At 36.0% G+C, this 508545-nt stretch overlaps 3 protein-coding genes across 10 annotated transcripts; 2 read left to right on the top strand and 1 right to left on the bottom strand.

Annotated features, from left to right (window-relative positions):
• Positions 1 to 92789: 92789 nt before the first annotated feature.
• pum (pumilio) lies at positions 92790 to 437788 on the top strand. 8 transcript variants are annotated; one of them, XM_081769606.1, is made up of 22 exons: positions 92791 to 93135; positions 99135 to 99244; positions 107292 to 107441; positions 117603 to 117689; positions 133974 to 134066; positions 205557 to 205668; positions 238956 to 239146; positions 244873 to 245012; positions 256890 to 257127; positions 350967 to 351060; positions 362009 to 362089; positions 377577 to 377728; positions 388162 to 388303; positions 393268 to 393393; positions 397789 to 397914; positions 400403 to 400522; positions 412037 to 412319; positions 415911 to 416160; positions 420305 to 420532; positions 422537 to 422699; positions 428570 to 428738; positions 432261 to 437788. In XM_081769606.1, the coding sequence occupies exons 2-22, from the start codon at positions 99155 to 99157 to the stop codon at positions 432502 to 432504; spliced, it is 3279 nt and encodes a 1092-aa protein (XP_081625732.1). In that variant the 5' UTR covers positions 92791 to 93135; positions 99135 to 99154; the 3' UTR covers positions 432505 to 437788. The 8 variants fall into 8 exon arrangements, with proteins under 8 accessions (XP_081625735.1, XP_081625736.1, XP_081625732.1 ...); XM_081769605.1 differs by having other exon boundaries at positions 99146 to 99244; XM_081769607.1 differs by having other exon boundaries at positions 92797 to 92852; positions 99146 to 99244.
• Positions 437789 to 462971: 25183 nt separating this feature from the next.
• Positions 462972 to 465095, bottom strand: LOC145692544 (zinc finger MYM-type protein 1-like). Its single transcript, XM_081767854.1, has one exon. The coding sequence runs from the start codon at positions 465093 to 465095 to the stop codon at positions 462972 to 462974; it is 2124 nt and encodes a 707-aa protein (XP_081623980.1).
• A 3039-nt stretch (positions 465096 to 468134) lies between these two features.
• Positions 468135 to 501369, top strand: LOC145693535 (mitochondrial import inner membrane translocase subunit TIM14). Its single transcript, XM_081769613.1, has 4 exons — positions 468135 to 468345; positions 482549 to 482683; positions 494808 to 494918; positions 501142 to 501369. Exons 1-4 carry the CDS (start codon positions 468343 to 468345, stop codon positions 501250 to 501252), a joined length of 360 nt encoding a protein of 119 aa, XP_081625739.1. The 5' UTR covers positions 468135 to 468342; the 3' UTR covers positions 501253 to 501369.
• Positions 501370 to 508545: the final 7176 nt, after the last annotated feature.

Here is a 508545-nt window from a genome sequence, read left to right on the forward strand (position 1 = left end):
GTATCCCCTGTTTTGATTCAAACACTAGTTCACACGTTTCACCATGTTAGCAGCAACTTGACTAAGATTAGAAGTGTTGATGTTTTCAATGGCACTGCGAATGTTCGTTTTCAGGTCTTGAGTAGTTCGGAAATTGTTCTTATACATGGGGTTAACAAAAAAATCTAAAAACACTTTATACAGAACACGTAAGTTTGGCCCTCCACTGTATAACACGTGTTGCGGTTGCCGATCGCTTTTTGTTTTCAATGTATCATGTGGATCTTCATCTTTCATCAGCAGTAACCTGTTCACCTATTAGTGTCGTGGTGTGGTAAAATGGGCGACCTGACAGACTTCCAAAGAGGTATGACTGTTCGTGCCCGTCTGGTTGGAGCTTCAGTGGCAACAGTGGCGAACATTGTGGGGGTATCGAAAGGCACTGTGTCCAATGTCACGACGGCATACACAATTCATGGGCAAACATCTGCAAAGCACAACGGTTGTTGAAAGACAATCCTGTCAGATAGGGACCGGAGGACATTAAAACGGATTGTAGCAGCTAAAAAGAAGACCACTGCAATGAAAATTACGTCAGAACTCAATTCCGGCCTACAGAACCGGGTTTCATCGAAAACAGTGCGACGGGAACTTCATAAAATGAAAATTCATGGTAGGGCCGCTATTGCCAAACCCCTGGTCACAGCAGTAAATGAGAAGAGGCGTATCCAGTGGTGCAAGAACCACAAGGTGTTTACTCATGAGCAGTGGAAACACGTAATGTGGTCCGATAAATCGACCTTCACCTTGTTTCCAACAACCGGTAGTGTTTACATATGTAGAACACCGTCGCAGGCCTATGGTACAGACTGTCTTCTCCTAACTGTAAAGCATGGGGGTGGTTCTGTTACAGTATGGGCAGTGATATCGTGGTTTTCTGCAGGTCCCATCATAGCCCTGCATGAAATGATGAATGCCAAGGTGCATGAGGCCATTTCGGGGGACCAGGTTCTACCCATGGCCCAAATATTGTTCCCTGATGGTGATGGCATCTACCAAGATGATTTGGCACCCTGACACGCTGTAAAAACGGTGAAATCATGGTTTGAGGAGCATGACCAGGAGCTATCACACCTCCCCTGGACACCACAATCACCAGAGCAGAACATCATTGAGCCATTGTGGTCTGAGTTAGAAAGGCGTTTTCGGTCTCATTACCCTCCACCAGCATCCCTTAAGGAACTGGAACATGTTTTGGAGGAACAATGGTACAAAATTCCACACACCTCGAATCAGGAGCTGTATACGTCCATTCCACTTCGGATCCAAGCTGTTTTGGACGCAAAAGTAGGCCCCACACCATACTATGTATTATTTTCACACTTTTGTAAACGTTGGGGGGCGCGGTGGCTCAGTGGTAGAGCGTTCACCTCTGGTGCTTGGAGTCCCGGGTTCGATCCCAGCCCCCGCCAAGTGAACTTTGTGGTGGACAAACATCGTGCTCGTGGGTTTTCTCGGGGTACTCCCGTTTCCTCCCACTTTCTTCATTCCACCATTTCACTCATCTCTCATTATCACCGTCTCCTTTAGCCTAACCGGCATAACCGTGGGACGTAAAACTCAAAGATTTCATTTTTGTAAACGTTTTAGATTTTTTGTCAAATCCATGTATATCTCTTGCTTTAAGTAGCCCCATAGAAATTAATAGCAGTGTTGCCGGGTGCATGTAAGTAAAAGTTTTATCATGATAATTTCAAAGTTTGTTTTTCATTGTTTTCAGGAATTGCATAATGTAGACAGAGTGTTAACTTATAAAAACTATGATTTCCCTACTTCCCTCTTACAGAGGTGTCATCCGATTAGTTATCAGTGGGAAATGAAAATTTTTTTTTCTGCTGCATAGTTTTCAAACTACTCCAACTAAACAAACTGAAGATTAACGACAGAACATCCATACGTATGAGTTATGAATCAATTTACATGTTTTGAAAAAAAAAAATTACATCTTTGGTTACATTTGACAACACTGTGTGGTTCCTAGTATACTTCAATCGTTGCTTCCTAGTTTTAAAACATGCATGAACAAGGCTTCATTTTGGTATAACCATAATTTGTGTATCACTTCAGGTTAAAATGTTCTATCCCAAACTCCGGGTTGCATTGTATATTGGACACCCTGTAGTAGTGTATAATTGAATTCTGGACATATGAAGACCCATAAATATGCAAATATCCGGTATGGGCCGCTAAAATTAGTACAATAGACATTGAGCCGCAGAGAACTTCGCATTTGAATCAATTTTACACGAATTCCGATAGGACACGTAGTTACTCTGCTCCAAAGTTTTTTTTTCTTCTTTTTTTCATTCCTTTCTCTCTATCTTCAACAGTTGTTCTCGATTCAATAAATGTTCCTGTTTTGCATTGTTGATTTTGCATCTGTGATGTCGACTCATATAACTAATATCATGTAACAGCGTTCTTTGTGTTACAGATAGTTTTACTACGAGGGTTGGGGCAAAAGTCATAGCAGCTATTTTTTTTTTCTTGCAGATATGCGAGCGGATCACAAACTTCTATGTGTCGTGTGGAAGTTTTGCAGGCATGGTGTGTATGCACAACAGCACATGGCTCTGTGATAGCTGGTAGTAGCACAGCAAGGGCTGTGAAATCTGTCAGTTGGTGAGTGTCGTGATAGATAAAAGTAATCCGTGTTGGGCAGCGAGGTTACATCAAAATTGCCGTTCTCCGAGGGAGAAATGGATGGAATATCACAGTGAATTAGTGGAAGCCCTTGGGAATAATGCCCTACCATACCGGACAGTATCACGGTGGGTAGGACGTTTCAGCAAGGACGTGTGTCAACCAATGATGAGCAACGTTCGGGACGACCAGTCAGTGTGTGGACTGACGTGGCACGTGCCGTCATCGATCAGCTCCTGGATGGAGACAGATGATGGACGCTACTGGAGTAGGCGGAGGCAAGTGGCATCGAGAAACACACCGTTCACAGGATATTGCGTAATGAGCTGCAACTACGCAAAATCGCATCGCTGTGGGTACCGCATGCACTGACGGAAGTTCAAAGGTGGATGCGCTATGCAATATACTCCGACCACCTTGCACGCTGGCAACAGGACGGCGATCAATTCTTGTCACGAATAATCGCCATCGGTGAATTTTGGGCCAGAGCATACGAACCAGAACTGAAACGTCAGTCCGTGGAGTGACGATATGCTGGATCACCAAGGAGGCAGAAGTTCCGTCAGAATCCTTCCCCAGTCAAATTGATGGCGATCGTCGCGTATGACGTCAGGGGTGTCATTGTTTGCCACTTTGTTCCACATGGCAGAACAGTGACCGCACAGTACTACAGGGACTCCCTGGTGCGACAGGTACGACGTGGCTTTCGGGAGAAAGGTCCGGATCTTGTGGACAGTACAATAATCCTGAACGACAATGCAAAACCACATAAAGTAGAGTGTATAGAACAGCTACTGCGACGTTGGGGATGGGAAGAATTGGAGCACCCATCGTACTCTCCTGACATTTCGCCCTGTGACTTTGATCTCATTCGAAAGATTAAGGAACCACTACGTGGTAGGCGGTTTGCAACACGCGAGGACATTGCTAATGCTGTGCGCAAACAGGTGACCCGATTCACACATGGTGCGCAAATGCTGAGGCGGATGGTATTCATCGCCTGCCACATTGTTGGCAGCGTGTGGTGCAAGTAGCAGGGGACTACTTTGAGGGTCTTTAGGCCCATGTTTGTCATGTCAACTATATGCGCACTGTGTTGTCATTCTTTTGCACTGTGAAGGCCATTACTCTGTATACTACCGTAATAAATTAGTGTGTTACGATATTTCAGTGCTATTCATTGTCCACACATGTAGTTAATACCTTGTCCTTTTGTCTGTATATGTCACATTTTGCAACCGGACTGGTATCTTCAAAAAAAAAAAATATATATATATAGTTGCCACGACGTTTGCCCCAACCCTCGTACACCCAACACATTGAAGCAAAATGTGAGAAAATTGGTATATCCATTGTCTCTATGAACGCAGTAAGTGGATACAGGTACAAAATGGAATTGTGGAATAAAAACACCACTTTGTTAGGGAAAATACATTTGGGCTTGGGCACACCTACCACTGTTACTGGATACCTACGGAGATGATTCTCGCATATCTATACGTTCCGGCATTGAGCATATTGTAAATAAGATATCAGCAAGTACATTAAAGACAATATGCGATGTAACTATCGTAACAACACTATTTACTACACATTCAGCAGAAAGAAGTCTTGTTCTTTCTTCTGCTTCTACATCATTTTGAATATTATTTGTAACTGCATTTTCAGTTCATTTTGTTTCCTCCTCTCTCGCTTTGAGTTGACAAAGCTTTCATCAACTGCAGGCAGATCAACCTCATTTATATCGTTATCTTTTCCTATTTCGGAAATGCTTGCTGTATTAATAGATAATTCTGTCACAGCTTCTATTTCGCCTCCATGTTTTGAGTCTAAAGGACTACTTTCAGTTTTGATCACGACTTCCGTTTCATTACCAACAGTGGGCATAGACCTTATCTTGGACTTAAGCTCTTCTGCTGTTTTCTTCTTGTCGTTATTTCGGCGATGTCGAGGTGCTCTCCCCGACACGAATGATAAAGTTAGAGTTGTGAAAGTAGGACCCTTCCCATAGTTCGGCTCTCGAAGCCGGGCGTTGGAAGGTGTCGTTAGGGTTGCTACCCGAAGCATCACCTCTCATGCGTGGCAATGTACCACTACCTTTACGGTACTTTCGCATAATTTCTAAGATTTCTAATGCAAGATTCTTGTGACCCAGTCGAACTAATTCGGAAAAAGTTCGTGTCTAAGGATATTTCTATATTGTTGGAAAATATACACCAAATGTATTGTTGAATATCTTCTACTGTGTTATATGGAACATAATCAATATACAGATAATATAAGTAAGCGTGGTTTGTCCGTGCGTGCCACAAAGGCTCCGAAACCAAGACTCGGAGCCCCATGGGAGTTATATAGTATTGTAGCCCTGTATCTCCCATCCATGAAGAAAGTTTCGATTTGGACCAGCAGGGGTCCTAGAGGGAGAAAAAGCCCTAGCAACGGTGTTACTGTGCTAAAAGAAAAAAAGATTAAATTTTAACGGCAATGCGTGCATTTCTTTATTTTCAATTTCAATGTTACTTTTCTTTCTACACAAATCATTATTGATCGAATATTCCAGAATGTTCTAGAATTACCAACAATCTTAAAAAATGTTACAGACTATTATAGAAGTTTCCCAAAGGTTCGAGAATGTTCTAGAATTTTCAGGATGTTCTAGAACATTTTAGAATGATCCAGGATGTTCTAGAATGTTCGAAATTATTGTAGAATGTGCCAGCCAGCATGTTACAGTATATTATTTTCCTATAGGTTCGAAAATGTTCTAGAATGTGCACCACTAGGAAGGTACACATTAAGAATACGAGGTTATTCTTAGTCGAATTTTTCCATTCTTGCAACACATTCCTGGTGATTCTCTACTGAATTTCTTGGCACAACAGAACGTACAGACTTAATCCATTTTAACAATGACAACGTGTTTGTGTTGGTTATACTTTTTAGTGGGATCATAACGGAATGCCTTACCTGACAAACTATGATTTCTACTTTTTCTGTTTCGCACTCTGGTGTAGAAATAAATGAAAATGTAAATCAATTTATATGGCTCAAACTATCCTAGAGGGGAAGAAGAGTTGAAATATATTCCAGGAACCCATTCTTCCCGTGCAGAGAACGGACATTTCAGCTGGTTTTCAAATAAATAATAATAGTTCGCAGTTTAGAAGGATTTCGCGTATTACGACAATCTGAGAACTATCCCTTTTTCGAAAATCTTTAGCTTGAAACAATGTCAAATATATTTACCTTAATTATATGAAAACGCAACACAGTGATCGAATACCAATAAAGTCTTTAAAAGGGTCAAAAATCTTTAAAAGTTTTCTTTTTTAATTTTGTTGCATTTAGAATTCATAATTTCTCACTATAGATGATTACCTAGAGGATTTTTGTTAACATGGTACATTTATAAGCAAGAAACACCGATTTGATCATAGATTGTGCAATCTAAATTAATTCGTTATTTTAAGCAATTAGGAAATGTGACAACAGTATGTTATCACAATATTAAAAGCATAATATTTTAATTTTTAATTAATTTGAACTATATATTCCTCGACTTGTTAAGTGTAACCACAATTAACTACGTAAGTAACAGTAAATAACTATTCCTATGATCAAGATATCATTGCTGAAGAAACATCTATAGTTTATGCTGTGGAAAAGGTTAAAGGAGATTTATTATTAATGACAATAAGTCATTATATTAGTTGTTGGAATAAGAATGTGGGAGAAAACAGAAGAACCCAGAGAAAATCCACGGACACGTCGTAGTCGTCCGCCATGAACTCGTATTACATGGTATCGAACTACGGACCTCTCGCATTAGAGGTAAATGAGTACTCTACTACTTACGTATCTCTCCTGTAGAAACAAAAGAATATCACTTAAACCTATCCTTGCAAGTGCAATATAATCAATTATTGCTAACCATCTTCCGTCTTCCTAAGATCCATTATATATTATTCTTCCATCTGCTTGTTAGTCTAGAAGAACATTCTAAGCATCCTGTGTGCACTTCCCATTCTCACCTTCAGCCAATCGATATACTGGAAATAGTGAAAATTGCAACATCAAGAAGGAATATCGGAAATGGATCCAAATTCACAGGATTTATACGGCAAAATTTGGCTTAAGGAACGATTGTAGTTTCAGTTGGATGGCGAATGATTGGGACCAGCAGCGTCGTAGGTTTGTTGTTAGTAGTCCAGCTGTAGAGCGCCTTAAGGCTAGTAGGAAATTCCATCACGACAGTGGAAACAACGAACGGGAAAACTCATACGCAGCTAAATTCGGGAAGTGCACCAATCAATGTAGCCATATCATAGGGTTAATGATGTCTTATCCGATTGGCCGTAAGGAACTATAGCGTTATCCATAGTGTTTGGTTCAAGTTGGAATCATGGCATGAACTTCTCTGTTATCACGGATAATTTGGTACTGTATTACCACTACCGTGATATCCCCGCCTGTCACGCGGGAGACTGGGGTTCGATTCCCCGCCGGGGAGCCATATCACAGGTAATTTGATACTGTATTATCACTACCGTGATAGATAAAAGTGTCACAACAATGTTATAATAGTATCTGTAATATTATCAATAGTTACCCCAATAGCATAGGCTTATATGTGCATTATGTAACCAACTTATCACAGATTCCATATTAAGCCATCACTTTTATCCATTTAAGTTGTCACTTAACCTATTTGAATTTTACCTAACCTGTTAGCAGGTAGAACCAGGGTAAAGAGTTGTTTATGAATAGGCACAATGATTAAGCAGTAATTCACCTGGGCTATCTCATTTTATTCTGAGAAATATTAGTTACACAAGAGTGGGTGTGACCCTCACAAAGCTATTTTAAACCCGATAAAATTATTGAAATGTATATGGGTCACCCACGGCGATACCATATTACGTAAATGGTTGATACAGTAAAATACGATGTCTGAGTAAATTACTAAGCATATTCATAGACCTATTTAATGTCATTTAGCCAGTTAGATAACCTCTCTCATGGCCTTCACAAAAGCCAATATAATAATCATTATACTCAAGAGAAATTAAAGAACAGTCAAAATCAAATCAAATTAAATTAAATCCGGATTTATCATAACCTGCGGCCATGAGGATATACTAGATTTGCATTGCCTGACCATAATTGTGAATAAAATATGGAAAACCATGAAATATGCAACTTACATGATCTGGTCCATCGATGTTAGTAACGACGACAATATTTCCGCGTTACAACAGTGGTCAATTAGCAAATTGTTCTACCTGCCCGATAATATCCGATTTGAGAGTTCAAGACGGATTAAGACTTCAACCGTACGTGTGCGATTGAGAGACTCCGAAAACTGAACACATGGTTTAAAAAACCAGGAGTTTTTATGTATGCCTCATTTGTTATTTTTCTTTCTCATGTCCTTCGGAACCAGTGCATTCTAGTCTGTGAAATAATAGTTTTGTGACGTATGCGGGAAATCACTGCTTCACCATTCCACAAAACAAAATGTTTTCGTTATGTAATGGTTTTGGGTTTTCTGGTGTCCTTCCTCAAGTATCTGACTGTACCAATAATAACTTATTTGTATACCTTTGTTTTTTCCAAGGTGACACTATTATCCACTAGAATAATACTGAGGCTTGATTTTTGAAATTATAAAAATTTCGATCAAGTTGAAGTTATTTTCCGTAATACTGTAATAATTGTTCAACGGCGTCTGTTGAACGATGAACTGGTGGCACGCACGCGTTTCGGCTTCCAGTTCACCTCAAATCCTAACAGCGACAGGTTACTACGGGTGCGTGAACACTATTACTGGCCGATGAAATGGAGACGGTTCTATTTGCGAAGCCAATGATGACCGGATAAATTTTAGAAACTATCGTGGTGAACACAATCTAGCAGCGAACATTTTTCAGCGTCACAGCAACCAAAAAGTAGTTCTGATAGTGAAGACAAATATCAGTGCCACCTTATACTCAGTTCACTCGTATAGGGATGGGTAATTAGCTTACATTTTCACTAGCCTTACTGCTTATGGCTAATTCTCATTGAACCATCACAGTGCTTAGAAATACTTTTACTCTTGCCTCACTGATATGATCAGGTCATACTTTACATACTAGACCCTCAGAAGGGGTTATGGGTTAAGGCAATCAGACTAGATCTCTAGTATCCGAATATCCAAACTCTAGATTTTCCTTAGAGTCTTCCAGTTATGCGTGAGAGAACCTCCCAAGGGAGTAGAGGCATCCCAACATAATATGACACCTGAGCGTTGTAAGGCAACCTCCTCCCCATTAGAAAACAGTGATTTTAAAGTACCGAATCTCAGGGTTTGACCATAGCTTGGCACAGTGAAAACCCAATCCAAGTACACTGGGTTGAACCAGGGGGTTTGGTTCCTGGCCCGCCCTACCTATTAGTTATTTAACATGCGCTCAAAGGTATTCCAACCTCCACCTCCTGGACCCAAAGACATGCATTACTCGCCCATTTGGAAGATGTTCTGAAGGTTCTCCAACCCTGGTAGGAGTGGCATGGTGTTAAAGGCATACGTTTGTTTTTTATGAAGTTTTTTAAATAAAAACGTGGTAATTTTTTTACAGTTTTTCAGATTTTGTTATTTTAAGTATTTGCTTTTCTTCTTTCCGCATTGACGCTTAGCCTAAATATTATTTGAAGGTTGTTTAGGCGAGTAGGAAAGTACTGCGTCCTAACTATATAATTCACAGTGCAGTGAAACCTGCCTATGTTTGTCACCATCGGTTCTATTGAAAAGAGGCCAACTTAGACAGGTGGCAAACTTACAGAAAATAAATGTTGTTGAATTAAAATCTATTGCATTATCACAAGCAAAGGTGCATTCACACTTCAAATTTTTCACATTCTGCAACGTTAGATAACCAACAATGCAGTTTAGGTTGGCTGGTTGAGAATTAAGTAAGAAATTCTACAAGTGCTCTGGTTTGTTCGAAAGATGTCAGTGTAGCAAAAAAAAAAAAAAGGAAAGAAAAAATATCCGTGCCTCTGCAACGAATTAAAATTGAGAAGAAGACACGTTTTAGTGTCTATACAGCGATTGATATAATGAGAAAGTCACAAAGAGACTTATTTACCTTAGACATGCCAAAGAAAAATCAATATTGATCAAACATTCATTTTATATCACAGGTTACAGTATTTTGTAAAATCTCTGAATGTTTTACATTATTCGTTAAAACGTTACCTTCACTTCTGCAGTTTTAATATATCTACTGAATCCTTATGAAAATATATCATGTCGTGCGGGATGATTTGACTCCCATAAAAACCATCATAGCTTCCATTGTTTAACAAGAATGTGTTATTATGTGACATTTACACATTAAATCTAACAAGAATATTTTCCGGTGTTATATTATTGGTTTCCAGTTTGTTTGAAAAACGTAATCGAAAAAACAAAGAGCAAAGTAAAAACAAGATGTGCAGTGTGTGAAATTTAATTGGTAAAAAACTATTGCCTCAACGGAAAAAATGTCATATTTCAAATGTGATAAATAGTAAAAATAAATATCTTTGACATTCCATGCTATACTCTAAGTGAGCGAGAATAGTATTTTCGTAAAGAAGAATAAATAAAAATGCACTAAAACATAAACAAATATGAAAATAGATGAACATTTATATTCAATATTTCAATAAAATCTATCTCCACACTCTCTCTCTCCCTCTTTTTTGGTTAATATGTCAATGATTATTGCATCTAATTTCTAGTAGAACTTTGAGCAACAAAAATTTATTACTTACTATGTAAGAACAAATTACAAGTTGCGTTGATCTAGAGTGGATTTGAGCTGAGTAGAGTGGATTTCTACACCAGCCCCTATAACACTTCGACTATTCTACCACTACCGGCGAAGTCTCTGAACTTGATAGTTGTCTTCATGAAATGTAGGTTGGAGAAAGAACGAAAAAAATGTTTGAATGAATAAATAAAACAGACACTTTTCGCTTTCCGAATCAAGGTTAAAGTAACCAAGTCTGGGTTAGGACAACCTTTTCAAGAAATCTTATGGGATGCTACTGACCAAGCAGTAGGCGATTAAATTATACTACTTTCTTTGGTAACCGTGAAAATTGGCAAAATATTTTCACCAATTTGCTCAGTTACTTTGGTCAAGAAAAATGAGACATTAAGCTTTTAGTTTGTTTTACTTCTCGCTTAAAAGGTATTTTGTATTCACTGACTAAATTAGCAAAGTAACTTCTGGCAAGTAGTGCTATGATAAAATATCCTGCATAGATCGTGTTATATTAAATCACTATAATTTTTTTTTATTATTGGGAGCGTATTTGTAGTCATAGAATATCTATACAGGAGCGGCGTTAGCGTCATACACTTCTGTTCAGAAAAAAAAAAACTAGAAAATTTTTCAGAAATGAATCCAAAAACGTGTTCATCACTATTCCCACGGATCTGTGAAGAGGAAATTACTACATTTACCCTTCATTTTTATTTAGACACTAGCTGCAGGAAGGACTTGTATCGATGGTAGCCGAGCATGGTGAGAGACTCGATCTTCGTAAAGGACTCCTGAAACTTGAAGATCAAGTTGTCGCAACTCGCTTTGAAACTATTTTAATTTACTTTTAAAACATAAAGATGTGACGAAATAATTGAAAGTGTAATATTTGTTACATACGTAAATTTCAAATTTAGTGATTTGGTGTTAAAATTGGTGTTTATTGCCTATTCTTTTTCTTTTTGTACTTTTAGTTCCGAAATAAATACATATAAGAGTTATATGTTTAAAATCTCTAGAATTATCAGCGACACTTGGATGGATGTGAAATTAGACTGAAATAAATGCAAATAAGCATGTACTTAGAAAGTTACACGCCAAACGAATTTTATACCTGACAAAATACATGTCTACTGCAAAAATATTTGACTGCCAATTATTTATACAATACTAACAGATTAAAACAATTATATTTTAGTTAAAATGCCCTCACTGCAATAAAGGTAACTGTTTTCTTTACTATAACGTATGTATATATACACATTACTTACTGTAAAATAAAGAGTTGTGCTCCCAGCTTTATGAAGAAATTCCATAACGTTTTCGCATTTTCGTAGATAATCCTCCGATAGGAGTTTTTATAATATTTGGTAAATTTTAATTAAAAGGGATAAGAACTTTCCACAGCTAAGAAACAAGATATCTCTGCTGTGGCGTAACATGTGGATAAAACGTTAGACAACTATTAAGAATATAAAATGATCACCCGACATTCAGTCCGTAATTATCAGTTTACAGCCTTTTCGAAAAGAACTGCAGAAAGAAAAATTAATCCTAGGTCTTTTACGCTGAAATTCTTAACTTTCATTCATTCTTTCTTGAAAAGAGGTTGAAGAAATTGAAGAAGGCAACAAAATTAAGTGGGGCATATATATTATCAAACATTTTAGTAAGCATCTTTATAGAATTTAAATTTTACTTGTCTGGAATTGTTATGTGTTAACAAACGGAACAATACAATTAACTTTTTCGTAGATTGCAAATATTGTATGATATACGAGCCAGGCAGTTCCATTTTGAAGTAGCTTGTTTCGGAGCAGGCTGAGAACTAATAGGGGAAACGCGCCCTACATGAAACGTATTCCTTGGCTATTGTAAATGCAATTATCATCGTTAATGGAATAAAAGGTAAACATTCACAGTAACAGTCACCACGACATATTTAATACGTGCCACATATGGAAAAAGTGACTATAAAAACTGGCTCTAAGTCTTTCATCCAGAGTTAAAATCCAGTGCTGCACAGTCATACTCCATTTCTGTACCTTCACACATGTTTTTTAAAAATAATTATATCGATTATAATAAGGTTCGAGATGTAGATATGGCGAAGGATGAAAATTCAGCTGGAGGGAGAAAATAAGAAATAAAGAAGTTCTGAGGACAGCGAATGAAGACAAGAATACGGACGTTGATAGCAACATTGGAAATAAATTGGTTAGGACACTGTAAGAAGAAATTGCCTTATACTTTGGAAGGAGAAGTAGGTGTCAACTCCTGGACAATATGAAGATCGAAAATTCGAATGCTTTAGCAAAATCTAAGGCTGAGAATACAAATAAATGGAGAAAGAACAGGTGTATTCAATAGCAGATAGCAAATTAAAAGTTTATATTTCTCAAAATGAAAGTTATTCTTTAAGAATACACAGGTGTGCCAATTAAAAGTTTAACTTTCAAGTGAAAGATGGATCATTAAAAGTTACATATGTAAATAATTAAAAATTGTTAAATGAAAGGACGAATCTGATTAGTTCATGGATATGACCTCTCATTTTAAGAAGTATAGCCCTATAAGCTGTAGTCTTAGAAATTGTTTCATAATGTGTCTGATGAGGGCAAAGTTAATTTGCCAAAACTGTAACCATAATTTATTAGTTAATATATGCTACGGTCAGAATTTGTCTTTAATTGTATATAAGAAGTTCCAAAGCTAAAATGAGTGGTATTAAGAAAGATTTATTTCTTGTAAGGACCTGCCAATGTGGCAGAACACTGATGGTGATAGTAAGATACAGTCATGCTCATGATAAAATGAGTAAGATTTGTAGTCTTTATCACGATACATAATAACGCCCTCTCTGATCAACATAATGCACTGCAGAAAAAGTGTGAAATAAGTAATTTTTTCGTAGCAGTGCCACACAAAAAGTTAATATTTCGCTTAGCTTACTGAATGGTGAATAAATTACATTTGCAGCAAAAGTATACCCTGTATATAATGTTTCAACTTGGAACATAAAAATCCGCGATCAATTATTCGCGTTCGATAGTGATGTAATCCAAGAATTTTCGGTTCAGATTAAGAATACGGGTATACTTTATTAAAATTTTCAGAAAAAATCTTTTAATTCAGAATGGAAGAATAATGTTAACGTAGAACGTATAATTCGGAACGTATAAGAATGAAGGCGGAGAACGTATAATTCGTCTGTGAATATGTGGTTCTTTTATTTAGTATTGTAATTCAAAACTAGCTTGTATAGACCACGTAACTCAAGTTAGTGCGTGTTTGTCACAATTATTTTACTTTGTGCCTACACCCACTGCCGTTTTCCTCCTGTTCAGCGTACCCAAAAATGCCCAAATGGCTATATGATCTACCAGATGGCATATGAGCTATACTGAATACAAAGGAGTTTCGTGAGCGAACACCACACCAGTCAATCAGAGAGCTGCACCATACGGAGAGCAAAAATCTAGTAATGGAAATCGAGTGTGCAATCCAAAACTTTGGCTTCCACTGTCTACTATTTCTTCTGACATCTCGATCACTTCTTGGGAAGGAAGATTTCCGATGATCGGGTAGTTCAACGCGCGTTTGAGGATTACTTCCCATCGCATAGTTCAGACTTTTTTCACCAAGGGATCCAATCGTTGGCTGAGCGATAGACAAAGAACAATCGCTCGTATTTGCGATTATTCGTATCGCTTCTTTTCCCTTTCGCGCCCCTCAAGTTTACTGGTGTGTTATCAGATCAAAAGTTTAATTCTTCTGAATCATGTTTTATTTATGTAGAAGAAAATCTTTCTGCAGCTATAATTTTTAATTACAGACTAGACTTTCTAGAGTGTAGGACAAAATCCAAGCGGACAAAATCCAAGACGACAAAATCCAAGCGGATGAAATCAAAGCACCAGTATAATGTGCGTAGCTGTGGTATGTGCCTGTGAACACCCTAATTAAATTGTATTAGAGTAGAGGGGGGCAAGAGTACGTGGGGGCAAGGATACGATTCCCTAAAATCAGGTGAATATATTCGCGTATGGCAATAATGCGTCACGTGGAGTTTGATGTTAATGGCGTCTAGAACCTAAACAAGTTTGAGTGTGCTGCGGCAAACTACAAGCTATCTAGGTAATTATTTATGTTTTTCTAATAGTTTGATATATTATTGGGACATAAGTAGTTAATGAATAACTTACACAATTTTATAACGATTTCAAGGTACTATAAAGAGTTAGTTTCTAACATATCCATTGATTGACAGGGTGGGGTAAATTGCCTTTCTTCCAACAGTTAGCTGTACAACATCACGGGAAAGTCAATTGTGTAGTGAGAGGGCAAGGGTACGCAGATACCTACGGGGCAAGGGTATGCGTGCGTACTCTTCCCCCTTCTGTTCTATGAAAAATAATCCAATTTGATTTAGATCTAACAATCAAAAAAGAATGTAGATTCCGTTGTAATAGAGAGTAACGGCAAACTTTACGAATACTGGTTCCCATATGTAGCCTCTAACGTTAAAAATTCTGAAGAATCCTGATATTTTCTTATGTACGAGGAATAAATTTTTATTCTAAAAATACCACTCCTTACATAACAGTATCTAAGGTGGTGTTTGAGTTTTCGAAACAGATAAACGTGTGAGATAGTTAATTCTGCAGTTATTGAATAACTTTACGCTTGCTTATTTTATTCAGGTTTCAGAAATACTACGCTTTGTCCTCTTTTATCTTAAATGTCAGTAGTCTTCAGTAATAAATTTCAATGGGCCTTATGCAGAGTCGTTCTGACGCGTGATTAGTGCCATACTAAAAAGTTCGATTACCGTATGTTTCCTGTAGTAGTCAGTCTTTTAGTAATCATACGTTGAAACGACTCTGCATAAGGCGGTATCAGTCCAATGATTGGTATGGGATCCTATAAAGCTAACCCAACCTAACATTTGACAATATGTAGTTTCATCAAGGATAGGTCGAGAAGTTTTCAAGTTACCCTCGTAGGTGACAAGCATTCTGTAACTGATGGAATAAGCTGAATTTGGAAATATATTTTTATAAAGGGTCTAAATATTATCTGATTTTTTTTTGTATCCTATGCATTCCCATTACTGATATAAGAAGAATTAAGGATTTTTCTTTTTTTAATGAGAATCTGCAACGTCTTTAGGCACAATAAAGCCAGTAGGCCTATTTACCGAAGAAATGGAGAACGAAGTAGTGGAATATATCACATTACTGGATCAATTCTTCTATGACTTAACTTTAAAAGATCTAAGAAGAATAGCATACAATTTTGCTGACCGTAACTAGTTGCCCCATATCCTTTAGCGATGTGAATCGAATGGCAGGAAGAAATTGGACAGAGTCTTTCCGTCGTAGACATTTAACAATTGCTTTGCGACAGCCTTCAAAGACTGGTCTGGGGAGAGCTCGTGGTTTTAGCAAGCCACAAGTTGAATGCTTTAATTGTCTAAAAGATCTTGTAAGACAAAACGGCTCTCCTCCACGGGATATCTACATGTACGAAACTGGCATAAATACGGTTCTTCATAAAGTTCCAAAAGTCGACTAAAAATCAGTTATGAATAAAATTGTATCTAGTGATTTTTGAGTTAACATAACAGCTGTTTCCTGGTAAGTGCATCTGGTGCCTTTATTCCCCAGATATTTCCCACAAAACAAATGAAATAAGAATTACTCGATGGCTCGCCGCCGGGGTCTGTGGGAATATCTAATTCTGGTTCATCAACTAACAACTTTTCGTAGAATGGTTATATTATTTACACCAACATGTGCGATCAAATTCGGTTACGAAAAAGGTATTGTTACTTGTTGAAAATCAGACCTCTCACATTTCAATCGAAGTGATTGATTTCTGCAGGCAAAATGGGATAGTGATGTTGAGTTTACCACCAAATCCCAGCCATAATTTGAAACCATTAGATCGCTCCTTTTTTGACCCGCTGAAATTCTGGTATTCAACAGTGTGTGATAAATGGATGAGGAATCACCCATCCCGCCTAATTCCAAGTTGCGAATTTGTTTACTGAGGCTTACTACAAAGCTGCAACCATTGGTATCCAGCCTTCAAGAATCTGGAGTTGTCCTACTGAATCCAGATGTGTTCACTGTAGAAGATTTTCTTCCTTCTATTGCGGATGTGGTAGACTTAAATATAGAAGCCAGGCCTGAAGACGAAAGCATTCCTAAAGCAACAAATCAAGCATCATACCTGAAAAGAACCCAAAATCGTTCATTGGATGATTCACTGGAAGTGAAAAGGGACCCATGCGGCGCATCCAGATCAAACACTCCTTTGCCAGTTGCTCGTTCTTATTCATCTGTTACCAAATCTTCAACCAGTAACGCTAGATTCTCACTAGAAGCAAGCAAGAGCTCGTGCGGACTTTCCACTTCAAACACTCTTCTGCCAGTTGCTAGTTTTCATTCATCTGTTACCAAATCTTCAACCAGTAACACTAGATCCTCACTAGAAACAAGCAAGAGTTCATGCGGACTGTCCACTTCAAATACTCTTCTGCCGGTTCCTCGTTTTCATTCATCTGTTACCTAAAATTCAACCAGTAACGCTGGATTCTCACTAGAAGCAAGCAGGAGCTCATGCAGATTGTCCACATCAAACACTTCTCTGCCGGCTGCTCGTTCATCGGTTACCAAACCTCCAACCAGTAACACTGGATCTTCACTAGAGGTAAGCAGGGGCCCATATGGACCGCCCACATCATGCACTCCTTTGGTGATTGTCAGTCCTCCGACTCAACCAAAAAATCTTATCTTCTCGATGTCAATCAGAGATTCTGACATCCTCTCCTTTCAAGCAGAACTTACTTCCGAAACGGCGCCCTCCAAAGAGCAAAGGCAAACATCATCTTGCACCAAGAAAGCTACAACCGAAGTTGTAGCTACAACTCCTCAGGTCAGTGAGGAAGTAGTGTAAGAGTGTCCATTATGCAATATCATCTACAGTAATCCACCAATAGAAGATTGGATCAAGTGCGCAAGATGCCATGAATGGTGGCATGAACAATGCACATCATATAAAGGAGTAGGCACCTTCATCTGTGATGATTGTTAATGCTATTTTGGGTGCGTACTCTTGCCCCTTTGATTTCGTACTCTTGCCCCACATATAGGGGCAAGAGTACGAATTTGAATGCTTTCATTTTACGAATTATAATTCCTCCAAGGACAGAGGTATATAAAAGTTGAGTTCACATTTCGTAAAGGAGAGTTCAAGTTTTGTGTTCCATGTAAAAGTTTTCCGTTGTAACTATTTTTTACCAAAATATATAAGTTTAATTAAAATTTGCGTACTCTTGCCCCCCTTTCCTATCCTATCTTCTGGACTCACTGAACCTTCGGTCTTTCTTTTGTACTGACCCCATTTTCACTGGCTAGTCGGTGTATATTGAAACTAACACCAAATTACACTCACACGTAATAATGTAATATTAACTTTCCACATAGTAGGCATTAAAGTTATTAAAATTATGAATAAAAGTGGTTTATTATTAGGAAGAAGGTTCATAAATACGTCCATAATCTCGGAAACTTAAAGTAAAAGGGCTATAGAACAGAGAAAAAATGACAAAACAAATATAATGAGTTTTCTTTATACTCAAGTAAATAGATTAGTTTTCGTTTGATAGACGAGTATTATGATCTAAAATGACGTTAATTCAACAACCAAATTTATAAAACACCTGTAAAAAGTTAAGTCTATATTTATATGGCAATAAAATACATTTGTCTAACAATATTCATGCATAGCATTACAAACAAAGAATCATTTCGTGTTGGGGTCTGAAAGACTCCAGGTATGGAAACTTGGAGTAGTGATACAAAATAACAAAAATCTCGGAAATTGTTGCTTGTACAAGGCTAAAATTACGTAATATACAAAAACATATTTACATATAAGATGTCACGAAAGATGAAAATTTGATGCACATTTATTATACCACAAGGTACTTTAATTACTCCTATGGGGTGTGTCATACCCCACATATGCGTTCTAGGGTTAACATAATGATTGCAGCTCCTACGATATGGACATCTTATAATAATTGCAAACCTATTTATCCCTCTTTCATGTCGAATTTCCAAAACTTCTTCCTTAGTAATACCTTACATAACAAAACTTACGTATTGTCCAAATGTCAAGTTTCTAGGTAAAACAGTTTGGTCTAGGCGTTGATCAGACTATCAGGAATTGTACATGCAGATGTAGCTTACATTTGTTTGATCTTTTAACTCTCAGTCACATTTCAAATGCACATTTTGATTGATTTATATTCTGCCACACAGATGTAAAGTCTATATAAACTCTACACAGGTTATAGAAGAAGAAGTCCTGGGTGAGTGACTAACTGATAAATGCCCAGGCCCATCCGTTTATACTACGAAACTTGAAATTTTGACAGTTCATAGGACTTGTAACGTAAGTCATCATTAAGGAAGATTTTTAAAAAAATCGACAGGGAACGGGTAGAGAATTGTTGTGGAAATTACTATAGTAAAATGTTCAAATCTCTGAATCTCTGAAATGAAATGAAATGAAATCTTTGAGTTTTACGTCCCACGGTTATGCCGGTTAGGCTAAAGGAGACGGTGATGATGAGAGATGAGTGAAAATGGTGGAATGAAGAAAGTGGGAGGAAGCGGGAGAACCCCGAGAAAACCCACGAGCACGGTGTTTGTCCACCACAAAGTTCACTTGGCGGGGGCTGGGATCGAACCCGGGACCCCAAGCACCAGAGGTGAACGCTCTACCACTGAGCCACCGCCCCCCCTCTGAATCTCTGAAGTGTTGTGACATAAAATTAGTGTATTGATTTCCCATTTAAAATAATTAGACACGTTTCAGTGTTTTTTGACATTTCCCCTAGGAGGGAAGAAAAAGAAGTAAGAAGAAAAGAGGTGGGTTTTGATTTGATTTAATTTTGAGTTTAGCGTCACTTTTCAGCAGCAAGGCTATGTGAGACATGGGGTTACAATTGTTATAATAAGATGACATTATTTCAAAGTCTTTTAAATTTAGAGATATGACATTTGGTATTTTGACTTTTCATTTGAAATAATTAAATACATATTTCAAGATTGTTTGGTACTTCCACTTAGGGCTGTTCCGATAATCGAGTAATCGATAACAATTCGATAAAATTTCAAAACCGTTTCATCGATAAAGAATTTTAATTTTATCGAATTATCGAACTTTCGAGATTCTCGAAATGATCGAGACTCCCGAAATGTTCGAGACTTCCGAAATGTTCGAGACTCCCGAAATGATCGAGACTCTCGAAATGATCGAGACTCCCGAAATGTTCGGGACTCTCGAAGTGTTCGAGGCACTCGAAATGTAAGAAACATTAGACAACTTCGAGACACTCGAACTGTTCGAGAATCTCGAATTGTTTGAAAGCAGCAAATACAGAAATATATCAATATGATCGCATTTGTCGAATCGCTTGAATATTTAGAAAAGTTCGGGATTATCGAAGTGTTCGAAAGAAACGATGTACTCGAGGTTATCATCGTTGTAGATAATATGTATTACATATATGCAGAGTGTTCATTTTAAAACTTCTCTCCTTAGCAATGTAGTGAAGGAAAAGTTTTTTCCCCATAGATCTGTACAAGGTTTAAGCAGTCTGTCAGAAGAGGGAAAGAGGAAGAGAAAACATGCATCACCCGAATGGAATTGGAATCCAAGACAACGTTAGTCTACTAATAGTCACTTTGCCGATTGCGCCAATAACGGGGCAGGCAGAAAAATAATTTTACGGGTGTGTCTAATTTACTGACCAACACATTTCTCTGGCCACCGGCAAAACTACAACAGCTATCGACACCAAACTCCACACAAATATCAACCTCCAGGACCCCGACATATTTACAAAAAATCATTAAAATATCGTGATATTTAATATATCTTTATCACGAGAAACTATTAAAAATATGATAAAAACTTGGCCACCACGGAAACTATAATGGCCACCAACACCAAACTCCACACAAATATCAACCTCTAGGACCCCGACATATTTACAAAAAACCATTAAAATATCGTGATATTTAATATATCTTTATCACGAAAAACTATTAAAAATATGATAAAAACTTGGCCACCACGGAAACTATAATGGCCACCGACACCAAACTCCACACAAATATCAACCTCCAGGACCCCGACATATTTGCAAAAAATCATTAAAATATCGTGATATTTAATATATCTTTATCACGAAAAACTATTAAAAATATGATAAAAACTTGGCCACTACGGAAACTATAGTGGCCACTGACACCAAACTCCACACAAATATCAACCTCCAGGATGCCGAAACATTTTCAAAAAATCATTAAAATATCGTGATATTTAATATATCTTTATCACGAAGAACTATTAAAAATATGATAAAAACTTGGCCACCACGGAAACTATAATGGCCACCGACACCAAACTCCACACAAATATCAAACTCCTGAACCCCGACATATTTATAAAAAATCATTAAAATATCGTGATATTTAATAGATCTTTATCACGAAAAACTATTAATAATATGATAACAACTTGGCCACCACGGAAACTATAACTGCCACGGAAACCAAACTCCACACAAATATCAACCTCCAGGACCACGACATATTTACAAAAAATCATCATTATATCGTCATATTCAATGTATCTTTATCACGAAAAACTATTAAAAATATGATAAAAACTTGGCCACCACGGAAACTAAAATGGCCACCGACACCAAACTCAACACAAATATTAACCTCCAGGATCCCGACATATTTACAAAAAATCATTAAAATATCTTGATATTTAATATATCTTTATCACGAAAAACTAAAAATATGATAAAAACTTGGCCACCACGGAAACTATAATGGCCACCGACACCAAACTCCACACAAATATCAACCTCCAGGACCCCGAAAAATTTACAAATCATTAAAATATGGTGATATTCAATATATCTTTATCACGAAAAACTATTAATTATATGATAAAAACTTGGCCACCATGGAAACTATAATGGCCACCGACACCAAACTCCACTCAAATATATTTGTGTGTATTTTGTTGTCGGTGGCCATTATAGTTTCCGTGGTGGCCAAGTTTTTATCATATTTTTAATAGTTTTTCGTGATAAAGATATATTAAATAACACGATATTTTAATGATTTTTTGCCAATATGTCGGGGTCCTGGAGGTTGATATTTGTGTGGAGTTTGGTGTCGGTGGCCATTATAGTTTCCGTGGTGGCCAAGTTTTTATCATATTTTTAATAGCTTTTCGTGATAAAGATATATAAATATCACGATATTTTAATGATTTTTTGTAAATATTTCGGGGTCCTGGAAGTTGATATTTTTGTGGAGTTTGGTTTCGGTGGCCATTATAGTTTCCGTGGTGGCCAAGTTTTTATCATATTTTTAATAGCTTTTCGTGATAAAGATATATTAAATATCACGATATATTAATGATTTTTTGCAAATATTTCGCGGTCTCGGAAGTTGATATTTGTGTGGAGTTTGGTGTCGGTGGCCATTATAGTTTCCGTGGTGGCCAAGTTTTTATCATATTTTTAATAGTTTTTCGTGATAAAGATATCTTAAAAATCACGATATTTTAATGTTTTTTTGTAAATATGTCGGGGTCCTTGAGGTTGATATTTGTGTGGAGTTTGGTGTCGGTGGCCATTATAGTTTCCGTGGTGGCCAAGTTTTTATCATATTTTTAATAGTTTTTCCTGATAAATATATATTAAATATCACGATATTCTGATGATTTTTTGTAAATATGTCGTGGTCTTGGAGGTTGATATTTGTGTGGAGTTTGGTGTCGGTGGCCGTTACAGTTTCCGTGGTGGCCAAGTTTTTATCATATTATTAATAGTTTTTCGTGATAAAGATATATTAAATATCACGATATTTTAATGATTTTTTACAAATATGTCGGGGTCCTGGAGGTTGATATTTGTGTGTAGTTTGGTGTCGGTGTCCATTATAGCTTCCGTGGTGGCCAAGTTTCTATCATATTTTTAATAGTTTTTCGTGATAAAGATATATTAAATATCACGAAATTCTGATGATTTTTTGCAAATATGTCAGAGTCCTGGAGTTTGATATTTGTGTGGAGTTTCGTGTCGGTGGCCATTATAGTTTCCGTGGTGGCCAAGTTTTTATCATATTTTTAATAGTTTTTCCTGATAAAGATATATTGAATATCACGATATTCTGATGATTTTTTGTAAATATGTCGGGGTCCTGGAGGTTGATATTTGTGTGGAGTTTGGTGTCGGTGGCCATTATAGTTTCCGTGGTGGCAAATTTTTTATCATATTTTTAATAGTTTTTCGTGATAAAGATATATTGAATATTACGATATTCTGATGATTTTTTGTAAATATGTCGTGGTCTTGGGGGTTGATATTTGTGTGGAGTTTGGTGTCGGTGGCCTTTATAGTTTCCGTGGTGGCCAAGTTTTTATCATATTATTAATAGTTTTTCGTGATAAAGATATATTAAATATCACGATATTTTAATGATTTTTTATAAATATGTCGGGGTCCTTGAGGTTGATATTTGTGTGGAGTTTGGTGTCGGTGGCCATTATAGTTTCCGTGGTGGCCAAGTTTTTATCATATTTTTAATAGTTTTTCCTGATAAATATATATTAAATATCACGATATTCTGATGATTTTTTGTAAATATGTCGTGGTCTTGGAGGTTGATATTTGTGTGGAGTTTGGTGTCGGTGGCCGTTATAGTTTCCGTGGTGGCCAAGTTTTTATCATATTATTAATAGTTTTTCGTGATAAAGATATATGAAATATCACGATATTTTAATGATTTCTTATAAATATGTCGGGGTCCTGGAGGTTGATATTTGTGTGGAGTTTGGTGTCGGTGGCCATTATAGTTTCCGTGGTGGCAAATTTTTTATCATATTTTTAATAGTTTTTCGTGATAAAGATATATTGAATATTACGATATTCTGATGATTTTTTGTAAATATGTCGTGGTCTTGGGGGTTGATATTTGTGTGGAGTTTGGTGTCGGTGGCCTTTATAGTTTCCGTGGTGGCCAAGTTTTTATCATATTATTAATAGTTTTTCGTGATAAAGATATATTAAATATCACGATATTTTAATGATTTTTTATAAATATGTCGGGGTTTGGAGGTTGATATTTGTGTGGAGTTTGGTGTCGGTGTCCTTTATAGCTTCCGTGGTGGCCAAGTTTTTATCATATTTTTAATAGTTTTTCGTGATAAAGATATATTAAATATCACGATATTCTGATGATTTTTTGTAAATATGTCCGAGTCTTTGTGGTTGATATTTGTGTGGAGTTTGGTGTCGGTGGCCGTTATAGTTTCCGTGGTGGCCAAGTTTTTATCATATTTTTAATAGCTTTTAGTGATAAAGATATATTAAATATCACGATATATTAATGATTTTTTGTAAATATTTCGGTGTTCTGGAAGTTGATATTTGTGTGGAGTTTGGTGTCAGTGGCCATTATAGTTTCCGTGGTGGCCAAGTTTTTATCATATTTTTAATAGTTTTTCGTGATAAAGATATATTAAATATCACGACATTTTAATGATTTTTTACAAATATGTCGGGGTCCTGGAGGTTGATATTTTTGTGTATTTTGGTGTCGGTGGCCATTATAGTTTCCGTGGTGGCCAAGTTTTTATCATATTTTTAATAGTTTTTCGTGATAAAGATATATTAAATAACACGATATTTTAATGATTTTTTGCAAATATGTCGGGGTCTGGAGGTTGATATTTGTGTGGAGTTTGGTGTTGGTGGCCATTATAGTTTCCGTGGTGGCGAAGTTTTTATCATATTTTTAATAGTTTTTCGTGATAAAGATATCTTAAATATCACGATATTTTAATGGTTTTTTGTAAATGTGTCGGGGTCTTTGAGGTTGATATTTGTGTGGAGTTTGGTGTTGGTGGCCATTACAGTTTCCGTGGTGGCCAAGTTTATATCATATTTTTAATAGTTTTTCCTGATAAAGATATATTAAATATCACGATATTCTGATATTTTTTTGTAAATATGTCGTGGTCTTGGAGGTTGATATTTGTGTGGAGTTTGGTGTCGGTGGCCGTTATAGTTTCCGTGGTGGCCAAGTTTTTATTATGTTATTAATAGTTTTTCGTGATAAAGATATATGAAATATCACGATATTTTAATGATTTTTTATAAATATGTCGAAGTCCTGGAGGTTGATATTTGTGTGGAGTTTGGTGTCAGTGGCCATTATAGTTTCCGTCGTGGCCAAGTTTTTATCATATTTTTAATAGTTTTTCGTGATAAAGATATATTAAATATCACGATATTCTGGTGATTTTTTGTAAATATGTCCGAGTCTTGGAGGTTGATATTTGTGTGGAGTTTGGTGTCGGTGGCCATTATAGTTTCCGTGGTGGCCAAGTTTTTATCATATGTTTAATAGTTTTTCGTGATAAAGATATATTAAATATCACGATATTCTGATGATTTTTTGCAAATATGTCAGAGTCCTGGAGTTTGATATTTGTGTGGAGTTTCGTGTCGGTGGCCATTATAGTTTCCGTGGTGGCCAAGTTTTTATCATATTTTTAATAGTTTTTCGTGATAAACATATATTAAATATCACGATATTCTGATGATTTTTTGTAAATATGTCCGAGTCTTGGAGGTTGATATTTGTGTGGAGTTTGGTGTCGGTGGCCATTATAGTTTCCGTGGTGGCCAAGTTTTTATCATATTTTTAATAGTTTTTCGTGATAAAGATATATTAAATATCACGATATTTTAATGATTTTTTATAAATATGTCGGGGTTTGGAGGTTGATATTTGTGTGGAGTTTGGTGTCGGTGGCCATTATAGTTTCCGTGGTGGCCAAGTTTTTATCATATTTTTAATAGTTTTTCGTGATAAAGATATATTAAATATCACGATATTTTAATGATTTTTTGTAAATATGTCGGGGTCCTGGAGGTTGATATTTGTGTGGAGTTTGGTGTCGGTGGCCATTATAGTTTCCGTGGTGGCCAAGTTTGTATCATATTTTTAATAGCTTTTCGTGATAAAGATATATTAAATATCACGATATTTTAATGATTTTTTGTAAATATTTTGAGGTCCGGGAGGTTGATATTTGTGTGGAGTTTGGTTTCGGTGGCCATTATAGTTTCCGTGGTGGCCAAGTTTGTATCATATTTTTAATAGCTTTTCGTGATAAAGATATATTAAATATCACGATATTTTAATGATTTTTTGCAAATATGTCGGGATCCTGGAGGTTGATATTTGTGTGGAGTTTGGTGTCGGTGGCCATTATAGTTTCCGTGGTGGCCAAGTTTTTATCATATTTTTAATAGTTTTTCGTGATAAAGATATCTTAAATATCACGATATTTTAATGGTTTTTTGTAAATATGTCGGGGTCCTTGAGGTTGATATTTGTGTGGAGTTTGGTGTCGGTGGCCATTATAGTTTCCGTGGTGGCCAAGTTTTTATCATATTTTTAATAGTTTTTCGTGATAAAGATATATTAAATATCACGATATTTTAATGATTTTTTGTAAATATGTCGGGGTTCTGGAGGTTGATATTTGTGTGGAGTTTGGTGTCGATAGCTGTTGTAGTTTTGCTGGTGGCCAGAGAAATGTGTTGGTCAGTAAATTAGACACACCCTAATTTTACATATGATTTCGACAAATACAACTTTGCAATAACTTATCAGATAAAAAAAGTTGTTTGACTAGTTTGGCTGCAAGAAGAAATCATTGGAGAGGTGAAGGAACCGAACTGTTCATCACTACTTTTGATAATACCCGAAACTTCGATAATACTCGAAATGTCGATAATACCCGAAACTTCGATAATACTCGAAATGTTGATAATACCCGAAACTTCGATAATACTCGAAATGTCGATAATACCCGAAACTTCGATAATACTCGAAATTTCGATAATACCCGAAACTTCGATAATACTCGAAATTTCGATAATACTCGAAACTTCGATAATACTCGAAATTTCGATAATACTCAAAACTTCGATAATTTCAAATACTCGAACGGTTTCGAGTAACCGATGACAACTCGATAAATTTTCACTGCCGAAGTTCGATAGGTCTTCAGCCTTATCGAACACCCCTACTTCCACTACAAGGTGAAAGAAGGGTGAGAAGAAAGAATGGGAGGTATAACAAGATGGCTATATTTCGAAATCCTTAAGATTAGAGATATGGCAATTGATATCAAGGCTTTTAATTTAAAATAATTGAAGACATATCCAAGTGCTTTCTGATATTTTTCTTAGAAGGTAAGAACAAGAATTTTAGGAATTATCCCCCCCCCCCAAAAAAAAAGATCAAAAGATTGCGATCTTGGCCAAGAATTTTAGGAATGATTCAAAAAATGCATCAAAAGATTGCGATCTTGGCCAGGAATATTAGTAATGATCCAAAAATGTATCAAAAGATTACGATCTTGGCCAATAGTTAGTTTTTGGATTGGGGGCCACAAAATTTCTGAACGGCCCCTAAATGAGTTTTCGTATTTTTTACATAATAAGCATATCATACTAAGTGATAGTTTGGGTTTCACTACATTATATGGGGTGTTTCAAAACAACACCGACAACGTTTGGGAGGTGATTCCTGACACCAAGATAAGACAAAAAGTATATACCAACTTAGGTGCACAAATGCTTCCTTTCGGAGTTATAGGCTCCCGAAAACATGGAAAAAATGAAATTTAAAGGTCCATAGCTCCAAAGCTATGGAACCTACCGTAGTCGGGTAAAGACTTCACTTAGGAACTAATATGTACACTATCCAAAAATACATGTTTCAGAATCCTGCGGTACTCACGCAACAATTTTTGCAGAGTGAGTTTTGCTACGGCCATATAATTTGATGTACTCACCAACTACCTCTATAAAAATTATTGCGGAAGTACCAAAGGATTCTGAAGCTTGGGTATTTGAATAGGGCACATACTCATACCTAAGTGAAGTCTTGACCGGACTACGGTAGGTCCCATAGTTTTGGAGCTATGGACCTTTAAAGTTTATTTTTTCATGTTTTCGGCAGCGTATAACTCCAAAAGGAAGCATTTGTGCACCCAGGTTGGTCTATACTTTTTTATCTTATCTTGGTGTTAGGAATCACCTCCCAAACGTTGTCGGTGTTGTTTTGAAACACCCCGTATGTGGTTCTCTAGATATAATTCATAGAAGAAAATTTTTGATTGAAATATATTGGATCTTTTGATGCGTTTTTGGATCAGGGGCGACAAAAGTTTTGAACGGTCTCTAAATCGAGTTTTCGAATTTTTTACGGACTAAACACATCATACTGAGTTAAGTGATAGTTTGGGTTTGGCTACACTGTATGTAGTTCTCCATATATAAGGCGTAGAATAATTTTTTTCATTGAAATATATTGGATCTTTTGATGCATTTATTGATCAGGGGCCACACAATTTTTGAACGGTCCCTAAATCCAATTTTCGTAGTTTTTACGGAATAAGCACATCATACTGAGTTAAGTGATAGTTTGGATTTGGCAACACTATATGTAGTTCTTCAGATAAAATGCGTAGAAGAAAATTTTTGATTGAAATATATTGGATATTTTGGCCCAAAAAGGTGGGAAGCAAAAAAGGCAGGATTTCCAATTGTACGCAGATCCTCGGACCATCCTTTCGTTGCATTACATATGGTGGTTTACTTTCCCAACGTAAAATCTGGATAGTTCTATTGCACCAATTCAATACAATGTAAAGAGGAAATCAAACGACTTTATCCAATGTGAATTTTATGAGATAGACGGATGAATTGGCAAACACCAATAACCGAAAATAATACATATCGTCGCTGTATCTTCAGAAACCACTATACAGTTTTCCCTCAAAATGAGATTTTACAGACCTACAAAAAAATCGGTCAAATTGTTCCTGCCTTTTTCCTTTAAATGTTACCAAAGACACAAGGCTGATTTTGTTTTCTAAAATTGTAACGATAATGTGCACTCAGTGTTCGTAGGTTTCCTTTAGAAAATTTCCCTCGACTAAGCAGAATTTTCCTTTTTCTTGTCAAATGTTACCTATTTTGTTGAGTGTCCAATTTCTGTGACAGGAGTTGTAGGCCTATGATGAGATTAATTTAGCTATGAAAGAAAGTGCCAAGCACATTTGTTTTATTCATTTGTTATTTACTTCTATTTTGTTTTTAACTTTTTGCTTCACTTCTTTCCTTTTTACAAAAAAATAGGCCTACACACAAATACCGTACGAGTGCAAATTATGGTACTTTGAACACACACACACACACAAACTATTCCTATTATGTTGGTTTATTTCTGAAGAACAAAAAAAAGCATTTATATTGGTCACTCAGTCAGCGCAAGAATTTCTATGGATTTTCGCGTTTTAACGAAAAATTCTCTTTTTCCCTTTTTGCTAAATTTACCTACAAAATTTCCCAAATGAGGAAAATTTCCTACAAACTATGAACACTGTAGCGCACTCATCAGCTACACCTAAGTAGAAGTAGGACCAACTAAGCGTTTATTGTTATGCAAATTAGGGTTCCGTGGCATTTCCGAGTCGAGACAATGGAAAACTTGAAGATAAAAGCTTTTACAGGTATGTCTGCCATTTATGAGTGTTTTTATGTTATTTATTGCGTTGAAAATATGTGTTCAATGACAATTTATGGCTGTGAAAGTTAAAATTCGTAGAAAATACAATTTGACTGAAGGTTATCTTGAAAAAATAAAACTTTATTGTTGGCTTTTGGTACGTTGTTTCATCATTTATTATTGACTTTTTTGTAATAGAACACCTGAATTCTCAGAAATGAAGCCTGGAGCAGTCTACGACTTGATGCAAGGCCAAGTTGAAAATAACGCTTTATTATTGGCTATATACGAATTCTTTGAAGAATTCTTTGAAGATTTACCCATCTTTGTTGTAGGATACACTTGTGATTCTGTGTTGGTATTTATGAGGAGATACTGTCCTTCACCCGAAAGGAGCCGTGAAAAAATTAGGATTCACCGTTAGATACAACCATCAGATTTAATTAGACAGTGACCTTCACATAGATACCACAGTGGTCCTCAAAAAGATTTTTGGAACACAATTGTGCAATTTGGTTACTGTTAAAAAAGAAAATGTTAGGGATTATTGTCTACTTTTTAGAGAGCTTTGTGAAGATTGCATTCTAGATGTCCTTTAAAAAATTTTTACTCCCTTACAGAAAAAAAGAAAATAAAACCCAAAGTTGACATTGAACTTTGAAAAGCTTTATGTATTGTCTCCCTTTTACGTAACAGTTAGGTTGTTACATGAATTTGTTTCCTCGATTTTTTGTTAAGATTGTATTGAAACGAAACTTAAAAACATTCTTTCTTTTATTGCTTATGACTGCTGGAAAGAGTGACGCGCCGGATCCCATATTAAACGGAAGGCTGGAAGGGCGGGGGGACTGAGTTGCCCAAACTTGTTTTGGCGGGAAGACCTGTTTATAAAATTGTTAGGATGAGAAACGAACATTTTATTATTGAACAAGTATTCCGTTCAGAGCTGATCTCTGTTTCTTTGAGTGGGTGATTCTTGGCTGATTGATATTATTTGTGTGATATTATTTGTTGTGATTGTTTTTGTATGAAACCTTGCTGGTGATATATTCATTACTCCTGTGATTAGTTCATCATTAAGGTAACAATATTTATTATTTTTATGCATTTGAAATGTGGACATAGGGAGGGAAACAGTTTTCTTAGCAGACATATCTTTGAATCAACGAGTATTTGTTTATATGTTTTAGAGGGAATAACACTTGATTGTATGAGAGGAGACACGGGTTTGATGCCAGCGGGAGCTTATATGATATCCTTGATGTTTAATGGAATGAAATTGCTACGACTTGGAAATTGTTTGAAGTAAATGAAAGTGAATATAATGAATGCAAAAAACAAAATGAAGTTGATCAGTGTAACGTCACACAATTATGTCAATTAGACTAACATATTAGATTAGATTAGATTATAAATTGCAGTTAATGAAAGTGAGAGGAATCCCGAGAAAAATTTACACATAACGTTGTCCAACGTAACTTTGTATGGGCAGAGATTGAACCCAGGACCAGAGTAAACGTTTTATCACTGACCCACCGTACCACCCTTATCAAAAAAGCAGATAGTTATTATACGTACAATTGAGAAATAGAATAATACTGTAGTAAACACAATTATCGATTGTACGTACCGGTGTTTGAACTCTTGTATTGAAAATATAAATGATAGAACCATATCTTAACAGATTTTTCAATGTAAATACGGACTTCTATAAGAGTAAAGTACTATTATGAGACGAATATATGTTTGAATTTTTGGGTTATTACAATCCGTTGAGATGTGAAAACTATTTGGAAATGATAAAAGAATAAAAAGGGAATAAATTATGTTAATTTTATTCATTTTATGCTAAAATATACGTGAATTATAAGCATTTTTCTGTTCCTATAGATCAGGCAATTCTAACCAGATAGGAGGTATACTTTTTCTTTTTGGGAGACTCAGGTAATCCTCTAAGTTTGTGAATGAAATAGGAATAATGGCTTGTTTACGTCCATAGAAAAAGAAGAAAAAATAGTAGCAAAAATCGTGAATGAACCAGACACCCGTTTCCCCCCTAGAACACCCTTTTCCGGGCTACGAAACTATCAATGAATGAGACACGTTTACCTGCTTTGGGTAACATACTTGTTGACATTTTTTCTTCTTCATTCCTGGCCGGAATCCCCTTGAATGACAAGTGATGTTTTTATGATGGTCGGCCGTAAAAGGGAAGACTTTTCCTGTTTTGACTGAATAAAATGGAACCAGTATTCATTCATTCATTGGAATCTTTTTATTTTTTAAAAAATTAGGCTAGAAAGATTAAATATTCATGAAAAAGATAGGATAAAACGTTTTATACGCATTTTAGGGGCGTAGTAAGACACTTTTACGGTGGGGTGACTGGTATATTTGTATTTTACATACATGTAAATGACATTTAATAGATTTACGTCCCAAGAATACACATGGTGAACTATTTTGTCTTAGTTTTCTTTATGATGAGTGAAATGGTGGAATGAGAAAGGGGAGGAGAACGATATCAAGACAAGTTTGTAGCATATTTTGTATGAACTTTTGATATGAATCTGTTATTTGAGGGTATTTGACTGTTTTTTGGTTTATGACCATATATATTGTTTGTATATGTGTATATATGTATATATGTACGTGACCGCAACTGTTTATATGTATATATGTTTGTATGTAGGCTAGGGATGGCCAAAAAATTTCGGATCCGGATATCCCGGATCCAGTGAGATCCGGATCCGGCAAGATCCGGATCCGGACCTAGATCCGGATCTCGGATCCGAATCTCAGATCCGGATCCGAAATTCGGATCTCGGATCTGGGTCCGATCTCGGATCTGGATCCGAAATTCGGATCTCGGATCTGGGTCCGGATCTCGGATCTGGATCCGAAATTCGGATCTCGGATCTGGATCCGAAATTCGGATCTCGGATCTGGGTCCGGATCTCGGATCTGGATCCGAAATTCGGATCTCGGATCTGGGTCCGGATCTCGGATCTGGATCCGAAACTCGGATCTCGGATCTGGATCCGAAACTCGGATCTCGGATCTGGATCCGAAATTCGGATCTCGGATCTGGGTCCGGATCTCGGATCTGGATCCGAATCTCAGATATTGATTCGTATCCAAACCTACATCTGAAATTGTGATGATAAAATTGAATATCTAAAATTCGTCAAAACTATTTCGGATTCACTAATATAGTAGGATGCTGTGCTTTTAAATGTTTCCATAACACGTTTGTGCTACCTTTGTTCTTTATGTTATTTTAACCTTGCAATATTTACTTTCTTACATAAACTTTCTTATTTTCTCATATACAAATGAAATATCTTTTAGACAAGACCCTTCTAATCGCAGGAATACTGGACAAAACAAACTCTTTATTAATAGTAGTTTCTGACTCACTAGAGTCCAACCATCAACAAATCTTTCACTTCGAAGGTACAACAAAAAATATAGACTGGTTGGCGTGGAACAACAGTAGATCTTTAAACATACACACGAGAATTTCAGGAGAGCGATATGGTTGTGCAGTATTATTAGTATTAATAAAAGTGTTCGTTGTACGACTTTATTACCTAACTTATGGCTTGCCCTTCTGAGGTCAGGAGTTTGTTGAAGGAGTAAATATAAAAGAGATTTCTGTTATTTCTTCCTCACCCTCCAGGTTTCTTTAATCATACATTGCAGGACGTAACCAAAACATATCCATGCATCGTATAATTGAAGCGTTTTGTGTTTTGTATATTAAAGTGTTCAAAAATATTCATCATATTCGCATTTGTTCATGTGATCTCAGGTTCAATTCTCGGTGGAACATACATGAGAAAATTGAAAGCTGAAATAATATGAAAATAGTATTTAAAAGTCAGGAAATTAATATTAAAACTTTAGCTATCTATTGGGACTGTAAGGCTATAGTTAAATTAACCCACACGTTTCGTGAAGATATATTAAGTCGTTATTGTTTATTTACTATAAGCTACCAGATACATCCTCAGAGGCCACTTTACACTGTAATAATCAACAGATGAAAACATTGGGAAAGGAATGGAAGGAAGGTCTCCAGAGCCTTAGATCAAGGTACTAACCTAGCATTTGCCCAGTATAACTGAGGAACAACCCTGGAAAATCATCAGTCAGGATACTGGTCTCCGAATTCGAACCCGGTATAATCCAATTGCGAAGCAAGAATCCTAACAAGTAGCCTAAGTTCACTCCGTATTATTATTATTATTTAATTAACGTAATATTCTAAAATTAGTGCAAATTAAACCCTACTTTCTTTATTGCTGATGATATAGTTAATAAGACTACATGAGACATCAGTCTCCCATTAAATAGGCCTTGCTCAAGAAAGAATACCAGAACTGGAATTCAGGAAGCGGGGGTGAAGAGATTAATGAGGATGAGGAAACTATGTGCGATGCAAAAACTGAGAAATTAAGACTTCATCACAGATATATTCACTTATATACGTCAATTAATATTTCTCTGATACAAGACACTCTACTTTCTATAGTGGCAGGAAAATGGCCCGCTTTTATAAACGAACAAATTAAGCACGTGCATATAGGCGCAATATCCGTGCAAAGAAACATAGGTAAAACTAGAAAAAAATAGGGAAACCGAGGGGAAAGTGATAAAACGCCATTCAGCTTTTAAAAAAAAAAGCTGAAAATAACTTAGAGCTACGAAAGACGCGAGGCGAATTTTATTGAAATGATTATTTTTCCTTAGTGATTAGTTGTGCTAACTATGAACATGAATTAAAAAGAAAACAAGTAGCTAGCTCTGAGTTTCGCAAACTGGTTGAAAAGAAAATATTGGATAAAATTTAATAATAAAGAATGCATTTATGATAATTAAAACAAATTAAATTCTTGGCACGACAGTCCTTTGGTTCCTACCATCGGGTTTACGTTCATTTGAAGCGGGATTTGAATCCAAGACATTTACAGTAAAAGGATCCACAGCCTAATGCCGCAGACCACTCGACTATGGCTGTCGGGTTTTCTCGGCTAATCTGTAGCACATTTACAGTAACTGATTATTTTAAAAGTTGCTCCTAAATACTGACAATCTAAGTTTTATGTATCAAATATTTCCTACGATAATACCATACACTCTCCGACTTCCATAGACGAAAAGCTATAGTTACCCACATTATCTAATACAGAAATAAGTTCTGATTCTCTAATAGCTGCTGATGGTGATAGTCAAGGTTCACCGAAGCATGATCCCAAACCCAAACTGAGATATTGATGTCACTGGAACGCCTAAAAAGTCATTGTGGGTAAGTGAATTGCCCACTTGTCAGGATGAAGGGCGATGGTGATGTGAAATGCAGGGCTGTCAGAGGTACTACTTATAATAATTGGATTTGTAATATTCTATGTTGCCGTAAACCCTCTTCAAGAAGATAACTGTTAATTTTAGCTTTGAAAATGTTACATAAAGAGTTTTATTGCTATCATTAGGTTGCATATAAATCTCTTTATTCCGGAATTATCGGATTTATTTTACCGCTTAACTTTCACATCTCTTCTGATTTACGAATATTTAACTCACGATTATCCCCTTAAGGTCAATTAGTGATATTTTAACTTATTTCGAACCAACTATGTATATGGCTAGTCTTGTTATATGGGAATAATTGAGACTAGAAGCAGTCTACAGGCTACGTTCAAAAGAATCTTGTCCGACCTCCTGACAAACCACGTCTTTCAGCAAGGTGAATTGTGGCAATCCGATACTAACATGAGGAAATCTTCCGGTTCAAGTGAAAGCTTCCATAAGAATCAGCACCCTAATCAGTAGTGTGCCTTGCTAATTTTTTTCCAATGTGAAAGTACCTAACTTTATTGTTAAAAATGAAAAGGTTTTTATTTCAAACAAGTTGTCATTACAGTTTTCATATTTGAACACAACACTCATGAAAAGTCATGTTAAAGCGCGACTTACTCCTGAAAAAGAATATTTATCTGTTTTTAATTTCTCGTGTTCCTCAAACTACATGCGGAATTAGTGCAAGTGCCTTCCGCTCGCATTACCTAGGTACAAACGCAATGGCGTATTTAGGGGAGAGGCTTCCGGGCTTAAGCCCCCCCCCGAAATCTTACTTACTATAGTAAACTATATGAAATATCTTGCAGAATTTTCACATTTTCAGGCAAAGCCTCCCCCCGAAAGTTAGCAAAGCCTCCCCCCGAAACAAAATCGTAAATACGCCACTGTACAAACGGCCACGATCTTGGTACTAGCACATGTTTCGGTTTCCAGATCTCAAATATTTATATTTCAGCCTGATTCTATGTATGAATCCGAAATTTCAAATCTAGATAAGAGGCACCAAAATTCATAGTTTATTCTCGGTGCTCATATTGTGATTTACTAAATAATTATTAAATCTAATTGTAGGGTATACATTTGATATTTTGAGTAGACTGAGCAAGATAATATACGTAAAAAGTAGTGAATACTTGTCTTAATTGTTTGTTTTCTTAACTGTCAATGAAATAGGTGCATTGAGGAATTTTAAATATTCATCTCGGTCCTGTAACCGAGTGGAATAGATTCGACATTCGAACTCTCATCCGGATCATTTTTTTTCTTAAGTAAGCCAAACATTTGATCTTTAGAGTAGAATGAAGGAAACAAATAGACTTGTCAATATTCGTCTTAATTTTCTGTTCTCGTCTTCACTGTCAGGACTTCGTGAAATTACTTTCGGCGAATTTTAGATATTCAGGTTTATCATAATTTGGATGGGATGTGGGTTTGGATAAGAATCAAGATCCGAGATCCGGATTTCGGATCCAGATCCGAATTTCGAACCCAGATCCGAGATCCGAATCCTGATCCGAGATCCGAATCCAGATCCGAGATTCGAGATCCGAGATCCGGATCCAGATCCGAAATCCGAGATCCGGATCCAGATCCAAAATCCGAGATCCGGACCCAGATCCGAGATCCGGATCCAGATCCGAAATCCGAGATCCGGATCCAGATCCGAGATCCGGATCCAAAAGATCCGGACCCAATCAGATCCGGATCTTCGGATCCGGCCAGATCCGGATCCGGCCATCCCTAATGTAGGCATCTATTTACAAGTATATCTGTCTGTTGCTTGTTTGTGCGTTGATAGACATCCGTTTCATTCTCTCTCTCTCTCTCTCTCTTTGTGTACATGCTTGTATGTATGTATGTATGTGTGTGTGAGTGTGTGTCTGTGTGTGTGTGTGTGGTGCGGTATTACCGTGTTTGTACAAATGCATGCCTTTGTAGGTCTTGGTAGGCTTCCCTTTGTGTTTCCTGCTGTATTATTGATGTTTTGCCTATGTATGTGATGTGTGTGGTGTGGCATTGCCGTGCATGTACATAGGTTTGCTTTATAGACCTTGGTAGGCTTCCGTTTTGTGTTTGCTGCTGTATTATTGTGGTCCTGCCTATGTATGTGATGTGTGTGGTGGAGCATTGCCGTGTATGTACATATGTTTGCCTCTGTAGACCTTGGTAGGCTTCCGTTTTGTGTTTGCTGCTGTATTATTGCGACATTCCGTATGTAGGTGATGTGTGTGGTGGAGCATTGCCGTGCATGTACATAGGTCTGCCTCTGTAGGCCTTGGTAGGCTTCCGTTTTGTGTTTCCTGATGTATTACTGCAACTTTGCGTGTGTATGAGGTATGTGTGGTGTGGCATTGCCGTGCATGTACATAGGTCTGCTTCTGTAGGCCTTGGTAGCCTTCATATTTGTGTTTACTGTTGTATTATTGTGGTCCTGCCTATGTATGTGATGTGTGTGGTGGAGCATTGCCGTGTATGTACATAGGTTTGCCTCTGTAGACCTTGGTAGGCTTCCGTTTTGTGTTTGCTGCTGTATTATTGCGACATTCCGTATGTAGGTGATGTGTGTGGTGGAGCATTGCCGTGCATGTACATAGGTCTGCCTCTGTAGGCCTTGGTAGGCTTCCGTTTTGTGTTTCCTGTTGTATTATTGCGACATTCCGTATGTAGGTGATGTGTGTGGTGGAGCATTGCCGTGTATGTACATAGGTTTGCCTTTGTAGGCCTTGGTAGGCTTCCGTTTTGTGTTTCCTGATGTATTACTATGATTTTGCCTATGTATGTGATGTGTGTACATATGTGTTTGTATGTGTGTTTGTGCCTTATCCTTTTCGATAGTAGACAACCTTCTACCTGTATGTACATATGTTTCTATCTGTGGGAGCTCATTATTCTAAACCTATATATATGTGTGTTTGTATGTGGTGAAGCATTTGGGTGTGTGTACATATGTATGTTTGTATGTGTGGATGTGTATTGTAGCTTTTCGTATGTATGACTTTGTATGTTGTGCTGCGTTGTATGCATCTGTATGTATGTGCACTTACATTGTTTTGTGTCCTGCAATGGTACACATGATTTATATGTGGTATTGTCTTGTATGTATTTTATCTATACACAATTTCAATTTTAATATCATTTGAATATACAAAACAGTTTGTCACTTACCTAATGGCTTCTGCATAAAGCTATTTGCTTGCACAAGTAGGAAACTGTCTTAAATGTGAATACGTAATTATTAATATCCGCTTGCGGCAACGCGGGTGCCCGGTAGCGGAAATGCGGCTCGGCGCGGGCTACACGAATGGAAAACGCGTTCGGACGCCGACCCAAATGCGAAGACGAACATTCTAATGTAACGCGCGCGGACAGGTACGTGTTACGCGAAGATTAGAAATGCTTAGACAATATATGGTATCTATACACACCGCTCCTGTACGCAAGAGATCCATAGTGATTTTTATATAGGTACGATATGTATTATTTGTTGTTCTTGTACACAACACATTCAGTAAATGATAATACAGGCTAGATTTGTGTACTGCTTGACAGTCACTATTCAGGTGCACGTGTATATTTTCCCGCCAAGCACAAATTTGTTCATTTTTTTTGCGCGAAGGCTAACAGTACGTGACATGCTTGCGCAGTAGGTACATTACATGTTAGCTAGTAGCCAATAATAAGATGACCCTGTACATTTTCCCGCCATGCACAAAATTGTTTATTTTTCTGCGCGAAAGCTACCAGTGCGTGATATGGTTGCGCAGTAGGTATATTATTTTAGTGAACAACCAATGTTAAGATGGACTTGTACATTTTTTCCCGCCACGCACAAATTATAACATTCTTTATGCGCAAAAGCTAAATATTAAAAAATTGGATGTGCAGAAGATATAGTTACTTATTATGCAGTACTTAGAAAAGACAACTAACAGAGTTGAGTGCAAACTACAAACTTTATGGGAACTTATAATAAAGTATTGACGGAAGTATCTTTCATGATAGCCGAAATGTTAAATTTCCTTTATTAAGATTAGAACATTGTTTTTCCATTGTCATGGCGTCTCCATGGTGATTTTCACTATAATGTTTAAATATTCTTATTTCTAATGTCCAAACGGACATGTTCGCTTTTCACTTTTCTTCATTTTATGTTTTTTCCAATCTCCTGGCATCCCTATGATTATTTTCACTATACTGTTTAAATATTCTTATTCTTGATGTCCTGGCGGACATGTTTACTTTTCTCTTGTCTTCATTTTATGTTTTTCTAACTTTTGGAGTTCCTATTATGATTTTATCATATTAATTTAATATTTTCACTAACATTCAAGAAAGATGTTTATGTAACGCAACCCTTATAATTACACTGTAGACGGCATTCCTTTGATCTCCCCTCCCACTCAGCTTATTTATTTTCTCGTTTCCTTTGGAAACTTGTTCTTATTTAAATTCTCCTAAAAAATTAGTCGGAACACTTTGTGTAAACTGAAATAATTTGATTTCTTTTCCCACTCAGTCGGCATTCCTTTGATCTCCCCTCCCACTCAGGCAGCATTCCTTTGAATTCCCCTTCCACTCAGTCGGCTTATCTTTGCTTTTATTTACACTCAGTCGGCATTCCTTTGATTTCCTCTCCCACTGTAGGCGGCATGGATTTGATTTCCTCTCCCACTGTAGGCGGCATGGCTTTGATTTCCTCTCCCACTGTAGGCGGCATGGCCTTGATTTCCTCTCCCACTGTAGGCGGCATGGCTTTGATTTCCGCCCCTTTCAAATCTTTTACGTATCGTTTGCAGTGCAAACTATGAGGTAAATTGCAAAACATGTTGAAACTTGTTTTCTAACACTTTATATTTGTGTGACGTCATACATGGTATTGTATATATCTTGTATTGTTGTACAATTATAATCATTTGAATGCTGACGACGATACCTGCATGACGTAATTTTATTACATCTTCAAATTTAAATTTATTGTATATTATTAGTCAAGATAAAAATTGAACATAAGAAAAAAATATTGTGTGAAGGAAAAAAAACAAGACAAAACAAGGAATATTGAAGTTGAAGTGACTGTATTAACAAATATACAGAAACACCAAATTATTATTATTCTATTTATATTAAGAAGAAATTTAATTCCTGATTACAGATGGAGTTCTTCAACCTAGAATTTAATATCGTGGATGAAACCCTCTTCCAGGAAGAGTTGAAGGGGTTGCATAATGCTGAAAGAGTCCTGGCGGCCTGGCAGAAAATTGTACAATTACAGAAGGATGGTCATAGAGGGAGTGAAAGGTGTGAGTATTTGCTTTTATTATTACACCAGTATTTTTCTTCTAATGAACACACAGTTTTGAATACAGGTCTTTCCTCTGCAGATGTTAGATCTTTTTTCTGCAGGATTTTTCAGAGGGGAGAACATGTATCATTTAGCGCACGAGAGGTTTATTCATTATTTTAATAGGGGAGAAGGACAACTTGATAGAGTAAATGATAGAGAGGTATCCCAATTTTATGAGTATGGCTCGTGTTTTGTTTTGGCCCAACGTAATGTTCTAGCATCGTCATGTAACAATTCCATAGTCAATACCCCCCAAGGAAATTCAAACTTGGGTAATATAATGGATGATAGAATGATTGTTGATGATGCTGAACAACAAGAATATAATCAAAATTCCGTTGATAATAATGATGATTATATGGAGATACTTGGTAAGTTTTTAGAAGAAGAGTTGGGTATCGATGCAGTTTCATCTGCTCAAATAACTCAAGGGACAAATCCTGTAAACAATGTTCATCCAGATGTGCAATGTTCACGGGATACTATTGGATATGGATCAGTATCTTCTCAGGCAGGACCATCTCATGGAAATGTGTCGCATTGCGCGACCAAGTTGGTCACAAACAATTTAAAAAATCAGATGATGGTAACTTCGAAATCGTAAGAGACAGCACAAAAGATTTCACAAATTTTAATCTTCGTGAAAGAGAAGTCGCTGTTCGCCCTTCTGGTGATCATAATATTGAAAATCCAGAAGGATATATTAAGAAATTAGTTAACTTTGCGTTAGACGAGGTTTTCGCTGACGCCCGAGCAGAGGATTACGTTGGTCTCTGTATCGATAGCTCGAACAGTAGAAACAAAAAAACCAGCGTATATTTCTTGGAGAAAAAAGAGCGATTTAAGTGCTGAGGTCATTTTAACTTCATTGGAAGATATACTAAATTCCAATGAAGGATTCTTGCTCGGAAATGAACTTCAATTTCGGTTTCATATAGTTAAAAACGTAAGCGGGCAGGGTGTATCAAAAAGATGTAATGCCGCCCATTATGAAGACATGGAAAAAGTTCGCAACCGCCATATTGTTTATATTAACGGTTCTGACATGCTCTGTTTGCCAAAGAGTATTGTTTGGTATTTGGAGAAATATGAAGGAAGTAGAAACACTTTATATAATATAAAAAGAGATGAAAAATTGGAAAAGTAAAGCAGAGCGACTTTGTAGAGACGCAAATGTTAATGTTAAAACAAAGAATGGTTGCGATCTAAGCGATGTTGATACTTTTAAGAAATATTTTTCAGGGAAGTATCAAATTGTTGTTTATGTAAGAGATGAATCCGTTAATGAACGTAAATATAAGGTACTTGTCCCTGGAACTCCTGCACCAAAACAAATGTATATTTATTATGAAAGAGGTATTACAGTTGGCCATTTCGCATCAATTAAGTGTATTACATCTTTCCTAGAAAATAGAAAGTACTGTACCAAATGTTTGGAAGCATACGATGATCGTCGGCGTAAACACAAGTGTGAATTGCGGCGTTTGGATTGCAAAAAGCAGCATTACCAAAATCCAACATTAAGAAAAATGAAGTGTGATGCATGTAATAGAAAGTTTTCTGGGGGTGAATGTTTTAATAATCATTTGGCACGTAATAAAGCTGGCTTTAGTGAGTGTCATTATGTAAAGGTTTGTCCCGATTGTGATCGTATGACTGACAGTAGACTTCGAAAAGTTGCACATATGTGTGGTGAACATTTTTGTGCTACGTGTAAGGTTCACGTCGAACCTAACCATCAATGCTTTGTTCAAAAATTGAAGCCTACACATATCAAAAGTTTTATGTACATTGCATATGATATAGAAACAATGTTAATGCCGGAAAATGAGAATGGTGAAAGGAAACATGAAGTCGCCCTAATTTGTAGCAGACATACATGTTCACACTGTATGAGTAAATCTCTGGATGATCCCTGCAACTTTTGCGGTGATAAAAATGGAAATCGTTCGTTTTCTTTTAAAACAATGGATGACTTCATTAAACATGTGTTAATGGCTCGTCCACTGTTTCAGCGCATAGTAATTTCAGCACATAATTCTGGGCGTTTTGATGGTATCTTCTGCTTAAGAAATCTAATTGAGAAGCAACATATGATTCCTGATGTTCTGATACAGGGTAAAAATATTTTGTATGAATATTGCAAATAGATTCTTCTTCCGTGACACTTATTTGTTCATTGGTTGCAAACTAAGCAAACTCCCGAAAACGTTAGGTCTATCAGGAAATTTGAAAAAGGGAGATTTCCCATATTTATTTAACACTTTAGAAAATCAAATTTATGTAGGTCCGGTTCCCACTCTTGAATATTTTGATCCTGACTCGCGAAGCACGGAAGAAAGACAGCAACTAATCGCCTGGCACCAAGAACGTGCTGCAAGTGGCGAGGAGTATGACCTCAAAAAGGAAATGTTGGCTTACTGTGAAAATGATGTTAGAATTCTTACAGAAGCTATCATCAAATTTAGTAACATCATAGAAGAGAAGACGAATGGTCTCCAGTGTTTTATTGCTTGTTCCACGGTTGCAGGGTTAAGTATGAAAACGCACCGTACTCTGTACTTACCGAAGAATACCATTGCTGTAATTCCACCAAAGGGATTTCAACATAATGAGCGACAAAGTGCAAAAGCACTTGTGGTTAAAATATGTTGAGTATCAACTTGGTAGGAATATCCAGTACTGTGGTACTGGTCCAGAGGTACGCTTCGGTAAATACAGGGTTGACGGATATGATCCAAGTACAAATACAGCGTATGAATTTTATTGTTGCAATTTCCGCGGGTGTGTTTCATGTGTTCCTAATAACCGTGATGAAATCATTCACGGTTCTCATGATCCTTGCGATACGTATGCAAGACGGTACGAACAAACCATGAGACGTCGAGAATACATTCAAAATCTTGGTGTAAAGTTACACGAGATCTGGGAATGTACTTGGGACAATAAGATGAAGACAGATAAAGATTTACAAAAGTTCATTAAAGAACATTGTACTCATCTAGCGGATCCTATTGTTCCAAGAATGGCATATAAATGTGGACGTACTGAAGTCATCTGATCATAAGTTAATTGCAATGATAATGAGACAATTCGTTATTTCGATATTACATCTCTATATCCTTTTGTAATGGCACGTAGACCAATGCCGATTGGAATGTCTAAGATTCACAGGGGGACAGATTTTCCAGAAGTGGAAAATACTCATGGGTTAGTGAAATGTACTGTTTTACCTCCAAAGGACTTATATTTTCCTATTCTCCCATATGTGGCAGGTGGACGCTTACTTTTTGGACTGTGCCGGACATGTATAGAAGAAGAGGGAAATGAAGTTGTAGGGGAATGTACACATGAAGGAATGGAGCGCGCAATAACAAGTACATTTTGTACTCCAGAGCTACACCTTGCTCTTAAAAAAGGTAATAAGATCATCGATATTCATGAAATTTGGGATTTCGAACTCATGGACCCAGAAGAAGGGAATTCAGGTGGTCTGTTCGGGAATTACGTGAACTCCTTTCTTCAAATGAAACAGGAATCCTCAGGTTTTCCTGCTTCTTGCAAAAGCGAAGAAGACAAAAAGAAGTATATCGATGAATATTATGCCCATGAAAGCATTAAATTAAATTATGATAATATAAGGAAGAACCCGGGATTGCGCGCTACAGCGAAATTATACCTTAATTCGTTGTATGGGAAATGGGGTCAACACCCGGACACGATGAAGTGTACAATCCTCAACAACTCAGAAGAGTTTCTTAGGTACCTTTCATCGGCAAGATATGAAGTTCATACAGTGATTCCAGTCGGTGATAGGCATTTACTAATGAACTACAAGGACTTGGAAAATGATAACACCCCGTTAGGATTTTCCAATGTTGTCTTGGCAGCATTTATTACTTCGTGGGCCAGACTTAAACTTTATGACCTTTTGACTGCTGTAGGACCTGAACGAGCATTTTACTGTGATACGGACAGTATTATGTTTTTGCAACGGAAAGATGAGGAACCCGTGTTACAGTTTGGTAATTATCTTGAGGATTTAACAGATGAAGTAGATGAAGGGTGGGAATTTATCACTCTGATTGCTCTTGGCCCAAAAAAACTATTGTATGCGGCTTAGAAATGCTGCAGGGGAATTTCGGCACATTTAGAAAATTCGGGGGATAACACTGAACCATAGAACCTCTGAAAAAATTAATTTTGAGAGTTTCTATGCGTTAGTGCGAGAAGAAATTGATTCTGTAGTAATAGAAAATCCTACAAGTATTATCCGCAAACGTGGGTTCCAAATCTTTTCAAGACGTGAGACCAAAACACACCGTATGGTTAACAAAAACGTAAACGTATTGATGACGAAGACGATATTCTTTTACATGATGTACAAAAGACTAGGACTATACCATACGGTTACCAAGAGACTTAACGTTTGACCCACGAACGCCAAATGCGTTTGAGTGTGTGCGTGCTATTTTGTTTGCTATGCAAACTCTGTTAAAATTCATATTGAAGCTCTATTTATTTATTTATTTATTTATTTATTTATTGACTCCTATTGATTGTGATTATATTAAGAACATGCTTTAATATTCTAGTCATTTTAAATACTCTAGTCATTTTAAATATTTGTCATTTTAATATTCTAGTCATTTAAATAGTCTAGTCATTTTTAATTTTGTTGAGTAAGAGTGTGTGTGCGAATGTATAAAAAGGTGAGATTTCTATTCCATGCATTCATTTGATAACGAGATGTTAAAGTTTAATCATCCCTCTACCATTTTAATTGCTGGTCCTTCAAGGGCTGGTAAAACTTGTTTTGTAAATCGTTTACTTAATGAACGTGAGCATATGTTTACTACAACATTTCGTGAAATTGTATGGTGTTATGGGGCAGTAATACCACACTTAGATTCTCATGCAAATATTCGTTTCGTAGAGGGAATTCCAGATATGAATACTTTTCACATTGAAGAAAATTCATTATTAATATTAGATGATTTAATGTCTGAAACCAATGGTGATGTCGCAAATTTATTTACAAAATATGCACATCATAAAAAATTAACTGTAATATTTATAATACAAAATTTGTTTCCAAAAGGAAAATATGCACGTGATATTAGTTTAAATGCACATTATATTATAGTATTTAAAAATCCACGTGATAAATTACAAATTCAATATTTAGCTAGACAAATCATGCCACGACAAAGTAAACATATTGTTGATGTATTTGATGAAGTAACATGTTTGCCTCATACTTATTTATAATTTGATTTAACACAGAAAAAATGACGCATTACGAATTCGTACAAACATATTTCCCGATGAAACAATGTACGTGTACACAAGCGTAAAAGACGATGAAATCATAGTTTATGTTTAGTTCAGGGGACTCTTGATTCAGCTTTTCTACTCTCATTTTTTCTAGGATACTTTGAGGCCGGTGACGTCACGTGGAGGTATCGCTTTATTTTTGAACAGAACAAGTGAAATACTGGATAAACAATTACGCTACTGTTTCAAGATGGGTAAAAACAATCTTAATTGCACAGCAGCTCATTTTAATAACAGAGGAAGCAATACAAATGAAATAGTGTTCCATCGATTCCCTAAAAGTGATGAATTTCGAAGAAGATAGATTTCCCACTGTAAGCAAAAGAACACTTTTAATATGGATAACGCACGAATATGTTCTGCTCACCTTTCGTCACAGGATTATCAAATGGTTTGAAAAATGAGCTAGATTTCTCGCAAAAGTAGTGTTTAAGATCTGACGCTATTCATTCATTATTGATACCAAACTGGCATGGGGAAAATAGACTAGATGTTAGTCAAGTTGAAAACAGATGTGTGACGACAATAATTTATTTTACTTTATTGACACTTGTTTCTGAGAGCCTGAAACTTAAGGAGTTTATGTACGTAAAGCGAGGTGGAAGGGGGTAACAAGAATATAAATGCATACTCTCATATATTCTTTAGTTTAAATTATATTCTTAAGTTTTGTTGAGTATCTAAATCATTATTCTGGCAAAGTGCTCAAATACACTTGGAGCAGAACATTCATAGGAACCTATTACCTATTACCTTGATTTTATTCCATCTTCAATGCCACTTCTTATGATAAAATCCCTTCTTTTGCTTAAAGTGCACTCTAACCATTATTCATGTAATTGAAGGGTCCACCGACAGAGGCTACGAAAACTAAATGCCAAGAAATCAAAGGGTAAAGTGCAGAACGAATAACTGCAAATTTTCCCCTGTGAGGATGGTTCTTTTATGTACGTATACCACTCTATGGGTATCTGTGCAACTTGTAACTTGTAATACATAATGTAAAGTGTGTTGTATTGAATAATAAACGAATATTAATAATGTAAGGGAAATATTTTGCAATGATGATATCTGACAGTTTGATTAATACACACTAAATACAAAAGGTTAGGTTAGATTTCTAACTTAACCTAACCAAATTAAGTTAGGTTCGGTTATGTTAGGTTAGGGTAGATTAAATTTCTAATGTAACCTAACCTATCCTAACACAACTTGACCTAATTTGTTATTACATACACGGAATCTCTGAATACTTTGAATTATTTTTGCTTAAGGTAGATTTGATTTCTAACGTAACCTAACCTATCCTAACACAACCTAACCTAACTTGTTATTACATACCTGGAACCGAATCTCTGAATAATTTGAACTATATTTGCTTTAAGTAATTTTCTACCTGAAATGCTCTCAAGGAGAGGATTGGTTTATGGAAAGTATTTGACTCCTTCCCCCCATACAATTCACGTTTCAAATGAAAATGTAATGACAAAATTATATAATGTCACCCCTTTCCCACGCCCAAAGAGGATGAATTTGGATTTAAACCGTATCTGGTGGGGTCACTATTCATTTCAGTGACCATGAAAATTATGGACTGGACACTAATTTAGGATGTTTTCGATTATTTGTAGTTTACTTCGTATCTCCTCTCACCCCCGAGCCGAAAAATGATAAGATCCTAAGTTAGGCCTGAGCAGGGGCAGATTTATGATTTTAATTTTGGGTAGGCCCGCTGCCTCGCTGATGGATACTATACACATTGATTGATTAATGACAGTAGGAAATTACTTTTACAGTAGTGGTTGATGCTGTTTGTTAAACAATTATCTACCATTAATATAAATAGTGGAAAATATATTTACTCTTTAGTGTATCTTTTAGCGTTTATATACTTTTCAAAATTTTTGGGTAGGTCTGTGCCATACCCGCTGAAACCGCCACTGGGCCTGGGTGCATTAAAGTACCAAAAATACTCGGGACTTCAAGTCGGTTGACGATGAGTTAGCAAACATTTTTACACTGATTTTTATTTGTATGAATAGCAAATGCCCCTTCTACCCCTTAAAACAATGGGATAATTTTCCCCTTAAAAATCTTTGAGTTTTACGTCCCACAGTTATGCCGGTTAGGCTAAAGGAGACGGTGATTATGAGAAATGAATGAAATGGTGGAATTAAGAAAGTGGGAGGAAACGGGAGAACCCCGAGAAAACCCACGCACACGGTGTTTGTCCACCACAAAGAATTATCCCCTTAAGTTTAATGTGCAGTTTATATACCGAGTTTCATCTTTCTAACTTAATAGGTTTGTGAGATATTGTATTTTGGGCACATGTTTTGAACCTTTTCTACCCTCTTAAGATTCGCCCTTTAATCAAAATAATGTGATAAAAATCTTAGTTAGGCTATGTACTAAAAATTATAAAAATCGGCCCAAAGGTCTAGGAAAAGTTAGCGACCAAACATTATATTAATTTTTTGTAAAGATAATTAATCATTATTGACGGTATTTATTTAATTATTATATAATATTGTGTCATCTGTGAGTAGAAACAGACTCATTCTTTGCATTTGGTAAGACAAGGAAGTTCATAATTATAATGTTTTGCATCCAGCTTTACGAGTAAAGCGCGAAGTGTAACAAGCAGGGAAGCGAAAAAATCTTCATCGATACCTCCACATGACGTCACGGACAGGAGCCAATCAGAACGCTAATCGCGAACTGGGGCTACCTGTTATTTTATATACCTTGGTTTAGTTGTTATCAAGATGTTGAAGGTGAAACAACACTTTAGCACACTCCCTGCTCTGTGTAAATGTAAAGCGGCAAAACGTAAACATTTTGAAAAATGCTTCAGGTGATTTAATACGAACCATTTCACAAGTTGCTAAAAATACAATAAAAGAGAACATTCCTTTAAATTCTCGTCAGAAGCAACGATTACGTAGACATAAAAAGATCTTGCGAGTTCTTTCTCAACAACGTACAGCATTAAACAAGAAAAGGAAGATATTACTTCAGAAAGGTGGTGCGTTCTTACCAATGTTACTAGGTCCAATTCTAGGAGCTGTAGCAAGTAGTATTTTTGGAAGATAAAAAATCATGTCAGGCTTACGTAAAATGATTTTAGTTCCTGAGAATGCAATGCATCAATTTCAATCAAATGCTAAGTCTATAGATACACATCAATCGCGATTAGATGAAGAAATGAGTAATATTTTACAACGTCGTGATCTTAGTGTTGAAGAAAAATTGAAAATGTACCAGCAAGCATTACATCAATATTTACAATATTCATCTACACAAAAACCTGTTACATTACCTATTGTTGAAAAAGAAATTCAAGGATCAACATCATCTGAAGAAAAGAATCATTCTATTTTACCTGTTGTATCGGACATTTTACAATCAGTACCGAAAACACATCGAAGGAAAACAGATCTATTAATAAAACAATTAATAAATTCGAATAAAATAGATTGGGATCAATGAGAAACAGTAAAGATACATGGAAAACAAATTCCAGGTTCAAATATTATAGATTTAGTGAATGATGTTGTTCGTATGCGAAAATATTCAAGACAACCAGTAGGAATTCAAGAGTTTAAAATTTTGTTAGAAGAACTTAATGTTCCTAAAGAATTTATTTCTACTTCTGTGAGTACACCGAAAGTTATTAGTAGTAAAATTCGTAAAACAGATTTTTTAAAAGGTTGGAAAGAATATAAAATGTAATAAAAAATGACAAAGTTATCAAAAATATATTATGATTATTCAAATCCCGCTTCTTTATCTAGTATTAAAACATTGCAACGTAAAACTAAATTATCACAAAAGAAAATAAAAGAATGGTTAGCATCACAATATGCGTATACATTGCATGCACCAGCACGAAAAGTTTTCGAGCGAAAGAAATATTATCTTAGTGCACCGAATGAAACATTACAAATGGATTTAGCTGATATGCAAAATATTGCAAAGTATAATAATAATTATAAATATATTTTATGTTGTATTGATATTTTCTCACGGTATGCGTATTGCGTTCCATTAGAAACAAAAAAGGGTCCTGAAATGGTTAAAGCAATCACAAAAATGTTTAAACAGTTAAAATTACCCGTGTTTCATGTACAAACAGATTTAGGCGGTGAATTTTATAATCAACATGTAAAACGTTTATTTCAAGAAAATGAAATTAATCATTATAGTGTGCATTCGGAAATTAAATGTGCATTAGCAGAACGTTTTATACGAACATTAAAAGAAAGATTGTATCGATACTTTACAGCAAAAAATACTTATCGTTATATTGATGTTCTCGATAAACTTGTACATAACTATAATCATTCGTATCACAGAAGTATTAAAATGGCACCTGCAGAAGTAAATGATTCAAACATTAATCAAGTATGGAATACGTTATATGGAACATCAACCGCGAAAAAGAAATTAACATGTAAATTTCATCCGGGTGATTATGTACGTGTCAGTAAATATAAACACAAGTTAGAGAAAGGATATTTACCAAAATGGTCGCAAGAAATATTTGTTGTAGATCGATGTATTAAATCAAATCCGGTAACTTATAAATTAAAAGATTGGAATGGTGATGAAATTAAAGGAATATTTTATGCACAAGAATTACAAAAAGTAATAATTAATTCAAACAAAAATTATTTAATTGAAAAAGTACTTAAACGAAAAAGCGTTGGATTTATGTAAAGTGGTTAGGATATCCATCAAGTATGAATTCATGGATTAAAGCGAAATCTGTTCCGTCTTCAACATGAATTCAACATTTAAACACGACTTTTACGTTACTCTTCCTTCAAATGCAAGTAGTAAACTTTTTGATAATACAACAGCATCGTATAGAGTAAAACTTGCACAACCTATTGATTTAAGGGATGGTGAATGGGGTGTTGCATTAACACAAATTAATATTCCTTGGAGTTTTTATAATGTAGGTGAAAACGAAAAAATTACCATAAATACTGTAATTGATGGTAAACATGAACGTCACGAAATTAATATCATACCGGGATATTATTCTTCTATAAAAAGTATTTTAGATATGATACCTGAAAATGTACGTATGATATAAAAATAAAAATCAAGTATTTATATCACATATTTTAAAATCATCCGATCAATGTATGATTGGTATTACAAAAGGATTACAACACATTTTAGGTTTTATTAATGAACATTCAACAGATTTTTCTCCTGTTGTATACTTAAAACCACCAAACACACAAGAAAGAATACTACCACGTGGAAAATTCCCGTGCAATTTAGATTATAATATTCCAACTGAAGTAAATGTTTGTGTTGATGTTGTAAAGCAACAACAAGATGTTGGACCTTTACTTCGAAAACTTAATGTTTATGATGAAGAGCATGTACGCATCAAATGTTTTCTATTTCACACACCACACTATGTTAAAGTAGAGAAAAAGTATTTTGACACGATAGAAGTAAACTTAAAAGATGAACACGGACAAAAACTATCATTTCAATTTGGAACTTCAAACTTAACACTATACTTTAAGCAAAAATGATTTCTGATAGTATTGATGATAGTTTTTACATTACAGTTGTTTCAAATGCTAGTACTGATGTATATCCTAAAAATAGTCCGTCACATTTTATTAATCAATTAAATAATACTATTCGATTATCTGAATCCGATTGGTGGGTTGGTTTAAGTGAAATACACATTCCGCTAACATGTCATAATGTTATCGATGGTGAAAATGTTGTTTGGTTTACATTAAAAGATGGGGAACCTCAGAAAAGTAAAATTACACCGGGATATTATTCAACCGTGTATCATTTAATCGAAGAATTAAATAAAGTTTCCAAATTCATAAGATTTAATGTGTCAAATACAGTATTCGTAGATTGTGATCAACGTGTTAAATCACTTACATTGTCACCAACATTGTCTTTACAATTAGGATTTCCTGAAAATAAAGATCTTGTTTTACATAAACGTGGATTTAAACAACCTTACGTTGATATTGGTTATCCACATCAAATTTTTGTGTATAGTGATATTGTACAATATCAATATTTAGGTGATACCAAGGCACCATTATTACGTATTGCAACAATATGCAATGTGAAATGTGGAAAAGTGCAAACAATTACATTTCAAGATATTCATTATTTACCAGTTTCAAAATTTTGTTTTAACAATATCGAAGTACTACTAAAGGGCTATGCAGGGCGAAATTTGCCATTTCGTTCCGGGACATTGACGGTAACACTTCATTTTAAACGCGCTGCTCCTAAATAAAAGAAATGAAATATAGACGTATATGTTATCAACGTGGTCGTGGAATACCTTATTTTTCAGGACCAGTTTATCAACGTGGACATGGTATCGGTAGTTTCTTTAAAGGTTTAGCACGTATTGCATTACCATTCCTTAAACAAGGTGTCAAAGTATTAGGTCGCCAAGCATTACAAACAGGTATACAAGTTGCAGGGGATATATTAGAAAATCGTCCAATAAAAGAATCCGTTCGCGCACGTGTAAAAGAAGCTGGTGAAACATTAAAGACAAAAGCTGTTAATAAAGTTGGTCAGTTACTATCTGGTAGCGGTAAGAGACGGCCACGAAAACGTAAAGCTCCTGTAATACGAATTGGCCCACCAATCAAACGAAAACGTTCTCGTACTGTTAAACGTAAAACAAAAAGAAGGAAAACTAAAGATATATTTTCATAATGGCTTTACTTAATTCAAATAGCCATGAGTGTTGTACTTCAGAATTTGACTTATTTTCCGTTCCAATGACACAAACTGCTATAGAAGCAACTTCTCATGTAGAATATCGTCGTATTTCAACACTAACTTCAGAAGGACCTATTGAATTTGTTATTCCTGGTGAAACAGGTGAATTTATTCATCCTGCATATCTTTATCTTTATGTACGTTGTAAAATTACAAAATCAAATGGTAATAATTTAGATGCAAACGATGTAGTTGCGCCAGTAAATAACTTTTTACATTCATTATTTAGTCAAGTTGATATTTCATTAAATGATAAATTAATTAGTTCATCATCTGGATCTTATCCTTATCGCGCATATATTGAAACCTTGTTAAATTATTCAAATGATGCTTCGCAAACACATCTTACATCTTCTTTATGGTACAAAGATACCGCAAAACAATTTAATTCATCAGATGAAACAAATACAGGGTTTAATAAACGTGCTGCTTTTGTTAAGAATAGTACACCATTTGAAATGTACGGACGTATTCATGTTGATATTGCAAGTTTAGGTCGTGTGCTTCCAAACAAAGTTGGTCTTCGTATTAAATTACACCGAACAAAAGATATGTTTTGTTTAATGCACGCTTCAAATACATCTTATAAAGTAGTGCATCAGGAAGTTACGATGTATGCACGACGTGTTGACACATCTGCACATGTTCGTATGGAAATAAATTCAGGTATGGTGCATGAAACGGCCAAATTACCCCTTACAAGAGTTGAAACTCGATCATATACAATACCTCAACAAGTAAATTCATACAATCTTGATAATCTGTTCCTTGGAAATGTACCTAAAGCAATCGTTATCGGATTTGTCTCTAACGCAGCCTTTAATGGGAAATCAGAAATTAATCCTTTTGAATTCCGAAACTTTAACGTTAACAAGTTGCAACTACTAGTTGGTTACAAATCATTTCCTCCTAACCCTCTCACCCCTGATTTTCCAAATAATTTTTACGTTCTAAGTTACCAGACTCTGTTCTCCGGTACAGGAATATTTTATAAAGATGATGGCCATACTGTTACCTATGATGAATATCCACATGGATACACTCTTTATGCATTTATTCTATCCCCTACTGCTACATTGGATGATAATACATGGGATGTTGTGCGCGATGCTCCCGTTAATTTAAAAGTATCATTCAAAGAGTCATTAACACAACCAATCACTTGTATTGTGTACGCTCAATTTGACTCACTCATACAAATAGATAAAGATAGAAATGTATATAGTGATAATTCATTTTAAATTTAAATCAGTTGAGTAGCATGAGGGTTGTTCACTTCTCCGCTTATCGTGGGGAGAATGACGATGAACTTATTGTTAAAGAGTTGGCAATAGCTAATCCAGATATACCATTCATACAAAGCTGGATATTTAAACCTCCGTGCGCTACTACTGAACTGTGTGAAACAATAATAGAAGCAAATACTTGTGTGATAATTTTTATGGAATCCAATGGCATGAAGGAGATGTCGAATACTCACACCTTAAAGAAATTCTTCGCAAATATTGTACAAATATTTCATCTGTTTACACTTTCGGCAAAGCTCGTCAGGACTTTCTGCAGGAAATTCTTCAACGTGATATTATCAATCTCGAGGATTTGGACTGTCCACGGTACACATCTCTAGGATTTCATGTGTCAAAGTGTGCACATTATAATCATCGCTTTGGACATTACAAGTGCAGTGTGCATGAAGTTTTATTATACAGTGAATATGTAAAAGTGTATGACTATGTTTTGTTTGTGAACAATACCAGTGATAAATATATTCCTACTCCGTTAAAGAAATAAACAAAAGTCATGTATACAGATAACATTTTAAAAGTGCTTCTCAGTGATAAACAAACTGGATCATATGTGAATGGAATTTATTCCATTGATACAATTCCACAAACAGTGCAAACTCCTGTTGGACTAATTATTAATCTTGATACATCAGATTCCACAGGAAGTCATTGGGTTGGACTGTACATAAACAAAAATCATTAAGGATTTTATTTCGATAGTTTACGAATGCCTGTGCCAAAAGAAATTCATTCATTCTTATGTAAAAATAGTAAAGTTTATTATGTAAATAGTCAACCATACCAACACGAAGAATCTGTGCTGTGTGGATATTTCGTATTATTTTTCATGTATCATATAGTACGCAATAATTCATTTGAAAAAACTTTAAGTTTATTTCATAAGACAAAATTAGAAAAGAATGATAAAATTGTATACAACCATGTAAATAAATTTTTAAAAAGAAAACAAAATATTTATCTGAAATAATAAGTTTATTGTTTGTATATATTATGTACATAAATATATATAAATCAAAAAAGATTTTTTTTAAAAAATAAAAGTTTCAAATTTTACTTCATGTGTTTCATTTCACAAACATGAAAATAAAAAAGTAAAGTTACATCATTGAAAACGTGTTAGTTAATGCTGTTGATCGTTGAAACTTCCACCAAAAATTAAGTTGTTGGGCATTTCGATATGCACAACCGGATTTTTTCTCAAGTTTTATATTTTGTTCATGAAAAGAACAATATTCATTCATAACATTTGCACATAATTCATTTAATGGTGGGCATTGTTTTGATTCAAGATCAATAACATTATCTAACAAAAATAGTTTCTTAATCCAAATGGATTTCTCTGCACCTTTACAATAAAAGGTTGCATCTTGCAAACATAATTGATATACAAGGTTACGTATATGTGATACAGTATATCCGTTTTTATTATTCCAAGTTAGTCCATGTAAGTTTGATGTTAACCAATCAACTTGTTTCTGACATCCTAAAGATAATTGATTGTATTCAATCGGAGATTTTACTAAACAATGGAAATTTACTGTATCATCACATGCAATTAAACAAAATTCACGAATAATAAATTCATTATTTGAAATCTTAAAACCTTGTATGTCGATAATGTATTCATTAACACATGGTGAAATTTCATGTTTACGATTCAACAAAAACGGAATTATTTGTCCTACAAATTCCATGTTGTTTAAACATTCTCGCGTTTTTCGTATAAAGTTTATACTTGAGATTTCATTATGATGTTCTTCAAACACTTCAAACAAATCAATAAGAGTTATTTCATTGGATAAATGCTGTACAGCAAAAGTTCCAGTATCATGAAGAAGCAAACACCGGTGTTGAAGATTCAACGTGCATTGTTCACAGGAAATAATATTTAAACGTAACTATACATTTATAGTTTTTAAAATACACAGTTCACTAATATTATTGTCACTACAAGATACACAAATATAATCACCACCACCACTGATATGAGAATACATGTTTTTAAACACTGTCACTTCAGTTTGCATACACACACGCACAATCACTTTGCAAAGCCTTTCTTTTTGTCTTTACTTTCAAAAATTTTAACTAACTCACTTAAAAAATTAGGGTCCTTTTCTTCAATTAAGTCAAAAAAGGTTTCATAAAAGAGTTCTTGTGTAAATATACCAATAATATGCGTTCTCGCATATACATAAAATAAGTCCTCTACTTCAACGTCCAGCAAAGATTTCAAAGCCCGATCTTCTAGTTCCTCTGGACTCAAAAACAAACAGTCATGCCCCATTTGATTAGCCAATGCTTCTGCGCATCCACCACAAATTAATATTCTATCAGTGTCCCAATTAAGAATTGCATCAATTACACAATCACGATCCACTTTTTGACTGGAACATGAACAGTTTAAACTCCAAAATCTGGAACTGGATCGGCTTAACAGCGATGGTGATGCAGGTGGCGTTGGCGACACCGTTGGAGATGGTGTCTCTGGTTCCTCCAATTCGCCTTCTTCATCCGAAGATGATGAATAAATTTCATCATCCGAAGATGATATGTAGACTACTTCAATAGAGTCCGGGGAATCCGCCCTGTTGTCGGTCTTTAACTTCTTAGTTCCCGCAGGAGGCAATGATAATGTCTCCTCGTCGGCGAGTTCGCTAAAAACTAACTTGCGTACGGGAGCCATAGCGTAATACATAAAACACTCTCCTGAAACTCTGTATTTAAGCGTTTACGTCACAATAAAATGGCGTCCTAACAACAAGTTCATACAGGTCTCCCTATCACGTGATCATTAACAGAAACAAATCTTTGAATTTTTCCCATGCGTACGTGACTATTCAAGGTCAAACGCAATTCCTGTCCACAATAAAAACTTTAACGTACACCTGTGTTCTACTTCTCCCCCAAAACAATATAAGCATTTCTTAGAAATTCCAAAAACATCTATTGTTCAAGTATATGGTCAAGGTTAACGCAATTCCTGTCCACAATAAAAACTTTTAACGCACACCTGTGTTCTACCTCTTCCCCAAAACAATATAAGCATTTCTTAGAAATTCCAAAACAAACTTGTGCCTACGTGACTAATGAAGGTCAAACGCAATTCCTGTCCACAATAAAAACTTTTAACGCACACCTGTGTTCTACCTCTCCCCCAAAACAAACATAAGCTTTTCTTAGAAATTCCAAAAACATCTATTGTTCAAGTATATGGTCAAGGTTAACGCAATTCCTGTCCACAATAAAAAACTTTTAACGCACACCTGTGTTCTACCTCTTCCCCAAACAAACATAAGCTTTTTTTAAAAATTCCAAAAACATCTATTGTTCAAGTATATGCTCAAGGTTAACGCAATTCCTGTCCACAATAAAAACTTTTAACGCACACCTGTGTTCTACCCCTCCCCCAAAACAATATAAGCATTTCTTAGAAATTCCAAAACAAACTTGTGCCTACGTGACTAATCAAGGTCAAACGCAATTCCTGTCCACAATAAAAACTTTTAACGCACACCTGTGTTCTACCTCTCCCCCAAAACAAACATAAGCTTTTCTTAGAAATTCCAAAAACATCTATTGTTCAAGTATATGGTCAAGGTTAACGCAATTCCTGTCCACAATAAAAACTTTTAACGCACACCTGTGTTCTACCCCTCCCCCAAAACAATATAAGCATTTCTTAGAAATTCTAAAACAAACTTGTGCCTACGTGACTAATCAAGGTCAAACGCAATTCCTGTCCACAATAAAATAATATAAACAATCAATAAATATAATAAAAGAATAAACATCTATTGTATACAAATATCGTCAAGGTTAATAACATTCCTCTGAACAAAAGACCTATTGCCAAGACTCACCCTAATTTGAATAACAATAAACGCTTAGTTGGTCCTACTTCTACTCACCTACCAATATCTGATTTTTCTTTTCGGTGCCTAACAAAGTGATACATTACGTTTCACTTTGCCTCTTTCATAGAAGTTTTGAATTTCACACATAGCGGTTTTTGAAGGTGCAGCGACGTAGGGGACATGAACTTATGTCTGAGTAAACACGCAATGTGGAGGAAAAGACCAGAAGAATACATTGTGACATTTGCAGTAAGGTATGAACAACGGTATTGTAAAGAATGATTAGAAAGGTCTGTAAAGGGCTAAGATTAGTAAAGTAATGAGCATAAAATAACTATAAGGTATGTTATGTACTGTAAATGAAAATGTGTATGATCATGTGTTCAAACCCGTTAAGCAAAAGTAATGTATTTAAATTTAATGTACTATTTATCCATTGTTTGTTTCAAATGATAGTCGTGGCCCCGCGTAGCGCAGTCGCTAACGCTCTCATCTTTGATGTGAGAAGTCGCAGGTTCGAGTCTCAGTGGGAACACTCGTTCGAAAAGTATAAGTGTGTTTACACACAATACCGGCAATGCCGGTGCCAGGCCCGGCGTGCTGTGCAATGAGTCTGGCAACGCCGTCCCGGCGTTCTTTTACACACGTGGTCAGCAATGCCGTCGCTGAGATGTAGCTTAGGACGTGGAAGAGAGAACCGGGAGGTAATTAAGGACGTAAAAGAGAGAACGTGAGTCCAACTATCAACAAGAATATATCCTTGCATTGTTGTACTTACGACGTAGGAACAGGAAACGTAGTGCACGAATGCTTTTGGATCATCCATTATAGGCTGTCATGTAGAAGGTGCTTTTTACGCACTATATGAGAAACTGCGCGAAGACGTGAAAATGTTTGATTACTATCGGATGTCCACAGAAACTTGCTTTTTTAAAAGAAAGAGTTGAAAATCTAATTCGGCGCTAGAATATACTTAGGTAGGAATACGTTCTTGTATTCTACCAATGGAAATGTTGAAAGTTGTAATACGGGAACTATTATTATTATTATTATTATTATTATTATTATTATTATTATTATTATTATTATTATTATTATTATTATTATTATTATTATTATTATTATTATACATATCTAAGTTTAATAAAGTTGCTGACTGACTGATCACTTCTAAATTCTAACCCACTCCGATTACAGGTAGAGACCCTGCGTTTTTTCTTTCTTTATTCGCTTCCTCGTGGTGTGTTTTAATAATAGAAGTTCAAATATCGAATCTTAAAACCTGCGAAAAAGCCGGAAAAAACGAAATTAGATTTTTAAAGAAAGAAAAGTCATAGGGAGCATTTTTGGTTATAATCGACTCTCCCGAGTTTCAAGTTAGAAGCGCATTTGTTTCGCAATCGTCATGTGTGGCCATTTTCAATCTCTCCTAAGGGTAAAACTAACCCTTCAATCGAAGAAGACTTGAATGAAGAGTGATACAGGGATTGAAGTGAATGGATTTTGATGCAGTCTTTTCATTCGATCACATTCTACTCCCTTATTAAGCCATGAATGCTTCCTGAACCTCTAGCTCTCTCTCTCTATTTTTTTTTTTTTTTTTTTTTTTTTTGGACAGAGGTCTGGGAAAGAAGCCCCCTGCTGGTTGCAGGCTAGTTATTAACAACATTAATAATAATAGCAATGATAACATTAGTAGTAGTACTACTAATGATAGCGTTTTGCGAAGGGCTTACTTTCTGATTAAGCTCACCACCGTTTAAATTCATATTGAGCATATTTTCCTCATCTTCCCAGGAACATCTCTTGTAATCATCTCTCTACAATAGCTCTCTCTCTGGATTAACTGTGTCATAATCAATAAAAAAGGGACAAAAGAAAGTTGGTGTCTCGCAAGGGCCTGGAATAGTAGGTTAGGTTTTAAGCAGGAGCGTACTCACGGGGAGCCACCGGTTTCGGATCCCATTCAACTTTCTAACTCAACATACATGTACACTTTCTCCATAAAACTATGATTGTTTAACAGAGAAATAATTGATGTAGCATGGAAATTTGACATTAAACTTCATCTGTACTTTTTCTCTTATAAAGAAATCAAGTTTTTTTTTTGGGGGGGGGTAAAAATATAGGTAAAAGGGTTATACAATTACGTATCATCTTTTCGGGTGTAGAGTAGTGCTGTCGAAATCGGTTTTTGAAAAAATTGAAAACCGTTTTTTTTTTTAAAAAAAAGAAATTTTATAAAACGATATGTCGGTTTTGAAAACCGCTTTTACTGTTTCGGTTTTGAAAACCGCTTTTACGGTTTCGGTTTTGAAAATCACTTTCGTGGTTTAGGTTTCGAAAACCGAGTTTGCGGTTTCGGTTTTCTCAAAAACCGAAAACCGAACTTGTGAGAAAATAAACGAAATGTCACAAAAATTCGACACCACTAATATCAAGTAACGACGAGAAAACAGCAAAGAATCCTTCCCTACTTCAGCTCTCAGTTGCCAGACCGAGGGAAATTTCCCTTGGCGTAGGGAAAAAATGCTCAAAATTTACAGAGGGAAAACAAGGTATTTTTTTCTTAAAATGTCTTAAAGTGTAGGGAAATTCTTGTTGAGTATACTTTTACAATTGGCAGAATAAAAAAATAAGTTGCAATTTCTCACAAAGAGGCACGGCTATCGTTATTGGGAAGTAAAAAATACAGAATAAAACATGATCGGTGTTTCCTTTCAATAAGAAACCAGTCAACACATGCAAAATCACAACATTCACAAGATTTTCTTTCTTTCTTTTTTCTTTTTTTAAGAAAGGGGGTGGTGCTTTTTTGTTAACAAAAGAAAGAGTGGCAGCACTATTTTTAAAAACAAGGGGAAAGAGTAATAATAATATAAAAGATCTCGGTCTAAGTGGATGAGATTTCAAATTGAATTTCATGAGTTGCATGTGTAGTTATCTTAAATAAGGATATACCTCATTTTCTATTTAGCTTAGTGTTGCCATATTACCCGATTTTAGCGGGTACCGCCCGATTTTCAGGTTCTATATTCGTTTCCCGCTTACACATATCTTAATCACGAAAAGCAGCTTTTTGGGATTGGAGAAAAATCTAAGACGACTTAGTAGATAAAGTGTTGGTATATTCAACGTAAACCGCTACACCTCTGACAATCTCAATCACGATTGAGTTAATTTGGACTCGCGCTCAGGCTCAGGCTGTGGGCTATCTGAGCATTGCGCGTGTGCAGGGCCATTTGCTAATAAGAGATCTGCTCTAATGCACAATGGTTTTCTTTGTGTAGTTCATGTGTTTTTAATGTAATGTATTGGAGGTTCTATACGAATGAATATTCGTTTGTAGATGTTTTGACAAACATACTTGAATTATTCATGCCTTTATAAGATACAAGAATGACGAACGACAATTTCAAGTGTAACTTTAAAGAGTCTTATAAAAGCGAATTTACGTATGATAGCCACGGCAGAACTCAGTTTGAAGCAAAATGTACACTCTGGAAAGCTCAGTTTCGTTTGAAAAGTAGGCTGCAGGGAAGCAAACTGGACCCCACCTGATTTTTTATGCATTTTGTAAATTAGAACACGAGAAACACGAATCTGAAGGAATTTTGACATTCCGAATTTCGGAACTCGAGATATTCGATCTTAAAGTGACCAAGGAAGCAAACTGGACACCACCTTATTTTAATATATTTTGTAAATTAGACCACGAGGAACACGGATCCGAAGGAAATTTGACATTCCGAATTTCGGAACTCGAGATATTCGAGTATAAAGTGACCACGGAAGCAAACTAGACCCCACTTGATTTTTATATATTTTGTAAATTAGACCACGAGGAACACGAATCAAGAGGAATTTTGACATTTCGAATTTCGAGACTTGAGATATTCGAATATAAAGTGACAACGGAAGCAAACTGGACCCCAACTGATTTTTATATATTTTGTAAACTAGACCACGGAAAACCCTAATCTGAAGGAATTTTGACATTCCGAATTTCGGAACTCGAGATATTCGAACATAAAGTGACCACGGAAGTAAACCGGACCCACTTGATTTTTATATATTTTGTAAAGTAGATCATGAGGAACACGAATCTGAAGGAGTTTTGACATTCCGACTTCCGGAACTCGAGATATTAAAACTTAAAGATTAATATAGACGCTATGTATCTATATGAAAAAACACAATATTCTCTATACGAAATTATTATGTCCTGTGAGATATATAAAGGTAACCAAGAAAGTTCTGTCGCTTTTTGTGGAGGTCTGTGTTCAATTGGCCCTCACACCATGAGTTGAATGCGAATGGAGATCAGGTGAAGGTCAGTTGTTGGTGTGAGTATATCCAAGATTCTACCTAGTTGTGACAGTTCAGTTATAACGTGAACTTGTGTAAGGATAGAGTGAATATGGAACCTTCACAGAGCGTCAGGGACGCACAGAGATCAGGGCGTGTATGCTGTACGTGTTCAAACTTGGGTCAAACGCCACTGTAGCGTGGCGGAAGATATCTCAGACTTTTTGTGAGGGTGTCGTGATTGCGCGGACAGTGCAACAGTGGTTTAGCAAGTGACGGTGGCGAAACACTCACGAAAGACGCACCACGTGCCGGAAGACCCACCACGCACCACGTGACGTGGGTCTGTGAGTCCCATATGGTTTGACTCCGGGCCAGAAGGCTACGCGAGCAACTTTGTTTCTTTGCTGTTTCGTCTGAGGAAGGAGCCATTTCTGGACAGGATGTTGACATATGATGAGAAGTAGATCCTGTACGAAGCTCCACGGCGTCGTCATCATTGGTTAAAATCCCATGAACCGGTTCCAAAAAGCTGAAACCAACAATGCAGCAGGAAGTCCTCCTGTGTGTTTGGTGGACTGCTGGCGACATCGTGCATCGGGAACTACTACCGGCTGGCCAGAGCAGAACATCAATGCAACTGTCTACTGTCAGCAGTTGAGCCCTGTTCAAGAAAAACTCAAAACCCTGAAGCCATCATTTCTCAATTGCTAAGGGGTTCAACCGTTACGTGACAAGACTAGAATGACCCAGAACATCATGCTACGCCTTGGATGGGAAACACTATTGCATCCGCCATACTTCCCGGACATTGCACCGTCCGTTTATCATCTGTTCCATTCCTTGGACACTCACCTTAGAGCACTGCAGTTCAACTCCGTAGTAGAGGTGCAAAATGCACTTGATACCTTTTTCGCTTCACAGCAAACCAAGTTCTACCGCGAAGGAATCCATGCCCATCCCGAACGTTGGCAGAAGGTCGTTGATACTGATGGGTACTATTTTTGATCTTTCAGGTCCGTCTTAGGTGACATATCGATGCTCTAAGGTGATAGGTCAAAAAGCGATAGAACTTTCTTCCCTAATTTTATGAATACTATATGAAACTACTGTATAAGTTCTAGTATCTCGAGTTCGGGAAGTCGGAATGTAAAAATTAATTCAGATTATTGGTCATTTTGGTCTAGTTTACAAAATATATAAAAATCAGTTGGGGTCCTTTTTGCTTCCATGGGCACTTTATGTTCGAATATCTCGAGTTCCGAAATTCGTAATGTCAAAATTCCTTCAGATTCTTGTTCCTCGTGGTCTACTTTACGAAATATATAAAAATCAGATGGGGTCAGTTTGCTTCCATGGTCACTTTAAGTTCGAATATCTCGAGTTCCGACATTCGAAATGTCAAAATTCCTTCAGATTCGTGTTTCTCGTGGTCTAATTTACAAAATGTATGAAAATCAGGTGATGTCCAGTTTGCCTCCCTGCAGCTGGAAAGTACATTGGAAGTGCCATCAAAGAAATCTTAAAAAAAAAAAAAAAAAAAAAAAAAAGCGAAGGATCTCAGGTCAGTATTTGTAACACACAAGTTCACATCAGTACTTACGGTTTAGAACCCCCCACTTTTCTGATTTTAAAATATGGCAACTGTAATTTAGCTGTGACTTGTACAACCATCGAACTATCCCTTTCGCACAGTGCTGCAGATATTACCGTAATAGTCTTGGAGCAAATAAAAAAAAAGTTAAAACACACATATAAATCAATATAATTGTCTCGATTGATAGATGCTTTCAAATTGTTAAAATGTGTAATTAATAACAGCAAACATTGTTTCTGCTTTGAAAAGGACAAACATGGTTTTGCTTATAAAACCGCAAACATGGTTTCGGGCGGCTTTCGCTTTCGAAAAGAGCTTTTGCGGTTCCCGTTTGGAAATCCGCTTTTGCGGTTTCGGTTTTGAAAACCGCTTTTGAGGTTTCGGCTTTGAAAACCGCATTTGCGGTTTCAGTTTTGAAAATCGCGTTTGCGGTTTTCAGTTTTCAGAAAACCGGTTTTCTGAAAAACCGAAAACCGCAAATGTCACAAAAATTCGACAGCACTAGTTAATATGTCTGAACCCTTTTCTCCCCTCCGAAATAAATATTCGTTCTTTAGACGGCGAATCAAATGCATTCGCTCTAATATTTCAAGTATTATTTCTTTCTATCATATTCTTTATCATTTCCACTCACCTTTGTTTGTTATGAAGTTGGCTTTGCAACTTTCTTTCAAACATGAAACTATTTAATGTTGTCCCCCAGAAATTTATTATTTACGTTTTCAACAAATAAAGCTTTTTGAATAACTCTTTCTCACATAGTTTATTTCGCCTTCCTTGTACACACAATTCATTTCAGAAAAGTTCTTGGTCATGGGGAGGGGAAAAATTAATTTATTTTCCCTATCACTTCATGGCTTCATCAGAAAATAAAAATGTTTAAAAACTATACTTTACAACTACTATACAGTCAAAAGACAACTAACATATAGTAGCAATTATACTAAAGCAAGACCTTCAATAATTTTTAAGCATACCGTTTATATTAATTTTTAGAATTTAATTAAATTTTTCGTTCATTCTTGACATTCAACACTGAAAATACTAATATTCCCACTATTTTCGATGCTAATTTTTAGATACTGTACCGTATCTCTTAATTATGAGGGAACGGTCGGGAATTTGAGATGGAGAAGGAGGACCCTTCGAAGTTGGATTACCTCTTTTGCAAATACGAACTTTTGTTTATAATCAAGGTCATTAGAGCAGAGAGAGCATAAGGGGCAAAAAAAAAAAAAAATCACGTTTCACAGTTATGCCACGTAAACTAAAGGAGACAATGATGACGAAAATGAATGAAATGGTGGAACGAAGTAAGTAGAATGAAAATGGGGAATCCCAAGGAAACCGACACACACTACAAAGCCCACTTGGCGCGAGCTGGGATCGAGTTAGGGACGCCATGCACCAGAGGTGAACTTCTCTACCACTGAACCACCGCAGCCCCAGCATGAAGGGCAGTCTGTCCCCCTCGGAATTGTTAAGAGAGGCTATGCATCCCTTTTTCCAGGTTCAAAATGTGTTGCTTTATAATACTTTAACGAAAATTAAAAGTAAGCGTTTAGATTCCATTTCGTGTTGGAAGCAAGGGCAATGCCAGCTTTAATTTCTTGGGCGAAAGTGTAGCCTATCAAACAGAAGAATAAAAAAATTTTCGGGTAGCAGCAAGTTTTTTTTTTTTTTTTTAATTATATATTGAAAAGAAGGTTTATATTACTTTACTTGAGGTACAATACAACATATCTCTGGTAGAGTCGGGGCAGGTGTTGCTACCAGGGGCGGCCGCTTTCCACCCGTCTGGCGTCGTCATTGAATGGAAGCGGAGCAACTCGACCAACAAGCTCCATAGCTAGGGAGTGGTCAAGGGGAAAGCTGCGCCCTCTTGCGACCACATAACTACAGAAAACTTTCAGTTGTTAAATATAGTTTGTGAGTGAAATAAGGTGGACTTCAGTTAGCTCTCCTTTAAAAAAAAATCTTGTAAAACATTCTTTTATTTTGTGATATTGAAAACTAAAGTGTTTTCTCAATTTTTCGGAGAAACCAAACAATAAACAAGTAAAAGTAAAATATTTTAATAAAATATCAAAAACATCCTGGTAAATATAGTAAAAGTAAAAAAAAAACATTATAAACACAAAAAACTTTCACAAAAAAAATTAAGCCATTTCATAATCAATCCTATTTTTTGAAATCCATAATAAAAAATAAAAGTACAAAAAATAAGTATATAAACTCTAAAAATCTTACAAAAATCATCACAATCACAACTCAACCTCAATGCATTCGCACAATATCGTTTACAATGGTATTTTACAATTTTAATAATAGTGGTGTGCAAACTCAGCTATCAATTAACTGTGCTTAATCATAAACTTCTGCCAAATATAAATACCCAACCATAAACTCTGTTTGTTATTATAATAAAATATGCATATAGCAATCTTAACCGAATAACAAAAATATGTAACCCCAAGTAATTCAAAATATTATTGCTTATCTTCTCCATACTCTCATTTATTTTAAAATGTTACTCATTTCCTTCTCAACTCTGGTAACGGTTATTCATTATATACGCTTATCCAATAAAACCACATTTTATATTATTTTTATAAAAATCAATTAGTTTCTTTCCATACACTGTACTACCTGCCCTATGGAAAACAAACATGTTTTTTATACATCTTATGGCTCCCCGGCGAGGAATCGAACCCCAGTCTCTCGCATGACAGACGGGGATACTATGGCTCCTCTATTTTAATGTTGTGGATACGGACTTCCCGACGGGAGCAGGAAAATTCGGTGTAGGAAAATTCGGTGTAAGAAAACTCGGTGTAGGAAAATTCGGTGTACGGAAAACTCGGTGTGGGGAATGTTAGGTGTAAAGAAAGATTCGTTGTAGTAGACCGTAGGATTTATTAAAAACTCAACTTTGAGGATAAATGAGCATAATAGTTTGAAGTTCAAACTTTGTGTAGAACGTACTTCTACTGTCTACTATAACATATTTTTAAAAAATATGATCGTGAAATAATTTGAATACTAGATTTCGACGGATTTTAATATTTCATGATTCGTACGTGACGAGAAATTAGTTTTTCGATGTCCGCCCTATGATTTAGCGAAGCATAGAGGCCACTGCATTCAATGTGCCAGCATTTAATTTGAAACTCAAGCTTTTATGTTGTTCTAGAATTTTCGACTTCCAAAAATAGAGGTAGATTACTGGAGGAATAAAGTTGAAAATTGAAGATTTTTCAAAAATGTTCTGACGATTTTATGTTTATTTTATAAATAAATATTTAAATCTAAATTCTTAAAAAATAACATAGTTTATTTTTTACTCAAAAGTGTAAAAATAAATGCCTCAACTAAAGTATCTATGCCTGATTGGAGGAGAAGTCAATAAGGAGTCAATAGGGTTGCAGTACTTGTTTACCTTAACTTAATGCAAACAAACTAAAGTGTCTGATTGGATGAGAAGTCAACTATTTGTACAATTATTATCTGATAAAACCATCCTGCTTTATATTGCCCTTTCCACTAAGACTTTTTTGATCAATATATTTTTGCATCTTACATATGTATATACAAAGCGATTCTTTCAAAACTCACGGATTTCATTTGGCTCTAGAATTTCTAACTGAAGTCCGATTTCCATGCGGTTTGTAGCAAATCATCTAGGAAGGATGGGAGATTTATGGGACTATGTTTACTGGTTCAAATTCATCCGGGGTAATATCGAGCAGGCCGCAAGAAAAACAGCAAATATTCGCCATTGTAGGTTACAGTTCGAATGAGATATTGGATATTTGTAGCGAAATTGAAGAATACAAATTAAGTGTTAGTGGTAACACACATAAATCACATATTGAATAGAGATTTCTTGGGTGACAGAGTCGGTAACTGACATCTTCCACAACATCCGCCAGTGGGGTCCGATGCTTCCCTGTCTTACTCGGAAGCGATCCTGTTTCCTGCAATTTATTTACTAACGACCATATTATGTTCCTGTTAGGGGCAGAACGTGAGGTAAAGTTGCGTGTAAATGCCCTTTGGGTAGCAACAACAGATCCCGTTCTCCAAAAACCTTTTAACGATAAAATCACGTTGCTCCTAAGAGTACATTGTTGTAACTGTGTCCTGATCATATTGATACAGTAGCATAGCATAATTCTCAATACAACGGCCCAGTTTTCTGTTTCTTATTGACCGTCGCGAGGTTGCCGTCTAACGAAGAAACTCAAATCTCCACACCGCACCTCACCTAATTCCAATTCGGTACAGTGGCGAATATTTGCTGTTTTTCTAGAGGCGTGGCCGATATTATCTCAAATGAATTTAAACCAGTAAACATAGTTTCATAAATCTCCCAACGTTCCTTGATCATTTGTCACAAACACATGAAAATCGGACTTCAGTTAGAAATTCTAGACCCAAATGAAATCCGTGAGTTTTAAAAGAACCACCTTGTATATGTTCTATGATGTACTATAGGAAAGATGTTTTTAGTTGTTCCTATAAATATTCTCTGAACTTAACAAATAAAACACAGTTCTGACCAGAGCAGAATGAAATATATTAAAAACTATACTTACAATGTGTTACAGTTTCAAGGACCTAACGTCCTCTTCATCAGACACAAACACTGAGAAAAGACAGGTGACAGCAGATCTTATATACATGAGAAAGTGAAAGGCCACGCCCCTTCTTCTCTCTCATTGGTCGGAGGGAACCAATGAGGATAAAGTCAATTCCGAGCAAACAGAAAAATATAATGAGCCCTTTCACTTTTTCTAACAGTTCTTTAATGAGATGACATACAAAGAAAGTAAATAACAAATAGAAAACATTAAATAAGAAAAAATAACTAAATATATATATAAATATATAAATATAAATAAATAAATAAATATTAATAGCCTATATGCACTTTTCTTGTTCCTTTTCTATCACATCCAACAATTTCTCCCATTGCTCGTGTATATTCATACCGCTTGTCCAATTCATTAGGTTCTCCTCTTGTTCTCTCTTTATTCTTCTAGCCTCTTTCCACTTTCTAATAATCTTCCTCTTCTCTCTCTCTAAACCCCTAGCTCCCTCCCAGTCTATTTTATGTCCCGTTTCCTTCACATGTTTGTATATAGCGTTATTATCTCTTTTCAGTCTAACATCATCCTTATGTTGTTTTAATCTGTCCATAAGCCTTTTCCCCGTCTCCCCTATGTATTTCATGTCACACTCACTACACTTCACTTCATATATCACTCCTTCTTCCTGCTCCTCTATATGATTTTCCTTCCTTTTCCTTTTCTTCCTTATGCACTTCAACAAAGTTTCTCCTCCTTTTCTATAAGTCTTCACACCACCTTTAGTCACCTGTCTTTTCTCAGTGTTTGTGTCTGATGAAGAGGACGTTAGGTCCTTGAAACTGTAACACATTGTAAGTATAGTTTTTAATATATTTCATTCTGCTCTGGTCAGAACTGTGTTTTATTTGTTACTCTACTTATCCAGAGCCATGGAGTTTGTTCATTATGATCTACCTCCAAGTCTGAAAAGGAGGATTAACACGTGGAAAGACAAAAGGAGGAAGGAAATCTCGTATGTGCAGCAGATCAAGTTCTTGAGGAGGTGTCTAGAAGAGGGAATTACTCCAAAAGGTCTACGGGTGAGAAAGAAAGGATTAGTGTGTGAATCAGTGAGGTTCAAGAAACTAGTTAAGAAAATTGAAAAAGAAGTAATCTGGGACGTCATAAGGAAAAGAAGTAAGGAAGTGAAAACAAGTGAGAAAGTGTCTAACCAACTTATGGAACATATAAAGGACGGTGTCAGTATTTTTATGAGAGAAGCAGTGTTAAGAGATCTAAGAGAATGGGAAAGGAGTTTTGAAGAAAAAGTTAATACCAGATTAGCCAACAAAGGAAGATTGTTAGGTTGGAGAGAAGAAAAGGATAATAGGAACAGAGTGGTAGTGATAGGTGACATAGTTTTATCGGAAGAAGAGGAGAAGTGCTTAAGTCTAGGACATAAATTTAAGGTTAAAGAGGAAGAAGTGGACAAGAAGGAATTGGTGTACACAGTAGAACAAGCCATTGTAGACATAAAGGATAAGGACGAGAGAGAGAGAATAAGGAAAAAAGCATTGTCGATTGTTAGGCAGAATATGAACAAGAAGGAGAGTAACTTAAGGAAAGAAGAGAAGGAAGGACTAAAAAGATTAAGGAAAAGAAAGGATATCGTAGTGGAACAGGCGGACAAAGGAGGCGCGTTGGTAGTAATGGAGAAAGGATGGTACCAGGAGAAGCTAGGGGAGTTATGTGATCAGATATATGAGGAAGTCGGTAACAAGGACATGAAAGATGAAGTGTTGAAAAAGATAGTACAAGAAGGGAAAAAGGCGGGGATTAAAAAGATGATCAACGAAAAAGGAAGGATTCCTGTCATGAAAGGTTTTCCTAAAATACATAAGAAGGACGTGAAGCTAAGACCAGTACTGGACTGCAGAGGTAACTATTTTGAACCACTAGAGGAGAAATTAAGAGAGATAATGGACGAAATCAGAGAAGGACAAAAGACATGCAGAGTGAAGAACACGGAAGAATTGAGGAAGAGGATAGATGAGATTAAGTGGAATCAGGAGAAGGTGTTAATGTTTAGTGTAGATGTTAAAGCCATGTTCACCAGTATAAGAAGGGATTATGTCATAAAGGTAATAGAAGAGGAGATGGAAGGGAAAGTTATAAATCAGTGGAAAAAAGAGAAAGTCATAAGAGCGCTTAAGACTTTGTGGGAAAATAGCTATTGCATAATTGGAGAAAGACTAGTGAAGATAAAAGAAGGTTTAAGCATTGGATCCAAGCTGAGTCCAGTTCTAGCGGAAATAGTAATGAACAAGTGGGAGAAAAAAGTGACAGAACAAGCAGGAGGAAAGTTACTGTTCTTTTGCAGGTATGTTGATGATTGTTTAGGCATATGGACAGGGAATAGAAATCAACTGGAGAAATATGTTGAAAGTATAGAAGACCAAGAGAAAGGCATAAGGTTAGAATTAGAAGTTGAAGAAAATAACTCTATCAATTTCATGGATATGAAGATAGAGAAGCAAGGTGAGAAAGTGACTACTAGTTGGTATCAGAAACCGTGTTGGGCAGGTATTTATTGCCACTGGAGAAGTGATGTAGACAAAGCAACTAAGAAGAATTTCATTAGGAACATGGAAAGGAAGATAGAAAACATCAACAGCGAGGAAAAGGGAAAGAAAAAAGATTTGGAAAAATTCTACAAACAATTGAACAATAATGGATATAGGATAGAGCAGTTTAGGAGAAAGAGAAAAGAAGATAATATGGATAGGAAAGAAGAGGAAGACAAGAAATGGTATGGCATTCAGAGCATAGGCGAAAAGACCGAAGTGCTGAAGAAGAAGTTATTATAGTTGTAATTGTTTTATTTCTGACAAAAAGTGTCAGCTTCATTGTGTGATGAAAAGTAGTTTATAGTAATACCCCGCAAAAGACATGAAAGAGGTATTGGACTCAAGGGGGGAAAATGCTTTTCTTACAATAGGTAATAACATTTTATTCGTTACATTTTATGGTTTTCGTTTTCACAATATGAAGTGTCGTAAATTATCGTAAGTGGTAATATTCAAAATGTATTACACCGAATGTACCTTACACCTAAATTTCCCCACACCGAGTTTTCCGTACATCGAATTTTCTGTACACTGAGTTTTCTTACACTGAATTTTCCTACACCGAATTTTCCTAGACCCCCTGCCGACAACTGCTATTTGAGTACATTTTCTTCATGATATTGTGTATAATTCGGATCTAGTAACATTGTTAACACACACATACACAAAAGTCCATTGAAAACAAGGATGTAATAAAATAGAGGATCTGCCCATACGTATCTTTATCATATGAACTCAATTAACCAAAAGACAACCGAGCATCGTCTAAACCGGCACGTCTGATTGGCTGCTCTCGCTTCCGCCATGATTGTTGGCTCGAAACATTGCGATCTTAGTGGCTCGGAGTGGGCAGAGTAGGTGTGGCGAAGCTGTGGCGTATGGCTTCACGATTTTGTTGTATGGGCAGATCCTCTATTTTATAACATCCTTGATTGAAAATCACTTTTGTTAGGGAATAAGTACAGTTGCGCTGCTACTGAATCGCAGTCCTGGACTTGTTCTGTGGTTTGGTATAGTAGCTCAAGTGGTCGCGATTGGAACTTGGAATATGCTTCGTGGTACATTTTTGTACTTCAAATATTTTTCAGATCAAATTACTATTATTCTTATTATTACCTCAATTCTACCCTGAGCCAAAGTTCTCATGTCTCCTTTTCACGCGAAATTCCTACTAGAAGCATCTCCAGCAAAATGATTCCAGATCCTCCTCTCGAAATGATTTTTAAATACGTACATGTTGGTGGCCAGGAATATGACCTGAAAGCCCAATCCACTGATTTTCAAAATGTGTGATTGGTGTGTTCGCGAACAGGGTGAGTAAAATGTGCAGGTGCTTCATTAAGTTGAAAGAAACATTTGACGGTGGATTACCAGAGATTCATTTAACAATTTCAGTGATATGTTAGCCAAAAGGTATCTGTATTAGAGGTCTGCACAGGCCGGAATTTTTAGCTCAGGCTCGACCCAGCCCGTGAATTTATAATGTGAGGCCTGACTCGAGTCCGAAATATGTTTTAGCCTTTAAGCCCGAACCCAGCCCGAGCTCATGTGATAATCAAATGATCCCGCAATAAGCCCGAATTACAGAAACTTAATAATTAACGTGAAATTATATTTTTTATTTAATTAGAGGTTTTATTTATGCATTTTAAAAACTTACATGATTCAGAGAGGAAAACGAAATAAAAGTTATCGTTTACACTTGCTAATTACACTAGTTAACAAAGGTTTTGTTACATAAAAGGAGATACCTGTTCTTAAAGGAACTTTTTGCGCTGAATTCGAATATGCACTCGGTTTTTCTCCATCACGTACGATTTTCCCGTAACAGAGGGATTTTCGGGAAAATCCCTCAAAAATTTCCCTTTTTCAGATATTTTATTCCCCTAGCTTCTGTCCCCTTGCATATACTAACATAGAAATTATACCTAAGTATACTTTGATTCATATTTAACAAACCCTCCAAGTTTCGTAATAATCGCTTTATTCTTTCTAGAGAAATAAATATGTTTGTATGTATACTGTGTGTACTGTTTATTGCACCTTATAGTAATGCTTTCAGATCTCTTAAGTTGAGGTAAAACGTTTTGCTTTATTACCACAAACACATATATAAAATATAATACAATATAATTTACAAGTGTGACAATTTACAATAAACAATAATACAAATGTACCAAAAGGTCATGAAAAGACAATCAAAACTATCACAATATATGAAACTTCCATTGGGTTACAAAAACGTACACTACTTCCTTCTTTTGTAATAAATTTGTTGCATTCTCTAACAAGACCCCAACAATAGTCCCCCATCATTGAAGGATCCCATCGTCCCTGGTACCTTTTCTCCATTGCCATTATATCTTGGTGGAATCTTTCCCCCTGTTCGTCGCTGAGAGCACCTAGGTTAGCAGGAAAGAAGCTGAGGTGGGAGTGCAAAAAGTGGATTTTTAAAGACATCCTACAACCCAACTCTTTGTATTTCTGTATCATGTCCTGTACGATTTCTGTGTAACTCTCAGCTTTGTTATTGCCCAGAAAGTTGCGCACAACACACTTAAATGCTGTCCAGGCAGCTAGCTCAGCACTGTTTAACTTGCTGTCAAAGCTATCATCAAGCATTAATTTCCTAATTTGGGGACCAATAAACACTCCCGCTGAAATCTTAGCATCACTCAGGTTAGGGAACTTATCTCGCAAATACTTGAAACCTTCACCAGATGTGTCCATGGCTTTGACAAAGTTTTTCATAAGTCCTAACTTGATATGAAGTGGCGGTAGTAATATCTTATTAGGATCTACCAAAGGAGCGTATTTGACGTTGCATTCTCCAGGTACGTAATTCACTCTAGGTTCCCATTCCTTTACTTCATAATGTTTGTCATCAGCTCGGCTATCCCATAAACATAAAAAACATTGGTACTTCGTGTAACCGCACTGCAGTCCTAATAAAATACCAACTACCTTGAGATCACAACATATTTGCCAACAATGGTCCTTGTAATTTATAAGATTTAGCAAAGTTGACATGGTGTCATAGGATTCCTTAATCTTCACTGAGTGCGCAAGTGGTATAGAAGGTTTTTTTTTATTTCCATTATGTAAAAGGACAGCTTTAAGGCTGACCTTTGACGCGTCGATAAATAACCTCCATTTTTCTGGAACGTAAGGAATTCCTAGCTCCGCCATCAACCCATTTATATCCGTACATACGCACACATTATCTTGCATTGAGAAATAGCTTGAAAATTGAACATGCCTTTTCCTGTACACTGATATGTTCGTTTCTGCATCCAATAAGTTCCACTGCTGGAGCCTTGATCCAAGAAGTTCCGCCTCTTGTTTTGTCACGTGCAAATCACGGACTAGGTCATTAAGTTCACATTGCCGGATGAAATGTGGCTCGCGAACACAGTCAGGAATGAACGTTGGATCCTTGGATGTACATGTTGATGTCGATGGATCATCAAGGTCATGATCATCATCAGAGTCTTTTGGCCATATCTCTTCCCAGTTGGTAGGGGGCTCGGGAAGTGGAAGTTCATCCCCGTGCGGAATAGGTCTAATTGCGGATTTAACGTTGGGATAAATTATTGTGTATTTGCTTTTTTTAGAATGTCCCTTAACTACTGTGAGACAAAAATAACAATCATCCAGATGGTTGGTGGGTTCTCTCCACACCATTGGTACAGCAAATTTCATGAACCTCCGTTTCCCTTTGGCCCATGCAAGTAAAGTGACGTGGCACGACGCACAAATTATGTTGGGTGCCCAAGTTTTGTCCTGATCTCCCACACGACATCCGAAATATATATAATATGCTAGTTTCACCGATGGCGTAATGGATCTACACTGTCCTTTAACTACAAACTGGCCACACACATAACAAAAACTATTTGGTGAGTTAACACACGAACGCCGTCCTCTTGACGCCATTGTACTGATCACAAACTAAACTTCTGGTCTTAGTTGGGTATAATGCCGTTAAGATCAAACATGAAAGCACTCTTAGCAGCAAAGACAACTTTGAAAGTGAAGTAGTGTTAAACCACACGTCAATATAAAAATGTACAAAACTCCCTCACCAGGTGTCAAGAACACAAGAAAGAAAGAAATGCGCGGGGGGAGAGGGGAAACGATACCGTAGTGGAAAATTCAGACTGCATTAGTTCATTGTTGTCAACAATGAGTCTGTATTCCATTCTTTCTTTCTTTTGCATTCTGTAACATTTGATAACAAATATTGATAACCATTTCATGAACAAAACGAAAAAACTTGGAGAATTGTATATATATGTATTAAGATATACATATACTGTACGTTTAAAAAAAAATATACGTTGGAAGTATTTACAGAGAGCAATAAAAGTGTGTTGTTGACTATTGTAAATATTCATTTTTATGTCTGTGTTTGTAGTAATAAAGCAAATCGTTTTTACCCCAACTCAGGAAATCTGAAAGCATTACTATCAGGCGCAATAAACAGTGCACACAGTATACATACAAATATATTTATTTCCCTATAAAGAACAAAGCGATTTTTACGAAACTTTTAGGGTTTATTAAATATAAATCAAGGTATACTTAGGTATAATTTCTATGTTACTATATGTAAGGGGACAGAAGCTAGGGGAATAAAATATCTGAAAAAGGGAAATTTTTGAGGGAATTTCCCGAAAATCCCTCTGTTACGGGAAAACTGTACGTGATGGAGAGAAACCGAGTGCATATTCGAATTCAGCGCAAAAAGTTCCTTTAAGATCAGGTGATTTTTCTCATGTAACAAACAAAAAGTTTAAATTTGTTAACTAGTGTTATATAAACTCGCTAAAGAAAATGGTCATTTATATAAATTCGTCTCCCTTAGCCTCGGTGCATAATTGTGGGACGATAAGGTAAATATTTCATTTCATTTATATAAATTCTCATGAAATGGAAACATGAATACTTCAGATCTTTAAAATATGTCAATGTGCGTAAATTCTTATGCAGATGGATGTGTACTGGACTTATTCATATCAGATAGTCCTCAAAGCAGTCATTGTCGATTGCTGTTAAAAAAAAAAAAGGGGGGGAATCCATACACATTGGTTGCTCAAACTTTCACTCGCAGATAAGTTATGTTTATTTGTGTTACTTTTAGTTTTTCTCTCCACTACACAGTTTTACTCTCAATTCTACAATTATAATCAGATTTATTGGATGGGCGTCTCAAGTTACAAATTTAGATGTGAAAGTACAGTCCGATAAATATCGTTGTACAGCATATTTACAAAGTTAGGCCCGACAAAGCCCGAGAAATATGGTTGCATATTTAAAAATTTAAGGTCCGTACTCGGCCCGAGCCCGAAGAGGGCTCGACCCGAGCCAGTGCAGACCTCTAATCTGTATACGGCTGCATTCCACGATATTGTTCACCACGAACTCCCATGACACGGGTTCGAAGCAGGAACCATCGTGTCCCTTACAATAATATATTAGTACATGTATACCTACATCTTATCGATTTATCACTAATGTACATCTCCATAGTTGTCTTCCTACTTATTCACAGTACTGAAATGTGCATTAATGAATCTAGGAAGTTCTCTTTTTTGTTTACACGACTTCGATCCGACACTCCGTTCTCGAGTTATAGCTGTTTTCGCAATTTTACGTCCAATTTTCAACTGACCATAGAGCCAAAAGTAGGCACATCTGCACCTAGGTTGCTCTATACTCTTTGTCTTATCTTGGAGTCAGGAATCACCTTCTAAACGTCTATGGTTGTTTTCGAACACTCTGTGTATATATATATAGTATATGAGCGGTATGCTTCTTCGTCATGACTAGGGGGAGAAACAGATTTGCTTGCAGAAAATATCCAGGGTGTATTAAAATGTGAGGGGCTTCCTTATGAGATTCTAATTATTAAAGGGAGTGCCATACACAAGAGTGACATGTAGTCACAATTTAATCCATCCTAGGTCTGAAGGAGTGGGGTTGCCCAACTCCGGGATATTTGCCTCGCTCGAGTTTGAAGACTAATTAATAAAACGAGTCAACAAAGTCTCAAGGTTACCAGAATAGAGGTAGAATAAATAAGTTATTAGTACCATGACTTAACGAACCAAATTCTTTCATTTGACTCCTTGCTGTTAGAAAGCAAAAAATTGATTATCTTAACATGGATGAATTCTATGATGAATATTGTTTACTGTAGGAAATAATTTCGTCTGGAAATCTTCAGGAACTTGTATCTGATGAAGAAAAGTATGCACGAATTTTTAAGGAGTGTTCGTTGTAGCATCTTACATTTTCTCCATATCGAATTGTAATTCAGAATGTGAAAGAATATTCTCAAGAATGAAATTACATTGGAGGGATATTAGAAATAGAGTTAGTGTTGATACTGTGAAGGCTGAACTTCAAATCTGTATGAATTATAGCAGTGATGGTGATTCTGAAACGTTTGTGTGCCACAATGTGTAATAGGTTCTTAAGTAACAAATCATCGATAGAAGCAGCTCAAACGGACAAAAAATATCATTAGTATTGCTGCCTGTTGTGAGTTATCATTTTGTAGTTGTACGTTTTGTATTAGTTTATTTTAATAATGTATTAATTTCTATAATATGTTTTTCTTTTTCTTTAAAATGTGTTGTTTGATATAATCTGGAAGCAAACTTAAGTTTCGGTAAAAGCAATTTTTTTAAGTGATTTTTTTAAAAAGTCAAACTATACTCCTTTCTGATTTTACAAATCTGGAAACCCTATCCCCAACTGCAAGGGCGCCGATCATGGGGGAGCCGGGGGGCCCGGGCCCCCAAAGCTCATGTGCCCCCCCCCCATTGTATTTATGAATATACATATTTGGCATAATTTGCATGCAATTTGTCTTAAAATCCTCATATATATACCTTCTGTATCTGAATGCCCCCCCCCCCCAAATTTACAGAGAAATCGGCGCCCTTGCCCAAACTGCCTCATAATACTGGTGCAATACTCAGTGGCGGATCGAGCTCGGGGCCGGGGGACTAGACCCGCCAGTTTTTTGAGTGACAAAACTAATTTAAGCTATTATATTTTTTAAGCTATTATATTTTTTAAGCTATAATATATTTAGGCCTATGTTTAGCAGAAGGGGTCCAGCTCTTTTCTCTAAAAAATGTTACAATTTTGACAATTTCTGTTCACATTCGGTTAGTTTAGGACAGGGTTGGTTAGTTTAAGTTAGGTTAGGCTAGTTTAGGTCACGTTAGGTTAGTTTATTTATGTTATATTAGTGTAGAAGTTCCGCATAATTTTCCAAAAAATGATAGAATTTCGCTTATTTCTACTAATATTACGTTAGTTTAGGTTAGTTCAGGTGAGCTTACGTTAGTTTATGTTAGGTTAGGTTAGATTGGCTTACGTTATGTTACGTCTAAGTACTTGCATCACTCATTTCTCCTGTAAATTTTGTGTTTCTTACGTGCTTTTGGACCCCTTGTACTAAACATACCCCTATATTTAATATAAGCTATATATTTTTGAAAGTTTATACTAAATTCATGATATACTTATCATAGTCTGGGTTCTGGCTGCCCTCTGTTTTTACCTTCTAGATCCGCCACTGGCAATACTGGAAAATTTTAGTGCTCCACCGGCACGCCGAAGTTGTGCGAGCTAACAATTAGACTAAGCAGAAGTTCAGACTTTGCGAGGCCGGAAGTGTTATCACGTGCCCATCAGGACTGAAAAAAAGTCTTGCATTAGGTTCCGTGCAATTTTGCACGGTGCAGTTTCACACAATGCTCATTATCGAGCAATTTTGTACTGTCTTCCTTATCGGATTAATCATTCTGCAGGTGTGGTGCATTTTCACACGGTCCACCTATCAATCATGTGATTCATCCTGAAACCGCTTTCACTATATGGGGGGGAGGGCAGAACAAATGTCAACTAAGTAAGAACACATAAAGGGCAAACACAAGTTAAAATAAATACGAATAATTGAATTAATACTATATGAAGTATTTTTCCCAATTGTACACCGTACATACAGATATAAGAGCCACACATGATAAGACTTTGGTTATACCAGTCACGTATGCATTGATGCCGGATAAAACAGAACGAACATTCTAGGAACTGCTTACATTTCCTGCAATGTGGTTTGGCCAGAATGAATCTCGAGTGCTGAATGTGGATTTTGAGCGTGCTGCAATCTATGCATTGCGTGCGATGTTTCCTAATTCACAGGTTTCTGGCTGCTATTACCATTTTAACCACAGCATCTGGTAAAAGCATCTTATTTCTCGTCGAAGGATACCTCCACAGTGAAGATGTACATCGTCATGTTCGTATGTGTAGTGCCTTAGCATTAATATCATCAAGCAGTATCGATGAAGGTTGGCTCATCGTCATGGGGGGCTGTCCATCTGGCTAGAATATCGAGGAGTTAAACGATTATTTCGAAGCTTGGGGGTGTACTAAAAGCAAATGCGACGTCAGGTTTTCATGCTTTTGCGAGACATGGTTTAAAAATTGCATTCCGAAGAAGCGTAGAAAATCAACTTCATCCATCATGACCACAGATTGCAATTAGTCCTAGAGAAACTAGGGAATGGCGTGGACTTTAAACAAATGCTTGAGAAGCTTGGGCTTAAGGATGGGCACGAGTCGAGCTAAAACTCGATTCGAATTCAAGTCGAGTTTCGAGTCGAGTTAGTTAAATAGCTCACTCACTCAGCTCATCTTAACTCGTTTTGAAATCATGACCTGATTAGACTGGAAATTAAAACCATGAAATTTGAAGCAGTAATGTCGAATACTTTCAGTGTTGCTCACAAGAGTAGTGATGAGCGAATGCAAGACCAAGACCAAGACCGGGGTAGTCTTGGTCTTGGTCTTGCACATCCAGTCTTGGTCTTGGTCTTGCACGCCCAGTCTTGGTCTTGCTTACAAGAGTCTTGCAAGTCTTGCTTTTAAAAGATCTTATACTTTTCATAGGCAAATTTTACTCTGGATATAGGCCTAAGGGATAATAAATTCTACAATGTGCCAATAATAACAGAAATACAATGTATGTTTCTAAATGTAACATAGTTTACCTTCGTGTAAGTATGATGATAGTATACAACATAGACAGTGACTTTTATTTTTTTAATTGATGTCCACGCTTCACTACTTATAAGATAAATCACAACGTTTCGTAAATGTTTTAAATCTGTACATTTTTTAACAGATCCAACACTCCACTAGTTCCTAAACTGGGGAGGGCTGAGACACATGAAAGAAAATCAAGACGGCACAAATTATTGAGATACCAAGAATTGCAAAATTCTTTTTACACTCTAAAGGCGTCAGATTTTTCTTTTCTAGCACGATTAGTTAATTTTTATATTAAACAAACTTCCAATTAAATATTGAGATTTTGTTTTACTGATTTCAATATGTACTCTATGGGGCAGAAACATGGACATTACGCAAAAGCGATGAAAAAAATTGCAGACTTTCGAAACGTGAGCATGGAGAAAAAAAGGAGAGAATTAGTTGTGTTGAACGGAAAACGAATGAGAAGGTGTTAGAAATATTAGCAATAGGGAAAAAAGAAGAATTTTAGATATTGATAAGAGGAGAAAGAGGAACTGGTTGGGATATTGGCTGAGGAGGACGTGCTAGAGGGTATGGTGGAAGGAAAGAGAGGGAAGGAGCGAAGGAGACTGTAGTTAAATGAAGGTACAGTATTAAAACAAAAAAAATGGTACGTTAAGACGAAGAGACAGCTGAGGACCACCCAAGTTTCTCAGTTCCAGCAAGTAACCTGCCAATAATAGCAGAATAGCTATGATGATATGTTTAGCAATATTCACCAAAAAAGAGAGAAAAAATTAAAATAATAATTATTATAATCAAAACTCTTAATATTTTAGAATAATTTGAGTGAAAACTGAAAACGACTCAACTGTCTATATATATTTTTGTAAACTCAATTTAAATAAATACTTTTGACCTATATTAGAAATACAAGATAACGGCATCAAACTCCAAGTTGAAATAACTGTACAAAATCAGTCTCATTTGTAATTATGGATTAATAGCATCAATTACCACTTCGTTGGGTTAATTTTTTTTTTAAAATAATAATATGTTTCGTTAGTCAGTCACTTTTTACTACTACTAATGCGCTCTCTGATATCCGTCATTTTAGATGATTTTTATATTTCTCTCGCCTCCTCCTCCCCAAGTTGCAGGGCTAAATTTGGATTTAAACGGCATCAGAAGTATCACTGTTTATGTCAGAGATCCCGAAAACTATGGATTCAGCACTAATATCGGTCATTTTCAATAAATTTGTATATCTCCTCCTTCCCCATGTTGCAAGGCAGAGCATCGGAAGTGTCACTGTTCATCTCAATGACCTCGAAAACCATGGATTCAACATTGATAATAATGGACATTTTCGATCATTTTTATATATCTCCTTGCTCCCCTCCCCAAGTTGCGGTGCTGAATTTGCATTTAAACGGGATCGGAACTATCACTGTTCACCTTAGCGACCGCAAAAAGTATGGATTCGACACTAATATTTGGTCATTTTTTTGATAATTTTTATGTATCTACCCCTCTCCCAAGTTACGGGCTGAATTTGGTCGTAAATGGTATCTGAAGTGTCAGTATTCACGCAGCGACCTCGAAAACTATGAAATCGACACTAATATTCGTCATTTTCGATCATTTTTATATATCTCCCCTCCCCTCTGTCAAGCTACGAGGCTGAATTTGGATTTAAACAGCATCGGAAGTGTCACTGTTTATCTCAGCGACCCCCAAAACTATAGATTCCACTCTAATATCAGTCATTTTCGATCATTTTTAAATATCTCTTCCTTCCCCTCCCCTAAGCTGCACCGTCAAAATGATATAACAGAAACCAATCTGAGGTCCGATCCTCATCTATGTTGAAAATGTGATCGAGATCGGTTGGGTGGTTCAAGAGTTATTAAGTTTTATTTATTTTGTTCACTTCCCCTCCCCTCCTCATCCTCTAAGTTCTCCCGTCAAAGTAATATGACAAGAACACCCAAAGTCCGATTCTCACCAATGTTGAAAATTTGATTAAGATCGGTTGGGTGGTTCAAGAGTTATTAAGTGACAAATTTAGTCACTTTTATTTTTATTTATATTGATTTTTATATATCTCCCTCTCCTCCTCCTCCTCATACGTTGCTCCGTCAAATTGGACTAACAAATAACATTCCAAGCTTGAATCTCATCTATGCTAAAAATTTAATCGAGATTGGTCGCTTAGTTCAAGAGTTATTAAGTTTTATTTATTATTTTATAACTCAAATCCCCCTCCCCTAAGTTTTATCGTCAAACTGAAATGATGAAAACACTATCTGGCCCAAACATCATCTATGTTGAAAATTTGATCAAGATCAATTGGCTGGTTCAAAAGATTAGAAGTCACAAACATAGTGACTTTCAGTTTTATAATATACTCGTAGATTTACTGTTGTAGCATATTGTTATATCGCCCAATCCTCAATGTGCCGTATACCTAAGGAGGCTAAAAGTTATATTGATAAACAATTATTCAACGTATAAGCATGAAATCAAACTTGCGGTCACATGCACTAAATTTTTTGTCAATCATGAAAATGTTATTTCGATATTAATTTTACAAGCACACATTAAAAATTTCCAACGAATGCTTGAGCCTCAGAGTCAAGGCCATACCCATGTAGTCGGCACCTATGGTATACGGAATTACCGATGTACAATACTACATTTCTCTTTAGTTTTGGAAATAGAACAACACTAATATGCTTTGAAATGGAATTAAGTGTTCAGTTTAACGTCCTACGTTTATGCACCAAGGCTAAAGGAGACAGTGATGATGAGAAATGACTAAAATAGTGGAATGAAAAATTCTGAGAAAACGAAAAAACCCTGAGAAAACCCACGCACACGGTGTTTGTTCACCAAAATACCTCACATGGCCCAAGATGACACCTGTGTCTCTTGAAAACGAGCAATATCTACAGAAAACACGAACAACTAACTCAGAAAACAACTAACGCAGATTGACTCACACGGATTGCATAAACTATTGGGAACACATTCACTCCAGCGGCATTTTTACTGAAGCCAAGAAATTCAAGTGAAAGATGTAATGATTTTTCCCTTCTTTTTTACATTCTATAAAATAATTCATGTATTGCACCGGTACTTATGCAAGACTCTTGCGCAAGAGTCTTGGTCTTGGTCTTGCAACCCTTGGTTTTGGTCTTGCAACGGGATTCCTGGTCTTGGTCTTGGTCTTGCATGCAAGACTCTTGCAAAAACTGCAAGACCAAGACTCTAGCGCTCATCACAACACGAGAGGGAACATTGCTCGCATCTCGTCTCGTCGCGATAACGAGATGACAAAAGATTTTTATAACGAGACAGTCTCAAATGTCGTGAGCACTAATATAAGTATATATTGTAGTTCTTACCATCAAAGCTGAGATTTGCACGGTCGAATTGTTGAGCCCAAGCAGAAGCCCAACCCGGGTAGTGATGTCAACCGGCTCTGTTCGGTTCAACTGAGCGAACAACTCGAGTCGACTCGGTTGGGATGAACCATCGGCTTGGCTCAACTGAGCCGATGATTTTGAGCAGGCTGGGCTGAAACGAGTCCATCGGCTTGGTTTGACTCGGCTCAACTGAGCCATAGCTCTTGCCGGCTCTGTTGGAGTGAGCCATCAGCTCGGTTCGGTTCGGCTTAGGTGAGTCATCGGCTGGGTTCGGCTCAACTGAGCCGAGAGCTCGAGCCAGCTCGGTTGGATGAGTTGTAAGCTCGGCTAACTTCTCGGTTCGGCTCGATAGTGAATGAGCTGTGACCCGAGCTGTTCGAGTCGTAGACAATCCTAAACCCGGGCCGAGCAGTTTTGAACATGTTTTCCCAGCACCCTATAACTTTTAACAATTTTTGGCTCGAGCCCGAATACTTGCTTCTCTGGAACTCAAATCGAGACCCTCATGAAAGATGTTCTTGCCGCCTAGACTTCTCGACTACCGAGATCGGAAGTCATTTAGTTTTTGACATTCAGATATAAACCGCCTGTCTTTCCTGTTTATACGCTATGTTGTTATAATAATAATAATAATAATAATAATAATAATAATAATAATAATAATAATAATAATAATAATAATAATAATAATAATAATAATAATAATAATAAGTTGTAGCAGTAGTAATATCATTGACGTTCTATATTATATTATTATTATATTCTATATGTAGGATACTTGAAGAGAGTACTTGAAACTATACACAGGATTTGGCTCAACTCGACTCCAAACTTGACCTGAATTAGGGTCAAGTTGGAGGAAATTTTTCGAACCGAGTTCTCGAGTCGAGTTCAAAGATGTCTGTTTCGAGTCGGGTTCCAAAAAAACTCGCTCGAATTTGCTTCTGCCATCTCCAAAAGCTGAAATAATGAACTATGAATTGTACAAAATGGATTGACGATATATACAAAATACAGAAGTATGAAAGTTCCACCTTAACGATGCGTTGTTCGCTCGGAAAATAACAAGACTAGATTCTTCTTTAAACCGCCTTGGAGTACGGAGCAAATGTTTTGTGTTTCACAAATCACGTTTTTCTATGCTCTGGGGCGGGCACATTTTTATTTATTTATTTATTTATTTAATTTGTAATTGTTCTATCTTCTATTCCTAATGATTTCAATTTTTCATTGTTCCTTTTGTTCTTATTTATTTTCATTTGTTTTTCTGTTTGTTTTCACCTATTTCAATTTGCGATAGTTTTTGTTATTATTTTTCTTATTTATTTCAATTTCATATTGTTTGTTATTATTTTCTCTCCTTCTTTACTATAACTTTTGTTTGTCTTGTTCTTAATTACCGTATTTACTCGCGTAATTTTCGCACTTTTTTAGACGAAAAAAGTTGTTTTGCAACAAGAATGCGTAAATTATGCGGGGAAAAAAAAAATCAGCCACATTAGTGAACATCATCTAATTTTTTTCCCAGTCAAAATAACACGAAAATTCCGGTACACATTTTCTTTGTAGCAAGAATTGACAGCAAACAACTAATTCTAAATTTGTAGAAAAATAACATTAAAAAATTGATTAAGAAGTCGTGTGGTTTCTTACCTTGCCAATTGTTCATTAGCTACCGTAATTGACTCCTGGAAAAATGCTGTTTCACAAAAAGTTTCCGCGTGCGCAAATTACGCGAGGAAAATAAATTATACAGAAAATGCTCTTCAAAAATTGGGATGCGAAAATTATGCGAGGGCGAAAATTACGCGCGTATTTACGGTATTTTGATTTCCGGTTATTTTGATTATTGTTTTTGTGAAAGTGAAACATTTCCTAAGCTCTCCTCCTCTAGTAGTAAACGCAATTGTTCGTATTTAACTTGTATTTGTTATTTTTCTGTTCTTACTTAGTTCATATTAGTGCTGTCGAATTTTTGTGGCATTTGCGGTTTTCGGTTTTTGAGAAAACCAGAAAGCGGTTTTCAAAACCGAAACCACAAAAGCGCTTTTCAAAACCGAAACCGCAAAAGCGGTTTTCGAAATTGAAACCACAAAGGCGGTTTTCAAAACCGAAATCGCAAAAGCGGTTTTCAAAACCGACATTTCGGTTTTATGAAATTTCACTTGTTTCGAAAACCGGTTTTCGGTTTTTCAAAAACCGATTTCGACAGCACTAGTTCATATTTGCTCTGTGTCCTCCCTCCCTTTCCCTATAGTAAAAGCGTTTTCAGGGTGAATCAAATGATTGACAGGTGGACCGTGTGAAAGTGTACAACACCTGCAGAACGATTAATCCGAGAAACAGGACCATGTGAAATTGCTCGATAATGAGCATCTTGTGAAATTGCACTATGAGAAACTGCACATTACCGTGCATTATGTGTAGCACATAATGAGCAACATATTGAACAGGGGTAAAAGTAGATCTGAAAAGGTAGGGAAACGGTTGGTAGCGGCATGACGTGACGCCGTCCTCCTGCCTATCTTTGCCCATTGTAATTTTTTAGGAACTGGAGAGACGCAGTACATATTTTTTTGAGGTGGGGGAACGGCATCCTCCGCATTCCCCCGCATTTTACCCCTGATATAGAATGTATCTTGTAGATTCCACTCAATATTGTAGATTCCCTGCAATATTTACTTAACAAAATTTCATTACTAAATAAAGTTACGTGAAAAATAATTTCAGATTCATATTTCTGGTGAAATTTGTGGCTAAAATCATGTGTCGTATGCCCTTCTTCCTATCTGTAATATTAGACTTGAATTCAATATGGCGGATTTCAAGATGGACACCATGATGCCAAATGGCACCATCTTGTTCGCCAGTACCCCAATTACCCACATCCAAAGTTTCGTCATCTTTCTTCAAGCCGTTTCAAAAATAAATAGATGGTTCTGAACTTTTGCCTCACGCTGAGAAATAACTCGTGAACATGACTATATAATACTTGTTATTTTTAATGATAAAAAACTACGCCGTTACATTGGGAATCAGAAATAGAGTATGATACATATAAACAATATATTTGCGATTTCACGATACTAAGGGGAAAGTAGATTCGGCCCAACCCTCATGTCTATGCTTTTTGCAGGGCATGTCCTTTTTCAAATACTTTCTCATTGCAGCTTTCTCACTCCCCCCTTCCCTCTGCACAAAATCTTCTGGAAAAAGCCTGTCGTCAAATTATATGAAAGAGCAATATAATTTCTCAAAGTGGCAGTTGAAAAACATGAATCTAGAATATTAGTATATTCTACTGAAGGTTGGTTTAAAGGGACAAGTTTTGCCGATAGATGTCACTACAGTCTTCCTATCTCTATCATGTATTTTTTTTTTTAACCTTTCACGAAAATTGGCAATTTCTCTTACAAATTTAAACCTAGAGACTTCAAATTTTTAGAGAAGGAACTTCATAACCTGTCAAAGGCAACAGTTCGTGCCAATTTTTTATTAAGAATTTTCTTCATTTTTAAAACAATTCCTGGGAGGGCGCGGTGGCTCAGTGGTAGAGCGTTCACCTCTGGTGCTTGGGGTTCCGGGTTCGATCCCAGCCCCCGCCAAGTGAACTTTGTGGTGGACAAACACCGTGCTCGTGAGTTTTCTCGGGGTTCTCCCGTTTCCTTCCACTTTCTTCATTCCACCATTTCACTCATCTCTCATAATCACCGTCTCCTTTAGTCTAACTGGCATAACCGTGAGACGTAAAACTCAAAGATTTCATTTTCATTTTTTTAAAACAATTCCATTGTTAAAGGTCTGAATATCCATTTCAACGATCAAGCCATTTCAGCAATGAAGAAAATTGTAGATAAGAAATCGGCACGGATTGTTGCCTTCGATAGATTACGAAGTTCCTTCTCTAAAAATTCGAAGTCTGTAGGTTGAAATTTGTAACAGAAATCGTGAATTTTCGTGATAGGTAAAAAATGCATGAGAGAGATACGAAGACTATAGTGACATCTATCGGCAAAACTTGTCCCTTTAGACTAACCTTAAGTTCCATGCGAATGTCGTCCATTTTTTGACTGTCATTGGGAATGAAACATTTAATTCAATGTTCTATTTAACCATATAATTAGACCTGTGATTCACAACTTTTTTTTTTTTTGGCTGAGAACACACTTCACTAAACTGACACGCTATCCTGACACAATTATTTGTTTTTTTTTTTAAATAATAATATATGTAAATTTACTATATTAAAAAAAGCTTCATCTTAACTTCCTAGTTAAACTTATGGGTATGATCGCACTCTTTGCTTAGTATGTTCTTACAAAGAAAATATACTTAAAAAAAAAAAAATAATATGCACAGTATTTAAGAACTTCAACCAGTGGAGTAGCTAACGAGCCTGCAATACGGGAGGAATGAAGAGCAAAAGAGGGCTCTTTAAGTTTCTAACTGTAAAATTAACTTTATGATGTTAGAATGTTAACATTATGGGATGTTCAAAAACGTGATGTTGCAACTATATCTCATATTTTGCAGTAACGACGGCTACACCTGCACCTACCTGGGCGATTATTCAGTAAACTAGAAGCCAACAAAAGATACGCTGACCAGTCAAAACATTATGACCTCCCGCTTCTTTTTGAAAGAAATTTTAGGCTGAGATAAGAGCCACGGGACACAGCAGAGCCGCTCGCCAAACATGAAGGAGATCTCACTTGATTAGTCCGTGTGATGCTTGTGAATAGGAAAAAAAAATGAAATGAAATCTTTGAGTTTTACGTCCCACGGTTATGCCGGTTAGGCTAAAGGAGACGATGATTATGAGAAATGAGTGAAATGGTGGAATGAAGAAAGTGGGAGGAAACGGGAGAACCCCGAGAAAACCCACGAGCACGGTGTAGAATAGGAAAAGACGACGATATATAGGGTGACCAAACGTCTTGGAATGACATTTCGGAAACAGCGCGACTTGTTGGGTGTTCACGATCTGCGGTGCTTAGTGTCTTCCAAGGTTGGGGAAAGGACGGTAAAACCAGAATCATTCGAAACCACAAGAAGTGGGGTGGATTCAGTTCATCAAGGATGTTGGATGTCGTAGACTCTCTAGGGGCAAAATCTCTGGCATACAGCAAACTTTAACAGTGGACAAAGCACAAGTGTGTCTGAGCACGCTGTTAACTATGTGCACTGTTAGATATGGTCCTCTGCATCTGACGTCCCATGGGTGTACCAATGTTAAACACACAGCATAATCGATAACGACTGGAAGGGTATATACCAATCGTCATTAGACTGCAGAGCAATGACACAACAATGGGTAGTCTGATGAGTCACGATACTGCCCTCATCACATAAATAGCTGGATCACAATCCGTTGCCTTCCAGGAAACAGCTGCTCGCTACGTGTAGAGGAAAATGACGTCAGACCAGTAGAGGAGAATGACGTCAGGTCAAGTCAGGGATGGACACCAGTCGAGGAATTTAAGTCGAGTATCGAGTTGAGTCAAAGGTAATTTTCTCGAGTCGAGTTCCGAGCCGAGTCACTGTTTTTGAGGTCGAGTTTCGAGTTGAGTCGAGTTTGATAAATGGCTCACTCGTTCAGCTCTTTTTAACTCGTTTTGAAATAATGACCTGATTAGACTGGAAAGCGAAAACCATGAGAAATGTAAGCAGTAATGTGGAATACTTTTAGTGTTGTGTACGAGAGGCGATACTTTTCGCATCTCGTCTCGTTTCGATAACGAGACCACAACAGACTTTTATAACGAACATAGTTCGGTGCGGCTCGGCTCGGCTCAACTGAGCCGATGGCCCCAGCCGGCTCGCTTGGGGTAAGCCATCGGCTCTAGCCGGTTCGGTTGAGATGAATCATCTGCTCGGTTCGGCCCAACTGAGTGGAGGGCTCTAGCCGGCTCGGTTGGGTGAACTGTTGGCTCGACTCACTTCTCGGTTCTACTCGATAGTGAATGAGCTCTGAGCCGAGCTGCTCGAGCCGTTGACAACTCTAAACCCAGGTCGAGCAGTTTTGAACATGTTTGGCCGGCGCCATATAACTTTTAACAATTTTTGGCTCGAGTCCGAATACTCAACTCAGACCCTTAAACCAAACCCAGAACCTGAATGATGTCCTTGCCTCCTAAACTAAACGAGGTCGGCAGTCATAGTATTTAGATACAAACTGCCTATCTTTTATGCACGGTGTTGTTATAATAAATAATAAATAAATAATAATAATAATAATAATAATAATAATAATAAAGTTGTAATAGTAGTAGTATCATTGGTAATAATTATATTGCCTATGTAGAATACTTGAAGAGAGTACTTGAAACTACACACATGATTTGGCTCGATACTCGACTCGAATTCGAGTAGGATTGGAGGAATTTTTCGAGCCGAGATCAAAGATGTCTGCCTCGAGTCGAGTCGAGTGCCAATCCCTACTCCTAACTATCGGTAGGTCATTGCTGATCATAAACACTTACATGTTGGCTATATATCCACTGGGAATGGGGTATTCCAGCAGAACAACTTCCCTTGTTACAAGGCCATCGTTGTGCTGCAATGGTTCGACGAGCACAATGGTGATTGTCAATTCCTACAATGACTCCAAACTCACCCCATCTTAACCCAGTTGAACACATTTAGGATGTCATTGAACGTTAGATCCAAGCTCATCGCACCCTCTGCGGAATTTACTGAAACATCGTTACTTCACACGTGGATATATTGTTGTGTGTTCAGACCTGGTGCGCCATGCCTCCAACCATCCACCAAGGTTTCTTGTTACCATGCCTAACTGCATTGATGCTATCCTCCGAACCAAAGGTGCACATACCAGATATTAAGTAACCTAAGTGGTTATAATGTTCTGGCTATTCAGTTTATGATAATAGCATAATGTCGCAGATGATTGAGATTTTTAACAATTTTGAGCATTGAAAGCTAAGAATATCACCGTGTTGATATTGAAAAATTAATCAATGAATGCCTCTTCCAGAAGGTTCAAGGGTTTGGAATGCTGTGAACAGGATACAGAAGTTTTGGAAAGTTTCAAATATTAATTGTTAATTTATTTAGGAAAAAGCTACGACCTCATATTTCTGTTAAGAAGCTTACGTTTTAGTTCCATGCAATTGCTTAAACTATTATTATTATTATTACTGTATATATATATATATATATATATATATATATATATATATATATATATATATATATATATATATATATATATATATATATATATATATATATATATACGTATATACAGGGTGGGCCATTTTAATTAATCCACAGAAATATCTGAAAAATGATAAAACATAGAAGAAATTTTTGAAGTACACGTTATATATTGCTAAGGGGGAAACCCAATTCCGCCAAAAGTACCCCTCCTCGCCCCCCATAAATGGGGGTAACAGGGGGTAACTTTGAAATGTCAAATGGGAACATGGGTCGAGTAATACCTCGTTCGAAAGGTCTTGGAAAACTAAGTAACGCTGTACCAAAAGATGTTCCATATTGTGCACCAGTTTCAAAATGGCCGCCATGGTATGGTTCGGAAACTCCAGTACCCGTAGTGTGAAAACCATGGAAGGTAAATGAATGGAACAAAATTGAAATACGTAAATATCATAGGACATATCGAACGGTGTGGTCCCTGTGATCCCAGTGGCCTCCCTAAAGGGGTCTTGAGGGCTAACTTCAAAATTTCAAATAGCAACATGAGTCGAGTGGTACCTCGTTCGATAAATCTTGCAAAATCTAACATATTACAGGAGAAAACGATTGATGTGAAATGGCAGTGTTCTCAAAAGGCCGCCAAAACATAGTATCCGTGTCAGAGAAAAGGTTTAGTACCCGTAGTATGAAAGCGATTGGAGATAAATCAACAAAAGAAAAACTGGAGTAGCTAACTGACGTAAGGCACATCGAGAGGTGTTGTCGGGGTGACTCCAAGGGCCAACTGAAAGGTATCCGGGGCCAACTTGAAAATTTCAAATAGCAGCTTGAAGCGAGTAACATCACGTTACATAGACAAATTAATATCAAACAGCTTCTGTAAGAAAATTTTCGACATGAGACACCGTTTTCAAAATGATCGCAAAGACATGTTGACTGTGTCTAAGAAAACGTCTAGTGCCCATAGTATGAATACGATTAGACATAAATGAAAATAACGAAAATTAAATAGGAAAACCACGGAGGCGTTCCAAGGCTCGAGAATAATACAACAGATATAAAAATATTAGAGTAAAATTGCCATAATGTATAGAGAGAAATCCAAGTCCTGCAAAATAATCTCTCCCTGCGCTCTGTATGTGAGTGGGGTGGAAAGTAAAGTGAAAGTTCAAACGAGAACTCTACTTTAATTCGTAAATTAAGGCTAACCTTACAAATAGGTATGGTGTGGTTGAAACATTTGTTTGTAAGGATGACGCTGTAGTGACTAAAAAAAGAGAAACTTTTATGCAATCCGTGCTGGTTATTCAGAAAGCATTTCGGGGATATACGTACACACCGTTTCGTCCCTCAAGCTCACAATATGACATGAATGCTAATAGTTAATCAAAATGTAACTGTGGCCATCCGCGTTAACTTAGTTCACCAATTCTCTATGCATGAAGTCTGCCTTCCAAACAGCATTGGGTAGGTCAAGCGTACGCCAGAACCGTTGCCCGGTCGGACGTTGGAATTTTGAAGTTAGCCCACAAGACCCCTTCAGGGAGGCCACTGGGATCACAGGGATTACATCATTCGATATGCCCTATGATATTTACGTATTTCAATTTTGTTCCACTCATTTACCTTCCATGGTTTTCATATTACGGGTACTGGAGTTTCCGAACCATATCATGGCGGCCATTTTGAAACTGGTGCACAATATGAAACATCTTTTGGTACAGCGTTACTTAGTTTTCCAAGACCTTTCGAACGAGGTATTACTCGACCCATGTTCCCATTTGACATTTCAAAGTTACCCCCTGTTACCCCCATTTATGGGGGGCGAGGAGGGGTACTTTTGGCGGAATTGGGTTTCCCCCTTAGCAATAACGTGTACTTCAAAAATTTCTTCTATGTTTTATCATTTTTCAGATATTTCCGTGGATTAATTAAAATGGCCCACCCTGTATATATATATATATATATATATATATATATATATATATATATATATATATATAAAGAATTTAATACAAATTGCACTCAAATTATGCCAAATATTGTATATTCACAAATACAGTAGGGGGCCCAGGTGTCCTCGGCCCCCCAAGATCGGCGCCCTTGGTAATCATTGTTGTATGGAGTACTGAACATCGTTGCTGCCGCTGGAGACGTTGACCGTACTGTGCCCCAAAATTGATTTTAACTATAAGATGCTTCATGTTTTTCAAATTCTGAAACTTCGCGACACATCATATGGGACTACATGACACAGCAGTTGGGAATCACTGAGTTGGACTATGTAAGACAGTGTCGAAGCCATATCTTGGTGTCGAACAGCTCAACATCACCTAGATTAACTGTAATCCAGCTCTAGGTGATGTTGACAGGCGTCGATCTCAGAAAAAAGTTCATGAAAATCTATCATGTTTATCATTCGACCATTGAAAGCCCATTTGTCATCAAATACTTAGTTTTCCTGTATTTACAAATATATTCTGGTATTGTGTATTTATTTTATGCAAATTAGATTAACAATGTGAATGCTTCTCAGTGAATAAAAATTGATCGCACATTTCAGATGTTGAGAAGAAAGGCTGAGTGAAGACGCGTCAGATGACTGTCAGTTTGTTTGGAGTTTGATTTTTTTCCCCATTAATTAACATGTTAAATGGAATAATCACTGATGTATAGGAATATGCACTCAGCTTATTTTTGTATTTCGAATACTGATAAAATCGTAAAATTTTCATAATAGTATATTATTAAAATATTTGTGACAATCGTTCACACCTTTTGTCTTGTCAGAGGGATGAAACGCATGTTGAGCATCATTTGTTCATAGCATTGATTTCCCAGAATGCTTTGAGGGGCAAAAATGTCGCATGTCTGAGTAGGGATCTCTACTTAGGTAAAATCTAGCATCATCTTCTTGATTTATTAGAACTAAACACTTGTATATGGTGCGTAAACTTATTCTGAAGTCAATAGTGTAGTATATATATCGTAATTTCAATATCTAATGCGTGTAAATAGCAAAAATAAATAGTGAAGGATCTGAGTACGAAGAACTCCTATATAATGTAATCAATTGTGTACGAATAGAAAGAAACGCAAATTTTATATATTATATCCAGAGAAGGATACACATAAAAACGAATGTGTGATCTTTTGGAGTAAGATATTATAGCAGGGTAAGTAAAGTTTAGCATGTTCATGTAATTATCCGGAATAGTCAAAATATTAGAGAAGAGCGTGCTGCTTGTCAAGTCTTTGTTAGTGTCAATGGCGTGTGAAGTCTTTGTGTGTGGGCTCTGTATGGATTGTTATTGGATGCACAATTTGAGTTGTAGGTAGTGTAAAATTTATTTTGAGTACAGCACGAAATCATTCATGTATAGTTATAGAGCTTTTGACTTGCATGGAGTGTGTAGATATATAAATTCTAAGTGAAGTAGCTTTGGTTTTCAGTGCTCTCAGCAAAATAACCGTCTTTCGTGCTCAGTTTCAAATTTGTACATAGTTTTTTTTTCTTTCTTTTATGTCTGACATTATGAATGAATATGATATATCCCAATATTAATGACAGTTTGTTAGGTGAAGTTCTTCTACTGAGCGTTTTAATATTTTACCTCCTTTCCTAGCATAATTGTATATATAAATCAGTCTGGGAACTGTGCATACAGAATTGTATTATTTATGTGCAAATTTTAAGGCACATCCAGAAGTGGATACTGGGTATTGATCTGGAATTACGGACACATTGTACACGTACCACTTAAATTTTGATAAGAGTTGAAATTATGACTGTATTTTGCTGTAGTGGTGTTGCACAACAAACGAAGGGAATTTCGGTAATATCGAACTGATCTAGTTTCTTAAAATTTTAAATATATGTAAAGTGAAATCAGCTGATATTTAGGTTCACACGATCATTTGTATTTATTAACGGTATGTAAATAATCTCATTCTTTGTAAAGAACAACTTTTACTAGTAGTTACGAGTTTTCATAGCGCGTAGACGTATCCTCCTTTTGCACCTTGAGAAGTTGCGTGCTAGAATTCAATATACAGTGTAAAACTTGCATTTGTGGTTCACAAGTATTTAAATGTTTACTGCGAAACTATCTATGAACGTTTTTTTCCCCAAGTAATAACTGTTGCGTGCTTTCATGTCTCAAGTTTTTATTCGTTATTTTTAGAAATGCAGTTCTATGCAACAAGACTATGGGAATCGTGGACATACAGCTTCAGTGTTTTCCGTATCCATTTTTTTTCTGCTTAATATGGTTCTTTCGCATTGCTGTTTAATCTAATCATAAAGTCTGTAGTTGTATTGATGTTCAAAAGTTGTCCAAGTGACGTCATATGCATTTCTTGACAATGAGAAACGTCCCGATACACTTATTAAATATTACCGTATTTGTAGCTATTAAAATGACATGGAAAGTTCTGAACTCGTTCGTATTTATGACAGTCTTTTAAAATAAGAAGAAATGTTAAGACAGTAGCTACAGCATTTTAAACCTACGCTTAACATGGTTTTGGTTATAAAGTTTTCCTATTCAGGTTCAGCCACTTCAGTGGTCTTGTTCATTAGATTCACATGAAGATTGACTCAACTACAAATTCATTTTACATTTTGTAAAATTGAAATAGCCTAAGACTTCTAGATTCGTTGTTTGTGTAGAAATATTTTGCAGACGCACTCAGCGAAGCAAGTGTTTCACTTAATATTTTATTCTCGTCCTATCATTTACATGGGAACGATCATGCTGAGAGTGTACTGACGTAAGAATATCATATTGAAAGTGTGTTTGAACGGGAAGGTTCTAGTATGTTGTCCCGTATGTACCGTAGGTGAAGAGGTGGGTTAGTGTCTAGATTGGTTCCTTTCTGTATTCAATTCATATAGTAATACTGAGCGAGTGAAGACTGGTTAGTAGCCAGGTTTTTACTTTCTTATAACGACTCAGTGGGGATGCGAGCCAGTGTTCTACAACCCTGTTGATCGTCGTGTCTATAAGGTTTCTCGAGGTTATTTTGTTCCCTTCTGCATTCTCACCTGAATCCTTTCATAATTATCCTTCTCTTTTTGAACTTTAGATCGTGAAGCGTGAAAGATTTCATTTATACAGCATGGCAATCACCATGGTAACAAGAATATGACGTACCGGTACAGTATACAGTCCATAGCGTTGTCTATAGTGAAATACACGAAGTAATTTACAAAGTGTCTATAAAAGAGATTGAAGAAGGGGTATAATTTTATCAATGTCTTTAGTTACATTAGAATTAAAGTGTTTTGCAACACTAGAAACAAATTGACAGCTCAAAGACACGTGCAGACTTGTTTTGAAGAAGGGAATCAACGTCACATTGCGGTCACTCAGCGAAGGTTGAATCGTAAACGTCATTTTAGCAACAGTGGGTGGAGGGTTTCCTTAGCAACAGACCGTTAACATTCCAATGTTGCCGCTAGTAAACACATGTTTTCAGAAGGAATTAATCTATTTTAGCCTTTCGTTTCTTTGTGCGTGGAAGTGATTTTTATATTCGTGTGCATTTGAGTATTATCTTCGTACGCAATCCTGTATATTTGTATATGTGAGCTCTTTTGTTATATATATCGTGTGCTAGAATGTGTTGTTTGTGTATATAACGAATACATATTTTAAATAATGTCCAGTGAACTGAAGAACATCTTTCCCCTTCCCAGCACGCACAAACTGGAACGACAAACATCCTTTCATCCATCCAAACACCAATGTTGTTTAGAGATTTTCTTTCCTTTTTCGTTGAGACTCACAAGACAGTACAGTGCTGACGAGTCACTGGAATGCGCATGAAGAGGCAACAGCGTACTACATGCTTCTCCAAATGTCAATTTCTTTCTAGTTTTGAAATCACTATAATAACATATTTTATTGTTCTGAATATACAGCATAATGGAAAACATTAATTGCTTTTTGTCTTGAAGTTCATTGCACAAAGATCCGAAGTGGTGATACTATGAAGCTTTGACATCGCAATAATAGGGCTGTTGTGTAAGATCTCTCAGTTGATTGTTGCGGATTGCTAACCTAATCATGTTTACAGTGTCATGGGTACATGTCACAGTGTTGGAGAGTGACATAAGGCTCTCACTTTAGCTTACTTATTAAAAGAAGAAAGGTTGTCCGTTGAATTTCTTCCTCTATGTCAGAGTTGCGTTTGTTATCTGGTTCCTCGTCAGGATTTTACAATGAATAAAACATTCTGAGATCTAAAGGTAATTGCTTTACTATTAACGATGTGTTTTGTTTTTGTTTATTGAAATGTAGTGTCCTTTTTCAGCACCGGGAAAAGGATGTGTGAGACATGGACCTGCAGTTAAAAGTGAAAGCCGAATCACTGTAGTAGTACCATAAATCAGTGCTCTCTCACTGAGAACACAGAACCCCGTAGACCAAATGCGCGAGCACTAGCAATTTATCAGAGAATAGGCAAACGTTGTATTCTTTGTTTAGTTTCTAATCTATTTCTCCTTGCGCCTGAAATTGATATAAAGGCTCTACACTTCATATGCTGTAACGATACAGTGTAAAGGTTTGTGTTTCTGAGGAATATTTGCGATAACAGGCGACCTAAAGCCACATAAGGCAGATCTTGTTCTCAGTGACAATATAAGGCACACAGTGATCCAGTTTCTGAACCTTTTACTAGCATCTTCTGTATAACTATGGCTTTGTATCTTAACTCTGCTGAACGATTCGCGGTAGTATGACGAGAATTCATGTGCGTCAGATTGTTCAAACGATTCTTCTTAAAGTGTGGTTGGAAACCAGTGCATCGATGTCAATATTTTCTCAGAATTGATAATTTTCGGAGCAATAGCATCCTCCCCACAGCATTAATTTGTGACTTCCCTCTGTGGCGATGAACCCTTTGTTAAGATCTTCAATGTGCCAGAAATGTTGCTCTGTCAATTTCATATTTTGTACTCAAGATCTAAAATTAAGAAACTCACACGGTGTAAAATCATTCTTACAACTCGGTATGATTTTAATACACAATTGTCCATCAGTATTATCCAAGATAAAAAAATATTTAATAAAACGACATGACTTAATGCATCAATCCAATATTATGCTCAAGGATAGCTTTCCGGTCATAGATTTAAAAATAAGTGATTTCTGATATTTTTCTGTTTTTCGTCACACTGCGATTGTCATGTGACAGACATGCATATATATATATTCTTAGTGATTGATGATTTACCAATTTATTGAAGTACCTTTTCAGCACTGAGGCTATATTAGACTGTACATACTGCTTGGAGTGGGGTTCGAACCACTACACTTATTCGAGTTTCCCAGAATCAGGCACACGCAGTGCGCGCTTTAGTCATTTGGCTATGAATGGGTACATTTTGTAAGAATTAAACTCCTTGTCTTCAAAATTTGAACTTTATTCATTGTGTCATTGTTATTTGAGAATGTAAAGAATATAATTTTCATTATTTATTTATTTACAAACATAATTCCAGATATAGCTGAACATCATTTACACTGGAGGATCTAACAAATCTAATACGATGCAGTAATATACAAGTTACCTAAGTAATAAGAAGAAAGGTTGACAATAGCCGACTAAAATTTATCCATTAAAATGACGTCGTAGTGTAGTCATATGCAGCTTAAGAATTAAATAAATTACGGGTGTATGTGACATTTTATTGCATAACTTAGGAAGCCTGTAAAACAGAGAGCATTGAACTATTGACAGTCTAGATCGTACTATATGAAAAAGATGTGTGTGAATTGTTTGAATGGAATTCGGTAATAAAATTCTAGGAGTATTATCGGATGTGAGGTTGTACGGATATTTGAGATCACTGATTTTAAGACGAGTGTCAGATAGTTGAATATTTAGTGTCAGCACAGTTCGTTTTTTTTTGTCATCGCACGTGTGCGAGGTACTCCGAAACGCAATATCGCTAGGAAGGCGTTTAGAATTGAGTTTAGCCGGAATAGCTTTGTAGGAGCTGACGTTGTCCATGTAGGTGAACAATATTTCATTTTTAGGAAAAAATATTGCCTTGTAGAACGTTGCTGAGGAAGAGAAGTTCCATATCTGTACGGAAGTCCCAGAAGGTGCATCGATTGCTTAGTGATAGTGTTTATATGTTCTTTAAAAGTTAGTGTTGTGTCAAAAGTAACTCCCGAGATCTCTATGGCTATTGACCCTGGTGATGGGCGAACCATTTATGTTGTATTAGGTGTGTACAATATTATTCGTAAGGGAAAATGTTATGTATCTTCTCGTATCGGGATGCACTTTTAAGAGCCATGTATTATACCAAAAGGAAAAATTATCTATGTCGTTTTGAAGTAGGTCGGAGTCTTCTGTACTGTTCACTTCCCTAAAGATTTTAACAGTCGTGTGCAAATAACAGGATTCTGCTGGAAGTTGAGTTGAAGTGACTAGCCAGGTCAGCCATGTACAGTATGAATAAGAGTGGTCCAAGTGCACTTCTTTGTGCTACTTCGGATGTCATAGACAGAGGGTTATAAATTGACCCCACCAAGATGACTCTGGGTGTGACCTTGTAGGTAGCTAGTCACTAAGAAAAGGATATGCTTACTGGTGCTATTAAAAATATTCAAATATTCTTTCTTCTGGTATCTAGATATTAGTTTGCCATATACGAACAATAATTATTGTTATCCAAATGAATGTTCAAATGAATATTCTTTATCTGAATAATTAATCGAATAATGAATTTGGTTCTTTCTACTCGTACTTTCGTTTCAGGAAGGTCTAGTTTTTATTGCTTGTATTTTTCCATTTATTTGAACTTGTAAATAACTCTTACATATTGACGCTTTTTGTAATAACTTCTGGTATAAATACACATAATTTGGGTAATTGTTTTGTCAAGAGAAGTTGGATTGTAAAATATTGTGTATATTGTATTGTGGGGAATGGGGGAGATAAAAAGATGTGTAAGCACTTGAGCAACTATCATTACACTACCACATAATTTGAAGAACGTTGCAATTTGTACATATCAAGGTCTGTTCCGTTTTCAAATGAATTTTGCATGTCTGTAGAATTTGTATGGATGGTATGTAAATGTGTTACTGGTACTACTACTAGTAAATAGTTTTATATCTGTATAAAGACTGTATTGAAGTGAACTGATTCGTAGTTTCCTTGCAGCAAAAATAAATGAAGTGGTTAGGAGAAGAACCTGGAGAGTCCGGAATGTTGAGCCATAGCAATGGTCATGTGACGTCCCCCCAGCTGATTAGACAGCAGGTCAGTACATATACCATCTCTCTTGTATTGATAAATACGAAACACAAACGCATTTATTTCTTACATGTTCTCAGCGTAAGTTGTACAGTATTGCTATAAAATATTTGTCAGTGCTGGAAGTTTCGAAATAATAGGGTGCAAAAAAGCAAAATGATCAGTTTATTATTTTTAAATTCCTGTTTCAAAGAGTTTGATCGTTATTTATCCGAACAAATTGAAGTTCCAGATATTCCACCTGCCATCACGATCTTCCTCCAACATCTGTAGAGCATTTTCCACTGTCCCAGAGTTCATTGCAGTTGTACAATGGATATACTTACTGTCCCACTTGCATGCGGGCTTTCCAGGGATATTTATCGTGCAAACCCTGCATTATGAAGGGTGCTTTAAGTGCAGAAGCACAGTTAATTCATGGTGTTAACCGGAATACCTTCGTGATAGAGTAACATGGATACCAGGTGCACTTGTCATGCGTCTGTAGAAGGCCAACGATGTTTTGGTCGTGTAACCTGAAGCTTTGTCGTGGTGCAGTTACATATGGTTTGTGTCGCTGCCATAAAGTGGTAATTTGTTTGTGTAAATTGAGAATAGGATGTTTTTGGTAATAAGCAGCATTGATTTTGGCATTATTTTGAGCCGTATGCATTTTGAGCTTCCAGTGATAACTATGAAACGTTTCAAGAAACTTTATTTGCATTGATACACGAGGTTACATTGATGTTTTCATGAAAGCCCTGTACGTGATGCCCTAACGTTTCCAGTGATCCATGCTTCGTCCATTGTCACTTTCCAGTGCTTACCAGGTAAGTGGTACCCGTACAGCCTTACTGTTTTCGATCCGCAATATGGCGTGGTGTTAACGCATACACGCTGATCTTGCGGACCATTACAGCCTCACTTTGCGATGGAGTGCACGGTTCACAATTGATTGGATCATATGTAATAGTTTGGCCATAACGAGTGTAGTAATGAGAGTCCTCACAGTACCCCCATACCGTGGATTTTCCTTAGCACTCTGACTGATACTGTACTGCAGTCTGTGACTTTTCACTGCACTCTCTGTGGATACGATTTTGGTGATGATGTGAATTGTAGAGGAGGCTTCTGTGCTTAACGTTTAATTACAATCAGGTGTTAAAAAAAAAGTTTAAATCGAAATAAATAATACATTTAAGAGCAAAAGTGCGACAAATCGTGTAAAATTCGTGGTGAAATTTTCTAGTATCTCAAACCATCTAGATCTTCTTTACAAACTCAAGAAACGTAAATGTAATTGCTTTATTGAAATCAAAAATATTTTCTGTGTATAATGATTGGTATCTTCATTCACTTCTTTTATTGATATGCAAATTAAATTATTAAGACGTCGTATTTCTGACTACTGAATTAGATTTTCTGTACTCTTTAATCATTTAAAATTGTCAGTTTATTTTAATAACGTGTGTAACTCTGTGCAGTTGTATATGTTTTTGTCCTGAAGTGACTTAAAATATTCAAAGGTATACAAGAGTAGTATAACGTATTTGTCAGATGTTCTCTGTAGATTAGTAGTTAGATTCACCACTCTTTCTAATCAAGAAGTCCTGGGTTCGAGTCCAGATGGAGAACAGTTTCTCAGATATTGCAAAACGAGTAGTGGTTCGGATCCCACTGTAAGCTTAGGGTTGCCAGATTTTTCAGAGAAAGAAAGATCTTAACGATGTTTAGGGAGGGAAACAAAAGGTATGTAATAATGACAATCCATGTGTAAAAAACATATAGTTCCACATGGTGAACAGAATAATTTTGATTGGAAACTGACAGCTTCATTGAAAAACAATTGTGCAGCATAAAACACAAAAAAAAGTATATTACAATTCCCAGTGGAAGATCATGTGGCTCGAATTCCACGTTAAGCTGCAAGTCCTCGTCTCATGTAAACTCCGTGCTGAGACACTACACACTCAAACCCAGCTGAGTATATTACACAAACCTGTGTTGCCTTTTAACTGCTTTTTAATGAAGACTGTCTCCCTTAGCAGCAGGGTTGGCTGGTTTAAACCAAAAAGCGAATTATGTTTGTAAAAGTGTAAGTGTACGTAAAATCCTGATGAACACACATTTGTGGGTTATCACGTTTCACTCCCGATGCACCTTTTGTGATTTTTTAAATACTTTGTTATTGTTATGCAACTGCAATCAAAGAAAAAATCTGAATATTCTTTCGTTTTAATGTTAGTTTACTATTGATAAAATACATTGTAATGTCGTACTTTTTGGGGGATACGGGGTCATACAAACCCGACGAGAGGCATTTATTGAAATCAGAAGTATCTTTGGTATCTATTTATGTATAAATGTTTCAGAGCCAAAGTGTACTCAAATAATTCGCATCTTTATTCACTTTTCTTACTGATATGCAAAGTAAGTCGTTTTATTTCTTTAACTTGGACTAATAAAAGTCGTAGTGAACTAACTTGGACTGAATTAGTTCTGTACTGTGCAATATTTTGAAGTTGTCCGTATGTAATTCTATATAATGGTTTCACTTGTGCAACTGTTTATCTTTTTGCTTTTCTGAAATGACTCTTGATAATTAGACGATTATATTAACAAATATGTAAAGATCGGTGTAATGTATTTTTATCAGGAGTCATGCGTGAGTGAATCGGCAAACGTATCGCACTTGTGACAAATTAGTCCCGGTTTCGAGTTCAAGTGGAGGAGAATTTCTCTTGGATGTAAGCAGAGAAGCGGTTTGGATTCCGCTTTAAACTTGTGACCCGTTACAGCATAACCCGGTTGTTGCATAATAACACCAAGGCGAACAAACTTATTTCTGTCCATATGTGATATAAATAAATAGAGCAAATTATTTAAAACAAAAATACATGGTTTAAACCCAAAAACCAGGTTTAAAACAAAAAACTGGGTTTTTTGTTTTTTTCAATAAAAACCATGGTTTTTGCCAACCATGCTTAGCAGTCTCACATACTTTTTTACGCGTTCAAAAATACTTGTAGTGCATATTTCCAAAATTCACAAACACAAAGAGTTCTGCTTCTATTAGCGTATAATGTTCCTGAAAAACGTAAAATTTTACGGAAGAACATAAGATCTGGCAGCCCTATTTAAGTTGTGGATCCGTTCTTCACAACACGTTGTTGCATAAGGACGTTATGACCGAACACACATTTTCTATCCATATGTAACCTAAATAAATAATGCAAATTATTTAAAAAAAAAAAAAAGTTTAAAAAATAAACGGTTTGCCAACCCTGATGGCGCACAAGAAATGGCCTTCCTACTACCATAAAGCCGTTCTAGCGACACTTCTACTATTGGAAAATGCTAAGATTTGCAAGAGAAAGAGTCATGACTTACCGTTCCCAAAAGCTACTTTTTTTTGCGGCATTTTGTGCATTACAGCGCCTTCACTGTGCTAACAGTAGCTGAGTCTACAGATGTGTGTACAGTTTTGTTGCTGTGTGAAATCTGGTTTGAAGGTGTCGCTGTGTGCGAGTTACTTGGTTTGAAAACTGATCAACCTCTAGTTGTTCTTTTCTAGTGTGTTTCAGATAATGTGTACATTTGGAGAGGCCTGTTATCCTATTAAAATTTCCTGTTGCAATTTTCGTAACTAACCAAAAGCTTGAAAAGTGAAAAATTCAATTCTGTAAGGTTGTGCCAATGATTAAAATACATTAGTAGACTATTAACATGCTTAAGTTGATTTTTGCATTTGATGTTCAGTTAATATATTTTGATACAAAGCCATTTTGGATTGTTTTCGAAATTTTAATTAAGAGGCTACATTAAATTTTATTGTGACAGCTGAAAAAAAAACCAATATATGAGAGAGAATAACATGCTCAGTAATTAAAACTGGCAGCTGACTTCAATTTCTAGTTCTTGCACTTTATAAAGTTTTTGGCCCTGCTGGAGCCTTGTTCACATAAAAACAGGAGTAACAGCTCATCGATAATCTGAATGGAAATTCTAGATCCACTTTTTAATCGGTAGAATCATTTAAAAGAAATCAAGGAAACCGAGACTGCTGGTAAGAAGTGAGTTGGGCCACCTACAGTCCAGATTGATAGTTAGGTTTCCTATTTTTTCCCATTCCTTTTATCTTCCCATTGATTATTTCATAATCACCTCCTTCCATGAATCGCCTTAGCCTAAGAGCATAAACGTAGGACATAAAACTGGAAATTTCATTTCTGTATTGAATAAGCTGTTGTTACAGCACGGTTATGCACAGCGTTATAACTATCAATGAAAAATCATGAGGAAATATGCAACTGCTTGGAGGATTGTGCTTGGTGTATCAGAAGTCTGGGGTCATAAGTCAACACTGTTATGAGTAAAGGTAAGTAAAAATGGAAAGAGAGTAAAATTCTTGGAAATAGATGGTTTTCAATCTTTTAAAATGGAATTTTCCCAATCGCACCAGCTGGTTAAACTCCCCATGTTACTTGAAAAGCAACGTTGAAAGTTCAGTAGGTTATTCCCTTAAACCCTCACTGTATCAACAATACAACATTGTTGGGAAACTAATTTTAGGTGTTCTAGGTTCCCTCACAACAATGTGCACGTTCTGCGTGTCGTGTTTTTCGTGCTTCTACAATTCGTTCAAACAGCCTGCTGAACTGGAAACGTTGCTTTTTCATTTAACGCTGTGCCGCACTAGTGTGGAGCCAAAACAGGCGGCAATTGAAGAAATTCAATTTTAAATTGAAAACCACCTATTTTTAACATCGCTCTTTTCATTATTTTCGTATCTTTAATCATAACGGACTTGGCCTATGGCCCCGAACTTTTGATACAGTCCATATAGATATAACTAAAAGTGCATGCCGAAAAAACATTTTAAGAAATGGAAAACCAGAATACTCGGTTTCAAACATTTAAGAGTAATATAACCCAATATTGTAGACTCGGTTTTATTTGGAGGCAAAATGAAATTTAATATTAAAACAATCGAAACTGAACATGATACAGATTAGTTAAATGAGTTGGGGACTGATTGAAGAACACGTTCAGAACTGACTTACAATAGGAACACCAACATCAGATTGTTCTATTTCAAAATGAAACGCATAACTTGACCACAGCGTTTCATAGTAAGCTGCACCTGCATTTGACGAGTGACAACAGCAATAGTTACTATCTTCTACTCTTCCATTGTGTGTCTGGCCCTTTTATTTTCTTTGTTCTTTATTTCTCTTTATCCTATTTTTATAGTCCATTAACAAGACTAGGAGAAAGGTTGCATATAGAGAGTAATTTAAATGACCTTCCGAGAAATTTTCGGTGTGTTCACAGAAACTTCCTTCATTGCATTTGTTTTTAATAATATTACGAAAAAGATTAGAAAGTTCATTGTTACAGGGTCTCTGTCGGTCACGAAACTCATGAAAAAAGTCACGAAACCAGAAAACGGTCATAAAAGTCAAGAAATTTAGCTTTTGGGCCACGATTTTTTTAAAATTGTACAAATATAAGTAGAGACTGAAAAATTTTGTTGTGTAAAACGTCGAAATTCACCACCAAAAATGTCTTTGGTCAGCTTTTGACGCTACCAAATTGCAGACAAAGCAAGCTTCTATCGCGTGCATGAAAATTCGGCCTAATTCGCACCCAAATTCGCTCTTGAGAATGTTACAAAATTGTATGGTTTGGTAAAGAAGTCACGAAATTTCATTTTGGAATTTTAGTAGACACCCTGTGTTATGAAATGCATGCTTTGATAATTTACATTCTCATCTTTTGTCAGTTGGTTTGCTTATCAGAAAAGTTGCTACAACATTTCAGACACACACAAATTCAAAGAGCGAAAAAGTGCAACTGGGTTGATATCCTGTCGATATGCTAGCCAGCCATATTTTTCAGCACCAACCTGAAGAGCGAGAAGTATGTGGCTTGTCCACACTGTTCAAATATTAATCATCGTCCTCCAGAATTAAAATTGGTCCATATCTATCGTTCTACACAATTTGCTATCAATCTGTCACTGCTGACGCACGGTCACTGCAGTCTTAACTGAGATGAGCATGCCACTTGGCTGTATGGGAACAGTTCGTCAACGCAGGTTGAGAAAGCAAAAACGTGACAGCTGCAAAAAGGAGTAATTATGTTTGAGCGTGCTTACAAGTACACTCATGTCCAAATTTATTGTCGCATATCTATTAATATGTTGTTGTAGGAATATAATTTGATAACGAATTCGCCCGGTATTTCTTATAATGTTAGTATGTGTATAATCGGCAAAGATATGTATGTGGCAAATTTCATGTCAAAGAACAGTAAATAAGAACAATAGAGCGAAGATCTTTTTTTTTTTTTTATCAATTTAGCAACATTTTGTTTTATTCATTCTAATTTTCGTATTTATAATCCTTTTCGTATGAAATTTATCACAAATACACATTTCCCGATTATACACATAGTATCAGTATTAAAAGTACCATGCAAAATAAATATCAAATTATATTCTTGCAAGAAGACAGTTATAAATATGCGACAATCAGTTTGGACATGACTGTATATAGTAAAATAAAGAACCCGATTTGTTTATCAAACTGGATTATTCAAAGTATCTGAAAAGAATGGTATCTGGCCGTCGACGAGTTACATTTGTCAGGGAAAAAAATGGTTTTCTAATACAGATACCTGCATTCTTCCATTCTTCCTGCATTCTTTGAGTACAGGTCCATTGCAGCTATTTTGCGAAAGGAATATAGATTGCTAAGAGAACTTGATGCAATGGGCATTCGGAATCGGGTGCCAAAGAAATCATTTCTCATTAGGGCGCATCAAGTTTCCACGTCTTCAGTGGGCTCAAGAACACAGGCACAAAACTGCAGCGGATTGGAAACGTATAGCGTGATCCGATGACTTTTCGCTCCCTTTCTTCATTAATACAAAGCTCATCGAAGGACCAATGAAATATTCCATCCATTATATATGGTTCTAACTAATGGTGGGTGTTGTTGGATATTCTCAATGACCAAGTGTTGCCATTTAACTTTTCATGAGTATGTAGTAGAATTCCAAGATGACAAATGCCGTGTTCACAGTGCTTAAGCTTTGTACATGATCCTAGAAACATACACGCACCTCGTCTGGCCAGCACAATTCACAGATTGTAAATGAAATTGAACTTGAAAATCCATTAGAATACTTGGAGCAGAGAGTGAAGGAAGTAGACATTGCTTCTATCCGTACTTTGCAGGAAGTACTGGATCTACGGATGAGCAAATGGATTCATATCAATATGGCATACCTCACAATACTTTATGGAGTCCTGGCGGTTATTGAGGCCAAAGGTGATGGTGCCTGATATTAGGTAAATGAAGGCGAAAGGACTTCGTTGCAATGTGCTTAGGTTATGAAATCTGTAAGGTCTTCCGCTCTTGGGATTTCATTTGGTGTCGAATTGTAGGTTGTTTCCTCTGTTCCCCATATGTATAAAAATGATAAATTCTGTTCAACAGAGTAAGTGAAAACAAAAGGCTGAAACTATGGGGTATAAAATACGTGTGATTTACGTGTCGTACAGGGTTCCTACTAGTAAGGGAAATCAGGGAAAATGGTGCAGGTCAGGGATACTCAGGGAAAAAGACTGGAAATCAGGGAAATTTTATAACATTTTTTTCTAACATTAATTGTACATCATTTTCAGCTTAGCCAATCATTAATGATCACAGTATGGAACGTTACTCAGATTTTTATGGGTGGTAAGTGGAACATACATATGAGCAATTGATTATTATTTGTCTGTATGGAATAAATGCTCTCATATATAAGTATTCACCGTTATTTATTCCATATTTATATATCAGCGTCATCCGACACCTGTTATGAAAGTCAGGAAATTTCCTGTCAAAGGTCAGGGAGAAGTCAGGGAAATAGATTTCTCCAAATCAGGAGGAATATGGCTGCAGAATGTGTCAAAAAGGGTTTTGGGTAGGATTTCTTAAACTAATGTTCCTCAAATGTCTTTTCCTAAAGATTCGAATTGTTAGATTAATCAGAAACTAATTTGTATTAATTTAATTTGTAGGTTCCTGATGTAAATCGCCCGCAATTGGCTCGGTCTCAAGATGATGCAATGGTGGGCTACGTGTTTCAACGCCCCCAGTCAGATCCAGATTTTCCTGTTTTTAACAAGCAGCACCCACGATGGGCGCTTGGGGATGAAAGTATTATAGACGTAAGTTTTCTTTAACTTTCTAGAGTGTATTTTAACGAAAGCTTACATGGCAGTTTCAAACTGAGATACGAGTGAATATATATATATATATAATACATGTTCGTAATAAAGTTATTGCATAATGCGGAGTAGCAACATACAAAATTTTCGGTTTGGCAAACTAGTGTAGATACATTCTGTTACTGTACGCGAAACTGTGTGTGATTGACAAGTATTCGTACTATTTCGTTCAGTCCTTACTGCACTGACTTGATTTTTCAAACTCTGGTGGAATGTTTTATCAAAAGGTGAAAGTGAGTGAGAGAAAAAAGGTAATTAGGAGGATATATGCAGAGTGGCGACAAACGTGGAAAACTGGTAGATAAATCCATGTTAGTGGTTCTGGAAAGGAATAAATCTTTGTTTAATAATTTTTTAAAATCTTGAGTTTTGATGTGCAGTTATCTTACCAAGGAAAAACTTGGAAATTTAAGAAGACTGATAATTCCTGTAAGGGTCGCGGAATTCGAAATGCTAAGAATGAGATTTTAAAAGCATTTGAAGTAAAAATTTACGACAATTTCAGATGCTGTTGGATGCCTGGTTTAGTTATCAGCTTCAAACGTAGAAACTTATCTGTGCTTTCCACTAACGATGTGTAATTAATTTCAATTTATGTTTTGTAGTTGTGCGCATTATCTATTACCTTCGCTTGTGCAGTGGATTATCATATTGATGAATCATCCACAAAATGCAGTTGGATCAACTATCCAATGGGAGATTCATTTCGATGCACGCATAATTCCAACCTTTTTTTCTCTTTCGTTCCCACTAGTTTAGATTTTATCAGTTTCCTGTCCTGTATTTAGTGATGGTACGTATCACACAAATGAAAGTATTTTGGAATATGGTTACATATATTTGAGCGTCTTGTTCTCATTCTAATATATTTTAATTCTCAAAGAGGTTTATTTCAGAAGTACTTAATGTGTTTACAAAAATAGCTGATGAAGTTGCACATCTGCGTATGCATTGGGTCAATACTCAGTGGATAGCCGTACTAATTTCATCGGACTCTTGATTTTTAAATGTGGGATACGTCTTTAGATATCAAAATATACTTTCTGCTTTGTGCTTATAATGCATTATTTGTTGTTTCACATTTATACAAATTTAGTTATTTTGTTCTTTGTTGTTCTTTTGTAATGATTTAATTATGATCCATCTCATAAGTTATAATTGTAATGATTCATCTCATAAATTTTAAAAAATATTGTTTATTCTTATTTTAAAATTATTCTGATATTAAAAATGATGCAGCAATTTGTGAAAAATATTTATGGTACATGAATTGAAATAAAGTTAAAATCTCTTTCTTTACTCATTCTTTGGGCCAAATTTTTATATACTCTTTCAGTGCCAGTACTATATGTTCAAAGATGTATAAAACAAGATTTTTAAGACAAGACATATTAAAAGATATTTTGCAATTGAAATGCAGCTTTTGAGAGGGTGGGAGAAAAATTATTTCGGTGTTCCTGCACATATTTTGGTGTTCATATAGGGGATCAAAATACTTTGTACCACATGTACTGTTAATATTGATCAGTGGTTACGTGCAAAAAGGAAATGATTGCCTTTCGGAATTCCAATGTAATGGATGGAATCGCAAGCCCATTCAACAAACTGCTTTTCTTTCTCTTTTTTTTTTTTTCTTCTTCTTTAATTTATATTACTAGCAGTAACACGAAGACAAAATCTGAGTAGAATACTCAAACGTGCGTTCAACTATCTGCTCGAGCCTCACAGTGACGATGTGGCAATTCCAACACCTCTTGTAAACATGGAATCCGAGGACCCTTTTGACCAGTGTATACAGACAGTGATGAAGATTTAAAAACCCAGACACGTTACATCAACGACAGCAGTTCAGCCAAAGTGAGTTGAATTATTTGGTGAGGGACCTGCGAAATATGATGCAGAGCTGCTTAATTCACGGTTAAAAGAAAGAAAATTGAATATATATATATATATACCGTCTCGAGACAGTTTCTAGTGGTATAGGAACAAAGAAGGATCTCATTCCATATTTCTCCATGTATGAGCTAATGGTTGACGATGTTGAAGGATTGCTACATGCTATTGGCATACAATACAACCGCTCAGAAAGACGAGTTTTTGTGGACAGTTCACTCCGAAGTCCGAAAGTTGTTTTACTACACAACGGTAACAACATCCCTTCCATTCTTATAAACTTCAGTGTTTTTAACAATACAAGACAACCTAAAACTAATCTTGGAGAAAATACAGTACACAGCCATATGTGGACTGTTGCGATGATCATGAAGTGTTAGAAATTATGCTTGGACTTCAGTCTGGGGTCATTAATTCCCTTTCTTTGTGTGTTACTGCGACAGCTGGGCGATGTTCGAACACTGGGACAAAGAGTTGCAAACTATGGCAGGAACATACTTTATGCCTGATGAGAAGAACGTACTACATAAGCCACTTGTTGCCCCAGAGAGTGTGCTTCTGTTCCTACTATACATCAAACTTAGTTTGATTAGGGAATTTATTGTGACCCTACATACCGACAGTGCTGCACTTCATTATCTGCGGATCAAATTTCCAAACAAGAATGAGACAAAACTGCAAGCCGCCATATTTGATGGTTCTCAATTTCGATCCTTAATGCAGGACCCATTTCACTGCAACAGTGAGTGATCAGCAAAATGAAGCTTGGCTCGCTTTCCAAAAGTAGCGGATAAGTTCCTGGGTAACTATAAAGCTGCAAACTACGTGGAAATTGTGAATAATATCCTGGACGTCTTTAAAAGGTTTGGATGTAGAGTGAGCGTTAAAGTCAATTTCCTCTACAGCCGTATCCCACATCCTCACAATATTAGCAAATTTAGTGTGAAACAAGGTGAATGTTTTCACCAAGACATCAAGACAATGAAATCCCGATAGCAAGGGCCCTAGAATGTATCCATGCTTCCTTACTATTTCTGGTACTTAAGAGAAATTCCACCGCTGAGCATCGCAGAGCCTTGAAGCGTCACAAAGTTTCGTGTGTTCAAGACCAGGGAACTGAACAAAAACAGTGAAGCCATCGTTACTGTGCTGTATCACACATGTAGTAGGAAGTTTGAACAATGTTGTTATACTATCCAATATAATTCACAGTTTGCAACACTGTAATCTTATCACTGATGTTTCCTGTATTCATTGCACTAATTGTATACACAGCACTTAATTGCAATATATTATCACTGTTGTGCCTCAGTTTTGAATTGTGTTTACCGTTTTCGAAAGTCTATGGTGCGTCGCAGTGGGCAACCATATATCTCGAAAAGAACGCCGCAAATGATATTGAGTAAACTTAATCAGTTTGGTTCAACGAATCTACTTACAAGTTGTGTAACATTATCTGGAACACCCTGTATAAATATAGGCGCGGATCCAAGGAGGACTATAGCCCCCTCCCCCCTTGACGCTCAGGTATACACTTGATAAAATGGGCTTCAATTCTGCTTTGCACTGAATAAATCTGCAAACTATGGTTTAGCCCCTCCCTTGATCATATTCTATATCCGCCACTATATAGTATGGTATTGAGTAGTTTCGTTAAAAAAAGAAAGTCACCTCTGTTTGGAAAGTCTTGTGCTACTAGTCACAGTCGTAATTAAATCAAACAGAAGTCTTTTTCCTTTGAGGAATTGAGATCTTGATTTAGAACCTAAGTATTAGAATTTCCTACGGATGGTTCTCAGAATATAGCCTTTTAAAGCAAGCTGAGTGGCTAAGATTTTTTTGAACAAGATTATATACTCTAGACCAGCTTTTTCGAAGTGATGTGCGGTTCGAAAGTAGTCCTCGAGGTTTGCCCCTACTTACATGATATATTAGTCAGAAAGTACTGAAAAAATAAAATTCAAGTTAATTATTTATCAGCCACTTAAGTTGAGAATATCTATATTTGGAATTTATGTGTGTAACTTTCTTCAGCTTCTCTCCTAGCTTTGAATTATTATTATTTTGAATATGTACGAGTACATTCTGTTATATCCCAATATATAATTAAAGTGGTTTTAATGAACAATGTTCTAAAATGTATACTGTTATTAAACTATGAGCAAAATGCATATGCTTGCGAAGGAGAAACAGAAGTGGGGTGGTTCGTAGAACATTCTAACATACAAAAATGGTCCTCAGAAACTCTGCTCTAGACTAGAAGTAATATCAGGAGAAAGTTCAAGAGGGGAAAAAAATATGAATGGGATTTCTTTTTGTCAGCATACCTAAACGCTATTGAAACCAATATTGCTTTAAATTGAGGATATCGGTGAAGTCCGAATGACCTGTTGCAGTCAAACCCACATGATTTTACTTTTATGGAATGCCTTAGGTCCTTATGTTACACATGTATTCAAGGATGCGAACGAAATAAACGACGCTGTAGCATCGGCAAGAGACTACTATACACTGCACTAAAAAGAATTAACATTAGAAAGGGCTTCTGGTCGTTGAACTTAACGCCAAATCCGAATATTAGCGGAATCCATAGACAAAGATAAAACATCCTAGTGTGTCTCCTGTTGGGAACTGAGCCTTATCAGTTAAAGGCTGCAGTCTAGATGTGGAAGACATCAATGAAAACTATGTGCATCAGAGCCACACGCTCTAGCCACTAAACCAGCGGAGAGGGCTGGGAGTGGTGGTAGTAGATGAACCTACCTGTAGGAAACACATTAAAAGCAGCAATTCTATGTGGAAAGTGGGATAAACTAATAAAAGATGACTTAACTTACTGGAGAGGGGAATACAAAGATGCATAGAAGTTTTTCAGCAGGATTATTAATACATATGAGGAGCTTGTTTCCAAACACCACCTAAGTCACTTTTTTTCAATTTTCGGTTTTTGCGCTTTATTTGTGTATGAGGAGTAGATACACATGCCTGACTATATAACCTCTGAAAACTCACGTAAGTCGTCTTGAAATTAAATGTAAAACATCACATTTTTTTTTCCAAAGTGCACCTAAGTCATTAAAAATATTAATTCCAAACTCCACTTAAATCACGTCAGTATTCTTTATCTGCTTTGAAAGTTTGATATTCATTGTTACCATTTCTCTGATTGGTTTCTCTGGTTCATTTTTAGATCCTCTGGTTTATTTTTTTTCTGGTTTATTTCTAGATTTGGAGCGAAAATTAATCTATTGTTTAGAATTTGCTTAAAAACACTTAGCTATTGTAAGAGTTAACTACCAGTAAGAAGGTATTTAAAGAAGAGTATATACCGTGTATACAAGAGACTACTACGTTGTTATCAGGAACTGGCTGAAAACAATACACCTGTACTGCAGAATGGAAATTGTATTACTAGAGCCTGTGAAGGAAGTGAGGGGAAGGAAGCGATCAAGAGATTCCGGATACTGGGTAAAGAAGAAACAGCAAGTAGCCAGAAATAGTAAAGAAGCACGTCGCCCCTCTAAACTAAGTTGCCAGCATGATCATTTAGTAACAAATGGATACAAATTGTACTTTTCAAATCAAGTATATGCTCATAAATCAAAGATTGAGCAGGACAACTTCTTATTGCGGTTTATAAGAAAATAAAAATAAAAAAATGAAAAGCAAGAACGACCAAGGAAGCAGAATCCTAGAAATCGAATAGTCGTAGAGTATACTATTCAGAAGGAAAAGGGTGATCAAGTTCCAGTTTGTGTAAAATCTTTTTTGTCAGTAGCCGGTATCTCCGTTGACAGACTGAAGGGTTTGAGTAAATTTAACCCTTTTAAATTCTTGCCTTTTTCGGTGTTTTTCTTGAGTCTCAGATAAGCAGCGACAGTGTCATCCCTATTTATCCTAGGATCATGGTTTATACCTCGTTTTTCTCAGAATGGAACAGCCTTTGAAACGGTACCACCTACATGTCCCTATAATATGCCAGAAGGGAATTATTTGAGGGAAAATTGGGATTTTTCTACCCCAAAAAATTCTTCAAAGTTTGGGGTCCCCTGAGGCTCTACTGGGTTTGCGCACAACCCTCCAAGAATTTGGAAAAATACTACGTAGTGTACTAATTACTTGTGACAAATTCGAATTTCCTGTCTTGAATAGTAAGGGAGGGAAAATTTTTTACCCATGTTGAGAGAGCATCAAAAAACGCCCAAAATTTCCCTAACATGCACCCTACACATTTTTAAAAAATTCTGACACGCCCCTAATGGTCGTGAAATTACGGTTCATACGTCGTTTTGTTCAGAATGGAGTAGCCTTTCAGATGGTATCACCCGCATGTCCCTCGGACATCCCTAAGGAGGGAACATTGAAGAAAATAGGGATTTTTCCTGAAAGAAAACCTTTTTTCCCGATTTGGAGCCCTCTGGCGCGGCCCTGGGTAAACATAGAGATCCAGAAATCACTTTCAAAAATACTACGTAGTGTACTAATTACTTGTGTAAACACCAGTTTCCTATCTTCAATACTAAGGACGGGACGAGAAAAATATTTCCCTCTTCTGCGAATATTTCCGAAATTTCCCAAGGATACTATACAGACTTCAAAAATTTCCTGACACGTCCCTAATTATCGTAGGATGATGATTCATACACCATTCTCTTCAGAATAGAGCAGGCTTCCAGATTGTATTACCCTCATGTCCCTAGGACATTCCTAAGGAGGTTATAAGTGAGGAAAATAGGGATTTTTGCAGAAAAAATCCCTTTTTTCCGATTTGGGGCCCTCTGGCGCGGCCCAGGGTTAACATAGAGATCTGGAAATCACTTTAAAAAATATTACTTATGGTACTAATTACTTGTGCCAAATACCAATCTCCTATCTTCAATACTAAGGGCGTGAAAAATATTTTCCTGTTCTGCGAATATTTCCGAAATTTCCCAAGGATACTATTCAAATTTCAAAAATTTTCTGACACGTCCCTAATTATCGTAGAATAACGATTCATACGTCGTTCTCTTCAGAATCGAGTAGGCTTTTAGAAAGTACCACTCAAATGTCCCTATCATGTAACCGAGTGGAGCAAGAATCGCGAAAGTGGGATTTTTGGTCAAAAAATGTCCTTTTTTTTTTTTTACCCTTTTGTCCCTCTGAACCCCCCTTCTATGTTGACGAAAAGATCCGAAAAATTTCTCATAAAAACTAATTGGTCCACTAATTGTTTAGGGAAAATGTTAGGATTCTAGGGTTAAAGAGAAGCTCACCAAAAAATGTTGAAATTAGACCTCAGTAAAAAAAGGGAATTTGTAAATTGATGACGTCATACCCCTTATGTTCTGACGCTCGGAAGCGTATAGACCCTTCCAAGGCTTTCCTGAATGCCTCCTCTCTTGGAAAATAGAAAAAAAACCGGAACTAAATAGCATTCCTAGTTCTCTCTTAATCGAATCTTTAAGACACTACAATATCGGTCGAAAACGACCGAAAAAACTTAAAAGGGTTAAGCAGTCACGTCAAGGAGTGGAACGATAACAAAACCGCGGTGGTTCAAGAATGACGAAAACTGATGTTTTCATCACAAAAAGTGTAGTGAAGCATATTAAGAAATTTAGAACTGTAGAATCACATTATTCGAGAGAGAGAAAAGTGCGTTCCTATTTGTCGTCTACATTGAACGTTAGAAAAATGTACCATATGTGGAAAGAGGAGCAACGTAACTCGAGGATGAAGTGTTCATACACAAAATATTATAGAATTTTCATGAGTTAAATTCAATATTGGATGTGGTTCCCCCCAAAACAGATGTTTGTTCTTTTTGTGTCACGAAGAGCGTAGAAATTAGCAAAACTACAGACGAAAACGTGAAGCAAAACCTAATAACAGAATTCAGGTTACATCATCTGCGAACTAAGAAGTTTTACCAAATAATGAAATCAGATGAGCCGTCAACTCTAAAAATAGTTTTTGACATGCAGCAGAGTAAACAATTACCTAATGTGGGTGAGACACTACGCTCGTCAGATCTGGTTATACAACTTAGAAATTATGGTTCACGATGGTACACTTGACAGAAACAATATTTTCTTTTATACCTGGACTGAAAAGGATCCAACGAGGTAATGTGCATTGTCAAAATTTTTAACGCTACTAAAGCAGAAATATCAGTCCAAGCACTACAATACTTTGAAATTATTTGCGGATTCGTGCCCTAAGCAAAATAAAAACAGATCAGTGATTATATTTTTATTATCTTATATCCAACAAAGTGCTTTATTTGATGTGATTGAAGTAATATTCCCAGTTAGAGGACATTCTTATCTGCCTGCAGATAGAGTATTCGGGCTAATTGAAAAGTAGTATAGAAAGCATGAAATTTTGAAATGTCCAGGAGATTACTATCGGATTTTGAATAAATTCGGACAAGTGATGAAGTATGGGGAGCATTGGGTGTGCAAAGACTTTAAGAGATTCTCCAAAGATGCGTTGAAATCAGTGATGCCAATAAAACTGTCACAAGTGCATGTACTTAGGTTCTGCAAAGAATATATATCTATTGGACACAGAAATACTTATGCAGGGTCAAACTCTTACTCAGCTGTTTTAAAGAGGAGTTTTACAAAAGTCCCAAGCTTCAGAAATTCAACTACTGTTCCCAGTGTAAATTGTGTAAGTGATGAAAAGAAAGAAGACGTTAAAAAAAAAAAAAAAAAAAAAAGAGCTCAGTGACGATGACCAAGCTTTCTATGAAGAGGCACTTAGTAGCGAGAGCGCAGAAATCGCCAATGAACTGCTATACGAAAATTTTGAAGAGCCTTTCGTATAAAGACTGGGAATGTCTGGAAAATGGTTTTATTTTTCATAGGTAACAAAATCATAATGTTCCTTCTTTGTTGTACTGAGTACGAGCATTGTTGTTGTTGTTCCAAAGTTTTGTAAATTTTGTGTAATTGGTTACATATTATGTAATTGGTTTTGTTCAAATATGCAAAGAAATAATAAAATATAATACAATATAAAAGTATTCTAAAAAAGTAAAAGTTTAAAATATAAATCTTAAAACTAAAATAAATACAAATTCATTAAAAATACACAAATCATGTTAATCTTAGTGTAAATAAGCACATAGTATAATCAAATATAAATTATTATTATTATTATATGTTTTACAAGGTATAATGATAGTAATCATTGAGCAGTAACTGATTTTTTTCGACTTAAGTAGTTTTTGGACGCAAATGAAACATTTTTCCGCCATTTAAGCCTAAACCTAAAATCAGACATTTCTTAAAATTTAGCATGCTGTTATGTACCACTATACATAAAAGATATCGTTCAAATATTTTTCATTAAATGTAGAACAAGAGCGATATACGTTTTTCGCTTTTGTAAAATTACAAAAAATGACTTAGGTGAGTTTGGAAACAAGCTCCTCATATATGCGTTCGAAGTTGAAAAATATAGAATTTGTCTGCTCAGACACGCAACGTACGCTCAGTCTTTCCTTTCTGTTCTGTTCTCATCGCGTGATATAAAGATAAATGTGACAACATGGGAAACCCAAGTATCGGAAGGTTATATTCCGTTCCTGCTGCCAAGTTTGTCTTCAGTGTTGCACTGTAGTCATCAGCGTATGTACATCGTTCGCCTAAATAAATTGTGCATGGGACAAGTAGCTCTTGGAAACATTTCGTTTGAGGCATCCAGGTATAATTTTGGACCTTATATTTCCATATTAATGGTTTAGTTGCTTTGATGTTCGTTCTCATTGATAGCAAATGAACAAAACCTTTGCAAATAGAGAAGTCGGGTATATATTCAACGATTTCAAGCTAACGCTTTGGCTTTAGGATATCGAAATAGCATATTATATTCTCTATTATGCACTAATTGTCGAAATTCTGAGGGAATTACTTTGATCAGGAGCACAGCATTAAGAATGAAAATATGTGGCTGTTCTGAGGGGAAATTTCTAGACTAGTAGTTAATGCTCCTGCACGGTATGCTAGAAGGCCAGGTTCTGTATCGAACCTCGTCGTACATGTTCACCGTGAAGTTCAATGTGCTCGGTGGAGTGCTAAATATAATCGGAAGTAAGTTACGAAGCAGGTGTGACAAAGGTATCTAATTGCTGAACCTTCGAAATTCTGTATTCTTTCGAATGTTATAACATAGCTTTAAAAAAATGTTAAATATATATTTTTCTTTCTTTGTTTATAGAACCATGAAAGGTGGAAGTATCCAGTAACTAAACTTCCTCATCCCATGAATACTAATCCGTATGAAATGCATCAAGTAGCGTGTAAGGTAAGTACTTTTTTGAACAGCTGTTAACAATTCCTATGTATTCTTTTTAATATATTGTTTGCCATTAATTGTACTAGGTAAAAGCTCCCTTACGATGTAAAGATTAGTGGTTGTCAAAGCACTGAGAGAATTTTAGTGTCTTGTTGATATTGCCTATTTTAAACTAATGAATTGAACTACTGATTAGTAGACATACCTTGTCACAGACAAAATAACAAGACTTAAGGTGGGTACATTGAATAATACATACGCTTGTTTTGTATTTTCTGATGTGGAAGGCACTGAAAGACTTGTGCAAATGCATTAAAAATAACTTCATACTTGAAGCTTCATTGAACTATCTTACATGACTTCATAAATATACAGGGTGTTTCAAAACAACACAGACAACGTTTGGGAGGTGATTCCTGACACCAAGATAAGACGAAAAGTATGGACCAACCTGGGTGCACAAATGCTTCCTTTCGGAGTTATAGGCTGCCGAAAACATGAAAAAATGAACTTTAAAAGTCCATAGCTATAATACTATCGGACCTACTGTAGTCGGGTCAGAACTTTATTTAGGAACTAGTGTATGCCCTATCCAAATATCAAGTTTCAGAATCCTGCGGTACTTCGGCAACAATTTTTTTATAGAGATAGTTGGTTAATACTTCAAATTATATGCCTGTAGCCAAACTATAAAAATTGATGTGTATTTTAGGATTCTAAAATATTCTTATTGTATTTATTTATTTATTTTTTTTGATAGCGCACATATTAATTCCAAAGTGAAGTCTTAACTCGACTACCGTAGATCCCATAGTTTTGAAACTATGGGCCTTTAAAGTTCATTTTTTCATGTTTGCAGCAGCCTATAACTTCGAAAGGAAGCAATATATATAATGTGTGTATGTTTGTTGGTTTGTTTTTGTTGTGTAATATGTAATGTAATCCGTACAAACCTTTTAACTTCTAAGCAGATCAACAATTGAATCAGTCACACAATATCTTTTCCTCGTGGTTTCGTGCAGTTTATCTAGTGCTTTTGAATGATTCCTATACACACTGTTCTTTAGCAGGAGGAGGTTTGGCAGTAATAGGTCAGTGATCTAGAAAGTCGTAGGTTGTTTGAAGTTATGCTGTCACTAAAGAAGCTGTTGCGAGTGACATAGAGGCGTTGGATGTATGCCATGTAGCGTTTCGTCAACTATATCATAGTCATTACAAATTATTGATTATGCGACCGTAAAGCGCAGTGTTCATGATCTCTTCAAAAAATTGAGACCAGCAGTTTTCAAAGGGGCCAGTGCACACCGAATAGCAATGTTTTCAGAACTCGTGACGTTTCGAAAATACATGGTGATTTCTAGCGGTCGTAGAATAAGAGAAGCCTGGAATCATTGGCGTTATGCACTAACATTTCTTTGTCCGGTTCTGTGAATTGATGCGTGTTCTGTTATATTGTCATATGTTTGCTTTCGTCGCATCTCTCTGACAAGTAACCAGTCTCCTGGCCTAATGGTGCAACATTTCGGTGGTGAATCAAATAAACGTATTCTGTTAACCTCCACAAAAGTTTGAGATATCGCAGACTGATGTTACCACTCGCTGACAAGAGAGCTAATAATCTCGAGATTCATTATCGAAAGATCACGAACACTACTGCAAACTTTTCTCTGGCATGCCGGTTGTGCTTGAAACATAGAATTTACAATACCTTTTTTACTAATAGTTAATAATAACAGTTACGTTAATTTGTTAGACTGATTTTTCCACATTTACTTCGACAGTAAAATACAGTATCAATTGATAGCATCACCCAATGGAAAAAAGATATATAGCAATCGCCCTTTATAACTAGGTTTTTATGTAGTACGTTTCGGTTTTTTCTCATCCTGACCCTTGTGGGTACGTGGACAGTCATTTCAAAATGGCTTTGGAATTCTTCTGTTACCTCTCTCAATCTTTATCCCACAACATTTGTATCAGTCGCTGAAACAGTAATTGTTATTGTTCCGAATTTTTCAGACAGAATCACTTAATAAACACAAGTTTCGTAGTTTCTTCACATATGTGCAAACGTATAACTGGCTAATGTCGGTATTCAGCATAATTTCGGTAAGGCGGTCTTCACCTGTCACTTAACAAAAACTATACTTGGAGCAAAATAAGAAACAAATTGACATTTGAAGAAGCACATATTGCTTTGTTGCCACATTGTTAGTATTCCGCTGAGGCGCCCACTGTGCTTCTTCCACCTAGGTTGACGAATTCTTCTGAATACATGTTACAAGGCAGCAGCATTGTAATGTTATACTTTCAAAGAGAAACCCTCCAAGTGTACTACTACTGCAACGGTAATGATTAACCTTCTCTCTGTGACCTTAATCTCATAGTAAATTTCGACGTGGTTTTGAACTGTCAAATCAGACGCGAATGAAGGAAGATGTGAATCGGCTAGAGAGAAACAGGAAAGCCCCGAGAAAAGCAATGCATACGGCATTTGTACGTCAGAAATCTCATGTGGTGTGGTGTGGTCCCGTTTCAAATCTAGAACCTTTTACACTAAATGCGCATCCGTCACCAGGGCCCAATCTTGAAATGAATTATACGCAATATACAAATTTAAATACTAAAAGCAACTTAAGACGAAATGTATTGTTATATATATATTTATTTCATGCAGGGAAAAGCAGTCCTATATCTTTTAAACAATACCAGCTGAACTAAGATTGAAGAATATTTCCACTAATGAACATTTTTAATTTGAAATAAAGTACTTACAAAAGATGTGCCTGCAGTTCAACTGTGTGTTACAAGGTACATTTCCAAATGATCAGAAGTAAGATTTTGTCGGCGATCGGATAAAATATTCTTGTATGCAGAGAATGATCTCTTCACATTACATGAGGTAATAGGGGCGTATTTCAACAGGGATATGTAGTTGGGGGAAACATCTTCAGGGGGAGGTTCTTGTTTCACCACTGAGAATCTCACACACTGCCAATAGGCTGTCGTAACCCGGGTTCTTTCCAGCACTGCATTTAGTTTCTTTCGAACTTTTTCTCCTACATCTCCACACACACACACCTTGCAGCAGTCTCTTTGCATCCTCTATGATTCCATGGATTCCGGAAGAGGCCGCCCAACTGTCTCTAGCTTTTTAATGCTTGTAGGTAGCCAACCAAAATTGCTGTCTATGTATGCGATATCACACGCTATTTTTGAGTCATTAAACAGTTTCTGAGCAATGCCAACTGACACAGCAAACTCCGATTGAAATGAATGAACAACAGGCTTATTTTTTTGAAAATGTTGATTGTAGAAATGTACTACCTGTATCCAAGTACCCCATCGCGTTAGCATAGGCTCCGGAGGAAGTGGCACGTCTGGCCTCTGTAAACTCTTGGCACTCGTTGATCTCTGTAAACTTGAACAAGTTGTGGTACCTTAACAAACTTTTTTTTTCGTGAAAGAAACTAGTTGATTTACTTCGCAAAAGTTCCCTCACCTCTTCAGCAACACGCTGAAGAACATGAGCCATACAGGTGAAATGAATTAAGTGAGGTTAAAAAACTAAGTGCTCTAGCCGCTTTTAACATGTACGCTGCGTTTTCTGTATAGAGAACAAGGACTTTTCTTCCTGAACTCCTCCCGGCCACAACACTTAAAGACCATCGTTTACAAAGCGAGCAATCGTGGAATGATTCGTGCGTTCCAGCAATTTAGTCGCAATAAGATAGAATTTAGATGGAGCATCTTCACTTAACTTTCCAATCACTAAATTTGCTACATAACGTCCCAAAACGTCTGTTGTTTCGTCCACAGAAATCCAAATATATGAACTACCTATTTCTGCCTAATGGTATCTATAGCTTCGAGATGACACTTTCGAAGAGTGGATTCGTCAGGAATTCGATGCCCGCAGTACTCCAGAAAAGCACGGTATTTTGGCACTTGAACTTTGTTCCAAGGAATGTTTGCTGCTATCATTGGTTGGCACAAGTCTTTGAAAAACCACTCACTGAAGTATCTTGATGCATTTGTGTCAAGAGTTCGCAAATTTGTGTCAAGAGTTTTTTGCAGTTCGCAAATTTTTATTTCTTGCATGGAGTGCACTTCGTACATGTTCTGAGATTTCATTGAACATCCAAATTTTTTTTTTTTTTTTAAATCACACATTTGGCACAACACCACTTTACTGTCCGTAGTAAACGCATCATCGATAGTTACCCACGACCGCAATTTCGCGGATAAAGCTGAGGCAACCGGAGCCATTTCTAACTTCGACGGTCAATACAGAACACGTGCGTTTTGCAACTGCAATACTAGAGTACTGTCCTCCTGTCATTCAGTTAAACAAGCGAAGTTCTTTGAAAGCTTAGGTTACCTGCTATGATACTGCCATTGTCGCCAGCTTCTTGGAACGAACTCTTGCAGTAAATTCCTGGAAGCACACTAGCATACAGTTTTAACTTGAATTGCAGGATTTGCTTTCATCTTTTTTCCCGTCCGACCTCCGATAACGATCAAATAGACCTCATTTTAGGAATTTCCTGACCAGGCGCCTGTTAGACACGTAATCTGTCTTCCTCCAGAGTTGAGAATAAAGGGCGCTGCTAATGTACCCCGGAGGGAGGATTTTTACTTGTTTCTTCTTATATTTCTTTTGTTATCGGCGAAAATTCTGCGAAACATGGTTTGACAAATAAAAAAGAGAGAAATATTTCTCTTTCGGTAAAGAAACGAAACGATAGACATGACAAAATTGAATCTAGATGCAAGCCTTGCACAGCTTTTTTAAAATTTTAAGTTAAAATTTTAGTAAACGCAAAATTTTAAGACAGTTTAATGTAAAAAAATATGTAGAAATCATAGAAATATGTAATATTGGTTAAAATATGTAAAAATGTGTAATATGAAACTTGAGTTGAAGCACCCTACAGGTGTGAATCACAAACATCTAAGGATTTGACGAACCTACATATAAAGGAAAAATATGTAATTACATACAAATCCGGACATTAGTTATAACTAATCGACATACTGGCTATAAATTAAATGTTAATTACTTTCTGTAGTTTTATCTTTTTTCGGTATTAATGTTGAGGCTCTTTGGATATTGCTAAAACTTAATTTTGTCCATTTGTTCAGCATTATCCCCTTATAACCATTTTAAAGACCAGATAGTTTTCGTTCCACTTGTGCTTCTACGTCCTTATTTTGTATTCCCTTAAGAAATTTACCCAGACATTTGATTTAACCTTATATGAATGTGCTGATCTTTAACAAGACTGCATGTTGTAATTTTCATTAATTGAAGTATGTGCAAATAGTGCAGATTTTAACTTACAATTATAAGCTAGATTTTTTTTTTTTTTTTGTTTTTTAATTGTTGATCGTGTCCTGAATTCAATGAAAACAAAATGTACTTTGTGCGAGATATTTTATTCCTTAATCACTGCTCCAGAAGTTGGTTCAACAACACCTTGTGTGTTTTATTTTGTCATCTTGCTGGCTGTATCACAGGTCTTGGGCAGATTTTATTCAGTTTGAAGGTTTTATACATCAAATGTAGTATAAGTATATTTTTTGATCGTCCAGTTTAGAGTTTATATTAAAATTAAGGATTAAAATTTTTATTTGGTTTACCGGTGGAGAAAATTCGGTTAAATCGACAGGAAAGTGAAATACTTATACCACAGAGGAACAAAATGTTCACTTCCAAGAACCTTTTTAATATTATGGGTTCGTATTACAGAAGTATTTGAAGTCTGCGTGTGTAGTTTAGAAGTAGGTACTGGTTCGTGTTGATGCGTATTATTGTATTAAATTCGCTATTTCTTTTGTGTGGCGTTCCCCGTAACCTCATGCGATGCCAACACTCGTTCTTCGGGAGCGTCTTCTTTACTGTAGCAAATGGAGATGGGCTTTCAAGACTTCAAACAGAAGTAGTAGTTTTAGACTTGAATAACGTCGATTCCGTTCTTCGTAATCATTATTGCAGGCTTTCCAATGCTCGTATATTTCCTATTTTTCCTATATATTTGCCTCTTCCTATAAACTCCTATATTTTGTATATTTTAACGAAACCACCTATATTTTGTGGCATTGCTACTTCTACTTGTGAAAATAACACGGAAATAAGGCGTGGGTTGAAGTCTCCACAGTAGATTGGCTGAATGGAAACTCTTCTGTATTTCGTTCTTTGGGGCTTGCTGTCTAAAGATGATTACACCAAACAATATACAGTTAGCGAGACTTGTTCAATCAGTATTGGATTTAGAAAGCCACTTTTTTCTGCGTCATGTTCGAAGCTGATGGTTAACTTTTGCCTTCTGTGTGCAAACGCATCGCGGAACAACTTCCAGGACTGCGCAGGTACTTTCTGGAGAGTCTGCCAGCACAATATAAAGCATGTCATGAAAATAATTGTTTCAGAAATTGTTTAATCGTTCTGTAAGAAATTGTTTGAAGCCAAAGACTGCATTTCATCATTTGTACTCCAGTTATTTTTTGATAAATTTTTGTGTTTTTTTTAACGCAAAGATTCGCTAATACATTTACGGCTCAGAGCTAGTCAGAATGCTGCTAGTAAGATTTGTGAAGCCAGATATGTTTGGGGGGAGAAGGAGGGTACTGATTTATCTGCAATTGATTCCAAAAACTATCTGCGGACACTAAGTTGGAGTGAAAGCGCAAACTGTAATAGCTAACTGCTCAGAGCTACAAAAGAGGAAATTCAGGGAGGATGTGAAGCGATTCTACATTTGTGTGGTTTCAAAACTGCGTAAGAAATTACTAATATCGAAACCATTGTTGAAGTATCTGCAGTGTCTATATCCACTATTCAGAAAGATTACTTGTAGAGAATTTGGCAAAAGAAATTAAGCATGTATTTGCAAATCATAAGAACATCAATGTCTTCATGGACGAATGGAAACTCTATTCTGTGGAGCCACTTATCGAAGATTCTTGGTTTATGGAAAATCCTGAGTGTGATGACGTCAGATACTTGTTTGTGGATCAATACTGAGCAAGAGTATGTGATATAAGAAAATTCATGAGCATAATTTCTAACAATAACAAATATCCAGCGATGTCTAAAGTGGTCAAAGCTTACCTGTCAGTATTTCATGATAGTGCTGATGTGGAACGTGGTTTCTCAGAGAACAGACACATTTTAGGAAGTGATCGATCCCATCTTGTATAAAGACTCTGAGGACTGTAAAGAAGAGCATTAGAATGTATGGAGGAAAAGTTGAAAACATACCTGTTGCAAAGCAGTTAATAAATACTATGCAGAAGACCTGGAGAAAGTATAAAGATTACTGAGAAGAGTACAGATCCGAAGAGGCCGTAGTGGCAAAGATTTCCAGAGAAGAAAGTGCGTTAAGAAATGCGAAGCAAGAAGCTATATCAAAGTAATGGGGCGTTTACACTTAGTCGATTTGCATTCGATTCAGTTGAATTGACGTCACTTTCAACTTAATCGACCGTGTAAACGGGACTTCAACTTAATCGCTTGTTGATCGAAGGCGACTAATCGACTGGCAACTGAATTGAAAGACGTTCTGTTTTCTGTGGTAGAAATAATTGAACACATCCATCGATCTGATTCGGCCTAGTTGCTTCGTTTTAGTGGCAAATGCAGCGAGTCGATTTAGTCGTGCGACTAAATCGACCAAGTGTAAACGCCCCATAAGTTTCAAAGAGTGAATCATCTCTAAAGAAATTAAATAAAATGGATGAAACAGTACAGAAGGAAATGGAAGTAGCTACTAGACTGATAAAAGATGCTCAGACAAGATTGTCTTCTGCGATATCGAAAAAGGACACGGTTGACGTTAATGTTGCCAGGCAATGATAAACTACAGAAAATTCAAGACTAGCAGAACAAAGAGAATCGGAAGATGGCAAATAAGCATATTCAGGCACTGAAGAAAATGAAAGTGTAACTGATACTTTTACTGTTGGATATATTTGCTTAGATGCACTAAGTTCTGTGTGTAATTGTGTATTTAGATACTTAACAAACCAACTCTTTGTATCATGTGTTTTACGATTTTTTTAATGAATTGTGTATTGATTTTTACAACTTACGTATATTATTTAAAAAAAAGGGGAGGGGGGATTAACATAGAAATGATAGGATATTGCCAGTGATGAAATTATTTACATCTTGGAGACTTATACTTACAAACACTTATTTTCTGATGCAAATCCTTTTTACACTTTCCTCATGGTCGTTGCTTAGTACTGGTGAACTACATAAGAAAACACTAAGAAACTCGTATAAAATTTTGCAATGAGATAATTACCCATTTAGTTATATTTAGAGTGGAATGTACACCCTCCATTCCAAAAGAAACCGAACTTTTGAAAACAAATAGTACCACTAGTGCCATCTGTTGTAATATTTTACCGGTAGATGGCGTAGTCCCTCATTGACAACTGGTATAAATGTCATGACATTTGGATGCACGGCAACAAAGTTATTGCGTTTCAACTGTCAGTGTGTTGTGTACATCGGTCGGAAAATGAGTTTCAAACAACGAGCTGCAATTGAGTTTTGTGTTAAACTGGGTAAAACTTTTAGTGAAACGCACCAAATGCTACAAAATGCATATGGTGATGAGTGTCTATCCCGTATGCAAGTTTACGAGTGGTTCAGGCGATTCAAATCGGGTAGAGAGACGCTGGATGATGACGAAAGATCAGGCCGTCCCAGAACCGGATTATCGGAAGAAAACATCGAAAAAGTGCGTGAATTCATCAAACATAACAAAAAATCGTCGGTGAAAGTTATTGAAATGGAATTAGGCATTCCTCAAACAACCGCATACTGCATTTTGACCGAAGTTTTGGGCCTTAAGAAGATTAATTCGCGGTTTGTACCACACAAACTCACCGAAAACCAAAATGTTGATCGAATTTCGCATTGCAAAGACATCGTTAAAAGTGCTCGGCAGGATCGAAACTTCTTGAAATCGATTGTAACTGGTGACGAGACGTGGTGTTTTGAATATGAGCCCGAAACAAAGCGGCAAAGTGCTGAATGGAGAGCGCCGGATGAAGGAACACCCAAAAAAAGTCGCTTGTTGAAGTCAAAAGTTAAGGTGATGCTGATTTGTTTTTACGATTCAAAAGGAATTATCCACAAAGAATTTGTTCAGCCCGGCCAGACAGTCACTGGAGAGTTTTACTTGGGCGTCATGAAGCGTTTGCTGGCAAGAATTCGTCGTATTCGGCCCGAATATCGCGAAATCGGCAGTTGGACTCTTTTGGACGATAATGCACCATCACATCGTTCGCGACTTGTAACTGAATTTTTGGTCAAAAATCACATTATTCGGTTGCATCATCCACCCTATTCACCAGATCTCGCTCCGTGCGATTTATATCTGTTCCCGAAACTGCATTTGGCGATGAAAGGAAAGTGGCACGCATCGATTGATGCCATTGAGAAGGCGACGACCGCCGTCCTAAAGACCATTCCAATAAAGAACATGGAGAAGTCGTTTGACAACTTGTTGGAGCGTGCAAATATGTGTATCGTTGCAGAAGGGGAATACATTGATTAATAAAAATGATTTGTTCCAAAATGTACATTGCTTTTTTGTTTTTTTAAAACGTTCGGTTTCTTTTGGAATGGAGGGTGTATGTTCATATAACTATTGGTGTAATTTCCATGTTTTATTTATTTATTTATTTATTTCTACCTATTGGATAATTGAAAAGTTCCTTTTTCACAGCTTCACGAAATCTATATTTTTTCGTCGTGATTTTCTGCTTTTTTCCATTAGCATTGAAAAGCCTGCTATTGGTTTGGACGAAAAGCTTAATCCAGTATTACATGGATTCTAATGACTTAGTTGCGTAGTCTGAGACCCTAGGCGAAACGATCACACATCGTATTTTTAGGTATGGTTCCATCGCTGCTTTTAATTGGTAGGTGGTTCGTCATTGTAATTATTTGTTTCACTCCTTGTTGAGAGTTTATAGAGCATAAATGTCCACTGAAAGAAAGAGCAGAGGAGGATAATAAATAATATATAATAATATATGTGCTTAATTGCATTATGTGATGATAAAAACAAGCTGTAAATGTATAGTAGCTTCACTTAATAGTTTTGCCTGATTCTGTTATGGGTTGGGAGGAGGGGGGGGGGGGCAATCCTGTTCATTTTGCTTTTGAAATTCCACTTGCGCTGTAATTTTTACGTTTAAAATTGATATATTTTTCTTGTGTTGGCAATAGCTAGGCGATAAATTGAACATTGAGTATTAAAAAAATAAAAAAAGTTTTTCGCACACAATGCGAACATTTTCAGCATTTCGTTACATTGCTATTCTAAGCTCTTAGCTTAAAATCTTATGAGCGCAATTACTAAAAAAGGAAACAAGCATTTTTTGGCATTTTCATAGAATTTATGGAATGCTTAGAAATATAACCGAATTGGTTGTAATCCCCGTAGATTTGAGGAATTTTCAGTTTGAGTTGTTTGATTCTTCATGTACTTGGATGTTCACCATTATATATACACTTGAGTATATAATCTTGTTTAATAGTTGGTGTTACCGTTGGACTTACCAGCGTCTGACGACGTAGATGATTTTGTTCTAACGACAGTTTAGAAAATCGAAAATAAAATTTGGATATCGTAGCATCATACAGCTCTAAACCGTTAACAATTTATAGAGATAATTTTGATTTAAAGTGTTGTGGAACACCTAGGTTATAAAGAACAGAATGCATTATTTATGTAGGCTCGAAAGTACGCAAGAGCTTTCAATTCACGAATTCACTAACTATTGTGTCAAATCACCTCCATCCTTTGCGTTTTCTATCACGTTATCTCGTCTCAAGAGAACTGCAGTTCAGAATCACGTCACGGACTCCATCCTAATATTTTAAGCTGAAAATTGAGAGAGACTTTGATGTTCGCACTATACTCGGCAGGGTGGTGCGAATTCTTCGAAGAAAACCGTGTTAAGCTTGTAGATTTGGCACGTGCCGTTGGTCCAGTAATAGCATCAAGCGAGTTGCATTCTACGGGCTTGAGGCAATTCGTAATAACCAGCAAATCCATCTTCGAAAACTGTGGAAGAGGTCTCGATAGATGCTAAAGACGACCGTAAGGAGTAGTGGGTGATGACATGACTAGACTACCTGCTACATGCTTTTGTAGAAGGTATGCTTTTGTAGGTTACAAGTGACGAGTCCGCACCAAAGTAGAAATTTAAGGACTCAGTCTGCGGGAAAAAAATGCTAGAAACTGTATTCAAGAATATGTAAGGTGTTCTCCCGGAGCTGAATTTCTTATCAGGCGGGGCCACTATAAATGCTGCATCGGATAAAAGAATGTTTGGTAAGTTGTCTTTGGTTTCGTGTCAAATGTCAAACGCCTTCATGATCTTATACATTTCTATGGTGCTGTTTCTGTTCGTGAGAAACCCGAAGTTCGGATTATGTACATCGTGTTTACGAACTCGAGAACGCGCCATACTGTTCGGATTTGACATTCTCAGACCGTCATCTGTTGAAGTTTATGGCCGTCCGGCGTTTCAGTTTCGATGACAAAGCCAAATCGGTTGTACGTAGATGGCTGTACTTTCAAAATACGGACTACTAGGAACAGGGTATTTCGAAACTTCTGCCACGATGCTAGAAATATGTATAGAGTTGGCGGCAATGTTGAAAAGTAGCTTTATTATGAGCCTTTATTTTGTGTATATCCTGGATATGTTCTGTTATACCAGGTGTACCGGTTAATAATGCGAATTTTTTAAGGAAGGAAAACACGAAAACTGCAGGGGACATATCACAAGTACTTTATTCTTGTCCTTCTTTAGCTACCCATTTCCATTAGCTTTCAGGTAATTTGTGGATACCATTTCGACAGAATTTTGATTGTTTGGAGGGAGACTATTCACACTCACTTTCCATCGCACGTTTTGAAGTGCTACTTAGAAACTGCATCGATCGGAACAAGTGAGAATCTGAAAGCACAAGGTCTGGTAAATACGGGAGTAGGGTTAATACTTCCTAGACAATATTCTTTTAGTGTTTTGAAGTATATGTGGTGATGCGTTAAAGCAAAATTACTTAACCGTTAGGCTCATTGTGGTGGTTTTACGATCAAAGCGTGGCTTAGATTATTTGTTGGAACGATCAGTATTAACGGTTTCACCTGGCTTCAGAATCTTACAATACACCACAACTTCCTGATCCCACCATACACAGAGCATTTCCTTCTTTTCGAGGCGATTGTTTTGCAGTGACATTGATGATTGACCTGGATCAACTCATGAACGTTTGGAATCCTCGAAATAAATTTATTTTTCATCGCCAGTCACTTCATTGCAGAAAGCACTTTCTTTCGTGCCGTTAAAGCAAGAGTTCACTAACTTTCCGGTTTTCATTTGTCTGTCATTTGATGTTGCACTCATTTTACTTGTTTTAAAATCTTTCTCATTGCTTGTAAACGGAAATTACAGCACAGCGTTTAATCTTCCTGCAAGTTGGTTGTGAGTTCAACACCCATCTTTATCCAGTAATGCTTAGAGGGCCGCGGTGGCTCAGTGATAGAACGTTCACCTCTGGTACAAGGGGTCCTTGGTTCCCAGCTCGCGCCAAGTAAACTTTGTGGTGGACAAACACCGTGTGCGTGGGTTTTCTCGGGGTTCTTCAGTTTCCTCCCACTTTCTTCATTTCATCAATTACTTCATTTCTCATCATCACAGTCTCCTTTAGCCTAGCCAGCGTAAACGTTGGACGTAAAACTTAGATTTCATTTCATTTTTATCCAGTAGTGCTTGTAAGTATTAAGTCTTCAAACTTTTTCGATTGACGTTTAACATCGAAATCATAACTTTTAAATTGTTTAAACCAGCGTTCACATGTACCTTGAGATGGGGCGTGTCCACCAAAAGCTTACCGAAGTATATCAAAATAAATTTCAGCAGCATTTTTCTTCAAAATGAAGTGATGAATTAAGACATCCTTCAAATTCTTCTTCGTTTGGCACGAACCTCGACATGGCTTGGCACACAAATACTTATCTCACCTTCGGACCATTTAATTTACGAAACTTTGAAGCTTGTTCACTACAACAAAATAGCATACATATCACATCGTATATAAATCACTCTTCCAACTCAGTCTCTTCTCAAAATTCCGTAACCGATAGACTTAGTATTTTCTTTTAAATAAGTTCTTCGGAGTTACTTTATATGATTCGTCTTCGTAAGTCTACGCATTCTCTTAATATTCTCACGACCAGCGGTATGACGTAAGCTGAACCAAGTTTTCAGTTAGATCTTCTTTTGACTAATACGTTCAAGTCACAAGTGTTATCTTGCTTCCTAAGGTCCTGCTTTATTTCCTTTTACTTTTTTGGTTTATCTAAAAGTCCATAAACGTATACAAGCTGCTTTCCAACTAAAACTATATATACTGTGCTAACATTTCCTTTGGTCAGTCGTACACGTCTCTATCTTATCAGTGTATTTAGTGACTTGTACAATAAGCAATAAAAGTAAATAATAATAATAATTCATTCGCCGATGATTACATGTTCTGAAATTTCAGATTGCGTGACTAGTACCCAACTTTAACAACCATACAGTTCAACTTGCAGAATTATTCTGTTTCTTAGTTGTAGAAATGTCTTTATAATATTTAGTTTCTTCGAATTGTATTTTTCAGATTTTTATTTCTCTATTTTCAAGGGACTTTCAGGGAACTTGAACTAATTTCTCACTTAAGATCTGAGTGCATCCTAAGAATATTGACTGCTATGAACTCAAAATTGCAATTCTGTTTCTCTGTTCTAACATGGGAAAATATACAGGATGAACCATTTATCTTTAAACGCCCTTGTAGCTTTTAAACTGATGGGTAGAAAACGCCGAAATTGTGTACGATGCAAATACCAACAAAGGGAAATTGCTTGACATATTTACTCACCATTTTTTTTATGTTTGTTTTAATTTGACGTTTCACGGTTATGCACTAAGGCTAAGGGAGACAATGATGATATGGTGGAAGGACGAAAATAGGAGGAAGCGAGAAAACCACAAGGAAACGCACACACAATGTTTGTCCATCACAAAGCCCACTTGGCGGAAGCTGGGGTTGAACTAGGGGCTAGAGGCGCCATAGGCGAGCGCTCTATCACTGAAGTACCTCAGATTCACAGTATTGCCATTCCAAGATCATTTTCTCACATGGCACTACGTGAGATTATTAGACATTAGAGATCTACATGTTAAATGAAAACTTAACAAAACCACATTTATTACTCTGTGATACTCTTTTGTAACAGTAACGTTAAAATTTGAGAGACCTCTATAACAGTAATAACGCAAGTGAGACATACAGTCAAATGTACATGCAAAGTGTCAAATTCTATGAACATGATCTGATGCATTTCGAATCAATAGAAAACCTGATACAAGGGATTGGAAGTTCAAAAAAGAAAGTAAGACTGTACTTCAAGAATATGCTCAGATGATAAATGGGTATTTAATAGATTTAATGATTGTAATGCCGTTGACAGTGATATAATACCTCAAATCATCCCGGAGATATGAAAAATATGGTTAAATATTATTACACTGATCTCCCTCGTGGTAATGTGGATAGCATACGCATCTTTAGCGTGAGACACTTCGTTTGATTTCCGGCGGTAGCTCATGTGGTTCGGATTGCACGTGGGACACTTGTCCAAACAGTTTTTTGAAATAGAAAGTAAATCCCTTCAAATTTTCTCTGTTCAAAATGACTCAGATCACGATCATAGTATTTGACACTAAAGTACTTCAGATATATATCGCACTGCTATTCTCTGCAAATGATTTCTGTTGTAGAAGCGTCTAAACCTTGGATGTTTGTGATACCGTAACATCCGTAGTTTGCAATACTGAAGATAAATGTAATGAGTTTTCGTTTAGCATGTAGATTATGTAATATGTAATAATCTGACATAATCCACTTTGAAAATATAAAACACGCAATACTGTTAATACGGTGTTAATGCAGAGTATATCAAACGATTTTCTCCTCTGGATATTTGCATCATACAAAATTTCAGTGTTGTTTCATCTACTTGTTTAAAACTTACAAGGGTGTTCCAAGGTAATTGATTCACCGTTGTATGTACATGTATATATACAATCCGGATGAAAATATGCAATTAAGAAATTTGAATAACTCGGGAACCAATAATGATTTATCGTCTTTTTTGTTGGAAATAATACAATTTTATATCCAGCAGACGATTGAATGCAACAGGACTTAACGCAGGTGCATTATTCGTGAGCAAAAGCGCGTCCTTTACTGTTAGTCAGAAAGTGGAATGCTGTTTTTGGTTCGCAGAATTCAAGCTCCCTATAAGAATACAGAGAAGATTTGGACAACAATACGGACAGGAATCACCAGACCGTCATTGTTAGATTGCAAAAATAATTGCTGAAACTGGCTTTATGTTAAAGAAAGGCAGGAGGAGGGGAAGAAGCTTGAATGAAGTGGAGACGGTTCGGGAAGCCTTCCAACGAAGTCCGGCTTTACTCTCCTAAACTTATTTTCTTTGGGGGTACGTGAAGACTTTTGTGTACCAGACTCAAGTTCAAAATCTAGACAAAGAATTATCGATACTTGTGGATTCGTGACACCTCAAATGTTAAATCAACACCTGAAGGGAGATTGAATACCGGCTTGGTGTTTACCGAGCAACAAAAGAACATTTGGAGGTGTACTGAGGCGAGTTGAGTGATTTTTCCTGCTGAATATGAAATCCTATTTTTTTTCCTCTTTCCGAAAGACAGAACTGGACGATTCTATCACTATTAATTCTCGAGTTACTCAAATTTTTATTGGTGTATTTTCATCCGGACACTGTATTTGATGCGAAGGTCTAATTCAGTATAGATTCGTTAATATGTGAAAAATATTTTGTATGGAAATAAATCAGATAGTTGAGGAAATAAGTTTTACTGTATTCGTGGTGTAGCATATTACGTAGTAGTGACATTCCACTTTTTGTCTTTATTTTTCTGAACTTCAATTTAGTTTTCGAGAGTGACGAGTACAGTTAATGAAGTTACTGTAATGAAGATGGCCTGTGTTCGTTTATATCTCTAGCATTGATGTTTTGCCTGTATTAGAACGATTTCGACGTTTAATAGTGTATAGCCAATACAGTTTGTGAATGTTCTATAATGTATATTGGGACGTAGGGAAACGATCCCCACGTAGTCCTGGTTCAGCTTCTGTACCTGTTTCCATTTTCCTTTCAGTCTAATCCTGGCCACTTCATTTACCTGCGAAACCTTAATTCCCTGAGGGTGCTTCCCCAAGGAGGTGACATGCTGAAGAATCAATATTTTCAGGTTAGGATGTGTTTTCCACGTAGTTATTTGCGTGTAGAATTGTTGGTTTTAGTTATTTCGTAGTGTAGTAACCAGTATTAGATGTTGTGCCTTGTATATGGTTGTCCACTTTTTATCTATGTACTGTAGTTGTGCCATATTGCTTTGATTTTAACAATTCTATGTTGTTAGTGATTTTTTTTTTTCTAATTTCTGTTTTTGACTGATGTTCTAAAAAGCGTGTAATTACGTGTATAAATATTGTACAGGTCTGGAAGTTCGAATCATGTGGAGCCTTTAAATGAACAACTACGTTTTTACTCTCGAGCAGTGTGAAGGGAGTAATGCTGCTTTCGTTAATACAGTTCTACTTCCAATCCGTGTAATCTATAGATAGAATGTTGTGAAATGGAATGTACAATAATGGATTCGTTCAGGAAAAAGAGCATGGAGATAGTGTTACCACCACAAATACTTCTCAGTTTTATCTTTGTGAATACCACTGAAACGAATTGTGGTAAAAGAAAGAAAAGAAATCACAGGTGTCTAGTACAGAAACAGCAGGCTAGAGTTTCAGCTGATACATGCTGCAGTTTCCTTCTGAGCTAATGCTAGTATGAATTTGGAATTGTTAATATTAGATTGAATTGAATATAGATTGACTCAACAGTCCCGTGAATTTCACACTGTAGGCAGTAATCCTACTTTATTGTTATATATATTGTAAAATTACAGTTCTTTTAACAATATCTTAGCTTGAAATCCATGTAATTAATTCGTCACTAACCCTATGTTCAGTTTAACCCACGCTGACCTAAATTCCAGGATAGTTCTAGCATTGGTTAAGGGAGAAACTGCTACAAGGAGGAGCGTGCTGAACATTGTGGAACTAAAATTTAGCTATGCATACTTATTGGGAAGAATCATTCTATTTTGTATTTTAAGTATGACCTTTGTGTTGAAATGCCGGTATTCTGTACCTATAGAGAATTGGCATTCTCTTTGCAACACTTCTGAAAACTGCAACTTCATTGTTTCCGCTTTTGGTAACGTCTGAGATATGTGCGGATCCCACGTGAAACTGTAGGTCCATGTCTCATGTTGCCTTGTACCGAAAAGGAACATTCTACAAGATGAGACAAAGACTCATAACTCATTACTGCCTGGTGACGGCTACTATTGTTTGTAACAATACTGAAAATCACCTAGGAAATGTGTTGTTTTCGACTTCTGTCTTCACCTCAGACCAAACGTATTTTCGTGAGCCCGGACTAGTCTCGAGGAAAAAAAAGTCACTTGGTTGCAGATCTGGTGAATATGAAGTGGTGGGGCTCATGACAGTAATTTTTTTGTGGCAAAGGTTGCCTGACACAAGAGGCGTATGCGCCGGTGCGTTGTCCTGGTGCTGAATCCATCCACTTTTTTTTACAATTGAGGTGTATTTCTTTTTACTTTTTCGAGAAGCCTGTTCACATTCTCAGTGTGCATTGCCAGGGTGTTTATCGGTCACGAAAGTCGCAAAATTAGAAAACGGTCATGAAAGTCAAGAAATTTAACTTTTGGGTAAATAAAAGTACAGACTGGAAAATTTTGTTCTATAAAACGTCAAAATTCACCACCAAAAATGTCTGGTCGGCTTTAGACGCTACCAAATTGCAAGCAAATCACGCTTCGATCACATGCACGAAAATTCGGCCTAATTTGCACCCAAATTCGCTGTTGAAAATGTTAGAAAATTTTATGGTTTCATAAACAAAAGGTCACGAAATTTCATTTTGGAATTTCAGTAGACACCCTGATTGCTAATTGACTATCCAACCAGTAGGAACCCACTCAAAACCTGCAATTCCGTGAATCTCCATGAAAGAACACAAGCAGCATTGCCTCAAATTTTGAACGTGACATTGATGCTTTTTTTCGATTTGGAGAAACCGAGACACTTCCCACTGCATGGATTGCTACGTAGTCTCCGCGCCATAGGCAAAAATCGATGTTGGTCGAACGTTATTAGAGGTAGGAGCCGGTGTGGTCACATTTGGTGCGTTGTTACATGTTTTCAGACAGTTCTTAATGGTATTTTATACGTTCCTACGAGAGATGGTTCATCACAACCTTGGCAGATTTTATTTTCCTAATGTTCAAGTCTGCGATAAACCACCGAACAAGATTCCTGTTCAAATTAACTAGTTCAGCTATTGCACTCATACTCAGTCTTCGGCTCCTTCTGATCATCTCGCATACTCCTGTCGTTTTTTGTCAGTAACTCAAGACCGAGACCTTCCTAAAACTATCATAGTTTTAACATTGTCCTTTCCCTTGTGGAAATATTCATACCACTGAAAGATTTAATTCTGAAATTGTATCACCATATGCCTCGTTCAGCATTCGGAATGTTTGTTGGCGACTTTTAAAGAAACTTGATTTTAATCCTCTGTCTCACTTTCGAACTAGCCCTTTTTCGACAAAGCACTGTTACACGTGTTCACATAATGACACTTCGCTGGGAACTGTAAAGGGGAAGCTTCATGCAGACGGGGGGAGATACGGTGATTTAACACAACATTGAAAAATTTACTTCCAACTACTTTCTGTATGAATACAAATTTAGTACTTTTTGTGTGTGTCACACTTTGTACTTTAAACTAACCATCTGACCTTGTAACGCTAAGTGATGTTCCTGTAACTTTTTGTTAGTTCATCTTTCCTGCTATCAGCTCATCCCATAACTAGTGTAGTTTTTCCGATGACCGCCACAGTGACGCCATCTGACGAGCAAATATTAAAGGAGATGGCTTGTGCCGCAGCTGTCATATAGGGGACTTCATTTTGTAGCAGTGTGTAACATGAGAACGGTCTACTCGACGTTTTGGAATTGTGGCTTGTATTTGATCATGGCAGTGTCGAAAAACCACATACATGTCATGCTGTATTGATTTCACCAGGGGCATTCAGTCAGCGCAGCGGTATGATACATCAATGGAAAAATTAATAGCAACTCTTTGGAATTTTACGCATTTATAAGTATTTCAAAGAAGTTTCTACTTCAGTATGCACAAACGTACAATGATATATACATCAAATTAAAGGAAATTTTATATAGAATCCAAATCGACTCACAGAAGTTACGTATCTTTACAACAATTGATGATATGCAACAAAATATGACATCAATTGTTAAGTGAAGTGAAAGTAAGTGAAGTTAACTGAAGCGTACCCTTTTGATTTTGGCTCAAGCTAATACTTGATCGGATGTCCACGCTTAGTAATAACGTCTTTGCGTCGTTGTGGCATGGAGTTTACTATGTTCCCAGACGTCGTTTATTGCTTGAATTAACTCAGCTCTCGTTGTAGGATGTCTTGCACGAACCTTATCCTTCAAAACACTCCATAAATTTTCAATTGGGTTTAAGTCGGCCGAATTACCAGGCCAAGGAAGTTGGTTAACATGACGTAAGGACATCATATAGTGTTTTATAACTGACACGACGACAAGGAGCAGAATCGTCTTGAAAAATAAGGGAACCACCGTTGAATAAATAACTACCCTCAGGTATCATTGTCGTTTCAAGAATTTGTTTGTAAGTTCGTGCATTAACACCACCACCACCACAAATGTGAATTTTATCAATTCCACTAAAAGAAAAACATCCCCAAATAATTACACTGGTAGAGTACCTAAAGTTTTAACAGTACACGCAGAATTAAGTGCTTCACCAGTCATGCGATAAACTCTAGCCATAAATGATTATTTTTGTCTCATCACTAAACAGAATTTTGCGCCAGTGGTCACTTGTCCAATCCTTGTGAGTTTTGGCCCACTCTACGCGCCTTTTACGTTGTTCCGATGTAAAATATGACTTCCTGATAGCTCTATCTGAACGCAAACCCATTGATTTTAACGTGTTTCTCACTGTTCGCGGACAAACGTCGACAGCAGATCTCAGTCTAAGTCCCCCTCCAACAAACTCCACCACTGTTTCCCTCCAACTTCTAGCAAGATTTAATGATGATTCAAACCTGTCTGCAAGACAACCGTCGCAGACGAGGCGAGGATTTCATTTTTCGACCACATTTGCCAATTCCACGTTGTATGCACCCTGCTTCCCGAATTTTGGCCAGCTGCCTACCCACTGTACTTTTATGCAGTTGCAAAATCCGATCTATTTCAGCATTAGTTTTGCCACACTCACTTAATGTTTTAATTCTAGTGCAATGGCACACGCTTTCTGTGGTGCAATGGCACACGTTTTACCCATGTCGATGTCCGTTATCAATAATTTATACACGGTAAATCATTATTTATGGGTAAAACTATCACTTTCAAATTTGTCAGTAAAAGTAACACTACTAGAACAACACAATTACGTAAGCCAGTGTACCTACACAACAAGTAAGGAAGCAGAAACCATACTGCACACTTGGAACGTGGATTACTTCATTGAGTGTGGGCCTCACTGAAAGCAGCATCAAGTTATTCATTAAATGAACACTTAGCATGACAGATTTGTGTTTCCTTCCCCACACATTTTGTTGAATATCATTGTTGTAAAGATACCTAACTTCTGTGAGTAGATTTGGATTCCTTCCTTTAATTTGGTGTATATATCATTGTATGTTAGTGCATATTTAGCTAGAAACTTCTTTGAAATCCCTATAAGTGCGTAAATTCCAAGGAGTTGCTATTAATTTTTCCATGACTGTATATGGTGAAGGTGCTGTGGATGTCCGAGAAATGGTCAGTTTCAATCTCAGAACATCAATCTCACTAACACACGTGAAGGGAGACCTGTGCAGCTGAGTACGAGTAACTATGTCCAGCGAGCAACAGTGGAGGCAAATCCAACGCTTATTGTTGAACTGGCCAGCGAATTCCATATCACCCATTCGACCATTCATCATCATCTGCAGGACCTTCGGTACGTGTCGAAATTCGGTAAATGGGTACTCTATGCGTTAAAACGCCTCAACAGATACAGCAGCGGGGTAGTTCCCTCCTCACCCATCATAGACGTGAGCATTTCTGGACAGAATGATGATAGAACGAAAGGAGGGAGGGGGCACAGGAACTGTCAGAACAAAATCTCCACTCCTCCAGAGTAGTGTTGAATGGTGGATAATCCATTTTGAGCTCTTGCTACGTAACTAGATAATCAGTGCAGATGTCCATCATCAGCTGGAACGCCTATGGACTGCATTGTTGGAGAACCGTCCTATTTTGGTTCATCGCAAGGGTGTGCTCATCCACAGAGATAACGCACACCCACACATGCCAAGAACGCCCTGTACTAACATCGAGGAATGTGGCGAGGACAAAATCCTCCACCCGACGTTTACTCCAGATTGCGCACAACTATCAACTACTGCCACTGCAACGATTTTGACCTCTTTGAAATGCAGATATATTCCGCATTGTACATCAGTACCGTCTGTCTGTTCCGTTCTACCGTGCCCAACATACTACACACTGTCATGTAACACCACTAACAACGGCCAGGTACTCTCCCGTATATACAGTACATTTCGATTCAAACGAAATATTCACATAAGAACATCTAGATATAGATCATCTGTGTAGAGCGCATACTGCTAGTAGTTAGAAGCAAGCTCTTCGGACAACACAGCTAGTGGGATTGTGCGAATCGAAGATGCTGTGTTTAATACTATATCAGTATCAGCGAATACATTGTGACTTCCGAGGGTGGCTATATATTAGGAATGCGAGAGGCCCGGAGATAGTTCATATAATTGCTGTTCTCATGGGTCATGATGTGTCAGGAATCTATCGATGATGTACACTCATGTCCAAAATTATTGTCGCATATCTATAACTGTCTTCTTGTAAGAATATAAGTTGATAATGATTTTGCAGGGTACTTTTAGTACTGATACTGTGTATAATCGATAAATGTATATTTGTGGTAAATTTCATAGGAAAAGATTATAAATACGAAAATTATGATGAATAAAATATGTTGCTAAATGGACAGGAAAATTTTATTTTCGTTTTATTCTTACTTGCTGCTTTTTTGACATGAAATTTGCCACACACATGTCTTTGCCGATTATACACATACTAACATTATAGGAAATATCTGGCGAAATTATCAAATTATATTCCTACAACAACATATTTATAGACATGCGACAATAATTTTGGATATGAGTGTACATAGTAGAGGCTAGACGTTTCCACAGCAGACGACTTCCTCATGTATTTTCACCTAATATTGGGCTGCAAAGAGCACCTGGGCAGAAAAATCGTGTGGACCGTGTGATTGGCCAGCGGTCGGCATTAGAATTAGAGCCAACGTTTTCCTCCACTCCCCGTAAGCGCACAATCACTAAAATTTCTTCCTTTGTATGTTTTCCATCGGGGAGAACGTCAGCGATGGTTTCGGGTGAAACTGCAATGGTAAAACAAGTTGAGGGTCATGGGATTAAACGATGAATGTGTTTTCTGTATCAAACAACAGTGTGTATTGTGAATGTATCCAGAAGTACAGACAAGAGGGGAAAAATCCAACGTGTGTTCGTAGTGGAAGGAGTTCAGTATACTAAACATTTTGTGCAGATAAGTTACTGAGACGTATATTCGTGACATCGTCACCTAGCTTGCGACCTGTCTGGAAATGGGCTTGGTACCCTCTGACCATGTTCCGTCGACTATCACAACAAATTTCTAGCGGTCACCAGTTAAGTGGCGTTCGTATAGCCTCCTGCTCTTTCGCTCCGCGACACACCGTGGTGCTAGCGCATGCATGTGGACCTTGCAGACAGTTTTTCAGCCTCAGTTTGTGATGTTTGTGGTCGGTTATATGGTTTTCCGTTGATTGGGCTGTATGTAATAGTTTGGGCATAACATGCTGTGGTAATGGATTTACTCAGGTTGCTATATTCCAGTAGCATCGGGTTTATATCACTGGCGCGCTCTTTCGATGCGATTTCGGTGAAGATGTGGGTTATGGAGGAAGTCGTCGTTCATAATATTTGATTATTACCAGGTCAATATATTTAACGTTTTTCTCTGCCCGGGCCATTATAAAAATACCCATTTCACTGCGTCCGAAATCAATGAATACCAGTGTAGAAAATTTGAGTCATTGGCTGATCATAACACTAAGCTGATAAGATCTATGAAGCACGTGAATAGTAATATGTTTGTCACAGCAACGATAGTCGTAAATTAAGCTTTGAAAACTAGGTAATTCTGGAAATTAATCAACAGTGGAAATGTTTAAAAATTACGATTAAAGAGTACTGTTTCAAAGTGGGGAGAAAGGGAGTCAAAAATTGCTAAGTTCAATTCGTAGGTAAAGTATTAATTACCTCCTTCTAGCCAAACAGGTTTTTGTTACTTCGATTATTTACAAATGTTAAAATCGTGTATCATTAATATTAGCATGCATAAAGAATCTCTAAAATTTCCTGAACAAGAATGAAAAAAAAGTCAAGGAAAATATGCCTCTTTCTCCCGAAACCCGGGCCTTTTCCGTGCATAAATACATCCCTGATCCTAACACTAACAGTGACCCATCCTAGAAAGATCTGTTCTGTCAGTGTTCTGCTATGAGGGAAATGCTGAAGTTTGAATGGAAAAGAGGCATTACGTACCCTACCCAGAAGCTATGTTTTTCGGCGGCATCTTAACCACTATGAAACCTTCTATGTGCTACGCAATAGCCGAGAGACTGACACATGTGTATGTACAGTTTAGTTGCTCTGTAAAACCCAGTTTGACAAGTGTCGCTTTCTGCAAGTTATGATAATGGAATGAATGAGCCTCTATAGTTAGAGAATTGTTTTATCATATTCCCACTCTTTTTCCTAATATGCTCCCCAATCGTAGAAAGTACCGAATGTTAAGATGACTTCATTCAACTATAAGTAATATAGTATTGTTTATGCTTTCTTTGCTCACATCTTGTGCATGTAACTCACCACTCTAATTGATCAAATCACAAAATAAGTAACTTAGTGTATGCACACTAGATTAGACACTGTATTCATAATTTCTATCATTTTGAGGGAATTTCTTTACAAATGTTTATGCTAGTCACCGCCTAAAAGGGATCCATGACATTACAAGTAGTGAATTTTCGAGTTGGTAATTGTAGGCGTTATAATTTGTCATTGTGCAGGTTGGTTGGTAACAACTTTGAGTAAAATAGAGGCACCAAATTTCAAAAAACAGTTTCTTGGTAAATATTTGTAAAAGTTCATGATCAAACTCTGAATAGATCAATTTTACACAGTGCGGAACCTTCTCATTAGTGAAAGTAATGTAATAAGATGGACGCGGCCCGCCACACTATACGCATGTTTATCATGAGGAATATACGTGGAATGTGTCAATTTCTAGTTGGGAATCTATGAAGAGCCTTCGGGTAAACAAAGATGATGATGAGAGAATAGTAGGTTTTTCTGTAGACTGATAACTACAATGGATACCCCTTTTGCTTGGCGATAAATAATATCTAATGATAAATTTGTTTTTGTGAAGACGAACATTTGAATTTCTACGTGCTATATAAACTCGAAAATTGCATGTGGTATCTTATATCCAGAGATAGTTTAACCTTTTTATAGTTATGCTTTCTTGTAGGTACAGCGAGATACAAAAATTAAATGGTAGATTCATGCTGAACATAATTTCAGAAGAATGCATCTCTAGACACTCGTCGAGGACGGATAATTATTTTTTTTTGCAGGCTTTCTCCCTCGATTCAGCATCATTGAAGCGCGTCCATAGAAATGTATCTTCGCAGGTTTGGTTAACTGTAAAGTAGAAAACTTTCGACAATCAAGTACTAGGTTGTATTAGCATTTGAGCTAACTACTGTTAAAAAGAATACATTGCGGCGAGTTGGCTTAATGTATAATTTAGCAGTCTTTACTTAGTCACGAGCATCATCAAAGTAAACATTACTCAGCCCCCGCCAAGTGTACTTTGTGGTGGACAAACATCGTGTGCGTGGGTTTTCTCGGGTTTCTCCCGTTTCCTCCCACTTGATTTCACCATTCCATTCATTACTCATCATCACCGTCTCCTTTAGCCTAACCGGCATAACCGTGGGACGTAAAACTCAAAGTAAACATTAATAAATAAGTATAGTTCGTCATTATACTGACAGTCGAACCCTGAACTACAGAAATTTCAAAGAAGATAATTATCCCAAATTTGCATGTTTGGAAACAATTTTCATTAGCGTACATTGTTCTCCGCCCCCATCTCTTTATTTTTGTAAATGTCTCGGTAGCAAACAAATCAGTAATTACTGAAAGTAAACCATTTTAAATTTGAAGAAAGTCGACTAGAAACAGATTCTATCAAGTGAACTAGTTGGTGTATATAGCAGTGATTTCCAGCCTCTTTTGACAGACTACAAAGTTGACTAAACGCCCATGATATCGCGGGGATCTGATCCACTTGAACTCCAATAGGGAATCGATCCCGGTGCCCCGTGTTAAAGGGTGCACGCTAACTATAACCACGAGGGAGATTGTTTTTTCGTTATTTGTTAATAGTAATAATTATTCAAGTTCAGTGACCGTAATACTGAACATTTTTGTTGCTGCTGGAAACTTTGACTGGTAAAGTTTATCTCATACTTGATTTTAGCTTACTAAATGCTTTTGAGTCAGAATTTCGCGACACACATCATGGGACTGAGCTACACACTGGTTGGGTACCGCTAACTTATAGAACATAAATTTGAATGCCCAATTCTTAAATCAGCTATTCATTTAACACTGTTTATGTTGGGTATCGTTGGGAGAACTTGGGATGATTGAACGATTTATATTGTAAATTCATTATTTGTTCCCTTCTTACGGTGTTAATAGTCTGATATTGGTAGGTGGTGTGTTCAGTAGCTACTGAAGAGTCCGAATGAAAGACGTTATTTGAAAGATTTTTGTAATGACAGGGTTAGGGACTATAGACGCCAACACTGTCAAGGTCTGTAATTGTGTGTTTCACTTGTTGCTAGCTAACAGTAGTAATTGGAAAGACTAACACTGAAAACGAGTTTGCTACAGAAATATCGAATATAAAAAAGTTCTAGTGTATTTGACTTTCTTTTGAACAGTAGAACACAATTCGATGTTAAACAACTTCTCTTAGATTTCAATATTGCAAAGTAAACCTCGTAATTTGAAATTTTTAAGTAGCGTGAATCTAGCGTGCAACATGCCAGAAGCTAATTTTCCTTGGCCGTGTCTGATTTTGAGTAAGAGTTTACTCAGTTACTTATGAAATATTAACCGTTAATTGTTAACGAATTAACTAGTTTTATTGATACGTCGATAGACTTAAAACTTTCAAATGGTGCTAAGGAGCGAATATCAATATAGGTGTAATTTACTCGCACGTACTCCTCTGGAAGATTTGATTGTAGTCATGAATAAATACTAGTTGTGTTTTTGAATGTAAATAAGATTGTCTAATCATTCGACAATGCGTAGGCGAAGTCTTATGACAGTTTACCCTTCCACCACTGGTCGTGTTCTATGTGACGACCAGTACTCTTGACGATGCTTGCACAGCACTTTCCATTGGAAAAAGACTTCTTTATAGGAGAAGGACTTATTTCGTTCCACTCCTTTTGGGATGTTTTTCAGTGTGGAAACTGTTTACCTGACGAGAACGGCGGGGTTACTGAAGTCCAAAGACCACTAGTCCATTGAGCTGGCATCGGGACTCTTCTCTGGGATGCCGGTGAGGGAAATAGCATGAATCCTGGTCCTAGCTACCAGCTGTTAATCGAATACCATGCTGTGAGACTGGACATCATTTGATACAGTGTCAACTCTGTTGATGTCCGTTCTATACAGAGTGGTAATATCCTTTGCGTGTTCGTTAAAACGCATTATTGATTTTCATGTTAGCAGCGCAACGTAGCTTCAATTTACACTGTAACAAAATCCAACCACAGCTTTTAGTGCACTGATGAATGAAATTACTTCGTTGATTTACATCGAACCTTTCCTCAAAGGTCCTATATATTCATACCTCTTTTACGGTGACTACAAACTTTCATCGACAGTGCTAACTGTGCTGGTAGAAGTGAAGTGTACAAGGTTACCTTTCCAGAATCTATCTACTTTCGACACAGACGTCCACGACCACTGTCCGGAAAACACGACCACTGTTTTAACAGATCGATTACCCTTGACTGTCTCGTGAACTTCCATCCTCTACACAGATTACAGTTTCGTATGATATACTGACTAGTATTGTGTGAAAACGTGATCATTAATAACACTTCTGCCAAATGACAACTTCGTATACTCCTGTGAAGTTGGCGGTAGTCCCATCATACGACCCTCAGTATTATGCTGATAGCTTTCTTATCCACGAAATGTAGAGAGTACAGTTGGCGCATATACAGCACAGAAACGTGAAAATTACACCATGGTAAGTATGATAATGCCGAAAGTAAGCAGACTGTGAAAAGGTTACATTGTAGCACTTACCCGTTCACATTCCAATTGTTGCAGCATAGTTATACTGTGTCAGAAATACTGAACGCGTATTCCGTCGTAGACACCAGTGGGCAAAATGCCATAATGCCGCAGCGCGACTGCTCCCCGTACTGTGAATCACCTGCTAAGCCACATCCGAAACGGATCTCTGGAAATCGTATCCCACCTGCATTGCATAGTTCTATGTATCTCAATCAACCATCCACGATACAATCACCAAAGATTACATTTCGTGGTGGTCCATAAGGCGGATTTTCATATGCTAAAACCGTTATATCGTGGAACGGAAGACCACTGCAGATAGCTACGTGGGCTCCAAGGTGGGAGGTCGGTGGAGGTTCGTACCGTGTCTGTCTATAGAAGTATGATGTGAAAAGATGAAGCAGTTTCATTCGTGTGTTTCAAAATTATCCACACAGTTTAATGGATTTTGTTACCTCGCATTGCCAATAGTGTGTAAAACAATATTGGTTACTATCAGGAACATGTTTGACGGATATTTACAAGGAAATTCTTACCCTGTATGGCGCGAATACCAACCAGATGAAACAAGGTCAGAGGAAGAATACAGTCATTCATCTTGGCATTCTTCTGACGAATCGTATCTAGGACTGGTATTCGTGTATTATTTTCACCAATATCCTAGTTAAGATTCCCGACTAAAGGACTACCATACTTTTTGGGCTTTTGAAATAACGGATTTCTTAAAAGATGTGCACAGCTTCTGGCGTCTGGAAACTGTTCCAATATGAGTGGGATAAAATATTCCATGTACATTTGCAAAGAAATCTTCAGTGGAAAGTGTGCTGTCCGGGAGTAAAGCGAGCTGTCATCACACAGGCCAACTAGTGGAGGAAGGGCGCAGTTTAATGTGTGAGAGAACACTTGAAAGTCGTTCATATGGAAGCCTACCAGCCTCTATACGATGATAACGATCGACGAACATCTCCAGCTGTAGACTATCACAAAGGAAGCGTTATCTTTGGTAAGCCGTGATAAGCGATTAACTACGTCTGTGAGTATTGTGTTGTAATCGATACCACATATCGTCTTCTCTTTCCGCATATACAAAGGAAATTATAAATAATATGGCTATCTTATGGAAGAAAAAGGAAAAAAAAAAGTAATGAAAAATATTCCCAGTAATATCAGGGGATAGTAGATTTTGAAATGACAATGGAAACACAAGCAACATGAATAATAATAATAATAATAATAATAATAATAATAATAATAATATAATGTAATTGTCCGTTAAGTTCATGGTACCGGTATGAAGCAGACAAGGAAAAATATTTTTACTACTACCGTGCTGAAATAAAGATCTACAATGTGCTACAGACAAATCAACTTTTGTTACCTAAAATGTCAAATAACACAAAATTATTTTTGTTTGAAAATGACAGGCATCAACATATCCTTAATCTAATTAATATATTTGTTGAACACAACTGTGAACCAAACCTTTTATCTCTTTGTTTCTTTGATCATAGTTAATACCTGGTTGAATTAACACAGGGTTGTTACAAGGTGTCTTTCAGATTACGAACACTCATAACATGTTTAGGTGACATTCGTTTGCATGAAAGTCATATCATTTAAATAAAATGTTGCTAATAAACACCCAAATACTTGATTCTTGGTACTACCAATACTACCGCGCTATATACTATCGTATTTTACGAACTATAAAACGCACTTTAATTTTTAAGCAAGTTTTAAAATACCGTAACATTTTTACCATTATTATTAGATTGCATGTTTGGTGAGGAATGATGTTTCGTCGTAAGTGGATTGGCACTGTCATCGGATGTAGAGTATGACGTCATGGGTTGTTGACTAACAGATCGACTGGTTAGTTCCGTCGTCGCATGTTAGAGGCGCTACGGTCCGCCTTGTTTCCAGTTTTTGGCAGTTGACGGTCTGTATATTAGTCGGTGGTTCTGGGTTTGTGATGGCGAAATGGGAGGGAGGCAGTGTTAGCAAGCTTGTGAATCTCCGCAACTCATGTTCGTCGTATCGGAGCACTGCTGCTGGTAGTTGAATCTAATATTGTCAGATAAAGATAGGTTTCCCGCGGCATCGAATATATGGCCATTTTTAAGATTGGCAGGAATTTTAAATCAAACACTGGACATTTTAATATTAATTTCGACTGTAAGACGCATCTGAATTTTGGAGGCAATTTTCCGAGTAAAAAAGTTTGACTTATAGTCCGTAAAATATGGCAAATGAAAATAACTGCTAACAAAGACTGCCTCCAGATTTCGTCAACCAGTATATTATTAGTGTGCAACTTAATTTTTGAAGTTCGTTGGGTAGATTGTAAACGAAAGAAATTTGTCATCCACCAGTAAGCATTGAAATGATAGTGTGGGTCCGTGCGAAACCCACATAAATCTAGAATCAGACAGCAAACAATTGAACCTCCTGCAACCGACTGTGTGCAAGATTCTGTACAAATATTTGCGATTATATATGTGTGGATTGCAGTTGTTGCAGACTGGACAGTGAAGCGACTTACTTTCTTAAAGAATACGCAAGCTCTAAAGGAGACCGATTGTGTGACGGAATCCTGAGCAATTAGTAATGAAACCATCTTCCACCTTTCGAGTGAAGTTATAAAGCGTCCGAAAAACGGAAAGCACATACGCTTACCAGGGGCATAACCTTCTTTTCCCTTCAAATGCAGAAAACAAATTAGCGCACGATACCCAGTTGATAAGTGGGGTGCGTCAATTTGTTATGGCTCCTTAAGTGGCGTTCGACGGTGCTATGGCGAGGGAATTACCAGGACTACAGACATCTGCAAAGAAACAAACAAACAAAAAAGTAGTTAAGTAACTGTTTTTTCGAGGAGATAATTAAAACTTCGGATAGTACTCATGATTGTTAAAGAAACTCCGAATTGATATTTTGACTCATCTTCAGTTCTGGTTAGGAAATTGAAATAAGATATTGATTTAAAACCCTTTATGAGCAAAAATAGACTAGTGATGCTACGCTACGTAGAAATGAGTGATCCCCTCCGACTAATTTAACGGCAAACTAGACGAAGTCTCCAATCTCAAACAACTCACACATTGATTTATAAAATTCGGAGTATTATGAAAACTTCAATAAAATATAGTGGAATATTATGAGATCAAAAAGTATGGTGAATGCAGTTGCACAGGACTAACTGTCGACGTTTTATCCATTTTAACTAGTAAGCCCGGTAACCTTGAACCTTTGGAATAGTGTCGAACTTGAACGAGTTGTTACATGTCAGTTGGCTTCCAGAGGTAGAACAGTAAGGACGTGTTGAGAGTATCTGTTGCGCATCATGAATTTCTAGCAACGCGTCAACATTGTTTTGTTTTAAGCTGTTAAAAAGTGCCAATTTGTTTTAAGCTGTTAAAAAGTGCCAAAGAAGTTTCGAAAGTTAAAATCGATGTATGACGATGAAGCGGTGTCATTAAAGGCTGTTTACAAGTGGTATGAGCGATTCAAAAGCAGCAATCAGTCGGTTGAAAAGGAGCAACGATCGGGACATCCTTCGACGTCAGAAACAGATGCAAATGTGCCAAAAGTGGTACAAATAACTCTTTCAAACAAATGAATGACTAGTCGAAAACTTTTCGAAGAATAAAAATCTCGTACTGTTCCGTGCAAGGCATTTTAGTCGCCAGTTTGCAAATGAGTAGAGTGAGTGCGAAATTCGTTCCCCAACTTTTGGAAAGCTTTTGGTCCACATGCGGCGTACTCTCCGGATATAGCACCGTACAACTTCTGGCTCTTCCCCAAAATCAAAACCGTGCTGAAAGAAAAACGTTTTGACACCATTTCCGATTTTGAGAGCGTGACGATAAAATGTTTCATCGTACTTTTTGATCACACTTCGTGTATATTATTTTGCTAGAATGGAATAAGTTTTACGTGTATAATCGTGGGACGTATATAATAGAAGAACATGTATATTACCGGCAGAAAGAAGTTCATTTTCTCGTCAATTAAATCCAAGTAGTGAGAATGATCTTGAAATTTCAAAGAAGATACACAACATATTGCATCAAATTTATTTACTTTCTTAACGAAAATCATCTTTGGTATTTAAAAATAACTGGAGGGAGGAGAAAGAATGTTTATTATCGTACATCACAGAGCTAAATTCATAGTTCATTCGGAGTTAATCCCAAGTACGCAGATATAAGGGAAAGCCTAAAAGAATATACGTGAAATTCTATCAAAATCTAGTACTTTTTAATTAAAGTTATCTTTGAACTTTTTGGAATGAAATTTCCGAAGGTGAATGGAAAGGAGTAATCCATCTCTTTATTTATCAGATTCCTACAAACTTGGAAAATCAGAGTATGCCACTTAATTTTATTTTTGTTAGGAAATTATTGAAAGGAACTTTAATGTCAGGGAAGCAAAGTAGTCGTTCCCGATAATGAAGTTAACTTTAAAGTAAAAATGTTCTTTGGGATTTATACATCATGAACAGAACAATATAATATAATAGGTTGGAGATGCATTAAGGTATTTCATGGTGTTGTACCGGTTAGATTCTTAACTCTGAAATCAATGGAGCTAGCATCATGAAATTCTTAATGAAGAAGCATTTAGCGTCTGAAATGGAGGAGGTTCTCAGTTCGACCTGTTCATGTGTTGTGTGTTTGTCCATGCATTACTTCGACATACTTTCACCGATTTTGCAGACTTTTTTTTTTTTTTATTTATTTGAAAGAGCATTCTGTTTTGGTGGTCCCATATAAATTTTGCTGAGGATATAATGGTTGTCTTTGAGGCTATACCATGAAACACCTCAACAGTGCAGTGTGATATCCGTACTTTACCGACTTGAATATGCATATTCAACCATAACTTCGACACGTGCACGGATTTTAATGATTCTTTTGTTTGTTTGAAAGTTTGTTCTTTTCCGGTGGTTCCACAGAAATTACAGAAGGATCTAACAATAGTCTTCGGAGCTAGACCATAAAACTCTTCAACGGCTAACTAGTAAGTTGGTTACGGAAAAACAGTAACAACCTCACGTGAACTGAACTGTAGAAAGAGTTCAAGTTTGAAACAGCAGCATATTCAGCATGCTGCTGTTTCTAACTTGAATTGTATGTGTTGTTATTGTTTTTCTATAACCAACTCACTCGCTCACCCCATTCCCTTCAGTTGTATAATCACGAATAATTTCAACATAAGTACTCCAGTTTTGTATTTTTTCCCCCTTCTTTTAAAAAAAGTATGTTCTTACGGTGGTTTCATATTTCATTAGGATCGGAGCTAGACGATGAAACTCCTCAACGGCTGATAGTGTTAATATCGTGCGCATAACTTCAACACAGCTATACCGATTTTCGTTATTCTCTTTTAATTTCATAAAGAGTATACTTTCTTATAGGTTCCACATTCTGATAAAATTTATCAGAATCTAATAACATGGCAGTCTTTGGAGTTGGAAGGTGGATCTCCTCAACAACTTATAGTGTTAATATCGTGTGTATGTTCACATATAATTCCGTATTGCGTAAACCGATATATGTAAATATAGTCACACAGATTTCCTAGATCGATCTATTTTATAGGAAGTTAGTGTTCTACATTAGGTAACTACCTAAACTTCTGGGGATACGAAAAAGTGGGAAAATTAGATTTTTGTCAGTTAAAATAAGGGGAACAATTTACAAAAATCTGTAGGCACTCAGGGGACGAATTCTATCCTGAGAGGAGGATGATTCAGAAGCCTCGAATACTACATATTCTTTCAAAATCAGTCACTTTTTAATTATTTTTTTTTAAGTCAAAGAATATGAATAACGTCACTCTTCTTCGTAAGAAGTTGTTTAACTTACTTGTTGTAAAATATCATTATAGTATTAACGAATACTTAAATGAATCATTTAATGACAAATTGGTAACAGATAGTACTCCTTAGTACATGCCAGGTGTGATAGAAATGGTTTCCTGTGTACCATTTAAATACTTGATATCTCTTTTATGGCTTTACTAGCTAAACCTGCGCTCTCTGCACAGCGCATCATTCACATCTGAGAATGAATCTCCTTGTCATTTCTCATAACATCTGTACATGTCCCTTTACAGACACAAGTAATAGCCATCTTGATAAAAATCGGCAAGGGGTACCATAAAGGGGAGATTTTTCGATTATTTTTTCAGTATTTTGCACCGTTTGCAAGATCTGAGCCTACTTTCTTTAGAGTTTTTAATTTATGTATGATCAGTGTTTTTTCTTTCTTGTATGCAGTATGTAATATGCAAATACATTACACACAATTAATTTGGCAGTGATATATGATGTTCATTGCACAAAACACACTAAACAATAAAGATTCATCTTAGACTAGAGAAATGGTTATCCTTCGTTTTTCATTATCACTGGGCATGAAACAAACGCCTGAGAATTATACAACTATGTGGTGTTGGAATGTATAACTCGTAGGATATGGTGCTTTTTTTAAAAAAAGAAATTCAACACTTTAAATGTACTCCAGAAAAAGTAATAAAGAAATAACGGCCATGATTTTTTAAATATTCAATTAGTTGTAAATAATCTGCACAAAATTTCAGTCGATTAGTGAAAATGAATTTTTCTAGAGCTTATGGATTCCGAGAACTCTGTCGAAAGGATTGGAGACAAACATAAACTTTTCAAGCATTTTAATATATAAACTAGCTGAACCTGCGCTCTCTACACAGTGCATCATTCGCATATGAGCATAAATCTCTTTCCCATTCTTCACAACATGTGTACATGTCCCTTTACAGACACAAGTGAAAGATGTATTGATTAAAAAAAGCCAAGGGGTATCATAAAGGGGAGACTTTTTTCTATTATTTTTTCTCAATATCTCGCACCGTTTGCAAGATTTGAGCCTACTTCCGGTTGGAGTTCCTAATTCATGTATGACAAGTGTTTTTTCTTTCTTCTTGCATGCAGTATGTAATAAGCAAGTAGCACCATTAATTATAATGCCAGTTATGTATGGTGTTCATTGGGCAAAACACTGCAAATGTAAAGGTTCATCTTAGACTGGAGAAATGGTTATCTTTCCTTTTCCATTATTATTTGGCCATGAAACAAACACCTGAGTCATATACGACCCCTACATACAACAATGTGGTATTGGAATGTATAATGCGTTGGATGTAATGCCTTAGTTTTTTTTTTTAAATTTCAACACTTCCAATGTACCCATAGAAATGTAATAAAGAAATAATTGCCATGTTTTTTTTTTAATCAATTAGAACTGGACAATCTACATGAAATTTGCAATCGATCAGTGAAAACGTCATCTTTCTACTGCCCATAGTTTCCGAGATTTCATTGTCGAAAGGATTGACCACAAACACACAAAGGTCCACAACGTATAGTTTAAAAGAAAGATGATGATGGCAGCACAATTCACGTGCATTGATTTTAGAGAAGGCTTATTAAAATACAAAGGCTTTGAACAATAATTTTAAAACAAACTTTATGAAAATGATGTATTTAACTAATTTATTTAAAGTACACATACTCAAAATGTTATCTTTGTCTCTGTTAAACGTGAAATCACACATAATCGTAAATGAAAGATTTGAAAGCCAAAGTTGGAGCTCAGTCGCTTTTAGTTGCTATTGTAGCATTTTAATACATAGGTAGTTTAGTAAGATAAGTGCAATATTATGAGTATCTTTTGCTACCTCATAATATTTTGTATGTATATTAGTGAAAACTATAATGCCTACATGAGTTTTTTCCCGCGTTTTGTAAGCTAATGAAACAGGCAAACAAATGAAATAAAAAATGTCGATTGTGGTCCCCCTTGTAGGGTTGATGATTTTACACTGTTTTCCATAGATTGTTGAATTTTCGCTGCCGTAATTTAAGTACGAGAAAAATTGGTAGTGGTATAGGATAAATAGACGTCCAAACTATGCAGTGTAAGCAATCTTTATAGAACAACTCTGACTGTCCGTGCTCCAGTTCGATTCGTGGTGGAAGAGACTTGAAATTTGAACGCGTTATGTAACGTTGGTTTGAATTTCACGTGAAAGAAGTCCGGGTCTTCCTCGGCGAACGTCGGCAACTAAATCGGATTTTCCTTTTTTCCGTATGGTAGGTATCATAGCAAAAACGGTGAGGTAGGGCACACACATACACTCACGGTATATATATATATATATATACAAGGGCGGGTCTAAGGGGGGGCTACGGGGCTATAGCCCCCCCCCCTTGACTCTCAGGTTTACACTGGATAAAATGGGCTTCAATTCTGCTTTACACTGGATAAAACGGCAAATTATAGTTTAGCCCCTCCCTTGATCATATCCTGGATCCGCCCCTATATATATATATATATATATACCGGGTGTATCAAAAGTCCAGAGCCATTGGTCAACTCTGTTCTGACAAGGAGACTTACGGAAGTGTCACTCACCGATTTGAATGAAACTTTGCATGTAGAACATCGAAAAATAATCGACACGTATTTTTTTTTATTTCGACAATGGTGCGGGTTTAAGGATAGAAACCACCCTTTGAACTGTAGGGGTGGTCTCCAAGCATAGACAGAAAACAGTTATTTAATGGAGAGGAAAACATACGTTAGAACAACTGATGCAAGGGCGGGGGGAAGGATAGAACAGCTGATGCAGAATCTGATGTCAAAATTACAAAATTTAAAATAGCGAATCTAATATGGTGATTACAATTACAAATTGTTTCTGCCCCAAAATTTGAATTGCGAAAGAAGAAAAAATTTTGTTGGGTTGATTTACAAATGTGAGATGTGAATTGTGTGATTACTATCTCAAGAAAAAGAATAAATATATATCAGAAGAATTGAAGTGTCCATTCTTCATAGGTTTCACCTTCACCTCTATCGCTCTACCTCTTTTGGTTTTCAATATTGAAACTCCATAGTGTGGAAGAATATCAATCAACATTTCACAACGTAAAGCCAATCTCGTGTGTTGTTGGCTGAAAACGTTGTTTCAGTAGCAGCGAAAATTCAACTACTAGTGAATAAAAGCAATCGATGACTGAGGAGAAACCATATCAGTTTAATTACCTTGAGAAACAGTTTGTCTAAAGCACTTTAGAGGTGGGGTGGACTACCAAACATGAAATGAGACATACTTTGTAACCCAGTTATTTTAAGTTTTTAATACTTTCTGAACAGCACAGTCGCATTTTTTAAAGATCCTTTTGCACATTTCCTTGCGTTAAACTGTTATTGAGAAAAATCTGTTGTAATATCATATAGACCTTGTACTTTTTTCCTCTTATTGTAAACGGAAATAACATAAATTTGTGATAAGAAAAGTGATTAAAAATAAAAGAAAGATTAACAGGATTTTAGAATAGCTTCGGTTATGAATGAGGATACAATTACTGATAATTATAATGTTTATGTACATATTTGTCGGACAAAGTCCCAGATACAGCTTCTGACCAATTTGTCAGTGCCATGTTTATAATGGATGTACTTGAGTTGAGTTCACACCTCTTAATAATTAACATGGAGATTTTAAAATCGGTCTTCTAAGTTTCTTCTTTGTTTTATCACATTTATGTAACCGAGGTCTGGATACAGCTTGTTAGACTGATTTCCGCTGAAGTCATTAATAACGAAAATTAAGAAAGAGAAAGAAAGACGGGAGGCATCTATATTTAAATGTGTAAATTCAACATTCCCGGGGGGCACGGTGGCTCAGCGGTAGAACGCTTCTGGTGCGTGGGGTTCCTGGTTCGATCCCCGACCAAGTAAGTTTGTGGTGGACATCATGATGTCCGTTGCCACGCGTAGCGTAGTCGAAATCGCTCTTACCTTTGGTACGAGCGGTCCTGGGTTCGATTTCCGGTGAGGACACTGTTGAAAAAGTGTAAAAGCTTTTTCAGGCCAACCAGGTGGTTTTCCTGGGTTTTCATCTACACCAGGCAAATGCCACGATGGTACCTAACATACAGGTCACAGGCCGCCTTCATTCCTTCTCTGATAGTGTGATCGCTGAGGGACGTCAACCCTCATATGTGACGGACTAACATTGTCATAGATGCTGGAAGCCCAGAAATCTGAATCCTAAATCTCTGAACATCGTATCTGTGGATTTTCTCTGAGTAGTCTCTTTTCCTTCCACTTTCTTATTGCACTAATTCCCCCTCACCTTTCAATTCGCTTGACATAATTATAGTTTTCCTTAGCCTAACAGGCATAATCGTGGGACGTTAAACTAAAAGATTTTATTTCAACATTCCCGTAATGGAACTGAGCAAATGAAAACGAGTCGGGACGGCTGTCCACTCAGTTTCTCCCGTTTGTGAAGCCAGGATACTAATCACTATTATATTGTCGAATAATCAGACTCGATTTCATTATTTAATTAAGTAGTGAGATAGCAGCGTAACTAAGAATACATGGGCCCCCTCGCGATAACGTCAAAAGGACTCTCCCCCTTTCTTTGAGCGTTCATGAAGACACGTAAAATTTATACAAAATAGAAAAATTGTTTGACTTTAGATGTTCCATCGAGTCACAATTTGCTTATGTTCCACACAAATTGCATATTTTGTGATGATGTTTAGCTTGATCTTATTATTACCAAGCAAGAAAGTAACATTTACACTCAGGTAGATCTCCAAGGGCTCAAGAAAAAGTTTTTAACATGGTTTTTCAAAATATTTCAATTTTGGTAATGAGATTACACTAAGATTTCACCTTGGTTTTCTCATTGTAACACGACAAAACATTACTAGTGTTGCCACGAGACGACATGAGATAGAACCCTTTGAGGCGAGACACGAGACGAGACATACTACTTGTGTCTCGAAAATGCAATCACATTTTTTGAATTTGTTAAAAAATATATTAACTTGCAATAAATTATTTTCCTTCGAAATTTGTAACAGCGTTTATTATTTCAAATGAGGACTATCGTACAAAGAACTGGGAATACATAAAGCTATTTTTTAAAATTATTCTTACAAACACAGCTTCCATTTCCATTTTCCGATCGGTTCAAGTTTATTTTGTGATAGTGCTCCTGATTCAAGTAGAATGTTAAAGCATTAATCGAGATCGGTGTTTCAGAAAATTTCATTCCGGGGGCTGATGGGGATATCTATGTATAAAATTCCTGTTACAGCAAAATTGATTTCAGAATGAGTAGGGAAGACTTGCTTTTGGACCACCGACTGTATTGACAAATATTCCTGCCGTAGTAATTCATTACTGCTTTAGTCGAAACAGCAGTCGTTGGAAGATTGTAGTCTTGTTGTGTGTTGTGCGAAGTTAACAAAACCAAACTTGATTAAAAGTTGTAATTTTAACCTTGTGGCATAAAAGCTCGTTTTGTGGACCTCAGCTGTTTGTGTTGCCACGAAATGAGAGAGAACCATTCGAGACGAGAGGATATCCGGGACGAGACAACCTGAAGTCGTCTCGTCTCGTGGCAACACTGAACATTACTACATTCTGAAGAAAAAATCTTGACATTAAAGAATCAAAGAAAATCGGTAATTCGATACGACAGAAAGAGTGAATTGGTAGACGCAGTGGCTTTTCTAGGTCCAGCGAATTGTTTATGGAGTTGTTAGATTAACCTTCAATGTCAAAAATGTTTTAGAAAAAAAAGTATTAGCAGAAATTGTTCTGAAAATGTAGTAAATTTTGTGGAGCAATAATTTTATATGCATGAACTAAAACTTCATTATAACTACATATTCTGGTCAAAAGATTTCAAGTTAGGCAGACCATAAAAATGAAACGAAATAGGGAAAGAAGGAAGTGTGTAATGTAATATATAAAAGTTTGTGACAAGATCAATGGGTACATCAGTTATTTAAATGACGTGCCTGTGCCTGGACACTAGGAATGGCCGTAACCGGTTCCTGGTGGAACCGGTTTTCGGTTCTGAACGAATCCGGTTCCGAAAGCGGGTTTTCGGGCCCAGTTCTGGAACCGATTTCCTAAGATCCGGGTCTGGAACCGGGTTTTCGAATCCAGGTCTGGAACTGGTTCTGAACCGGATCTCCATGAACCGTTTCCTCTCGGAACCGGAACTTTTTGACCATCCCTACTGGACACAGCCTTGTAGAGACGGGATCAATTATCAATAGCAGCACGGACCACATTATGTCTGTCATCCACCTCTTTCACTATAGGAGATTTCAAGTGGTTCACAGTCATGTAACGTTGAGCATACACCTTCTCCAAATAGGACCAGATCTTGTAGTCAAGATAATTTAAATCCGGACTGGACGTGTGCCATTCTTCGGTGGTGAACACAATTTTTTTCTAACGAAACATTATTGAAGCCACCCAAAAATTAGTTGGAGAGAGAACTTTAAAACGCAGTCAACAAATTTATTTCAAAATTTCTTTCTTTCTTGTACTTTTTTCTTACCTGTCATTGAATTTAGGCAACCAGCAAGGCAGATATATAACTTCCAGGTGTTTGAGAAAATTGTTAAGTAACGAAAAGAAAATTTGCGATACGATGGTTGCATAGATACACTTGTAGGCAACAACTGCAATATCACTTCGAAAGCTAATTAAGACAGCCAACCCCATACTGAACTTTAGGACCTTGTCGCAGAACTTAATAGTACTAGATATTGTAAACTCATTTTCTTAATTGTAGTTTTCCCTTTTAAAAAGCCTGCTTTTTATGAAAAAAAATATCCCGAAATAGCAGTGTTTTGCATCTCTACTCCCAGGTGAAAATTATTAAATATTGTCAAATTCATTTTGTTTTATTCCAGTCTCTATATAGTGTGTTCGCAGTAAATTAAATGGCTTTCTCAACGCTAACCTGAAAAATATTAAACTACAGAACAATATTTATAATGTTAGGCTATTAAAAATCCACTATTGATGTTTCATAGTATTACTTAAAGTTAATCTTCGGAACTTAAATGGACCCTTTTTGACTTTCCCCGCGTGCTTTGCTGGCCTGTTATTTATTTATTTATTTTTTAATTATACGCTACTGTAGTGAGATGTGAAATGAGCATGGGGAGATGCTAAGTTAAACAGAGATTAGAGAGTGGGAGGATCAAATCGGATCAGATTCAGTAGTTCTGGCTTAAGAGTACTTGGTATTTTTTGAAGAAGAAAATCCAGTCAAAATATTTGCCGAGAAAATTCGAATAGTAAGTACTTAATTTTTCACGGAACTGTAGTTTTATTTCAGTTGTGGACACTTCATTTCTGGCTATCATACGACTTGCCTATTGTACGTGTAAGGTTGAAAGTTGTTAAAATTGACAAACGATTACCAAAATAGTATACTGGAAGTTCTACTTTTTTTGGGGGGGGGGGACTATGGTTCTAGTAGTACAGGTACTGTCCGAATATTAAAGAGCCTGTTTCCGGGAGCATTCTGATACATAATCTGAGCTGAAGCGAAATACACATTTTGTAATGTACATTCTCAGTTTTTGTCTAATTAGCCAAGGAATTGTGTATCAAGCTGATGACCTTTTAATTACAAAACTGCAAGGCCTGCTCCACCAAATTTCATTGAGCATATTCCTATTATCTGTTGTAATAGGTTATTTATCAAATCTTATCTCTCGGATGTTAAAATAGATCTTGTGAAGGCATTGTATAAGCTGAACCATAAATCTTGATTGTTTCATTATTTCCCAGATTTTTCACGAGATTGTAATCAATAGTAGAACGATTAGTTTTCACAATGTCTTTAATTCGGTTGATGCTTTTTAATGTGATACGTCTGTTTTTGAGGTAACTTGCAGGTTTTGAGATGTAAGTTTTCTTGATCCGCACAATTGTTTCGTTCTGCTCTACACCTCCTGTACTGTACTGTATTGTATTGTATGATTTCCCGTCGGGGTAAATGTGCGTTCAGTGTCCGAGTGTTAACCTGTGCGCAGGCGCAGATGCTGACAGGCGTGAGTCACGTTTTTCCCGCCACATGTCTGACGCAGCCAGCTTCCCCTAGCAGTGGGAATGGATGTCTCCCGGCCTGTGTTTCTTTGTCTTGCCAGTGGAGATTGTTGCGTGTGGGGAAAGATGGTGTGAAACGGATATATTCAGTGTTGCGCTCGCCTTTTTTTTACAATATTATTTTTTTGTTATGTTTTTAGTGCTTCACATTGTTGTACAGGAGAAATTGTGTGTAGTGAAGAATTGTGTGTATCTTACGGATGCTCATCATGAAGGACATAGGACCAGACATGGTAAGCCGACGACCTGTGAAAAGTCGTGAAAAAATCGATGAATAGCAACAAGTTGGTTGGAAACGCTTGCATGTATTCCGCCATATTTACTGTATGTTTTATAGTGCTTTCTTAATTCTAACCGATTTATCAATGAAAATTCTGTTTATGTTTTGTTTCAATTAGAGATAATAGTCTAGCACTCCACTGAACGCGAGAGCTATCTTTGTACGTGTCAGATGCATCCCGTGTTCCGTTGCATCCTGATAGAGCCGCTAGGTGGATAAAGCTTCCCGCAGTACTCGTAAGCTTGGGTAAATGTCAATGCTATCATTACGGAAGTTATATAGAAATGGTTACTTTCTTCGCTCCTTATTGCACATTGAACTAGTTCGATATAATACTTAATACAAACTTGAGAGAATTATGGTACGTTTAGAGAATATATAAAAAAAAATATAGGAGAATAACCAAAATTGTAATTAAAAAAAGTTTCTGTATATTTCTTTGTATTTATTATTGTATATGATTATTTAATATACTCTACAAAGGACAATGTGGATTAAGAAATGCTTTCGTTTCAGTAGAAAAGTATATTGTAAACGAAGATCGTAAATAATAATTAGGGGGCAATGTCATTGTCAGTACTCAAGCTTATTCAAGCGTATATATGCATCAATCATTCACTGTACATAAAGAATAGTCTAATACGCATGGTTAGTTACATGCTATATTCAATTAAATAAATAAAATAAGTAATGGTGACACTGTTTACTATTTTCAGGTTTTATTGAGGAGCCTTTAAAAAGTTATTAAGTGAAATTTATATATTAATAAATTTGCTCTTGTCTGTACCTCAGTCAGTATAAAACGCTCTTAGGGTTGAGATCCATTTAAGTATAGCGAAACATCTGTAGTATAAGGGGCAGGTATGGATTAGGGACTGCCGGTGGTGAGCAAATGCCCTCTGTTTACAGTGTAAAATAATCTTTGTTTATAACTTTCAATAGCAGTTAGGTTCATTACGAAATTATATATTTTTCTAATGTTAGGGAATATACAGAGCAGATCTTAAAGTAAATATCAGTTGAGAGAAAATTTAAGTGAAAAGATCAAATGATACAATTTTAAGTTCATCATTTGTACTTAAAACAATTTGATACAAGATAACTTGACAGATTAATCAGTATTAATTGTAGATTGATCATATTAACGTAAGAATATGCTTGTATTGATTTTAGATATATGAAAAATACTTATAATGATAATATATTCTTGTATATATTTTTCCATATTTATGGGAGATAATTATTGTATTCCAAATTGTTTTGATTCTTTAACAGCTGTTAACCTCGTTATGCTATATTTTGATCAGGAAGGTTTTATTTTTTTTATATATATATATTTTTTTTTCAGAAAAAAATACTGCAGTCTTTCTGTGAAATGTGGTTTGCAAAATTTAGAGATACCGTTTAGTTACAAAGCAGGGTTGGCTGGTTTAAACCAGGGTGGTTTAAGCCAGCTGTTTTTTTTTTTAATATTTAAACAAAAAAAAAAAAAAAAAAAACGAAAAATGTTCGTCCAAGTGTAAGTGTTCGTAAAATCGTAATGAACACACATTTGTGGGTTATCACGTTTCACTCCCGTATATTATTCGTATTATATTCAGAGCTAAATTCCCCATTCATTACTCAAAAAGATTATACTACAAAAGCAACTTTTTTTATATAAGTTCATGAATGTTTCTTTTGAAAGTTCTTTTTATAGTTTGTTATTGTTGTTATGCAATTGCAATCAAAGGAAAATTCTAAATATTGTTTCGTTTTAATAATGTTTATTGTTGATAAAATACATAGAAATGCCGTTCTTTTTTTTTGGGGGGGGGGGGGTCCATACAAACCCCGCGAGAGACATTTATGGAAATCAGAAGTATCTTTGGTATCTATTTATTTGTAAATGGGTCAGAGCCAAAGTGGACTCAATTAATTCGTACGTTTATTCACTTTAAATTGGACTAACTTAGTTCTTCTGTACTTGCAGTATTTTGAAATTGTCCATATATAATTCTGTATAATGGTTTCACTTGTGCAACTGTTTATCTTTTTGTCCTTCTTAAATGATTCTTGACAATTATATTAACAAGTAGACCTATGTAAAGATCAGTACAACGTATTTTTATCAGGAGTCCTTCCTGAGTGCGTCGGCAGACGTATCGTATTTGTGGCCAATAGACTGAAATAGTGATGTCGTCATTTCCTTCTCGTTACCATGGTAATCGCCATGTTTTTTTTTCTAAACAAATACATGAATCGAAAGGAATACTGTTAAGTCTGCTGTTAATAATCACAGACTGTTAATTAGACAATTGTGTAATATTTTGAAGAAATAGTACAGATTAAGAATATGGGGTCACTATTTAGAAAATTTACGAGTGAAATTCAGTAATTCATGAAGTAACATCTAAGGAATCTTCTACAGAGACCACATTTCTACGTAACATGATAAAATAGAAATTGCATTAGACACGCTAGCGTCATTACTACGTAATCCATAATGAACAAAAGCAATTATACGCAATGTAGAAACTAAGGTAGAGACTGACAGGATGTCGGCACAATGAAACTAGAACAAAATACGATTTGTCTACAAGGAAAAATCACTTTCTACTTTGAAAATAATGTTAATTATATTGGCGCATTCAGATTTCTTACTCCCACAATTTAAAATATGAGTACATAGTTACAGTGGCTACAAAATAAATAATCGAAACAAAACAGGACACTAGGCTTGTAGCCATATGCGTGCTGAGAATTTTCAGTCTGGACCGATTTTTGATCGGTTAAGTTTTAAATACTAATTCTGTAGCCCTACACACATGGAATGTAATGTATGATACTGATGGTACTGTACTAAATAAAGATTTTCCAGAATTATTTGAGCTTAATATCCGATAATAAACAAGTTAAGTATTTTGACACTTAATGTAACTTCCAAATGTATAGATAAATACACAAAATCTACGGTATCAAAGGAAACATTTCACTTTCAACGCTTGCCATATTTTATTATATTATTTACCAAATTGCTTGCTTTTCCTATCTTTTCGTAGTTTCATTCACTGGAAATCTTTTTTACATTACAAGTTTTCCTTTTCATCTAATGTTTGGAAACAAGAAGTTAATACGACACTGTTTTCGCTATGTACTTAGGTTCTTAGACCATGTTGTTTTGAAAATAAAACCGCGATCACCATGGCAACGAGAAGGATGTGACGTCACACTATTTCAGTCGATTAGTCCCGGTTTCGAATTCATGTGGAGGACAATTTCTCTCGGATGTAAGCCGAGAAGCGGTTTGGATTCCGCTTTAAGCTTATATGACCCCGTCCAGCATAACCTGGTTGTTGTATAATAACACCAAGGCGAAACAAACTTATTTCTGCTCATATGTGATATAAATACATAGAGCAAATTATTTAAAAAAACAACAAAAAAAATGGTTTAAACAAAAAAGTTTAAACCAAAAAACTTTGTATTCAATAAAAACCACGGTTTGTGCCAACCCTGTTACAAAGTATGTAGTCTTGTGCCAATCTGACAGTTCTGATACTCTTCTAATGGATACCTAGGTTTATTTATCAGTAAATTATTTTTTATCAATAACTTATGGATTAAATGGACCAGTGTGTGTGTAATTTTATATGATGTAGAAAAGGTACCATTCTGGGGCAGCAGAAAACTACAGATTGGTTCATTCGTTCAGAGATACATAGCATGGGATTTTTGGGGCAACTGTATAATTAATTAAATAATATCTGACCGAAACACACTTGTTAATACTAATCTGTGTTATATTATCTGCTTGATGAAGGGAATGATATATGTTAAAAAGTGAGGGGGACGACTAGAACAACCAATGCTTCCATGCCCCAACTAAATTTCCGTCAAAAGTGTGAACTAAATGGGAAGCTACTTGAGTTAGCGGGTTAGTTTCTACCTCTACCAGTATAATTATATTCTTCCACGCTGGACAGTTACTTGCTACATATTTAAAAGTTTCAATATAGAGAATGTCGGGGTCCCTTTACGTTTATTGTATAGTTCCGTGTCTTTGTTTAATTTTACTTTCCAATTCCCAGTTCTACATTGTAGTATTATTTTACATTTTTCATTGCAACTTTGTTTCTTTGCTGGACTATCTTCATGATACTATAACTTTACTTGCGAACTTCAAAGTATTCCCACAACTAGTTTGTTCCTGTATCTACTTTCATTCACTTGTTCTTCCTTTCTTTACTTCTTCGATGTAAGTACTTCAGCTTTCTTCTATTTCCTTTTTTTTTTTTTACATAAAATTTTAGTCCCCTAGCCAGAGACATCCCTGATAATAATACTGCTTACTTTAGTCAGATTTTACCTTTAAGTTGCATGTAGTACCAAAGCGAGAGTGAGCAGTATACATGTATAATAATGTTGAAAAATAAATTTCTGTTTTTAACGCAAAGGCTGGGTGTCCAATATACAATGCAACCCGGAGTTTGGGATAGCAGAACTTTTGAACCTGAAGCGACCTAAATAATGCTTATACCAAAATGAAGTTTTGTTCATGCATATATTTTTAAACTAGGAGGCAACGATTGAAGTACACTGGAAACCACACAGTGTTGCCTAATGTAACCGAAGGTGATTTTTTTTTTATTTTTATTATTTTTTTTTTTTTTTTTGCGAAACACGTATATTGACTCATAACTCAGACATGTGGATGTTCTGTCGTTAATTTTCAGTTTAGTTAGAGTAGCTTGGACACTATGGAGCAGAAAAAAGAATTTTCCATCGATAACCAACCGGATGAGGCCTCTGTAAGTGGGATCTAGAGAAATCGTAGTTTTCATAAATTAACACCTTTTTGGCAACACTGCTGATGTTTCAGTGATCTAAAGATGTGTTAAGAATCTGTCTATATTATGCAATTCCTGAAACTGATATATATAACGGATGATACTTCAGGTTTTAATGGAAGAACTAGCCGAACTTGCGCTCTCGATAAAGCGCGTCATTCACATATAAGCATGAATCTTCTTGTCAGTCCTCGTACATTGGTACATGTCCCTTTATAACATAAGTGAAGGATGTCTAGATAAAAATCGGCAAGGAATATCATAAAGGGGAGATCTTTTTCAGTATATGTCAGGGTAGGCTCAAATCTTGCGAACTTCCTGTTGGAGTTTCTGATTCATGTATGATCAGTGTTTTTCTTCTTGCGTGCGGTATGTAATAAGCAAATAAATTACACACACAATTAATTATGGCAATGATATATGATGTTCATTGGATAAAACAATAAAGATTCATCCTAGACTGGGGAAATGGTTATGCTTCGTTTTTCATTATCATTTAACCATGAAACAAACGCCTGTATACAAATATGTGGTGTTGGAATGTATAACTCGTAGGATATGCTGTTTAAAATTCCAACTAGCTGAACCTGTGCTCTCTATGCAGCGCATCGTTTATATATGAGCATGAACCTCCTTGTCATTCCTCACAACATCTGTACTGTCCCTTTACAGAGAAATGAAGAAACGTCTTGATGAAAATCGGCAAGGGATACCATAAAGGGGAGGGTTTTTCAATTATTTTTTTTTTCAATATCGCACCGTTTGCAAGATTTAAGCCTACTTCCGGTTGGAATTTTTAATTTATGTATGGTCAGTGTTTTCTCTCTTATATGCACGCGGTATGTAATAAGAAAATACATTATGTACACGCTTAATACGTCGGTGATATATGGTGTTCATTGGGCAGAATACTCCAAACAATAAAGATCCATCACTAGACTGGGGAAATGACTCTGCTTAGATTTTCGTTATAATTTGGCCATAAAAGTCTGAGAAATGTTAGAACCCCTATATACAATTACGTAGTGTTGGAATGTATAACTCGTAAGATAAAGATAGGAGGCTTCTTTTTAAAATTTCAGCACTTCCCAGTGTTCCCCTAAAGATGTAACAAAGAAATAACGGCCATGTTTTCTTTAAATATTCAGTTAGAATTGGACAATCGATCAGTGAAAACGGCATCTTTGTAGAGCTTGTGGTTTCGGAGATATCAAAAGAATTGGCCACAAACATATATACCGTGTTATCCAAAAATGAACTAATCGCCAAAATTTGAAAATCCTCGTAATGCTTAGTTCCTGATACCCGCACTAGAATGTTTTTCACATTCAAAATGAGTAGAAAACTAACATCTCTCTCTTTAAAATAATAATAATAATAATAATTACTGCTACATTAATGTCGGACATCAACCTTTGTTCGTAATTTTCTTAAAAGTATGAAAGTTGCGCTTAGTTCGTTTTCGCATAACACAGCACATATAAACCTAGCATTTTAATTAAAATCTCAATACTTCCACTGCATCCCAAAAAATATAATAAAGAAATAACTTTATTTTTTTTAATATTCAATTAGAACTGAATAATTACACAAAATTCGCAATCGATTAGTAAAAAAGACAGATCTTTCTAGAGCTTATAGTTTCCGAGATATCATTGTCAAAAGAATTGGCCATAAACCTAGCATTTTAATTTATAGATTAATTAAATCCCACGAAATAAACTGCTTTATCTAAACTTTTCTGTTGCTATTCATACAAAACACACTTTCAAAAGTAAATATAGAGACCAGCTATGCAGGCACGTAGCCAAGGGGTGGGTCCGGGGGGTCCGGATCCCCCCCTTCGGGACCGAAATAAAAAAATAAGGAGGGATGAAACAAAAAGAAACAAGAAATAGGAAGAATCAGCGTTGAAAATAAAGATAAAAATAAAGCTAAAAATAAAAATAATTTTTTATCATTGCTTCCCTGTAGTATCAAACATGTTATTTTAAAAACAATTTTCTACTGCTCCTTTAACTTGTCATTTGGAACAGACAGTAGTTGACGGAAAAATAAAACAAAAAAGTTGTGTGGAAAGCAAGTCCTGTTAACATTTGATTCAACAGAGAAAGGAACGCAGATATTATAAATATTTTACAAGACATTATTGGATAGTACTTTTTTTTTTTTTTTTTTAATAGTTGAGGTCATGATGAAAGGAAAATTGTTACATTTGGATGAACAGAAGAAGGAACGTAGTTATTGTAAAATTAAAAAAAAAAAATTAAATATTCTTTTATTCGAGATTTCTTCATAGTTTGTTACTAAAATAATTACTAACATGCATGGGCGCCGATCCTGGGGGGCCGAGGGAGCCCGGCCCCCCAAAGGTCATGTGGGCCCCTTTGTTATATTTATGAATATACAATATATTGGCATAATTTGAATGCAGTTTGTCTTAAAATCCTCATATATGCCTTCTGTATCTGAATGGACCCCCCAAATTTACAGGGAAATCGGCGCCCTTGCTAACATGTCCTAATTTTAAAATCTTAACATACCAATATATGTTGCTAGTAAAATAGTTTAAATTGATCAAGCCCCTGGTGTCATAACCACAATATTTCATATCAAACTCCCCCCCCCCATCACGAAATCCTGACTAAACGAACCAATATATGTTACCAGTAAAATAGTTTAGAATAATCGAACTCTGGTGTGATAACCACAGTATTTCATGTCTCGGACCCCCCCTATTACGAAATCCTGGCTACGTGCCTGAGCTATGTATAGCTATAAGTTTCCCAATTTTTTCCCCTCATCCTTCTTGATTGACTTTCTGAAAATTGTCTTTACAATATGGGTCTGTCAAACTTTTTTTTTTTTTTTGATGATTTGTTTGCTTTTATCGCTATAATTACTAGTTGACAAAAAATACTGCAAAATATAATTTTTTTATTGACATTTTGAAAAGAGCTTCTTCGTAATGCGTATGACGTAAAAGTAACTATAAAGGTAATCAAGAAAGTTCTGTGTCGTTTTTTCACTCACCACTTTCGAACATCGATATGCCACCTAAGACGTATCTGGAAGATCAGAAATAGTCCCCCTCAGCATCGACGACCTTCTACAACGTCCTAGAAGGCCATGGATTCCATCGTGGTAGAACTTGGTGGGCCATGAAGCGAAGAAGGTATCAAGTACTTTTTGCACCTCTACTAAGGATTTGAACTGGCGTCCTCTAAGATGATTGTCCAATGAATGGAATCAGTAATAATTGGACGGTGCAGTGTCCGAGGAGTATGGCGGATGCAGGAGTATTTCCCATCCCTGGTCATCCTAGCCACTTGTCCTGTAACAGGAGGACCCCTTTGCGATTCAGAAGTGCTGGCTCCAGAGTTTTGATTTTTTGTTGAACACGGCTCAACTGCTGACTACACAGTTGCATTGATGCTCTGACGAGCTGGTAGCAGTTCATGATGCCACGAGCAGTCCACGAAACACACAGGACGACCTTCTGGTGCAGTGCTGGTTTCGGCTGTTTGAAACCGGTTAATGGGATGCTAACCAATGATGATAACGCCGTGGAGCTTCGTACAGAACCCGCTTCTCATCACATGTCAACACCCTGTCCAGAAATGGGTCTTTCCTCAGATGAGACAGCAAAGAAACACAGCCAGTTCCTCACATGTCTGGCCACTGTTCGCCTCAGTTGCTTCCTAAACATCTTCATTTTGTACATGTGTTGGTCTTCCGGCTCATGGTGCGTCTTTAAGTGTTTCGTCACCGTCCTTAACCTTAGAACTCATGTTCAAAAAATTTTACACTTTTACATTGATGTCTAGTAGACCCCATCCGGTTATCTCAGTGGAAGTAGTTATAATGGCATGTTTCGATCACTACAACATAAGGGCATTATCTGCTATTAGTACTAATGATATTTTGACATATCTACACTCACTTTGACAACAAAAATGTTCGGAATTTTTATTGTAAGATGTACAGGATTCACGTATTTCATTTGGTTCCGAATTAGTAACATTGTACCAGTTTTTCCCTTTTTCATGAAACTATGCTTGTCCCTTCAAGATTTGTGCAATAGAAAATTTCATCAAACATCTTGTGTAATAAAATACTCCCATGCGTCCTGTAGTTTTTTTTTAAGGCCGCGTGCTGGTCCGTTTGTGTTTGAAGCACATTGTATTGACGAGTCTGAGTAATAGGTTTGGGAGTAGAAAATTATGCTGTACCGTCTCTTCCGTTTAAAATACGTGATGCATCGGCTTCTGAATCCGAAGATAAGTTTCGTTGCCATTAGAAAATTCGATTTCACTTGGAACTATTTCTTACGTATCACATATCCTTTGCGTTTTCCAAGTATTCTTTTGCATCCCTCTCCTCATGACTATCTTAAGGACTTTCCTCAGAAGATAAGACTCCTTCTGCAAGCCACTGTGACAAAACTTTTCTGAAGTTACTAGTTTGTGGACTTCAGTGTTCCTTTTTCTTGAACTTACTTTTACTGGGTAGTGGGCATATTTTGAAACTATACCAAATTACACTCACACGTAATAATGTAACACCAACTTGCCACGAAGTAGAGCACTTCCTCTATCCTATTGAAATTATGAATAAAGAAGGTTTATTATTAGGATGAAGGTTCAAAAATACGTTCGTAATCTCGGCAACTTACAGCAAAAGGGCTACACAGAGAAAATGACAAAACAGGTATAATGAGTTCTCTTTACGGTCAAGTAGATAGATGAGTTTTCATTTGATGGAATATTGTGATCTGAAATGAAGTTAATTCAGCAATGCAATTTATGAAATACCTTTAAAAACTCTCTATGACAAAATGCATTTATCTAACAACGTTCATATAGAATTACAAATAAAGAATTATTTCTTGTTGTGGTCTGAGAGACCCTAGGTATGGAAACTTGGAGTACTGATACCAAATAACAGAAATCTCGGAAATTGTTGTTTACACAAGATTAAAATTACGTAAGATAGAGAAACGAAGATTTGATGCTAACTTATAATACCACAAGGCATTTTAATTATCTCTGGGATCTGTCAGACCCCACAAGTTAAACTTGTTAGACCAGCGCTGCACTGTCGACTTAGTGCACACTCAGCAAAAGTCTGGTATAACTTTGCCCCGCTGCAGCGGCGTTTGACCCTAGTTTGAACTCGTACAGCATACATGCCCTTATGCATCTCTGTGGAGGTCCCATGTTCACTCTGTCCTTACTTACGGTCATGGTGTGACTGAATCGCCACAACCAGGTAGTATGTTGGATTTTACCAACAACAATATTCACATGTCCTCCATCCACATTCAGCTCATAGTGTGACGGCTAATTGAACATAGACCTCCACAAAAAATGACAGAACTTTCTTGGTTATCTTTATAGTATTTTAAAGTAGTAGAATGGAACTAATTCATCTGTGAACAGCTGTGGTGTTAAGGAATTGTAATACTGAAATAGAAAGTAAATAGTATTTTATAATTGCATTTTTGACGTAATAGCAACAATTATTCGTCTGCTAGAAAATAAAGCAGGTAACTCATACTGAACTAACAGTAAGCAAATAATGTTTCATAGACGTGGAAAGCCATAGATTTTAACTTCCGTCTACATGTCACTGCACCGAGTAACGGTGGAAGAACGAGAAAGTGATAGGAAGATCGAAATTTGAAAATATATCGTATGTTCCCTTCAAGTCTAATTTCAATTACTGTAAGCGAAGTACGGTGAATTGTGAAATAATTGTAACATCAAATTAAGGGCCATAGTTTTGTTTTTGTTTTCATTACTTAAAGTTATCCGTTCGTACACTACCGCAGCTCCTCGGTCGTATAAATTAAAATGACGACAGTTCAGCACGACAGGCAATCAGTGGTGTGGTATGCTGAGACAAGATTTGATTTCAGATTTCCTTCTTCTGAAGTTACGTCAAGGATCGTGGGTTTACGACTTGAATGAATAACATCCCAGAGTTACGAACCCGAATCCATGATACCTCGTAACTCTGGGATGTTATTCATTCGAGTCGTAAACACACGATCCTTGACGTAACCTCAGAAGAAGGAAATCTGAAATCAAATCTTGTCTCAGCATATCACATCACAACAGTTCATACCTTGTTTTTTTTCTTTTTTTTAAAGGGTAGAACATACATTCTAAGGGTACTACTCGCTTGTCCGTATTATACACCAGAAATAGGAAAACCGGTAAAAATCTGGATATTTTTCGGAAAAAAAAAATTACGCCCCTCTGGCCCGAGTCTGGGTTCACGTAGGGATCTGAATTTTTTTAAAACGTTATGTACAACCGTGTCCAAAATGATTATCGCATATCTATAATTGTCGTCTTGTATGAATATAATTTGATAATGATTTTGCAGGGTACTTTCAATACTGGTACTATGTGTACAATCGGGAAATTTATATTTGTGGTAAATTTCATAGGAAAAGAATTATAAATACGAAAATTAGAAGGAGTAAAACAAAATGTTGCTAAATGGACAAGGAAGTTTTTTTTTTCGTTTTATTGTTCTTATTTACTGCTCTTTTGATACGAAATTTGTCACATACATGTCTTTGCCGATTATACACCTACTAACATTATGAGAAATACCGGGCGAATTCGTTACAAAATTATATTTCTACAACTATAGACACGCGACAATAATTCTGGACATGAGTGTACATAATACGTGTGCAAAATTTTAGTCTTGTATCTTGAAAACTAAGGTCGAGAGAAATTTTTGTGTACTGCATCAATCATTACTATTTGACCTGGAGTTATGGTTCAAACGCCATTTTCTTAAATATAACGAGCCCTTTCCAGCGGTATCACTCACATGTCCGAATCATACACCTGAATCGGAAAAATCGAAACCCGGGATTTTTCTGAAAATCACCCTCTCGGAGCATTTGCGCCCCTCGGGCCTGGGTCCGGTTTCACGTAAGGATCTCAAAAAAAAAAAAAAAAAAAAAAATCGGGAAATACCCAAAGGTACTCACAATCCATTACAAACTTTGTCTGATACTACTTAAAACTGAAGGCGTGAAATTTTTGAAATTTGCCTCAAAAAAGAAAATTTGCCATGCCCCTCCGCCCCCACTTGGCGCCGGTAAGTTGACCATCTGGTTCCATAATGTATCTGGAATGTTCTTTGATCCATTCTTGACTTGACCAATGAAAAGAAGAAAAAAAATGGCTTAGATCCGTGTTATACAACCTAAATAAGCGGTCAAAGACGATGCTACGCCATGGTAACTAAAGTTACTGAAAAGCATAAAAGGGTTAAAGTGGAATCTGGAGTGCCGTAATGCGTTCAAATGTTAATTCTCTCCCGGGAGGGAAGGCAATGCAATATGGTATCTATTCGAATTAATTAGTGGTATACATGTTATGATAATTGTAATTGATCTATTTGCCACTTATTTCAGTATGCTACATTCATCTTCAATTTCATCTCAAAATGTAAAGATAAATCCAATGTAATTTAGTTACAGTTTTTTGTTGGTTTTTTTTCCTTCTCAGATCGTGAAAATCGTTAGTAACTCATTTAACTCCCATTACGAACTCTGACTGTCTCTTAGACGTCTGCACGAACCGGAATTTTTTGCCCGGGCCCAACCCGTGAATTTATAATATGAAGTCAAACCCGTGTCCGAAATATGTTTTAGCATTTAGGCCTAAGTCCGGCTCGAGCTCGTGTGATAATCAGATTAGGCCGAATTACAGAAACTTGATAATTAACGCAAAATTGTATTTTATTTACATTAGTTAGAGGTTTAATTTTGCAATTATGCTTTAAAAGTTCTCCAGTAAGAACAGCCCAATAACTATCGTACAGTATATTTGCAAAGTTACACCAGAAAAGGCCCGAGAAATATGGTTGTGTATTTGAAAATTTACGACCCGAGCCCGGCCCGGGCTCGGAGTGATATGTATTTTGTAGGCCGGGGTCCGAGCAGACCTGTACCGTCTCTCTAGATGACCAATTTTGATAAATTTTTGGTGATCACCGTAGTAAGGTCTCACTGCGTATAAATTGAATTCTGCACACAATTTATAATAGCTAATCTAACGTTGCTTGAAGCCTGTTACGGTTTTGTGTTCTTAGCCTTTTTAAGATTTATGGTACCTTCTGTTACCATGGCGTAGTATTGTCTTTGCTTATTTAGGGTCTATAACAGGTATTTAAGCAGTTTTCTTTCTTTTTTTTAATATATTGGTCAAGTCAAGGATGGACCAAAGATAACCCTAGATGCATTTTGTACCGGATGGTCAATTTGGCGGCGCCAAGTGGGGTCGGAGGAGTGTGTCTTTTTTCTGATGGCAAATTTAAAAAATTGTTCACTCCTTTAGTTTTCAAGATATCAGATTGAAAGTTTGCATACGGATTGGGTGCACCTTTGAGTATTACTTAATTATTTTTGAGATCCCTACGTGAACCCGGGACCGAGCCCGAGGGGGTGATTTTTTCAGAAAATAATCCGGGTTTTCCCGATTTTTCCGGTTTAGGTGTATGATTCCTACATGTGAGTAGTACCGTTGGAAAGTGCTCGTTATACTGAAGAAAATGGCGTTTGAACTATGTCTCCAGGTCAGATAGTAATGACGCGTAAATTTATATATATATATATATATATATATATATATAAAATAATAAATTGGTCACCTTCAGACTTCCAGTAATTTCTCACGACCTTAGTTTCCAAGATACAAACAAGATTGAAATTTTGCATACGTATTGTGTACATAACTACGTATTTAAAAAAAAGAAGTCAGATCCCTACGTAAATCCAGGTCTAGGGCACAGGGGTGCAAAAAATTTTTTTTTTTTTTTTTTTCGAAAAAATTCCCGTTTCTGGTGTATAATACGGACAGGCGAGTGGTACCTTTGAAAAGTATGCTCTATCGTGAAAGAAGCGGGATATGAAACATGATCCTACGATAAATAGTAAGGAAACAGTAATTGTTAGAGTAAAAGTCTAAAATATTCCCAAAAAAGTAGAACTCCTGAAAGGGTTAAGACCTACTGATAATCGTCGGTGTTAGGGAAGCACACGATTGTATTGACTATGGATTCTGAGTTTGGAGTAAGGTGCATATAGATGATATTGGGATATTGTCATGAGTGATGTATTTTATCCTGCTAATTGTGTACTGTTCACTGAGACAACATTTTCAGTATTTTTGCAGTTGCGTTAATGGCAGTGAAAGTGCTGCATCTTTTTCGTCTTCCATTCATGCCTGAAAACATTGTTTTTGTACTTACTGATCATTCCTTCCTATTCTTTTACGATGTTTCAGTTTATTTTTTAACATTCGTAGTATAATTAACGTTCTTATCGATTAACGTGTATATAAGAAGCTGAAATCTGATTGTCTTATTGTCTACATGCATTAAAATTTAATACTTCGATTCTCCACGAATAAACAGATAATACCAATCAGGGTTTGATTGAATTTGCACAAGTTAGAAGTTAATGGGTTGTTTTGTTTCTGCAACGATTAACGTGAAGTTCCTTAACTCAGAAAATCAGTTGTAATTATACAGAAAGAAGTAATCCACTCGCCTCTGATACGAGAAATCTCTGGTTCGATCCCAGGAAGAGAATTTGTGAATGACCAAGAATTCTCCAATTTCATCATACATCCTTTTTCCACCAGTTCTTTCATCGTTCACTTTTATTACTTGTCTCTCATGAATAATGATGAGACACTAAAGCTTTCATTTTTGTACGTTCTTTGTGAGGGAGCATGTTGTGGGTGTGTCAAAGACTGTAAGTGTGTTTACATGCGTGGTACAACCGTGTCGAAGATGATAGCATATAGAACTCATAACAGGACATCATCAGATAAGAGAATAGTGGACAGAAACCAAGCCTAGGAAAAAGGGTTCTTTAAAATGAGGAAGTGTCTCACATGAACCATAGAGACTAGGCAGAACTCAAAACCAGCATTTGGATGGATCGACCTATTTCTATGATCACAGTGTGGCGAGATCTACATAAACGAAACATGGGCAATTTGGATGCAGAAGCCGCGGTGAATGTAGTTGAGTACTTTCCTCTGGATCGTGGGATCCCTAGTTCTATCCCATCTTCCGCGAAATAGGCTTTGTGGTGGACACATGGTGTTCTCTCGTTTCCGCCAACTTTCATCATCCTGTCATTACAATCTTCCTTAGACTCGATGGATAATCATTGGAATCAACAAAAGAAAACAATAGAAAAAGAAAAAAACGGCTGCACTTTCAAAACCCACTGCCTCCAGCCTGGTGGCGCGAAGTATATATGGATGGCAGAAACATAGATAATTTACCACCAACAATTGGAAGTGAATGATATATTACCATAATAAAAATTCTTGGTTTTCATAGCGGGACAGGTTAGGCACTTGTAAACTTCAGACTCTTCACTTTCTACCGTTAAACATGGCAGCGGCTTTGGCATGGTGTTTCGTGGCTTCTGTTATTACTCTCAAAGAACAAATTACTGTTAGAAGGTATGTGAGCAGTTTAGGTAACGTACTTGCATCTTGTACACGTAGATCTGTTCAAAGGCACCATGAATTAGTGCTGTCAAAATTAATCGAATATCCAGTATTCGTAGTTTGCTATTATTCGGATGTTCATTTTCAATATTCGAATAATTATTCGTTACCTGAATGATTGTTCCGAAATATCTTGTATATTCCAAGAATGAATTACTCGAAGTTTAATAGCACTACTTTGAATACCAGGATGAACTTAACATTTGTTGTCAGTTTTAGAGCAAAATATCCGGCGCATATTTAATCATCGCTGATCAACTGACTGCTGTACTATGTGAAGAATGGTCGACTATTTCTCGGGAAAGTAATAACCATTTACATACATCAATTTCGCCATGAATGAAAGCTGTACCATAAGCTTTTCCAGCGTCGTTTGGTGAAGATATCAGTATAATTTTGATAACCATCCAACCGTATAGAAAATATTTTTGGGTGAACAGAACAAACGTATTGCTATTTTAGAGCGATGGAATTCTGAGTACTTGACGCGTATACAGCGGAGAACACCACATATTATCTTGTGAAATAGAAAGAAAAACGCAGTTGCTTTATTTACGACTTCTGTATAAATATAAAAATAACTTTCACTACACATGGGAAACAAATAGTATAGATCTGTGCAAAGTTTCACAATCTAATGGTTCTTTTCCTTGCTGTTTGATTTTTGTATGTTTCTTTTGGTTTTATAGTTGCCAGGAAAGGCTGACAATTCACAGAATTACAAAATTGAAAAAAAAAAAAAATATGTGAATGTTTCTGTATAATTCATTTACTTAACGTTTAACTAGGAATCATTGATACTGAATAACAATATTTTGAGAGTAGACAGTTACTCATTATATGTGTTTCTTCATAAAACTTCACCGTGTATTCTTTTTATGGATTGAAAACGTACGTATGTGTGGTGACATTATCCTATTGTAGAATGTGCTGATAAAGTGGAAATGAGAAATCCTCACGGAATTTGAAGATTTTTTAACGTTTTTATTGTTTTTGGTAATTATTTTTTCATTAAATATGTAAGTCTCCTACGTTATTGCAAGTTCTCGTATTTATCAGTAGTTAAAAGTAGTCAGCACGAATGTGATTGTAACTGTATCTTCAAAACTGAATGGTTTTTAGACTTGTATATTTATTAAATAATAATAAATAAAGTTTTAATGCTGTTAATTATACCCTGGCCGGTGAACGATGATTTCTGACAGCTTTGCATAAGGCCATGGCGAGCGAGCAGAAGACAGCAGGTCAACCAACCTTAGGTTCACAACCTGTCGCGTTTCCATGGTAACCACCGCACATTGCCAAACTTTCACTCACCCCTTCTCGCCCTCAACGAGAAAGCAGATGATTCTCCTCTTGCGCGCATGGCAACACTGCACTCCTCAGTTGTCCTCGCGAGCTGAGCTGTCAGAAATCATCGTTCGCTGGCCAGGGTATAGTTAGCAAAATTATGATCGATGACTAATCATGTCTTTAAGTAATCATATCCCAGATAATGAGTTGAGTTGATTTGGAGTTTAACGCCCGTTTAAGCAGCGAGGCTATATGAGATGGGACCTACTGATTAACATGGAATCCGAACCACGTGAGCTCCCGCCGGGAATTGAACCCGGGTCTCCCATGCCAAAGGCGCGAACGCTTTGCTACGAAGGAGCTCAACCCAAATAATGAGGCAGTGCCTAAAATAACTATAATGTACATACTGGGAAACGTTGATTGCACCTGGTTCTCCCCCAATTTCTTTAAAGTAAACCTCACCGTTTTTAAATATTGAACAACCGATAATCCCTCTTATTATTTATCGCTACTACCAGGTAGTGATCAGGGTCAGTCAGCTGCTCTAAACGACCGAAATAGTTTGTGCTAGACTGTCATCTTCAATCTACTAAAACGTTATAACTTTCATTACTTATTTTTCCATCTGGTGAGGTGCAGATGTATTTATGAACTCGCGATGTGGGAATTTTATACTCTTCACGATAACGTTTCTGAATGTTACAAAGTTCGCGAGTCTAATGCCATTGTCATTACTTCCCTTACGCAAATTTTCGTTCCCTATAATCGGTTTAAAATATCCTCTCGTCCTACTTCGCATTGAAATCTAACAGAATTTTCATATGGTATTGCAGGAGTTGCTCATGTATCAATTATATTTTTTCGTAAGATCTGTGTTGTATATCGTCATTTTTATTTTCTGTTGAACCATGTAAATTTAGAACAATAATATCACACCACCGACCCTTAAGAATAATAAAAGAATGTCTAAAAAAAGTTTAATTGCTGATATTATTTGTCAACGAGAAACCCTGTTCCTAGTTGATTTCTATTTTCTTCCCTCGAATGAGTGTTCTCATCGAACTTTCTATATTTCTCCTATCCTACTAGATCCATCATATATTTTTCTAACTTAGTTGTTACAGATTTTCACATATCTGCCCTATAAAGATTTCTTCTATTCCATGTTCCAAATCTCTTGTCCATTTTCCTTTGAGGTTGTGCCAAGTTATCAATCCTGGTCCGAGGCTTCTGTGGATGTTTCTGAAGAAGTAAAATTTTTTACAGAATGAAGTTGTTAGCCTTACATCGAACTCCCGAGCTGGAGGACCACCCTTTGTCCGCCATTGCTTATTCAATATATTCGCATCTAACCACTGTATCTAGAGACCTTTTCGATCCGCAAGTTGACGACGCGCCATGCTGTGGTGACAGGAACCTCCATTACATGGACTCAAAGTGAAGACAAATGTGAACTGACGCTGGTGTGATTCCACTAGTTCGGTAATGTGTGGTTCAGTTGAAAGGAATTGGTTTCATTTGGGATCCCTTGTTATTCTCTACATAACCTTACACACATATAACTGTAAGCGATAAGTAACTATAAATAATCAAAAAGCCTATTACAAATTAAAGTACTTAAAGGATCGTTGGCAGGAAGCTTTGATAAGGGGCAGGGGTTGTGATGTGAAATAGGTTCAAAATGCCTGCTTATTCGCATCGGGGCCACTGGTCAATAGCCCCTTCACCGATACCATTAAATTATAATGCTTTATTTTAACCAAACTTGGCAAAGAAATAGATCTTACTTGCAAAGTACGCATGTAAAGTATATTCCTGTTTGGACCTTTGGTTTCCGAAGTATGAGACATCAAAATCGGGGTTTAGATTTGTCAGATTGTCGCAGAATATTTCAGTAATTGTAGAATTTCACAACTTCGTTATATGGAGTGGTGACAAAAAGGGAACAGATATTGTTGAGAGTCAAACGGAAAACATTTTGGGTACCAAACATTCTAACACTTTGGAGACGTCTGAATACTGACAAAACTAACTGAATTAAAACCTCCAATTTCTCGGGAGTATGGTCCACCAAAATGTAAGTGGAAGATAGTTCAGTTACCTCCTGTTGCTGTAGTGTGTACTTATAATAATTTTGCTAAAATCGGTGAAGAAATATTTTTTCCGCAGTAACAAAACGTACAAGTTCCTGATGGCTTACCTACTTAAAAGTTATTTTTATGACTTGGCTTATCTTATTGTTAGTATAGAAGGTCATGTAATTTTGAGCATACTAAGGTTTATTTTGTGTAATAAACTTCAACAATTTACCTGATAATGTAGTACGTTTCTTAGTAGGTGTAAAGTAGCAGTATGGCAGATGTTAATTTCTAACAGTTTTCGACGTTTTTTTAATAACTAAAATTTGCAGAATTTCGAAATAAAGACGCCATTAACAGTTCTGACGTCACAGTTGGCGCATTAAATATGCCTGAGTCGTAAATACCTTTGATGTTTTCTCTAAGACTGCATATTTCTTTAAGTTTCGTTTTCCTTTTCGTTTTACGATTAGTTTTTTTTTTTTTTTTTTTTTTAATAGAAATGAATGTCAACAGTGTGTTAGCTAAGCTACGCTTAGTAGTTTTGATTTGTGTTGTGCATACAGTAATGGGTCTTTGAATTTGAGTAGATGAAAATTAATTTTGCAAACTAAATCTTCAAATCAAAATGAAAAATATAGTAATGCGTTAAACTATTCCTTTTCAAAAATTCATATATCTCAATTACTTTGCATTGTAAATTATTTGTCTCAAACTCTTAGATACAACTGGCTGGTTCCAGTGAATAACCGGCTAAGTCGACTTTTTTTCGAAACTTGAGATTTTACATGTATAAACTTCTTTTGGTGAGTTCTGCATTGTGTAGAAGCGGCTTAGCGAATTCATAAAATTGAGGAAGTTACAGCACATCGTAACCAGTTATGTCAAAATTAACCAGGTAACAGCTATAAAATTTACCTTTAAATTGCTCTCATGTAAAATTTACTTTTCCCGACCTAGCCGGTTATTCACTGGAAGCAGTTAACTAGCAGCACCTAGTAAATATTAGAAATAAATACGATTCATTTGTTTTTATGAGATATGAGTAACACTTTCAGTGCCAAAATACTGTTTGTGAGAATTCATTGAGTTTATGAGAATGGTAATAACATTTTGATTTCATTGGTGTCCCAACGTCTTGGCAAGCATACATGTATGAACATGAACAAACTCAGTCATCAGTACTACTAATTATTTCATGAAGGGGCGAGATGGCTCTGTGATAGATCACTCATCTCTGGTGCATGGAGTTCTTGCTTCGATTCTAGCTCGCGCCAAGTAGGCTTTGTGGTGGGCAAACAGTATTATTGGCCATGATTTTTCCCGTTTTCTTCCACTTTTTTCATTCCATCATTTCATTATCATAGTCTTTTTTTTTAACTTTGGTGGTGCATCACGTGGGACGTTAAACTAAAAATAAAATCTTATGACCCCGCCTTGCGTAGCCGCTAACGCTCTCGCCTTCGGTGCTAGCGGTTCCGGATTCGATTCCCGGTGGGGACATTTGGTCGAAAAAGTGGCGGTACCTAATTTATAGGTCCCAGATCGCTTCCTTTTTTCCTTCTCTTTTCCCAGATAGTGTGCTCGCCAAGGGTCGTCACACGTGACGAGCTAAATGACTATAAATGCCAAAAGCCCAGAAGTCTAAAAAACCTAATAAGAAATCTTATTTCACTAAACGACATTCAGCATTCCGCCTCGTAGACAAAAGGAGAGACACTACAAATGCAAATGAATGATTAAAGAGTAGTTGGAATGAACAGAGATTAAAAAACGATTTGTTGCACCTATAACTTCGTAGCAGCTGTGAATACCTTTCAATTGTTGAAAGTATTGTAACTTTTCCCTTCAGATTAGATCACTGTAGACCTATGGGGCAGATTAAGTTTAGAAAGTAAATGAAGTATAGTCAGAATGACGGTTGTCCGCTTTCATTGGACACTTGGAGCATTATATTAGAACAATAATAAATCCGCTGGCAATGGGCAACGAACGAAAAGAGCCCTGTTAAGAAGTCATATAATACTTTCGACTTCTTGAAATTATTTGGAACTTGACGAAAATGAAATCTGCAGTGGCATTTTGTGATATAAAAATTTTGAAAACTTGCGTTCACTAGAAAGTTACATGCAATAATAGAAAAATTAATACCAACACATTTTGCACTTCACAAGGACATAAGTATAACAACGTGTACATTAATTTAAACGAAACTTTATGTTCAATACAATTTAAGTTACAGAAGTTGTCTGCATTAATAGAGAATATTTCAATACAATTTAAGTTACAGAAGTTGTCTGCATTAATAGAGAATATTTAACAAAAGGTGTCATAAATTGTTAAAGAAAATGAAATACAGGAACACTCTGTGATCAAACTAGGATTTGATTTGATGGCTACGTAACTTAAGCACGGCTTTTTGGCGATGAGTCCAGTAAGTTTTTCAGAAAATCACATGGAAGTCTGTGTTACCAGGACTAAGTTATTGCTCCAGAAAACTCGCATTTTTGTAGTAGACCAGCTGATATGCTTGTTTATGGAAAATATTTGAATCCCCTTAGTCCTTAGAATGTTTATTTCAATCAAAGTGTAATGATGAAAATATAAAAGAGATTCTGCTTTTGGCATAAATATTCAAACACCTTGCTTGCATAGAATATGCTTTTAATCATGAAATGGTTAGTAACTATTTTCCAAAAGTCATTTCACCCTAGCTCACACTGCATATTAGGGATGAACTTAAACGGCATTGGAAGCGCCACTATTCATTTCAGTGATCCTGAAAACTGGATTCGACACTAATATGGGTCATTTCTAATTATATTTCTATGTCAAACCTCCCCCCCCCCTGTTTTGAACTTAAACGGCATCCTGACTGGCACCAATTAACTCGCGACGCTGAAAATTAAAGATTCGACACTAATATTGGTCGTTTCCGATATTTTTACATGTCATCCATTTCATCTCATTGGTGCAAGTGTGGGCTTAAATCAGACCTCAGAAAGTGTCACGATTTATCTATGCGATCCCGGTAACTATGGATTCGACACCAACATAGTTTATCATTTTATGTTCCTCTTGCTCTCCAGGAGTGCTAGGAGTTTACATCAACTGGAAGCTGACCTCGAACTTAGAATACCAATCAATTTAGGGACCCCGGAAACCATGGACTTGACATTAATATCGCACATTTTATATTTTTACATGTCACTCCCTATCAGGAGTACTGACTTGAATTAGACTGAATTTGAATTTAAATGGTATCTCAAATGTCATTGTTCATTTCAGCGAACCCGAAACATGTATTCGACACATTTTAATATGAGTCGTTTTCGATTACTTTTATGTCTGCAGTCCCACTATCCCTAGGTATATATTTTCCTCCCCGCTGCAGCGGCGTTTGGCCCCAGTTTAAATTTGTACAGCATGCACGCCCTTACGACGATGTGTGGAGGTATCATGTTCACTCTGTCTTTACGCAAGTTCACAGTGTAACTGAACTGCCATAACCAGGTAGTATGCTTAAAATACCCACATCACTGATCTTCGCCCTATTTCTATTCGCATTCAACTCATGTGTGAGGTCCAATTGAACACAGACCTCCATAACAAGCGACAGAACTTTCTTAGTTACCTTTATAAATAGAGCACTTGTTGACACTAAATTGTCAGTTCCTGTGCCCCTCCAATGAATGTTGTTCTATGACAGTTTTGAATTTGGCTGAAAAACAAAACAGCTATCAGTGTTTGGAAAGAAGTATACAATAATCATGATTTGGAACACAGCTTTTAGTAATTAGAAAAATACTGTGATTTATGTGATTCATGTTGTCATTATAGATTAGTTGTTGACTAATGTGCTACGACGCCGAAAACAAGAAACAAAAATTTTTCCTCAGTAGCCGTTGCCTCGAAAGCAGTAAAATTGTTGAACAGTAGTTCGTAAATACTATACCATCGGTCTTTAAAATTTTACTTGCCATATTTTAAAAATAAACATTTCGGAAGAGCCCTGGAAATTCTGGGAAGTGCTACATTCAAGCGAGCTAGGTAACAGATTTGATAGCATCCATAGCTCGTCACCAGTAGCGTTTTTATTTCGTTCAAACGTAGTAGGTCTGTGTTTCATTTTCAAAGGAAAGGAATACACGATATAATGCCCAATTATGTAGTAATGGTAAAAATAATTATACAATAAATGGTTTTGTGGCATGGATAGGCTGAGATTTATTGTAAAGCTTACGATAAATACGAACGGTTGAAGAAAGTGAAAGAATTCGAGAAAATCCACAAACTGTGTTGCCCACCGTTGACTTTCATTACCTCGGATCCAAGCAGGGGTTCTTCATATTAGAGGCGAGAGCTGTGCACAAGTACTGAACCACTATGACCATCTCAAATTACAATATCTGTGGTGTTTAGTATGGGTAATAAGCGTAGATGTGAGATATGTTGGATAGTCAATTTTTAACTTAATTCTGCGAAATTTTTGATATCAAATACCCATTTTTTACAGGATTAAGTTTTCATACACTTCTAGGTGAACAGTAGCGTTTTGCATTCCAGTCGATCTTTGCTTCTAGGCATCCTAGCTCATGTTTCACCAGATATTCAGATATACGTAAGGTGACTGAAGGATCGATCGACTATCACCAACAAATTGCAACACGTATTCCGTATGTTCCCAGTATATTTTGTGTGGTAGATAACGCAACCTGAAGAAATGAATGTTTAACTTTTCCGAAGACATGGAATGAATGATTAGAGAATAATGTGTGTACTTTACCGATAATTGTTTTCTTCGTACAGAACCGTCAGTTTTACTCTTCAGAAGCATGCTTCCAGCAATCTCAACAATGAAAGAAACAAAATATCACAGAAATGCTCTTCTGTTATTCGCTGTTGCTTTGCTTTTGACTTCGCAGCCATTCTCTCGAAGTTACTGTGAATATTGTCGCTCCCTACAAAATACATTGGAAAGATAGAGGATACATGCTGCCATTTGTTGCTGATTAGCGCTCCTTTAAAATCACTTAAATCGTACCAGGCGAATGAGCGAATTGTACTTTCAACTTGGCTCACATTCATCACTTCGCGAAGAGAATATTGTAATTGTATTCTTGAAATTAGTGCAAATACTGGCTACCATTGTAAAGTATCATCTACTGCTCTCCAAACATAGACATTAAGGCTGGCCTTGAAGCATTGTGCAAAGCACCTTGTGGACTTGGTATGAGTTCAAGGCGATCTGAATGAGCACGTTGCTTGAAAGGACGAACATGCTGATTATTTGAACGAAGTTACGTTAATTCATTTGACAGTAAAAGATAAACAGAACCTTCACTTGCAAGTAGCTTGACTCATATAAACCCGGATAAGTAATTTGTTATGTAAAACTAAGTTTTAAAGGATTTCGTTTAATATAGCTATATAGCATAGAAGTAGAAACGTTGATAAAACTGTTTCGATGTACAGTGTGCCCCAAAAGTAGGTACACAGACCTACGTATATAAAATATACAAAACTGTATACCTACTTTTAGGCCACCCTGTATATTATAACAACACATTGTAAATGAAAGCAATGTGTCTGTGTCATCTAAGAATGAATCCAATAGTAGTGGTTAGGATTTAAATGTAATAGTTGGTTCCGTCCTTCTTAACTCCATGTTGTACAAAACATAAGAGCAAACATCCCAGCCACCCGATAATAAAACTACGAAGGCTTTATATGCAGGTAGCTGCAATTTTTTTTTTTTTTTTCGTGTGTGTGTGTTTGGAATAATGTGTGATGCGATGTATTTCGTCACGGTATATTTCACGTTTTTTTCACTTACAAGCGTGAAAGAAAACATCGCAGTATGCTTTTTCACGAGTACTAGAGACTGTGCTGCTGACGATCCTCAACACTTCCGACATCGCGCCAAAGAATTCCGTGTTCATTACTATCAAGACTTATCGTTTGCTTACTTTGGACCAATCATGAAGTCCAAAGAACATCACATAATTCGGTTGATGGCAAGTCTGGGAACTTCACCCTGCAGGAAATACTCTTTACACCCATTGAACATTAATTTAATGTGCATTTTTGAACTTCGTATGTATGACTTCCTTTACGCTGATAAGGACCACCAACCACAGTTTCTGGAATTCAAAATAGAGCGTGTTCAAATTTAGCCTTTTCGTGATTTTGGACAGACCTAGCTCTGAAACTATGCACTTTTAACCATAGGTCCATATTAACTTTTTTCTTATTTTGATGTAAGGAATCACCTCTTAGTTTGTCGGTATAGTTCATTAACACTCTGTATATAGGGCCGGATCTAGGATTTTCTGTCAGGGGTGCATCAGTAACAAGCAGCACATTGATTTTGAATTTTTAAATGCCTTTAGGCATGAGGAATTGCTATGGAAATGCTAAATGTCTGTTATCGGCGAATCCTTTTCCCTCAACCTCCAGAAAATTGACAAACTGTTGATTTTGCAAAACCTTCGATTTTTTTTTTTTTAAGCCCAAACGGAAACATGACAGCACAATTTTCCGGAAAGAGATGCTGTATTCATTGCTAGCTTCTCAATTTAGATCGTGTATACAACGAACCGGGTGCACCGATGCACCTCCCCTAAATCCGGCACTGTATATATATATATATATATATATATATATATATATATATCATCTTGGTTCTACAGACCTTGGTGCAAATTAGTTGTAAACACGGGGCCCCCCATCACCTAAGGCCGGCCGTGTTCTTCTTCCCATATGACCAGAAGATACTAAACTTGTTTTCATCAGAAAATATCACGTAGTTCCACCAGTTGGCACCCATATACTGATACTCCTTCAAAAAAGGTAGTCTTTTCCTCCGGTTTGTTTTATTGATATGAGGTTTTCTGCATGCTATGCACCATCAAAATTAACTCTTCTCAACACAGTTCTAATTGTATCGGTACTCACGTCGATCCCGATTTCTCCAACCCTGGCAGCGCTCACTTATTCGTGGATCCTTTTCACTTTCCGGTCTGTCGCAGTTTCCTCTTGTCCGAAAATGTCCTTGGACGTCCCGTGTTAGGGAGGAAATCAACTCTTATCTTCAGCTTGTATCGATTGATAATATTACATATTGTACTTTTTTTTATATATTTGCAGCATCTCTTCATTTTTTTTTTTTTTTTTTTTTTTTTGCAGCTTTTTCATTTTTCTTGATGAAAAATTGCTAATTGCCGCTATTCGAATGTATGTTCTTTCCTTTTCGACCCATCCTTCGTGTTGAGAACGAATTGTATCACTGCCACGATAACGACTGCAGTGCCTAACACAACCCTGAACACTAGCGCAATCTTTCGTAGTACTCGCATCATTCTCAGAAATGTCGTACTGCCCGAATATTTTGCTGGGAAAAAATTAGGCATGGTTTTCAGGTATGCATATGCAGCTCCTTTTTCTTATGTATTGTGTACCTCTTTGATTATAGCCATTCTGCCCTGAACTCTTCGGGGCAATAAGCGTCTCTCGTCAAAATACTTCCCAGATGCTTGAAATGATCGATCTCATACGATATGGAATAGGTAAATTTCTTCCACGGTTATTTCGATTGTTTATTTGAAGTTGTATTATTACTTAAAAAGTTGTTCATTAAAACGTTGGTAATTGTTTCAGAATTGTTCATTTTATTTCATAAATATTTCGAACATCAGAGAGAGTTGCGGTGTGATATCAGCAACGGGAGACGAACACACTAAGTATTGGAGAAAATGGACAAATTTGGCGGCGTTGAATGTATATCTTGGAGGATTCGATTGGTCAGAATTACCTACTATAGATTGATTACCAGTACAGTGCTGGTAATAGACTCTGTCCGTTATTTCACTTTTTCCTATTACGTGGAGAATGTTCTATCAAAGGGGATATTGATACTCGTGGACTTCAGTATACTTTTCGGGATATGCGAAAGGAAGCTACAAGGGTCATCGAGAGGAAAAATACGCCCATCATATTTGCGGTGGATCCCAGGAATTAACCAATAGTAGCTTAAGAATTCCCAATGAAGCTTCCTCGTGGCTATCTGGATAGCTTATACCCTGTACGCTTTTGGCGCGAGAGATCCAGTTTCTTTTCCCAGTGAGAGCTCGTGCTTCGGATCCCACGTTAAGCTGTAAATTCACGTCTCATATAGCTTCGCTGCTGAAAGAGACGCTCGGTGCTTGGGGTCCCTGGTTCGATCCCAGCTCGCGCCATGTGGACTTTGGTGGACAAACATCGTGCTCGTGGGTTTTCTCGAGGCTCTTTCGTTTCCTCCCACTTTCTTCATTTCACCATCTCTCATTATCACCGTCTCCTTTAGCCTAACCGGCATAACCGTTGGACGTAAAACTTAGGAGATTTCATTTTCAAATCAAATCGAAATAAAAACCCACAAAGGAGAGAACTGGAAACTACATGCATCTTCTAATCTTGATTTCTTACTTTATCTTAATAAATGGTTTAGGTTATTGTAGAAAACTGATACAATGTATGTGCTCCTACACATTTGATGGATAAGTTGAACGTTTGTGTCCGAATTGGTTGGTGTGTGATTATAATTTCTTGTGGTGGGTTGCTTATAGGCTACAGTATTGAATGTCTTCAGAACGCCATTTAATAAATCATTATATGGGTAGCCATCGTAGTGGAAGTTGTGATTGAGATCTTACATTGTGTAGATCAGCGTTTCCCAACCGGTGTGCCGTGAATTGGCCGCCGGTGTGCCGCGAGGAATCGAAACAAAATTATTAATTTTATAGCAATCAAATTGAAAAACGTAGGGAAATGTGTATATTTGTATTTCACATTACTATGAATCTACAATTTTAAGTTTCATACTGGGTTACTGTTCTGTATTTCAAATGTTTGAAAAAGTATTTATTATCATTGTTACGACCATTATTGCTTCTTTATTGGTGCAGACTATTTCGTAACTTGAAAATTTAAAATATCATTCAATCTTTTCGGTAAATTACCTACATTTTTGTTTTAAAAGTAAAAGATATTTGTTTGTTCGTTCGTTATTTAGTGATCTTTTTAAAAAGAAAGCGTATTTTTAAAAACCTGAGTCCAATATTTCATTGCAATTGCTTTTTATTTTTAAATTAGAATGAAAAATAAGCATAATGATTTACTACGGGGAAAACCCAGTGATAGAGCTTTTTTCTCTGTGAGAAGATCAATAATCACAAAAAAAAAAAAAATACCACTGCGTTTTATATTTACAAATAATAATGTCTATAAGTGTGCCGCGAGAATCCAAGTAACACCCGTAGTGTGCCGCAAGTTGAAAAAGGTTGGGAAACGCTGGTGTAGATCCATGACTCGCATAGTCTCGGTGCTAAAAGGAACACTATACTGCAGCCTAACTATCCAGTCTATAAACAACATTATAATTTGACATTTGTCAGTTAATTTGCATCACCTATCCATTTTTCCTTTTCTTTGTAACTAGAAATTTTATTTTCTCCATTTATTAAAAAAATAAAATGTATTCAGTGTTCTGATTGGATAAAGAGAATATCTGCCGTGAACTCAGTGTATTAATGAAGATTGAATATATAATGGATTTTAGAAAGAAAATAAAGTGAAATCAATTACTTAAGTAATTAATGCATATCGAACATAACTGAAGATTGCTATAGTAATAAAAGTGCATCCAGAGTTCACTGGTAACCCAAAGGTGTATGATACCTTAGCATATATATATATATGACGCCTGTATCACGTCAGTTTTAAGGTTAGTGTTCGTGCTGGCAAAAGTGCATTGTTGGATATGGTGGTGGTTGTAAACCGTATTAAAAAGAGAATTTATGAAATGAACACGAGGAGCAAACGTTCTTGTGATTGGTGCACCTGCATAGTTCGTACGAATCAACATGGCAACGCGGCATGGCAGCTGGAATTTAGCCCTGCTCGGTCGCACACCTTCGTACGCCTTAGGCTGTGAGCTACCTTGAAAACTAGTATCGGGACTACATACCCAATTCTCGTTCGTAGTAGTAGTGTCCTATTGGAATGGCTAGTGCTTGTGTTTCGGTTTGGTTTTGTTTTCTTTTTATTGTCAGAAGTGCAGTGACAGTAGTGTTTGTGTACAAGAATTTGTGAATGTATTGTTTGGTGTGAGAATTGTTGTTGCCGAAGTGAATCACGCTGACTGAACACGAACAGACCATGATCTCCGGTTAGTTGATCGTCTTATTTTTCCACTTATTTAAGTACTGGAACAGTCAGTAGATAAAACATTCGCAACTGGAGTGAAGTTAATCGTAGTTAGAAGATAAAAATGAATAGTATTCAATTTAGAGTGGGTTAAATTTTGCAGTACATGATGCAGGCTTATAACCTGTTAAACGAAAACCACGTGTTAATTCATTTATATAAAGTTACTTTCCATACTTTCAAATGTCTGTTCAAGTAGTACCATTTCTTTAAGTAATATATGAAGCATTTTTATAATGTGTTTATAAATGAGACTTCTCAAATACATGTACAATATTTTTGTTTTACCGTAGTCTCAAATGTGTTATCATCTGAAGCATCTCATCAGAAACCTCAATTTAACAATCTTAAATACATATGACCTTGCATAGCATAATTCACTCCGGTATAAGTATTTGTATATATTTATGTACTCCTATCGTTTCAATATTGATGGCAGTATGGTGACTTTTTCATGGTGGTTTTCTTCGTAATTATGAGAGACTTAGTGACATGGTGTTACAAAATTTTAGACACTTAAAAGCGCGCTTAGCTGAAACTTAACAACATTTGTTGCACAAGTAGCCCATCGTCTATAAGACCGATTTAGTGGGTGAGTTCGACCAGTAACAGGCTCTGCTTGGCAACAGAGGTTGTGTTCCATAGCTTTACACGGTGTGATCTTAAGTTCGATTCATCTCGGCTTGTATTATCTTTCTCTGTGAATAGATAACTGTGCAGTAAAGATATGGAGACTGCATTGGCTCAACGGAAGAACGTTCATCTGATGCCTGAGATCCTTCACTCGATCCCAGATCGCGCAAATTCAGCTTTGTGGTAGTCAACCACACCGTGTGAAGAAGGGACTTTTTCTTTGGTGTCTCCTGTAGTTGCGCTTAGTTTTTTCCTCCCGTCTTGGTGAATATTATGGCTGAGAGTGCAAGCAACAAAGAGCACCTTGTAAGATACCTTGTACTTTAATTGTCCCTACCTCCTGTTGCGTACTTCACCTAGATAACCGATTTTAGTAGAAAATTTTGGGTAGTAGTATAGGTGGTCACTGTATTTCAAATGTGTGGAAATAATTATATAACAATCAAAAATCTTTGACAGTAATATCAGCCACATAACATGTGTCCAACTGGGTATATCAGCTCATTGGTTGTCAGTCTAATTCTAGGTCAGGCAGTATCGTGTTTCAAAATAATTTCTTATATCGCAATAGAGGATTAACAGCCAGATTTCTATGCATCTATAGGAAATCGAATTCATTCCCACTAGTAGTTCAGAATAAAAATAACTATCGAATAACAGTAAAGAGTTTTAGTAAAGCTATTAGGACAGACACATTCTACTTTCTAAATAAATCTGAGAATATAACGCATTAATTTTATTTTGCACTAGATAAATCTAAGCAAAACGTTAGTGCATAGAAACTAGCTGTAAAGTAAACTTTAAGTGTTGCAATTATAGAATTGATTTGTGAATAACTTGTAAATGAAATGTCCAATTTGCACAATTTCTTTGTAGCTAATTAAATAAATCTTTAATTTGCAGCAAACTAGTAAAGCTATTCTGATTAGTTCTGAAGTTACCGGTAAAGTTACCCGAGAGAAACAACGTGTAAACTTACCCCACGTTATAGAGAAAGTTGTTCAGGTTGGTACTGAACATTGCCTTCGTAATGGAGTAATTCAGCATTATTTTCTCGTCCTCTTGTCAAGTTTATACCGTACATGAGTGTGTTAATAACTTAGACAAACGTCTTCAGCATTACGTCTAGATTTTTAGGATACGAGTGACCCATATCTCGCGTATCTCTCAAAATTTCAAATACCATCATTGTTGAGAAGGGACAATTGGAACTTGAAATAAATACATATATTTTATCAAACCAGTATCCTACCAATAATTTTAATACGTGCCAATTTAGTGAAACTTTTGTTTTGATGGTACCTCATTCGTGAGGATTTTAACAACCACATTAATAATTTGAGTCCAAATAGAAGTGGGTTCACTTGAACAAAGCTCTTTAATTTGTTTAGTTAGAATAATGTGAAGCTTTTGAAAATACTTGTGGAAGACCCGGTGTTGTGTTCGTTGTATATCCAGGCTTTATGATGATTCAGTAATAGAGCTCGATCTCTGTATACAAGACACGGAGTTCGAGATCTGATCGTATTACATCTATTTTGTACTAGACTCATTCGTGTATATTAATGTGTTAGCCTCTGTTTATTTGTACTTTCGTCTAGTCATGAGTCAGGCCCGGTGGCGTAACTGAGGGGCCGGTGGGGCCTGCAGAGTTTGGGGGTCCTGCGAAGAAAATGTCAACAACTATAAGCAACAAAAAAGAGCTGAATACAGAATATCCATTTTCCTGAATAATAATATTTACTTTAGAAAAGGAAAAATATACTCTGGATGAAAATTTATCCATTCTAGTGATATCAATTAAAAAAAGAAAATCGTAGCACTCAGATTAAGGAAAAATAATTTTGCTGCCGACTGTACAATGTGCTGGAAATGTCTTTTTTGCCCCAAAAATTTGAGCAAAATGATTACATATCCCTATTACTACATTCAGTTCAGAACTTTTATAACTTACATTGTTGCGATTTCAAATTGGTACATAATTAAATAAAGTTGAAAACAACAATTCGGGAACTAGCATATCTCCTCTTCATAGATAACTGTACTTTGGCTTCTAGCATTTCCGGTGTACGCACAGCTTTTTTATTTCTGATCTTACCAATAAGTGTTTCTGCAACGGAGAGTTCTTTTTCAAAATTAAAACTGATAAAGGACTATTTACGCAGTTCCATGTCTCAAAAACGGTTGACCAGTCTCAATATTTTAAGTGTTGAATGTGAGAGAACAAGAGCAATAGACGTAAGTAATATAATAGCAATATTTGCAGAAAAAATGATAGAACATTACACCACTTCAAATGAACTTCGACATTCAGCAATTAGTTTGCTTTTTTGAGAATCATTAATTTTAATTGTAATTTAATTATATTCTATAGTCGCTATGCTAATTATGATTTATGAACGATTGTCTTCTACAGGGACATAATATAGTGGGAAGTTAATAGGCATGGGAAGGAGGGGGGGGGCAGAAATAATCCTGCGGGGGGGCCGACATTTTTGCGTTAAGTTCCTGGTCAGGTCTACGTTGAATCAATATTATTCATATAAAGACATAATCTCCAGATTTGGATTTTTCATTTCATATTTGTATCTTGTTCAGTATAATAATCATGTTCACCTTTACCTGCTTTAAAAAGTAATAAAAGTATTGTTTAATTTTTATCCTTCAGAGTATAATGCTGCCCATGCTTTGAACAGTAAACGCGTCCTGCATGTGCTATTGTGTCTTTAGGCGAACTTCACTTGTAGTTTTCGTTTCATGGTAAAATTACTACAAGGTGAACAAGAAATATGTTAACTCTTCCTGTTTCACCAGTCAAATTTTACGAGGACAAAGTTATTTTCTCCCTCATACACCGTACATCAACAATTTATATCAGTGAGACATGTCGCATGACTTGGTAAATTATAATAAGTAGCCTTTTCAAGTTTGCGTGAACAACAAGTAGGCTTTAGGAAGTAAGCCTTTTTATTATATATGCCGGCCGAAAATATAATAAAACATCCGATTTTGTTTTTCATAGTTGCATTAAGATTGTTGGAAGCTGCAAAGAATGTAATTTAGAAAATAAAGAACAAATATTAAGCATTCAGGAAAAAATGTATTCGGAATTATACGAGGAACGTTCCAATTATAACCAGAACATTTTTCTTCTACTACTTAGAGCAGCGAACATGTAAATCAGTTTTTTTCAAGGTACTCCCCATGTACACACACACACACACACTCTCTTCCTTCTTGTCCCATCGTTGTAGGAGTGCCCATATCTACGCGGCATAGAATTCTTTAGGGCAGTCTTTCAGCCATTTCGGCACACACGATTTGACTTCGTTGTCGGTGTGTAATTTTTGTCCTTCCAAGTGCTCCTTGAGAGACCGAAAAGATGGAAGTCTCAAGGTGACAGATCAGGGCTATACCGGGGATGATCTAGGATCTTTAGGGTGTCTATCGGTTACGAATGTTACGAAATCAGAAAATGGTCATGAAAGTCACGAAATTTAGCTTTTGGGTCACATTTTTTTTTTAACTGTTCAAATGTAAGTACAGGTTGGAAAATTTTGTTCTATAAAAAGTCAAGGTTCACCACCAAATATGTCTATGGTCGGCTTTAGACGCTACCAAATCGCAAGCAAAGTACGTTTCTATCGCATGGATGAAAATTCGGCCTAATTCGCTCTTGAAAATATTAGGAAATTTTATAATTTGGTAAAAAAAAAAAAAAGTCACGAAATTTCATTTTGGAATTTTAGTAGACACCCTGATCTTGCTCTCTCTGAAATGGCTGCAGATGTTGTGATGAGATGTTTTCCGTAAACTGCTTCTGGTGGAACGTTAGGAATTTTGGGACCCATCTGGCTGTTTTTTTTTTTTTCCGCAAATACAGATGTTTGTGGGTGATCGTTTCCACATTTCCCACATTGATGTTTTGTTTTCGCACTCATAAATGAAGGGGCCAAATGGATGAATCGAGTTGCGGGATGAGACATGGTGCCCCTGATAGAGGATGTACAAATATATGTAAGTCCATTTATAGCGGCTGAGCGCAATCAGAAACAGGGGGAGGTGGTCAAATTTGGTGGGAGAAGGGCTATGCTACGTTATGGAAATACATAAAATAAACTTTTGAATCGTAAAAACAGTGTAAGACAGAGAATGCAAACTGTGCTAGTTTCACATATTGGCAAAAGAAGAATGGGCAGAGTAGATCACAGACCTCCGCCGCTATTTTGAAAGTTGTGAATTTTTTTGAAATGGAAAAGTAGTTAAAACCAATTTTGAGACAGACTACGATTCAATGCTTCCAGTGGCAGCAGCAGTACGCAGTTCTGTGAATCACTAGTTACAATTTATAGTAATTGAAGTGCATCTTTTGCGCAGGGAGAATATGGAATATATTTGAACCTTTTTACCTTTTACGATATACAGGGTGGCCCAAAAGTAGATATACACCCCTGCATTGATCAAGTATAACATTCTACCCTAAAGGTTTCTGTACTTCAGCTGTTCCGAGCTTAAGATACAAGTAGAAAGACATTAAGAACAAATAATAAAGGATACATAATGGAACAATAAAAAAAATGATATAAAAAGCAATGAGTTGAACAGTACGGGAATGTTGGCCACCATCGGTTCCGTTGAAAAGTGGCCAAGTTAGACAGGTGGCCGGCCAACTTACAGAAAAAGTGTGATTGTTGTATTTTTAGAATAGGATTTTTTGTACTACTTGAATGTAATATTTTAATAAGTAATGACACAACGGCTACTTTTATATAATGTATATAGAGTAATCATAACAATATACAATACTAGAAAAAAATACTACAGTATGTTTCATATATGTATTAGTCTGGTACACTGAATTATTCGTGTTGCAAACACATTAACCATAAAATAGAAACTGTACGCAGTTTGCTGAAATTGATATTGTAGCACACTGAGTTATTTAGATTCAAAATAAGAAAAGAAAAATTATAAATTGAACAATTTATATGCAGTTTGACTTTTTTGACAGTGACAAATATTTTCTGTAGATTCCTTTCAAAAAAATTGCAAGTTATTTATTATGCAAATTTATTCATGGTGGTTCATTCTAAACGTTTTTCTTTTATTATTCTTTTTGGCACATATGCACATTCTAATTTTGTAGTTAACTACCTCTTGATAATGAGCTACAAGTGTTTCCCTCGACCAAAAGATGTTTTGAGAAGGATGTTAAGAAATTGATATCTCAAAACCTCCGCTACCTTTCGACAAGCCGTCAGGTGCCAATAATTGACAATTGACATGGTTAGCTTTAAGCTTGAGAATTTTCCGAAATTACTAAAGCTCCCTACTGATGAAAGGAGCCGATATATCTAATAGTTTCACCAAAACAGACAGGGTAAACAAATACGTACAACCTTTTCCTGAATTCCTGTACGTGCTTTTTCTTATTGACATTTTCCTTCACCGCCCCTTTATCAGGGTAGAATAACTATATTGAGGAGGGGGACGTGCATAGGGTTAAATGGTACCATCCCTGTTGGTGGTTCTGGCCTTTGACCTCCCAAAACAAATCGAGAGAATCCATGCCCTTGTCTCCAGTCACATACAGAACATCTGCCTCTCATATGAAAATACGAAAGAGTTAGGAAAAATAATAAAACGATATTTTGCGTGGCCAAGATACGCAGGTAAATTTATTATCATCATAGGTGAACGTTGCTTCAATGCGGCCAACTTCCAAGATAGGCAAGTAGCCAACTTGGAGTAATAAGTAACGAATGTTTTATGGGAAAACGCAGGTTCAAGACAAACGAGGCCAAGATAAGCAGGTGGCCAAGTTCACAGGTTTTATTGTATCTACTTTTGGGCCACCCTGTACTTTTTAATCTGAGTGACATTATAAAGGCCCATCTTGAGATAGATTCTGCGTTCCAAATTAATTTCAAGACTGTTCCCCGGTGATGCGTTAAACAACAGATAACATGGATTTCAATGTGAAGAAAGAAATTATTGTAAATGGCTCATACTTTGCTTACAACGGAAAATTTAAAAAAAAAAAAAAAAAAAAAAAACACTGGGTTGTGTGCCATCTAAGGGAAGTTCATATACCGAATTGCTTCACCCTAAATTGGCAGTCTGTATTTTTGACATAAATTTTGAACCTTCTTCCCCATTACAATACGCTCTTTATTCAATGTAGGATGATAAAAACATAGTTGGAGATAAGCACTATTTTCCAAGATTCATTTTAAATAGTTCAACTATTTTCTCGCGGTGCGATACCAAATAACAAGCAACGTTTATTTCAGTATGTAGAAATATATAGAAAATGGCATGACTTCCTAAGTTGACAAGATGGTGAGAACTTTTGTTTTCGCTTAAATTTTCCGCTTCCCCTTCAGGATATGCATTTTAAAGAAAGTACATGATACAAACCCAGAGCATTCAATAGTGTCGTCGGTCAAGAAAGATTGGTTATTATTGGTCTAAAGAATTATTTCAGCGTTTCTTTCGACTCCTGGTTCTTTTTTCGTTCCAGTCAGTATTCCAACTCTTTTCACATCGATTCCATCACGTCTAGGAATTCGAAAAAGTAGCCTAGACGAGTGATTTTAGCAACTCAGAACAAACTTGTACATCTCTGGAGCGAAGCTTGCGGTCGTTGCCTTCCTGAAAAAACAAATACCGATACAATGAAGCATAACGTTCTCAAGAATTTCCTAGTTCACATATCAGTTTATAGTTTCTGCGATGTGGTGTAGACAACCCGAGTAGCGAGAAGTGTCCCCCAATATGGGCGATCCGACATATCCCTCCGTAGTAATATCCATCTAATCCTTACCTTTCCGGTGACAAATTTACTTACTACCAAATGCAAATACAGGGTGTCTATCGGTCACGAAATCAGAAAACGGTTATGAAAGTCACAAAATTTAGCGTTTGGGTCGCGATTTTTTTTTTAAAACTGCAAATGTAAGTACAGATTGGAAAATTTTGTTCTATAAAACATCAAAATTCACAACCAAAAATGTCTATGGTCGGCTTTAGACGCTACCAAATCGCAAGCAAAGTACGTTTCTATTGGATGGATGAAACTTCGGCCTAATTCGCACCCGAATTCGCTATTGAAAATGTTAGGAAATTTTATGATTTGGTAAAGAAAAGGTCACGAAATTTCATTTTGGAATTTTAGTCGCCCCCCGCAGTGGCGGCGGTTGGACGTTAAAAGTGAGGGGGCAAGACATGATCTGAATATTTGTATATAAATGTTAGTTTTCCTGGTTGTGTCTAACATTTTGTTTGACGAAAGGTTGTATAACTAATAGGATACTATATTTTCAGTTAAAATACCGTATATCGTATATAATAGTTTATTAAGTAAATTGAGAAGAACAATGCAAGTAGATACTAGCCCTTTGTACTTTTAAACAACGAAAGTGTAAGAAGAGATTTGATTTCTTGCTCATGAACATCTTAAAATTCTGTCCGGAAAATTGTGTGATCAGATTATTTAATGAATTTGCAAAACAAATAAATAGAAAGGATAATATTAATCATTGTAATGAATAATGATGCTTGTTTTGCAAAAGTTATATTGAAACTGAGGATTAATGAAAAACTTAATTCCACACATGCTATTAAATGTATGTTATTACTCTTAGAAAATGAAAGGCAGTAAATACTACAAGCATATGCTACGACATTTAAAGAAATATTTGCTTTTGCAACTTCTTGAAATATGTTCGTTGCCATTAGGTGCAGTTTTCACTTTCTTGGAACACATCAAAACACAACAATACTTAGAATCAATCCACACTTCAGTTATACAAAATAAACTTAAAACCTAGAATTATGTTTAATTTACTAAATTTTATTGTATATACACTCGTACATCCTTAAACACAACACTTCACTCGTATATTACACTACAAAACAATGGAAAAGGTAGAAGTTGTTTCTTATCACGCTCTTTTTAATCGATATTCCTTACTTTAGAAAGAAGAAAAGACATTTTAGGAACTGTCAATTTTTGTGCAATTAAAGAATAACTTGTGAAATAGGCCCTACTTTTTTGCATAATGTTCTTTCGATTAGCTTCAAAGCAGCTCACTAACATATTGAGCCCTTGTAAGAAGAAATGAAAGTATGCTGAAATTGTGCTCCAATAGGTTATTTTTTGGGGTTATTTTCTGTGGCGATTAAAACGCAATTACTGTAGCTTTCTTTACTCCACGGGAAGACAACCAATACGTATTCACGCAACAGCAAATATTATATGGCAGCATTTTTTCCTATTAATCAGTAACACATACAAAATCGTTACATTTCCAAATGAAACTATATACATTAATTGGTTACTTCAAAAAAGTGCGGGGGCAACTGCCCCCCTTTGCCCCCCCAATCGCCGCCCATGGCCCCCCGAAACAGTATGAACCTTGCCCTTACACTCCTTTATAGAATATTCTAGAGCAGTGGTTCCCAATTACTGTAAAGTTGCTATTAATTTTTAACTAGTCGAAATTTGCAGGTGAATTTCAGTCTGTTACTCTTGGACTTGAATCCGTCACCACTATGTATATCATTCGTCAAGTTCAGAGGAAACTGTTCGCGTCGCTTAGAGTAGGGGAAACTGCATGTTTTTCGACTGATTACGACGTTGCTAGTAAAACGAAGGGAAAAGAGAGAGAGAGAGAGAGAGAGAGAGAGAGAGAGAACTTACCTCTGAAAGTGAACTATTTGTTGATTTGTTCATAATCAATTATTTGAATATAAGCGAATATCGAAGGATATTTTCAAGATTATACAACGAACTCATATATGTTACTGAAGTGGTACTCGTCAATGCATTGAACTAACTTAATTAGTTATGTAATTCAGTGTTCTTTCCGCAGTAGTACATCAGTCAGTGCCTATGAACATATGTTTTGCAGGTTTTTGAAAAAGCTATAATATATGCTGCATGCACAAGGACACGAAAGCAGTTGTCACAGTAATTGTATTTAGAATGTTTACTTAAACGAACATTGTTTGCAGCCTGTCTTAATACACTAATTAATGCCCTCAAGTTTGGGCCACTTACGAAGCGAATCTTATACTTAAGAAAAAAAATCGCGATATAAAAGCACGGTGATTTGATAGTAGATCACTAATTTCTGTATGCAAGTTCGCCATAGTTTCGAGAAGGAATGCATTCAGGGGGAGCCCGAGGTGAAAATATTTCTCCTCCAAGTAAAAGTAATATAAATTCGCTTCTAACTTAACTTAAATACTAGAATGGACTAATTTAAGATAACAATGGGACTTGAATTTTGTGGGAATTCTTCAATATTATGATCGAACTACTTTCCACATTAACGATATTATTTCACCTTAATGTTTTCGCTTTTATCGTAGTTTTCTTCAGCCAATGAAACGTACTCGTAAATGTGTATTAACTGATACAATTAGTAGAGTATGGTTCATGTGAAAATTTAAAGACCGACTGAAGTGTTTTGAACGAATGAGTTAGCATTTAAATCAATAAACAAATACGATAGTACACTGATGACAAATTAGTTCCAATTGGCTTACTACTGATTGAAAATTAAATTTCCAGTTTCATGTGGGGCTACACCCATTATCCTATTATGTTTTCACTTAAACTAAGTTAAACGAATAAACAAGGAATTTCGTAGGAACAAGGTTTTAGAAAATATCTGTGTAGTTACTTTACCTCACAGCTATACTGATTTCCTAACTCAAAATTACATTGCGGTAAATTCGGTTTGGTCAGCATAGTTGAATGGTTCTTGCACATGTAAACGCATTTACATTATCTAGAACATATACCAAAATCGCACTCGCCTTTGGTCTATTGGCTAGCGCGCATATCTTTGGTGATACAGTTATGCGTTCGATTCCCGGTGGCGATAACATGCTAAAAGTTGTTTACCCAGGCTGTATCTTTCTACCATTCATTTTGAATATCCCGAAATAACCAACCAGTAGTAAGAGTATATTCCGAACCGCATGATTGACGGCGCATGCAGTACAAAGGATTGGAACCTCCGGACGAATGGGTCCAGGTAGCCTCGTAACCACTTTTCGAAGCTCATTTTGACTATCTAAATTGCTGTTATTCATTTCGTGTGAAATTTGCACGTTTTAAAGTATATATATAAACGAACTGTGCTGGTTATTAAATTGCATAAGCATGAGTAATTGTACCTGCACAAGGCTTAACTTTGAGATTAGGATTTAGGATTTGAGATTTCTGGGCTCTCGGCATCAAAGGCCATTTAGCCCGTCACGTTTTGAGGGATGACGTCCCTCGGCGAGCACACAATCCGGGGAAAGGGAAGGAAGAAAGGATTGGAGAAGTAAGGAAGCGGCTTGGGACCTATAAGTATCACCATGGCATTTGTCTGGTGTGAATGAGGAAAAATCATTCAGGGTGGGAAAAGGCGTTTTACAATTTTTCGACCGAGTGCCCCCACCGGGAATCGAATCCGAGACCGCTCGCACCCAACTTTGAGAATAATAATCAGTATTTAGTGTGACATTGGTACACAAAGTAAAACTGGAAACTTAAACAAATAGACAAACCCAAATAGGTTGATTCGTCTTTAAAATGAATGTACGTAAATTTACTGAAATACCACACGCATGGGTATACCTCGCAAACTATCCGATTTTGTTTATTTTCTTTCTAGCGATTTTTGAAAGTTAATTCACCTGAGGAGAGAGAAAAAGTCACTCCGCAGTCAGTCCGAGCTTTTTGGCTTTTTTTATATTGCTGCTCAACCCTGATCTTAAAATTTTAAGGTATATTCAGAGTATATTTAAAAGTGGGATCATTTTCTAGTATAATGCTATGCGTTCACAGTTTTCACAAAACTTTCGTATGCTCGAATAGATAGCGTTCTATACATGTCTGAAAATGAAATGTCATATCCCACGATTATTCCTTTTAGGCTGAGAGAGACATATGGTTAACGAAAGTAAATGACTATAAAAGAATTAATGGATTGAGAATGTGGAGGGAAACCTACATAGGCTGTTGCCCACACGAACTGATAGGCGTGGGATCAAACAGGGTTTCCTTGAATGAGAGTGCCTGCATATAACCGAACGCTTTCTATACGGGGTTAAAACTTATTGATAGTTCCTCGTACTGCATTATTAGAGAATTTTTACGAAAAAATGTGAAAGCTTTAATCCCAGCACCGAACTCTTGCTAAGCATAAAGATCTTTTTCCCATGGGCCTCTTAACTGAAACTTGATGTACACTCATGTCCACAATTATTGTCGCATATCTATAACTGTCTTCTTGTAAGAATGTAATTTGATAATGATTTTGCAGGGTACTTTTAATACTGATACTGTGTATATAATTGGGAAATGTATATTTGTGGTAAATTTCATAGGGAAACAATTATCAATATGGAAATTAGAATGAGTAAAACAAAATGTTGTTAAATGGACAATAAATTTTTATTATCGTTTTATTCTTATTTACGGCCCTTTTGACATGAAATTTGCCACATACCTTTCTTTGCCGATTATACACATACTAACATTATAAGAAATATCGGACGAATTTATCAAATTAAATTCTTAGAACAGTATATTTATAGACAAGCGACAATAATTTTGGACATGAGTGTACACAACATATATTTGTCATGCGAACATGCCGAGGGGTTTCTGGTTGATATACGCCAATCTTCAACTTGTTATTGAGTTTCGTAGAATATTTTCCCTTTATTCATAGTTTGATCTCCAATTTTGCACCAGTGTTTTTATCTTTGCTTGATCTTGAGAAATTTTCTGTATTCATTTATTTCTGAATGTTAGCGCCCAAGTGCCGAATTTTCACACCCATATAGTGTAATACAGCGTGGAAACTTTATACTTCGACTTTCTTTTTTCATATCAGTTGCAGAAGAAAGTTGAAAACATATTTTCTTTTCATTAGACTTTATCGGTGTTCACCTAGGGTATTCGCAGTGTACACTAGCTAAGTTTCAACCTGTTGAGAAGAATAGAATATCAAAAGATAAAGGAAGAACTTACAAAATTATCAACATAACGTCGTTTGAGATTCAATACCACGCTACGTATCTCCAATTTCGGCGAATTCGAGTTTTTGATAGCATTAGAATCAGTATAGGATGGCGTATTATATGGCTAAGTAGTACACCTATATCGCGACAAATGGCTCTGTTATTCTCTGGAAGCAATACCGCCTATAATGAGGTAGTTTTCAAACAGTTTTTTGTCTCCTGTAAAATTGGTAAATGTTACTTACACGGCATTGAATCTCATACGACGATCAACTGAAAGATTCATCACATTAGGTGAATGTTAATAACATTAGCCCTAACTGGTATATATTTTTAAATATATCCATGTATAAGAATACTACATTATTATAGGTAACATATTTAGTGTTGTAAAGTTGGTTTATCATTTTATTTTAATGATATATAGAATATATTTTTAAAAAAGTAATTTTTGATTTCACGGAGAGTCGCGGAAAATTGTCATTGCAAGGTCCACGACATTAGTAAAATTTAGAATTCTAGATCTTTTCTCATACATTACAAACTGAGGAAGCATGAATGTAAGTTCTTTATTTAAATCAAAATTATGGTCTGCATATGTATATGTATGAACTAAAATGATTGGTATCTTTATTCACTTTTTTATTGATATGCAAATTGGGTTAAGTGTTTTCTCTTACTCATTAAACTAACTTGGACTAAGATACTGTATAGTCTTTCGAAATTATCCATTTATTTAATAACGTGTATAACTCTGACTGCAGTAACTTCACTTGTGCTGTTTTTGTTCTTCTGATGTAACTTAAAATATTCACAAATTTGCAACATCAATAGAACGTTTATGTATCCTCCGTGGATAAGTAGTAGAATCGTTGCTTATGTAATCAAGGAATCCCGGCAGGACGATTTCTCTTGGATGTAAACCGAGTAGGTCAAATTTGACTGTAAGACTAGGGTTTCCAGATTTCAGTATATCACGATCTATAGAAACTACGGTATGACCGAGACAATGTTGAGAGATGTTAAAACCATTTCATTTTATTCCTAATTATGAGGTTGAGGTACCGGCTAGATAGGAGGTAAAAGCACAACTTGTTTTTTTTTTTTTTTTCTCGAAGTACTAACAAGTAATACTTCCGAAGTGTAACACTCCGATTTTGATAAAATTTGCCAGGTTGATAAACTAGTTTTTTTTTCTGCGAAAAAACTTTTAGGGGGGAAAAGCCCCCATCCAAAATTTTGAGTTGACGCCCAAAAGGCAAAAAACAAGTGAACCGAAGCCAACGAAATTGCACACACATACTGTAGACATAAAAATAGGGAATACGTGTTTCGTATTTTCCTGGAAAAAACGGTTGGGTGGGGCAAAACTTTGATAACGAAATATCAAAAGTGCTAGTAACAGTATGTCAGATGTGTATAAAAACCATGAAGAATTGCAACGAAACTTTGTGTATGAACAATACGCAAAAAATAAACGAATACGAGTTTTTTTTATTTTCTGCGGAAAAACTTTTAGGGAGCAGAACCCCCATCCAAAATTTTGAAAGTTGAGGTCCGAAAGCCCAGAGGAAGTGAACCGAAGTGAATGAAATTTTGCACAGATATTGTAAATATAAAATGAGGGAATACGGGTTTCTTATTTTCCTGAAAAAAAGAAAACAGTTTAGGTGGGACACAGACCCCTCCAAAACTTTGATCGTGAAATATCAAAAGTGCTAATGACAGTATGTCAGAAGTGCTTAAAGGACACAAAGAATTGGAATGGCACATTGTGTAGGGACAATACGCAAAAAATAAACGAATGTTTTTTTTTTTTATTTTCTACGGGTTAAGGGGACAAACACCCACACCCAAAAGTTTGAAATTTGAGGCCCAGAAGGCAAGAAATTTGACCCCGAAAGGCTAGTGGACCGAAATGAATGGAATGTGCACAAATATTGTAGAGGTAAGATGAGGGAATACGTGTTTCGTATTTTCCTGAAAAGAAGAAAAAACTGTTGAGTGGACCGAAGCGAATGAAATTGTATGTAGATATTAGATATGCAAAATATGGCCTTTCGTGTTTCACAAGGGTCTACATCCGATTTCTTCAAATTTGGCAGATCAACTACAAGCACAAACAGTATAGCGTATTTTATAGTATTTCAGGAGGCACCTTTAACCCTTACATTGTTTTTCTGCATTAACAAAAACGTGTCGATTTATTTCCAGTTTGCTGTTGTGCCAAATTTGAAGCAAAACAGATAGCAACACTTGAGAAACACGAAAGGTCTTATTTTACATAGTCTATATATCTACACACAATTTCATTTGCTTCGGTCCACTCCTTCCTGCGCTATTACGGTAATATTTACTTTTTTGGGGGGGGGGGGATGGAGCGTAGGCCCCAACACCGTTTTTCCGCACAAATTAAAACACGTTTCATTTATTGTTTTGCAAATTGCCCCTATAAGAAGTTTCGTAGCATTTCTGCATATTCTTTAGGAACTTCTGACGTATGCTTATTTGTACTTTTGATATTTCGTAATTAATGGTTTAGAAGGTCCGTGCCTCACTCAACCGCTTTTTTCCAGGAAAATACGAAATCCAATTATCTCATTTTACGTGTACAATATCTGCACAATTTCATTCACTTCGGTTTACTACTTCGTGCCTTTCGGCTGTCGACTTTCAAAATTTTGAGTGGTGCTTTTGGCCCTTAAAACAGTTTTTCCGCAGAAAAAAAACCACATATTCCATTATTTTATGTGTAGTTTCTACCTGCCAAATTTTATCAAAATCGGAGTCTTACAGTTCTTAAGTGTTACATTAAGTTAAATCGTTGGATTGCGTTGTTAACTGTATGAGAAATCAATTTTTTATATTTTTAAATGCAATAAAAATAGTTTATATTTTTATTTTATTTATTTACTTTTTATATACAAATGTACAGAACTGTGATTACTTTATTTATGAAAGACATGAAGAAATAGTTTACGGAGAAAATGTATAATATGCCTGAAAAACGTAAAACTTGAGAGAAAAACGTTAATCTGGCAACCCTATTTAAGCTGTAGGTTCTTCATAACCCCGTTGTTGCATAAGGGCGTTAAAGTCACTTTTCTGTGGGGAACTAGCTGAACCTGCGCTCTTTACACAGCGCATCATTCACTATGAGCATGAATCTCCGTCATTCCTAACATCAGTACATGTTCCTTTAGAGACACAAGTGAAAGATGTCTTGATAAAATTCGGCAAGGGGTACCATAAAAGGTAGATTTTTTTTCGATTTTTTTTTCAATATCTCGCACAGTTCGCAAGATTTTGTCCTACAAACGGTTAGAGTTTCTATTTCGTGTATGATCAGTGTTTTCTTCCTGCATGCAGTATTCAATAAGCAAATGCATTACATACATAATTAATTATAATGTCGGTGATATATGGTGTTCATTGGGCACAGCCTTCCAAACAACAAAGATTAATCTTAGACTGAAGAAATAGTTACCCTTCGTTTTTCATTGTCATTTAGCCATGAAACAAACCCCTGAGAGAGATACATCCTACATATACGTCTGTGTGGTATTGGAATGTACTAGGTATAACTCGTAGGATATGATGCTTTAAAATTTTGACACGTCCAGTGTACCCTTAAAAATGGAATAAAGAAATAACAGCCATGTTCTCTTTTTTAAAATATTCAATTCGAACTCTACAATCTACACAATTTTGAATCGACCAGCGAAAACTGCACGTTTCTAGCATTTGCCGTTTTCTAGATCTCATTGTCGAAAGGATAGGAGACAAACATACGTATAAACTTTCGAGCATTTTAATATATGTCAAAATAAGTAAAATAAATGTATTAAAAAAAAAAGCTTTAGAAAAATACGTTTTCTTTGCCAACTCAAATTTTCATTAACGTGTGCTCACTTGTCACACTCATTGTTGGAAAATGACATTAAATTCAGTCAACTATTCCAGTTTATCATACGATGGCCTTTTGTAGTTTGCTTATCTTAGTGTTTGATATAATTGTCATCAATGTATATGAAATATACGGAGTAATGTGTTGTTTTACCGTTTAATCAAGTAGTCTTTAGTAATTTTATTATTTTATAGATTCCACCCACCGCCAAAAAATTATGGGGAGTTGAAGAACAGAAGGATGACAGCAAGGGAATTTTAAATTTGGGGGATCAAATGTGGAGAGATTCAACATGGAGTACATCAGGTAGGTTTAAAACAAATTTTATTTTTTTAAAAAATCGAAAAAGTGTTAACTTGGCGATGATCGTGGGAAGTCCTTGGTGACTACCAACCTCTGAGGAGAAAGGGGGGAAAGGGAAGTGATAGGAATGGTTGTATAGTATTTTTCTTTCATTTAGCTGATAATTCATTTTTTATCAGTTATTCTTTGAGTTAGCTGTGTGTATATATAATATGTATAAGTGTATATTTCGGAATGGTTAAAAAAGCCATCAGTACTTCCGTATTCTAGAGGAGAGGTGAGGAGAGTGTGAATGAAAGTCGCATACTCAATATTCAATACGTTCAAAGTATGAGAACCTAAAAACTATGAAATTGTGTATTTAGAATCTACAACCGATACTGTAGCTTGTAATTCTTCACAAGCATTTAAAAAATGCTAAAAGTTCCCATGTAAGATTGTAGCAAAATTTAGTAACGAAATGATGACGGTACACTTCTTGTTCTTTTTAAATTTTTGTACCAATTTTTACGGACATTGTAGTGATGATACAAGAAAATCATCACTTCATGTAATAGGGCTACTTGATATAACTTACGTCAAAGACTTGACAGAAAATAGACGTTGGAGGCCTACTACTTATACGAGACAAGAGTGCCCCTGAAAATTCATTGGGAATCATGCTAGGATTACATGTTTCTTAAGGTAGTGTTATATGCGTATAAATTTTGAATTTTTTATTGTTCGGGAGTTTGGTTTAGGAACCAAAACTCCTTGTTATACTCTGTTCGTCCAGGAGACGAATCACCTCAATTTGTCTAGGATTTAGGACAATTATACCAGTCAATTACTTTCGACAATCTAACCTAATTATTTCACGTGGTGTACACTTGACAATGTTACTTTGCAGTTTTTTTTTTTTTAATCGAATACCTAATGGATCAGCTGCTACTCTCCCTCAATAGTATCATGAAACAATTTTTATCAGGGATTACTAAAAAGTTTTCTCACAAGGTACACTCATGTCCAAAATTATTGTCGCATGTCTATGAATATGTTGTAGGAATATAATTTGATAATGAATTCGCCCGGTATTTCTTAAATGTTAGTATGTGTATAATCGGCTGAGACATGTGTGACAAATTTCATGTCAAAAGAGCAGGAAATAAGAACATTAAAACTTTCTTGTCCATTTAGCAACATTCTGTTGTACTCATTCTAATTTTCGTATTTGTAATTCTTTTGCTATGAAATTTAGCACAAATATACATTTGCCGATTTTACACACAGTATCAGTATTAAAAGCACCCTGCAAAATCATTGTCTTCTAGTAAGAATTTGATAGCTATAGATATGTGACAATCATTTTGGACATGAGTGTACATTCGCGAAGTTTTCCTTCGGGATTCGTGTGAAATTGGTTCAAATGCAAAGTTCTCCGCCGCCCAATGTATATTGTACTAATTTTAGGGGCCCATACGGATAATTTGCATATTTATGGGACTTCATATATATCCGGAATTCAATCATATAGTTCGGTCACAAAATTGCCTTCAGTTTCTTTACATGTAACTGGACATGAATGTGGGCATATGCAAAACAAATTGGATCGAGTACTGCTCCGACAAATGTTACCCACCCCAGTCGCCATCTTCGATCTGCTATATTGGATTCAACTTTCGGTTTTTCAACGGGGAATACGTGTAAGTGATATATCAAATTCATGTAAAATTTTCTCGGAAATTCAATGGTGTAAGTTTTATCGTAGCTTTTACTTGAACCAAATAGAAAGTTATGCAGGGCCCCATGTGTGTATGTAATCTTTTACGTTATTTATTGTTGACGAAATTTTCTCTGATTGTACATACATATACCAACATCAATATGGGAACGGTAGGTCATCACCCGAGTCTGGATTTATATTAGGCTTTTTGATCGTAATACAATACTTCGTTGTTACCATTACATGGAAGTAAAAACAATCACTCAGAGAAATGTAATAAGATTTGGACACCAATGTTGTACAGAGTTTGTTTATACCTACAGTATTTTTCCAGTTCGAAATTTTGATTTGTTAACATTAAAGAAGAAAGCCAGCTGTCTGCAATGTCTGTTCGCGAAGTTCCTGGAGGGATTTTACAAGCAACGGTCTATAATGATGATTCTTCCATACAGTATTGCGGGCTTTGTGAACGGGAGCATCATCACATGGTGTTGATGAATTTTGCTCCCGTTTTCGATGACTGTTTTTCCTGCTTTGGAACTTTGAAACCACGCAACACTGGGTTGGGCGTACACTTCCTGCAACATTTTCTGTTTCAGTTAAGTCTTGTTTATATTGGAACAAAATTTGATGCACACGCTGTACTATTCCATATTATTATTATTATTATTATTATTATTATTATTATTATTATTATTATTATTATTATTTAGTAGTAGTAGCAGCAGCAGCAGCAGCAGCAAATCGCCTCAAGTACGAAACACAACTCCAATGATTACAGTGTCACAATGACATCAGGCAGAATGATGCTGTTACCATTACAATACTTAGGATGGATCCACTATGTGCCGCCATCATTATATATTCAGTGACAGTTTCTTTGACTACTGTTTTGAAAGTTCGATTTCTTGCAAAGGAAAGATCATTTTAATTTAGCATCCCTTTCAGCAGTGAGGCTGTACGAAATGTGAACCTACAGTTAACGTGTGGTCGGAACTACATGAGCTCCCGCCGGGAATCGAAATCGCGTCTCCTAAGCCAAAAGCGCGTACACTAATCGTTTAGCCACAGGGAGCTCAAAAGAAAAGAGGAAACATTGCCCACATACCTTACGCGGTGCTAAAGAAGAAAAAAGCCGTCGTATTAGTGTTCCAATCACTATTTTTATGTAAGTGAAATTCAGTAATATGGAAGAAAATAAATTGTTCACTAATGAGGTTCACTTAGTTTGAATTTTCAGTTCTGTACTATTGTGAGCTTATCGATAAATACACAACTGGTTCATCGTGACGTGTACATAGCCATATATGTGGTACTTCACTGACGAACGTAATGTGCTTGTAGCAGCAGTAATTTAGTAGTTTTGCTCGGATAATAAGGAATTACTTCTGGAATCGCGTCAGAAGATCGGCTCGTTTAATCGTTTGTTCAAGGGATTTTGTATTAAAGTTATGAAACTTGCTTGTTTTGACTGGTAACAGTAAGTGTAGACTTCGTCTGTTAGTCGAATTGTATTATTGTTTAATTGTTTGTGCAAAGTAATTATACTTCTGCCCTGGATAAGTGTCTAAATAGAACGATTCTAGTTTTCATTGTGATTCATGCGGATGTATCATTTCTTCAAAAGTGTGTTCTGAGCGAGAATTTTGTTTTACCAATAATATTCTGGCTTTGGCACGTTATTGGGTTCGGTCTCCGGTGAGTACGATGTTAAGGAATTCAAAACTGTTTTCTGTACTCATACTACCACGTTTTGATTGTATAAGTTACAAGGACGAAGTATATCTGTGTACAATTGATGGAGTTCTAGGAAAAGTTAGCACGGGAGAGTTGTGTGCTGTCACTGTAAGACAGGGTTTGAAAAATAAAACGGGGAAAAAGCCCAACTCGCCTGGGCCAATGTGGGTTTTTCGGGTTTAGTTTTTTTTTTTTCTTCGAAATATTTCAATGCCTTTGTGATAAGTGTTAAAATGTGATTTATATTACAAGATTATCATTATTATAACTTGCAACAATTTCCTATTCATTGCTGTTTTGAAAAATGACCGTCATTTTCAAATTTTACGTTGGATTGGCCCATAATATATACAGCTAATTTAGTGTGTCTTGTGCTTCTACTCTGAAAATTTCAACTTAAAAAAACAAATTATGGCGTGGATACTCGCTATTTTGAAAAAAAAAAAAAATGGCCGTCATTTTGAAGTTTTACGTTGGTATGCCGCCAAAATCTGTACAGCAAATTTGGTGTGTCTCGTGCTGGTACCCTGAAAATTTAAACTTAAAATACGGAAAGTGGTACCCTGTTGTATGTATGGTACAGGCAGACGAACGAACAAATGTATATCGAATCATCCCAATAGCCTCAGTGACATTCGCCAAATTTTAACAGCAAATATATTAATTGAAAACAAATCTACAACTCAGGTTTTATAAAATAAATGTTTCAAAATGTTTTAAATAAGATTAAATATTTTTTAGCGTGAAATAAATGGTTTTATTGTTGAAGTTTACTTCCGATACTTTGTGCGTTCAATTACGAGAATTTTCCGAAGACCGTTCTCCCAGAGAATTAAAACCATTAACAAATATGCAGGGTGTTTCAAAACAACACCGACAACGTTTGGGAGATGATTCCTGACACCAAGATAAGACGAAAAGTATAGATCAACCTAAATGCACAAATGGTTCCTTTCGGAATTATAAGCAGCCGAAAACCTGAAAAAAAAAAAAAAAATGAACTTTAAAAGCTCTATAGCTCCACAACTATGGAACCTACCAAAGTCGGGTCAAGACTTCACTTAGTAGCTAAGATGTGCACTATCCACAAATACATGTTTCAAAATCCTGCGGTACTCACGCAACAATTTTTATAGAGGTAGTTGGTGAGTACTTCAAATTATATGCCCGTAGCAAAACTCCCTCTATAATAATTGTAGCGTGAGTACTACAGGATACTGAAACATGTATTTTTTGGATAGTGCACATCTTAGTTCCTAAGTGAAGTCTTGACCCGACTACGATAGGTCCTATAGTTTGGCGCTATAGACCTTTAAAGTTCATCTTTTCATATTTTCGGCAGCCTATAACTTCGAAAGGAAGCATTTGTGCACCCAGGTTGGTCTATACTTTTTGTCTTACGTTATCTTGGTTCAGGAATCATCTCCCAAACGTTTTCGGTGTTTTGAAACACCCTGTATAATTCAATTTCACAAAGTAAATGTTTCAATAGTCGTAAATGAAACTAAATATCTTACAACGTAAAATAAATAGTTTTATTAGGGGCGCGGTTGCTCATTGGTAGAGCGTTCACCGCCGGTGCTTGGGGTCCCTGGTTTGATCCCAGCTCGCGCCTTGTGGACTGTGGTGGACAAACGCCGTGTTCGTGGGTTTTCTCGGGGTTCTCCCGTTTCCTCCCACTTTCTTCATTCCACCATTTCATTCATTTCTCATAATGACCGTCTCCTTTAGCCTAACCGGCATAAGCGTGGGACGTAAAACTGACAATTTCATTTATTTTTTTTTTCAAATAGTTTTATTGTTGAAGTATTAAGTTTGGATGTTCTGTGCGTTGAACTGAGGGAATTTCCCGGGTACTTCTTTCGCGACGAAGGTTTATTATTATTATTATTCGAAAATGCAAGCTTTCTTTACTGCACATCGAAACTTCCACTAGTACGGAAGTTTGAATCCAGAACTTGAAATAATTACCCGGCGTAGTTACGTACTCTTCGAAGCTCCGGGCAAAGCTTCTTAAATTTGACAAGAATTTTTAAGCTGTTGCTTCTGTTGATTCTACAGAATGCTTATTTGAAAAGTAGCAACAAATAACTGAACTAAACTGTTGGAAAACCAAACACTACTGAAGAATACTTGTGTTACCATCAAAGGTAATAAAAAATAATAGTAATAGCTTTGTTAATACACTACATATTTACTAGTAGTACCAGCACGTATGGCCCTAAACCCATCAGACGTATGAGGGATAACGTCCTTCGGCGTCGGCGAGTGGGCAGAACACACTATTCACGGGAAGTATTTTCTAAAATATAAAATTGCATATTTTACTTCAAATAGGCTATAAGTATAATCCATACATTAATTTGTTCTATAATTATCTCAATCTAAAGTATGGCTTTATATATATATATATATATATATATATATATATATATATATATATATATAATATCCATTCAGTGCATTCAGAACTTTAGAAAGGTCTTGCGTTGAATGTTGTATACCTTAACGTAAAAGCACCTAATTCGCCCAAGTCCAAAATCTGATAAAAATAATCACTTCCAATGTGATCATCTTAGTTGTACCAATAATATACTAATGAAAAGCTCAGAAACCCTGGGGGTTTTAAGGTTTTTTTTTTCCAGGTGGATCCAACCCGAAAAAAACCCGGTGTTTTTTTTTGGGGGGGGGGGGGGCTGGGCCTACTTTGGCAAACCCTGCTGTAAGATAACTTTCCAGCAAATTAAAAAGTGTTCATATAGCTTTGTTCCGCTTCGTGTCTGACGAGAAGGTTTTTTCTTTTCGGCCCTAATTTTCCTTCTACCTCTACCCCGTCATTCAGGAGAGGTTTTCTTTATTCTTTAATGTTCTAATCTGGTTTGTTTCCACTTTTTTACCATTCCCAATGTATGCTTTCCATTATTCGTGGCAGTCTTAATTATACGTTCCGAGAAGCAATACCTGAAAAATCTGAATGCGTGAAAACTGGTGTGAATAATATCCGTACAATTATGCTAGTAATTTTAATAGCACCGGTAATGGAAATTCCATTAAAAAAAAAGTGTTTTTTCTTATATGTGACTACCTTTCATTGCATAAACAAACACTCCTTGAGAGGTTCTTTGTTCGATCCCTAGTCATGTGAGCTTGTAAACATAATATCCATGTACTTTCTCGGGATCTTCCCACAATCTTTCATCCGATTCTTTAATAAGCATTCACTTTTTATTAATCATGAACCTCCTGCCCAAAGGATATACTGTAAGACGTTAAAAATTTAATTGTACTTATATTCAGTATGTCCAGAAACGTAATAGTTCTTCAGGACTTGTACAAATGATATTCCATCAGTTTTTCGAATACACACTAAAGACAAGAGCAAATGGGAAGAGTAAAATTTCAAATTCAGTATCCCGTTCTCTATAAAGGTATGACTTCATGTAATTCTTTGAGACACATTGAAGGAAATTATATTATTACTTTGGAGTAAGTGATACATAACCTACTTCTCAGCATTTGCACCATCCTTGTTAAGGCATTTGTCGTAACGCGGCACCCAGTTTCGTATGTCTGTATGAAAGAACTCTGCCGCCGAGGACTGGAACTTGGCAATCGTGTGCAACTCTGTTGTGCTGTCGAGAGATCCGACCAGAAATCACTTCAGGTGGAGGAACAATCCGGAATCGCTATGTGGGAGGTGAGGTAGGACCTATGTTCAATCTCCGGTGAGAGTTACGGCCGAGGAACTGGTCACCTTAGTGGTAACGCTATCTGTGACACTATGTGCCTCTTCTCCATTGTCAGTTATTTTTGGAGCCCATCATGTACACAACTTGTCAAACTGCAGTCACTGAGTGAGGGTCTCACTAAGCATTGAACGGGAAATATGCAAAAACTGATATGAGAGTTATAGATTCTACAGAATTGCTTGATGTACACTTTCCACCAATTCAAAAGTAACCAAAGACGTTCGGCAGTTACTGTGTTCGACATATACAGTGGTGCGGCTTAATGTGCATTGTCTGATCCTTTATCTGACCATATTTTTATTCATAACTGTTGGCATTTCACACAACTGGTGGTGGGTCTATGACGCCTACAATTCCGTAGCATGAAGAAACCCGATGGCCGCATGTACTAAGCGGGAGACTGAGCACAGCCATTTTTACCGCCCACTCGTAGGAAGGTGCGTTCTATTCTGACTACTCGTCCCATCTGGGGCTCTTTCGGAATTTAATTTTTGGATGCAGCTCCGTGTATATAAAACTATGAATCAGTGTTATCGGAAGTAGTAGGCTTAAACAACTGAACCGAAAGATATTGCATAATATAATAGAATTTATCTTTGATACAGCCACAATCGGTTCTGCAGAAACATGTCCACCTCGTGCATATGACAAATCGCGAAGTGATTACAAAATTCTTACATGTTCATACATAGCTAGATACTAACCAACATAATTAGGTAAAAATATAACAAAGACTATAGTTGACTATAGTAATTGTTGCGCTTATAGGCACGGGGCAACTTAATTAAGTAAAAATGTAACTAAAATTTACAGTAATTAGTGCGCTTACGGTTTCTAAAATTACATTCTAACAAGTAAAGAGCTTAAAATTTCCATTATTATATTTCGCAATCCTGCAGATATTGTTATCACACTTGTAAAATACAGTAAATTCTGTTTGAAAATATCGCACTTCCATCACTGTAAATAACATTCAATCTGCAAGCAGAGAAAGTGTAATTCAAAATTGATTTGGATACCGTTCATTGACCACACTAGAAATCTTTTCATCTATATATTAGTGACTGAAGAGAGTACCATTAGCAATATAGTAGGTTTCCGACGTACAGATTGCCTTTTGCTATTGAGGGGGTGAAAATATTTTAGTTTTTCTTATTCGTGTAATTGTACTTGTTTCTTGTTCACAGTTTGAACATATGTCGGAAACATGAATGTCGCAGTTGCACTTAATTGTTTCTTGTGAAGAAAGAAAAAAAAAACTTCTTCGTGATCTGAGTGTTCCCTTAAAATGCAGTTTGCAAACAGAATATGTTCCCTGTTACTTTTTTTTTTTTTTTTTAATATATAACAGCATTATCGCTAGATAGAACTCATTTCGGAGTGGAGAGTAGGGGGCTCTGTCCGTGATGTTTCTTCATGCATGAGTCCAGCCGCTAGCAGTGGAAGAACTGCCAGCCAGAGGTCACAGGAAGGCTGCCCACGCTAGTGTGACGGGCGGAGCGAGCATACAGCATTTTTTTTTTTTAAATAAATAATAGTATTATGAATTGGGTTAAATGGCTATGAATCCGTTAGTGTAATACAAATAGTACACAAAAATATGACTACGATGTATGCAGCAATAGTGCAACAGTCGATAGGTGCTCATTTTACGTGTAAGAAGGGGAAAATATTGGAAAAATAGCTCTTATAATTGTCTTCGTACATAGATCAGAAAGAAAACAGTAATATAGTATATTAATGCTATCACTAAAGTTGGTAATATTAAATTACCTAGATAATATGTCAGATGTTTCTTTATTACATTATAATATCTGCCTTATTCACTTGTATACTTAGGCCATGCCCTTAATTTGGTCTCGTTCGAAATTGGCGTAGGCCAACCGTGTACCTTGGATATAAATGTGAGAAACGATATATTATTGCTGGGGCGAGCTTCTACCATTCAGTTTAAGCGGCATTTGTATTTGTGTGATTTAGATTTTGCAAAATGTGTATCCAAATTTCATGGAACTTCGTGTACCTTTAATCCTAGGAAGTTGTGTGGGATTGAAATCCAGCAAAGACGAGCAGATAAAAATCACTTTACATTACAAGTGTTCGCTATACATGCTATAAAACAGTTTAACTTATGTAAAAACTATTCGGCTGAGGTACACTGTTGTGTATATTTTTGTTAGATCTTCCCCATTAATCGCGGGTGAAATCTGCGTGTCCTGCTTGTTATAGGTGTCTAGGTCAGTTAGGGCCTAAGCTACGAACTTTGAAACTTTGTGGAAGCTGTATTTTTTGGAAAAGTCGATCGTGTGCTAAAATCTGCTTGGAGCCCAAAAGAGAATATTTATCCCGTTAAAAGTCTCAATTCAGGTACACTATTAAAGGCCATTTACATTCTTTTCCTGTTACGCTTGAAGTATATAGGTGTTACGCTTATATATATATATATATATATATATATATATATATATATATATATATATATATATATATATATATATATATAAAATAAAAAATAATATTTGGAGATTTTGAGAGATTTGGGGACTACCTCAGTCAGCTATTGCGTCAAAACTATCGTAGGATTATGGTTCATACCTCGTTTTGTTCGGAATGAAGCAGTGTCCAACTGCATTAGTAAAACTTCCCAATTTTGTACCTTAGGCGGGAAGTTTCCGCCCAAAGTGGGGGAAAAGGGGATTTTTTTAAAAGTCCTCGTTTATCGCGAATTTCTCCCCTCAAGTACACGGCACGAACATGCGAATGTTACAAAAAAAAAAAAGTAAAGAGAATGAGGTACCAAGAGTGGTCCGAGGAAAAGTTTCCGATTTACCAGTTTGCCCTGGATAATACATGTTCAGTCTATTTTTATTCAATCATCTTCAGCATAAAGGGTATTCATTGTAGGAATATGAATCGTACCTAGTTTTCTCCGGAATGGATCAGCCTTTCGAACGGTACCATTCGCATGTCGGTACCATGTACCCCAGGAGAGAAAATTCCCTAAAAAGATTAAAAAAAAATCTCTTTCTCAAATTTTGAGCTTCTGTTGGCATCCCCTGTGTTAATGCTCAGATCCCAAATGACCTGAAATATACTACATAATGTAATACCTGTGCAAAATTTTAATCTTATATCTTGAAGACTGAGACCGTGGCTAGGCTAAAGGAGACAGTGGTGATGAGAAATGAAGGAAATTGTGGAAGGGAGGAAGCGGGAGAACCCCGAGAAAGCCCACGCACACGGTGTTTGTCCACCAAAGCTCACTTGGGATCGAACCAAGGACTCCATGCACTAGAGGTAAACGCTCTACCACTATCCAAAAATGAAGTACCACATACACACACACACATATGTATATACCTGGAATGAAATTATCAGGTTTCGTATGCAAACGCCGTGAACTAATGTTTTTCCCTCACCGAATTTCCGAAAATCCTTCAGTGATATAATTTGTCACAAATCTTCTGCACTGCCCAAATTTCTAGGTTAAACAGTTTGGCCTGGGTGTTGATCACTGTCACTCTGAGCTTTTTGTTCATTGATGTTTAAAAGGCACAAGGGCTGTGAGGTCACATGGGATATAAAGAACTAAGTGCCGAAACCTAAGTGTAGAACGCCTTTCCGGAGACGCTCTAAATGGACTGAAGTCAATTGATCTTTGTAGCTTTTAGTAGAAGACATTCCATGTTATTTGTTCGAACTTCAGTAGATTGACTTACACGCAATAACATTTCGTATTTATTTTGTTCTTGAATTATTTCTTTACCTTGAAGTTCTGTCTGCCAAACTTGATAATATTGAAGGCATATGCCCTCATAGGGATGGCAAATTTACAAATGGAAAATAAATGTGCAGATTTTATAGAAATTTGTTGTTTTTTTCTGTTAGACTAACAAGGTTAAAATCAATCAACACAGGCATTTCCGTCTCTTAGCATCGAAAAAGGAGAATTTAATAAATAATTTCCATTTGCGTTCGATATCCATCTGATTCTTTTGAGACTTGTCCTGATGATAGCTGGAAATGCGGAAATGCTCTGTCATCATTTATGAGGTAAAAATGTAGGTTGACTAATAGTTTTGCCGTTTGTGAGCATGCAAAGTGTGGGATGTACAGAACATAGTTGGTCATGCTACTTTTTACTTTTTTCTCCTTGTTATCACGGCTTTGCGTTGGCGTTACTATTTTCTTTTCTTAACACTGTAGTCCTTGTAACGGACATTGAACTTCAGGATAGCTTCGCGATACTTCGCAGTCGGCTGATTAAATGGCAACTCTTGTATTTTAAATTCGTTTATCTTCTGAAATATTCAGGAAAGGTTTTTCCAAAACTTTGAAAACTTAAGGATAAGTACATGCGCCACCAGGTTTTTCGTTTATTTCGTTTGTTGTAATATAGATAATTTCTCCGTGCCAGGGATTTTAGTGCACCAATTTTAGTTAAATATTTTCGCATGTAGCATAATATGTGCTTTTAGTAAGATACAGGCATTTTAGTGCACTAATCTTAGTTAAATATTTTCGCATGTAGCAAATCAAGTGCTTTGGGAAAAAATATTTTAAAATTTTATTTAGTTTGAGTTTTACTTCCAACAGAGTTGTTAAGCAAGAGGATATAGCGTGAGAAATTAATTACGGTATTAAATGGTGAAAGAACAATACATGCCACCCACACCTGGGAGGGATTCGAATCAGAGAGAGAGTTGTTAGCATTACATCGACCATACCAGTCGGAGAGAGAGAGAGAAAAAAACTAATTTGTATAGTGCACAGACCAGTTAAACAAACTAGGTCTTGCTGTTATCTTATTGGTTCCTACACTTGCAGAGTTGCATCGATCTAGGGATGATAATGTTTTTTTGAAACGAAGGATCTATATAACGTTCAAAACATAATTTTGAAGAGAAGAGTACATGATAGGAGGTGGACCGATGGTAAAGGCAATATATCAGAAAGCTAACTCTATAGCCTATGGAACCTGGAGGTTCAATGCCGCGTTCACAAAAGCTCTCCACTTCTATCCTTAGTAAACTGGATCCAGTTTCTACTTTGTATTCCTATCTCTGCGAGATCCATCTTAATATTGTACTCCCATCTGCGCCTAGGTTTTCCTAATGGCAGTTTTCCGATTGGTCTTCCAGTCAAGACTTTGAAAGCGTTCCTAGTTTCTTCCATCCTAGCTACATGACCTGCCCACGTAAGCCTCCTAGACTTGATGACCCTAACAATGTTTGGGAAGTCGTATAAATTATGTAGTTCCTCGTTACGAAGTTTCCGCCATTCCCCATTCCCGTTCCTCTTTGGTCCGAATATTCGTCTCAGGATCTTGTTCTCAAATACTTTCAATCTGTGTTCTTCCGCAGAGTAAGAGACAAACATTTTAAGTATTTGTACTTTAAATAGTCTAAATTAGTTAACTAAATCTTTTTCATAAAGTTTGATATAAAATTATTGTTCAGAGTCTTTGTATTTTAATAAGCCGTCTCTAAAATCAATGCATGTGAATTGTGCTTTCATCTTCCGAGTTCTTTTAAACTATGTTTATATGTTTGTGGTCAATCCTTTCGACCATGAGATTTCCGAAATTACAGGTTCTAGAAAGATGACGTTTTCACTGATCGATTGGACATTTTGCGTAGGTTGTCCAGTTCTAATTGAATATTTAAAAAAAAAAACATGGCCAATATTTCATTACATTTTTTTTTTAGGGTACACTGGAAGCGTTGAAATTTAAAAAAAAAATCATATCCTATGCATTATACATTCCAACACCACAATGTTGTATATTGGGGTTGTATATGTCTCAGGTGTTTGTTCCATGACCAAATAATAGTGTAAAAGGAAGGATAACCATTTCTCGATTCTATGATAAATCTTTATTTCTTGTGTTTATTGCCCAATGAACACCATATATAACTGACATTATAATTAATTGTATAATGTATTTGCTTATTACATACTGCATGCAAGAAGAAAGAAAACACTGGTCATACATGAATTAGAAACTCCAACCGAAAGTAGGCTCAATCTTGCAAACGGTGCGAGATATTGAGAAAAAATAATCGAAAAAATGTCCCCTTTATGATACCCCTTGCCCATTATTTTTAAAAATCAAGACGTCTTTCACTTGTGTCTGTAGAGGGACATGTACACTCATGTCCAAAATTATTGTTGCATGTCTATAAATATGTTGTTGTAGGAATATAATTTGATAACGAATTCGCCCGGTATTTCTTATAATTTTAGTATGTGTATAATCGGCAAAGACATGGATGTGGCAAATTTCATGTCAAAAGAGCAGTAAATACGAACAATACAACGAAAATAAAACTTTCTTATCCATTTAACAACATTTTGTTCCACTCATTCTAATTTTCGTATTTATAATTCTTTCCCTATGAAATTTACCACAAATATACATTTCCCGATTATACACGTAGTATCAGTATTAAAAGTACCCTGCAAAATCATTATCAAATTATATTCTTACCAGAAGACAGTTATAGATATGCGACAATCATTTTGGACATGAGTGTACATATGTTGTGAGGAATGAGAAAGAGATTTATGCTCATGCAAATGATGCGCTGTGTAGAGAGCGCAGGTTCAGCTAGTAAGAAAGCACGTACTTAAAATTCTCTTTTGAAAAAAGCACCTAATTTCACTTAAATGCGTAAATTTCTTGGTCCGATTTTTAAAAATTGATAGATTTAAACATGCCATTGTTGATTGATTGAAGGAACTTCGGGACAGAAAGTGTTCCACTTCACACTGAAATCAACAATAGTGGAAAAGAACGACCCAGGCTGTATTTTAAGGCTCCGTCTTGTCTTTCACGTGCTCAAACTGAGGAAAATCGTCAGAATGACTAACCTCCGAACTGAAAACCGGGATCTTCTGATCACGAAACAAGAACGTTCGCTAGCCGTTATAATGAAGTAATTTGTCTAAAATATGATCATTTAACAATACTAGAGATAAGAAGGTCGCAAACAACTTATTCATAGTTTTATTTTTCCCTGAACATTCTTCGGGCCCTTCTCAAGGGTTACCAATGAAATGAGAAAATATTTAAGGTAGTTTTATAAATCGACTTCACATTAATATCCTAAGTATTTAATTTAACCCTTTTCTGCACTAAAGCTGTAGTGTGACTCAAGCTTTGACTATACGTTTATAAATCAAGGCATATTAGCCTGTCATAACAAAATCATGACCGTTTAAATCGAAGTGGTACATCACTATTGATCAATCTGCCTACACAGAATTTTAGTATGCTTATAATGCTACATATCAGGTATTGATAAAAGAATTGATCGTTTCAGGTTACCTCAAGATAAATAGTAGAATATGATTCAATGAATTGGACTAGACTGAGTTACATATAAATCGACTTACTCAAATTTACAATAGGTATTCTTCGGTTGACTGCGTAAATCCATTTCTGTTACAAGTTCAGATTGTTAATTTTTGAATGGTCAAATAGATCGGAAGGAAGATAGTATGATTCAATATAGATTGATATATCAGGTTATCTAAAAGTCATTGGATATATGGAGGTCAAAATCCATTCGTTGCATTAAATAGGGTGATTTCCAACTAGATGAAATGAAATTTCGATCGCACGAACATAGTACATTTGTCAAAATTGTAAAATGCACGTAGATTGTTGGCCTAGAGAACTTAAACCTCTATCTCGCGATTGCCGGAGTGGGTGCTTTCGCTTATTTACACTCTCCTGCCCGAAACTTAAATGTACGGATGAGAGAGAGTCATGAATAATTGATACAATGTAGTTTCTGCTCGCGTAGAAGCGTGGAACAGATACCTATACTTGCAATGCCCTATTAACACTTAAAAATATTCCTGAATACCCTACCATATGTTGGCCGTCGCAGATCTGGATTTTTGTTGACAGAAATGTTTAGTATGGGGTGTGGTAACCGCGAATAACTATCGACAGGCTGCACAGCATGCATCCATAGTGTAGATTAGACCAGGCGGCTTATGCGGTGAAGCATCCTTTTCTTGCACAATCATCCTACTTAGTTTTAACAGTTGACCATGGTGGAGGTGTTACGGCTGACATCTGTCGTCCGAAGACACATTCTGTTTGCTCAATCGGATTGAGGATTGGTGACCGCACTGGCCACTCGAGGTGAGATATTCTTGCTGTAGGTAATCCTCTCCAACTGTGCCCTATGTGGACGTTAATATCATTCCATGAAATGAAATTCAGGACCGTATGGACCACAGAACAATCGGACATACTGTTCAAGGATGACGTTCGTGTAGATCTTAGCTGTTTTCGTTCACTGCAGGAACACATGAAGCGGTGTTTATACCCTAACATGATGATGCTCCTACATCACACCAAGACCTCCAAACGTGATCCTTACATAATCATTTGGATGGTCGTTACATCTCCTGTTGCCCTACAAATAGACTAAGAATCATGTTACGTTGGGAAAGCAGTGCTTCCATCTCTCAGCATTATGATTTCGCTATTCACTATTGAAGATCAATCAGTTGAAAAAGGAATGTAGTTAAGCCAATCAAGCAATCTCAAAATAAAAACAAGAGCTTAGTACTTATCTGCTGATTTAATTGTCCTGATGATTTCAATACTGGAAGAACACAACATAACACTGACACTTCAAATAAAAGAACAACATGCCAATAGCTTCACGTAGCTGACAGACGTTTCTGCGTCCTAAACTCCGGAGTCTCACTCACTAAATTGTTGAACAACGCTCGCGTGTAGAATAAAACAATTAGCGGTGGTTTACAACACAAAACTGCTACGGAACAAACACATCTTCTTCAAATTACAAATGAGGTTGAAAGAACTGTCACAGTGATGCAATAGCTTCTGGTCCTCCAGGTTGGGAGTTGTTCTGTGCTGATGCCCTATGATGTAAAAGTTCAATCTTGCAGCATCGGCTCGTGCATGTGATGAGTATATCCTTGGATTTGAAGAAATTTTCTTTTGTGCGTCTTTGTGTTTGTCTCGTTTGGCGTATGATTAATGCTACAGCTTCGGGCATATTTTTTGCGTTTGCGTTCGGACTTGGAGTCGGGTAACTGTCGACGGATATTGTGGTAATGTCCAACTGTACTGGACGAAGCGATGCGCTCAAAGGGAAAGCAGGGAATGCGCCTTGTGAAAGTTAAATATGAAACATGATTCCTTCCCATAGTCGGGAGGGCCGTTTCCTTAACATTTATCAGTCGGGTTCAAGTAGCCCTGTCTCTCTGGATTTGTTTGTCCTCTTGCTGTGAGCCATAACTCAGTTTGCTGATACGGGACAGGACATTTGGGCGCGGACGTTTCGGCGCTGCCGTTTAGGCGCCGGATGTTTGGGCGCAAAGCCGTTTTGGCGCCAGACGTTTGGGCGCGAGGTACATAGTAAAAATCACAATTTACGACATATAAAGTGTGCTAGGCACTGAAAACTAAGCGCGAATCAAGATATGTACATTTCCTACACTTCTATCTTTATCTCACCTCATTTATCTGTATATTTTCTATCTCTATCTTATTTATTCATCTAAATTAAATAGTTTAATGCGTTTGTGGCATTTGTTGCCTAACCTCGTCATGGATTGATTTTTCGCTTGTTCACGATTCTTGTAGTCCTGATCTAATGTTGATCTAATTTTTGTATTATATAAGAAAGCTAGGAAATGAAGAAATCAGACGGTGTTAATAATTTTCTTAATGTTAATTAAAACATATTGATTTAATTTTTGTATTTTTTTAAAAAGTTGATAATTGCATACTCATGAATATTAAAATTTGTTTTCTTTCGTATTACGTTTCCAAACTCTTCTTTTCCGTAAGTCCAATAAAGAACTACCAATAGAAGATTTCCACGCACTCGAGTTGAGGGAAGTGGCCCTGCGTAGCGTAGTCGCTAACGCTCTCGCCTTCAGTGCGAGCGGTCCTGGATTCGATTCCCGGTAGGAGCACTAGGTCGAAAAAGTGTAACACGCTCTTTCAGGCCAGCCACCCTGAATGAGGTTTTCCTCATTCACACCAGGCAAATGCCGGGGTGGTACCTAATTTATAGGTCCAGGCCGCTTCCTTCCTTCCCTTTCCCCGGATAGTGTGCTCCCTCAAACGTGACGGGCTAAATGGCCTTAGATGCCGAGAGCCCAGAAATCTAAAAATCCTAAATCCTAATCGAGTTGAGGGAAAGATATTTCGCATACAGGGTGTCTAAGACATTGAGTTTAGGAACTGCAGTATGCCGTATTTCTGGTATCACCTTATTTATTAACATTCCAATATAAAAATCAAAACTTAACACTTTTTTTTGCCCCATTGTAAGCATTTAATTTGCATTAAAGAAAGTGGCGAAAGGAAAAAAAGAGAACGATTTCAAAGTGGAAAATAATAGTTAAGTGTACATATATAGGTCATTTAGCCACTAGAAACGTGTTTGACATTCATACTTATTGCGTAACTACAGTAGAAGGCCTGCTTTAATTTTTTTTAATGGAATAGGCTCACTATGTATGTAATGCAGTCAATCATATCTAGTCTGGTCTACTTACCTTTGGCTTGATAAGTTATCAAATAAAAAGCACACTTAACTTTGGTTGAAACTTCAATTTACAAAATTTAATTGTTAATTCAGTTTTTAGAATTTTGAAATTCCAGTATTTCTAGTATGTAAAACAAAACCCAGTATAATTCAAGGACTTCCACTACAGTAGACACCTTGTGATATCTTGATTCGAACTTAGTACTCAGCGCCTAACATAATGACTTTTTAATTTAACTCGCGCCAAAACGTCTGGCGCCCAAATGGCTTCGCGCCCAAACGTCCAGTGCCCAAACGGCGGGGCCCAAAGGTCCGCGCCCAAACGGCGGCGCCCAAACGTCACGTACCCTCATAATTCACCCTCCTCAGGAACTGAACATATCGAGGAACATACCATGCTATTTACTTCCTTATATTTAATAATAAATTTCCCGAACCTGCGCTCTACACAGCGCATCATTTACATATGAGCATGAATCTCCTTGTCATTCCTCACATCTATATATGTCTCTTTACAGACACAAATAAAAGACGTCTTGATAAAAATCAGCAAGGGGTACCACAAAGGGGACATACATTTGATTATTACTTCAATATCTCGTACCGTTTGCATGAGAGTACTTGCGGGTGGTTTAATTCGTCTATGATCAGTGTTTTCCTTCTTTTTACATGAAGTATAAAAAATAAGCACATACATAACATAAACAGTTAATTATGTCAGTGATATATGATGTTCATTGGGCAAAACAGTCCATACAATAAATTCATGTTAGTGTGGAGAATTGGTTATCCTTTATTTTTCATTATAATTTGGATATAAACCCCCCTGGGAGATATACAACCCTGTATACAGCTATGATGTTTTGGAATGTATAACTCATATGGTGTGCTACTTTTTTTTTTTTTTTTTTTTTTTAAATCAACCCTTCCAGTGTATCCCTTAAAATGTAATAAAGGAATAACGGCCACTTGTAGTTTTCGAGAAGATTGTAGAGAAACATACAAACTTTTCTTTGGATATAAAAGTATAAACTTTCCTTTGAAGAGAGACAAATCTAGCATTTTAATATATAGATGATCGATTCAGTTCAAACGCCTTTGCGATTTTCTCCGGTTGCCTGGTTGTTTCATAATTGTGAAAAGGAGTTGACTGAGCATAACTTCTTCAGCATTCCTTAACTGCATTCATTGTGCTGTTACATCAAGCTAAGGCCCTCTCATGCTAAGGCCCACTATTAACCGTACTAATCATATCTGGCTTGATGGTCACTTTCCGATAGTTTGGCAAGAGGCTCATATTCTAACTTTTGTAAAACCTCGTAAGGTCTCAACTCGTACTTCTAGGTGTAGGTCTATTGGTCTTAGGTATATTTGCAAAGTTTGTGAATGGCTGGTTAATTTTCGGTTGGTTTGGTGTTGGAAATAATTCCTTACCCTCGAACCTCCAGTGCGAGTTCCGTTAGTTTTGTTCAACTCTTGGTCATCTTGTCCATCTTGAAAATATGATTCTGGATGCTTTTCGTCCTGGGAAATATTTGGTGGCTGTCTTTTTCGATCTCGAACACGTCTGTGATACTACTAGGCGCCCTGAAATCCTACAACAGCTTCATTCTTCGATTGTTTAACCCTATAGCCCTAGGGGAAGATGATAATCTCGTCGCAAGAACAAGAAAACTCTCCGTGGGTGGTTTCGGCAATGTCCGAACACTCGTATCCTGTTTCTAGTGACATTGTAAGTAAATGTGTATCCAGCAACGTTGCCATAGTTTTGGGTCTCTGTTATACTCTGATTTATGACTTACACATGTGGGTTTAAGAGGTCACTTTCCTCTCTTTCTTTTTCCCCTTGCCGTGGATTTGGGATTCCATTTTGCTCTTTTCTCCCCCTCGCAAACGAAAGGTACATGCTCTATTTTGTGTTAATGCTAGTTAAAAAATAAAAAAAAATAAAAAAAAGATTTTTAAGTACACGGCCACATCGCATATAATGCAAGAAAATTAATTAGGACGACCTATGCTTTGGTGTAGAATTTTATAAAAATAATCGATGTAATACGCGTATAATGTAATTATGTAATAAAGTAATTGAATATAATGTAATAAAATGCAAAATATAATTAAAATACATTATTCATAAATTTCTGATCTCATGTTGCCCAGTGGCGTAGGGAAGGGGGGCAGCCCCCCCCAAAGAGGTCCGACAATGTACTTTGGTACTTTGATGTTTGTAATTTTTTATATATTTTATGTTTATATATTTTTGTTTGTAATTCCTCTATATGTACCTATAACAGCACTTGTCCCCCCAAACACACATCCTGGCTACGCTACTGATGTTTTAAGTTTTACGTCCCACGCATAAGCCGGTTAGGCTAAAGGAGACGGTGAAGATGAGAAAAGCATGAAATGGTGGAATGAAGAAAGTGGGAGGAAGCGGGAGAACCCCGAGAAAACCCACGAGCACGGCGTTTGTCCACCACAAAGTCCACACGGCGCGAGCTGGGATCGAACCAGGGATCCCGAGCACCGGAGGTGAACGCTCTACCAAATGATTTATGAAACACGAAAAGAAATTCGTTAGAGTAGTTTTTGAGAATATCACAAATTTTGATTTTCATCTTTCAGTAAACTACTCGTAGTTTTAGAGGTGTTAAGAAAATTGGAAAATGACGCTAGAGAATCTTGTAAAAAACCTTAAGTTTAAAATTATGTCTCGATACGCTGAACCGTAGATATGCCCTCTAGGCAACCGAACATATTTTCACTGGGACGAACAGAACTCCGTTTTGAGACATGTAGGGATCATCTAACGTACAAATCCGTTTAAATCTATTTTTTTTTTCATGATTGCTATACTTTCTTATTTCCTATCGTCACTCGAAAGTAAAAAGAAAATTTTGTAAAGAAGACATCGAGACTATCTTCTCATCATCACGAGAAAACTGCTGAGCCGTTTGGAAAGAATTTTGGAACATTAGCACTTGGCTCAAACTGGGCTTTCCAGATCTCTTTCATTATAATGAGTTTCCTAAGAGGTATGTGTCCTCCACACTCAAAATGATGTTATTTGTCATCATCATGAGAAAAACGGATAGATTGTTTCAAATGGATTTTGCAATGTAGGTAACAGTTGACTGGAGTCGGATTTCTTTCATGTCACTTTCATTAAAGGCGTATCCTAGGGGGAAAGGGTTCAAATATAAAATATGTCAAAAGCTGTTAAACAGTTTAAAATCAATTTTTGAAAATAGCACTTGGGTGGCCTAACCTTTTATAATTTAATTTCCATTTAAATACCTGTTCTAAATGCGAAAAAAGGGTTCAAATATGATTAACATTTCAAATATTCTCCATAAATCTACTCTTCCCGTGAACGCCGGTTCTTCAGCCAGTTAATAAATAATTTTATGATTAGTGGTAATAAAAATAATAATTTAATGTTACAACGAAGGCAAGTTGTGTCATGTGTGGTGATCACATTGCTTTCTTTATTGTTGTTCTAGGCCAAGGTTCCCTCTTTCTTAATTCAATTATCTAAAGATGTAGATTAAAAACTGAAAATTCTGTTTGATCGGGAATCAATCCGAAACAAAGCATATTAAATTAACTATAATAGTAAAATAATAAATATTTCCTGGTGCTAAATTTCACACTACAATTGGAAAGTTTACAGAATTATGCAACGAGAAATCTTGACAGAATTGTCCACGATTTTCGTTTTCCTCTCAAACGAATTGTGAGATACTACCTTTTACTTATTATTTGTCAGCATCCTTTCCAAAATATTTCCCCATTTCTCATTATAATGTTAAAATTCATTCAAACTATACCTAGATCACTATTAAATACGTAAATACCTCTCAGCAAATAACTAACCATGGTCATCCTGGGTAACTCGATCTAAACCCCGTGGCCTATACATAACATTATCAAATACCGAAGAGAAAGAAGAAAATTTAATATTATGTCTATGTTCTTCCGGTGTCATGAGGAAAACTCAGTAAAAGAAAATTAATTTAGACGGCCTATGCTCTAGTGAAGAATTCTATAAAAATAATCGATGTAAAATATAGTGTAATTATGTAATAAAATAATTAAAAATAATGTAATTTAATAAAATGTAAAATATAATTGAAATACACTGTTTGTAAATTTTTGATATCTTGTTGCCTTATCTATTATGTAAATGAGAAAGTTACTTCATCATGCATTTCAGATATTATTATTCGACTAGAATTGAAGATACTTTTATATAGATTAAAATCTTCCTCGTGTTTTTTTTTTTTTTTTCAATAGATGCATTCATGTTTATCTTTTAAAAAAATGCACAGTCCAAAATGTGTTTCTTGCCTTCTTTGTTTATTTCATTCTTTCTATACAGGGAACAGGGAGATGAACAAACATTGACCAACTGGCAGGAAATATGATTCGCTCCTTAACGGAAGAAGAAAGATATTCTGTTGGAAGTGTCAAATAACAAAACAACACGAAGGACTCGCAGCTTCCAGGCTACTTTTTTCTTCGCCAAAACATTTAAAACATTCCATTCCTTACTCAAGTAACGGAGATCAGCTTTTACTCACCCCCTCCTATTTTAGCTGAGAGCTGTCATGGAGTTCGAATTTGTTGGCAACATCGGATTTCGGAAAAAATATCTGTTTCACTACCATGTAATGGGCGGAGAAGGGTAATAGGTCAAGTTTCTGGACCTCACCCTAAGGCCGTCATGAAATTTCCAATAGTCTACCCCGATGATAAATACTAATTATAATAAGTTATAATAATGAGATCCATATTAAGTTATATTGTTAAACTTGCGGTATAAGGGCAAAACCCCACTCCCTAGATAACAATTCTATACTTCGGAACATTATTATTATTGAATCATTGCATGGTACTCATAGTAGAATTTTAAAAAAAAGCACGAGGTGGCATGCAGTGGTTCAGTGATAGTGTTCATGAAGTGTAGCATTATCTTGGGGTTTTGTCCTTAAACTGCAGTGCAGTGTGATTCCCAATCAATGTGTAGGTACACAGTGGTATGTAGCATAGTTCCTTAGGATGTTTTGCGAAATAAAATCATGAAATATTAACAATAATCAGTTTCCAGTCAGACTGTACCGGTCAACGCCTCCAGCGGAAGCAACAATGCTCAGTACTACAATCACTACTTCATAGAAACTTACAGTATTATTATAAATAATTTATATTATTGAAAAAACGCAACTGCGTTGCATTGTCTTAAACGTCCAGTAAGGTGTGTTGTCAATAAAGAACGGTGGGAAGGGGATTCAGATGTCAGTGAATTACATTTGACATTGTGAATCAACAATAGACATCGAGAACTAATTGTGGAAATATAACAAAAACTAAAAGAAAATTCTAAAAAAACAAGAAAATGCACATTTTAATATAATGTGCCATTTTATAAAATGCGCAAACAAATTCTCTAGTTTTTTGTGTTGTCGCGTGAAATGAAGAATTAACCGAACTAAGATTATATGAGGCGTATAGTTTCTAAATCCGCCATCTCCTTCATAAAAGGTTTCGAGAAAAACACGAAAAACTGATAACTCAGATATTATGTGAGATAAAATTTTCATTTTAGAAATACTTTACTGCTTTCTGGACATTCATTATAAGTACCAAATGACAAAAATCTCTTCTCAACCCATTTCTCGGTTATTGCAGAAAGCAGTTTGGAGTTGGCGGATTTTGAAAACAACTTTTGGAGATGGAGGACTTTGAAACAAACGTACTTAAGTTTTTTTGGGTTTATTTGCTTCCAAATCATTACTATTATAATTTCTGATAACTATTTCAGAACAGAACAGTAGATGGGGATAAACTGAATCTAAACAACGATTTTAATTTGTTGGGTGACATTATAATGCGCACAAACAAGCAGAGAAAAAAAAAAGGAACTCTAATCATAGTACGTTAGCTACATTTACGGGTTAAGTTCCGAAGTTCCCATCCCGTTTAGAAATATCGTCTCCTAACATAACATAATCTAACTTAACCTCAGCTGACTAACCTAATCTAACATATTGGGACCTAACCTAACTCAATATAACCTAACCTAACGTAGCCTGACATAGCAGGATGGGAGCTTCTGAATAAATGCCACCTTTACGAACAAGAAAAGGATTGAAAGTGATCTTTACACTGTTTTCAGATATAGTTCTCATGAGAATCATGTTCGGAACACTGGCATTCAGCCAAATCCACATCTACACTTTCTTCTGTTGACGCAGTCAGTCTCTTTTCAGCATCAACATAAATGATGGGGGGTGATGGCACGCCAATTCTCCTCGAAGTTTTTCGTTAGGAGTTGAACATAATCTTGCAACTTTTTTTTCATTAACGTCGGTCTTCAATGGGATGACACCTGGAAAGATGTTTAGCAGTGATTTTCCTCGTTTAGTGACCGAAGCAAAAGTTTCAGTATCACTATTGTAAAAGAGTTCTCCTTTTACTGTGACGGAAACCACGGTTTTAGTGGGATAGGTGTAAGAACAAAAACATGGATATGTCATTATTTCAAAAGTATAATGATTAAAAGTTACGAAATAAAAAAAAAAAGTTTCAGGGTCCCAGACGGAGTTCAACTCAAAATGTTGAAATGGGAAAGGGGTTCAAGTTGAGCTTTCACATGATGCACTTATTTGTTCTCATTGGCATTTGAAACTTTTGAGTTGGACTTCGTCTGGGACCCTGAAACTTTTTTTTTTATTACTTTGAATGATCATACTTTTGAAATAATGACATATCCGTGTTTTTGTTTTTTACACCTATCGCACCGTTTGATTCATACGAGTGGCCATAGACTTTGCAATGAAGAGTGTGTTGATATATTTTGACCTACCACTATTTTGTAGAGAGTCGAACTTGATTTTTCTTCTTTCATTTAACACAAACTTTCATACAACATGGAAGTTGACCTCCCTTTCCATTTAAAAAAAAAATTAATTGGACCCCGTCCGGGACCCTGCTGGGGACCCTAGACAATTTATTTTACTTTGATACTTTGTACTTTTAAAATTATGAAATACATGTTTTTCTATTTTGATATGTCTCACCCTTTCAGATTTTTCGGGATTGCAACGGACTTTATGGACACGCTTAAAGAGTTTAATAAACATCAGTAAAGCGTTGTTGCCCGCAAGCGGAATGCATGAGACCTCTCCAATTTTGGTAACCGATTTTGATCTTACCTTGATCCAAGCTTTCAGGAAATATATACATCACCCCCACTTTGTAGACTCAGGTTGAAGTACATCCCTAGTCAGTGAGACTCATGCTAAATCAGATTAGCACTTCAGCAGTAGGACATCCGTAGTGAGGCTCGGACTAACTCGATCCCGCTTATTAACATCATAGGGCTCCAGCTTGCTAAGTTTCATGCTCTTCTCACGAGTAGTCACGTTCAGTTACTGACCGCGAGGCTGATTAAAGCTTGAGAAATGGGACATCTGTTGTCTCCACGGATTACAGAAAAATTTTGTATTAACCATCTCTTGATCTCAGTAAGACCCAACTTACGCCTCACCCTCTACTGTTAATGTAACTTAGAATAACGTGACAAAGTAGCAGTTTTTACAGTACTCTCTCATTAGGCTCATGCAACAACCTGTCCATGGCTCATATCCTTTCTATCATGGTCTAATATTCATCCGTCAAATTGAGTATTGTAACTTTGTTTCTGACTTTTTTGTGTATGTGTGAATTCACAATGAAATTGTTTCCTAGATCTAAATCAGTTGATCTTAAATTTTCTTGACGATGGAGGGGACGAGAACAATAATAATTGCTGTGTGCATCTCGAAAGCAGCTTCCGTACTGCAATGTCAAGTGTTGCATAAATATCAAGCCTGTGCGAAACATGAAAGCTCATGTTTCTTATCAAATTGAGGAGCAAAGAATTATTGTAACACTTTTTGGTGCATTATTTGTTTGAAGTTTGCTAAACGATCCCAACGCATTGTGGAGTAAACGTAGGAAAAGCTGAAGAAGAATCAGGCCCGCAACTAGGGAGCTAGGGGGTGCCTGGCCCCCTAAACTTTTCGTGGCCCTTCCAGACCTTAGTTCAAAACGCTATTATTAATACAAAAAAAAAAAAAACAACAACAACAACAACAACAATAATAATTTAGCTATTTGTAAGAGAATTTTTAATGACTTTCCCCCTCCCCAAAGCTGTGGCTGGTTGCGGGCCTAAGGAGAATTAGTCACAAAGAACTGTTCGCTGCATCAGAAACTTCCTATCTCAAGTGTATATGCTTTTTACATAGCAGTGGAAAGAAATTTGATAATCGTATCGATGTCTGTTATGTGGCATTTAGGAGTTCATAGATAGCGTATCTATAATATGAGTATGTAAAAATTTTCGACACAAGTGTTAATTTCCATCTTAGAAACCTTTTTTTCTTCCAAGTTTGTTTAATCGTTTATATTATATTCCTGATTAGTTCATATTTGCGATAGTTGTGTTGCGTGTCCATATGATGTGACTGCGAAGGAGGGGTTCTCTTAGACCAAATCTAATACTACAATGTAGTGCAGAAGTTATTTTACATGTACATAAACACTTAAACATGGAATTATCGAAAAAAAAATGCGATCTGAGCTGTAGATAACACAATAATAATAATAATAATAATAATAATAATAATAATGACACATTAACATGGTATTGTTTCAATTTTTAAATACTCTTTCAGCTGTTTTTTAAATTTGTTAAAAGTTTGTAGTTCTCTGATACTTAGGGGAAGAGCATTCCAGGCCTTAATACATTGATACCTGATACTTTTGATGCCATAATTTAATCGTGGTTTTGGTTTTTCAAGTTCTTTGTTTGTCTTTGCACGTGTACTGAGTGTTTTATTTCTACAAATTGTGTTGAAAATATAAGTGCATCTTTCTTGAGGATTCTGTTATTAGACAATTTATCCTATAAAAATAGTTTATCTAATTTTAATATGTTCAGTTCATGGAATAGAGGTTCTGTATGTGCAAGAAAATATTCATGCGTGTTTTAAAGTTATGTATACTTGCATGTCATAGCGACTATACAGATTGAATATTGCAGTGATTGTGTTGAGAGATGTAGAAAACTTCTGAAATCGTTAGCAGTTTCTGCATTTTTACTATCATTTTAACACGACTTCACCCGCACAGGTATATATTGGCCGTCATAATGCACGAAATGTGTTTACAATCGAAATGAATATAAATATATTGATATATTCGGCCAAATTTTGTTGCTGTCTAAGTCAGCCATAAATTGAACGGAAGTATTAAACATGATCTGAAGGTAGTAAGCTCGTGAAGTATGTCGTGTAATGAAGTATTATTTCCAGTCAGTAGATATCTCCAGCAGGTACGAAGCTTTCCATCAGTAGTTCAAAAAAACTTACATCGGATGTGTTTTAAACTCGAAAAACAAGTTGCGTGAAACATCCTTTGTTGTAGTATGCTTTCTTCTAATGTTCAGATATTCTAACCTTTATCTATTTTTATTGTTGTTGACACGATAAGTATTGTGTACTCCTTGAATGTGAAAGAAGAGTTCTTTTTCAAAATGAAAACAAAAGTTAGGACCGATAGAAACATATAGAGCCAAGGAAAACGTCTCACGTGCACCTTATGTCAGCTTAAAACCTCCGAGACGCTTGAGGGGAGGTTCGACCTTGAGACAACAGCAAGCCTTAACTGTCAATGAACTGACTCATTGTTGCCACGTTTAGACCCATGGAATATCCTTTTTTCTCTTTTAACTCCCTACTTTGCATGTGTGATGTCTTCATTTGAGGTAGACTATGGAAGCATGTGCTAATGAAGATAGTGTATACGTTGAAGTGAGCCTGTACACTTTTCCACCGAACCGGAAATAATGTCGTCAACAGCGAGGTAAAATAGTCTCATCCATATCAGCAGTGGCGTATTTCTCTGCTGATATGCTTCAGTAATTTTTCCTACCTTGATGTGGGTATAAGCGAAAACTCTAAACTCGAATAAGAAGGTTTTTTTTTAAAAAAAAAAAAATACAAAAATTCCACTTTTGATAACACAGAAGTTTATTATTATTTAACGACATATGGTGGATTCTTTAACAAAACGTTTGTTCTTTTTCCGTGTATTATGAGTGTTGAAAGTAATTGCAAATATACTAGGATGATAGATACGTTACTTACATGTAATCAATTGCAGCGATAGTACCAGGGTTTGCCCGGGGGCAATTTCTTTTCTCCGATCTACGAAATTCGCCCTAGTATATTTCTGTATTGTAAGTTCCCCTGGAGGAATGTCTTAAAAAATCACTGCTTATCGATGGTGTACGAAGGACCCGTGGTTTGATCTTTGACATGAATTTGTGAACATTGCGGCTGTTGATATACGTAGAATCCGATTCGTTCCTAGTTTCTCGTCTCACCAGGTTCTTTATAATCATAATACTCATTTTGAAATTGACGGGTCATGGGTCTATTTAAAGTTGTTGTTGTCCTAATTTTAGTTTTTAAAAATCCTTAGTTACGAATTTTTTTTTCATAACTTCATTTTTCTGAAAATTAGCGAAAAGAATTATTCTGAAGGGGTTACAGATTGACACATTATGAACAAAATAATCTACATAGCGTCTTTACTAGAAATCTTTCAAAGTGAAAGGAGTCTAAGAAGTTCTTTGAAGAAACTATTGTTATTCTTCATCCTTCGAAAGTTCAGGGAAACCATTAGCAGTTACAAGATTAAATGCTATGCATTTTTTTTGTGATATAAATTAAAGAAACTTGTAACTTTTCTTGTCATGATACGCAGATTATCAAAATAGTGACGATCTGAAGGAAATGCAACTTACCCGCGAAGCAGTTCTGATAAATCGTGAAATGGAGGCACATCAGTTACGAATGGTTTCCAGAATAATTTCTCATGCAATGCAGCACTCACAAGGTCAGTTCCATCAGCGCGGATTTTGAGCTGCAGAATTAATTGCCAACAGGTATTGAGTTGTTGAAATCTGAGGACCAACGCAATGTTGTAGTTCGTCCCGATGTTTACGATCCTACGTCTCTACAATTCACTCTGAAGTGGAGCGCTGTCATTTTGAATAATTGCGTCATTGGCCGGAAATACCTGGACGACAGGATGTACGTGGTCACATACAGTATCCATATTTTTCACTGTGAGAAATACTCAAATACTCAAATACTGAAATACTGTTTACAAGGCTTGCGGAATACCAAAAAAATTGTGGCATGATCTTCACTGAGCGGCCGATATTTTTTCCCGATAATGGCACCAGAGTTCGGAGCATAAGCTTCTTAAGCGTTCACCGTAAACAAACACGGCCTGTGAGAGAATTCATCGGATCATATTAAGAGGTTCCAGTCATTGGTGATCCACTTCGCATGTTGAGTGTTGTTGATATTTGGACATAGGAACCCGACCGCGATGTTCAATTTATGCAAACTATGCTCTTTCAGGTGTTCCGTAGTCACTCGGCTGCATTCACTTTACGATCTTGATGACAAACCTCTTCGATTCCCGGCGATTCCTATCTGACACGCTTCCATTCCATCTGCTCTTCGTTGATGGACTTCGCGGTTTGTCCTGTGGGTTGTCATGACCTAGAGCATTGTTTCTAGTGATACGCTAATCACATTATATGCATTTGTGCTAACGAATCGCGCACCTAAGAGAATTTGCCCAATTTGCATCACTATCATCTGCCTTCTTCAACATATGCTTCCGTACTATCTCCCTGACGTACTTCAGATTGTCATCCAACACACCACTGACAACGGCCAGATGTCCTCAGTGTTACTACACATGATGCAAACAACTATATGCGCGCTCGTTATTTTGATAAGTCTCTCTCTCTCTCATTTATATATATATATATATATATATATATATATATATATATATATATATTCGAAGGATTCTTGCTGTGAAAGAATTCGATTCGCCTTCTAGTTGGATGTTGTGGTTCGGATTCCATGTTAGACAGTGGATGCATGTCGTTGAGTTTCTGTACTGCGAAGCGACATTGAGTTCCAAATAATAAACATCCAGTATTTAAAAATATGTGTATAATTGTTTTAGTGATGTCTTACGTGAAATTGTTGCAATATTAAAGTTCTTTGTCTGACGAATTTCGTTATGAGTAATAATGTCCTAGGAGTAGCAAAGGCTGACTACATAATAAAGACAACTGAAAGATTCTGAATTTATTAGTAAATAAAAGATTATTCCTTCACGTTCATGATGTAGTCAGTGGTGAATGTTTCGCAGGTATCATCATTGACTCGAAGTAACTTAAAATATCCTTAACTGGATAACAGCCTTGCGTGAGAGAAGAGCTATACTATGAAGGTAGCGTCCCACGTGTTTACCACGGAAAATGGGAGGTCAACTTCTTTCTGATGTAATTTATCCTATTCGAGAAAGCTGTTTGTGTGTTAATTTCGCAGTATTTAGCATGAAGGTTATCTTGGAATATAGGGGTACTAGAACAGATTAACAAAACAGTTTCATCACCATAGGAACACACCAATCCAGAGATCCTATTTTGTGACGAGTCAATCCAGTTATTACTACCCGCCTTTCGAAATTTCTTTTTTTTCTTTTCTTTTTTTAAATATATTTAAATTCTTTTGGACTACTGAGAGTTATCTTACCCTCAAATATCTCCATCCTGTACGTGTCAACAACGTAAGCAGTTTCTGATCATATGAAAACCTCTCATAGTCGTACAGATAGGCTTCTGATTTTTTTAAAATGATGAAATGTTACTCAGAATATTTGTATTTATTTTAATCTGCTAATCATTACCTCATATTACAAGCAGAAGTGAACACATGCTTCGTACATGAACTCCGTCATTGGCTTTGGAATTGTTGATTCTGTTGTTATACTGTTTTGACATTGAGTGAAATTGTTAGAATTTTACCGAAACTTTAGGTTTCACCGAAAACTTCATTCAAATGAGGTCAATCTGAAATAAATGAAAGTTTGGAAAGGTATACAATATACAAGAACTTAGGCGTCATGCAGATTAATGGACAAGGCATTGATAATTTCTTACTTGTGATGATAATAGCAAATTTTCTTTGCAGACGTATTCTCATATTTTTGACTGCTATAAGTACAATAAAGCTTCATTATGAAACTAATATTTATCGTAGAATTTACTAACGTAAATAAATTGATAGAAGTAAGACCCCAAAATAATTGAAGACTTATACGAAATATATTGGAATTTAAGCAATACGGAATTAAAAATTTCCTTGTCCTGTCAAAGCTCCAGAATGCTTTGTATATACTGCACATGTTGCTGTTTTTAAAGATGTCAACAATCGAGGTATATGCAGAATGTCCTGTAATATGTTGTGAGCGGACTTCCTATCAATATTCGCCTCCCTAAATAGAGTCTCAGATCTGTCTGAAAGCACTAGATGCTCCACTTTTATTACCATTCTTGAGTCTGTAACCGTCGAGGGACGACATTCTTCAGCATCATCCTGGATACATGTAACTACATTTGAAGTCTCTTCTAGCGTTTCTCTGTGTCATAAGATGGGCTGCTATCTTCGATTTTCGATTTTGCTATTGCATAGTTTTGCTGTAACACAAATTGAGCAGGACCTAGAAAGATACAAATTAGAACAGTGAGATGTAACCTACTGCAGATTTTTACGTTAATAGCACAATTCTATGTTGGATAAGGCTAAGAACTTTCTGCCTTCTCTCGTAAATACTACACTTGAAAGAAGGTCTTGTTTTCATGTCTGTCTGTAAGTGTTCGAAATAATCTTCATATTTTTATTTTTTTTTTCTCGTCAGAAATTACTTCTGAATATTAGTCTATCTCGCTTTTTTTTTTTTTCCATGGAACTGAACAATACCATGAGGCAGAGATAAGGTGTGCTAAAATCTGAATCGTTGGCCATACAGGATTTTTTAAGTATTGCGGATATAGTAGACAATTGTAGAATTTCAATATAGGGGAAGAGCGATATATCTATATCTATCTATCTATCTATCTATCGAATAGCAATCAAAACTGGTGACCCCCGAGCTACTGCATTCCTTTTCCAACGTATCAGCATCGCCATCCAGCGCGGGAATGTGTCATCGATCTTAGGCACATTACCTCCTGGTAAAGAACTGGACGAGATTTTTCTTCTATAACACACAATAAGACGGAAGGAGACATATCCGAGGAGGCTGACAACCACTTTGACTATGTTCATGAAGAATGTTTTGAATCCAGTTTGGATAAATATACATTGTTTTCTACCTTTAAATTGTAGATATTAAAGATAATCGAAAATTCAAAATAAGTATACATAATAAAGTAAGGACTTGTCTGTTGTAGTAATATTCCATTATCACTGTTGTAAAATTTATATTATTTACATTAAGTGAATAAAGTTTTTAAACAACTGTCTATCTATCTATCTATCTATCTATCTATCTATATATATATATATATATATATATATATATATATATATATATATATATATATATATATATATATATAATATGTAAATACTAAATTTGATTTATTGGATTAGGTACGCTAAGTCAAATCCAGTATTGGAGAAGTAAATTGATTGCTTATCTATACACAACATAGGAGTATATAATTTTTTATAGTGATTTGAAATTCCGCTTCAAGAGTGGGAATGTTGGGATTATTAGATATATCGTAACTCTTGGGTATTCATGGCAGTTACTTGGTACAGGGTATACAAATATCTCATTCACTTACATGGGTTCCAAATATTCTGTCATGAAGTGTTGGGTGAATGAAGTATTACTGATCATTGTATTATTTTTCTGAACCATTGAACATAAAATCAGAAAATTAGGTACACTGGTGCCTAAGGCCCAACATGTATAGTTTCCGGTAGGTGCTAAAGAATAAGAAACGTAATTTGACTTAAAAATCGGTTGTTTTCTGTTGATTTAATATTAGAACAAGAGATTTGTTTGTATACACAGTATATTTTTTAAACCAAATTTCCGAAGCTAGAAATTTCAGATAGGAAGCGTACGGAAGAATATTGTATAAAACAGATGTAAATTTTATTACGTCCTATGTGTTCTTTACATAGCGCCGTGCAGTTTGGAATGGAAAATGCAATTTTGTAAACTTGGCACTTCCTCGTTAGTTAACCTAATGCGTCTACACGAATGCAGAGAGAGAACAAGTATTGTGTGCGGCATTTACTGATTATATTATTTAACTTTTCTTTAGAATAAAGACATCAGGATGTGGATATAACACTAGTGGTCTTCCATACAAGAATGCAAATTTTAGTACTTTATTTTGAAAGTAGGAATGAATATTGAATAAATGGGGAGAAAATTACCTGTTTATATTTTTTATACTTTATAGGAAAGTGATTTTGTACAAATCTATGTAAATACGTAATGTATTATGTATTTATTGATTCTGTTGTATTGTGTTTACCTGTATATTATGATGTATTGCAGTATTTCACCTATTTTATTAACATCTTCCCTTTTCTCTTTCTTTAGACCATGCGGTATCCCAACCGATCACAATGGTACCGCGGAGGTCTGGGAGTTTTCCTGGGAGTGAGGCAGCCAGCATCCTGTCTCCACGATCATCAGAGACTGGTGGGCTCGGCGTGAAGATGGTAGAATATGTTCTTAGTTCGTCGCCAACAAGCAAGGACATTGACGCTAGGATGCGAGGCCTAGTGTTGGTAGGTGAAATTGAAGTTTTCCCAAAGAAACTACTATCAAATTTAGTAAGACAGATTTTCAGTTGAAATTGAGTAACTAACCGAATGAAGAGGTAGCTTACTGGGTGAAAAAGTGTAAATTTGTCTTCTGAGCGACTGATAAACAATCGTGTTGAAAATGGTCACAGACTATATTTTCACCACTAAGTTTCGTGTGTGTTTCCTCTTACTGACGTAGTTTGACTAAGTACATCAGTGTTAGGAGAGAAAATTTGCGTAAGAATGTTAAGCGTCAGAGCAAGTATTCTGACATAATAGACCAACTACCACTAAGTGAAAAAGTTTCCAGTCAGCAGGTTCCGCAACTTATCCTCTGTTCTTTATATAAGAGTTAAACTCTTTAACACTTTCGATTATTTGTATTCCTCTCTTCCTCTCGTTTTTTCTTGTTTCCTTTCACCATCCCTCTGTTATTGTATCTCAAAAGACAGTTGCTTAATATTGTAACCTGTTGATTTTTTTCTTCATTTTTTCAGGCATTATTCTCTCTGTCTCTTTATATAGGGTTTCTGTTCCACGTAATTCATTTTCGCCATTTTCTTTATGTAATTTAGAAGGCATTCATACATCACTTTCTATTCTGCCGAATAAAGAACAGCATATAAACATCTGGTCTTTTGTGTAAATCTATAGTGACATAGTAACTGTAAGTGCACCTTTAGCTCTGACTTCTTTTATATATATATATATATATATATATATATATATATATATATATATATAATACCATTTATTTATATATTTTAGTTCACATCAAATTGACAGATACTTGGTTACCTGTTGTATACCCCTTAAAATTTTATAATTGCTATGGATTCCTTCGATCCAGTCATTGCAGTCTTCTTAGTATGTATTTTTACCTCATATTCATAATTTTTCAAGTTTTTAACTTACTTCGCTTCTACTCACTATTCAAAGGGGCCTTGCAGCCTCTCTAGTATCCTTCCTCTTCCTAAATTCCAACATTTCCAGCTCGGCCACATTGCATATCGTGTTGGTGGGTTTTCTCGGAATACTGCTATTTCCTCTCACTTTCTCATTCCAGCTCTTCCATCGTTATTCACTTGTTTTAATAATCGCCTTCCTTAGTCTGAGGAGCATAATAGCGAGGCGTTAAAGTAAAAGATTTCGTTTCATTTCATTTTCGTTATAGGACTCGTTCAATATTGGGAGCAGAGCTTTTGCTGCATGGGGTGAAACTAATAGTTCCATCTTGAACTTACACTAAAATATCTGATAGCTGAGCTGGTGGGGAGTCTAGTCCTGACCTGCTTGCCGCGGGAATATTGTATCCATTTAGCTAGCAGTGAGACAAAACCTTAAGATCGTTCTTATCTGCTTAATATATCATGATTGTAGACAACTATTTTTTAGAGACAGTTCACATTGGAAAGTTTTTGATTGAAGATTGTTTAAGCGTCAGTCAGCAAAGATAGATAATTACTTAAAAACTAAGGAACACTTGCTTACCAGGTAACCAAGAAAGTTATTGCGGTTTCAGTACAAAAAAGAAAAGTTAAAAAAAAATGCGTTTACCTTATGTTTATTCCCCAAAATATCCACCATCCGGTTCTACAACCTTCTCACATCGTTTGGCAAGCCTGTATATGTCATTTTTGAAGAAATCTTTGTGTTGGGACTCATAAAACTGCGCCACCGTGTTTTCAAACTCTTCTCGAGCTTTGAGTTGTTGATTGCTCATATGGTTGTCCATAGACACAAAAAGATGATCTGATGGAGCAGTGTCTGGTGAATACGCTGGATGTGACAAGTTCCCAGCCGAGAGAAGAAATCACCTTCAGGGTCATCTTTGCTGTATGGGTTCTAGTGTTGTGTTGGTGGAAAACAACACCCTTCCTATTCATTAGTGCAGGTTTTTTTGCAAGCTGTTCGGCTACTCTCTGCAATTGTGCTGAGTACACCTCTTTGGTTATGGTTTTACCACTTTCCAAGAACTCATAATGCACAATCCCAGCAGTAGTCCACCATACACACAGCATCACCTTCCGCTGATGAAGAGCAGGTTTTGCACTTAAATTCATGGAATCATTTGATGATAGCCAGTGGTATGAGCGTCTTCTGTTATCGTACATTACCCATTTTTCATCACATGTCAAAATTCGGTCCAAAATTGGACAGTTGTTGTTGTTAGTCAGCAAGGAAGAGCAAATGTTCAGTCGTTGGAGACCATTCGCAGCAGTCAGCACGTGAGGGACCCACATACTCAGTTTCCACGATTTTCCAAACTCATGTAAGTGCACACGAATGGTTTCATCGTTTATCCCAAATCGTTGAGCGAGTTCTTGACACGTTTGACTTGAATCCTCTTCTTTTGCTGCCTTGAATTGGTCCAAATCGAGAGATTTTGATCTGCCCGATCGAGGTTTGTCTTCAAGTGTCTCATCGCCGGTCGAAAAGGTCTGAAACCACTTTTGAGCTGTGGCTGCTTCTGCGCCTTCTGTGCCCGACTTGAACTTATACAATAAACAAGTCGTGATTACTGCGTTCGACACAGACATGGTTCACTGCGAATACTTGATCTCAAACTGTCGTATGCGACCTGTTATCTACGTTAGCCGACGTGCCAATGACTCAGCTTTCAAAAACTGTCATATACAGGTACCCCAGGCGACAGAAATTACTACCACTTTATGATAGCGGCAGGTGTAAAAACCGAACAAACTTTCTTGGTTGCCTTGTAAATCAAGCGTAGTTACCTCCATGTTCTAGTAATCAATGTTTTTGAATTTCAGTATCTGAATATTTTGGAAAATCTAACAGATCAAGGGCTCAATATCGTGTTCTGTTGGAAATATTTACGTCTTTATAAATGCGTCTAACATCTTGTGGATAAAATTTGGTAATTGGTAGATTTTATAGATCGTTAGGTCATTAGGTTCAGGTAAATAATCTTTCGGTAATCCAAACGTATATATGTTTGGATTACCAACTGTATGTGTACTTTTTCCTCAAAGAAACGCGTGGTCTTGCAATCATAAAATCTTACATGTATTTTCTGTATTCTACATGTTTTACGCTGTTGTAGAGACGTTAATATTTCCAGTAGATGATGAAGTAGAGATTGTTGTGAATATTATAAGTCGTTAAAACCGCTGTAATATTCACATACAGAAAATCAGAACTAATAGATTATTATTATTAAAAAGATGGAGGTCAGTAAGTTTAATTCCAATATAGGTAATTTATTTTGTACACTTACAATTGTATTGGAAAGATGGGAATGTCACAGCGCCCTTACTATTTATCATCGCTTGGCAGACTGATTCTACCAATATGAACACTTTTTCAGTACATGATTTGTCAGATCATTTACTACATTTTATTTGTGGGTGTATTAAGTACATATACTTGGTATTTTGTAGACTAGAAACAAACATTTAACTTCTAAAGCAATACATAATTTCACATTCGCCGCACTACCATTAGATGAACAATGGTGCCAGCCCAACACAAAATTTGTTTCAAATGACACTACCACAAATCATTACATATTTCAAATCTGCATGTTAATTACAATATTACTTATAATTCAGTGTTTCAAACTATGGACATAATAGTATCAAGTACAGATTTGAGAACTGTTAACTGAGATGGATGGGTGAGTGCACATCCAGAGTACCTTAGTGTCGGATACTATGAACATATGACGTTTTTGGAATAAATTTGAAGATAATTACATGGGGTTGAACATTTCGAATGGTTTGGTTACATAAGTATTCTATCAAAATACTATGGTCATTCCCAATAAACGAACAAAATTGGTATTCAAACAGTTTTGAAGATATGGTAAACAAGTTTTAGTTTGCAACATTTTTTTAAAAAAATTACGTAATTGTTGGAACTTGTTATAATTACAACTTCCAAACACTATTGCTGTAATGTTATAAACGCAAAGCAAAAGAAACATTTTTCACAAATACGCCATGTTAAACAGTGTTGCAGACTTTACCAGTTTAATATCTGTGGAACGGATTGAGATCACGAATTGCTGTAAACAGCAAAATAGAACAAACTGGAAACTTGCGCTTATTGGAAACCTAGTCTTTAGTTCTGATCTTACGTAACCAACTTTTCAAAATTAAAGCCTTTAAAAAAAAGTAATTTTTAACCCATTCTAACTTCCTTTCTACTTACTCGAAATACGTCGTATTATGCCCATGATATTCAACACTGAGGTATTTGGGATATATAATGCCCCATCTAAGTTGTGCTATTAGTGGGGTAGAATCTTCTAAAATTTGAGTATTTGTGATACTATAGCATCCTTAGTTTGTAATACTGAATTGTAAAGTTTAACATTTACATTTGAAATATGTAGTACTCTGATGTGCCATTTTAAAAACGTAACTTAATGTTGGGTTGGCACTGAGACATTTCGTTTGTGCTGCGTCATGTATCAAATGATTCCCCCTATTGGGGTTTGCTTCGCACAGAATTTTAGCTTTTTTTCTTTTTACTTCATTTCATTTATTGGCAGAGAAGTTAAACGGTTGTTACAAGTTAAAAATACTTACTCTGTGTAATTAAAATTGTTCCCGTTTAAATTCTACACACTGTTTTATACTTAAAAGCTTTTTAACTTTTGCTTTTTGCGTAGTAGTTGACGAAACAAACTGAAATATGCTTAGGAGTTCATAATTTTTGTATAGCATGTTCAAAACTAATATTAATTTATTTTACTGCTTTATGTGGACATGAAGAAATTATAGGCTGTTTTGTTGGTTTAGTTTGTGTTTTGACATAATGTATTCATGCATTTATTTTCTACTTCGTTCATCTCGTTTTGCTGGGATCAGCTATAACAAAATTAAATTCTGCCTGGGTGTAAATTCCTCGTTATATAGCATTCTGTTGAAGAGCCAAAGGTGATGGCACATAAAGAATTTATCAAACGAGATGGAAAGTGTTACGCTCAATATTCCCTACTTGTAAACTATATTATGCATCTATGATCATAATTAGAAGTGAGCTAGTAAAAAAGAAGGAAAAAGGAAAGGAAGAGTGTACCATAGTCTTTCCTGCATGATAGACGAGCTCTTTTGAGCTCACAGTGTCTTAAATATTCCCTAGAATACCTAATGGTTTTCTTTACGCGACTCTTGTTCGCACTAACATTATTCCTGAGACACCCAGTAGAATTGAGAACGATGAAACAGTATGTAATTATATATATATATATATATATATATAAAAAACCTGAAGATCAGAACTTAGGGTGAGATTTTTAAAGGGAAGAGATCAATTGTTTGGGCACAGTTGCTGTCTCGTTACAAACGTAGGATATCTGAAAAGTGAACGTCGTATTGGTTGACTGGCAGTATACGGTATACGTGAGTTTTTATGCTTTTGTTACTTTCGAGACCTCATAATATACCAGTATTCACAACTGAGAGTTTATTGTATGCTTAATTCTTACATCATAGGAACCGACTGTCGTCGGTAATCATAAAATTATTTCGGACTGAAAAATTCATCATTAATATGAATAAATCATTCGATGGTATGAGGGTTAACAAGTGCGTTTTCTTAAATTATGTAGAGCTTAGTCTATACAAATGTCACGATAAGTTAGTTTAATCTTGTATACTTTATTCTATTCTGCTTTTACAGTAGTAGAAATATTTTGGATTTGTGTGTGTTAAAGTTACTAATGTTTTATTTTCCAGAATCCCAGTGATGGAAAGGAAAAAGATAAGGACAAAGCTCCCTCGCCTTTCGAAGCTGGCAAAAAAGATGTCGAAAACGGGAACACATCGCAACCAAACGGCATTGTACAGAACGGCTTAGACGACGAAAAAGGTTTTAAGTAAGTATATATACCTGAATGAGAAAATATAAGTGTTAGCTCGTTCATGTTATGTATATAAATCTTGCTTTGGAAAGTGTCATTTATTTCATGATTGCAAGATAATGTGAAAACAGTATTTTCCAGATATAGTTAGTAGTTAGTTCAGAGCTCGCTCAATTATTTAGTAGTTACGTTTCAACAGCTTCTATATTCTTATTGTAGTATAGATCGTAAAAACTGCAAGTAAAAGATAATGCTTCATACTTATCACTATAGGTCATAAAATAGTATCAATTTCGAGGGATGCGGTCCTCTTCCTCAGCTGTCTTAGACATGTGAGAAGGATAAAGATAGTACCATACAAAGTAAACAAATCAGTTCCCCACAACGATTATGGCAAATGGAACTACGTTGAACAATATAAACATATTCACTGTTGTTCCTCTTCCGACCGACAGCAGTACGTTGTGAAAATATCACTCTATATTGGATTGATTTCCCCTTTATTTCGATTGAGTGCATTGCTAGATTTAAGAATGTCGTAGTTTTTTCCATTTTCCAGTACTCACACATTAGCAGTATCACGTTTATTTTCCTTATGGGTCAATGCTAGTCAATAATTGCTGCAAGTTCGAGAGCCTTAAGAGCGCAAACATGTTCAGCTATTCTGGTACATGTATTCCTTTTCGTTTGATCTATATAAAATAGATCACACTGGCAAGTGACATTGTAAATCCCAGTAGATAGTTTAGAATCTTTTTTAATGCTTGTCAGCTATATATGGGGGCCGTATCCATCGAAAGTCATTTTAAACTGTGAGTATTAAATGTTCTCGTATTCTTCTTAGGAAACAAATATGCCTACTCTGTTATTGGGGAGATAAACATAATCCTTAAATGATAATGTATCTGTTTGAACGTTGTTCTTGTAACTCCGGATGATAAATTGTTCTCACACCATCTTATGTTGCTCTTGTTATAAATTGTATTTATTTCAAATTTACACTCAATATATGGATGTTCTTGATGGTTATAGCTGAGTTTACTAAAATAAGTGGAAATGAAATCCAGTAATTTAAAGGTAAAAAGAAATAAGAGAAGTTATTCAATATATTATTGAAAGATATAAACATAAAAATAATATTTACAGTTTTCGTTCACTTTAATTGTCAGACCGTACAGAGCGCAAGGGTACTTAATTTGAGTGAAGCATTTAAGGCTGCAATTATGGTAACGAATTGTCGATTCGTTGAATTTCTATAACCTCTGCATAGCTAACTTACGGATGTTACAGCACGCATTGGCGAGTTCTTTCGTAGAGGCTCCTTGAAAATAGCAGGGTTCCCCGCGATCCATTAACATTTGTCCGAATATTCTGCTGTACATTTAACGTGTCAGTAAGAATAAGACAGTTCCCAGCTATTGAAGCTATCACATCGCGTCAAATACGTTGGAGGAAAATAAAATGCTTGTTCCTAAACTTTGATAATTTAAAGCAGTTGTTTCAGAAGTAGAACATTTTCTTACTGAATTTCAGACTGACTCTCCTCTCCGTCTACTTCTCTACAATCCCGTATCAGACGTGATAGAAAATGTGGTGAAAAATAATGTTGATCGAGTTCATGTATGCAAAATGATGTGGAAAATGAAGAAAATCTGCCTGTGAATAAGGACATTAGCGTTGCTACACATACTGTCTTTATGCCATCCAGTAACGGATTTAGACATTTTGGATTTTCGTCGAAATTGTAGAAAGTGTCTATATAGGTTTATGCTTAAACTCCTGGGGAAGTCACTTTTCAATTGTAAATTGATCAGAGCACTTTTTCGTGTTTGGATCTTAATGTTTCTGCAGGGACATTTCTTAATGTTAGTGTGAATCGCTTGAAGTCTCTTTTAGCTGAAGTAGTTGAAAATGATCAGTTAGATGGCAATAGGACAAATAGAATTGTAAAGCAGAGTTTGTTCGAATCCAAATTGTGTGTTCTAGAACTGGGCAGCGGTTAGATGATTTTTTTCCTAGGAATGGATACTTCAGTAAAATGATTTAAAAGTGTTGTTAAAATCCTTTGTTTGTTAAATAAAAATTGAAATTTTGAAAGACGGTTTCAGATCAATGCAGAATGTGTAACCGATAAACATCGGAGCAGAGTAGTATACGATTCAGTCAGTACCTTCTTCATATCAAAGCCGAGCTAGATTCTACTCTGTGGAGTCCGCCCCTTCGTGTACAGCAGTAAAGTATTGGGTGGCAGAGTTTAAACGAGGCTTTATGAAGTGCAAAAGCGAACGTGGCAGTGGTCGAATGAGGTGACACGGCAAATATGACGAAGGAAATCCACAAAAATGTATTGGATGACCAACGACTGAAAGTGCTCGACCAGACATAGTACAGTTTAAAAAATGCTGTACATCTTATATTGACTTGACAGTTTGGACATCAGAAAGCTGTGCTCGAGATGGGTGCCGCGATTGCTCGCAATGGAAGAAAAAGAACGTCGTGAGGATGCTTCAGTCGAATGTTGGACTATATTTCGCAGAAGTAGAGTTTTTGCGTGCATTCGTAACTATGGATGGTACATGGGGTCCATCACTTCACACCTGAGTCAAAGAAAACGTCAATAGAATGGACTGAAAGGGGAGAATAAGGCGAAGACAGTTCCATCTGCTAACAAGATCATTGCGTCAATTTTTGGGATGCACTGGAGTAATGTTCATTAATTATCTTCAAAAAGGAGAAACAATCAACGGTGAGTATTATGCAGCGCTTAAGTGATGAAATAAATAATGGCCGAATTTCTCGAAAAAGAGTGTTGTTTTCATGAAGACAATGCACTTCACACATTCGCTATCGCGATGGCCAAAATCAATGAGTTGAAGTACGAATTTCTTCCTCGCGCACCTTAATCACCAGATTTAGCTCGCTCGGACTATTTTGTTCCCAAACTTGAAAAAGTGGCTCGGTGGTAAAAGACAACAACAATGAAGAGGTGTAGAATGCGATTAATAGCTATTTTGAGGAGCTAGACAGTTCTCACTATAAACAGGGTATTGAAAATTACTGGGAAAAGTATAACGAGCTTAAAGGAGACTGTTGAGAAATGGATATTTTTTTTCCCTTTTTATTTTCTTTGTTGGTGATTAAGTTATAGTTTTAGGGAATAATAGGGAATGCTAGTTATATTTGGCATCCTTAAAATGTTATTTCGGTCTAGTTCGTTTCTCTTCCTACACACTTAGATAGACACCTGGGTTATCCAGCGGATTAGCGAAAAAATAAATAAATAAAAAAACTTATAAACGTGTAAAATTTTATTTTAAAAAAATCTTTGGTAGCTGTAATACTGTTAAAATGATGTTTCTTGAAAACCCGAATTTTTTGAAATCGAAAGAAATAAATTAATACCTATCCATTTTATGATATCGTTTGTTTTAAATAGGCCAGTTTTGAGCAATGCTGCGACCTGATGTATTTTTGCAATGTGTCAATCGCGTATCAGCTTTTCTTGTCAAAGAACATTCAGGAAAACTTATATAATGATTATAAGAGTTACGACAACGCTTGACGCTTGATTCTTCAGTTGCCTGAAATCTCACGTACGTACATGCCTAGACATTTATACAGGATGCGGAAAAAGTCCCATAACTATTCAATAACTCGCGAAATCTATATCATAAAACTGAAAGTGACTATGATTGTGACACTTAATCCTTTCAACTACCCGACCGATCTCGGATCAGATTTTCAGCATTGATAAGGGTATAACTTAGGGTTGAGGGAGGAGAGAAATATGAAAAACAAAACTCAATAACTTTCGAAGCAAACGGCCGATCTTGAACAGATCTTCAACATAGATGAGATTCCTGCCTGGAATGTTTATCATTTCCCTTTGATGGAACAATTTGGGGAGGAGGGAGAGAAAGAAAAAAAAAAAATAAAACCGACTATGTTCGTGAATCAACTCATGAACCACTTGACCGATCTCAAATTTTCAACATGGATGAAGTTCGAGCTTGGATATATATAAATAAATAAATAAAATATTAGGGTGTCCCTTATTTTGGGTAATTTCTTGTTGCAATACGCACACCCCCCAAATGTATTCTATGTGACCGTAAACTCCCATTAGTGAAATAGCAGCTCTCTACGAGAACGTTAACCCGTGCCGACTTGACGACAAAGTCATGAAATGACGTTTCTACATTGTAATATAATTTAGAATTTCCAACCGTGATAACGGCGAAACTAAAAGAGACAGAGAAACGAAACTTTGCACGAAGCAATTAGAGGAAGGGAGACATCTGTTCATGTATTGACAAACAGCACCGGATGAACAGTGTTGCCAACCCAAGAGAAAATTGTGTTTTTGTAAATGGAGTGACCTAAATTGAATATCATCTTTGGAAGCAACAATGAAAATAAAGACAAAAGAGATGGTAGACGCAGATCAGTGTTGCAAACTGTTCGAGAAATAACGTGTGATATGTGTTGGGACACAGGGAGTGAGGCACTAACGTTTTGTACACCTTAAATCAGATACTGACAAGAACTGTTTACGCTTACTCTAAGTGGATTCGCTGAACAGTGTTGCCATCAACAGAAGGGAGAAATTTAGTTTGGAGGAGAAACAATAAATCGGAAAAGGTCACTAGTGCTGTATGGTTTAAAACCTATAATGCAAGACAGAAGAGCATGAGGAGTATTGCCGTGGTTGAGAGAGATTAATAATCCACATACTGACAGATATATTCGTTATCATCTTAAAGCAGAAAACTAAGGTTTGAAAAGATGGCAACGCTGCACAGCGGCGGCGCTTTTACTCTTGATGATGTAATAGTTATCAACTTCCTCCTCAAAAGAACACAAGTAAACCCGTGCAAATTGAACGCTGTTTACATATTTTAACCAGGTTGTTAGGATTCCAACCCGCTGTGCAGCGTTGTCACCTTTCTAAAACCTTAATTCTCAGCTTTTACAAGATAGTGTGTATGTCGGTCAGTTATCGATCTCACATAACCACGGTTCTACTCCTCATGCTCTACCGACTTGCATTATACGTTTTAAACCATACAGCACTAGTGATTTTTTCCGAGTTATTGTATGTTTTCCAAACTCAAATTTTCTCTCCTGTTGACGGCAACACTGTTCAACGGATCCTTCTAGACATAGTCAACGCAAACAATTCTTGTGAATATCCGATTTAAGGTGTACAAAACGTTAGTACCTCTCTCCCTGTGTGCGCCAATACATATCACACGTTATTTCTCGAACTGTTTGCAACAGTGATTTGCGTTTACCATCTCTTTTGTCTTGATTTTCACTGTTGCTTCCAACGATGATACTCAATTTAGGTCATCCCATTTACAAAAGCACAATTTTCTCTTCGGTTGGCAACACTGTTCATCTGGTTCTGTTTGTCAATAGACTGAAACAGTGATGTCGTAATTTCCTTTCCGTTACCATGGTGATCGCCATGTTTTTTCTATACAAACACGTGAAGCGAACGCTGTATTTTAAAGTATAGTATAAATAAGGACAACAGCCGTCAGTTAATTATAAATTTGTAATTATAAAATGTGTTAAGGAATGATAAAGTTGGTAAGAAACGGTACAGATTTAGAATGTAGAAATTACGATTAAAATCAAGAAAATTCATAAAGAAAGAGTAATATCTAAAGAACTTATTTCTAAAAACGCCACATCTTTAAGTGATAAGATAGAAATCAAATAATTAATGTAAACATCATTATCATATAATCCACCTTAAGAAGCAATTATACACAATAGAAACACTCTAACGTGCAGATTGATAAACTGTCGGCACAACGACAACTATAAAAATATACAGTTTAAAAAATCTTTTAGTACGATGTTAATTCTATTGGACTTTCCTTATGTTCACTCTTAATAATGGAAGTCCACAATATCAATATCTTTAATATTACAAAGGAAGGGGGGAGGGGGGAAAGCAAGCCTTTGGAAATTTTCAATCCGGACCATCAGTGGATATAGGTCAGATCTTTTCTTATATTACCTACCAACTTTTTTTAAAGCATTTAGAAACAGTACAATAAGAAAATATCCATTTATGAATGGTTCAGCGTATATTCTAAAAAAGTAATAAACACTAATATAAGTATCATAACATTGCATACATGAACAGGATTAACAAATCAAAAATTTTCCAGTATTATCTAAGGTTAATATCTGATTATGAACAAAGATTAGTATATTTTTCTTTTTTTATATATATCTGTTTCTTTTCTTTTTTTAGTTTAATTGATTAAAAATATTTAAAAAGAAACATAAATGTTTCATTCATTCTCATGTTTGCAATTCCGAAATATTTCATCACTGTTTTCGCTTTGCATTTAGGTCCTTTAGATATTTAGGCTACTTGTTGTTTAGAAAACAAAATGGCGATCACCATGGCAACGAAAAGGATGTGACGTTACACTATTTCAGTCTACACACGAACAGATGTCTCCCTTCCTCTAATTGCTTCGTGCAAAGTTTCGTTTCTGTCTCTTTTAGTTTCTCCGTTATTACGGTTGAAATTACATTATAATGTGGAAACGTCATTTCACGGTTGAAATTACATTATAATGTGGAAACGTCATTTCATGACTTCGTTGCTAAGTCGGCACGGGTTAACGTTCTCGTAGAGAGCTGCTATTTCACTAATGGGTGTTTATGGTCACATAGAATACATTTGGGGGGTGTGCATATCGCAATACGAAATTACCCAAAATAAGGGACACCCTAATATATAAATATATAAATGAATGAAACTTGCTAACTCTTGAACCATCCAACCGATCTCGATCAAATTTTCAACATAGATCAGTTTTGGGGCTGGGATGGGGGAGACTTCTAAAAACGATCGAAAATGTCCGATATTAGTGTCGAGTCCTTAGTTTTATGGGTCGCTAAGGTGAACAGTGACACATCGATTCCATTTAAATCCAAATTCAGCACTGCAGCTTGGAACAGGGGGAGGAAGGAGATATATAGAAATGGTCGAAAATGACTAATATTAGTGTCGAATCCAGTTTTGAGGTTGCTGAGTTGAGCACACACAATTCTGATCTCGTTAACGTCCAAATTATCTCCGCAACTTGGAGAGGGGAGGGAGATATATATATATATATATATTTAACAATAATAAAAGTGACTCACAATAATAAGGAAAACAAACAAAAATACATGTTAAATAGTTTTAAAAAAAGGTATCCAATGATACCAAACAACCCCCCTCCCCCCAATTCCCTGCAGGGTTACGGGAGGTAACTTTAAAATTTTAAATGGAAACCCTCCTTTTTTATTGCACATTTTGATTCTCCCGAAATATGGACAGGATTGACCTAGAATTGAAAACTTCTTTTATGGATGACGCTTGAATCGACACACTAAAGAGGAGAGAACCAAAACATGAAAATGCGAGTCGTCAGTGCCGTACTCTGTGCCTATACGGTTAGCATACTGGACTGCGGAGTCACGGGTCCCGCGTTGGGTCTCCGCTCAAGGCAACCTTTCTTCTTTGTTTATTTCTCCAAACGTCCATACGTTTTAACTTTGTACTTTATTCGAGTTACAGACAATACAAATTTCGTTAGGGACAAAAATGTTACTTTGCGCTGGAATCGAAATCAGGACCTTTGACCCCGCAGTCCATAACGCTAACCGTATGGTTACAGAGTACCGAACTGTCAGTTCACATTTTCATAATGTTTTGGCTCTTCCCTTATATTTGTGTCGTTTCAAGCGCCATCCGTAAAGGCACTGTTTTCGATTTGCGTCAGATCACTGTCCCTTTCTCTGGAGAATCCAAATGTGCAATAAGAAATGGGGTTCCCATTTAAAATTTTGTCGCTTTCCGTACCCCCGAAAGGGGTGGGGATAGGAGGTTGCGTTCTGTATCATTGGATAGGTTTTTCAAAAGTATTTAACGCGTGATTTGTTTGTTTTGCTTCTCTGTATATTTCGCAAGATATTGGCCCATTTTGAGACCGTTTCCGCACCCTGTATATGCACGACCAAGAGGAGCACAAACAACCGACTAGAAGAACATTTCCACAGGGCTCATAGCAAGTCACTTTTTTTTGTTACCTTTTTTTTTTTCAAGTTGGTCACTAAAAGTGGCTTTTTTCCAAATGTGCCACTAAAAGTTACTTTTTGGGAGGTAAAGTGACTTTTTCGTTTGATGTAGGTTTTGCATTGCGAGTTTTCTAAGAAAAATATTACAAAAATAAGTGGAAAAAGGCAGAAACTTGTTACTCATTACTATTCTGAAAGCTTCAGTACTTGCAGCCACATGTGAAACAGTCAGCTTCATTCTCACTTCAGCTTTTATTCTTTCTAAAGCACAGTGGATGGTTGGTGGATGCTTAAGCTCTCAAGATGGGGTTGAGAACCCTTCTGTGTCTATTCTTTCTTCTATTATAATAGTCTTTAGTTTTCTCTCGTAATAGTTAACGCTCCACTCAACGTTGTGTGTGTTTGTGTGGTTCATCATGTTCGTCTTGTGCTATGCTGCTTGTATATTCTTAAGAGTAGGGGAAGAATTTGAATATTTCATGGCTTTGAGAACTCGCAATGCTAAGTTAAATATGTATACTGTCCGGGATAAAGAAATTCGGAAATAGGCCAGAACTGGTTCCACTTACTCAGAAGCTTATCAGCTTCTTACATCTGCTAAGTCTGCTTACCATAACTACAAAGCATATTTAGAAAACCTAAGAAAGGAGGAAGCTCTAAAAGAAGTAAAGAAGACAAGATGAAATAAAACAACAAACAGAGAGGTGATGGAGAAATTGACAAATCACTTTTTTGTGTGCTTTTGGCCACTTTTTGGTCACTTTTTCGTCGCCTTTTGGCCCCTTTTCAACTATATACAAGAGACCAATCCACTATGAGCCCTGTTTTCAGGATGCCAAATACAATGTCCCAACATATCTGTCCTTTCGAAACTCCTGAAAAATACAAAGCGTAACATCAATACTCTGAAATTAGTAAAAAATAAAAAAATCTTAACCATTCATTGAAAGACAGTGTACGAGTCATTTTTCTTTTTTTATTCGAGCGATAGATCATAATTAAATTCGGACATATGTCGAAGTAAGATCGTTGATACCTGTGTGGTCATTACAGTCCACTGAACAACAGAACATTAGATGAGTTTTCTGTGGAGTAGCAAGATAATTTCTTTTCAACTTGGTCGTAGTTTGCGTTGAAATAATTAAAAAAAAAAAAAAAAAAAAAAAAAAATCCTATCCAAGTGTAGCCAAGGGGGATAGCGAAGATCGACATGATTTTTTGAACAGCACCTTTTGATTTTATTAGTACTCCGCAGCCATCTTTGTGTAGTCATATTTCCTGTGTGCCAGTTTTTTTATACATTTATATGCAAGATAATATACACAAAGCACTTTAAAGATGCTTCTGCATAAGTTAATATCAAATAGTGTATGAAATCCCGCATGTTCAACAGAGCTGACCAAAGCCATGGATGAAAACTTCATTCAAGATAGGTGTGCGTTGCTTGTCAAAATTCCCGTGCAAATCACTCCCTTAATGAGAAATTAGATGTAGCTTGTTAACGCACAAATTTTGTATAAGAATATTGTAACCTCTTAGTATGTTGGAGACTTGGAAAATCTGCATTATTTCGTTATCTTGGATTCTGATAACTTCTTGAAACAGACTAATCATACCAATCGTCACCGAGCTTATTATTTTAGATCGTTTCTTGTATGCATGGAAGAAAAGAAACTTCACACTTGAAAGCATAGAATAAATAATTACTAAACTTATTAAAAGATCAGGTTGAGGAAACTTATAAAAGCGCCGAACTTCGATCTTAAGAAGGCTGCTATATTTAGTTTTTAAATTTGCAGTGCTTCGAAACATTAATCTGTGTGTTTGTGGGATGTTGATTCATTAGCAGGTACGGAAATTTTGGTGTAGTAATATAATGAATCATATTCTAACTTTTTAGTAGGGTATAATACATCCACATTGCTTGTGTACGTACTGTTGTTGTGATTTAATGTAGGGTCCTTAATTCTGTCCGTTTTACTCTTAGTTAAGTAAAGAGATCGGTCAAGACAGGCTGACCACCTCCTCTCAAATCACTAAGTTTTGTAAACATATTTTAGATTTTTATGAAATATGTTTTTTGTAAAACCTGAATATTTGATGTTAAGATTAGAGGTAATAAGATGAAATTGCTTCTTAGAAATAAAATTGTTAACCATTATCAGGGTGTCTATCGGTCACGAAATCGGAAAACGGTCATGAAAGTAAAGACATTAGCCTTTAGGGCAGGATTTTTTTTTTTTTTTTTTAAATCTGTACAAATATAAGTACAAGCTGGAAAACTACGTCAAAATTCACCGCCAAATATGTGAATGGTCGGCTTTAGACTACTAAATCGGAAGCAAAGCACACCTCTATTCCGTGCATGAAAATTCAGCGTAATTCGCATCGAAATTCGCTCTTGAAAATGTTACAAAATTTTATGGTTTGGTAAAGAAAAGGTCACGAAATTTCATTTTGCAATTTAATAGACACCCTTATTATGCTTCTATATCTATCAGATAATATTTTGCAGTTACTGCTGGCAGAACTATATGAGTAGTTACTATTCGCCGCTTTAACAATACAAATAATTGCTAGTCTAGGAATTATTCATGTCCAATTATTCTTCTGGTTTTGTGTTGCTGTCATTGTGTCCATGTTGAGATTCGGGCGATTTTGAAGTTGCTCATGATGTTGAATGCAATTCGTTTCCAGCCATTCTCGTAGCGAAACTTTCAGTCGCTCCCCAACAAATGAACAAAATAATAAAATCGTTTTGCAAACGAAGTTTTTCTTTTGAAGGTTATCATACAAGATTTGAGTGCATAACAATGGTGTTAACAACAACAATAATAATAATAATAAACCACCCGAGATTTCTGAATTGTAATAAAGATTTGATGCTACACTATTCTTGAAAAGCTTTTCCTAAAACACTTGCTTTTCGTCTTTCTTTCTCTCTCTCTTTCTTTTTTTTTTTTTTTTTAAATTGCAAATCTCATGCCCGTTATTCCATTTTGTTATTAATGCTACTGTGGATAATGAGCTTATAATACACTTTAAAATAATTATTGTCTTACATTTGAAGCGTAGTCCTTTTACAACAGGATAAAATGCATTTATCAGTTAAGTTGTACACACTGATTATATTTCTGCGAGTTAAATTGTGAGAGAGTTCATAAGTACACTTTGTACAGGTTTATAATTTGAATTAAGAAAATCTCCCTCTTGATTCGATGCATAGATATCTCCTTCGCATAGTGATCAGAATTTTAGTGAGTTGAGTAATGAAAGTCAGAGAGAATAAACAAGATTGAAATCGAGTTGAAACGAAGAAATGTAGGTAAAAGTAAACAGCAGTTTTTCGGACTTGTGTATCGTACGTTTCTTCGGTCCACGGTGAAAGATATGGGGCTCGGGATCAACCAAACCAAATTGAAATTCTGATCTATTGTACAAAAGATACTTTCTCCGCATGAAAACAGATCTGAAGGAAGAAACTTTAATTCTTCCATAAAAACTGCTAGTGCCTCAATATACATCTGTATGTTCATTATACACTTTCCACTATGCAAACTCGATTTGTTTTCAAATGAGCTTTGTGCTGGGGTCCCTCTTCGTCATCTGAGAGCAAATATTTAATTGCACTGTATACGGAGTTTAACAATGTTACTTGCGTCACAATATAGAGTAAGAGTACATCCTATAGAAAGAGGAAACAAAGATTTTAAGCGAATGCTCGTTCAAAAAATTTTTACCTTTTTTTTTTTTTTTAACATGCTCTAATATAAGCATTTTTTCTGTTTCCCATTACAGTCGGACACCAGGTAGCAGGCAACCTTCTCCAGCGGAAGAAGACATCAACAAGAACGGAACAGTGAAGCCTGAGGATTTGAATTCAAATGCCACACTTGGACAGCATCCCCTCAACATTGACAGCAGTCATTTTGAACATGTTATGCTTGATCCAAATATGACATTTGATTCAAGTAGTTATTCAATGCTTCCCCAGATGGACTCGCCTAATGTTCTCCCGGCTAATTTTGATGTACAGGTAAGTTCATGAATTTCAGTTTCTGTATGTGCTTTTTTCTTCTGATACGTGAAAACTATGAGTACATGTAACGTTAATCTGCTCATAATTGTATTTATTACAATATCTCAACACACATTACATGTCCTTACAATACACATAAAGTGCTAATCAATTTAATCTAAAAAAGTATAGTAAAAACCATACTAGGTCAATTTATGTAGGTTATAATGTCGAAAGTAGGGATGGCCGGATCCGAAGATCCGGTTCTGATTGGGTCCGGATCCGGATTTCGAATCTCGGATCTGGATCCGGATCTCGAATCTGGGTTCGAAATTCGGATCTGGATCCGAAAACCGGATCTCAGATCTTCATTCTTATCCAAACTCACATCCCACCCAAGTTGTGAGAAACTTGAATATCTAAAATTCGCTGGAAGTAATTTCACGAAGTCCTGACAGTGAAGAAGAAAACAGAAAATTAAGACGAATATTGACAAGTCTATTTGTCTCTTTCATTTACACTAAAGATCAAATGCTTCTTACTAAAAAAAAAATCTGATTTGATTCGGATGAGAGTTCGAATGTCGAATCTAGGTCCATCCGGTTGCAGGACCGAGATGAAATACACACATATTTATATTTGAAACCGGAATACAAAACTCGAGTATTTAAAATTCCTCAATACACCTATTTCATTGACAGTTAAGAAAACATAAACAGTTAAGACAAGTATTAACTAGTTTTTACGTATATTTATCTTGCTTAGTCTGCTCAAAATATCAAATGTATACCTTACAATTAGATTTAATAATTATTTAGTAAATCACAATATGAGCACCGAGAATAAACTATGAATTTTGGTGCCTCTTATCTGGATTTGAAATTTCGGATTCATACATAGAATCAGGCTGAAAGATAAATATTTTAGATCTGGAAACCGAAACAAGTGTTAGTACCAAGATCGTAGCCGTTTGTACCTAGGCAATGCGAGCGAAAGGCACTTACACTGATTCCGCATGTACTTTGGGGAACACGAGAAACTAAAATCAGATAAATATTCTTTTTCAGGGGCAAGTCGCGCTTTAACATGACTTTTCATGAACGTTGTGTTCAAATACGAAAACTGTAATGGTGACTTGTTTGAAATAAATGCCTTTTCTTTTTTAGCAATAAAGTTAGGTACTTTGACATTGAATAAAAATTAGCAAAGCACATTTCACTGATTAGAGTGCTGGTTCTTATGGAAGCTTTCACACTTAACCGAAGATTTCCTCATGTGGGTATCGGATTGCCACAATTCACCTTGCTGAAAGACGTGGTTTATCAGGAGGTCGGCCAATATTCTTTTGGACTTAGCCTGTAGACTGCATCTAGTCTCAATTATTCCCATATAACAAGACTAACCATATATAGATCTATAGTTGGTTCGAAATGAGTTAAAATATCACTAATTGACCTTAAGGAGATAATCGCGATTTAAATATTCGTAAATCAGAAGAGATGTAAAAGTTAAGCGTTAAAATAAATCCGATAATTGTAGTGCAACCTAATGATAGCAATAAAACTCCTTATGTAACATTTCCAAAGCTAAGATTAACAGTTATGTTTTTGAAGAGGGTTTATGGCAACATAGAATATTATAAATCCAATTATCATAAGTAGTACCTCTGACAGCCCTGCATTTCACATCGCCCTTCATCCTGACAAGTGGGCAATTCACTTACCCACAGTGACTTTTCATGCGTTCAAGTGACATCTATATCTCAGTTTGGGTTTGGGATCATGCTTCGGTGAGCCTTGACTATCACCATCAGCAGCAATTAGAGAATCAGAACTTATTTCTGTATTAGATAATGTGGGTAACTATAGCTTTTCGTCTATAGAAGACGGAGAGTGTATGGTATTATCGTAGGAAATATTTGATACATAAGACTTAGATTGTCAGTATTTAGGAGCAACTTTTAAAATAATCTGTTACTTTCAATATGCTACGGATTAGCCGAGAAAACCGACAGCCATAGTCGAGTGGTCTGCGGCATTAGGCTGTGGATCGTTTGCTGTGAATGTCTTGGATTCAAATCCCGCTTCGGGCCTAGGTGTTTTTAACTGTCCTTGTTTACTTCTATGTCTGTGTGGTGTCATAATGGTTACAGTGTAATCCGTGCAAAGCGTTCAACAGGTTAAATAATCTGATAAAAAGCTGTTAAGTTTTTATATATAAACAGTGGTTAGTGCGTGCCTTCGGTGCCCGTGGTCATGGGTTCAATTTCCGGAGAGGCATTCAACAATTTCGATATTGACCCAGTATCGTGAGGACAATTGGGGAGTTATCTTAAGTAAGATGTAGCGGACTCCAGTCTAGAAAGCCGGCATTAGGGACTTCGGGTGTCGATGCGTTGACTGCACATCCCCACTTTCAACGTAAGCCCGCTGGTAGGAACCAAAGGACTGTCGTGCCAAGAATCTAGTTTGTTTTAATTATCATAAATGGCTTCTTTATTATTAAATTTTATCCAATATTTTCTTTTCAACTAGTTTGCGGAACTCAGAGCTAGCTACTTGTTTTCTTTTTAATTCATGTTCATAGTTAGCACAAATAATCACTAAGGAAAAACAATCTTTTCAATAAAATTCGCCTCGCGTCTTTCGTAGCTCTAAGTTTAGTTTTTTTTTTTTTTTTTTTAAGTTGAAGGGCGGTTTATCATTTTTTCCTCGATTTCCCTATTTTTTTTCTAGTTTTACCTATGTTTCTTTGCACGGACATTGCGCCTATACGCACGTGCTTAGTGTGTTCGTTTACAAAAGCGGGCCATTTCCCTGCCACTATAGAAAGTAAGAGTGCACTGTATCAGAGAAATATTAATTGACGTATGTAAGTGAATATATCTGTGACGAAGCCATAATTACTCAGTTTTTGCATCGTACATAGTTTCCTCATCCTCATTAATCTCTTCACCTCCGCTTCCTGAATTCCAGTTGTAGCATTCTTTCTTGATGAGGGACTGATGTAGGCTTATTAACTATAACATCAGCAATAAAGAAAGTACGGTTTAATTTGCACTAATTTTAAAACATTACGTTAATTAAATAATAATAATAATAATACGGAGCGAGCTCAGGATACTTATTAGGATTCTTGCTTCGCAATTGGATAATACCGGGTTCGAATTCGGAGACCAGCCATCCTGACTGAGGATTTTCCAGGGTTGTTCCTCAGTTACACTGGGCAAATGCTAGGTTAGTACCTTGATCTAAGGCTCTGGAGACCCTCCTTCCATTCCTTTTCCAATGTTTTCATCTGTTGATTACTACAGTGTAAATTAGCCTCTGAGGATGTATCTGGTAGCTTATAGTAAATAAACAATAACGACGTAATATATCTTTACGAAACGTGTGGGTTAATTTAAGTACAGCCTTACAGTCCCAATAGATAGCTAAAGTTTTAATATCAATTTCCTGACTTTTAAATACTATTTTCATATTGTTTCAGCTTTCAATTTTCTCATGTATGTTCCCACCGAGAATTGAACCTGAGATCATATGAACAAATGTGAATATGTTAAATATTTTTGAACACTTTAATAGGCCTATACAAAACACAAAACGCTTCAATGATAGGATGCATGGGTATGTTTTGGTTACGTCTTGCAATGTATGATTAAAGAAGCTAGGAGGGTGAAGAAAAAATAAAAGAAATCTCTCTTATATTTACTCCTTCAACAAACTCCCGACTTCAGAAGGGCAAGCCATAAGTTAGGTAATAAAGTCATACAACGAACACAACCATATCGCTCTCCTGAAATTCTCGTGTGTATGTTTAAAAATCTACTGTTGTTCTACGCCAACCAGTCTATATTTTTTGTTGAATATACCTTCGAAGTGAAAGATATTCATTATTACATTTGTTGATGGTTGGACTCTACTGAGTCAGAAACTACTATTAATAAAGAGTTTGTTTTGTCTAGTATTCCTGCGATTAGAAGGGCCTTATCTAAAAGATACTTATTTATTAAAGATATTCTCATTTATATATGAGAAAAGAAGAAAGTTTCTTTTCTAAGAATAAAATAAATATTTTCAATGTGAAGCTAACATTAAGTTTCATAGAGGAGCTAAACAGAAGAATTTGTTACCATTTACATCAGTTTTCAGGCAGTTCACTATACTCTGAAATGGGAAGAAATCAAACTTGGAAACATTTTACCAAAGAGACTTCGACAGAAAGTGGAACATGTAAATATTGCAAGGTTAAAATAAAATAAAGAACAAAGGTAGCACAAACGTGTTATGGAAACATTTAAAAGCACAGAAACCAGGGGCGTCATTTCAGACTTCGCTTGGGGGGGGGGGGGGGGCAAGAGCACCACCGACATAAGGCTTTCACGTTTTGTACTAGTATATTAGTAGGCAATCTATTAAAGCATATGTATTCCTCAAACTCTTGAGGGGGCAATTGCCCCCTCCTGCCCCCCTAAATGACGCCCCTGACAGAAACCAACAATATCAGTGAATCCTAAAAAAAGTTTTAACGAGTTTAAGATATTCAATTTTATCATCACAATTTCAGATGTAGGTTTGGATACGAATCAAGATCTGAGATTCCAATTTCGGATTCAGATCCGAGATCCGGATCTCACTGGATCCGGGATATCCGGATCCGAAAATTTTTGTCCATCTCTAGTCGAAAGATCTTTTGTGTACACAACAGATATGTCTTACATATTTTACGGAAAGTCTTGACTAGTGTTGTGAAGGCTTGGAAAAAAACGGAAATTTTGGGTAAAAAAAAGCTTTTTTTTAATACCTTTTTTCCCCCCGAGCTTGAAGAAAACGGAAAAAGTGGGAAAAATTGAAATTTTCGACTATTTTACTACATTATGCTTTTAAAATGAGAACTATTGTATATTTACTAGTTTACAGTTAAGATCATTGAGTACTTATGTTTCTTGTATTAGAATAGGGAAATTTGTAGCAATCAAATATATGGGCACCACTTCTTTAAAGTTAGCACCGTGATAGAATGGAGCTATGGCTACAAAAAATACTAACATATAATCCTAGTTAGGTTAATTAATATAGACGAATTTAAAAGCAATCTTATGAAGTTCCCGCTTGATGGCAGGGTAGTGTTATAATATATATTTTAAGGAGATACGTATCTTCCTTGTGCTGTGTAAAATTTCCGGAAATGTTGAACCCACTAGAAAAATCTTTTGTTCGGAAATATTGGCAGAAACCGGAAAATATAATTTAAAAACTATTTCTTCGTCTGATGCTAATCTTATTTGCTGTAACGTGTCTGCAGCATATATACAATGCACTTCGATAGCAAGAAACATACTTAATGCAACAGGTTTTAATTTTACTTTTTTTAATTTTCTGATTTCGGGTAAAAATCCCTCTATTTGTATATTTTTCGAACAACCCAAAAAGAGAGAGAGGATCTTATTTACACACACACACACACACCGCACAAATACGTAAATTTGAGCAGCGAGACATATATTAAAGAATTTAACATGTCAAACTTCCGTCCGTTATTAGTAAAGACTAGCAGAATACCCGCTCTTCGGATGGGGAGAATAACTTTCATTTTAGACATAAAGATCACCAAAACTGTCACCAATGAACTTAGGAACCCCAAAAGCTATGAATTCGAGAATAGTGTCGGTCATTTTCAATTACTTTTACATGTCACTCTCCCTGTTTGGGAGTACTAAGGGGCTGAATTTGCATTTAAATGGCATCGGAAGTGTCACTATACATCTCAGCGACCTCAAAAACTATGGATTCCAAACTAATATCGGTAATTTCCGATCATTTTTATATTTCTACCCCTTCTCCCTCCTCCAAGTTGCGGCGCTGAATTTGGATTTAAACTGCATCAGAAATGTTACTGTTCATCCCAATAACCCCCAAAACTGGATACGACACTAATATCGATAATTATCGTATATTTTCCCTGTCCTCCGCCCCCAAGTTAAGAGGATGAAATTGGATTTAATCGGCATCGGAAATGTTAATATTTATTTCAGTGACTCCAGAAACCGTGGATTCGATCCTAAAACCGGTCATTTTCGATCGTTTTTATATTTATTCCCGTCCTCAAATTGCGGAGATGAATCTGGATTTAAACGGTATAGGAAATGTCACTGTTCACCTCAGCGACCCTGAAATCTATGGATTTAACACTAACATCGGCCATTTTCGATATACCTCTTCCTACCCAAGCTGCGAGCCTGAATTTGGAGAGATATGGAAAATTAACACTGAGGTATCTGTAGAAACCCTGTTAAATCTCAGCATAATTTTGTAATAAGTACAAAATAGTATTGAGTAAGTTCCATAATTCGTTATCTAAGCATATGTCCCAGGAATTGATTTGTGTGTTTTCGATTGACTATATATATATAATATTTCATTCTGAAAGAATATTTCATTAAATAGTACTCTGTAAATATTAAGGAATTTAGAGAAATTTTTAGTTAACGAGATTGCTGTGGTGATTTGATTTGCACCCTTAAATTTACATAAGCACTAAATGAAAAGTGTAATTTAATCATAGATTTTACTTAAACAACCATAAAACGAAATAGTTGTAACAAGGATGAACAAACGGATGATATGAAAATACTTGCAGTTTTCATAAACGAAAGCTTCTATTTTCAGGACAGAGCGGGGCTAATAGATTTAGGGGTAAGTGTATACAGAGTATATAGTTTATTAAATATCGGCTGTATATATAAACACACAGCAATGTGTTACTCGAAATTTGTGCACGTTCGCGTATAGGTCGGGTGGTGCGTTAACAAAAGGAATTACTTTACTTTAAAAAATACTATATATTTATATATATACTGATATAAACTGATTTTATATATATAATCAGTTTATATCAGTTTCTGAACTAAAGTCTGGCTGGATCTGACAGTTCAATTTTCTGGTCGTGAAAAGCCAATAGATATATTTCATAAGATAATATCCTGTTTTGTTTAAATACCTGTAGCATTAAATCGTTACATTATCAGTTGATTAATGTTGCATAATTGCATACAAGAATTGTGCTTACGGAAATAGTTGGTATAAAAATAAATGGGCATGTAATAAGACCATACATTTATAAGACATTGTTCTCCCTCGTATCATGGTTCGTACTACGCCAACAATTTGTTAAGAGACAGCACATCAGATACTTTTGATTAGCATGTCTACTTACAAAATATATGTTTTTAAATTTGATACAACTTCATTAAATAAAGGTACTGTATCATCATGAACTCCCTTTCTATGTATCGATTTGTAATGTTCACTCAAATTGCCATTAGTAAGCATCTGGTACTATTCCTGTTGGTTTGGGTTCTAAATAACTTAAATACATTGAAGGGTGGAGAAAAGCAAGCAGCGGGAGATATACTTGAGTTTGGTATATATTTCAAATAATGCAAAAAAATAACTTCCATATATTAAGTAGGTTAGAGATAAGGAAGTCGCCAAAGGAAGACTGATGTCAAGATTAACCGTGTTGTACCTATAAGAAACAGATGAAAAACTAAAATATAGCTCATGCATTCAGTCTGTAACAACAGCACTGTACAGTTTGGTCAAAACTTATGTCTCAAAGTTAGCAGACCATAAAAGTGGAACTAAGTGTGAAGAAACAAATGTGTAATGCAATATATACAATGGTAAATGACAAGTCAGTAGGCACAGCAGTTATTCAAAATCAATATGTGTGGACATATTCTCGTAAAATACGTGGCCATTCATTAACGGCAGCATTTATATGTCAGTCAATGCTTTCACTATAATGGACTTAAAGCTGTCTACAGTCATGTGAAGTTGAGCATACATCTTCAAATAGGATCAGATGTGGTAATCAGGAGCATTTAAGCTTAAACTGAATGAGCATAAATGGGACCCAGGTACGGCACATTCAGCCAAATCATCTAGTGCAGGATGAACTCGCTGGACTCGGGGGAACTTGTTTACATGCTGAATTATCGGTTGTAACCTACGCCCTATCATTTTGTCCGTTGATATTTTCTCCATCTGCGAAAATTTTCTCATCTGTGAGCAAAATCTGTCGATGCTTGTTACCCGCGTGCTGTCATGTCACATTCTCATCAACCGCTGATTTAATCGCTGTCCTGTCCTGCGATGGGCATCCAGTCAGGTCTTCATTGATTGTCCTTTTGATGATCGCGACATGTTCATTTGCAGGATCGTGAGTTTCTGCTTACGGACCGGATTTGGAGCGATTCATGCCTTCATCGTCTTAATGACACCTGGTGTGCTAACTGAGCGAGCTCTATAAGTGCGAAACTTATTCTCAAAAGACGATGTTTCATTATCTCGCTGTATTGTGCGATAAATAAATTTCTGTATAATTTTGAGTTTCTGCATTAACTTAAAAGTGATTGCGAGAGGGAGTCACAACAACCACCATTAGGGTTTCACAACAATGCTAGATTATTTTCATACATCATTTCTAACTACTCTCATTTTTTCGTACATCTTTGGGACAAAACTTTTTGACCACTGTCGAGTAGAGAGTTTCAGTCAACAATTACCTCCGTGACTTTGTGTTCAGGATTTTTTTTTTTTTTTTTTTTTTTTTTTTTTTTAAGGAGTGATTCCCGAGTTTTAATTAATCAGTTTTCTGCTATTGAACCTGATAGTACATTAAAATAAAGAATGTGGAATCCAGAGAGAGTGCGTTAGTGGAATCCAGAGAGAGTGGATTGACCAAGTCAGCAATGTCTTAAGGAAATACAGTGAAATTTGAATGGAACAGTCTCTCCAAGTATGATACCCATATAAACTATATACGTAAACTGTATATCTACAATACAACAAGTTCTTGCCGTTCATAATCGTCAGATACAGGCATACAGAGCATGGTCCTTAGCATTGGAAATAATCTCTAGCGGGATCCAACATCCTCCATTGTTCATGGAACAGTGCACTGCCTTGGAGATAAACGGGGAGGTTTTCCAGGGAATAAACAAGTAGTAATCTGATCGCACAGGTGTCTCCCAGCCAAATCGCAGAGATGGATCTCTGTCCGTGCTACGTATAGTCGCAAGAGGACTTGTGGTTACAGCACACCCTTTCGTTTCACTAACGCTTACTATTTTTGTTGCAGTGCATAGTGCACTGTTGCAACTGCTGTATGTCCCCAGTGATAGTATAGCCTAGTAGTAGAAATTCATAATGCACCATTTGACAACTAGTCCATCAGATGTCGAGCACGATCTCTCGTGTGGATGCAGGTGTGGTCTTGAAGTGTGAGACACGGAGTGACGTGATGACAACGAATGTTTTGTTCGTTTCCGAATGTTCGTCACTCGTGAGCACTTGGCCGAATATGGGTGTGTTGGGGTGCCGATTGAGCAACGACAAACACTCTCACTAGTCGTTCCTTACTGGGTGTCTGTGGTGTGTGCGAGTTCTCATTTTTCCACCTTCTCTATGCGGTGTAAGTGAATCTTGACTGTTTCGTTTTTAACCTGGAAGCGTACAGCAAGTTTATATTTTTGACTGCTGTCCTCCCTGATTGCTTATGAGCCTCGTTATCCAACATACGTGGTTGCCCCACTGCGGGATTCTTAAGTCTCAGTGCATTCGTTCATGGCATCCTCCCCAAATTTGTGATGTATTGAAGTATTTGGTGCGGCTTCTGACAGACGGACCTTATACAACCACGAACGAACTCTTTTCAGTACCTCCATTTCTCTTCGACAGTGGACAAAGTCTGATTGCCAGTGTAAGATACCTGGTGTAATGTAAATATGCACTATTCTCTATTCAACTACTCTCTATTCAACATTTATAGTATAAAATCAGGACTTAGACTGAATCGGCTGCTCCAGATTTTATCCGTTGTTCCCGAAATCCATTAAATCGAGGTTCATAAAACAGAACGATGAGTATAGATGAAAGTAGAGGGGTACTTGAAAAGCAGAAAACTGTTCTCAAAATGCACAAGCTAAAGGAAACTTTTCATTTTTAATACAACCTCGATCAAAGCTTCAGGCTCCGACAACATTAATTTCTTACTTGTTTCAAAGAGTTTATAGAAAAACAAATCACCGCGACTTTTTCACTTACGTGCAGTCAATGTTTCCATCTTAGATATATCTATAACCTTGGTTGTTCCCCTTACTTTCATTTTATTATTCACACATCCAGCCCCGCATTCTCATTTCAGTAACATTTAATCTTTTTTGCGTGTGCTTTCTTCATTGGCCATTTTCTGCTTCGTAGATTATTGCTTGTCTAACCACTGTTTTGCTACTGTTGACAAGCTAGTAATCTTGGGGCTTGGTAGGTTAATTCCAAATAGAATAATACATACGTTGGGATGACCAAACGTAATATAAAAACTAGGGTAAAAAAGAGCACAACATTCCGAAGGTGACTTGAGCAGTTTCAAAAATATTGAATTCTGTGACAGAATTGCAAGCAAATACAGATACATGTTAAATACAATAAATTAATATTTATTACAACAGGAATTGAAAAATCTATTTCAAATGTTCTGATGATGACAACGGTGCCAATAAGTTTACAGTTATCGACTTAAAAAAAAAGTTAAAATGTGTAATAATGGGTAAAAAAAAGTAAAAATATGTAGTTTTATTTTTTTTTTTTTATTTTATTTATTTTTTTTTTTTTTTTTACTATCCAACTTTGAATTCGAATCTTACTAATCAAAATATTCATATCAATGAGTGTTCCATGCATAAAGAAAACTTAAGTATATAGGAATCAGATAAATCTCATACTTTAATAACTCTTAATTATGGCCAATGGTTTTTGATTTTCGAATTAATCAACTTGAAGGAAATTATATCAATTAGGTAATCGTTTCATATCTTAAGTTACTTATATGAATTAATGCCAAAATGACTATCAAAAACAAATTTTAATAAGAGAAGAGTTTATTAGCAACGTCTAGAAGAATTAATTGTTGATAATCAGGAAGTTGTAAGTCTATTCTGTGATGACTTCCGAGTACGAAGATAAGTAGTAGTAGTTTTATAGGTCGTTAACAGTTGGAATACACATAACACATCAAAATATTCTATCTAAACATATTATGGAGAAAATAAAGCCTATATATTTATATAAAACGCCAAAATATTTACTAGACGAGAACACTACGCAGAGATGATTTAATTGTATATAATATGTTCTTAACTTCCTTGACAGCTGTAGCTTTGGCTACTCCGGAGGTAGATTATCTTATGAGAAATTTGAAATTGATCAATTATTTTTCCCAGGTAATTCTTCATACACATGAAACCTTTATTTCATTTGTTGGCTAAAGAATGTATGTAATATTTTAAAATTTTCCTTTACATTTCCCAAATGAGATTTTCTTGCCTCAACAATAATCATTTATATTTTGAGAAAATACATGTAATAGTATGTATTAAATACAAAATGTTTGTTTCTGTATTAATACGATACCGAAGAATCTTTTCCCGAATGGGTATCAATATGGAATAACAGTATTGTGGTTGGGTTGCTATTCAATACAATTTTTGTGTATTTAATCAAGCTGTCTTCATTTTAATGTTAACTTCTATACAAAATAGAATATGAATTACCACCACTCGAATGAGAAGAAAAATGCGTAAGATTTGGTAATCTAATTTTCTATTATTCTAAAGTTTCTATCCATTCTAGTTCTCCTGTCATTGACAGTTCTCGAACTAAATCCTTGGCGTCCAGTCGAATATAAATTTGCCTCGGAAATTGGTGTTAATATATCACTTTTATAACCAGATACGAACGATCTCTACAATAAAAACAAGGAATAAGAATTAAGTGTTTTTTCAAATCGCTGATTCTGGAAGATGTAACTCGTACGTCCCTTTAGACTTTTTTCATCATCAATCACACTGTTGTCAAACTTATGGTCAGTTTACTTGCTGGCAGAGACGATGAATTGCTTAGATCGTCTTCTGCAGCGAATATTCAGGTCTCAGGTCTGTGCACAACCCTTAAAAATCTAGCACTTCTTAAAGGACTACTGCGTGAGTAGTATTGGGCGGTATCCATGAGCTTACTGTTTGCACTCGACAGAATCGGAATACACACACGTTTATGTACATTTCACTATCTATAACATTTTGCTGTCAAATTAATTTAATCGTAATATGTTTTTAGCTTCCTCGCACCGTTTTTTCACACAATGCGATCATTCACTCATTGTACAGTGCAGTCAAAAACTGCAGACTGTTCTCAATTTTTCAGAGAAACACGAACTCTGGAAGAACCTCAGAGGACACTATGCGAAGAAGGTGTTTTCGAAACACCAATGAAGGAGGCGTGGACGAGTGTTGAAAGTTGATATAGCACTTCCCGTAAAGTTGATATAGCGCTTCTGTCCGTTGCTGTTCATACACAATTCAAATTTCTTGCCGTTTCTGTTTTCCAAACTGATTTTTAGCTCATATAAAATATTATAAAATGTGTATTCATGTATCGGTTAAAAAGTTTTTACCCCAACTTCTCAAAACAATTGTAAACTTACAAGATATATATATTTGAATCTTCAATAAACTATGTTATAAATGAGAGAGGTGGGTTCGTGTCCTGTAAGTAGAATTAGGGTAGCCACTTCAAGAGCTGTCCTGTAACTAAACCGAATAGCTATCTTGCTCTTTACTGTATTATGGATTAATGGAACAATCGTCATTTTTAGAATTTTTGTAGCTTTCACTGATTACATTGTCAAGGCGGGACATTTAAGGCATAAAATGGGATTTTAGAGGATGGGATAAGTGCAATTACACATGTAAAAATTATGTATACTAATAACCAGAGAAAGATTTTTATGAAGATAATTTTCAGAAAATATGAAATCGAAAATGCCCAGATATGAAAGAACATGAAATTCTATTTCAAAGTATTCTTCCATGTTTCAGATAGAAATCTAATTAATGACTTCGAACCTAAGTTACTTCCTCAGTATATACTATATATCATACGCAGAACTGCTATTTGTTGTAAATAATCACAAGTTTCTCAGTTTCTGGAAGCAGTTTAAATCGTCTCTGTCGAGAAAGTTTTGCATGATGAGAAGCTTCGCTCGATATTATATGAAGTGATAAGAGCATAGTTGTATTTTGCTACATTCTGTACATCAATGTCTGCTGGAATCGATTATTCATTCTTTGAGTGAGCATTCTTCATTTATAACCCTGGTTTAATGTGCTGCTGCAACTGAAATTTTGTACTTTTAGACTGCAAAAAATAAATGAAAAACGGAACTGCTAGAGCAGTTACAGCTCGGAAAATGATCTTTATTTAATTGGAGTTACATCACTTTTAACAGACAAATGATTCAATTACAGAAGGCTTAGTTCAAGATATCAGAGGTAGAATGGCTGTTGACTAAGCTCTCCGCAGAAAAGATTAATCATCCCTTCAGAGATCACGGCAATATCAAGTAGCACCACGTCTGGCCCTGACAGCCGCCTAGATTCGCTGAGGAAGAGTGTCTGCAACGTTTTACAGATGTGACTACAATCTTCTTTCAATTCATCAGTTTGAAAAGAACGAAAATTTGGATATTAAAACTTCAAAATCTAAATGTCGGTGGTATCACCCCTTTCCGTTAACAAGATAGGAAGTGGTACTCAGCCCCGTGTAGTGGCTGGGTCGCGGATTCTAACCGGGCTTAGCTTAAACCACAGTCGCCAATATAGACGAGAAATACAAATTAACCTTAATATAGTGAGCAGCATTTTTTTTAAAGAAATTCTATTTTCTAAAATTCGTGTCTAAAATGTTACGTACAGTTAGCTTTTGAGTTGCATCTGCAGATGAAAATAACATTTCCAAGGAAGACATTCAACATTCAAAAGCAGTAAAATTATTGCCCAAGTGATGTACTAGAATAGCAGAGTAATTTTTTATATTAACTTTAAAACAACGGCAAACGGATCAGCCCGGGAAAATAGTGCGACGCAGCATACGAACACGCATATATCCGGAGATTGTCGCTCCCATCACTTCTCGCGACTACTCCGTTGAGAACCGTAGAATCGCAGTGAAATTCTTCTTCATACATTGAAACACCTTCATGTAGCAGAAAAATGTCATATTTCTATTTCCGGCCGAATAAAGCAAAGAAAGCCAGCCTTATTTGGACTTCAAAACGGAACAGGTTGAAATACTAAAAGGGCGAAATTAATTCGCGTACACTTTCTTCAAAGCGTCCTGCTTTCATTATACTTGTTGGTTTATTGCCTGGTGAGTGCGTTCAACGCAAAATGTAATATATTTTTGCGTCCAAAACGGAAGCAGAGGACGGGGCAGGTTTGGGTCTCCTTATTGTACACAAAAGATCATGTTAGGCTCCAGTTCAATAGAGCCTGGAGCCCTTTCCTTTCCTATCGAATGTAGAAAAGCGCGTGCACACACACACACACACACACACACACACACACACATATATATATATATATATATATATACAGGGGTTAGGCAAAAAAAATCTAAAACGTTTGCAAAAGTGTGAAAATCATACCTAGTATGGTGTGATGCCTCCTTGTGCGTCCAAAACAGCTTCGATCAGACGTGGAATGGACATATACAGCTCCTGAATCGTGGTGTGTGGAATTTTGTACCATTGTTCCTCCACAACATTTTCCAGTTCCTTAAGGGATGCTGGTGGAGGGTAATGAGACCGAACACGTCTTTCTAACTCAGATCACAATGGCTCAATGATGTTCAGATCTGGTGATTGTGGGATCCAGGGGAGGTGTAATAGCTCCTGTTCATGCTCCTCAAACCATGATTTGATCGTTTTTGAAGCGTGACAGGGTACCAAATAATCTTGGTAGATGCCATCACCATCAAGGAACAATATTTGGGCCATGGATATAACCTGGTCCCCCAAAATGGCCTCATACGCCTTAGCATTCATCATTCCATGCAGAGCTATGATGGGACCTGCACGAAACCACGATATCACTGCCCATACTGTAACAGAACCACCCCCATGCTTTAAAGTTGGGAGCAGACAGTCTGTATCATAGGCCTGCGACGGTGTTCTCCATACGTAAACACGACCGGTTGTTGGTAACAAGGTGAAGGTCGATTTATCGGACCACATTACGTGTTTCCGCTGCTCATGAGTCCACGACTTGTGGTCCTTGCACCCTGGATACGCCTCTTCGCATTTACTGCTGTGAGCAGGGGTTTGGCGATAGCGGCCTGCCATGAATTTTCATTTTATGAAGTTCCCGTCGCATTGTTTTCGATGAAACCTGGTTTTGTAGCCTGAATTGAGTTCAGACGTAATTTTCATTGCAGTGGTCTTCTTTTTAGCTACTACAATCCGTTTTAATGCTCTCCGGTTCCTATCTGACAGGATTGTCTTTCGACCACTGTTGTGCTTTGCAGACGTCGTTTGCCCATGAATTGGGTATGCCCTCGTGACATTGGACACAGTGCCTTTCGATACCCCATCAATGTTCGCCACTGTTACAACTGAAGCTCCAACCAGACGGGCACCAACGATCATGCCTCTTTGCAAGTCTGTCAGGTCGCCCATTTTACCACATCATGACACTCACAGGTGAACTGATTATTGCTGACGGAAGAGGAAGGTCCACATGACACAGTGAAGAAAAAAAAAAGATCGGCAACCGCAACAAGTGTTATACAGTGGAGGGCCAAACTTACGTATGAAGTGTTTTTAGATTTTTTTTGTCTCCCCTATATTATATATAGATATAGATAGATAGATCATAAATGACACCTTTAAGCATGTTAATTTCTATTCTAATAGTCAATAAAAAAATTGAGTCGTTGATCTTTTAAATTACAATTACCTACAAACAACACCAGAGCAAGGGTACAATTTGCCCAAAAATTCTATTTTTTTCTAAAATTTAGCCTTTTGCCCACTGGCCCTCACTAAATTTGCCCAAAGTATTTCACTCCTCCAAATTTTAATATATACTTTGGACAATATGCAACGAGTTTCATACTTCGATCACAACTCGTAGCGTCATAATTCATTTTTCCCTAAAACATTACAATGGCGTAATTTTCACCATTTTTTTTTTTCAATAAGCAGGGTATCATAAAAACATAGCAACATGATTCGATGTATCGACATGAAACAAACTGAATTTTGATTTGGAAACTTGTGAGTACTTTTTAAGTTAAAATTATCTACAAACAATACCAAAGGAAGAATTGTTTGAAGGACATTTGCCAAAAATTTGATTTTTTTCTAAAATGTGGGCTTTTGCGCCCCCTAGCCCTCAAATTATAGTAGGCACATTTGACAACAAAATATTTCAGTTCATGTTTATGTGCATAATAAAAGTAATGCGCATTTGTTTCATATACAACAAAACATTAAAAATAATCTAAATGCCCCGCCGTACGGTGAAGCATACGGGCGGTTTGGGCGCCGACGGCTAAAGGGTGAAAATATGCATACATCTTTCATGCAGTAGGTGCACAAAACTGTTTTCCCATCTGTACGTTAACATTTAAATAAGAGCACCAATCTCGAATTTAAGCTTTCGGCGTCTTCATATGACTTACTTCTAGCATACAGTTCTTCACGTCCTGCTAATAAATCATAATGAACTATGACGCATTAACAAATGAACAGAGAAATTCCATTCACTAGTCCACCCTCTCCCAAACTCCTCCAAGAGTGTGAGACAATCGCTGAGGATAAACAGATTCACGGCCTAAAAAGTAAAATGCTTTCGCAGCATTTTGCTCACGAAATACTTAGAAAAACCCGGAAAACAGTGAATGAATGAATAAAAATAAACATATTGGCGTTTCCACGAATATTTTTAAAATTAAGATAATTCCGGTGTAAAACATTAAAATATAAACAGAATATAAAGAATCCCGAAAATATTGTGAAATATGGAACTTATTCTATGCACATTTGAGTTTATACCTAACGATACATATAGATATCCAGTTGTTTCGCAATCCGGTAATTAGTAAAGAATTGAAATTTAATAAAAATCGGTTGTGTACAACATAACTTGCACCCTGAGACTTCCAGTGTGGCTTTCAACAAAGTATAAATTTTTCCACGTGTAGCTTGGAGTTTTAAGGGAACGATATTTTAGTATCACACCATGTTGTCAAAAAGGGCATTTCAGTGAAACACAAGGGAAAAGGTAAGGAGGATATAGTGTGAACCAAAACCAGTTATTTCTTCCAGTTGTTACGCCTATACCACTATAAATTGGCGTACGTATATATATATATATATATATATATATATATACACGAGGATGGACTGAAAAGTTCTCGGCCCGACCCAGAAGGAGTTGAGCTGCAGGCATCAAAGTGTGAGGCTATTCAACATAGTCCCCTCGAAGGTCGTCGCACTTCGATACAACAACTTCTCCAACCCCTCCCAAAAAAAAAAAAAAAAAAAAAATCTCAAGGTCTGCAAAAAACTGTTCCGCAGCTGTTATCACCCCTTCATCACTGTGAAATTTCTGTCCTTTCAGTGCTGTTTTGAGTTTTGGAAATAGATAGTAATCAGAAGGGGCAAGATATGGCGAGTAAGGTGGGTGGTTAATGCACTGAAACCCTAGGTCCCTCAGAAAATCCATTGTTCTGTCAGCCTTGTGGACGGAAACATTGTCCTGCAAGAACAAGATACTTCGTGTCAACTTTCCCCGACGCTTTTCTTTAATAGCGTCCTTTACCTTAGCCAGCAGACTGCAGTAATACTTTGCAGTTATGGTTTGGCCCTTTGGAAGGTAGTCTGAGAGCAAAATACTATCCTTATCCCAGAATATTGAGACAGACACCTTCCCTGCGGACTTTTGTGCTTTGAATTTTTTTGGGCCTTGAAGATCCTGAGTGGCGCCACTCGCATGACTGCTGTCTGGTTTCCGGATCAAAGTAATGCATCCACGTTTCATCCTGGGAAACAAACCGATTCAAAGAGTTCGCAAAATGCCGTAAAATCACCTGCGATGATCTCACACGTTCGCATTTCTGATCCGCGTTCAAACATTTCGGAATCCATTTCGCAGAAAGCTTGCGCATGTCCAACTGGTCATGGATTATTGATCACGTTCTTTGGATATGTGCTCTTTGTCAGCTATCTCCTGAAGCGAAATCCGTCTGTTGCTCAAAATCAGGTCATGAATCTGGTCTACTTTTTCCGGAGTTGACACTGACACTGGCCTGCCACACCTGTCACCATCTTCTGTTGAAAATTCACCACGCTTGAAGTTCGGACATCATTTCTTCACAGTGGAGTATGAAGGGCACTGTCCACCCAATGTGTCTAGCATGCAACCATGGATTTCCTTGGGCGACTTCTGTTGCAGGAAAAAGAACTTCATTACACCTCGCAACTCCTCTTTGGTGAATTTGACGTCTGGCTCCGCCATAGTTCATTCAATTACCTGTAAAATAAAAACCGTTCATGGTAGAATCTTGAAATTTGGTACTTAAAGATATAAAAGATCAACATTTCACATGACATAAATTACTTCGGAATAGTACATTCGGAAGGGGTCGGGTCGAGAACTTATTAACCGACCCTCGTATATATATATATATAATATAGAGAGAGAGAGAGAGAGAGAGAGAGAGAGAGAATGATTTTTTTTTTCATATATTTGAGGTAAACAATCCAACAGTCTTCCTTGTTAAAATTGCATATCTTTGGATACTCTAAATTAACGTACGCGTCTTTGGTGTAGGAGATCCGGGTTCGATTCCCGTGTGAGCTCATGTTCGTATCCCACGTTAACCTGTAAGTACACGTTTTGTCGTACAACCTTGCTGTTGAAAGGGACACTGAACTCAAAATCAGACCTTCATGTTCGAAGAATGGCAATCAACCGCCAAGACGGCCAATGCCGAAGGCTGTTTTCATAACATATTTCACACTTTCTTAACGTTTAAAGCTTCTTCATAACCATTTTCCCTGCGCGAAGAACGAACACTTCTGCTAGTAGGGCGGAATTCAGTCGGAGCATTTAAATATATTATATACAAGGTGTGATGCATGTTACGCGGTTCAGATTTGAGTGATTCAGCATTCAGATTAACACTACGTACGTTGCATGTTGTAGGTACCATGTTCATGTGGGAACTGAGCTTTATCTGACGAAACCAAATGCTGTAAAGATTTCCCCTCATGTTTGGTGTTTGGCTGATCACTGATATCTTCGAGACTTAGGAAGAGCTGGATATACCATAATGATACTAATTAATGGACAACCACAAATTGAATTAATTCATATGGTTTTCATGTAATCCTGACGGAACAATCAAAGCTTAAGTCATACTAATTGTGTATATCAAATTAGGAACATGTATTAAAACCGCTAAATAAAGTAGTAGTATATCATTTACACTATTTTGTTGATTGGTACATTCTGTAGCGTTTTGTGAAGATTCTGTATTGCTCTCTCTTTTTGGAACATAAATTTCAAAGAAAAATCTCTCCCTTACTTGATTTTTTTCTCTAACATCCTGTGAGAAAATTGAAAAGCATTGATAAGGCGATGATGGGTTACTTTTTTCCTGGAATATCTACAAAACTTTAACTGATTTTATTACTGATGTACGTGCGGTATAAAATTGCGTTGAAATGTTATTTGTAATATTTCTGCACAGAAAAGGTGCTGCACTAAATACAATCCAGACCACACGCTGCGCTTGAGCGTATTTAAATTACTTTGATTCAATTTGTTCCTTTATTCGTCCTGTATGGGATGGAGTTGAGGAAATCGTGTTGAATGTAACTTGCTTTGTATTTCTATTGATCGAAAGAGGAAAGTTCTTTGTAAATTCTTTTTATAGTTTTCTAAACAATTATATTAATGTGAAATGCGTTATAGTATGAAATGCATTTTTTGTGGAAAGTGGTAAATCATCCATGGAGAAATAAATTTAAAGGTGATAGTTGAAATACATTCTAGAAGGAATATTAATTTTTTTTCTTGGTTAACCTTGTGCAGAATCTCGAGTTGCGGTTGTCAGGGCACATTTCTCATGATTTTGCAAAAGTCTTTAGTAGAACGAAAAGTTTGTTTAATATGTAAGTTAAGCACTAGAGATGGCTTGTACGCTTGCTATCTGCGTAATCCGAGTTCGGTTCGTGTTTGGAGGTATGCTTTCTTTCAGATACCAACTCTTTATCGAATATGACGTAAGCATTACGTTTCATCTCAGGTAGCCTCATTGTTGAAATGGGACAGTGAATTCCAATAGATTAATATTGAAGTTATTTTATTCTATGTGTCGTTATGGGATTTTGGTAGTAGACAGATACCGTGTGCATGTTCTATTTAAACCATTGTTGGTCCTTGAAGCCCATGATTTGAAGAGAATAGATAAATAAAACTCAATTTTACATTATAATCCCCCTTGATTTCGATTTACTTCTATAATACACTTTACCAGCATTGTGTTTATACTCCGTGCCAGAAAAGTATCATTTATACTCATTTGTTCAATCTCTGGTTCGAATGTAATGGTGCTTTTCCTTAAGAATTTATTTCCTTAAGTTGGAATACAAAAGCCTCAGTCTAGTAGTATCAAATAATTAGTAATCTAATCATAGTCATTGATCTTGAGTATTGGAAATATGGTGGCTAATGGAGCACGTACTAGCGCCATAAAACAAATCAGCTACTGGTTGCACTACATGCGTCGTAAGATTATCCTGCAAAATTACGGGATGATTGAGTAGAAAGTGTTGTTGTGTCTTTTCCAGCATTTTGTCGCAAGCTACGTTCCAAAAGTACGGTACGTCTCGTTCAGTGTAGTGTTGCGTAAGTTCTGTTCCTTTATTCATACTGCGTAGTGTTGGTTTGTATTGGGGATAGGCATTAGGGCAACACCGCCAGTCCTACAAGCGAATGACAGTAACACAATGGCCACAATATTAAGTTAATAGCAGTCTTGATCTACACAGTTAAAAAAGATGCATTAATCACTATGCTACTAGTCCGTTTCCCTGAATTGCCACACCCCGTCGCTATTGAGGTCGAAGCTCACTCATACCACATGGACTGTACCACAAATCCTGTTGAACAACCCAGTGTCTACCTTCCAAACACTTGTAACGATTAAAGTATATTTGACACGATAAATGAAGGGAATAACGAATTTTATTCCATACCAATTCTTCTGTAAGTGCGAATCCAGTGATACACAATATGTGAAGAGCTTTCCGAAATTTGTAAAAGGATGTTCTTCTAGAAGTCCTTGCATTATTTCCGACAGAAACGTTATACCGGCAAGTATATATAGATATTTGAAAGCTTGTTTCATTATGAATACGACAAGTATGAACCTTTATTCTGCACTACAGAAGATTGCTTTATATTCGATGATTTTTGACAGGTACCGCGACATCACCACCGATTATGTTCTATTGGACCCCAGCATTGTGGACTACCACACGGCATCGCAGTTTCCATTGCATCAAGCTCCAGTGCAGGACAGGCATGAGAATTCTGTCCCACTCCTCCCTGCAAGTTTTCGATAGACCATTCAGGACTAGATGTTGAAAACGTTTCAACAGTCCAAATGTGTAAAAATCCATTGGACAGGCATCTACGCTCTTCACAGGAATGTCTTCAAGCAGAAGGACATGCATTCCTACTTCCGCTGCCATTTCCTGACTTAACGTAGTGATGTTCTGGTGGTATGAGTAGAAGCCTTGCCCATACGGATCACCACCTGGTTCGCGTCCATTCCATGCAGTTGTGAGACGTCTCTCCAATGGGTGTTAGAATGGAGTCTTGGAAGCATCTTGAATCTACCTCCTTTCTAAGTGTATCAGCATGTTACCCTTGTATCCGAATTCCGTAATAGCCATAAAGCCACGAGGGAAACTTTCTCTGCACTGGCGAACAAAGTTGCTGTGCCTCTTACCGTCATTGTCATTGCTCAGTATGTGATACCATCAATGTCTTTGCTCAGCACCTCAGTTGCTGCGCCTCTTACCAGTGTGTGATCGCCCGAATGTGAACACCAACAGTGAAAGAGACATATGATTGGTTCATTATGACAGCTATCTTCCGTTTGGAACCCGCCAGATATTTTTCGTATTCCATGTAGTTCGTCTTAAGTTTGGCAATTTGACGTAGCAGGTGGTGTAGAGCTTAGCTCACGAATCTGTGCCGCGATTCTAATACGTTTGTGCCGTCAACCGCGGCAGAGATTCGTGAGCTAAGCTATACACGGCCTTCCGCACGCACTTCAGCCTGAGGCGCTTGCTAATTGTTGACAGTACGAGGTGGAATCTGTGGCCCATATCGCGTTGCGTTGGGGATTTCCTTGCCACACTAATCGACGGTTTCCCCTTAGCACTACGAGTGTCATTTTGCTTGCAACTCATATGGTGTTTTTATTGGGCGAGTGTTCCGTAAGGGGAGCCTGTTGTGTAACGGGCCGCAATAGCCTTCGCAGTTGTCACGCCCGAGTGTTAACCCATTCTCCCGACACTGTTTGACAATGCGTACGTACGAAAACTTAGCATGGAAAGGGCCATTACGTAACCCTCCCAATACCAGTTGATTTTCTGCGACATTTGACAACACTTCAGCACCTAGGTCAAACACAACACTGCTTTCACCAGCAAACCCATAGTTCCAGTATGATAAGGCAGGTGACAACAACGAATTGAAAATGGTCGGATATACAGCGAACAACCAACTTTTAGGCTACCTGATGTATGGGAATTTACCTTACATTTGAATACCATAAGATCGAATCTCCCCCATACGTACATATCTACAAGTATTTCACTTCTTCTCTGTGTGTTGTCTTATAAGAATGTAATTTCGAAGTTAGGAACTTCGAATACATCTGTAAACATACCTCTTGTAGATATCGTGAGAGGCGATTCCCTTCAGAAAGGACATGCAATAACGTTTATATGAGGGAAAAACAAGTGGGACAGTTACAATAGATTCAGGCACTTGAGAAAATTCCAGTTTTATTATTATCCTAGATATTTAGACTGACAATTTTCCTATAGAATATAAGCAATAAACGTTTTTCAGTAATTTGAATCAAGTGTATTAACAGAAGATTTCGCTTACTCTTGTACTTTTTTCCGGATTGTCAAATTAAGTCACCGTACAGACTAAAATAATATACTTTCAAAACTCGTTCAGAAACTGTTATATAGTTATTTAAAATCTGTAATTGACATGCAGAAAGGTAAAGGATCACTTTATACTAGAGTCAGCCCAAAATGTAAGAAGTTCAAGAGTTATACGTTAAAACCGTAACTTGTGCAGTGTCTAATACCATTAATAACAGTACACTCCGAATTTTCGACTCGCGACTATCCGTCTTATAGAGCGAAAACTATGAATTCAACACTAATATTGGTGTTTTTCTACTACTTTTACATGGCCCCTTACTCCCCCCCCCCCCTTACCCTGATATCTCCTGGTTCGAATTTTGAAACAAAATGCTTCGTCTTGATCTGGGGCTAGACCAAGGTACCCATGACCCAAATTTGGTAACTCGGTGTACTCGTCTCGTCCCCAGGCCGCACTCAAAATCTTTATTTTTTTATATTAGGTTAAGAATGTCAGGATTATATTTTCAGTAGAAATTAAATTCCACATTGCGCTTCTCTCTCAAAGCAGTAGTTTTATTGAAATGTACTTTACACTTTTTTTTTTTTTTTTAATTTTATTTATTGCATCGTTCAGATGTAAGTTTCTAACTCCTAAAATGCGGTTTCAGGTACAAAGATTTGCATAAGAAACAGTTTCACCGTTAGGTCTCGTTTTTTCCTAATTTGCTGCAATGTGTATCCACTAGGAATTTGCGGATCGGAAGTTGTGAAGAGCGGTTGGTCTGAATTCAACCGCCACTCATTTCTCAGTGCTACAGATATTGTCACCGTTCTTGTTCTTATTTCGTAACCAGCGTTTGAACGACACTTGACGAAGATGAAGAGAAGTTTGGAGATATTTTAGTTTCGCAGATGGGATGCTTGTAAATCTTTTGTGGACCTTTTTCTCGTTTGCATCCTTCATGTGGGTTGAAACTTGGCAGTGGACGTTGGAGTGATTGTCAGGAGAGGTTAGGGAAGAACGCACTGGCTCTTCTCCAGAATCGAGTGTCACTTTTTTTCATGCATGAACACAAAAGTTTTCGGAACACCTTGTTACGTGAAGTACGTAATCTGTCCATACATCTGTGTACTTTTACTTAAATCATAAACCCACTTGTGTATGTTCTAATGCCTACATACTGATTCATTTTGTTACTTTTGAATTACCAGAAAAAACAGCAAGGCTATTTGACTTACGATGAGTTTGACACCCCCTGTTTCATCAGCCTTCAGACTGCCAATTCCTCTAAATTAGGGAATTAATAATATTGGAATAATTCCATCCTATGATTGGAGTAACTTATTGAACATGAGATTCCCTGAGAGTGCGTCTTCTGCGTGCATTTACCATTAGGAAAAACTCTCAAAATACTTTTGATTCCAGCACAGACTTCCCCTGAGAACAGGTTCCCATACATACAAGTTTTACAGTACAAATTTACGTATCAACTTCATATTTTGTCCAGCGTAGTAGATCAAGCGTCATATTAATTGAAAAAAAAAAATCGGGTTTGATGTCCTGAGAGTTTGAGAATGCTCTGACAAGGGCACCAAATTATAAAGTGTGGAGGAGATCAATGATGATGATGTTTTAAAAATTTTTTAAAAATTATGTTACAGGGCTCAAAGAAATCTGGCGCCATGGCGACAGGAAATACTGCAGCTCTTGAAAAAATTACCCACAAATAATGAGTGACACTGCGTAACACATCACGTGCCATATACTATTAAGTCGTTTCAACTAGTGTTAAATTCCAATATATTCGGAAGTTGAAAAATAGTCTGTAGCACTGCTGTAAACCAAATTTGATACTGATCTTGAGTTTGAAAAGTTATTAAAATGTAGTAAATGAGATCCGGCGACTTCCTTCAGAATTTTAAAACGCTTCCATTTGAAAAATATTGTGTACATTATACAATGAAACATTGGTATGAAGGAAATAAAATAACTGATACCAATTTATGTATAGCCCCATCACAGATTTCGCGCTCAAAGTGTGTCTTCAATGTAATTGCTGAGAATAAACCACCTCTTCAGCAACTTATTAATAACCCTTTGGAGATTTATGGTACGAATCTGTACCATGGAGTAGTGTTGTGTGTAAATGCTTATTAAGCTCGTATAACACACATTGAACCTTTTTGTCAAGTCAAGCATGGACCAAAGAAGGCCCCAGATGCGTTTTGGAACCTGATGCTAAACTTGGCGGCGCCAAGTAAAGGCGGAAGAGCGCGACCTTTTTTCTTAAGGTAAATCTCAAAAATTTTGCATGCGGATTGTGTGCACATTTAAGTATTTCTCATTTGTTTTGAGATCCCTACGTGAACCCGGGATTTGGCCCTGAGGGGTGTAAATGTTTCGAGAGGGTGATTTTTTTTTTTTTTTCAGAATAAATCCTATTTTCCCCGAATTTCTGGGTGCAGGTGTATGACACGGACATGTGTGGTACAGTCCGCAGGAAAAAAAAAACCCTGCAACATGAGCACGTAAGTTTATTGTGAAACGACGAGGTCTTTTGCTCCAAAATAAGTGTGCTGAGGACGGCGCCGAGATTTCTCCTGGAAGATTCGTGCCATTTAGACGTTATGTTGATTCTCTGCGCTGTTGGGCGTAGTTTCACAATAAACTTACATACTGATGTTGCAGTTTTCTTTTTTTTTCTGCGGACTACCGTTGGAAAGGACGCGTTAATATTGAAGAAAATTACGTTAGAACCCATGATCCTAGGTCAAATAGTAATATATAGAAATTTTCAGTATATATATATATATATATATATATATATATATATATATATATTATGGGGTACTTCCACAACAATTTTTATAGGGGTAGTTGGTGAGTACTTCAGATTATATGCCCGTACTGCCTCTATAAAAATTGTTTCGTGAAGATACTGAAACATGTATTTTTGGATAGCGCACATATTAGTTCCTCAGTAAAGTTTTCACTCGATTACGGTAGGTCCCATAGTTTTGTAGCTGTGGTCCTTTAAAGTTGATTTTTTCCATGTTTTCGACAGCCTATAACCGAAAGAAAACATTTGTACACCCAGGTTGATCTATACTTTTCGTCTTAAATTGGTGTCAGGAATCACCTCTCAAACTTTGTCGGTGTTGTTTTGAAACACCCTGTATAATAGGAGTCACATTCAGATAAACAAAATCCTGTCCTTTGTTTACAAGATATCAGACCGAAATTTTGCCCACGCATTGTGTACATAACTGCATAATTTTCTAGAGATTTTCAGATTCCTACGTGAACCCAGGCCCGGGCCAGAGGGGCGAAAAAAATTTGAACTTTTTCTGAAAATTTCTGATTTTCCCCGGTTTTCTCATTTCTGGTGTATAATACGGACAAGCGAGTGGTACCGTTGGAAAGAATGCTCTATTCTTGAAGAAAGAAAAAAAAAAAGTACGAACTATGATCCTACGATAAATAGTAAGAAAGCAGTAGCTGTTTGAGTGAAAGTCTATAATTACCTCAAAAAGTGGAAATAACAAAAGGGTGAATGGTTGCAATTATGCTTTTATTTTGTGCAGCTTCTCACGCTTGATACGTGTAATGGTGTGGGCGAGAAGTTAGTCTGTATTCATACGTTCAGTGTAGTACAGTAGTCATAACCAGCTATGGTTGAAGTTAAATTAGTCGTCTATTAGTTCTGGCGTTTGTAAGTTAAGCACGAAAATATTAATAGTTTCAAAAAAAAAAAAGACCGTAATGAACTTTATATTTGTTACAAGCAGCATCTTCCCATGACATTAACAGATTTTCATTGAGGTTCATTAACTAGTTCAGGGGAGGAGAAAGCTTTGTGATGCAGCTCACAGGTTGTTGACCTGATAATAGTTTCACAATTCACAAGTTTTCTATTATAGCGTCATTCTTACGTATCGGAGAATTAACTGAATGAATGAGATGTTAAACGCGTGATTAAAATTTGCTAACGAATAATTTAAAATATGCAGGGAGAAATCGTGGCACTGTATTTTTAATTCGTACCGCAACTTTTCGTCTTGAGTGGTGCGAAAATGATGTCTGAAGGTGGTACTATCTTAACAGAACACTAACTTAAGCTCTCACTTCAGATTCGTGGTGTCCCTGTTTCGATCCTAGCTCGTGTTACATGTTCTTTGTGGTGGACAAATACGTCTGCGTGGGTTGTCTCGAGGTTCTCCCGTTTTCTCTTTCTTCATTCCCCTATTTCAGTCATTATCAGTTTTCTCTAGCTATGGTGTCACGTGGGACATTAAATTAAAAGGAATGGAAGTAGAGTACCAATGTGAATATGGGTGTCGGTGATGTTAGATACAGAATGCTGTTTTTCACCATCAAAAGAAAAATAATGTGACTGAATAATTGTGAGATATACCTGACTATATAGTTTTGGCTGCTGAACTGCAAATGATCTATAATACCCTCCATTTTAAATATTAGCGGATCTCAAAATGTCATTGATATATATATATATAATTTGATTCACGCAACATCCAAGCATTGATAAAATTACTCTTGTTTCTGAATTCCATTTGTACTTCATAATATGACAGTATAGCTGTTCCAAAAAATCGCTACGAATATAGCTGATGTACGACTTTCCATACTTGTGCATAGTATAGTTTGGACGTCTAAAATTGCAGAATTACATTCAAGATCAATTGTTCAAAACGTTGGAGTTTCAAATTACTACTTTCTCATTGTGTGTGTGTGTGTGTGTGTGTGTGTGTGTGTATACAGGGTGTTCATGAACTATACCGATAAACTGTAAGAAGTGATTCCTTACATCAAAATATGGAGAAAAGTACAGATGGACCTATGGCGAAAAGTGTATAGTTTCAGAGTGCGAACTGTCTAAATCGCGAAAAAGCCAAATTTCAAGAGGCCCTATTTCGATTTCGGGAAACTGGATGGTGTTCCTTATCAGCGTAAAGGAAGTCATGCATACGCAGACCAAAAATACACATTTCATTAATGTTACAGGTGTACAGAGTATACCCTGCAGGGTGAAATTCCCAGAAATGCCATCAACCGAATGCTCTGACTTTGATTCGTCCAAAGTAGGCAAACGATAAGTCTTGATAGCAGTCAACATGGAATCCTTTGGCGCGATATCGGAAGTGTTCAGGATCGTCAGCAGCACGGTCTCTCGTACTCGGGAAAACGCATGCTGCGAAGTTCCCTTTCACGCTTATAAGTGAAGAAAACGTGAAATATACCATGGCGAAATACATCGCATTACATGATTTGACACAAAATGAGACAAAAAAAAAAAAAAAAAACTTGGAGCTGCGGATTCCTGACATTTCCGACTTCCCTTCGAAGCACTGGATATCTATTATTGTCAAAACTTACCTCCTGCCTACTTTGGACCCTCCTAGAAAACAGGGTATATCTGAAAACTATTGAGAACATATCTGGGAATTACACCCTGTAGAGAATATCCTGTACACCTATTGAAAATTGATAAAATATGCATTTTTGGATTATATATCCATGGCTTCCTTTGCGCTGAAAAGGACCACCATCCATAGGTTCTGGAATTGGAAATAGGGCTTGTTGAAATTTAGCTTTTTCGCGATTTTCGACAGCCCTAGCTCTGAAACCAAAGCCCTTTCTCGTCCTCTAGTGGGTAGCGCTAGCGCTGTTGGTGCTATGGTAGGTAGTATCGGGTACTATCACCGGTAGGACAACGTTGATCAATTTGTGCGCATCACCTTGGTTCAGATTCCACCTTACATTGTAGACTCATGTCTCGTATAGTCATGGTACTGAAAGGGACACGAAACTCCGGTCCAACCAATTCATTGGTGAAAGACTCCACCGAGATTCACATATTTTATTAGAACCTAATATAAATTCAGTTTAAAAAAATAAATTCATAAACTACAATTTTGAATGTGTTAGTTCCAACACTCGAATAAAAGATCTTGTTCAGATTGTCGTTGAGCATTACTCTTACTAGTTCTACGTACAATTAGTTGGGACTAGGGAATCTAAATCTTCCACCGATATACCCTAATCCTTTTTCTATCAAATGACAGGGTTTCTTTGATTTTAATTTTCTTGTTTTTTTCTTCACAATAATTAATTTTTTCGTGTTACAAGCATAAAAGAATTTTTGAATGTGCTGTTATTCTTCATTAAAATTGAATGTTTATTTTAAAAAAAAGCCCCAAAACTTGTTTCTTTCCTTTGATTTATTCATTGATGCCAATAAACTTAATTTTTTTTTTCCTTCAATTAGTTTATTTTCTGCTGCTTTCTGTCATGCAGTGCAGTAAATTTTAGTAAACACCTGTATTAGTGGATTTACATTATAACTCTCCGAGATATAAAATGTTTTAGTATGTCAGTTAAAAATCGATGCAATGACATCCAAGCAAATCTGAAACATTGTAAAAATGCTTTGATTTTAAAGCTATTTTGTATATATATAAAATATAAAATTCAAACAAATTGACTGCAACTGTTAAAATTAGTCAAGGCCGCGTTGCCCTCACTGCTATTGTTTGACGTACGTATGTAGTTTGGAAATCACTGATCGAAGTAGGTACTTCATTTCCCAATATTTGATTTAAGAAGTTACATTCGCATATTATTTATAGTGTCGAACCTTGCATATTATTACTGATATATCGTTTATACCTGAGTCTTTAGTTCTGTGAAATCATATTTATGCAGTATATCTGTTCTAATTTCCTGTACAGAGGTTGCAAAGTTTCTTTTTTCTTTCTTTTTTTCTTCGATACGCTTAAAAAGTTTATATATGTTCTTCGTTTATTGTCGACTTGGACCTGCTGCGAGATTAAAGTCAACGTTGTGACCGGGTTCGCGTCTCCAGTCATTCGCTTCAGTGGCACACATCCGGGTGAAACACGGCTTGTCTGTAGACATTTGTTCTCAGCGATATTAGGGTGGCAGGAACGGTAGAAAGGGTGTTGCTAGATGATCTTAAAATGGCATGAAGTCTGAAATTGCAATGTGGGAAGTTGTTGCGTGAATTTCTGTGGATTTGTTACGTATGGAGAAAGAGTGAAACTGAATTTGCTTCTAAGATGCACGTTAATTCATCAAAATAACTTGAAAGTAATAGAATCTAGAAGAAATAGGCCTATCTGATTAATTGTTGCTTGTGGGTTATGAAAATTAATCAGAATACTGTTCCAAATGATCCATAATAGCTCCTTTTATATTTATTACAGTTTTATAGACTCCTTTTGTGTTCAGAATAAGTTAACATTTTCAGATTTATTTTAGTAAAACTTCGTACCACATGGACCTTGAAAAAAGGAAATGTCAGGGAAACCTGCTGTATTTCAGAGAAAAGTTTTCCGCTGCCCACATTGGATGCGAACTCCTCAATGAGCCAACCATTCAGAAAGATAATGAAAAAACGTTGAACAAAGATAATTATTTTTAGAAATAGAGAAGTATGAGGAGTATGAAAGGTGTTCAAACGTGAAGCTTTGAGAAAAAAAATAAATAAATGATACAGAAATAAATATATTAGGATTGTAGAGAAGCAGATTATAATATTTTGTTTACCTGTTTGTTTGTATATGTATCCAGAGTGGGTTTTATCCAATTCCAAGCACAGGAAGTTCGACTTAAAATAAATATTGGTAGTTAAGCTTATATTCTGTGTTTAAAAAATAAACACGAGTGTGGTGAACAGCAATGAATGTAGTGGAGGCCATTTAACATTTTTTCCCTTAATGTAACCGTGTATGATATAGTATTTGCGAGTCAGGGATTAAAAGAAAAACTTGTAATATAATTGAAAATTAAAAGTAATCTTTATTTTTGGATAATAAATAATAATAATTAGAGATTTTGATGATCCTGTTTGATTTCTAAGATATTTGTAATAATAAGTAAGGTCCTTATTCGATCACCTCGCGTGTTCGCTGTGTAAAAACTTTCCTATTAAACGTAATATTCTAACTTTCATGTCAGCTGGATGCTAGAGATCCGTATTTGATTACTAAAGGAAGCTCATCTAGTTCATATTGAGCTGTAGATCTGTATATTTTGTACCAGCCAAGATGCTCAAAATGAAACTTTAAATGTCAAAGCAACTAATTATAGTTCTCTAGTCTCGTCAAGTATCAATGAATAAATTTTGCCCTGGAGTATTTACTAACATAGCGTGGAACAATATAATACTGGAAACAGTTTACAGTAATTAATGGAATAAATTTGTGGAAAGAAGTTGGCGAGATCCTTTTATCACGAGGGGGAAGAGATTTTAGAGAAGTCCTGTGTACCTTGCCGATTTCAAAGCGAGAATATGTTTGAAGCCCCTTTTCAACCTGTGAAGGTAGGGCTTGCATGTGACTAAATTAAAGCTCTTGTTTCATTCATTCTCTCTTTCAAGTTCAGGACATTATCTCAGTATTTAACTGGTGACAGCATTGGGAATTTTGGAACTGCTGATATAGCATGACCTCATTTTACGTGTGAAGGGAGTTTTTTCGCTGTTATCAGCAATGAAGACTACTTGTTGATCTTACTTTCACAGTAATGAAAGGGTAGTTTAGGGTTTTCACTTGAGTAAATGCTAACATTAATACCTTCCATGTGAAAGATCTGGATTGGGTTTCCAGTGATTGGAGCAATGATGATTCCACGTTGAAATGTCGGTTCACGTTTTAATTAGCATTGCTAGTGAAAAGTAGCACTAAACTCTCAAATTCTGAGGTATTGCGTAGAGGGTATAATTCTTGAAAGCAAGTTTAGTCGTCTAAGTTGTGGAGGGAGAAGGTACATGTCGTCAGATGTGAAGAAAGATGAGATTATGTGCAGAAAAAAAAAAAGTAACTCGATTCACCAGTTTCGTTCAAAGAAGTGAACGACTACGAAAAGGGCTATTTATAAAATGCCAAACGCAAAGAAAAAGTCTGCATCATACGTCCATTGGTTATGCTGGATTCAAAAATTAAAAGACAGGTTAGGGCGTTTCAGAAATATGCTGTTAATTTGTCATTGTATCCTTTTGGTAATTCGTAAATATTAGTGATTTTAATGTCACTTGAAACGTAGGACATGAATTTAAATTGACCACGTAAACGGATCAAAATGACCCTATCATCTTTAACGGGACAGAAGAATGTGTTCGTTTTATAATCTTTATTCCACAGGTAGCTAGCCAGCCAAAGCGATAGAAACTTTTTTTGAATTTAATTCTGAATGCAAAGCTAAAACTTGATATTCAAGATCAGTGGTGTCCAATTGTAATGAGCCTGAGGGCTATAACCGTCTTTACTAGTAAGGTTGGGGGCCGCAGCTATTATTATTATTATTATTATTATTATTATTATTATTATTATTATTATTATTATTATTATACAAAAGAAAGCAATAAAAATGTATTTGAAATATTACGTAGGCCTACCTATTCAGTGTGACAAATGAGGGTGACTAGGTAAAAGACTGGGATATCTACATCTATTTCTGTTGTTGCGAGTCGAAGGAGATGTAAAGAAGAAGAATCTACAAGACAGCTTGTGAAACGATTCTTCACAATCTTGATGGTAGAAAATGCACTTTCACAGAAGTAAATACTACCAAACATTGACACTCTTTTCCGACCAAACTCACAAAAGTAAGGGAAGCGTGTTGCCGTGGATGCCGCTTTCTGTTGTACAGAAGCACTAAATGAATGCCTTATTTCAAAAGATGAGTGGAAACATTAAAAGAATGAATAAATGAAAATAGTGTCAGCAATAACAATCGTAAATCGTGAGAACTCTGTGGGCCGCAGAAAATAGTTTGGCGAGCCACATGCGGCCCGCGGGCTACCGTTTGGACAGCACTGTTCAAGATCATCGCGTGCTGAAATTTTTATATTATTTAAACGCACCTTACATATTAGAAAAAAGAAATATTAATATCTAAAAACAACGAAGAATAAGAAACTATATTATTGAATCTTTGTTGTAAAATCAGAAGAGGCAAATAGACTTGTAAATGAGATAATTCTTTAATTTGTTCATTTTACTTCGGCCAATACAGTAGTTACATTCCAGAACTAAAATTCTGTTACACTTCTCTTCTAATGGTCGTAGTTGGAATTAGCTGAAATACATTTGAACGTCTCTATATTATAAAGTTAATTTGACTTATATTCAGATTTTTAAAATCAAGGTTTTATAATCAGCACTTTAAAATTTTCGAATATTCGTTTATCATCATTAGATCATTTTCACACCTTCAGCATAACAAGGTACTAATTGCTGAAGAATCTTTTTTTATTATCACGATTGTTTTCATAATATATTGCTGAGAGTGAAAAATCCAGATGTTTCATTAGCGGTCCCTGGTTCGATTCCTGGTGGGGGCACTCGGTCGAAAAAGTGTAAAACGCTTTTTCAGGCCAGCCACTCTGAATGAGGTTTTCCTCGATTTTCCTCATTTCACACCAGGCAAATGCCGGGGTGGTACCTAACCTATAGATCCCAAAGTTTCTTTTCTTCCGTAATCCTTTATTCCCTTTCCACGGATAGTGTGCTTGCCGAGGGACGTCATCCCTCAAAAGTGACGTGCTAAATAGCATTAGATGCCGAAAACCCAGGTGTTTTATCGTGTTCGATTTTCGTGACTGTAAGTTTGAGTGATCTACGGAAAGTCACTGTTACAAAGTTGTTGATTCTTCTACTGTTTTTTACGTCGATCTTCGTAGTCATCTGGAATATGTAGAATTGGAGGTAACAGATAATCAGTAAGAACCGAACGTAAACAAAGCAGCTTATGCGTAAATGCCTTTCACTGTAGTAAAGTGAATTCTTTCACCAGTTCTCACCCGCAATATACATATTAGATGTGACTTTGATCGAAATATAGTCTATTGTTTTGATTTGTAGTAAGTAAATAGAGTATTGACGATGCTGGAGATGTGAAAAGGAATGTGGCTTTCAGTCAGGTGTCGTTGTACTGCAAAGAAGCGGAACGTGTGTTGCTCGGCGAGGAGGAACAGGAAGCAGAGCGAATCGAGTGAGTCAAGGCGCAACTTAGGACAGTTGGGTCAGTCGTGCCGAGAAGATCGCGTAGTGAAGTACGGTCGCGATGAACGCTCAAGCGATGACGTATAATCGGTGAACTCGTGGTGGTGGTTCTTTCCACGTAAACTCTTGTGTTGTTTTTCTTGTGGATTCTTGAAGACAGTTGATTTGTTTTTAACTTGTTGAAGTGTTTTTAGTTATTTGTTAATATTGTGCAGTTGCCGCCGTGATGGTGGTGCTGGAAAGTAATAGAAATTCAATGAAACTCGTACCGAAACGGTTCATTAATATCCATCATTGGTTTGGACCATTATGTGCAAAGGACATAAAAGAAGCAGTGGTGAGTGTGTGCGATTTTTTTTTTTTTTTGTGACATCCTTTACAGTGACATTTTCACCTACAAGTTCTGTTTCTTTGTTGAAAAAATTGGGGCGCTTCATTGTTGCAAAAATAGGTCAACAAATATATTAATTTAATACTGTATAGGTATTAAGCAGTACCTGGTCATCACTGTGGCCAGAAACACAACAAGAAGAACCGTAAACATACGAGAACAGTTATTTCGAAGGAATTTGTAATATGGAGTGTACATTGTTTATTACGTTACACGTTCAGTAGCCCGAGGCGGTCGAGAGAAAAGCTTGAGTGACGTAGTGAGGCCTAACGGGATCGGGACCTTTTCCTGAGACTAAGTATGCTATGAAAGCATCTGACCGAGTACATAAAGACTTGTGGTAGATACAAAACACGCCACGGTGTTAGAAACCTTATGTATTAAATACATTGTAATTCATATTTAACAAAATGAAGACAATGTTTTGTAGTAAGGGGAATGACCTGCTTTCATGTAAACAATAATAATGTTAGAACTTTTTCTTATTTCATCATATGGCTTTTCTAAGTTGGGCCGTGTAAATTTATGCGGGTTCTAGTCTGCTTAGTCCAGTTTTGACAGGTAACGGGTTTACCTTATTACCAGATAAATGTTGGGATGCTGCCTTCCTCATTGTGCTATTACTTCGAAGGTCTAGATGTAGCTAGAACTGCAAATTAATATTTTGACGTACGTTCCTTATAGGTGTCCCTGTTTTGTGGCAAACAATGTATTATAGTTATTGTAATGACTTAACATGTTCATTCAGTCTACAAGGTTTTTTCTCCTTTAATCAGTATTAATCTCAAAATTTCATTGATAGAAGAAAAAAGAAATGAGATGTGCTAAGAAAATGTTGGTTCTTTATTTGACCAATGTTTTGATGATTGAGAATTTAAATTAGTATTAGGCAATTTAGTTCTTTTGTAAATTAAAAAAAATACTCTTTTAAGCAGGGAATTACGTTAATTAGTGGAAGTTCCTTCTTCTAAGTCTGTAACACACTTCATTCTTTAAAAAAATGTGAGCATGATATACACCTCTCTTTCTCTCTTTCTCTCTCTCTCTCTCTCTCTCTCTATATATATATATATATATATATATATATATATATTACACACTCTTACAGTGTATAGTAAAAAGACTACTAAGAATGATAATATTGTACAACATAGAAATTTCTTTCAACAAAATGTTTAAATGTGTGGTTTCATCGATCTTAAGACACATACAACACAGTTTTAACACGTCATTCTGATTTTTATGTGCATTTACTTTTCGCTTCTGCGAGAACGTTTAAGTTATACGAGCAGCGAAATATTAATTACTGATAAAATACAATAATAAACTCAGAGATATTACAACCTTTATATTGTAATGAATATGAGGAAAGGTGCCAGTAATTAGCAGAGATTCTTGGATGCACACAATTTTCTCAAACAGAAGCCACGTAATATGTATTATACGTGGCGTTCACCCTAGGTCTTGTAGGTAATGCATTCACAGAAATATTTCCCATGTTTAAACATAGTCAGGGTGACCTTTTGAGAAATCGCCTACCTTGTGATTTTTTTTTCTTTCTTCGTTTTTTGCTTAGAAACGTCAGTACGCAGAGGCAAGAATTGTTTCGGTTTTTGCTGTTAGTGCAAACATCACGCACCTTTTAGTAGTTGCGGTTAACGATAGTATTGTTCTGATAGCTATTATCAATACATTTTTACTTTTCTCCTCCTCGTTTCTTGCATTCTTCACAAGTAGTTATTTTACGCTTTATACCAAGTAGAGCATAAAGAGTGCAAATGAAAATTGCCAATACCAACATTAATGATATCACAAAGCGATGTTGTTTCAGAACTACAAAAGATTGAAAAGTTTTTTTAAGCAATTTCTTCAGCTGAGTTATCAGCACTTCCAGAAATCCTGAAAGTGTTTATTACGCTCCTTCTATTGTCAAATGAAAATCTCGAAATGAAAGTGTATTTTAGAACATTCTTTCGCTGATATCATTTTTGCTTGATATTTAAATAATAGTCAAAACATCTCGTAAAAAATTTGATGCAAACATACAGAGTAGGGTTGCCAACTTTTGAAAATGGAAGTCCCCCTGATAGTGGTTACTTCACATAAAATTCAGCGATTCGTAGTTCGAATTTAATAACTTAATTTACATTTCAAGCATTTATTCAACTTACTTATTCCAGTTTTGGTTGAGTCAGCACATGTACTTTTTGTCATCAATAATATATCGTGTTTAAAACAGAAAACCACAATTGACAATATAATTATGACATCCACAAAATATACTTAAAAGTGTTTTACCAGCTTCGCTGAAGCCGGTAATGTCTCATAATGCCTGCATTTTTTTACTGGATCTTGATGCATTATTTAATTGAAAGATGTAGCTGAGGGTGAAGTAGTGCTAGCTGCACTCTTGATTATGTACTTTTGTTGACCTTTAGCAGTTTTAATAATTTCAGCAAATTGCCCTGCCGTCAGTTCTCCAGCAAATTCCGCGCACGGCATGTCGATATCAAAGCGAATTATAAGCTGTGCTTTATCCATGTTCAGCGACAAACAATTCCTGTCGTCACTCGAAAACGATCTGAATAGAACAGAGGATAGGGCTAGTAAGAGGAAAAATTACCGAACATCCGATTTTGAGGTCGTACCGGACACCGACCAAGATAAAAAAAAATCGAGCTGCTGTGTAAAATTCCGGGCGGTTGGTAACCCTAATACTGGGTGCAGCCAATGCTTATGAAAGAAAACTGCTTTTCAGTTATTTCAAAATTTACTGTGGTAATTGTACAGTATTAGCAGCACAATATTATCGAAAAATGTCTATATGGAAATAAGCAGATAATTCTTGTTGTTGGTAGTGGTATCAAGATTATTCGCTTATTAAAAAGTACAGAATATTATCATTTAAAAATATAATATGTGCCGTAATTCTTCCTTTTTATAAAGCCTATATGCATATTTATCTTAAGCACATAAGAGGGAACGAAGATTTGTAAACTTGGGGACGAAAGAACTAATATTTTATCAAAATTTCTGATGTTTACAGGTAAAAGATAAAAACGATACGTGCTACGTAATTTTAATAACTTAGGTAAGTTTATACATCAGGTAACCGTTTCTAAGTATGGTGTGCTCCATTAACCATTGAAGAAATAGGAAAATCGGAGTTCAAATTCAATATTACTTTCGGTAAAGATTGAGTTCCCCATGTAATAAGTAGATTTAAGTATAAAGTACCGTCAGTAATCGTCAGTTCTTTTTTTTTTTTTTCGATATACCATTTTATATATTAACAAAGATCTTAGAAAGTATTTCACGCGACAACTTACAATGAAGCATGCGAAGGAAATGTGAAATAAGGCAGCCTATATATATATATATATATATATATATATATATATATATATATATATATATATATATATATATATATATATATATATATATATATATATATATATATATATATAGCCTATACTATCTTATTCTCCTACCGGAACATAAGGAAACTACTGGATGTTCGGCGGCACGATTCGTACCCGGGACATTCTGATAACGGAGCAGGAACGTTAGCAGTTTACTTATAACGGTTTAGGGGTATCGTGGCTCAGTGGTAGAACACTTACCCCTAGTGCGTGGAATAGACAAATAGTGTGACGTCACATCCTTTTCGTTGCCATGGTGATCGCAATTTTATATTTTAAACAAGTAGCTTAAATACCTAAAGGACCTAAATGCAAAGCAGAAACAATGATGAAACATTTCGGGTTTGCAAACGTTAGAGTGAGTTAAATATTTGTTTCTTTTTAAATACTTCCAATCAATGAATCAAAAGAGAAAGATAGAAAAAGAGAGAGAACAAATGTACTCATCTTGTTCATAATCAGTTATTAATCTTAAGTCATTCTGGAAATATTTTGATTCATGAATATATGCTGAACCATTCATAATTGGATGTTTTTATTGTACTGTTTTTAAATGCTTTAAAAAAAATGATAGGGAATATAAGAAAAGATATTACCTATATCCACTGATGGTCCGCATTGAAAATTTCCAATCGACATTAATATTGTGCACTTCCATGATCAAGAGTGGTCACAAGAAAAATAAATAAACCAATAAAATTAACATTATTCTAAAATATCTTTTTCTTTTAGAAATCATATATTTTTACATTTTCCATGTGCGGACAATTTGTCAATCTGCACGTTAGGGAATTTATATTGTGTATAATTGCTTCTTAAGGTGGATTACATGATAATGACGTTTACATTAAATATTTGATTACTACCTTATCACTTAGAAATACGGCGTTTTTACAAATAAGTTCTTACATATTACTCTTTCTTTTTAAATTTTCTTGATTTTATTCGTAGTTTTCTAAACACATTTCCATATTCTAAGTACCAGCTTTATAGCCGTTAAAATATTTTATAATTGTAAATAATTATACAACCGCTGTCCTTGTTACTTTAAAATACACCATTCGCTGAATGCGTTTATATATATATATATATATATATATATATATATATATATATATATACACAAAAACCTCCGCGATCATCATGGTAACGGAAAGGAAATGACATCACTGATTCAGTGTATTCCTGGGTCGATCCCCGGTAAAATATATTTGCGATGGACAGCGTCATGTCTGTCGGTTCCCTTGATGTACTTCCATTTCCTTCCACATTATCATGCCACCTATTGTTCCCTTCTTCTTCTTCTTCTTCTTCTTCTTATTATTATTATTATTATTATTATTATTGCCTTAACCGTCCGTCTTTCTTAGCCGAAATGGCATAATCTTGGGACATTAAACTGAAATACCGGTTGTGTACTAGGTTTCCAAGGATTTTTTTTTCTAATGCATTACCGAATTTTTACTCATGCCATTGACGCTCATTGGGGAAGACTCCAGTGCAGACTTCAATCAACTATAATATATTTCACACTTTTGCTATGTCCTGTCTTGTAACTAGGTATCGTTAAATAGAGCTTGGTTAAGAGTGTAAATAGTTCTGTTCCAGCAGGTATTCAGATAGATGGAGAGGTCGTCTAAGGAACAGTGCATGTTTTGTGGAAATATACTGTTTTATGGGAACTTAGTTTAAAATTGGTAAATACATATGTGGGGTTCTGATGTTGCGGATTGCACTATTGTTTATCTGTATAGTCATGAGAATACCGCTGGTGAGATTTCCGTAATATTTTTGCTCTGTTGGTGTACTGCACAAAAGAGCGAACACATTGAACCCGAGTTCTTGTTGTTTGAATGACAGGTTAATCTCAGAAGTCTCCAAATTGAATAAAATCACTTATTTTCTAAACTTCCGTAAGACAGACGTCAAATTTTATTTCGAATAATAGAAGCAAATGTAGTTCAAATAGAGGTTGAAGCTTGGAAGCTTGTTTTATCTCATTTACCCCATAACTGCTGTAATTTCTGTAGAAGGCCACGTAGGATTGGCGTGCAGTGCAATCTTCACATAGTGTTTTGGTAGACTTCAGTTCAAGACCATTTGGGTATTTTGAGAATTCTGATTTTTAGTGACGAACTAATATTGCCTACCTGGCATAGAAGTTGAACTTTCATGTTGTTTTTCCTGTAATTTTCTTTCTATCGGGTAAGTTTAATAGTAATAGGGTTGTGTAATTCCTTTTAGTTTCTGGTCGTTAGAAGTGATCCGAAGCTATTTATCGGAAATTGTACATTCTGTTCGAACTCCTTCGATAAAATTAAAAATGTTAGTATATTTGAACACGCCGCAATTTATTGGTTTTTGAGATTGAGGAAGAAACAACAGTTACATTTGTACTGAAATCCCTGCGATCAACAACAAAATATCATGTCTTAACTTCTTTTAAAAGAACTCGTAATGGAAAGTATTGCGTTCCTAATTTGGAAATTATTGACTGAAAATTACTGTTTTTTATTTGCTGGCTTATACAGTGAATTAGATCCCCAGGATTTCAGTTTTGTGTTTTGATTGTGTCAAAACTTTTAACCAAGTTTTAATATAATTTGTTGTTTAATATTGTTTTCGTGGTTAGGTAAGGTAAAAGAGAATTGGCGTTGTAAAATTGTGATTTTAAGGTCAATATGATGATTTCTTAAGACGAGTGAAGATCATAGCGATCATAATAATAGTATAGAATTTCACTGTTCTCAAGTTTGACTGAAATGTAGATTTAACGGATTTTTAATTGTTCTGCTTCACAGCTCACTTTTAAAAACTGGATAGAACTGTGCGTTAATACATTCTAGGGGTTTTGTTTATATTTTATTACGGTATTAGGCATCATTACGTTAAACATAGTATATTTATAACATGAATTTATCTGTTGCGTTTTCGTAGTTTTTGAAAATAAGATTTTGTTAAAACAAGGTAAAGAGATCGTTGTGATGTTAAAACAAGGTAAAGAGATCGTTGTGATAATTGTTTCAGTAATTATTTCAATGAAAGGTTTTCTCATTCTAAATTTCAATCTTGGGCAGCTATAATACTCAGTGCTGTTTTTCTTTAAAATAACTACTACATTATGTTGAAAGAAACATCATGTATTCATGATGTATTTAAGATGAGTAAAAAATTGCGTGTTTGCTGAGTGTTTCGGTGTTGTTTGAAACAAAGGGGTGTCTGGTTGTAATTACGTGTACTTCTGTAAAATTAGAAATAAAGCGGTAACTTCAGGTTTTAAGCTTTTTATGATATATCCTGGAACCCAGCCCGTAGTGCGATAAACTTAGTAGTAAACTTTCACTTTGTTATGAATGAACTGGCAACAGTGACCTCGGGGCACGGCCTGTTTTCGCACTTTCAAATGCCATTGGTTTTACAGCATTATAGTATTAAGTATATAAAGTTTTCTCTCTCGGGTTGTTCTAAAATAGCACATGATAGAAAGATGTCTGAGGAATAACCGAAATGTATATTTGCGGAAGTACACATTGTAATTCTACTTGTTTAGCCTGGGAACTTTCAGTTCGCAGGGTATTAACTCCTTCGAGATCTGAATGCTTTTGTTTACTGAACCATAAGGAAAGAGGTCATATTATTACTACAGTGTTTTTTTTTATTTATTATTTCTGAAACAAATGACAATAATACGCAAGTTCTCTCATTTGGAAATTGAGAACAGTGTTTTCTTCTTTTGACTGGTAATGATTTTTAAATATTTTCTCTTCTTTCGTGTTGAAAACTAGTATTCACTTTATTATTTTGGTGTACTGCATGTGTAAGACCAGTTCTTCTTGTAGTATGAAGTGGACAGTTGAGATTGGTGTGATGACGTCGCAAATGTTGGAATTTTTCACGTTTATTTTTATTCGTATTTTTTTTGCAGTTGTCAGCTTCTACTTGTAGAAATTTTTATTTCTCATGTAATCTTTATTAAATCATTTACGTATCAGCGAACATTGATACTGCAGGTTAAAAGGAAAACTTATTTCTGTACTAGAAACGCTTCACTTTTTATTAATTACCAACACTAATTTACAATTAGAAGTTTATCACTTTTTTGTTATGAATAACCTTCATTATTATAATTATGAATGTATTTCAGTATTTTACCTATCGTAAGTGCATATTCGTATGTTTTCTTTACCGAGGATACTTCACTGTATTTCTCCCTTGTTCGGAGTTTTGAATTGAAGTTTTACTCTTGAAACCACTCACTGGTCAAGTACAGCGTCGAGTTATTGTATGATTAATAAGTTGGTTTCTTCAAATAACTTGGATGTTTCATATTAAATTATGAAAACTTGAATTCTGAATGCTTTAGTCGTTGTTTCGTAAGCACTTTATCTGGTTCTCGGTTTCATTAGTTCTTACAAGCAGCGATGTAGTTTTCCAGTTACGCTTACCCTGAAAATTCGGTTTCGTTAAAGAAATTTAGATTTTTTCCAATAGTATGGGTCGAATAAATCATAAAAACCAGAGAAGGAATGATTTTTTACTCAGCAGCTCCCAGGTATGCATATTAAAATTGTATCTTACAAATATACTTACGGACTTCCGTATAATTCTATATTATTGTTGCGGATCAGAATTTATAGTTACCCCGAATGACTAAAAGTATTTTACAGCAGTGTAAGAAAATCCTGTGAGGGATTCCTTTAAATTTCGTACATTGTCTTTTCCTCGATTGGTCCGACTGGAAAATATTTCTCATGTTCACATTTTGGCAACATTTTCTATTTCTTTCTTTTGGAAGACATCAGTTTCACTGATTAGGTGAAAAATGTGTTGGAATTGTGAAACTACCTGTAGGAAGAAAATAATAATAATAATAATAAAACTTGGATTGTGGATATGTCCGCAGACATGCTTATTTTTTTCCTTCTTCAGTCAGATCTCCTGATTGTTCTAAATGTGTTTTATCATTTTTGTCCGTTGTTTAGTAAGTATGCTGCTGTGAAGTCTTCCTGAGTTGGGCAGTTTTGGAGGGTGGTGGTTGCTTAACAAGGTCATTACGTAGCGTGTTCATAGTTCCAGGTGAATGGTGACAGTTCTTTTGGAGCATTAGGTTTATACGCATTCCTCCGTAGGAGTGAAGGTAGGATATCCATTGATTGTGTTTTCAACTCCTTAGAAACTGTAGACAATAAAAACGCGAAGCCGCACATCTAGTTTTTTCTTCCTTACTGGATAACTTTACTCGTGTACTAAACTTGCTTCCGTACAATTTCTGCATTGAATGCAATAGTTGATACGCAGGTTTTCAGAATTATTCACAACAATTCTTTTTACCGCATTTTCTATCTTTCTGAATAATTATAATACAAAGAGTAATTTTGAATGTAATGAAAATCAGGTAGTAGGTCAAAACTTTGTTCGGAACTCCCTTCGACAGTATCATCGTTCTTATATTCTAGATCGCTGTCCTATATACATGTTTTTTTCTCTTGTACACGTCTTTAAATAAATAAACAAAACAACGCAAGTTTTCAACTTACTTTAAGCTTTTTTAGTGTGAACTACGAGGTAAATGGAAGGGAAGAAAATAATTGTTCAGTGTGTATTCTCACATCCCAAATGGTTCGGCTAGGGTTCAAATATGCGAAGTGCATATCTAAGCCTTTCATTTGTAATATTGTGTGTACAGTCAGATATAAAAGTTGTTCCTGGGAAACTATCATGGTTGAGTTTGTTACTGAACTTGGTTTGGAGTGATAAGTTGTCTTGAATGAAATCAAATCTGAAGACGATTGAGCGACCCTGGCCCGTGAAATAAGATCTGTAACTAGATTCCTATCTGCAAGGAATGAAGTACTGGCAGGAATTCATTGCCAAATCTGTAAGGTGTATGATCCAGGCGCATGAGTATTATAAAAATTCGTAAGTAGGTGAGATTATTTACGGAGGGGCGAGAGAATATTCATGATGAAACACAATTAGCCCTTTAAGTGGTCTGTGGCTCAGTATTAGACTCCCTACTTCTGGTGCGTGGGGTCCCTGGTTCGATTCCGGTGAAGTATGTGGACAACCTTCAGTTTCCTTCCACATTCTCATTCCCCCAGTTCTCACATCATTCACTTGCCTTAATCATCCGTCTCTCTCAGCCTTAAGGGCATAAACATAAGGCCGTAAATTGAAAGATTTTGTTTCATATTCATTTACGACTAGCCCTCTATAGTCACTAAAAATAATAATAATAAAGGTCGTAAAAACAGAGGATTCACCATTTCCACCCTATCGGAGAATGTTCCGCGAGCTTCATATTCTGTTCTCTACAAAATTGTTTTGGAAGAACTTGACATCCGATACTACAAATGATTCAATATCAACCGAAATTAAATTTAAAAGTAGCAAAAGGTATGTAGAATCTCCTAGAAATGGTCTCGGAAATGTGTAGTAGTAGTTTTTTTTTTCTTTATTATAAAACGAACCTCACTTAAGAAACGCCCTCATATATGCAGAAACCTTCATTCTTTGCAATAACATGTAAATTTAAGACTAACTTTATCAGAGCTGTTAGTAATAGCATAGCCTTCCTTTTGAAAATTAATTCAAAACTTGATTTCTACTTGTTTTCTTTTCCTGTGATTTTTGTACAAACGCTTGAAACATTGCATATCCGATGCTTTTGCTCTGCACCTCAATCATAATTTTGTTACACGTCGTGCAGAAAATTGGGATGTTACGAAATGTAACGTGATTTTACTTTCAGTTCAAGATCGTCGAAATATTGTACCGTCACGCATACTCCCGTAAATATGGTACGTGTTTCCTTGAGGGTCAATCTAGGGATGGCATTTGAATTGACTGGATTTAGATCAAGTTATGTTAGTGAGCTGAGTGAGCAGTACTGTTGTACCTCCTGCAGAAAACAGTGACAAAGGAAATACTTTTCGCTCTCCCTACGATGCCTTAATTTCAAGCCTTCGTACAAAAATATGTAAACACTGTGCGATTTAAAAAGAATAAAGAAAGAAGGTTTAAGAGTCTTCATCCCGGCGAAATTAAAATACCGTTAATTTTACAGTAATTATGTGATATCTTCAAATAGATAAAACAAAATTGAAATATGGAACTAGAGCGCCCTAGACAATATTATTTTGCGTGAGGTAGCGTTATCACAAGTCACCTATTGGCTTTCCGTTTTCAGCTGTTTAGAAACGTGAAAATAAATGCCGATTTTCAAAATGGCTCGAAATAGAAAGCAGAAAAGTGAGTCGTGATAATGGTTTCTCATGTAAAATAATATTGTCTAGGGCGCTCTTGTTCCACATTTCCATTATCTTTTATCTTATTGAAGATATCACATAATTACTGTAAAATTAGCGGTATTTTAATTTCGCCGGGATGAAGACTCTTAACAGTGGAACTTAAAAATACTGTCTGTACCTACAGTACTTACTGAGAGTTAAGTGAGAAATCACAGTACGTAATTTTTAAAGGTTTTATATTGGTGTGAACTTACTACTATTCTTGTCGTGGACGGAAAGAGTTACTATTTGGTACTTCAAGATTTGCATTGTGTACTTGCCGTTTGGTCTAATATTCTAAACTATTTTAAGTAGTTTTGTTCCTAATTAACTCCTGTAACTAAGTTTAAATAGGCATTAAACTATTTGGACTGTAAATGAGGCGTCGTGTTGGAATGTGTATTAACAATCGTATAAGAAACATAACAAACAAAAAAAGCCTCCGCATCCCATCGTATGATAGGAACAAACAATGTTGAGAAAATGAGTGTTTGCGGAAATCGCGTGCGTAATGTCCTATAATCAAATTAAATTTCTCTCATGAACACATTCTTTCCTTTTCTGATGTCCGTAACGCTGCACACACAGCTCTTTTTAAGTCATAAGAGTAGAAAGTACGCGAAAATAAAACGTCTGAGGCTATTGCGAAATAATTCTATAGCTGCTTATTTCTTAAGTAATGAATGTCTATACTACACCTTCTCTGTCTATAAAACTGTTCATATTCTGTTTCATTCTTCGTCTTGTTAAGAGTTTTTAGTCATGAGCTGTTTATTGCAGTGGAACAACTGACTGTAGAAAGGATAGGAGAAACTATACTTTCCTCTATTTTTTTCTAGAAGTGTCTAGGAGGTCCTACAGAATATGTATAAAAAAATCTACATCAATTACGTACTTGGAAAACGAAAACTAAAGAAGTGTCAAGGATGGAGCAAAAAATTGTTAAGAGGTTGAATCTAGTCAATTTTTCATCTTGCAAATTTTGAACATTGTTCTTCTGTCATTCTTTATGCAGTGCGTCAGAGTTCTAGAAACCATGTGCGTTACTTTAATGATATGTAATGGTTAAATGATACCAGTTTGAAGGAATATTCATTTACATACGCAGATGTACGTGTCATACAGCCATAATTTATTAGTTGGTATCTGTTCCTGATTCTGTATAGTTCTTCAGTAGATTCCTAATTTTTTAGTTTTACCTTATCTTTTGAACAATGAGGAAGAAAACTGAACACGGTATCCTTCTTGTTTTGGTGTACTAGCTCATCTTAACTGTACCAGGTAAATGAGCACGACATTCAGCAAAAAGATTCAAAATATTTTAAATGTAAAATCAGATTTTTGTAAAGCTGCTCACTACATACTGCGTGGCTCTCACATGCAAGGCATAAGTGCGAGGCCAGTACGTGAATACAGAGACTCCATGACATTTTGTCTATTCTAAATATAACAAAATGAAAACTGCTGCTTGAGAGTATCATCAGCCTTACTTCAAAAAGTTCAATATAATCCAACTCTCGCTTGATCTTTGAAAAGGTTACCAGCGAGAGTTAGATTCTATTTTCCACTGAGTTTTCTTTATTCAGAAAGATAAAATAATACTGACAAATATTGATAGAGGTGGGAAATTTTGTATGAAGAGAAATCGGCTAGTTCCGAAAAATTTACATGAGCTAATAAATATCGTGGGATATTACGGGTTCACCTGCCTTTCTGCGTTAATTACTTCCCGTAACTATCCCACTTTCTTTTCTCATGGTGTAGTTAACGCTAAAAAGTAGTATTAAAGTAACAGTTTTTTTTAAAATCTTTACGTCAGTAGTTGTAGTGACATCTTTTCCATGCTTTCTGCAGTGCTTAATTTATTTCCATTGTTGCAGTAATTTAATAAAATTTCTTTCATGTATTACGCAGAAATATTAACTGAAAACATTCACGTAGTAGAGTTCTCCAATGTAACTACATTTTCACTCCCTTCTAGTAATTTAATAGGAATATATTCTTCATAAATATTTAATTTTTTTCTGAATATTCATACCTTAGGGAAGTTTGTTTACCTACCTTTGTGCTCTTTTTGGTACAATTTGAACTTCACCTCGTTCGAGATATTAGATACTGTATTTGTATCTTGTAAATTACCTCATTGAAACCCAAGATGTCTTGATGTAATGTGTTGGGAGAGTTTTTTTAAAAAAAATGGATAAGATAATTTTGTTGTTAAGTGAATTTTAAGCTAAGTTTTACAAATAAAAAATAATCTTATATAAGTATGTGGAGTCCTCTCACCCACATGGCTAATCAACTTTTTCACTTGTTATGGCTGCCTCCGTTCCACCCCTTTGCCAACTTCAATCCTCCTCATATTCCCATATCACGCTTTAAACAATTAAAAGGTCTTGTTTATTTGTTAATCTTGACCCTTAGGCCAAGTTATTCTAACAAATACATTTTAATAGTTTGTTTTCTTAAAATTCACTTAAACACAAATTATCTTATTCATTTTTTCCCAAAAAAATCTATTTCCCAAAACAGTAGGAAGTTAAAGATAGATTGGAAAGTACATAGCTGGAGTATTCATTATTTATGGAACCTTTTTCTCATCTGCTGTAACAGCTAATTGGAACTGATACTGTAAAGACAGGATCAGTTCATTGATAAATAAAAAAAGAAAAAAAGATTTTAATTTTATACTTTCCTTTCCAGTTGTGGTTCCGTTAAGACCTTCTATTTTTTATTTTTTCCATCTTAACTGTTCTACTTTCGACAGAGCAATCGTGTTGTTTGACTTCTGTATTCGTGTAATAATACAGCATGTTTCACGATCTACTCATCTAGCACGTCTGCCAATGTCGCAACTTTATTTGATGGTATGCAAGGTTTATTGCAATAGCACGAATAACTAAGGATGGTATGTTCTGTATATACTTCCATAATAATCGTTAACAAATGGAAGGTCAAATATAGCAGCATCTTATCGGTCACCTCTTTGAAACTTAACTCTGTTTCTAGTTTATTTCCTAAAACTTTGAATAAGTATGCGAATGTTGAGATTTAATACTAGATTTAATGGCGGAAATGTCGTGTTCTGTATCAAGAATCATTCGAACAAAAAAGTTCAATCTTTTGGAATACAGGTGATCGGGAAGGAACACGTAAAAGCGGAAATGGCCATTTTTCCTTTAGTTTATTCTCACACTAGTAAGTGTATCGCAATATTTATATATTACAGGAGCAAAATTTGTATGTTCATGAATCTCCTCTTCGTTCTTTGATTTTTGTTCCTTAAGGGAAATCGAATGCGATCTACAGAACTTATCCAGTCTTAGCCAAACTTGACGTGGAGGTACTTTGACTTGCTTAGTACACATGTGAAATATTTTCCTTTGTGTACATTGGTTTCTGAATTATTGGTTAGCAAAATTAGGGTTTGAACTTAACAATTCATTCTAATTTATCGAGAAAAAGAGTTATGTAAGATTTGAATTGGAGGGAGGGGAAGGATAAATGAACTTACCTGTTAAAGAAAAATTTTATAACCGATAACTAAATACTTTGTATACTTGCAGTAGACTTGCTAAAATAAAAGATGAACGAAATTTTTCTTCAATCGGGGAAACTAATTATTGCGTGTCCGGTTGTTTCTACGTATTTCTTCAGTTTGTCCAAACTTGACAGTCTTTTGAATTTATAATCGCTATGCTGGCTAGTGACAAACTTGATTGTAAATTACTGTGTATTAGTCCGTAATTTGCAGCAAGGGGAGTTCTATGATTTCCGTTAAATCTGTGTATGCCGTTACAGTAGCACGATCAAATACTGATTCTGGTAACTGTGACCGAACTTCCGTTTGATTCTGCTAAGGCAGTAGTATTGTTCTAAATTCAGTGTCGTTTATGAATGAAATGTTTTACATAGTATTTTGGTATGGTATATATGGCCTTCTAAATGGGAGAGCAATCCCTCGCCTCACTTTGATTTTCAAAATAATTTTACTTGAAAAAGAAATTAAAGAAAAGTACATGAATACGAGACAAAAATATCAAGCTGCTTACTTTTTTTTTTTTTTCTATTTATATGTAAAATCATTATTTGGACTGTTGCAATCGTATGACACGAAAGAGAAGAAAAATCTTAAATTACATATCGTAAGTCTGTACCTTTTTTTTATTATTATTATTATTTATTCTGTATTTCATTGTGTATGTTAGAACAAAATCATTCAATTCTACTTATTCGTTAACAGTTCGCAAGTATTTGGATGTAATAATTACATATCCAGATGCTTATTTATATGTTTACGAAATTTTGTAAAATATTATCATCCGCTGTAGCGCGTATTACATTTTGATTACAAGGAAGAATTTGTGCTGGTATCCTCTTTATATGTAGCCCCCTTCCTTTTGAATTAATCTTATGAACACCCGCTTTTTTAACCTGTATGATTCTGGACTTTTATAAATATCAAGAAAAAAACAGTCGTCTACCTGCGATATCTGATTATTTACGAGACCATTCTGGCTTTGTTGAAGGACGTTTTCGATAGCCATCACCATGTATGATGCTTTAATAGATGGATGGCTGAAGTTGTATGTAAGCATATATGCAGAACAACGCAGGAGTTTTGTGCGCACGCATCTTCATTATTTTTGGACTGAATATTTTTTCCCCCCACCATGCCCTTCTTTTCTCTTTACAGGTGTTAGAGAATGCGCTTCCAACAGAAGACAATAATAGATGGTGTCAATTAGTAATATGACGTGTTGTTAACACTAGCGCACTCCTACCGTTAATTCCGCAATTAGTGAAGTCCATATAGGTTGCTTCCGCAATTTAAATTCAACACTAATTATTTTCGAGTAGGCTAATATACATACATTTACATATCTTCTTCGTGACCGTGGTCATGGTCGTTCTTTAAACTATTGGAATTTTTAATCTGTATACAGACCTTTTGTTAAGTACTCTCAAGTTCAATAATATACTACATTTGCTCAAGGTTTCTTGTTAATGGTAAATATTTATGTATGATACAATATATTCGACCACGACAAAGAAGTTTTTCTTTTAATTTTGCGAGGGGGAGGGCACGGTGACTCAGTAGTCGATCGCTTACCTCTATTGCGTAGGGTGCCTGGTTCTATCCCCGATCAAGTAAGTTTATGGTGGAGGCAATCTCCGTGGTTATTTTCAGATACTCCCGTTTCCTCACACTCATATTCCATCAATTCTTCCATCATTCACTGGTTTTAATCAGCCTGCTCGCTTAAACTAATGGGCATAAAGTAAGTGCGAAACCTTTCTGAATGGAAACTGTTCACGATTTTTGAAAGTGTCCAAGGTGGAATTACATCATACAAGGTTAGAGCCACAGATGTGAATGGAAATGGGATCTCTTAGATGCAGAGAATAGCAACAGTAAACAATTGGATGTCGTTCAGTTTGAAAATGCGTCAATGAAAAGAAATGTTTTTTGTTCAATTTCCAGTACGAAGCACAATCTCGGTGGTGAAAGAGACGGACACTTTAAGCGCCAAAATTCCAATTTTATTCTGGGGTCAGCAAGGTGCATTGACCTACAGAAGGTACAATATATGCACATAGCGCGTAAAGTAATAACTCCAAGCAACGAAACCATCTTTTTTTTAATTTTCCGGAAACTAGTTGACATTGATTAACATGCTGATATGCAAGGAGTCAATTCATATATACAAAGAGTATTGAAAAAAGATAGATTGCACCACAGCACACACAGTAATGTAAGACAGTTAATTGTATATGGATCCTTCACAGTATTCTTCCAGCATCTGAGTACACTTAACAATCAACTTGAATCACTTTGTAATATTGCATGGAACCACTCTCTTAGACTTAAGAAGCCCATCACAGACTTGTTAAGATTCCTGTTTGAATGAAATAGCCCTGCGAAGTTATTGCACATCAGGAAAGTGTAAAAGTCTCAAAAGTCAGGTGAGTAGGATCTCAAATCTCAGTTTCGGTAACAGAAGTATACCAGAGCGTTTTCTCAGAACAGAATCAATCTCCTGTCGGCATAGTGAATGGCTTAGCTATTTTACTCGGATTGGTCATTCAGGACTTCAGCTTAGTATTCTCTAGTGGTTCATGGTCATACAAAATGTCTTGCTTGTCGAAGAGCTCAAAATGCCATTATTCTTTCCCCACTTCTGCGCCTCTCTGACTTTCTTTCGTTTTGCCTTTTGTTTCCACTGTGCTCTGTGCACTGTACTTTATTGCTTGGAGCATGAACCTAAATAGACAGCTCACAACACACATAAGAAATTATTTAGGAAACCTAGTTCAAGTTTTAGGTTGCATTTCTATTGGCGACAAATCTGGACACGATTGCACTTAGTATCACGCGATATCCGCTTTGCCGTGGCCCAGCTGGTTTCTTGAAAGTCTTTACACTTGTAGAGAGAGATTGGTTCTTCGATCCTCCTCCAGTATTCTGTTGGCTATATTACCTTCACATTGAGAGAATAGGTTTATGGAGAATACTTGAACCTCTTTCTCCCTTACGATACCTATTTCAGTAACTGGCAGGATAAATATATTTGGCATAAATTCTTTGAACACTTCTTTCTGTTTAGAATAATGCCGTTTAAAAAGTTAGCGGCATTTTTTAAAAAGTTAAAAAATGATAAAAATGCAGCGTGAGGTAGGCACTGTGTTCCAAAATTATTTCAAATAGGTCAGCCATTCCCGTCACACGTTGATTTGAATGTGGTGGAAATAAATATCGAAAATGGTCCCTTTCCTTCCTTGAAATAAGTTTCAACAACGGCAGGACACGGGTACACTATTTTTAATTAGCTTGTATACCGAGCTTCATGTTCCAAGCTTGAGGGGCTCATGAAATATTATATTTTTCGCATAAATTTTTAACCCCGTGTTTTTCTTTTAGGATATGTCCTCAAATCATTGGCACGATAAAAACCTGGCTCGAGGTTATTAATAAACTGTTTAAGAATTCATTTCAAACAGTTCAGGTGCTTTTCTGTTATGCGATCACAAACATCAGATAAAATTTCTTTTACTGTGGCGAATAAAAAATAGTCCCTTTCCCACCTTCAAGAAACCCTTTAACATATGTCCGTATATTTGTTATTTATGTACCGATTTCGGTCTTTCGAACTTGACAGGGCTCTAGGGGAAACTAAATTTTTCGCAGAAATTACCCCTCCCCAGGTATATATTCTCACTATACACTTTTATTCCCGAGGGTAAGCATTATAATCAAATTCACATGATAAGGAGCGAAATTGGCATGTAATTATATTGATATTAATTTCAAGTAGTTCAATTGGTTTCCCGTGATTTGATCACCCAAACGGGATCCAGTTTCATTTTTGTGTGTCTTAGTTAAACTTTTTTTTTTTTTTAAACAATAAAAATATATCTGGATTGACTTGGGAATGCAAGGACGCAAAGAATTGTTAGTTCTTAGTTTGTTTATAACGATCTGCTTGAGATGCTGTTTTGGAAGGATTAATTGTAATCGACGAAGTGAGCATTTGTTCGCGAAAATTGATAATTCAAGCGACACTGGAAATCGTATATAATTTAAGAGTAACGCGTCTGTTTAACCTGAGAGTTGTGTTTTTGTAGTTACCATTTACTTAGTATTATATGTTTTTCTTAGGAATCATTTTTGGAAGGAATGCCTAGGGATTGTTACACATTTACTTCAGAGAAGTAGTAGTCTTTAGGTTGGTCGCTTTTGTTCTTCCGTAGAAGTCGTCAACTTCTGTATATTATTTTTCACAAGAATTCTGTTTTTATATATGGAGTAAGGCCAGAGTTCTAAAAGTTTTTACGTTTGTTTCCACAATTTTAAGATGTTGAGTGAGTTTACGGATGAGCTATTCTTGAAGAAATGCGTCTCTTTGCAAATGTCCTTTTTCCACTTTTAATCATAAGCTTCAAATGCATTTGTTCATGTTGGTGGTATCCTATAAGACGATAATCGTGTCTAAGATTGAATTTGAAGTATGTCGATTGTCCAAGGTTGAATAAACAAATATTGGAAACTACTGCAAACGTTCAGGTTTCATTTTTACTTGGAAGATAAGTATGTAGAATATTAATATAGTGTTCTGCTCATTGTATTGTACAAACGCGTAACTACCTTTGTAGCCTTCTTGTGTTTTATGTTGGTCAGGAAAAGAGTTCTTCGTAGAGCACTGCCAGAATGAATGAGGTATGACCTGCGGATGTTGCTGAGCCTCGAGGTAATTTTGTTTCCTGCTTAGAGAGTAAAAACGTGATGGTTGATAGAACTGTTCAGGTTGGAGAAAGGAATATTTGTATGTGTGTATTCGGGCTCGTATCAACGTTTTGAGATAAAACTACTCCCTATCCTTTACGAAAACTAGTAAGACAAACAGGTTTTTAGATGTATGATGTACGGTCAGCACATCAGTTTGTTTCCGTTATTTCTGACATTTTAAACAGATTGCATATTTCTGTAATGAAGTAACGTTCATTTTCTGTATAGTAGCACCAAAAGTTTTGTGCCGTGGGATCGAACTACGATCACCTAGATTGCACATTTCATATTTGCAAAGTTTGTAATGCTATGTCATTTATGACATGACAGTACTGTTGTAAATAGAGTTATTAGAAAAAAATGATTAAACTAGTTCTAATATGAATCCAATACTTCTAATGCGATAGCTGTTGCGGTTTTTGAGACTTAAACTTCCGTATGTCTGGATCAAAACTGGATAATTTGAGAGTCCGTGTTGTGTTGTTATATATAATAAAACATGAGGCATGAGATTGTTGTTGTTGTGTAGATTTGTACTGGCAAATGAAAAGAGATGTCTTACAGTCCTTTTGAAAATGTTAGAATAAAAAGTCGTAAACTGGAAACAAAACAAGTAATGGTAGCGCTGGAAATATCATTTCAAATATGTTCTTGGAGAGAAGGAAGTTCTTATCCCGAGTGTAGAAAGGGAGTTTCTATCCAGTGATTTTTTGAACGACAAATCGGAAAGTACAGATGTGGCTGAAATGCCAATTAACTCTTCAATCACTTTCAGAAAAAATCACCTGAAAGTGGTGATCATTCAAATGTGTGAAAGGAATAGTGTTTTCCTTTCTCAAAACAGTTGAACCAACAATTATCTGTTTGATTGTTGTCCCTATCATGTCTTACACAGACAACGGTACAAATATATCTGGAAGGTTTGAGTTGCGAGTATTTAAGGTAATATTAGGGGCGAGGGCTTAAATTTTGGACGAGTCTTCTGTAAGAGCTTGTCATTGAGGAAACACAAAATAAAATCAACAAAAAGTTATGTAGAATGCTTATTGCGCGTTAGAAATATAACGTAAAGTTTCATTAAAATAAAATGTCCTACAGATACCCTTTCAGTCTTTCGCTCCCCGGGGAACCTCGAACAACAAATTGGGAAATACTGCGGTGAATCGAATTACGCTGTTCTTTGAGTTCCTGAAAGGTAATACAATAAACTCTGTCTGTAAGGGAACAGTTATCAGTGGAAACAGGCTTAATGGGAAAATTTCAGCTATTGTTATAATTCCATATAATTAAACGCAATTAAGTGGAACTGCAGAAAATCATTTTAATCTTAAGGAACGGAAGATAACACTGCTCAACAAGAAATTGTTTATCTTAATGTTTTTACATTTACCGAATGATTTTGACGTGCTAATTACGAATCTGGTATTAGTTTTCCTCAAATGTCGATTATTTGGAAGGAATTTTACAAAATCGTCTTTGTTCAAGAACGCTATTTTAGAGGAAGAATTTCTGCCTTTACTTCGGCTGTCCATAGACGTCAACACAGAACAAACTCTTGTGGATTAATTAGCAAGTTTCGTTTCGTAACATATTCGTTCTATGATTACAAATTTTGAATACAGCATTTATTTTGAATGAAAATAACTGTCTAGAAAAATATAATTTCTTATTTTTCCCCTTACTTTTACAAAAAATATTAACTTTTACTTAAGTAAAGTCAGTAAATTTCTATATGATTCCACTTGGATAGCCAGCTGCATATAGTATTGAGTAGCTATAGTGGTAACTATATTATATCAGTGGCATTTGATTTAATTTCACTAGGTGCTGTGTGGAAGGTAAAATGTCTACAATTAGGCGTTGTAAATTGTTAGCAGACTCATTGTGTTACGTTTGTGGATATTACATAAGCACCAAACAACTTAAACATGGCATTGTGCTTGGAATAAAGTTCTGTGTTGCATATGAAGCTTACTTTCGAGTGCCCGTAGGTGATCAAGACAAACATTGGGCTCCGCATGTGTGATGCGATAGTTTCCGCTCTACATTAGAAGGTTGGTTGTGGGGAACCAGCAAGTGTATGCCATTTGCTATTCCTCGAATTTGGAGAGAGCCTACTAATCACCATAATGATTGCTACTTCTCTTCAGTTGACATGACACACTATAAAAACAGAAAGAGTAGGAGACAATAGAATAACCCAGTAACTTACATCCATTGTATAACAAAATACTTTGGCTTGAATAATATTTACCTGTACCTTGGGCAGAAAGTACTCAAACATATGCAATATACTTAGTAGAATGTTCATTTCATGTTAACAAAAGAAGAATGTTTTTAAAATATATGTAAGTGATTATTATGGGATAGTTGTTAATATGGACATGTTGTTTGTGTACTTAACAGTTTAAAGAAAATTATATTTAAGTTATATCAAGAAATAAAGGTGAGATTAATGGTTTTTAAATATCGAAGCTAATATTTTTAATGTCAAAAAAATACTACCACTTCGAAGAAATACTACCACGAACCAGGTTTGCGACTATCTTTTGATAAAGTCGTTATAAAAATTTGGTGCCGGAACCCGGGACTTTGTAAATTCAGTTCCCGAAGAAGAAAAGTAAGGTGGAATTTACTTTGATACTGCAATTAATGAATAAGAACTTAACCGTATTGCGAAGTGGTAAAGTAATCATAAGAAAAATGGATAACGAAATAATACAGCAGGAATCAAATATTAGTGACCAAGGTGAAACTAGTGTAGTACCAAGTTTGTCATCAGAGGATCGACTCTTGTTAGCTGTACAGCGACAAATAATGCAGATGACTACCGAGATAAAGCAGACCATGGAACAGAAGTTCAACGAATCTAACAAGACCATGGAACAGAAGTTTGATGAATCTAACAAACAATATGAAGAATTAAGTAGACGAATGGAACAGAAGTTTGACGAAGCTAACCAGACCATGGAACAGAAGATAGAACTGAAATTTGACGAAGCTAACAAACAATATGAAGAATTAAGTAGACGGATAGAACAGAAATCAGATGAAACGAAACAGACAATTGTCCAGGTGGTGAACGACATATCCTCACAGTTCGAGGAAAAGTTAAAAAGGATATCCGATGATTGTCAAGAAAAGCACAATCACCAAAATCAAGAAATCGGTGCTGTAAAAAAAGATTTAGAATTAATAGAATCTTCCATTAAACAGCAAAAGATCCAGGTCAGCAACAACTCTAATAACATACGTGTAAATACACAGTTGTTAGCTACTGTTCAAGAAGAGATTAGAACGTTACAGGCTAGAGACAACATTTACCGCAATAACCTGGGAAGTGATCGCTTTGAGTTTCCCCACTCATCAGGGATGAATTCGCCTTCGCCGGGATCTGAGGAGGATATTATACTAGAAGAAAGTTGTCCGAAGAGCACTGATGAACGAAACATAGATGGTATCATGACACAGCACGTCACAGACAGGAACTATCATTCGACAAGAACAAGGAATGAGAAAAAGAAGGTAAAATTAAGTGTCAAGATGAGCGAAATTAAAGCCATGAGCAAATTCAGTGGTAAGTGTAATGAGAATGCTACTTCTTTCTTGGAGAAATTCCAAGACGAATGCAATATAATGTCTATCGATCGCTCACAATATATGAAATTAATACCCCATGTATTACTCCCACCTTGTTCCTTATGGTTTAAGGCAATACGTGATCACATTAGTACATATGAGGAATTCAAAGCGGCATTGATCGCAAATTATGAAAATGACTTTTTGCTGGCAAATAGAGATGCCACCCTTAGAAATCAACACTTCAATCCTCGATTGCACAAATCTGTTGTAGAGTTTGTTGTAAATGTCTACAACGAATTAAAGGTTGTTAATCCATTGCAATCGGAATCGAGAATAATAGCTTCGATTCGAAATTTGCTTCCATTTAAATTACAACAGATCTTATTTTCCACACAGTGTATGAGTTTCAGCCATTTATTGATGCTTGTTCAATGCTACGAAACTCAATACCATGCCATGAACTCACAATCAGGAATGGGTAAAAATAAGAATAATTTAGATCATTTGGTGCCTGTTCGGAATTTAAATATTCGGAGTGTGAATAATACAGGACCTAACCTAAGCCGAGTATACTCTAGCAATCAAAATGACACAAATAGACAAAGCTATGTTGGGAATCGACCTAACCTAACCAATCGTGACAATAATTATGTCAGATCATTCAACCGAAGTAGACACAAAAACAATAGAAATACATGGCGAAATCCTAGAGTTACTACAAATCCTATGTATAGACATAATCGTTGTTCAAGAGATGACACTTTGCATCAAAATCAAAATCACGATGAAAGACATGTACAACATAATGTAGAATCTAACCATGATTGTGCGGTACAATGCACTTTATTAGATTCATATGCAAGTACGAATGTAACATGATTACCGTTAACGAAATTAGGTTAAATCCATATTAGTTATAGATTCTTGTGAATTTTCATTTTAAAGTTTATGTGTTAATATCAATAATGAAAACGATTCTTATAAATATTTGAAATGCTTAAATAGAATTTTAGGTATACTGGAAAATTAATTTTCAAATGATTTTTATTCTTTCTTGTTAATGTGAAGAATCATAATTCGATTTATAATTAATTAAAGGCAAAGATTATTTATATTAGATTGATTTGTGTTGAAAATTTAATTGTCAAAGATTATGTTAAAAGGAAGCTCTATTCTATAAAATCAATTATTCAACGACTACCTTAAATAAGATTCTTCTTTATTATAACATCTTAGTGCTACTATGTATACCTTTAAATGTAACATCTAACTTGTTTGTTATTTAATGCGCCCGTAAGGATTAATATTATTTGTAACCCACGTTTGTCCTTTACATTTTTTGAAATCGCAACCTTCGACGACTAATTAAATAAGCGACGATATTTTTAATAAAAAAAAATATATTAATAATATAATGGATAATAATGAAATACATATGATTAATGTGATTAAAGATAAATATTGATGAAATGAAAGATTTATTATGAATGTATTTATATATATATATGTAATTGTAAAATGTAATGAATAGATATACAAGGTGCGATTAAAATATGATGGACAGATGTAATGTATGAACATTAATGTAAACGGACCAGTGGTTCTTGAATATAAAAGACAAGCCTACTCATGACTTTTATATTCAGTCCCTTTGTCGAGCGACATTTTTATATAACAAAATACTTTGGCTTGAATAATATTTACCTGTACCTTGGGCAGAAAGTACTCAAACATATGCAATATACTTAGTAGAATGTTCATTTCATGTTAACAAAAGAAGAATGTTTTTAAAATATATGTAAGTGATTATTATGGGATAGTTGTTAATATGGACATGTTGTTTGTGTACTTAACAGTTTAAAGAAAATTATATTTAAGTTATATCAAGAAATAAAGGTGAGATTAATGGTTTTTAAATATCGAAGCTAATATTTTTAATGTCAAAAAAATACTACCACTTCGAAGAAATACTACCACGAACCAGGTTTGCGACTATCTTTTGATAAAGTCGTTATAATTGCTCCAGTTCCACACAGTGACGAACTTCCTGTACCCAAACCACCAGATATATTGTCATTGGAAGGAGAGCCAGAGGAATCTTCCAATCTTGATATTAGTTTTTCGCATGAAACCAGGAAAAATCTCATTTGCTTAATCAGCAAGAACTTGTTGACTTGATAAGAGATTTAGATCTTCCCAAATCAAAGGCAGAACATCTTGCTTCACGAATGAGTGGAATTTTCTCCTTCGAACATGTAAAATATCAAAATATAGGAAAAGGCACAAGCCTTTTTCACAATTCTTCAAAATGGAAGGAAGTTTGTGTTATTGTCATGACGTTAGTGGTCTATTTGAAGCTATCTGTTTCCCACATCAACCAGAGGAGTGGCGTCTTTTCATAGGCAGTTCATCTAGAAGTTTGAAGGCTGTTGTTCTGTAAAATGGAAATGTGAATCCTTCTGTACCAGTTGCACACTCAGTCCACATGAAGGAAGCTACGAAAACATGAAATTATTGTTGGAAAAGATTGAGTACCAAAAATATAAATGGGATATTTGTGGAGATTTTAAGATGATCAGTTTTTTTCTTGGTTTGCAGAGTGGCTATACTAAATACTCGTGTTTTCTTTGCCTTTGGGATAGCAGAGCTACTGACCTTCATTATACACTCAAGATGTGGCCAGAAAGGAAACATTTACTTCCTGGCACTCACAATGTCATACATGAACCTTTAGTTGAAAGAGAAAATAATCTTACTGTCACCACTCCACATAAAATTAGAACTTGTAAAACGCTTTGTTAGAGCATTAGATCCACATTCTGCAGCTCTTTCTTACCTAACAAATATTTCCACAGTTAACTGACGCTAAAATCACAGCTGGCGTATTTACTGGCCCACATATACGTGTGATGCTTCAGTCTGAAGAACTTCAGAATGGAATGATTCGAGAGGAAAGAAGTACTTGGGAAGCTTTTAGGGCGGTAGTTCAATTTTCTTGGTAAAAATAGGAGTGAAAATTATAGGCAGTTAATAGATTCTTTGATTGACCTATATCGCAATTTGGGTTGTAGAATGTCGTTGAAATTGCATTTTTTGTTTTCCCATCTTGATTTTTTCCGTCCAAATTTAGCAGATGTGAGTGAAGAACATGGTGAACGCTTTCATCAAGACATTGAACAAATGGAAAGAAGATACCAAGGGCGCTGGGACACCGCGATGATGGGAGATTACATTTGGACGTTGATTTCTGATGACAAATCAGCTTCGCACAAGCGAAAAAGCAAGCGTGCTCATTTTTAAAATGTTCTGCATTGTGTGCTTGTAGTAAAAGAGGATATATTTTTGCTAAGTTTTTTTTTTATTTTGTACGCTGTGTTCGTACTCCGTAGTGACTAGGATATATTTTTGCTAAGTTTTTTTTTATTTTGTACGCTGTGTTCGTACTCCGTAGTGACTAAGTTAATTCTACATAATTTCTTCAGTGAAGCATATTCTAAGATAGCAATTAGATCTAAATTTCTCGATAAAAATTAAAACCGGGCCAAAACTGAGACTTATATAGACTAGCCATTTAATATTCACTTCTTCTAAGTACGAAAAGTGTTAGAAATGTAATATATTTTAGTTGAAAATAGAGGTAGGAACTATTACACGAAAATGAAAAATGACTTTTTTCATTTTTCTTTCTCAAGTTCTACTTGATTTCATAACCAAATTTCTAATTTTGTCCCCAACATTTTGTTTCGTCTTGTGAATATCAATTTAAAACTTGCAGAATCAATTTCTGATTAAAAAAATGTAATTTGACTAACTATACTAACAGTGTTGCCAACTCCATAAATAAAAAAGACTTAATTTTGAGGAAAAATTAAGATGTTTTTCAAAATTTGTTGATCTTTCGCATGCAATATTGCAAATAAACTGCAGTTTAAAAGCCTGTTCCTTTGCTTAAAAAGCAAGGTATAACCGGTTGTGTGAGGGCAAATGGTTTCTTAGTTTTTACGCTTAAACGAAAAATGGAGGAAAAAATCCACAAATTACCAGATTTCTAAGGGTTAAAGACGAATTTTAAGGTGATTTTTGACATTTCGGGAAAACCAATGTTATGCACGTTATTAGTACTACCCAACGATATTAAAAAAAGAAAATAAATCAGATAAACATAAAGTTGGTCAAAATTTGTTACCCAGTGTAATGTTTTAATATTCCATTATGCCCGTTTATTTACAATTTTTTTGTGAATTCTAGACAGTTTTCATCAATTTGAACCTGTTTCTTGATTTTTCGTTTTCTTTTTTAATATTCTCTTCCTGTATTTTCGGGTAAATCAGTCACTTTCCTTAATTAGTATGTTTGCAGAATTAGTTTGCGAAATAAACTAGTTTTGTGTAATATTTGTTCTATTATACATTCGGATGTTCAATATTGTATTCTTTCATAGAATATAATGATACTGAAATATACTATTAATAGGAAAATATTTTTCATCTAGTGTTGAAGAATGTATGATAAATTATAAGCTATCTGTAAATTGGTTAATTTGATTGAGCTACTCGTGTAATTCAATGTAAGTCCAATATGAGCTGTTTAAAAGGGAGTTGTTCACAAGTAGAACATTGTTGAATTTCGGTTGAAGGTTTTACTGTACCTCTGAGGGCGAACAGCGTGCTTATTCGTTGGTCTGTGTAATTAATGTGTTTCGAACATTTGATCATCTTGAACGTTGGCTTATACTTTTGTTATATACACATACCTTACGTTGGTAAGTGGTTTTTGTAATAAATGTTCATGGATATACTTCAGTTTGATTCTAAACGAACAATATATTGTAGTCTTGCCAGTTTATTAGTTGCTGCTTTAGTACGTTCATTTAACCACTTCATGTACTGTACTACTTCTATGAAATTCCAGAAGTATTTTAGCTGTTTCACTATCCTTCCTGTTCACTCACTCCATTGTTAAAACGCTTAGTTTGCATTTTTCTGTACTGTCTACTATGTAATAATCGGAGGTTATTCATTCCTAAATATTGCTTTGTCTTGTTCTTGCAGATGTATTTAGTTGTTTTCCCTAAATCGACAAGTTTTAGTGTCTGCAGTTTTCCTTTGGACTTAATATCAATTGGCATATTTATATATTATTTCTGTTATATCATCTAAAGGAAAACAGTGTGTTACTATAATCATGTTTGTTATACCATACTTTTATACTATTGAGAATTTTGCTATTTGTGCAATGAATATGACCGAACGTGAATAATGCATTCCTTGCCTATTATTTATAAATTTTTGGATTGCAGTAATTATAGTTCGATGTCTACTATTTTACATTCAGGTCCTCAAACTAAGTATTTTAATATACAGATGAACATTGAATTAAATATACAATAGAAAAGTATTAATTTAATAAGACTCCGTAATCACTTGTGCTATATTCATTGTAGTACATCGTGCTCGCATACTTCTGTACAGTGCGAATGTTCATTACGAATTAATACCAAGTATGTTGATTAGGTACTATTTGCCACACAGTTCTATGTCGATTGGCTAAATTCATCGACACCGTGATTGAACTATTTACAGCACTGTGTACTTCTATAGCTGAGATTGAGTTGGCCTAAGCAGCGTACGTAGTATTAATTGCAAATTGTTAATTCTCAGAGAAAGTACTTTTAACCGAGAGTTATTAAAATCATAAGTAGGAACATCAATATCTATGCCCTACCTGCGCTGCTAAGTATTTCTATCCTTTTTAGCGTGGTAGACTCCTCACCTCAGGATTGATTGATTGATGACTTACGTCTTATTGTACTTGTTTAAACCTGATATTTTTAAATAATGATTACTGATTTTTTTTTTTTCTGAGCCACAGGCAGTAATACTGGAATAAACAGAAATCAATGGCACACTTTATGTTGAATGAAATCATGTTAAGTTGGACGTAGCTGGTTTTAAGAATTATTTCATTGTTATTGATTTGTAGTTATCGTTGTTTCTTCAACATCACGTGTAACGACAGAATGATTAAACGTCATACGCTCGATAATTTAAAAAATTAATCATTGTGAATTCATCTAAAAGGTAGGTACCCCCCCCCCTCTATTTAGCCTCTACAACAGAGAAGTTATAGAAGAGACACGTAAGTTCTGCCGGATAATTCTGATACAATTTTCAGTTTTATCCTGTCAATGTGTGTCTGTATTCGCTTGTTGTAGCATGCACTTGGCAAGTGCTCATCGTTAATATTCAGAACATTGTATTTTAAGAAATGTAAGAGGTATTGTTATATCTATAAATGTTTATAGTAGCGAATCTCAGCAGATGCTTCATCCAGTCTTTTTGTTTTGGAACGGAACGGTTAATTCAATCAATGGGGGAAGATAGAGAAGTCAGTCATCTTACACACTTGACCTTCTATGCGCTCATCTTTCAAATACTTGAAACCCATTTCTGCAGAAAATGGGCTAATGCAAAGAAAATTTCGTAGTCCCATAATAATAAAGCAAATTCAGTAAATGTACAGCTATAACCCATGGCAGTTCTGTTGTACAAAGCTTTATTTGCGTTGCATCAGTGTTTCTGGGACACATGTTTCACGTGATGGCACATCCGAGTCGTTTCCTGTAAACTGAGTGAAATACCAAGATATTTCGAAGGCGAGGAGACTTTCACCATAGTTCCTCATTTCAACATTGTAAGGCATACAAAAATATCAACTGTTTGTATGTATGTATAACTTTTTATTACTGTTATACTATTATTATTACTGTTGCATCGTTACAAAAACTTGTGTTTGATAGGCGCAGCTAATGAGCTTAAAAAAAAAAAAAAAAAAACTATATTAGCGGATTCGAATCTCTGTCGTAAAGAGTTTGAGTAACGAAATCTGGCGATGCTATGAGAAAGATGATCTGTAACAGTCATTGGCCGAGGCAGTAATGAAAATAGTGGGTGTATATTGTTTTTACCTGTAACGATAGTCCCCTGCTTCGTTAATCCTGTCGGTCATCTCCATGACTTGTCTGAAGAGCTGTCTCTCTCTCTCTCTCTCTCTCTCTCTCTCTCTCTCTCTATCTCTATCTCTCTCTCGTGTCTCTTCTAATTTGATCAGCGAAGTATATATGATAGTTAATTACATTTTAATTGTAGAAGACGCAGTGGTCTAGTGGTACAGCGGTGATCTGGGTGCGAAGAAGCGAGCTTGATTCGAGGTAAATTCCCGGCTTACGTAAATTTGTGTTGGATAGCATTGTGTCAGTCTCAGTATTGTTTTCACGTTTGCTCCCCATTCTCTTTTCTTACATCACACTTCCTTCCAGTGTTTATCCGTCTGTAATGTAAACAGTGGTATTGTGAACTTCGTGAATCCATAATTGATGTTCTGTTAAAGGTTTAGGCCATGATTTGGAAAGTAAAGGTGTCTTGATTCAATTCACGGTGACGGAGGAAACTGTTACCGTGAGACTGGGTACTTACTCCCTGTATAACCAATTGATACTAACATGATTGTGGTTCGAGGTTCGTGTACCGATAAATGTTCGACGTTAAAAAGCACTGTAATGAGTCAGCTGGTTCACTGCTTTAAAAGAAATTGACTCACTTAAGAGAACCCGTGTTCGGCATAGCTTATAGTGAAAACTCATTTGAGTTTTCGTCTTGGGTATAGAAATTTTACGTATTATGAGTCACTGAAATGAAAATATTTTGCATCTAAAGAGCAATAATTCGAAAACTTCGAGATATTTGCCGGTACCACACAGTTAAGTGTTATCAGATGTTAATGTATCTTTGTTAAATTAATGTGGATTGTGCTCGTAAGTTGTTTTTCTTAAAAGTGATTTCATTGTAAGGAAACCACTATTTCCGTTAGCTAGAGGAAGTTGGGTATTTTGATACAGAACAAGAAGGAAGTTTGTAGCTTGACTCCTTGCTCGTGTCGGAAACTTACACTGGGCGTGGTTCATGGTTATTCTTGTCCCCCGTGCAATGAGAGAAGACTAATTACATTACCCAATAGGCGTGTCGTGTTGAAAGATGATAGAATAGTCTTTTTTTTATATAACATATACTACACATTGTGGTTCATCACAATAACTATGTGAGCAGTAACAGTAAATTATATTATTATTTTCATTTATAACACCTGAATATTTGATAATCTGACAGTCATTTATTTACCCAGTCTAATTTTCGATGCTGGTGTTTCATGACAATACGTTTTGACTTGAGACTGGATATTCTTTTTCTCAATAGATGTCTGTTTAGTTGATTAACTGCAGTAGATTATACAAATACATTGATTTTGCATATCGGTCAAGAAAAAATAAAGAAGTAATAAATCTGTCGAACATAACACAGTTATCTAATTCGTGTTATCCAAAGCCAATGTAATTCAGCAACATAGTGATGTATTTGATTAAAAATGTTCGAGGTAATGAAAATTGAATGCGGTAAAAGTTGAAAAATCGGAAATGAACTCTTGGTAGTCCTGATACTAATCCTAATTCTTGATTTCAGAATACTAGACAAATTTACCAAAGGAGTGTTACAGTTGCAGCAATATATCCTTGTCTTCGTCAAACACGTCGTCTTTTAGAGCTAATTTAATTTTTGAATTCTATGTGTGTATGGGATGGAGGGAATGATGTATTGCTGAAAGTTTGACACCCTATTAATGTAAATGTTAGTTCTGGCAAAAGTTTATTCAGATTATGCTATACTTAGCTCTAAAACTAGAATAAACAGTGTACTGGGAATTTTTGAAGCAGTAGTAGAAACATTAAGTAATCGAATAGGAATATGTTGAAAATCATAGTCCATTCATTGGAATATATGCACTTATATATTGAATGTGTTTTTTTTCTGGATGGTTTTGATATTTTATATTAGTATTTTTTCACCAGGGGAAGAGTTCGAACACTGATAAGAAACAAACACAGCTTCGATCTGTTAGCAGTGGACATTCTTTGATCTCTTAGTTTCGGATTCAATCTATTTGTTTCTAAATTAACAGGTGTTCATGCGTACCGTGGGCGAAGACGTTGGCTCGTGTTAAGTCAGTGTTTACAATGGGAAGAATATCACATATGGAGTCTTAATGAAATATAACTTTCTACTTTAGTTCGTAGTGGGAGTGGGTGTGATTCTACAATATTATGAGTATTTAAGGAAAAATAAAAAAGAAAGTAAGTCCGAAGATTAGACATACCAATCAATAGACCTCACTGGGAACATCAATATGGTGTGAGTCGTGTGAGAGCTCATGTGTTGTTTTTTGAGAAATTAAGGAGAGAGAGAGAGAGAGAAAAAAATGATGCTGAACGAAAACCATAATATGTATTACAGAGAGTCAGAGACTGATGTATTCTTTCAAGAAACTCTTTTGTTATGACACTATCAAGAGAGTGTAGAATGGTTTATAAGATACAGCCTACAATTAGTTTTTACTCTTCAACTGTAGTTTCTATTTCACTAAACTATTGTCTAAAGATACGATATTATCAGGTAGTTGATCGCATTGCGCTTAACAAAACTACATGGTTAGTGTAAATTCTGATGCATACTTTCCGATAAAAATCGACGAAAACGAACTTCGCATAATGTACGTCTTTCATGGGTAATACTTACTAGTTCTACTGGTACAGATTGTTTACAGCTATATTTATGTAGTGTGTATGAATTTTAAAATACCAGATTGTGTTTTCTAATTGTGAAACTACGTACTCCTAACAGTTAGATGGCTCAGTGGTAGTACGTTCACCTCTGGTGCATGGGGTCCTCGGTTCGATCCTAGTTCGCACCAAGTGAACTTTGTGGTGGGGTTTCTCGGGGTTCTCCCGTGTTCTCCCACTTCATTCCACCATTTCATTCATTTTTCATCATCATAGTCTCCTTTAGCCTAGTTGGCATATACGTGGGATGTAAAACTTGAAGATTATTCCTAACAGTTGGGCACATACTGCCATAATATCTTACAACATTGTTACATTGATTCGATATTCACCAACGTTCGTATTTCTTTTCCAAATCTAGAAACCGTGGATAAAGATTTAGGAGTAGTCAGAATTCGCGCTCTAATGTCCAGAATATCCGTCGTTTTGAGTAGTTCAAAGTACATAGTTTAATCACCTGGGAGGTAGCATTTCAGGGAGAAAGCTTCTGTAACAGAATGGACTGCTATGCATTTTTAGATTCTTCTGATAACCTACCACAAAAGTTAGTACCGCTGTAACAGAAAATTAGATGTCTTATAGTGTGTTTTTCTTCAATTCTAATTTCTGAACTGTAGTGTAGGGTTCTAATTATGATACGCAGGATAAGTTAATAATAAAGTGGGCTTATAAGATGCTGCTTCATTTTCTGGGTAATGGCAAAATGGAAGTTGAGACTTCTAACTGTTCGGTACATTTCAGAGCAAAGGAGTATTCATGGCACTGGATACTGTACAATACTATCAACGTTTAATGAGACGGAAGAAAATGTCCAAAGTTGAAACATATAAAAGTTGGTATTTCATTGAGTTCTGTCTGTTGGTTTTCGCGGGGTACTCCCGTTTCCTCGCACTCCACCATTTCCTTGGTTTAATCATTCACTCTCAGCCTAAAGGGCATAAAGTGGGACGTTAAACTAAAATATTTCATTCCATTTTATTGACTTAAGCAAAATTATATGGGTGAACGTAAATATTCACGCGTTAGTTTCGGGAAAATCCATTAAGAAAAAGTTTGTTCATCTGGAAACGTATGCTGTACCGTAATCACGCCGCTGTTAAGATCCTGAAGCATGCGCAAATCACGTATTTCATTATGATACGTGCAAAAGGACAGTATCCGGTTTTGTTATTATGACCCACTCTTAAGCTTTAACTGAACTATTTTATTATCCAAGGATAAGACATCAATCCATAGATCATTGGGATGAATAAAATGACGTTTTGTATTATTATGCTTTTTTTTAATAGCCGTCTTCGCTCATCTTGTGGCTAGTGGTGATGGGTTCCGTTCATATTGTCCTGGGTTAGATTTCAAGCACTGTCATTAATAACTTGTCATCTGTAGCCTAGAGGGCATAATGTGAGACGTTAAACTTCGTGCATAGTTTGAGAAAATCTATATAATAATTTTAGGGCATTAAGTTGTTCGTTCGTGCCAATATGATGCAGTTGATAGTTTTTATTGTGCTGGAACAGATATTAATTCATGTAGTATACTGTATATAAAACATTCAAACTGTTAAGTATCAGATTGTATCTGTGGTTGATTTCTTCTAACAGTGATGCACATACTACTTATAACCAGCGGCGCAACTTGGCTAGTTGTCCCAGCCTAGAACTCAACACTTCCCTTCCTGACCAACCAAACCAAAATGCTCCTAAACTACACCTGATATAGGCATCACACAGTAATTCTCCTAGTGCATTTTTTCTTCAAATGGTAAAGCTTGATTTCAAAATTGCAGTACGTAATTTAATGTTTAGTACAACATCAAACACCAGTATTCTTATAGTCTTATCATAATAACTGCAAATCACTATGCTTTTGGAATTATATCGGGATGTGCATATGTGTAGCATAAATCAATAGTCTGTTGCTTTATAATAGAATATTTAATTATTTCAGACAAGCTGTTGTCTCGAGTATTATACTAGAATATGTTGCAAAATCTCTAAAATCGATGTAAGTTAAATGAAAATACAAAAAGCTGGAATTAAAAATTAATCTTACGGACTCTTTTGGCTGATGTCCTAAAAAGATAGTTTAGAAGCTAACTTACGCTCTATGAAAATGATCCTAAGGTTGGTAAGTTGTTATTGTCCTGTTAAGTTTCTGCGGTAATTTTTTTTTTTTTTTTTTTTTTTTTTTTATGATCTTCAATTTGCTAAAACACCTTTCCTTGCCTTACAGTGAAAATATAAGCCCAGTTTTGGGCCACCCCACCAATCCGGCGCCCGGAGCACAAGCTCCGTTTGCTCCTTCCCCTTGTTGCGAATGCCAATGAAATAAATATGGACTGCGTGCTAACATTTGTGTAGGTAACCACACTATTCTTCTCACAATTAACCCTACAGCGGTCGGGCAGAAAAAAGTTTCATAAACGGCCGGGCTGAGTCTGACAGACCCAAGAAAATAAAACTGTCTAAGTAATTTCTAAATGATTTTTTAAAAACAAAAACACATTTCTATGTAATTATAAGGATTTTAAAACAGAAAAAAGCACATCAGCTCAAAACTGGAGTTTTCGCTTTTTTTTTAATCACATTTTTGTTAGTAATTATATGAGCTTTTCTAAAAAATTATATAAAGAATACTTGCTTAAATGTTGTTATAGATAAATAATATTGTAAAGGATACCTGAAAGTTTATTTAACAACCTAAGGCACCACCTATGTTGAAAGGTACTGCATGTCAAGGGGTAAAGTCTTCTAGTTTTCATTGTTGGCAAGATTGTTATCTAATTCCGGAGTGGGTGGAGTTTTGTCAGCAGTGGCAGCATATAACAATTCTTCACTCTTATCTTTTTCACCACACTCACTGTTACTATCATGGTTACTAAATTATTCAAAACCAGGACCTGCATCAGAATCATCCAGTTCACTTTCATCATCATATAAAATTCTATGAATTTCATTCACAGAGATTGTTTCACGTTCCAGTATGTTAAAAAGTTGCTGAAAATACCATCTGAAATGTTCTTCGTATATACACACTCAAAAAATGTCGAATAGGTAATTAAAAAAAAAAAAAAAGTGAACGTTTTACAAGAATCCTGACACTAGCAAAAAAGTTATTTGAACGGTCGAGCTGGATCTGACAGGTCCACGCGATGTTCAGAGCTCTATTAAAAGCAAACTAACAATAAATCAAACTGGTTTGTGAGACTAATGTTTCTTATCAGGCGTTTCAGGAAGGTATACGAAGTTACAACCCAAACTGCTATCTTTAAGTTGATTTAAAATGTAAGTAGATGGGTCTCACAGACCCGGCCCGAGCATTCTAGGGTTAAGATTTTAAAAGGCCAACGCAGGGTTATGGAGAACTTTGGACTGTTTATGTAAAATGCAGAACATTGGTTCTGAATGCACAATATTCAGTGCATCTTAAATAATGTGAGAAATATATCGAAATAAGTCAGCAAAAATTTCGAACGTGTGTTAAGTGATATCAATGATGATTATTGTATATATTTGTCCGTAGAATATCATCTCAAACTTTCGGTCGCCAATCAAAAACACCATTGTATCCCTGTAAGTTTACATATGTTTGTGTTTGAGTTCGCAGATCGTAGCATTCGTATAGTCAACACAAAATAGCATTGATGGCTTAGTAATTATATCAGTGACGAGCTATTGCTCCCAACAAGTGTGTGTAAAAATGAACACGTGACGTTCAGTGGAATCCACTATAAGCAAAGAGAAATTGTTGTTTTCAGAGAAAGTTAGACAAACCTTTCCAATTTATTATGTGAAAGTAATTATGGTGAATCCCTGAGGGAGGAATCTTGTTGACTTTCAAATCTGACTTGTAACAATTCAGGACAAGATAATAACCGTAAAGATACTCGCAGTGATAGTTCAAACGATGAATATTGCTACTCTGTAATTTATTACGCTACATGCCATCCTGTAATGATGGGACAAAACAATTGTGTGTGTGTTTTAGTCGAACTTTCATAATTTCAGTTCACCACATAAACAGAATTTAACATTGTTCTTGTACAAGAGAGGGTAAACTGAAGTTCGCACATTATTATCTTTTTAGGATCGACTAACAAACTGAGTTTCACAGTAAATAATTTGCATATTAATATACTATGAGTTCAGCTATATTTCTGTGCCGAATCTCATTCTAAAGATTAATATCTTGACAGGTCTCCACGCGCCAACTGTATCATATATCGAATGTCACGTGCGTATTGGCCGCAGTTTCTGTAAGGGCCAATTTAAAAGTAAAGATTGTTGTAGTTAAATCCCTGTCAAGAACCTGGCTTCTTAACACTAAGCAATTAAAAGCGCCTCTAGTTACGGATGTTACTTGATGTATGCAATATAAAAATATAATTGCATTTGTAATCCAAATTATTATCTATACTTCATGAGGAAGACACCCTACATGGCGGTTGATTGAATTGTGGTTTAGCGGCTCTTTCGGAAACGAACCATGATCTCCCACAACAGAAGGTGAGACTAAGCATATAGCCACGAAGGAGGTCGGCACCTTACCTATTCTTCTAACTTAGTCACTATACTAGGTAAATGAGCTAGAAGCTGCCTTTGTACAGAACATACTGTAGTAATCAGGGATGTTTACGTATTTTACACTTTCTGCTCAGAATTAACATGGTGTTACGACTTCAAGTAGAGTTCTTGGCCAAATAAGATAACACTTGTATTAGAAGGTACAAGATTGTTGTGATAGAAAAAAGAAAACTTTCGCGAAGGAGATACATTTTCTGTTCTTTACTTTGATCCCAAATTTTATTTCTTTCAAGTACGAAGTGATGGGTTCTCACCGCGCACATGTTTGTACATTGCTTGTCAGCAATTTTATAATTTTCTCTTTCAATATATATATCTTTACTTAAGATAAGTACATAACTACTTAAATGTAGTACAGCTGCCAGCAAAGTGACTTTATGGGGCTTATGACTTGAAATTTTGACTAACATCCTTTTACAGCACCGAGGCCATAAGAGACAGATGTTCAGCTTCATGTGGAATGCGTACCTCATAAACTCCCACCGGGAATTGAAGCCACGTCTTCCGCGCCAGATAGCCATTATTGACCTGACCAAAAATGTACGTCACTTTTTAGGGAAGTTTAAGAAATATTTGAAGCATGAAAAATGAATAACAAATAAAATTGTGAATAAAAACTGTAATTTATGCAATGGCTTACTCAAGGAGGGACAAGAAAGTGAGATTGATTAATGGACCGTGAGATTAATACCTGTGCAGTGAACGTGTGCGGGGGTATTGAATACAAATTCTTTTGTCAATGGCCAAGAATTGCGTTCTGTGTCAAAGGAAAGTATATTCGCATTGATATATTCGTTGTCAATCCATAGAGGTAGCTTTATTGAATTAAACTTAATACTTGTTGACGATAATACTACTACACTGTTTATATTGTTTGCAATTTTGAGCAATGACGAATTCGTAAGCCAATACACCAGTGCCTCTGACCGAGCTTGCAATATTACGTATGAAATACTACTATTATACTCACGTATTATAGATGATACAACCAGGAAAAGATACTTCATTGTAGTAGACGAAGTAGTATAGTATACTAAGTAAAGTATTAAAAACATTTAGATAAAAGAATGTGTACAAATTGTGTATTTTTAGTTTATTGGATTGGTGATATGGGTATAGAAATGAAGGAACTGAATTTATGATCCCGATAAGGAATTAATTTAATTCAAGTAGCTACTTTCAAATCATTTTATGTATAAATATTGGAGGTGACTGTAAGTATTTGTCCATATTTATTGGATGCTTGTAAACTAATAAGGCGAGTACTTTCAACGTGGTAGCCTGTAGGGATCCGTTTGTAAAAGCAGGACATTTGTCCATGTGACGTGACGTACGGTGCGCTTTCACGCATACACACACCTATACACATAGAACTCATAATACTGTGCTCATGTTTTCGCTTTTGGTTTGTGGTCTACATTTTATGTAACGTCTCGCCTTAAGAAGGAAAAGATTTCCTCATAACTGAATCCAATAATATTACATATACGAAAATTACAGAACCGCAGTTTTTTTTTTTTTTTTTTTTTTTTTTTTTTTTACGAGAATGTATGTATGTGTCGTTCTCAAGGCAAACTCTACTGAAACTCTTGTTGACTAGCATTGTCTTTAACCAGCATGAGTCAATACACACTACACCAGTACTAACCTTCGGGTGGTTGGGGACTTCGCCCCCAGACCCGCATTCTTGCTCGACCTACAGGCTCGCACCTCTTAAGGTCTAAATATCAAATATCATTCTGACCTTAAGGCATTTCAAGATATTGTAATATTATTTTAACAGTTGCAACTCTTTTTAAAACCTTTTCTTCTGGACGAGAAATAAATAAATATATATATATATATATATATATATATATATATATATATATATATATATATATATATATATATATATAGGTTCAAACACGTCTTTAATTATTTTAAATGGGAAGCTCTATACCGAATTTCATGTCTCGAGCCTTCAGAGATTTGGAGATATGGACAATTTACTATAATAATTGCCATCCTCATTTCCTCACTGTTACAAATCCTATACGCTGTCAAAATGACAAGTTTCTAGCTTAAGTGATTTAGACTGGACTTCTCATATAGAGAGATTTGATTTTGAGATCTGCACTATATATGCAATATACTGATGATGATAATTTAGACACAAAGAAAAAGAAAGAAAGAAACAGATCTGATTACCCTAGCCAATATTTTACTTATGGTGTTGTATAGCCAGAATTTTCATCAATTCTTTAGTCAGTATGTCAAAATGTATGAAAGTTTATTTCGGTGGAGTTATGTTAATGCTCGGTGTTTAAGCTCATGAAAAACAATAAAATATTTAATCGTCAGTATTCCCTCTTGCTTTATGTATTTTAAGAATTCTGCTCCTTTTCCTTAAGTTCTTCTGTACAAAATAGCTTCTTATAGATTAACATTATTGGAGAACATCGGAATTTTATCATTAACGTATTTCTTCTTCAATTATTTTCCTAATTAATTGTTACTTTGTTTTTCTCTTATTGACTGATTAAAACATGCGATGATGGATTATTCTTGTGAACACCTATTAAAAAGTGGATTTCTGCTCGCATTACTTGAAAGTTTGTAATGAGGTGGCCTATTGTGTGGCGCCTTTTTATGCAGAGATGATAGATGTATTGGCACAGCAGGGGTGTGTTTGTTCGCGACACGCGGCTTGGACATTTCATTTAAAAAAAAAAAAATGCAGTAGTATTTCAGCTTTTGATCTGTGGTAGCAAAATTATAATTAAAAATGTGGGAAGATGTGAAAGGCTTGAGAGCTGAATCTCCCGTTGCGTGATAAGATAGAGAAAACGCATTGTTAGGAATTCACAAATTTAGGAATGAGGACACAAATACTTCCGGTCGTAAAATGAATCTAATGGAGCACCCGTTATTCTTGTGGATCTCTTCCTTGTAACTTGATACTTATAATCTCCCGATGGGACATTAGAGCTATTGTAGTGTTCTTTTATGTCGTGTGAATTTCCCCACCGTGTCTGTAATTGTTTTACATGGAAAAGCATCACTGTTTGTAATTTGATTTGATTTGTGATAGTGAAATTGTTCAGTGTTGGACAGTTTTCAATTTTGACCAATGTTTTTCGTCCCCAAATATCACTCTTGTTCCAGAAAAGAAATAGTCCTATGATGCACTTCAAATCCTAGCTTAGCTGTATTGTACAGTCCACAGCAAAAAAACCTGCAACATGAGCATGTAAGTTTATTGTGAAACTACGCCTAACAACGCAGGAAATCAACATGACGTCTAAGTGGCACCAATCACGCCAGCAGAAACCTCTGCGTCCTCCCATGCACACTTATTTTAGAACAAAAGACTTCATTTTTTCACAATAAACTTACTAAACTTGCAGGTTTTTTGTTGCGGACTGTACAAACATATGCTCTTCGAGTCTTAGTTCCAATCAATTGTAAATTGGCATTTGAAAAAGTAAAGAAATCACAATGAAATGAATATTACATTAAATATGTATGTATGTGCATTATAAATAGCATATTTACCAAATATCACCTGAAAAGTGTATTTTCATTTCCGTTTCGCGTTGTCAGATATTTGATTGCACTTTCTCAATTATATTTTATACTAAGCGTTCAGACTGAATGTGTATGAGGATACCAGTCAACTCAGCATATGGCCTAAAAGAAAAGTTGAACTGTGTAGTCAGCACGCTGTAAAATATCAAATGCGCTGAAATTCAGTCGTGTTTAAGATCGCGTTCAAAAGTCGTGTCGATAATTTAGAAGTGACTTATCTGGCGTTTGTTTAAATAATGTTTTGACTGGAAATTTAAGTTTGGGGGCAGAGTGTAATATGAGAGGAGGCACTACTTTTGACCGTGGTAGTATGCGGTTACCATATCTGACCTAGTTTTATCCACATTTGTTGTATTTCCTCTTCATAAACATACTCTGCACATGCCAGAGTACATGCGGGGATGGAGTTTATTTACAATAAGGAGGTGCTTATCACATTGTAAGTTCCCTGATTAATTCTTCACATTTTCACAAAGCTTATTTCATTGTTTCAGATTAAGAAACTAGGTTGATCTGTCTACTTACACGATAGCCCGAATTTGGTTTTCTATAATCATTATCGTACCACAAGTGTAGAACAAGTACCTTTTTGTAAGTACAATAGCTCAGTCGCGTAAGTTCCTAAAATTCGGTATATAAAAAGAAGTGTAAGATAAGGTGTGTAGGAAGTATTGAAGGCAACATTATGCTTTAAAATGGCCTGGAATATTTGTAACTATGGTGCGAAAATTTGAATAATGATTTGTTCATAAATATCTGTATTTTGTGTAGACGCATCTTCTACAACAATGCTTGATTTTTCTCTCGTGCTATCAAGCTGCATCACATAACCTTTAGGGAAAAATGTTGCAGATGTGGTGACTAGTGACAGATCGAAAGTCATAAAAATGTTGAAAGAGGTTGTCATAATCTAAGTAATCGCAGGATGTTGAAAAGCATTCTTCAGAAACAACGGATTTAATGTTCGATCGAGAGACATAAACGATGAACAATGGTCTTTTCTCTTCCATGATAAATTGACCATTAACCATTGATAATTAGATCTCTTCGTATTTTCAAATTGTAAAAGTAGAGCATCATTCTTTTAACTTCGGTGCTATTCTTTTCTGTGTAAATAGAATACTTCTTTTCTTAAAGCCTCGTCATAAAATATTCAACAAGTCCATTCATAAGAATACAATGAATTAGAAGAAAAAATAATTGCTATATTTATTATGTAAATGTTTAATCCGCATTATCTTGTCTAAATCACTCTGTGAATTTTAGAGTACTATTTCACACTTGCATGTAGAGATACACATTATCATTTAGGATGCACGAGACTCAGTGTTAAAGTACTTGACATCTTTGATATGGGTCCGTGATACGATCCGAGAGCATGTGAATTGTTGACAACAGTGTCCATATGTTTTCCCTTCATTTACAGTTTCTTTCCATTCTTTTCATTTCATTAACTTTTCATAATTTGCTTACTCTCTTGTTTAACATACGAACAAAATCTATTATGAATGATTAGATGCCTCCCTAAAGGTTTAGAAACAGCACACTGCGAGCTTATTGGCTGATGTCACACACCAATTCAGGTGACGCGGACTACAGCATGGTTTCGTTTCACAATTTAATTTCTTCTGCAATATCCTAGAACCACATGCGAGATCCATAGCTTTTCCTGTATCTTCGAAGAAAATGATCATTCTTTAGGGGGAGGTCGAAGTTGAGGATAACCCTATCTATTTTCGTGTAATTATTTTTTGAAAGCTATCTTTCAAATTTATCCTTCCACCCCACCCACCATACCTGTACGGATTATCATCATACGTATTCTGCCATTATTGGCAGGTCACTTGCTTAAACTGAGAAGCTTCTATGCTTGTCTTCAGCTGACCTCTTCGCAGTACAATTTTTGTTTTGAAACTGTCCATCGTTTGTAGCCTCCTTCACAGTCTCCCTCTTTGTCCTGCATCCATAACTGCACGCCGCAATGTCAGCTAATGATACCTATATGGATGGCTATTGCGAGAAAGAAAAAAAAAATCGTCCCTATGTGTGAAGTGATTGTTGTGTATGTATGTTTGTACACAACTTTGCAGTATATTTGGTGTCTTAGGATTATTATTTGGTCACATACGGAATTTTCTTCGAAAACTTAATACTATCTTAAAACTTCTTAGCATCGGGCACTTCACAGTTAATGAAATCGGACCCAAACACTTTAAGCGCTATGTCTATATGCCATTGACAATTCGCATGTTATTCAGTAGGTCAGTGAACACTGGTGACAGAGTAAAATACCTAATTTTGAGGCTTGGCGCTTGAAGCGTTAACTCGTGAGGTTGCCGAACTAAATATTATTAATCTGAAGCAAGTAAACTTGATTCAGAAAGGATCTGAAAAAAGTTATGGTTCTTGTGTGTCTGGTTATGACAGATTCGATTGCATAAGTTACGTTGTAAAGGATCTGTGGCCTTATTATGATCTTTATTTCTATTGAAAACTATCTATGTAATGAATATGGTACTTACGTGAACACTTTTTCGAAATGAACTCGTTTGGAAGTAGTTGAATTTTCAATTCCTTGTAACTTAGTTCGTTTGTTCGAAATGTTACCGTGTGATGTATGATTACCGTAGTATTAGACACTAAGGTCCTATGATGTGAAATAGTAATAACCTGACGTAGTGCCATTATTAAAATAAATAAATAAATTTATGGGTTGGCAGCATTGTTAATCTAGTTGCATTGCAGGATGTTGTCGCTTGTCGAAATTTACAAGGTACGAAACTTAGGCATTTTGTATCTTAGTACAAAATCTATTGGTCGACGTTGAACATCCTCCATTAGTCTACTTTTAATCTTTTACGGGAAGTTTACATCTCACTCAACTTAAGGCAGTTACGATCAGTTATTCTCTCTTCGGATAATAGTGGATTTCAAAGTTGAATGTTATTTTTGACAGTCTGTTTTCAAGAAAAACTACTCGTAGTTCATCTCCTAAATCAAAGTAAGACTCCTTTAGTCGTACGATATTGACAGTTGCTTGTGGCTGTTGTTAGATATGAAGGCTATTAAAGCCACAATGAATTACTAATTATGGTGGTCGTAAAATTTACATAATATGTAACCGTAGTGTACAGATGGCAATATGTATTGCTACTTACCACATTCTTTGTTGTTCAGCGAGTGTTTCTAATCATTTGTTCATCATGTATTTTTCCTTATTTAGTTCAGAATTTACGAAGGTGATTCAAAAACTAAAGGAACTGACTGTCACGAACAGTTTATTCCACATCCAGATACCCAATAGTATGGCTCGTTACACATTACTTTTTAACGTAATCATTTGCTTGTCCAACAGTTTAGTCCCAAGGTACAGGACCGACCGACGTCAACTCCTTGACACGCCGTCATTGACGACTTGCGGAACTTCGTATCGTTGAGAATCACCCACCAATCAGATGATTTTTCAGTGCGCAAAGACTATTCAATGAAAGAACTACTTCATTTCGTGCTTAGCCTTACCAGTCCATTGCTCATCTTGCGTATATGACTCGCCGCTACCGAACTCAGTGCATCAACTTGTTTCCGTGACGTGACATTAAAACCCTAAACTCCGAAGAGGATGGTGACGAATTTTTGCTGTGTGACAGAAAAATGTGGTGCACGTTTACCTTTGATATTTTCGTAAGGACGGCCATTTTCCAGCAGAAATTGCAAGGCTCCGACGGAACATATGCCTCATCTAATAGCAATGTGACAAAGTAGTGGGCACCTGCCGAGACCTAGAGGAAAATTCTAACAAGAGAGAGAATTATGATGCCACAGAGGTCTTGTTACCGTTTTGATTCACCTTTATAATAAATAGACCGATAAAAAGGTTACAAAATTAAAATATCTGCTAATACTGGCAAATGTTATTTTTTAAATGCAGTGGATAATTACAGAAATAGTGTTATTTTATCACTCGTATACTTTTAGCTATAATTCCTAAAATCCAGCTGTTCAGGTAAAACAGCTAAGTTACAGTAGTTTGGGGGTATACTCTATCTTCTTTCTATAAAACAAAAACCTATAAGCATGTAAGTCTAATGTCCAAACTTCAAACACTTCGAGTTTCATATTCGTAAAGTTCTAGGCGAAATATTTATAATTATTATAACCGCAAGATTCTTCAGTCAGTCAGTCAGTAACTCGTAAATTCCCATTAGGGGGCACGGTGGCTCAGCGATAGAGCGCTTATCTCTGGTGTGTAGGGTCCCTGGTTCGGTTCCCGCGGAAGTAAGTTTGTGGAGGATAGCATCGTGCTCGTGGGTTTTCTCGTGGTGCTCCCTTTTCCTCCCACTTTCTCATTTCACCATTATTATTCAATTGTGTTAATCATTGTCTTCCTTAACCTAATAGGCATAATCGTGGAATGTTAAACTCAAAGATATCATTTTTTCTATTTCGCCATTGTTCACAGAGGCTAATATTTGTCGCTGCCTACTCTGCCTCCTACCTGGCACGAACAGATTACTAGAACAGGGAATTTGTACATTAGCTAAAAGTTTGGGGAATAACTATTCTTGTTAATTATAACTATTGCTGTAGCGAAACATAGGCTACAATGTTTTGTGGCATATCAAGTCATAGTATTACTTTAACCAATAAAAAATAATCATGCCAAATAGTAATTTATATCCAATAATTTTTAGTAATAATATCAGAATCCATAAGAAACCGGCTTGCATCAATTTTAAGTTGTTCCCCGTTTCGTCTTTTGAACAGCGTGTGTTCCACCTGGAAGTGTGACCTTTCTTCGATCGGTCCGACTAGAAAGGTCACACTAAGAGGGATTCTCTGGAGAGACACTAACATTTGATAGCGGGTCAAACTCCGCGTCAGCATTACGTTCGGTCTAGGCATTTTGTTCGAAATTGAAAGAAAGAGGGGGAAAGGGTAGGGAAAGTAGTACGTTTGTCTTTTTCTTCTGATGGACCTTCTGATTGTCATTTCACCTTCGATTTGTTCCTTCTACCGTAGGAGGCTGGAACTTTTGTAATAATAGAATAAAAGTACATTCTATAGATGTTAGTGAAAATTATTTAGATATCTGCAAAGGCACAAGGGGAGCTTTAGTAGTTCAATAATTAAATCATAACCCTTTTATGTCTATCATTTCATGCGGATTTTTTTTTATTTTACTTTGACAGTTGAAATGCGGACTCATGAATATATAAAAAAAAATCCCTTCCCCCATTATTTAAAACGTTTAATAGTCGAAAGTAAATTTATAATTAATGACACACAATTCAGAATGTTCCACCACATTTCCTGTATTAACTGTTGATAGCAGTAATATTTTTAGTACCTTCGCACAATTTACGTACCGGTACATGAAACTTACATTGATCGCTTACCTCTGGTGCGAGGGGTCTCTCGTTCTATTCAATAACTATCCATTTCCTTTAGCCTATAAACAATGGGACATGAAAAAAATATTTTGGTTTGTTTTAAGAAATTAGAATTAACATTTTCGTCTGGATAGATCGCTTCAATTTATAGACAATTGAGTATTCCAAATATGACTTAATATAGTATCCTCACACGATGAATTTTGGCTCTCTTGACGGGTTAGAAAAAAGTTACTGAACTGTCATGTCCGAGGGTCTTAAAAAGGTGGGCATGTGAAGATATACTCATGTATCCCCGTAGTGGATTATTTCCGACGGACAGCATTTAAAATTCTTGCCTAGTTTCTTAAAATTTGCCGTTTAGCCTCCTCTTACCTTAAACCTTTTTCTAATTTTGTCTTAAATTGATTATATTGTTGAGACACGTTTTTAGTGTTTGTATACATTCTAGGGAGATAGGCAGTAGTGTGAGGATTAACATTGTATATCGGAACTAATTGTTGAAAACTTTCTAGATTATAGCCTGGCTAAGTAGAATCAGTTACGCAAAATAACCAGAATAATTAATAGGTTTAATTACTTCATAATTTACAGCGCATTTTCTGATTAGGAAGAAAATACATTTTGAACAAAAACTGTTTGTGGTAAATCTTAATACGGTAAGATTCATCCTATTTTGATAAAAGAAGATAACTTGACTGATATTTCGCAACTAGAAGGACGTATCTAAAATTCCTGCTATACCACACTTTGTTCTTCAAATTCTAGCTCTTCAGTAAAATTAGTGGCCTAAATTTTACTGCAAAACATTACTGTTCACCAGAATGATCAGTTATTATAGAATTCGTACATACTTGACAATATATTAAAATATCCAGATCGGATGTGTTTGAAATCATTGGCGTGATAAGTAGTTTCAGAAAAAAAAAAACTGTTTTGAGCTTATCGCTTGAAAGTTAAGTATTTATAATACAGCGTTTTGGATGAAGTCAAAATTGCAGTTGGTGCGTTAAAAATAAGTGACGAAATTTTCGTTGGAAACATGTAAACAGAAATTTTTAGTGAATGTAATTTGGGTAATAAGAGAGATTGCCTTTAGAAATTTCCTAAGCGTGTGGTGTGTATGTAACTTGCGTGTTATGAAAGCTAAGTGAATCGTGAAACTACTTTCCAGACTGAATATACGAGTTTTTCTACCAGTCTCTGGATAAAATTCATCAACTGCTGCCTCTCTCTCTTTCTTTCTTTCTAGGGCTGCAACACGCCATGGACTCGTTTTTTTCTTGCTCCTACGTAGTAATTTCCCGTTAGCTTCTCGTAAGTTGTGAATAATATAAGTGACAAAAACACAACTCTTCTTGTGGTCATTGTACGTTGTTGAATGTCTTTTGAGAAAACTTGTCCGCAGGTATTCTGTTGAGGATGGTAACTTCTGACGATGTGCTTCTTCAACTCAAATGATTTATTGTCGTACGGCTTAAGATTACAAACATGGAACCAAAATTTAAAAAATAGATTTGTGAGAATTCCGCATAATTTTAGACTTTTATGAAAGATTTCAATACTGAGTTGTGCCAGATAATGAGCACAAAGCCTGCACATAATTGGCTCGTAAAGTGAATTCCGTTTCTAGCACACACAATTATGACTTCCCCTTAAAGTTGTTTTTGAGGTTGACTTGAAACAGGGAGTAAACTTTGCCGTCAACTTTCAAAATCTGGGAACAAGTCTTATGCAAATGCGAATATGGGAACAAATATCGGCACTCCTCTCTAATGTTTCCTGTTCAACTACCAAAAATGATTCTCCTGTTAATTGAAACTTCGGTAGTTGTTTTAGCAGTGGTTGTTAAACGGATCTTACTATAGATAATACCGAAATAGTTGAGCGTCTCTATTTATTTTGTTTACCAAAATATTGTGATTCATTTTTAGCACTTTATGATAATAGTTTACTAAGTAAGGTTTTTTTTTAAATAACATTTGCATACATAGGCAGGAACCTATTACGTTCATGCTTCCTGTGCAACACTGAATGTTTAGAAAGATGACAATAGTTTTGGAATATTTCTGTCGTGATGTTAGACTCAATTTATACAGTTGCAAATTGTAGAGTGGGAGATAATTATGCTGTGATTAATGAAGCCTCATTACTGTCGCGCTCACAAAAAAAAACCTAGGTGTAAACGAAAAATCTACTTTTAGTAAAAGAGATGCAACTTTCTTTAGCCAAGGATTGTTCAGAAATCCAGTTTATTGATATATCAGGTACCAGTTTTCTACAAAATAGTGCTGCACGTTAAGAGTTCATCCCGGCGAAATTAAAATACCGCTAATTTTACACTAATTATGTGATATCTTCAAATAGATAAAAGATAATCGAAATGTGGAACAAGAGCGCCCTAGACAATATTATTTTACATGAGATACCGCTATCACGACTCACTTATCTGCTTTCGATTTCGAGCCATTTTGAAAATCGGCATTTATTTTCGCGTTTCTAAACAGCTGAAAACGGAAAGCCACTAGGTGACTTGTGATAACAGTACCTTACACAAAATAATATTGTCTAGGGCGCTCTTGTTCCATATTTCAATTATCTTTTATCTATTTGAAGATATCACATAATTACTGTAAAATTAGCGGTATTTTAATTTCGCCGGGATGAAGACTCTTAATCTCATGGTGGTGTTTAGTTTTTACAGAACTTAGTAAAGAGACTGATTAGTAACTGTCTTAAGGTAGAGTTGCATTTCCGTACTCGACATCTTAACTAATGTCAAAGTAAAGAGCTTTAACAGTGCTAATGTAAAGGATGGTATGAAGTAGGTATACTTCATACGTTTTTAAGTACATATTAACATAACGTATATATGACACTGCTGGGCCTTAAATCAGTTGGGATTACAGTTGGCGAACTTGCCTCATATAAATTATCGGACAGTTAATTAACTAAAAAAAATTAACCGTAATTGCGTGTTAAATGGTTCCAATTATAACTATCCAATCAATGAAAGTTTTGTTAATACGCACAGGTTGAACGAGACACTGAAATCACTTTGGTGTAATACATACATTCCATCGCGCTATGTGTTTTAGGCAGCTGGGTTGAAAAAATTATTTCACGGTACGGCGTTGCGAATATAAGATTCCTGTTATAGTAACCTTGACAAGCGAAAAGGCAGATTCCGCTCGTGATAAAGTTAATAGCAGCCGCAAAGAACACATTTATATGCATATGGTATTTACGATTTGAGTATAATTATTTGGACTTCCTTTAAAAAATAAATAAATATATAATAGTCAATTTATTCGTAATAATTGGGTGATATTTGGTAACGTTTATTGGTAAATTAGCTTATACCTTTCAAACCATAATATGTTTGTACAGCTAAAAGTGCTCAAGCATATAGGAATTCCGAAGCGAAGAATAGTTTTGCAGCAAAAATACAGTACATAGCTATAGCGTTGTACGACGTTTACGGAACCCCTAGTGACATCTTTTCTAAAGAGTTTTCCCTTGACCTCACAGCATTCTGACTCAACGAAAACAACGTGAATGGATATAATCAATACAGTGAAAAACTATCTATCCATCTCAATATATAATGGTTTGTTAAAATCTTCACACTTAAACTAATGCGAAGAGAAATGTTAGGCAATTTTTATTTGTTTCAAGAGACAATATTTGAATTGAATTATTGGTGTTGCGAAATTAGATTTAATGAAACTGGGTGGAGTCCCCAGAAAGGTGTGGTCATATGGAGCATCACGAAAGGAATTAAAGGTGTTAGTCATGCAACCCTCTTCGCTACAGATGTAATCGTTTGGTAACGAAAGCTCTGGGGTAATCTTTTAGAGGAATTAACTTTATATTATCAGCCAGCTGGTATGAAGTAGTAAGGGAATTTGTATGTCGTTGTCAGACATTTCTCTAATCCATTACAACGATTGATTATAAAAACAGATGTATGTATCTGATGAATTACATAAGGAACGTCGAATGTTAGTATACAAGTGTTAACATATATGTGAAAAACTTAATCCTTATTATTGTCCTTAAGATGATGATGTATCCAGTAAAACTCGTATAGTTTCAAGTAATTTTGCTGTGTTAGGTAGCGTTCATTCTGTACGGTTTTCGTATGTTCGGATTGGGTTTATGACATCCTGACTTGGATTCATTATTAAATTAATTTTTATATGTAGAAGATTTTGTGCTAGTGTTATCCTTCATGCAAATGCTTGCGTTACGGCCAAAATTTCTCCGAAAAGAAGAAACCAGAAAAATATATTCCAGATGCGTAAGCTTCTAAGCAGAAACGTTGTAACAGAAGTTTCATTCATAGGAAAAATAACGAAAAGTTCATGTGTACTTCCTTTGCTAGAACACGTGTAATATTTACACATATTTTCTTAGTTACTGTCGCTTCGTCAGAGCTTCAGAGTTGATTGTTCGAAAAGTATGGGATACATTGGATTGTACTACTTCGAGTAGCACTAGTCTGACGTAGAGTTGTATTAACTCACGTTTATAACGCATTATATTAAGTGAACTTCGAAGGTTACCTTTGCTCGAAAAGCAAAAGTTAGTTCCCCAATAGTCGAAAGAGGTTGAGTGATGCACCCATTCCAAGGTAACGAGAAAGTGGCAGGTGACTCCTTTAATTATTTGAGTATTTTTATATCAATCAAGATACAGAAATAGTATTAGAGATTTGCCCACTACAATGCTTTAAAAGCACTGGCGACCTTAACCTCTATCCTAAGCTTATCATCTTCCACGTATTGCATAATTAATATTTTTAGGGTGATAGATAATATTGCATAAATTCAAATATACTATTACTGCAACACAAATTAACATAGTATTAATGCAAATATACTTGTAAATTAAAATTTTTCACTATAGTTCCCCGCAAATACTTATACATTAGAATTATCTATCATTACGATTCTGAAAGGATCTAATCAGTTTTTTAATTATTTTCAACGTTTCCTCATTCATCTTTAGTTCCATTCATCTAATTTTTCTAAGTTATTTTCAATATACACATTCCGCAGTCTCGTTCTCAGGTTATCAGTGTTAGTAACATATAATCTCTTAGTTCAATATTGTTGGTGCAATTTTCGTATTATTCCGATGTTCTGCACTTGCGTTCTCTTTTATAACTAACTCTTCACAACCTATAAAACATTCTCTGGCCTTTAAAAAAAATGGGATGTACGAAACTAATTTCTGTTGAATTTGTTATTGCCATGATAGGTGTAGTTATGTACCGTAGTTACGTCCTATTTCGTAGGGGGTTGCAATTATAATTGTGATCATTATAGCTTGACTACAATAGAGCAAACAAAATGGGGCCCTAAGCTGCTCCAGCCGGAACCCCGAGGGCCCCAGTCCGACACTGAAAACAAATACAGCGAAACCTGTCTTTAGCGGAATCGAGCGGGCCTTGCAAAAATTTCCGTTAAAGTCAGGTTTCCGCTTAGTGGAGGTAGACCTTTCATTTCTTTAAAAAAAAAAAATGCTTATAAAGGGGCATACTGAGAAAATATATTGCTGTACGTACATTGTTCAATTACAGTACTTCTTTCTTCTACGAATAAATTCACAAAAAATTAAAATGAATACAAAATATGCTATGCACACGTTTTCTTTATTTTTCTAATAGCCAAGCAGGGTCTTTTGTGTACATTGCTGCTTGGCTGCTTGACTTTCCGCATACACTTTAGACTGAGAAATTATACTAAGTGAATCAGAATCGTTTTTTCGTAAGACAAATTTTTGCAGTTCTTTTAAACTTCTGAGAGAATCTTGATATGTATTTATTCTTCACTCTTCTTGGAACTCGGTATCGTATTCCTCTTCTTCCTCTATCTCGTTTTCTTCTTTGCGACATTCCGTATGATTCTTGATGAAGTTGCGGGGATTAAGGACAATTTGTGGGGGTGAATATGAGTAGTGGTTGGGGAAGGTCAACACTGTCCAGAAATATTTAACAAAAGAACGAACATTTTATCGCAAACAGTGTAATGTATGTGTCTCACAGAATGTCTAAACATCTTCTAAACGCTGTAGTCCGAAACTCAGAATTTTCCGTTAAATGTTTATTTTTCTTTCCGTTGTCTGCGTAACACAGTTTCCGCTTAATGAAGGGAGTTTTACACGTTTTGTTCTCCAAAATTCTTGGGACCGTGAAATATTTCCGTTTAATAAAGGGTCCGTTGAAGACAGGTTTTACTGTATGAAGAATGTAATTATTTCTTAACGTGGTTGTACTCCGAATAGTCATCGTAAGTTCCTTGCGTAAACATGGCCCACTGTTGAATTTCCGGGGGAGGGGAGCAGCGAATCTTGGATGTTGGTTCATCGTCACATGGCATCTTGGAAACTACATGAATTAATGAATTAAATCACAAGCTCAGCAATAGAAGAACTGTGTTGGCCATAATGACGCAGTAAAATTGCACTATCTCCATAATCTTTCGGGAGTCAGGTTATGATTTTTCTTTAAAATTGATTGTAGTGGGGGGGGGGAGGTCGGTGGCTCAGTAGTAGATCGTTCACCTCTGGTGCTTGGGGTTCCGGGTTCGATCCCAGCCCCCGCCAAGTGAACTTTGTGGTGGACAAACACCGTGCTCGTGGGTTTTCTCGGGGTTCTCCCGTTTCCTCCCACTTTCTTCATTCCACCATTTCACTCATCTCTCATCATCACCGTCTCCTTTAGCCTAACCGGCATAACCGTGGGACGTAAAACTCAGAGATGTCATTTCATTTTTGATTGTAGTGGTTTCTTTTTGCAGTCGTAGTGTTTGTACATTGAAGGCGACAAAATGTGAAGGAACACCTTGAATTCTGTAGTTAATAATATATTGAACAAGCTCTTGATGGTTTAGTAAAATCATGAATGACTTGTATTTATTATTTTTTTTCGAATGAATTCGACAATGCGTGAAGTAGAAATTTTTATACCTGCACATTCACATTAATGACAGTTGCACGTTCTGATATCTCTAAGGAAGTAATTTCTACAAAGGAATGTATGTATACTTTATTAAACGAGTGCTTTTAAAATAAATTGTTAGTAAAGTGCGTTGCATGTTACTAGCATGATCTGTTTGCTTCCTAACAATAATTAGGACTTGGTGTTGATAAATGCAGATAGTGAAAGCCTGGAGGATTTTCATAATATGACGATCTAGGGCATGCTTATCGAGTGAAAGTATGGATAGCATGCGAACTCTTGCGAAGAGAAATGTAGAAGTTGCTTTTAATACGAGATTTTCTACCCCTGAGCATTGTTTGGCTGTGCGTTCAATTCATGATAATAATAAAAGAATAAAATCTTTCGGCCTACTTGATGTCAGTGGATAAGATCATTTTAGTAGATATTTAACGTTGAATCCTAATTCATGAATTTCGAAGATGTTTTTCCTATTGTTACTGTGAAAGTGCTCTTTATTAGTTCACATTATATATATTGCATTCTTCGTAGCTTTTGTTATGCTTTTTCATAAATTAACTGGCATTGCCATTAACTTTGTGACTGAAATATTACATAAAAGTTGCAGTTTGCTGTTTGTTGAAGTTACGAGGGAGGAAAGTAGGGAAGTTTCTTTAGCTGTTGTGTTTTATTACACACAACCCGTTGGTTTCCTTTAATTGCGCGGCTCATACCAAAATTTCATTTCTTTGAAAAAGAAAGCTCTAGTCAGGCCCAGAGAAGGAACAAAATATCCTAAAGCTTGCTAAAAACATTGAGACATTATCGATAGATACGTCATTTGGAAGTAAGTGTGAGGAGTCCGTGCACTATAGGAATATTTGGCAGCGTGTACTCCTCTTGTAAACTTAGAACCTTTGGAAAAACGTAATGATTTTAATAGCAGTTCCTTGTTTCATCAATTATTACAGTTTTTCAACGACTTTTTTCGAGATAATTATTGTGTAATCTGTCCCCCCCCCCCCCCGTTTAATCAAGAAAGTTCTGTTTACTGGTAACTATTTCCCTTACAGAAACCTATGTTCTAGTTTGATACATAGGGAAAGGCAGTATATTCTTTAATTACCAGTTCCTAAATTGCCTGGTCTGGTACGTGACATAATTAAGTATATACAAGCAATCTATATATGCACAGTGGCATCGGTTTTCGACAGTCCTTCCGTCTCATATGTTTGAAATCTACATACTAAGCAGATCTTAACTTGGATCGCTAGAGGCAAGATTCTTTTCCCTTCTAGCTTGGGAACTTTGCACGGTTTCTTGAAATCTCCGCTGTTTTTTTTTCTCGAGCTTCAGACAATAATTTGGCGGTGTTTCGTCGGTAAACGTATTTCATTGTTGAGCGTGGTCGTTGACCGCGAGAGTTCAGTGTTCATGGTATAGTGTTCTGAAGCATGGCATACCAATCTTCATTGGATGAAGACGCGGTTATCTCGTCCGTTACAAGCAGATAGCTGTGGTCGCCAGAGCGTTCGAAGACATGACTCCCCCTCACCCAATTGAGGAAGCTTTCAGCAAATCAGTATTTCCTAGTAATGTTTCTTCCACTTAACCAGTACGGTTCTTGTGTATAAGGCCGTAGGTACACTGATACGCCCAATTGAAATGCTTTTGTTTAGTGCGTAAACTTGTATGACGCCTTGGTTTTTAGATATTTTTTTTTTAATTTACTCAGTTACGCTTAGTAATGTTTGCTTTATTAAATATCCCTCATCAGAACTTCCACTCCTACATCCCAATTTGCACTTTAGGACCTCGCAGGCGCACTTGAGTAAATATCAAATTATGAACAGAATTATTTATGTTCTGGTGTGGTTATTATAAGTAATTTTTAGAGTATATTAACGGTGGCGTACCCAAATGAGGTTACCGTATTTTAGTGCATCTCTTCTATATAATGTTACGAAAAGATACGGAAAATACCATATTAATATACATGCCTAGGCTAAGGCGGATGTATGTTCAAACTTCCAAAATCATTGCGAAAATGATAACACACATGGTTAATAATACTAATAAGATTACTATGTAAACCCACTTCTTGATGAAATTCTGTTTGTGCCATTAATTGCGTATATTATTAAAAGATATAGGCATCTTTAATATTTGTGCTATCAGCGTGTTTGACATATCTTTATATACAAAATCTACCTGTTTTTCTATGTAGTATAAACAAAAGTATATTACAGATGTTCGGGAATTGTATGTATATAAATTACAGTTAGTGCAAAATGTATGTCATGAGTCCAACTTTCCAGAATAATGAAAATTAAAATCATGAAAGAGAAAACCTATAAACTTCGTGTGGCAGAACCTCGAGAGCGTTTAGCGTTCCGTTCAGTGCGAGGTTGTACGAGACGTGGACCTACAACTTAACATCGGATGCGAACGACATGAACTGTCGCCGGGAATCGAACGCTACTCTCCTATGGCGATGACGCGTACACTGACCACCTAACATGGAACCTAAGGAGCAATATGCGAAACAAATTGTAATATTGTAAAGTGATAAGCAAGCTCTGTCGTATATGGCTGAATTATAGCAGTGCATTGAATTAGTAATACTATAGTGAGCAGCAAGTACTATATGATGTACGTAAGTTACTACAGGTAGTGCATTTCGTATAATATATTCGTGCAAGAGTACAGACAAGTTGCAACAAGAAAGTAATACTGCAGTGTATTTTCTGTATGTATAATACAATTGTCATAAAACGAGCATATTTTCTGAGCAAACGTTATTGCACAAAGTATTTGTAGTATAGGACTTTGTTTTTTATTCCTCTTTCAGTGTCGACATGTATTAGTTTCTTTTTCAACGCCTTGGACTATCGCCTCGTTTATGTGAATTTGTATTCCGTATGAACCCAGATTTACTCTTCCATATTTCTTCAAATTAATTCTTCCTGCTTCTTTCAGTATCAGGGAGCATAGCATTTTATATAATACTTTCTTGTTAAAATCCCTTGGCGCTGCTGCACTTTGCATTATACTGTACATTTTGATGCAAGGAAACGACAGCGGCAGCACATGGTAGCAATATCGAGAAGGCGGGGATTGATATTTTATATCTTCCAGGCTTATTTTCGTCCGTAATTGAATCATAACACTTATAACCAATTTAATGTCATTAAAATGCAACGATTTCCGACTTTTTTTTTTTTAAATAATCTTCACTAGCAATACAAATAAAGCTAATTTATTTTCTGTCCATTTTTTCCACTTCTTGCACATATCTGCTTCTGCTTGCGTACCTTTATAAAAGTAGAACAAAATGAGATTTCTTCAAAAATCTCAAGGATAAGAAATAAATTCGAGACAGAGATGAATCTTGATATTCCTAGTGGCACGAGAGCTATTCGTACAATGTTGCATGGCGTATCGTTAGATTTGGAAGTGTTTGGTGCAGTGCGTAATCACACAAGACCATCTTTGAAGCACAAGTTTCCATTTTCATTAAAGTCTCCTGCAGCGTCAGAACCTATGGAATCCTCAGTCATGAGAACAGTATCCCCCCCTTTTTTTCACATTCTTGGAAAATAGTATTAATAGGGTTATGAAATTAGGTGAAAAACGGCAAAAATGGACCATAGCAGCACCTGCACATCTCTCTGGACTTGATTCTATTCTGATCAATTTCTTAATTGCTATAGTACATTTTTGTGTTCCAGTACTTCGAATAACTCTTGCGATGTCTTAATATCCAGACTTCGGAAGTATGCAGAAATAATTTTAACCTGAAATTTCTTTATAAAATAGTTAATGGAAACTTAAGATCGGAAACATTTCTTCATTAACTATCCTTACATGTCTCTACCCGCATAACCCGGAATACCCACCTATTCCACCTTCCCCGCCCTAGGTTGGCAGTTATACAGGTCTCGTTTTTACAGAATACCGAACTGTTATAATCATTTGACAAGTTGTGTGGACTTTTTTGCTGCCCGGTATCTGAAAGAGCAATTGAGCGAGTTTTGGCGAAATAACATTACTTTTGCACTATTTTTTGGCGCTTTTTTTTTCCTGTTTGTTTACATTTCCCTGTGTAAAATGGCAAAAGTTATTCTGTACGAGAGCCACTCTTTATATTTTCAGCCTAACAATGAAAAAACAGTAATTTGTCATTGAAAATTGATTATATATATATATATATATATATAAAATCTTTGATCAATACACGTTTGCATTCGTTCGAACCATAGTTGGTTGTTAGATGTCTGAGAGCTCGCATTGTCTTGAAGAATGATCCGACGCCGCTTGTTTCCTTTCCGTATTTGACCGAAGACCTCCGGCAAACAAATTATTGTGTACCATTCAGAGTTAACCGTTCTACATTTCTCTGAAGATACAGTTTTCCCGAAAAAACAGGTGACCATTTGTTTCGATGTGCTTCGAGCGCGAACAAATATCGTTGAATTTGGTTCGTCTTGAAACATCCACACAGTCGACTGCTGTTTACGTTCCGGCTCATGTGCATATACCCATGATTCGTCACGTGTTACAATATTATATACGTCTTTTGAAGCACCGCCATTGTATTTATTGAGCATTTGTGTGCACCGAGCGACGCGAGCTTCTTTTTGAGTTTTTGTCAAATTGTCATACTTAAACGAAATCAAACCTTTACTACAGCTAAACGATCATGTAATATTTTATGGAACTAATGCCTAGGGTTGCCTCAGTCTCACATTGTCACATGAGGATATTGCAGTATTAGGTTTTGCACAGTATCAATATTGAAGTACATTATGGTCAACTATGTCAAACGTTTCTATGAAAGAAAAAAAATAGCGCCTAACTATAATCAGTGTTGCCAAGACTCAAAATATAGTGGCCCTCGTATCTGGGAATTTGTTCAGAATACGTCTGAGAAAGCAGATCATTGTTGTGTAGATGGCACTATTTTAAGTATATTATCCTTTTAATTGTAAAAATAGACATAACTAGTTTAGTGCATCGAACAAACAACTATTTCTTGTCGGTAACCTGCAAACAGTTTTCTTGTACTTGCTGGTGAAATTGCACCGATATATATATATAATATTGGGAGGGTAATAGAAAGTTGATACTAGGGGTATTTATCTGATAAGTGAAAAATAAATTGTCCAATAATAAGTAGCATGCTCCTTCTTTCTTCTTGTCCTTGTAATTGTTTGTTATATTTCATGGCAGAAATACAAGGAAAAAGAATATCTGATTTCGTAACTGAAGTAAAACGCTTGCTGCTGAGAACAGTAAATATTTTCACCAAGCTTGTGTGTCACATTTCCTTCTAATTATTTTATGGCATTGAGTAATTAAGAACACCCAACGAGTTTAGAAACGATTGTTTTATAGTAATTTCAAAAAAAAAAAAAATAACTCGAAAGATATTACTTTTTTTTTTTAAGCTTATAGGAAGAAGAAAATATCACTTGTAGAATTGTTAAGCTCTTTTGCTTCCTCTCCTTCCATCTCTTAAGTTCATTGAACTCTGGTTGCGGTTGAGGCAGTGCGGCATTGCTTGCGAACAGTTTGGCCTAGTGTGAGATTGTCTTCTGGAGCATAGCTCATCCGCTTCTGATCCAGTTTTTGGAGTTCTTGTGTGCATAAGAAACTCGTCGATTATGTAACTGTCGACTACCAATGTCCTATGTATTATGATAGTTAATGAGCACAGTCTATTCCCTGTATGGCTATAGAAGATAAGGAAGAACAGTTGCATCAGGTGTCTTTGTCTTTTCAAGTAATGTGACCTAAACTTCAGAATTTTATTCCATATGTCCATTGGAATTAATAATGGTTGCTTTTAACGTATATTCTTCATACGCTTCCATGTTTGTGGGATAATATAATTCTCGAATGCAGCTACTGGCGCTGAAAACAGATTATAGGACAGTGTACTTAGATATCTTCTTATTTCTTTGCAGATTATCAGTGTTATGGAACATCCGCACCAAGTGTAGAATTTCTCTAATTTCTAGACTGGTGACAATGTACCGGTATATAACGTGAGCTCCTTCGTGGCTGAGCGGTTAGTGTACGCGCCTTTGGCGTGGGAGACCCGGCTTCGATTCCTGGCGGGAGCTCATGTGGTTCGGATTCCATGTTAATCAGTAGGTCCTGCCTCATATAGCCTCGCTGCTAAGAGACGTTGAACTCAAAATCAACTCAGTGTCATAACATCAATCCAAATTACGTCTAGATAGATATCAAAAGGACTTCTGAGTTGCCCGTAGTTCAGTTGAGAAGCCAGGTTCCACAGCCGACGCCAGGTCTTTCGTAACGTAAGGGAAATTCGATCTTCCATATAATCAACGTGGTAATATGTACAGACTCTAGTAGTGCTGTTCAGATTACTGTATTTAAGCGTATTATATTTAAGTATTAACTATATTTAAGCCAATCAATTAAATGTCTTACGTGTTCTTATCACGCTAGTAAATTAAGTAAAATATTACTTCATAGTAATAGCTGATTGTATATGTAATATGCAACTTTGTTTTATGTATCAGAATACTTCATTACTAATGTATGTTATACTTTCTTTGCAGCAATTGTTTCGCAATCAACAACAAACAACTCCACAGCAAATTCAGCTATTACAACAGCAACAGTATTTGGCAACTCAGCAGCAGCAACAACTTGGTAAGTTAGCGTGCATTCCTTGCTTATAGTAGTTTTATTAAGCTGCTACATATTGTTAATCACTCTTTAGGCTTTCTTTTTCGTCAGATCCTACAAGTCATCAAAATAATCCATAAAAGCTTTCATGGTAATGTGGAAATAAAAGTTCGGTTGATTAGTTGACCTGTAATGCTATTTCCAGAATATACATATAGGGATATGAACTAATGATTAATTCATATCGCAAATGAAGGTTTTCAACACATTTTGAGTTCAGAATATTTGCTCTTGTGTACATCTAATTTTCCGTGATTATGTATCAATTTGGGGTGCGTAGTTCCAGAACTGGCCAGGCCTAAACAATGAAATTTGACAGTCTTAACAAAGCATGCAACTGGAACCTCTTACCGGTATTTAAGACCTAGTTGAATATTTTGCCCATTTGAAGAAAGTGTTTTGAAAATTGTACAATTTACCACAGCATGTTGTCCACCCAACCTTGAGTAAGCCGTGAATTTTGTATACCGTTTGAAAAAAAAAATGGAATAAGACATGAATCTAGAACTTAGAAGAAAATAAAAGTCGTTTCGCGTTGCAGAACTATCCTTTGTAACTATTTCAAATTTAAAAAGGAGAGGGAGGGTCGGATCGCGCCTTGAGTTCCGCAGCGAGCGGTTTTTGCTGTGTGGTCAGTAAACGTTATTTTTACAACTTTAAACCGTGAAAAAATTAAATCATTTTGGACCGTGAAAAAGCTGTGGATTTACTTAGGAAGTTAAAGTGGGAACCTTGTACGATTGTTTTTGAGAAACCAAGTAAGCGTACAATATGTTGTTTTTCTTCTTGTTTTATCAGAACGAATTTAGTCAAAAGACTTTAAATTCTGTTCAATGGTAAGTCGATATTGAAGATAAATACGAAGTAATACAGTGGCCCTGTAAGGACTTGATAAGAATATGCACTGAAGAAAAAATATAGTATTGAAATTAAATATCAGTGAAGCTCTATGACTCACTTAACAGTTCTTCAGCCCTCATAGCTTGAAACCTATTTTTTGTCGTTATCAAAACTTCCGAGCATCTCAGCTTATTTTCAACTATGGTCAGCGCATCTGCTTATATCGCCATAAATTGCGTAGTTTTTTAGTTTTTAACAGGTTGACTGCCAAGGTGATTTGAGGGTACTGGTCCCAGTAGGCCATAAATTTCATCTTACCTTTGGCTCGATTATGGATAGTTATATCACAATTCTGTCGCGATATTTTGTTTCTCCCGAAAATGTACCAATGGGAGCCGAGCACCTTATGTGATTCTCATTGTCTCACAGTAATTTGTGACAATGAACATCATATATGATGCTCAAGAACCTGGATAAGTTAGTAATTTGTGATATCAAGCATGAGCATCATATATGGTGCTCATGGCCCCAGTGAAAAATAAAGTGAGCACCACATATGATGCTCATGGCAGTCAACCTACTGATACCAGACAAGAAAAGTTCCCGGAGACTATAGCAGGATGGATTTAAAATCAAGTAAATACCTTCATATTAAATGTTGCTGCCATTTAATTCCATCAGAATTTCAGTCGTAGATTTAATTTTCCTTGCACATTTTTCGCCTAAGTTGTAGTGTATGTGCCAGCTTTTAGAAAATTTAAATATCCCGTTTGTAGGATCCTTCTATATGTGTCCATTATCAGCGAAAGTGATAAGTCTGTTTTAGTAATTGAGAATTTATTATTTTATTGTTGAGATTTAATCTTTGCCGTGTTGAACAAGAAGAAATATCAATTCTTGTCCATTCGTCATACAAGCGACGATAAGTGTGCGACATAAATTTAACACACACCTTAAGTGTACTGTGATCTGAAAAAATGTTCAAATTCGTTGCCTTATGTTAATGTGAAGAGGTATCGTATTTTTAACATTCTGTGCCATTCGATAATAATAAAATTCACTCTGTCCGAAAGTGATCAACACTACATTTCTATTTTAAACGTGATCTATTCTTTCAAGACTATACATAGCTACAACTAAAACTAGTGGTGGGCACAAGAACCGGTTTTTGAAAATTTCCAACAAAAAAAAATTGTTTCGGTTTTCAGAACCAATGTTTTTCACCGGTTTTGGTTTTATTCGGAACCGGTTCCGATTTTTTCAAAATTTGTTCTATTTCTGACCAGAATAGTGTTTCGTTGTTCTCCGGAAACCGATTCCGTTTCCACAGAAATAGTTTTGTTTTTTTTTTTTTTTTTTTTTTTTTTTTTTTTTTTTTTTTTTCAAACATTTTCACCTAAATCAGTTTCGGTGAAAACCGCACCGGTTTTGGAGAAAACTGAAATGTCGGTTTTCAGATTTAGGTTTTTCTGGAAACCGGTTTCCTGTTTTTATAAAAACAGCTTTTGCCCATCACTAACTAAAACATATCTAGACTTGAGGTTATTAGGCTGTTGCTAATGAATGTCCGCTTTGACCTCTGGAGAAAACACCTCAGCAGATGAAAAACTAATGATACAGATCGTCTGACTTTAGGTGACGCTGTTAAGGTTTGCCGCGAACAGAAATCAAACCAGCTTTCTGCTAGAAACAAGTCAGAAAAACCCTCGTTTAACTCTTACAAGGTCCTTGCTTTTTTAAATGTAAATTTTAAACTCTCACTCAAGCAGGTACTGCTTCATTGCTGTTTTTCGTAGGATCATGGTTCATATCTCATTCTCTTCAGAATAAAGAACCCTTTCAGAGTACAGCTTATATGCTCACATCATACACCAGAAACGGAAAATTAGGGAAGTCCTGAAAATTTCCGAAAAAAATCCTTTCTTAAAATTTTTGAGCTCCTCGGACTCGGATTGACGTCAAGACGGAAAAAAAAAAGTAAATAGGGGTGTACACAATGCGTATGCAAACTTTCAATATATCTTGAAAGCTAAGGGCGAGAAATTTTTTTTGAAAATTCCTTCATCAAAAAAATCTGATGTCACTGCCCCAACCAACCAACCACCAAGTTGATTATCTGGTTCCAAAACGCATGTAGGGTGTTCTTTGGCCCATGTCTGACTTTAAAAAAAAAAGTATATGACCTAAATATGCGGCTAAAGACCACTGTATTTTGGTACAAAAACGTACCATGAATCTTAAAAAGGTTAAGCAAAATTCAAAACCGCATAACAGAAGTATAATCTCTCACTCCTCTAACAAAGATCACATAGCGTCCAAATGTAAATCAAAACTAATAATCTTTCTTACATAAAATGTCAAATTTTGTTGTGATGCAGGTCTATTATAAAGCAGTCCATCAAATTATTATAATAAAGGCTTGTTAAAAAGCAGTTCATGTTGTTGTAATGTAAACTCAAAGTAGTCCATTATATAAAAAAAATTTCAGGGTATCTATGTATAAAGTGTATAACTATAAACAGAGTTGTTCTAGTAAAATTAAATATAAGTCCAAACATGGTAATCAACAAATGTAAACATTAGTAGGAACTGTACATATAAATAATTTTGAAACAAAATGCCATATAATTAGGCATATTTTAAAGTTAGGTTATTAGGGCGTGATTTTCACACTAAACATAAATGTGTAATCTCATTTTCTCAAATCAATCACACAAAATCAAAATCCCTAATAAAACTCAAGTAGTTGTTAAAGTTCCCACAACTAACAATAAAATAATTTCCCAAGTAATTATTTAGCAAAATCTTTAACTTCAGCAAAAAAAGGGGGAGGCATATGAACATCGTTCAAGTGATAAACATCAGAAAAATAATAAGTCTTCCATTAAGTTTAAAACCATAAATCAATAAAATTAGCTTTTGTAAAATAAATAAATAAAGCAAATTCACTCAAAATTAAACCACAAAATTGAAAAAAATAAATAAACTCTTGGTGAAATTAAAACTTGATTCAAAAAAAAGTAATTGAAAAACTTTGCATTAACTATAACGATTTATTTATCCTGTCACCAGTAGTGCTATTCTAATTTTTTTAACAACCGGTACTGTACATTATATATATATATGACAGAGAGAGAGTAGATGCAGGGCTCATAGCGAGTCACTTTTTAAACTAAAAGTTGCTTTTTTTCAAGTTGGTCACTAAAAGTTACTTTTTTGGGAAGTAAAGTGACTTTTTCGTGATTTATGTTTTGCATTGGCAGTTTTCTAGGAAAAATATAAATGGAGAAAGACAGAAACTTGTTACTCATTACTCCTCTGAAAGCTTCAGTACTTGCTGCCACATGTGAAACAGTCAGCTTTATTCTCACTTCAGCTTTTATGCTTTCTAAAGAACAGTGGATGGATTGGTGGGTGCTTAAGCTCTCAAGGTGGGGTTGAGAACCCTTCTGTGTTAATTCTTTCCTCTATCATAATAGTCTTTAGTTTTCTCTCGTAACAGTTAACGCTCCGCTCAACGTTGTGTGTGTTTGTGTGGTTCACCATGTTCGTCTTGTGTTATGCTTCTTGTATGTTCTTAAGAGTAGGTGATGAATTTGAATATTTCATGGTTTTGAGAACTCTCAATGGTAAGTTAAATATAATATCTGGGATAAAGAAATTCGGAAATAGGCCAGAACTGGTTCCACTCACTCAGAACTTCTTACATCTGCTAAGTCTGTTACCGTAACTACAAAGCATACTAAGGAAAAAAAAAAAGGAAGCTCAAAAAGATGAGGTGAAGAAGAAAAGATGAAACAAAACAACAAACAGAGAGAGGTGATGGAGAATTGACAAAGGAAAAAAGGGACATGATGAGGTCTCGGTCACTTTTCAACTATTTGAGAGACCAGACCACTATGAGCCCTGCAGATGGATAGCTAGGTAGATATGATTTTTTTAGAAAACAAATCTTACAAGGTAGACAAAACCATTTTTTCACGGATATCACAAATAACAAATAGGGACGTATACAGCATCTAATACAAGATGTTGCGACGAAATTATGTTGCACAGCGAATATTGAAAACGAATTGTCCAAGAGAGACGGTTGTCAAAAAGTATTGGGAAGACCTTCATCCAGCAATGGATCGGTAATTGACAATAATGGTAGGTATGCGCTTCAAATAAAAAATAACCCTCATCTCATCACTCGTATAACCCCAGTTCTCATTCTTGATATATTAGGAATAAACGCTTATACCTTATTCTGAGGTGTTCAACCCTATAGCTATAAGAATTTCTGAAAGCAAAGACAAAATTCACCGACCCCCCTCCCCGCCAGTAATTTTCTGATATGTTCAGAACAAAGCAAAGTTCTTTGAGTAGGTCATTTGTTTTTGGCTGTGAAAAATTTGTATCCAACAAGCTCTCCCTTCCAGCTGCCTGATATATCAGTTTATGACTGTATAATAAACGATTCTGCAAACTCGAAATATTTTAACAACCGGTTCTAGCGAACCGGCTGAATAGCACTACTGCCTGCCACAAATTAACAGCTGCGTCACCTATAAGACATTCAATTCGTGTATAAATTAAGATTGCTATGTAATCTATTTAGATAGAGGTTTCGAAACTACTTTTGTTATCTTTGATATAGATAATAATGTCATATTTCCTGGAGAAATGTCAGGAATTAAGTTGGGCGGCGTAACCCCACGGCAACTGCGCAGTATTCCTGCTTCCATCAGTCGTTGAATGTAATATGTTTATTTAAAGGGCTTGAAGATTTTACAGATATATCAATCTTCGGTGTGTAAGTTTTAGTGTTGGTGTAAGATTTTATAATAAAAGTTTACAAGGTGTTCATCCATATCCTTCAGTTTCTTCGGCGAAAATTTAGGTCAGAAATAAGTTTTCCTGTGAAATCTAGTGTCGAAACACACAGTGATCAAATCAGTGCACGAAAATCTTGTTTTAAACATTGAAGAAATTCAAGGCTTTCTTGCAGAGAACGATAAAGAAAACAGTGACAGGCTAGGCTAGTGTTTACATATCGGAGGCAATATATGGAACTTTCTCTCTTCTACTAGCATTACACTATGCCTTCAAGAGTATGCAATGCCTCAGTTTACACTCTTCCCCATAGCACCACAGCTTTTACAAGATTAATTTGTGTCCAAAGAGAGATGCACAACCTCAGTCAGTGATCTTCACCTAGAACATAAACAATGCAGGGAAGTTGGCTGGAGGGTAGATAAGCATCACTAGAATAGAAACAATTGATGAAAGTTGGTCAATCACCTACAATGAAAGCGCATCAAAGGAAGCCGGATCACTTTTTGGGCTCTTCATGAGGAGTTGGTGACAAAATCACTCACAAAAGACTGCAATACTTCAAGAATCCAACATGATGTCGTGGATTCACGAGCAGCATATTTACAGTGGTGGCAAAAAGTCCTGAACACATTCATTTTTTTGCCTAACTTTTGTGTTTGACTTCATTTTTCGTTATGAAATTATTACACTATCTTAAATATTGTTATTGATTTTAATGTATTTTCTCATGCTAATTTCAAATCTGTTTGTAGATTTCATCTAAAGTAAATAGTTTCATTGATACGTTGAGAAAAAAAAAAACTTGACAAGAAAGCACAAGGTCACTGTAAGAATGAGTGTGTGTGTTTTCAACCAATGAAATGCTCCGTTATTTAAACCAATCAGAGAGCAGTAGCGATAAAGGGTTGAAAGAAGAAGGTAAAACGTGGTTTAGTAGTGTATTGAAAGCAATTTGAAGTGCGTTCGTGAAAAATATTGGAATTATGGCTGTTTTCATATCTGCCTGAGAATAAAAAGTACAAAATAATACATTTGAAGGAAGAAGGTTATTCTATGCGCCAAATTGCTGCTAAAGTACCATGTGGCCTTTCTACTGTCGTGAGAACTTTGAAAAGATTTTCTGAAACAAATTCTATTGCGGACAGGGGGTGATCAGGACGACCAAGAAAAACATCTTTACGTGAAGACAGGTTATTGCACAGAATTTCACTTTCAAACAGAAATCTTAATTCAAGGCAAATTTTGAAACAATGGACTTTGAGATCAAATGTGAGTGTGTGCCCAAGAACTGTTAGAGGAAGACTGCTTGAGATCAAATGTGAGTGTGTGCCCAAGAACTGTTAGAGGAAGACTGCTGGAAATTGGGTTATGAGGCTGTAAAGCGCGCCCAAAACCATTACTGACTGAATTTCAACGCAAGAAGCGATTGACGTGGGCAAGGGAATATTCATTATGGACTATTAAAGACTGGGAAAAGGTCATATTTAGTGACGAAAGTCGGTTTTGTATTTCTGGTAACCAAAGTAGTGCCTATGTAAGACGACGCACTCATGAGGAATTTCGCCCTCAGTTTCTGAAGCCCACCGTAAAGTACCCGACAAAAGTGATGGTATGGGGTTGCATGTCTTCTCGTGGTGTTGGAAGACTTCCCATCGTTAGCGGAACAGTGAAAGCCATGGATTACATTGAAATACTACAAAATAAATTGCTACTAACTGGAAGAGATCTTTTTGGGAATCAGTCATGGATTTTTCAAGATGATAACGCCCCTTGTCACCGTGCAAAGGTAGTCCAGATATGGTTCAAAGACCATAGTGTGAATAGAATGAACTGGCCAGGACAGTCTCCCGACCTTAATCCGAAAGAGAACTTATGGTTTAAAATTGGTTATGAAATTTCAAAGAAAAATAACCTTCAAACAAACGTGAGTTAATTGAAGCTTTAATATTTTCCTTCAACGATATTGTCACGAAAGAACTTCTTTTGAAACTGGTGCATTCCATGCCAAAAAGATGTAGAGCCGTAATTAAAGGAAACAGCTGGCCCATAAAATATTGATGTTCTAACATGTGACAACAATGTAATTTTCAAAATGCGTATTAAATGTACCGTATTTGTCAATGTTCGTGTTATTCTTCTATTCATATTATGTTATTCTATATTGTTTTATTCTGCACATATTTCGCATTATTGTGTTCAGGCAGCTTTACTACAAAAAATATTTTAGGCATTAGAAAACTAGTAGTAGATTTGAAATCAGCATGAAAAAATACATTAAAATCAATAACAATATTTAAGATAGTGCGATAATTTTATAACGAAAAATGAAGTCAAACACAAAAATTAGGCAAAAAAATGAGTGTGTTCAGAACTTTTTGCCACCACTGTATGCTCTAGTGTTGCTGTTAACTGGGGATGTGGCTCCAGGAGATATAAGGAATGACTTTGCAGATGTTTGCAATACTATATCAATGGAATTTATTTTTATCTGGGACCTACAATATGGATTTGAGAGGAAAATACGGAAATTTAACATAAATGGGCGATTGTTTTGTCATAATTCATCTTTGATTCTTTGATTCATCAAAGTAGCTTCCACGTGCTTTGATAACAGCTTTACAGACTTTGGGCATTCGGCGTATCAGTTTATGTAGAGTTTCGGGCTCGATTGCTGTCAGGCTTTGAAAAGACACTCAAATAAGTGTTCCCACTAGACGGACGCATCTTTCGAACTGCCCTATCAAGCTCATCCCACAGTAGCTCAATTGGATTACAATCCGGTGATTGTGGGGGCCACACCATATTCTTGAGATCTCACTGTTGCTCTTTTGCTGACAAACTCCCAACAGTGAGATCCGAGAGAAGTAGACAGGGCAGCTTGAGAGACACCTATGAGGCATTTATTGTGTGTTCGACTTTCAGTTTGCAGTGTAATGGCCGTTTTGTATCGCATGCGTACGTAATGCACCATCACAACGGCGCGATATTTAAGTTTGTCTTAATTCATCCACAGGAGGTCAAAACCTTTTCACCTTTCATTTGTGAGCAAATTGTAATGCATTCTTATGTTACATTTTGAAAATTTCTTTATTTCGTGTTTGTTCGGAAACTTTTCGGGGGTAGTGTATATCAATAATGTGAAGATGATTCTGTACATGAATGTAACAGGGTCTGACGTATTTGACCAACATCAAGAGTTACCCAAATTTGCACAAAGACAAAACACCACACCGCAGCACGTAGTATTCATTTCCTTATTAGCAACAGGAAGGTAGTTACCATCAAATCGAAATGGCTTCGTTGAAATGAATCTTTCAAGGGAACTTCAAAGGTAGACCCATCTTCATTTCACGAAATTATTACTGAAGGATTTGAGGTATCAGACAGTTGTCACTTGCTGGAAATGATATATTTCACCTAGGAGCTAATCATAAAGAATCTGTTACATGCAGCCGATGGATCAATCAAAAGATGTGAGAGACTTGTCCATTGTAGGGTTGCAGATTTCTTACTGCTTCTGCTTGTGTATGCAAAACAAATAAGTCGTGAAATTTGGTTAAAATCAAGAGACTACGAAACCATGCTACATCAAGACTCATGGTATCAGACTACCGGATGAGCTTCTGGAAGGTTTGTTTTCAATTCATGCCGTCAGTGACATGACACCACTACTGTTGTCATGATGTGGTACTAACAGTCAGTTTACAGGCATTGGAAAGAAGTGTGCATGGAAATTATTCCAGCGATTTCCGTACCTTCCTCACAATTTCAGTGAGGAAGGGTTTGTTGACTGAGTCCACTTTTTTGTTACTACAGCAGTTTGTATGTAGTCCTTATCGACCGAACTTAACAAGTACATCTATTCATGAAGATCACTGTGCTTTGTTACGGAAACTGATAACAAATGTTGACTCACTACCCCAGCGAAGGATGTCTTGACTCGACATGCATTGAGACCTCACTTTCAAATTAGGATGTGGAAGCAGTAATTGAGGACCGATCCAAAACTACAGTCACTTATTAAATGTGGAAGACCGCTGATTCATTACAACCCAGTTGCTCGTAGCTGTGTCTAGGGAATAGGGGGTTGCACCACAGCGTGTGGATGCAGTCGTTCAGCTTGATGCAAGAATTGTCCAGATAATGAGACAGATTGATAACAGAAAACTGGGTGTATATATATATATAATATATATATATAATAAAGACTATCCATGGCTTTGGATTGATTATTTTATCAAAAGATACACTGACCAAAGCTTAAAACACATTTTATTTTAAATTATATGTCCGAAACCGTTATTATAATTTAAAATATAGTGTGTTTTTTAAACTTTGGTCAGTGTTTCTTTTGATAAAATATATATAATGTAATATAATTGATAACTTCGTCTAAGAAAATTGCTTAATATTTCCCAAAGACACAAGGGTGGTTATTTTGTACTGCGATATTCTACAACAATAAAGCTGACATTTCAGGGTAATAATAAAAATGCAATTATTGTTAGTGCATTACTAATTTCTATAATAATTATAAACCTTTATTACACTAATGCTGGAACGGTCATTTTGAACTTATTCTGTAGGACGACAGTCCCATTTCAGAAGTATCAACTTTTACAGTCGAGTAAAGTTAGCTCGGAAAAAAAAATTGAATATCCGATTTTAATTCGTGGTGAGGAGTTACACTGGAACGATATATCACACGACACACTTCTAATGGAAAATTTTAGACCTGAATTCCAGATGGCGGACTTGAGTATGGTCTCCATTGTAGTACTACACTCCGTCGGGTGCAACCACCTTACCTGGACGCAAGATATGGCCTTATTCCCTCTAGCCGCTTTAGGTAAAATTACATGGATGTATCCACAATTTTTCGCTGATAGGTGTTGGATCTTACACGTTATTTAAAATCACCGGACAAACTTACTTTTACAATCACCTTTACGTTTCCTAAAGAACAATTGTATTGAAAAAATGTGCTTACCTACTTTTAACAAAACATGTGCAACTGATTTTGAAGCCCTTTTCTAGAATAGTCCTCCGGACTGAGGTAGAAATACACCGTCAATTAGTTGATTGTTTTTGTTTTAATGGTAACTCTCCTAAATGATCCATATACTACTAAATTTAGTAATTACAATTTCCAATTTGCAGTTTAGTATGTCATAATTTTTTTATTGATGTTAAATGTGTAATACTTGAATGAAAGTAATGTTACGCTGAAAAGTTTCCTCTTGTTTCTTTATAGGTATTGCTGGTCCCGCTGCGTTTACAAGTACGCCCTATGTAATAAATGCACAAGAACCCTATGTCGGAACTCTAATAGCAGGTAGAGTTACTTTTTGGATTGAACGTTCGTTCTGTATAAATAATGTATCAAAGGAAGTAGGCGCGTAGTATATTTATGTATGTAAATAATGTACATAATTAAGATTGTCTAAATCTGTGTTCTTGCTTTTACTTAATTGCTTTAAATTTATCGGTATTGCTTCCGTTTATATTTTAAGTATCACGTGTAATGAGGTCAATGTTGAAACCAAATGTGGTCTTTTTCTGAAAGGGGAGGGGTTCCATTTTGTGCTTTAGGTTTTTTTTCGTATTAGTATTTCAAATTTGTCCATTGTGATAAGCAGTAAGTTGCGTTTTATGGGGGGCAGGTGGAAGATTTTCGTCATATGTTAAAAGGTAAATTTTCACTAAATCAAAAAGCAGCTCAGACTTATAATTATTAATTTTGAATGTATGTATGCGTATTCTTGAAATCTGGAATTGTTAAGAGCAGGGCCGGATCTAGGGATGGGGGTCAATTCAGGGCATTTGCCCTGGGGCGCAGCTGGTTGAGAGTATGTAGGGGGCGTCATTTCGATGAAAAATTGGGAGAAAGGAGGGTAGATGTACGTCTTTGCCCCGGGCGCAATATTTCGTAGATCCGGCCTTCGTTAAGAGGCTTGCTGAAATCATATTTTTTATATTGTTACGAAATTTTGTTAAATCGAGAAATAGAGCTACAATTTTTGTCTTATAGATTCCTAATACTGGGAATATAATGATAGTTTTGATAATGGAAATACAGTCTATTGTAACGTGCAATCTCTTGGGCGTTACGAAAAGCGGCTCCCCCGAAGAATTCCTTACATCGGGCATACAGTGCTTTAATTTCGCCGAAAAATGTGCTTTTTCTTTGCTTTTATAATGGTTTTTTATAGCCATCTTAATTTTGTTTTAATCTTCAAAATCTTCTGCTCTGTAACTCCTTTTTCAAATTGGAAAAATGAAAATAATCTTCCAGGGTACGTGTGGACTCTGAAGTGGGTATAAAACCTGTAACTTTTAATACTTACGTCGAAACACTTGCCATGTGAACCGGCTCGTTGTCTTAAATCAGCCTCACAAACGTGAGTCATAAATTTGAGTAATATTGATCTTTCATTGTAGGCTTCTTTGACAGATAATCACAGAGATATCTTCGCTTAAAAAAAATAATCAAAACAGACTTTTCGACCTTAAATTTCTTTAGTCTTTCTCATTTGTTAGTCCACTCCATAGAATACGGATCATATTGGCAAATTCCAGTCTAATCTGTAGTTTGAATTCGCGCAAATTTTGTCGAGATTGTTTATGGCTAATTCCACAAAATATTTACTACCCTCCAGTGATCATTGCTTGTAGAGCGACGTGGGCATTGTCGGTACCAAGCGCGCGCTAATTTCATGTTTAAGTTACTAATCAACCTGCCTCAGTTTTATTCTTCGGTCGACCAGAATTAAATTTTCGCCTTGTACGACGTTTTCTTCAGTGACTACCGACCCATGATGCCATGGGCGTGATCCATCTTCACAGTTCTGTCGCCTTTGTTGAAATAGGCTATACAATGGTATACGAAGACCCAGAATCTTTTACGATATGTCTTCGAAAATTTCTCCCGGCTACTTCCCTTTTTTTGTTAAGTAACTGCGCGGTGGGCAGAGTTAAGAGGATCTTTGGGATTCTGATAAGACTTCTGTCATTCCACAGATAATAGTGTAATGAGATTACTAATAAAATGAGGTGGTATTTATGCTACCAAAGAGTGCCGCAGTTAGTGTTATCAGTAATGACTACAAGACTTATTGATAGTTACTCCAGTTCACGATCTTATTAGCCGCTTTCGTAGTTTGGGAGGCGGAATCACTGAACATTATTGATGAAGCTGTGTAGTTAAGATACGTGTCTGTAGTAGGACAGATGTAGGTGCAAAATTGTGAATCTTTTCGATTGTGAGTGCGCGGGTATTTGAAGTAAGTATATCCAAGATATTGATTCCAATGCCTAAAGGAATGACTGGATACAGTACCCATGATTAGACCTCATCAGGGAAGACTTATTAGACGGAAACGGAGTCAAGATAAGAGGGATCGCCTAACATTGAACGGGATTGCCTGAAAATTCTATAAACCTAATGCTACATAACACAATCAATGTCTGAAACATGCTATTTTAACAATGCCAGGCCAGCAGTAACTGCGTAATCTCAATATCTGTGGAGGAGTTGCAATTTCTGAGCAACTGATCACCGCTGTCAAGGCGATAGCGCGGGAGGAATGGCACCGAGAACAAAACTTGTACCACCGATGATTTGAAGAGAGTAATTTGATCGGATGAATAATCTTACTTGTTCTCAAGATTTTGTACATGGCGAACCCCTAAAGAGATGTATGTGGCAACTCAATGCTGGTGCTGACAACAGTTAATATTCTTCCATTGTGATTACGTGGACATTTTTTGTGTCCAAGTGCTTTCCTTAATACAGATGTTGTTCCCTAATAATGGCGGAGTGTCTATAAATAATAATACGCGAATACAGGCAGGAAGACATGTTCAAGTGTGGTGATGAGGAACTATAAGATATTCTTTACCGCTCATTTTCGCAATTTGAATATTGTTGAACGTGTATGGTTAGTATTAATCAACCAAGTCGCATTTTATCATGGTGTTTCCATTGTTCTGATAACGTTTGCACCATTCCTAGTTTTGACGATATTGAATAAAAGGATAGTCACTTGGTGGTAGTGCTTTCATCTCTGGTGCAAGAAATGTCGCATTTTTGGTTCCATGTGAACTTATGGTGAACGTGGCATTTATGGATGTGTCGAAGGTATGCCGTGTCGTATTCTTAGCTTACGTGGAAGAATCTAGCCTGCTTAGCCTATTAGTTAGGTGTGGGATCACGAAGTCAGTAGAGATAGATAAGACAATAAGTTGCTGTCCCCTGCTTAGAGATCCATGAATGAACTTATATTGACAGAGCCAGAGACATAGATTGATTAGGAATGCCACATATACAAGAACTATGTAATTATGATTTCATTACAGTCACGCTTGCATATGCCAATGTTAACCGTCTTCTCTGATGGACAGGGAATAAATTAACTTCTTGTACGAGTAACTCTCTGGACTGAAATTTTAGTTACCTGAGAAACTGAGTAATAATAATTTTTAAAAAATCACTTTGCAAGGGACCAATTATTATTTTTTTTTTATTGTACCATGTTTTATAAATATCCTTTGAAAATGAACTTTTAATATAATTTGTTTCACTGTAAGGTCTGTTAGCACATCAAAGATGATCACTATACTTTTCACATCCTTAGTAAGCTTGTAATTGATTTCTTGAAGTGTAAGTACAAAACAGAAATGACTTCACAATTGTTAAGTACGTAAACCACTTTCTGATATTCCAAACGGATAAATCCACTCTGGATACAGTACAATGCAAACTTTTCAGGTAATGGAGGGAAAATATCAGACCTGCATCTGGATAAACATAACGTAATTATTGTGCAACTAGTAATTTTTCATGATGAATATCATTTTTGATATACTATACACGAAGAACTTAGTTTCCATTTAGTGGATAATCTGAAATAAGTGTGGCAAAGCTGAATAAAAGTTCGGGATTTAACAAGAAGGCTTTCCTTCTAAAGCTAACATTTAAATTTTTAAGGTAAATGATCCTCATGGAAAAAAAAAAGTAAGAATCGCCAGACCTTTTTTTCAATGAAAATAGAATGCCGCGTGCGGATATGAACATAAACTTTTTTTTTAACAGTATTCACCCGTTTTTTTTACCACCTGCGGTGGTCAGTTCAGATGTTTGTTGTATTTATCTTAATTAGAACTTCATTTTACAGAGAAGTAACAATAGAAAATCAGTAAAGCTGAACTTGGTTGACGTACTGGTTATTTTAAGTTCATGTTCGTGTAATTATGATGGTACACTTCTGGCCAAGAAACCTAGATTGCCTTCCAGAGGCTGAGTTCAAAATAACGTGGATCCTTATGTCCATCAGATCTGTACTTACGGGAAATTTATTTTCCTTCCTTGTGACGGAGAGAACATAACGTCTTACAAGAGCAATATACGATCTTCACGTTGCCGACAAGTAATAATGCACAATATTTTTTTGTGACTTAACACGATTATTGTTTGGTGAGGATCTCTTTAGAGGCCTTCAATATAATATCTCTGCGTGACAGTGTAGAAATCCCAACATCCTGGTAGCTTCAGTATTCCATCAAGGACGCCATCTTTGTGAAGCTATCTTATGATTCGGGTAACAACTGCAGAAAGCTCTTCCAGTAATGGAAACTACGCCCATGCATACGTTGTTTCAACGTGGGGAGCAGGTCGTCGTCTGGTGAACTCATCAGGGAACTCATGACTATAGGAAGTATGAGGTAACACTTCCTAACTGTATTTGCGTAACTGCGCACAGTGTTAGCGGTGTGCGATCGAGCGTTGTCCTGGACCCGCCCTATGCAACTGCTGTTGGGTTTTCTGCGTTTTTCTGCTCAGTTTCAGCAGGAATTCACAATAATATGCTGCTGTGAAACTTCGTCCGTTATGATAATGGTTTGGTGATTGTAAGAAAGAAAAAAAACCTTTGATTAAGATCGACGACACTTTTCTGGCCTTGGAGAAGATGGAGCTTTCCACTCGGATTGTGATTTCAACTCCGACTCAGTCTTTGATCCACGTTTCATCAATAGCAATAATGCGACGCATTCCGTTCAGCAGTCAAGAAGTGGAGGTAGAATTTTTTCTGTTGTGTAAATCACTTGTCAAAATTCGGTATACTGATTCACAACGAATCCTTGTGATGTCAGAAAGTTCTTCAAATGTCACACGGCGATCTTGTTTAAGTGCATCTGCCATAAGTTGCACACTTGTTTCATCGGTTGATGATTTCAGCCCTCCCGTTCTTGCATCATCCATTATCGACCACTACGGAAACGAGTAGCCCAAGGATGAACTGTAATACGGTCCATTGTTCTCTCACCACAAACTTCACATAAGGCACTATGAATTTCTGTAGGGTTTTTACCATGTAACATTTCAATCTTATGTACGACCTTTGATCTTTCCAACACTTGTCACAGCTACACTGCGTTCACTAGAGATTGCACAAGCGCGCATCCTGCTGCCTCAAGATTCAACTGACGCAGTGTTCACCTCAATTTCATCATTCATTCTGTAGTGTTACTATAGTGTGCATTATTTATAAAATTACCCTCGTATATGCAAATTCATATTACATTGTTGATCCAGTACTGCAGTATTGAGTCTAAGATAATTTCATGGCAGAGAAAGAATATTCAAAGAATTCATGAAAAAACATTACAAGTTCGAATGATCCCAGGATTGGAATTAACATTTTGGATTCATACAGGCTTATGCATGGATTAAGTTGTCCAATATAAAGAAGTGATGTAAATATAGCTATTGAAATTATTCTGAGGAATGCTGTCATAAGAATCGCATCTTTTTCAGTCGTATACTTTCAATTTAAAACGAGGTTAACATAATGAAACAATATTGTTCTTGTGTTTTTAAATATTTAAATTTCTCTTCCTGGTAGGTGAAGTTGCCATGAATTTTTGCTTAAAGTAGTTTGCTTTTGGGTCTAACTTTAAAATAAGAGTAACATTTTTGTTTAGTTAGTAATGTTGTACGCTTACACATCGAGACTAAAGAAGACTGTGATCGTGAGAGGAAATAATGGTAGAATGAAGAAAGTTCAATCGGAAAGAAGAAAGCTCGGGAGGAAACAAGCCAACTCCCGAGAACGCCCACATTCACAATATTTGTCCACCTCTAAATACAGGGACCCAATTCACCAGAGATAGCAGTACATTCTTTATTAGATTACAAATCATTACATTCTTTATAAAGATTCTTCTAATCATGTTTAATGATACTATAGTGCTGTCATAATGTTTTGATCCGTGGCAAAAATGCGAACTAAAGCTCGTCGCTAAGCGAGAGAGCCTTGCAGCAGTCTACACCAAAGGAAGTGGAATTCCTTCAACCGATATCAGCGCTTGGAACGGGAGATTAGGTGTCAAGTCATTGTTGTATATTTATAATTACAGAGCTGCTTGCTGAAGAGCTTTACGGAAAATAAAGCACAAACATCTTTTATCTGTTTTCCGGAAAAAAGATAAAAAGAGCCCAGCTTGAAAAGAAGAAAAAAGAAAAACCTTACTTACCTTATGCGCATCAGAATTTAATGAGGTTTTTATTTCCTGCTAGTTCGTAATATTGACATCACAAGAAAATGTGATTTCACTTGTTTCTTGAAATCTCCAACCCTTTCAGAAACAAGAGCAGTTTTTCTCCCAACCTCCAAAGCCAAAGACAAGTCGAATGAATCACATGTTATACAAGAATGTTTTCAGATATTCTTGCTTTTACCGTGCTGATTCCAATGCGTTTTCCATAAATGCTCCGTAGTTTTCAAGGAAGCAAGGAAAGTAACCAAACGAGGGTATGTTTTGGAGACGCCGAATTGGATGTTTTCACTATCTCCTTCGCTTTTAAAATCGCTGTAGATTAAAAGTAAAAATAATGTATCAAGTTTACGACTTAAAATTAAGGTTATTTCCTGTATTGCAGCTATTTTATTTCATATGCATACTGCATATAACATTTTCATGTGCATACTGCAATATTCACCCCTGACAGGGGCAAAAGTGCAAGGAAAAATGAGCCAGATGTAAAGGGAATTCGTAAGGGTTTAAGGTCATCTTTTCGGACTTTGTCCCTAGAAGGCAATATAGGTTTTTGTGGCCAGAAGTGTACAAATGTATTCTTAATAGTTCATATTGTAATTTTGTATGTGTACTTATCATCTGACAACGTAGAGTATAAGTATTTATGAGGAAAGTATTGTTCCTGTTCTGTTGTATTTTTTCTATATTACGAGCCATCACTAGAATTTCATATCTGTTTGAACTGTGTTAAATATATAATAGGAAAGTTTACCATCAGAGATAAAATGTCAAATGTCCCGTTCCTAATGATACTCTGATTTAAGGGTGGTGGCATTTAATTATGTAGTTTATATTGTTGCTTAACAAAATGTAAGCTAAATTTCTGACATTTCGTAACTAACTCTACGAGACACTTGTAAATATGCACATAAATACTGCATGCAATTGCCAAAATAAATGCTTCGAATCTGATACTTCCTAATTGTGCTAGTTTGTGTCGTGATCGATACCGTCTTCTCTCGATTGGAACAGGGTTTATTAGCGGATATACCACGAAACTTCATATTCTTCAAAAAATTCTGCTCGTCCATTTATATATATATATTTGGAGAAATTTAAGAGTTTGGATAATGTGTAGTATGATCTGGTGTCTTCCCGTTATGCCTACAGGCCCTCCAGCACTTTGTAGAAAATATTTTTAATGATCTTATCTGTAGGCAGAACGGTAATTCCCGTTGTGCCTACTTCCCGTTCTGCCTACTCTTTCGAGACGGGGAATTCTGTGCAGGGAGGGATCTTTTCTAGGGATTTTTTCTTTAGTAATTCGAATAGATTCTGTAAGAAGAATAACTATTCCTTTAAATTTCATCATATATTTTAAATGTTATCTTACTTGCTCTTCTCAGAAAAAAATGACTAGGTACAGTTTTGTTATTAGCAGCGTTATTCACGTCTACTTTAGTAGAGATGTGTTTTTTTAATACTTACAGAGAAATGGAAAATTAATTGATTCAGTTACAAGAAAATAAACTTATTTCGGTCTAATATCAAGTCATTTCACAACAAAATTTTATTCAGTTTTCCAGTAGTTCATCTCCAACATTCTAAGGCTCGCAGTACGTAATAGGTGCTACAGTTCACATCCTCAAAATATATTTGGCCATATATTAAACAAACAATGCAAGAAGATGCATAATTCGGTCTCTTTTCTTTTTCTAAAGAAAGCATTTGTCTTCTACATCACAGATCTTTTTCCGGCATCACCTCTATATATGATCAGGTGCTTTGTCCTCTATACATGATTCTGTATTACACGCAATATGTCGTACTTATATTGTAAAAAAAGAAAAAAATGGGACCGCAATGGCTCAGGGGTAGAGCGTTCACCTCTGGTGCATGGGGTCCATGGTTCGATCCCAGCTCGAGCCAGGTGAGCTTTGTGGTGGACAAACACCGTGTGCGTTGGTTTTCTCGGTGTTCTACCGTTTTCTCCTACTTTCCACCATTCATTCATTTCATTCATTTCTCATCATCACCGTCTCCTTTAGCCTAGCCAGCATTACCGTAGGACGTAAAACTTAAAAATTTCATTTCATTTCATTTATACTGTCAATGTAAATACTAAATACCACATATCGTCAATATACCCAATGTAATTTAAATAAAGATCTCATAATCGTTGTTCAAAATGTAAACAGTATGCAACCACATCTATGTAAGCCATCAAGCCTATTACACGTGGTTCCAGCCTTCCTAATAATCGTAAATATCTGTGATTTTATTCTGTATGTGACCACACAATTTCGATTATTTTACGGTAAAAATATTCTGTGAAATGTAATGGAAATTCAGAAGGAGCCTTCTTTGCGAATTTCTCAGAGTTTTCATTCTCACCGTCGTGAGTAATCCGATTGGGTAGAGAAGCGTGATTATCTAAGCAAACTCATCACCAACAAAACGCCGAACACGTATTTCATACTTTGACCGTTTCTGATTTTGAAAACACTCCTGTGTAGACTATAAGTCATTACTAGGCACCTTGCTTATCACACTGACACTAACAAATCATATATAATAACTTTTTAACGTAATAAGTAAAAGCTTGTTGTGATTCTTATTGAAACGTTTATGTTGCGAGCGGAGCAAGCAAGAAAATTTTTATCATATCTATTTCTTTGCAAACTAACAATATTGATTTAAGTACTGCAAGTCTTAGCATGCTGGAGGTAAACTACTGGAAACCCAAATAAAATTTTGTTCTGAAATTGCTTGATATTAGATCTTTTTTTTTTTTTTTTTAATGTTTGTTTCACATACAATGTCTAACATTCTTGCAACTGAGTCAACCAATTTTCCATGTATGATGAAACTTGTAGAGGTGGTGGTTGTTTTTACAGAAGCTTTTAGAAATACTAAAGAAATATTCCCTACAAAAATTCCTCCCTGCACATAATTCCCCGTCTCGAAAGAGTAGGCACAACGGGAATTACCGTTCTGCCTAGAGATAAGATAATTAAAAATATTTTCTTTAAAGTGCTGGAGGGTCTGTAGGCAGAACGGGAAGTAGGCACAACGGGAATGAACCGTATGATCTATCTAGAGCTAAGCAATTCGTAATTGAACAAGTTACATATTGTATAAATAATAATAATGAAATGTACACAAGAATACTAAAAACTTCGGTTGTTGGCAAACTATCATATGAATTGTTCAGCTAATACAGGTGAAACACTTAGTTTTTTGTTTTTTTCGGTTGTTTCGTTCTATTTGTACACTGCTATTGTGGTCTCCAATAATTTTTAATTATTTGTAATGAACTATACACCTAAAAATCTTACGTAACTGATCAAGAATTTTGAATAAATTTCTTAGAGCCGAGTTCCTCTTACCACTAGGAATGGAATATATTTTTATTGCGACACAGAAAGGAAAATCACTAGCAAGGATTAACCATTGAAACTGGTTTTCCTGAGTATATGGAGACAATAAATCTTAATTTCTTTTTTTAATAATAATTCAACTTTACATTTATCTTCGTCCAAGAAACTGAATCCTGTTTATGAAAATATTTTCCCAATTATATTTCGGTTTTAAACATTGCTTTATTATGTGACGAACCTTGTGTATGAGAAGGCCAATAACATTATTCACGCTTTCTTGTGTATCGTGGCGGACATAATTCTTTGACCAGGTAATTGTGACTGCTTTGAAAGAAATGCAGAGTAGAAAATTAAATCTGTCATATCTGTAGTTTCGTGTGGAGAAGAAACAAACTTCTAAACCAAGGTTTAAGAACGACTCAAGTTATAAATTATGCTGAAGATTATTGACTATATCATGATGAAAGAAATACGAAAGACTTTTTGAAATGAAGAAAAGTGACATACAACTTTCCAAGCGGGGGCAAAGAAACCTAACGTAACCACACTAAAGACAAATCATTTACCGCGTAGTGATCATGGTTCAGTGGTCAAGGCGCTCGACCAATAATGTGGAGTTTCTTTGATTGAATCTCCGTCAGGCAAGCATTTTAATTTCTTACTTTAGAATTTTTGGTGGCGATGACACATGTTTTATTATCTTCAGATATTTGAATACGCGGATGTTTCAATTCTTGAACTATCAAATCTTCAGGAATAATGATAATTATTATCTCGTAGAAGATTAAAAGCTAGGAGCTAATTATCGCTCAGTTCATACCATTACAAGCAAAACGTGACATTTGGCAAGAATATTTCGGTTTTGTTTAATGTTGCCCACGAGAAGAGGAATTTCCTATCGTTTCTAAAACAAACAAAATAACATGAGAATTAACATTTTACATTTGAGACGGGACAATGCTAACTCAAAATTTTCGTCTCGCTTTGGAGATGAGAATCGAGACGAGACGAAAAGTATCGTCAACATTTCCCGTCTTGTCTCGATTCTCGAAATAGTGTATGTCCATTCTTTAAGTAACAATTGCTCTGTAGACTGAATCTCATAGGCAGTTTCGTTACGAATGTTTGGAACGAACCGGTAATGTTCCTGTAATGATATTTCCACCAAAGTGCATGCCGAAGTTAATTTATTCGATGATCTAGAGACAATTTAGTACCCATTAATAAACTAAATAACATACAATGGAGTAAAATTACAGAAATGATATCGTATTATACAGTAATTTCGCTGTGCAAGTTCAATAGTATAATAATAATAATTTTTCATCGGTCCTGCGCGGAAAGTGAGAATTAAATCAATCACGTGTGTAATCAAGGTAGGGAGAAAAGCCTAAACTGAATAAGACGTTGAAGCGGGTCACAAGCTGGGAATAAGAATAGTGTGTGGTGTAAATAAAGGACGACACCGAAAGAGAAATCCAGAAACAGCAGGTAAACTGAGAAAAAAAAGAGTAGAAATTGTTGAAATGGAAACATAAAATACAAATACGAATAGGGATGAGCACGAGTCGAGCCAAAATTCGACTCGACTCGAGTTCAATTCGAGTCGAGTCAAAGGTAATTTTCTTGAGTTGAGTCCCGAGCCAAGTCGCTGTTTTCGAAATCGAGTTTCGAGTTGAGTCGAGTTTGATAATGGCTCGCTCGCTCGTTCAGCTCGTTTTGAAATAATGGCCTGATTAGACTGGAAAGCGAAAGCCATGAGAAATGTAAGCAGTAATGTGGAATACTTTTAGTGTTACTCACGACAAGGGTGCATCTCGTCTCGTAATTTTAGTGCATCTCGTGGGGCAATTTAAGTGTCTCGTCTCGTCTAGATAACGAGAAGACAGGAGTTTTTTATTATTATTATTATTATTACGAGACAGCCTCAAATGTCGTAATCACTAACATAAGTATATACTGTAGTTCTTAAAATCAAGGCTGAGACCTGCACGGTCGAATTCTTGAGCCCAAGCAGAATACCAACCCGGGTAGTGATATCAACCGGCTCGGCTCGTATCAACTGAGCGAACAGCTCGAGTCGGCTCGGTTGGGATGAGCCGTCGGCTCGGCCCAATTGAGCCAGTGACCTGATCCGGCTCAGTTGGAACGAGCCATCGACTCAGCTCAATTGAGCCGATGGCTCGAGCTTTCACGGTTGGGATGGGTCACCTATTCGGCTCATGTGAACTGGTTCGAGCCAGCTAAGTTGAAACTAGTCCTTCGGCACGGTTCGACTCAGCTGAACTAAGCCGATAGCTCAAATCGGCTGGGTTCCGTGAGCTCTTGGCTCGGCTCACTTCTCGGTTCGGTTCGATAGTCAATGAGCTGTAAGCCGAGCCGCTCGAGCCGTTGAGAAGCCTAAACCCGGTCCCAACTGTTTTGAACATGTTTGGCTGAAGCCTATAACTTTTAACAATTTCTGGCTCGAGCCCGAATACTTGCCCCTTCGGAACTCAAACCCAGAACGTGACCGATGTCCTTGCTTCCTGAAGATTTTCGACGACCGAGATCGACAGTCAATTAGCTTTTACTATTCAGATACAAACCACAAATCTTTTAAAGATTATACACGGTGTTGATATAATAATAATAATAATAATGGCATTAAAAGTTTTAAACTTGCCCTAAAATTTGGCAAAACTTACTTAAAAGTAGAGATTTCGGAGAAATGATTCCGTACCTTCAAGACACACCTCTGCAACTACCAACATTATAAACTAGAGCGTTCCATTGAAGTTCATATAGAAAGTATTCTACTGTACGTTTTAAGGAAAATAACTGTAGTAAAAGTAACTGAATATCATGCAACAGTAAGGCATGTAATAAACTAATTTTTAGAATATGCAGAGGTAATTATAAAAGCTTTGCTACAAAAGTACCTACACACACCATAATTCAATGAGCTCTGAAATACGAAGTAACAAAATAGCCTATAGCTTTTAAGCTTCAGTCTAGAGAGTAATTGTTACTTAAAAAATGGACATACACTATTTCGAGAATCGAGACAAGGCGAGAAATGTTTACGATACTTTTCGCCTCGTCTTGATTCTCATCTCCAAAGCGAGACGATAATTTGAGTTAGCATTGTCTCGTCTCGAATGTAAAATGTTAATTCTCACGTTATTTTGTTTGTTTTAGAAACGAGATGGGAAATTCCTCTTCTCGTGGGCAACATTAAAAAAAAAAACGAAATATTCTTGCCAAATGTCACGTTTTTGCTTGTAATGGTATGAACTGAGCGATAATTAGCTCCTAGCTTTTAATCTTCTACGAGATAATAATCATCATTATTCCTGAAGATTTGATAGTTCAAGAATTGAAACATCCGCGTATTCAAATATCTGAAGATAATAAAACATGAGTCATTGCCCCCAAAAATTCTATAGTAAGAAAGAAAAGTACTTGCCCGACGGAGATTCGATTCAAGAAACTCCAGATTACTGGTCGAGCGCCTTGACCACTGAACCATGATCACTACGCAGTAAATTTTTTTGTCTTTAGTGTGGTTACGTTAGGTTTCTTTGCCTCCGCGTGGAAAGTTGTATGTCACTTTTCTTCATTTCAAAACGTTTTTCGCATTTCTTTTATCATGATAAGTCAATAATCTTCAGCATAGTTTATATTAGTAACTTGAGTTGTTCTTAAACCTTTGGTTTAGAAGTTTGTTTCTTCTCCACACAAAACTACAGATATGACAGATTTAATTTTCATACTCTGCATTTGTTTCAAAGCAGTCGCTATTACCTGGTCAAAGACTTATGTCCGCCACGATACAAGTGTACCTGAATGGCGGCCATCTTTGTTGTTGGTGGAGGGTCAATTTTGGCATTTCCAAGCGTTTGCGAAAACTAGTTGCTCAGGACGTTCGAATCAGACGAACACCAAACAAAAACGAATGTTTACAGGAGAGACTGGGGTACGAAGAATATATACTCTTGCTTCTAGGTAAGTATGCAGGGTTGCTAACCAGCACATGAAAATACCAGAAAAAGTACAGAAGATTAAATTTTTAAAGGGGGCTGTATTTTGGAGTGGCGTAAAGTGGGGGGGGGGTATAAGTTTTGAACTGAATACTATTGCATGTAGAGAGTCTGCAAAAATATCCACAGCTATGGTATTACTGGCACGGTAGATTTATGGGGTCCGAAAATTGAAGTTTGTGATTTGATGCCATTGTATAGGATAGATGCATGTAAAGCAACCGTGTGAACACATTACCTTCTAACTGGAATTGGATTTCAATGACACTTTGCTAATACATTGAGTACCTTAATACCGCTATGCAGTTAGACGATGTTTATCGTGGGTGCAAGGGGGAGCTAACCCTTCTCCCATATAATCGTAGGCATGATCATGAAGCTAGAAAGATGGAACAAACGCTGCTTGCAAGCTTTTGCACAACTGAATATAAAGAAAACGGGCCTAATTGCTGCACCATGTGTAGATTTTGAGATCTAGCATGAAACAGCTAAATATTTAAATTTTTCCGGGCTACGACCATCATCACGCACGTGCTTTTTTCGCGTTCTTACCATGTCCTCACTTTTATCTCCATGTAATATCAGTCATTATATTTTTTTTTGGTAGTTTATTCACATACTGAATTACTTTGTGGCCTAAGCAGCAATTGTTAGCAGTTTGCCCTCCTGAGATATTACGCCCCCAAAATTGCACCAAAACCACGAACTTCAACTTTCGAACCCTCATAAATCTACGGTACCAGTAGTATCATAGCTGTGGATATTTCTGCAGACTCTTTACTTGTAATAGTATTCAACACAAAATTTATGAACCCATTTTACGCCATTCCAAAATACATCACCTTAAAGTTGTAATTTTCTGTACTTCTTCTGGTAATTTCGTGTGTTGGTTTGCAACCCTGCATATTTATTTAGAAGCAAGGGTATATATTCTCCGTGTACCTCAGCCTCTCCTGTAAACATTAATTTTTGTTTGGTGTTCTCGTAAACGCTTGGAAATGCAAAAATTGATACACCACCGACAACAAAGATGGCCGCCATTCAGGAACTCTTGTACATACGACAACGTGAATAATGTTACTGACTTTCTCATAGACAAGGCTTAGCATAGTAACCATTTTCACTATATTTGGACAATTTCAGATGGATTGACCCATTTGTATTCTTGGATTGCCAACAAAAGTCAATACCACTCTTACCTTCGTTTATCAAAGAAGTTTATAATAAATAATCCATTCGAAAAATGTTTGCTTTACATTGAAAATGCCGATATCCGTATTGAGTCGTGCAAACAATAACTCAGACTATCTTACCCATTTCGAACTGATTGAACAAAGAATTATCAGAAACAAAAAAATCATTCTTCATAATTTGAATGATGCAAGTGAGATTGCTGAAAAGAAGTTCACGTATTTCATAATAAACTATACATTTCCATGAGTAGGTGATTTTGTGAAATGCTTGTACATACAATTTGCTGTTGAAATGCGTGGCTTCTCTTCGTTTAGTGAAACGGGGATTAGTGCTTCGGTGGTAATAAACGTGTTACGACTTTGTCTGTAACTCCGGATCATTTGTACCTTGATAAAGCCGCGATTTTTAAACATACTACATTTATCGACCATTTCTTCTGTGTTCTTAAAATATCTTTTTCTTATTCGATTGTTTCGATATCATGCGCGATTAATTGGCAATAATAACAAATGATTCAACAGGTATAATTGATTATGTAGTTTTCCTTATTTCTTCTCTTGCTAAGGATTCTTTCATTTTTTCAAGTGTTGAAAAAATAAAGTGGCACATTTGGATTTTGCCGAAAACATCGTATTCAAAGCACACTGTATATAGTAACAAAAAGAGTTGAAAACTTCTTTTGTTATAGGTCCTACAGTTGTTCCTCAGTATTATGGGGTTGCACCGTGGGGTGTATACCCTGCCAACATCATTCAGCAGGGAGCAGCGACACAACAGAGAAGACCCTTAACTCCATCTTCAGCAAATGAAATTAGCAACAACACAGGAAATCTCACTCAGGTACTACTACTACTACTGTTAACATGTAACTTTTATTTCTTAATGGGAGGCGTATGCAGCAAAATTTCAAAAATCCTTAAAAATGAAAAACTTCCGTTCCTTCGAATTTTACGTGTGCATATGTATATAATGATGTTTAAAACGCATGTGTAGTCTTTAAACCTAAATTAATAATTGTACAGGTGGTGTATAGAACGCCATATTGTGCATGTTGATACTTGTTTTGTGCCTGTTTTTAATTATACAGTAATATAATCTACTGCTTCCACAGACTCTTTTTGCATGTATATATTTTCCATGTTTTTTTTTAGAAAATTTGTTTTCTCACATATAGAAAAATAATTAGGTCAATATAAAATATGGTTTGTTAAATTTCTTATGTAACATTCTTTTAACGAGTTCTTCCAAGGGTTGTTTATTATTATTATTATTATTATTATTATTATTACTACTTAGTCCCGCCATAAGTTTAAAAATAATGCTGTTCGATTGAGGTAACCAGAAGGCAGTTACTTTGTGTATGATAAATAACCGGTCGTTCGTATTCAGAGAAAATAACTCATTATGAAAGGATAGGCTCTCTTGTAACCTTATGACTGGGCTCTCGCTTTGATCATGCGTGCTCGCAAATTCAAATAATGTGGTAATGCAGGGAATTGAACACAAACTAATGGTGAATCGGATCTCGTATTAATTTCCATTCTTTATATCCTGTTGCGTATCGTTAAGAGGGAGCAAGAGTATATACGGCTAGTATGGATTAAGAGCTTCGTTTTAACATGGGCCGTAAACACTTTTCATTATGTATCGACATCTATGAAGTATTTGAACAAAAGTCACACGATTAGCGACAAATAGGTTAATGTGGCTGTGCCAATGGAAGTTTCATGGGCATATTTATTTGTATCACCCCTTCCCTTGCCCAGATTTTGATACACAGCGTTATTAGAAAATTTAGAGAAAACTGAAGCATACATGATGAATTCCGAAAATAAGAAAGGGTACTGTGGAAATTATTGGTCGAACTGAAAACCATGTAGAAATATTAAAAACAGAAAAGCAGTATGTTTAAAATAATTGAAAAGAGAGAAAAGAAACTGGTTAAGACATGAGGAAGAAATTGTGTTGTAATGAAGTTGATAGAAAGTATGGCGCGAATTAAAGACGCTGTCTGTCTCGGCAATACTCACATATTTTTCAAAATACTAGTCTGTCTTCCCTTAAATAATAAGTTTTGTTTATAAATACTTAATGAGTTATTACTGTCTGAGATTCCCAGTGTATTCCAATGGTATACCCAGTTCTTGAAGGGGAAAAAGGGGACAAGCTTATAAAATGTTCATGTGTTGTAAAATAAACTTTCAAATCATATTATGATTATATTGTAATTGAATGTTGTGAAAATTTATTTCAGCATAACTTGCTTTAAATTTAATTATATATATATATACAGTGGACTCTTTTCAATTCGAAGTCCAAGGGGACACGAAAAAACTTCGAATTATCCAACAACATTCATTTTCACATACATAACAACAAACAAACCTAAGTACTGTGCATCAAAAATATATTCATATGGTGTAGACTACCTTTAAAGCAGCTTATTATTTGTGTGATCGAATACCGCAAACTAACAAATGACATTGACTCCACATAATTCAAACTACGTGTACAATGGAAAATATATTTACGTACAACACTACAACATTGAATAGCCCAAACAATTAAACACCAGTAACAATTTGAATATTTTGTTCTCACTTTTAAGAAGTTGTAAACCTCATTTTCTTGAATTTCATGTATTGCGTGGAATACGATATTAATAACATTTGGTTGACTTTATCAATAATTCATCTTAAATTTTCAACCAATTCAGAAACAAGATGAGATTGGCACACGTTCTCTATCTTTACTTCTTCCCCAACTCACCTTCATCTTTATCATTACATAGATTTTCTATTTATCTTTTGTATTACTCTTCCCTATGGCTGCATCTGGATAACTGAAAACACGTTAAAACTGTATTTCTCTGTTAACATCTGTCCAACATTAAAATTTTTCAATTGTATCTACTTCGAATTATCCAAAACATAGGTTCAAAAGTTCGATTTATCCACGATTGTTTGCTATTGTTTTCAATACAGTTTTCAAGGGGAATGGACTTCTGTTCGAATTATCCAAGTTCGAATTAACGAGACTCCACTGTATATATATATATATATATATATATATATATATAATATCCTTGCGTAAGTTACTGGTGTTTTTCAGTAAATTGACTTCCTAGGTCTAGACTAGTATATTCGTGCAGAAATTAAGAACATCTCATGAACAGTACTTTCTAGAAAATTATGTGAAGAAACTAGATTATTTTATATCTCCAATGAAGTGAAAAGATAAGAATAGGATTGATCAGCATCTTGAAGTGAGAGAGAAGAAATCTTCAATTAATGAATATTATTAACGAATAATTACCTCAAGGCAAAGGAGTTAGATGATGTCCATAGTACTTCTCAGTGGAAGCAAGTGTCTGTCAGTGATGCAGAATTATTTTATCATCACCTTGTTCACCTCAACCATAGGTTGGTGGGCAACATGGAAATTTTAACTTTTCTCTCGCTTAGGAGAGTTTTTATTCTTTTATAAGGCCTGTTCTTCGTAACTGCATCTAGATATTCTATCCTTGGTCTTCCTCTTTCAGGTTTTCGTTCTGCTTTTTCCTCTATTAGCACAGTGACCCAACCGGAGTGCCGAATAAGATGGCCAAGCATGCTGTTTCTTCTTTTTCCAATTATCTTCATGATATCCTTTAGCTTCCTTTAGTATGTCTTCGTTCCTTTTCCTTTCGGTACATGATATACGCATCATTCTGCGCTAACATCACATTTCAAATGCTTCCAGCTTGGCTTTTCTCAGTGTCCACGTCTCTTATCCATAAAGCGTCACGCTCCATATCAGTGTCTTTTTAATAAATCGTTTACGAACGTCCAACAACACATTTCTTGATGTTAGTAGTCCTCTTTTCCTATTGAATGCTTGTTTAGCTTGCGCTATTCTGGAGCTTACTTTTTCACTTCTTCCGCCTGAGGATTTTAGACTTCCTAAATAGGAGAACATCTTCGATTTTGTCTCCATCTAGCCATACGTTTGTCTCTTCCTGTTTTGCTCTTGTGCACTTTATCACTTTAGTGTTCTTCTTATTTATCTTCATTTTGCATGTTTTTTCCAGTTGGTCATTCAAGTTTGAAAGTGCTTCCTGCAAGTCCTTTCCGTTCTCCGCTATCAATGCTGTGTCATTAGCAAACCTTATTGTGCTGAAATCCTGACCCTTTACTTTTACGCCTTTCTCGTTTTTATCAAAGAATTCTTCCATAGTCTCTTCTGTACAGAGGAACAGGAGAGGTGAAAGTCCAAATCCTTGCCTCACTCCTTTACTTATTCTTGCTTCCTTCTGATCTCCTCTTGTAACAACTGTATGGTTCCTGTATAGTTGGTATATTATTCTTCTGTCTCGATAATCCACTTTCAGATTCTTCAAGGCTCTGAACATACTCCAGCTAACATCTTTGATCATAAGTTGCAAAAAAACATCATTGTCATAATGTATTCCGATTTGTCAGCCTCAGACTCTAAACTTTGTGCATTGTTTGTATTAGTTACCGCTGTTTTCATTTGATTTCCTGCTAAATAATAACACACTGATTGGGAAACAGTAAGTCGCGAAGTAACATCCTTATACCTGTAGCCGCTGGAAATAGTGATACTAGTTGTTGCACCAAAGTCTTCTGCCCGCATACGCAGGCAAATGATAGCACACGTAACGACATCATTAGCATAACTGTTAACTAGTAGGAATTCGTGTGTCACACTGAGACGTTTACCATCTATATTAATGAATTATCATTGCTTCTTATCTTTCGGCAGCCAACATTACAAATCTCTTACGAGAGGCCATATAACAATCCAAGACAACATGACTCACAGACTGGCATGTTAAAATTTCTCCCAATATTTTTTTTTTATTGCGTCAGAGAATCCAGAAATAGATTATTTTGATTTTCTTTTTGCTTAAATCTTAAAGAAGTAAAATTGTAGAATGGTAGGTAGTAATAATTTAGACTAGAATGGCTCGGAAGAGTGTAAGAATCCTTGAGTTCCTTAAGCCGTAGGCTCAGTGCTTAAAGAACTAACGATCATCCTATTGATAAAAGTGTTCACACGTGGATAAATTTCTAATTGCGCTTTTTATACTATTCGATGATGCTGAATCCAATGAACTATTTTTAAACATACATATCATTGGGGTGCATAGAAAAATTCTCAAATATGGGATATATAAATAAATGTCCCAACATTATTCCGTGACGCCATGGACATAAATGCATGAAAAAATACCATTGGATTCAGGATGCTCAAATTAGTGTGAAAAGTGCACTTAGAAATGTATCGATCTTGGACACTCGACTATTGACATAAGCAGTATTAAGAAAAGGACTGCGGTTTTTTTTTTTTTTTTTTTTTGACCGCATGGATGAATATATATTTACATGTAGTTTCATTGGGTTGAGCATCTTGAAATTAGTACTTAAAAAAAAAAAAAAGCATGGGCACTTTTTCTAATTGTGATCATTAAGAGCAGATTTTATGTAAAAGATTACTGTTCTTCTATGAAACCAGCATTGATTTGGATTAAATGACGGTTGTGATTATACCACAGTGTGTGTAACGTCCATAAGAAAAATTGTACGATCTTTTTTCTGTTTTGGAATGATAAATGTCTTTATACCAACTGGAAGTAATCTCGGCCGTAATTCTACGTTTATTCCGTTTGGTCGGGCTAACTGGTTCATGTTTTTGCCCAGATCTAATTCTAATGCAAACCTTAAAATATGTGCTCATTATGCTGTATATGATTCATTCAAAATTTCGGATCATTGCAAAGATAATGACTTACGAGCCATGAAGCTAAGGTAATCACGTTAGGACCAAAATTTGCCTAATTGACTTCTTAAAAATCTGTTTTAATTTTCCAAAATATCGCAACATGTGTTCAAAATATTTAATATATTTCAGTGAATCTTAACAGGTGTATCGTAGGACGGGCAGCATTTTATTTCGAGGTACCTTTTGTTCCGCTATCTATACCTGAAACTCCGATACATGGTCATCGTTTTCGGTAAAATTTCTCCGGAATCTATGGGTTTAGATAATCGTATAATGCAGTTTGAGAACTGTTCATTCTGGAGATAATGAACTAGAAATGTAAATGTAAGATAATGAAATAGAATCTTCCTAAGGAAATTTAAATTACTTTCTAAAAAATCCAAGAGTTTAATTATGTTAAACAAAAATACATAATCTTCCGGTAAGTCCAAATTTCAAAACTAAAACCATTTGACAGCGTCAGTACATAGCAATTCTTGAACTGTTGCCTATATAGTTCCACGGGAAAATCTCCAATGACGATGTGCTGCAAATAATAGCATGTAGATTTTGATCCATTAATCATCTTGATTGAATTGATTGATCGGTGAATAACAATAGAAGTATAGGTTTCTAGAAGTACCATACAGGTGCGAAAGCCATTGCCAGCATTGTACACGAGCCGGGTAATATGTGGAGGACTACGCCCAAACTCGTCGCACGGATAGTAACTGGTTTCCATGCATATACACAATATTCTGAACATTCTTCTCGACTTTCAGCGTCTAATTGGCCAGCAGCGCGTAATTCATACAAGTGGTGATGGATACTAGAGTGACCCTATCAAGACAGTGGCGTTTTAGGAACCTTTCCCAGTACAAACTACTAGTGGCGGATCCAGGGTGGGCAATGACCCTCCCCAGAAGAGGGAAGTTTTTTTTAAAAAAAAAAAAAAATATATATATATATATATATATATATATATATATATAAACCCATCCCAGAGTTTGAAGCTCTTTAAAAAGTAGCTCTAAGTAGCAGTATTACAACCCCGCCCCCGCAGAAGTCCGTCCTGGATCCGCCCCTGCAAACTACGAACTAGTGCAGCGTTGCCATCCTCCAAAGTTGTATATTATTATCTATATTTTGAACATGTGATCGACACGGTATTCCGCTTTACCAACGTATAACTTATGCACTTGTAAGCAAAATAGTCACACCCTAATTGTCTGTTATGTAGTATCCCCGCAACTACCGGCCTAAGATCAGAACTGAATAGGTATAGATTCACATTGACTGATTAAACATATATTGCATATTACCAATCACCGATAACCAATAATCAGTGGACTATAATATGAAAAATTCCTGTATGATAAACGGTATACATTATATATATATATAAATAACGGCGATTCTTCAATTATTGAACGGTTATTAATACTGATAAAACTGATGACACTCCTCATTCTCAGTTTCTTTCATTTTTTATTCAGTATATAACTAAAGCGATTAATTGTATTTCCTGTGCAAGGTAGCTGCGACCAATTGAGACCAGTGATGCTCAATCGGGGTTTTGTGTTTTACGTAATATGCTATAACTGTTTCATATATTGTTAAATAAACTTAAATAAAATCAAGACTCCATATCTCCTCCGACTTTACCAAATTATCTTCTCTGCATGGCCAATTTTCGTCAACAGTGGTTGTGTAACTATCCTGGACGGGTCCTTTAGGAATACCGGATTTTGAAACCTCTTGACAGAAGGTAAGGGTCTACTAATACGTGTATATTCAAAGAGGTATCGAGTTGAACATGGCCCAGGATACCACATGCTCCGTAGTAGAAGTATTAAAAACTATCAATGTTGAGCTATCATATAAATTGAGCTAGAGTGAAAAGCGAGATTCTCGTGCTGACGCGCCGAGACTGATGATTCGTTCGTCTTTTGGCGCGCACTTTTAGCTACTCAGTTCAACCCCTATCAGTTACGAATACCTCTTGGGCAGCTACAAAAATGGCCAAGATAATTTCCAATAACATACACAACGCATTTTCTCTTTCCTTACCTGCAACCTCTTTTTCTTCGTTTGAAAATTTTATTTTGCCTGCAACAACTGCTAACCACAGTTTAAAAACTCCGAATACAGACTATCTCAGTTTTCAGTATTGCTCTTCTGATCCAATTCCCAAACTTCAAATTGACAATATTTTTTCTATCCAGAAAAGTCTAATCTTCTCCCTGGCTCATGCCACACTCGATAGACCAAAGACTTTCGTTTTATAATCACCACCCAAAAATTTCTGTTTTAACGTTAAATATTTAAAACTTACTTTTCAATTAAAAAAAAAATAAAATAAAATACAATGATGGCTTTTCAGATTAACGCTTAGCCTAAACACTTTTTGAATATTCTTTGGGCAAGTAGGAATATACTGTGTCCTAACTATATCATACTTCACATTATGTACTGTGAGAGTCAACAGTCGAATAGGTATTTTCGAGTTCCCTGGTCAATTCTCGAACTGAGATGTGGATTTGCTGCACCAGCTCCTCAAGGCATCGTTATCAATCTGCGGTTTTCGTCCGTTCGAAAAGCAAAAAAAAATAATCAAGAACTCGGTGGATCACAATCAGTTGTAGCCAGGATGTAAAGGGTCAGAAGATACGAATAGAGTTCGTTGATAGAGGTTATACTCACACTGGAAGAATTAGAAATACACCGTTTCTAGGTTTTATGTCGATCACTGCAAAGTAAATACGGTAATAGATGGTGAGATGTATTCTTCAGTTGGTTAGTTTAGTTTCTTCTTCATCTTTAATTGTCGGCTAAAACTAGAAGTGATAGAAATTAATTACAACTTTTACTTTCCATATTGATCTACATAGAGCAAAATTGATAAGAGATAGCGAAATGCTTATTTTGGGAGGAAGCGGAATCAATTTGTTGTTTAAGGAAGAGTAGGTACAATCTTCTTTGTCCACCCTATATTCAAACCGTAAATGGCAGAAATCAACCATTTTTAATGTTAGCGTTGATCACTATAGAGTAGATAGTTAAATACACAGTAATAGACATACGACGGTAATCTATCCTGGATATGAAAAATATCTTGAACTCTTACCAAGTTATTGAATGCATTCTCTTCAAACAGGGAGAGCCAATTTCCTTTATTATTATTATGTATATCGAATATTAGGGAAATGTGCATAATATATAATAGGGTTCAAATAAAATGCCCTACAATAGATATTTTTGATGTACATTTAAAAAAATACTTTTATGTACTATAAAAACGACTACATAGTTTAGCATGTAGAACAAATAGTGTAGCATGTAATCATTTATGTATGCTGCTGAACACTGTCAATGGATATACCTGTTGTGTTCAATGTACAAAAAATAAGTAAATAAATAAGAAACAGTTTTCCGCAATCAATTAAGCTGCCCTATAATAAATTCAATCTCATCTCTGAAATCGAAACTAGTAAAAACTTACTTTTCCGGCTTCAGTATTAATACTTGAGATATCGCGCATACAAACCAAATTACTTCACGTAATACTGCCGCTTGTTTATTAAACTAGTTACACAAAATATAGGGGATCTCAGATTGTTTTGCTGTTCTCGCTCTCTATTGGGTAAATATACGTTTAAACTAACCTCACTGCATTCTAAGCATCTTTTTGTTTTCTATTGGATTTTACATACATTATTTCATATTCTTCTAGCGAGAAACTTACAGCGGCGATTTTTGTATTTATGTTCTTCAAAAAATTGTTCCTTTTGATAAAACACAATTTTTTTTCTACTTGCAAGTCTATTCCTAACATGTGTGTTTGTGTTAGCGAAAAGGTAATTTACCGTATAAATTTTCCATTACACTCGTGTGCAAAATAATTAAATCTAGCGTCTAAGTTTTGTAGATAGCAGCTCTACTTGCAATTGTAATCGTGTTCGTAGGAGCTGGTGTTGACACAAATAAAAGCATCTTACCAAGTGTTTGATTTCCAATATTAGTTTTCGGAGTCTAAAGTCTTAAAAGCCTGATACATATAAAAATTTTCTGATTAAAAATACGCCGTCTGACAATTAAGTAATGTGACTGATTTTATTGCAGTTCATTATTCAAAGTACATCCCTCCTGCGTCAGTACGGCGAATGGCACGATGACGCAAGAAGAACGACCTCTGCAACTCCGTTTGTGGTATGTTCCTTAATACCTTTATCACAGCTGCTTGGAAGTCTTCAACGTCTTAAAAAGTTGTCCTTTTAGTGGTAACTTCAGTTTACGGAACTGAAAATAGTCGCAGGGGGACATATCTGGGAAATAGGGGTGCTGTAGCACAAACTTGTATTTTAGAGCGGGTGCATTGTCATGGATGAGGTACACTCATGTCCAAAATTATTGTCGCATGTCTATAAATATGTTGTTGTAGGAATATAATTTGATAACGATTTCGCCAGGTATTTCTTATAATGTCAGTAGGTGTATAATCGGCAAAGACATGTATGTGGCAAATTTCATGTCAAAAGAGCAGTAAATAAGAACAATAAAACGAAATAAAACTTTCTTGTCCATTTAGCAACATTTTGTTTTATTCATTCTAATTTTCGTATAATTCTTTTCCTATGAAATTTACCACAAATATACATTTCCCGATTATACACATAGTATCAGTATTAAAAGTACCCTGCAAAAGAATTATCAAATTATATTCTTACAAGAAGACAGTTATAGATACGCGACAATCATTTTGGATATGAGTGTACCAGCTACTTGGTGCTGAGTATTCCGCAGTATTCAGGCCAAATACTACGAATTATCTTCATAAGATGCTCCAAAACACTTGCTGAGCATTCACTGTGTGACTTTGTGATACAAATTCATGATGAATGATACTTCTTATTGTCGTGAGGAATATTGTCTTCACTTTTGACTTTTCAAGTTGAAGTTTCTTGCCTTTTCGAGATCCTGGAAACTTCCATTCGGCACTCTGACGTTTAGTAGCTGAATTACAACGGTAACACCAACATTCGTCCTCCGCAACAATGGAAAGTAAGAAATTTTTGTTTCTACGGACCTTGCCAGGATGTCACAAGCGTAAGCCACTCGCTCGTATATTTGTTCTTCGGACAATGAGTGTGTTTAAACCGTAATGTGATAATTCTTCTTGTCCAGATCTTCCACTAAGATCTCACAAATTGTCTTCCTGTTAATACCAAACCCATCATCCATCATTCTCTGTCAGCGTAACAATCTTCTTGCACATATCCACAGTTAATATTTGATAGAAATTTTGGGAATGCAAAGCCGTCATGAAGTCATCGATACATATCAGTATTGAAAGGGAAAAAAAAAATCTCGTGTTTCAAAGCTTTTAATCCTTTCTGTAGTTGCTCCGAATATGATATTAACACTACAACTAAACAGATCAGTTACAATCTTCTGGTTTCACGACCATATATATGGAAATTTATTTAATCGTTTTGTTTATATTTTTCTAGGTTCAGGGTCAGTACCAAGTGATTCCTGCATACTACGACCAAAATGGCTCAATAGTGATGGGCAATGTACGAGGCATTGGCAATGGAACGCCAATGCGGTTAGTTTCTCCAGCTCCTGTAATAGTAAATGCAGGAACAGCAGGTAAGTACATTTTCTCTTTGTTTGTGGTGTAAGGGTGTTCTGTAAATACTTACGTTAGTGCGTTACTTAAAAATCTACTAAATGTAATATTCGTGTAATACGGGAAGTGAGTTGCATACTTGAGTAGTTATATTCCAAGACACGGACCTGGTTAAGTTTCCGCTTTGTTTAGTGATTGTTGGCTTTGTTTAGTGTAGTTTAGTCTGTAAATGTATGGGAAGATTACGTGGTGCTGATGATGATAGTAGCCACCAGTTTTCCCATACATTTACCGACTGAGCGACTTAAATAGTAATTAGGCTAGCCTTATGATATTTCGTGTTTTCGTAGTGGTATTTGAAAAAAATGAATCCTCTAATTCGCGGATACAAAAGCGCATATACGTAGATAACGTTCTCTTAATGTTCGTCCATCAAAATCCTGTATTTTCTGTCGTAGGTAATTGTATTAAAAAGAAAGTCTTACTTCAAGCCCATTTGAATTTGATCATCTCTGCATATTGGAATAGTGTACTTCTGGAACAACAGTGGTTTTTCAGGATAACGATTTATAAATGTTTAAAATTCTTAAGCAATATGCACGTGTCATAGCCTTAAGGTTCGTAGGTAATGTCTATTCATCACGCCAACTTTGAACTTGGTGTACCGTATGATCTATCACACAAAAGAATATGATGTAACACACATCGAACAATTTATGTATGAGCGAATGCAGATAGAATAGTTTCTGTAACTTGGCGGAATCAGTGAGTTCTGTTGTAGAAAGGATTGGGTAAAAGGGAGACCAGGTACGTCGAAAAGTTTGTTCGACTGTTTTCTAGTCATAAATAGCTGGATGCTTTCGAAGATTTGCAAGCAAGAGTTCATAGAAAATAAAACTAAATATTCCAGTTTACATGAAAATGAAATTAAAAATTTAAGATTAACGTCTCATGTTGTGCCCTTGAGGCTAAGGGAGACGATGATTGAGGTAAGTGAATGATAATGGAATAATTGATAAAGAATGGGAGGAAACGGAAGTACCCCGGGAAAACTCACGGACACGATGTTGTCCACCACAAGTTTAGTTTTACTCTGCCTGGAATCGAACCAGAGACCCCACACACCAGAGGTAAAAGCTCTACCACAGCCACAGTGCCCTCTCAAGACTTCATAGAGAGGAATGTTGTATAGTTTGTAGAGCGAATAGATGGGAGAGCATGCTTGTTGATAGCTACTTGAAATATAAGTTTATATAACATTATTTGTTATTAAAGTAACTTTTTTCGTCTTAATTCCTCGTCCGCTGATCCTTCCAACTAACACAGTACAATGTGTGGTTTCCTTCAGTTTATTTATTTGTTTTTCGTCTTCCGCCAGTGATGCTTTAAATGTAAACGTATACACTTTTGATATTAATTTTCTTTTTTGTTGCTGGAGTCCTATTTTCCATCAAATAATATTTTGTTTTGCGGATGCATGTGGGGAAAACTATGAATGTAAGCATGATACTGAGAGTTGTATATTTGGTTAAAGAGAAAGTTATGAAACAATGTACTGTAATATTTTCCTCTCAACTGAACAAAAAGAAACTAGAGTTGCTGGAACGTTAAAAAAAAAAAAAAAAGAAAGAAAAAAAATATCAGTTACTTCCTTACACATACACTTGTTTATGTATGAGATTTTCAAACATGATCAAAAGAAACATTGCACTATAAGTGGATCCAAGATAGTTGGTTTGAAAACGTTTTAGAGGATATGTAAATATTGATGAAAAGGCTACAGATATAAAATCTCAGTCCGGTAATTTATTTGTCCCTCTTTGCATGTCCGAAGATCAGATGAGAAACCCTATCTCCAGTAAACATACTTCTATGACGACACACAATTTATGAATTATTTTATATTGATTTGAATGGATTGAAGGGGATACATCTCAAGTACGAAATTTTTCAAAAATCCTTCCCAGGTTTCAATTCATTAGCTTTGTAAAGGTAAGATATTGTAAAGTATTCAACAGACGGTAAAGTTTTATGAAAGAACTGCATTCTTTCGTCCTGAGACCTAGAATGGATGTTCATCCGGAATTCCGCGATAACTGCAGAAATCTGTTATATCTCCACACTTATGTCACCTGACCCTGGTAAATTTGAGTCTTCTGCGACCAATCTACGATATATCTAAATGCAAAAGCGGAATGAAGAGTTTCACTTTCGTACAGGAAGTGTACGTTAACCGTAATCGCCAGTGGAAACAGCTGTAGACGGAAGAACATCTACACTATGCTTACATAGGTACCGTCCGTCGCACAGGCACAACAAGGGGTCCATATACTCAGCTCGTACACATTAACTTCAAGGTTAGTCGTACCCACATTAACTTTGAGGGCCTGGTGGGTCTCAGTGCTTTCAGACTTGGCCGTTATGTCGCTTCACCATCCTGAACACGTGGAAGATGGCATTGAAAATGTGTTCAGTAGCATTGAATCACGTGGTAGCCAGCCGGTTGAGAATCAACTCAGAATTCCAGTCCGTGTCTTGATTCTCATTCAGATTGTGCACAGTTGAAAGCCAGTAGAGTAGGGCTGTAGATAAATCATATTTTGAAGGACCTCAGTATTGTAAATTGTAATACATACATCTGCAAGAACCTTCGTTTTTTTCTTCAGATTTGTCTTAACGTTCTCTCTAATTCGGTCAGCCGCCTCTTCGCTTGTCCTCGGCCAAGCACTTCGCAATAAAGCCGCTACACTGACTTCAGAAATTTTGCATGCCACTTCTTGAAGTCAAGGACACGTAGAAATCTTTTGACACAAGCTGTTAGTCTTTCCAGCTCGGCACATCACGGCGTTCATTGTGCAGTGTTGACATGTGAAACTATAAGATTGCTGTGCAGTACCAACTTTATTTTAATTCTGAAGTGAATTGGAATGTGGGAAGGACATCCGGAAAATTCGTATCTGATTCGTACATCACAACCCTGTACTGGTCTCTCCATCTACTCTGTAGATCTGTGGAAATGGAAGTTTAAATCAACTGCTTGATTGTACCGTAGAACTTTTTCAATTCTTCCGTATTTTCAAACCACATTAAAGGGGCACGGTGCCTCAATGGTAGGGGATTCGCTTTGACGTGTCCCTGGTTCTATTCCACCCCATATGAATTTGTAATGGACAACATCGTACTCGTGAGAGTTCTGCCGTTTTCTCCTACATTCTTATTCCACCCTGTCATAATCACTAGTTTCTTTTAGCCTATAGAGTACATAGACCGTGAGATGTAAAATTAATTTTATTCCATTACGAATAATCGCATTTGCGTAATGAAGAGTCTACTAATAGTCAGCTATTTTTTCATAGCATTACTTCCAAGAATAAGTGCTTGTTATTGTAGCTCTTCCAAAAATTATGCACCAAGTCGCAAAGAACAGATAGCATGACTTTTTACTGATATTGATGGATTTTATAAAATGAAGGTGTTTAATGGTTTATTTCCACACGTAACGAATCTGCGTTTCATCCATCATGCATGTGAGAAATCTGTTCGTTCATTCAAAAGTTTGTGTAATGTAGCTGTCTGTAAATCTCAACTGTTTGTCGCTTTGTGTGAGATTAACATTTGGGATACCCATTTTGAACGAATATGTATATAAAATGTGTCCAATTTCTTCGTCAAGTTCCGGTCGTTGATCATGTATCAGTGTATTAGGCACTTTTTAATTATCTGTAATAGTTTGAGAAGGCTAGCTTCCATTTCATTTTCACAGGATGTTGTTCCCCCGTTTAAACTTTCGACTTTCTAAATCATAAGACACAACAGACATGTCCTCCCAAATTCTGACATTGCTGTTTATTTTGCTTGAAGACAATTCTCTATTTCGTAAGTATGTGTTGTGCGGTTAAGTATAGCTGACGGATCACCAAAAGCTCCACGTGTTGTAAACAAAACGAAGGGAAGGGTTATTCGTCGCTGTGAAGTATTCTTTCACGCTGTTTCTAGGCAACTAAGGTTACTTACTGCTCTCTTCTGTCAAATATTCTAAGTACTTTTTTAATCATCGTTACAAATCGTATCATTACGGTTATAGAACAGACATTAAACGTTCTAAGTTTGTCGCCCTTTGCAACAGAACACGATCTGCTTTGTCCAGCTGTCTTGTCAGACACCATCTTTTCTTTAACTGCACAGAAGTAATTACTCTCTATTCGACAGACTCAGTTTTGATGCTGATTGTTTTGATCAATCTAGCTCCTACAACGAAAAAACTCAATACTGTTGAGAGATGGAATTATGCGTGCGACCTGAAACACACCCGCCAATTACTAATGAAATAAGTATCTTACCTGAAATAGGAATAGGTAGGGCTTTGAACGTAATGTATTGTATGCATGGTGCTTTGTAGAATTGTAAAAGTGATACTTGAGTTTTGTCGACGAGTTTGTGTAGTACCGTCGTAGTCCATAAGATGAAACACGGAGGAAGTACTTATAAAATGACACTGTTATTCTGTTGTATTGCAGTTATCGAAACCTTCGTGCAATGAAATGAGGGAAAGAAAAAATAATCCGTAGTAATGACACCATTAAAGGAACACAATTGGAACTAGAAGCCATAAATGTAGCGACTATGTGAATTGTTTCATATACTGTTTTTGCAGTTTTCTTCGCTTTCCTTATCTAGCATAATCCAAAAAAAAAAATTGTTCATTGTTTGGAAAGATACATATATACGGAAGCTATAAATTAATTAAAAAATTAAGAACCTAATTGTTCAGTAAGGCCCATCAAGACCCTCGTTATTTCTTCCAGTTAAATTCTTTGTAAAATATCATGTACTGTGTGTAAATAATGTCGAATGGTGTCTACTTTTCGTGGAATTTTGTTTCTTGTATATATTGTGTATGCTTGCATGCAATGGCATGATTTTATTTTTAAAGAAAGATAATTGGTGCTGGTATATAACAAATTTTCGCTATGGCTTCATTCAGGTAACAACATGAGGCTATTAAGTAATCAGCCGCAACAGATCCAGACCCCTCCAGCTTCTATATACAATGGGAATCAACAACCATCCTTGTACAGTTCATCAGCATCTAATGGAGGAACAGTTGGAGGTATGGTGATTTTCTGACATGCAGAGTCCTTTGATTTTTAAGTACATTTAACAGGGCATTTTTCTTTCACGTTTATGTATATTTTGGGTATGTAATGTGCTGTGCATTTTTATTCTAGCATGATTTTCCCCCCTTTTCATTGTGAGCGTGTATAAAGGTAGTTTTAAAATATGGTTGAATTTGAAAATACTTGTTTGAATTCCCCGTGTACGTTTTTGAATCCTTAATGGGACGACAGGAATACATAAGATTGTGTAAATGTTCCTATTTAAATTGAGATCACTAACATGTATTATAAACTGTTTCCGAGATCCTTCCCAGTACATATTTAATAGCAGGTACGCTCATGTCCAAAATGATTGTCACGTATGTATAACTGTCTTCTTGTAAGAATATAATTCGATAATGATTTTGCAGGATACATTTAATACTGATACTATGTGTATAATCGGGAAATGTATATTTGTGGTAAATTTCATAGGAAAAATACGAAAATTAGAATGAGTAAAACAAAATGTTGCTAAATGGACAAGAAAGTTTATTTTTGTTTTATTGTTCTTATTTACTGCTCTTTTGACATGAAATTTGCCACATACATGTCTTTGCCGATTATACCATACACATACTAACATTATAAGAAATATCTGGCGAATTCGTTATCAAATTATATTTTTAGAACAACGTATTTATAGACAAGCGACAATAATTTTGGACATGAGTGTACATAGGGAAGAATAAATAAAAACTTAACAGCGGCGAAAAGGTGATGAACATTGTCACGAATACATCGGAAATTAATATCTATAGATATATTCCAAAAATTAGTTGCAATCTGAAAATTTCGGATTATTTAAACATTCGAGAAAATATTTTGCCGAAGATCTTAGAGATAGTTCTCAACACTTAAGCTTGTCAGAGTACGACCCTCGTTCCTGTTTGAAAGAAGAAAAAAATGCGCCTTTTACTGTCACGAGGAGAGGGTAATAGATAAGTAGTCTGTCCTCTTTTTTATATATATATATATATATATATATATATATATATATATATATATATATATATATATATATATATATATTTATTTATTTAATTTGAACATTAAAAAGTAAATTAGACTGAATAATGACTTTAAGGGCATTCAGTGTAGGATCAAATTCCTACTTTAAAATATCTTTAGGTTAGGTTCAAAGTACATGCGTATGTAGATAGGTAAATCATTTCGCATTTGGCTCTGAAAGATAGAGCCTATGAATAATTGTTTGTGATACTAATATCGATTTATTAAACTGAATCTTAATTGTTAACGAGAACAGAATTTTTTAAGGTTGTGTAACTACTTCGGTCAAAAATGAAAACTAGCAATTAGTTAGTTTCTTTTCATAGTTTTATGTAACAATGAGGGTAAGCACTGTGAAGAATGCTTATGAATACAATTGGTTCTAGTGGCTCTTACTAGTGATTGTTTAAAGCTACTTTAAGTTCCATGTATACACTGCTACAAACAGATCTCTTCACTATATTTTTTCTTCAAGTTACCGCGTATATTCTTGTGATGTAGTTACTGCCTTTCGTTATGGCATCTTATGTACATAGAATGGCATAACTCTTATCATGTGCATCTGAAAAGATAGGAAAATTTTAAGATTGATATAGACAGTGGATTTTGAGTTTATGGAACTGGATTCATTTGTTTTGGATTTTTGATCCTGTTAACTTCACCCCACATTTATGGAAAGAAATAATTAAGATATGTATTACATCTAATAAATGACTACAATCTGTCTCTTTGCCTGATATTTCTATAGTTTTACGGACAGTTTACAAGACAATGCATAAGATTTAAGAATTCAGGCGATTTCCTCTCTGATTCTTAATTCTAGTTCTTCAAGTCTGGAACTACGTGTCTACTGTGCTGTTTAAGGTGGCACCAGAAAGAGAAACTATACGCTGAATTATCAGACATATCTTGCTATACAATATCAGTGTTTTAAGAGGCCTAATCACTGCAAAATTAAAATACCGCTTTTTACAGTAATTATGTGGTATCTTCAAATAGATAAAAGGTAATTAAAATTGGAATAAAAGCGTCGTAGACAATATTATTTTGCGTGAGGTAGCGTTATCACTAGTCATCTAGTAGCATTTCGTTTGCTGCCATTTAAAAACGCAAAAATGAATGATTTTCTAAAGGCTGGAAATCGAAAGCAGATAAATGAGTCGTGATAACGGTATCTCATGTAAAATAATATTGTCTAGGGTGCTCTTGTTCCACTTTTCGATTATTTTTTAGCTATTGAAAGATATCACATAATCACTGTGAGCGGTATTTCAATTTCGTCGTGATGGGATCTCTTAACTCGTGCTCTGCGTTCCGAACAAAGGTGCACATTGCTATCGGGCACCACGCGTGTTTAACGGTGAAAGTTGCTGGAGGGTCTGTACTTTAATTGGATAAAACGTTGAGAACCCCTTTGTGGCTATGTGGATAGCTTGCGTACCCTCGGTGCGGGAGACCCGGGTTCGAATCCTAGTGGGAAATCATGTGGTTGGCCCTCACGATAAGTTGTAGGCCCACATTTCATAGAATATCGCAGCTGAAGGGAATGTAATATCAAATCAGATTAAGCGAATGAAACGGAAATTTAATGCTGAACACGTTGAAAGAAGCATTGCTTCGAGCTGAACTGAACATCATGGACTTCTGAGTAACCATACAAAAAATGAAAAGAAATGGAAGTTGTTTGAAATAGGTAGTTTTCAATCTAAAGTGGTGGAATTTTTTCAATCGCACCAGCCGTCAGCAGATAGCAAAAGCGTATAGATTTTCACCTTAACTATCCCATGATATCTAAACGTCAGGAGATGAGGAGCTGGGTTTTATGATATGAAATGCTGCTGTCTTTTCACCACAGTTCCAAATTGAGAGGTAAAATAAAGTTGTATTGTGTATAATCCTTCTTAGTTCATACAGAATTTAATTTAATTGGGCTTCGCAATTCCAACATGCAAAACTGGATGTCACAGAATTAGAGTAAAACTTAACTTTTTCATTGTCGACTATGAATATATAATAAAACCTGGATTACCTGGACTCTTAGTTCCGGTGTAATTTGGCGCAAAAAATTACAAAATTATTTCCTCTTAGACATTCATATAAAATTATCATTAAGGACATCGTTACAAAACACACTTTTGCTGGTGACTGAAAAAGTGAAGCTTCCTGTGCATTTTTCTCAATTTCAAATGGAGTAGATCACATCTGGCTGCAATTCGAAGAGAACTACACTCTTTCTAATTTACGAAACGGTGTATACAGTGAAACCTCCGTTAATGGACACGTTCCATAACGAACACCATAATACGGAAAGATCATTTTGCATGGACAAAAATTATTATTACGGAACAGAGCTCGCTCTTTTAAGATGAACAGTTCTTACTAGTGACGTTAAAATTCGACTAATTCATTAAAGTAGTGTGTTCGAATAATTTTAACAGCACTAGTACATACGTACGTCCGTAGTTCGAGAGTAAATCTACGATGAAGTCCAGTAGACAGGAAGTCTTTCCACGACAAAGTGTCTTTTGTCATAAATCAGTGACCTTATGAATCCCGACACCAAAACAATTCCAAGCTGAACTACAAATTGTTATCTGTCTACAATAAATTTTCCGGTGAGAATCCTGAAAAACATTGCATAAGTAAAAACAATCGTTGAAAGTCAGTCGTGTGGCCATTAAATTCTAAGGGACACTTCTTCCTTTCCCTGATAAATTTGTTCCTCTTTCCATTGGGGCTTGCAGCGTCGAAAATAAAGAACTTCATATACTTGTCGACGAAGAATAGTCTCCTTTCACTGTTTCGAAAATCAGTAATATCAGCACAGTACAGTATTCCGTATTAGCGTATATTTCGATTTACAACTAATATATGTACTGTATGCTACAAGCAATCACCGCCTGAGGTATGGGTAATTTAAATTTGGTATTCTCTCTGAAACGGATATCTCTCATTTATGGACAGGTAAATCATGTCCCATCGATGTCCTTAATCAGACTTCACTATATTCAAATAATCCTCCATGCTAAATTGACGAAATAAGTTGTGTACGCTGGTACATACCTTTGCTGGCTAGTATTTTATATGAGGTGAATGTTAAAAGCAATTTGTATTTTTTAAAATATTCGCAAAAAGTAGTTGTTGTAAGTTGTTAGCTAACTTTCATCCACAGATATTACCCTAAATTACCTGAATGTTATCCTTTTGTAAATGAATTTACCTTGCGCCTCAATTGTATATGAATCCTCTGCTTGTGTGTACATATTTATCCATGACCAGATTAATAACTAGCACATTGAGTATGTTCCCTGTTAACGGCAACTGTCACTCCCTCGTAGGCCTGCAGTCCTCTAGTCTGGGTGGTGGGTTCAGCTCTCTCGGGCTGCAGCAGAATAACAGCCTTGGCTATGGGAACAGCACATTGGGCACCATTGGTTCACCTGCGCTCGGATCTCTCAGTACAGGTAGCTATTAAATTCATGTATGTGTGTATATACATATAAATTACTATGTATATTTTATAGTAATGAAAGTGTGTGTATATTGTTAACTATTTTATGATTAGTTTCATCTAATAATGTTGTGAAAGAACAAAATGTAAATATATATTTCTGATGTAATGACTAATTCCTGAAATAGTATTTAGTGGCGTTTGTGGAACATAAACTGTGACATAGAAACATGAAAACTTTGATATCCTAGGCTTTTCTGTACAATGATTGCCTTTCGCTTGAGCTTTATGATTAGTTTTCTTACGTCTTAGAAATTTTTATCTTGAAATTATCCCTCTGATAAATATTAGATTATTTCTCGTTTTTTCATAATCTCAGGTAAAGCAATTATCGCAAAATATACTCTTAACAAAGTAGTGATCACAATGCAATTCAAACTGATAATTAGAGAGAGGAATATAAAAACCGACCTTCAGTGGTATCATTTCCGTTGTCTTCTTAACAGTTTTATTTGGATAAACATAGTGAAATCAGAGAATCATGCGTCAAATCAAACAGCATTAGAATTTTATCGGTTTTTATAAAATAATAATCGTTTTGGTTTAAAATATCGATACCGAATAGAAGGTACTTTTACAAAGGAAAGTTCATTTCTCAGATTCTGAATTTCCTTGTATTTGTCGGAAACCGAGATCACAAATACTTTCCCAGTGCTTTTTCCCTTTGCATTTGCTTCTTTGCATAGTTCTTCCTTTGGTGTAAGTTTCTTCCTGTGTTTAAATACGTAGTCTTTCCTGAAAGACCTGAAAAGGAAAAGTATGTTTTTGTCTTATATTAAATGGAACGTGTGTTAGTTTGGACACATTCACATTTTCTCGTAAAGGAAAGAGCAGAGGGCCAAATGAAAGTGATCGTTTTCATTATTTTATATTGTGTCGTTTGTAACTACATTTATCATCGACATTACCTTGTTTTAAGTTTTCGAATTTCAAGTCCTTTCAGTAACCTTATACAATCTTGTTTTCATTTCTGAATATACTAGTTCATTAAAAGCAACTTCAGTATTCAATGCCAAACATCATTAATGCATTCTACAAATTTTCAATGTTTTATTTTCTGTTTTGTACCCCTTTAACATTGCGTGCTTTCGTAGTTGCTATTAATTTCTTTCAGCAAATTGTATGTGACTAATTGATCGTGCTAATATCAAAAGATAAATCTTGGGATATTTCACAAAAAATCTACAGTACTTCAAATTATATAAATTCCTTTTCTGTGAACCTGTGCTTTTATACAGTTGCCTTGAACATAGTCCGTTAAGAGCAGTAGGTAACTAGAATGTAAATATTTATAGTAACTAAAATATACTATATTATAGTGTTGTTTTTCTTTTGTTCAAACTTTAGTTAATGTAAATTACCAAATAATATAAACTAACTTTGAATTTATGAGACTAAGATTATTAACATTATCAGTAATATATAACATTCATAGCACAGTTCTAGTACTTTCAATTCATAATTTTTGAAGTGTTGACGTGAGTGGAATGAGTACTTTGCGAGGTTTCCGGAAGTTGACATTCTTGTATTTACCAGTGAGTATAAATGTATTCAAAAATGAATTTCAGGGCCACGTAGATTTCAATTTTTTTTAAACTATTATTATTTTGGAGCATTTGATTATTAGCGAATTAGTATTTGCGAAACTACGAACTTTAGAAGAAATTTATCTCTGCGTACAAAATTTGAACTTAAGGAAATAACATTAAATCTGATTTCAAAGATGAAATCTTTGGGCAGACAGTAAATTGCTATTAGATTCAAACCTCTTTAATTTTTGCTTCTTTGTAAAAAGTATTTCTTCCTTAAACGTTTTTGTTTCACGCAAGAAATGTCTTACTTCCAATACTGTTCGCCGTGCACTTCACAGTTTATTTTTAATGTAGATTCAAACCTCATCTGTCCATATTATTCGAACAATTAAATAAAGTGAAATACTTCCAATCATTCAATTCGGACTGGTAAAATTGAGTTTGGCATGAGACATATTTAACCGGTGTGAGGTAAAGTAATTAAACATTAAACAGATTTATACAGGGCTGTCACTCACGAAATAATACTGAATATTGAATCGTCTTTCACTCCTTGGATTAAAGTGTAAAAAGACATTAACATATCATTAGCTGACAATTACTATAAAACTATCGTACGACGAAAATTAAGAGGATAGAAAGAACACTAAATGGGTAAGAATATGTTGTCGTTCCATTTGAATTATAAACATTAACGTTTTCGTTAGAAAAGGCCTCTATGATGCACAAGAATGTGTTTTTGTAGTGAACACGTGATAATACAAAACTATACAAATGTCAGAAGATTCAGTGCAACATGATGATTTGGGAAACCTGATTTCTTCGATATGGAACGACGTCCGTAGTGGTTGTAATGCTTTTGGTGCTTAAGCCATGCAGTTCTATTCTGAATATAACTTCTGCTTTCAGGGTTAGGTTTGAGCACCAATAGCTCAGGGAGAAGAGATTCTTTTGACAGGAACACATCAGCTTTTTCACCATCATTAGATTATAGTAGAGGGAAGTGGCCTCAAAATTACGGTGCATTGGGTAAGTACTGTTCGCGATCAACTTCAATTAGAATTTAACAAAATTATTGAAATTCGTATTGCTCTTTCTAAATTGTAGTTAGCGCTAAGATATTGTAGGTAGACGTTGTTTTTGTGATGGTAGTCTCTTACAGTAATAGAGGCTTGCATTTATTTATTTAATAGTGTATATAATAATAATTTATTTTATAATCAATGTTTTAAACATTGGCTTAAATGACCAAAAATGTTCAGTTTAGTCTTGGAATAACATCATATCCCTCAGGTTTCCGTTCTGCACATAGAGTTGAGGCCTTATAAAAACCTTACTGTCGAGGGACTTTCGTGAAGTATTGAAACACAGCATTCCGCTCAGAATAAAAATTTGGAAGGTTTTATGTTATTCCACATGACAACTTGAAGCTCATTTGCCAAAATTGGTATATGACAGCAACAGCAGCAGTTTTTTTGTAGTTTTCTTTAAATTAAAAAGGGTCGTTTTGAATCCAACTATTCCGTTTTTGTAAATATTCAATATATTCTATAACACACTCGAATGCTCACCCTATTAAAGGCAGTTCCGTATGTTTTGGGTTATGGAGAAACATAATTGGTTAAGTACAGCAATAGGAAAACGTTTAAGGACACCAGGCATATGAGTCCATTTCACATTTTAGTAACAAGACTAATTATCAGTGCAGTAAGTCTTGAAACCAGTTAGTGTTTTTTCCACTTCATTCAGGTGGTTTAATGCCATTGGAATGTAGGTATGCCTGTTCCAAATTTTGAGTCGTTCCGATTGGAAATAGTTGCACTTTCGTGTTTTGAGTGTTATTAATACGATGTACAACGAGTTTTTCATTAGCATTTGAGTCAGTACGTTTGAAAAAAGCAACCGATAGTATCATGAGTATAAAACAGGAAACTCATTTTAATTGTGAGTTCATGACTAGCTTGAGCCGATCGTTGGTGGATACCAGTCAGTGTACACTAGTTGCAGTCTGAAAGTGGGAGGTGGCATTTTAGGTTCAGCACATGATGAAAGAGTTTGCTAAGAGTCAGCTATAGTGCATTAAATAGGACAAGAGCAACCAGTATGCTACTTGTAGTTGCACTGATTACCGAAGCAAGATTTTACAGAAATACAGAAGCAAGGATAACAGACAGATAAACTTCTACGAAATGATCATGGTTGCGTAATTCGCAAGAATGCCAAGTTCACATCAAAGAATAGCGAATTTATTAAAACCAAATTAGTACAGTGCTAAACGCCAATTGGGTTAAAATTAGTATCTTGAACATAATATTCATCAATACCTGTACGTCTGACAATTGAGTACAAGGTCTTAACTGATGCAAAATCATATACTAGCTTTCGAAATCTGCGGAATTAAGTAGTTTTGGAAGTTTGCCTTGATACTGACGCGTTTCACTGCTTTGTCAATCATGGTATGGTTAACGATCTGTAGTAGTTCTTGCCTACTGTCTAGCAAACAACGCTCAACCATTTGCCACCAAAATTTTAACAGAAATGAAATGTAATCTCTAATTTTACGTCCCGCGATTATGCCGGCTAGCTGAAGGAGACTGTGATGATGATGAATGAAGAAAGTGGGAAGAAACGGAAAAACCCCGAGGAAACCCACGCACACGGTGTTTGTTCACCACAAAGCTCAGTTGAACTGGGATCGAACCAAGGACCCCATGCACCAAAGTGAACGGTCTACTATTTGGCCACTGCGGCCCTCAAAATATTAACGGATAAGAGATCCACTAGATATTATCGTTACGTGGATGGCATGTTTTTCTGCATTCAAAAATACCATTGAACACACAAATCACGATTCAATTGCATTTGTAAGACACCAAATTTGCTTCAAGAATTTATAAATGAGCCACCACAAGAAAGAAGTACATTTATGCTGCCTCGGTGATTACGATGACAAATGTGATTTTTATTTTATTTTTATAGTGCTAACAAACTCCATTCAGTTAGAATTATTTAGAAGAAATTGAGTACTTATATTATTTACACTAAAAGAATAAAACAAAAGAGCTTACTGTAAATCACTCTTGCTATTAACAACCGGTAAATACGTAAAATTGAAGTGCCATTTTATCAAAAGTAACGAGAAACTGACATTTAATAAATACAATATTAATATGACAAACCTTTTTAAAGACACAAATCAAAAGTAACTTAGAAAAACCATGAACTGATTAGATAACCTATTATATTGCATCCCTGCAGATAACAACCGAAAACTTCACAGAAGTCGAGGTTCTGTTTTTCGAAAGGCAAAATGGAGATAAAAGTTTTCCTATTAATTTTCATTTTTAAAATCCAAAATTAATATCGAGCAATGAAATATGGTTATCATTGTTAGATAATACCATCTCCACAATAAAACCAAGCACATAGTTTAAAAAGAAAGGAAACTCCTAATTTCTTAAAGCAATTCTTACAGTGCTAGTTGTAAAACCTTCGTAGTGCTTTCCTAAATTTTAAAATAGTAATTCTGTTTCAGTGATTATTCACTCGAAATGTTGAAATGTAGTTTTATTTACATACAGGACATAGCATCGCAAGAACTGTTACTCGTTCTTCATCCATAGTGCTATAATGAAGGCAATATTAGTCATGATCTTTTTATGCCAGTATAAAAAGTAAATAATTGCTCCGTAGGTTTTTAACTATTTATAATAAAGATATGTCAGTTTTCTTGGTGTGCAACTTCCTTCTTGAATAATTACTGTCGATTTTCCTTCGGAAAAAATGTCACTTCGTAAGTTATGGTTGTAGGATTGATAGTGTCGTTTGCGTAATTACTGTTGCTGTTAAGGTACAAATGTGGCCACGTTCAAATGTGTAGAAGTAAACCAATTGTTTTCACTTTAATTTGTGTATATATGTAAGTAGTGTGATAGTTGTGCTTTGTAATTTAATTAGCCAAATTATAAGCTACGAAAATATTGTAAATATGTACATATGTATGTTTCTAATTGAATGGAATGATACCTACATTTATTATGATTGTAAATATACGATTTTCATCAGGGTTAACTAGAAGTGTTGTGCGATCCAGGAAAAACCTTGATTTTAATTCCAATGGGAACTTGTATAAGACGTAGTGAAGGTCATTATTATTTGTCGAAGAAATGTGGTTTTGTATGATGTTTAAATAACGACATTCCTTATTGTGTCTGATCCAAATTACAATTAACATTCCATGTTTTTTAAGGTATTATGTTATTTGTGTACAGAGCATGGAGACTTGACTTAACATTGTACGTGTAGTAAATTACGTTCAATTTACGTATGAAAATTTACCCCTACAGTATACAGTCCAGCCCCATATTTCTTCATGCTGTTGCGCAGCCTGCAATGTCTGATTCTGTGATGTAACCCTGCTTCCTTCATATAATTGCTTGAGTTCCATTATTCTGAGAGTATTAGGATTCAAAATTCCTTTCGTTTTCAAAATTTAGTTGTAGGGGATGAACTGTTTCAGGAAAGAGCAGCTTTGAAAAGTTTACGTTATACTTCTCACCCAAGATAATGGTTTTATTCATTTCCGCTTTGTCCGGTGTTATCTAAAAGACAGTTCCAGGATGGGTTTGAAACAGGTGGGCAAAGTAATCATATTCGTCTGGCTTCAGACGGCCCCCTGCCATTTTTATCTATGGATCTACAGTAGATCCAGTGTATATTCCACTCTAAGCCTGCCAATGTTCAAGATTTGCGGAATTGTAGACGCGGTGGTCTCAGTGACTAGGGATCAGGTAACTTGTATGTGACAAGAAATTAACTACTGTTTGACGTCTGCCTCGCTGCAACAAGTGCTCATGTTAAGTTATTTTGACCTTCCCTGTATCCAGTAATGTGCGAAATGTGTTTTTGTTTTACAGTCTGTATAAAATAAATTATTGAAGTTGCTCCCTTGAAACACCTGGTGTGTAAATGATACATGAGGTTCAGTTGAAAATCATAACCTCGCTCACGGTAAGAACAGACCACCACCTAAGCTTGTTGCCATTCCGTAGCGTTTTCTCAAGAAACGTCCCAAAGTTCAGAATTCCATTTACTCGTTCTATACGAGTAGTCCGCAACGTATGCTGTTATTCCAGTGCAATTAAAATCTAAAATAGTGCGTAATGATCAAATTTTTAACTAAGTGATAAAGAGGAAAAAGTGAATCAGTCTGTAAGTAAGTAGGCAACAAAATATCGTGCTTCGGAAAGGGCAGAGCGATCATTGACGATGAACTTTGCAGTTTCTGATTTGTGATGGATAAGAAACATCGATAACAGCAGACGGATTGTGTTATACGATAATTAACTGTCAATTAACACGATAATTCATACATTTTTCCGACACTTGAAATCAGTGAAATCAGTCCTCAAACGAACCCTGTCATGTTTTGTTTGATATCGTGGCTCACCATTCGTCCAAGTCCTTAGGAGGTTAACATCGCTTGTCAAGTGTCATTTCTTGTCTGTTTTTCACCTGGGGGAACCGCGAGAAGTGTCATAGAGTCAGGTCATAACTGAAGTTTTATTCCAGTACTGATCAAATATTAAAAACAAACTTTGGAGCGTTATCGTGAAGCTTTGACATTTCTACACAAGCAATCCTCGGTATCCTAGCTACCTCTAAATTGTTTATTTCCTTAACGCAGTTAGCTCTAATATTCCTCTCTACGACCATACTCTTTTTTTATTGATACGAATTTTTTAATATCAACGGGGTTGTCCTTATCTTTGAACACTCACACTCTGCTCTGAGTCTTGGCTGGAGCCACGTTTACTCACTTGTCAATACTTTTCACATAGGCAGGATTTCAGTTTTTCACCATTTCACAGCACCGTAAACTACGAGTCTATCAAGTTATGTGACATCCAGAAGGTAGAAAGCTTTCTAACTTGAAGGCGATTTCGCAAAATGGAACGAAGTAACGTATCATTAATGCCCAAAGACATCTCTAGTTGGGATTAAGCCACACGTCTGACTGTCTTTAGCATTTGTCGTACTGCAGCAATGTCTCCGTTAGTCACAGATGAAGATAATTCAACCTGATTTTGGAGCGTCCTCCAAGCCAAACTTTCCTCTTTGAAACTCTTGGTACCACTTTTAAATATTGCTGTAGGATTAGAACAATCCCTGTACAAAATTGTACCGCAAACTTGTCCAGTATTCAGTTCTCGACCATGATAGTACTACCTCTTCACTAACATCGCTGAACAGACACTGAATCTGTGACTTAAACATCCACAGAGCAGCTTGGGATTTGTCTAAACATGCGCCAACTGACTGATGGTCCATGTCATTCTATTGGAAAATTTTCCAAGATTTATTTGAATATGTTAAAATGGGAAAATAACTGGAAATAATAATAAATCAGGACCAAATATTTCAGACTTCCCATACTAATGTAGAGGAATACTTTTAAGTGTCAAGATACAACTTGTAGGGCTTGTAGGAGAACTTGTAGGGCTTCCCGCATAAGTCGTAGTTGCATTATTTGCTTTCGAAATGCGTATTCTCAAATTTGAATGAAAGTATCTCTATGAAGGATAGTAGGTTCTAATATTCGTAACTTCGGTATAGCGATTAAAAGACCGTATCTCTAGTGGAGCGTGATGTACTGCCTAATGTGCCATAAATACTGGAACAAAGAAAAGTGAAAGGTAATTTAATTTGCCCAAAGGATATGAAGTATACATGGTCTGACAATAGTTTGCATCAATCCTATTTCAAAATGTCCGTTAGCACGCATACAGGAACGAAGTCTTGTAGACCACTCGTCTGTTGCAGCACTCACTTATTCCAGAAAAAAATCGACACTGCACCCAATAAAAAGTGCTTTAAAGTGTCAACTTTGGGTTGATTCTTGCAGGAATGCCCTCAAGCACTGACCACAGTTTACAAACCAGGGAATTAAGGTCAGGGTTTGTGGAGAGCTAGTGCTCCAGCCACTCCTGAATTGATCTGGCCTTGTGGGCAGAAGCAGAATCATGATTGGAAGTCCATTGGAGTGTTCTGACCAGGATAGTGGTCAAGTTCTCTGTAGGCTCCGGCACACTGTTTTGGTATACCCAAGCACGATTTTTAATGTCATCTTCCCACAAAAATGGAAGTGTGGGGCCAGCATAGCCCACTCCTCATCACACAAATGACTCATGCGTTATAGTGACGTCTGGAGTTTTGGAATCTTGGCCATGACTTCCCGAGATGATGAGGCGTACACCTTATAATTTTGGCGATTGAAACTCTTCGATTTTAAAGTTCTCATCGGTGAGGAGAAGTTTTCTGTTTCCATTTGCTTGCTTACCGCTGATCAGGCTTTTACATTTACACTTCTTCTGCTCCTTGAGATGTGGTTTCAGAAAGTACCTTGACCGTCCGTAAGCTCGAAGACCCAAAGTCGTTTCTGAGTAGCATTAACGTTTTTGGCGTGGAGATGTTCATGATGATTTTAATTTCCGCAATATAAACTTAAAATCGTTATATTTTATGCTGTTTTTCTTTCATAATTTGACGATTGAAAAATGAGGATCATAAATTTCACTAGAATTACTATTAAAGTTCATAAGTTATAATGTTTTTTCCTCCTGTGTTCATGTTACATTATTACTGTAACAAAAAATCACTTTATTTATTCCATATTCATAGTTGTTTTTCAAGATTATGTCACAAAAATTATTATGTAGCTGCGGTATTATAAACATGTCTGTTTGCTGCATTGGGCATCTTTTGGTGCAAACTTTTCGTATTACTATTAACTCTCGTTAAGGTTAATAGTAGGTTTAGATTCATCTTAATTACTGTAAACAAAACAGCCAGAGTAGTATGTTATACTAATAATCATTTTTATGTAATTAATATTACTATTATTATTATTATTTATCGCCTCTACTTTAAGAAGGGAGTATCTACGAGCCCCTTTCGAAAATTCTTAACGAGAATACGAGAACGGTGTAACAGTCCATTCATGCATGCATGCGTCATAAATTTAGTACTTTTTAAACTATATTTTAGATACAGTAAGGTACAAGAGCAACGATTTTTTTTTCTTCGAAATTAATTTGTTTATGAAATCCTGGTAAACTGAGTTTTCGTTTTCTCTTTTTCTCCACTTTCGGAAAAATTTCGCTTAATTCTAACTCGTATTGCCGCTATGACGTTAGCAGGCACACTAATGTGCACATTGCTTTACAAACAAAAAATGAAGAATGAATGTGAGATGCGACGTGAATGAACAAAATTGTGTGGTAGAGATAAATCGTAAAGCTCATTGATTGATTGTAAACTTAGCTCTCTTGCTTAGCCAAGAGTGTTACTACTTGCATTGCAAAAGTGCGTAAAGCTTATTTTATGGGATAACGCCCATTGTTTACCTTTAACACTTTAAGTGCTGTGTACATATATTTTGTTCACACCTGGTCCAAATGGGTATGTATTACGCATATTTTACGTATTATTATTCAGTAGGCTACCGAACGGTACTGGATTTGATTTTGAGACTTGCTTGTGTTAAAACGCTATTTTGCTCGACCAAATGCATACTAGTATGAAAAGTGACTTACCATATCTGAAGAATGAAATAACAGGGAAAATAAATTTAAAAAAAAATAAAATTTAATCTAAATTATGTATTGAAAATAATAATATAAGCAAAATACAAAATTTTCATTCGTCATACTGAAATTCGAAGTTTGTTAAAAATGAAATGTTTCAACACATTAATAGGTAAAATAGAAGGAGCTTAAAAATAATTTCTCGATTCTCAAAACTACGTTATGTTCGTATTCATTACAGCGACATTTTACTGTTATCTGAACTTAGCACCAGTTAATACAAATATTACAGTATAGTGGCCAAACTTGTAACATATTTGACTATGATACAGAATAGCATGGATATATATTCTTTCATCGGATTACCTTTGATAAGGATGACAGCTTTTTAAAAGCATTTTTAATTTTTTAAAGTTCTTTACTTGATGTACGCTATCTCGGTCAACTACTGTATAATCATTCGGTCATTGCCGTGGCGAATTTTGTAGTTTTTCGCATGGGACCGCTATAATAATTTTGTAGATGAATGAAAAAAATAAATAAATAAAGTGTAAAATTATTGGACCGTCACCACAAAATCCTTCGAAGGGGTTCCGTCGATCCTTTCTAATAGCCAAGTTTCGCCAAGAGCGGACGAATGACCTCTGAAGGAAGTAACGAAACAGACATGTAGGCCGCATGCTGCTTATGCGATTATAAACACGTATGAAATACTTATGTTTCAGCCATGTATCTGGAATTTAAGTTAGCTTCAGAACGTGTGAGAAAGTGTAAAACGTAAGATGTCGAGGAGTTGGCAAGTTTTCTAGTTTAAAAGACTCTTGGTCCTCTTTGGATGACACCATGCCGCATTAAATGAAATGCAAGGTAACGCAAACGTCGAAGACACGATCTGTATTCCTTCAATGTGTTATTTATATGAACACCCTAGAAAAATCAGTATTATAATAATATTAACTGCTATTAGTGAGCTTACGAGGGTGAGTTATAACTTACTATCCCAACCCAGATCAGAGTTACATCTGGAGAAGATTGTAATATTGTGGAAGAAACCAACAAATTTGCGATGCAGTATTTTCGTTTTCGTGGGTACACTATCGTATCGATCCCATGATTCATAAACTATAATTAGTTATTTGAAAACTATGGTTTGGTATTGTATTCAGTATCTCGAAGTACTTCGTACTGATGGTTTGCTTTTCATTGTTCTTATCAAACTATTACCTTGAGACATGTAGATTTTTCAAGTAGAGGCGTTGAAGTGTTCAGTCACCTATAACAACCATCCCTCCACTACACCAGTTGTGTTTTACAAAGCGACTCTCAATTCTTGATTTTTGATAGCGCACTCGTGCTGAAGAAGACCTTCTCTGCGGGTGTTTTATCATTAATGTGACGCGCATCTTCGTATAGTTCCATTAGGTTGTCCACTTCATAGAGTATGGGGATTTCGTAGTTTAAAGTATGGCATTGATTTTCATGTTGCTGCGAGCGCGATATAGCCTTTATTTTCCCTTGTAACAAAACTCAGCCTCAATCATGAATCCACGTGGATAACTTTCGATGCACTCACAAACGAAATTGCTTCATTTTGTATCGGCATTTCTGTAAGTAATTACTCAAACTTTTCCACAGTCAGGTATATCGATGCCTTGTCAACAGTGACTACAGATTTCGACCCATCTGCCGCCAGATGGTACTCGTATAGCTTTTCATTACACTGAATGATTGGTTTTCACTGCAGTAATATTCGCATTGTTGACCAGCTTGAAATGTACTTTTTTGTGAAGTAATGATAGCTGGTTAGGTGGAACGCACGGAACAGAATAGCACGCTGCATATCATTAGATTCTCCTATCCCGTCAATGCCTTAATTTCGTGCAATGTTGGTCGTACCAGCTGGGGTTCGGCTCAGATGCGTTTTAATCTGTGATAATCACTATGGCATTCACAATGGAACGTCCATCGGTAAATCCAGGTTCATGACACTTTTAACGTTGATGGAGAAGGTGAGCGTGCATCAGAAAGCGCTACAGTGTAGTTTTCGCAAAGTCGAGGCGATTCACTTTTCGCGCTATTAGAGTTAGAAGATTGCTACTATTTTATTAAGAGATGCATCAAACACTGTTGCTTCAGCTGTGCAACTAGAAGTTTCTACATCATACTGTACCCATTGCATTTCGTCTATATGTTAAGCCTGTTAGTCTGTAATAGTTTCCAATAATACTTAAAAATCGGTTATTTTTCGCACTGACTCTGATCTGGTGATAAATAATTTTATATAAAAGATATTAAATATTTTATCAATGAAGTGTGTAAAGTGGCTATATCACATACATACATTATACAGGGGCTAGACAAAAAAAAAAAATCTAAAATCACTTCATACAGGACATGTAAGTTTGGCCCTCCACTGTACAACACGTGTTGCGGTTGCCGATAGTTTTTTGTTTTCAATGTGTCATGTGGACCTTCCTCTTTCGTCAGCAGTAACCAGTTCACCTGTAAGTGTCGTGGTATGAAAGTAATGCGGTAAAATGGGCGACCTGACAGACTTGCAAAGAGGCATGATCGTTGGTGCCCGTCTGGTTGGAGCTTCAGTGGCAACAGTGGCGAACATTGTGGGGGCATCGAAAGGCACTGTGTCCAATGTCACGAGGGCATACACAATTCATGGGCAAACGACGTCTGCAAAACACAACAGTGGTCGAAAGACAATCCTGTCAGATGGGGATTGTAGTAGCTAAAAAGAAGACCACTGCAATGAAAATTACGTCTGAACTCAATTCCGGGCTACAGAACCAGGTTTCATCGAAAACAGTGCGACGGGAACTTCATAAAATGAAACTTCATGGCAGGGCCGCTATCGCCAAACCCTTGGTCACAGTAGTAAATGCGAAGAGGCGTATCAGTGGTGCAAGGACCACAAGGCTTGGACTCATGAGCAGTGGAAACACGTAATGTGGTCCGATAAATCGACCTTCACCTTGCTTCCAACAGCCGGTCGTGTTTACGTATGGAGAACACCGTCGCAGGCCTATGATACAGACTGTCTGCTCCCAACTGTAAAGCATGGTGGTGGTTCTGTTACAGTATAGGCAGTGATATCGTGGTTTTGTGCAGATCCCATCATAGCTCTGCATGGAATGATGAATGCTAAGGCGTATGAGGCCATTTGGGGGGACCAGGTTCTACCCATGGCCCAAATATTGTTCCCTGATGGTGATGGTATCTACCAAGATGATTTGGCACACTGTCACGCTGCAAATCGTGGTTTGAGGAGCATGACCAGGAGCTATCACACCTCCCCTGGGTCCCACAATCACCAGATCTGAACATCATTGAGCCATTGTGATCTGAGTTAGAAAGACGTGTTCGGTCTCATTACCCTCCACCAGCATCCCTTAAGGAACTGGAACATGTTGTGGAGGAACAATGGTACAAACTTCTACACACCACGATTCAGGAGCTGTATATGTCCATTCCACGTCTGATCGAAGCTGTTTTGGACGCACAAGGTGGTCCCACACTATACTAGGTATGATTTTCACTTTTACAAACGTTTCAGATTATTTTGCCCAACCCCTGTATATAAAGCGTGTTTAGTAATATCTCATACAAATAGTAGAGGGCACGGTGGCTCAGTGGTAGAGCGCTTACCTCTGGTACGTGGGGATCCCTGGTTTGATTCCCGGCCGAATAAGTTTGTAGTGGACAGTATTGTCGGGTGCTCCCGTTTCCTCCCATATTCTCGTTCCACCAATTCTTCCATCATTCACTTGCTCTAATCATCCTTTTCTCTTTAGGCTAAAGGGCATAATCGTGGGGCGTTAAAATGAAAGATTTCATTTTTTGTAGAAGTAGTAAGAGATTGTTCCTTAATTAATTAGTAATATTTAATGTAAAACAGTGTAGTCTGTCTCGAGCACGGATGTTCTTACACTTCCCATCTTCGTAGGAACCGTAACAGCTTCTCCAAGCCCATTGGGTCTTACATCAGGGTCTCTCACTCCACCTCCAAGCCTCTCCAGTAGTTCCTCAAACCTCCAGTTGGGGGCATTGATGTCAGGAAGCAGGGTAATGTCTGCCGCACCTGGAGCCGAAGCGACGAAGTTCCGAACGACTGGAAATCTAACAGCAAATGGTGTTTTTGGTTCCAGTAATTCCCTCTTTCCTAAGATCGGCCGAACCTCAGGGTTAGATAAACCACAAGGAAGAAGTCGGCTACTTGAGGACTTTAGGTAAGTATGAAATGTGTTTTTTCACACCTTTTCCTGGATCAGTCTACCATAAATTTAGCGATCCACAAAAATATATTAAATCATGTTTGTTATTATTGGACATACGAGGCTTTATATATATATATATATATATATATATATATATATATATATATATTGTAAAGTAGTTTCTCTGGTTTTTAGCGTTTTCGGTACATTTTTTGTACGTAATATCACAACAGACACTCAGTGTTATAACAAAAACAGTGGCATAATTTCAGAATTTGCTTGGGGGGGGGGCTCGCCGATATAAGTAGTGTTGAATGTTTTTCATTAGGTGAACCAATTATTAGCACTTGGAACGTATAACGGAACTTAACAGTAACAAAAATATATTTCAGATTGAGGTCCTCAATTGATAAACAATACAAGTCTACAGACACACACATTTATTTATTTCACGTTGATATGTGTTTTCAAGAAAAGCACTTCTAAACAAAAACATTCAGTAGTATATATATTTAAAAAAAAAAACTGTACTCGGAACGTTTTCCAATTTAGGTCAAGTTCACACTATTATAGCCCTGTTATCAGCAAAATGAGATGCTAGACTCCTTGGAATGTACTCACAGTTGCGTGTCTAATTCATGAAATGTTAGTAACAAAAGCTCTGAAAGAAGAAAAGTGAAATACAATATAAACCAGTTTGATGTAATTTCCGTACTGATTTATGCCTCTACAGTCTCGAGGATCATAATAATGTAATTTAATGTATTTGATTTTGCTACTTGCATAAGCACATTCAGGCAATAAATCACGCTGTATGAAATCTTACAGATTGGAAAACAAAACAAATTTAATTATAAACAAACCTTTTTACCATGTAGAAATACAAAAATTAACGTATAGAAAAATTACTCGTCTTTAATTTCCAATTAACAATACATTTGTGCAAAACGTAGGGAAAATAAATTGATCACATGATACTCTGCTGGGTTAGTGGCCGCAACTAACTGTATTATACTCTGTTTCAGGCAACCTGATAGGAAACTCCCCTACCTCCCACCACTTACCACTGCAGAAGGGGAAAGCAAGTCGTTGACCTTCACAGGGAGGGAAGCTTTTCTAACAGACACAGTCGTGTAAACTTTAAATTTGTATGTCAATTCGCTCGCACCTGATGTTGAGAAAGTACCGCTGTTCCTTTTAGCTATTAACCCCGTGTACCAAACAATTATTGTTTTTAATGTTTACATCTAAGAAAAGTATTGCTTATTATTTATGTACTAAAATTTACCCTACTGTAAAACATTTTATTGTCTTAACAAATATCAAAGACATTAAAATCAGTGAACTCAATCCGCTCATTATTTTGAACGAACGTGGAAGTTGATCCAAGTTAATACGTATAAGATAAGCATGACACGTTGCTTGTATGGAAAATACGTACTAAGCAGGGCCGTAACTTGTGTGGAGGACAGGGGGGCAACTGCCCCCCAGGGAACCTCCCAACCGTTAGAGAGGGCACATTTAAAAAAATTTTTCTCACTCCATACAGGATACGAACATGAAATTATAAATGAAGCATCAAACAGGTTCACTACATTACATAAACAAAAGAGCATACAAAAGGTAAATAACACAAAAATGAGTCGTGGGCCCATTTCAGTAAAAAAAAAATGTATACTATTAAGGGCCCTAGAAATAATATTTATTCGTATGACTTTAAGTTTTGACAATGTTGTCCCCTTAATTAATTTGTCATGTATGGAACAAGCCCAGGGGTGTAACTAATGGTGCCGCAGACCTTGCCGTGCGGCAGGGCCCGCAGGCTCCGGGAACCCATAAAGTGTAAGAGAAAGATGGTGAGGGCCCAGAAATTAGAACAAGAACTTTTTCTAGGGAGCCCAAATATGCGTATTAATGCTTCCTCCTCCCCCCTCCCGAAAAAATCTCAAGTTACGGCACTGGCACTAAGTCATAAAGTCCTATTCAAATAGCCTAGGAGAAATAGACTATTAAGTGGGCGAAGGTGAAGGCTTCTGGACAACGTAAAGCAGGATCTTGGAAGGATGGTTGATTACAAACATGGTACATTGACTTTTCTCAGGTTAATATCCAATGGAAAAGTTTGTTTCTGCTGTGATGAACCTTAGATATCTCTAATTCAAAGTGTTCGTTAATTTTGTATAATTAAACGAACTCTTTCTTTCTTATACACTAATCAACTCTTGTTACAATATTAGTGCAGTCACTAACGCTCTCGCCTTCGGTGCGAGCGGTCCCGGGTTCGATTCCCGGTGGGACACTCGGTCGAAAACGTATAAAAGCTTTTTCAGGCTAGCTATCGTGAATGAGGTTTTCCTGCGTTTTCTTCATTCACACCAGACAAATGTCGGGGTAGTACCTCACTTACAGGTCCTAGGCCCACTTCTTTCCTTCCCCGGATAGTGTGCTCGCCTCCCTCATGCATGGCGGGCTAAATGGCCACAGATGCCGAAAGCCCAGAAATCTAAATCCGAAATCCTAAAATCCTACAGCATTAGACTATACCCTGTAGGCCATAACCCCCTCTCTCTTGCAAGTTAATTACTGCAAATGATTATTCCTATTAATGGAGACCGATCATCTTTCTAAGACAATAAAAAATATTTTTTCTCCAAGGGAAGCTCAGCAAACAAACATTATTGGAACGCTATTATCAGCATAGCTATATATCTGTTCTTTTAATGTAAGAATATCGGTTTATAAGAGAGGAAACGAGAAGTGTGTGGCTTTTTTTACCCTGCCAGCATTTGCCATTCCAACATTGTCAGAACCCCGACTGTCAAAAGAAGAAAAATAAACAATGCGACTGTTCAATAAAATGTAAATTACAATAACACGTGTATTTTTTACCTCACTAATATAAGAATTGTAATTAAGTGTTAAAATACGGCGTATTATCGTGAAATTTATAATTTACTATTTAGACATATTTAGATACACTATACCTCCCTGTGAGGGGGCTGATGGTAGAAGACGGAATACCAACATTCACCTGTACTTCAGCTCGGGGGGGGGGGAGTTCTTTTCCCTATCAGGTTATGTGGAACAGATTATAGATAACACGTATGGGTAAAATGCGTAGACAAACTAAGTCATAGATTCTCAGTACAAGTTTTAAGAAAATGTAGATGTATATTCTAGGGTTACACGACTGAACAGTCCAATCTCTAGCCTGCAAATTGCAGGACACGCTCTAATCATAAATTCATGCGTGAAAATCTAGCTAGCCTTTAGCGTTTCTGATCAGAAATATACAAGAAACATATATTTTCAGCTCTGTATAGAAGATAATTAATCAAGGATTGAACTGAAAATACCTCCATACAAAATTTAGGAGTATAATTAGATCATATGTATTTATTATTATTTATAGTACTTGAAAATAATAATAAAGTAACGTAGGAATAATACCGTAGAGTTTCTATAATGTTCGTAAGTAGGATGTGTCTTGAATGCCTTCGAGCAAACAATACAAAATGGTATCACATTTACGTGATTTTAATTTTTTGACAGTGTGAAGTGAATGTGTCCAAGTTTCAAATATGGAATTCTTATTAATTTCAGAAATAATCGATATCCAAATCTTCAGTTAAGGGATCTGTCAAACCATATAGTGGAATTTTCTCAGGATCAACATGGTTCACGGTTTATTCAGCAGAAGCTTGAGAGAGCAACTACTTCGGAAAAGCAGATGGTGTTCTCTGAGATTCTCGCAGCTGCTTACAGTCTCATGACGGATGTTTTTGGCAACTATGTAATTCAGAAGTTTTTTGAGTTCGGAACACCGGAACAAAAGACCACTTTGGCACAAAAGGTTAGTTGTATTTGAACTAGTTAATATGTGGTTTATACAGAAAAAAAAATTAAGCACTTTTTAAGTAGCGTTTCAAAAAAACCTATATAATTGAATAAATCATACTTGCATTCATAATTAACGTAGAAAATCTTAGTAGTAGATAAAATCAACATGCTATCAGTCAAATTTTCGTTCTAAGGACACTGTCAAGACTATAAAAAGCTGAGGGATAAAATGGGATTAACTCTGAGAGATGATATAGGAAAATGAAGAATTGATACTTTTATGATCTGAAGGTTGTAAATTGTGATTATATTATCTGTATTCTAAATAGTATGTGACAGGTAATCAGGACAGAGCGTTCAGCATCATATTATATCTTACCTTAATTGGCTATTCTCTTACATAATTGACTTTATTCTCTACACACCATTTATCATAATTATTTGTGATCAATGATCTTATACATATATTCGTACAACTATAGGTTATATAGGTATGTGCATACTTCAGTAGGATTTTCTGCCAACAAAGTACTTACATAGTCTTGACACACACACAGTCATAGTCTTTAGACACACAGTGGGGTATTGTAAAGTTTTAATTATCATAGTTAAAAAATCAGGATACATGGGTTGTTGCGATTTGTAGTTGTTAACCCCTCTCTGTGTAGTCAACATCCAGATTTATACATTTCTCCCGGCTTTCTTTCACTTTACGAATACCTTCATTATGGAAGTCTGCAGTGTGCTTTAAGCCACTTTTCCACCTCAGGACTGACGTCATCTGTGCTACTAAAATGGCGATCACGCAATTGGGAATAAGAAAAAGTCACTGGGTACGAGGTCGGGAGAATATGAATGAGCTGGTGCATTGTCAGCTAGAAGAAGAACGTCTTTTTCGAGAATATGCTGTGGCGTTTCATTTTCAGAGCATAGCGCAATTTGTCCAGGAGATTGCTGTAGTACCTCCCAGTGACGTTTTGTCCTTTTGCAAGATAATCTGTGAGGGTTACCCCATGAGAATTCTAAAAAACATGATTCACCCCCTGACTTTTGCACCTTTGCCTTTTTGGGGGGATGGGCATGCCCCCATTTCATGTTTATGGTTTTGATCTCCGTATCATACTGACATAACGTTTCATCCATGGTTACCGTCATAATCGTTTGGATCGTTACACGTCTGTTTTCGAGGGTTAAACACACTACATTCTTCACAGTGGCCTCATCGTGTCATGATGGCCTTCCAGGGGGTCGTCTGTGAGGGACATATGACAAGTTTGGAATTGTCTTTTCCACTTTACAGTGGTGTCATAAGCTAGACAATCATCGCCATACAAAGCTTTCATTTCGTCATGAATTTGTCTAGCTGGAACTTGATCACACTGCGAGCCTCAATCTTACCCATCTTGCACTTCGATCACTTTTGGCACACCTTGTAAAAAAAAGTAACAGTCATTAAGAGCTAATTTCCTTATTATCATGCACATAAGAACCAAACATAACACTGACAAAATTTCATCATTATATCTTAATAACTTTCTGGTGATAATTAAAACTTTACAATACCCCCTCGTAGTATGCTATCCAGTCGATAATTCTATTTTATCCCTCGCTTGTTTATGATTTGACAGTAATGTCTTGGACTCAAACTATTTTAGCTTAGTGTATCAGACTTGTTCTATTGAGTGACAGAGTAGGTCAAAAAAAAAAAAAAAAAAAAAAAACCACTTGAAAACATTGCACGGAGTTCAGTTCTTGGTCGAATAATAATTTGTAGAAGATCTTGTGAATATCATTAAGTTGCATACTTTTTCTAAAATCATGAAATAACATCATTTAGTGCACACAACTCGTAATAGAGACAATAGAGCGCTTCCAGTGAGGTTAGTGATGGCAAAAAAAACCGGGAAATATTTTTCCCCTGGGTTTAAACCCAGGTTTTATCTTACCTAGACATACGACATGGGGAAGAAATAACAATCTTTCGGAATATAATAATAAGAGTACAGTTCTCATAAATTTTAAATTTTGTGAAAATTAAGAAAATTTCAAAGGACTTATCACTTAAGATACCTCTGAAAACACAACAGACAAAAATAGCCTATGGACGTATCATGTGTCCGAGTCAAGTCAAACTAAGTATCACCGAAAACATCCTAAGCCAAATACATTTTGTGTGAAATAAGAGAATACCAAGTATGCTAATAATAGTATATTGTTCGTAAAGTTTGTAAATGCGTATTGATTGACGACGTCTATTGTAACATAAAGCTGCTTAATAACTAATGATTATGAGGGCTAGCTACAGACCTTCGACCACAAATATAACTAATTTCGGGTAGATTGGGAAGATGGTGATTGGCTGCCCATAACTTCTCTCTAGGTCAATTAAAATTACGTTGATTTTAGAAATATGGAAGTATTTAGGTTTCTTCTCCTAATATGAATACATTATATTTTTTCATGTTAGAAAAATAAATCTTTGCTGAACATCCGATTATGGGAATTAGCTTAGGTTAGCTAGTGAAATGCAACTTACGTAATCTTTCAAAAAAAGTCAAGAAAACTTATCTACCACATGTATAAAACTAAAAAAATGTATGAGGGGCAAAGTATTAGTAAATCACATTTATCACCTCATATATGAGTGTATTTTATCATTCTTGAGCAAAGTAACCCAACTTTAACTTGAAGTCAGTAATATGTAAGTAAGTAGTGCCAGTTTTCTTTACCCTTCCGTAAACTTCGATTCTGAAAACTTTTTTGTACAGACAAAATGTGTGCTTATCGTTTCTTCTTCAGTCATGCTATCCATAAAAGAACGAATCTTGTGCTGTCTTGACTTCGCACGTTTATCTTCTCACTAAGGTATGATTGGAAATTGTACTTGTTCTTGGGAATTGAGTCTTTAGTCTGAGTCTAATTCAGTTAACTGTGGTGATGCAGTTCCAGTAAAACTATACGTTGACAGTGTACTAGAACCTAGAGATTGGTGTAAATTTGGTGACGTAGTATCTGTCCCTTGGTTTTGAATAGGCTACTAAATAAAGACGTACGCTTCCGGGTTGTTTGGAGGAGCTTTTCCTTTACGTCTTGTAAACATCTGTAGCATTTAATATGTGGGCTTACATTTTCTGCATATTTGCAATTCTGTAGGTTTTTTCTCTCCAGAATTTACATTGTACCGATTTATTTCCTTTCTGTGGGTACGCTTTCTAAATATCACTTTTATACCTTCGAGCTAAACGTTTATCAAACACGAGCAATATACTGACTAAGTAGCCTGACAAACTTACACCTCTACATAAATGAATGATGTTTGCAATGCCACCAGATTAAAAGGAGTTAAGTGAATAAAATTGCCCTAGGTTACACTGGTAGATTCTGAAAATTAAAATCAATAAACATCAACTAAAAATAACAGATTTTTGGTTTATTAATAAAAACACATTTTGGGGTGGGAAAATACGATTTAAAAAATATATATATTTAAACTCAAAATATATTTCCCCTCCCATTGGGTTTATCCCCCATCGCCCAATAAGTGAGGTTGGATTTATTTTGTAATGAGAGTTAAAATTGCAGACTCTATTCAGGCCATTATACTGATTCAGTGTAAAAACTTCTACTCATGCAATAGCATCATACTTCTTAGCGATGACGATCATGTAGTAAAAGTTGAAACAGCAAGCTCAGTTGAAGTGCAGAACAACAACATAACGAGCGATATAGAAACATTAAACCTTTCGAGACATTTGTGCTTTGTAAATATATTGTCGAATTTTACAGTGTAACGTAGTTTCTTCCTCATAATGTTATTAAAGAAGCTGGAAGTCAAATAAATGCTCTCCATCACTTCAGTTACCAGTCAGAACAAGCCATTTAAAGACTTTTAGAAATATTCAAATGGTACTTCATTCCCATGTGTCATACAGAATATAAAGCAGGTTATCAGGGTTGTTGAATTCATTTCTTACTTGCTGATATAGAAAATAGTGCAGAATGTAAACCCTGTTTATTTCTCATGCCCTGCAGTGACAATTTTTATTTATTTATTTTATGTAAGTTTGGAATGTGGTGAATCCTGCCTCCTCAGATTCTTACACTACTAGTTTTACTTACATAATGCAGAATAAATAACAAGATTATTTCTTTTCTAGGTTCGAGGTCATGTTTTGCAGTTGGCTTTACAAATGTATGGTTGCAGGGTAATTCAGAAAGCTCTGGAGTCTATTTCACCTGAACAACAGCAAGAAATTGTAAGGGAGTTAGATGGACATGTGCTTAAATGTGTAAAGGATCAAAATGGAAATCATGTTGTACAAAAATGTATAGAGTGCGTCGACCCTCATGCACTTCAATTTATCATCAATGCATTTCAAGGACAGGTAAGTTGGAGAATACATTCATGTTTTAGTATAGCATGTATTGGAGTCACTGTTTTAATGATGACTGTTTCCTATTCTAATAATTTTGCTGTAAAAGAAAGAGCTGAAAACAATTAACTTCAATATTTGTTGGATATAATAGTTCTAAAATAATTTAAAATGAATATATGCACTCTTTCTCCCTTTAGATAATGTAGTTATGCCACAGCGGTGGAGAAAATTTGAATGGTGCTCTCATGTAGACTAGTGTATGATAGGCAAAATTTAGAGATCACACATTGCACCTTTATCTAGTTGGCTTATAACACTGCTAAGTACCATAGGAATCGTATTTTTAGAAGAAAGATAAATAAAATGGCCCAGTAGTATAACATTGAACTTCAGTATTTCAACAGTTACTTAGTAGAAGAGAAAATGCAGTATCTCGTTTGCCTTCAAATTAGGAAATACCGTTCTGTGGTATAATTTAACTTCAAGAACTGATCTTCATAAACAATCGAGAGTGATGTAGTATTAAGCTGATGTTTAAAAAAAATAAGGGCTAAAAAGGAATTACTGACAAGTCTCGCCACACTGCATATGAACACATGCAGACATTGTTATTACCAACAGTTTAGTGGAATAACAGCTGTTTATCACAGAGTTCATGCATTGTTTTCATACAGACGCAACTGTGAAACGTTGGTGTGAAATCGGGCCACGCAAAAGCTGTTTTCGAAGTCTAATAGCATACATGGATAAAAATTGAGGTGGTAGCGTTTTCACAAGGCCGTTGAACGTCAATGATTCAGCACATGCAGGTTGGGGGCCGAGGTGGCTCAGTGGTAGAGCCTTCACCTCCGGTGCCTGGAGTCCTTGGTTCGATCCCAGCTCGCGCCAAGTGAACTTTATGGTGAACCCAACACCGTGTGCGGGGTTTTTCTCGGGGTTCTCCCACTTCATTCTACCATTCATATCTCACAGTCTACTTTAGCCTAGCATGCATAAGCGTGGAAGATTTTCACCGCATGCAGGGTGTCGTTCTGGATGCGCAGTTGATTCATCCTCTTCTGGTGATAAATCTGCTTTACATCGCAAGGACGTTAGCTATACTAGTAGCACAAATATACAAAACAATGTTAAATGTGTTTCACTATGTGTGGTACCACAAATCGCGGTGGCTATCATATCAGCTTACACAGAGTTTCAAAACTGGAGACGCTGCTTTGCCGGACCGACTCAATGCCATAAACAAAACCTAAGCGCGATTATGTGAGCCAAAATTGAGACTACAATCCAGAGAATGACAACCCATCGTTTCCCGGCCCATGAGAAACGCACAAGAACCCTGGAATCTGAAAGTCATACTTTGAGTGACGTATATAACGTGCTTATTGTATTGTCTAGAACATAGTAATATTTTTGTGAGGAATCGTTGGCTGTTTCAAGCACATCCACCCATTATGGTGCGTGATTCTGGCTGTTATCACAACGCTGTTCTTGTGGGCGACGTAGTCCAATGCGGAAATGGGAGATCCTTACTCATACAGGTCCCTGTGACGCTCTATTCTGAACACATCAATAAACGTTATATTGTGTCCAGCGTGTTACAGCAGTGTAACAGCTGGTTATAAATGTGACTGGGAGATAATATTGGAGGAATGTAAACTGTTGTACTTTCTATAATAGTGTTTGTATTCTGTGAATGTGTTGCCACGACTTACTTTCCAACTCCTCCCCCCCTCCCATGTGTGTGTGAGAGAGAGGGGGGGGATAGATGTATAATGTTGAAACAGTTCGTTTTCGTTTGATCGATATTTTATATCGATCAAAAAGTAGTTATGTAATTCAAAACATTACGGATATTATCTAGGTATGCATACTTAAACATGCGCAAGAGAAAGATCTATCATGAGATTGATTTAAAAGTTTCGTTAGGTATTTTTTAAATACAAACATTCGTCTATGTTTTCTGATGTTCGTTTAGTTCAAATATTAATCTGAAATCTTGGGTTGTTTCAACAGGTGTTTGCCCTATCAACTCATCCGTATGGATGTCGTGTCATTCAGCGTATTTTGGAACACTGTACACCGGAACAAACAGCGCCTATTTTAGAAGAACTTCACCAGCACACTGAGCAACTCATCCAAGACCAGTATGGCAATTACGTAATACAGCATGTTTTGGGTAAGTATGATTTAATCCAGCGTTTCCCAACCTTTTTCAACTTGTGGCACACTACAGGTGTAACTTGAATTATCGCGGCACACACATGCAGATATTATTATTATTTGTAAATATAAAATACCGGGGTATTTTTTTTCTGTGATTACTGATATCCTTTTCAGAGAGAAGAAAGCTTGATTCTTGGTTTTCCCCCGTGGTAAATCATTATGCATATTTTTCATTCTAATTTAAAAATAGAAAACAATTACAATGAAATATAGGACTCAGGTTTTTAAAAATATACTTTCGAAAACTATCCAGTCTTTCACTAAGAAGGAAGATCACTAAATAACCAACGAACAAACAAATCTCTTGCATTTTTAAAACACAAATGTAGGTAATTTGGATGCATGTTCGCTTTGTCGAAGGGATTGAATGATATTTTAAAATTTCAAGTTACAAAATAGTCTGAAACAATAAAGAAGCAATAATTGTGATAACAATGATAAGAAATACTTTTTAAACATTAAAAATATACAGAACAGTAACAGGGTATGAAACTTAAAATTGTAGATTCACAGTAGAGGTTCATAGTAATGTGAAATACAAATATACATTTCTCCCAATGTCTTGCAATTTGATTGCAATAGAATTAATAGTTTTGTTTAAATTTCCTCGCGGCGCACCGGTTGGGAAACGCTGATTTAATCTAACAACGATCATACTGACTTAATACAAAATTTGATTCATTTTTTCTAAATGAAAAATTATGTATAAGTAGTTGTTAATTTAGCATTCTCGGCTCGTAACTGAATGCTTCTGTGACCATCAATTTCTATAACAAAATAAGTCACTAGAATAAGTCGTCATAATTAAATATTTTCTCGACACGATTAGATTACTACCCACTCATTGAGCAACCTTTTGTATTAGCCTTCAACTAATCAGTCGCTCGCTCTCTTATCTCCACTATTCTTATCATCTGCTACTACCGGTGCTTTGAGTTTTTTTTTTTTTTTTTTTTTTTTTCTTCGCAGAATAGTCTCAGGTCTTGTCACGTGAACTTTGAATTGTTGTAACTCGAGAATGAAATTTGAGGCGAGTGCGGATTGTGCATGAAGGAGATGTGATTCTTTGTATTTTACTGAGGAATTAAAGTACGCCACATAAGTAAGGACACAGTGAGAAGAGGAAGAATGGCGTTAGTTGTAAAATAAAAATAATGAGTATTTCTTTGCCCGGAAACGTGTCCAGAATCCAGTGCGACGGGAATCTTTTCTAGTTCGACATGGCACGTTCTAAAATATCGAAGAGAGTGATGGGTTTAGAGTCAAATCGAATTATGTATGGTTGAGTTATATAGCATTTTATGATGTCACCGTAAAAACCTAGTTTCTGTGAATTTCTTGCCAGCTAGCAAAGCCATGGGTACCAAATTGCACTAAACATGATGCTTAACGGATGGTTGTACATTATAGCAGGAAACAATGAAAATAGTGGAATAAACTTTTATTCGGAAAGCGAGAAAAAGACTTATTATCTCCTATACAACGTCATTCTACGTAGAGTTTGGCTAAATGGCTATTTTCAAAGGTTTGAATGTTTCCTGTACACATTGTGTGAGGATATATGTGCGCGCAATTGAATTACTGCCAATAATATTATGATGATGTCAATGGACGTAGTCGATATGTACCCGTCCATCCCGTTGCAATTTGTTTTTGAATCACATACATCATCTTGTACAGTAAGAATCTTAATGCTTTCAAATTAAATGAAATATTCAGAATGTTTCATTGAATGTTGAATGTTGCTTATATTATAAAAATGTTTCTATCAAATTTAAGGTCTAGCTATGGGAAAACCCATTATCACCTTTGTTGGTTAATTTGGTATTTCATTCGATTAAAACTAATATTCAGAAAGAACAGGTATCTAGATACGGTACGCTATTATAGATATCTAATCGACGTACTTTCCTTGTACAGGGATAATTCACAGCTCAAGTTTTTATTGAATAAATAGAATTATATCTATAGTAATTTGCGATTTACAGTTGAGAATGAAAAGCAAGTTAGGCTTACTTATTTAAATCTCAATAAGAGAAGACATAATAACTTCATTACTAGTGTCCACCACAAGCCTACAGCCGGCACACAGTCCATACATTATAAATCGCTCATTCTGCAAGTACCAAAGAAAATATTTGGAAGAATTTCTTTTCGCATCTATCTGACTTACCTCTCTGAAAACATTTTTATACACAGAGATTGACTATTTGTTGAAACTAGTTAGTATGAGTGGGTAATCAATGTGTCCTTATTAATTTCTATAACCAGGTTAAAAGTGACTTGCGTTTCGATAGACCTGAAACCGACATGAATAACACAAAATGGGTGGGATTACCTATTGTTTCCAAATTGGCAACTGCAGTGAATAGGACGTATACAGTATACGATTTCCACATAGCTTTGAAACCTTCCAAAACCTTACAAAAGAATATTACCCGATTTAAGAGTTACTAGACGGATCCGAGTGAAGAATCGAGAATTTATGAAATTCAGTTGCCATGAGACTTGTTACAAAGGTAGAACCGAAAGAAGTGTCAAGGAGCATGTTAAGGATTCAGAAGCGGTAAACCTGCTGACATGCGTGTTGAAAGCTCTAAAAGTCAATACAAGATAGAAGATTCAAAAATTTTATTGGGGACAAAAAATGAAGTAGAGAAACTCATATTTGAAAATTTATTTATTCATTTAACAAAATCAAAAATCTAAGTAAGGGATTGTTAAGTGATCAATGGGAAGTAGTAATTACAAATTTCGCACAGCATTGACATAACAAAAATACCAGCATGAATTAACCAGGCAACCTTCCACTAAAGAATAAACCAGCGCACAAATCATCTCTGTCATATTGCAACTTGCATCACCACAATTTGACGTGTAATCCTTGAATTTGACATTGTTCCAGCACCCTCCTCCTTGGTAAGTCCGTTCCATTTTATTTTTATTCCCTGATACCTTTTATTTTTCTTCTTCCTGTTTTTATCCTCCGTGTCCAAGACTCCAGAGGAGAATCGAAAGTTCAGAACAAGTATTATTCAGGAATTACAGAAATTTGTAAGTAGAATTATAGAATTCCTGAGAGTGGCTTTAAATTGTAGTAATACATAACTACACACTAACGTGGTTGGCAACATTTGCATACTTCTATATCAGCAAATACCCGAATTGTCCGTCCACACATTGTTCTGTGATGAATGATTTGTTGCATCTTTTGATACAATAACCCTTTTGCCCTGTTCACAGGCCTAATGGCTAGCTCGCGTACTTGAGATGCGCGGGGTCCCGGGTTCAATTATTGGTGGGAAAGTATTAAAGGCAATACCATGGTGCAGATTTCACTTTAAACTGTAGATATACATTTCATATTGTAAGCCTCTTTGCTGGAAAGGAACGTCGAACGAATACAGTAATCCCATTTGACATCTTCCAAAATGGACACGAAGGTCTGCACATATAGGGGCGCACTCAAAATGGTATCCACCGGTTCCATACCCCCTAAAACTTCATAACTCATTTAAATAACATACTTGTGTTTTGTCTGCACTAGAGCGCACTCCCAGGGATCCACTCGGTCCAGATTCCCTCGACTTTGTTCTCAAAGCTTCGGTTGAGAGGGTGTCAACTCGTGGGATGAGGCAGGGACTGTACTGGAAGGTATCACTTCACTTTCGACACCGATTTATACTGCCCTGACTTGAGTCTGCTAAAATTCAGCTTTGACTTGGCGAGACAGTATTGCTAATTAACACATAATACAAATAACTGTGATTTAAAAAATATATATATATATAAATAATGTAGACATTTGTCACGCATAGTCTAGTGTAGTTTGGTGCTCTCACTGTTACAGACACAAGAAAAAAGTTCAGGTGACCTGACTTCTTGCACACACTGTATTATGTTCAGAACATTTTATGGATCTTTTTTTAAATTCTAAATTTGTTCAGTGACCCATAAGTAAGTTTTTCTTTCGTGCAAAGGCATCTTTTCGTCATTTCTGTCCTTGCTCTTATGTCACGCTTACAAAAATTTTTAGTAATGATGGTATTTATGTAACAAAAGTTAATTACCCGCTCCGTTTCTTTCCTTCCACTTCTATCATAATTAACTAACTTCCTTATTTTCAGTTATTATTAAATATTTATTTTTATCGCATATTCTGGACGTATTTTTATTTCTGAATAATAGCACAAACTTTTGATACACTTGTTAATGAGATCATTTTATGATCGAAACAGGGTTCAAATTCGAACTCTTTATTTATCTTCACGTACGTACATTCTAATTATTGGTCTTTTAGTACTGGAAACCGAATCTTGCCTAAGCCAAATTCCAGCAGGTAGTCGACATGGTGCAGTCTGCAGCAAAAAAACTGCAACATGAGCATGTAAGTTTATTGTAAATTACGACTAACAGCGCAGGGAATCAACATAACGTCTAAGTGACACGAATCACACCAGGAGAATCCTCGGCGTCCTCCTCTGCACATTTATTTTGGAGCAAAAGACTTCGTCGTTTCACAATAAACTTGCATGCTCGTGTTGTAGGTTTTTTGCTGCGTACTGTACATACAAATGTTAAAATCGTAAAGTATAGGCTAAAACCGTTCTGGAAAGAATTAATAAAGAAAAATAGAAGTTAATTTAAACCTGTTCTTAAACCTTTTTAGAACTGTATATACGTAAAATATTTTTTTCAATCTCAGGTGCGCTGGAAGTAAACGAATTCTTTTACAATAAAATTTTGGACGGAGGAATATGAATCGAAGTCAATATTACACAAAAATTTTGTAAACCGCTGGATTGAGGAGAGTCTTAGATGTGAGAAATTTCAAATCTCAGGCATTTACATCCACGTTAATGAACAATTTTTCTGTCCATCTTCCAGAATTGTTTATTTTGTGTGTTCCAAATATTTGCAGTTACCGGGCGAAGAAAGAGCCTTTTGCTAGTGTTAATCTATTATCCTGTATTAATAAATATTCATGAGTTGAGGGAATATAATTTAACAGTTGCCAAATTGAATGTAACAAATTTCAAATTAATATCTAGATGTCAGAGTGAAAGAATTGCCAGATCTATCGCGGTTTTTACATAACCTACACAGTAAAACGTAAAGTCGTGTAGACACTCTGTATTGTGTTGAGTATCACTTATGAAAATCTGAAGAAAGAATTGAGGATGAGGAAATTAGTTCTAAAATGGAGTTAAAAAAGATCAAATTTTATTTTCGAAAAGAGATATGCGGCAACACACTGCTTCATTAGTATTGAAATCCACGGAATGTTGGTTGTTTAAAGTTATTTGGGTTTGTAATTACAGCCCAATGTAGGGTCTATTCTAAATCTCTTTGTGTTTACGTCTGAGAAAGGGGATGTTGATCCTGCTTGATATCGCATTCTGGGAATACAGATAATTAAGGGGAAAAGCTCCTATTCATGTCATGGTAAAGTTGCTCATAGCTTCTTTCAAGATCCCTACGTGTTTCTGACAGCGTATCATCGACACTGATTAACATTACTTATAAACACATTGGCAATTCTGTTTTGTAGCTTTCTGTTTATGTATTGAAATGAAATGCTTGTGTATCTTTGACGTCACGATAAGTAAGCTGAGAGTTAATAACTGATAGTGTAGTCATTAGCGATGATTAATCCATGTCGAGTTTGTTTATATTTTTATTTTAAAACAGGTCACGTTTTCATTATAGATACTGAGAATTACTCGTTAAAATGACGTTTTCTTTCTGTGTGTATAGACCGTTAAACGGTACGTGCATTTAGCTGTTTGGTCTTTATATTCTGATATTTGTGTTGTTTTATAGAACATGGCAAGCCGGAGGACAAATCACAGATCATTTCAGTGGTGAGGGGAAAAGTCTTGCAGCTGTCACAGCATAAGTTCGCATCCAACGTTGTAGAGAAGTGCGTCACTCATGCCACAAGAAGTGAAAGAGCAGTGCTTATCGAAGAAATATGCAGCTTCAATGACAAGTAAGAATAATTCTATTTTTTATTCTGGTAATCAGTTTTTCGTTGAATTCTACACTGCAGTTCCATTTATTAACTTAATAAATAATAGTAGTGAGGTATACATGTCTCATTCTTAAATGTCAAATCACACTAGTTTTGGAGCGTTAGTTTGAATGCGAAATTCTGTTGTTTGTCTCACCATATAAATTTATCTACAGTAACCAGTCTGTTACACGTTTTTCTGGCTATTTAAATATTTGAGGGGGGAAAAAACTCCGTTTGGTTATCAGTGACATGCACTTGCAGATACAGCGCTTTTATTTTAAATATTAGAAAAGTACAACATTACATTACTTTTCAACATATTCAGCATTCAAATTTAAGGCACTTGTCATAACGTTTTATAAGGTGTAAAATTCTCCTGAAAACAGTCTGGGTATGAAGCTACCCGCTATCAGCATTGTGAAGCGCATTGTCATTGTAGAATCGGTGCGACGTAAGCCAGTTTCATGTGCCTGAAAGGTGGTAGTCACTCGGCGCGAAATCGCGACTATAAAGAGGGTGATCAAAATCATCCCACTGAAACTGTTCCAAAAGGTTTTGATTATATCCAGCGGTGTGCGGGCGAGCATCATCATTCAGTTTGGTTTGTAAACGCCACAAAGTTCGCGATGAATCACAGCTACCAAAAGATTTTTCGCACTCAGAAATAATGTTGTGAAGGTCTAAAGAAAGAAAATTTTGGGTTTTAAAAAGTGTTTACTTTTTCCCCAAGCTTGGGGGGGGGGGGGGGAATGAAAATTTGGGAAAATTGAAATTTTCGAAAATTTTACTACATTATGCTTTTAAAATATTTTATTCTATTAGAATAAGGAAAATTTGTAGCAACAAATATATGTGCACCACTTATTTAAAGTTAACATCGTGATAGGATGGAGTTATGGCTACAAAACATACTAAAATATAATCCTAGTTAGATTAATTAATATTGGTGGATTTAAATTAAGCAATTTTATAAAGTTTTCGCTTTATGGCAGGGAAATGTGAAAATAACGAGGCGAGAACCATTTCAGTTAATACCGTTATGTTAAAATCAAATATAGATTTTATGGAGTACGCATTTTCCTTGTGCTGTGTAAAATTTCCGGAAATTTTGAACCCATTAAAGAAAATCTTTTCGGAAATATTGGCAAAAACCGAAAACTACAATTTAAAAACTACTACTTCGCCTGATGTTAAAACTTATTTGCTGTAACGTGTCATCAACATATATACAATGTATTTCGCTAACAGGAAAATTACTGAAAGCAACAGGTTTTAATTTTACTTTTTAGTTTTCTGATTTCTAGTAAAATTCCTCTTTATTAATTGTATATTTTTCGAACAGCACAAAACGAGAGAGGATCTTATTTACACACACTGCACAAGTGAGTAAATTTGAGCAACAAATTGAAATATGTTGAGAAGTTGAATATGTGAAACTTCCATTCGTTATTAGTAAAGACTGGCAGAATACCCGTTTCTCGCACGGAGAGAATATGTTTCATTTTGGACATAAAGGGCACCAAAACTGTCACCAATGAACTTAGGGACTCCAAAAACTATGACTTTGACACTAGTACCGGTCATTTTCAATTACTTTTACATGTCACCCTCCCTCTTTAGCAGTACTAATTGGGGCTGGATTTTGATTTAAACGGCATTGGCAGTGTCACTGTTCACCTCAGCGACCCCGAAAACTGGATTTGACACTAATATCGGCCATTTTATATCTGTCCCTCCTCCAATGTGCGGGAATGAATTTGGATCTAAATAGCATGAAAAGTGTCACTTTTCATCTCAGTGACCCCGAAAACTATGGACTAGACAGTAATATCGGTCATTTTTGATCTTTTATATATCTTCTTTCCCACTACCTCTAGGTTGCAGTGCTGAATTTGAATTTAAGCGGCTTCGGAAATGTCACTGTTCGTCTGAGCAATTCCGAAAACTACGGATTCGACACTATTTTCGGCCATTTTTAGTATATATATATATATATATATATATATATATATATATATATATATATATATATATATATATATATATATATATCCCCTTCCTCCAAGTTGCACCTTCAAAGTGAAATGATGATAAATATTCCAGACCCGAACCTCATCTATGTTGAAAATTTTATCGAGATCGGTCTGGTGGTTCAAGAGTTAAGTCTCTTTCATCTTAGATAATTTGTCGCACTCGAAAACAGGTATTTGTACACATACAAAATTTTGTACATAAAAGTCTATATTAGAATACTAAATAATAGTTGTTATATGTTGTAGTGTATGAGTATTAGTGAAATTTGCCTACTGCTTTTTCTTTTTAAGAAGTAACTTGGTTAATATTAACAATTTCACCAGACCAAAGAGCACATTAAGAACTCAGTTTCACTCAAGAGCCCTATTTGTTGCAAGAGAAACGTTTCATGATGGTAGATGTGTATACAACTGTGAAAGTTACGTAATTAATACACAATGACGAATAAACAACTAAAAAGCACATAAAGGAAATGAGTACAGACTTAATTTTCAAGAATAATTGCAACAATTTTATTTTCGAATCTCCCTTTTTAAATATTCGCAATATTGTAATTTCTCCAATTTCACGCGTTGTTAAAAAACACTGTTCCATTACTAGTAAAATTAACCTATAACAAAGATTATTATTTTCACAATTTTTCCGGAAAGAAACCGGAAAAAATAGTTTCTTACCAACAGGTTCAAAATTTCCGGAAATTTTACAACACTACTCAGAAATCGTATTACCGCACCCACTTCACGTTTGGCGGGTTTTTCTATTAGAGCGTTCATTTTCAATTGTTATAGCAGACGAGTGAACTGCAACACCACCTTTTCCTTCCAATGCTCACTATATACTGAACGACTGTGCATAGCGCCACAGAACTGACATAGATCTCCTGGCTATTTCTCGCACATGTGCAAACTTTTTAATCTTTGTATATTTTCAAAGATTACTGTAAACGCAGTGTTCTTTTAGGTGGATAAAGAAAGTAAGTACACTATCAATTTGGAAATTAATATAATGTGGTGTGCAGTGAATTTCAACTGCTTAAGCGTAACTCGTTTTCAGGGTTAAGAGGTAAGGGAAAATAGGTTTTTAAATATAAATACTAGAATAATATGAGTTTAAGATCAATTTCAACTCAACAAAAAGCAACATAATACTTCCATTCGCGTTATTCTTCATAGTGACAGTTAAAATAAATATTTGACAACACGTCCTTTCATTTCATTGTAGGTGTATTTCTAAACTTCACCGGCATCTTTTGTTCGTGTCGTCTTATAAAGTCATAGCAAGACTGGAAATTACAACTCGTGCTTTCTTGTGAGCTTGTGACGAGAAATAATTCGAGTAATGTATTCTATATTGATACTTCATATTTTATGTCATAAAAGTAATGAGATATCTTAGTTGATAGTCTGTATTAAGATCGGACCAAACAAGAATGTCTCATCAATATGTCCTATTTTTTATTTACAGCAACCCCAACAGTGCCTTACACGTGATGATGAAGGACCAGTATGCGAACTATGTGGTCCAAAAAATGATTGACGTTGCAGAACCTGCCCAGCGCAAGGTGTTGATGCACAAGATCCGTCCCCATCTGTCATCACTCCGCAAGTACACATATGGAAAGCACATCATTGCCAAATTGGAGAAATTTTTCATGAAAAGTGCAGGGGACCTAGGACCCATAGGTCCACCTACAAACGGAGGGCTATAATATTTGAGGGAAAAACACCAGTTCAGTAATATAGTGACGAAAGGGGGTCAGGTTTAGATCGCATGCTTTCGAGAAAGAATAAAAAATTAAAATAACGAGTAAGGTAACAATATGAATGGATCAAGTAATGTAGGAAGTAGCATGTTGACATAATGAATGATATAGTTTAAGCATTTGAAGCCCAATAACCCTGCCTCAAATTGTGATACAAGCCTCAGGAAGTAGCTGCTAAGAGAAATTTAAAAATAACACAAGGATAAAAATCTTGCATACAATAGGGTTTTATACATCTCAATTCTTTTTATGCTGATCTTACCGCAATTACTTTTTCTTTCAAATCAAATACTTAAATCCAAAGGTGTCTTGTCAACTTGAGCTAACAGTGAAAAGAGGCAATTTAAGCAGGGTAGTCCAATAAATTGAAGAAAAACAGTTTCTTTGGGTAATTAAGGTTAAATACTTCGGGTTAACATGTCATTCTGTAGAAGCACTATGAAAAAATGTAATTGTGTGTTTATGTATGTGGTAATTGAAAGGAAGGAGGTATGAGAGTCCTTGGAAGGATTAAAAGGACCAATATATTCCTATTTATTTCTCTCTCCCTACACTCTGCCAGCCCTCCCTGTTTTCATATCTTAAATGTGTTTGCTGAAGCTTTGTCAGGTGGCACAAAGGAAATTTTTCGCTTTGCTCAAATGCATCGCTCTAATCTATTGGAAAAAATTATTTTGATTCCATTCATGGGGTAAATTCCTTGTTGTCTGGTCTCTTAAGATCACTTTACGCAAATCTTGTAGGTTCGTAAGACTACAAAAAGTAAATGTAGCCCTTTTATATAGTATAGATATCTCCCTTTTTTGTTACTTATTTGTAAATGTAACCATCAAGAGACTGATATGCTTCATACATGTATGAAATACTAATAGCGAAGCAGTGAAGTGATTTTTTTTCCTCTAATGTACCAAGTTGTGTGTGTATATATATATATCATTGCAAGGTGCAATTCCCAGCAAAGACACTCAAAATAGAGTATATTAAAGAGACAACGGAAAGTAAATCATGATGATTGAAGAAACCAGAAAATTATTTGCTTCTGTAATAAACAGGTCACAAATTAATGAACGCGGGAGATAGATAAAATGTATATTCACGTATCTGTATGTTCTCGTTTCCTTTGCTTCGTAACATGACAATTAAATCACATTTACGTGTGCGTGTATAATATTTTAAGTGTCATTCATGGGTAGCGTGTCTTTGCGGGAGTGCTGATTTTTTTTTTTTTTTTTCAATTGTTGCCAATATATATATATTTTTTTTTCAATGGAGTTTTTAAAGTATCGATTACATAGTAAAGCGGCTTGGTTGTAGATTTAATTATTTAAAAGCTATTCGAACTGTAGTTAAGTGGAAAGCATATTTAAGAAAGAAACTGTACAGTGGAAAAACTATTTTTCTTATTGCATATGCAACGTAGGAAAAAAAAAATATTGTGTATGTAGAATTTAAACCTAAAAAAAGGGATCAGTTGGCGTACCATGCATTTATAAAGTAATTTTATCACTATGACATTGTCTCCCTTAGGACTATAAGGTTGATTTTTTAAATGAAAAACAAATTCATCTACATTGTAAGAACTCCATTAAAATGTTCATCAACTTTTCATATGTTGTACAGTATCCTGTCATTTTCTTTTTCGTTTTCATAGAAAGTCCATAGTTTGGGGTCGTACGTTTTCGTACAGTCTCAGGCTCCTCTGTGACCTGCTTTCGAATGCATCGGAGGTGGTCAGTCATACATTTCAGTGTTATGTGAAAGGAACACTTTCCTCCATACATTTCATTTCACGTAACATTGATAAAACAATTTTCTCCATTGACTAGGTCCACTGTGGTGATGTGTATTATATAAATAATGAAAAATTTGTTACTGTATGCATACACAGTAGCTTTCATGTAGAATTTGGGACCTCCCCCTTGTCAGCAATCCACACTTCTTCAACATTGCATGAAAATAAGCTCCTCTTCCCTACCCTTGTGTAATAAGAACCTTGTACAAAAAAAGGAACATACTAAAAAGAAAAAAAAAATGACCAAGAAAACACACGCTGCTGTGAATAGAAGTTTTGAGAAACAAACCTTTCTTTCTGTAGACATTTGTATAAGAAGCTGTAAAGTATTGTGTGGTTTGTTTCCGATGTGTAAAACCAATTTTGTACAGTAAATAATAAACCTGAAAATATTTATTTGTAAATTTTTGGTGAATTTTTGTATTGTAATTTCTGTTTCTACTAAAGGTGCAAATGTCCGCAAGTGACGAAGAACTGTTGATGTGTGTATTGTACATATTATATATACATATATAAATATATATATATATTAAGTGGTGGGATGTAGATATTAATACTGAAACAAAAGAAAATAGTGAGCACAATCATTGGATATGCACAAGAATTTACTTGTAGTATTTTTCCAAGACTGTACATCCTGTCTTTAAAAAAGTTTTATTCCAAATACACTTAAGTGTGGATTGCTTGCAAGAGCATCTTATATTTTCATAATATGTAATGTATCATAAAATGTACTTGTAGTTGTAATTTTCATATTTGCGTGTGTTTTTCTACAATGTAGCATATATACATATATAAATATATAAATATTATATATATATATATAAATAAATAAATAATCTTGTCAGATTCAATTGTTAAAAACTTAGAAGAAATAAGTAAAACATTAAAAAAAAAATACTGATCTCATGCTTTGGAAGATGTGGCAGGCAGTTTGAAAGGACAGCCCTTTGAAATAAAAGAAAATTGTGTGTGGTACTTCTAAATTTGAGATACATTAATATCTAAGCATGTTTTCCAAAATTCTAAAGCTATGAATTTTTTTTAACTAAAAGAAATTCTGCTGTGCCCCATCTAAGTCGCAGAGTATGTTGTGATTATGTACTAGCACGAGAGGGGAATACGGACGGAAAGAGTAATAACTTTTTTTTTTTCTGTTCGCATTAAATTTTTGATGTATGTAATGAATTTAGAAAGGGTTGTTCCCTTCTCTGCTTTTTCCAAAATGTTACAACTTGCTACTAGAAATTTACTTGAATGAGGAAGGCGATAACATTATAGGTCACTGTTGTGCGTTTTCTGTGCTGATGGCATTGTTCTGTTTTTGTGTGGCACTTTTCAAAATGTTTCCAATTTCTGGCTAACATCTGATATACCTAGGCTGTGAATGGCCAAAATATTGGTTTTAAAAAAGCTAGATGCATAATATAAATATGTATATTTAAAAAAGAAGAAAATTGTCCAAGGAAAGTTGACAAGACTGATGTAAGTAACATTTTGAACAAAGCATTTGTACTTTTTTGTGTTGCACAAGCTTAGAAAGAAAAAAAAAACTTAAAAAAAAGATAAGCCGTTTTTATTCCCCGCCCTATCCTCTTATTGCTATTTGATGTTGAGAAAAGAAAGTTCTGATCACACAATTATATACATATATATATGCATACCCTCCCGTACCGTGATACCTTCCCCTCCCAGTTGTTACATAGTTTAGGTTAGGTGGGCTGGAGTGGTCCTCGTAGATTTTTACCTATCAAAACTTGTAGCAGGTGTTGGATTGAACGACTTTTTTTTAAATAAGGAAAGAAAAAATATATATATATATGCTTGCACCACTTCCAGGGCAGCTGCTCTCTTGTACTGCTCTTGTAACAGTATGCGTGTTTAACAACAGCTTCTGCTGTAGCGACTTGATATGTTTAGTAAAGGAGAGTAGATTCAGTTATATATATATATCTATATTTATTTTTTAAATAACAAGTGAGCGAAGTTTGTTACAGACGTTATCAAAAAAATTTCAGTGTGTAATTGCATAATTTTATTTTCATTGTTAATTATTTTACTACATAATAATAATTGGAATAGATATTGATATTTCATTGAAATGTTACATATGTATTTAGTGTTAGAATGCTAACAAAATTCGCTGAACCGTTTCAGTTGTTTTCTTGTTTGTTTTAATTTTCGCTTCAGCAGAGGCACTGAATTGAATGGTATCACATCAGTAGCACTTTTATTATTATTGATATAAATATCAAAACTAAGGAAAGTTTTTTCCTGTAACAAACTCGATTCCAGCAATTTTTGTATTGTCTTCGTAGCTTGTATGTTGGTAACCCATTGTCAGTCTTGCTTTTTTTTTTCAGTAATGATTTTTAATAATTAACTTTTTATTTTTTGATAAATGAAAATTAGGACTTGACTAATTGCAACAAATATAAAGAAAAAATAAATAATAATGTCGCTAAGCCAAAAAGTGCTTGGATAAGAGGTTTCTGCATTATGTGAGGCATTTTTTTTTTCTTCAAGTGTCAAATCATGAAATATTTGTTCTTTTCTCATTTCATTTTGTTTTGCATAATACTAAATCGTGTCGTTCCTTTCTTCAAGACAGAAGATAATGCTCCTCTCCCTCTCGTACAATTTTGTTTTCGTATGTGGGCATCATTCTTATTGTGCGCCTGGATATTGTATGTATGGTTTCGTGTGTGTTGTCTTGCATACATTAGTTCCGATTATTTTTTTTTTTTTTAATTATTGTGTTACACACCTGTGGACATGCTTTAAGGACAAATATGTGTGTTTCTTTTTTTTCCTCAGATGCACTATCATCAAATTAGGTGTATATAGTGTTTAGAAAATGATCTTTTTTCCTTCATTTTGGCCAGTGTTTTCCATGCTATGAGGGAGGTTTACACTGGAGCCTAATTTATGATAATTAAGAAACTATTTAAACATTAATAAAAAGAAAGTAATCATTAAATATAATTTTTATGTATTAAAAATTAAATACAATTTTAACGTTTTCATTTTTTCACAAGCAAGTAAAGTTTTAGTCTGTTAACATACTTTTTAAAAAAGAAAAGATGAAAGAGGGGACAAATTGTGTTACTGGTATTATTTATATGTTTTGACTGAAACAGATGTTAGATGGCACTTACGCGGCTACTTTTTTTTGCGTAGTAGTATATATATATAGTCTATATATACATATATAAATTGTGTTAGCCTGTTTCCTAGTATTCTCCATTATATGCCTACTTTCTTGGAGCCAATGGTGTTACTGTGTCTCACGTCTCAAGAGCAGGAATAACTAATGGTTTCATTTCAAGCTATTTTGGGTTACCCCACGTTTATATATCTATGTAGAGAAAAAGTAAAACTTGTATATGGTGTACAAATGTAACAATTACTTGTGAGAATAAACTTTCTGTATGATAACTTGTTGTTTTCTTGTAGTTTTTGACTATATGAAACCCGTTTTAAAAAGTAGAAATTAATTGTTGGCAGTTCATTCCTCAGCCAAAGAATTACTGCTAATATGAAATCTTTACTACAGTGCGGAATTACTACTAAACTACCGAATAACTATCATTTTACGTGGGGAGTTCGTCGGTCCGAACGTAAAAATGCATTGCAAACAATTGGCCACATCAGTCCGGGTGTTTGCACGGACGACATAGAGGCGTAACATTGTGCAGAATGGAAGAGCAGGTGTTGTACCTAAAATAGTCCTTCCTAGTGTTGGGCGAGGGAGCAAAAGTGTTCCTAATCTTTAAAGACAGCTTGCTGATCAAGACCAAAAAGAATAAGAACTTTTAGATTGCCACAAAATGTATTAATGATTAAGATATACGTACAAAGTAGTCGAATTAGTTCACGTAACATTATTTATGAACTTGATGTACCGAATAACAGGATTGGTTTAAACCAAACAAAAAAAGAACGAAAAATGCTTTAAATCGTGTGAACTTCATGGTGACGTCTCCACATATGAAACTTTCTGCATTACGTATGTCAGGGGCGTCATTTAGGGGGGGACAATTGTCCTCCCCCTGAGTTATACGCGCACATACTATATATATATATATATATATATATATATATATATATATATATATATAGCAGAGATAAAATCTGTTGGAGAAATAATATAATGGTAAACTTGGAACTCAAGAGATGTCTTGAGGTTTGAGACGATTATGGACCACATTCTGTTTGTCTCTCCGCAATATTTGCGTATCGCAACGCAAAGAAATTGGAAAACAATCATAACCGCTATGACTATTACCGCAACTAAAACGCTAATTTTGGGTTGTGCTCACTAAAACTGCAAGGGAATAAGGGGGCTATATCATCTGCACCTTGTTTTCATATTGAAAATAAGTTTTATAATACAATGTTGCTTACATGTAATTTCTTTTCTGTACAGTTAGTTAAGTAATCTAGGAAAGTAAGACATCTCATTGCAAGGTGGTCTCGGTAAAATGTCTTATCTGAACGCAACATAAAAAATGTAGAAACCTACAGTATTATAATTTCTATACTGATTACCGCAAACCAAAATGAAAATTTTGAGGAGTCCGATATGGGAATATGGGCCAAAGTGAGAAATTGAGTTGCAAACTCTTTATAAAAAAGAAATGAGTTTTAAGAGTTTGGCAACACTGAACACTATTGTTTTAATTTGTTGTGCGTAATATGTCAAATGAATGTCATAACCTCGTGAACTGGATTAGATTTATAAAAATAACTAAACTCTTAACATTGAGATTTTGAAAATGAAAAGGATCCAGAGTAACATCACATCATTTCTAGTCAAAAAAAAAAAAAAAAAATCGAAGAGTCAGATAGTGTTGCTGATATATCCGTGAAATCACAAGCATCTTCTGGAGCAGATCGGAGTACAGGTAAGGACTTTTCCTTTCATTTTCAAATAATTGCCATATGTACGTTTATAATGGATGTGTCGAACCTTTATCCTAAAATATTTTATATGAAAGGTACTATCATATTTTAATAGGGTTGTTGTATTTTGAAGATGGAAAAAAGATGAATTTTTACCTATAATTTCAAGACCTTGTTTGAAGACCTTCAAGACCTTTTAGAAGACCTTGTTATATATATTAGACAGGTTTCCTTCTGAGTCCCCCTTTTCCCGCTCTCAACTCTTCAAGTTATTTAGTTCTAACACAACACTGTCACGTAACAGTACAGTGAAAATCTATTACATCAGAAATTTGCTTAAAATTGTATATTCCCTATATTCTATTGCTACTAAATAACTACCTAAAATCTACTCTAGTTATGGAAACTCATAATTTTCTGTTACTGTTTTACTCGTACAATTCTGAGCGAAAATACGTTATTCGTAAACATTTACCGTCATGCTCTCAGTTTACTTTTACACAAGGGTAAATGTGGTCTGAAAAGGTAGGGAGACGGATGACGTCGCGTCGTCCTCCGTGCCTATCTTTGCCCATTGTATTTTTTTAAGAAGTGGAGGGACGCCGTAGATAGTTTTGGAAGTGGGAGAACGGTGTCCTCCCGCGTTCTCCTTTACTTTTACCCCTGCTCTTACATATAGTAGAAACACAAAGAAATATAGAAGCAATGACATAATTTAAAATTATAACTTTTTTAAAAAATCAGTCATGTGCTAATATTTATTCACTGTATTTATAGTAAAGTGTAAAATCTTTTCATTTTAAGTTTTACAATAAATCATTGTCGTTTACTAGTGTTGCAGCTTAATTACACAAATCTTTGTGAACATAGAAATACAATCAACTTTTATACACAAAACATTTTTAACAAAAGAAACAAACAAACAAGGTATGTAAAACTACCGAATCGAAGAAATATAGTTGGCTAGCTTGCCGTAAATATTAAATACTAGCAGCGTTCACCCCGCTTCGCTGCGGTCACCCCGGAACGCAATAAACTTTGTTACTTAGATAATTTTTACTTTTTCGCTTTCAAGTGATATGATAAAAACCATAGAAGATTGCAGTAAATGTTAACATTATATCGCCTGTCATTTATGTTAACCCGCCCCGCTTCGCTGCGGTCACCCCCGAACGCAATAAACTTTGTTACTTATATAATTTTTACTTTTTCGCTTTCAAGTGATATGATAAAAACCATAGAAGATTGCACTAAATGTTAACATTATATCGCCTGTCATTTATGTTAACCCGCCGAGTGACACGGTCATGTGGGTTGCATATAAATACGTTTATTTTTACCTATGATGAATATAACAAAGGATTTGTACGTTATGGACACCTGAATGGTCAATTATCTCAAGACACTGGTAATTGAAAATTAAAGTGATATGATAAAAACCATCTAGGGTCCAAATCCTAATAACCCCCCAAAAATGAAAGAAATTGGTTCAGCCGTATTAGCGTGATGAGGTAACAAAGGATTTGTGCGTTCTCTTTTATATAATAGATTAAAAAAGAAAATAAGATTTAGAGAGAAGCAGGTCAACAATGTGGGAGGAGAAGACTTGTAGATGGAATTGAGGGACTCGTTTACCTATAAAAGATGTTTCTCATTATCTTTTCAATAAAAAATTATACACACCTTACAATTTAAAATTTTCGGGAGGACGTATAATAAGTGGCCCTCAGTCGTTCTTTCAGAAAAAATGTTCCGGGGAGGTACACGTAGTATTCCGAGGGGACACTGCTGGTACTTTATTATTTATTATATTATAGACGTATTATATTTTGGTCTCGTCCGGGGAGGCACTCTCAGAACTCCGGGGGGCAGTGCCCCCCTCAAGGACGTGTCTGAAAGAAATACTGGTGGCCCTGATGGACAAGCAGAAATGATTGTAAAATTTAAAACAACGAACATTTAATGAAACAAAGATTCGACCAGCAGAATTGATTGATAATAATGTTGATCCCAATATTTTAACAAAGAGAGAGAATATATGTCAACTCTTGTAATATTCCTAAATTACATATGAGCTTTCTTAGCGTATTGAGTGCACTTCCTTAATAAAACTATACTTGATTTAACAGTGAAATTATTTTTTGTTTATTTCTGAAGAACAAAGAAAAATTTAAGTATTTATATTGGCCAATCAATGAGCGCGAGAATTTCCCTGGATTTTCACGTTATATCGAAAAATGCCCTTTTTCCTTTTAGCTAAATTTACCTATGAATGTACCTTAAACTACGAAAACTGCTTGTTGTTGCTGCGATACCCATGTAACTTTTATAGCATGAAACTAAAATATCAGGTTATCAGGAACATATTTTTTATCTTTAGCATAGTACAAATATACTCCCTTTTCAAAAGCAAAGTATAAAAAGTGTTCCTGGGGTGCACAACTTCCGCTACTTGGAAATTATTTATCGTTTACTCGGATCGGATGCAAAATAACGTCGTGTCTATGTCTTGCAATATTGTACCCCTCTCAACTTTCAACACCATGCACAAAAATTTTTGGGTCCGCGTCTAATTGCGGTTTACACCTTAAAAATGTAACTACAAACTTGAGTTCATAAATAATAATAATAATAAGGAGAAGAAGAAGAAGGAAAAGCAACAAACGATGTTGAATACTGACTTTTGAATGGGTATTGTATGCTTGTATGTAGAAAGTAATTGTTTGAGTTTAGCAGTTCAAGAGTTCGGCTTCTTTTTTCTTTCCTTTATGATTTTTAGTGTACCTTAATAATTTGCTCTGAGAATCTTAACTATTGAAACATTACTATGCTATAAATAAAATAATAACAATAAGAATGCAGACTGGTTTTTCATACATGTGTAAACAAGAAAAACTTACTACGTCTATACAAAAATAATTTACATAATAAAGCTATCAAATTTAAAAGAACGCATATAGTGCAAATTGAGAGGTTGCTATACTGCCCACTATCACATTGGTCCAGGGATTTTATTACATCCAGGCACCAGACCATATTTGAAAAAGTCGATTGGCGGACGAGTATAGACACTATTAAACATGTCGAATGGCGAAACATCATTAAAATTGTTATGCGTAAATTGAGGTAAATTAATAACATTATTTTTGTCCAGTAGAAAAATTGTGGGGAGGACCAGCTTTGCTTCTGGGGGCCGGCACCCCCTGATCCCCTCTAGTTCCGCCTATGCAGAAAATAGAATACACAATCCGTTTAAAATATAGGTTGGAGCAATCTTTAAAGGTCAGACACAAACTAGTTAAAATGTTCATTCTTCGAACGAGAAGAATAAGTTTATGGAAATAATATTTGCGAAATATTCAAACCTCTTCCCCAATAGAATAGCATATCGAAGCGAAATGAAAAAGATCCAAGTGAATCCAACTGCTAAATATCTTCTAGACTTATTTTAAACAGCTAAAATGCTTACTCACTTTGGCCAGTTTATGAACACAAAATGAAAATTTAAGATATTGTAGCAGTTGCCTTGCTTTCTTCGCTAGAGTTGGAATTTCCATAAAAGATAGACCACATGGTCACATATTTCTAATGAGGAGTCCAAATGGCGAGTTTCATCTTACTATGATGAGGGATTCGTCAGTAACTCTTCTTTGGAGTATATTTTAGCACTCCTTTCCTCGCTTAGAACATGTATGAAATTAATGTGAGAAAAGCCCGGCCAGAGTTAACTAACAACGAAAAAGCAGACTTTAGTAAATGAACTTCGGAGCCATCCTTTGCGAGGCAATAGTGCACATTTAAAGTGTTAATATTACAAACTGGAGGAGCGCAATAGCCAGAAATATTGGGGAAAAGCGTCTTAAAAGTTTCGACTCGCCGCATGTATGAACGACGCGTAAATCTATGAAGTGACAGCGTAGCAAAGTTAGTATGATCCACGACTCCCTTGCAAAAGGTCCTGAGTTCAATTTCTGCTCGAAACATTTTTGTGTTTAACTTTAACCAATAAAGTAGCCATTTGTAACTACAAGTAAAATATTAATTCATCATATGTTTATAATACTAAAACAATATAATTGTTCAAATCAGTTGTTCAAAAAACTTTCAATATTCCATGTTAACTAGCAATAAAATGTAAAATATTCCGCGTTGTATATTGATACCACAGGTTATATTATAGTTAGCACAGTCGTGTAAAAATGTTCTTGACGCTTCGTGTCTATATCTGTGAACAGTGTGCGAATTGACCGGGCTCTTTCAACGGGGAGTGGTGGGGGTTGATTGTGCTTCAGACGACAATGAAATGGCAAACTATGAAAGTCGTAGCCAGGGGTGTCATTTAAAGAGAGCAGGAAGGCAATTGCCCCTCAAGAATCTGAGGAATAAATTTAATCGATTGTCTACTAATATACTAGTCTCTTTCAGACAACCTGATAGGAAACTCCCTTAGCTCCCACCACTTACTACTGCAGAAGGGGAAAGCAAGTAGTTGACCTTCACAGGAAGGGATACTTTTCTAACAGACACAATCATATAAACTTTAAATTCGTATGTCAATTCGCTCGCACCTGACGTTGAGAAAGCACCGCTGTTCCTTTTAGCTATCAACCCGGAGTAACAAACAATTACTGTTTTTAATGTTTATATTTAAGAAAAAGTATTGCTTATTATTTATGTACTAAAATTTACCCTACTGTAAAACATTTTATTGTCTTAAATATCGAAGACATTAAAATGAATAAGAGCTCAATCCACCCATTAACATTATTTTGATTGAATGTGGAACGCAGATATTCAGGTGAATTAAAACGCTATACAAGCTTTTGTTTCTCAACAACTACAGGTCACCGAGTATTATAGAAATAGTAAAGTTAATACTTATAAGATAAGCATCACAAGTTACTTGTATGGAAAATACGCAATAAGTCACCAAGTTCTATTCAAATAGCCTAGGAGAAAGAGACTATTAGGTGGGCGAAGGTGAATGCTTCTGGACAATGTACAGCAGGATCTTGGAACGATGGTTGATTACAAACATAGTACATTGACTTTTCACAGGTTAAAATCTAGTGGAAAGGTTTGTTTCTGCTACGATTAGCCTTAGATCAATTTAATCCAAAGCGTTCGTTATTTTGTATTTTGAACGAACTCTTTCTTTCTTACACACTAATCAACTCTTGTTACATTAGAGTAGTCGCTAATGCTTTCGCCTTCGGTGAGCGGTCCTGGGTTTGTTTCTCGGTGGGGGCACTCCCCTAACAGCACAAGGTGTGTTAGGCATGTGCCATTTAGGTGTCCCAGCTACTTTTTAGGTACCCGACACTGGCACATATGATATTCATGTGCTAAGTGTGTACTTCAGCTATCTACAGTTTTAGGTACTTGTTACACTTAATCGATATTTGCAACTATGTACCACAAATATAGCATTTATATACCTCGCGCAGTTTCGCACTCTAACAGTCATTTGTTTTTATGTCTTTACTTGGGATATATATCTGTCATGTTCTAGCTACGTCCTTTAGGAACGTATTATTTTCGATACCCTAACAGCACAAGATGTGCTAGGCATTCGCCATTTAGGTGTTCTAAATTCATCTCCCACATTTGATGCATTTGTTGCTTCTTGTTTTAAGCGATTGTGCACTAGAAGCAATAAACGCATCAACTTTATTAGATGGCAACTGTCGCCGATCATTTGAAAGTGAATATGGAAGAACCATGAAATAAAGTAAATAGATACTCGTCAACTTGTTATAAAATTACATGGCGAGCAGATTTTATCTCATCCCAAATGGTTACAGTCGAATATATGCGGTTAAAGGAGCACTCTGATTAGCAGAATGCAAAAGACCTCAATAATTTATCCTTCTACAAGCGATGTTCTCTTCATCGCCTCTGTGGCCAAGTCGGAAGAGCACGCAGCTAGTAATCCAAAGGTTTTTGATTCGCGCCCACCCTAGGGTAGCCCTACATTTTTTTACGTGTTTAAAGTGTTGTTTAGACTCACCTTAATGTAAACATATTACGCATATAGGTGATTTAACATATTTTGGGGGAGTAATTTTGTGGTTCATTGACGTTCCCGGTAGTGTCTTCGCGTCTTGTATACTATTCCTGAAAAGTTGCTTCACAAGAATTTAATCGATTTGTTATCTTGTCTTATCTCTTGGACTTCATGTGTACATTTGGGTTTTTCTTTTCTAGAGATTCTATCGAGAATCAAATTCATGGTGTATATTTGAAGGTGAAGTTTAACTATATATTCAAGAAACTTGTATTTCAGCATATAATGGCAAATATTTTTCTAACCATTGATCTCAGCGACCGCGAAAACAATGGATTTGCCTCTAATATAGGCTATTTTGGATTATTTTTACATGACTCAGTAACCCCCTCTCCAGGTGACCCCGGCCCGCACATAACGGTAGCTGAATTGGAAAGTCATCCCTAACGGAAGTGTCACCATTGATCTCAGCGACCCCGAAAACTATGGATTCGACATTAATAGCTATCATTTTAGATTATTTTTACATGTCTCGGTATCCCTCCGGTTGCCCCGGCCCGTAGGTGAATGGGGTGAATTTGAAAGTTAATGTGATCGAAGGTTCACCACTGATCTCAGCGATCGCGAAAACTATGAATTTGACAGTAATATCGGTCATTTTCTAGTACTTTTACATTTCCAAACGTTCTCTCGCGGGATTTTCTGAGTAGCTTGGCGGTAGTTCTTCTGCTTTCTGAGACACTGCTCGGTGAGCCTCCCTGCAGTGGTGCCAAGCACGATTTCTTTATCGAACATTTTTTTCAACTTAGAAAATATCATGCATTCTGTGCAAGGAAAATGAATTAATTATAAATTATAATTTCTGAAAGTAAATGGGTAGGCCTGGCCTCAGGGCCTCTTACCACCCTTCGCCACTGGTCGCTCCGGGTCGTAATTTCATTTTGGCTGTACGCGAAGCTGCTTCTTGTAATGCCATAGTATCGTCCGAAATCATCCCAGATCTCTCCACTCCACTTCCAAACATGCACAACGTTGCAAGATAAGGGGTTATTGCTTGTGTAATCAACGTATATTCTTCTCAAGTAAATTAGGGTCATTATTCTTGCCTATAGATTACATGTCATTTCTTATTTTGATTTTCAATGACGTTTCCCAGGGTATATCTTTTCTTTCTTCCCACAATGTAATTTTCACTCATGTGCTCCTATATTTACATCTAATGCATGGGACGTCATCTATTAACCACCAACCGAAACCGCGACTGTCTAGCTTTATCAACAATATATATATATATATATATATATATATATATATATATATATATATATATATATATATATATCCCATTTGACAGTATCCTTTTTGTAATGTAGTTCTAGTTCTTTCTAATTATCATTCGTTTGTAGCGGCACAGCACAACCAGATAAGATCAAGGGGGCCAAGGGGGTTATAAATCCCCCCTTGGTGAACTTTTGCCACCATATTAGTAATGTTCCTTAGATTCATTAGAATCAAAAAAAATAGTTATTGATCAACATATAAGTGCAACACCCGAGTCCTGGGGCCCTTAACCCTCTAGCACCCGTGTATTTTACAGACATCGATGGGATCTCATTAAATGACCGTAGATAAGACCATTAGTGCAACACTGGAACAAGTTATACCTCGGTCGATTTGTAACAGTGTAGGTTTTCAGTTTACGTAATAAGCGGGACATTTCTGCGTACAAAGGAAAAAATTGAATCATATTTAAGAAAATTTTCCTAGAAAAAGTTTCTTCTCGCGAATCTAGTAGTGCACATGGGAAATGCCCCAGCAACTTCTCTTGAATCCACACATTTTGCATGCCTGATTATCACTGACTGGGTCTTCGTCTTGAACATGCACAGGCCCGTATCAAAGGGGGGTCTAGGTGGCCGGTCCCCCCTAAATTTTTGCGGGCTCCAACTAAAATTTTCACGGTAGGCTTGCAAATAAACTATAATATGGTGATGAACTATAATATGGTTGGATCGGGCCCCCGTAACTGCAGCCGGCCCCCCTACATTTTTAGGCTGGCTACCGGCCTGAACATGCATTGATATTTTTCCTGGATAGAACTTGACCTTTCTGCATTGTACTTAATTATGTTCGCTGGACATATGCATAAATCTACATAAAAGCTTTCTCATGTGACATGTAAGCATTTTTTGAATGTTTCATTTTCACTAGGTTAGTGTTTTGTCATTTCTTGTATAGTCCTTACGGTATAAGTTGTGGTACATCATTTCGGCTACTATCAGATCCACTTCTCGTATCTATAACTGTAGTGATTCATCTTCCTTTCGAATAGCTGTTCCATGTTCAGCAATTCTAGTAACACATGTCACCATATATTCTCATGAAACATTCATTCCTTTTTAATGATCTCCATTTTCGCTGTTTCTAGCAAAATACGCACATCTCCTCGTTAAATATGATGTCTGCTTCATACTACCGTGCAGCAGTACGCTTTAAATACGATGAATTATCCACCAAGAGTATACAATTTTCCGCATATGATTCAACATACTAACTTTGCAATCGTGGTAACTTTGTGAACTTTGGTAGTCCCAGCGATAGACCGTGTATGATTGTGTTGCATTCTGTGGGAATTTGGGTGCAAATTTATGTTAAGCGGTGCAGTTTTGCAGTGTCACTTCCTTGCCGAAGTTCTTTGACCTGAAAGTTTTTATGAAGCTTTTTTCGAAGAAATTTCTTATCCTCATATCAGTTTTGTTTTGTGCGTAGCACATTACACAGAATTTTCGATTGTTCACAACAGCAATCCCTTTCCTTGTTGCAATTGTCTTTTGTCTAACTGGCTTCATTTTATTTGCTATTATTCTTCAGAATAACTGAGAAACGAGGATTTCAGTGCGAATGTGCCACTATTATCAACTTAGCCACTAGACAAAAGCACAAAAATATAACAGATTATTTAGTTTTACGGGAATTAAAAGATATATATTACATACTATATAAAGTGTGATTATCTGTGTGCAGATTTAATAAGAATACATGTCCTACGCAATAATTTCAAGAGTTTTATGATAACATACCAGCAGACATGTTTGGAACTTGTATTCTTTGTAGAATACCAGAACAACAGTATTTTCAAAAGAATATAATGTAACCGCACAACAGCAAAGTTGTTGCTTTGAAATATTTTCTATTATACAATGTGCCAAGAAAACATAAAACCTTCCTGGGGGATTTCTCGATACTGGGAATCTGTCATAATATAACGAATGAGAAAATCAACTGCTGACCTATTTAATAACTACTACACCAACTTATCACAAATGTACAGTAATGATCCAGCATTCTCCACTTCGAAAATATTCTCAAAAATTTGCAACAATAAAATGTATCTACATCCAGCTACTAATGCAGAAATAATAAAAGTGGTGAAGAAAACGAAAAGTAAATGGTCAGCTGGCGTAATGGCACACCGCCAAGTATTGTAAAGAAAAACATTAAAAGTATTGCTGACTCCTTGTGTTTCCTCATAAATATGTAGTTCTCGAGTGAAGAATTCCCAAGTATATTAAAAATTTCAAAAGTAAAACCAATACATAAAAAAGCCGATAAATCAGCGCTTGAAAATTATAGGCCTATTTTGCTTCTCTCAACCTTCTCAAAAATCTTAGAAACCACAATGAGTGTCCGGCTAGCATCCTTTTTACTTAAACATGATCTAATAACACACGAGCAACACGGCTTCCTAAAAGAGAAATCGACGGAAACCGCAATATATATCTTCGTAGAAATTATATAGAAAAGTTTAGATTGTACGGAGAAATGTATAAGTGTTTTCCTTGATCTTTCCAAAGCATTTCACTTAGTGTCACATAAAAATCTTCTCTTAAAGCTACAAGATTATGGAATAAGAGGCATTGTGTCCAAATGGTTTCAATCATATCAGAAAAATCAGCAGCAAGTAGTAGAAATTACATACACTAACAGATGTACAAACCAAACTACATACTACGTATCAGGGAAACAAGAAATATCATATAGAGTATCACAAGGATCCATATTAGGGCCGCTATTATTTTTTATATATATTAACGACCTACCAAGTAATATTGCTCCAGCAGAAGCGATGTGATGTGCTGTGATTTTGAGTTTATCGTCCCGTTCAGCAGCGAGGCTATATGAGACGTGGTCCTACTGATTAACGTGGAATCCGAACCACATGAGCTCCCACCGGGAATCGAACCCGGGTTCCAGCAGAGGCATCCCTTTATACAGATGACGTTAATATTATGGTAAAAGGTGAAACAAATGAGGCTGTTGAAGGTAGTGCAAACGAAATCCTTTGTAAACTATCTCACTGGGTTAAAGGAAATAAGCTTAAATTAAATATTGAAAAGACACAAGCAATCGAGTTTCATCACAACAAACATACACAGCCTGTGAACATTGTAATTCAAAATAACGAAATGGACTATGTAAACTCAACTAAGTTCTTAGGAATTTAGATAGATAAAAATCTCTCCTGAGATGTGCAAATAACTAAACTTAGTGAAAAATAAAACCAAATCTAGTTCGCAATTAAAGTATTTACAGTGTTTTAAGAGAGTCTACTTTAAAAAACAATTTACTTTGGATTATTCCAGTCGAATTTAACATATGGTATTATATTTTGGGGAAATGCACACAAGGCCAAAATTATTTTTACAATACAGAAACGATTAATAAGAATTATGGCAACTGCTAAACCAAAAGATCACTGCAAACCAATATTTAAAAACCTTCGTGTACTTCCAGTACTCTGTTTGTATATTTTAAATCTGTTGATATTTGTAAACAGACACTTTAAAGGTGTCCTTACGCGAGTAGAACAGCAACATGATCATTAGAGACCGGATGTTTAGGCATTAAAAACCTAGAAAATAGGCAGGCAAATAGGCACTTAAAATTTAAAAAATAGGCAGTAAAATAGGCACTAAAGTGTAACTCGAAATAACGAAGATAAATACTCAATACAATAAAAAAATAAATTCAAGTCATAGATATTGTTCAAAGAATATAGAAACATACCTGTTTGTTAATATTTTTTAATGTATATATAAAAACGAAGGTTGGTTGACATGTATTCCATGTGTATTTTGTAAATACATTCTATACAGCGCTTTATCACTACATATAACAGTCCAAATTCTCTACATTTTAATCAGTACACACAGCAGTCCAAAGTTTTACAGCACTTTATTAGTACACATAGCAGTCCAAAGTTTTATTGCATCTTATTACTACAAACAGCAATTATTTCTCGAAGAGGCAGAATCCTTTCTTGAGATACTAAATTATATATTTTTACCAATAAAGCCTTATTTCGAAGAAAATGCATAGAATAGGCAACATTAGGCACTAAAGCAATTATTTAGGCAGGAAGGGGCCAAATAGGCAAAATACGCAAAATAAAATTGGCTTAAATTGAAACTGTAACAACCTATAAAAACTTTAAAACGTTATTTTTGACCATATCTTTAATATTAAAGAATAGGCATTTTGCCTAACATCCGGTCTCTAATGATCATAATACAAGAAACAAACAAAACTTTTCTATTGTAGAACACAGAACAGTATTATATGAAAAGGGTGTAAATACTCGGATGTCATGCTTTACAATAAACTTCCCAAAGATATAGAGACTCAGGACTCTGTTGCTGAATTTGAAAAAGAACCCTAGAAATATTTATTACAACACTGCTTTTACTCGGTAGAGGAATGCATGAATTGCAAAGTGAATAAAAATGTTACATGACGTACAGTAAATCGGTGTCATTACTTGCTTTTAGCATTAGATTTGTTTTAGGATTTCTTAATACACTGCAAGTAATAATTGCTTACTCTGCTACATTTTACTTTCTTTCGTATGATATGCCACAATATTTTACGAGACAAGACGAGACAAACGAGACGAGACGATACAGAACCCTTCGAGACGAGACGAGCATATCTTTTCGAGACGAGACATGCTTTGCACGAGACGAGACGTAGCCTGAAATCTCGTCTCGTCTCGTGGCAACACTAATTTTGAGGTTGTGAAGAGAAAAATTCAAAGGAAAGATCGTGTATATATTTCTCATCACTATGCCACACTGATAGAATAATGAACCACATAGCAGAAGTGCACTGTAAAAGAGGTAACAACAAATGTGATACTTGATTTCAAAAGCTGGTAATCGGAGCATTATAAGAAAACTGTATTCTTAACATAACTCTATGGAAAAACAAGAATTGATAAACAGCAACCAGGTACCCAATTAAAACAGTTTTAGTTACAAAAGCTCGACTCCAGATGAAGTTGAAGTATCTCATTTCATTGGTGGTTTATGTACATTCAGGTTTACTCTGTTTTAAAAAAGTACTCTTAAAGTGGTTACCAGTAAAGGAACGATATTCTTGAAAAGTGTCCATAAATCAGAAGAAAATTAAAGACATTAAGAAAGTGCTAAAATTCATCCCACGTAAGTTTTGGCCTTTCTATGATGAAATTATTTTGTGGTCCATCACAAATTGTCATGATCCAGAAGAGGATTTCTAAATCTACAATCTTAGTTTGCTAACTGTTATAACCATGTTCCAAAAGGTTGTCTGACCTTATAGAGTTAATTTAGTTTTCCGTTAATTGTTAACACTAATACAGTGATAGCCATAACCATTCCCATGTAATCTGTAACATATATAATACATTTATTTCAAGCTGTAAATGATGAATGAATAATATTTTTGTTTCTTTAACATAATGTAAAATATGTTTTCCTGTTTTGTACGAAAACATGTCATCTCCAATTCTTAGTTTTGTGTTTTAATGAAACAAAACGGGTTATTATCACATCAAAGTGGTGGAATATTATGTAAACAGCCATACTCTACATTCAAAAAATGAAATCAGCCCTATATGTCAGATGTATATTGACTAATTTAATTTTTTGTCTCTCCTGTAAAATTAGTTTCGATGGAGATGAATGGTTTTCGAACTTAATGATTCAATTATTATCAACCCTGTGAAAACTATAAAATAGGATACATATTTCCTCTGCTGCCATTTGATGGATCAAGACGAAATTTTTAGTTTAGGTTATATATAAAATATTTTATTATTCACATAGTTTGCAGTGTTGTCACGTAATAACTGTACATTGACACAGTCATACTCCTACTTCCATGAAAATTAATTATTATGAACATTGTGAAGACTATAAAATACATATTTCCTCTGATGCTATTTGATGGATCGAACGAAATTTTCAGTTTAAGATTAACATGAAACAGAATACATAAATACATTTTATTATTTATCTAGTTTGCAGTGTTGCCAAATAATAACGAATCGCGAGAAAGGGATTTATCTAGGGAAATTTTCTTAAATATCCCTCAATGATTTTTCCATTGTACGCAGAAATGCCCCGTTCATAACGTAAACTGAAAGCCTACCCTCTTACAAATCGATCAAGATATAACGTGTTCTAGTATTCCACTGACGGTCGAAACATTAACACAGTCATACTCGTACTTCTAAGAAAATTTATATTGTAAACCCTGTGAAAACTATAGAAAAGCATATTTCCTCTGCTGCTATTTGATGGATCAAGATGAAATTTTCAGTTTATGTTGAACATAAAATAGGACACATAAATACATTTTTATTATCAGTGGCGGAGCCAGGGGAAGGCCTGGAGGCTAGTCCACCTTGCTCAAATTCTTGGCCCCCTTGTGCCCCCTACTCACACGGAGTGATACTGCTATAGGTCGACAAACCGTGAGTTGATAGTGGCCACAAGTGAAACTATTACCAAACCATCTCTCGACAACAGTTACCAGCCGCAGAATAGCGTATGTTGCAATAGTCTGCGTTCCAAGTAAAAAGCTCCAGGCTTGATTTTGCTTGTAGAACAGCAAGTTCTAATTCATCGAAATCTGTAGGGTGCATGCATTGGCCTCACCATCTGAACGTTTCTTTCAATCTTTTCCCTTTTCTGGTTATCTTCTTTGTTTTCGACAAAGAACCAGAAAAAAAGCAAAATCAGTCGCATTCTCATTCGCTTCGATGTTCAAAGTCATGCTAAAATAAAGAGATTCTTACTTACAAATAGCATGCAATACAGTAAAACATTACACTTGTGTTGGACGAAAGAAGTCTTAGTACACAAAGTAATTAATTTCCATTGTCTATGGCAACATAGAACAAACGCGTAGAATCCATTAAATAATAATAATAATAATAATAATAATAATAATAATAATAATAATAATAATAATAATAATAATAATAATAATAATAATAATAATAATAATTATTATTATTATTATTATTATTATTATTATTATTATTATTATTATTAAATAATCTTAATATCAAGCCGTCTTGTTTAATATACAGTAAAAGAAGAGAGCAAATTTTTTTATTTCTGCCATTCTCTCTGTTGTTCGTATCCAAATCGTTCGAGAAAATTAAGGTACTGAATACTACCAACACCTACTATTTGCTATTAATACTGGTTCTTCTCGACTACCTTCTGGTCTTCTCTCTAGTACGTCTGGTTTCCTAACGTTCTTTGTCGTTGGCGACTCTGTAAAAACCTTCTTCTGTGATGTTAACAAACGATACTAGCGATCTCCAAGGAAAACGGAGTCAGCACTTGGTAGACCTATACTACTAACTAAAGCCCGGGAAAATGAGGCTAACAAAAATCAGTGATTCTTTATAAATAAATCGTTCAGAAGTATTTTCTTTTTAGTGACTTTAAGTGTAGCTTAATCCTAAACTGCTACTACTAGATAAATTCCAAAGTTTATCACAGAGCCAGTGTTACAGTCTCCTGATTACTAACCATCAAGTAAGATACCGAGATGATACAACTTGGTCGCAGTAGTAATGCTATTTTGTGTAAAAGTGGTAGTTACTCCCCGTGACCAGGTTGTATCATGCCATTATCTGATGTTTAGTAATCAGAGAGATTTCAGGAGTTTGTGAAACTGGTCCGCAGATATTTCATTCAGTAAGTTCAGTCAGTGAATACCCACTTTTATCACATAATTGTATTTGTTCTTCATCAAAATATGCATTTCTGAGAAAATTAAGCATTAAGCATTTCTGAGCAAATTACATTGTAGGAATTATACAGAACAGCAAATCAGCGGTGACATGAATTTTCAACACGATATACTAATTAATGCCCCTCTTTCAAATATAATCTCAAAACTAATAACATTAATTTAGCATCGACTACAGGATAGTAGTGTTAAGTTACTTCAACTACATTTGAATTTATTTTAAGGCTTTGAAACATCGAGGACTAGAGGATACAAATTAGGGAAATGAGTCAATAGGTTCATAAACATTTCCCTACTGACACCGAGGAAGAATCTTGGTAAGCTCCTCAGTCGAAATATTTACTCACGAGGGATCGATCACACCATCATCCGAATCTTAAGTTGATGTTCTACCGCTCGGTGTAGGTGTGAAGTGTTTGAGTTTGAATTCACGTCAAATTCTAAAACCTAAGTGAAGGTTAAAAAAAAAACTAATGAAAGTAAGAGGCCACGTATGCTTCTTTTGTTGTAAGGAGTCCCCATCGAAATGTCTGTTCGAAATGTCTGTTTGATAGACCTGTTAGGGCAAGAAACACATCTCCTCTTTTTGCTTCAAAGAGTATTCGTTTAATCATTTTAATGAAATAAAGGCAAATTCATTACTCAGTTTTAGAGCTCAGGGGTAAAAATAACCAAAAATAATTGAACTATACTCAGATCAAAACAAGAGGCTGTAACCGAAGCAGTTATCCCGGGCGCCAGCAAACTAATCTGTGTGACGGATCCAGGACGAACTTCTGCGGGGGGCGGGGGTTGTAATACTGCTACTTAGAGCTATTTTTAAGAGCTCCAAACTCTGGGATGGGTTTTATTTATATATAAAATAAGAAAGATTCCTGTTCTTGGGGGGTGATCACTCCCCCTAGACCCGCCCCTGGTTTAATGGTGTAGATGTAGATGAATGGGGTGCTAATCGAAAAATTTGCCCTGGGCACCAAACGTACAATTTCGTCACTGATTAGGCTACCAAATTTGTAGAGCATGAAATAGGGATATTTTTCTGAAATATTAACAATACATGATAATTATTGACAATTTACTTTAAAGTGAAACTTAAGCTTCAAGAGCTTAAAATGTAAAGTGAGCTGGGACGGCAAATCAAAGTTCAGTTCCCGTTAGAGTTCAGTTCCTGTTTCTGTGCGACGTTTGTCCCTTAAGAACATTTGTCCTTTCTCCATTACTTTTTACTTTATTATTATTATTATTATTATTATTATTATTATTATTATTATTATTATTATTATTATTATTATTATTATTATTATTATTATTATTATTATTACAGTTTATCTACCAAACAACTATGTATATTATTATGAGGTATTAAACCTAATCTGGAACTTGGTATATTTACTTACTTCCAACATTCCATGCCGTAAATTAATGTGTGCTGTAAAAGAAAGAATGTTTTCTGGCTGGTAAAATTTGAGATGACGGCTTCCATGCTATAACTTTGAGCTTCGCATTATCTCAAGTAGATGTAGGCTTGTCGGAAGGTTTGATTCTTGTAGATTCACTAGTTCAAACGCTGTCGAAGATGAGGTCTGGAGAATATGACTCTCAACAAACAACATTCGAACAAATTTATCAAGTGTGTTTAGAGATCAAGTGTGCAAGGAAAATGGTTTTGAAATTTCAGAGCTGGAAACAGACTATAAGGGCTCCTCGTAGAAAGGAGCTAGACAATCGCCATCGAAATATCATAAATTCATTTTGGAAGAATCTCTTCCTTCATTGGAGGCAGAAAGCGAATTTTCTAAAGATCATATACTAAGACATCTTTCTGCCTACTATTGATAAGACAATCACTGAGACGGAAACTCTTTAAATCATGTAGCAAATTCATTAGATCAATCACCGCTCTACATCCAAAAAGTGAAAACTTTCTAAATTACAACATTGTAGAGCCTATGGCCCAGCGTTATAGAAGTGATCTGGAAATATTCAAATGTGAACTCAAAATCATCCCAAACACAATTGCGTTGTATGAAGACGAGAGAAAACCAAAGTTGATTTCTTGACGAATTTCATTGATTTTGTGTGTGTGTGTGTGTGTGTGCCTACAAAAATGCATTACTAGAAACCTACACCCTAGGTATCAACTTTATGACCATCCGTATCTATCAGTTTCTAGTGCTACATGTGAAAGGTTATTCTCATGTTTGAAAAGATTAAAGACATATACGCAATTGAATTACTTGAAAAACTTAGGATTGCTATATATTGAAGAAAATTGCTAAATCGTTAGATCTTGAAGAAGTTGTTGATAAGTTTGTTGCTGCTAACAAGAATAGAAAGATCCTTTTTTAAGTAAAGGCATTAAACTATGTTATTTTCTTACCTGTATAAGTGTATTTCTCTGCTGTAACTTCAATCAACCAGCCACACATATTTCAAACGCTGTGATTAAATAACTACATCCTAGTTGTTTGAGGTAATAAATTCTTATATTTTCACTATAAAAAAACAAAATCATGAACTACAAAGATGAAAACAATCACATTGAACACACACACACACACACACACACACACACATATATATATATATATATATATATATATATATATATAGTGTGAAACCTCTACTAACGGACACCTCTCTAAAGCGGACACTCTCTAGTACGGACACGGACAGTCTTTTCTGTCTCTTATGGGGCGTTTACACTTAGTCGATTTAGTCGCACGGCTAAATCGACTCGCTGCATATGCGACTAAATCGAAGCAACTAGACCGAATGAGATCTATGGATGTGTTCAATTGTTTCAACCGAAATTGAATGCTGCTTGTCGACTCGCTCTCCTCTGGTCGATTCGAAATCAACTGGCAACTTTAAAGATGTCCAAGCAAAAAGTAATTGGTACAATTTGCGGTGTTATAGCAAAAGAAAATAGAATCGACCACAGAAAATAGAACGTCTTTCAATTCAGTTGCTAGTCGATTAGTCGCTTTCGATTAAGTTGAAGTCCTGTTTACACGGTCGATTAAGTTGAAAGTGACGTCAATTCAACTGAATCGAACGCAAATCGACTAAGTGTAAACGCCCCATTATAGGTATTATTTACCTCCATAGTACGGACACTTTCTCTAGAAACAAGTTGGAAAGTACAGAAAAATTACATTTTCAGAAATACATACATGTATTACCAAAGAAACATTGTAATAACATTTTTCCTCGTCAACTGGCTGTTCAGAAACTCAGATGAAGCGTCTTTGTTTAACAACACCCTCATATCCTTTGCTTGCATTCCACTCCCACCCAACCTGTTTTAGAATCAAAAGTTATTGACAGTTGCCTGCCATTTGGGATGACACATCATTCTACTGTGAATCAAGCAGAAGACATGTTTGGTATTTTTTGTCCGCGTATTCGCATATTGTCTTAGTGCCTCTATTTGTAGACAGAAATCTTTTTAAGTCATTCCGCATCGAATAAGCAATAAGGTGTAAGTTGTTGTGAGCTTTCGAAATGCCACAAGAAGCGCTAATGTTAAAATCGAATTGATTGAAGTTTCGAAGAATACTGAGGTGTGCAAAGGATAGCTGAAAATTTTTGTATCGGTAAAACACAAGCACCTGAGATAATATAAAACCAAGACAAATTAATAAAGTTGTGGTGTGAAAATGACAATGAAAATAGTGTCTCATTGCTTTGAACAAAGTTGGTGTGCAAGTGAATGTTTTTCTAGAGTGCGGAATGAAAAAAATTCCTGTGTTAGGGTCGATGCTAAAAGCTAAGAATTTGGAGGTAGCAACAGAAATGAATGTTTCGGATTTCAAGGTCTCGAACGAGTGGTTAGAGAAGTTTCGGATTAGACACAAAATTTCTTTCAAAGCGATTTGTGGAGAATCCGCAGATGTCGACATGCCAACAGTCACAGAACGGTTTGATAAATTACCTTCAATAGTTTGTAATTACATATCACCTTACTTACTAATTTACGTAAGAAAATATCGAAACCTCTCTAAGACGGACACCTTTCTATAGCGGACAATTTTTGATTCCCCATGGCTGTCCGCTTTAGAGAGGTTTCACTGTGTATATATATATATATGGGGTGTTAATGAACTATACCGACAAACTGTAAGAGGTGATTCCTCACATCAAAATAAGAGAAAAAGTTCATATGGACCTATGACGAAAAGTGCATAGTTTCAGAGCTAGGGCTGTCCAAAATCGCGAAAAAGCCAAATTTCAAGAGGCCCTATTTCGAATTCGAGAGACAGTGGATGGTAGTTCTTATCAGCGTAAAGGAAGCCATGCATGCATAATCGAAAAGTGCATATTTTATCAATTGTCAATAGGTGTAGAGAGTATTCCCTACAGGGTGTAATTCTCAAATATGTTTTCAATAGAGTTTACAGAAATACCCTGATTTCATGAAGAGTCCAAAGGAAGCAGGAGATAAACCTTGACAACAATGAACATCCAATGCTTCGGAGGGAAGTCGGAAATGTTAGGAACCGGCAGCTCAATGTTTCTTTGTGTTCGGAATAACGTGTGATGATATGTATTTCTTCAGGGTATATTTCACGATTCCTTCACTTATAAGCGTGAAAGAAAACATCTCACCATGCGTTTTCCCGAATACGAGAAACCGTGCTGCTGACGATCCTTGACACTTCCGACATCGCGCCAAATGATTCCATGTTCACTGCTATGAAGGCATATAGTTTGCCTACTTTGGACCAATTAAAGTCAGAGCATATCTTAAAATTCTGTTGATGGCATGTCTGGGAATTTCACCCTACAAGGAATAATCTGTACACCCATTGAACATTAATGAAACATGCACTTTTGGGTTGCGTAAGCATGACTTCCTTTATCCTGAGAAGGACCACCATCCACAGCCTCTCGAATTCGAATTAGGGCTGGGGATGGCCACAAAGTTCCGGTTCCTGCGGAACCGGTTCTCGGAGATCCGGTTTTCAGAACCGGATCTGGAACCGGTTCCGGACCTGGATCCAAAAACCCTGTTCCAGAACCGGATCTTAGGAACCGGTTCCAGACCTGGATCCGAAAACCCGGTTCCAGAACCGGATCTTAGGAACCGGTTCCAGACCTGGATCCGAAAGCCCCCAAAGACCGGTAAAGGAGGAACAAAGTTCATCTTCAAAAGAAATGCAAAGAGGACCATGCGCTTGTGCCTTTTCCTCCCAGACCCGCTTGTGCCCCCCAGAAAAAAATTTTGGACCACTAGTGAGTGTTTAGCCAAATGAGTTGGCCAGTTTGCCTGTTTAGCCAATGAATTTGAAAGTTACTCAGTTTATTTAGCCAAATGAGACAAGCTGTCGCCGCCTGGGCGCCTGCCTGTCGCTTCCACCATTTCATCTAGCATACTGTTCACAGCCTGCCAGCAGCTCGGGTTTAGCGTAGGGATGGTCATAGAGTTTCGGTTCCAGCGGAACCGGTTCTTGGAGGTCCGGTTTTCAGAACCGGTTCCGGATCCGGTTCCAGACTGGATCCGAAGAACCGGTTCCAGACCTGGATCCGAAAAACCGGTTCTAGACCTGGATCCGAAAAACCGGTTCCGGAACCGGATCTTCTAGAACCGGATCCGTTCAGACCCGAAAACCGGTTCCACAAGGAACCGGTTCTGGTCATCCCTAATTAGGGCTCTTGAAATTTGTCTTCTTCGAGATTTTGGACAGCCCTAGCTCTGAAACTATGCAAATTTTGCCATAGGTTCATAGAAACTTGTTCTCTTATTTTGATGTGAGGAATCTCCTCTTAAAGTTAGTCGGTATAGTTTCATTAACACCCTATATACACACATATATATACACACACATATATATATACACACATATATATACCCTATACACACATATATATATATAGGGTATCCCAGGAGGAAGGGCAATATTTTGGGAAATGGTAGACTAAATGATTATATGCAAAAAAGATCATATGAATATAGGTCCTAATCTCAACGATTTAAGAGCTACAGGTTGTAAATCATCTTTTATTTTATATTGCGTATTGCTCACCCTGTAGTTGTTCTACAGAGGTGCCACAAAGCTGCTTTAAAAACTGATGTTATGACCTTTGCAACGATATGCAATATGTGGCAGCAGTGTTGCCAGACCGATCAGTTAGAAAAGCAGAAGACTGGAAGATAAAAAACGAGAAAGCAGTAGACACAAAAAGTTACGGAGTTTGAGTACAAATCCAGGGGAACAAAAAAATTGCCACTCTTAAGGGGACAGTGGACAAACAAGCAGTCCAGAATTCATTATTACTTTCATTTCAAAATAAAACAATACATGCAAAACATAAATTTGAATTTTAATTACTTCAAGATAAGTTTTATAAAAAAAAATATCCGATGATTAGGTAATCTTTTGGAAAAAATGAAAATGAAATCTTTAAGTTTTACGTCCCACGATTATGCCGGTTAGGCTAAAGGAGACGGTGATGATGAGAGATGAGTGAAATGAAGAAAGTGGGAGGAAACGGGAGAACCCCGAGAAAACCCACGAGCACGGTGTTTGTCCACCACAAAGTCCACACGGCGCGAGCTGGGATCGAACCAGGGACCCCAAGCACTGGAGGTGAACGCTCTACCACTGAGCCACCGCGCCCCCAGGTAATCTTTTGGAGGTAGAAAGACCCTCATGCCCCCTTTATATTAATAATGTTTGATACATACCTATGTGTAGTAAGACGTAGTGAAAGAGCAAAGTGGGGTGAGAAAATATCTTATCATGCACCTAGCGATAGTATAGCTATATGATCAGTAGCGGATCCAGGGGGCGATCACCTCCCAGAAGATGAAACTTTTTAAAATTTTATATATAAATAAAACCTATCCCAGAGTTTGGAGCTCTTAAAAGTAGCTCTAAGTATTACAACCCCCCCTTCCCCAGGAGTCCGTCCTGGATCGGTTCCTGTATATGATACACTCGCAGGTGATCGTGACGTAAGACGATTTTTCGCTGACGATCGTGAAGAGGTGATCTGAGCTACTATTCCAACCCAAGTCCCAATCTATAACAACACATACTCGTAAATCTTACTGTAAGTCATAAATATCGCCAACCATCATGCATATACAAAATGACGTATAGTTGTATTCTTGTATTCATATTATATACAGCAAACCTCTAGAACTATATGCTCTACGAAGCTTTGTGTATGCATACAGAGAAATTTCCTTTTTTTATGTAAGGAAAAATATGAAAATTCAATATTAATAATAATATATTTCTTTAACTTCTCGAAGTAGAGAAAAAGCAGGAGATTGTTCACTTTTCATTATCTTCCGCAGTAGATCAGTAGAACGTAGAAAATGCAGGAGATTTCCTGCAAAATCAGTAGCTCTGGCAACACTGTGTGGCAGTGGTATCTTTGGAAGAGAAGTTATTGAGGGATATTTAGAATCAGTGTTGCCATCCAATTTCTTTAAATAACCTTAACTTTCTCAAATTCCCGTCAATAGCTTCCCTTCCAAAGACAACACTGCCACATGCTGAATACCGTTGGAAGGGTCATTCAATCACCTTTCATTCTGTAAAATAGTTACAGGGTGAACAATACGCAACAAAGTCAAAAATGATTCACAACCTGTAGCTCTCAAACCGTTGACATTAGGACCTATGTTCATATGAACTTTTAGTTTGCTTAGAATCACTAATACTACCATTTCCCAACATATTGCCCTTTCCATCTAGGACTTTTTCTAGGGAAATTTTCTTAAATATTCCTCAATTATGTTTCCTTTGTACGCAGGAATATCCTGTTCATTACGTAAACTGAAAACATACATTTTTACAAATCGATCGAGATGTAACTTGTTCCAGTGTTGGAATAACGGTCATTTAATTAGATCCCATCTGTTAAAATACATGGGTGCTAGAGGGTTAAGGGTCCTAGGACCAGAGGCGGCCTTAGTAGTATGCGGGGCCCCGGGCGGGGGGTTCGGTAGGCGAAGAGGGGGTCCTTATGGCATGGGGATCGATATAACTTACGACATTAATGATTCGGAAACATTTTACATGCATGCAAAATCAACAAACTAGAACACATAATAAAACTATCACTGACTTACGAAGCAGCCGCTTTGACGGTCACAGACGGAAGTCCACTTTTCTGGCTTTTCGCTGTGCAAAATCGTTGATAAGGTCCTCGTAGTCCATTGTTGAGGCAACTTTCTTTTTCGATGGACAAAATAGCTAAACCGCACAATCTGCTTTGCGACATTGTTGATTGTAGATAGTTTTTGATAAGTTTCAACTTCGAAAAGCTTCTTTCCGCGCTGGAAACTGTCACAAGAATTGTCAACATAATTCTGTATGCAATAACGATGTTGGGAAATGAATCTCGAATGGGCCAAACGTACTGAAGACACACTTGGGCGGCATTGCTGTTATCAGGAAGCCTTTCTCGAAAAATCTTCAATTCTGCGCACAAGTCAATTCCGTCCAAATCGCGTGAATCTTCTGCGCGTAACATGTTGTCCAAATCCATGCAGCACTTTAACAAACAATCCTCGTTCAAACCCTTCAAGCTGTATAGAAATCCAAAGATTGAAGCATACTCTTCCAGTTGTTTGAATCTTTTTTCCATTGAGGTAATTGCTTAATCCACTATCCATAAGAAATATCCTGTTCTGAAGGACTCCTCCGGCGAAGATTTTTCTTCGTCGTTACCCTCATAATCGAATTGTTTTTTCTTGCATCTGACTCTTCGTTCCTTGAATTTCTGAGCTACGTTCATTTCGGACGCAATTTCCTTTGCTGCGATCATAGCATCGGAGAATCCGGTTTCCCGGTACTTTCTCAAGAAAGTAACAAGGCCTTTGATTTGCTGTATTGCCACATCGAGCTGCATGTCAGCTGATTGCAAAGTTTTGCTGACAGCATTCACAGCAAATAAAATGTCATACCATATGATTAAGCTCAGAATAAAGTCAAAGCTTTCGAGCTCATAATTTGCAGGACATTCGGCTTCACTTTTTACTAGCGGATCATTGGCGGTATCTGCGACAGTCAACAGTGCCTCCCTGATTTCTTTCGTCTGATAACGCAGCGCTTTCACACTTTCCAGGCGGCACTCCCACCGCGTTTCTGAAAGTGATTTTGTAGTCATAAAAGGCACGGTTTCTTCCAAAATTTTCCACCTTTCAGCCGAGGCAGCAAAGCATTTATATATTCTCTGTATGACACCAAAAAACGTCACTGCTTGGGAGTTGCATAAAGCCATGTCTACTAAAACAAGGTTCAAATTATGGTAGCCACTCGGAGTGTAAAATGCTCTACTGTTCATGCGAAGAATGTGCACTTGAACTCCTTGGTGTTTTCCCATCATGTTCGCACCATTGTCGTACCCCTGGCCACGACAATCGGCGATGTCCAGACCGAGGTTCGCCAGTGCGGCAAGAAGAGCTTCAGACAACCCCTTTCCTGTTGTTTTGTCCACATCCAGGAATTCGATGAAGTGCTCCACCACCTTCACTTCCGGATCTGATACGTCCACAAAACGCAATATTAGGGACATCTGCTCTTTGTGGCCAACATCAGGCGTGCAGTCAAGGATGACGGCAAAATATTTAGCAAGTTTCACTTTATCAATAATTTTCCCCTTTCCTTCTGACGCCATCAGGTCGATAAGCTCGTTTTGGATCCTATGACCGAGGTAATGGTCGTGAGCCTCGTCGTTCTTAATTCGGCGGAGATGTTCTTGCATGGTTGGATCGAATTTGGCCAGCATCTCAACTAAGCCTAAAAACTGACCATTGATCGGCGCATAAAGTTTCTCCGTTCTCCCACGAAATGCGCTGTTGTTTTCGGCAAGGTACTGTACAATCGCTAGAATTCTTGTTAACACTGCGCGCCAATGCAGCTTTTCTTTTCTAATTCGTTCTAGCATCATGTTATCTATTGTGCTACCATTGGACATTCTCCGAGCTGATTCCAACCACGCTGTCATGCACTTAACGTGATTTACAGATACTTCGTGGTGCTGAAGTTTATCGCCAAGATGCTTCCAGTCGCAGCAGCCTTCGTTTGCTAACTGGCCTTTAGTAGCTGTCGTGCCAAACAACTTACAAGGAAAGCAAAATACTCTGTCTCTGATCTTCGAATAACTTAGCCATCGCCTATCCACTGTTTCTCCGTTCGCTATCCTCCGTGTAAAGAAATTGTTCGAAAAATGTCTGTTACCTTCGTCCTTTGGATATTCACAGTCACTTAGCCTGATTGGACGCTTCTCCACTAACATGTCACGCACTTCACTGTTAATATATTTCCAATTACCTGGATCGTATATGTCCTCGAACAGTGTACTCGTCGTTTGAAGAGTGTCAGAAGTATGCAGAGGAATGGTCGCGCTTTCACAGGAGAGGTCACTTTCTGGGTCTGTTGCAACAACGTTGTCCCCAGAGAATTGCACCAATTTTTCATTGTTGGTTGTGGGACAATAGGGCGTAGAAATAGTTTTGTTGCCGGCTAGTTTGTTTTCTTCGTCGGACGCAAAACTTGGTATCACAACCTGGTCTGTCGCATCAGACCGGTCGCTCACAGTCACAGACAAATCATCATTCGTGTTCTCAAGTTTTTGCTGTTGATCCGCTGATTTTACCGCTACAACAAGCTTGTCCAAAGATCCCTTTTGCTTCTGAATGAAATCTTTATATTTCCGTTTCTTGGCTTTTGCAGCCCCACTTTCGTATTTACGGAATTTGTCTCTGTCTCTGTCACTCATGATGGTCACTTATTCTTTGCCCAACAAACGAATAATCGGAAGACACACACTAATCATAATATTACGTATCCACATCTCACTACGACTGCGCGGTCCGAATTCCGAAGCCAAACTGAGGTGCTACACAAGGCGTGCAATAGGAACTATTTCTTGGAAGCGATGACTCAGAGGTGTCCGTAGCAACAGGACCACTGACCCAAAAGCAACAAACAACATGACTTCTCACTCTATTTCGACAACAAAGAAAAGTTGAGATAAGGCCATTTAGTGTCACGTGCATGGTATTAGCGTCGCCTTGTTTGCTGACCCATTGTTAATCCGAAACTCAAGTAATAATTGTGTAGATTTTTGGAATTTAACCCTCGAGAAGTCGCGCTAAAAAGTAATGCGAGTAGTCGCGCGCGGTCAAAAGGACCGCACGAACATAATGTGTTGCAAATATCGTTTTAAACATTTTTCTTGTATTAGAAACGTAATTTTGTATATTTTCTGATTAAGAGGGAATAACATTTTTATTATGATGATAAGTTTTACAGTAATAACTATTAGAGGAACCTACAATTAGACATGTACTGTTTTTTTATTTCTTATTTGGAATAAAATGTTTTTTTCGTTACATATTTCTTTAGATAGATAGCAACGCACTGGTTTTATTGAAAATTCTAAATCTGATGACGATCTTTTGTTTTTGTTAACTCTGATTCGTCTAAAATTAGAAATGCAATAGTAAATTACAGTGAAACCTCTACTAACGGACACCTCTATAAAGCGGACACCTCCCTTAACGGACATATTTTGTAATCCCCAAACACTGTAATAGGAAAAAACATATTGGCAAACCTCTCTAAAGCGGACACTCTCTAGTACGGACACGAACAGTCTTTTCTGTCTTTAATAGGTACTATTTTCCTCCGTATTACGGACACTTTCTCTAGAAACAAGTTGAAAAGAACTGTAAAACACATTTTTAGTAATTCATACATGTGTCAGCAAGGAAGTATTTTGACAACATTTTGCTTCCTCAACTGTCTGCTCAGCAACCCAGACAAAGCTTCTCTGTTGAACAACACTCTCATGTCCTTTAGTTGCATTATATTCCCACCCAACCTGTTTTAGACACAAAAGTGATTGACAGTTGCCCCCTATTTGGGATGGCACATTATCCTGCTGTCCCGCTGGAATCTCTAAGCAGAAGACAAGTTCGGTAGTTCTTGCCCGCAGGTACACATATTGTCTCAAAAAAGACACTACTGGACTGCAATTAATCCTCAAATTAAAGAACATACTGAGAACGCAGTAAGTAATGATAAATGTAAAGTGCAGAGAACTATAACATCTCATTTCCATATTGTGCCTCGAACATAGAGTATTGGATGGCAGAGGATAATGCAGGTACAGTAACATTTTGGTAATAATCGTAAATACATGATTTATGCAAAAAAAATCTAATTGCATATTACAATGTTTACTAATTTACGTAAGAAAATATTGAAACCTCTTTAAGGCAGACACCTCTCTATAGCGGACAATTTTTGATTCCCCACGCCTGTCCGCTTTAGAGAGGTTTCACTGTAGTAAAAAAATATACTACATAAACATAACACTAAAACAAAGCTTCACAGCGCATTTTATATTCAATTAGAGCTCACTCGTAGCTAAGCAATTAGCATACACGCCTTTGCCGTGGGACTTCCGGGTTCGATTCCCGGTGGTAGCTCATGTGGTTCGGATCCCACGTTAAGCAGTAGGTCCACTTCTTACATAGCCTTGATGCTGAAAAGGGCGCTAATTTGAAATCAAATCAAATTTACATTTAATTATTTTACGGTCCTGTTATTTTGAAACTTCACCTATACAGCACTACATTTAATTATTTTAGGTTATCTTCAAATTTACACTGTTCTACACTTCGTCGTCGCTTATTTCGTCCTCTCCTGCTCTGACTACATTCGGGGAATCGCTGGTCATTTCTGGTTTAAGATCTTCAGATTCGCTCGCAGACTCCTCACTTCACCTTTCGTGTTCACTCACTTACATATATGTATTTCTTATGATCTTCCTCAAACAAAACTTCCACGAGATCATCTCGGCTGATTTATCCAAATAGCCCATTCCTAACATTTCCCTAGGTTGTTTTAAGCTGTTCATTTCTAATTTTCTCTTTTTTCACACTTGGTATCAGTTTTTAACTCTGTCGACCTCTCTTCCGTCCATTAAAATAATATTTATGTTTATAAAGCTTAAAACATCTCCAAAGCAAAGGTCATGTGCAGAGCGAAACACTGAGAAAAAACATTACACAGTTAGTCGCGCGCGGTGGAAAGCACCGCAGAATCACTAAACAATCACTAGTAGTTAAACTAAACAACGGATAACGGAGTGATTGAGCAGGAATGTTCGGGAAGGTGAGGGGGAAGATTAACTAGACGGAGAAGTCTGTCGGACAAACAGAATGGACACACGATCAAAAATAATTTCCCTGAGGTGCTTTTGACCGCGGTGCGACTACTCGAAGGTTAAGGCTTCTAAAAGTAAAATATTGAGTAAGAAGTTCTGGTTTATGAAAACTGGTTTCCGAAGAAATCCACCACACGTATTATTGGCCAAAGTATTCACTTAACTCTAAGCTACGGCACATTAGAATGTTGCAGAGGCCCCGCATATTTGAGCTGACTGTGACAAGAGAATATCCTATCGCGGGGCCTGGGGCGGATGCCCCAGTCGCCACCCCCAAAGGCCGCCTCTGCTAGGACCCAGGTGTTACACTTATATGTTGACCACCACAACACCACAACTATTTTTTTGATGAACACTACTAATACTAATATAATGGCAAAAGATCTCCAAAGGGGGAATTATTACCCCCTTGGGCCTTGCTCTATATGTATGTTTTATTATTATTATTATTATTATTATTATTATTATTATTATTATTATTATGTATAGAGTGCGATTACGGAATGACCCCATAAATCTTTATCTGTTCACACACATATTTGGCAAAAACTTTACTTTGGCATTTGAATTTTTCGTAACATATTTGGAAGTATTGTGTTGATGAAATGACAGTGTGAAGAGCTGCTTTGCTGACTGAAGGACAATCATTTCGTTTGTTTTTAAAATTTTCATTAAATTCCCTGCGTAGATATTCAAATAAAAAGACATTGACAACTAAAGAAAGATTATCTAGTGGAAGACTAAAACTATAATAGACAAATTGTAATAGTACAGAAGAGTTGTTGATAAAATGGTAAGTAAGGGGCATGGTTTGATTCATTTTAATCCAATATCGTTCAGATTTATGACATAATTTAAAATTAGTAGGATGAATTCGGCAGGGTTTTAGAGCACTGGTTCGCATCCATTGAGTTGTAATTAAAAATCGAGTATTGAACTTTGATAAAGAAAAGAACCAACCTAGCTGCTAATGTGTGTGGACCAGCATTCTAGAACTATCGAATAAGTTCCGTAGACGGTTGCGTGCGAATCAGTTCCGTAGACGGTTGCGTGCAGGTCATGTTTTGGCACACTATTCGAAATAATCGTTGAAAATGTGCAATCCTTTAATTTGGCATATTTTTGGGCATTTATTCCGAAGTTGGGCGTCCGCTTTCGCCACGTTTTTTCGCTCTTATCTCCTTTCCACATTTTCTGCAATTTGTTATTAGGTTCATTAATCCATGCTCTTCACGAACTTTTAAAAGATTTTGCTCGTTATCAACGTATTGCTTCACAAATGTTAAAACTATTAGTTCATTGCCCTTGTACATTCGCCATGTTGATAACATAAATGCTCGTTACTTTCCCACAATGCAACTGTTAGGTTACCTTGCGCCAAGTAGTTCCCTCCGCTCGGCGTATAGTCCATGTTTATAACCGATTATATATAACAAACAGATTTTTCGAGACTATTATATATTATCAAGCACACAAACGATCAAATTATCCATATCTTTCCTGTAAATTTTAAAAATATTGCTGGAAACGGACGCCCAACTTTGGAACTTAACCCTATTTTTGGAACTCGGAGCAAGAATAGTTTGCTTAAATTTCGTGCTTTCTTGCTATATTTTCTCCGTTTTTTTGATGGTTTAGGTAGGTTAGGTTAGGATATTTGGATTTGGGGGGGCAAAATTCTTTGCGGTTATAGTTAAGGAGCCGTACTTCCCATTTAGGGAAGGACGAGAAACGCCATACTTTCAGGAATTATTCATTGACTATCTAGGATGTTAAAAAGTAGGTAATAGACTGAGTTCTTGCCCTTGTACTTAGGGTGTTTTTCTAGGAATATCTGTTTTTTATATCGTATGGGAATAATAATGTGCCCTTGTACTTAGTGTATGACTATGTGGGGGGATTTGAAAACACATACGTATCGCATGTCCCGTGCACGTGGATACTTCTTACTGTTGCACTACATAGAAAAATGATTCTATTTGGTGTACAAGTAGTAATAGAACACATATGAAACGCAGATCACTCTGTATTCTCACTCCATGTTGGAGTGTGAATACAACATGATCTGGGTTTGTTGTGTGTTCTATTACCACTTATTCATAGTAGTAGTTGTTGTTATAGTAGTAGTAGTAGTAGGAGGAGGAGGAGGAGGAACGGGTTAGAAGCCCCGCAGGGTTAGTTGGGTTATGTTATCGACATAAAATGGGCAAATTAGAGACTTGCCCGTTTTACAATCTATAGATCCGTATAGTAAAACAAGTGTACCTCTCCGCGAAATAGTCCATCCGCCTCCACTTACAGTTCCGCTTATAACATCAACAACAACCATTTCCTTAACTTTTACTATTCCCCTTACCGGACTTCCGTGCATTCCTTCCTTGAAATAAAATCTCCGATTGACCTGGTAAATTTCCTAAAATTGGTCCAGCGATATAGCAGTCAACCCCCATTAATTTCCTTCTTATTGTCCCCTAAAAGATTTGGGCTTGGGAACATTAAATTGTCTTCTTTTGCATAGTTGAGATTGGGTTAACTGCTGCAGATGGCGGCCCCGAAATACAAAATTTACGGAGATATGAACAAAATCAGAGTAAATGTGATAATGAGTGTAACAAATGTTAGAAAGGTCATTACTGTAGAGTGATTAATAAGGGACTAGTGAAGAATCAGACGAAATGTGAATATGAAAGTAACAGTAGGGTGATTAATTCGGTAGAAAAATGAAGCTAAATTCTGGACTATATGAGTTAGCATATTGATGAAACATAGATAAACAGGCAGTAGAGCATAATATGGCAGTTCCATACCTATTGTCTTAGTAGTTAATCTAGAACGTGTATGATGTAATAATGGAAGGGAAACAGAAATGTAGAGTGTAACCGAATTAGACAATTGCATTTGATCCAAATGCGGTGAAATGGGCAACTTTTGGGTGCTATTTCATTTTATGTGGGCATAAATTTGTAAAATCCACAGAAGAGATATCCTACTTGATTTTACAATAGGATTGTACAAGTAGTAAAAATATATCGAGATATATCTTCTTATATGTAGTATAAGAAAGAAGAAATACGAGATACGTTTTTTTTTTATATATACCACATAGTAGTTCATAGAAAAAGACATAATGAAGTGAAATGCTATGTGAAGGCAGTGTACAAAGTGTTCATAGAAGTGTCGAAAATTTCTGTTGCACAAGGCATGAGTTTTATGCCATCTAGTGTTTTTCCACTAGCGTCGTTTATACGTATACTCACGGTCCCTAACGCGCCTGCTACCTACAGACGCACTCCTGCCCTGACTCGGTTGGATAGCATTTGTGGTCTATGCATTTCAGTTTGTGTGCTATATGTGCACACTTAGTTATACTCAAGGTGGGAAAAAATCATGATTTTTTTAAAAAAAATCATTTTTGTTGATTTTTTTTATTTAAATCAAATCTTTCTTCTCGCGTAATACAAGTCACGAACTGAAGATAAAACGTTAGGAATTAATATTAAATGTTAATTAGGCCATTTAAGTGAAAGTATTTCCTTGAATTTTGAATTGATTGCCAGTCGTTAACTTATTTCAATCCCAAATAGAGATGCAAGGGTTCGGAAAAAACCCGTCTTTTTGGGGGGCAGAGGGGGGAAACATTTTTTTCTGCTTCGCTTTTTTTTCTTGGGAAATTTTGGGCTTTTTTCCAAATTCTGCTTTAAATTGATAAAGCAGGTTTTGTTTCGCTTTTCTACATTAGACTGAAATAGTGTGACGTCACATCCTTCTCGTTGCCATGGTGATCGCCGTTTTATTTTCTAAACAAGTAGCCTAAATACCTAAAGAACCTATGTACAAAACGAAAACAGTGATGAAATATTTCGGAACTGCAAACATTAGAGTCGAACAAATACTTATGTTTCTTTTTAAATATTTCTAATGATTGAAACTGAAAAAAAAAAAAAGGACAGAAAAGGTAATTAGAAAAGAAATATGTTAAATTATGTTAGGTGCATGACAATCATTAAAACTGAAATCAGCGAGTTCACATGTCTTGTGAAATTTTCCCTCTGATGTATATTTTGAGAATTTATATTTTTTCAGGTTAAATTAAACTTTAAAGTGTACTCACCCTGTTCATAATCAGATATTAACTTTAAATAATTCCGGAAAATTTTTGATTCAATAATATGAGTATGATATACTATTGCAAATTTAAAGAGGATTATTGTTTAACAGTTGTTTAAAATATATACTGAACCAATCATAATTGGATGTGTAATTATTGTACGTTTTCTAAATGCTTTAAAAAAAAAAAAAAAAAAAAAGTTGATAGAGAATATAAGAAAAGATGTTACCTATATCCACTGATGTTCTGGATTGAATATTTGTAAAGGCTAGACTTTTCTTTCTTTTTTAGTGTTGTATACTTTAGAAATAATAATGTGCACTCCCATTATAAAGAGTAGACATTAGAAGTATAAATGCCCCAATAGAATTAATATTATTCTAAAAGACTTTTTTCTTTTCTAAAAATCATATATTTTTATAGCTTTCTCTGTGTCGACAGTTTGTCAATCTACACATCAGGGAGTTTATATTGCGTATAATTGCTTCTTATGGTGGATTACATGATAATTGTGCTTACATTAACTTTTCGATTTCTACCTTATTACTTAGGGATCTGGAGCTTTTAGAAATAAGCTTTTTGGCTTCATTAACTTCACGCATTTGTATAGAAAAAAACATGGCGATCACCATGGTAACGGAAAGGAAATGACGACATCACTATTCCAGTCTATACAAAAACTCATTTAAGTAGTAGTGGATGCAGATAATACAAAACCTCGAAAATAAACATTAATTTCGAAAACATACTTCAAACAATTTTAATTTTTATTATGAATCCCAAAAATTAAACCATGTATATAATAAGTTGCAGTTAAGTTTTAACTTTCATATGCATTATAAGCAATATTTTTTATTGTGAATTAAAATTACAAAAACAACGAAAAACTGTTACCGGACATACAGAATTTATTGTACTATGTGTGTGAGTTCAAACAAATAACACATTGGGAAGATTATAATATATTTATTGAACAAATGCACAAAACAAATTTAAGTTTCGACGCCGTAGCCTTCTCTAAAATAACATGTTCTTCTCTTTGTTCATTACGTATATCAAGTGGCTCAATTGGTACAACGTTGGCTTTGCATTCGGGAGGTCATGGATTCGATTCCCGCTGCCGACCATCCTGACTGGGGTTTTCCAGTGTTTCCCTCAGTCCTACCAGGCAAATGCTGGGAGGGTACCTACTAAAACAGGCCCTGGCCGATACCTTCCCAATCCTTTCCATGTTGTTGTTACATATCCAGTATAAAATAGCCTCTGAGCTGCATCTGGTGATTGTTAAATAAATAAATATCATTCCCTCGTCAATCCGTTATAGCCTATATGTTTATTATGTTTGACTTCCGAGGCTTTCATACACATTCGTACTAGAGTAACAATGAAAAATAATCTTTGTTTTATTACAATTCAACGTATTACTTTAAAAGACTGAAAAAAATGCAATCTTTGTATGGGAAGCTCAAAAATCACCTAATTTGTTAATGCACCTCTTGCTTCCGCCTTTGCTACCCCTACTGAAACTTCTTTGAAATGGAACAGAAATGTTGAAAATGTATTTTCTATTCATTTATTACATACGAAATAATCTGTTACTACCTATCAGGTGCTTCGGACCTGCAAAATCGGTAAAGTCCCAAATTTCGTAATGCACTGACTGTTTCTTAAGCTTGTTTAGAATCAGGAAAGTACTGAATTTTCTGTTCATGGATCATATGCATAATACTGTTCATCTGAGCGTTTGATTTCCAAGGCTTTGGAATATATAACCACTATCACGGTTTACCCAGTCCTGAAGGTTTCTGAATTTTTAAAAAGAATTCAACATGTCATTACGGAACTTTCCCTTAAGAAAAGAAAAACTACGAAATACATTTAAGTCAAGCACAACAAACATGAGTGAGTGTTTAGCTTTTCCGCTTCTATTGGGAAATCCGGGATTCAGTCCCGCTTTCGACCATTCCGACATAAGTTCTTAATTCCATATGTGAATGTAGAGATAGTGCGTGTACTATGGTTCCTGGTTGATTTCATTTCTTATGTTTTAAATTGTTGTTATTACTAATTACCAGCAATGACGGATTTCGAAAGGAGTTGGGGTGGGGGTGTCTTTCGGACTGAAGCCTGTTCTCCGAAATTACGGAATTTCTAAAACAAACGAAATTTTAGTTATGTCTTTACTCATAAACTTCAAGCTCCTCTCAAATGAAAATCAGGCATTTTTAGAAAAAAAAAATAACCATTAATAAGAAAAAACCCTCCGAAAACACTTTTCTAAATCCGTACTGATTATTTGTATAAAATGATATTCAAGGTTAGATCCGGAAGATTATTGCTACATCATTACACAGCTACAGTATAACAGAAATGTGGAAGTATGCTCTGACGAATATATTGAAAAACATAAGTTTAACTATGTGCTAGAAACTAGAATCCTAAGCTCTAAGAAATGAAACACGAATAACTAAAAATGAAATGATCTAAAGAAGGAAAAAATGTAGATAACTCAGAAGTTAAAATAAAGTTATATAGCCTCTAAAATTGCTCTTAAATACTACGTACTTAATGTTTAATTCATAAAACATGTGCTCCATCCATCATGATGGTGAATTCTAGAAGATGGCATTTAGGTCATGAAATCTTGTTTAACTATAGAGTATACTATAAGAAAGCTATTTAGATAGAAAAATCATGAAAATGCCAAAATTTCCGTTTTTCCCCTTAAAAAAAAATGCTTTTATGTGAAAAAAAAAACATCAATACAAAAAAGACGGCTATTTTGCATCTCTAATCCCAAACAATGTTTCTTCAGCACTAACAAAAAAAGTACGGCGACATTTATCAACATAATACTTTTTTTTTTTCACAAAAGTTACTCATATTTGGCAGAGGCATGCCTTAAAAAAAAAAATGGAACTAGCTTGCGGCACGAAATACATATAAAAATACGCAAATTTCGCCTTAAGGTATAAATCTAAAATAGATTTAAGTTTCAGAGAGGGAATCGGACCCCTTTATAAATACGTCCCTATTATTTGGGAACAAAGAAACAGACGCGCACACAGAAAAGAATTTTCGTCTTAAATGTCCATGCTGATTTTCTCGTTGGAATAGTTAACGATTTAAAAAGCTTATGTTACGAAGATAAGAAAGCAGAATTTCTCCGTTACCCGTTCAAAACGGGATTTTCCTTGATCATTTTCTGCATGAAACACTCGTTTTCATACTGTGCTGTACATACATTTGCATCTTATTGTATTATGATTATCTTCCATAATTGAAGTAACACAGCAGAGGCTGGATTTTACTTATTTTCACTTTAAATTAAATTATTTTGGAATTTGATTTAAATCAACGATTTTTATTTAAAAAATCAAGTGATTTAAATCAGACTGATTTAAATCAATCCACCCTAGTTATACTCAATCTTCCTGAAGTCAATGTACACCCATTAATGCAACTCTTTTAAGAAACACTTTCTAAGGCGGTCATAGGGCATTTCCTGCTAAGAAAAGTTCATGATTCATTAATATAAGTATCTCCTTGTGTGGCAACTATTGCAGGAAAGAAGATTTTCGTATGTGTTTTGTAATTTTTTATGTCCTAGGGACATGTGTTTCATAGAAAGTTCTGCTCCCAGTCCTCCCTCTAAAAGCTGATTTACATAAACTGTAGTAGGATGTTATAGAAACACGAGGAAGTAAGGATTCATTGTTTTAGTTATTTCTGAATAGTGTGTAGTTCGCAAAACTTAACAATTGGAAGGTACTAATTTTGCGAAGTAATACAATACAGACGAATACGTATCTAGCGAAGAACAAATAAAGCATAAAAAATAATTATGATTAACAGTTAAGAATGAACGATGGAAGTGAAAGAAGAGTTAGCAATATAACGTTGAAAAAAGGTTAATGTGGGTTTAATTCCGGCCATCATCTGCGGAAGATCAGCCCTAGCCTGCGCTAGATGGCCACTACTAAGAATCACGAATCCTGTCTTATCGAGACAGAGCAACACGAAGCTAGTGGGCCCTCGTGGGTTAGTCCGTAGGAAGCTGGCAGGTCAGCGATGGTGAGCCTACGTAAATACTAATATTCGTGGGAAAAGAATATACTAACCGTCCTTGAGTGACCGCTGCAACAGTTATGTACTTACCTCACACATTATCACTGCATCTTTTGGTGAATGTCAGTTTCTTTCTACCAGCCCTTGGCTCGTACGATGTTGATAAATTTGGCCATAATATGTTCTTTTGCTACAACCTCACGTTTTTATTTTATTGTTTTGTCTGTTGCGTTTTGGAAGACATTGCTTTCCATTTCTCCAAGGCTTACCAAATTTTACAAAATTTGCAGCTAAAATTCAGTACTCTACATGGAAAGGCATAATTTCCTGTGATAAGGAATAAATTTCTGTAGGCAGGAAAATGTAGGCTTAGTCGTGTCAAATCATTACACGGGAATGTGTAATTTCCATGTGATTTTTTTTTTATTTCTACCTATTGGATAATTGAAATGTTCCTTTTTCACAGCCTCACGAAACCCATTTTTTTTTTCATCGTGTTTTCTTATATTTTTTTTATTAGCATTCGAAAGCCTGAAAACTGTTCCAAAGCAATGTAAAATATTCTGGAATGTTTCATATTCTTCCGGAAGGATCTAGATTGTTCCGCAAAGATATGTATTCTTCTATAATGTTTTATAATATTCTGCAGAATTCGAAACTGTTCCAAAGCAATGTGTATATGTGCGAGGAGAAGTCAAAAAGTAAAGGGACTTGGCAATTTCTTGCACTAGGGTTTCGTAACACTGCTAGTAACCAGCGCTCAATTAGTGTCATGTGGAACACTTTTATGCAATGTGTCGCTCTCATTCCCGCGTTAGTCGTTGGAAAATCTTTAAAATGAAATCTTTAAGTTTTACGTCCCACGATTATGCCGGTTAGGCTAAAGGAGACGGTGATAATAAGAGATGAGTGAAATGGTGGAATGAAGAAAGTGGGAGGGAACGGGAGAACCCCGAGAAAACCCACGAGCACGGTGTTTGTCTACCACAAAGTCCACACGGCGCTAGCTGGAATCGAACCAGGGACCCCAAGCACCGGAGGTGAACGCTCTACCACTGAGCCACCGCCCCCGTTAGTCGTTGGAGTGTGGCAGACTGTTAAACATGGCAGCTGCGTTGTCGATCTGCACCAGGAAGTAAATGAGGACAGTGATTCGCTTTTTGTTTGCGGAAGGTGTTAAATCTGCTGAAATTATTCGTCGAATGCAAGCGCAGTATAGGGACAGCTGTCTATCGCGAAGCAAGATTTATGAATGGATAGAGCGTCGGGTTCACTCGTGGAAAACTGCAAATGGGTATCATCCTGCAACAAGATAACGCTCGGCCACATTATATCAAATGGACGATCGAAACAATAAAGGAATTGGGATTCGAATTGCTGGAACACCCATCATACGGTCCAGATCTGGCTCCAAGCTATTTTGATGTGTTTGGATCATTGAATGAAGCGCCCAGGGGAAGAAGATTTGCAATCAACAACAATTAATCAACAAACTTGGGAAACGTGCGTGGAAGTGCAGGGAGATTATGTAGAAAAATAATGTATGTTTCAGGTTTCTATTATTAGAATAAATACAGGGTGGTCCGGAAGTGGGCGTATCCCCTCCCCCCTTTAGTTTCAACAGTATAGTGTTAGTTATGGTAGAATGTCTGTACAGTTACCTTGAAGTCTAAAGAGTCATAAACGTCGGTATGATCACCATCTATGTCCCAACACAGCTGAATTCTGCGCCTAGTTCTCGCAGATGTTTTGCTGAGATACTCCGAAGTCACGAGTGTGAAGGCGTGTTCCATAGCTGCTCATAATTCCTGCGTTGTGTGATATTGAGTGTATCTTACTTGTTGCTTTATGAAACCCCATAGGGCATTGTCTAGTGTCGCCAGATCGGGACTTCTTGGATGCCAGGCAAAGGGAGCTGGTAAAGATGCACAACCTCTTCCAATCCAGCGGCCATGTGATTGCGCTCTTCAGGTGATTGCGCACAGCACGAAGCAGCAGAAAACAAATGAACATAGATAGCAAAGTTGCCAGACAATGTCAAGCAATGTTACCAAACATATGTGGGTAAAACTTAAAACTGTCACACCAATTAGGGATACGCCCACTTCCGGACCACGCTGTATATCTTTTCTCGAAAGTCCCTTTACTTTTTGACTTCCCTGGTATTACTGAGCACCTCACCTATCTATATATTGTAGCAGCGATAGTAATATACGTTGAACATACAAAACTTGTTTTTCAAAATAAGCAAGTGGATCAATTCAGAGACACCATGCATTTATCTATTTATTTATATATTATTTATTTATAAGAAGTAAATATCCGATTGTGTTATTTGTGTACTTGGGGCCCTCCTGTTCTGGTTTGGGTAAGATTTTTGTGATACTTCACCCCACCTCTACCCCTCCCATATGTATATATATATATATCACTGCTCAAAGATATATAGTTCTAATTTGTAATTTAACAATTCATAGCTTTATAACATTTATTAACAATACCAACATGTATCTAAAATCCCACGATTTTCCTTTCATAACTCTTTAGAGCAGAGCTTTACGTTTAACTGAAGACAAAACTTACCACCAAAACACTTAAGTACCTTTTGTGACAATTCTTGTTCAGTGATGCAATGTTTTCGCTCCATAAAAATGTAAGTTAAAACATAGGTTATATTTTTTTAAACGAAGACATGAGCTAGCTATTTTCATTAAATATTTTTTTTTCTGAAATCTACAAACCTTGGTGGTTCTCTGAGAAAATTAACACGCATCTATGTTTGTTAGATCTTGAGCTGTAGCATTTTTAATTTGGTGCAGTCTCAAAGCAGAATCTTGGAAGCTGTGTACATATGCTATTTTCCGAAACTTTTATCGCCTCTAACTCCAAACTATTTGGTCTAAGGAGGAAAAACTTAACACAGGTTATGTTCTACGTACAAGTGACAAAAGTTTCGACAAAATCTGAGATGGTGGGTTAAAAAAAAAAAAAAAAAAAAAAAGTAATTTTGCTGGATGATTCGGAATAAAATGACACATTATCTTAGTCTGTGCGCATATCCTCCGTCGATTATGTGCCTGCTCTGCTTCGTAAGTTGCGCTCCTGCCTTGACTCGATTAGATAGCATTCTTGCTTTTTAGTGGCCATCTTATACTGGTTAGTTAGTGTTTTTGCTCAATAGTTTTTATGGCATTCATCCGAACATGTAGTAATATCCTTAAGGGTTCACATGAGTATGCAGAAATATTGTCAATCTGTACGAAGGTGTTTGTGCAAACGCCAAGAGAATAAAAATGCAGAGTGTCTTAGGGAAGCATTTAGAATAAACAAAAAGTATTTTTTTTTAATTCACTGTATATTGTAAATCTGCGCGAAGTTATTTTAGTTCAGGTTAGGTTGAATTAGATTGATTTTGATTAGGTTCGATATTCCTTTATCTACTCTGTAGCACTTTACCCTTACTTTCTTAACTTTTCTATCTGTTTGCAAAAGACTGATCGGTAAAGGTACGGCTTGTGCAGATTAGGAATCCGAATACCGGTAGGTTATAAGGATTCAATAACTTCAGTTTTTGAAATAGTTTGCAAATGTTTCGGAACAACCATTTTATTGCCGTCTACTGATGAAATGCGTACAAATTTACTACATGCGTATAGACAAGAAATGATAGTAAATGCCGCCATTAAATATTGTATTTTGAGCTCTCTCGTGGCTATGTGGATAGTGTATACCCCTTTGGCGTGAGAGATCGGGTACGATTCCAGTCGTTAGATCGTGTGGTTCGAATCCCACGTTAAGCTGTGAGTTCACGTTTCATATAGCCTCACTGCCGAAATGAAAGCTAAACTTTAAAAAAATATATATTCCAGTGGGGTCAAATTTACATCCCTTTCTGCAGTTGGTATCCTTAGTAAACATGGTCAATGACGCTAGTTTCAGCTACGATAACAAACAACAATATTAAAAAATGATCAAGCGAACAAATCGTTTATGAGGATACTTACTTTCGGTAACATGCCTATGGACGCATCTCAGCTCTAACGCTCGGGATCTCGTGCTTCCCCTGCCCTGGAGAAGATTACATGGAATACTAAGTCATAGTGACCACGTACGGACAGGTTACTGTTTTCCAGACTTGACAACACCATTGCACAGAGCATGGCTTATTAGTAAAGATCGAACAATGTCATCCCATCTGCTTCTAAACCAGTTCCTGCTTTTTGATGCGCATAAAGAAGTGGAGCCTACACCAGCACTAGACTACTAAACCCTTACTATCACTTCACGTTATTAGTATCATGTTCTCACTTCTCTTAGTATCAGTTTCGTTGGAGACGCACATATTTTAATACTGTTTGAACGTTAATAATCTGGCCGGAAGAAGAAAGGAGGGTCAGCGATATAAATCGTTTCCAGTTTACACAACTTCATCGCTAAGAAGTTAAGCAGTTTTATTAAGGAACGTAAATAAGATCTTAACAGTATAATCTGATGGTATTTACATTACTTCAGAAGTTGGATCTGGACACATTGCTCTCACTTGGAAAAATGAAAGTGAAATGAAATCGTGAAGTTGAACGTCGCACAATTATGTCCTTTTAAGCAAGGAAGACGGATAATTATGACAAGTGAATGATAGTGGAATGAGAATGTGGGAGGAGAAGGAAGTACCCCAAGAAAACTCTCGGACTACATACACACTACTGTATATGCATGTACACTCGTGTCCAAAATGATTGTCGCATATCTATAACTGTCTTCTTGTAAGAATATAATTTGATAACCATTTTGTAGGGTACTTTTAATATTGATACTATGTGTATAATCGTAAAATGTATACTTGTGGTAAATTTTACAGGAAAAGAATTATAAATACGAAAATAAGAATGAGTAGAACAAAATGTTGTTAAATGGACAAGAAAGTTTTATTTTCGTTTTATCGTTCTTATTTACTACTCTTTTGACATGAAATTTGCCACATATATGTCTTTGCCGATTATACACATACTAACATTATAAGAAATACCGCACGGATTAGTTATCAAATTATATTTCTACAACAATATATTTATAGACATGCCACAATAATTTTGGACATGAGTGTACATGCATAATAGATGAGAAACCACCAAGCTGAGAAAAAATGTTTCTTTCTGTTTATGTTTATTTATTTATTTATTTATTTATTTATTTTTACATTATAAATATAGATCTGGAAATTTTTAAATCGGACCTGAAAAAGTTGGAAAAGTCAGGAAATTCTCGCACGTGAAATAAGTAGGAACCCCTGTAATCGATTTTATGCGTACATTTTCCAAATGTGGACATTTTCGTTCATATTCTGCACCTTAAAACAATTTGGAATATATTAAGTTGATGTTAGCCAGTTGGAAAATGGCTGTATATATACAAATGTTCAGCTAAAGTCTTACATATAGATTAAGTTGAGAGGAATCACCACAAAGAAATCTATGAATCGTTGCTTGACAGTGTAAAAGCTTGTGTTCTGTTAGTGAGTTTGTACTTTTCCTCTGTGATGACGCACAAGATAATTTATTTCCTTTCTTTTTAGCCCTAATGCAACACAGAGCCTATGAAGGACAGGATACTATTAACATGAGTCCCAAACTACGAGCGGGGCTTTGATCTGGTGCAGTTGGTGGATTCGGCACTCCATCATGCAAGATCAGTCTGTACAGAACAGTCCGTACCCCATCACACTATTTCTCCTTCATGAGAGCTGGATTACAGGACTGCGCTATCATTAAGACTTTAGGACGGGTATCCGAAGTCTTGGTTGTTGTGCCTTACAATGAAATCCAGGTCTCTAAATGTAGCTCACGGCATCATATGAATTCCACTCAATTTCTGAGAATTAGTCTATTCCAATTCGAACCAAGTTATGAGAAGCTTTGAGAAATGCATTCATATTCCCTTTCAACATTTCCCAACTATTAATAAAGCTTAGCATTACAAGAATTTGTAAAATGTACATAGTTGTTTCTAACAAATTTGTCTTGGTCCGCTTAAAGTTTTCTTTTTTCTTTTTTTTAAAAAAACTTTTCTTTCGCTCCTTTTTAATGACTTTCAGCAAAGATTTAATGTTTAATTTTTTAGTAATATATAATGCGTATTAAAATTGTACTTCCTTAAAAGTGTCCTTTTATTTATTCAACTTACACGTTTCGTCAACTGGCAATTGCCATCTTCAGCACAGGTTCTTTCAGAAAACTGCTAGTGGTTTACGACCTACATCACTGTTAACTACCTTTTTTCTGTATAAATAGTATATGCAACTGGATTAGTTTAATTTTCCAAAGAAATTTCCCTAACTTTCGTAAGTTTACTTTTGTTTACAACTACTGTAATTCTTGAAATTTCTTAACTGATTCAATATTTGATCCTTTTGGGAAATTACGTTACGAAATTGATCTTACCTCTTTGGATATACATTTATACAGAAAAAGGTAATCAATACTAATGTAATTCTCAGACAATACTAGTTTTCTGAAAGGGCCTATGCCGAGAATGGCAATAACCATTTGCCGAAACGTACACAGTTGTATAAATAGAAAAGTGTTTTTAAGAAAGTATGATTTGAGTAAGCATTTAGTATGCACCCTATTAAATCAAGTAGCAGTATGTAATAATTTGTAGAAGCAAAAATGAGTATCTTGTAAGCTTAATGAAGTATAATTTACCTAATGATCTGTTTCTAATGTTACCTAAGATTGTCCAGGAACGTAAGTGACTTTACTAATTAAATAAATATATTCCTTTGGTTCGATTAACCAATTATTGTTGTACTTGTCTCTTTCAGGCAACCAGTGTGATTGTAGCTGGCCTCGGATTAGCAGCAGTTGGCTTTGCTGGAAGATACGCGTTGCGTGCCTTTCCAGTTTTAACGAGTAAAATGAACGAAGCAATGAAAACTCTTCCGAAACTGGATGCTCAAGTAAGCAGCACAGAAAAACTTGTTTTATTTTACAAGGCACATATCTCTGTATTTTTTATTTGGTTTAATTTAACTTACCTATTCTCTTGGTGTAAAATTTTGCAGTCGATTTTAGAATTACTTCTGCTGACCTTTAATTTTCATATCATACAGTATTTCATCGTTTCCAACCGTTTATACATTGAAGTTAAAGTATGTGTATATATATATTTACTTAATGATTTGATGAGGATGCATATTAAATAATGACTAAATGTGACCGTGATCGTTTCAGCAAAGAGTTGTCTTCTTCAGCATAGATCCCTTTCAGAAAACTAACGTTTTTAGACGAACTATACCACTATTGGTTTATCTTTTACTGTAAAAATCATTTGTGCTCAATAAGTTTTTCCGTTGCAATTCATCATGCAAATGTGGCGATCTCCTAAATCCTGTGAACAATTCATTCTTGTAAAGAAGCCAGCGATTAAGAATTACTAAAACATTACATTGAAATCTCATTCCTTTCACATTTATTCCATTTTTGCGTGACTAGTAATGGAACTTAGGCTAAGAGATCCGACAGATTTTAAAATTGCCTCGAAAACCTTGGTAACTTGGAAGAATTAAAACAATCGTTATCTACTACGGGCCAATGATAATGGTGAGACCTAAGTTTTTATTGGTACAGATTTACCGAATCATTCAGGTGGGTCCAATAGTTAAGTACAGTCTTGGTTATTATTAGGGTTATGATTTTTAGGTGCACACCTTTCTCTTTGTAGAACGAGAAAAGATTCTCATAAAGTACCCATTGTACCACTAGATGGAAATAGAGGTACTCTTCCAGAATCTCTCTCCCCCGGTTTTTTTTTTTTTTTTTTTTTAATTCCTCGTAACTCTTTTTGGATCATTTTCCCCTAATCCCCTTTTCTCTCGTTTTCACTGATACATTCTTAAATTATTTTTAAAAAAGCATCCCTTCAAAAATCAAGTAATTTCTTTAAAAATTCACAGAAATGCCAATACCTATGAGAGTATTTTAAGAAAACACTTATTGAACCATGAAACAGTACAAAGAATTATGCGGGAAATTCGGACTCCGATGTGGGAGTCATACTAGATGAAATCACAAACACAATTGGACGGGTGTATTTTCAGTGTTTTGATGTTTCCCCTCACAAGTGAGGCAATGAAACCCATGTTGTGCAAGATATATAAATCGGAGAACACTAATGATAGTACAATGCAAAGCTAAATTTGAAAAAATATCTTAATGTTTAATATGGTTTCTGTAGTTAAACAACTGAAACGTTTGTTTTATAGTCAAAGTATTTAAATTAATTTGACATATTCTCTCATAGGATTTGAGAGTTCATCAGGAACGAATACGATAATGTGTATCTCTGCCTTGAAGACAATTCTTCTGAATGCCTTGAATCACATAGTTGCCCATAAAGAAACTGTTGCCCTGATCCTTTCAAATTTCTGTTGATTACTAGCTGGGAATCATGAATTGAGTGTGTTGTCTTCCTGTTTGAGAATTTTGACAAAATCAGTCGGTTTGTGCTTTCTCTGATGGTTTTGCGAAGAAACAAACAAAAACTACTCAAGGTGATTCTTCAGAAAAATTCGAACGTTGTCGAATTTGACAGATCTATAGATTTGCCACTCTAAGTTAATACAGGGTGAGTCAAAAGTCCTTGGACACCTGCATAAGTTTGAAAATCGACGGGAAAAGTAAAAAGTGATGATGGGAACAGAGGTTTGATGAGGGGCCGCAACTTTTGGAGTGTATGTCATTCATGACCGCCATCTTGAAATCCGCCATTTTGGATTCAAGTCAATTTTTTTAAGTGGGAAGGGAAGGGGGGTGTATGACACATCAAATAACACTAGCTTGAGCTCAGGAATTTAGGGGTGTAATTTGTTTTTTTCTATCTTGTACAGTTTAGAAGTTATTAATGTTCAAAGGTGGGAAATTACCTTGATACTGACCCAGTTCTCTCTTTGTTCCAGGTGATCTAAAATGGGTCTGACACGTGAACAGAAGATCGAAATCATCCTTATATCAGGGAAACGCACCTACCGAACAATAGGAGCTAACTACAACAGACGGCACCCAGACAGAGAGCCGTAAAACAGCACGGTGGCTCACGTGATCACCAAATTCCGGGGGACGGGCTTTGTTCAAGATAGAGCACGTAATGGGCGACCAAAGACTGCCACCAATAAGGAAACTGCAACGGCGGTTGTTGCGTCGTTTGTGAAAAGTCCTAAACGAAGTACCCGTCGTGTGTCCCTAGCATGTGCAATAAGCCAATCCCCCGTTGTCCGGATATTGCACGCCAATCAGTGACATCCTTACAAGCTGCACATGCAACATAAACTGAACGATGATGATCCTGATAGCCGGTTGGAGTTCTGCATGTGGGCTACTGAACAACACGAACTGGATCGTGCGATTGCCAAGGGCATACTGTTCAGCGACGAGGCGTATTTCACTTTGAACGGGGAGGTTAATCGACATAATTGTCGATACTGGTGTGACGTAAATCTGAACTGGGTTGACCCGAGTCGAGAACATAGTCCAGCGAAGGTGATGGTGTGGTGTAGCATATGGGACACCCGCATCATTGGGCCATTTTTCATTTACAACACCTTAACTGCACCACAGTATCTGATGTTGCTGCAGGACCTTGTGTTCCCTGCCACACTGAACGCTGACGGCATTTTCCCATCTTATTTTCAGCAGATGGAGCCCCTCCACACTATGGACTTGGTGTCCGTGAATGGTTGGATGAACAACTGCCAGGGAAGTGGATTGGTTGCCGTGGTTCCGTGGAGTGGCCGCCCAGATCCCTTGACTTAACGCCCCTAGATTTTTATCTATGGGGACATCTTAAGCAGATAGTGTATGCTGAGAATCCGTGATTTGAGACACCTGGAGGAACGCATCCAACAAGCCTGTGACCAAATTTCAGGAGACATTCTCCTCCGTGTGCAATCAGAGTGGTTGTGGCGACTACAGTTATGCATTGCACGGGATGGACAACACGTAGAACATGTGTTGTAGCATTCAGTATCAAGGTAATTTCCCACCTTTGAACATTAATAACTTCTAAACTGTACAAGATAGAAAAAAACAAATTACACCACTAAATTCCTGAGCTCAAGCTAGTGTTATTTGACGTTTCATACACCCCCCTTCCCATTTAAAAAAAAATGACTTGAATCCAAAATGGCGGATTTCAAGATGGCGGCCATGAATGACATACACTCCAAAAGTTGCAACAACGGGAATTTGACGAATAATGAGAGTAATGTTTGCTCAAGCCCTCAAACCAAGCCTTCTTCTTCTCGTAGACCTGAGGCTTTATGTAACTAAAAAAAAAAATAAATAAATTAAAAAAAAAAAAAATCCAGAGGTGTGATATACGATCTAGTCGGCCCCGATCCAAAACGTGAAATTAGCTGCTCATCGAAATGGTTATTCAATAAAACCATTGTTTTACGCACTGTATGCCAAGTAGCTCTGTCTTGTTGAAATCAGATATTACCGACATCGTGGACATGAATTTCAAGTAGTAATTGGTCCATTATCATGGCAGGATATCTGCTGCCATTGACAGTTACGTTTCAGCTATTTACGTTTTTGGAGAAATCTAGACGATCACTCTACCAGCCAATAAACCACACACATAAAAAAAAGTACATTTCTCTGGCTGTAACGGTAACTCTAGATACTCTTCGGATTGTTAATTTGCCCAAATACTGCAATTAACGTATCCATTGAGTGTTATCACTGAATAAAATTCTTAGATAAAATAGCTTATCTTCATTGAGATGTTCCAGAACGTATTCACTGAAAATCCGATGCAAACGAATTTCTGGCGACTTCATTTCTTACAAAAGTTGGATTTTGTATGCTTTTAAACCAAGATCCCCACGGAAAATACGCCAAGTTGTTGCATACGAGAAAGAAAGCTATTGAGAACGGCATCGAATCGATTGATCACGATCATAGCGCACACTCTCAGCTACCGGCGCTGTATTCACTACGCTGTGTGCTGGACGTGATCTATTCGGTGCTGACTATTTAGTAATGTAAATTTGCTTCGAAATATGTTGATGGTATAGAGAATACTGCGTTCGGTGAGTCGACTATTCCAACCGTAAAGTTCCTCTAAATGCACGAAGAACTTGCTTCACAGAGCACAGATTTTCGTAATACAGCTCCATAATTTGGAGACGCTGTTCCAGTGTAAATCTTTTTGTATAGTTTTCAATACTGAGTCACACTGCAATGACAGTTGGATACGAATCGTGCGTGATCTGTTTAAAAAATCCCTATTGAAAAAGTATCTCACGATGGATTACCTATATATATATATATACACACAATATATATATATATATATATATATATATATATATATATATATATATATATATATATCTTTATACACTCTTGTAGCTTTTGAACTAATGGATATCTTTTTTATTTTACCATGCAAATATCGGCAGAGCGACAATGTTTGGTATATTCTTTGGTAGCACAAGATTAGCAGTGTTGCCAACCCAACGTATAATTATATGTTCTCAAATGACACTGCATCATGTTATTACGTATTTCAAATATACATGTTAAACAAAAATTTACAATAGCACACTTATTATGCAGTGTTGCAAACTAAGGAGTCACACATCAAAGAATGATCCAACTTTGTTGGTTTCTGCGAGTAATTAACGCAAGTGAGACGGACGGGACAAAGTACCTTAATCTCAAATTCTATACTCATCACATGTATTTCGAACTTGTACAGAGTTATAATCCAAAGTGCCAATTTTATTTTCCACAAAGGACTTTATTTCGAAAAAGTACTTGGATAAGTATCACATCCAGTTATGTAGATAGTTTTGAATAAACATAAAGATTGTCAAGCCATTTACAACATTTTGATATCTGAAACCGTTCCCGAGATATAAAAACAAATAGTAAAATTTTCTATATTGCTTAAAATGACGTATTTGTGGAGAAGTTTGAAACTGTTGTTGCTTTATTTTTCTCCCATAACATCCCAACAATAGGTTTTGCCAGAAGTAATTACAACAAGCTCTCGGAACTACATAATATTGTTGCAGACTTTACCAATGTTGACCGTATTTCCAAAACAGTTTGAGATACAAAATAGCTGTAAACGGTATTATGACAATTATGTCTATTGAAAACCAACTCAAATTGGATGAGGTACTTATCCAAGCAGTTTTTCGGATTTTTTTTTTTTTTTTAAATAAATAAATAAATTTTTAATCCTCCGTAACTTTGTTCCTATTTTTTCGAAATTCATCATATCATGTTTATGGAATTAGACACTAAAGCACTTTCCATATACATTGACCTGTCGTCTTGCTTGCGTTAATATTTCTGTAGAGATCACAAAAATTTCAATGTTTGTGATACTGTAGCGTCGTTAGTTTGCAACACTAAATAACAAATGTGACATTGTAAGTTTTGGTTGATAGTAGATCTGAAATGTGTAAAAACCTGGCGTAGTGTCATTTGAAAAATCATAATTGTTAAACTGATAGTATTGCAGAGCATGTTAAACATTATCTCCCTGCCGATATTTGCATTTCAGTGTTTTTTTTTTTTTTTTCAATAGTTTTAGAAGTTACAAAGGTGTATCAAGATAAATGGTATCCTCGCCTAGTTTTTCTGTCTCACCCCCCCCCCCCCCCTCTGAAATGGTTCTATATCAGATCAAAGTAACCCATGAGAGAAATTAGTTCAATTGAATGATATTGAATGATGCCCAAGCGACCTTAGATTTTCAATGCATTTACAATTCCAATATCAGCCAAAAGTACGTAGTAAGTTTGGAAAGACAGTTGCAAGTTAATAAGTAGATATAAAGATAATAACCATTAAAAGTTTAGAGATAAGTTGGAAATAACGTCAGATACGTGTTTATGCAATTTGTACCCGAATCCGAGATGGTGAACGTCAATGATGGTATACTATACAGTAAAACTTAAGGTTCTACCTCCATTACTCCTATGTGAGACATGGTTTCACTCCCTCTTAACCGTTGCAGACTTACAAGGTACAGTTATGTCCAAAATGATTGTCGCATATCTATAACTGTCTTCTTGTAAGAATATAATTTGATAATCATTTTGCAGGGTACTTTTAATACTGATACTATGTGTAGAATCGGGAAATGTATATTTGTGGTAAATTTCATAGGAAAAGAATTATAAATACGAAAATTAGAATGAGTAAAACAAAATGTTGCTAAATGGACAAGAACGTTTTATTTTCGTTTTATTGTTCTTATTTACTGCTCTTTTGACATGAAATTTGCCACATACATGTCTTTGCCGATTACACACATACTAACATTATAAGAAATACCGGACGAATTCGTTATCAAATAATATTCCTAGAACAACATGTTTATAGACATGCGACAATAATTTTGGACATGAATGTACCTATGCCTCGTAGTGTATACTGCAAACGCATTCAAAACTTGAGGTCGGTTGGGGCACCATTGAATATTATTCAATTGAGCTAATTTTTCTCATGGGTTACTTTATGTCTGATGAAACCATTTTAAGGGATGAGATTTAAAAAAAAAACTCGGAAATTCAAAAAATAAGGATCACCTTTATAGATAGATAGGTAGATAAGAGAGAGAAAGAGAGAGCTAAACAACAGAAATGAATGTGATTTCTATAAACTTATTTTTGATTAAAAACAAAGAGTAGTCATCAAAGTAGGTGAGAGAAATAGCATCTTTTATGTGCCTTTTTAGCCTTACATTTAGCACCATTTTGTTGTGAAGAGTGCCCCTTAAAATCTTAGCCCCATATTATATATATTTACGCATCTTCCGCATTTATTTACCGTAAAAATAGATGAAAAAAATTCTTTAATACGATAAAGTCTTGCATAGGTTTGTTAAAATTAACTTTTGTTTATTAGTGCTCTGGAAATCCTTATTTTCGTGGAAGAATTCGGAACAAATGCTGTTGCCGTCTTTTTAGACATTAGTCAAAGAAAATGTTTTCTCAAAGATTGTTGCATGCTTTTTTTTTTTTTTTTTTAACTTAAAGAAAACTATAATTTCAAGCCATTCCTTGACTATTGATGGTCACCCACTGGCGTAATTAACGGACCATGTAAGTTTCGAAGATTAACTTTCTGATGTTAGAATCCACTTTTCATATTTCACACTTTTTCGTAAATATTGTCCTGTAGTCTTCTAATATTTCCAGGTTAGTGCTTAAAAAGCCATTTAGTTTACCATGAACACACTATAGAAATTGGAGTAATAATCAGAAAGGATTTTGACAATATGCAATAAATATCAGCTGAAAAGGAATTCAATTTTACTTTCTTGCATGAAAATAAAGAACAAAGTCAAGTTTGGCACATATCCACCCTGACACGGGAACTGTAAACTTCAACTTTTGTTTTCTTTCATTACTGTTTATTAGCGTGGATATACATGTTTCAACGTGTTGTTTGTAACACTCCAGTTGAGTGCTTTAAATAATGAGTTCGTCAAAGTCTTCACTGTTTAACTGGTGTTCAAAAACGCAGATTAACTCGAAAACGAGAACATGCAACTTAAAAATTTTCAAATAAATGAATAAAGTGGAATAGCGTTTTTCAAAAGTAGTGAGCTTTGGAAGTTCAGGTAAAACCCCACCTTGTGGCGAAAATGTATTAGACAGGACAATCTAAACATAGAGTCTGACTTCGCTATCCATAATATTAAACGCAGTGTATTGGCTTTTTGCCGATGGAAACAATAAGAGCTTCATAGATGCCTGGTATAATGGTTCAACTAGGGACTGCAAAGGATTTATGAAAAAAGTAATAAAACGTAAAACATCAACCATTCATCTTACTCATGTTTAACATATGAAAATTGGAAGAAAAGTAAATCAGTTGTAACAGACTATCTAAGGAAAGAAAACAGCAAGGTAAAATACACATTCTTTTTTTTTTTTTTTTTTTTTTTTTTCTCCCTCTTTCGAGGAGTTTAGATTTGAGGCACAGATCTTATCTCATCCCAGTTTGCCTATGTCCTTCTATTTTGATTAATGGTTCCTGTAATAAAGTCTTGAGTTGAAAACTTCTTGTTCGAAGACTGGATTCTTCTTGTAACTAAAATCAAAATAACAAGATCAAACGTAAAGATTATGTAGGATTTTTTTTTTTTTTTTTTAAATCTTGAATTCCAGTATGCTTTGTAATCTGTCATCAAACTGTTTGAAAAATATATTATTAAACCTTTTTTTATATATGTTTAAATTGTTTTGTTGTAGAAATTGTAAAAAGATATGTAAAAACTCTTGATTTATGCTTGTTAAAATAAAATTAATATTGACTGGTATTGTATGAAAATATTTAACAATTTGTTCCATAAATTTGTCTCGATTTTTGTTGAATAATTCGCATTGAAATATCAAATGATTAATTGTTCCAATTGATTTACCACACCAGCAGATATCTGAATCTCTACATTTAATCTGCCATAATTTTCTGGGAGTTAAAGTAGTATGTAAAAGTAACAAGTAGTATTATAGTTTTTGATCTTGTCCAAGAATTTATGATTGTTGAGATTGGGCGCGTGTGACATTCTGTTATTTTCCAATAATTCTGTCCTGGGCCTGATTCACTCTTCTTTCTCCATGCCAAAATTTGTTGGTGGTGATATTCCTTGATTAAATATTTAAAGTTATGATGTGATATTTTTATGTTAGTTGTTATTCCTGACGTAACTGCTTTCCGAGATAAGTCATCCACATAATCATTATATTTTATGCCAACATGTGCTTTAGTGTAAAATAATGTAATTTGATAATTTTGGCGTCGTAGAGTATCGTAACAGGATTTAATTAGCATAATATTCCATGTCGTTGTGGTTGTCCATGTGGGATTGTTAATTGCAGTTATTACACTTAAGGCATCAGTACATATGCATGCTATCTTTATTCTTAGTTGTTTAATTAAAATCATAGCTTGTCTTATTCCAAAAGCTTCCGCTTCAAAGATGGAGGTATTTTTTGGCAATTTGTATTGACGTTTTATTTCAAGTTGGGGAATTATAACTGCCACACCTACTGGTAATTTTTTTTTTTTTTTTTGTTTTGAGCCATCTGTGAATAGTAAAATACAGTCTTTCGGGAGTTGCTCTTTATGATATAACCAAATATTTTTATGAACAGGTAAATGTTCTTTGTTATGAAATTGTATATAATTTGGGATTATGGCTGGTATTTGAAGTAAGTTAATGTGATATTGAAACAGATATGGCGTGATAGACGGAGCTTTAGATATGCACTTGCCAATAGGTCTGAGTACACTGTATAAATGGTATATCCATGGCAATCTATTTTTACCTGCACCTTCTTTTCTTTCTCACAAAAATTAGCAAAATATCATCTCTCTATGACTTACGGTTCCCGAGCTATGGCTCGTTAAATATATAGAAATTGGCCATTTTTGGCCAATATCACGGGAACGGTAAGTCCTAGAGAGATGATATTGGTGTTAATCAATCCCTAATAGAATGTTAAACATTTTGATACCGTAATTGATGGCCACTATACAACTGGTTTACTGGCCAAACAGACACAGGGACATAGAGAATTTAGTACGAACTTTCTAAGTTCGTTGATACTTAAGTCCTAAGACACAAAATGAACTGATCTCTCTTTTGGGGAATTTCGTATTACGATCATTTAAAGATTTTTTTCTTTTTTTATTTTATTTTACTTGATACAGCTCAGAACATAAGCAAAACCGATCAATTAGTATGGATATTCGTTGTGTTAAAATAGGACAAGGAAAGTTAATAAGTGTGCACGACTCTGGAAGAGCAAATTGAAAAGGCTTTCGACAAATACCACGAACTAAATATAAAAATGTGTCATGGACTAGGGTACGATGAGACTGCAACTGTAAGTGGGAAGTATCATGGTCTTCAAGCATTAGTCAGAAAGTGCCGACTGCTGTTCATATACATTACGCGGTGCATAATTTGAATTTCGTGGTAGGCGATTCGGTCGCTGATATTTAAGAAATCCGCAGCTTTTATACAACTGTACAACATATTTATTCTTCAGTAAAAGTCAGCCGTGATGGTAGATACTTAATAGTGTTCTAGATCGAACGCTAAAGAAACTTTGCCCTTTTGAGAGGGTATTGACTTTGAAGAATGGATTTGCATAAGTCATGATAGGTCTTGAGAATATCATTCTGTTTTCCAATAAGACAAAGTTCTTGAATTCGATTCCTGGTGGGGACACTCGGTCGGAAAGTGTAATAGCTTTTACAGGCCAGCTATCCTGAGTGAAGTTTTTCCTGGGTTTTCCTCATTCACATTAGGCCAATGCCGGGATTGTAATATATAGGTTCCAGCCGTTTTATTCTTTCCCCATTCCGAATATTGTGCTCGCCGAGGAACATCATCCCTTATACGTGACAGGCTTTAAGACCAAAGATGCCAGTAATGCTCAAAAATATGTATAAGTAGGTAAGTCCAATAAGACTTGCGAAATAAGGAAAGCTATAAACATGAAAAACGACATAATTCCTTTTTGAGTTTATAGTGATGCTTGTGTTGCGGTGTAAAATGTAGTAATCTTAAAGTAAATGAGACTTTTCAGAAAACTCCTGGTTTTCTAACCCTGCTGGTTGATTTAACTTTTTAAGAGTCCAAGCCCATTCCACCGTGTTATCGCGTTGGAGTTCAGGCAACTTTTTGAATGAATATAATATTCATAGAGTTTTCAAATGCCAGTAGCTCATACCATAATTGGACAAGAGGCATGAGACAAGAAACTAAAGATGGAGGATAGATCAACGATTTACAAAAGGTATGATTTATATTCACTGAAGGGAGCTTAGCATAAGGTTGGGAGAGGGAGCGTCAGAGAAAAGTACCAGGGCAGTCAAAAAGTCCCGGAATGTTGTAGTTTTGGCATTTGTGATGTAATCACAATGAATCCTGTACAGTACAGTCCTTTTAGTTGTCTGCCTAGGTAATTATGAATTGGACAAGTGTGAACAGGTCATAACAGGCAGTGTACGAGAAGTGAAGTTTAGCGGAGGATTGTGTAGTGCTATTTGCTTTATTGTCGTAGTTCGAGCAACGCTCAAACATCAAGTATATGTGCAAATTGGAGAAATTGCTTCACAGACTTCGATAGCCTTAAAACAGTTAAAGGAAGCAATGTTTTAAGGAAAAATTGGCCTCAAAGGTACCAGTTTCACCACCGTAGAAGACATCAAAACCAAAACGTGACGGCTGAACTGCGGAAGATACCAAAAGTCGGTGTTTCTAGCAATGGCAGGAGCATTGGATCAAGAGAGAGTGAGAGAGAGAGAGAGAGTGAGAGAGTGGGAGGGTTGTTTGTTTGTTTCGAAGATGCCTCTTTTGAAGGCGATTAGAGAAATGTATACTTATATTGTGACAGTAAAGAGCTGCAAGAACATTACGGGAACTTTTGACTGCCCTGGTATGTACAGAACGATTACGATAATGACCTAATGGTGGTCATTTTTAAACAGTGCCCCATACCAGAAATTTCTTTCCTACAACAGTTTTTTTTTTTTTTTTTTTTTTTTTTTGTTTTTTCATGACCTTTTCAATCATATATCAAATGACATAATTTCCATTTTAAATTTTCGAGTGATCTCCTAGTGTCCTATGAAAGGAGGACAATACTCTCCATGAGATTTCCCAATCTTTGTTTTTGTTTCATCCTTTTATCTCCAGTCGTTTTTTTCTGATTTATAAGCACTGGACAAAGTTACAGACTCACCTTATATTGTGTGTGTGAAGAGAGAGAAAAAATTGTTTTGAATACAAATTTCTAAGTAAAAGATACGTCTGAAAAGGATCTCTAGTTAAATAGAATATCAAATAATTTTCTAGAAAACATGTTTCTTTCATGACAAATATAGAACATGGAAGAAATGTATGTAAATGTCCGATGAAATCGTATTATTCCTTAATTTAATGATAAAAACTTACATTCAAGTAAAGAACTCTATTTAAAAGAAAGTGGTGATTGGAATTTAAGATAACTTATCGTCTCTTTTTTTGTGTCTGTTTTGCAGGCTTTTGCAAACAGTAAGTATTACAAGGGTGGATTCGAGCCGAAAATGACCAGGAGGGAAGCAAGTCTTATTCTCGGTATTTCTCCTAATGCCAACAAAACTAGAATTAGTGTAAGTTTTACTATAGTTGTGTTTTCATTTATATCAATAAAAAGAATGCTTTCAACATTCTCAAGAAACAGGAAGTCACTTATTTCTAATTTTTTACATTAATATTAGACCTTGACCTGGCTAAAACTTGGAAAAATTACTAATTATTTAAGGATGTGAATTTGATGTATGTTTAAATTAATAGTAAACATAGTCTTTTATTTATTGCGTTTAATATTTAATGTAGTATTAACTGTACTGTTTCGGTGCTTCCTGATATCTTTTTCACCAGGTATGGACAACTCACATAGGTTAGTGTCAATTTTTGTGCTCGAAATGCTTTACAGTTGTTGGTGAGAGAAACCGAATTTATGAAACTCATCACCATTGAGAACCTTGTGAACGAATAATTTTATTGAGACATTCGGAGAAGTAAACCTGCGAATATAGCACCCATAAACTAAGTTTAAGAGATAGTGTTTACACCCGCCGCAAAAACTCTTCTGACCTCATAGCAAAAGCACATTAAATACATAAAATTTATGCGAAAAGCTATTATTAATGTATCACATATAACAGAAAATGTATGCATTAGTACGGAGTCATGTTGCCTTTACTTTTGAGAACAATTTAAATGCGCTTGAGCATGAAGTCACTAAGATTTCGGAAATAATTTAAGTCCATGTCAATACACCACATTTCCTTCAATTCTGTTTGGAGGGTCTGTAGGTTCTGAAGCTTCTTCTGTCCCACGAATTTATTCATACGATGCAAACAATTTTCGATTGGAATTAGATCGGGGCTATTTCCAGGCCATTCTAACATCTTGATATGTTGCTCCTCAAGAAAATTCGCTACCTTTTTAGCCTTGTAACAAGGAGTGTTATCATGCATGAAAAATCACAGTTGTGGATATGGAGCATATCCACCAAATGGTCCTGAAGAACGTTGATACACTGATCTGCGTTCATCGTCACATTTTGCGGTAAGAAATATAAACCTCCTCTACCATTTTCACCTGAAAAAACATCCCCAAACCATTACAGACTGGGAGTGCCTAACGGTCGAAACCGTATACTTTGAGTCGTATCGACCTGAAGATGATGGACGTCGAACCTTAACAGCTTCCATTCGGAATAGTTGGAATATGCTTTAGTCGGAAAACACGACTTTCCTCCACTGTGCTGGTGTCCAGTGTGCATATTTCTTTGCGAAAGCAAGACGTTGTTTCTTCATGCGGTCGGTGAGTAGAGGCTTCTTAGCAGCAGTACGACACGGCAAATAGAGGTGTTTTTGCAAAGGGTGCTGAAGTATACGAACACTAACGTTTTCCAACAGACTCCGGTGCATTTCTTTAAGTTCGGCCGCTGTAAGTCGAGGGTTCTTTATTTCTCTCATCAGGAGAGTGTCTGAAGATTTCGTTGTTTTTCTTGGCCTCCCACTACCGAATTTGTTCTTTGGAATCCAGTCGGAGGCATTCTTTGGCGGCAGCCAGAACCTTCATTATGGTTGATTTTGCACGACCTGTACGTTTGCATATCTTCTTCATGGTGACGCTTTCATTTCGCGATGCAATGATGCTGGCTTTTTCCGCACTGCTACAGTACCTAGGTACTTTCCTGGCATATCACAAATGCTCAACACAAATACAGTACTAAATTATAAAACAAAGTGCATCATACAAAAACAAATCAATTTATAACACACACTATAGCAGAAAACCATACTTCACATGAACTCGCTTATCAGCAGTAAAAGACTGTTGCCAGATACATTCATGCAGATACAATATGTGTTCGAAACAAAACAGCACTAGATACAAGAATACAAAGTGATAGATCTCCTACTACGACAGCTTTCATATGAGGTCCAAAGAGTTTTTGCGGCGAGTGTATATTGAATCAAGAATGATATAATTTGTATTGGATAGACATAGCTATAAATTGCTTCGACTTCTTTTAGAGGATTAGTCCACGTAATCCTGGGCTCGATTTGTGGTGGGAAATCATTGAATACATTATGGTCATTCGGATTCACGTTAAACTGTGACATCCACGTTTCATATAGCCTCGATGGTGCAAAAGGGTCGCTAGGAACTTCTACAAATAAATAAAACTGTCTGACTTAATTAATTCAATTCGGACAGTTGATGTTATTCTTAATCAAGTTATTCTTAAAAATATTTACATAAATTACGAAATACAAAATTTGAATATATGGTCATTACAATAATTTTGGTGTAATACGAAATAAAATATCCCGTTTTTTAAACATACATTTATCAACATTTCCTGTTTTTGAAGTTGATAAACCGTAAAAGTATTTATGAAAACCATCAGAAAGTTAATAAATACATCGTCAATATGTGTGGTCACAGAAGTATTCATGAACATAGTGAAGCTTGGACTCAGTCTTTCTCTTGAAAGTGCTTTCAGTAGAAGAATGAAAATCCGATAATGAATAGATAATGTATCTGAACAAGGCTATAATACATTGCCGAAACTGTAACACTTTTATTTATCTAAATGATTTGCTTTGGTCAGCTTTTACTTTTATTTAAAATTAATTCAAGTAAAATTACTAGCTTAACCTGCGCTCTCTACACAGCGCATCATTCACATATGAGCATGAATCTCCTTGTCATTTTTCACAACATCTGTACATGTCCCTTTCACAGACACAAGTGAAGGATGTCTTAAAATAAAAATCGGCAAGGAATATCATAAAGGGGAGATTTTTTCCGATTATTTTTTCAATATCTCTCACACCGTTTGCAAGACTTGAACCTACTTCCGGTTGGAGTTTCTAATTCGTGTATGGTCAGTGTTTTCTTTCTTCTTGCATGCAGTAAGTAATAAGCAAATACATTGCGCACACAAAAATTATAATGTCAATGATATATGGTGTTCATTGAGCAAAACACTCCAAACAAGAATTCATCTTAGATTGAAGAAACTCGTTCGTCATTATCATTTGGCCATGAAACAAACGCCGGAGAGATATACTATTAGAACTGAACAATTTACACAAAATTTGCAATCGATCAGTGAAAACGGCATCTTCCTAGTGCATGCGGTTTCCGAGATGTCATTGTTAAAAGAATTGGCCACAAACCGATAAACTTCCACAAACATATAAACTTTCCTTGACCACAATCATACAAACCTAGCATTTTCATTTATAGATAAGAAGGGGCAAGGATGGTATTTTTATTCTTCTTAACATCTTTTATTCAAGTATTATAAATTCATGATGCACAGACATGAGTCCAGACTTCTATATCCTGAATATTTGTACAAAGTGTTAATGAACTCAGTCATAAATTTTGGAGGTGATTCCTTTATCAAATGGAAGAAGGAAAAAAGTTGTACTAAACATGAGTTGCAAAACATCTAGCTTCAGAGTTATAAACCGACGAAAATGCGAAATATCACGTTTAAAAATGCTGTCTTAAAAATTATGGGACCTCTCGGAAGCAATTCAAGGAACATGAGATATTCATTCCTGCAGTTTAAATTGTTAAAGTCGCATGAAGATCTCAGGATCTTACTAAATGCGAGTGACTCACATACGGAAAAGGAACAACGACTTGATCAGATAATAGCGTTAAGTTGGAATTAGCCTAACCGTACATCATTTAGGAATCGCATATTAAAAATTCCTGCACTTAACATGATCAAAACACATACAATTAATATTTTCACAGCAAATATTTCTTTCGACGCAAGCAATAAATCAGTTATTTAAATCACTCAATTACTCTATTGTATTATAGTTGTTCCAATGTAAACATCATTATGAGGTGCATGTAGAAAACGAAGACCTGATAAATAATAATAATAATAATAATAATAAGACAGGAGAACAAATTTATTGTGATTGATATACAAGTACGTACCTTGGCTATATTTCAACGTAGTCACTATGTGATATTTCCTGACATTTCTTATAGCGTGGTACAAACTTCAGTATACTCTCTTTTTAAAAATCTCCCATCTGAGAGTACAGCCAGTCCAGAACTGATGTCTTGAACATTTTACTGTCGTTGAAACGCTTCGATGCAAGCAACATTTTCAGGTGAAGGCAATAAAAGAAATTGCTGGGGACAAGGTCGAAGCTGTAAGGAAGATGATTTAATAGTTCCCATCGATCTCTGTAAATAGTCTCAACAGTATGAGCAGCTGTGTGTGGGCGGGTGTTATGGATCAAAAGAAGAATTCCAGAACGTAGAATTTCTCTCAGCTAATTTTGGATTACACATTGCAGATTGGCAATACACGTCTACTGTAATTGCTCTTCTGGCTCTAAGAATTCCAGCCTTTAGGTCCCAAAACATGCTTGCTGTACTTTTGTGAACTGATTGTGTTTGTTTGAATTTCTTCACTTTAGGAGAATCAGAGTACTGCCATTACATTTACTGCTGCTTCGATATCCAGGTTTCATCCCCGTCACTATGTGAGAAAAGAAGTGATTCCCATCTCCCCAGTGGGCCTAAAAATCATGTGCAGCTGTCATTCTTTGCTCTTTGTGAGCATCTGTCAGAATTTTTGGCACCCTTGCACACAGTTTCTGATAAACCTATCTTGTCAGTCACAATTCAATGCACTGTTTACGCAGGCACTTCTGGAAACTTCATGGCGAGTTCAGTTGTTGTGAACTGATGATTGGGTCGCACTTTCTCCTTAACGCGTTCCACCAGGTCGTCCGTCTGAACATTAGGTCTTTCATTGCGCTTATCCTCATGAACATTTGAACGCCCTTCCCGAAACTGCACCATTGCCTAATCTTCCCTTCACTCATTACTGTCGGTTCGTGAGTGACATAATTCCCGATGGATGTCAGCTACATTCTGACCTTTTTGTCGTTTAGAAATCCTATGACAGATCTCGTTCGTGCTCAGTTCCATCAATGTTCTTAATCCCGGGTAAGAAAATAGCGTTTTTTTTTTTTTGTTTTTTTTTACACATGCACTTTGTAATATTTGCAGAACCTTTTACATATATACATTAATCATATAGGTATCTAAATTTTAGGTAATATTGCGTCTCCCGTTTTCATTTCGTATACTTGAAAGTGCATGATCCGTACTAATTCACATATTGCAGTTCATAATGCTGAATGTTTATAAAATAAAGGCATCCAGGTTAAAATCGAAATAAATACTGTTACGTTTTATATTGGTTGAAATAATAATAGGACTCCATGATTTCGTTCTGTCCCCATCCATACCTTATGTAGAAACAACTGTTGATGAATTTTCTTAACGCAACCGAAACGGCGAATTTTTTATTTCTTGGAATTGCTGTTCACCCTTTAATTCTCAACGAAATCATAGTTGTGATTGATGCGTTTCGTTTTGCAATTTACGACCACAATATTAAATGTATATGTGCCTCCCGTAATGTTGAAATAGTGAGGGGCCCTGTATGTCTTTGTGCACGTGATTTAGAGGTAAGCACTTCAGCTGGCGATCGAAAGTACTACTTCAGTCATATGAGAGACAGAGAAGAGCAACGGTAGTTAAGTTAAATTTATTCACTTAACTTAATATGAAATAATTAAAAGAGAGAAAAATCAAAAGTAAAATGAACAAGAAATTAAAAAAAAAAACGCGTGTAACGAAAACGTTTTCGTCATAAACTACACAGGAACTATATGCGCTCGTATCTAAATGTTCTTTTTTTTTTCACAATCCTCTGGCACCCACACGACGACTACACAGTTAGTACATTTTTTAAAAGTGTGTCCCCGTACTTCAATGTATTTTATACATTTCGTTACGTTATTACCGGAAGATTGTGAAATGCGGATATTTAGATAGAGCACATGCTAGTTCTTGTGTAATTTCTTAAAATGCTTGCGAAGGAGTTCATAATTTTCAATCGGGGCGTTTTAAAACGTGATATTGCGCATTTTCGTTGGATTATAACTACGAAGGGAAGTGTTTTCCGAATCAGATTTATTTTTCTTTTATTTGATATAAGGTATCACCTCATAAATTTATGACATTCAGTTCATTAACACCCTGTATAAAGCTAAAGAAATGATCAACATGTTTACGTAGTAATTGCATTAGAGATATCCAGATGATTAGTAGTTGGCAATAACTAAACATAGTGCTATTAAATAAGAGGTTCAATTGAATGCAGCTTTTATGATGTATTGTAGCTGGCAACAACATAGAAATAATTGTCTTTCTTTTGCGGTTGTTGGATGACTGACTGATTCTTTTTGTTTTTAATAGGAAGCGCACAAAAGAATCATGTTACTAAATCATCCGGATCGAGGTGGATCACCGTATCTGGCCGCGAAGATTAACGAAGCAAAAGATCTATTAGATAGTGGAAAGCAGTGATAGCGTTCCAGGTTTTATTATGTATAGTTTCATACATTATTTAAGGCTGTGTTCTTCCTTACCTGTACATAGTTCTGTTAAATTTGTTTTTAGAGAGAATATATTCTTTGCTAATAATTTTGATGAATTTACTTGAACTGTTACTTTGTATTATTCCTGATTTTATATCTCACCTTCACCTAAATATTGATGTGATCTTCAAAAGTTGTTTACTTTCGGCATAAAGAAATTTGGTTTATTAATCATTTTATGTAGTGTGAAGCAATAGACTTTCTTACAAACTTGCACAAGATTGCAATAATAAATCGATCTTAACTGTGCACTAATTGTGTCTCGTTTATGAAGTAACGAATGTTTCGAGTCTTGTTATGTTGATAGAACATATAAATATTCAGACACAATTGAACTTTTTTTTTTTTTTTTTTTTTTTTTTTTTTTTTTTTTTTAAATATTGGATGGGTGAAGCGTAAATAATGAACTAAAATGAATGTAGTAAATATTGTCGCATCAAGGGCAGTGGCAACCTTCATCAGTTGCTATATATATATATATATATATATATATAATCTAAAAATAAAGCAGATTCATAATGCTTAAAACGTTGCATAACTTTCAGGGTAATAATAATAATATCCATAGCATAACATCAGAGCGCAAAATTTCAGGTCGCCATTGGCGACTAGAAATTTAGAGCTGGCGACCAGTGTTCAGTGGGAATGATTTCTGCCTAAACTCACAGGGCTGCGCAGATTCTGTTGCGCACGAAAATAATTGTCACCGAGTGAGAGAAAACACGGAGTTTGAAGTCTTTTTCTAATTATTCTGAGTCCAATTGTCTGGTTTTGAAATGTTATGCCCTGATGTTCTCTCTTCCTTTGTCAAATCAAACAAAGGTCCTCAAAATTTGTACGTGATAGATACTGCGATCTTCATTTTTGGATTGGCGAGTGCACCTGACTTTGAAATTTTGCCTCTGATAACATGCTTTAAAAATGTCTGATATTTACATCTGTAAAGGAACCAGTGTGTTCATGTTTGGGTTCACAAAGACTGTTATTAATGATTTATTGATTTATGCGGACAATGATGTTGGCGACATGTTTCTGTTAATTTTATTTGTGATTAGTGGAATTTCAGTGTATTTCTAAGAAGGACAGAGACCTATTATTTTACGAGTATAATTTCTAATAAGAAATAAGTGTGTAAAGAACTTACGCCCAAAACAACAATCAGTTGGCTGTTGACAGTTCTGGGCGTAAGTTCTTTACACTCTTATTTCTTATTAGAAATTATACTCGTAAAATAATAGGTCTCTGTCCTTCTTAGAAATACACTGAAATTCCACTAATCACAAATAAAATTAACAGAAACATGTCGCCAACATCATTGTCCGCATAAATCAATAAATCATTAATAACAGTCTTTGTGAACCCAAACATGAACACACTGGTTCGTTTACACATCTTAATTTTATAATATAATAAACGTAATGATAATTAATATTTCCTAGTGATTTGTTGCTTGTTATTTTCTTTTCTTTTTCTGTAAATGGGCAAAAGTAAGCTGCTACTGTTAGTTTTCAAAAGGCATCTGATCGGTTCAGAGCCTTTTTGATTTACATTACCGTGCGAAAAAGGAATTTAAAAAAGAGAGGCGCGAGGATGTGCCAGCGAGCGAGAAACAGAAGGATCCAAATATTTCTAGTCCCTGAATACAATTAACTGACTTCAAGAAGGAACAAAATTTCACAACCCTCTTACTAGAAAGACAAAAAGGAAAAGGAAAACAATAAAAATTCTGATTTCTAATAAAATATATATTTATGATTTGGTATTTTTCGAAGTTTCTCCTCAACCCCTTTTTAAGACAGAAGAGGAAATATTCCACTCTCATTAAAAATGTGCTGTTACGCCCTAACGGTGCGTGCCGCCAGAAAATAATAATAATAATATGTATATGAAGAGCACTTATCTCGGATACAAACCAGGGTAGTGGTTCAGACTCCACTTTAGACAGCAGGTCCACGTCTTACATAGTTTTAGTTCTGAACGGGATGCTAAACTCCAAATCAGCGAACCAATTATTTTGTGCGTTCATATCCGTGTCTCACGTATATTGTTGGAAAACATTCAACAGTGAAATATAGTGAAAGATACAAATACTTCATAAGCAACCCAGAAGCAGTATCTCTTCTGCTCAGTTTCTTACGTTAAATCATAGAAATCTTATGGAATAGAAACATTAAGATAGCAAAATAAAATGAATGTGTTGCCATAAATTTATACCCAAGCGAGCTGTTTGCGCGACGAAAAATATACCAGAGTGATTTTCACAGTTAGTGTTAAAATCCCCTCGAAAATCGATCGTTTTTCTTTCAGTCTCTTTTAGGTTCTCAATAACACAAACCAATCCACTAGGGACTACACTGTTATTGATGACTAGTCGTGGAATTGATGACAAAGAACGTATACACTTCGACCTTTTATAACATGTGTAAATAAAACCCCTCAATGGGTTTTCAAAATGCAACACCAAAGCTTCTTTTCGGAAATAAGATCACTAGTAAAAATACAGGACTTCAATAGTATCACCCTTTCTGTCCTTCTATCTTTTCACAGTTGTTTGAAGCTGATAAGAGGTTCATAACTGACATTTGTTTCATAACATTGCGTCACATTTTTTTTTTTACTACATCGTTTTTCATTGAAATAGCGAAAGAATGGCAATGTTTGTCTTAGAACTTATGGTAAAACGAACTGGAGCTGAATATTATTTAACTACAATATGAACTACAACAATAGTTTAACTACAACTTAAATAATAACAGATCCAGTTCATTTTTCCATTTTGTATAATAAGAGTTACGAAGTAAAAGTTTATGTGAACTTTTTTAAAACCATAAAAACAGAAGCGCACTTCACGGGCTGCATAACGCCAACTCCCTGCTTCTTGATAGCATTACGGCATAATACAGGAAGAAACAGGAACTCTTAATACAGAATTCTCTGCTTCTTGATGGCATGTAATATAAATAAAATAAAGAGTTTGTTTGTGTGTTTGTCTGTCTGTGTGCGGCCTGGGGACCAGATGAGTGGACCGAGAGTTACCAAATTTTAGTCAGGGGTACCTTGGTCCTGGCCCCAGACCAAGACGAAGCATTTTTCTTTTTTCTTTCTTTTTTTTTTTTTTCAAATTCTGAATCAGGGAGCCTCAGGGGCGGCGTTTACCGTGACGTAATAGTAGTAGAAAATGATCGATATTAGTGTCGAATTCATAGTTTTCGTGGTCGCTGAGATCAATGGTAATACTCCGATCGCATTAACTTCCAAATTCACCTCATTCGGCTGCGGGCCGGGGGTCACCGGGGGGGGGGGGGGGATACCGAGACATGTTAAAAATAATAAAAAATGACCGATATTAATGTCAAATCCATGGTTTTCGCGGTCGTTGAGATCAATGGTGACACTTCCATTTGCGATCACTTCCAAATTCAGCTACCATAGTATGAGGCTGGGGGTCACCTGTGTGGGGTGGGGTACCAAGACACTTAAAAATAATCAAAAATGACCGATATTTGTGTCAAATCCAAAGTTTTTGCGGTCTCTGAGATGAATGGTGATACTCCCACAGGCGTTCACTTCGAAATACAGACTCCATCGGCTGGGAATCAGGAGGTCTCAGGGGGCGTTTACCGGGATATGTAAAATTAGTAGAAAATGGCCGATATTAGTGTGGAATTCATAGTTTCCGTGGTCGCTGAGATCAATGTCATTAACTTCCAAATTCACCCCATTCGACTGTGGGTAAGGGGTCACCGGAGTGGAGGATGCCGAGACATGTAAAAAATAATCCAAAATGATCGATATTAGTGTCAAATCCATAGTTTCCGCGGTCGCTGAGATTAATCGCATTAACTACCAGATTCACCCCATTCGGCTATGGGGGTCACTTGCGGGGAGGGGGTTACCGAGAGATATAAAAGTAGTAGAAAATGACCGATTTTTTTTTCTTTTCGTTGTTCAGTTTATTTACTTAGATATTTTATCTGATCCATGCGAAGAATGGGTATTTCAGCTAGTTACGGAATAATACAGAAACATACAAGAATTCTTAATACAGAAAGTAACGTTCAAAAGGATTAAAAGGAAAAATGCCGTAATAGCATGTATGATCACGCTTGAATTAATATTGCAATGATACACTGAATATTCTTTATTTAAGTTAGTGCATAAAGTTCAGGTAAGCTCCTCTTCAAAATATCTTGAGAATGGCACTGGCTCCAATCCGTCCCAAATTTCCTGAGCACAGCCATGGTTCATATAAAATAATTCCACTTCGCTTCTCTTTCATTTAACAATCTTAATCGCGAGAAAATTTGAAATTAATTTAAGGCTACTTCGCAGTCAAATTACGAACGCATCACTGACGTTTATACTTCATTTGGAAGACAGTGAATAATCATCCTCAAATAAAATGAGAATACGAATTTAGTCGAAACATAAACTGATAAGTGTTTGATGTGAGTTACTGCATTTCTTATTGTGCCATGAAGATAAAATATTTTGGAATGCGATTATTGCAATGTGATATCACATAGAATCTAGCTAATTTGGTCTAACTAAAAAGGATAAGAACTTTAAAAGATCCGTTTGGTACCTTTAAAAAGTACATTCGTTATTCATTTACTCCCTAATCTTCACAGTGTTTTGTAAGTAATTTTATTTTTTACGATGTTTAAGAGTTAGTTTATTATGATTTGAAAATCATAATTTTGTTCAAGCTGCATATTTTATGGAATGCAAACGATATCTCCAGGTATTCATGTCGTTCAAATGAAATCTTCAGCGTACACTGCACATATAATGTTGCTATATGAGATTGTTCTAATTCTAGGTTCTAATTTGGGTGTGTATTGCGAGAAGTACAATAATTAAATCTCATAAATCACTTAAAAAGAGTTTTAATAGAGTTTAATTTTGAATGTGAATTTATATATCTGTGAATGAATTGTTTTATGCACTTGGAAAGCCTAACACGTACCTGGTAAGTTCTGATGAGGATGAAACTTCCAATCCCATGCTCTTGATTATTGCTCTGCTCCGACCCTGACGTAGTACTTATTGGTGGGAAATTATTACCTCGGATACAGGGTACTGATGACTGGTAGTCCTTTATTAGTCGTATAGTGGTTATGCTGAACACCCACTGTTTCGGCGGTGTTAAATTTGAAAAAAGTAAATAACTTTTCGTTACGTCCATGATGACGATAGACAAAGATGCTGAACCAACTTTATGAACTACCTAAACTGCATGAACTCCCAGATCTCCCGGAACTGCCTCTTTCTTGAAATTACGTAATATTTTATATCAGAATCTCTGCTGAAATTGATAATCTAAAAGCTCGTGGACGTGACGTAAAGCCATGTGCAGTAATAAAAGTATTCCGAGTCCGGGTTGCAGAAGTTCCAGAACCAATATCGAAATTTAGAAAGAAAGAAGTATGTCTTTTCGTAATGAGTTTAATTATGTAAATAAAGCTGTCAAAAACACATAAGACAAGTTCACATACATGATTGTGTAACAGTTTTACATCGTGATCTAATTCTTTAGATACAATTGGTTACAAGTGAACTTATTTCTGTATTTTCGTATTTCATAAACTAAAACTGAGGATCAGATTTAACTTGAAAATAAAGTCTAAGATTGATACTACGACAATAATTCGGCCATGAATATCTCGTGTTACCGTTCTTCTTCTACTAGTAAGCACGAAGTGTCTGAAATACGACATCTGATCATCTTGCTTCAATGACATACATTGGAATTAGAAAATGAATATTTTCAACTGAAAAGAGTAAAGGGTGAGTAAAAAGCAGAAACCTAGGTCATCGAAAAATTGGAATTTTACTCCAAATGTGATGAGTGAAAATTTCCTAACACGTTTTAGTGTCACTGCAAGGCGTACTTGCATTTTAGAGCAAAAAATGAAAGAATTGAAACCAGATTTGGAGAGCACGAGAATGAAGACACTTTGTAAAACAGGATGGTGCGATAGACAGGAGGCTTTATTACGTTTCAAACAAATGTTGATTCCAATTGTTGCAGCTGTTAAGTGTGTCAGCCAACTATCTAATGAAGATCCAAAATAACCTATATTAAATTTATATTGAACATTGTTATTCATTCCAGCTTTGATTGTCGCTTAAAAATAGTTGAAATTGACCCATAATCTTTCAAACAGCCTTCAAGCGAGAGGAACCGACGTCTGCAGGAAAGTTTATTTCTTCAATAGATGTGCAGTTTGTATATAAAGGATGCCGCCTTATACGTCGTGATGGCTAGGCCATAAATAAGTCATCGTCCGCGGGAACTTGTGGAAAACACTCCCGATAATTAAATGGCCAACCAGAACCCTGTAAGTCCACGTTAACACTTAGTTGCCATAGTTCCAAACACTGTCCTTGCAGTCAATGATTAGAAGATTGCTGTTCAACATATATAGTTTTCATTATACTCGAGTGTAACAAAATGTAGAGGCCTGACATCTGTTTCACATTAGCGACAGTATTGGGAGAGAGAGCGAGAGACACAGTGGGTGTTGAGACATTGCAACCCTGCAAATGCGGTCAAAAGAGGGGTGGAGGGAGGAAGGAATTTGATTGTAAAATCCAGCAGGGGAAGTTCAAACAATTTTCCGAACTACTCATCTATTGAAGAAATAAACTATACACTAGAACAAGTAAAGATGATAAAGTTCGTACGTGATTGGCCAGAAATGCTGATTCTGAGTTTCACAGACTGTTTGAAGCTTCTCTGGAACTAGTTGCCCGTAATAAACAGTACAAAGAACAGTTGGTCTCCAGAGATACCGAGCAAATGCACCTTGTACAGACCACGAAATATACAGGGTGAGTCAAAGTCCTTGAACACCTGCATAAGTTTGAAAATCGACGGAAAAGTAAAAAGTCGTCGGGAAAGGGGGTGTATGACACATCAAATAACACTAGCTTGAGATCAGGAATTTAGTGGTGTAATTTGTTTTTTTCTATCTTGTACAGTTTAGAAGTTACTAATGTTCAAAGGTGGGAAATTACCTTGATACTGACCCAGTTCTCTCTCTGTTCCAGATGATCTAAAATGGGTCTGACACGTGAACAGAAGATCGAAATCATCCTTATATCAGGGGGACGCAGCTACCGAACAATAGCAGCTGACTACAACAGACGGCACCCAGACAGAGAACCGGTATCGCACAGCACGGTGGCTCACGTGATCACCAAATTCCGGGAGACG

This window comes from Thermobia domestica, chromosome 8 (genome assembly GCF_964235325.1).
Source record: "Thermobia domestica chromosome 8, izTheDome1.hap1.1, whole genome shotgun sequence".
Lineage (NCBI taxonomy): Eukaryota > Metazoa > Arthropoda > Insecta > Zygentoma > Lepismatidae > Thermobia > Thermobia domestica.

Coding starts and splice junctions, on each gene's coding strand:
- LOC145692544 (XM_081767854.1), bottom strand. CDS start 465,095: ATGAGTGACAGAGACAGAGACAAATTCCGTAAATACGAAAGTGGGGCT.
- pum (XM_081769606.1), top strand. CDS start 99,155: ATGAAGTGGTTAGGAGAAGAACCTGGAGAGTCCGGAATGTTGAGCCAT. Junction 239,147..244,872: donor GGATGCGAGGCCTAGTGTTG/GTAGGTGAAATT, acceptor TTTATTTTCCAG/AATCCCAGTGATGGAAAGGA. Junction 420,533..422,536: donor TCAATGCATTTCAAGGACAG/GTAAGTTGGAGA, acceptor TTGTTTCAACAG/GTGTTTGCCCTATCAACTCA.
- LOC145693535 (XM_081769613.1), top strand. Junction 482,684..494,807: donor TTCCGAAACTGGATGCTCAA/GTAAGCAGCACA, acceptor TCTGTTTTGCAG/GCTTTTGCAAACAGTAAGTA. Junction 494,919..501,141: donor CCAACAAAACTAGAATTAGT/GTAAGTTTTACT, acceptor TGTTTTTAATAG/GAAGCGCACAAAAGAATCAT.